Source organism: Bombus pyrosoma, linkage group LG13, assembly GCF_014825855.1.
Source record: "Bombus pyrosoma isolate SC7728 linkage group LG13, ASM1482585v1, whole genome shotgun sequence".
NCBI lineage: Eukaryota > Metazoa > Arthropoda > Insecta > Hymenoptera > Apidae > Bombus > Bombus pyrosoma.
This window is the reverse complement of record NC_057782.1, coordinates 10,436,991-10,960,576: the sequence shown is the minus strand read 5'-3', so window position 1 is coordinate 10,960,576 and position 523,586 is coordinate 10,436,991. Positions and strand designations below refer to the sequence as shown.

The 523,586-nt window shown below is 40.7% G+C and overlaps 20 protein-coding genes, 3 long non-coding RNA genes and 1 other non-coding gene across 65 annotated transcripts; 12 read left to right on the top strand and 12 right to left on the bottom strand.

The window, feature by feature from the left end:
* The first annotated feature begins 36,480 nt into the window (after positions 1-36,480).
* Positions 36,481-44,701, top strand: LOC122574444 (probable methylmalonate-semialdehyde dehydrogenase [acylating], mitochondrial). Of its 7 annotated transcripts, none has more exons than XR_006319061.1 (9): positions 38,432-38,580; positions 40,570-40,642; positions 41,443-41,642; positions 41,821-41,899; positions 42,187-42,554; positions 42,902-43,330; positions 43,623-43,901; positions 43,984-44,148; positions 44,553-44,701. XR_006319061.1 is itself a non-coding variant. In XM_043742065.1 (9 exons), the coding sequence occupies exons 4-9, from the start codon at positions 41,529-41,531 to the stop codon at positions 44,083-44,085; spliced, it is 1,371 nt and encodes a 456-aa protein (XP_043598000.1). In that variant the 5' UTR covers positions 38,501-38,580; positions 40,570-40,642; positions 40,722-41,318; positions 41,443-41,528; the 3' UTR covers positions 44,086-44,365. The 7 variants fall into 7 exon arrangements, 5 of the variants coding, with proteins under 5 accessions (XP_043597998.1, XP_043598002.1, XP_043597999.1 ...); XR_006319062.1 differs by having other exon boundaries at positions 44,550-44,701; XM_043742065.1 differs by lacking the exon at positions 44,553-44,701 and adding an exon at positions 40,722-41,318 and having other exon boundaries at positions 38,501-38,580; positions 43,984-44,365.
* Positions 44,702-44,839: 138 nt separating this feature from the next.
* Positions 44,840-58,926, top strand: LOC122574447. 2 transcript variants are annotated; one of them, XM_043742072.1, is made up of 4 exons: positions 44,840-45,030; positions 46,794-47,243; positions 48,314-48,720; positions 52,095-58,926. In XM_043742072.1, exons 2-4 carry the CDS (start codon positions 46,805-46,807, stop codon positions 52,305-52,307), a joined length of 1,059 nt encoding a protein of 352 aa, XP_043598007.1. In that variant the 5' UTR covers positions 44,840-45,030; positions 46,794-46,804; the 3' UTR covers positions 52,308-58,926. The 2 variants fall into 2 exon arrangements, with proteins under 2 accessions (XP_043598007.1, XP_043598006.1); XM_043742071.1 differs by having other exon boundaries at positions 48,314-48,738.
* On the bottom strand, positions 45,051-60,539 carry LOC122574454. Its single transcript, XM_043742085.1, has 2 exons — positions 60,411-60,539; positions 45,051-45,553 (listed from the first exon to the last, which is right to left on the bottom strand). Exons 1-2 carry the CDS (start codon positions 60,459-60,461, stop codon positions 45,269-45,271), a joined length of 336 nt encoding a protein of 111 aa, XP_043598020.1. The 5' UTR covers positions 60,462-60,539; the 3' UTR covers positions 45,051-45,268.
* A 1,088-nt stretch (positions 60,540-61,627) lies between these two features.
* On the top strand, positions 61,628-251,576 carry LOC122574448 (spermidine synthase). 2 transcript variants are annotated; one of them, XM_043742073.1, is made up of 7 exons: positions 61,628-61,760; positions 62,562-62,632; positions 248,355-248,548; positions 249,423-249,543; positions 249,649-249,895; positions 250,066-250,295; positions 250,385-251,576. In XM_043742073.1, the coding sequence occupies exons 3-7, from the start codon at positions 248,415-248,417 to the stop codon at positions 250,535-250,537; spliced, it is 885 nt and encodes a 294-aa protein (XP_043598008.1). In that variant the 5' UTR covers positions 61,628-61,760; positions 62,562-62,632; positions 248,355-248,414; the 3' UTR covers positions 250,538-251,576. The 2 variants fall into 2 exon arrangements, with proteins under 2 accessions (XP_043598008.1, XP_043598009.1); XM_043742074.1 differs by lacking the exon at positions 248,355-248,548.
* LOC122574455 lies at positions 63,359-122,071 on the bottom strand. 2 transcript variants are annotated; one of them, XR_006319065.1, is made up of 5 exons: positions 117,643-122,071; positions 94,040-94,288; positions 84,073-84,124; positions 65,790-66,026; positions 63,359-65,726 (listed from the first exon to the last, which is right to left on the bottom strand). It is a non-coding gene; the product is annotated as an uncharacterized LOC122574455 (long non-coding RNA). The 2 variants fall into 2 exon arrangements; XR_006319064.1 differs by having other exon boundaries at positions 65,949-66,026.
* On the top strand, positions 123,978-192,034 carry LOC122574450. Of its 2 annotated transcripts, XM_043742076.1 has the most exons (6): positions 123,978-124,085; positions 171,158-171,521; positions 188,497-188,620; positions 188,699-188,849; positions 189,221-189,437; positions 190,678-192,034. In XM_043742076.1, the coding sequence occupies exons 2-6, from the start codon at positions 171,331-171,333 to the stop codon at positions 190,802-190,804; spliced, it is 810 nt and encodes a 269-aa protein (XP_043598011.1). In that variant the 5' UTR covers positions 123,978-124,085; positions 171,158-171,330; the 3' UTR covers positions 190,805-192,034. The 2 variants fall into 2 exon arrangements, with proteins under 2 accessions (XP_043598011.1, XP_043598010.1); XM_043742075.1 differs by lacking the exons at positions 123,978-124,085; positions 171,158-171,521 and adding an exon at positions 187,202-187,552.
* LOC122574457 lies at positions 131,251-225,123 on the bottom strand. The gene is made up of 5 exons (XR_006319066.1): positions 222,329-225,123; positions 220,505-220,661; positions 162,874-162,923; positions 135,385-135,443; positions 131,251-133,376 (listed from the first exon to the last, which is right to left on the bottom strand). It is a non-coding gene; the product is annotated as an uncharacterized LOC122574457 (long non-coding RNA).
* Positions 241,189-242,745, top strand: LOC122574452 (translational activator of cytochrome c oxidase 1). The gene is made up of 4 exons (XM_043742082.1): positions 241,189-241,603; positions 241,722-241,965; positions 242,064-242,226; positions 242,316-242,745. The coding sequence occupies exons 1-4, from the start codon at positions 241,426-241,428 to the stop codon at positions 242,523-242,525; spliced, it is 795 nt and encodes a 264-aa protein (XP_043598017.1). The 5' UTR covers positions 241,189-241,425; the 3' UTR covers positions 242,526-242,745.
* LOC122574441 (J domain-containing protein DDB_G0295729) lies at positions 242,746-246,255 on the bottom strand. Of its 2 annotated transcripts, none has more exons than XM_043742060.1 (4): positions 245,360-246,255; positions 245,142-245,264; positions 244,590-244,699; positions 242,746-244,501 (listed from the first exon to the last, which is right to left on the bottom strand). In XM_043742060.1, the coding sequence occupies exons 2-4, from the start codon at positions 245,151-245,153 to the stop codon at positions 242,758-242,760; spliced, it is 1,866 nt and encodes a 621-aa protein (XP_043597995.1). In that variant the 5' UTR covers positions 245,154-245,264; positions 245,360-246,255; the 3' UTR covers positions 242,746-242,757. The 2 variants fall into 2 exon arrangements, with proteins under 2 accessions (XP_043597995.1, XP_043597994.1); XM_043742059.1 differs by having other exon boundaries at positions 244,590-244,773; positions 245,360-246,251.
* Positions 250,794-307,150, bottom strand: LOC122574438 (talin-1). Of its 6 annotated transcripts, none has more exons than XM_043742051.1 (14): positions 306,925-307,150; positions 287,526-287,627; positions 269,023-269,212; positions 268,170-268,571; positions 267,498-267,768; positions 266,646-267,149; positions 266,164-266,261; positions 265,271-265,359; positions 264,058-264,516; positions 262,317-263,341; positions 260,021-261,923; positions 259,144-259,890; positions 255,622-256,260; positions 250,794-255,200 (listed from the first exon to the last, which is right to left on the bottom strand). In XM_043742051.1, the coding sequence occupies exons 3-14, from the start codon at positions 269,159-269,161 to the stop codon at positions 254,175-254,177; spliced, it is 7,302 nt and encodes a 2,433-aa protein (XP_043597986.1). In that variant the 5' UTR covers positions 269,162-269,212; positions 287,526-287,627; positions 306,925-307,150; the 3' UTR covers positions 250,794-254,174. The 6 variants fall into 6 exon arrangements, with proteins under 6 accessions (XP_043597986.1, XP_043597985.1, XP_043597984.1 ...); XM_043742050.1 differs by lacking the exon at positions 306,925-307,150 and adding an exon at positions 299,467-300,075; XM_043742049.1 differs by lacking the exon at positions 306,925-307,150 and adding an exon at positions 297,707-297,851.
* On the top strand, positions 297,198-303,838 carry LOC122574453. Of its 2 annotated transcripts, none has more exons than XM_043742084.1 (2): positions 297,198-297,439; positions 302,646-303,838. In XM_043742084.1, exons 1-2 carry the CDS (start codon positions 297,287-297,289, stop codon positions 302,862-302,864), a joined length of 372 nt encoding a protein of 123 aa, XP_043598019.1. In that variant the 5' UTR covers positions 297,198-297,286; the 3' UTR covers positions 302,865-303,838. The 2 variants fall into 2 exon arrangements, with proteins under 2 accessions (XP_043598019.1, XP_043598018.1); XM_043742083.1 differs by having other exon boundaries at positions 297,198-297,505.
* Positions 307,151-312,160: 5,010 nt separating the features above from the next.
* LOC122574445 (protein ERGIC-53) lies at positions 312,161-316,449 on the bottom strand. Of its 2 annotated transcripts, XM_043742069.1 has the most exons (11): positions 316,309-316,449; positions 316,039-316,247; positions 315,533-315,589; positions 315,038-315,308; positions 314,847-314,946; positions 314,658-314,769; positions 314,407-314,581; positions 314,142-314,338; positions 313,878-314,068; positions 313,604-313,809; positions 312,161-313,511 (listed from the first exon to the last, which is right to left on the bottom strand). In XM_043742069.1, the coding sequence occupies exons 2-11, from the start codon at positions 316,205-316,207 to the stop codon at positions 313,475-313,477; spliced, it is 1,515 nt and encodes a 504-aa protein (XP_043598004.1). In that variant the 5' UTR covers positions 316,208-316,247; positions 316,309-316,449; the 3' UTR covers positions 312,161-313,474. The 2 variants fall into 2 exon arrangements, with proteins under 2 accessions (XP_043598004.1, XP_043598003.1); XM_043742068.1 differs by lacking the exon at positions 316,309-316,449 and having other exon boundaries at positions 313,878-314,071; positions 316,039-316,207.
* Positions 316,249-320,564, top strand: LOC122574451 (vesicle transport through interaction with t-SNAREs homolog 1A-like). 5 transcript variants are annotated; one of them, XM_043742081.1, is made up of 5 exons: positions 316,249-316,378; positions 317,244-317,438; positions 317,571-317,629; positions 317,883-318,230; positions 318,376-318,766. In XM_043742081.1, the coding sequence occupies exons 2-5, from the start codon at positions 317,273-317,275 to the stop codon at positions 318,532-318,534; spliced, it is 732 nt and encodes a 243-aa protein (XP_043598016.1). In that variant the 5' UTR covers positions 316,249-316,378; positions 317,244-317,272; the 3' UTR covers positions 318,535-318,766. The 5 variants fall into 5 exon arrangements, 4 of the variants coding, with proteins under 4 accessions (XP_043598016.1, XP_043598014.1, XP_043598015.1 ...); XM_043742079.1 differs by lacking the exon at positions 316,249-316,378 and adding an exon at positions 316,454-316,616; XM_043742080.1 differs by lacking the exon at positions 316,249-316,378 and adding an exon at positions 316,787-316,971.
* Positions 318,985-328,077, bottom strand: LOC122574442 (long-chain-fatty-acid--CoA ligase 1). Its single transcript, XM_043742061.1, has 8 exons — positions 327,946-328,077; positions 327,261-327,384; positions 326,729-327,065; positions 325,776-326,244; positions 322,348-322,638; positions 320,428-320,649; positions 319,958-320,275; positions 318,985-319,684 (listed from the first exon to the last, which is right to left on the bottom strand). Exons 1-8 carry the CDS (start codon positions 328,018-328,020, stop codon positions 319,547-319,549), a joined length of 1,974 nt encoding a protein of 657 aa, XP_043597996.1. The 5' UTR covers positions 328,021-328,077; the 3' UTR covers positions 318,985-319,546.
* Positions 328,078-328,872: 795 nt separating this feature from the next.
* On the top strand, positions 328,873-330,490 carry LOC122574446. The gene has a single exon (XM_043742070.1). It carries the CDS (start codon positions 329,261-329,263, stop codon positions 330,488-330,490), a length of 1,230 nt encoding a protein of 409 aa, XP_043598005.1. The 5' UTR covers positions 328,873-329,260.
* LOC122574440 (microsomal triglyceride transfer protein large subunit) lies at positions 330,303-338,771 on the bottom strand. 6 transcript variants are annotated; one of them, XR_006319060.1, is made up of 6 exons: positions 338,560-338,771; positions 337,767-337,790; positions 335,461-335,654; positions 333,691-334,344; positions 331,336-333,234; positions 330,303-330,415 (listed from the first exon to the last, which is right to left on the bottom strand). XR_006319060.1 is itself a non-coding variant. In XM_043742056.1 (5 exons), the coding sequence occupies exons 1-5, from the start codon at positions 338,624-338,626 to the stop codon at positions 331,489-331,491; spliced, it is 2,685 nt and encodes an 894-aa protein (XP_043597991.1). In that variant the 5' UTR covers positions 338,627-338,771; the 3' UTR covers positions 330,590-331,488. The 6 variants fall into 6 exon arrangements, 3 of the variants coding, with proteins under 3 accessions (XP_043597991.1, XP_043597992.1, XP_043597993.1); XR_006319058.1 differs by having other exon boundaries at positions 330,344-330,480; XR_006319059.1 differs by lacking the exon at positions 330,303-330,415 and adding an exon at positions 330,590-330,796.
* Positions 338,772-339,873: 1,102 nt separating this feature from the next.
* On the bottom strand, positions 339,874-342,566 carry LOC122574427. The gene is made up of 3 exons (XM_043742035.1): positions 340,532-342,566; positions 340,329-340,456; positions 339,874-340,243 (listed from the first exon to the last, which is right to left on the bottom strand). Exons 1-2 carry the CDS (start codon positions 342,306-342,308, stop codon positions 340,413-340,415), a joined length of 1,821 nt encoding a protein of 606 aa, XP_043597970.1. The 5' UTR covers positions 342,309-342,566; the 3' UTR covers positions 339,874-340,243; positions 340,329-340,412.
* A 1,049-nt stretch (positions 342,567-343,615) lies between these two features.
* Positions 343,616-343,807, bottom strand: LOC122574520. Its single transcript, XR_006319090.1, has one exon. It is a non-coding gene; the product is annotated as a U2 spliceosomal RNA (small nuclear RNA).
* Positions 343,808-364,381: 20,574 nt separating this feature from the next.
* Positions 364,382-403,940, bottom strand: LOC122574149 (paired mesoderm homeobox protein 2B). Of its 5 annotated transcripts, none has more exons than XR_006318915.1 (7): positions 402,623-403,940; positions 382,061-382,340; positions 376,552-376,757; positions 371,479-371,644; positions 371,060-371,273; positions 364,928-367,297; positions 364,382-364,805 (listed from the first exon to the last, which is right to left on the bottom strand). XR_006318915.1 is itself a non-coding variant. In XM_043741375.1 (6 exons), exons 2-6 carry the CDS (start codon positions 382,143-382,145, stop codon positions 366,808-366,810), a joined length of 1,161 nt encoding a protein of 386 aa, XP_043597310.1. In that variant the 5' UTR covers positions 382,146-382,340; positions 402,623-403,940; the 3' UTR covers positions 364,382-366,807. The 5 variants fall into 5 exon arrangements, 2 of the variants coding, with proteins under 2 accessions (XP_043597310.1, XP_043597311.1); XR_006318913.1 differs by having other exon boundaries at positions 364,382-365,119; positions 365,811-367,297; XR_006318914.1 differs by having other exon boundaries at positions 364,382-366,096; positions 366,755-367,297.
* A 9,604-nt stretch (positions 403,941-413,544) lies between these two features.
* Positions 413,545-470,065, top strand: LOC122574299 (cGMP-dependent protein kinase, isozyme 2 forms cD4/T1/T3A/T3B). 3 transcript variants are annotated; one of them, XM_043741723.1, is made up of 11 exons: positions 414,568-414,674; positions 440,885-441,332; positions 442,694-442,860; positions 466,264-466,483; positions 466,561-466,624; positions 466,702-466,874; positions 467,134-467,280; positions 467,893-468,339; positions 468,481-468,780; positions 468,876-468,938; positions 469,042-470,065. In XM_043741723.1, exons 2-11 carry the CDS (start codon positions 441,055-441,057, stop codon positions 469,205-469,207), a joined length of 2,025 nt encoding a protein of 674 aa, XP_043597658.1. In that variant the 5' UTR covers positions 414,568-414,674; positions 440,885-441,054; the 3' UTR covers positions 469,208-470,065. The 3 variants fall into 3 exon arrangements, with proteins under 3 accessions (XP_043597657.1, XP_043597658.1, XP_043597659.1); XM_043741722.1 differs by lacking the exon at positions 440,885-441,332 and having other exon boundaries at positions 413,545-414,674; XM_043741724.1 differs by lacking the exons at positions 414,568-414,674; positions 440,885-441,332; positions 442,694-442,860 and adding an exon at positions 447,213-448,914.
* A 141-nt stretch (positions 470,066-470,206) lies between these two features.
* On the top strand, positions 470,207-479,732 carry LOC122574298 (piwi-like protein Ago3). 6 transcript variants are annotated; one of them, XM_043741720.1, is made up of 13 exons: positions 472,765-473,107; positions 473,558-473,708; positions 474,743-475,058; positions 475,913-476,068; positions 476,330-476,528; positions 476,591-476,904; positions 476,982-477,243; positions 477,327-477,680; positions 477,750-478,000; positions 478,064-478,214; positions 478,289-478,486; positions 478,591-478,782; positions 478,857-479,732. In XM_043741720.1, the coding sequence occupies exons 3-13, from the start codon at positions 474,757-474,759 to the stop codon at positions 479,184-479,186; spliced, it is 2,709 nt and encodes a 902-aa protein (XP_043597655.1). In that variant the 5' UTR covers positions 472,765-473,107; positions 473,558-473,708; positions 474,743-474,756; the 3' UTR covers positions 479,187-479,732. The 6 variants fall into 6 exon arrangements, with proteins under 6 accessions (XP_043597653.1, XP_043597652.1, XP_043597655.1 ...); XM_043741715.1 differs by having other exon boundaries at positions 472,766-473,107; positions 473,558-473,842; XM_043741716.1 differs by having other exon boundaries at positions 472,766-473,107; positions 473,558-473,920.
* Positions 479,733-479,877: 145 nt separating this feature from the next.
* Positions 479,878-480,735, bottom strand: LOC122574300. The gene is made up of 2 exons (XR_006318983.1): positions 480,585-480,735; positions 479,878-480,264 (listed from the first exon to the last, which is right to left on the bottom strand). It is a non-coding gene; the product is annotated as an uncharacterized LOC122574300 (long non-coding RNA).
* A 113-nt stretch (positions 480,736-480,848) lies between these two features.
* LOC122574297 (insulin receptor substrate 1) lies at positions 480,849-492,495 on the top strand. Of its 4 annotated transcripts, none has more exons than XM_043741714.1 (10): positions 480,849-481,062; positions 483,483-483,628; positions 483,714-483,996; positions 484,366-484,461; positions 485,187-485,486; positions 486,212-486,603; positions 487,237-487,652; positions 487,780-488,194; positions 488,370-488,610; positions 488,826-492,495. In XM_043741714.1, exons 2-10 carry the CDS (start codon positions 483,503-483,505, stop codon positions 489,758-489,760), a joined length of 3,204 nt encoding a protein of 1,067 aa, XP_043597649.1. In that variant the 5' UTR covers positions 480,849-481,062; positions 483,483-483,502; the 3' UTR covers positions 489,761-492,495. The 4 variants fall into 4 exon arrangements, with proteins under 4 accessions (XP_043597649.1, XP_043597646.1, XP_043597647.1 ...); XM_043741711.1 differs by having other exon boundaries at positions 480,849-482,987; XM_043741712.1 differs by lacking the exon at positions 485,187-485,486 and having other exon boundaries at positions 480,851-482,987.
* Positions 492,496-509,687: 17,192 nt separating this feature from the next.
* LOC122574183 (protein odd-skipped) lies at positions 509,688-514,120 on the top strand. The gene is made up of 2 exons (XM_043741434.1): positions 509,688-511,149; positions 511,934-514,120. Exons 1-2 carry the CDS (start codon positions 510,656-510,658, stop codon positions 512,286-512,288), a joined length of 849 nt encoding a protein of 282 aa, XP_043597369.1. The 5' UTR covers positions 509,688-510,655; the 3' UTR covers positions 512,289-514,120.
* Positions 514,121-523,586: the final 9,466 nt, after the last annotated feature.

Here is a 523,586-nt window from a genome sequence, read left to right as displayed (position 1 = left end):
TGCGGCGGGTTAGTTTCCGCGCGCGTTCTCCAAAACAAAGCTATGGTATACACCGTGAAACGTTTAATACGAATACGTATACGCGTATACGTATACACTGTCACGGCCCTAGCGAAACGGGAGGAGGCACGCCGGACTCTCTCGACGAGTTCTCGAGACCTCGCGGCACACGGCGCGATTTCACGCGCGACGATGAGACAAGTAACAACTAGCAACGACGACACGCCTTTCAAGAAAAAAGCGTCTCGCGATGCTGCGACGGCATCTCCTTCGTTGCGTTTCGTCGCTCTCGCTATCTACCAATTTATCCTATTATGTTATCCATCTATATATGTATGTATTAGTATATAATATACAGGATATTTTCAAATTGTGTCACTGTTTACCATGTGGGGAACGATGTTTTACGTGGAGTCGCAACTTGTTTGTTTTATCGATGCGCTCTGCACGCACAATGCGAGAAGATTTAAGATCCCATTTAGACTTTGATATAATTTTAAGAAGCCCTGGATATAATATATTATATATGGATATGTCTATATCCGATTGATACATTTACATCGTTTCGCTTGTTCAAGTTGATTGATGTTTCCGCTCTTTCTTCCTAGCTCGGAAAACCGGCGATCGGCCGGATCTTTTTACCTCGGAACGGAAATGTCTTGTGTGTCGCTGATACGAAGACAAATTTTCTTCTTCTTTTCCCTCTCGTTCTTGTTTTCTCTTTTTTAATGTATAGCCATCGTTAGATATCGTTACTTGGCGCGTGGCAATTTGGCGAATGAATCACATGCACTTGCAACTTTCTGTACCACGTTTATTTCGGATAACTTTGAACCTGTGCGTTCTTTGAAATCGTGGCAGAATGGAAGGCAAGGTAAATACGGTAGTATCGGATATCTCTCAAGAAGATGGAAAATAATCGGTACGCAATGTATGACGAGAAAATCCTACTGGGGTGTATTTAATTTATTTACAAATGAAAAATAGTTCACTGTAGCAGCGCATAGATGCAACGTGGATGTACTATGGTCGTTTTACATTCGTACTGCGAAATAAATTATATTTCCCTCGTTCTTATTTCCTTTCTTTTCTCTTTTTCTTCTCCCCTTTTCGAAGCCAGTTTTCTGTTAATTCTCATAGGAGAACGATATCCGTCAATTTCGAATATACAGTGCCGTTTATGTTTCTTGCGTCTTTATTCGAGCACGGTGCACGGTGTATGGTGCACGCGGTGCACGCTTCTTCGATTTCTTTCTAGTTTTCACACGTTTCCCTTTTTTATTTATACTTAGCAGAACGAGAGCGTAGTTGGCAAGAGGAAATTTCAGTTGACTTGTGCAATTAATATAACTGTATATATTTATTCGAACCATTTTACATGGAAAGTTTATTTCATAACACACACGAAGGCACGTGTACGTCTCTTAGTTTTCCTGTTCCTCAAAGTGGCGTGCATACGCTTCCTGAACTTTGAACACACGAAGGCACACGTGTACGTCTCTCTTAGTTTCCCTGTTCCTCAAAATGCCGTGCATAGGCTTTTTGAACTTTAAACTATTCCTGGCAAAAGTATCGTCATCTTTCTCGGTCCCTCGAATCCTATTGGCGAGCAAACGCTATGTGCCGAATTGTACAAAACCTTTGTCGATCCAAACACACGCACATACATCATATGTGGATACATATATAGCATAAGCGACAGGACGAGACTCGGTCGCAGCAGCGAACGACGCAAATTTCGTACCCTCCTGTTATAGACTTGACAACTTATACATATTAAATATAATATTAATAATAAAATATATACTTTACGTTACGTCTCTTTTTTAATTTAATATATTTATTTTTTCAATCAAGTATTTATATATTTATACAATATTTTATACAACGTTCTTCACAAAATACACTATATATATATATATATATATATACACATATATATATACATATATATATATACACACACACACACATATATATAAATAAATAAATAAGTCAATAAGTGAATGTGTAGTACATGCGTTACGGCGATGTGACAGGTCGATCTCTTGGCTCTCAGAGGAAACCGATGATCACTAACAAACCCTCAAGATTCTTTATCTCTTATAATTATTATAATTATTATTATTATTATTATTATTATTATTATTATTATTATTATTATTATTATTATTATATTATAATATTATTCTTACTATTTCTTTTTTTTTTTTTTTATTATGTATTTTCTTCCGTTTCTTCGAGACCAATCTACCAGAATGTATTTCTCTCCCCCCCTTCTTTTCTTGCCCCGTGGAGAACCGGTTCCTGTCAGGGCCGACTAACCACGGTGTGTTCCCATCAAATGAAAAAAAAAAAGAAAAAAAAGCGACGAAAGTGTGTATACTTAATTTCTCCTTGTGATACGCGACCGCCGTGCGATGTCGACCGGCAGCCGTTCGAGAAAACAATTTGCGCGGCAGATATATATCATGTTCGACGAAAGCGAACGAGCGAGCGAGCGAGCGAGCGAGAGAGAGAGAGAGAGAGAGAGAGAGAGAATGCGTGTGAGAGAGACATTTAACGATATGTACTAAGAGAGATGGAAATGCGATTTTGGGAGCCAATTGATAGGCTGGCGGAAGTCGTTCGAACTGGACATGGTATCTGTCGAATAGCTCGCGCGTAAGGTCACTGCGAAATCTCGGTTTGTTCGCGCTGATTTTCTTCTTTTCTTCCAATCGTCTTCAAGATCCATCTTCCGGCTAACGATTAGCGGTTCAACGGTGGATTGTGATTTTTCACCAGTCTCTCGTTGGGTCGTTCGCCGGAAGGTTTATCCTCGTTTAACGAGATTTCGCAGGAACGATCCAAGGTTGATTTCCGTTTCTGTATCTTTCTTTCTTTCTTTTAATTTTGGGACGATGTAAGTTGCGATAGTACGTGTGGTACAGTCTCGAACGACTTCAGTCTAATCCACAATGGGACCATAAAGGTGATAAATGCGTATAGAAATACATTAATTAGAGGAATGGCGAGAAAGACAGAGAGAGAGAGAAAGAGAGAGAGAGAGAGAGAGATAGAGTGCCTTAAAAAGCAAAATAAAAATATGAACGCCGTTTGCGAGAGGCGACGTTTGTTCGATCAACGGTGAACGCGAAATTTCCTACCAGAATATTTCTGTTAGCAACGTAGTACGTAAGGACTGTGCGTCGTTTGGCGAATGCACGAGTGATTTTTGTTTGTCTTTGACATTTTTTTTTTACCGCTTTCACCCGACGTCGAACGAATCTCGCCCCGCGCATCGACGATTCTTCTTCGTTTCATTCACCGAAAGAACACGCATATACGCGAGTCTCATGTACCACGATTGAAAAGAATTGTAGTTTGATAAGTATTGCCAACAATACACTATCTATTTAATACATTTTATTATTACAAAATAATGGAGTTTGTACGATTGATTTTTTCGCCACCGTGATTCTCCATCTTGTCCTTTCCCTTGTCTTCATCCCCCTAAATCTAGTTGTCAATAATCGCTGACGGTAATATCCGTATGTAACTGGATTTTTATTCCTTCATCGATATACTATATGTACATGTATAGTTGTTCTTAACTTTACGTAGAAATAATTTTTGTCCGTCAAGTGCGATTTAATTTTGTAGAAAATACAACGCTCTTTATTACGACGATATCCAATAGAATTTCGTAGGGTTGCGTGCAATCACGATTTCTACCGAAGACCATTGTATTATCTCGGTCGATTTAAGAGACGTAGAAAACTTACGCTTCCTTCGTTAGGAAACCTTCCGGCGTAATGACATCCTTGTCGTCCGTAGTTGAAAATTACGCATCCTGGTTTACGACACGATGTCAAACGTTCGTCACGATAGTTCATCGTCTTCTTATCGGACGCGCCTCGCCTCTGCGTAATACGATCGAACAGAGTATGTATTCAATTTGACCGGCGATCGGTTTTTTACAACTGTTTCGGAACTCGGTAGAACGGACGTTTCCTATCAAACTTAATCGTACGATTCTTTCGCGAATGATCCAAAGAAGAGCGAGAATCACGCGGTCGTTGAGTAAAGATCTCTATTCCTTGCGCACGCTTCGATTCGTATACGATCGATAGTACGATTGGATACAGGGTGATTCTACGTGAAACAAACAAGTCGAAAAGATGGAATACAAATTTTTCACTTGTCCTTTTCACGTGGGCGGAAAAGTCCACGGTCGTGTATCGACGTCGCAAAGACGCGGTAAATCGGTCTAAACGGCCGTTTCGGAGAAATAAGATGAAACGGCTAGGGAGAAAAACTGCGAACGGCAATTAACGGTTAACGACGTGGTGAGTGGTGATCGAAGTCGGTCTCTGGGTTGATCGAACGATCGGAACCAGCCTAGCGCGCGCGCACCCGCCAACCGATAACATTGCCAGCGAAACGGAACTCGAACGAGAGCAACGGCTTCGTTTCGCCGATATATCGTACACCTTTGTAATAAACTCTGTCGGGAACTGCATTCCTCCCGTCGTTCCCTTCCCCCCCCCTTCCCCTCCCCTTCCTTCCCTTTCGTTTTCGTTCAGCGCGATGACGACGATGTCGTGGCAATTTTACCGTGACAGTAAGTTGCGAAACGCGATAAGCCTTCGGTAGACAGCGGCGGATTATTGAAGCAAGTCGTTGTTTCGCATAGGAGATATCTTAGCATGAATGAGTTACGAGTACGAGCGACGCAGGGGTGAAAAACTAGTAAAAGCTGGTGTAAAACGACCGATACCGCGAAGAGTTCGAAGAGTTCGCGGCGAAATTTACGTTTCTTTCGGCGTTTTTATGTTTTGTTCGTCTATCGGGTTATATGAGTTCGAGTTTGAAGGAAAACAGCAGTCGCGTATTGAAGCGTCTGTATCGCTCGATGCACTTTCGCAAACAAGCATAAGTAGATTTCTCATGTACAATACGTATCTGTTATCAATTACGTTTCCTCGAATCAAGCAACGTTGACCGCGATAGAAATTACAAGCAATGCATGTACATCGGTGGTCTGTCGTGAAAACATCAACCACCGTTCAAGTCGTTTCGAACGTTGCGCAATGAGATTTAGCCTTAAAAAGAGCATCCCTCGTGTTCGTACGATCACCGATGATCTTCCAGACAGACGTTAACGATACTATTATTTTTACGATGTTAGGAATAAATATTCCAACAATAATTATCGCCTAGCTGCGCGTACTTTGATACATTCTTAACGAGTTATTATGTCAATGATTCGGAGCAGCAACGGGTTATCCTCGATCGTATCGAGTCCTTGTTCACCGTCCCTGACCGTTCCGGTCTCGTTGTTCCTCTTGGTGACGATTACGCAGGGAACGATCTAATTTGCGTTCTTATCGCGCGATCGTGTAGCTTTTTCTTCCACGCTGTCGATAATCCGTGCGTTATAAATAAGTATTCAGGAAACACCGCGGATGATACGAAGGGGGAAAGAAAGAAAAAAAGAAAAGAACGTATCTCTGTTATCTTCTGCCGCAATTAGAATCGCGAGATCCCGTATACGCAATGTCAAAAATTACCATGTCTTGCCAAAGTGTGTTGCCAAAAAAGCGATTCTTTTGCTCGGACGTACAGTTTGCAAAAGAGACGCGTCGAACGTAAGCACCGGTATGAAAGTAGAAAAATAGACTGTGGCGTAAGACACGAAGGGTCGAAGCACAAACGTTGATTGCATTTTCGAAGCGCGAAACTTGACGATAAAATATCGAAGCGCCGTGCCGTGGCGGTTACGTGCAATTTCCATGCGCAAGTTGCAAAGCATGCATCGACGTATGCATTCGTCGACCGAATGCAATTTCATAGTGGAAAATATGAAAAAAGATGCAAGCGTTTATCATCGGATCGATTTAACGTAAAACGTATAGTAGGCGGTAGCGTTGATCGTACGAAATATCGTACGGATAAAATACGATGACTCTTATCGTGCAACGTCTCGATCCGCAAACTAACAACCATAAATGTGCATTTTCATATTATAAACGTTCTAACGAAGAACAGATATTTCGATACTAAATACGAAAATATTGTAAATTCAACGTAAGAAGTACAGTGGTAAATGTAAATTTCGAGGCGAACAGTTTGGCAGCAGCGCGAAAATGAAAGCGGAAGATGCAGAACAAGATGGAGGAAAGTTCGAGTGGAAGGTAATGTATATGTATATGTATATGTATATGTATATGTGGATACCTGCTTGCGCGAAAAATATAAATTAGCGTTGCGCGATATAATAAAGAAAAAAAAAGGGGGAAAAAACGTAATACGTTGGAGCGCAAATCGACGCAGGAATCGACAAGAAGGATGACTGTGATCTTTGACCGGTTTCCCGTGGCTCTGTTCGCGCGAGCATAAAAAATCACGACTGCAAGACGAATCCGTAATTACGCGCGGCCGGTTTCCTTCGTCGACTTATACGCGCGACTCGCACGACGATGTCGCGAACGTAAAGGAAAAGGTAGTTTAGAGCGGCGCTCACCAAGCTTCTGACATGTCGCGAACGAGTCACGTTCCGCGGCTGCTCGGTGCGCTTTACACATCCGGTTGCAGCGAACGTGGGCGCAGTAGCCAACAGAACGGGCCGTGCATCGGTGTAGAGAGCGTACAACGAATTGGAGTGTGGTAGATCCGTGCTTGATTTCTATTTAACGGGCCGCCTCCGAACGCCGTCTCATTAGCGATCGACCGTCTTGAGAATCGATCGCGTCGCCTTAACGAGCTTCGAATCGACCGAATCCCTTCGATCCGCTTGGTTATTATGTCATCGTTCTCGTTCGCACATTTTCCCGCTCCTCCTCTTCTCTTCAACCGGCGAACGCTATTCTCTCTCCTCCTCTTGCTTTCGATCTGTCCGGTTTAGCAAAGGTGTCGCGGAATCCAAATCGAACGATTTCTCTCGATTATTTATTTCGAACGAAATCCCAAAACCAGAGATGAACGATCGTTGCGCCATTCGAAAATTCGTTTATCCGAGCGATCGTGTCTGTTTACTCGGACGAACGTGCAGTGGAATAAAAAGGTGGTACGTGTTTTGACAGTGTTCGTGTTCGTTCTAACAAGCAACGGAGTTTTTATAGTTGAGTATATGGTCGAGTTAAAGACTGAGTTTTCGTATCTTCTGTTGGCTTTCTTCGACGGTTTTAAGGTTATTCGCAGTAAGCGTCTTTTATGTGGCGATAAAATGCATAAACCTGGCAATGTAGAGCGGACGTAACGGTTACGGTAGCTACAATTTCATTCACGTAAGATTTGAGTCGTATAGACGCTGCTCTCGGTCGCGAGGCGAGAAATTCGGTTTCGTAAAGCACGTTATGCGAGTCGTATTTTAAAACATCGAAACTAAGAGAATATCTTCGAGAGGCAATGAGAATAATTCTTGGAGAAGTAACGCCGACGATAAAAATACCATGCTACCTCGATTACTACTTCGAGTTACTAATTCTCGCAGCAAAGATTTCGCGAGAAAAGTTACACGGCGATAATTCAAATTCTTCGATCGGTTAGGAGCTAAACGGGGGCACAGTGGAAATTTGGAGAGACTCGCACGCTGTTAGAGAATATAGGATATAAGGAATCGACCGAATGAATTTTAATTCGGATATTCCTCGTCGCTTTGCCGTTGCGCTCTTTCGCATCGACATCTCTACAGTTACGTATCTTTGAAAAAATCGAATCGAATCTCTTTGCTACGCCTTCTATCCACGGAATTTGAAAAATGGCCGCCGGCGTATCCGCGTAGCGCGTTTAATAACGTTTAATAACGCGCTACGCGGCTTGAAACATCGTCGCACTTTGTTACAATGTAATTAATCAACGTATTTACGGTGTCTCCGCGCCTGATGTGTTTCGATGTTTTTATACGGATGTTTTTATACGGGTAAAAGCGTTCGTTCGTCTTGCATGTGTGTAATAAATTGAGTGAATCTTTATCGATGCTCCCGCGACCGGTGCACGCGACTTCCGGCAGAAAAAGCGTGCAGAGGAAAGTAGGCCAGAGATAAAGAGATTTTTTAAACGAGAAACGCCGAGAACGCGTGTATTTCGAGTCGGCGAAAGAAAGTTGCCGTTTTTCTGCCGATCTCCGACAAACGCTTAACGCGCGACGTATTACGCGTTTTTGAAAATGGGCCGACGTACTCGAGTATCGTACTCGACCGGGGTAGAAACTATCAGCGAACAAAGTAGCGACGCGTAAGCGTGGAAAATTTACTTTCATCGGATCTGCCGCGACGAACGTGTCCGATCAGGGCGCAGCGGAGCAAACGCGAGCAGAGGACGCGGCTTCGTGTCTAACCTGTCGGCGATCGAGCTCATCGAGTCGCGAGAGATCGAAAGTTCGAGTAGCGTCGGTCGAGCGAGGCCAGTTTTCCCGCCATTTTCCATGTGTCCTTCCCTCGCGTGCATCGCCTCGAGGTCGTCGACCTGCCTGCCGGCAGAGGCCGATCGTGGACATCCGAAAAGGCAGGCGAGATTGGCGAGGGCGAGAGCCAACAGCGAACAGAGACCAAGAGAAAGAGAACTCACGTTCTCCTCTCTTTCTCGGCTCTCTGCTCTGTCCTCGTCGCACTCTGGTCGCTCGCCCTCTCCCATCTCGCCACGTGTTGGCTACGTATACGTAGTATGTACCTTGGAGCATCATTCAGAGAGGCACCTAAAATTAGCGAGGGAGTATATGGCGTAAAGAAATTTGGCAACGGTGATCGAACGCGAGTCTTTAGAATCGGACGTTGCTATTGCGAGAATCGTTTCGTCCGATGTTGATCGTTTTCTCGTTAATTAGCGGATGATTACGTTTCGAGATGCTCGCACGTCGAAAGAAATTTCACGACGACGATTCGATGGATATATAGGATCGATCTTTGATCGATCGATCGATCGAGAGAGAGAGAGAGAGAGAGAGAGAGAGTCGCTTTGTTCGACGTTCGTAGTTCCGAGTATCCGTATAATGCGTATCGTAAGCGAGCGAGCATCGTTCTAGAAGTATCTATCGACCGTCTCGCTCAGATTTTCCAGATTTTCACGACTCGTTCGACGACTCGTCGAGGCAAGTGAAACGAAGCAGATAGGCTAGAACGACGATTATAGAACGCGGTACTAGTTAGAGCAGCTATCGAATTTTGCACGGTCCTGAATAGCAAAGCCTCGTAAAGTAAGCCATGTTTAGAGTAACCGCGTGGCTACTGGAAAATACCGCTCCGTTCGCTCGTTACGTCTTCCGATATCGATTGCTTCCTGCATTCTTCGCGTCTGAATTTCTGCCGCTTATTACGTAGCATGCGCCGCGCCATCCGATAATCCGCGGTAAGTAGTTTGCTCGAGATTGCGAAGCGGTGTTTCGATAAGTTAATTTTACCAAAAAGATCTCTGTGTCTTGGTTATTGGATCGCGTCTCAGGTTATCGACCTCCGAACGACACCGCGCCATAACAGATCTATTATTCGTATAAATACAAGTCTCTGTTCCTGCTCTTCTCTTTGCAAGTTTCGCTCTCTCGAAACCTAAGCCTCGTCCAACTAATTACGGCAAATACAATTTTCTTAATCGTAACCAGTTTTGTAATACCGTCCACTTTTCTTCTAAATCCTTAGGTTCTTTCGAGCTATCGGCTTGCAACGCTGTCCATAATCGTCAATCGTCGATTCTGTATTTCATCTTATTACCTTTCTCTCCTCTTCTGTCACATTCATCTATACCACTCGTTATCCAGTATTATTATTTTTTATTCCAACTCCATTTTTCGAAGTACTCTGCAGTGTGTATTATTATTATTATTATCATCATCATCATCATTATTATTATTAATATTATTATCATAAGAACAAAGAATTCGATATCGTTTCGTTATTTTGGACATGCTTGGTGGTTCTAACGATAAACCGTGCTTTTAACGTCTGTGGAAACTGGAAATATTTAAGCCAGCTTTGATCAAATATCTGCCACGGTGATCGCTACACGATCTCGAAGGGAGATCGCGTTGTCGTTGTTCGACGGTGGGTTAGAAAATATTTATCGGCGTCATCTCTAGAGAGCTCCGTGTTCCTCTTGCCAAGAGAGGTTCCACGTTCTACTCATCTCGTGTTCTACAGAGTCGGTTCGAATTCTCTGCGGTTTCGCCTCCGCTGCGTTGCCCCTTTATCACCACTGTGTCAGAGGCCATTAACCTCTTCCACTCGGTTTCTTCTTCTTCTTCTTCTTCTTCTTCTTCTTCTGCTTCTTCTTCTTCTGCCGTTTCTGCCTCCACCGCCTCCAGCCCCCTCCATCGACGACGAACGACTCTCCTCGTTCCACCAAACTTGCCTCTTCTTTCTTTCCTCGCCGACAGATCGCTACTATGGCGCTTATCTGCCGTTTCTCCCCTCGTGCATCTCGCGAATGCTGCTTTGCCGCGTGGTTACTTGGTCGCTTGGTTACTTGGTTACTCGGTTACCAAGGTGCTGAGGAAAAAGAACCCCGGTTCCTCCGTCGATTTCTGCGAAGCTAAACTCTCGGCTCCGTGTCTTTCTCTCTTTCCATCTTTCCCTCTCCCTTGTCCCGTTCTCCTTTGTCGTCTCCCCTCTGTTTCGTTCAGCTACGATCAAAGAAACGATCGTTAACCCTTCGTCTTCTTTAGTTCGCTTTACGATCTCGATGCCTCTACTACTGTTAATTCTGTGCGCAAGCGTTACTCGAAGCAAATATTTCTCGTACTATCGGTTGGCTAACTGATTCCTTCGCGCCTAGAAGCAACTTTTTCTTTCCTTTCTACCGTTCCAGGTCTCTGAAAACGTTCGAAACGACTGCGAGATATCGCGCATGTCGTCGTATCTCTGAAGCGATATCGTAGAACCGTTCGTTAAGTCGAACGACGAAAAACACAGCCGAAAAGGAATTTGCAAGAAATTGAATTCGAATTTAAAACTAGGGGATCGTAGTTTACCAACGTGTCGTTGAAGTTATTGAAACTAATAAGAGTTTAAAACTATTAAAATTTGACGTAATAATTACTGCGCGTTCGGTTCTCAAAATCAAGCAAACTGTTTGCCACGAAAATAGCCTTTCCACGGTTCCAAGTTCCAACACGTTCGAACCTAATTGCTCGAGAGTAGATACACGCGACATCGACACGTTACATGAAAAAAATATCGGAACGTGTTTTTAAGGCCTGCGAGCGTTTCATTATTTCTGACAACGTGTTTTTTGCGGTAGAAATATCGCAACGACGAGCTATATATGCATCACGGTTCGCTATAACTTTCCAAATCGATCGGCAATTTGCCCGTCACGCGAAAAAGGGCGTTAAAGTATTACGTGGTGGTTTTCGTCGCTCCGCGGCGGATCACCGGCTTCCAAGGAAGCGGCTATCGCTACGCTGATTTATTGCGTTAAATCAGAGAATTAACGAGATTGATCCACGCAGTTACGCGAACGAACTGCGCTTCGTAGGATCGGGCCGCGCGTAACGATTTCGATCGGACGGAAATTACGACTTGGATGCCAAATTATCCGGCAGGAACGATAATTTCATGCGTGACGATTCGATGGAAGATGGATCGAAAGAGCCAACCATTGGCAGCTTACGGAACTTTACGATGGCGAACGTCGCACAAAGTCGACGACTCGAATTGTCGCGTGTATCTGTTTCCAGTTAAAAATTGCGCCTTCGTTCCGTGTTACAATGTACACCTGTAATTTTGTAATTTCGCGTCTAGTTTCAATAGATAAAATGCCCGAGACAAACTTTCGGTTATGCTATTTATGCTATTTATGAAATTCATAAACGCTAAAAATATTGGTCGCAAGAGAAATATTAAAAATTGAATTACACGTCGCTATGGGATAGGAAATGCGAATAATATCGGAGGAGCGTAGCTGGTAATATAGTAATTTCTTGCCAGTTTCGATTCGATTCTCTCGAGTACTTGCGACGCCGCTACAAACTTTCGATCGTACGCGTGTACGAGAGAGGGGGGGGGGAGAGAGAGAGAGATATCTACCCGGTCTGCCGTGAAAATATTTCATTTTACGAGAAAACTGATAATGTTGACGAGTTATTTATACGTGCCATTTATCTCGTGCTGTAATACGTTTATTTGGATAAGCATGGAAAATAAACGACGTAAAAGTGCGACAAGTGTGAGTAAGAGCGTAAAATGGCGATACCTTCGAGGTCGAAATATGATCCGCGAATTACGTGAAACGAAATACTTTTTGCGCGATACTTTATATCGACGTAAACGGACTATCTGCGTTTGTCGCTTCATTGAAAAAGCCTGTAATTAATGTATGGTAAAAATTAAGTAGCACCAAAAATTGTTAAGCACCAAAATATTATTATTTATTTGTTTATTTATTTATTTAGAACAATAGACGGGCATATATTTGCCCGTTACACGGAAAACGTTCTTTATACTAAAGTTATATTTTTTCTACGTATTGCGTGTATCTCGCTTATAATGCTCGCGTTAAAATGGATAAATCGGTACAAAGTCGTTGTCTCTCGAACAACGATGCGACGATAGTTGGATGATCGCGGACGAAACTGCAGCTACGAAGAAAAGAAAGATCGGCACAAATTTAGAAAGACGTAATGGTAAGCATATTCGTGGGAACGTGTCTCCGTCTTTTCCACCGATGAACCGAAACGCGCGAGCGTTTGCTCGTTAAACGTTCTTCCAGTGAACGCGATCGTAGCACGTGCTTCGGTTTCCCACGTAAAGCATCAAAGGACATCGACCAGAGACGTCAATCGCGTCAAGAGAACATAACGAGCTTAATTAGCAGTTTGGTATTGCTCCTTGCGTAGTTAATTATTTGAATCCAACTTTGTAAATCTAGTGCAACTTTGTACGCGTGAAAGAGTTTGAGAAGTACTCTGATTTATGCGATCCAAAGAGGAAAAGTTATCAAGAAGCGGGTATATCGTCGCGAATCGGCATCGAGTTGCAAGATCTTGTCGGATTCTTTGCCAGCTCGCGTAACTTTAAGGATAAGCGAACGAGACTATATCTTCGTTCAAGATCTTCTAGTCGACCAAATAGATGTACAAACGCTTGTCTTGTTTTAGCTCGCAAGATCGAAGTAGAAATAATTAACTAGTCGCAACGCGGACGAACGTAACGTAAAACATTTTTCTATTCGTTATCTTCCAAAGTATATGAATGTATGCAACATCCGATACTGGCAGATTATGGTACTTGTAGCGCGACAACGTCCTTCGAAAGTAAACACGTACCGTTTACGCGTGTCTCAGCAGTTACTCTCTCTAGCAAGATACTTCTTACCTGTTCGTACTTTCTGCTTATCGTAGCCATTATGCGTCGAAACTTTCAACTTTAAAGATGAGTGTTTCTATTTCGGCGAGGTTGGCCTCTCTAAAGATCGAAATAGCTAACGTATCGTGTCAGAATTTCAAAGAAATTATAAAAAAGTCAACCTAGAAACGCCTTAATTAAAATTATCATTATTAGGAGCGTGTTTTTCGAGTTGCGGGTAACTCTTGTTTTTACTCTCCATTACACGACAGTGATTCTATATTTACTCGTACAACAGATAGGCTTCTCTCTTAACCAGTTGACAAACGGATCGTTTATTTTCAAAGTCGATTATTTTTTTTTCTTTTTTAATTGGGAAAACGAACATTTTTACGTATACTTTAACGCGAACTTTTTATTCGTGAAAATTCATTGAAATTTCGATTAATGAAAATAACGAGGAACAAGACGCGTTCTTATCGAACCGACCGATATGCTCCTATAGCGAATCATTTTTTATTAGTAGCTGGTATACGCGGCGCGCGTCGGCGAGGCAAATACGTCGTTTAACGACGTTGCAGTCACATGTGAGCAAACACGAGGAGCAAACGATCGGGCGTACGGTCCTTCGGACATAAACGGTGAAAAAGAGCGACGTCAGAAGGGGGCGAATTGCTTGTTTCAATAATACGCCATGCGACCAACGAGTGATTTGTGTTTGAATGAAAATTACGACGGGACATTCGATACCTCCACAGATGCCCATGCAAATGATACCGGATGGACATCTGCCGGCAACAGTCACAGAGTACCATGACCGTACTACCATCCTTCCATTTTCTTCGTTAATTTTCCACGGGAAACTTTGTCCTTTTCTTCGAAGAGCTCGGCTGTGCGAAAGATTTGCATCGATCGGGACTATACGCCGATTCTCGCTGACCACTCTCCTAATCGAATTTTATTTTCTCGGGCGAACCGCGGTTCGGCCTGTGACGGAGAGATTTTAGCGGACGATAAGCTGACGCATTTAATCGACTCTCTCAAGCATTCGTTGCTCTTGCAATTTATAGTTTTCGCGATTGCGCCGATATACCGCGAATATTATGTTTCGAACGCCCAAGTTTCACACGCGTCTCGTGATCTTCTTTCGTTAGATGCGAACATCGGTGCAACGAGGCGACGTGTCATTGTTACGGGAACGGAAAAACGTTCGTAAAAGAAACATTTCTAAAAGATCGACGAGCGAAAACACGTATCGTACTTTGAGACAGAATTCGTTGAACTGTTTATCGCGTTGAAAGAGAAATTCTACCGAAATTTTCGAAAGAATAGAAAGGAAATTTCATAAGCTTGCAGAAATAGAGGAAATTGCCGCAATCTGGTACTGGAAATGGAAGCAATTGCACATACAGGGAAGGAAACGAACGCGATAGCTTTTAGTATTTAGTCTGTAATCGAGAATCTGGTAGATTCGATAAAATCATACAGAAGATATCAGGCCGACGCGATATAGAGTTTACGTTAAGTAGAAGAGCCATTAAATAGCGGATTTAATGCGAAAACATGCAACCTCGTTAAATACGAATAGTATTGCTATTACTTAAGCAAGAAACAAGATAACGCGAGACATTTAAATGGCCATTTCATCACTGTAAAAATGGAATGAATAATACTGTCCGTTCAAGGACTGTACAAGATTTGCACCAAGTAACCAAGAATCTCGTATCAGATTCGATGTGACATTTTCTGTAGTATTGCGAGATATTCGTAAACTCAGCTCGATCCTAGAACCATGGGTTTCCGCTTTTTTTTTTTACTATATCTAACATCTATTATCGTTATTATCCATAGTTGTCACTTTGTGATATTTTATCGAACGCAGTCTGACTCGTATCGTCGCGCTATTCGCAGCCGTACCACGAGTCGCAGAAATTTCGTGAGATCGTAGATGGGTAAAAATTGGAATAACCGTTTCCGGTGTTAACGGAAAATCGAGTGCGTTCGGTTCCAATGGTATAAGCTCGTATAAAAGTGAGTGCGTAAGGAGAATGGCGTGACACACCTTCGGTGACAATAAAAACGCATCCATCCATGGGAAAGAAAAATCTCGGCATCTCGGAGCGCCCATGTGCGCCATCGGGCGAACTGGTTGCGCGAAGTTTTTTGGTCGGCTCGAAAAATAGATAAAAATGTGCAAATAAACGCCGGTCGTGGCTCAGGGACAACCGGTTGCCATCTTGCTTTCTTATATAAGTCCCTCCTTGGTCTTAAAGACGTTCCATCGCCGTGCACTCGCTAACATTTGACTTACCTTCGCCTCTGCCTCCCTCCACCTTCCTCTTTCTCTCTTTTCGTTCCTCTCGCATCCTTCTCGTCCGTCTCGCTTTCCCCCGCTTTCTCTTTCTTTTCCTTCCCTCTCCGTCTCTCGTGCAACCGTGCGTCTATAGTCGATCGTTTTTCCCTCTTGCCTTCGTCTTTCTCTTCTTTCTCCTCTCTTCTCGCTCTCTCGCTCTCTCTCTCTCTCTCTCTCTCTCTCTTCTCTCTTCTACTCTTCCCTCTTTCGCGTTTCCTCCTTTCTTCTCGCTTCCATGCCCTTCTTCTCGACGCTTCTCTCGATCGAACAGCATACGATATACCATGTATATACGTACGTGATTTCTTTCTCCGCTTTGTTTCATCTTTTGTATCGTCGACTCGTTGTACATACGTTAATTTCAATTTCTTTTCTACCGCTAAGAATCTCTTCGTCCTATGCGACACACGATTATGCTCGATATCCGGATTAGTTGTAGCCTCGTTACTTACACCGAACAAAGAGTCCTTTCTTCTGTATTTCGATATTATTTCGTTCGATCCAACCTTCTATTCAATCGTACACGGAATAGAACGTACGTGTGTCGCGTAAAAGATTTATACGATAATTAGCTGTTTTTTTAATGCCTCTCGCAACTGTTGATCTCAGATCAGACGGCTAATGACTCCATTTTTCCCGTTCTTTTCCTTCCGCCGACCTATCGTCCGAGCACGTATCGAGCGATTTTCTCCGTTCCCAAGGCTCGAACGATCCCAAGCGAAGTAATAGATTACACGAACCGAGTCTACTCGAATCTTCTTTATTAATAGATATTTCATAGAAAGAGTTTCTGCATCTCTCTTTCTCTCTGCCTCTCTGCCTCTTCGGTTTTTTCCCCTCGGTTCTTCTCGCCGATAGAAACAAGCGATCTCTCCTTCTTTCACAACGTTTCTATTTTTCTTTGCCGATTTGCCTGAAAGCATACACAATGCACGACTTCCCTCTCTTCTTATACTCTTATTCCGTTCGTTATTTTCGTCTCTTTTTCTATCACAATGCACTCCCACCTTCTCTTTCCACCAACGATTTTCTCTGTTCCTTTATCTTCGACCTCTTCCACCTCTTCCACCTCTTGCTCCTCGTAGCCTTCTCTGCTCCTCTCTTTCATCCCGTTTCTCCCCTTTCTCTCTCGTCTCCGAGCCACCGGATCTCAACTCGGTTACATTTTCAAATATACTTGTCCCATCCACCGTTCCCCTTTTTTTCGTTTTTCTTTTTACCTTTTACCGGTCCGACTACGATCCTTCGTTTCTTCGTTTTTTCAGCCGTTGCAGTCGCGGAGACACGCGATCGTCGCTCGCTGCACCACGAATTACGTATGTACGAGTGAATTTTATATATCTACGTTTTAGAAACGAAATTCGACCAACGATTAGATGCATCAAATTATTCGTCCGATCGTAGTTTCAACCTTCAACGATGGTTTTTAAGCCTCTCTTCGTTTAATCGATCCTATCGTTTCGCGTGCGTACGCATCCGTCGTCGATTTTACCGCGAGTATGAGAATTAATTATCTCGTCATAGATAGGACAAAACGCGACCACGAAGAGTAAAATTCAATGTAATCGCGATACTTTGAATCGGCGTGAAGATCACTGGCAAGAGCGGCGACGACAACGACGACGACGACGACGACGACGACGACGACGACAACGACAACGACGACGAAGTTAGGATAAGCAAGATAAGGAGATTGAGGAAGGGTGAACGAACGCGTGATACAATAAAACGTGTCTTGACGATTGCATCGTTCGATCGCACTCGCACGACGGATATTTTCCAAGACGCGCCATCGTATTTCGACTTGTTGGTTACGTTCTCGCCAAATTACAAATATTTACTGTTATACAACCTGCGAATACGGTTTCGTGAATTTATCGTCGGAGACTGGCAAGTCGTATGTGGAAATTGTCGATCGAGTTCTATCTCGCCTAAATCTGTCGTATCGTCCAACGTACTTCCGACCACCGAAACAATTCTACGTGTATGCGTCGTATAGTATACAGTGTACAGGACGTTTCACGCAACCGGGACAAGCCGTAACGTTAAAACGATGGACGGAGTAAGGTTTCGTTAGAGAAATTAAACAAATATGTGCATAATAATAGATGAAACGCGTTACGTGGTGCGCGTGTCTCTTCTGGTATTGGAGACGTTTCAAAGATTTCGAGATCATCCCTGTCTCTTTTAACGGAGCTAGACGTTTTGTCGTTTCCTGCGGAGAAAAAGCATCGGAATACGGTAAGACTCCACTTATCCGACACGGTCGGGGCACGAGACGCATCGGATAACTAGTTCGATCGGATAATAAAAGTTCGATAGAGTTCTGCCTTGCTTTGCCGTTTCTTCATTCGTATAATCCATCGATTTCTATCTTCTATCTTCGCACGCAAGGTACGAGCCTGAAATTCATCCGCTTCACTCGCAACAGCCTGTATGACCGCGCGTCAGGTCGTAACGCAAGAAATCCCTCGATCCAACGTTTCCGTGGACCGGCGATCAGCGGTGTGGGCCGTTCGGTACTTAAGTTTAAGTTAAAGGGGGCCCGAGACTCGTTTCTGGTTTCTGAGCGTTCTACTCGAGGGGGACCCTCGCCTCCTCGCCAGAGATCTACCTGCGACGCAGGGGGCTGATCCGTCCGCGAGATATTTTTCATCGCTCTAGGTTACGGGGTAAGTTACCGTGGTTGGCAACACTTGACTCCACGGTGCAAGGTTACGGTAGGCGGACTCTGTCTCCTCCTGCTCCTCCTGCTCCTCCTGCTCCTCCTCTCTTTTTCTCTCATCTCTCATCGTACAGAAAATATACCCATAAACTCTGGCCGTACATGTGTACACCGGGCATTTGGAGTTACACCCACGTGCATTTTACGCGCTCGCACACAGGAGCGCGCGCGCGCGCACGATTCCAGCGCACAAAGAAGCACGCGAACCGGGTGCAACGCGTGAAAGAGGAGGACAGGGTGCGAACGGGTCGGACAGAGAAGAGGAGACCGGTCGAGGAGGATGAAAGCGTGTTGTGAAAGGAACATCGAGTCGGTGTTTCGCGGGGGCAACGGGTGAAAGACGAAAGAGAGAAGAGGACGGAAACGCGGAGAGGTGGGCGAGCGCGAGAGATGGCTGACGAGGAGGATGGGTTGATAAGTCGTGGGAAAGAGAAGGAGGGGGAGTAAATAAGGAGAGTCGGTCGTAGGGACGCCGTGGGACGAGCGAGAGGGAAGAAAAAGAGGGATAATGGTAAAAAAGGAGAAGAGGAGGGGGGAAGAGAAGTAAAAGGAAAAAGTCAAAGGGTAAATGAGCCGAGAGAGGCTGAAGAAGGAGGAAGGGATCGTGGAAAGGAGCAACGGAGAATAGAAAGGGAAAGGGTGAGTAGGAAAGGGAGTAAATAAGGAAGCCATAGGGGAATGGAAATGGGGAAGGAATCGGAATGCGTGTTGGCTCTGCGTGCGCGCTTATTCCTGCAGGAATACAAATACTCGCTATTTAACGCTTCGATTCTCATCGTGCGCAACACAAAATTCGTGGATTTTAACGCGTTCTAACGCCTATTCCGTGTCTCTTATGGGCCGTTTTATCTCGTTACTCATATTCGTTGACGCGTACGACGTAAGTTCGGAATTATCGTAATCGGAGAAAGAAACCGCGATAAAGAGCCGAGTAAAGTGTCGAGCTATACGGGCGAACGATACGAAGCGAAATAAAGGACAGGAGGCGGAAAATAAAAGGAAAAAATTGACAACATGAGAAAGCAGAAGGTAAAGTGGAGAGAAGCGTAGGAAACGAGAGGGGAAAAAAGAAAGCAGCGAGAGGAAGAGAAGCTTCTGCGCAGCATACGTGCAAGTTAAACATACGGGAGACACTTGTCGGTGAAAAATGTGGATTTATCAGCAGTGCTTGTAAAGCCCGACAAGAAAAACGTTTTCGCTTCTGACACTGGGACAGCTAGGTTTTTGCGCGTCTCAGAAAACAATGTCGCGCTTTGGTGTCCATGCGATTAAGAGTTTAACCTCGTTTAACCGATTTTAACGATCAACGGCCACCTATTTAATTCTCGCGCGCTTCGGTAACGCTAATTCTTTCGTACCGCTGGAAATTTTCGGATCGCCTACTCCGCTGAAAACCGTACTTGAATTTTTTGATCGAAGATGGACGTACGATGGATTTCGGATACCTGGAACGATATTAAGCGATGCGAAGACACGCCTGTTCGAAGCTTTTATACGATCGACCGACGCGCAAGTTATTCGAGAGACGCGATTACACGCCTTCGCTGAATACGCGATAAAAACAATCAATGTAACGGCGTACGGACAGACTAGACGATAAATCCAGCTAAAAGTCATTAAGATTCCAATAGAAACCAAGTTCGGAGACACGGCAGCGGTTAGAAAAAATCAAGAGAAGCGAATGCCGCGGTAACGGCGTTTGCTAAGCGACTGGTTTATGCGTATGTATGAGGCTCGAGCAGCGGACTCGAACGTTTACCATGCGACTCTGATAACCCAGGCCCGCCGTTGATAATGAGCTTTGTCGAGGAGTATCGATCGAACGGTCACGACTCACGTTATATTGTGCAATTCGTATGATAAATACCTCGGTGAAAAAAATAAACCACGGATTTCGGTGAATTACGCCGCTTTTGCCAATCTAACTGTTTCATTTAATTATTATTCCAATCTCCGAGTAATGCGTTTCACTCGATAATCTTAGGTTTTTTGTTTTAAAACGGAAATCGATCGACGTAACATCGAAGATCATGGCGGCAAAAGAAGAGAAAAAAAAGAAAAAAAAAAAAGAAAAAGCATTCTATGCGTAAACAACGCTATTTACGTATACGTTTACGTTTTACGAAATATACTGGAATATGCTCGATACGGCGATATGGCTTTGCACCGAGATTACGATTAGACGCAAACTTACGATTAGAGAAGCGAGCAGCGTTGTATTCGCTGTTCATTTCGGAGAAGAGCGAGTAAAAAAATTCATGGCAATTTATCAGAATTAGTTGTGGGACGAGCAGAGTCTTTTTATGGCTTACCATAATTCACCTCTTTGTGCAACATTGGAGCGTGTGCGCGCTCTTTCGGAAAAAACAAAGCTTACGTAGTACGCGAGTACAACGAGGACGAAGCCAGAACGCGGGTGCGATGCACTCGACAAGGACAACTCGTGTTTTCATAAACTCCGTTAATGAAACACATGCGCGTAAAATGTTTCCCCCCCCCCCCCCCCCCCCCTCGTCGACGTTTTCTCCCTTCCTTCTACGCTCCACACTCTACTATTTCCAATTCAATGTGGCTTGAGAAAGCTAACAATAGCCTGACCAAATCGTCTCGGTATTTATTAGCGAATATCCGAAGAATTCTAATTCGATTCGCTGAATTCGCCTGCGTATAGACCTTGTCGTTTAGTGAAAACATCGAAAGTGCCGTTAATCAGACCGAAAAATAACGATGTTGCGAAGAAAGTAAAACGAAAGGACACAGCGATGCGGTTAAAATTTACTTTTCCACGGAGTACCTCAATCGCAATACATATACGGCGTTCTTTCAGCAAAAATTATCCTCCTTTCGATCGATTATTTCATTTTTTTTCTTCCTTCTTTATTATTAAATTCTGCCTCAGCCGCGATATAATTTAAGGCTCTTACCGAACGAATGCAACGACAACCGTCGTACGATAGGAGTTAAGTCAACAGATACGCTTTTGTCCACGATAAAAGCTTCTTATCATCCGCGTCTGAGTTCGTGTTCCCCTTCGTTACAATGACAATGAGAGGAGCGCTAACGGGAATAGAATAAATGTGGCGGTAAAAAGGTGAGTGGCGTCGAGTCTTATTCGTTCGTTCTCTTCGCGACATAATAAGAAGATAATGAAGCTTAACGTATTAAACAACGCGCGATAAGACAGAGAGGCGATAACGGTATATCGATAACAGAATCTCTCGGAGAGCAGTTATAAATTAGCAGTTGTAAATTAGTTTCAACGGTAGGAAAATGAAATTTTTATTTCGTACGACGATGTATCGGGTTTTATCGTTTTTCTATAGGATTAGAATCTTTAAAGAATTGTGCTCGTATTTACGGATACAAATATCACGTGCTACAGCTAAAAATAAAAGTAGCGCCGATGAAAGTAAATCTCTAACGATCGAGTTCTTTGCCTATGTTGACGTTATTTCTTTCTCTGAAACGTATCAAGTAAAATATGATGTAAATGAATTTACACGCTGTCTTTTTTTCTTTTTTTTTTTTTATCGTAAGATCGCTCTAATATATTTATTCGTTTTAGGAATTATATTTTACTTTTGTAATTTGAACGATCATATTGAAATGATAGTTAACGTTTCGAAGATAAAGCTATAATTTATCGCCGATAAACCGTTGATAGGGAATTGTAACAAGGGAAACTTGTCGATGTAATTATTTACGTTTATGCAGGAACGAGATTTCTCGTTTTACCCTCGGTTCGACGCTTTTAAAAATACGTTCCAAATGTTATTTTATTCAGATATTTGTTAAATCTGTTCGGGCCGTACATGTTATTATTACATTTTATCGGAGGATTCACGCGGTAGTGTTTTCTTATTGAACGCCTCTTGTTATCGTGTTGTCTAAAGATTTCCATAGACGATGCATCGTTGAAGGACCTACGCTGTAAACCTACGTTGTTTTCCATCTCTTGCGAGAATTTAATTTCACATTTATCGACCAAAGAGTCGAAACAGAAGTTACCTTATTTCGTTTTATTCGTTCACCGTTTGCCTTTTAAAATCACGATACGAAATTGTTTGGTTTATAATGGTTTCGTGCAAAAAGACGAATAACGATCATCGATTATTTGGCGAAGACGACCGGGAAAACAGAAACGCCCTGTAGAGCGAACGGAGACTCGATGTGTTAGCGGAAAACACGGTTGAATCAGAAAGACGACGGCATGGCACTGCGTGCTGAAAATACGACACCCTTCTTCGCTCTTCTCCGCAGCTTTCATTGACCCGCCAAGGACTCGTTCGGTACCTTGCTTTTGTTGTATGTAAATTAACAGCCGAGAGACGCGAGAATACGAAAGGAGACGCAAAGACGACGCACGCGTCTTTCTCGGCGCTGTGCCCGCCGTTTCTTGTCCGCTCGTGCCAACTCAGTAACAGTAACAAACCCGATTGTACAAATTCTTCCAGTCGTCCAATTCCTGCTTTCACCATATTTTATGTTCGCGCTTTATTCTTCTCGTATATCAGCCAAATGAATGGTTACACCTGTACACACCTACACCCGTGCGATTTAATTAGTTCTTTCACCTGCGCCGCGAACGATATAAAAGCCTGGAAATATGTTGGACGTGTCGCAGGTGTGGATCGCTATATATTTGAAAGGTAATCGGCAATTGTCCGTTCTGAAACACAGCTAAACATGTAAGTAGTTTACATGTACTTATAGATATAGAGTATTTATACATTAGAGTATTCATGTATATGTAATGTAAAATCACACTCGCATATGCATATGTATATATATTGTGTATACATAATATATAATTTATATGTTGCATTTTTCGGTTTCACGTTTCGATTTTGTGATCGAAGGAAATTCAACTGTGCGTTTCTCAAGTATGGATACGTAGACGCACGACCTCGACCATGTTTCAAAATTATATGCTGTGCCGATGGCATCGTAATTACGACTTGCAACGGTAACGAGCGTCAACGTTGTGAAAGCAACTAATCGAAATTGCGGTTAATGACCAAACCAGTTGATCAATTAACTTCGTCGCTACTATATCATTCGTCTACGTCGTGTACAAATACTTCTATTCGCCTTGTCCGCCTTTATAGGTGTAGAATTTCATGGTTTCACCGTTCCTTCGTTTCTGATAATACGTCCGTCCTTTTCCCGTGGATCCAGCAAATAGAAATCTAAAGATCGATCGAAAACACGTAAACTGCGATACCATCCTGTTTCCATATACGCGTGTATTCTTTTGCCGTTTTCCTGTTAATGCTCGCAAAAGCTCGTAAAAGCATAGTAATGAAATATCGAACGCGACTTTGTAATTTCGATTCTCTGGAACCTTAAATTAACTTTCCATGTTGTAAATAACAGGTGGTGAAAAAAGAAAAGGTGTTCGCGTATATTCGTGGCTCCGTTAAAACTTGCACTTTCGCGCACCTGAATTTCGTACAGCAAATTGCAATTTAGTCTCGTATTTATTCCACTTTCTCCTTCCTTTCGGCATAATTAATTTTTCTTTTTTTTTTTTTTGTACACGATTATTAAGATTATTTAAGACGTTTAAAGTTACCATGTTACTTAATCGCGTGCATGTATTTCCGTGTCTATTAACGAGTATTATGGTCTCTTTCCTGTTCTTATACGGTTCTGTGTTATTTATTTGAGAATTTCATCCGATCGAAAGGGCCATTAGCAGCTATTGCAGAGGAGAATTATTCGCGCGTCCAATCGCAGCGATCCTGCGTCCCAAAAATCAAGCAAGGACCAAAGACGTATCGTATTACCGACATCGAATGCATCCAACAAAGTACTTATACTCGTACGTATGCGTATCCAGCGACCGTAGCGATCGTTTGAACCGAAGCTACGCGTAGGTTCACAGTCGTGAAGGGATTAACAGTCCACGACGAAGTTATTTACAATTAACTAAACGAAGTTTCAAGCTGCACAGCTGGCGGCTGGTGGCGATGGTTTAAAAATTACCGACCGGCTCCAGACCACGGCCCGCGCCAAAGCAAAGCAAGGCGCGACGAGGCAAGGCAAGGCAAGGCAAGGCAAGGCAAGGCAAGACAAGGCGAGGCGAGGCAAGGCAAGACGAGGCGAGGCGAGGCGAGACAAGGCAACACGACGCGACGCGTGCTAGTCTTTTTACGAATGATTCGGTGCCGCGTAACGGCTGCGACGACGCTTTCTGACGAATAGAAATGCTCGTCGTAACGGAGCGGCTTTAAAAGCGGCAGTTAAAAGAACCTTCGGCGAGATATAGTCTACGTCGCAGTGGCGACCGCGCGTAGCTACGCGTACGTAGGCGGATGCGATACGTATCTGCACCGATCCGCGGTTCGGGGTGAGCCTCGTTTGCACCATCTTCTGCTTTCTTTACCAGAAAACGCTCTGCGATCGACTAACGACCCGTGAGATGTGCTCCACCATTCTCCTCCCAACCCTCTTCAAATTGGCAACTTCTCGTAAAAATAAAAATAAAAAGCAGACGAAGAAATTACAACAGGAGCGCAGAAACATACCAGTCGCGCACGAGTTAATTGAGTAATTGAGATAAATATATTGGGCAACGTTTGCCGCTGAGATGACTTTTACCTGATTCCTTGGTCGATGCTGTAAATGTCAGCAACGTTCAGCCGCGTGTTCGTGGTAATTTTTAAAGCAGCCTCTTTTTGCTAGCCACGCGATGAGCGATCGATCGAACGTCTGATTTTAGAGAAACGGTACGTTGCGAAAGATTTCCTTGTTTTAAAGTAACGCGAGATGCGTTAGATACGATTTGCGCGTTAATGCTAATACTCGTTCACTTTGCAATTTTTCCCCGAATATCTGATCTAAACGATCGTTCGGCCATTTCCTTTGAATTATATTTTCCCATCCAACTAGTCGAGTTATAATAAAGACGCGCGTGCGTGGCGTATATGATAAGTGTAAACTGTTCTACATTGTTGGTGAAACATCGTTAATCGTTTGAAAAGTCATGTTCGATTAATGCTCCGATGCATAACGTTACGATTTTAATTACAAAATTGCCAACGTTCTAACCGTCGAACGTAATTGCCGAGATAACTTACGTTGGTCGAACTTAATCCTCCAAATAACCAAGATAAATACTATACTATAGTTCATTTTTCATTTAATAACGTTTCATTTCACATACGGACAGTAACGTAAAACGAGTGAAAGTTGTTGCAAACGACGGTGGGCAGACCGGTGAGCACGGGCAACAGTTAAAAGCTACCATAACCGGAGATGACATTCCTCTTTACTATGGTAATTTATTCCTTTCATTTTCCATAAATAATCTTTCTTTCCACATTCGAAGATCTCGATTCTTTTGATATGTAAACGAACGCGTTTCCTAATCGTTACGCCGTTTTCCCTGCTTCTCGCTCTCGTACGATTGAATTCTAAGACGGTTGACGTTAAATAAACACGTTAGATATATATGCTACGTGTGAGCAATGAAACGTGTAATAATAAAATATAATCAAAGAACTACATAGTCTGTCTGAGGAAGATACAGGCTAGAAAATGCAGAGACGTTGATAGCGTCGTTCGCTAATAAAGTGCCATGTGCTTTCATATAACGTGATACGTACAGAGAAAATATGCGCGTGTCAAGTACAGGTAGAATAGTATTTTCGACGTATTTTTCACCGTATCGTCGATTTATATCGACGAACGTATTCTTTCTGCGACAAAGTATTTCTCGAGAAGTATACTTTACGTTATTTGTTTGATCAAAACGTATTAAAGCCGGCGTCTTCCTTGAGAATTATCTTCCATTACACGTGGATTGGCCATTTGCCGTACAATTCGTCATTGTCAGTTTCCAAGGAACAAATTGTTTACGGATAATTCTGAACGTTTGAAAATATTGCCTTATCGAGATTACGCGGCGCGCGTGAAATACGCACGCGCAAAGTACGAAAGATGTATCGGCGGACGTGATCGAGTAGCCTGTCAGCGTGCATCGTAATTGCACGCACCGAGAATTCTATTTGTCTCGCCGGACGATCTCTGCGCTCTTGGTCTGTGCCGTAAAATCGTTACACGTTGTGGAGTCGTTCGATTCCACAACGTTAGAGTTTCGTGGTTGCTGAATTTTCGACAAGACGAGGAAACGACGTTTTATATCCAGCCTAAAACCTCTACCGCGACGAGTTTCGTTAGTTTAGACACTGCTGGGAAAAATTCGTCTCTTCGATCGTACTTTTCCGATTAACGTTCGAATTAACCGATTGGCGCCCTGGATAATACAGAAAGGAGGAAAAACTTGTATGCCATCGAAAGATTTATAACGCGAAAGTTAAAAATATCGGTTTAAAACAATATCGGTAAATCATGGCGGGAAATCGCGCCGAAGTCGGGAATACGGTAATTTCCGGTAGTAACTCAGCGCGGACGCGAAAAGTCATTGAAAATAAACGGAAATTACAGTCCGTAGGTTCTCCATCCGTCTGTATGCGAGGTAAGGTCTGGAAAATACAAGCGAACATTGTACGTTCGCTTGGCTGGTAGCTGAAGTCGCCGGTTTGAAGCCTGAATGGCAGACGTTCGGCCGTATTTTATCCTCTCTTGTTGCTTCTTCAGCTTCACTGCCATTTCCAGCCGGCTCTCCATAACGTTTCATTATTACGGGCCGGCCACGCTGTCCGTGATTTATCTCGAGGCATACGTTTTCTTCAGAAAAGAAAGATCAAACGGCGCTACGAGTCTTCTTCGCGAGGATCTCCGTCACGCGATAAAGCGGTCGAATCTTTGCGATCGAGCGGCGCGACTAGTCTAAGGACGCGATAGAACCATGAAAATACTTTCGAAAATGTCTCTTAGCGACACCGTTACGTAAGATACGTGTCACGCTGTATTCGTCGTTAGGAGGCCGTGTAAAATCGGAGTAGAACGAGCGCGATCGATGGAACGATCAGCGACGGCGGAAGAGAAGAAAGTCAATCGATATAAGTGGCGCAGCTTTCGAAAGCGAAAGTCCTCGTTGCTCGTAGCTCTTTTATACAGTCGTGTGTGTAAGTACGCGTTCAAGCGCGATAAAAACATTGAGCAACCGGATGCCGGATGCCGTAGCCCTGGCCACGAAAATCGGGCGGCCTCTTCTCGGCCTCCTGCCCGAGGCCTTGAAGAGTTTCAAGCACTCGTACTCGATTCTATTTTCAAGTGTGCCCATTGCCGGAGCCTCGCGCGAACTCTCCGCTCTCTACCGAACCAATTTTTCGATGTTACGGATTTTCCACGTTTTACGATTCTACGTCGAATTACTGCCGCGAATAAACTTATTATCGGTATCACCGTCGCTCGCGTTTCTTTAACGAGTCTTTTCTTTCTTCAACGAGTCTTACGAACGACGCGTTAAGCTCACCATGTAATTACTATTATACGTTAACACGTATCGCGATATGTGACTTTGACTTTATTTTATGATATTTCGCAGCAACATCTATCGGCATGATCGGCAATGGCGTATATTTTCCTACGCTTAACCTGGTTCGTCCGTTGACGAAACAAGACATTCCGAATTGATTATCGATCGATAATGGTTGGTAATCGGCCAATCGCGGCTAGTACGAGAGTAGGACGTTATCGAGGTCGAAAAATACAAGAGTCGAAACGATCGTATCGAGGGTTGACGTGCGAGGTCAAGAGGGATCAAAAGAAACGCTGTGCAAGCATTTGAACACGCGGCTGACATCGGAACAACGAATTAATTAAACAATTAAATTCACCGCGCGATTATAAGGAACAATTAAGGTCGTACATCGAAGCGGAAACTGGTGCTCCCTCCGTTGTTCGGTTCAACTATCGTCGGGGTGACGTTTACAAGCTTAACTGGACGGTTACCAGTTTTTAGAATGAGCGTTTTTAGAATGGGACTTTGTACAAAGAGCCGAGCATCCAACCGATTAAAGTTCGGGATAGAGTTTAATTGGACGACCGGGAGAGGCAGAAGCGCGGCAACGAGCTGCTAATTAAGCAATTATCGTCACAGCCGATGCTACTTCCATTATCGCACCCGTCGGAAAATCGACCGATATCGTACAGTTTGCTCGAACCGATTCGTTGGTTATACAGTATCATTTATGTATACGATCGTTTTGCAACGAGATTTAAAGAGTTGCTCCGATGATGAAAATCGACGAAATCGTTTGTTTCTTTCGATGCAAATTTACCGTTAAATTCTATACCGTTTTTTTTAATATACATAGTATACGCGAGTCGAGTAATTTGTCTTTACTTGGTGATTCAAAGGAGAGTAAAATACAGCAAAGCGAATATATTTAATAATAACGAATTGGTGGAGTTGCGGCGTTGATGGTATTACAAGGTAACAAGGTAACAAGTTTTGCTAATCGTTATTATGCCGACCTATTTTCCTATAGAGGCACATGAACGTCTATTGTATCGCATGATAGCTCGAGTGCTTTATTCTAATACCGGCCACCACATCGCGTATTCATCGATCGATTTGGTGTAATGGAATTACCAGATTTACGAATTAACCGCCATTAAGAAATTCTACTATCGCTGAAACGAAACGAACCGTTATTTCCCATTTTGTAACATTGAGAAAATTGCATTTGGCATGCCGTGTTTACCGGTGTTTTGCGCTATACCGTGTTGACACACGTGATCTATCAAGTATAACAAGCGATATCGGATTTCAAGACAACCTCGATACGGTTTGTCTTGAAAGCCGATACTATTGGGTTGAGGTAGAAATGAAACGTCGTTTTCTCAAATAAAATTATAGCCACGCGTACTTTCTTCGAATTTCTTCTCCTTGATTTCTCGATTATGCGTGGAAATTATGTAGATTTAGTGGAAATAATTTCCTCCATCGATCGATCAACCTTGTTCTCTCGAATTTAAATTTTAGAGACAAACTTGAGGTCGAAAAGGTATGTCGTTGAAAAATAAAAATCTGTTATCGATATTTCGAACATTTAGATGAAACGAAAGTATCGGATTTATTACTATCTTGATAGATCTGGTGGAGGGTGGAGCGGAGCGGTGGTTGCGGAGCCTGATAAATTTGGCAACCACTGGATTATCGTAGATTGTTCGAAGCGAGGTGGAAGACGCGAGAAGGCAAGAAGCTCCTTCCGAACAATATGCCGGATTAAAATGGAAAGTTGCGCGAGATTTCTGCCGTTACAATTGAAAGTGGCCACTTACCGCTTACGGAGCGACTTTCAATGTAATCTCGTCGGTGCAGCAGAAGACACGTTTGCAGTTCGCGAAAGTCGAGCGACGTTTATGTCGACGAGACAGGATTGCTACTCGTGTTTACGTGGTTACAGCCACGAAACGAGACGTCGTAACTGGTTGTGTTCCACTGAAAGCAGAAACTGGGTGGCAGGCCGTGGTTGGAAAAGGAATTCTCTTTGATTTCCATAGACTGAAACGAGATAGAATTTCGTTACTCTATCTGATAAAACGATATCCGATCGATTATTAGATTGCTTCGCGAATAACGCATCTGCGTCCTTTACCGTTACGATCAAGCGAGACTCGCCTCTTCCCTAGCGAGGAGATTTAAACGTCGCCATTATCCATTTCCTCCGATGCAAAGAAAAATAGACCGACTGAATCAAAAATGGCTACTACGTGTTACTATCGTCCGAAATCGCATGTTTTTATGCAAGGTACACGAATAAAGAGGATTTAGGAATCGAACGAATCCCTTCCTCCTTTTCGTGAAAGTATTGGAATAGTGGAATGTTGTGTATCGTATTGCGTATTTTCTGCGTACGTATGTTTATACGTTATCTCGCATATATTTTGCATATTTCGATATATCGTATCTGCATAAACATCCACGGACTAATTATTACAGTTGCCGTGCGAGCGCACGATATTGCAATCGTATTACCGCGTGAGTGCAGGGCCGAATGATGTGAGTCAGTGAATTTCAAGAAGTCGCTTCGTTTCGTCATAATCGTAACACTTTCATCGTTCTATTTATTTATAATTTTATCGCATGTGTAAATAATCGTGCACCGATTCGCAGACTCGAGCTCGATAATCGAGAGATCGAAAGGATGACGCGGAAACATGGAGAAAAAAAAGTGTGTGGCGTGTCCGGCGAAACAGTTGTTATATCTTGCGTTTCTAATCGAGAAAACGAACGATCATAATTTTTTAGAACGCACAGATTATCTTGGTTTCTTAACGCGATTGCCTAGTTTCTCAAAACTAGACAAATTTTCTCTTTCTCGTAAACGAAATCGCGTACGTAAATCGATGAGCTTCGAGACGAGTGGAAATTTCGGAAATTTGGAATCTGCGTTTTATATAGAGCGTTATGAACAAAATGTCTTCTTCTCTAGAGGAAATTTTAAGTATCGCCCGAACGGAGGAGGAACCATTCCGATCGTTCAAAGACGATTGAACAGCTGGACGGTTGTAATATGCGCAAGTGGCGGAAAAGGACAAAAGAGGATCGGCGAGTCGACGAATCGCTGTTTATCGCGATTAGCTATCCACGCGCGGTAAATATTTTTAGAATGCGGAACAGGGAAACCAGCTGGCCAAGGTCAAAATGGGGAGAGGAGAGGTTGGAACGCGGGCTCGTGGTGCCGCCTCACGACCGATACCTTTTGGAGAACGATCAAGAAACGTCCCCGGCCACGTCGAACGATCGAACGCGGGGACTGACTTTTATTATGTTGGCTATGTCGCCTGGCATGGCCTCGCCTTAATCCCCACCGCTTACACGCTCTTCCGGGGTCTGGCTGACCCCGCTCGTAAAGCGGATTTAATTCACCCTTTGTCCCTGTGGTTTTTGCTGCAGTGTTTCCACTGTTGCGCGTTTTCCTTTTCTCTCTCTCTCTCTCTCTCTCTCTCTCTCTCTCTCTCTCTCGTATTTTCTTTTTTCTTAGTCCGCGTGGATGCGATCGTAGCTGTTTTCTAGGAAAAGGATCGTTTCTACGGTAGAATTAGACTGAAATTTCTTTCGAAAGCACGATAGAGAAAGTTTAACAAGAATGTACAGCGAATCACCGAGTGACTTAATAAGAACTAGCTTGCCGACGCAATTATATTTTTAAATGAAACTGCTACTCTAGCTTACGCAATAAGTTGTTTTCCCTTATTGTTCTGCATACAGCTACTTGATGAAATCACGCGCGTATAAACCTGTAATAACGAAGTGGATTGGCGACTCGGAATTTAGCATGTCTCGTAAATATACTTTTTCAATAGAAAAATATCGTTCTGTTTCATAAAAACTGTAAATTAAATGTACGAGCAAAAGGCACAAGTTGCATCATTCTAGTTACCTCGTTCTATCTTTTCCTATTCTGGTATACATTTTCCTACTTCCATCTTTAATTGGAAAGGAAATTATCACAATCCGTCTCGGCTTCCACAGAATTCACCGAGTCACTCTAAGTGTTTCACAGTATCTTCTGCTTGAAATGCGGACGAATCAAAAGACAATGTTGGGTACTGTCCATTTTTTGGACACAGTAGACGTAACTTATTCGTACAATAATGTAATACAACGTATATTATAGAGCAGAGTACGATAGAAAGGAACAAAGAAATCTTAACGTAACATAATAATCGGTATAATGTTAAATTATTGACGTAAATTAGAATCTCTTTTACAGAGTCGGAAAAATAGAACCGAAAAATTATTGAGATTTCCACGTTAAATTGTATTGTAACCTTAAATCATCGCTACGACGTTGAGAATTAATTTCTTCTATCGCGTAAACGCTTGAGATATCGACAAGTTGTGATCGATGTAATAACGTTGTACGGTGACGATGTAATTATAATACTTTTGATATAAATTTAAATTCTACCTTGGAAACGTTGAATAGCAATTGGAAAGCGTCAATGCGAAAGATACGTTTACGCAATTTCTATAATCGTTTCTACGTATTAAATATAGCCGAGTGTTGAAACAGTTATCGCTCGTAATTATTACGATATTGTTGTAACTTGAAATTTTATCAACGTTCTCGGCGATAAAACAAGATGTTTACGCTTCGGATACACCAGCCAGAAAAACAAAACGAATTACAACTAAAACCTGTATGATTAGCAAATTCTAATTCTCTTGGAGTATTTTAATTTTCTTTACACGCGTCTTAAGCGTATAATATATATAGCGTATGTGTAAATGTAGCAGTCGGGCAATTTTAGATGTAATATTTCGAAATGCGAAACGTTCGAATCGTAGAGGCAAATTGACGACACGAAGCCAGGTCCGAATTAAGGATGCTCCGAATAAAAGAAAAATGGCGAAGATGATTCCCGCGTGCGCACCAGTACACGCAGGAGGAAAACCCTCGGCCCGCTGGTCTAAATGCAGAGGCCTGTTGTCCGTAAGGAAATTATTTTATTTGAAACGATCGGCCGTAGAATTATATGCGAGTGAAGCGGAGCCAGGTCTAAACGCAGCCAAAACAAAACGAGCAATCGTGGCTCCCGATTTGCGAATTCTCGGTCTCTACGATGATGCTGCCGAGGGAATGAGCGACTTTTACCTCTCATTGTCTTTGGCCGATCGCCAAGAATCTTGGGAATCTTCCGTGGCTCGTGTAAACTCGTCCACTGAGCGCTGCGAATACATTTTCCATGTCAGCAGAGAATCCCGACTTTTCCATCTAGGTAATTGTAAACGTTGCATAGTTACTCGCTGGAAATCGCGTCTGTCGAATCGTAAGGGAATTTTGAGCATTGTTGCGCATTCGCCGTTTATTCTTGCCACGTTACTCTTGAAATTAGAATCTTAATGGAGTTTGGAAATCCCATCGCGTCCAAGCAATTACGGATATCAGTCGTTGGACGCTTTTCCGAATGAAATAATATTTGCACGATTCTTTACCGTAGAATTACGATGCCGTTTGTTCGAATATCTCGTAAAACGTCACAGAAACGAAACAAACGCGTTTAATTGGTAAAAGAAGTCGCTGAAATGGTGTCACGGCATTAAAAATTTGTACTTTTTAAGCCATCGTTCATTTATTTAAATATTCCATTCTCTCGCTTCAGGAATCTTCTCCTTGCTTGCCATATCGTCTTGTGTACACGTTTGTTTAGCTGTTCATTTACCCACTTCTCCGACATTGTCAATTTCATCTACCCATTCGTTCATTCATCCACCAGTATCTACATATTTAAGGTTTTATCTATTTATTTGCTTAACAGTTGGCTGCGTGTTTCGAAGGAAAGTACCCGCGCATAGAAATTATAAACACCACATGTTTCGCGAGTGTACGAAAATACACATTTTGCTATTTTATTCAAAGATATTCCGTTGGTAGCATTTTGGCTAGTAAAAGATAAGTTTTATGATTTTGGAATCGATCGTAAAATATGGAAAACGCTGTTAATACGTAGCCAACGAACGCTTGTCGTTAAAAAGACACGTTAATTTTTAATAGCGAAACAGGTTTTAGGAAATATCATGCTAGAAAGTGCGTCGTTTGTAAATTTCAATATAGATATATTTAGAATGATTCGTCCTTCGAGATCAATTTTAAAGATTAATCGTTTGAATGATTGGAAGAGTCCGCGATCGTTGCGTGTGAAACTATGCCGGTTGTTAATCACGTATATCGAACGTTTAATTACGGATTACGACTCTTTCGAAATATCTAATGCACTTGAATAAATAATTTCTTGGCTTCCTTTCTTAAAGAAAGGAATGCCTGCCTCTCGTTGGTAACAAATCCTCCAATATCCGTAATAAGAGTGTCATTTGTAGATTCTATTCTTCTATAAGTTGTATTCCATTGGATTAATCGGTTTCGTATTTCCAGAATAAGATTACGCGTGCCTACTCGTTTGTTACAAGTACAATAGAAATTTCGCTTCGATACGCTGCCAATGTCGGTAAGTGCTTCTTCGGTGATTTGCATGTTTCGAAGGTAGAAATTTCAGTGACGAAATAATAGGATGAGAAACATATCTGAAGCGTGTGAAGAGAATTTCGTTAGTGTTGAAATCACCAAACTACAGCCTTGAAGATCAGCCTTGTATAAAATTAGACGAAAATATTTTACGAATTATTTTGGCACAAAGTGAATGCTAAATATGTATAATTCATCTTGCCACTCGTCCGTATCGATCAGATAATAGGTTGATAATAAATTGAAAAATATACATAAAGTTAAGATTCGTTGCTAGTTTGTAGTACTTTAATAAAGAGAATTTTAATATTCAGTGTCGTTTAGAAACTTGCTTCGCGCATCAGCCCCGCAGCCAGTCGTTTCGTTTTATTAACCATTCGGTAACAAGTCAAACCGGCAACGAGAAAGTCCATATTCAAACGGGCGATCATTGATTCAAAATGGAAAAATGTTTGTTTGCAGCTGATTCGCGACGGAGGAAGGATCGACGGAGCGTCGAGACTCGATGCAATTGGGAAACGAGTGCACGGACGTCGAGAGTCGTTCGGTTCCAATTTCGAAATGGTTCGACGCCGCGTGTCGTCCCGTAGCATTGCACGCAGCCACGTACATCATTATCGAATTACCAGGTGTTTTGCGGCGCAGTTTCGTAATCGGGCCGTTCCGTTGCGCTGAATATTAAGCCGGTATTACGCGAGAATTGTCGCACGCGCTCTGCCCGTGCCTCGCTTATGACTCTTCGTGGCTAAGCACGTGCGCCTCGAATCTCCGAATTTTTATTGTTAAAATGTTGCTCGTCCATCGATAGCCTTACCATCGGTAGGTTCACGATGGAAGCTTGCACGAGGAGATTGCAGAACGGAGAAGAATTACCAGATACATAAAGTATCGTTGTCCAAAGTTTCAACCTGACAAATACCATCGATCAAATTTTCTCCTATCGTTAAATATTGACTGCAATAAGAAGAAGAAGAAGAAATTTTCTATACATCGCGCGTGTTCCATTCTGATGAGTCACGTGTATTTCCAAATCACGCTTCGAAGGTCCATACGTTCAGGTATCTCGTGTCACTTTCATCGAGTAGAAGTGCCCTTTTCGACAAATATGTACTATATAAGTGATGTTTTTTAACTGGCCCGATAAAAAAAGAAATGAACTTTCTACTGTGTCTAGGTAGGTGACGAACTTTCACAAATATCTCCTTACGGAATTGTCCCGGCCATGAATCATGCTGCACAATGTTGAAGGATCCGTTCTGTTTAACCAAGAGTGGTCCCTCCATGTGGGAATGTGAAACACGAAATTGTTCAGCCGAAATCTCTCGGAAATCTGTAGGTTAGGATCGAACGAAATATCGTTTAATTCGCGCTTTCAAATGCGTGACACGTGGATGAATGAAAAATTATATTAATGAAATTAATTATATTAAGAAAGAGTGGACAATAATATTCGAAATATCAATAGGTTATAACGTTTCGAGCAATCATTTTCTTAATTTTCTTTTTTTCTTTACGTAAAGAAATTTGTTGGAAGTTTAACATTTAGCATCCAGCATGATATTCGTACAAGTTGTTTTCACGATTGATCCCCGATTTCGTCAAGGAACGTTCGTAAATGGTAAGGATGTTACTTAATTTTCTTTAGCGACTTCTCAGCGAGCATCGTAAAGTGAGTTTTAATATTCAGCACGCCAAGCGACAAGTTACAAAACACGTTACGATATCCCCTGCCAAGACGATAACATAATCTTTGCACAACGCTCAAGAAACTCTCGTTGCGCATGTAAACGTCGTAGAATATCATTTGTTGATTTTATTCGGTAAAGTAGAAATTCGAGTAAATATCAGCATTAAAACATGGTGTTTAGCCGACCGATAGATCATACTCGTCGAATGCCTCGTTTCGATCAGCTCGTAGCTTGCTAAAGACGAGATAACGACGATTCGTAAACTATGAACATTAGTAACGATTCCAAACTTCTAAGCGCAGAAAGTCGGTTTGCTCTTTTTATCGAGAGTGCAAATCGATAGCGATGCCAAAGAACTTGGCACGAACTTTGTTTCCCTTTATCGCAGGTCGTTCGAGTTTCCTTCGAACGAGAAAGTAATGACGAACGCGTAAACATTGACGCACGTACGTTGATTAGCGTCGAACACAATCGTGTCGCCGTTATGTCACACACGCGGCTTAATACGACGAGTACTGTTTACAAGAAGCGTACTTCGTTCCGTTTTCACTTCTATTCCACCGCTCGGGACGGATGGCACGAGGTTAGCTACTTTCGACTAGTTTCGAGGTTTCACTTCTTCAAACACTGTCCAACGTTTATCGGTGGCTACGAGAGAATTATCGTTGTTGAAAACCCGAGACGAGAAAAGAGTAGCCTTTTTATTTGTCGCTGGTTTATAAGCTGGTTATAGTTTTTCCTTCCTATACTTCTTCGTTGGCACAGTTCTAGATTGAATTGTAAGTTATTATTGAATTCTCTTTAGAAAGAAAGCAGAATTTATAATCGCATAGTTGAATATTTTATTTTTAACCAACTAATCAGAATCCATTAGCTTGTCATTTTATTCCGTTATCGAGTAATACATATTTACGAGCTTCGGAGTGGATTTTACGTAATGAATTTTGTCGTAATTGTGTGTTTTGTATAAAATTACAATAATTAAAAGTATCCGATGATATTGCGAAACTGTTTGAATGAAATTTTCGCTAACGACACTGTTTTACTTTCACCGAGTCAAACTCGTTTCCCAACATCGTTTTCCCATAACATATTCATTTCCATCGCGAACGTAACGTAACTTTTGCTTCTCGATATTCAAGCTTACTTTAGTTTAATTTAAAGAATACGTTGGCGATTATGAAATTGAATCTAAAATCATGTTTAATTACGACAAGTTTTTCAATCGATGGGAAATTTTACAGATTACGCGAACGGGTTTAATGAGATTCCTTAATGAAAGATTAAATAGCAATTAACTTTAATCTGTTAGAAACAACAGATCGCTCGCTTGCTAATTACAGTTGTAATTAATTTACCGATATAGGCAACGAAAGCTCTTACTTCAACTTTAGCAATATTCGTTGAAATTTATTAGCATCTTAAGAAACTATGTTCTAATGCTCGTTGTATTTCTGTACACATATCAGGAGCAATTTTCTCTCATATTTTAATCTCACCTGTAATATTATTTTCTAGCGCCATGTCGATAGTTATCGCTAATAAGTAATGTGGCGCACGTTTTGTTCACCTTATTCGGCTGAATTTCCATCGCGTTTCACTTTCTTCGCCATACATAATCACGATACTATATCGATAGACTGCTTTCGGAGGCGGATAAAGTACGCACATACATATAAAACGAACCGACGCACGAGACTTCAATAAGCAACCAGAACCTGTCTATCGGCTCTAACGATTGTTTGCCAATCGACTTCCGTGTAATCGGTCGGTTAGTTGTTACGCATGCCTTGGGCCACCTAACGATTACCAACATTCTTGCTTTCTCCTGTTCCTCGTACCATTTTTTGCACATCAGATACCATTATTCCGACGATCGTAAATTAATAAGAGCGACTGTCTCGTGTCGTGTTCGATATTTCTAACAAGATGTTCATTTTTCCACCAATTGTTTCAGCGTCTTGCAATGTCTTAATTTCTTGTAAACGTGATAATAAAAGGGCTATAATATTCGACATTCATGAACATCTCGAATAAAAGGCTTCAAAAGATTCGATGAATATTTTGCGAGCGATATTACTATCGAGTAGTGGCATCTAAAATTTTCAAACAACACATGTTTCGGCATTTCCAACCGCTGATAATTCCAATTCAAATTTCCCTCCTTATCGACCTATTCGTTATCGTATCACGTTCGCTTCCGTGGGAAATTTAAAAGGGGCAGCAGGTTACGGATTTTTTAAATTTCGCGCCATTATGACACATTGGCTCGCTAGTAAAATCTTTACAATGTTCTATACGTTTGTCAAGCACGAATATAACGTTCTTGCAACGTTGTTCCAAACGAGTATCGAAACATTGGTCGCAGCGTTCGTTGTTTTATCAATTAATAAACTTCGAATCAATAGCGACGCTTACGCTATTCGTTCGGCTATCTTCGTAAATTCTTCGGAGATCGCCGAACCAGTTCGGACGAGGACGGTGCTAAAAACATCGAGCCTGAAGAACGTTGTAAACAGACGCGATTAACCTCGATGAAAACGTACGGTCGCTGGTACCACCGTAGGCAAGGCCATTTTTTCACTGAATCAAGCAGTTCTAGTACAGACAACAACGAACCTGCTCTACCGCTATGGCGTTCCTCGCGAGAATCGTTAAGTGCGAGGTACGTTTAGCATTTATAATATTTTCGCTTCGACTTTTACACCTTATTACCGACGTATCTTGTTAGAAAGTTTTAGTTCGATATATTTCATGTTATAAAAACGAATAAATGTTTACTACAATTTTCGATTCGATGCTAAAAAGCGACACACAATGCGGATAAACATATTCTGCGTTTAAATTTTATTTGGTTTATGTTACGACGTTTAAAGCGAATATACAGTTATATCTGGTTAAATTGTTTCAGGAGAAAATAAAATGTTATTCTCAGAATGTAGCGACGTGGAAAATTGTAAACTTATTTAACTAGGTTTATGTCTATCTGTATTACGTTCAATTCTTCTTATATATTATAAAACGATTAAATGATAAATATTAAGACGTTAAGTATGTGTATATATTTAACAAGTTTCCATTAGTATAACTCAAACATTGATGGAATACTCCAGAATATTCGGTTAGACGAAGAATTTCAAACTATCGTGGAATTTTCTTCTCGTGATAATGCCGCGTGTTATCAACAAACATATTATCGCTGTAAATATTCAACTGTACATACGTCATTTATATAGTAAAAGTACCATAATTCATCGCGATATATCCATTCCTATCGTGAATCACACATACTTTACATCGTCTTGTATTATTTTTGTAAACAGCGATCATGTTACGTTATTATCCCTACTATGTACTGTTATTCGTAGATGTTATCGGTATATGCGTTGCCTCATCATTAAATGATACCAATATTTCCTTACACAAAATGTTACGTGAAATACAAATTTTTGATTTATATGTTAGTTAACACTTTAACAAGTCATCTCTTCGATCAAAAATTACTTGGATTAAAAATTTTGTCGGTATACTCGCATCGTTCTGTAATACTCTTACACAAAGTTGATGTCGTTGAAAAGGGACTATACGCGTCTTCGCTGCGATTGACTTGGATTACGATGACTAGAATCACCGGGTCTAATAACGCTAGTCAAGAGCGATACAACTATCGATCTAGTGTAATAGAGTTTGCATACTTTACGTAACTGAGAACGAATCGATTTGTCTGTGAGAAGAGTACCGTGTCAAAGCGACTCTTATCGCGTGTGGAGCAAACAATTGCTCCCGATGGATTTCGTTTCTTATCGAGGTCATGCTCGCTCGGAGAAGCAGGCCAATTGGATGAATTTATTCCGATGCTGTGTTTAAGCTTTTTCGAGCAAGAAACATACGGGTCTCCGTGGAAGTGATACGTTTGCACGTTATCTGACAGATAGAATTAGGCTATCGATCAGGGACTCGAGATTACTTTACTTTAGTGGACTAACGTTGATTCGCTCGTTCACGATTCGCTGATTCGAATAGGGTTGATATGAAATACAAGTACAGGCTACGCGAAAAGTGTTACAGCGTTTTATAACTTCTGTCGTTTTTTCGTCAAAAGATCATCGATTATCAACTGATATGAAATTACAGGAATGTATTCTCCTTTGCTTTTTTTTCTTCCTATCATTCCTTACTATTTCTACGTGACGAAGAGTGGCAAAAGTTGCAATCTAAAAGAGACGATCCTAAATGTATAATCTTTGAAATTTATCATATCTATACGTTTAAAAATTAAGAAAAGAAAAAAACGAGTGGAATTATTTTTTTTGTTTTATCATTCTTTCCCGCGGAAACATCGAACGTGAAGTCAGCGTATTTCCATTCTAAATATTTTAGTTCAATATTTATCATTTCCTCTATCTTATTTAACTGCTGCATTATAATTTCAAACGATTGTAATTGTAAATGATATGAGAAGCAAAGGTCATGAATTTAAATACTTTACAATTGAAAATCATTTTCAACAATTCCAATACCTTATTATAATACTTAATTTCTGTAGCGAAACTGTTTTTTTTGGAAACATATGTGGACTTATTGTCGTAGAATTTGACCGAATAACGTAATATCGAAACAAGGGTTGTTTAACATTAACCGAATGATCTTTTAGGCGCAATTTGTCGCAAGGACTTACAGCAGTAGCGTACCAACGGTTAAGATGTACATTGATGGCCAATTCGTAGGTAATTATTTTATGGTATTAAAAATTTACGTACCGATTTTCACGAATGTTGTATCTCAGTGTCGTTCCAAATTTTTCAGAGTTATACGAAAGAAAAAGTTCTTAGTCTAAGAGTAAGAGGTCTACGGATTATAAGAAAAACGCAAGAGTATTAAATCCCGATTGAATAGACATTTTGAGATTACAAGTTCAATAGGAAATAACGTTACTTAGCCGTATTTAATGCATCCGTTGAAGCACCGAAACGCGTGTTTACTTGGTTGAATTGATTCATTCATGATTCAATTGGCAGAAAGTAAGACAGCTAAGACTGGCATTATCGAGATCGAGACGTGCAATCTTGATGAAACAGATACTTGATCTTCGAAGCGCTCTTGAACCTATTTTTTCGTACGATACAGCTCGTTATGAATATTTAAAGCGTGCTTCTAAAGGCATTTAATCGAAGCTCGTGGTCCATGAATACCGCTGGAGCACTCGTTGAAACTGTACAGAAAAGGCGCTATATTCCGAGGCGAACTCGATTCTAAGAATTGCTTTAACGAGGAACGTTTACGAATGACATAAATAGCACCGATTATAAAGAAGGCATCAAAGTTAAATGGAATAATTATGCTTCGAGTAAAAGTGGCATGGGAAAAGTTCCAAAAAAACGCGTCACATCTATTTCAGAAGCGGTGCATATTCTTCTTTTCGTAAAATTTCTCAACGTGCTACACTTGGAAAGATCTAAAATTAAATGTCCATAAATCGATATTATTTTGCTTGATCGAGTCGTAAGGAGGTTTCGATCTGTTTTAGAATCGAAGGCCACAGAGTTCACCGACGTTCATGATCCAGCAACGAACGAGCTGTTATGTCGCACGCCAAACTGCACGAAAGAGGAAATGGAGACAGCCGTGAAAAGTGCGAAGGAAGCGTACGAGAAATGGAAGAATACCAGTGTACTAACTAGACAAACGCTGATGCTTAAATATCAAACTCTCATACGCGAACATTCGGTAAGTTTATTCGTATTTCAACATTATTTCGTAGGCGCGAACAAACGGGTTGGCCAAGATCCTATAAATTATTACAAATCAGAATTTAACGCGTTCCTCCGATATTTTTTCATATTTATACGAGAGATATTTATACGTAGAATAATATTTATAATAGAAATATCGATATCTTCCCTAGAAAGAAATCGCGGAGAACATGGTAAAGGAAAATGGGAAAACAATGGCTGATGCTGAAGGCGACGTTCTTCGAGGACTTCGTGAGTATTCTTGAAAAATGTATTATATCATAGTCCTGGTAAATATTTCAATCTATCTCGATAGCGAAGATATTGGAGAGTCATCGATCTTTTATCAAACTGGCTACACGCTGGTATATGCGAACGATGTAAATTCGTTCTGAAATTTTCGATCAATACGCATACACGCATACGCGGACGGAGCAATCTATCGTAACTACATTCCGTGTGTCCTGCCCGCCCCATAAACGTAATCGCATCATCGTACAAGCGACAGATCATACGCCTGGTGTTGATTTATGTTACAGAGGTCGTCGACGCGTGTACCGCAATTCCTTGCCTGCAAATGGGCGAGAGCACGCCAAACATCGCCACAGATATGGACATAATTTCCTACAAAGTTCCCCTTGGCGTAACTGCCTCCATCTGTCCGTTCAATTTTCCCGCGATGATACCTCTTTGGTCGTTTCCGGTCTCGGTCGCCTGTGGAAACGCCACGATTCTCAAACCGTCCGAGCGTGTACCAGGAGCTTCGATGATCCTGGCTGATCTATTCACCAGAGCCGGTGCTCCACCAGGATTGTTGAACGTTATCCACGGTCAACACGCCGCTGTCGATTTCATCTGCGAGCATCCTGATATCAAGGCAGTTTCTTTCGTCGGTTCTGATCAAGCGGTACGTTGCTATCGATCGTTGCTTTGTGAGCGTTCGTTGCAGCGGGATAACGTTCCTTCTATGTAAAATTGTTGATTCTATACGCCATCGATAATATCAAATCGTAATAACTGACAACCATATTCCATGCATTTTGCGAGCGAATCGAAATTAATCTATTACTCTTCCTCTCCCATTTATATTTCATTCATATTATATTCTTTCATTAAGAAGAAAATAATCGAAGAACTCGTAAATACACGAAACGATACCGAACGAACGATCTCGACAAATCCACGTGTCTAATTTCTAAGAAACCGTTTGAAACTAAAACTATGCGTGTACGATAAGTATGTCTGATTTTACAGGGAAAATACATTTACAGGCAGAGCAGCGCGCATGGAAAACGCGTGCAGTGCAACATGGGTGCGAAGAATCATTGCGTGGTGCTGCCAGATGCGAATAAGAATAAAACTCTTTCTCAAATCGTGGGTGCTGCTTTCGGGGCTGCCGGCCAACGATGCATGGCGCTTTCTGTGGCAATATTCGTGGGTAAATCGAAGGATTGGGTGACAGAATTGGTGGAAGCCGCGAAGAAATTGAAGGTGAATGCGGGACACGTACCTGGAACCGATCTCGGCCCAGTTATATCTCCGCGATCTAAGAAGAGGATATGCGATCTGATCGAGACAGGGGTGAAAGATGGTGCCACGTTGGCTCTCGACGGCAGAGGTCTCGTTGTCAGTGGTTTCGAAAAGGGAAATTTCGTTGGACCAACCGTATTGACAAACGTGAAGGTGCTACACCTATGATATATAATAATCGTGTTATGAAAACGCGAATGACAATCGATGCCTTCGATGATGATGATGCAGGAAATTCGTGCTACCGTAAGGTTACCATCGATCGATGTAGAAAGAGAGAAACAAACTTTTCTTAAAAGGCTATCGATTTTCATGTCACGTTTCATACGATAATTTAAAATTGCGTATAATTTAGATCGCGGTAGCTTCCTCGTAATTCCTGTGCGTTATCGATCGCGGCGCTTTAAGTGCTTTGATTTATGTTAGATCGTATAATACGTTTCAGACCTCGATGCAATGTTACACGGAGGAAATCTTTGGGCCTGTTCTTTCGTGTATTTTCGCTGATACTTTGGACGAAGCTATCGACATTATTAACAAATGTCCTTACGGAAATGGAACTGCTGTGTTTACGTCAAACGGTGCAACGGCTAGAGCATTTGTAAATAGAATAGAGGCTGGTCAGGTTGGCGTAAACGTTCCTATTCCAGTGCCATTGCCCATGTTTAGTTTCACCGGAAATAAGGGATCTTTCTTAGGCGATAGTCATTTTTACGGGAAGCACGTAAGTAACATCACACAAACTATCGTACTTTCTCTATAAATTTCGAAGATATTTTTCGAATGAACGCGTCACATTTTTCTAGGGTATAAATTTCCACACGCAAGTAAAAACGATAACGCAGCTGTGGAGATCCGGAGACGCTGGTGATATCGCTTCCTCGACGGCTATGCCAACCATGCAATAAAATAAATGTTCCTTGATTACAGTGATACAAAGCGTTACAGTTGGAAATCTTTCTGTATACTCCGTACGAAATTTTATAAACAAACGACATTTCTTTTTTTTTTTTTAAAAAAGATGAGTTTCTAATACTAGATATTTTCTGATACTATTGTAACGAACAATGTCTTCCATTAGTCCGAAATAACTTACTGTCGGATAAGTCGAAAGAAATACGCTTCCTATTGTGTATACCATGTTTGTTTATATTTTGCAACAAAATAATAAAATACCACCGGTGAAATTTTGTGTTCTATATTCTTTAGAAGAACATACACGTTTATAAAATAGCGTAAATTTTTGTACTATTTTTTTTAGTAATCTTCCGTTCTCCGATAGTCGTGAAAAATGTAACTATGTATCCGCTATAAATATAGCTATACCTTTTTTATTATTTAATTCGACCATACTGTTTCAAATTAATTCCAGCAGAAAAGCAATTCCTCCGACACCGATACGTCGGATTATCCCCCGCGCTCCTATGGACATCACCACCACCACCACCACCACCACCACCACCAACCGGTAAATAAAGATAAGAAAGGTCTCTATCCAATATCCAAGATCGAAGATAAACGATTCATCACTGGATGTATGTAACGAGAGAAGTTCAAGGTTGATGCGTCCTCTAACGTCCTTGAACCCAAGCTAGTTGCTCGCATCCTCGTCGATCGTCGACGCGCCGGCCGAAAACATTGAAATAGCGACGGTCTTCCGGATGTTGGCTGTGACGTGTGCGCACTGCGCAGTCGCATCAGCACCCCCTGGCCAGGCGCATCTGCGCATTTTCCAACAAAATTTCTCTCACAGGCGAGGTTCTGCCCGTCCCGGATCATCGTGTTCGTTCCGACGGAGCAGCCTGCCACAAGTCCAAACGGAGAAAACCAACCCCTTCGGTTCTTCACATATCGTGAGTATCTGCACGTTTTCCTTCCTTCTTATCCGCTTTCTATCCAACGATATTTACACGCTGCGCGATCTTTTTGCACATCCAATGGACGACATTCCTCGAATCTTGCCATTTGTTTGCAAAGGAATAGCGCCTCGTTAAGATTGTCGTCGGTTCATTTGTTTTCATCGACGTCGTCGCCTTTGTTTCGCTACTCGTTAACTTTTCGCGAAAGTCGTTGCCCCGTAGAATAGTTTATTCATTTTGGACAAATTTTATTTCGATTCTCGACCGAAGATCTTTTTATTCGTCCCTTTCTCGTTCCTCTTCTGTCCGTTTGTTCTTTTTCTTGGTCCCTTTCGATCGCATTACGAGAATTCGGCGGTATTAACCTTCGTACGTGAGCGACAAATGCGATGTTGACGAGGCTGCCTGTGGATTTAATATTTGCCGTGGAAAATCGAATCGATTCCTCCCGGCGTAACACATCTGTTCTTCCCGACGTCTGTTGTCCTTTCTTTTCTCTAGCCACGCTCGATAATCCCTTGGGAATTTTGAAAAAAAAAAAATGGATCGTTGTTGCTATTGAAGTATAACCATTACAACGGACAATTGAAATTTTACATTTTAATATCTTGTATTTTTACAAATATTTAAATCATTTACGATAGCGTTATTTTGCATCTCACTTTATATCCATCGTTCGATATTATCCGTCTTAAAGAATAGATTTCGTTGTTTGTTTGGTACTTTAACCCTTACCCTTTATCCCTTACCCTTAGTGTTATCATACCCTTTTACCCTGTCGTTGTGAAATTTAAAATTCGCAAAAGGATACTTACACCGCTACAAAATTTTGTTGCCTATTTTCTAAACGCGTTTCATTTAGTTTCAGATTTTAACACGTTTCATCTCGCGCCTTAAAATAAAACAGTTTCCAAAGTTTAAAGTTTAAGTTAACGCCACATAAAATTACAAAAGGGCTGCTTGAAATTGTTAAAAGTTTAAAATGTTTTGCGTTCGTTTTATCGCCATATTTTTAATAACTTGGCCACTATGAATTCTAGCTCGAAAACACGTATTAGTACGCGGTTTCCAAGCTTTTTCAAATAATACTTGAAACAATTAGTAGAAAAACTCGCCTTTAAAGCTTTTAAAAATTGGAGATATTTTTACCTTTGATCTTTTTCTTTCTATCAACAACTTTTCGAAGAATCGATCAATGGGTATTTATATAATTTCCGAGGGAATAAAAGCATTTCAACGAAGGATGGAAAGAAACGTCTGCGTTTCTCTGTTTAAAAGATGATTTCTACTGAATGCAGTTGACGCATGGAAAATTGTCGCGGTTTCAACTTCGCTTTGTAGAACGCATTTATCTTTTACGGCCGTCAAATTTTATTCTCACGTTGTCACCTGAATGGAAACTATTTCTTCTATCCAGATCGAGTTTCTGTTGCCTCGCTACGTCCTTGTTTAAGAAAACAGAGTTCTGATCGAACCAGGTTTCGTCGGACGGTAAATTCTACAATGTAAACTGCTTTCAACAGGTCGCGTATCACGGTCACTTTGTCTTTAGACAGGCAACCCTACCTTCGTTTCATTAATGTAAAACAATGTCGAAAGCGGGACGTTGCCTCTCGAAGTCTGTACGGGTGTGGAAATAAGCCGCTCGTCGTAATTCAAAATATTCAATTTAGAGATCGTAAAATCAGACATTGTAAAATTTCCTAGATAACTTTTATCAAGCAGCACAGATATTCACAGGTCGATTCTTCTAACAGGTTTATTAATTATGTACAAAACGGTACGAAAAGGCGATGCCAGCCTGCAGTACACAATCCTACCGCAAACGGACCAGTTTTCGTCATCCGGGTTCCCTCAGACATCGGACAAGTCGAGCTCGAGGAACATCAAGTACATCATAGGCACGTTGATGATTCTGATCGTCCTGTCCTGCGTGGCGGCGCCGTTTTTTATGAACCAGAGCGACCAGCGGCTGTTCGCCAGGACGATGCTGGCTATAGGTCGAGTTGGGCACAACGCGATAGCCAGAAACTCGTCGAGGAGTCAGGAGAAAGACATCGCGAACAAAAGCAAAAACAGGCTTCCAGTAACGACCACGGTTTCATCTACGGAAGCTTACAGAAAGCAGGATACCGAAGACGAGATGACTACGTTGTCAGAGGCGTCGAATGTAGATGAACAAGAGTCACAGGAGTTCACTACCACAGGTATCAAGTTCCTCGACGAAAGTTACGCGATAAAAGTCAGTATGTCGAAAATTAACGCAGTAATACGCGTATTTGCGTTGATTTCTAATCGAATAACGATCGAGACGATAACAGTGTTTTTTAGTTTGAAAATGATTGAAATACCAAGCAAGTTCTTGCGTTTTATTTACATGTTGGCAAAATCTATTAAGCTATCCAGTTACGAAGTTTCAATTTCGAATCAATTTGGATTGGCTAATTTGACAACATCTTCCAAGCGTCAATAGCTTACGTTATCTTTCAATCGACCTCCTAAAAGTTGCCCGTATGTCTTAATAGGGAGCCTCGAGCCGTAGCAAGAAAGAAATTGACAGTAGCAACGCTGCCGTTGGCTTCGCGTAGCACGGTTGTCGGCATACGAAAACTTTGTTATGCAAACATTTCCGTGCAACACGATGTTAAACGATGTTAATAGAGCACCACGGAATTTAGATTTAACTGTTTCAACTACGTGACATTTATCGTTTTTATCGCGTCCACTGTTATCGATTTTCTTCGGTCATTGTATCATAATACGTACTCGGCTTTGCCTTCCATAAATCATTTTTCTGCTGCTGTTAAATAACGGAATGTTCGATAATAAGCTGCTTTATGGGGAAATGAATGTTTATTAGTAAACTAATCGTTCATTGTTATTATCGATGTATACGATATCCGTGTTTCTTGTATAGTTGATTGATTATCATTTACTCTGCCTAACTCTAATTGTAAATGGGTATTGGAAAAATATTATCCGATAAAACGTTATTCAATTGCCATCCAATATTCGATCACCATCGCGATAAATTTTTTATTTTTCACCATCAAATACGCTACTCACTAAACTCGACGATGAACGAAAATGAAAGATCTAAAAATTGTACCATCCGGTTTTCCTCTTTTTGGCACTTTCAAAGTCCGTTTGTGTGTCGTTAGGTTTCCATAGAATTTAGAATTTCTCCGTAAGTAACAATCGTTGTTGTTTAAATATTTAAAATTGTTTAATTTGTAAAAACTAAAACCATTCTTTTTCGTCCGCTCTTTGTCCACAGATTCCACAACGAGTAACACGCAACGTTCACAAACATCCACGGAATCGACTACGAGCGTCAAACAGACGTCCGCGTCTACGACTACGTATACGCTACCGACAACGTGGTCGACCGGTTTAAAAACGTTAACCAGCACCCCGAGTGAAGCGACCAAGATGACGTCGAGCGCGCCAACGAGGAAGGCAAAGATGCCAAGGGTGACGTTGAAGCTCAGGGAGAACGAAACGATACCGCAAATGTACATGAAGGCGGGGATAGCGTCATACAAGAAAGGAAACATCACTACGAGCGTCCTGGCACACGGCCTAAGCCTGGAAGGGTTGATCTTCAAGACGCCAGAGGGAACGATAAACCCCTGGCCGCAAAAGTGGTTCTTCACCGACCCCTCCTCCGCCTTTCAATGGAAGGTACAGTCGCCTCGGCAAGTAAGTTAACGAGCAATGGCACGTGGAAAAGTACTGGTTATTTCGAGTATAAGTGGGTCGAGCTGCATACTTTGCATGCTCGCTACTAGTTTCCGATACAGCTATCAAATACGGTCGCAAGTATCGAGCCGTCGCTTGTTTTCCGCAGGATTATAGAATTAGCATTACAAAGAAATGGTATTAGAAAATTACTGACGAAAGGATACGAAACGGTTAAACTTGAAGCAATACGTAGGTATCGAGGATACAGAGGTTTAGGATTTTCCACGACTCAATAACGCGTACAACATTTTCAAATTCTTAATAATATCGTATACGCGTAAAATGTATCAACATGTTTTTTGTTACCAACGCAGATACCATAAAATTGTTGCTAAATTATCGTACAGTGTCGCTCAATAACGCGAATTTCCACTAACACGTATTTGCGGTTTCTTATCTCTTGTAGACCGTACGACCTATTATATTCTCTCTGCTCCAAATAGTTGAGAACTTTGCCGCTGCGGGATTTACAAGCATTGGGTGAATGGCGGGCGATTACGTCGAAAAACCACATGAACTTTACATGAGCTCATTGTTAACTTTCGCACCGGTCTCTTGAAAAGGCCTCCGCTTTAATGTTCTCGCGTGGATTTTCATCTTGTTTCGATGCGTAACAGTGGAAGAAGAATTCATAATAAAGATTCGGTATAGTAGTAGAAGAGAATCTCAGATAAGGTTCCTCAAGATCTCGTGCGTATCGCTCTGAGAGGCACAGGGAACAAGATGTGGCATCGAATCGAATGGAAAATTTTAGGAGCATCTTTACGGGTCCCAAAGGTTAATTTATACTCTGTAGAAATATTGATCGCGCTGCAGCAAAGACATCTAAACCGAATGGCACCGGTGACGATCGATAGGACATGTTGGAGAATCTAACAGCATGGTTCCTTTTATATGTATGTACTTGTTCCGCGGTTCCTCAGCTAGGCTGCCGTTATCTTTCCTTTTTATGGCCGCGAGACACGGAGAAAGATCACAGTGTAATCGTTTCTTTACGGACTACTTCTCTTATCTCTTGTCTCTTAATTTCTTGCTCACCGAATACCGAGTACCGGCGTTCCTCTAGCCGCTACAGATTATTCGAACGAACTTTTTGCGGTGTGATTTTTAAAAAAGAATAAAACACGGAATGGGAACAATCATTAACAATTAACGACGTAGGAATAATTAACACCACGGATGGAAATCGGTATAAATAAACTGTAGCTCGTCTGAAATTAGTCGATGCAACTTGGTTATTGATAAAGCGTTGGTTTTTCATCGTGACACAATTTTATATTCGATATTAAGCGAATCGGTATCTAGCTACACTGAATCCACCCGAAATGAATGAAAAACCCGCTCTAAACCAATATATTTTCGACCAGTTAATCGCCTATAACGTAATTTTATAAAAAATATCGAATTTTATAAATTTTCATTTCGCATCAAATCTAATTTGAACTTTATTATCGGCTATTTTTAGTATGTTTATCGTGATTCTAGATGCAACAGACTATCGCCTTATGTAATTTTCATAAATCGCGCCAAACGCGGTTAACGCAGTGATAACGCGCACCTGTTTATCACAGCTTCCGGTTGAGGTAGCAGACACAATGAAGCAAATCAGCTGTGCGCGAAATGAGACGGTTCATTAGCTCGTCGAGGTGTGGGAGGGGGAGGGCTTATTATATAACGCTTGCCTCTCTCAACTCTTAACAATGATGGAGGATCTAAACAGCTGAAACGATCTCGACGGGTAATCGTTTCTCTTCCTTTCCATTTACGTAACCAGCTGTCACTTATTTCGATGTTTATGAATATTTTTTTTTCTTCTTTCACGGAGATATTCGTCTTGCGGAAGTAAGACTATTCTGTTCTACTTATTTACCTACTTAATGTATTTCTATACATTACATTTCCAACATAGTGCGACAAAAGTTTCATTTTAAAGGAAAAAGTAATTAAATTTACGTAAAAGTATGTATATCTAGGTATATCTTGATTTTAATATAATGCATTGATCGAAATAATGTTCGTTGACGCACGATCGAAACGTCCACGTTCCCGTTTGCGATCTAAATCTTCGTTAAATAGAAAGATTTTCATTGCAATAATTGCAATTTTTCCATCTATCCCTGACGTTTTCCAATCGGATCGTACGTTCCGATATAGACCAGCGCTAATGACATTAAATATCAATATTCCGGTGTTGAAAACAGGTTTTCGCGATTACACGTTCGCGGCGAAAGAAATCTGTGAAAAATTAATCCCGGAGGAGTACGGTATTCGATTTCGCAGATTAAATTGAATTATATTCTGCGAGAAATGTATCCTCTTGAAGGGGACGTAGACGTTATTTAAATAGGAGATTACCCTGCATTTCGAGCATTTGGACGACCCTTAGAATCAGAATTTTAAACGCGTTATCCTCGCCACTCTTCGGAGCTAAAGATCTTCTTATCGGGACACGCGGAACCAATGTTCGATTTCAATGGAAATCCCATTGGATATCGATTTTCGACGAATAATTTCTGTTAAGAATACTTCAAGGCGAATAACAACGGGAAGAAAATGTAGTTTGATTATGTCCCTATGTACGGCGAAGTTTCTTGGTTAAAATTATCGAATCCCTCGTGTAAAATGTGACGTCTCATCTGCTGACACGGATTTTCATTTTGAACAAACGAATAACGACATTCATATTCAGAACTATCTTTCTTCTTCGACAACTTCTCGAGCATGGAACGTGTATTGGGGAGTCGTCCATTTTAATAGACACGAAGCTTAAAACCATTATCATACCGAGTTAGTTAACTGGGTCAAAATTTCCGATATTGAGTTTCATGTCGTTCTGACGAATAAATTTAACGTCAAGTCATACAAGTATTTAAACGAGTATCGTTCGCGAACACGTGCGTCCATCTCTCGAAAACATCGTTATCGCGCAATCTTGGTTAATTGATTGCAATATTCTGACGCTAATTTTGAACTACGGATCGTCGCTCATGTTCTCGAAATATAATCCCCTTTACTTTTTAAGCAGCTACTTAGCTTATGTTACCTAGATCCGATATAAGGAAATTGAATAGCGATCCGATACTTTCACTAGTTCAGCTCAGGTTTTATACGTTCCCCTTTTAGTTATTAGTAATACCGTTTAATCTATCGTCAACTTTTCGATGAAAAAATTTGTTAGAGCCGGAATTGATCGTCAGTCTCTCTATTAGATTACTATTAGAAATGTTTCACAAACCAGTCGCATTTTTTTAAACCGTTATTAGAATTATTAGCGATACAGATTAAACAAAGGGTGCCATTACGTTATTTCGCAGGGCTTAAACCAGAAGTCGATAAAGATTTACATAACCCTGCTAGTGTTCGCAACCTTCGTAAGCATCAGCATCTCTCTGGTGTTGTTCGCGCGAAAGACCACGAGAAGCCAACGTCAAAGCGTCGAAGAACCAGAAGTGGAGGAGGGACAGGAGGAGGAGGACAAATCGACTTTGCTGGGCGCCGAAAGCAAGGAAACCGAGGAAAAAGAGTAATCGTGATTCAACCATGGGAGAGCCACGTAGCTCGTAAGATTCGCATATTTTTACAACGTGTACGTCAGTTTAGATTTAGGTACTTCGCGTGAAACACCGAACGAACGATCATCGAGATGTTAGGAATACCGGTTAATATTTTTCGGGTTCGTTTAATCGAGTGCTGAAAGCCCCGTTTTAAGGAATTGACTGATCGAATAATTATCCTTCTCTTCGTTGCTAGGATTTCGCTTACTTGGTTATAGCGGTTCGTGGAGAATCAATCTCGGTGATATTTTAACAAACGTAAAATTTTCTGAACGCGAGTCACGTAATTCCTACCAAGGATTTACTTTTCATAGGAAATAATTCGAGCTAAAAATCGTCGATATCGCCGAACATTTTAAAATTCGCGATATTTCCTGAAATACCCTAGCAAAGTTTTTGTCTTATAATTTGTATATACGTAGACGCGAAAAGTGAATTTTCATTGATTGCGACGTGCTCGATTTATGCGGTGAAGATGGTTCGAAAGTTTTTCGTCGGTATACCTTCTTCTTCCTGCAAATACAATTGAGACGTAACGTGTAAAAACGACTGAAAGGAACGACGGCGGCTTTCGCGTGTTCACAGTCTCATCCCATTGCTAGGTTGCACTAGCGTGTTGTGGTCCGATTAATTTTCGCCGAATTTTGTCCGACACTGCACACTACTTTACAATCATTGGACTCGCGATGATAGTCTTCGAAATGTTTCTATTCTATAATTTATAAAGACGTAGAATACTTTTTCGAAAGTTATTTTCATTCCTACTGATTCTACTTGATACTTTTTTCTATTTCATATGTATGTATATCGATACATATACGATATTAATATCAATACGCTTGTGTCTATACTATATTTTATTCGTGCCGTGACATCCTGCTGGATATGAAACAATTCCTCGAAAAAAAGTTTGCAAAAGGAATCGTTCTTCGCTGACGATTGGATGTTTCGTGAAAATTGTACATGAAAAGACGGCGAATATTCGTTATAAATTTAATATCGAGGTATGCGTTTGTTTGTTCATTTATGGATATGAAATCGAAATAAACAGGTGAATTTTGTACGAGACAAATAGTTACATTCAATAGTTTATAGGGTCTTTGTGCGCTTAGTGATGATTTTTTTACTTCTAACGATCGTGACCTTATTTTCTACCATCTTTTCAACACGAGTAGGTAAGTAACGATTCTCAACCATATTATGTCTTTAATGCTACAAGTTAGGCAATTTTTTCAAGTACTTATTTATGTGTTTATGAATGTTATTCGTAAGCAAATAGAAACATTGTCATTCGATTAGTCCGAATGTAATATTTGGAGCAAGATGGGGACATTTCGATGAACGATCATTTTTAGATAATATGGACGTACAGGAGAAAAACAGAGTGACAAAGTTGGACCGAAGAATCTATGCGGAGAGCCGTTGAAGCAATTTAAAAAAAAAAAAAAAGAAAATATGGGCTATCGTAAAGCAATTTTTAATGTTCCTAAAACTACATTGGAGAAGAAGTTGGCTCTCTAACGAAAAAATTTTCAACAGATGTTGAAGACAATTGTGGACCTTTCTCAATCGTGTTTACGGTCGAACGAGAGCAAGAGTTAGTAATTCTTTCTGCCTAAATCTTTATTGATTTCCCTACGGTATTACAATGTTCTGTTTCCACACACTACCATTATACATATAGTACACATGTATAGTACATATAATACAACCATACGGTATTACAAGATGTAGTAGAATCCATATATTTATATATATATATATCGGGTTGGTACGGATCTTTATTGGTACGGATGCGATTATTACAAGAGTTAGAAAGTAATAGCGGCGATCGGACAAACGAGATGTCGATGACAATGAGTTTAGGTTCGATAACGAATTCACGGCCAACGGGATGACGTGTGAGAGGTGATACAGGATCCTGGTGTGACTCGACGTACAAGTAGAACTTATCTGAATGAACCGAACTGCAGTCCAAGTGGAACTGCCCTTATATACTCCTCTCTATACCTCTCGGGTCGATCTTTGTTTTTAAAGAGAGCCATATAATTGTTGCGTGCGCCTCTATTAGGTACACGTCCCTCCCGTGACCGTGACTACGTTCAATGACCCATTACGTCACTTCGAGCCCAAGCCCACTGTCGTAAACCTCGGGCACCCATACTCGGATTAGAACATTACAACAATTTCTCGGTTTTATTATTTAATTGTAGCTGTAATAAAAGTCTGGACCAGAGTATTGGAAGTTTTCCCCAACATTCCAAAAGAAAGGTCCCGATGAACTTTCATCTCCGACATATATATATACATATATACACATATAAGATCATAACTGGACATACATATACAGTCATAACCCATACACACATTACACACGTAACAAAGAAAAATTAGTATTTTATTTTAAACGAAACGGGCCTACCATTTGGTCTAACAACGATGGATATGTACAAATAGATGCGTACTATCTTTCCCCGTCACTAGGGCATTGTCGCTACTTTTAAAATTATATTTTTCTATCTTTTTTGTTAAGTTTTCCAAGTTTATTTTAACATGTTTCGATAAACAGGTATTGATATTATATATGATATTTTTTGTAGATACAGCATCAATAAATATAGTATTCTAGAGGAATTTTGTTTTAGCATTTCCATCTTGCCCCAACTTCCCATGCACGAGGTAAAAACGAAATTCAAACTACTCGTCTTTTCTCTTAAATCGAGACGTTATCTTTCATTGGATAATTCTTCGATATTTGAATATATCATAATATCTGGTACGACGAGTCGATTAATTTAAAATGACAAATTTATAATTACCAAACATAGTACATAATTAATATGTACTTGATCGGACCATGACGTGTTAGATGCATCTTTTTTGAAATAATATGATCAAATTTCTATCGACAGAATTTAAAAATCGTTCAAACGAGAATTTTTCTTCGACGACAGAAGGGCTCCATTTGATTACCAGTATGTAGATACTTTCTGGCTATTCTATTACATTAGTGAATCGCACGGAAGCTAATCTCACAATATCAGGAAGTTCTAATGATTTTTTACAAAGCATCTTGCATATCCCCTGTACGTGTTGAGAGTCGTAAATTTATCAGAGAATTTTCGAGCTCTTTTCTACGAAAGAGCTACTAAAGAAACAAATCTATCTATCTATCTATCTATCTATACATATATACATATATATAAGTGAAAAACAAAGTTACGTACCTCGATGACCGATTAAGGAGACAGTTTTTAAAAAACACAGACGAATGACGGAATCGTTAGAGAAACGAGCAATCTTTCTATGCTATTTGTTTCGCTTATCGATCACGATCGACCGAACACCACGTATATTTTATTAGAGAAAATGAGATTAAACGCTTGGTCATCTTTAAACGAAATTAACCTGAGAATATAGAAATATGTCATCTCGAAAGTAAGAATTGTTTAAAGGTTTTATAAAAGCGAAGTAGAAAATGTAGTAGAAGGATCGTAGGATCTTGCGATTATCGGAAATTCCGACTGAGACAGTCTGATAATTTGCAAGTGAGTTTCCAGTTGACATTTCCGACATGTACTTCGACATGTTACGCCTTTAAAAAGCAATCGATATTAACGACAGACGCGTCGAAACGAATGTCAAACGTTAATGTCGGCGGTCTCCTTAATTCGGTCACACTATGTATTTGCTAAACTTTCTACACTGTGCATACAGTACACAATATGCTCCTGTACATGGCCATAAAACATTACAAATATCTGGCCGATTTTCTTGAAATGTCATTAAGAATCGCACCTTGAAATTTTCTAGCACCGATGTGCTTCGAAAATATGTTGCTTCATCTACGATCGCTATAAACTTACTGCTATGGAAGATTGAAAATTAAGTTGCTCGATTCGCTTCAATTTGCGTTCGAACAAAACATCAAGAGGATCATAGCTTCGAAACGTGCAGAAGCAATCTTGTGCGCAACTATTTTCAGAAAAATTTAGAAAATCATGTATATCATTTACGTTGAATAGTTTATTTCTTTATTTCATTGTACGATTCAATGAGTAACATTCGATTTACTTCTCTTCGTCTCGGTTCATAATGCAAGTTGCATGTTTCGTTAAAGACAGCCTGTAATATTACCCGTAATATTACTCTTCACCCACCGATAATATAAATTATAGCGATCAACTCGTTTAAAGATTTGTTTCCGTATTTTTATTTGGTACTTATTGGTAGTTACTAACATGTTCAGATATCTTCTATGTATTACGAAAGACAGCTTCGTAAGGAGAAAAAGTATTGTATTAATTTAAAACGGAAAACATGTGTGCCAGGTGCATAAAAATTGCGTAAGAAGACTGTACGTAGTTTCAAGCGCATATTTTCCAGATATATTCATATTTTCATGAATATATTAGGTAATATTGGAAGTTGCGAGTTAAAATCACGAGCTACTAATTACTCTTTGTCATCGTGAATGATTAACGATTGATCGAATTGTCTCGCAAATTGCGTTATTTGATATTAATATTAACGGAGAAACTGCGTTTTTAGCGTTATACATTTTCCCTAAGGGTGTAAAGACTTTCATTAGTGAAATGTATTACTATGTGTAATTAAATAGCGATGGCCGCAAAGCGACATCTTTAACAAAATTTAGGAGACAATCGAACGCAATGTTTTTCACGCCAATCTTTCTGCGATCTTTACAAACAACGTCGTTCAGTATTTTTAGAGCAATACACACAGAGCATAAAAAGTTAGTTGTTATTTAAGAAATTGATTTGTACATTTAAACGCGTTTCGATTAAATGATACTAGCTGTTAATGATTTAACGATAAAAGCTCAAATAATTAGAAATGTTAAGCGACTAACCAGCAGAAATTATTTCGTTCAAGTTTTATTTAACAGATATACATTGTCTACGTTTCATTTTTAAATACGTAACGTATATGTATACCGTACTACGGTATGTATATCTACGAAATCGTTACATTCTTTTAGATATCGTTAAATTTTGCAATGCTTCCGAGCGCTTGCGAATAACGTAAACTGTTGAATAATTTTCCTCTAAACTAAAATTCATCCGAAAAGAAGCTTACAATTGTTGCTAACGAAGAAATAAAGTTTTTGAAATCTGCGAAGAGATTATTAAATTCTGGAGGACTTTACGGAACCTGTTGCTCAGTTACCATCATTTTATCGCGAGGAACAACATCAAGATTTATGATGAAACGAGTACAGTTGCCCTTAATAGGTGCAGGAAAGGCCAGTGACAGTAGTTACTAATTACGTAACAAGGAAAACATTTTGTTCGTTGAGATGAATGTACAGAATGATGTGTTATGCGTTGCATAAACCTGTGTTATGTGTAATTAAACATAATCATGCGATATGATCGATTATTTGATACTGGTACACTAGTATACTAGAAAACGATCTTGTAAGATTTCGCCGGTAGAAAATGATGACATGCGAACGGTGAACGTTCGCGATTTCCTCTGTGTCGCTTTTATTGTATTTTTTCGAATGCAATTGACTGATTTGTTAAAGATTTTGTGAAGAAGGCAAACTCGAACTCGCTCGATCACGGCGAATCGGTTGTCGACGTTCCTTCGTTCTCGAACCAATGAACACGCAAATAGTAAGTACACGTGCAATTCCGTACAAAGAAAATGAGAAAATAGAGAGCGAGAGAGAGAGAGAACGAGAGAGAGAACGAGAGAGAGAGAAAGAGAAAGAAAGACAGAGAAATGTTTGATGCGTTTTCAAAGAAATAAGAAACAAAGAAGTATGAGAATAAAGGACTTATAAATGACACAATAGTGCTGTAGCTGAGAAGAAAGAGACGGTTATAGTTTCTATTTTGAAGATTATATTTTTTTAACTTTATTAATTTTTGACTTCCACATACATGTATTTACATATATACATATAATTGTATGTACATATTCGCATACCTATTATATACACGTATAAATATAAATAAATAAATATATATACGGTAAATGATAAAAGTGTTAAGTGGATAATGAAATATTGTGTATATATATATACAGGAGACACACGTGTGTGTTTGAAAAGGAGGTCGTGTAACGCATGAAATCGTAAACATCCTTCCCGTAATAATATGTATATGTGTGGAGTCGCGAATACCATTTGTATGAAGTATGAATATACTACATTCTGAGATAGCAATCGGAAAGGAGATCGGAAATGCGCTTTCCAGAAGGAATTTCTTACACGAGATGAACAATTGCGGAGCTTTCTAGAAGAAAATGTCTTTGGACCGTTTTTTACGGTATCTTGTTCTATTTTCGAGATGGTATTCTTATAAGCAGCAAATAAAGTACCGTATATTTTATCGAAACAACAATTTTTGTTAAAAGCTGTAATACTTAATTACGAATTTAAACACGGTTTTGAAAACAAACGAAGGCGCTAGTTCTCTATGCGGTTTATTCTACGTGCTATTTTGTCTCAGAAAAGGCTCAATTATTCTACGAAGTGTAAAATTTTATGCAAATGATAACGTTAAAGATATCGTGTAACTACGCAGCAAATAACGAGCAAATACAGTTTTACGGTACAGTACAGTGTCAGTTATTGAAATTTTTATCTTGCCCTTTGTGCACAAACGACAGACGAGTTTCGAAACAACGTCTCGTTAATACGACGAAAAAAATTAGTGTGATCAGCTGGAAGAAAAGATTGTAATTGTGCCTGAAGACGATCGTGAGACGCAACGCATAATTTCGCGAATAAAAATATCAGGGGAGTGGAAAATTCCAGCTATTTGAATTGTATTTTGTAAAGTTCGTTCCATTTATTCGTAATGGAGATTTCTAGTCGGCCCGATTCCACGAACTTCGCGGGCCAGCTTTGATTTCTATTTCTGTTTGATTTCAAATTTTGCAGAACTTAGTTCGTTTTGAGAAATGTAATTTTTGCCAATTCGCCGACGTTATTTCTTGGTTTGAAGCGGAATTTTTGTGCCAACAGGTCGTCGTGATTCTTAACGATTCGGAAGATATCGAACGCGTTACTTTACAAACTCAAAGGGATCTATCCTTTAATCTCTCGACGTTCAAGTAGGAAGTCAACTTATCGACTTAATTAATACCATAAACGTTAAAAGTGTATCGACTTCTCACGGCAAAAAGGTGTTGCGTTCATTCGTCAATACCGATATTAAATATCGAAAACTGAACGGTGAAAAGATGTGACCGAACGATTAAACAAATCAAATCAAACAAAATTAAATTTTGATTTACTTTACTATAACATTAAAAGTACCAAACTCGTCATCTTGATAGGTTTTAGACCCCGTCCAACCCCGTGACCCATTTCTCATCTATTTTATTACTTTTTCTACTCTTAAAAACATATGTATTTCTTTAAATTCCTAATTTTGTATTCCTTTTTAATTTACCTACTGATTAGTATCGCCGGTTCACTGGTAGATGCGGCACTATGCCCAAAATAGTATTTTGCCAAGCTAATATCACTGATACCATTAGTATCGTCTTTTCACCGCTAGGTGACTATAGCGTCTCAGAGTCTATGTTTTGATAAATTTCTCCCAACAAACAATTGAGAAACATTTGGGCAAGAACCCGAAGTACGGTTATCGAACTAACCTTCGGATAAACGTAGAATCACACCCAACAACGCAATCCTGGCAAAAGCTGAGATTCCATTACTTAAGAGACAGGGTCGAATATCTCTATGGTAAATACAGTCAGAAAACATTGAACAACCTAACCAATCCTATGGCAGAATACATTCGAGAATCCATAGAACTGGAGGAAACTGTTTTATACAACATCCAACCCAACAAGAAGAGGAGAATAATCGTGAAAACCTGCTGAGAAGGATCGAACATACGGATAAAGTAAACAATACCGTTCGTGCCATCCTGATGTATCTGAATATGTATCCAATATATTTGAAAATAATTGCACCATACAACTCACTTAGGTGAATATACACAGTTTACTTGACCAAACTATTTAAAATTCTCCATGTACAGAATTCGTAGACATAATAAATTTATCATTTTTTTCTTACATACATACCTTTGCAGATGGTTCCAAAGCAGTATGGCCAAATCCCACAGAGGCAATCATCGTCCATCCTGAAATTTGCAACTGCAGTTCGCAAATGGAAGACAACGAACTGCAAATTTTCTGGATACTAGCACACGTGGGTATTCCTGAAAACAAAGAAACAGACAAACCAGCCAAAGGAGCCGCGATCAAGCAACCAAACAGTATGGAAAAGTTACCTCTTACAGATCTCTACGGTGCGTTGAAATATAAAATATGGAACGATTCGGAAGACAAATTGAATACTTTACTATCTTTTTTAAAGCAGGCAGAATATCTTGGTTTATTGATCTATATTAAATTGTGTAATATGGGACTATTGGTTGTATACTAACTGGATGAAAAAAATGACGAGCAGATCGTAAAAGAAAAGGCCTCGCATTTGCTCAAATAATGGAATCATTTATACAAAGTCTTGCTATACCAGTCATTAGAACAGTAAAAGGTCGTATTAAAGCAAATGATAAAGTATATAGCAATACATTGTAATATTACATTGTTATTTCTCTTCTTTTAATTGTAGCAGTATCGACATATATTGCACGAATGTGTCAAGCTTATATACGTAGGATGATCAAAGTTTAAATAATAAAATGAAAGTTTCGATCAACTTTTCATTTCTGGAAAAGGTTAATTACAAATGTATATAAAAATAATACACGATAGCAGCGAATACACAAATAACAAATACACGAAATGTATTTACATTTAAAGATTTGCAAATTCTATTGAATAGATCGAAGCACTCGCATGAATAATATTTAATTCCGCGCAAACTACACTTGAAACTACGATTAAAGTCGTATGTGAACAGCTGAAAGTAGAAAGTTTGAAATGCGTACGCGCGTAAAATGCTCAAACGCGTGAATGTAAGAAATTTATACTTATGTACACACGTATGTATGTTTTTTATGTGGACATGAAGCGATTAGTTCCACCTATTCGCTGTTAGATGGTATCTCATGTTCATCGAAGAAACTATGGTCATGGTGGAACGACTTTTAAAACTTGTCCAAGTACATGATCTTACTATGGATGAAGTACAAAATAGTCATGACATGTAACGCTTTTTCGTGTCCCACGTTTGAGTGTCATCCGATATGTATCTTTGTATGAAATGTGCGCGCAATGATCTTATCTTAAATAAAGGTTACAACGTCAATCGAACGGCGAAATATGCAAATATATATTACGATAGTAAATCATAATCGATATACATACATAATTTCTTCCGATCGATCTATCGTATCGTAGAAGTGTCAGTTTTAGGTGGGAAGCACAGGAAGAAGAAGCGTAAACGTTTCATCTAGAAGTTATCAGGTAAAGAATACAATCAATAGCTTTTGCATTTGTTTTCATATTGTCGAATTCGTCTACCATTAGAACAATGAGCATTATTTAGAAGAGTTAATTATATAGACACGTATGTATATCCAATCCGATCACTAAAGTTGGTTAAGAGTAAATATACATATGTATAACTTCCATATACAATGGCTGACAAGAGTATTTCAAATTAAAATACTTACCGTAGAAAACTTTTATGTATATTATATGTATCATGTAAAGTATTAGTATTGCGATGACTCAGTAATGAGACATGACTATTAGTGGTTATGTTGAACAAATTTAGAAGCAATCTGAAAATGTACAACGTATAAAATTTACAAGATATCTACTGCAAATATATATTTACTAGAAAGTTAATATGCGGTATGAACAGCCATCTTAAACACATAACGAGCGTTAAAGATGGCCCCACTGAGTGTTGAAGTTTATTAATGTAATGGGCAATTGGCCGTTTAAATATTTGTTTCGTTTGTACGAAATATTTACTTGCACCAAATATGTACATACATTTTCAAATTGGTTTCAAATATCACCATAATCATAATATCGAATCTAATTCGTAAAAGGTTTCTATATATATATAAGTCTTCTAAATTTTCAATTTCGATATTCCAGTTTCATAGAGACTAGAGTTCGTTAGAATCTTTTTTTTTTATTATTATTATTAAAATTCCAAGTTTTTATAGAATCTCATATTTCATTATCTCAAATTTCCTAAACAACCATCACTGTTTCACGAAACAGATTATAATAACCCATATTTTGTTAAAGGTTCTTCATTCGTTCCTCTTCTTCCCGTAACCTGGAAAGGACTTTAACGATGCTTCAGAGCCAACTTCAACGTAAGTAATTTTGTATTTTGTACTTTTAACATTACTATTTCACATTGATTACTATCAATTAAAAAGTAGAATCTGTTTGAAGGTAGAAATTTCTCAATTTATGTACTCGGTTACAAATAATCCAGGTGGGTGAGTCGATAGGGGATAGATTTATATATTGCGTGCCGTGAGAGCCAGTCGACAAATTATCCACGATAAACCGTGAAACGCACGGAAGAAACGGCCGGGTCTCGGCAATGAAGCATATTGTTGCAAATTTGCCAATCTAAAAGGAGATTTATTATTCCTGTCCCGTGCAATGCAAAGGTTCGTTATTATGGTCTGTCTATGGACTAGTTTATTTATAGATATTGCGCAAGAGATATCCATTCTGTCCTGACAAGATATTGCGCAAAGCTTACCACGTTACTTCTGTATATTCGCTTCAGGTTTGTCGTTTCACCAATCACCTACGCAACGACCGATCACTATAGTTTTTCCCAATCCCCGAGATGTTAACCTAAACAGAATTTTAAACTAATTCCTCTCTTACGAAGATCGACCTGTGGCGTTATTTCTCCGGTTACGACCGTGATCGTCTCTATTTCCACGACAATCTATAATCATTCTATCCACAACTACGTATGTACGCGCATCCGCATCGATTACCACCTATAGCTTTGTTTTCCACGGGTTGCGTTTGACAAACGAATAAAAACATGTATGTTTTCGTAGGAATCACGTATGAGGATCCGTTTACGTCGAATTGCATTGTCCGACCCTGGGTTAAGCGTTTATCTCCATACGCCATACGTTTAATTCACGAACGTGAGTACGAATGGGAACGCGGTTTGACGCTAAAGCCGTAAAAAAATAGAAAACGAATAGTCGCCAGTGAATAAATATCTATTATTCGGGTTTCAATACGTTTGTAGGAGAAGGAGGCGATATCGTTTTGTACTTAAGTGTTTCTTTCGAAAACTAACATACTTCTTATATCTTGTCAAATACCATTATTTTTACGTTCCGTGTTCATTTACGGCATAGAAATAATTTCCCTTGTTCATTCGCGGCGAACGTTGTCGGGAGAAAGAATTCAACTATCGGATAGCAACTTTTCCAATTAATCTACGCCGTTGAAAAAGTGTAATAAAGAACGTAAGCAGATAACACACACACACATACAACTTATTCAATGTCTGGTTCTTGTACAAAGCACGATAATTCGGCTTGTTCTTATCGCGAATAATACATTTCGAATGCACGATACCGGCTGGTCGACGTGTTAACAGTTTAAGCTCGATGCCTGCAATATTATTAGCGCCGGTATGATAGAAACTTTTGGTAATAACGAACTTGCCAAGTTATCGTTAGTATAATAGCGGTATCGATGTAATACCTTGCTATAATAATCGTTAAAAACGCGATTTATAATATAATTCTATATATAATATAATTCTAAAATTCTAAAATTCGTCCTTCGCGACTATGATTCGTTGCTTTTCTAATTTTGAACGGTGAAAGTTAAAGGCCGAGCATAAACCTAAAAGTGCTAATAACTTCTTGCGCGCTCCCCCTTCGGTGATGGGACGCTTTTGATGAATTAACTGCCTGGGGTAAACTCGCATTTAAATGGAAATAATTCGTGGGATTATCGTTGTCCCTTGTCGCTATTACTTTACCGAAGACGATTAAATATTATTGGATAAGCAATTCGTTTGGTAATCGGTTCTTGAGTAGCGGATGGTGATAACTTAATTCGAGTAGGGTTCACAAATTTTAATTTACTCATCTACATCTTTACTTTCGCGTACCGTAATTGGTTCGTTTGTGATAAATAATTTTTATATTTATTTCATGAAAATGTTAGGAACGGGATTCGCGCGTGTACAGATGTAAGCATTAACCGTTTTCAGGATACAAAGTTAGGGATATTATTACAACTTAAATAATTTGGACAGATTGTTCTCTTAATTTTTTAATATTTCTTTCAGTTACTTTTTATCGTACAATATCTGCTTGGTTTTCACGTACAAGAATGAACGAATTAAAGACTCGTTATTTACACGTGATGGAATATCTTAATCTTAAATATAAAAGTTTAAATGTGTGAAATTGGATTCTCTCAACCACATCGGCTTTAAACCAGTTGGTTATTGATTTACATATATAGGAGGAAGCCTGACAGTGACGGAAACCAGATCGTAACGCTTCAGTTGATTTATTAGTGTTTCCAAAGCCTGCCTAATTTCATTGCTAATTTTAGACTTACTCTTAGACGCATCGTTTACGACATTGACGAAGCTTTTTATTCCACAAGGTTAGCTTTCTTCCGAGTCGTTTATCGTAGCATTGAAATTCTCAAATTGTCAAAAGAAATAAATTTGTGATTAGGAGAAAATCTCTATTTCATGGTTCACAAATATAATATACATGTATAATAATTTCCTTAAACGTGTTTCCGATGTAATGAAAATTGGGCGAATGTAATTTCTCCTTTTGATACGATTTCAATTTTTGTCCACAAGAGATCCATGGAAGCAGCGCGATTCCGAATTTTATTCTAAGGTCTTACCATTCGAGTTTACTTGTTGATTCCAACGCACTCACACACCTGAAACTTTGCTCACCTTTATTTTCTCAAAGTAAGAGAGCACGAGGGCCAGGTAAAAAGCAAATTTCAGGCGTAAGAGTACTGTCGAGGATGCTTGATTTCCACCTAGGTATTTATCGCGCACTTCGCCCTGCTTACCCTCGTAAATCGACTCTTTTCTAGAATAGTTTGGACGTTTTCCAGCCGATGGCAGTTTTTCAATGTCAACGCTCGACCGAAGATCGTTATTGTTCGTTATTCGTTGCATCGACTACGATGGATCCATAGGCCGAGGAAAGAAATCACAGGCTGCGACGATAGACTGTCACGGACACACCTGAAACTTTGCTCACCCAGAAGGAAAAGTACGGGCAGAGCAAAGAGTCAGGCCCGACCGTAACGTTCGAATTTTACACTGCTGGGACATGCTCGAGTGTTTCTTCTTTCCGTTGTCACGTTGCTCCGGGCGAGGAACGCGCTGCCTCTTCTCCGATTTTACGCAATAGCGCCGCCACGAGGACACTGGAAAATAGAGGCGCAGAGATTGTTCATCGAGAGAGTAGCAGATCCGAGGGAATGAGTTACCGGTAAGACAGGGACCTCGAGAGCCATCAGAAGTTGCGGAAAAATAGGCTGTCGGATAGTGAAGGAGAGAATCGAAGGGAAAGAAAGAAGTGAAGAGCGCGGAGAGAACTCTGCGAAGCTCCGCACTCAGCAGTGGCAGCCAAGGAATCAAGACCGTACCATGTTTCATCCTACTATTCGCTCTTTCTCCCTTTGCCTCGAGAGACGACACTCGAATCTCCATTGTTCGTGGTTCGGCTGAAACAGAATTGAAAAGACGCGTGATATTTACCAATAGATTCCATTCAGGCCGCAAATAATTCATAGGGTGACGGGGTCAACGAACGGATTCTAGCAGAACGGACTCTAATCGTTTTTAAGACTTTTTTAAGGAGTTCATTGTGTTTGAAACGGTGAACTCGATGATCGATAAAACGGTGGTCCGAATGTTTGATCGTGGTATTACCGCGTTATCGCTGGAAATAGCTACGAAGTTTACGAAGAGTTTAGTCTTTCTATGTCTTTTCCAATTGAAATCAATTGCAACTTTTATTCTTGGTCGAGCGTTCGATTGTAAAATCTAACGAGTCAGCAGCTTGGAGTAACCAGATTTTCAACAAACGCTTCTTTTCGATAAGACGATGTAAAAACATTGTAACTGTTCTGTTTCTCGTGTGTCAGAATCATACGTAATCCCATCGTTACATACACTTTGCTAAATACCTGATCGACCGTGAGCGAGGGCCCCTAAACCGATTACCACAGTTTATGCTGTGCCGTAGTAACAGCCACCCATATAAGTGCGCCTAACAGCAACTTAAATGTATCCGAAAGCCTGTTAAAGATCAATCTAATTTCAAATTAATCGATGGTTATTAATCTTCCACTTTCGCGACGATGGGAATTTCCACGGGAAAGTAATTAGCAATTTACGTTGCAACTTCAGAGTTTGAACATTTGATAAAACATCTTCACACCGGGTTTAGAGAAGATAGAAATTTTATTTAAAATTCTGGGACGACCATACTTATATGTATATGTATATATATATTATTATTATTATTATTATTATTATTATTATTATATATAGCGATTTCTATCTCTCGTATTCGTTCGATATTTACGGCCTGTTATTCGCGGAAATCGGATTGTCACTAAATGCTTCTTGGAACAGAAAAAGACATTCATAAATAACCATTATGAACATAATCGCGACTCATCGCAATGCTAATGAAATTTCAAAATGTTGTGTACTACGCGCATAACGTATTCGTAAGACGTTTTTGTAGCAGGTATTGAAATAATTTGGTGAGTCACCGTATAACTCTAATTTGCCAAGCGTTCACGTCATAAAGGTTTTATCGGTCTTGCGTGTTCCTACTCTTCCGTTGCGCTATCCGTTAAGGTCAAACCGCGCCGATTCCATGCTCCAGTCCGAAGAGATAGAGTGGTTCAATTTCCACGCACCCACCGGATTTCAGGAAGTTTGTATTTTTCTATGTATACAGAGATATATATCTGATGGCTATTTGGTGTCCGTGGCAGCCTGGAAGATGGTAGCACGAAAGAGAGATCCGCCATCTGCAGACGCAGTTTGTCAGAGGGCAAACTCGGTGTCCAGCAGCGGAGAGTATAGCGTTACGGTTGGATGTCAGTGACCGGAGCATAAACCCAAGATAGTTTCACCATTACATCGACGTCTTCCTTCTTGGCTTGGCTCCTTTCTGTCGGCCTGTACCATCCGCACAGCCACGCACGGTCGCTGGTTCGTCGTGGCCGCAACACCTGAGTGTCTCCAGTTGCAAATGCACGCGTCAATAAGCTGCTTTCCACCTGGAGGATTCCCTCGACCGAACCAAAGATTCGTTTCCTCGATCCGGTACGATTCGTCGTTCAGTTCGATCGAAGCCGCTTGAAACTCGAATGGAAACTCTTTTTACCGATCGTAACAATCGATTGTTCGATTGATCGTTGCCTTCGTTCTATGGTTACTCTGGTGCTGTTCCAATAGAGAAATCCAAAAGATGGGAGAAAACTTGCGCATATGGAATAATAATATTAATAACACGCGAGTGAATCGAATTGTGTAATTGATGGTGTAAAAAGATCCAAGCCAGCTTGTTTCCGATTACGTGTAACATGGTAGGAGATTCGATCCAACCGTATCTTGTGTAATTGGCACACTTTACATCACCTCCGTACTAATATCTTCTCACGCGTACTAATAAGGATCATATAAAATTACGTTCGTGAAATTCTATAGAGAAACTAATACGTTCGATGTTTTTATTAACTTGAAAAACCTGTCTCTTCTTCACGGGTTATATAACATTCTAAATCATGAAAATTCGGCAAATTAGAAATACGGAATTGTTACGACCGTTCGCGGAGAGACGCGATCGCGAGGGAAGCGCGTCAGCGGGAGGCGTAAATTCTCGCTACGATTCAGAAAATCGACGCCGCGAATTAGTCGTTCCTCTGTGTCTGTTAAGATGACAGAGGTGATTAGTTGAAATTAACACTGAATTAACAGAGTTAACTAAAATTATATATTTGATAATATATATAGATATAAACAACAGGATAGTGATGCGCCACAAATTATTAGACAGATGATACAGTGAATTTGGTGTAATGATTCGACTCGACCTTACAATGTGTTTTGAATTTGGACGACTTATAATTCGTTGAAGACGTTAGTGTTTATAATTTGGATCCTCGATCGATACTGATTGCCCTTCGATGGGCCTTTTTGTTTTTCATGGGAGACGATCCCCACCATGCTCGGGTCATACCACCGATCACGCGTGTCACCTTATGAATATTTGAAATAACGAACCGAATCGACGTTTCTCGAACTCGCTTTGTTTGATGTTGGCCGTTACATTGTATGTGTTGAGCTACTTGAGACTGTTCGCTCGCGATACTGCGATGCCACGAGCGACGGTTAGGAATAACGGCCTCTGGATAGCCACGTGGCGTAACAGGAATTTTAGCTACGAAAGCCTAACTTTAGCTACTAACTAATGAAAAACGAATCTGATAGAAATCGTGATGGTCGCCTATAATCCAACGGTACCAGTTGAGAGTTAACGCGAAACGGCAATTCATTTCTTCTTACCTGTTACGAGACGAACAATCGTCTCTGAATAGCAACGTGCGATAGATTATCGTTATCTTTATGCTACCCAAATATTTGTTAGGAATTTATCGTATTAATCGATTTGACGAGCAGTGGTCATAAAATTGAGTTTCGCCTCGGCCGAGGTCGGCGACAACGTCGGCGATCGGGAAGAAACGAAGCTATGGTCGATCGATAGACGCCGAATTGTTGAGCCCCGTGCATCATAAAGGCTAACGACCGCAGGCAGTTTGGCAGCGTTTGTGAAAGCGGTCTTTCTTCGAAGTAATGCAGCCGGAATCATGCGATGACGAGAGCGATTATGAACGTGCCAGCGAACGAAGGGAGACAGAGTGCGCTTTCATTTGGTATGCGTGGATGCGTGTTTGCGTGAACGAACGGGGATCAGGGTGAATCAGGAGGAGAGTCTGAATGACAGCAAAATGACGAGAGGAAAGAATAAACGTCAAAACGGAGAGGAGAAAGGTGAGACAAAAATAGAAAAATAAAAGAGAGCGTTTGTGTTTTCGAGTATGTCGTAAATAGACTTGAATCTGAGTTTGGCGTGCCTTATACTGTATATTGTATAGAAATTTGCAACGAAACAAAGGCAAAGGAAAGATGGAATGGGAAGACAAAAATGGCAATAGGGAAAAGAACGTATACACGGTTAAAAGCGTCACGTTAGATGCTCTGGAATGACTTGATTGCCACTTTATCTAGTTGCCTTTGTCCATAACCAGACGCCGCGCCGTGAGGTGTTTGTTTGGATATATATATATATATATACGAAATGTGACGGAAAGCCGGAAAAAAGACGAACAAGGAGAAAACTAGTGAAAAGGGGGTCAGTAGCAGCGCCACCGGCATCAGCACGGAAGGGTTTAAGCAAACATTCGTAATTACACGATCGTTTAATATGTATGGGACTTGCGCGTGACCGTTTAACGCACGCGTAGCTTCCAAAAGCGTCCAAAAGGAGTCTGAATACACGGCCATTAAACAAAGGGTGAACTATGGAACTTTCGATACTACCGAAGGGGAACGAAAACGGATTAAAAATCGTGGAATTAATCGAACAGCGTCAAACAGATCGTACAAATTACGCTGTTGCAAGATAAAAGACAAATTGTTTCCTTCGATGGTAGAGCGATTACTTGAGGGTGCGTTAAGCGGCGTAACGAAATAGAAATATCGAAAGTGAAGAAACGAATGACGTATCTAGGGACGAATCCGGTTTAATCCATTAAATACTAACGATACGCAATTTTTTCTCAGTCGATCTTTATCGAATTCTGCTTCTTCGTTCTATATGCTGTATAAGATTCGTCGACGAAGGAAAGTTCTATTTTCTTTCATATATTCATCGATCTTTTTGCGACAAAATTTACACCTAGTAAATGTTCTTCGTTTAATCGATTATCTCATAGACTGTTCGTAGAGAGGCGCGAATGATGTCTGAAACAAGCTCTTAACGGTATAAAAATTTATGTGCTTCGTAATTACACTTATGTAGTACGAGCTGGACGAGATTTATCGACCTCCTCGAGTTTCAAAGAGGACACGCTACTTTCCCAAGGCATTTTTAACGACCGTCGTCGGAACATAAATCATCGTTTTCCCGTGATTTATATATGTTAGCGTCTCGTGTCACGGAGGCGTGGCATAGGCGTGAATCCCCGTAGTGTCTGCTTCTAATTTAATTTATTACATCAGCCCATCAGCGATCCATGACGGTATTAAAGATCCTGTAAATTATTCACGCTGGATCGTGCTCGGTAGTATGTAATTCCATTATGGTTGATTATCCGTTCGAATAACTGCTATTCGGTTTAGATGGATATAAAGTTCGTTTGATACTTGTATTCAATGGTGTAGCTTACGAAAACTGATATAGGAGCTTCGAGACACCGTTATTATCGTCCTTTTCGAGCGAATTAGGATCAGTTATCGATAGGTTATTGTTGTGTCAGTGCTCGAGGTAACAGAATGATGTGTTTGAAAGCGCGTATTGATCTGTCAATCTCTCAAAGACAGTATGGCAAGTCGTTAAATATGATAAATATCTTAAGCTATTATCGACGGCGTGTTTTTACCGCGAACTATGATCTTGTTCCAGTCGTATCTTTCGAATTAATCAAGACGTCGATCTAAGAATTTAACGAGACTAATTTTTATTTTCGCGTTATTTATTTATTACATTATAATTTATTATAAAAATTATCCGCTGTTTGAAAGACCAAGAAGCGCATCGAAAGTACCATCTTCGATAACAAAGCTAAAAAGCTTATTATTCCATGGTCTTCAGAGAAACTGTGTATCGTTATGAAAGGTGAATTTCTAGAATTTTGCTACCAGTTTCAAATATGACCATAGAAATAACGAAAAAATAGGTTCTTTGTACGCGAAGGTTTCGAGCTTAAAATTAACAGCGTTTCGAGCGAAAAATTAAAGAGCCCTCGTAGCTTGATAACAATCCGAGATTCATCGTTACATGGAAAAAAGGTACAAGCGATGGCGGAAGTGGGGAAAAGGGGTGTAGAGAGGTAGAGAGGAGGGCGGAAGAAAAAGAGGAGACGAAAGAATGCGAGGAGACAAATGGGGATGTGCTTGGAAAGTTTCAATGAGAATAAACGAAACTGTGCGCCCTTTCGTTCGGTCGCGTGAGCATTCTTTCCATCCGTGTGCGTGTACAAGGATGCCAGAGAAAAGAAGAATTCTAGAATGCAGAGACAAAAGAAAATGGAGTACGAGCAAGAAGCACTAAATCTAATTGCCCGACGATATCGTCATGGGAAACGAACGAACGACGAGACGTTCTTGTTCCACATTTTCCTTCTTCTCCTCCTCCTCCTCCTCCTCCTCCTCCTCCTACTCTTTCCCTTTCTTTTTCTTCGTCTTCAAATCTATCGTTTCAATAATTCATCGAACGCTCTTCGATGTAAATGGGTACGTTGATTCTTGATAGTTGCCGCTTCGACTATTTGATCTCTTGCCGTTATATGGATCTTTAATTCAGATTGCCTTTTTCCCCCTTTTGTGTTTGCAAGGATTTTGAAAGAACAGTGAAACTTAAAGGACACTGTTGACACATCTAAATAAGACGAAAAAATACCAAAACGTGTACTTGCATACGAATCGCGGAAAATAACCGAAAATGGCACCAGGAATTTTCTTAGCGTATTTTTCACACCGTATAAATCTCGCGAAACACCAGGCGTACGATTAAAAAAGGAAAGGCAGTGTGCCGTTGGACTAATCAGGCCCGGACGTAATAGGCTGTCGCAAGATCTCAATGACGCGAGCTTCTCCACGAGGCGAAGAAGCCCCGGTACCGGTGTTAACCGGCCGCGTCTTCGAAGAAACAGGAAAATTGGACGCAGATGGGATTTAAAGGAAGAAGAAACGAGAGCCTCGTGTACGAGGGGAATCACGCAGCAGGCACATGTGACTTTTGTTGGCAGACCGTGCCCACTAAGGCAACCAAGAGGAAGAACGAGTTTTAATTTCTCGCGTCCGCGGCTCATGACCCCGGGGAATCGTCGAGACTTTTTTTCTTTGTTGTCACGATCGAAGTGGGTCAAGCCTACTACCACTTCCACCTATTAGACGCGCGCTCGAGCTACTATTGTCACCGTCATCGCTGACGTTCTCTACGTCATCGAAATCTGTTCGCAGGAACAGAGAACGAATACCTTTAACGAATCTAATAACCGAGAATATTCATAGATAGGAATGCCAATTATTCGTATCTATAACCAGAAAAGAAACGGCCGAAAGTTTTAATCAAACTGTTAGCAACTACCGAAGTAAGTCGTTGAGTAAAAAGTTTGAAATTCTATTCCATAATAGCATGCATAATTTGACAGGGATTCGACGTAGTATCTATGAATACGTAATCCACTGGTACTAATGGAAATCATAAGCAGAACCACACGTAGTTTGCTATATTACCTATATATATATATATATATATATATTATTGTACAACGTACAATATAATACGTTATATTATATTATAAAATACAGGCTGCATCTTTTTCAAGATCGAAGCTGTGTTGTTTATTATTAACGGCGTGAACGCAAAGATTTTGAATTTAATCGGACATCTGATTTAATTAATATTCAGGGTACTAGCCCATTGGAATCTAGCCACAATAACGAACGGCGATTTACCGGCTACCGCGCTTGCACAGACTTTTAATCGCCAAGGTAACAGCCATCTATGGAACGAGCGGTTCGATCGAATCGTCATTTCGTTCACGAATCCAAAATGCTCATCTCGGTCTGCACGATCGTGCTATAAACCGCTGGGTAACGTGCTCAAGTTAAAAAACGCCCGACTCGCAAGCAACAAAACGACCAGCCACAATAATGCGGCAGGATACCGAAGGGACGAGTCTCGGGTTTCTTAAGCAGATTTCGTGTTTTTGCCCGGCGAGAAGGAAACTCCGTTTGTTATACCGTAACGGAAATCGTGGACGTAACACGCGTTACGTTTAAACGTGGCGACGAGACAACGATACGTCCACTATTTCCCGTTTAGATGCGCGGCCCACGATAGATAAGAAGACAACAGGATAAAACGAAAACGCCGGCTAACGTGTAAATTTTAAGCACTTGCCATTCCCCGCGTAAACTGTATTCCCACTTATCTCTCACTCTCGCCTCGTTCCGGTAGTCACCCCGCGCCTTCCTTCAACTTCCGTCCTTTCCACCCTTGAATTTCCATTTTCGCTTCAAGTTGGCCGACTGGCGCAAACGCGATACGGAAAGACGAAGAAAGAGTCTGGAAGGCGACTGAGCGGAAGAAGGAACGAAGGTTCGAAGGCCGTTTCGTCGCCGCTCACCGCGTAAGTTTTGCGAAAAAGTCGTTTCGATCGAATGGAATCGTCGTCTTTAAGCAGCGAATCGGGCAGACAGCCGGTTCTCTGTTCCAGCTGTTTCTTTCGGAACAACGTTCTATTATCCCCTCGTGCACCTCCCACGGGGGATTACCCGCAAACGTCTCCCTCTCGGAAATTTTCCGATGACAAACGAGCCGTTAGAGAAGCGTACGGATTTAGATTTCGGCTCCGCTTCGTCGTTTGCCGCCTGGTGGAAATTTTTCTACCACACTAGCACCACCTCCCGACCAGTTACGTGAAATACCACGAAGGGAATAGGAAGGGGGAGAATGGTGGACGAGCGCGTGTGTGCGCGCGTGTAAGGGCTGAGAGTCGAGAAGTTTCTCTCGCGGTAACTTCATTCTAATTTCCAACGGGAACGGGCTTAAGAGAAAAATAATTCACCGGATATTTTCGAATAAATTTCCTGCACGCAATGGGAGAGTCTGCGAAAGCGAAAGAAAAAGAGGGTTAGCGAAGGGGGAAAAAAAAGGACGACGCGGCGTTAAGCAGCCAGCCCGGTTTTCTACGGGGGTGTAAATTATGCTCTTCTTACAGGCCGCTACGCGGCAGTTTTCACTCTATCCGGTACCGGCCGGCCAGCGTGTATTTATGTTACGAGTTATTAAGAGAAAGTTTCAGGTTTTACGTCGACTAACGTCCCACACGATGAGCTCGCTGGAGAAACGGCCTGCCGGTCTTCTAGGCGATATTAAAGCCAGCTACAAGATAATCGAATCGCAAGACGCGCGTTTAGAACAAAGAGTTCATTTTGAAGTCATCCGATTGTTCTCAACCCTTTCCGATCCTCCAAACATTTTTCCATAGAAATAAAAATTCCGTCTCTTTGTAGGAAGAAACGTCAGCGACGATCCAGGTTTACCTACGCAGCATTAAAATAAGAGAATCGTGTAAACGGCCGATTGTGCGTTACCGCGCACTGACATCATTTTTCGCGGATCCGCATCCTCTCGTAAGCTCGAACGAAAACATCGCGTTAAATTAAATTCAGCAAATACATTTGCAAAGTTTTGTATGTAGCGTTCAACGTGCACGGAATTCGTTTGCTTCGCGGAAATCGCGTTTCCTCCCCTGCCGCGCGGACTAGCGATTGCTTCCGAACACCGATGGATCGCGTGGTTGTTTCGTATAAAACGATTTCCACGAGTTCCACGCGGTTACGTTCCTTTCTGCGAGTTGCCTTCGAAGCTTCTCATTGTACGAACTATAAAATATCGCCCTGACGATATTTTATAGTTAGTATAGTATTTCTTTTACCGACGAACGTTAATAACTTTCCAGCAGCTGAAAAATAATAATTGCTCAGCTTCATCGCCGTAAATAATCGCCTCTCGATTTTATCGTTTAAACGATTGTTTCAGAAGCTTTATTCAAACTCTTTCTTTAAACGTTAAATATTTGACCAGAGTACACGATTATGAGTACCCGGGAGGGAGAATTTGTTCGCTCTGCCACGAGAAGATCAAGCGGAATCGGTTGTGGAATCAGCATCGAATTACATACACGGACGGATGAGGCAAGGAAGATAAGCGTAAGAAAAGTCCTACACGAAGGCAGTTGTTCGGCAGTTATTTCAGAAACCAGGCTTCAGAACCATGCTGTCATCCCTCTGAAACCGCTATCGAATGTCCTTCGAGTGACTCGGCTCTCTCGATCTCCTCCTGTCTTGTTCGCTTTTGGTAAAATCGATCGATCCCCCGACAGATAAGATTATACGGTGGAGCGATCGTAAAGGAATACCGCAAACGCGTCGCGTCGGTGCTCGTCTCCCGGATTCTTTTGCACCTTCGTCCCTATCGATAACAATGATCGCACGATACGCGTAAGAAGCCTTATACGCTAAAGGATCGCACAGGAAACTGAGGAAAAAACGAAAGGGGTGCAAGGGACGAAGAAGGATCGTGCAAATTTAACGCTCGCTCACCGAACGAACGCTGAGCTGCGTTCTACGTGCCAAGGTTCGATCGAATGAAACGCCAGTACCACGTGTAGCTCAGAGCATAGAATGTGCATAAAGTTTGAAAATATTAACTAATAAGCAGTTAAGATAAGAAATAAAAGAAATAGGAAGGAAAATGAGATTTATGCGCTAGACGCGCCTCCGTTCGAACCGAATAGACCGAAAGTCGATGATAAAAATAAAAATTGACGGAAGCTCGTAGAGGTAATATCGGGGGAACGAGAATAGCGACGCACGTACTTCGTAATTCGAGAGGAAGCGGGGCCAACATCCTGTTTTAATATATTTCCGGAAGGTTACGGCTATCGAATCGCACGAGTTTGTGGTTTCGACGCTCCGTTGCTTTTGCATCCTTCGCCACTACCGCTGCCACCATTGATGTCATTGTCGTGATTCTCCTTCCTTTGTTTTTCTCTATTGCCTTGTTAGACTCTAAACGTTCGTAAACATCGGTGAAATATCTCGCCAACCAGAAATCTCGAATTCGTATTTATACAGACAAGAATCGTTTATATTTCTATTCTTTGATCCGAATTACTTTCTTTCTACTCTTTCGTATCGCTAATACCTTTATAACAAAATCAACGTTACGTTAAAGAGTTATTTGCGAAGCGGGAGTTTGTCAAGATATCGTACGACTATTTTCGCTTTCCAAGAGACGCTTACAGAGCGAATGAAACAAACGAAAGAAAATTGGTCGACCACGCAAAGACCCCTTTTACCGGGGGGAAAATTATTGTGCTTCGCGAGGATAAAAGTTCAGCGGCTTGGCGTACGAAACAATTTCCCGACATAAAAAGTTAAAATATCTGCGTATGACTGGGACGGCGCGACGCGTAACTCGTTCACAAAACGCGGAGCAACTTTCTTTCCGGGGAGTCTTAACTTGTAAACTTTATTCCCCCATAGTTCGCCTTAAAACCGTCGGGCTTGGCCAAATCTTCGTTGAGATGGCATCGCTTCTTAATTAAAATGCAACCTACGTACAAATATTCGTCGAGCAGCAAGCTGTGTTTACCTACCAGCCGAAAAAGAAGAGACCGAACAAGAGGGGGCAAAAGATAGTAAAAGGAAGATGGCCAGATATGGGAACGTTTACCCGCAGCGGTTGAATTTTACAGGAAGAAACGATCGTAACCGCTGATTTCGGTCACATAGTCGTGGCACGAGCAAAGGGCTCCACGAGAAAACCGAGGTTATCATGACCGGCATGACAAACCATGATTACAATAATTCTTTCCTTTATTCAAACAACAGACTTCCTCTTTCATCTTTCTCGACGATCTCGAACGCGCTCTCCTCACTTTTCGGATGCTAATGGAACGAGAACGAACCGCGAGCCAACGACCTGAAAACGCTTGGAAAGTTTGGTTTCTGATTTTCTCGGTTTCTCCCGAACTACCCTACGATCGCGTAACACTGGAGATAAGGGAGATACGTATTCGAGCCGAACTTAAATATTAGCCTCTCCAATTAGAATTCCGATATTACAGCTTTCGCGTGTCGGAAACGACGTTTTCCGCGAACATTATCTCCGAGAAATTAAGACTCTTCGGACGGTAAAGCGGAATTATAACATAGAATTTTCAAAGTCTCTATGGAAATCAAGGGGGGAAAAAAAGGGAAAGGAAAGGAAGGCAATAGGACAAACGATCGGTGGTTCGGCAAAATCGGATCTGGAGCGGTTCGGAAGGCCGAAGAGTGTAAATTGTGAGAGGGATGCGCGTAGCACGCGGTGATTGAAATCATTCTCTACGCGCCTGTACGCGAAGGATCGAATGGGAACGAGCGACCGGGGCGAAGTATCGTTACCGAGTCGCAATTAAAAGAATCGCTTCTCTTCCCTTCTCTAAAAGTCGATAGCAGAGCAGATCCTGAACCGGCCTAAAGAAACCTTTCGATCGAAGAAGTCTCTTTACGACAAACGTTGTTTGGCCTTTCACGTTATTCTTCCGTCAGCGGCATAGCCTTCGTAAATGACAAATTTCTTTGAATCTTTCCGAAGCTTGAAAAAAAGCTTTCCTATTATCATTATCGCCTATCGTCCGTGCGCGCGCCATTACGTTCGTGGAAAACGTTTCGAGCAGACTCGGGTACAGCAAGAAAAAACAAAATACATGGCAGGAAGAAAGGGGTTGAGAAAAATGAAAGGGAAAGAACAAATCGACAGACGTGTACAATCTGGTAGAGAAAAAGGAAAGTTTTCTCCCTGGTCTTGAAAAATTTCCCGTTTCCTGCGTGTATTCGACGCTCGACGAAGTGCCACTCGACGTTCAATTTCACGTGAACACACGCCGAGGAGCGGTTCTTTTCCAGCGATAAACAGATTCCGTCGTAAAACCGTGAGCTCGCGCATAGGAGTCTCGATGGTACGCGCTGGATAAGTGGCACGAGCCTTCCTTTCTTCGCTCTCTTCGTTTCGCGGTGGCATGGCAATGGAAAAGTAGTGGAAACCGAGTCGAGACGAGTCGCGTCTGTTGAGATTTTTTCTGCGGAGGAGTTAGTTTCGAACTAAAGCTAATACCGATGACGGCTGCGCTGCTGTGATGCGGGGAAAGGAAACGGTCGCGAGATGACAGAGAGAAAGAGAACAGCGGATCTAAAGTGGCGTTCGCGAATGAGAAAGAGGAAGAAGCCTGTGACCTGACGTTTATACGGGGTGTCTCGCGAACGCATGGATTCGGCTCGATGGCGTCGATGTTCAATTAACTTGTACGGTATTTCGTTTCTATTGAAAATCTTCGTTCCTGGCGTTTACATCGTTTACCATTCCGAATGCTTTATGGCTCGTGCAACGTCGTGGCTTGTATTCGATAAGCCGCCTTTCTCCTAAAAGAAGCGAGCAAAATTTCACTCGTAAAGATTTAAAGCGTCTTTAGGTGTTTCCACGAAAAATAAATTGCGAAATAAATCGACCTGTCGAGCAACGCGAAACACAGAGAAAATCGTCATCAGCGCAGATTATTCCACGTAGCGCGAGGCAAAAAATCCAGCTGGAAAAAGTTCTTCTTCTATAAAAGCGTCTGTTCCGTGATTCGTCAAACATCGAGCCGAGGACGATTCCACGTACGAAATCGAGGAAACGAAACGAGAAAAGGGGGAAAAAGAGACGATGGACGCGCGATAAGTCAGAAAGGACGGGCGTAGCGAAACAAACGAACAAAGCAGAGCTGCTACCGGTATCTACGGGATGGGAATATTCGAAAAAAAGAAAAAGAGAAAAGAAAAAAGACGAAGGATCGTTTTGGAAAACGCGAGAATCGGATAAGGGTCGTTAGATCGGACACCCTGTATACCCACGTAATACCGCAGAAAGTCTGTATCGTGTACAAAGCCAGGCTGGGAGAAAGAGGAAGAGTGGAGAGATGAAAAGAGAGTTCGGAGGTGGAGGGGCGAACGAAAGAGTAAGAGAAAGAGAGGTGAGAAAAAAGGATAGAGAGAGAAAGGTGGAGGACGATAAAGGAGGATGGATGGCGATGGCGATGTCGATGGAGGAAGAGGGAAAGAGAGGGCGGACTATGCCCGATAAAAAGCCCTGATTCCCACGAGCGTGGATAGCCTACGATGAAAACCTCTCAGCTCGCCGACCACGGCACGGCATTAGAACGTCCACGAGTACCATGTCGGATTTTTCGTCCGCAGACACTATAGCTAACAGCGTAGAACGAGAAAGACAGATACGAGGCAGCGAGAGCGGCGGTAGCAGCAGCAGCACCACCACCACCACCACCACCACCACCACCACCACCACCACCACCACCACCAAGCATCCACGTAACGATTCGTTCTCATTGTACGTGTTTACTAGGCTATGATTATGTAATCACTGGCAGCTTCTACGAGTTTGAGCATTGTTCAAATCGTCATTGTCTTGCTCGTTGAAGACTTCTCGCTCGAACGTTTTCCCTTTTCCTTTAACGCTCGTCTCCACGACGTGTTCGACGGTAAACGGAATTCCAGCTTCCCTTGTTTCGCGCGAAATGACGCGAAACGCCAATTTCTCTGCTCGAGACGAGCACTTGCGATCGGGTTGTTAGATGGACTGGACGGCCGAAAGAAGCGAGAAGGAGATGCGTTTAAACGGACGAGTACGGGACACTCTGTTCCACATTTCCGAAGATGCTACAGAGATTGCGGGCTTTTAAAACGAGTCGAATTGCGTACCAAGTTTGCCCGAAGATCAACGACATTGTGGACATCTTTGGAGAATAATCCGAAAGTCTGAAGTTTCTCACTCGAAATACAAAAGGAGTTCTGAAAGCGGAGGAAGATGAAAACAGAAAAGGTGAAAGGCTCTGGTATGTTAATCGGCTGCAGGTTGAAATTAAGGAAACAAGAGGAGAACGAAAAAAGAAATATCATTTCTCTGGAGTTTTATTCCAATTCCTCGAGTGCGTCTGTCGGTAATCACTACGCTGGATTTCTTTTGTAGAGTATTATAGAGGAAGAGGAAAGTCTCTCTCTCTTTCTCTCCTCTCGTCTTTTATATTCCCTCGCTATCGTGTTACAATCAATCGCTTTGTCCCGTCGACGTTGTGCAGTCTGTTTAAGCTGATGCTCGACTAACAATATATTCGACAGAGGGAACAGAATGTTCTTCCGTGAAATCGATGCACGGCTGTTTCTCGGCCCTGGCGTCGGATAAAATAAAAGATGCCTTCGAACTCGAGCGTAGGATAATGCGACAAGGTGTGTGCGCACAACCCTCGTTCGATCGAAAGCTTCACACGGGGATGCATATTCAGCGGGCGCCGCGCAAAATTGACACGCTCCCGCGCCGGAATCCCGTGACAACCTGTACCTCCAATTTAAACGGTTCGACGGAACGAATGGAAAGGAAATTTGGGGTCTATTGTCCTCCAAGAAAGAAATAATTCTCGAGATTTACAACTCGGGCAACCTGTAGCCGGCCTTGGAATTATATCCGCTTCGGAATTTATGATTCTTCCGACTAACTAGGAAACTTGCTTCTCAAATTTTATTCTCCGTCGGAAAGAGAAAGAAAGATTGCGTTGAAACGAGGAACGTTTGATGCAACGCTGATCAAGCCCCGAATCATGAACACGAAATTGCACAGTATCACGCGTTACGACCACCTCGCGAAACCAATCACCAGACGCTGTAATCCGACGATGTTCGTTGGATTTTCAATCTCCCGAGCCGCGAACCGTTAATCTCCGCGTGTATTACCCGAGCGTGTCTAGCGGTAATTGTCTAATCACTGTTATCCGTTTAATTGCATAGCGCGTTATGCGTTTCGTGCGCGCTCCGTGAATTCAGCGTTCGTGGATTCTAAAAAAAAAAAGCAGGTTAACGTCGGTTGGTTCGATCGCTCGAGAAATCGATAGAACCGAATCGTTTTGATAGAAGAAAAGCTCCGCGCGCGCAGAAATTTCTAACAATATCTCGTGCAAGAAACGGATGGACAAGAACTCTGAAATATATCCAGTCGGCACAAGCAACGATACCACCGCCGCTTTTAGTATCTCCGTCGCTTCCTTCCCCTTCTACGATCTTTTACGATCCGCACCGTTACGTACGTAGGTACGACCTTACCACCGCAGCGTAAAGTTCTTTTCTTTTTTAAAGTTCCCGAACTACGGTTGTACGGCTCGGTAGAATCGAAAGTAAACCGGCATTAAGGGTATTCGTATCGATGGAACGGCTAAAGTCTGGTGAAGATCGATCCTCGCTCGACTCGGAGCCAACTGTGTTCGACCACCTTAACCGATGTTAAGGATTAAAGCTTCGATGGAGAACAATCGATCGTAAGTGGATAGGCAAGGAAATAGGGAAAGGAGAGACGGAAGGGTCGTCCAAGTTCCTTCATGGAAAGAAATCCGGTGGCGTGATTATCGGGCAGACACGATCGAGGAATTGGAATCACGCTTGAACACGGTATGGCCGTTCTTTCTAATCCGCGACGAGACAAGAACCGGTCGATAAACGCGCTATATATCAGAGGCCTGGAGTACGCCGACGGGATGAGAAAGCTGAAAGGGCTACCGATGAAAAAAAAAAGCCAGCGAAAATCTGCAGGCGTTTGCCCTACATTACCCTACCCGCGAAAATTTCTGATATTTCGCGTTACCTGGCTCCTGTATCTCTATACGAAACGTATAGAATTCGAAGAGATCAACGGAAGCGGATTGGAGGTAGAGGCCGGAAAGCTGGAACATCTGAAATTCCGAATTGGAAGAAGGATCGAATCGAGTAGATTCTCCGTGTGTCGCTTCGTGATTCGTGCGGTGGTATTCTTCTGGTAACTAGATTATCGGAGTAAGTTGGAAAGGAATTTCACTCGATGGAATGGCTGGAAGGAGAATAGCCTATGCTACTGTACTCGGAGAAATTGCCCATGTTCGATTCCGAATAACTGATTCAAAATGTTTTTCGATATTTTATTCAGGTATCGAGCGGTTGCGTGAAATTGTCGACTGGAATTCGATATTTCATCGAGGTACGAAGGGGCTCCGATGAAACTCGATACATTTGCATTTGCATAAGCTGCGTGGAAACTTCGCGGGCTATTCGCAATTTGTATCGTTCGTGTGAGCTCGAATATTTACTTGCGAGCAAATTAAGTTTCCTTACTCGTATCTTTTATTTCCTTCGTTGAGATATTTGTCGAATATTTCAACGAAGAGCGCAGCCTTTTTCTTTTCTTTTTTACCAAAGTATATCGATCAAATTCGAAATAATAATCGTAAAATTCTACAGACGAAAGCGTACCGTACAAGCTACAATTTATATAAATAAATATAAATACGCGAGCATCGAGAACTGCGAACCTTTTTCAGAGAATCGAGCGGGACCTTCCTTTTAAATTTCACGAGAAACAAGTACATGGAAACGGCGTGCCCGTTTCAATTTAAATATCAATTGGTTCGGGGAAGAAGATAGAAGACTATGTTGAATGAACGGAACGGATTAAACGAGCCGAGAAATCAGGTGAAAGGTTGAGATACAAATGGATGCGTCTGAGAACAGCAGTCAGCAAGGCTGAAAGAACCCAGAGCCGTTACTGCTCGTACTTTCAAGGGAAAAAGAGATACGAAACGGTTTATTCTCAGCTCGCGCGTATTTTCTTTTGGATCGAGATACAGCGGCGTTCCTCCAGAGAATGTATTATTTCTCATTGCGAAGATGCGGATCGATAATGTTCGTCTCGTTTATACAGAAGGCTCTCTGTGGCAGACACTCGTTCCGTGAACATTGTGATGCAACGCGTTGTGACTGATTGTCCTTCGTTCGACTGAAAAGCCTTTGTCACCGTACACATACACGCTCTTTGCTGAACGCGTCAGCTTCCGGAGACGTGCAATCGCAGGCGCGGTAAACCGAAAACGAAAGAGTAATCGACCTGCCCGTTCAATTCTTACATTCTGCCGGAATCTCTGTCGCTCGTCCAACGAAATTACGTAACACGCAAGTACGCGATTCGTCCATGGGCGCGCGACTTCGACCATTGCGAGAAAGCGCAATTTCCATCGGGCCTCTTCTGAAAATGCATTCGAGATTTCTCTGTTATCTTTCCAGTATCGCTTCCAAAAGCCTTAATTCCATTGTCGAGAAATTTTAGTTGCCGCCGAAACTCTTAACGTCAATTTCGATAAGTCGATCTCTCGAACTCTCGACGAACACCCTCTTTCATGGCTGCGCGGTACGGCGCGGCGGAGTAAAGTAAACCAAGACTTTGCACCCAAAGAAATACAATGACCCGCTTCGAAGGCTGACCGAACTCGATTGTTCGAGCCTGCCAGCTCGCCGTATAAAATCCAAGAATTACTCTTGAATGTAAGTGGAGTTACCGTTCAATGAATTTATAGGGGCTGGCTTAATTTCAGGCGTCAGCTTAACTCGCGGCGAAGGGTAAATTAGATAGAAGAAGACAACTCTCTTCCATAATTTAATGCGAGGAACTCTGCGTTTACTCTGATGCTTTAATTCCAACCACTCGGCGCGCGCTCTTCGGCAAAGGAAAATTGAGGGTCCGTTGATAAATCGAGATTACGGGCTAACCGTTGCCTCGAGCTCGCTACTTTCTATGGAAAGAATGGCACGGACATAGCCATGAGAAATCGTTGCTCCACTCCGCTTGTTATCTTTCTGTAGAATATAGAACGTAAATTATACGAGCCCAGTGGTGGTAATCTCGAGGAAATCGGAGGAATCCTGCGTAATATGTATGTGTTTCGAAGATAAGCGAAGCGATTGTGATGCAACTTGATTCGTTATGTTCTTAGGATTATTGACAGGAATATTATCGGTAAGCTAGTAAGCTAGTAATTTCTTCGACTCGTGCGTGCTGCTTACCAAAATCTCCAAGTATATACGGTTTTTGACTGCCAATTTTTCCGATTCGTACCTGCAACAAATTATATTATTATTATGTATTATTAATACGGCTGCAGATGTTAAGATTATTAGCTTTAAAATTCCTCTTTATTGCTGGAAGCATTCGATGATACGAATTTGCTAATGCCTTTTCTGCGATTAAATACGATACTTTGTCAATTTGAATAGAACATAGGTTGCTACGTAATGATACATTGGTTGACCTCGACACGTGTGAAAAATGAGAATGCAAACACTCGTGATTAATTGCAACGTACGTTGTTTCTTCGCTTATTTATCCTTCGAATTTCTGGCAGAAAAAATATCCGTAACACGAATTCTTTCCACTCGATTTTGTCGTATAAATCTTTCCAGATTTGCCAATGTGTCGAACTAATAGCAGATAAATAATGGATTTTCCGTTTCTTCCATAATCGAAATTTGCACGCCTTCTAAAGAATAATATGCTGTAATAGTCGAATAAAATTCGCAGAAAGGAGAGAGAAGAAATATTTATTCGCGAAATCAGTGAAAGAATCAACAACAAGAAATAACATTTCCCTGGATGACATGGTCTGAAAAGCAAACAAACGTATCGGCGACACGCAGGCAAATCTGGATATTACTTTGGTACATATTTCGTGTTTCCAGTCCTCTTGAGCGTGGAACCTCTCCCTGCAAATTCGATGCAGTTTGAGATAGTAGCGGATAACACAGGAATTCGGAAGGGTAAAGTCGGGGGATAAAGGGCAAAACCAGCTAGAAGAAAAGTCCAGATTTTCAATTCGTCGAATACATACGAAAGACGACAGAATCTCGATTCTATGCGCATCTTTCGTGACCGATCTCCGTGAATCTTTAATCAATCAATGGCTAAACCGACGATCTCCTTTTCTTAATTCTACTCTCGTACACGCTTTCTTTCGCTAACGACAGAGTTGTAGGTTTTAACCTCATTACCTTTCCGTATGCAGACATAGGTTTTTTGCGGTTTGTTGACAAATTGCAGCTAAACCAAAGAACTGGGCTAAAGCGCTTGAAATCTTTATATCGATAAAAATAAACATTCTTTTGAAAAACATTCCAGAGAGAGAAATTTTGCCTGGCTCGTCGATTCTTCGAATTTCCTAGCAGAAACGTATAACGCAGTAATAAATAATCTGGATATCTGGAGAATAGCAAACGCGGGCTTGGAAATACTTTAAATGCGTCTATACACGAACAAAAGAGGCGAATCCCGAGTGCGGCAATGTTCATATTGGTCTCGTAGGTCCGCCTGGAACTACTGGATTAAATTTCGTTGGAAAAATTCACGAGGCAAGCAGAGAAAAGAGATCCCCAGGCGAACACGATGCTGCATACGAACGGTTCTATCTTATTTGTTTTGTATGTTAAACAGAACTGTATATAATGGCACGCAGCGTTCGCAGATGAAATCGTTGGACGCACGTGCCCGTTTCTCGGACTCTCCATACATATCCTTGTTATTTATGACATAACAGAAGAGTGTCTGACACGAGGAAAGAAAGGGACGACAGGTCAGACACCAGCTTATGATAAAATCGAATTTTGTTCCGATCGGATGGGAGAAAGCAAGCTAAAGCGAACAAAAGAGAATATCTGTAGCACGGTAGCCGTTCGATTTTGATACTTTTGAATTATTCACTGGCAACTGTCTTATTTCCTTGGTACAACGTGCGATTTGTAACGTCACCGAACAAATTGTCACCTGTTACCGAACTTTTAACCCTTTTAATCCGAATTTCCAATCATCTAGAATACACCAATAGAGCGACGTCTTCTTTACGCCTTTTACCATTACACGCCCTTTCTACGAATTTATCGTACGCGTTATTATCTGCTGACGTCATAATGATGTCAGAGAGGAAGTGCGTGATTGTACCAAGCGTCGGAAGAAAACAAAAGATACGTATTTCGCAAACTAGAGAAATACGCGAAAGTGTTGCAAAAGCGACAAGAATCTACGATCGATGGCATCAAGAAATAGTTTGAAGATTACTCGAGTATTTCAAAGAGTGGAAAATCTTTAAAGGAATTGGAAAATAAATATTTAACCATTGTTGTATAGCAACGATTTCTATTAACATAAAGTAACGATAGAGGAATGCCTGTACCTGGAACTACGTTATGCGAAGAAGTTTCGAAATGATACGTATTGCTATCAAACATTTCAAGTTCTTGTGTCGTAAGAAAGAAAATTGCAATGATAATGACGATGAAAAGCTTCGTTATTTCCAAGTGTTTGTGGCATTAGAAAGAAAATTTAGATCGAAGTACGAACAGAATGTAAATTCAACGTAGCTTGAAACAACAAATTTATTTAATTTGATAGTGAGAAAGATATAGAATTCATAAATAATTTTTGTATTATTTTCTACATAGGATAATTCTAGGAGAAGAAAGTGTTCTACTATCCGAAAATTCTCCCATCCGAATAGTTATATGTCCGGAGTATAATGTACCGGAGATTCTACCGTATATGTATATGTATATGTATACGTACGCCGTACAAACAGTTGCGAGCAAAAGAATTTTTCTTTCGTTATTTGTTCTTTTCGATCGAATACATCAAACTAAATATAGATTCTATACATAATGATATAATTGGAGCACTATAAAGTTATGGGCAGCTAGCTTTCGTAGCAACGAATATTTGATCAATTGTTTCTATAGAAGAAAAATGTTACGTTTTTCTTCTGAACAAAGCATTATAAGGAATAAATGTTTACGAAGCAAGCAAAAGAAGTGAGAACGAGCTATAGCGCTTTCGAAGAATAATACGTTTCTTCTCTTAGCAGAAGACTTTTCTGCCCCTACAAAAACATGACCTAAATTCAGAGGCACTGATAAAAGGGAAGTACTCTGGCTCGAACCTAGTTGCAGAACGCCGTTTGATCTTTATTAGATCATTTTGTTAGGGTAATTCTATTACGAGCATAATTGGAAGCTTCGCTTCTCGAATTCTATTCCGTTTAAATTTGTAGACGACCTGACATCAATTTTTTAATAATAAGCCACGCTTTAATCGGCTATCGCATTCGTCTCGAAAGTAACGACTTTCCACTTGGCTTTTTAATTACCGATAGAAATTCATTTATTTATTTAATTTATTGGTCTCGATTAAATCCCTTTCCTGGATCGATCTCTTCCTTTTACATTGCTTTAGATTAACAGGATATCGTTCATCGAATAGAATATTTTTAAAGAAAATTCTTTTTCGAAATGTTCTTCTATTATAAATTTTATATTTCGCTCTAATTAATTGCCCGTACATGGCACGTTCCTCTTTCGATATTGACTTTGTGATACGAAATTTCAATTTACAGCTGACATTTTCACATTTGGAATTTGCATAAATAATGTGACGATTAAAATGGCCGTTCCCACCTGGCCAATTTGTAGACCCTTTAAGACGTCCGCACACGTGCGTTATTATGGATCAGTCCAACCAATTCTGACAAGATCGTTTACATATTGCAAGACCGTCGTATTAGAAGTGGCAACTATAAAACCAAACATCTGGTTGTGCGCACATATCGTACATAGGTATACGCGAATTGGGATTATTAGTAATAGGGCATTAATTATAGCTAATTAAAAAATGATGACGATTCGTTGTTGATACAAACGTCCTTTTAAACCATTAAAGTCGCTGCAATTTCGAAGCGAACGAAATTGTACTTGGACGGAAACAGTGGAGCTGCGAAAATAGATCAATTGTCTCGTAAGAATTTGTGTCGCATGAGCAGATAGAAGTAGTCCCCTTTACAAGAATAGTTACGTAATCTGGAAACTGTAGGTCGAATAATAGATATGTTCGTATAATATACATATCATTGTATAATATAACAATAGGTATCTCGTCAGCGATAAAAGCGTAGAATTGATGGATGGTAAATTGACTTTTGCACCTGTTAAACACCGCGACGCGTGAGACGTAATTTAAAAAACGACTGCAACATTTCTTCGTGGGCTGTTCTCAAAGTCAGTGAACTCTTTGCATTCTTTTAATGAGCTCTTTTAAATTCAGGGCCTGCACGCTGGTCTACCACCTGCATTATGAGTGCAGACGTTCGTTATTTCACAATTACATATGAAATAATATCCCTACCGTTCCATCCCTTTCCTCTTTCGTTGTTGAATTTCGTAGCGACTTGATTTTTATTTTAATATCATGCACGATACATCGTATCTTGCAACGAGACTCGGTATTTCATACTGGCTCGTTCTCCTCTCGTAAAACGCAAGTTAATAATAAATTTTGTAACTCTACAACGCGATGAATCTGGTTGGAAAGATTACGACCAAGATTTCAAAAAATTCGTAAATTCGAGAACGCCGGGTCCTTTAGCAATAGACCAATCGATAAATTAAAATAGCTTTACAAGTTGCTGGCGAACAGCTAATTGCAATCGACGTTTTCCGATGGATGCTATCGATCCGATGATATTAACCGTGGAATCGCGATCATTTTTACTCGTACATTTTAAATCGCGAATGCCGAAATTAATGACGAGAACGACTCGGTCGCGTCGCGTCGCGTATAAATCACATTTTCCCAGGTTTCTGACCGCGTCTTATCTTATATCGTCAACACAGAGACGCGCTCGCAGGGAAGTTTAAACGGGCAAGATTAAAACATCGTCTGTGGGAAACACGAATATGCATTTTTCTCGTATTAACTGTAAATGATGGCCGACACAAACGTGTCCGTTCCACTCGTAATTCATTTTATATTTCCCCCGTTTCCTGTTAACCAACACGCGCGTGGAGAAACGCGTCGCAACATTACAGACCCTCGCCGTTCTTTATCTCTATCTCTATCTCATTCATAAAGGAGCATACACACATAAACGTCATGGCGAGCTCGTGATTCGCAAAAGCGTAACCGAATTTCCCTCGGTCTTTAATTTTTACTTCTTTTTCTGCACAATCTCTCCGTAGCGATCCGCTTTGTGGATTCACCTCGACTCTCTCCATTTCCGTACCGGAGAATCGGCTTTCTCCTCCCCCTTTCCCCCCCTTTTTTGTTTCCTCTTTTTATTTTTTTGCTCTTCTTGTTTTATCATAGAATCACCGTATTCGAGACTACGGGGCAAATTTTCGCGATACGCAGCTTAGCAGCACGAACGCGAAATTGCTGATGAACGTTTGCACGGACAAACGTAATTGAAGTTACAGGCTAAATGATACCCGTGAATGCTTTGATACTTTGACGATATCGATATGTATCGTTTCGTATTCGCGTGAAAGAAAGTTGAGAATAGTAATACGTTCGAAATTAAACGAATTGATTTTTCCAAATAACTTAACTACCTCGGACTAGATTTAATCCAGATGCGCTTGTCGTGTATATCTGGGTTAATTTAAAAAGAAATAAAATAAACGAGAAAAACACGATGTAGAAAAAAACGATCCTACCGCCTCGATGGTATTGGTATGTTGTACGTTGAATCCCCGATGGGTGAACGCTGAAGGAATCGATTGTACGCGACCCTGGCTCGCGTGGGCTCGTAGATTTTCCAGGATTTCGTAACCCAACAACGCAGCCTGGTTGCATGATGCAATCCTCGAGTGTAGGATGTGCTCTGGTGCGTGTTCAACCGCAAAGCAGGGACGTGCACAGGCGTGGGTATTCGCGTATTTACGCCCGCATCGGAGCGTTCGCGTTTGCGTTCGCGTTCTCGCTCGCACTCGCACCCGCGCCAACTGAGACGAGGTGTGCCCCGAATAACGGCACCGTTCTTGTACGCTTGAAACACGCGCAGGTATAAATAAGGTTTATGACGTCATCTTGCGAGCACAGAGCTTCGAATCCGTTCCGTTGTTCCAGTTCCTTCCTCGTTTCTCCCTCTCTTCTTCTTTCTTCTATTCTATCAACGCCGCCATGACTGCCATCCTCTTCCGCTTTTGTCGGCTACATACATCTAATATACAGAAATACATAAGCACAAGACGATCGTAGATATCGGCGATTATTCGTTTATTTTTTAACGGGCACGGGCCCTTTCGCGTCCAACATACGAGTGCACGAACCAAAGTATAAAAGAACGAGCGTTAATCTCGAGTTACGATTCCTGTACTTTCACATGATGCGAATGCTTTAAAGGAAGTTGGGGGATCCGTGAAACGAGTCGACGATTTCGCTAACGCCGTCCCCGGTTGAGCAACGTTTCTTGATACGATCGAAGTTACTTAAGTTAGTCCGGTATGGGGAGCGATACGAAGAAGTTGGCTTCTTCCAACGGATAATCCCGGGAGCATATAATTTCAGATGTTCTTTTCGAATATGTGGACGGTCAACGAACCGATAGAACATTTATATGGTTAAATTCGATAATTTCACAACAAGGTGACGATTTGAGAGATAGCTAGCTATCCAGACAACGATGCTTCCGACGAAGTTGATGGCTGTCGGTTTACGAATTAGAATAATATGATCTATCGAGTCGAAAGCCTGTGTATACACCGTGTTAGCCTGATGATCATTGCTCCTTTGATAAATAGCGGCGATACATCGTGAGATTTGTCATCGTTAATCTTGCTGCAAGGAAATCATGTTGCTCAAATACGACGTAGTTTTTGATCTCTAGATGTCTAGAATAAAGTAGCAGTAACTGTAGGAAGGCTCGATAAACGACAAATAATCGCAGGATTATATGTATTCGCTTCGGAAAGTGGCCGGTCGAAATCGTGGCTGTTTAGCATTCCACGGTTAATTACATCGTGAACGGTAACCACGGCGCGCGAGGGTAGCTACGTAAAATCGTGATTGTTATTTTTACCTTTGGCTGCTCGCTCGTTTCCACTTATTCGACCCAATTACGCGAAATCTAATTTTCCATGGGTCTCGACACGTGCGGTTTACCCGTGCCACCGGAACCAGTTCTCATTTTATAAAAGTGCCTGCCCGATTATCCAGAGGAAAGAGAGAACTGATACGAAACGCGACAAAAAAAGAAGAAATCCCGTTAGAACCCAGACAATCGTCGACTAGTTGCCAGTCAGATAAACTCTTAATTAATGCTATAATTAAGATCAAAGATTCGAAGCTTTAGCTGGCCTTTAACGAGAACCGGCCTCTATCCATTCAATCGGGTTACGGTGATTTATAAATTCATTCGTGTGTCTTATGGAAATTCGTTCAAAGTGTTTTTAGATATCGGAATAATGTACATGTGTCTCTTGAATTTTAATTTACTTGACTACCGATTAAGGTATACAAGATATGCAAGATGTCGCTGTTTTCTTCGCGAGTGGGACAGCGCTGTATAAAAAGTTCGGTCGCCTCGAAACGTATCGATATCGGGAGAAAAAAATATAAAACACTAACGATCAATTTCGAAAAGGTACATACGTATACGTACAGTCGTAAGTACGATAGAAAGTATTCGTAATTTCTTTGAAACGGAATAACGTTTTTAAAATTCGACCAAGCGATTTGAGCTTTTTCAAGTTAAGAAGCTAGAAGGATTAGTTTAGTAGATGACGCGTAAAAAAGTTGTCGAGAGAAATGCAATTGGTCTGAATCGCGAAGAAAAACGTAAAGCATCTTACTCGTTATCGCATTTTACAAGTTTTTTTTCAACGTAACGTTAACCGTGACGAAACTTGAAAAAGTGTATATATATATATATATTTAAACCGCTTACATTATATTACATCACTTATACAAAAAAAATTAGGAGATACGATAAACACTGTACGACCGAGGAATAAAAGCAGACCAGAATTTGCTCGTTTGGAAACAAAGATAAAGAGAGGCATATCTGTTGGGCCACAGATAAGAAACTTAATAAACGATGAAACTTTTACAAATAAATTAGATTAGACTTCATTTGGAAGAAACGAGGCAATGCTTCCTTGGAAAACGAAAATGGAAAATGGGAAAATTATATTGCGCATGAATCGATGGAAAGTACATTTTCTGCGCTCACGTTTGGATAATTTTCCTTCAAAGTCTGATAATGTGAGCGACGAATGGACCGGTAGAACGCTTCCATCGAGAAATCTATAATAGAGAGAATGCGGTATACATACTAAGGAAAGCACTTATTAACGATAATAAAAATTCATTATACAAACGTCGAACAAGTTGTAAATATCTTTAAATCCGAAGAGAAGAAAATTGCACAGCCCCGCGCCATGCACAACTGTTCCTCGTATTTCTTTTTTCGTTCGAACTCCAAGAAGATTAATCCCCGTGAATCGTAATCGCGGAGAAAAAAAAATATGGCGCGTTCCCGTGTAACAGCCGGTTTTTTCTCTTCGCACATTCTGTCTCCCCTTTCCATTTTCGAACCGCTCGAAACCAATTGAATTTTAACGACGAATCGTTAACAGAGCTGCCTGAATGCAGGTACATCGTCATTTCTAGCGGAGTTAGATAGGAAAGCACGAAATTCATCGAAGAATCCTATTATTTGTTTCGATTGTGAGACGATGAATACGCGCGAACCAAAAGATACAAAAACTTGCACGTTCATCGACGATCCACGTGTGTCGATCTTTTTCACAATTCCGAAAATTCACGACCTAGCTGTATACCGCTACTAATTGCGAATAGAATTTGATTGAAAAATTATTGAAAAATGTGATATGCATTTTATTTACGTTGCCTGATTGATTGGACTTTATTTCGATTGATTTGTTGGCTTTGAACGAAATTTTAGCGAATTTTAATATCATTTTTATAGGTAATTGAAATACTAATAATATGTTTCATGACTTTGTAGAGTTGTTTCATCGGTGGGCATATATTATTTACAGTGTAAAAATTTCGACGTTAAACTAGGTATTATGATACAAGATCTTTCGATCGTTTATTCGTTATTGTAAAAAAAATGTCACCTAACTCGCTCTGTATCGATCGTCTATAAACCTGTCGGAAAATAAATCGGTACAAAGTAATTTATTTTATTACCGCGTTCGAACGGCGTGCTAATTGAGTGGTGGTGCAATCTGTTGCAAGCTCGTCGATAATAATTATTGCTTTCTTCGCGTCGTAATCGACAGCGCTTATTTTCGAACGCTTGACGAGTGAAAATTCGATGCACGAACAGTCGAGGATCGCATACATTGGACGGAAAATTTTCATTTGCCAATTGTTTTAATCGCGATTTAATTATAAAACAGTTACAGAATTTCAAGTAACAGGTTGCTTTCTAAATATATATGTTTACAGATATGTTCAATTTTTATCGAAAACACGAATGTAATTTTTGAACGAACGTTCGTGTAATCGGGAACGGGAAATGAGTCACATAGGTGACTCAAAAACGTCGTTAAGTCGTAATTAATTCATGAATAAAGGCAGGCTTGCTCGCATGATGAACCTGAACGTGTTGAGTGTCATTAAGTCTCAGAAAGTTAACCAAGGACAACCAACACGTAACACTGTGACAATAATATAAAGCATAATGTCGAAGGCTAAATTCTTAATGGCAAGATGCGTTGATCGCGAAACCACGAACGACTCAACTTACAAGAGCGCAACAGCTTTTACCAATGTATCGTGCAAAAACAGTTTCAATCGACCACCTGTTTATTATTTAAACAAACCACAAAAAGAAAGAAAGAAGAATGTTTTCACGAATGAATCTGCGTAAAAGTATCGCACGGTCGCGAATCGAATCGCTCGCAAAGAATTGAATTCCAATGGAGGAAACGAAATCATAATATTTTCTCTGACGTTCTTTAGCCTGGCGTTTTCTGTAACGACCAAATCGCCGGCCAGATGCTGCACGTACGGTAGGCCAGCCTCGTAAATTATTCTTAAGTGCTAAACAACCTTGCGTTAAGTAACGTGCACAACCAGGCCGGAATATTCCTCTAATAAACGGACGTTTGTGCGCTCGAATTCCGTGAATTCGATGCTCGTGAATCAGCGTGCCAGGAATACTTGAATTAAAAATTTTATACGTACTTTGAGAACAGACTTCTGGAGAACCTTAGATCGCTCGAATATTTTAAGCTTGAAGCCCGAGCTCGTTCATTAACACCCTTGTCGCGAAATATAATTTCGCTTTGGCAAGTGTTACTATAGGCGTTCGATCACCAACTGCACGGATTGTGGCACCGGCACGAATTTTGGTCCTTCGCCGAACGATGGATAATTGATCAAGGGGTGATCACTCCCAAGGTTCACGGCGTTTGCAAAGCAACGGCAGGTCTCCTGGGAAATAGAAGGATACGTTCGAACGTTAGAAACATGTTGATATCCAAGACGTTTGAATAACGATACTTTTCCATGTACATATTGGCTCTATCGAGAGAAATTTTGTCAGATTTTTGACGCTCCGAATTTTCAAACGCGAACGTTCACTCCTTGATTACATGCAATATTCTGATATAATATCATAATATCTTTGAAACTAGAATTTTATTAAAAACGTATATAATGTTCCAAAGAGACCAAGAGATTGGAACACAAAAATCTACGCTCTTGGCCCGTTATTTTTTTGCTTCAACGATCAAAGAAATTCCACCCCGGTAAACGTTTAAACTCTACGCAGAAATAAAAATCCTGCAAATCCAACTGGCTCTCTGTAAAATATCACGTGCAATTTACATTTACGGCGCGCTACAAATTTAATACATAAATTTCATGCCAAGCACGGAGCCGTTTCGTTATTCAAAAAACCGACAAACAAGAGACAAAAAGAATAAAAAAGAAAAAAGCAACAAACAGGACAAAATGGCAAAAAAGCAAAAAAAGTTGATACGCGCAATGACAGGAATCGGATTCAACGAACAAGTAAACCGTTGTTAGTCCGTCGATGGCGCAAGCAAGTATTTTGTTTCTGCGTTCTCACATGTGTTTATGTTTTATACATTCTCTCTCTCTCTCTCTCTCTCTCTCTCTCTCTCTTCTACTTTCTTTTTTTCGTCGAACGAAGAAATCCCAATAAAAATTCGTATCGCGACTCAGTTTCCATTTCATCTTCGTTGAACAGCGATTATGATCCGATTAATGATCACCGGTTTTCCACACTTCACGACAAGATCGCCGTCGCATATAATTGCGTGACCGATCTCTCGGATACGATAACGACCAATTAGGTACAGTGTGCGTCGTAAGAAATTATTTCACCATTACTCGAGCTCGTTAATTTCCGGTTATTCAGATTTATCGCGTAATTCAATTAACAACACTCGGCAAGAATAATTAGATCGAACGACGGTACGACAATCCATTGATGTTCCACTGCTGCTGTTTCCGTTGCAACGCGTTAGCCAAGGAAATTATTCAAGTAATTAAACGGATCGAATGCCAACTATTCTTGGCCGTTTCTTTCGGCGTAGAAGTTCCGATGTTCTTAATATACGACGTATACGCTTCTCAAAATTTCTCAAAGCAGGTATACGAGTTCTTCGTGAGCCAAATCAAATTCCGATCAGCTCCATTTTTTGAAAATTGATCAATTTTACTGGCAGACGTTCGCATCCCTCGTAATCCGGCAACGAAGATTCGTTGAAACGAACTTCGCTGGGTTAACTGGACTCGTTTATCGTAGACCGTACGCTAATACCGCTAAACCAGACCGAGTGATTTGACCGATCGAACGCATCATCTTTGCACGAACGACTGCGCGATTCTTCATAAGTCTTATGCAAATCTAAAGATAGCCGTAAGCGAACGGAATCTAAGAAAAATGCAAATTCAGCTGGTCGAGATCTCCGTCGATCTGGCAGAACGTTCAACCAGGTCGTTGCATAAAGAAGAGAAAGAGCGAAAGATCGAGCTCCGGATCGAGGTACTACAGTACGCGTTTCGTTGGTTCGACGACGATGATAGGCGTGTTACGCGTGGGCGGCTCGTCAGTGTTTCCTCGACAAAGGAGAACACGGTTGTCGGTGGTTGACGTGTGATCGATCCGCCGGATCGCTGCTCGATCATGATTTACGCCCCCATAAATAATGGCTCCCTTTGCGCCTCCGTGCGATCCTGTCACAGGAATCTATGCACAGGAACGACGATCGCGCCGCGGCCATCCAGTGCTCGGTCATCGATCCGTCAAACTGTCGATTCCTCGCTCGCCCGGAGCGATGTTACGCGGCAAACAGAGTGGAGATGCGTGTCATAAGCAACCGGAGGATACGCTGCGTATCCCGTGTAAACTGTTATTTTCCATGTTAAATGGCTGTTGTCGGGAAACATTAGAAGACGAGATAAGAAATATACGGCTTCGTTTCGAAAGAACCAAGTACGCTATACACAACTATAGGATTGAAATTTCTCGGACATTTTTTATTCTCCTCGTGCGAAAATTTATAACTACGCCCCCGCGAGACTGAACTTTCCAGTAATCGAATATTTATAAAAAGTCAAGCGAGAAATTTGTAAAAATTGTACGACGAACGAGATACAGCGCGTCGAGTGCGATCGAGAGAAAAAGAAAAAAGGCCAAAAGCAAAGCCTAGACTCGAACGAATCGACGTTTGTCGCGTTTACTCGTCCGAGGAAATGTTCAATTGAATTACCTAACGAACGCGATTAATCACGATTTAATAGCGCATAATGACGTAATAATTTTGCACAGTGCGTGCTGCGATCGATCGTCGGTGACCATTACAACCGGTTGTACCATAATAAACGATGCCAATCTCGCAGGAAAGTACGTAAAACCGGAGATCGTTAAATCGTCCTCGAATAAAACTAAATGAAAACACATCGGCCCCGATGCGTGTGCTCTTTTTACGACCGCGGCCGTGCTTTCGTTCGATTTAATATTTAATGAACATTCGAGTAGCTGAACACGCGCCATTACATCTCGCTGTTAACGAGCACGCGTGTTTACATAATAATTAGTAAACGGAACTGCTATCTTCTCGAGCGAAGAAATTTGACCAACCGTACGGGCTCTTATGAAAATTCTAACGGAAATCGGTCATTAAAAATTACGCTCTATCGATAAATTGCAATGTACGCGCGAAATTTGAGACGATTAAATCCGTGTAAATCATTGTTTTCATCCGTTCCTTCCTAACAAAATTACAAACGAGACAGGATATTATTTTATCCTAACTGTCGTGTGTATATATATATATATTATCACAACTGTTAGACCGAAAGCTGAGAAATAGCGAAAAAAAGAAAAAAAGAAAAAAAAAAATACAGTTCGTTATTATCGTCCACGAGGATCGTGATATAATAGTCTCGTTAAAAATTTCATTGTGCCCCTTTAATCCCGACGCCCCTTTAACTTTGTGTGCCACGTAAAAGCATAATCGCGGCCCTTACATAGTCATCATCGTCAGACGCTGAGGCAGCGAACTTCGTCCTTATCCGGCTATCTTGGCCGCCTTCGGAAACATTAATCACCCAAAGTATCGCAGCAGGTAAAATTTCGTTCCTGCGATTTCCAAACGTTACTACCTCACTTTTCTATTCGTTTTCGAGACGAATCGTAAGATCGAACGGTAAAACCGTACCTTTTCTATCCTTTATCTCCCAATAAACAAGGACCAGACGGTCAGCTACAATTGCATCAGCTGTTCGGATTTTGAACCTTTTTCTCTTCGTTCTCGGTGGCCTTTTTTCACGATCCCCAACACGCCTGCAGGATATGTTTCAACGAAATTTCAGCTGGTTCACACCTGTCCTTAACAGGTGATGAAGTTCCTGCCAAGCCGCCTGTCCTCGTGAAAACGTTCTTAAACTTACACGGAGGATGGCCCTTTCTTCCCGATCGTGGAACGAGAATCGACGATGAGAAACTCTACGCGCTTGGACGGTGTAAATTTATCTAGCCACGTGTCTTTACGGTCCTCTGGCCGCTATTAGGTGGCTTGCAATCGAGTAAATCTCGAGTAGATAGAGTCGTAGTGTATTCGATCGGACTTTTGTAGCGTTGGAATTCAAAGCTTCGCCTTAGACAAGCGTTACCATAGAGAGCGAGCTAAATAATTGCGGAGCTAACAAACCGCGAAGGAAAGATTGTCGCGTAAATATCAGAAATCGGGCGAAGCGGTTAATCGTGCAGACCGGTTGCTGTAAACGTCGCTGTAGGTAAAAAAGCGACAGGTAAAAAGAAGCAAATTCCGTACATTTAAGCGAGAATCGCACGGAAAGAAGATAATAAAAATGTAGGAGACGGCGTCGTGGAGTGCAAGCGTTCGTAACTCGACGTGGGTGTTGTCTGCAAGGACACACGGACGCGCCTCGTGTAATTCCACTCGAGGTCCACAAAGAGGAGGAAGAAGTCGAAGAGACAGAAAGAGGTAGAGAAAGAGGTAGAGAGAGAAAGAGAGAGAGAGGACAGGGAAGGACAAAGAGAGAAAAAAAGTATGTATGTATTGTATGTATGTACGTATGTATGTATCTGGTATCGCGATATCTCGAGCGGAGGCGGACTGCCAGAGAAGCAAGAACTTCTGGATCTCGATTTACGGATACTTAAAGCACACCCACGAGTATAGTCTTCTCCATAGACATTAAGGAAAAAAACATCGTCTCGATATTGATTATTGTCGACCTTGGGCTTAGTTACGTCGAAGAGCTATCGTCACGCGGACTTCATTCGATCGACTTTGAGAATCTTCTAGTCTCTCGCTTAACGTTGCTTCCTTTTTTTATATTTACAATGCCGTAGGGAAGTTTTAACAAGTCCGATGTAAATAGATAAATTTGGATAATTCGTTGGATATCTCTCGTTCTTTTTTTTTTTTTTTCACAGTTTTTTAATTAAGATGAAGCGTAGTCGATACTCGAACGATAGAAAGAAATCAACGACCTGACGATTCCTTCCTTAAACAACATTTTCACGTTAAGTGGCGTTCAGATGGTGGAAGATGGTGGGATAATCGTTTGCCAGAAAATTATCTACAGTTATAGACGGTGCTATAACCACGCTAATCCTCTGTCAATAGCGCAGACTCTATTTGACTTGACGTAACTTGCACTGTAGTGAAATCGGCCGCCTCGAAACGATTAAGCAACCAAAGTGGTCACCTCAAACGAGAATAGTTAACGCGTTTAACTAGTTACCCGCTGTTTCATTATACACCTCAAAATGGGTTTATTTAACACCTGTTAAGATTCGCCCTAAGATCAACCATGCCGATGTTTAACCAAATCGATACGTCCTTACGTCCTGCAACTTGAAATTGCTTTGCGAGTTCCGTGCAGGTTGAATATCTAATACAAGATATCTCGGCCGGTTTATTTAAAAAGTCGCACGTTCAACAAACGCAACTTGGACATTTACGTAAAATTTCGTCCTTTGATCAATGAAATTGCGAGCACGAATATTCAGGGTAAGCTAATGACAAAATCGACGCCTATAGAGGAGATTAAAAACTCGTTATGGAAGATATTCGTAAGCTTATCAGTTTTGCGTTACGTCGCAATAATTGGTACGAAAGAAAAAAATTGCGGATGTTGTTCGAGCTGAAATCATAATTGCGTTCAGCGCGCTTCCCAACGCGATTTAATTAATGCAAAGTTTGCGAAAGGGAAAGATGAGGTAGACGAGGAGAATGTTCGAGATAAGCGGGCGAAAGCGCAAGGAAAGAAGTTATCCTCGAAATATCGTGTTTGTTGTGCAAACGGGCTTTAAGTTCTCGAAAATGTTACAGTCTCTGGTAATTTACAGGACGAAATTGGAAAAGGGATATAAAACGAAGTTGTACTCCTTGTTTCAATATTTATTGTCAGGCTTCCTAGACGCGCTCTATTTTTGAGCAAATTCGTAACGTTAGCGCATGGTATACGATTAGATTGACACGGATTCGGATAATAATTATATAGTCGAGAATTGTTTAAGTTTCAACTAAAAGGCAACTCTGTCGAGAACGTACAGAAGATCTTTCACTCACATTGCTATTTATCGCTGTTTGCGAAACATCGTAAAAGCGAACGCAGATTACAACAGTTGTTTATTATCCGCGGATTACCTGTCAATCGAACAACGAGGAATTTCTCTTACCAAGGACGATGTTAAACTTCCCATTTTTTTTTTTCTTTTTTTTATTAACGCGTTAATCGCATCGCGATGAAAACATTTATTCACCGTGTTTTGTCTGTTTCTCTTTTTTTATTCCGATGCCTTTTATGGAAACTCTTGCCGCAGACAAGTATTTGCACGCGTCAACCGCACAATGTTTCCACCGGAAATGTTGGTCGTTTGTGCCATGGAATGGCTTGTATTATTCGAAACAAATGACGTTTAAAATAAAGAAAAAAAGAAAAAAAAAAGAGAAATACGCACAACGAAAAAGAAAAAGACTATAGATCGTTTGAAAGGGGCAGATCAAACGCGTGCGCGCGTTTCGATTATAGTTTTTCGGAAAAAAACGTTCGTTCCCCTTTTACTCTCTTTCTCGTCTTTATTATCTTGTCTGTTATATACGCGTATACATACCACGGGGACAAAGAAATAGAAACTTGATTTCGAGTGACTTAGATATATCCGAGCAGGAGATAATTTTACATGCAAAAATGAACGGAAGCCTCACGCTCGAGAGAATAGAATTCGAAGCATGTACATTATTTTCTCGAAAACTTTCTTCTTTCTTCTCGACTTATTTTTCCACGTAGAATAATCCAACGCTCGCCTATATCTAATATCGGCCTGTACAGTGTGCATAGCCCTTGGACAGGATTCGGTCGCTTTTCAACGATAGGCATCGTGGACGCGTTGCTTATTTTAACTAACAACAGTCAAATGCAATTACGTCGGACCCCATGCCCTTGCCGGAAGCGCCCACATAAACGAGCTCTTGTATCCGCTCGCCTCGTCGTAAGGTCGTGCGCCGCATACCTGACGCATGACGCCAAGTTTTTAAGATACGCTTACTATTTGACCGACGGTAATGTCGAACCAACCAACGAAATCGTGCAACGTAACGACGATCAACCCATTTGCATCTCTAACGCGTATACGCGTTCGATTTTCCTGCTCGCTATTCCTCGCGCTTATAGTAATGCTGTTCGTATCGTGTAAGGTGTCGTTGAGCATTAGGAGAAAAATTAGGAAAAATTGGAAAAAATTAAATATTACGACGAATAGAGTAGTAGTCGTTGCGTTTTTAAAGTTTCGACAAAGTCGGTGACCCGAACCTTTTGTATCGTCCTTGTTAGATATAACGAAAGAAAATTTGTTTCGTAATAAGGCTATATTGTTCATTTTTGCCTATGATGCAAATGGGTTCGGTCGCATTTCACGGTCCGTCAATTCGTCGATAGCATTGTGCGCCATTAACCTCGGTATCGCGCGGCTAGACTCGCTTTTCGTTCGCCGTGAACGCGAGAATGGTTTCTTAGAGGGATTCCTTTTAGAGGCCTCGACGAGAACGTTGGATACAATTGATCAACTCGATGCTAAAATAAGCAACGCGTTTGTTATTCGCTCCGGCGGGGTTTAAATAGAAGCGGCGGAATGAATGACGCGAGTATGAAACCGGAGAATGTGTGTGCGTCGCTTGCTATACTCGATTGAATGGTCGTGGGCCTTGAAAGGAGTTCTACGAAATTCAAAATTCTAGTTTACAACGAATGGGCACGAACGCTGATAATATGCGATACTATCGCTCTACGTTCGTGTAAACAGTTGTATAGAGACGATTCGTAGAGAAAGAAAGAGATCAGTGTCAAAACTACTCAAGACTGATGCGATACGAAATTAGCCATCGAGATCGATTTAAATTTGACGATTAGAGTCTTTCAAGGTAGATATCTTTGATCTTCTAACTCTGGAAGAAGGAAGAACGTTCGTTTCGAGGTATGGAAATTATCTTCCACCGTTTGTCGTTACGACACCTACGATATTTGTTTAACTCGGACTCTCGCACAATTATAGCTGTTATGTTCGCGCAACCGATCGTGCTTCTAATTGATGAAATTCGCCTGACTGCTATAGCGGAAGTAATTTCACGCCAGCGTTTTATGATTTCTTTTCACGCCCAAGTATTTTCTAACTTCCCGTTGTTATTGCTTTGTGGCTTCCATTACCATCGATCGTACCTTGGACTCTATTTTGGACAAGCGATATAAAAGTTTAGGCCATCGAACATCAAGCAGCGAAATAATACGATAAAGCATTTTAAAGTTCTAGTCGAATCGTTTTTTCGAATAACGTATAGCTTAAGAGATATTTTCGTGAATCTATTAAAATAGGGCGCCCTGTATGTATATTTATATCGGGGCAGAGCGTTTGAATTATTCTTTGGTTCCTGAATGTCGAGTCACGTTTACGCCGTGTTCTCGGTTTTGCGCCGCGACAAACACGCGTGAATCACTGGCGTATTACGCAATGTTACGAGCAGAACCGTGAAAACGGTGATGCGTATAAAGCGCTGTGTACTTTATATCTTTTCATCGCTCGTCCGCCCAAAGAAAAGTCGATTAGATTCTGCTCCATTTCTTCCTGCCACACTGTGCACTTAATCGAATTTTTATTCTACGGGAATCGAAGATTAGATATGCATGAACACGTGGTATACTACATATATCTATATGTAATATACACATCTCGTATTGATATCTAGTATACTAATGTCTTTTACGTAATGTTCTATTGTTTTAGAATATTATTCTTTTAGTAGCAGAACTTTTGTGAAAGAAAAAAAAAAAAAATACCAACGCGCTTCGAAGCTAACGAGTTGTAAAAATTTGTTGGATTTTAAATTTCTAATTGATATTGCACGCATATACATGTATACACACCATATATATATATATATATATATAGTCAGAAGATTCTCGGAAATCTCTCCGTAACGAACTGAGACTCGTTTAATGCAACAGTTGCGTTACAACTGCATCCATTATCATGGTAATCGCTACGATCTCCATACAAATTATTTTAAACGCATCTAGTTGTCCGCTACGTATAATCACGCTTCTAACATAGCTATCGACGATTACGTCCGTTGAGTTAGCAACTGAATGCTTAGAAAAAAGATGGAAGAAACATGCAAGTTCTTTCGGACTCGTACGACGGTATAATACGTAATATGAGATAATTCCCATTGCAAAGTTATGCCACGACATAGCATATTGTGGTTCTCCAACATACCGACATCTTTCGCGACACATACAAGCCAAGTATTGGTCGTTACAGTTTCTTTTTTCTTTCTTTTGTGTCACTCAACATGAATTCCAATGACAAGCTCGTCAAGGACACGCCACGACAGCATTGCACTCTACCAACAACTCAACGTCGCTCTTGCCAGTCACTTAAATAATAGCTTGTGGAGCACTGTTGGTCGTGTTGTTGTTTTAACGACGAGACTACTTGATATTGAAACCGTCAAAAAATATATTTTAAAATATTTATAAATATGATACAAAATACAGAGTCAACCGTAGATCGCTCGATACTGGTCGTTATAAGAATGTTCGATAAGAACGCTCGATACTAACTCATTCGCTAAGGACTTTTACTGATCGCTGATAAAAATGCTCAAGACTGAGACTGAAAGCTGGTCGTCTTAACGATCGCGTTCGTTTATTTATACCGAACGGGGAAGTACCGGAAAGTTTAAATTCTACTTCGGTTGACGGTTGCGCGTAGCGGTGAAAAATTGTCTTGCCCGGAGTTTGTTTATTATTACATTTCGTATATTGTAATGGCGTTGATACTCCGAGGCAAAACAATGACACGGTTGGAATTGTCCTCTAGCTCATGTGCCGCTACAAGCTCAAGTAACAACACCATTGCGTTCTAAAAACGTCTAACCTCAGTGAATTTAGACTTTCGACAGGGAAACATTTGGCTTACGAGTACAGAGATCGATTCTTCGATTTGTTTCACGATCGTAGCGTTTCACGAAATCGAGTCACGTTCGCTTTAAAAGCGTTTCGTCTTATTCGAAGCGGCGCGGCGATTTACGTTGATTTATTTAGGCGAATCGTTCGAATCAAACGCGAAAAACGGAGATTAGGCTTCTTGAGAATAAAAATTCCCGCGGATATTATATTTTGTTGCATTTGCAAGAGTCGACGACGTATCTCATAATTGTTTCACGTCGTGTTAAAACCCGATCGATGGGCAAAGATGTTAGACGATGCGAGAATGACGCGCATAAAGCTTCAATTTTCGATGTCGAGTTACGAGAAAATTACTATCAAGTAAAAAAAGAACAGAATACCCGAGACTCCTTAGCCTCTGAGCGATACAATTTTTAACCACTGTATGCCAAATTGGTCAGACCACGACTCTCACTCTTGGCTCGGAAAAATATATTTCAATTTCGAAGCGTTTCGATGTCTTCGTACACGCAAGACATCCATCGGCTTCGATCGTCGCTCATTACGATAGCAAAACGCGAGAACTCGATGACGAGAGCATCGCTTGCATGAAATAACAGTTGAAACCTTGATGTCACGTCGATCCGAGACACGGTTAGTCATTCAATAATCATTTGTTTCAATTCCTCGCCTCGGAAGAACGAGTTCAACTCAACGACCTCTGCTCCAATTATTATTGGCCGTGTAATTCTCATGCCATGCCACCGTTCTGGCACTCTGATATTTCACGTAATTGTGCAATCCCGACAAGCCACGACGAACCTTGAACGTAGTACGTACATCCTCGGTAAAACGGTCGCGCGACGGAACACAACGAGTCATTGTGATCGTCGAAACGAGAGCGACCAAATGGAGCCGCATAATGGCCGGCCTGTGTGTATCACCGTTGACGACCGACCAGTTCCTCGTTATCCTGTTGGAGGCTCGTGAATCACTCGACGTGCGAGAAATGACGAATTAGCAGCGTCGATAGACGGAATGTTAGTCAGGAGGGGGGATCGTTAGTCACTTCGCGAGCTTCTCCTTACGATCTTACAACCGCTTTATTCTTCTCTTTTCATGTCATTTTCTCTCTCTTTTTCGTTCCGTTCTTTCCTGTTTCATATACGTGCGATCAACTAATTACTTATGCTATTCGATTTTGAAATAATTTTCGAGACACGAAGAACGTACGAGGGCATAACTAACTTGCATTTTGCTTAAACTTTATTCGTCAAAAACTCGCCGCCTAAAATCTAACGCGTTATCAGAATTTGATTAATTAATTCGACCCGTACTAACAAATTGTGACAGATACGGGCAGCGGAGTTACGGGTAGAGGAGATCGAGTCTTGCACCACTCGTCAGTCGAGTGCACGTGTACTCGATGGAACTTCAACAGTTCAGTTTGCACCACGATTTTCGATACATGTACTCCGTCCTATATTTTCTGCCTGAGAATTGAAGTTCTTCGAGTCATCAATTTTTCATCGTTTCTAACTTCAGCGGATATTTCCATTATTCGGTATATTAAACAAAATCCTTACGACTGTCTCCGAATCTCTGTAAAAAGATAAAAGAAAGAAAAAAAAAGATTTTTCAAGCAAAACCTTAATCGAGGTTTGAAATTAAATAATTCTATCTCTTCCGCTATCGATTATTCCCGACATTTTATCGAATTTTAAGCTCTCGCGATTTTATCCTCCATTCCCGCTACTTCCTATTGATTCGTATTATCATCGTATTATCATTGTCAGTATCGACTTGGCCGCTTGCCTTTATCTAATGCCTCGCACGCACGTGCGATCGCTTGTTCGTTACATCGAACGAATCGACTCTTCTTTTTATTCATTTCCTCTGAGAATTTTTTACCAGCTTCGTCGTTCGTTCTTTTTCGTTTTTTCTTTTGCCTTCCTTCTTTGCGGCTTTTAACCGAATAGACGACAACGGACGCTAGTTCGAGACTACGGGTTCTTCGTAACCCCGCCGAAGGCTGATAAAAGAGGAAACCGAAGAAAGAACCGTGGCAAAGTTTACCCTGAAAGTCTTTCTTGAAAGCGAAGCGTCACGGAAGATTGTTTTACCTTGTCTGAACGGTGAAACAACCGATGTTGTAGATTAATGTTCGCCAATGTATAAAAGAAAAATGGCGAGAGCTTAGAGAAAAGATATCACGTTACAAAGGGAAGAAATTTTCTTGGGCAATTATCTATAGAGAATGGTTAAAAACGACAGTCTTGCCAAGTTAAAAACGCATCTTCATCGTGATTTTTTAGATAATTCGCTTTTTAATTTCGATAAGAGCACCAACGCGATGAAAAGGCGAGAATAGAATTGGATCGGATCGGTTAACCATAATCGTCGGAGTTCGTACTAAACGAGTCAGCTTGATAGTCAGGTTCGCACGTCGAACTTCCGCGTCGGGTAGGCGTCGGGCACGCGGAAGCGGCGAATCGCCAGGACGACCACGTGCTCGGTCAGGTTTCCGTCCTCGTTTTCCATGCGACCCCGTCGCGTCGCGTCGCGTCGCGTCGTCCCGTAGCTTGTGTACACGTCGTTAGCAGCCACTTGTCACAAATCCACTTCAATTTCACGCGACGTAACGCGGTCTTTCCATTTTCTTTTTCCCTACTGTTGCCTTCTCCTTCCTTTCCCTCTTCTTCTATCTCTCTCTCCCTCTTCCTAGTACCTTTGTGTCATTTTTACTGCTTCTTAAAGCGAACAGACTTCCCTGTTTTTCTCTGTCGTCTCTCCGCAACGAGAGTAAACTCGGACCCAAGAACACGGCCATTCCTCTTTCTGTCTATCGCCGCTAACAAGACGGTCGATTCAAATTGCCCGCAGCATTGTTTCTACCTCAACCTATGTCCCTTTTACCCGCTGTAACTCTCGTTCTTCTTTCCTGACACCGCGTCCCACTGTCGAGCTGCGCGTTTCCTCTCCACTCTTGTTCCGCCGAGCGCAGCGATGATTACCGGCCCGTGAAACATCGACGAGGATTCGAACGATTCGATGGAAATTACGCGCAACGAGTCTCGACTTGGGTCAGTTCGCAGGTTAGACGTCGTCTCCTCGTCCTTTCGTTCCCTCCTTTCTTAATCGTTTCATCCTCGGTCTCGTATCCTCTCGGATACGTCGCAGGGTCGCGAGGCCCTTGGTTTATCGACTATCATTATGTGTTTACTTTCGTATAACTCTACACCAGGTTGTATGTAGGTTGTAATTTGTTGAACGGGATAGATGGAGTATTCGAGGGTAAGTTCGTCGACTTCGCTTGGACTGATTTTGTGTTTGGAAGGTTTTGAGACGCAAGCAGGAGAATTTCACAAGGACGAATGAATTGTCCGCTGTAACCGAAGAGTCGAAACGACGAACAACGACTGTCATAGCGGGAAGATGTAAATTTTATACGGTGGAAGAATCCCGCCGTTACGCTTTCTTGTCTCCCATAAACGACACGAAGATCGTAAGAAACGGGATCAGCGATAAACGGGAGAATGGCCTATCGTGTTTGCGAAGCCTGCCGCCTCTAAGAAGTTGGCGAACCGTTTCTTCCAAAGTTCGGCAGCGTGACGCGTGTGTGCAAACTTATCAAACTTTAAGATTGCACGGCAACTTCATAAACGTCTCTCGCCTAGTCTCTGAAATTTCTGACAGGCAAGACAAACGTGAGCGCCCAGGCCACTCGCTCGATCTGTCCTCGGAAACGAGCCACACGCGGGGGAAAACTTTTTGCCGCCGATCTTTCTGCATCGAATTTCCGCGAAATCTCGTTCGATTCGGCGTGTCAAGCGCGTCTGGTCGGAATAAGAAGGATAGCAGGCAGCAAGTAGCTGGCTATGCTTCTCGAAGATGCTGATAGAAGGGGAGGCTGTATCCATGGCAGCTTTAATTCTGTCTGTAGGATGGCTTCCATCGTTTCGCCTGTGCCTTCCTTTTATCGAACCCTTAACGCGAGGAAAGCTCGATGTCTCGCTATGCTTCGAGCGTCTATTCCTCCTAAGATTCGCCGGCTCCGCTATTACAGAAGCGTTCTTGATTTATAATTATTTTAATCGACGTCGTTTTTCCGCGATATTTGGACTCGGGATCTGAAAACGACAAATGGTTGGAAAATAAAAGTAAACGGCGCGTGAAATTTAACATTTAACCCTTTAATATCGCGTCGCAATATCGAGCGATCGATGTTAAACATTATTGACGTCGAAAAAGCACTGTTCGATGCGTCCATTTTTTTATGCGACGCACCAAGCGCTATCGATAAATTAATAACAAGCACTATTAATTCCCCTGGTGATGGACCGATCTCGCTGGCGAGTCCTTGATCGAATGAATTTTTGAAAGCTTTGAAAAAAAAAAAAAGGGACAAAAGCGAAAAGCGCGAGCGAACGTCAATGCGCGAGTCATCGTGTTTCGACGAGGTTCGTTTAATGTCGCGATCATTTTTCATGGCTTATAATTTCGATAGATACGGGTTGGTTGTTCGAGGAATTAAAATGTCGAATTATGTCGTGCGATCGATTCCCCGTTTTTAGTTAGACTTTAAACAGATATTTGGAATTATACGCGTCTCGCAGGCTGCGACAAATTGTAGTTGCGATAAATGTAAAAGAGAGGACACGCCTCGGAGCAAAACGATACGTTTCTGTTTAAGAAGGAACGAATAAAATAGCTGGTTGATAGGTTCTTTGGTAAGCAGTTTCTACGTCTTTAATTTAACGAGACTCCACGAAGGCGTTGTTCTTTATTCCTTATTGTCCTCTTTTATCGCCGATAAATATTTTCTTGCCAAGAAATGAAATTCTTGCGGAGCTTGCAAGGAACTTAATGGCACTTGACCCCACTTCGGTCCAACATTTTTGCTCTTGCTCGTAAGATCCTTGTTCGCATCGTAATCTCCCAAAGTACAGAAGTTTTGCTCTATAAAGAATGATCATGCGAATGACCGTCGAAACTATGGTCGTTAACACATTTTCACTCGACGAATCCAGACAGGATAATGATCGTCCCCTCGAAAGCTGAGAGTAATTTCTGAAACTTGGAGGATCGAGACAAGCACCTTTGTCAAGCGAATATCGACTAGAGAAGTTTTTAATCGATCGCGTTGATAAGACGTTTTTAGGTCGTAACTAACGACGATGTTAAATGCAAGAAGCGTTTACACGGCGTCGTTTCTACTTTAATCCTTGGCAGTCGCTTACACCTAGTCCACGCTTCTTTTCATTTAAGAATCTCGAGAAATAAAGTACCGAACTCGAAAGGAGTCTATATTCGCTTTATTCATGGAATCGATACATCTTTGAACTCCCATTCCACTGGCGTACGGTTCATAGCCGTATGAAGAAACCGCCAGAGCGAAGATACATTTTATTGTCGCGAATACAGCTCGTGCTTCCTGTCTCTCGCACGGATTCCAACAAAGCTGCACGCACACCGATCGTAGCAGCGTATCCTCCTCTTTGCTCTTCAGAGTAACCGAGGTCTCCTTTATTCCCTGTCGTCCCTCCCTGACCTGTTCTCGTTCCTTTTCGCGGAACCTTACGCTGGAAACCGACGTTACAACGTTTTTATGGGACATGCCCCCTGGAGAGAATCCGAGTAGGAGGGTGCAGATTCATCCGGCCTCGTTTAGATACGACTCCTCCGCCAATTCAGATACACCGAAATTGCGCAAACCGGCGGGCATAACCGCGGCAGTAAAACCTTCATCGTGCCTCTCGTGTTCCCTTCCCTACGTCTCATACCCCTGCCATCGTTCTACCGCGCGGTGTTCTCTTCTCTCTTCTCTCTTCTTTCTTCTCTATATCCTCTTCGACCTGTGACCCCGTCTTCCGCGCTCGTATTTCGCTTTTTCTCTTTTCCTCTGTTTTTTTTTTTCTCCATCCTCGAAACGGAGGCCATTTCTCGCGCGCATCAAACGTCTCGGCCTCGCCAGCCCACCTCTTACTTTTCGTTCGTCGCGTCGTTTGCATTCGTTGGCTGTTATTCTTTTCACTCTGACGAGAATTCGGTAACTCGGAGGATAAGGAGAAATTCGAAATGAAATTATTTGGTAATTTTGATTTATTACCCTTTTAAAGCTAGCTACGACGTGGCAACAAACGTTTATGTCGTTCCTGTATTCCAAGCTTGCGCTGAGAAAATATTTCTTTATTGAAAAAAACTCGACCGTTATTTGATATATATAACAAACGCGCACGCCGCGAATGACGTAAAATGTAAAATATCGGCACTAAAAAGAAAACAGTGTTTCAAGGCATCCGACCTTCTTTCGTGCACACGTTTCGCGCAATTTTTCGCGGTATGAGATTTCAGGGAATTTACGCAACGTATTAACGCCGCAGATGTTTAGCTTCAACGGAAGCATTTACGCAAGAAGCTATTGAAACACAACATGTGGCGGCACTCGGCGAGTGTCGAGGTTTCATCTTTGCCTTGTTTCCGGTGAAACTGCATCTCGCGTAAACACCGTGCTCACGCTGTAAGTGCAGAAATGTGTTTACACGGAGCCGGAAATGCATGTAACCTTCGTAAAATAGTTGGTGACGTCCCGAAGACGAGTTACTGCTCGTAAATCTTTCTAACGTCTTATTTGCGAAGAAAGGCGGTACTTTCCCCTTTAAGAACGATCTAAAGAATTTCAGCAACGAACTTTATCGAATCGGCAGCGAATACTTTGTACCGCAATTACGATAAAACAATCCGATAAGAAATAAGAAAGATCTATACTTTCGATGGAATTTGCACAAAAAATATTTCTATACGAAAGGAACTTTCGTAAATCGTGTCGGTTGTATATTCTGAATCTGTAATAAAGACGAATCGATATACATATTTCCATTGATATTCGTTTCCGTTTCCATTTATTCGCGTAATTTATGCCTCGATTTTATATCCGATACAAACGACTCTATCGAGTCAATGCATATATGGACGAGTTGCGTTGAGAATACAACGGACATTTGTGCACGGCGTGAAAATTTGAAAGCTACGGCGGCCCCTGTGTGCTCCGACTTTTTACATTTTGTAATCTCCTGTCATGGAAATACAGACGGTGTTTGCGTGTCCCAAGTCAGTAGTTTAGTTTAAAAAGAATTTGAATTTCGATAGAAAAGAAAATCAATTTCAGAATCGTTTTAAAAGGTATATGGAATCGGAAGAACAACGGTTCTAGAATCGATATAGAGACCATAACCGAGATGCTTGGGACTATATATCTACAGGGTCTTCGTATGTAATTATTAACAATTATTTTCGAAACCATTTCGGCTAACCGTCCTGGAAGAAAAGCGAGCAAACGCCCGCCAGTTGCCATTGACAGGTTAAACGGACGCGATTCGTGCAGAACCGGCCGCCAATTAAACGGTTTAAGATTCGCGGTGCCAATTATCCCCGACGATGACTGTATAAAGTCGTGGACGCCGACAACGACGCCGCCGACGCGAACCGCCCGCGGCCTGTAACATTCTCTTCCCCGACAGTTGATCCATCCCCTTCTGCCCTCGTTTGCCCCTGTCGACATCCCCCTTTCCGGAAGCACCCTTGCTCTTCCTCGAGTCACCCCCGTCACCTGGCAGCCTCGAGCCGCAAACTTCGTACCTATGCTAATTGACTTGGCGTACAACCCGTTCTCAGCCTCACGCTTCGCATTCCTCCCTCGACTTCCCATCCATCTATCTTTTTCTCTATATTTCTCTCGTTCTACGGTCGACACTGTAAACCATGGTGGTTTAAAGTCAATTAACGCGTTCCCCGAGACAGCTCGTTCTGACCTTTTCGATCAACGAACGACCGGCTCGGCGTCGAATTCCATTGTTCCTTCGATATGCGGCCGGCGAACGGATTTTTCTTTCTTTTTGCTCGCGCCGCTCCGCGTTTGATGAATTTATTTTCAGCGTCGGATTCAACTCGTCTGATTGAGTTATCGATTTTCGTCGACGTTCCTAAACGAACCGCGGATTCAACCTGCGGATATCGCAGTCTGTGCGTTAGTGTCGCGAGATATAGTTTTGCTTTTTTACAGGGACAAACATGTACACCACCCGTGACGACATCCGTACGCCGGGTTGTACGTTATTTTTTTTAAGAGACTCTTGGCGGTTCCTCGAAGAATCCTCGCGAGAAGCTTCGGTAGATTTGTTGGAAACAAAGCTGGTCAATCTAGTTCGAAGGATTAATGGTCGAAACTTGTAACAATCGTACAGGGATACAAGTTATCGATGGCCAGAATCGCAGGAATGGAAAGTTTTGCCGTTGAATATTAATCGATAAGCTGATAATTAAGCTTCGACATCGATGAACCTGTGTACTCGTCAATTTGGAAAGTCCAGCGAAACAGCTGATTAACTGTTTCGAAGTTTTGCAATTATAGATTACGCAACGTAACGTTACGACTGAACAAGTAAACGGTTTAAATCTAGGCGACTGCACTTTGTACTTTGCGAAACCACTTTGCGACTTAAAAAAATATCACCGATCGCGTTTCGCTTTATTTGTTATTAATTATTGAGCCGAACTGAACTTGAAGTTGTAGAAATAGCCGTAGAAATAAAATTAAGAGGAAAACTTGCTACGATTAAATAGGCTGAATTCATCGAACCGAAGAAAAGGTTGCGCACGAAGAGAAAATCGATCAGAGAATGAACCAAGAAGCAAACCATGAAAAATGAATCATCGATGTGTCTCTAAGAGCCCAGCGAGGAACGTTCCGGCGAGGCTTACGAGCGCAACAAGCGCGGTATAAAGACATCGATGTATAAGCGACACGGAGAGTCACATTTCTGGCCAATTCAGCGAGTTACAAGGCTGACGTCATCGGCTCGACATAATTCGATTCAATTCGCTTAATTTTGCGAAAATTGCCAATCTTCTCTGGGGGCGCGTCCGCGTTACCAACCTCCTCCGTCATGCTGACCTATCCTTCTAAATCTCTTCGTTCGTCCGCCTCTGCTACCTTAAGGGGAGGCTATTCCTCCAAATTCGTATCAAAGTTCCACGACTTTTTTGATTGTTAGAAAACCAGTTACAAACTATTTTCCACTCTGTAAACTCTTTTTTTAAATATATGTAGCACGGGATCTTGAAGCAGGGAGCAGATACGTTGTTCTTCTTAAGCTTGGGTAAAATAGAATATTTAATAAGAAGAGAAGATTAGACCAAGGATCATCCGTATATATTGTACGTATCGTACGGCCTCGTACGCATTCGTACATCCATTGGCATATTTGATTTCCTGCAAGAAATTATCGCATATATACGGAGAATCGATCGATCTATTAATTTTTTTATCAAGGATAGAAGCTTGTACATGTTTCGCATGTTCCGCTGATTCGCCTCTACGCCGTCATAATAAAAGCAAATGAATCGATGCGCGAAGGGAATCGAAAGTGGAAAGTTGTACGATCCGAAGAGCGATTCGATCTTAAACGACAGTTCGATTCGTCCGTTGCAACGAGAAGATGCAAACGATCGTTGCCTCTAGAAGCATTTTTAGATTCTCGATATTCGGTTACGATGTTCTTCCCCCGTTATTCTTTCGCGTTTTGTATCGTTTTTGATCATTTTCGTAAAGTTAGAATACCGTTGGCGTTGGGAGAAAACGACGAAGCACGCGGCAGCTTTTGCACGATCCCCATTTTCTTTTAGATCGTGGCTGCGCATGCCTGCCCGACCGCCATGGCGTACCACCATTAAGGTCATGGGGTCAGAGTATCTCGAACCTGACATTCCTTCCCACGAACGATTTGGTGCACCGTCGAATTTACGATCCACTCCTTTTCCTCCCCTTTCTCGGCGCTTTCCGTTTCTTCGACTTCATCTCCCCGCTTTCGTTTTTGGGACAAACCCACCGTGGTTTCACGCAATTTGTTTTTCCAACATAAATTTCCTACATCTGCTGCTTATATGTTACATATTACATTGTCATCTCTATCATCTCTATACGATCACAGTTAGCTCCCTATCTTGGATGATATCCCTATCTTGTCTACTCTCGAGAACCGTAGGATCGTAACATACTATTCGTTTTTATTTAGAGTCATTAATGGTAAAATAAGAAATTGCGCGTTCCTTTTGGAACAAAGAAATCTGTCATCTATCGACAGAACATGCTATAATTTGCGAAATTCGTTAAATAGAATTACTACGGTGGAAAATCGATACGTTGAAAGCGTCGACCTCTTTTCTCTAACCACTTAACCACATTTGAAACGAAGGCTATGACCATGATTATTTATGTATATATTTATTTATATGTATTAGATTATATATATATTATATGTTTATTCACTTGAGATATATTTTACTATATTTTGTTATACCGTATCAAGTAATAATAATGATAATAAATGGAGCCCTACAATACTTTCTTCAATCACGTTTCTCTTACTTTTTTTCATTCTTCGATTCTTTTCTTATCGTATTTATTATTGCATTTTTGTATCTTATTCAGCTTATTATTGGATTCTATTCATATAATAACGATAATAATAATGATTGCTTGGAAACCTCTAATCGCTTGTCAGTTGCTCAGATAAATTTGAAATAGTCGTTCGAAATTTAATTTAGATTTGAAAAATTTTAATTAACGAGAAAACTGAAACATCGACGTCACGATCGATTATGAACTAATATCTTCGCCAGGTTGTGGATTTGTAAATATTAATTACATCGTAATAATCACGATCGCGATTCGATCGAATTGCCTATCTTCGACGAACGGATGCATCTCGAAGTAATTACATTTTTCTTCGGTGAAATACGGACGCGTAATCTGACTTTGAAGGCTGAAGATCATACGCTTGTGAAGTTTCAATGAAAGAATCTTGTTCGATGAAAATAAAGTTTCGATTTAGAATGCGCGAGTTTCTGTGCCAGGATCGAGCATAGAGGAACCCTCGAATAGTCCGAGCGCTCGAAATTTCAACTCGTCGAAAGTTATTCTGTTCATTTTACTGTCCAACTATTTGAAGGATGCTTGAAATATATCGAATAATTTTCTAGTTTAATCCTTTGCCCTTTTTGGCGATTCATCAAATTATTCATCGAAACTATAGAAACTTATCGAAATTGTTATCTCGATTCTACTACTAAATGTATATAATGTATAACACGAGATAATAAAATCCAAGGGAATAGAAACAGAAATAGATTGATATTACACGCGATCAAAGAATACTGCGATACCATTCAAACATGTTTATAAAATCTAGCGACGTTAAAGAGTTCCGAGAAGGCTCGTTTGCAAGGTTGACTCGGCCTTTTCACCGTTTAAATAAATCCTGCCCAAGCAACGTCTTTATCCTTCATTTTAGACAGAGGGTTCAGCTCGCTAGAAGCAAATATCTGTTACCTCGCAGCACGCGAAACTAGATTTCTCATTTGAAGAAGAAAAATAACACGTCGGACGTATCCCCGTTCCTCTTTCCAACAAACGAACGAAGGCAAATGATTTCACGACAGCGTATGATGTACACGTCTCTAGAAACGTTTCCGTACAAATTATAAATAAACTTGACGTAGACGGTGACATTTTTCATCCTTTTTCGATACAACACAAATGATTCTAAAGTTTCCGAAGTTATGTCTCGATTTAATATACAGGTGTGGGAATGCGGAAATGGTAGGCGCGGAGAGCATCTATTTATCGAATATTAAAACCAAACGCTAACGCCTCTTCTTAACAACTCGATGTCGTATTCTCGCCTCAATATCGCTCGTTCGTCTTCCGACTGAAAACAAACGTAGCGAACCGATCGTCGAGTACCGATATCGCTCCCGATTTTCCTCCGCTAAACAGGTTTTCCGTTTTTTTTTTTTTTTTCGTGGCAAAGCAGCTGCTACGTTTTTCATAGTAATATCCAGCAAATAATCGGAATAATTAACCAATTGCGAAGAAAGTTGAAAGATCAAAGAACCAATTCGACACCTTTGGTCGCGGTAAGCGATAGTCTCTAAAAACCGGTCTTATTTCACTGAATCTCCATCGATTTCTATCTAGGGGATATCGAGATCGTGCTCGGCCAATGATTGGATCCGATAACTAGATCGAATTCCAGCGAGTCGCGATAAAAATCTGCCTAGAAAGACTAGTATGCAGACCAGGGAGTAGGAGTGAGACATCAGATAATCGAGCCTTTCAGCTCTAATCTCTGTTACTTTGCCGAGATTATGCTGACCCCTGGTGTTTGCATCGAATGCAACCGGCGAGACATTTAGCAATCCGTACAAATTGGATTCCCTTCGTCTCCGTCTCCCCGCTTTTTCCACTTCGGCCATCCTCGAAACAAGAAAGAGAAAGGGGAAAAGGAAAAGGACAAGCAAGAGAGCTGGCATCGGAAGAATTAAAACAAAAAAAAAAAAAAGAAAAAATTCTGAACAGAGATGGAGAAAGATGAAATCTATTTACCAGCGAAGCTCGCGCGCGCGTCGATTCAATTTTCCGGGAAGTGTTTTGCGTTTCGAAGCCTTGGAACGACGCAATTATAACTGCTGCGAAGAACATCTACGCGCATGCACATACACCTCCGTGCAAAAGTGTGAGAACACTTGCCATTTTTTATCGTATCTCGTTTTGGAATGTAAATTATCGTTTGCCATAATCGAGCAAATTCTCGTACTTTTGAACGGGAGTGCAGGTATATGTATACAATTAGGGAGACTGGGAAGGAAACAGGAAGTGTTCTTCTTGGGCTCTTTATATTCACGCAGAGCGGATTGCCACGGATCTCGCGCCAAATAATTTCCAGTATGTATATACCGAAGCTTGCAAGCTTGCTCGGCAAGCGTCGTGTAATTTCCTCGTAACGGCCGACACGGTTCGTTCGAACGAGCAGGATTCAGCGACTCGCGTCTATCTGCATTTATCGATCTTCCGCCCCCGCACCAACGATCTCACCCCCGTGTCACGTGTCCGCGATAATGCATCGCGTATACGTGCCGCTTCGCTAGCTAATATTTGGCAGCGAACGCGACACACGCGGTTATAGCCGGTCAGTACGAGCACCGATGAAACGTTGTGGTCTCTTGTTGCTTTCTGTCCCGGTCGTATTGCCAGGTATTTTTACAGTTAGGCAGCGACACGTTGAGCATTATTTATCGTCGAACAAGATTTTTCAAACGGTCGTCCGCTCGATCCAAATGGGAATAAACGACGTGATCGTTGCGTATACGGTTAAGCGTAACGCTGTATCAATTATCGCCGTATCACGTACTTCGCTCATCTCGGATTCTACAGTCGATAGCAAATAGTAACATTTCTAGTTTAGACAATAGAATTGTCGTCGTAGAAATACTATCCTTGCGCGTATACGAAAAAACGCGTCTTTCTCTCATTATAGCAAAGCTCTGTTCCAGACACGGATCGATAGTCGTATCGAAGGTAAGTTCGTGGCAAAACTGGTTTAAAGAAAGTTAATTTTACAAAAACTTATTTATCCCGTTTATTCCTCTGATGCCGACTGTAGCGACATTAAAAAATGTAACTGCTGTTATTTCACTTTGTTTTCGTCGATGATATAATGGCATGTATTATTCAACAACGTATCCTATCTCTGTTTCCTTTATGCCTTCGTGTCTCTTTAACGTCTCCGCCTTCGTATACGCAGAGACATTTTATCAAGTCTATCGGTTCCCAGGACTAGAGTAGAGTCCCTTCTGGAGTACATCCATAGGGATCGCATGGCGTCACATGTGACCCTGTTGCGTCTAAACTCTACCACGTAAAGAGACAGACGGACAGAGAGAAAAAGAAAAGCAGGGTGTAAATTGTCGATAAAAATGATTTGTTTTCTACTCACCGATTTCGCCCAACGTGAAAAACGATGCTCGTCGTCTGTTCCTGGCTCTTGGAAAGAACCGTTCTCATCAATCCTTCCCGATCACTCACGTGAATTTACTACTCCCTTTCTCGGATCGATCGATTCTATTCATTTTCTCACAGAGCGGACGAATTCTCTCGGCCTGCGCCGAGTATCGAGAGACCATTTTCGAACAAGAAAAAAAAGAAAAAAAAAAAAAAAGAAAAAAGAAGACGAAAGAAGAGCTTCGCTTTGGAAAGATTTTCGTCGAAAGATTTTAATCGTTTTTCGATATTGTCGGAGTTAAAAGGATCGAAGCTAGAATCGGATAAAGCGTCGAGGGAGAATGATTTTAGATGAATACCCGTTTTAATTGACGGAGGCAAATGTTTTTTATTATTCTTCGATTTAATCGATGGAACATAAAGAATTAGGCTAGCGAATCGACAGGTTCGAAACGATACGAGGTAAGAAATATTTTCGTTCGATAAAACGAATTATTTCGCATCTAAGGTACCTGAAGTTAAGAGATTGGAAATTAGCTATTGACTATTTAGAAATCGGCAAGCCACAGCCAACATTAAGGAAGAAACGAGTTTTTTTAATTATCGCGAACTAATTAACTTCTTACTTTCTCTTAAAAGAGGTCTATTAAAACGAGCAGTTTCGCACCGAAATATCCTGCTAAAGCTACGAAATATGTCAGGATGATAGAAACGAAGAATGTAAATACAACAACCGAGGGTCGTTTGTACCAAGTACTTGGAAATTTCTAAACGATGAATTACAGGCGAGATCGTTTTTGATCGATAGAAGCTCGCCAACGTGGAACAAACGCGACGATTAAGCGCGTCTCTAGGCCAGAAAATCCAAGTTAGAAATTGCTGCGAACCATCGAAAAATTATCCGTTCCCGATTAATGACATTTTGAAAAACGGAGGGGCAAAGTTGCGACGGAATGGCTAATTGATCGATAGGCAGTTGCCGCGTCCAATCCCGTCGATTCGTTGTTAGAACTCGCGTGCAACAGTTGACGGTGAAGCTGGTCCGAGCTAATTGGGCTAATAGTTGCGGAAAAGTGGCCGACGATGTGTGTACACAGGAACGTGTTATTACGCCGAGTAAGAAATTACCTTTTGGTCGCTCGTAACGAGCCCGCGACACGGAACCGAGTATCAACCGACAACTGCAGAAGCTGCGAATCGGAATTACAATTTGTCGGCGCGTCATCCACCGAACGATGTCGCTTTTAACTCCAACACCGCACATCGATTCATCTTTCTTTGAAGCTATTCGCTTTAATCCGCGCGGTTCCTTATTAATTTATATTCACTTCGATATCGATATCGGACCGATTTCCGACGATGTCGACGAGTCTGCGATCTATTAATTTCGGGAGGCGACGATTTTGAGAAACGTAAAGAGACTGGGAAAGCTGGCACAACGTCGAACTAAATGTCAGAGGCGCGAAAAAGGGGCGCAATTTTGGCCTCGTGCCGATAATTCGCGTTTACGAGTGCGAACGGAACGGAAGAAAAGGAACCATTCTGAAACGAACCTCGCACGATACACAACACTCTGGGGGCTATGGTCGTCGCGTCAGCTCCCTCGATTTTCGATTATTTTCCAATCTGTCCGCGATTAACGTTTCCGTCCGTTTCGTCGGTCGAAGGACATCGTCTTCTCGAGGAAGGTCGTTATTTCGGCGAGAAACGATCAGAATTCATTAAAATACGGATGGAGAAACGAAGAATGGTTTGCAGGAAAGAGCAGGTTAGGTCTTGAAATCGCAGAGACCGATCGATCGGCTGGGAAAGGTCAAAAGTGGAACGAAGAGTCTCTTTCGATCGAGAATGTTGGGCCTTGCACAGAAATCGTAGAAGATTATCCAGATCATCGGTCTCGGACTTTTAAGCATTTCGCCCGGTCATAGCAAGCAAGTATGTACTTCGTTCCGCGATATCGGCTTTAAAGGTGGCCCCCATCGGAGCACGTAGCAACAGCGTTTCGATACCTTTCGTATGGACCAATCGTCGCGGAGAACGAGAAAAATGCATTGTAAAACCAAGCTCGTAAGAAATTCTCGCCTCGAATCTTCCTGTCCGTTTCACACCGATGAATACTCGATGAAATCTTACGTCATACGTGATTTCCACGGGAATTACCAACGTCGGAGCGTTGGAAAATATCGGTCGACCGCGTTCGACGAAAAATCACAAGAACATCGGAAATGACGATAAATCTCGAAACAGATTCCCGAAAAACTCGTTTCCCCTCTGTTTTTGAAACGACGCTGATCAACTCGGCTAATTAACTGATAAAGCGTTCTTGGTGAGCGATGTGGTGAGCGAGAAGTACAAGCGAAAGAAACGTTTTCGATGGAATCGATAATTTCAAGTAGACGACTACCGTAGTGGCATAATGGGTTCTCTGTGCGTTCTCTTGCGAAAATTGCGAGAAAGAAACCGGCGATGAAATTGAACGAGAGGAATAGCACAGCGGCGAAGGTGGCTATTTGTGCCTCGTTCGCTTTCTGTTCGTTAGAAACGTGAAAAATTCGTTAGCACAATGGCAAAAAAGAGCACCGAGGATTGGCTAGGGAAATTCGGGAAATTACGTAATTCACGGATCGAAATAGCCGTGTTTTATTGATCGACGTGGCTCCGCGTAACATGCATACAGCGTTGCGAGCTAATCGAAGAATCTTTGCGAAAATAAGGAAGAACACGATGGCTTGTATCGAAGCAGATTCACCGCGAGTGCTTGGAAAATATTATAGCGGATAAAGATCGTCGTAGAAATTTAAATTCGATTGGCGTAATACAGGTGAAAACGTCGCGGTTGCCCTCACGAGAGAAAAGTCAACAAGTTATTCTCGCTGATCTCGGTGGGAACGCGAAAAACTATGGGGATTCACGGAGGAAAAACGAGCAGGCTCTCTCTGTTTCTTGGACGAGCGGCGGAGTTTAAGATTTCAAGGCGGCCGGCTAACAAGTTACTACCCAGTTGGACAAAGGGAACACCAAAATGTGAAACGGCAACGTCTACTTTCCCGACCGTTTTCCGAAATCTGCCCATTCGTATTTATTTGTTCGATGCCCGAGAAGAACAACGTCTCTTGCCCCCCAATTCTTCTCTTTCGCCGACGATCGGTCGAAAACGTTGAAAGAGAAACGAAGACCTCGCGATGCGCGTTTCGAGGACATCCTATAGACACGGGTCTGCGGCTCGACGTAACGGAAGCAGCTGACTCCGAGGCGCAACTTTGACAGTCCCGGCTAGTCCACTCAACTGAATCAACTTGGAGTTTCCTCGAACACGAACAAGACAAAGAAGATTATTGCAGACACCGTACGATCGATTAGATCTCCACGAGATTCTGGCCATCGAATGGTTGAAATAGTCGAATAGTTGAAAATTGCGATTGAACGCTATTATCCCGGAAACATTTCGATCTCGATACTCGACGACCGATACCGCTGTCCCCTTTTCCTCTTTTCTTTCTTCTCCTTTCTCGATTCCGAAGTTTTTCGTTCTTGAATCAGCAGGATGCACACGAGTCTTGATAGAGAAGGAACTCGGGTGAAAACGCTCGGGTCCGTTCCTCGTACGAAAACCCTTTTTCTTTCTTGCGAGTTGAGAATCCAGCCGGCGCACGTTTTCCCCGAAACAAAGCGGAGAGGAGGCGAGACGAAACGAGACGAGACGAGAAGCGTACGAGAGGGTGAGCGCGACAGACAGAAGCAAGTGTCACACGCGAGAGAGTGTCCGGTTATATGGTGCAAGAGAGTGCGGGTGAACGGTGCAAGGTACGCGACACGTACTCGTCGAGTGCGGCTGGCCCAGCCAGCAGACTACTCCAACACTACGGAAGAGAGACCTCAGTGGGATGGCAGTTTAAATGCAACTATGCTTCCTCCGGTTTGGGTTGAGCGCGCAGGGTCCGAGTCGGCCCGGCTCGGTCGTGCTCGGCCGCTCTCGGATCTCGTCGATATGCCCATAGACACAGTGTATATGTCTATGGATATGCCGTGTCGGTCCACGCTAAGCTATGCTTCGAAGCTCTACTACTTACTCTCTTCTCTTTTCCGTCTTCTATTCTCTAGCCTCGCGTAATTGGCCCCCTTTTCCTCCTTTTCCTCCTTTTCCTCTGTTTCCTCCCGCGATGTTCCTGTTTCTCGAACCTTTCCTTTATCTTTATTTTTCTCCGGTCCTTCGACTCGACTCGTCCTGCTTTTTCACGTGGCCTATGCTCCTTTCTTTCAGCACCGACTATCCTATGCTTACGGAAAACGATGAGCTGACTGCAATTAGCGTCGGTCGCTGGATTGGTGGAAGTGGTGGCGGTAGTAGTGGTAGTAGTGCGGACGATACGGTCGACGTTGGCGCGTAGTAGTGGTGACGACTCTGGTTCTGTGTGTGGCGTGCGTGAAAGTGCGGGGGTGTAAGTGGGTGGGTGAGTGGGTGCGGGCAGGGGGCTTAGCTGGCTTGGAGGAGAGGGCAAGGAATGACGGTAGTAGGATATCGGCGGCCGGTAGTGGGGGAAGGAGAGCCGGGAGAGGGGAAGAGCTTGCGACAGAGACGGTCATATGGCGCCCGAGTCGGAACAGGGATGTCTTATGTCATTTTTCTCCGCGATATTCTAACGGGTGTCCCGAGAGTCGTAACCGGTGAGCTCGCGGCCTTAACCCCGTTCGAATGTAGATTTTTCGTGAAACTTTTATTATTTTGTCGGTGGGTCGTGCGCGCAGCCTGGCAAGCCGGCCAGCCTGTCGGATTTCAACCGGGCGACCCCGTTTAAGCAGCAAGATTTTTGCGGAATTTTTATCGTTCTTTTTATTGTTCTCTCCTTTACTACCTCTACGTCCGAGCAAGTTACCCGGGGAATAGTAATTTTGAATTTTACTGGCGCGAATATACTAGTACGTATATCCTTCTCGCGGGGCTGATTGGCCGAATGATAATTGGATCGCGGTAAGGGTTTTTAGCGAGTGGATCTCGCCGCGTACGTTGAAACGAACACGGCCGTCTGTCTTTTTATTTTCCGAGATGCCTCTAGAAGTGAAGGAAAACATTTGTTTCAGAGTTTAATACGTTTATTGAAATTTTCTTCGTTCCGGTATCGAAACAACGAGATACTTTTCAACGTGTGAACTAAAACGCCAAGTTCCAGAAAGTACGTAACGATAAAACAAGTATCAATTTTTGTCCAATTTCTCCTTTCGCCTTTCATTAAGATTATCATCGGCGAAGCTGCGAAGGTACGATCGCCGAGTCATATCGCAAATCTGATGCACGATATCCGTATAGCGCGCGATTAGCGCCGATTTCGAAACGCATTTGCACGCGTTCCATTATTCATCCGCGGTAATGACACCGATCTCGAATATTACGTATCTCGCGTGCCCGTTAAAACTATGCGTCGATCCTTTTCCTCTCGATGAGATTGCTTTCGCCTCTTGGACGCTGTTCCTCTTTTTCCTTTTGCTTTGTCGTCTTATTTCACTCGTACGTTTGTGGTTCCTGGTGGCGATGATTCGCACGAAAAGTTTGCTCGTTGAACGAGAGAAACGAAGAGAGGGAGAGAGAAAGAAAGAGAGAAGCTATCGAGCTGGACGGATTTTCAAAGTTGGTTCCCCGGAGCGCTAATCGAGCCGACCTATGTAGCTAGTTTCTGGATGAAAGAGGAAGCGGCCCCGTTCGGAGCCCGCGGCTGCTTCCAGATGCAGCGTTTTGAAGATCCGCCACCACCGACGCGGACTCGATTATCATAATAAAATTTAATTGGCACGGTACGTCGTGGCCAATCGTAGCCATGCCTTTAAACGGCCTCGATTTTCTCTCGGGCTGTTTCCCCCCGGATCGTTTCTGTTTCGTTCCCAACTGAGCTTCAATTCGTTTGGTTAAATCCGTAAAACGAGCAACTCGGAGCATACCGAACGTGAACTTTCGAACGGTAGAGAGATTTTCGATTTAATTGCATCGCGTGTAATGGCTTGAAATTTGATAACGCGTGTTGCGTGTTTGAGGAGACAGAAAGAAAAACAGAGGTAAGAAGAAATACGAAAGCCGTACAGGATAAAGTAAAAACGAATAACGGTTCTGACATACTTCTGTGACATATAGTTGTAGTAAAAGCGGTATATCTTTTCGATGCAAAGAAGAGGAGAAATGACGTTATTTCCGAACGATATTCAACGAAAGTGCATTTCACCCAACTATTTTATCGAAGGCGACATTCCATTTATGTAATTCTTTTGGTTGTTCGCGACTTTTGCGTTTTACGTTAATTCGAGGATTTCCCGCAGTTCTGACTTTTGTGCGAGCAAAGATGCGAGAGGAACTATGAAAATCTGCTGACGAGAGGCACGACTGCCTTTGGAGGAAATTCAACAACTCCAACTCGATAACCCAGATTTCGGTGTAGCCGCATAACGTTCGGGGTAAGCAATACAAGTAAATGCATCGCACCCTCTAGTTTAGGGAGTTTGCGACTGCAAAATTAATCCTCGAGTCCTAATATCGTTCCCTCCGGATCATAAACTACCGGTCAAACTGGGAGCAGTATCGGTCGATTCGCGTATCCCTTTCCGTACTTATGTACTTATGCGAGCTGAAATAAATCTAGCTAATCGCACCTGCGACTCCACCTCTTTAAGTATTATTATCTGTGAATAAACTCTTCGCGGTGTTGCAAGATTTAGGACGAATCATCCTCGTCTCAAATTCTCCGATTCTCCGATGGAAACGATCCTTCGTTTTGCACCAATCACGCAGAAACGCGTCTTTCTCGAGAATATTTTTCTCAAGTTCTCTCAAACAACTCAAACGAAACAACTTGAAAAAGGAAGATCCACGTTTACGAATACGGAACGATACTAGAGCGAAATCGCGTATTAAATACGATGGGAATAGAATTTTGCACGTACACGAGGCTTTTGAAGGGTTGAAGTGCGTGTCGCCGAGGGGTAGAAGCACTCGAATAACCTAGATTTCGCGAAGACTCATTACATAACTTTTGCGATCGATGGTTGCAAAGACCACCCGTTGTTGAACGGGTCTCCTGCGCGTTCTTCCGGCGGTGCATATGCACGGGAGAGCAGCGTATAGCGTACATGCATATATTTGCGAGGATGTTATCTAGCGAACGTTCGACGCTGATAAAAGCGCGGCCGAAAGAAGAACGGTTTCATACGGTTGCGGACGTTGTCGGGCTTTTTCGCAAACGCTTCTTTCACAAATCAACCGTGCAAGCGTCTATCGTCCGTGAGAGGAGACTCGAAATCCGTTTTACGAACCATCATTGAACGTACCACCTCGCCGTGCCGTTACAATTCCGTCGTGGATGCAGTTCCGTCGAAATCAACTATTTCCACAGAGCGAAAAGTGTAAAAGTGCCATCGAGAAATTGTTCTTCGCTTCGAATTACGATGATAGCGTACGGTCTTTCTATAAATAACATCGTACTAGAAGCTCGGCTATGGTAGAAAAATAATAATAGCCTACTCGACGATGAGCTACGGGACTAACAATGAGCATACGCGTACGTCGAATCAAGCAAAACGATCGTTTCGACAAGGTGATACAGTGTTGTGTGAATATGTAATAAGCGTTCAATGACTGTCACTTGGAAACACGACCGACGTGACAGTAGGTCGAGACACGTTCTGCACTGTTAATGCAATTTTCTGCGCGATATTGCACCTTCGCGCGTACAGATTCACAGTACCCTTTTAGCCGAAAAAGATGACAGAACTTTTGCATTAACCTAAAATTATATGCTTTCAGCGTGTAATGTAATTCGATGCGACGCTCGGTTAAAAAATTCCACCGCTCTTCCTGACCCACATCGTTTGCCAATAGTTTCGTCGATAGAACAATTTTGCAAGGCTACCATAAGTAACGGATGTCGCAGATATCGGCTTTCTTAAATCAATTTTTGCAAAAGGGAGAACATAGCTGATTGTATTCAAACTTTACATTCTTATGAAAATGTGTGAGAATTTAGGAAAGAAGAAACTGATTGATCCGGAGTAAATTGGAAAAGAAAAACGGCAACTCATTGGAGGACAGTTCGTTAAAAGAAGTGGCAAATTCGATACGCGAACGAATAAAGTTCTTCGAATGAAAATTTATAATAAAATATATAAAGTACAGTGGCAAAGGTTGGAAATTTTGTTTCAATTTTATGTTCTCGTAAGCATGAATTTATTTAAAAAGTCGGAGCAACTATTTCATATTTCATGAGCATTTTATTAGAGAAATAAATTATAAATGCAGAGTAGCAGATGTCACGTGCAAGTAAAATATTTTAAAATATAAACCTCAAAATACTACTACGAGAAAAATTGGAATTCGCATTTTAATTTTAAATCCTCGCAAGCGCCCTGTAACAGCAACCGTCTAAAAACGCATTCGAAGCTATTCCTAGCTTGCCAAAAAGCTCAACATCTCGCTTAAATGGGATGCACGAAGATCTTCTCGAGTGACCGTAAATCCGTGTGAACGAAATAACTTATTCTCAGAACCGTTCTTACGAAGAAACCGGCGCTCTTATCCTTGCTGAATGCCTTTGCTAATCGTAATAATGTTTCTTTTAAAAACACAATAACTCGCGTCGAAGAATCTCCATTGCGATAATTACTGGCAGCTGAAACAAATCTCGAATCTCTAGAATCTGGGAAATAAAATAAAAAAGGACGTAGCTCGTTCGTTGACAACGCGATAGATTTACGAACAATGATCTAAATCATAATCTGGTATGCCGAATGGTAACACCATTAAGACTACATTTCAGCAAGCGAGACAGCCAGCGGAACGTTGACGTACGGACACGCATACAAAGTTGCATATATGTACGTTTGAATGGAATGCATTCTGCATTATGCGTCACGTCAGAATTCCGAGCTCGAGTACGTTACGGCAAACGACCGTAACGACGAACAAGTGGCTCCCGCGTTTCATCTCCTGCGATTTTCCATGAGAAACGCGAAACGTTGTTTGGAAAAGTGGCGGTGATGGTAGTCGTATGAAGATAAATTGATCCGAACTTAGCCATAACGTCGACGTATATATCGCCTTGAATTAGAATTCCTAATGATTATTTGTCACGTGAGAGCGAAGCGATGTTTCGTTTCGCATTGCATGCGACGAGGAAAATGAGTCGCTTTGTTTGGACGGTTTTGTCTTCTCTGATATCAATGAGATCGTGGAATATTAATGTATCTGTTTCGAGACAGATCGCCGATATACTCGCGAATCATGGAAATTCTTTTTGCCAGGAGGAAAAAGAGAGGAAGTAAAAAGTAGAACTTGAGAGGCTGTTTTTCGCGACTGAAGCTGGATTCTGCGAGCACCGACGACGAGCCAATCGCGACCAATCTCTTCACGGTACAAGAAAGAATATAGAAAATTATTGCAACCGGGTAATTACGTTTCGTTAGGGTTTGATAGCTCGGCTCGAACATTTGCAAAAGCAATTCGCGACGACAGAGCGTGCTCCGAGTCATCGAGAGTTCCTAAGTACCGGATAATTAACTCGACTTTTCTCGTTGCTTGCGGTTTCTTTGTAAACCGCTTTATTTAATCGCGAACCGAGTTCCATCGATCGATGTCTCGCGGAAAAGATATCATTTGAACGTCTAAAACCAATCTTGTCTGCGAAGCATGTTAAGTAATAAAATCTCTAAAGTTTCATTTATTGGAAAAATATAATTTTAAGCGTGGAAGGTAATCAATTCATAATTTTTCATAGCGACTTTATCGTAGATCGACAACGTCGTCGAATAACGCCGTTTGTTTCGCGTTATATCAGTATTCTCCGAATAATTATCTTATTCCTCGGATCTCAAATCGAACAGTACAAATAACAAGTTACAATTACGAGTAAGATTTTAATACTCGACGACTCGTTGAAGATTGTTTCCGGCTGGTTGGACGCGGTCGAGTCCATTTCGTTCCCTATTAGCGAACACGCGTGTGACAATAATGGCCACACGCCACGATAAATTTCGCGTTGATTTCGAGCACCTGCCAGTACTTTCTAGAACTTTTTCCGAAATTGATGCATCGGAAATATTTTATCGGAGATTCGGTAACCCTTTGAGCGATTAAGCTGCACGGAACAGGGCCGAGTCATTAATGTCACGTATCGGAGGATTTATTTTCTTACGTGGAAATTAATCTTTTTGCCCCGTATAGCTGCCTCTTGTCGTATCACGTATCCAATATAGGGTTTCTTAGAAATTCAACGTGAAAAGAATAATTAACGTGTTCGAGTGACGTAGTGCTGCCTCTTACAGATTTATGCGACTCTTACAGTTACGATCGCCTAGATATATTCCCTTCGAGATTGCACAATTTACGATCGTAAAAAGATTTGCGAAATTTGGTCAACGTAATAAAGCGTAGACATTTCAATAAACTTTCCGTGTATTTCCATGTATTTATGGCTGTTAAAACTTAAACGGCCGCGTGTTTCGTCTCGAGATCACGTTCGCCTCCTGGTAAAATATCGAAATTGAGAAAAGAAAAGCGAGAACTATACCGTGTAATTGATTTCCGAGTCTATTAGGAAGTCGGGACTATGGCTTACTTGTTCCGCGTGTTTCGCGTCTACCTTCGTAACCGAGTCTAATTGAAGGTTTGCTTTCGCGCGGATATCGTGGTCATCTACAATGTAAATGACGGCTCCATTATTCGTTGGCTGTAAGACAAACGAATCGGAGACTATCGTTTTGGATCAATCTGTCGTGACGGTATCGCCGGATTATAAATTAAAATGGCGAATTAAATTCGGAAATTAAAGAAAATTCGCTCATTTATTTCCCTTTCAAATATCTTTCGTCGAATTTCCTTTGTACAATACGGAAAAATCCATGCTAAAAATACAAGCGACCCGTTGTACTAAAATTTCAATGCATATATCAACGTTATACGGAACCTCGGATTAATATTCAAGCCACGTCGAATTTATTATGATTATATGGATTAGAGTTGCGCTTAAGCGACGTTTATCGCGATTAAGTGGCCATTATCGCGTATAGATACCATCAGTTTTATCCCAGTTGCGTTATTTATCTCTATCGAACTGTGCGCAAAATTACACACCGAGATACACACGCTAAACGATAAACAATCGAGCGAGGAGTAAAATTCCGTAAATGAAAAATACCGCGAGAGTCAGCTGTCTGAAAAAGTTTCAGGGAAAATTCCTACGAAAACTGGATACCACGTACTACGTGCATTCCGTGAAAATGGCGTTTCATATGCGGTTAATCCTCCTGGCTCTCGACGTAAAGTATCCTAGAAGCTCTCTCAATCCGAAAATAAAGTTATCTCGGCGCGTAGAGAAGAAGCTGATGCGCGACGAGTCGAAGGTAAGCGAAAGATTCGCGGAGAATTGTCGCGAGGAACATCGAAATCGAAGAAAAAACTATTTCGTATTTGTGCGTTTCTATACGGTTTAAACGAAATTCCGAATCCCAGCTGTTCCTATGTCTCGTCGTTATCCCGTTCACCCGGCTATTGTGTCACGATGGACTATTAAATATACGTGTACGTTTGTTGGCTGGCGGAGCATGAAAGGAAAGGAGCAAATAACGGATGAGGAAACCGTCTTTGCAAAGGATGGAAATTTAGAGGGAGGCAAGAGCTTCCTCTTCGTCTCCGTGAACGATTCAAACGGAAGGAATACTCTTTTCCTTACGCGTCTCGTCTTCGTTTCTTCTCAATCTTCCAAGGAAATATACGTAGAACGAATAAAACCCACTGTCTCGGCTCCATGGATGTTGGATGTTGGAAGATAGGAAATTTGTCTGCAGATATCTACTTGTAAACTGTGCTCGAACCGAGGCCTTTCTTTCAGAATAACGATGAAATATTTCTACGACTAGTGCAGATGTTTCAATGGCAATTAATCGATATTTCATTCGTGTATCTAGGTGTATCTAGGTGGTACGGTGGTACAATTTCAGAACGTTTCTCTATCCGTCTTACTGTTAGATGCGGAATTTATTTTGATGACGCAGCTTAATAAGTGGCATGCATCCAAAGCTGCGCAAGGCATTCGTTCGTACGACCTCGTTAAAAATATCGAACCTGATTCAAATTCACAGCTGGAAATCTTATAGCTATTGTAATAATCGTTGTCGTTCTTTTCTTATTTGACAATTATGATCGATTACAAAGGAAATGGGCAATTATGACGAAGCGAAAAGTTTCATCCACTTTCTTTTACGTATTACGTGCATTCCGTACAGTGTTTAATGCGTACGATTTTTAAACGTTAAGCATAAATGTACGAGTATCCGTAGTCCAATTTTTAAGAATCTTGATCCACCGCGATGAACGACTTATCAAATCTTTTGGCAAATTTCAAATAAAGACAACGCATCGGATAATAAAGAATGGAAAGGAAGTTTCAATGAATCTGTTTCGTAATTTCGCGGTATTTTTTGCGAATGTATCGGAAAGCTTAGCTTTCATTTCGTTTAAAAGCGTAATTATTTGCGTGCAATATCGTTCCTTTAAAACGTGCTTTCGCAAGAGCATCGTTCCGTGTAATAAAATGTAAGTAATAAACGATGATCTTCGAGAACGGTAGAACCGATCGAAGCTGCTGCACGATGCCAGAAAGCTATTATTTCCTCCTTTAGACGTGTTCTTTCAGTGCTTGCGGGAGAGGAAAAAATGCGACTGGAATAATAAGAATCCGAAAAGGAGGATGGAAGGGATATAAATAGAGGGAAGAAAGAAGGAGATGTAAGATAAAGGATGACGTAGATACAAAGAGTTATTCCTCGTGGAAGAACTCGAGAAATTCAAGAGGAGGAACGATGCATTTCCGTGTACAAGTTTTCTTTGAAATCCGTCAGATGATACTCGGAGTCGTGCGTCTCTTCAATTTCATTCAGAATGTAAATTGCGATAACCTGGCCTGATTCTGGCCTGATTCTGTACGTGTATGTTGACTGGGAAAAAAGGAGAGCGGCCCGAGTACTTGCTAGAATAGAAATCGTGATGAACGCGGTGATCTAAAGTAGAGTCGTTACGGGTTATTTATAAAGATAATAAACGTTCGATCGAGCGATAAAATATGTTAAAGGAAAAATTGAGCTACCAGGAGGCTCAGAGAACGCTCTGACAACGATTCGTACGGATTAACTGGAAAAATTCAATCGACTCGACGGAAGCTACGTAAGAGAGATAAAAAATTTGCCGCTGTCTTTGGGCAGATGGAAAAGCGGGCAGCGTCTTTCTTATTAAATCGGCGTAGGAACGTGGCGCGGCGGATCGTAAAAATTTCTCAGCAAATCCCCCGGTATCTTTAGCACGGCCGAAATTACAATTTAAATAGCGGCTCCCTTATTCATCGACCGTCAGATGTGAGCGCTCGCGACTTAAGGGTGGCTATCTTTCCCGCCGTTCCACTCTTTCTTTTTCTTTCTCGATGTCGATGGTACCGCGAGTACGACCGAGCGAGATGGAACGAACGAGAAGTTAGGATCGTGCGAATAGGACGAACGATAGTCGACGACGACGTCTGAGAAACTATCGCGAGAAAGAAAAGTGGAAGGAACGTGTAGAAGGAACGAAGAGGATGAAAGGCGAGGCAAGGGGTGAATTGGAACGAGAGATAGAAAGCAGAGGGTGGATATTCTTTGTGATGGGATTTGAGAGGCGAGCGAGGAGAGAGACGTTCTTGACTCGATGCTGTCCTTAAACCACGAAAAAGCTCGAGAAGTCCGAAAGCCAAGGGCTGAGTTCGCGGAAATGAAGATCCGCCGTGGTAGCCTTGTCGCACTTGTTCTTCACCTTCTTTCGTTCTCGACGAAGGAGCGCGCCAGCTTCAACGACCAGACCGCAGTTTTACCTTCGTTCGTTCGTTCGTTTTCATCGTCCTTCGTCGGCCACGGTCGACGAGCTTTGAACGAGTTTCCGAAATAATTTCCACCGCTGAATGAGCTCGATTCTTGAGCCACGGCAGACTCTGGTGAGCGGCGTTAATTGCTATCCACCGGTTCAATGGTTAGATGTGTTATCTTTATGACTTTTCTCCTTTCTTTTTAGTCTTTTCTACTTTTAAGTGTAATTAGGAATCTAAAGCGTCGAGATCTTGCTTGAAAATTATTAAGTAAATTAAAAGACGGATATATCGTGGGAAACGCTTTATTTTTAGATTATAAGACACTGTTTCTTTAAATATAATTGCCATCTCTCGAACGATTTCTCGTCTTTTGGGGAGACGCGTGACCAACGAATTTCGAGATACGATCTGGAAATTTCAACGACAACGTTATTTTCCCACGTAACTTTGCTCCTCCTTCCCTTGAATCAGTATTAGTATTATCATCTATTCGTACGTATTCCATATCGTTGCGGTATAATGCAACCTTTGATCGGTTATCCGAATTCCAACGTTCTACGCCATTTACATGCCCCGGCTCGCGTAAAATAAACAAAAAGAGTAAATCCAAATATGTAGTATTTTTCTGCTAGGCAAATTCATTCGGACCAGCAAAAGTAAATCAATCGTATATCGTACATTAAACGAAAACGTTGCCGAACGACGTTCATTTCGCGTGAAATTATAGTAAATTTTAAGGAACAGTGGCAAAGGAAAAACGATAAATTGTAAATGAAATTACAATCACCAATTAAAACAAGTCATAAAACGATAGAAACTCCACCGCGAGATCAAAGCAAAAGCCCAAGGAACACAGTGCATATTCATCAGTTTCCATCGACCTAGCCCGTCGCCTGTCGGCCGAAACAAAAATCGATATTCCAATTTGTCGAGACATCTAACGACACGATCGACACAGTCGCTCCTTTAAATCGTGTTTTCCCTTTCTCGTTGATCGTTAAGTTTGCCTGTTTTTTTATACCTATAGCTTGATGGTCCACATTTCAATTTGTAGCCACGCGAACGTCTCGAAATTTCTTGGGACGATTAACTTCTCGTTCCCTGGGCGGAAGGAAACTCGCGACGCATCTCGCGAGGGAAACGCTGCTGGCTGCACGCGAGCGTCGACCTCGAAAATTGGATTTACCCGAGGATCGATAAGCCGTCTCATAAATCTGTCCATTATCGTCCCGTAAGGTTCTCCATACGAGTCGCGAGATCGGCGCAGTTCCACGTCTATAGATCCCTCGCGATCTACGAGATCCAGGTATTGCACGGAAGAAACGATCGAGCAAGCTTTCTGCCAGATTCATCGGTGAATCGAGATTTGCACCGGGCGTAAGAAACCCGAATATACAGTATGTCCTGTTTAACTGGAAACGCTCAAACGTAACGATGTAACGTGGTGCGTAAATAAGTTCTTTCCGACGAATTTATTTTTATTCTTCTTAAGTCTGCCTTCTCGTTGTCAGTCTGGAGAATTTCTCTGCAACGCTTTCAAATTTCAGTGCGTCGGTCGAACGTCAAAAAGTCTAAACGAAACGCGATATTCGAGAGATCTACAGGTCCGTGGAGGCGCGATCGGAATATTGGTTGATCCGCAGTGGAAGAGCGGCTGTGAATTCGGCATTCCGAATCGGTCGTGAAGTCTGGAACGGGGGTGTCGAAAAACTAGTCTTCTCTCTTTCTCTCTCTCTCTCTCTCTCTCTCTCTCTCTCCCTTGCTTCTTCGCCACCCGTTTCCCTTCGAGCTTCTTCGTCCGTTTCTCCACCACCCTCGATTCTCCTCTGTTACTTTCGTCTGCTCGTTTCCCAGCTGCAGCCCCGGCCTGGACCGAGGAGTGCATTAAAATAAATTAATTTTCATGAGATTTTCCCGTAGCGAATGGCCGTTACGGGACTTAAAATAATAATTCAACGAGCCGCATGGGCGAAATTTGCATTTCCACGTCACGGCACGCTTCTGCCAGCCAGCCAACGACGATCTTCAACGGCGTAACGGAAGTCGGAATAGAATTCAGAAGGCAGCAACGCCAGCTGAATGGAAGATGGGAGCAACGTAGAAGAGCGAACACGAGGGCCACCAAATGGGACTGGAGAAGCGAGAAGCCGCTTGTTTATCGGAGAGACAGATATTCGCCGACTCAAGATAGAGAGAAAGAATCGCCGTACTCGTTTAAGCGGCAGAAATATTGCCAATTGATAAGCGTCGCTCGCGTGAAATTTCACTCGTACAGCTCAGGGTAAAAGGTATCTGAGCGCTGTCATGGGAATATACTAAGCGAGCCTGTTCGCATATCACGGTTTCCTGAAATTTAAAACAGTGATTTAACTCTTTAAGTCGCCGGTACAGTAGTGGATTCGCTAATTTCGCGAGAGAAATTATGATGGATAAAAGCTACTTATCTCTATGTTGTTATTCTTTCACGGATTTTAACGAAAGGAATTCTTTTTGTCAAAGAACACAGACAATACGAACGGGTATAAAATAGTTGATATTCTTGATATACCGCTGCTTCGCTAAAAAAAAAAAAAAAAAAAAAACGTTTTATTGTACTTTAAGATCCGCTTGAAATAATTCAGCGTACAGCGACTTTGCTGAGGTTGCCTTTTATTCCCGCTAAAATTGTTCGACGTTCACGATACATAAATTACTTTCGCAAAGTACGCTTCGTGGGATATGGAATAATATCTATTTTCCTTGTTGCTATCAGTATTCTTACTTCGTTTCGAATCAATATACGCAATTGCGAACGTTTTCTTGGAAAACCAAGGCATTTGAGATTGAACTCTGGCTTCCAACGACATAAACAATCTTTGGAAACGTTGACTACGCGCGGACTTGATATTTCATGGAATTATCACGTCGTTTTACAAAACTGTCATTAGTGCCCTTGCTCGAATGTCGAGAGCTTCGAAGACGACGAGTCTCAAAGTTTCAGCATTAATGTTTCGAAGAATTAATGTTTAGTTCTGTTTTGCGTAAATTTCTGTGAGCGGAAATCATCGCAAAGCCGGAAGACGAGCAAAAACAAAAACATATAAGCAATTATAATTTGTGCTACTTTAAAAAGCTGCTTGCAACCTGCATAAGTTTCTTGTAATAATCGTAGAAGCCGTTTCGACGTGTCTCCGAGAAGGTAGCGATTCGAGAGTTACGATCTCATTTGAGAATGCCCCCAATACCAGATCGAGCGTTGACTCTTTTTATTGGACAGCAGTAAACGTGCCGAGTGGAAGTGCCTCACAGCGTCGCGTTTATACGCGATAAACCCTTCCGAGTTCGAAAGTGCCCTTCGCCACTCCTTGACCAACCTTGTCGTCTCCTGTATGCCTGAACCGAGGCAGCAATGGAACGTGTTATTTTCCCTCTTAGGTTTTTCTCGGTTGTCGTAACGGAACAACGTCGGCACGAGAGTGTCTGGTGTCGATTAAACCCGAAGAATTTCCCCGCTTTTATTCGAAATAATAGAACGTTCCGATAAGAGGTATTTCGTATAATGGATTCGTTCTACTGTGTTTCCAATGGGTCCTGCACCAACTAACGGACGAGAATTTAGCGGATCGATTGACCATTTGTCCTTCGCTTCGTCTGTTCGTTGCCAATACGGACCATTCTGGGAGCGAACGGTAACAGACGATGAAACATGGATACTTTGCAAGAACGAGTCCATTGGAAATGCTGAATTTTTAGCAGCTAAATGATCGTTCTACACAAACAAATGTACCTCTGTATATAGGTGGTATACTTTATAGGACAATGCAGAACTCGCCGTATTATCGATCTAATATCTTCTGATTACGAAACAGGTTTCCAACTATCGAGCTCTAACTCACCGAACGTAGAACGTGGAAATAACGATTGTCGACGTCCACGATGAACTCTCGCGAAAGCTCTGCAACGAAAGAATGAAATTCTTATTAAACAATTATTGTTATTGTTACGGATTAAAGATTTTCACGTTTTCACGTACGTGATAATATTTCACATTTACTAAAGATATTATTTATCCAAGATATATATTTACATAAAGATTTATCAAAGATTTATTAAAGCTTTGTTATAGCTTATTTATTATTTATTAAAGATAAAGGTTGTAAATACAATATCTTGCGATTCTATTACGGTTCTACAGTTCTTGTTAATTAAAAACTTCTTATGAAAACGAAAAGCAGGTGACACACATTCGACACTCCCCCTTGGAGTATCGCGAGAAATGTTATACCCTGTCCCTAGTCGTATCGATGTTAATTAAATTAATTGCAAGAAACGTTGCCTTGTTCATGCGAATTCAAATCCAAATGCAACTCCAGAAAAGTTGTATTCCACTAACGCGTTACAAACACATTCAACGAATTTTCGTATCGATCTGCTTGTTCAAAAATTTCGATAGAGATGCATTTCCATGTTGATAATAGAATACATTCTTTTAAGCTTCGATACCAACGATCGATCGATCCGTTCCTCCTAAATGCACCAAATATTTTACGTAAGAAGATTCAACGACACACGTGTCTCGACCGATCATCACGGTCGCTTAGCCACGCATCGGTCGATGCATCGTATTTTTTCAATTAACTGCTCGATAACTTATTGTTACGGCAATAACTTATTCGTCGACGCGGTATTCCCTGAACATTATTCTCGACGTTCGAATAAAACAAACTGAAGCTTGCTCGTGGAGATACGTAGACAGGAAGTAGCCGGAAGCAGTCCCCGGTGACTCTTTTCGAGATGGGGGTCGGGTCCAGCGAGGGAAACGAGCGTGTCGTACCCGTGAGCTTTTCTTCTCCCATGACGATCCTAAAAACCGATGCACCATTCCAGCCTGCTGCAACCCTTCCCCATCCACCCCGTTCATCCTTCGACCGTCCCTCTAGACCGGTCTTTACAAGCTTCTTCTCTCTCGAGTGTTTATGGATCGGAGACGACACTTGGACTCGCTCGGGTTCCTTCGTCGTCGTGACTTCGACCGACCTTCCAGGAATCGTAACGAGGCTGGCCGGGCCGCGTGTTGCGCCACCATTACTTAAAACTAAAATTAGTTCCTCGAGTGCACCCTTGTGGCCTAGCTGCGCCGAGCAGGAACAGTTGGAAATTGTTAGACCGTATTGGCAGAGTCCCGGCGCACGCGCTGCCGTACAAACGGAATCGTTGGATCGCGATTACGTTGGAATGCACGTAGAATTTCAGCATGATGGTCGGACTATATAGCGATACCTTTACAGAGAATGGCAGATACATTTGAAAGAAGGTATAGGGCAGATTTGATCGAAAAATCGGCTCTTGCCGACGCTCGTGTCCAATGTTTTTCGTCTTTTACAAATTCAAACGATTTTTCACGATTTCTTGTACCTACGTATTTCGTCGGCCATCTATAAATCCATGTTTTTTTCCCACTACTTTTATTCCTTTTCCGGAAAGAAAAGGATAGAACCGCTTCTTCCTACTTCTCGTTCTCTTTAAACGCCAAGACCCGGAGAAGCAGAAAATTCGTACGCGTTTTGCCGGACGATCGTGCAGAAATTCCGATGGTCGTATGATTACCAGACAGATGTTCGGCGCGGCACTTTCGTTTCCTCGTTCCTCGTTTGTCCGCATATCTTTGATCTTCTAAAGCGTCACATCGAGCGACGCATCTCAAATGGAAGGGAACAATGCATTTAAATGGGGACGATTCAAGGCGGAAGTCGTAGCTGGGTCGCGTGCACTCTCGTCCGAGCATTCGGCTACGAAACAATTCGACATAGTTTTCTCCCTGCCACCGTCCAACTAGAAAGTTTTTTCGCCGGAAACCACTTAGAAATATTAAACTTTGCCGCTCGTGACAAGTTACGCTATCAAAAGTTACGTATCAAGATGGAAAATGATTAGGAATGAAAATCGCGTAAGGGGAATATGCAAGAAATTGTTATCTTTTGTGATACTGTGTGTTGGATGATGTAAGAGACTGGAACAGTTCTATAGATGACTCGGTCGAGAAAATTGGAGAAGAAAATTTCTCCGGAAACTTGCTTGTACATTAATTACTTTTCCCTCGTCATCTTTCATTTTTTCGGTGTCTTTTTTTTTCTTACATAATTAGGGACTCTTTTAATTCAATTCGGAAGGATTTATTCATTTACTTTTTTTACTTTCGAGATGGGTCAACATAGAGGATAGTAACTCCGATGCGAGGTGAAAGAATTTGAACGTGCGTGAAATTGAGATTTGCAAAAATAGTAAAAGAAACAAAATTCACCGCTCTATCCGTAAAAGATAAACATTTTTATTGAGAAGCCCGAGTAATAAAATTATTCGTCTAAATTTCCCAATAATTCCCTTTTCGGAAATAATTATATCGCGATATAAATTCATAGCTATATTACCGGAGTTAATATACCAATTAATATGGTAATTAACGCAGGTTATTAATCCGACGTTTTGTCGCTAAAGCTCATTAATATTTATTTTCTTTATGATATTTCGCACAGTATTGTTTCAATTTACCAAGAAATGGTATTTAAAAATGACAATGCCAGTGCAGCGTGAAAGTTTAATAATACCTATCTTTGATCTAGCTTCGTTGAATTAATCCTGAAATAAAATTTTCAATGTTTCAAGTTGCCTCGTATCGAATCTCTGTGACCGGATTTAAAATGGCGAAAAATGAGATTCGAGTCTCTTCGATTCTGCTATTTCGCAAAACGTTGGGCTCGCACGTCGTTGATCTATGGCATTCTAACTTGATTTATCAGGGCGCCCGGATGATATACTCCGATATTCGGATTTGAAATGATAATGCTACTAGCGTGGTATTCGATTGGCTGATTGACTATCGGTTTATTAAGCCGAAAACGGCAATACCAGGGATTCGAGTTGGCTACCTTTCTGTCGAACGTTGTCAATTGATATGAGATAGTAGGTTCGAGATATTCCTAAGTCGAATCGAACGCATCTTCAAATCGACAGAAATGATTTTTAAACGAATCTCGTCAATTGGTCGGATATCGTATACATATTCGTTATCGTTAATTAGGAGAAATTTCGTAAAAAGATATACACGCGACATATTCGAAAGATATAAATGTGAATTCGCGATCAAGCGATCGACGAAGCGTCGAATCCCAAACATCGCCCTTCATCGAAGCATCGTCGCTCGTTACGTAAAACAGGGGAGAGAAGAAAGGAAATGAAAGGGTATTATATACATATATGTATACGAAACTGTGAGACACGTGCAGTGACGAATGACGAACATAACAGCGATAAATCAACACTTCCGAAGCATCGTCCGAAAAAAGCGCGCGAGCCCGCAGATGTTACTTCCGTTCGTTCTCCGTTGTTTAAACAGCGTCCACGGGATTTCCTCTTTCTCTCTCTCTCTCTCTCTCTCTTGAACGAAATCGCGCCCGGCCAACAACCTGATTTTTCGACTCGAAAAACGCGGTCACACGGCGCGCCGCAGTCTAACCGGGTAGAGACGCGAGATCAAACTTTCGTAATTCGCACAGACGCTGCGGAAATGTCAACTGGAACGATCAACGCCGCGCCACGTTGCAACGCGTGTCCCACGGGCACGATGGGCATTCCTTCCGACTAGCGACTGTCAGACTGGCCCTCGATTTATTATGCATTCCGTGAACAACGGTGATTACGAAATTGCACCATGGAAACGGAGGCTCCGGACGAATCGCGTTCGAGCTTGAACGCTCGAAACTTCAGTTCCAACGGTTCATAAGGTCGACGGATCTTTCGGCTAGGTTTTAGCCGATCAAAGGATTACTAGGCATTGGATTTTTCCGATCTTTTTACGAATCGTACGAAAGTTGTACGAGATATTCGACGGAATTGTACGTTAATTGTGAAACAGCTTTTACAACGGCGACAATTTCGGACAAAAGGAGAGTGGCGCTTTAACTCGCATGTAAACTTCGAAATTGTCTGCTACAATCTCTATAGCAGGAATTAAAAACAGGGATTAATTTTCCGTGGCTCGTACTTTTCCTGGTCTTATCTGCGCTTACAGAAACTTTCTCAACGTTCAAAATTTTCTACGGTCTATTGTGCAAGTTGTTTGCAGGAATGCTTGGAACACCATTAGTATCCTTTATCAGATTCATTTTATCGTATCGTAAAACTTTCTCTTTTCTTCTTTTTATATTTTCAATTCTTCTGTCTTCGGTTTTCTTTAAATAATAATTGAACGAACACGTTTGACAAATATTCTTCGCTGTAGCCGCTCTAACTTCTCTAAAAACATAGAGAAAGTTTCAAACATTTTATATTTCGCGACAAACGCTACGTACATATTACGCAAATGGATCTGCAAGAAATTATTTAGAGTAGATTAGACGTTATTCTCCTCTCTATCCGATTTTCTATCGGATTTATATTTTTGAAACACGCATGCGAGTAGAACGTCAGGTACATGCGCAACTTTGTTCTATCTAGCGAGTCACCTAACGACACGCTGGATCTCGGAATGTTGGAGGAGTTTGAGCGGCGAATTACTCGATGTTTTACGAGTAACTCGAAAATTTTCGATTCGAGCGATAGCTTTCGGTAGTTTCCGTTAAAACCGTTCTAAATTAATTTCGCTCTAGTCAGCGTTCAATATGTGCAGATTTGGAACTTGGAAGGCAACTTTGAATTTAGCTATTACAATTTAGCTCTGAATCATTCTTAATCCAGAACGCGCTATGTACATAGAAATCTCGAGAAATTGCTTGTGTAACATCGTTGCAATGGAGATACTAATTTGTAGTAATCGACTTTCAGATTAGATCGAATAAGAAGAACAAAGGTTGAACGCGTGATACATTTAATGCACGTTATATCGTTCCTCGGCCGCTTTTATACGTTTATAATCGATAATCGTTAATGGCGTTTTTAGAAGCGATACCATTTTCTGACATCTTTTTCTTTCTCTCGTTTTTCCTCTTGCCTTCCTGGCAACGTGTAAACGTTACTTAGTAGGCAAATGGGTCGGCCAATAGGAACATATTTCTGCGTCACGAAAAACAGGGGAATTCCCTGTGTGTCTGTGTATCGTGCCGATGATATCATCGCTCGTTCAATCATGGCTCGAGATACACGTGCGTTCAGGACCGTGACTAAATATACGAGAACCCAATCCGTTTTCTTCCTCCTCTATCTCTGTTCTTTAAGTCCGACTCGTTGCCCCTGGCCCCGTTGCTCGACCAGTCGATTCACTGACAATGAGATTACAAGCACAGCGCAAAAAAACACTTTCTTCCTTTGCTGGTGGACGGCTTGGACGAGGTGCTCGCCAACCATGGAATCGCTCGCGCGTGGCTGCCTTTCTTCGGTCTTGAAGTCTCGGGCAACGGGGTTGTTGACACTTTTCGAACGTCATTAAGAACAACTGTATGTATATATAGATTGTTTACGCTGTCTTTGCTGTTTCGAGTATGGACGTTATATCAACGTACATAAAGTTGACTTTTAGTTGATTATTGCGATTTATCCAAGAAAAATACTTTCGCGTTTGTAGTTATCCATTTTTAATGGGTTTAAAAACATTCACCGTTTCTGTTTGGGGAGTAGCTTTCGAAAACTGTTTTAGTCGCGTTCCTAGCCAGAGGATACGGTGATGTGGAAAGTAGCAAAAGGCAACCGCCACGAGAACTGTTCCCATTAAAATGGTTTTTTAACCTACAATACATTCACGAGTTTAAAGTAGCTCTCTTCGTAATTGCTTTTGTGTAACTTAATTGGCCCGCGGCAATGCTCCAGAGTAACGTATTCCACTCGCAAAAAGCTTAAATATAATTAAAGCGTATGAAAATGACGTGTATCAGAGCACGGTGCAATGTCTTAGAGCTCGCACCACAAAAACAAAGATCTTTCGCATTTAGAGAGGGACGCTTGGTAGTATTCGATTCTATGGTTATTCTTTCAGGAGTATTTCACTCGAGAATTATTAACGTCGCGGCTTTTGTCATTATCGATTTCCAATTTATAACAATTTTCGGTTCAGCGAATTTAGGAAAATGTATAATATTAAACCAAAGGAAGCATCTAATTGAAATATCACGAAAAAAAGTCTGGTTTCATTAATTCCGATACAAATAAACGTTACGATATCGAGTTTATAGAAATTTCATTTATATATAAAATTTTCATTGAATCGAACGAGAATTAATTTTAGAAGCTGAATCGTAGAGTAGAAAAAGATGAAATACGCTATTTTATTCAGATTGTACAATGAAACGTTGACAACACCGAGTATTCGTGATTGAATAAACAAAACGAAAATGTTCGAAACTGTGACAAATCTTTTTATTTATTTCGTTATTTCGTTTCGTTACGTTCTATCGTTATGTTTTTCCAGGCTTTTTAAAATACGCGCTGCGGCAGTATTTCTATGAAAATTTTTCATCAATTTTATTCGTTATGTATGCGACGGAAGTTTGGAACAAAGTGATGAAAAAACTCAATGAATAATAATTAAATATGTAATTGCTTATTTTGGCGTAACGTCTCCATATTTTATAACAAACACGGATCGTTGGTTTTTTTTAATGAAAATAATATTAAAAATATTTTTTTCCTTTATTTCAATCTGAGTAATTCTAACAAATCCTTGAAAGAGCGTACAGGGACATTCGCCGGTCCTTCGACATCGTTGGCCAAAGAAGCGGCGAAATACAAGCGCAACATCGCCCGAACAACGATGGCTTTGTATAGATCTCGTTCCAAACGAAATTAATATCGCGTTTCAGGAACGCGTTATATTTACTTTAAATCGAGAAACGCGTATCGATCAGCGCAGTTTCACACCGTAGGTGTGCTTGCGCGTACATTTCGCAACGTCGATAGCTGTTCTCGTACACCAGGAGAGCTGTTACAAATATTTGAGAGATGACCGTATGGTTCGAGCAAATGAACCAAGTACAGTGGAGCTGACTTTAAAGTAAAGTAAATACTAACCGTACCGGCGCTTCGCATATACCTGTTCTTAACTGGTCAATTTCGATTTGCTCATATTCAGACACAGAATTTCATTCATCTGAACGCTCCTCGTTTATATTTTGTACGTTTTTCGATAACTTTCTCATTGAACGTGCAGACATATTCAGGGATAGAACAGAATACAAAACCAATGTACCGAATTTTAGGAGATTTGCTCGCCCATTCTCGTAGGCTTCGATCTCTCTTCGAACTCTGTGACTCCCAAAATGATATTGCATTTAGATTTCGTCTAGCTACAGAGAACTTATTACGGCGGGAGTATATTTTTAAGAAGTATTTCTCGAGAGTCTCCGACATGGCTCCGTTGTGTTTATGCGTTACCTGACACACAGTCTGTCAGATTACTCAAGCGCTTACGACGAAGCCATACACATGCCGCATTTAGATGTCTACAACTATAGCTAGCTAGCTGGCTAGGTCCTACTCGAGTTCAGAGCCGAGGTCCCGGACAGAGAACTTTAGAAAAAGCCGTAAATTTGTCGGCAGTAAACGAGCCAGGTGACGAATTTTCCTCGGTAAAAAACGAAGCAGAGAAAATATCGAGAAATTGATCGATCGGATAATACAAGAACGTACAATCTTAAATTAAATTTTGAAACCTGTCGTTCGAGCGGTCCCGATAAGGTTAGCGTTAACGAAACAAAGTCCTAAGATTCGGTCGATCGATGAGAACTTGACCAATTATCGTTACAATATGGAAAGTCGACGTGAAAAAGTGAAAAATCGTCCGCCCAGTTTTCCGAAACGATTCATCATCGGCTCTTCACAGCGTTCGCCGACAACAGTTCGACGATATTTAAACAATTATCGTGCTCGGCTAACGCGAACGCACGAACAGCTATGATATCAGCTGATAAAAGGCCGACGAAAAAGTTGCCGAAGGCAAGAACTCTGAATGGTATGTGGTCTGGATGTGTTACAAGCGAAGCCGAAGCTTCGAGTCGTGTTCACGGTTAAATGGCCTGTAAGACGAACAATGCGATTGTTTGAAATATCACGTGTCTCGGGTCGGGGTCGTTTAAACATCGTTAACGGGTGGTTTTCTGCGAAACGGAGCGGCTGTTGGGCGAACGCGATTTGAAATTCGCGCAGATGAAATTCAATGACAGCGGTTTCGTAGGACGACTGTTCGAGTCCGAATTAATGCGCGGATACCAGAAGTTTCCAAAGTTCGGACCCAGACGTGCATCTACCGCTGTCTGCCGGCCCCGTTGCATTTCCGCTGCTTGAAAACTTGGAAAGTTGATATCGCCGCATTAATTTGACGGAACGCTTTGTAAAAGCGAGACGTTCGCGCTGGCTTCCCGCAATTCCGGCAAACAACCGGCGAAAAGACAACGCTGTATCGATCTGTAGCTGTATCTGTATCGATCGGCCGCCGATATAATGCTTCGAAACGCGTTTTTCAACGATATTCCTGGCCCCCGAAATACGACTATTCGTTTCGAATATGGAAACCAGTGAAGACGACTCTCGTGAAGTTTGTTCTTATTTTAAAGTAGCTGTCTTGGTAGCTGAATTTCCATGATCTGCCGATCCTCGAAGCCGCAAACACCGTCCTTGTTCGAACAATTTTCTTCGCGAAACAAGTGCACGTTTGGATGAAATATGCGTGGCAGAATTGGCTGACGATAGCGCTAGAAATACTCGAAACTCGGATCCTTTCACGTAAGAAGAACTGTCCCTTCTCTTTCGCTATAAAATTCCGGCTTTGGAAACAGTCGGTACAACTGCAACGGCTGGCTGTGTAGTCCACGTGCACAGCTTATGGCGTCCAGTTCTAAAGGGAGGAACCAACGGAACGAGGGTGGAGGGAAAGGAGGAAGTCGAAATGTTTATCGAAGTTATTCCGGGGACCGAACGAACGGTCTAACATAAGCAAACTTTGCCGTGAAAGGGCAGCAAAAGCTGATTATGCCTGCTCGCTTTACATCCTGGCGAATTAAGACGACCGCACCAGTCGTCTGGGCGTGTCTGCTAATTATATTTTTTCATTAGCGAAGGCGTACGCGGCGGAAAAAAAAAAGAAATATCCTGGGGAGGCTGCTGGTCGAGACAGTACTCTGAGGAAACAATAAATTCTGCAACATAACCGAGAGTGTAATTATTCGGTATTCGAGCATACGACTCGAGTTGCTTCTACATCACAGTATCTGGCAGTATATTTTCGTGACTTTGGTCGTTTCTCTTTCCAGTTATTTTTACGCTTCTTGCTAAATGACAGGATATTTTTATTAGGTAAAGTCCGATTCCCTGGGAAGTAGTCGATTCTTCGGATTGATCCGCGTACCTCAAGTTGAACGACTTTTTAGGTACGAGCGCGTATCGTTGTTAAGCGGATTTTAGCTTTTGCTAGCACAATACATCGTTTTTTATCGGATGATAAAGCGGGACTTATTTGAAAAATGTCAGCCGTATGTATTTCCACTGCTTGCTTTGTTTCAATAAACTACGGCTTCGAAATGTCCTATATTTTCTAGGATTCTCTGATAGTTATTTATCGCGTAGTTACACTCTGGTTATCGACGCGAGAGGAATAAAAAATAAAGCGGAAAACGAAATTCGTTTGGCTCCAACGGCGTTATTCTCCGATAAAATTTCGCGAATAAACCGCTATTACAATATGGACGAGCAAATTTGTTTTTGCAAAAGTTGACTTATCTGTCGAACGATAAATAGCTTCGAGCGAACAGTTAAATACTTCGGCGAACGAATCACGAGAAACATGCGGCTTTTGATTACAGATAGAGTAATGAAAAAAAAAAGAAGAAGAAAAGAAAGAAAAAAAAATAGGAGAATAGCTGGGGAAAAAGAAACTGTGCGAAATGTTACTCACGCGTGCTTAGTGGGAAACTCAATTTCGAGGATTAACGATTCGTAGTCTTTCAAGGGTGCAATCGCTCCAACGCGATACTGTTCTTTCGCTGGCTATCTCCCTTAGCCGGAAGCGAAATGAAGAGATATTAAAGATGAAAGAAACGCAGAGGATAGATAATTCTCCGGTGGTAAGAAGCGCGATGAAAAGACCGAGGTGGGAAAGGAGAATAAATGGTACACGATGTTGCAGCTGTTGCAATAATCCCACCGCTCTTATCTGTGTGTATATCGTGGATTGATAAGGGTAACGCTGAAAGTCAAGGAGATTAATTCGGTCCGATGAGAAAGGGAGCATTGTGTACGGTGGTAGGAATATCGCGAGAATAGTTGAACCAATCTCGATTCATTTCGAACGTGCCGAGTATGAATTAAACATGGATTCGATGTTCTTAACGATGCTCCGAAACGACGTTCGTAGAACGGCGAGTAATTATCGACCAAGTTAATGGAAATAACCTTTGCCTCTGTCGAATATTAATAGAGATAAATCAAAGAGGAAAGCGTACGTAGATTTAGGACGAGGAGACTTTCGTGTGACGCGAAGATGTTGATTCGACGTGAATTCGAATGAAAGTTTGTTCATAGAAAATACGCTTCTTCGGACGCTTAACGCGCTCTTCGAGAAAGTTAGGGTACTGCAGCCGCGTGAAAGGGACATTAAGCTGCGATCCAGGCAAATATCTGTTTTCAAACGTCCGTTGGATATTTGCACGCTCGCCTGAATATTCAGCAGCGGTCGACGAGCTCGCGCGTGTACGCGAGTCGTGCATGAATACAACCGTACAGATATTATACGGGCATTTACATAAGACGTGGGTGACGTTCGCGTGGACATCGAGCGTAGACGTCAGCCTCCAGAACCGGTGGAACGGCGGAATTTTCAACGACAGGCCGGCATGCCCGTGGAAATTCTCCAACGCCAGTTCAGCGATGCTAAATAGCCGGATTTGACCGGATGCTCGAGAGAAATCACGCCACTCTGCAGGAAGAGAGAAAGAGAGAAGGTGAAAACCATGGTACACCGTTTGCTTGCTCGAGCACCGATTGTTTGGACGAGTGGCCGATTCAAGAGGCAAAAATAGGGTTCTCGCTTCCGGGGGAAAGATCGTGATAGGGGATCCTTGCGTGTGTGGTTAAGAGTTAACTCGTTACCTTACGGGTTTTCGGCTGGAATTAGCTGGAAACAGTTTCTTGCCGTACGAATAGCGAAATGAACGAGAATTAGATCGAAACGTTGCAAGGTATTTCTTATTTTTCCCTTTATAAATCGAATGGAAAATCGAAGTTAATCCTTTGTAACGTTATTGGGACGACTTGGCGATCCTATATACCGTACCTGCGTATCTCTTAAATATCGTTTTATTCGAAAATCTAGAAACCACTTACCGGTACTTCTGGACGTCGATTCGATATTGAAACTACTATGAGAGAGGCAATTTAAAGAACGACGGCCGATCGATATACGTACCAAATTATCCGAAGCATATTCGGTTACGTAATAAATTATAAAGCTGCGTTACATTTTAGAGCCGCCTTCGTTGCCTTACGCGTAATTCGAGTCGAACCCGTGGTGCGGGTTACCAATCCAGTACTAATGGATTACCGAATACAATCGTATTTCGGTGTACCGTTTCACACATAATACTAAGACGGAAATGAAAAAAGACTGATATCCCAAGAAGCTAGATTTTCATTCTCCGAATTTCAAGTTGCAAGGTCTTTCACTGCAACGAACGACTTCGTTAGGCGATCTTCTCATTTACCGCACCAGCGCCGAACGCGTTTCGAAATTAATCGTTGGCCTCGAAGCGTCGAGCCGAACGTTTCACATACTTGCTGTACATCCCTGTCGGTTTATTTCGATCCAATCTGGTGCAACACCGGTGGAATATTTTAACACCGTAACACCAGGAAATCGAATCGAATTTAATCGGTCGATCGAGAGAGCTTTACGCGCAGCCATTTACGATTTTACTGTCGCATTGCATTCGCGATTTATACGTCTTTGAACGGCGGCCGGAACGTATTGAGATTGCCAGCCGATACTTCCGGTTATATCTACGCCCGTCCTAACTCCCGATGTCAGCCAGACTCGAAAGCCCGTAAAATTATCGACAGTATCCGAGGAAATAAAGACGTCCCTCCAGGCGAGAGACGAAAGTTCGACTAAAAAGATCGGCCCGATTGTACGACGTCAGCGAAACGTTCCTAGAAGACGTTTTCACGGTGAATTGTGCTTTTACATATAGTGCAATCCCTAGCCTGCCGCTCTGCCTCTGGATAGATCACGCGGAAGCAAGTTTTACGTTTCTCAGACGCTACAGCTACCTCGGCATTGGCTATATTGTACGTGTTAGAGATATTGGATGCTTTGGTATTCTAATTTTGTAGCCATACACCCAACAAGTACATCGTGCGCAAACCTACTATCGAAGTCTAACTTGCCACGGACTTCACGGACAATGTTCAAAGTGCCGACTACGGATTAAAACGAAATATTCTAAAGTAAAAGTGCGACGGATTAAAGTCACGATTCAAACTCCTGCGTCCTCTGGTATCGATAGTGGATCGATTCGACTCGACTTTTGGCATTTTGCTTTCGCGTGAAACTGTACGTAAGTTATCGTAATGTATATCCGACTTTTCGGCACAAGCATACGTATATCGGTGGCGCGAAGTCGATATTCGGGGCAGGTGTTCGACCGGTGAAAATCGATCGCATCGATGCGAGTTCGAGCGATAAAACTCGTGCAGTGCGTCAATCGGTGCTAAATTTAGGTTTGGCTTGCACCATAAGCCGCGCCGACTAAATCTGTTTCAGCTATATACTACTACGTTGTTTTGCTTTCAGTTTCCTTCGAAACGTTTTGCTCTTGATAAATTTGACTGCTCAAGGAGCAAACTCGTCCGCCATTGAACATTCAGCCGCGGAGATTTCATCCATCGAATCTCCGTGTTCTCTGTCTTACTTCCTGCGATTAAGAGAAAAAAATCTTGTTGCGAGTTTTACACCGCATTACCATATGGTGCTCTGGTTTGCTTCCTTTAATTATTTGTATATGTTTCGGCAAGTAAAATTCATCGATGATTAACGTAACATCGGAAACAACGCGATGTATGTTTTAATAATAAACCGATCCTCTGAAATTGTTATTGTAATGTGTTAACAGCGACGTAACACGGTAGAAACTTATAGAGGAAATGTTTGGTTGCTTTCGGTAGAGGTGGCCTTGAATCTTGTGTACGAGTCTCGGTATAAGTATTAAAGAAATTTCTTGATAAACGCCCTCGATATATGAATCAACTCGTCGAAGATGGCGGATATCCTTCTTTGTCTCGTAATCTTTAAGGTAACCAAAGTATCTTTCAAACGATTCTCGAGTCAGCCTGTAGAAACCTATCCGCTTCTTAACCAACGCAAACGTATGACAAAGCCTCGGACGATGGTACAAGAAGATCCACGATCCACTGGATCCACGGTCGACGTAGATCAAAGAGTAGATCCATGATCCAAAGAGGATTACGTAACCAGCGACGAGAATCGGTGGAAGTGCGTACCGAGTCTGCGGCTAACCACGCTACAGGGCGTCGTCTGTCCCGTAGATAGCGACGGTAACTTGAATTTGAATACGTGTACGCCCGTCTGCCACGACGTATAATCGTATCTTCAGCTGTGCGTGTGGCCAATGATTTGGTGTGTGCACGCGTAAGTAGATAGTTGTGGTGCATCGTATTAATCCTATTGCGGTGCAAACGAATCAAGGGAGTGGCAATCTGATCCACGTAACGCTATACTCTCAGCTTCTCGCTCCTATTCACGAGTATTAATATCGATAGAGATGGATTCGAAACAAATCTTGGATTCGAGTGATCCGCGTTTACGTTAGACCTTTGCCGATTAATCGTAGCGTAGCGTTAATCGATTAAGCGTAGATAGCTGGTTGAACAAGGAGAAAAGCCGTGGAAATGAATTTTCAAGACGCGAAACTCTCGACGGTCGGTCGTACACCGGTCATTTCCCTTCGTCCGCTATATACACGCCGATCTCATGAAAACCCCGTTTCTCATACTTATGAAAAATCAGCGTTCGACCGTGGTCCATCGATAACAACGCGAAACTCGCGGCGTTTTCCATTATACGAGGCTGGAACGAAAGAGTCGAAGGAGGTCGCGCGGCAAACAATGGCGATACATATCCAATTAGCGAGAACGGGCCACTCGCCGGAATAACGAGCCACTGAAAGAAAATGAACGCGTTGTGGGCGTGTTGGCTGGTTATTCCGTGCAGCCCTTCGGCTCGGAGACACGGTGCCGTGACTCGTGTCGAAACGTTATTGCCGCCAGTCTCCGGAGAGTCGAAACGATAAGGACACCGGTTTCGGATGGTTACGTGACATTTGAGGATTGACATTAAGACGGCCGAGGCCGTTGCGCCGCGGCTCCCCATTCACGGCGACATTTCGTTAATGCCACCAGCCATGGAGCCGTCTTTAAGGGCGCTTTTTACGAGAAAATCCGCCGGAGACGCGGCAAGCTCTCACCCGTTGGTCTACGCTCGTATAAACCTGTGCGACGTAACTGCCGGAAGAAAAGGAGAAGCGCAAGTCACCGCGCGAGACATTTTCCAACGGCCCGATTTTTCCTCGGAGACGAATACACGGTCGAGTAAATTGTTCATCGTAGATAGTTTCGCGACCTGAGAAGACTCGCGATCGAGCGGACGTTCGATCCAATTAACAATTTCCAACGTTATACGACGCGTACGATAAATTTATTCCATTGCTGCTTTTACTCTGCTCTTTTCTATGGCCATAAAGCGAGTTTTAACCCTTTCTTAGAGATGGTTCGCTCTATACGAAAGCGTGTAGAAGAGGGTGCAGAACGGCCATGTATTTTGATAGGAGACCCACTCGAAGAAGCGTGCAGGGTCGTCCATATATTCGTGGGGTGTGATGTTCGCGATAGAAGCAGGACGCATACACTGGAACTCTATTATCCATCTATCTCTCTTCTCTTCTCTCGCTCTCCTCTTTTTTTTTTTTTTTTTTAATACTTCTGCCCATTCTCGTACGTTGGTACCGAGTGATACGAGCTCCTCTGTACCCCCTCACCGTGTCACAGCCAACCGTGTTTTCGAGGATACTCGTATTCAGGGTTGAAAGTTCCCGAGAAAATGATTACCAATCCGGCCGAGTGTCACACCGCGTGAAATTTTATCGACGTAATATTTGTCCCGGTGACAGGTTTATAACGGGGGCAAACGCGAGCCGCGAGTCGAGTCGAGTCGAGCGAAAAAATTTTGTGCCACGGTGATCGACCGAGCGTTCTACGCCGAGAAAACAACGCCAAGATCCTGATAATAGAGTTTGGATCGTTGCTTTCCAACTCGAAGATATTAACGCGTGAAACGTTGCTCTTCCAATCTGTTAAATCCTGTTGCCTGTTTACCGCTAATTCGGCACCATTAAATTTTAATCTATCAACCACGTTGAAGAAGAAGAAATTCACCACGAGCCACGTATACTTATTTACGATACGATCGACGTTATTCATCTTCCGTACAAACGCGCGCTGATCGCAATCTTGAACGCAAAATCACTTCCTTCCTATCTTTACATCTCGAAACATTCGCGATCGGTATATATTAATTTAACCTGACACCTACAGTCTATGAATTTACAATTAAATATACGAAACAATTGTAATTTGATATTAGAAACGAAGGTGGACGACCGGTGGCGTGTATTTGCATAATACAACGTCAGATTTCATAAGAGCAATCGTGTTATCTTTGCTTTTGTCGAAGATCCAACGTGTCACGGTAACGCGGACATGGCCGGCAATCCGAGTGTTAAAAATGAAATTGCAAACGCTGGATGCCCTTAATTAGCCGTAATATACGTGCTTTAAGTAGTGGAACAAGTAGGTCACGTATCTGTCATAATCAGACTTAATACACTCGTTAGCAATATTTGTTAGATGACGCAGTGTGTGTGAAAAGATAATCAACAGGTGACGGATGACATCTCTTTTAATTATCTTGCAATAAAATCGTGGAATTAATATATCCGCCAATTTCAAAACGATTATGTACACTTGGCGTGTACGGTTACGAATTACGCGTGCAGCTCTATCTTCTGTAAAATCGCGTATAAAAAAGGGATTAAATATCACGAGAGTAGGATACGCGAACGATGCAAAGCAATTGCTACGTATGATAGATATAAATTATAGGTATACATTGGTATATAAATAGGTATAAAAGGTATAAATTGAAGTTCCGAGGAGTTCGTACGCTGGTACGAGCGGATGGTTCATCCAAGTTTCAGCGTTTCCTTCGATCCTGCACCGTTTCGTAATATCGCGCGTATTTTTCTTTCCATTTCGCATATTCTCTGTTTTGTTCCTCCTGTTTATCCTCCTCGTTCCCAATTTCTTCGTACTTGGTGCCAACAAAGAGTAGCAAGACATCCTCGCGAAGCACGCAGCCGAGTCGGATCTCGAAGACGAACTTCAAAGTATCGAATTTCGATCGAAATTTCAAACAAATTCGCACTTTCGCATTCACAAATTCGAATTTTGTCGCGCTTAGTGCGCAACTTAACGTCGCGTCGATTGCCTTCCATCTTCGCAACGTGTATGATCCACCTTGTGACGTGTAAAGCAGATACGAGGATGAAGCTATATCTATATAGCTCTATAAAGAGATGCAAATATTGAAAATCGATTAGGATATCTACTTCTTACGAACAAATATTTTTCAACGTTCCATCTTCCTCCTTCCAACGATTTCAATTTTCTCTGTCAATTTTGTCGATTCTCGTCATCGTTTCTTCGTACCATCGACGCGTTAATAAAATTGGCCTTTATACGCGGCAAATTCTATATTCAATTGATTTCGTAGCACGAATACGAATATTCGTGTACAGTTTTGTTTAGTAATAGCCGCATAGTTGTAGCAAATTGAATATACGTACATACCTACATATATAGAAGTCGTTCGACCAATTGCTCGCCTAATATATAGTTTTCGTTTCCAGTTTTCATTGAATCGTATCGTTGCGTGATTTGATTACGAAAAATAATAAAAATTAAGAACGTATAACTGAAAATGAGAATCCTTGCAATTTTTCGAATCGAGTCGTGAATCAAATTTGCATCGCGTTCCTCGAGTAGACCGAATAAATAAATAACGTTTTATTTGTAATCCTATTATTTTATAGAAAGAGAGAACGCGAAGAATATAGAGACTAAGATTACAGATTTCTTACTTCATATTTAATACGAAATCTTAAATTTTTATCTTGGATTATATAGAATTCGCGATTTTTGAACGATACATTTTTTATCCATAAACAGCTGAAAAACTTACGTAAGCCGATACGTACAAGAATCCGCCATTTGTTGGAACGACAGCGTGCAATGAATTCTCCGCGAAGTCGCAACAAAAATGAGGGAAGATCCTGTTGGAATCTCGAGCGAGTATAAAATGGCCGCCGACCTACGACGTTTCCTTTCTTCGTTTCTTCTTCGACGTATGCACGAATGAATAATCACGCTAGATACAGAGATAGAACTGCTCCATTTTCGCTTTTATCGGACAGCGCGTTTTTCGTGGTTGATCGTTGGCCTGATTTCCAGTGGCCTCACGTTCGGTTTACCAGCGGAGCTTCTCTCTTTTGCGCGATACGTGCGTCGAGATAAAGATTTACCGCGTTTCGCCAAACAGCCATGTCGCGAATAAATATTAGATTACGCGAATAATGTGCTTCTGCCAGGGTGAACGCGGAATAAAGTCGCACACGCCTCGCCAACCAACTAGCCGATCGTTGCTCGTGCTTCGATCCAACCAATTCGTGTACCAAATTGAACGTGAATACGCTGATCGTGGAACCACCACACGTTCGACGTCCAATGGATGCAATTCTAATGCTAAATCGCTGCTGAAATCAATAATACGTTTATCTCGGAAGAATCTCGCGCGATGTACATCCCCGTTTATAAATATGACAGACATTTCGTCCGTTTCCGATGAATTTCTTTCAGCGACCAAAAACACTCGGTTATTTTGAAAGCGTAAGACTGAGATACGCGGCAGATATAGAGAAGACCATCAGGTTCTGATCGATCCGCGTGTTAATCTACACGCGCGTGTATCTACGCGCTCCCTTATCTATTCATCTATCCATTTCTCCGTCTATCCTCTCTGTCCTGTCCGGCTGTCGATGACGGCTTATGCAATGCCGGAAACTGATCGGATTCATTGGGGCGGGTAATAATATTTTGCAGGGTCGAGCAGGTTCGTTCAGTCTGGCCGGTTCCCGTCCCGCGAACAGGTCGTATCGATTAGCTCCCTATTTCCCTTCTCTTCACCCCTCCCCCTCTCATCCCACATTCATCCCCTTTCTTCGTTTTCTTTCACGTGTCTTCTCGTCTAATAGTCTATCACGTTGCCCTCTTGCGTTCCGTGTTTGCTGCCGCGACACCTCTATACCCCTTCGACCATTTCCCTGGAACTTGGTGAAAAAATTGTCTCGCGTGCTTTCTCGTCCAGCTCCGATGGATAACCGATTGTTGCTTGTCGCTGTTTGCTCAGCTACGGGGCTTAATGGACGCGGAATGTTATGCTATTTGTGGTATCGTTTGATGTATCGGCTTACGGATAGTAGCCTCGTGCTGTTCGTTTCCAAGATTTTTCGAAGATTTTTCCCGGTGAAAGAGACGGTAAAAGGCAATGGTGTTGTTGGAGAGGGTGCAGCCATCCAGGAGCGTTGATAGGATATTATGCTAGATGCTATTATGGTGGTACGAAGCTTATGATATCGCGTTATCGGAGTATTTTGGTCGTGAGTTGGAGATTAGAGGAGTTCCCTGATACGTTGTAGTTATTGACAGCGTATACGGTCGATACATTTTCGACCGTGATGCACCGAAAATTCCTTTATTCGAACGATCCTATCCGCCGGTTAATTGAAATAGCGACGGTGCCATTTGCAGGCGATTACAGGATACTTTGTTGACTTCATCGAGTCGATGAAGGAACATAGGTGTAGGACAATAAGTGATAAGAGACTTGCTACGTGCGTCGAAAGCGCGTGCCTTCGTCGGATGCAGAAGCAGCGTTAAACCAGAATCACACGACGCTGCGAAAACAAAGCGTGCTTCTTGGTTGTACTTGGTACAAGTACAAACGTGTCCGACGCGTACGTCAGACGTTCGCGTCTGTCACGTCGTAGCGAGATTGCGTAACTCGTGTGATTCGGGTTTAAGATTGCTTTTGTTCCCGATGCAGACGCGCGCCTTGGACGCACGTAGGAAATTCCGACTTTAGCCGGTCTGTTAACATTCGTCGCCGAAGCAGCTTCAAGAAATATGTATATCACATTCTTTATCGTATTCAAAATCTGACTTTTGTCCGTTCTGCGCATTGTAATTCTAAAATATTCAATTTAGCGCGGTTTGTCAATTATACGATCGTGCTTGAGATACGATAAAATAACTCGGAACGTGACGCGATTATATATATATATGTTATATATTAATAATTTTAATGACAAAGCTCCGATTCAAACTGTAAGCGAATGGTGGCGTTTAAAAGAGAAATTAACTATCCGTTCTCGACATTACGTGTGTCTGTTTAATGATCTAGGACGGCGATAAACCTTGAAATGCTGGCTGAATACAGAACTCCTCAACCCAATTTCAAAATTGTGTCATACACAATAACGGAACGTGCAAAGCTTCTCAGTTGACTAATTCTGTATGCCGTTATCGAAGTTTATTGCGAACTTGCGACTATTTTAACATACTGTTCTTTGATGGTACGAGTTGCTCGACAATTTTTGCTTTGCCGTATATTTTTATTAGGATAGTAGGATTCTTCCTGCAGAATCCAAGGATTCGAATAGTAGTCGTTTCAACGTCTAAAATTGTGACAGATTAGGTAGAGAAGAGGCGACGATCGATTATTTGTCATTTATATTCTAAATTCGTATTTATTTTCAAGTTTAAAGGAACAGCCTCTTTCTCATTTTCCAGATTAATTTAAATTGGCGATGCACATCGTGTTCCCCTTCGAACTCCATACAAACTGTCAAAAGTTTTTATGCGTCACGCATCTATTTTAAAGCAGCCGGTTGCCACGGCGAAGTCGTGCGCTATAAATTTTAATGAAAATATTAAAAGCATAAATAAGACCACGACCACGTACCGTGCTGTTGGGAAATATTCTTCGAGGAATTTAAATTTGTCCGCAAAAAACAAGGCTTCGGATAAAATCGATTCGACCAATGATATTTAATTTAAAATTCGAGGCGATCGACTCGAGTCTGTGGAACTTTTTCGAGAAAAGGAATTTAATTATATAAAAATATAGGTATCTCCTATACGCGTTTCAGAGTACCCGCGGTGAAATTTCCTAGTCCGAAATATCGAGCTTTCTTTGATCACGTTTCAAACTACCGGCCATTTTCCAATTTTCTCTCCAGTAAAAATATTAACTTAAAATATCAAATATTAAAAAGAGAGCAGCATCAATTCCGTAACACGCCATTTTTTATATTTGTTTTTTTTTTTTTCAACATCAAAGCGGCGAATTTAACCGAAACCGATGCAGCTGTTCATTTATGAAAAAGCCCCAGCCTCGTCTCGTATTTCCACAGCGCGCGACGCGATGTAATTCCTTTCGGGCACCATCGCTCTGTAATTTTCATCAGACAAACGATGCGCTATTGTTCCCGGTGTTCCAGAGAATGTTTTCTGGGTCTTATCCTCTTAGGTACATCAAAGTGCCAGACGACGAATGGTGCAAAAATTACGTGGCGCATTGTGAATTTCGTTAGAACCGCGCGGCCGTTATATACGAGCCTTTACATTCTGACGCCGCTACCAACTATGAATCAACCTCTATTCGAAACGAATAAACTTTATTTAATTTCACCAGCGACCATGCCTGGTTACTATTCCGGCCGTTCTCGTTTTTCCGTGTTGCGAATCTTTTGACCAACGTATTCTTTTGGAGAACGGTGCGAGAGCGTAATTTAAAAAAACGTTAAACGACGCTCCGATGCTATAATGGGAATGCACGAGTTGTCATGCTACGAAATCAGGTCACATAGTCATAGAAAAACGAGACAAAGAGAAACGCGAATAAAGTTGTTTACTTCGAAGAATGAGTTATCGGATTTCTATCGAGTCTTTCTGTCGTTGATTTTGCACGCAAAACAGATCAACGAACCTTCGAATTTCCTAGAAAAGATACACAGTAGAAGAAAAAGGAGGTTATTCGAAGAAATCTGTCAAAGTTTGCGAAGCTTGTAATTTTTTCATGGAAATTGTTGTTGATTATATTTCATCTAGGTACAGTCCTTTATATTCTCCGTTGTCTTCTATACTCTCCTAATCGGCTTATATTCCATCCTTATACTTGGAAATTCGTGGACGTAATACGCTGAAGATTGAAACTGTCTGCTGACAGGACGGTCTTTGTTCTCAGGACGCCCGGTATACTGATGTACACATCAGCCAGCTGCAAGGCTCATTGTTTTCGGAAACATGCCAGAAATACGAACATAAAAGCTGCGCGATTATTTAAAATTCATGTCTATACGGATTCATGCTTTCGTTAGTTTGCACGGAAATTCAATATTTGTTTAATTATCCCACGCTTTTTCTCATTTTCATTTGCGTTCGTTTCCACTTTGCGTGAATTTCCTTCCTTCTCGCGAAATTTCGAAGCGCCCTTGTACGAATAGGAAACAACCTAGGAACCCTAAAAGACTCGTTAAAAATTTTTTAAATCCGCAAAAGGCAAATAAACGAAACTTCTCTTAGCGAGGTACACCTTGGATTAACCCATGTCCAATAAAGCCGTTCTTCGCGATATTTCCAGGCAAGTGTCAAAAACCGGAGGCCTCTCATCGAAAATTCTGCGTGGAACCGAACCTCTTCGATCTCTCGAAACTCTCCTCTCGATGATGCTAACGTGACATTTCACGTTCGCGTCTTAATAACGCCATCCTTCTTAGCCGCGTAGCTCGCGATCGGTGATCAGACGTTGCCGAAATCGTTGGAAAAGCGACCGGTGATCCGAAACTAGCGGAAGCTCGTCTCGAAGCGTCTCAAGACTCGTCGTTAATCCGATCTCTCCGTGATTCCCGAAGAAAAAGAGAGTCTCGTGACTTTGATCGGCGATACGACGCGATGACACGAGGGCGGAAGAGCGAGAGGCGTGGTAGAATGGACCGACACGGTTCTCGCCCCTGGGAGACTCTTCAATTTTACGAAGAACGCCGGAAGTATATCACTCAGCGGCTCAGACATATTGACACTTTGCGCCCGGCAGGCTTGAGCTACGGTATGCCTTATTAAACTCACCGGTTAAATTATGGCAACCGCTATCGTCGCCGCACCCTCGCTTCCTACTATTCTCGAACCCATCGCCGCCTTTATCCACGCTTCTCCGCCAACCACGCGACACCTCGCTTCAAAACGAGATTAGGCTTTCAGATTTTAGATCGGGCTTTTCCCTCGACTCGATAGTTCAACCAACGAATTGTCTTTAACGGACAATACACGGATATTTCGTTTTAAAGAAGTTACTCGAACATGTCTTTATTCTTACTTTTCCTCTGATAGTTTCGTCGATAATACCTATTTATCTGCAATATGGTATCGCCGTTGAAAACACGATTATTCGATGTCGTTTCGTTCTTGTAAATTTTACGTTCCACTTCTTCTATCGTTGAATTCCGAGTGAGGAATTTCGTGAAAAAGATGGCGGTAAAAAGGACAATTATATTTGCATTGAAATTTACATCGGGATGGAAGCCAGGAAATCGGTTATTTCCATGGGTTTTTATTCTCCCAGCGATTATACCGTCATTCGTGTTTCGATTCGCGACTAGAAAAACAAGGCGGACTCCGTTCCGAAAAATCGAAATGCCAAACTTAAAACCGTGCGAGCTCTGTTTCCACCCTTCGTTTCTTTCTTCTGCCGCCTTCTTTGCTTTTTTCTCTCCGTCGCTCCGTCTCTTCTTGGATTCTGTTGCCACCGTGAATCGTGTTCCTACGAGAGCGCTGAATTTTTAGCTCGCAAAGGAATAATCCGATTGGCTACAAAGCCAGTTGAGAGTTCGAAATTAAACCGTAACTGAATTGCCCCTTTTTACCCGGCAACTCGAACGTGGATCGAAAGTCAGAAAGTGTTTAAGTACACGGGAGGGGGGGGGGGTGGCGGCGATTAACTCGAAAAGAGGTTTAGCAAGTTCGTTGCGAATTTATTTGCATCATTTTTGTATTAAACGAATCTTAACTTGCAGCGGATTAACGTCCGCGTAACTTTCCGGTGTACTGTCCTTTTGTTTTTTGCTTCCGTTGCTTTTCATTATTATTCTTATCGTATTAGAAAATCGTCAACTGATATTCGTTAAATTGGAACAGACTGGAAATAATCATCGTATTTGTATCTAAGATGGCCGAATTGATATTTCCAACAGTTATCTTCCATCTGTCGTGAGTAAAACGAAACAAGGAGAAATCTAGCAGTTCGATTTCCTCGGGTCAACTTCATCCATAGATCTCTTGAGTCATCGCGCGGGGAAAAACCACATTGACATTAACCACGGCATGACGAAGCTGCTAGCCATCGTCGTCAATGGCTGATTCATAATTGTCGATCGACCGAGTTTCCGGCGCTCACGCTTATTTATAATACCCGCAGAATTGAATTTCGAGCGACGACGAAGCCTCTGTTTTCGGGTTCAGCCTGCGGGCATCAACGACGCCTCCTTTTGCCCTGTTATTTTAGGACTGCCGCGCCCGCTGGAAACCTTAAACGTGACTTTTGGATTATCTAATTGAAATTTATGCGGCTCCTGACACGCGCATTCTCTTTTACAACCGTGATAACGTAAACGAACGCTGATGGAAGCGTTTTCGGGCGCAATTTATTTCTCGATATCGATGCGATCGATGCGATTGATTCGACTTTCATAGCTACGTACGTATTTCGAAGAACGGAATGGAACGAAACGGAACACGCGCTTGATAAAATCGATAGTAATCGTATTTTTGGGGATATTTATCTAGCTAAACGTGCGCTTGTAGCAAATTTAAACACGTCGAGATTATGGCACAACAGTGCCCTCTGACTTCTCCGCATAAATATCCGATAATAATCTTGCTGTTACATACCCTGTGTCCGTAAAGTGTGTTATTTCGGTTAGAGATTATGCATTGTGCTTCTCGAAACTATGTGTAACATATAGTGTGTACCGTAGCGAGTTAAATTAACGCGAATAAACGCGCAGGCGATTTATTTTTGTAAATGGACGTGCCTTCGAATGTAAGCGTAGTTTAAGTGGCAGTGCTTGAACTTGAACATATGGTGAATGGGGCTCGCATATGGGGAATAGTAGGTCAAGCATAATTTCAAAGTCAATTACTATGTTTTTAAGTGGAACGCCCTTCTATCTCATCAGAAGTCGGAACAACGTATCGCCAGATATTTCGTTTCGTCCAACGTTTCGTAATCTTACCGAAAAGAACGAACGGACAAAGAGACCACGCCTTAACGAGAAACTAGTAACATAAAATGTCTAAACTTGGTGAAAGCGAAATTGAATACGATATTGAAAAGGTCGATTTTAGGATATACGTTGATTAGACACTTTTTATCTCCTTGATGAATTCCCTAAGCTCGTAAGACCTTTTTCTCTAATGCCCTGTACAGTATACGGATCGTAAATTCGACTTAGTGGTAGGGAGAAAGAAGCGTGGAAATTTCCTAGGACGTTCGTCACGCTGACTGGGACTTTCCGATAGTATCGAACGCCACTCGATGCCCGCAACGCGGCCCTCACCTGGCCTCACCATGGCACGAGGCGATTTTACAGTGCCGCGAAATACGGCTGTTTGAACAGGTGACCCGACAGCTGTTGTTCACCAGAAATTTCCTACCACCCCTGCTCGAATGCGCGTCAAAACGGGCCACGCGTCGACGAATGCGATAATTGCCTGGTTACAAGACATTCCGGTGGACTTGGAACACGGTGCTCGCAAGGTTTCGTCCTTCTTCGCGCGTCGTTACAGGACGAGCGGAGTTTAGCGACCGATTAACAGATATACAAAGGATAGGCTGGACTCGAGAAGCGACTATTATTAAGCGATTGTCGTAGCGAAACAACGAAAGAGAAGAAGATACGAAACCAACGAACGAATAAAATCAAGCCTCGCGCTATTCCTTTTCCTACGCGAACTTCCTTTAATTTTTCGCGGTGCACGCCCCTATTAACGACGACGACGAGACTGAAAATTATGTGTAGAAACGAGCAAGAGGCGGTGCGACTCGATCTCCGTCGCAGCTCAGCCTTCAGCGGAATAGCGATACGTTTTACGATGACCTCGTGACGTTAAAGTTGCACGGGGATGGGTCCGAGATGAATTGAAGGGGAAGCGCGGATGGATGCAAGGGAAATGCCACGGGGAGCTGGATTATGCGGCCGTAACTCAGGGTAACCGAGCTTCCACGACCTTACACGTATGCTAAGCCAGGGGAATGAAACGTAGAAAGCGCAAAGTAACCTTAGCACACCCTTCGGCCCCGCCGTCATACGGCAGAGAAGACTCCACGGGGTTAAGCGATGAATTTCATTTTACGGGGTCGACGCCGTTTCTGCCTTTTCCTACGGACGATTTGCGTGACGTTCATCGTCGTGCCCCTCCCGGGACCGAGAAACATCGTGTTCTTCCTGTCCTTTATTTTGATTTTCTTTCGCCCCTAAGCACGATTGATAAGTCTCGTAATTCCCTCGAATCGAATTTAACCAGCCGTTTCCCAAAGAACCGTGTATTTTAATTCTTCAAAATCGATCCTACGGGGTTTTGCAACAGGTCGCATAGATCGTCGATAATACTCCGATTAACTTTCTCGTACACGAAGCTTTATGCGAGAAAACTTTGTTCTTCGTTTTCGATTTGGTACTGCACTTTGCAAAATGTACGATTATTAGTCTCGAGCTTGGTCGATTAAGCTCGTGACTGTAAGCCCCGTCACTTTCACGGACAAAGGATTAGCAGCTACCGCTTCGTTTCGTAACCGCGTACGATATGAATTTGGTCGTAGTCTAAATCTATCGAATCTCTCGCTTCACGCTTATCGCTTGTACAGCGAATAGTTGGCGATCAAAGGTTAATATTTGGAAAGACTATCGCACGCCGGAGACAAATATGCAAGACGAATTTATTCTTGATAAAATCGAACAGCGGGGAAATTTGATCAATCGCGCGATACGTTTGTAATTTTTTTTCTCTTGTTTTACAATGCTATTCCATATAGATATAGGTATTTGCGGCTGACGATATCATCAATCAAAATTTCGTTGCTTCGAACTTCCCCGAAACGATTCCTCGCGATAGCGTCAGCCAATGTCTCTTCGAAAAGAGGAAAAAAAGGACGCGGTAAGATTAAATCGTTTAACCAAGGCGGTTTGCACGATATTCGATATAATCGAGCAGCATACGTGCGGGCCGAAAATTTCGTTATCGCCTAAACAGCCGCCGCTTGAAATGTTGGGCACGTAGCACGAGTGCTCGTGTCGTCGCGGCGCGGCGGAGACGGGATCGAAGGCGCTATTATCAGCTGGTGGCACGTGCCAGGGCCACGTGCACGAGCAGATGGCAAGGCCCTGGTTGCACCTTGCGAGCCCTACGCACAACGCACCATAATCCCGTCGTTAATAGCGGCCCCACAGGTTCCCAAGACGAAAACGCAGCACATCTGTCGTTATGCGCCGATTGAGCGTAACGCGGCTATCGACCATTGCGATGAGAAGTTGTTCGAGGAATATCGATTTGGTCACCGCAGCTATTACGCATGGACCTGCGGAAGGGGATCGATGTAGAAGATGTAAAGAAAGTAGGATTCGCAGCAGTATCGTTTCGTCTACAGTTTGAGCGTTGAAATTGCATTATTGAGATCAGAGGCTGTATTTGGTAATTTCGATCTCGCGGAAAAACAACTATCGATAGTTAGGGCTAAGGTGTATAGTACAAGTACGTAAAAGATCTGAAAAGGTTGAAACGTGCATTTAAACGCTAAGAACCGGAAGAACGTCAGCGCGCGAGGAAGTAGCTGAGAACGCAAACACTTGCATTCTTCTATTAATTTTAATAAGGAAACTGTACTTTTGCTGAGCACGGGTGTTTTTATAAGCAGATTTATCATATCACGGGCGAAATGATCTGCGTTTATCTCGCGCAATTCGTTTAAATTTGCTTTCACGTTTCAATTGCGGTTAAAGAAAAAGTATAATTTTGATGGAAAAGTATATCGAATAATACGATAGATACTTTGCAAGTTACTTCTCCATTGTATTAATTTACGCGATAAATTCACGAGTTATCACGATCGATCATCTGCGAATGTGTAGTAAGATTATCACGTAAATATGTTTTTAACGGATGTCACTCACCGATTTAATACTCCTGTTGGTGATTCTGTTTTGCGCCGCCATGTACAAGCCTGCAACATAAAATATAACAACGTCATAAATATTTATGTAAAGGAGAGATATAGATGTATATAATTCTCGAAATGTTAACAATTAACGGACTAACCGTTAACAAGTTCCGTGGTAGAAAAAAAATTCTACTCTTTCCGTTCGTTCTCCCGAGTGTCGATCTCAATTTCGATCGAAAATTCGAGCCGTGGTTCTGGAAAATGGAAAAAAAGCCCGGACAACGATGGAGGTGTCAAAACTGGGACTCGTCGCACGAATTCCCGAAAGTCAATTTTCATTAGGACGAAATTGGGCTGGACTCGATGGCCTGGGGGCTCGAAACGAATCGAAGCCCGAGCGAGACAGCGAATCGAACGATTGAAACGGTGTGTGAGAGAGAAAGAGAGAGGGAGAGAGAGAGAGAGATGCAGCATGCCAAGTTGCGTGAACCCGAATCATAAGTTGGAACGGTGTGCCGGTGTCGGTGCACATGGGTGTACGAAGTTAATTAAATTCGGTCGATTAATTAGGCTATTTGTCAGCCTCGCCGTCGATTTCGAGATCCACCTGGAAGAGCAGGAAACTAACGATAGTCCGCTCTATCGTTCTACGAACCAACGACTATCCTATTCAGGAAGAATTATTAAATGTCGTTGATTCCAGCGATGTAAAGATTCGGCTGAATTTTCTTCCCAATATCGTATACAACCGACTGGATAAAGCACGAGTTTGCTATTTCCGAGGAGATATTTTTAGAAATTTTCATCGATTCTTCGTAAGAAATACGTCGACGAGAATGTTAACAACTTTAAGCAGAGGATAAAATTCTAATTTCATTACATTATGGATACATAAAACATCGATCGCTCAAATTACAACCGTATTTCCACGCTGCCATCTGCGGACAAAACTAATTCAATTTCCCGGATTAATTGCACCATCTGTCGCTTCTTTTATCAATTACAAACTTCCCTTTATATCAGGTAAGATTAACGTCGTTCTATCAAACCCGAAGAAAATCCTCCAGACTTTGATTCGAAGATCTTCATCTAAGACGCTTTACAAGTCCCATTCTCGGAATTTAAAAAAGTTCAAATTTGAAGCGTAAATTTTATTCCAAAGAGACAAAAGCGAAAGATACGTGAAATAATATGTGTATAATAAGAGGAAAATATTTTTAAATATTATAACGATGCGTGGCAAAACGCAGCCAGGATGTACGTAGGATTTTCTTGCGACAGATCGCAGCTCACAGCTGCGCTGACAAGAATCTGACATAAATCTTAATTCCTGCGCCATAGGGACCGGCCGGTGGCACGTAGAAAATTTCCTGTTACCGGGAGAACGCGAAATTTAAAAAGTCGTCCGCTGGAATTCCCCGTGTCTCGCAAACTCGCGGAGTATTTTCAAGGGATATCGTTGTGAACGCGTTGTAAATACACCGTGAAGAATTTTTGGTGTAACTTCTTTTAGCACGTTCGATAACGTTGAACGCAAACGAAGCGAAACAAAGTATTCGACGAGCGATCCTGCGAATAATATTTAAACGACCAAGATACGAAAACGACATATTCTTCGTTACGTTTAGGTTTCAGTAGGTTCCGAGTTTCGTTTCTTCCTTAAAATCGACTAGTACCACTGTTTTGTAGTTTCTTGAACCAATGTATTTCATTAGCAGCGTCATTAAGGGAAAACGATTATGAATGATCAAACATTAAGGCCGCGTTATAGTTCAATTCATTTTCGAAGCTAACGACGGAAGGTCCAAACAGACCGAAACCTTTAGCCACTCTCGCGATGGGAGTTAGTTACATTAGAAGGAATGACTATGAGTCACGTATACGCGTTTGCATTCACGGTAAATTGCCTTGGTATGGCCCTAACTACGGTCATTAAAGTCGCGGAAACTCCAATGATTACCACACCTTAGGTTTATCTTGGAAATGTTCCGCTGCCATTCGTAATCGAATGATATTGACATTGTTACTGCCACGGCTGCGAGCAAGGGAAAAGGAATCCGATATCGTTGCGCTATTTATTCATAATTAGTTCTGTTCTTTATTATAATCTGTATTACGACCTACGATCGAGTCTAAAACTTAAATACAGCATAATTAATTGTTTGAAGTAGTAACTTTAAATCGTTATTCGAATCCTGGACTAGAGTTTGAAACAAGCGATAGAGAAGTTGGGTTGAATTATCATCGACCTGTATCACTGATACGTTTCGCACGACCGTGCATTTACACGTGCTAATTTATTTTTCTCTTTGTGCACATCTCTGTACATGCTTGCATATTTACGTTTGTATTTTGCCAACTACGTAATATAGTAGCATTGAATATTTTTAAACAATATCAGCAACGATTAGCATATACGTTAATTTTAAAGATACGTAAATTTAATCATTTTGCGTTGAATAATTAGCCAGTTATACAGGCTCGTACATAATGAAATTTGTTAGCATGTTATAATCGAATTGAATAATTGATCAAATAGCGTTAAATTATGATACGACTGCTATAGAGCTCGTGTAAATCGATCAAGCTATTCCATAATGCATCCATCGATGCATTATAGAAATTACACAATAAATTTTCCAACGTTAATCCTATTAGTTCTATTAAATCACGGACGTCTTATGATCCAAATATTCGCGTGCTATTAAAAATTCTGCCCAAGCATAAAAATTAATTTCCCGGAGTAATACAATAGGAAGGTGAAATATAGCAAGGGCAAACGCCGTGTTCAGGGGGTTAACGAATTCATCGCCGATGCGAGAACAAAGACAGGAGCAGCGATGGAAGCGCATGTACCGGTAAAAACCAATCGAAGCTTCATTCTATCATCGAAACTTTGTTTCTCGGTCTATCCATCGGTGAGATTTCGAACTTGATTATGACGTAACTCCTAATATCCGGTAATCAGCCGTTCGATATGACCTGAAAAGGATGTAAGATCGATAAAACGCGGCTAGCAGCCTGGTTCTCGGACGTTTTTCTTTGCGGAAACAAAGTTCCTGTTGGTTCGATTACTTTTACGCGCATCGTCCCACCAAACCTGCCACTCTCCTTCCTTTCTCTCTTTCTCCTAGAGAGAAAGCTCCAGTAGTTACGAGTTTTCGTTTCCGCGAGACTCGTTGTTTGAAAACTATGATTGATCGTTCCGGTGTGTCCGGTCATACTTACACGAACGCCAGCTTGTTTCATTCCTTTGGTAATGCCTTCCCGTCGAATTGTTTAAACACCGCTCGTTTACGAGGTCGTTTCGTCGCGGTCCGGAGTAATGCGCTTAAATTATAAGTTTATCGCGGAACTTGGTCGAACAACGGCAATGTTCTTCGAGCGTGAAGTATGTTGAATAATTTGTTGGCGAAATATTCGTGTCGCTCGTAAAATTAGCACGTTGTTTGGAAGTAGGATGAATCGCGGTATTTTTAAAAATAGTCTTCACTTTGGGAAGTCGTAAAGGAGCCGCTATGGTTTCATAATAGTATATATACATACATGAAGGTGTTGCGTACGAAAGAGATAGCGGTAGTTGGCAGATTATTCGCTCGAAAGTAACAACTCGCGGTTAAGATTTGATTGGAGCAAACGATTTCATATTCGCCGATCTAATAAATCCGACGAAAAATAACTTATGGATACTTTTGAACGCTAGTGTACATAGTTATTCCCTGGTATTACCGTGTTCAGCCGCATCAATGTGTATACTGTATACTAATGGAGGAACCAAGCCCACGGGCCACGATCACGGATGGGTGCGGCATTCTACTTGGGCTAATGCGTGGGTGTGCCGCGCGCGTAACACTGCCTTAAGTAATTGTTTATTGCCGTGTCGGCCACTCTTCGATCCCCCTGGCATCGTTTCCTCGAAACGGCAGGACCCTCCCAGGTTGGGGCTTTATCGCGTCGCACGGTTATCCAGCACGGCGTTCGCGTAATATCGTGCTTCCCGTTCATCCATCGGGATATGCGTGTCGGCCGGCTGTGCGCCTATCCCGTCGCGATAGCACGAATATTGGATGTGGCGACCTAGCGACGTGTACCGCTTCGCGAGAGGGCACCCCTATGTGACTCTGCTCCACGGGGCACCAGGTGACTCTACCCGCGGAGATAAAGGAAAAATGCTGGGAAAAGGTGTCTTCGTACGGAGACTCCTTCTCAAAGAAATTGAATTTCGAAGTCTTGTAGGTGCTTGTGTGTTCTATATATATTCTAGTTTTTTTTCCCCCGAGAGCCTCTGACGTAGTCACGACATCGCTGATAGGTTTGAACGTTTGCGCTTATGGGAACATATTTTCGTTCTCGCATATGGAAATTTTAACCGTAATATTTTACTTTAGACCGTGGCCTGGAACGGATTACGTCTAAATGTACAAATATACCTATTTCGATGTACCATTTACGTACATTCTAACGTATCTGTGTGGTGCCTAGCAGCCGTATAGAGGAGAGATACATCTTAGCTGACGCGCTTCTTCCCGTGCATATATCTTCGAAGATGAATTTCTCGGGATCCGCGGGGATTTTTACTCGAAATTTAGGATTTCGTATTAGGAGAATACGACGCGTAACATTACCAAGATATGGAAGCTCGTACGATGCGTGTACCGGTTATTTTTTAAACTCACGGCATACAGCCGTAATATAGTCTTTTATCGGGGTTTTGAAGCTAATCGAATGGTTGCGTGGGGCTCGGCAGCGATATTTTATGGCAGGCTTGTTCATGGATCGGTACATGTACTGATTGTGTATTTGCCAATCGTATATCGCCGGTCGTATATTTGCCAAACTTAGATAAATTTCACTCGAAATACAAGTAAAGGCTAACTATTCGAAATAACGAGTCACGTCGACGCAATACGCGGTTATAGGGGATTAAAAAGCTACATTCTACCCTTATTATAATAGAAAACATGGTAACAAAAGAGAAACAAACGATTCCAATTAATCCGAAACTGCTGAAAACATCGAAAGAACAACGAAACGACCAATGTTCCCTTGGAAATTCCAAAGTGGTCGTCAACGAGATTACGCGGCTCGTTACCAACCGCTTACAATGTTCATTTGCCAGCGTCAATACGCGTACACGCGCCCCAATGTGCATCCTTTATTCCTCGATTGCTGCGGGGTCGAGTCACGTGGATCACGTGTTTACAGCGTGCACACCAACCAGCTCGGACTAATTAGCCGATACGCCGTTTAATTGTTTCATCTGTCAATGGCCTCGAACAGCCTTAAACTCCGCGCAACAATAATGCCGATCAAGGCAACAAAGCCAACCGGCCAAAGGAGTGGCCTGTGTGCCGACTGGAAAAAAAAAAAACAGAGGAAAAAAGATGAAAATCGATTGAGCGACCACGTGAGGGTCGCTCGCCTAATCGACGCCCCATGTTGCGCAATCTAATGCGAATATAATCGTGGAGATCGATTATTACGTAAAGCCCGATATTCACTCGGACGATAGATTAGAACATTGTCCTGCCAGAGATTGAGTCTGTGTATTGGTTGTTGCTAACTCGATGGGTCGCATGCTGTAGTTAATAGTCGGATGGAAATTAGCAACGTTTACGTTGATTGGCTGATTTGATGATTAAAATTTCCTAATTGTTGGATAAATGCAGAGTGAAAAGAGACCGGAGCGTCTTTGCTATCTTTGGCAGGTGTCTTTTTTGTACTTGTACATTTTCCAATATTTTTCTTTTTTTTTCTATACGTATACTTATTATCGCACCATAAGATCTCGTCTACGAATTTCCAACGAGTACTCCGTATTAAAAACGTTATATCAAACAAAAAGACCCTATATTGAAACTAATTTTTCGCTAATAATATTACACGCCAATCTTGCGGAGACGGCTGAATATCTTTTCCCGCATCAGCTACATTGGGTCATCGATGTGAATATTTTACGGCGAATCTTCATTAGCAAGCTACGCTGAAATTTTTTCGATACGTCTATTCCCGCGTGTATTTCCCACTGCAATCGATAAATTCCTGCTACCAAAACACGCTGCAATTAGCAAACAATGGAAAAATTGCTGTGAATTTGGGGAAAATATCACGGTGACTGGTTTGCAATTATACAACTGCCAGCATTTTTATCGATGAACATACGAGCACCTTTTTTTTTTACTACGATTTATTTCGAATAACGATATCGACGATTAATAGAACCAAAAGGGAACAGAAGCCAACTAATGCCTGGATATATTCAATGTTATATCCATATGTTGCATCCATTGAACGAGGTGGAGATGTTAGGGTTGAACGTTCCAGCCTACTGAATATCTAACGTTGCGTTGATTTATAAAACGAATTGCTGATCTCATCAACCATTAACACAGACGAGTATACCAGGAGCAATATCTGTCCGAACTTAGTGTTTCATCGATTGACAGAAGTTTGTAATAAATTATTCTCTTGCAATCTGCTACAAGCTCCTCAAACATTGATGCAAATAAAACGATAACGGTGTCATACGTACATATGCATGTCTTTTTATCGAAAATATTGTAATTAATGGAACGTGATAAATTCGTGGAATGATCTATTTCTAACCGTAATAAGCTATCAAATGGTAATTATATGTAATCACTACGAGCTATACATACGTTGTAAAGTAATTGTTCCCAGTTCCAAAATTAATCAAATTTATTACCGCGGTTACATTGGGAACCTTCTGTACCAATTTTGACGTGATATATAGGCCGATATTTGGAAATTATCGCCTCTGTAAAAGCTATAACTTTTGTGGTAAAATGATAACGAAGCAAATTCTGGAATTCTACCAACATATTCATTAAAGATCTATATTACGGTGTATGGTGTTACCCAAAAAATTGTTATCGGAGAGAGAGAAATAAATTTATGATTTTATAATTTCCACATTTATGTTATAAAGTTTTCGAATAACAACGATTTATTCAATTTCTTTCAACCAATCTGATATTAATTGTACAATTTGTCAAGGAAAGATGTCGGTTATTATTCTCTGATTGGATATTGTATGATTAATATTATGCAAATGAAATAAATTATTGATATTTCGAAATTCGTACGCGATGCGAATCGAGCGAATGAAATTATTTATCACGATTATTACACAAGCGATTAAATAACGCAATCGAGTTGTAAGAAATTCGTCTAATTTCCCCGCGGTTGTTGAAATAGAGTAAGATACTAGAAAATTAATAATATTATCTAGCGAGTTACCTTGCTTTGTGAAACAATCAGTAACACGAGTGCGTAAATAGAGCTCCACCTAAATAGAGCTTTGAAACGAACTATCGCAAAAGAGTTGCGCGAGCTGACAAAAATTTTTCTTCGACAACTTTGTTACACGTTTGTTACAAAATACGGTTAATAAATATCGATCGATTCGTTTCTCGTAATTCATGGATCATCGTATTCAACCGTGTCTGCCAGATCTGGACAATCGTTGTTATTCAGGATGTATAATTTTGTTAACATCGCGAACCGAACAATGGAGTGCTAACAGGCGCCGAAATCATCGGAATATGATGGAAAATCACCCTTCATAACGCATTCGAATTAGAATAATTGCGTATTGTTACAGCTGCGCGTGTAACGTGTAATATTATCATTGAACGAGTAACATAATTAATGCGCATTATCCATCATTGTGAGAGGTATTGCAAGAAGTAAGCGCATAAGTAAAAAGGATAAGTATGCGAAAGGCGTGTCAAAGATATGTCTCCTCCTACTTTTTGAAACCTTACAGTACATACTTACATATTGATAAGAGAGAACTGAAACGAAATCGTAAGATATTTTCCTTTGAGTATCGGAAGTTGACGAGGCAATATACGACCGTCCTCGTGTATTGTAAGAAACGAGACGAGCCGCGAATAATGTTTAATTGCAAAGACCACATTTTCCCAAGGACAAACGTGACTACTTATTTATCAATCTGTCTATCATCGTACTATGTAATTACTGGCGCGAGCGTGCACGAAAATGAGATCTCCGACTTCGTTAAATTCGTTTTATCGTCTCTTTGTCCTTCGTCGGCTATAATAAATGGAATTTTCGATTACTCGCTTCTTGCATAAATTGAAACGCTTTGATAACGGAAACAAGTTAACTTGACGTTGTGTTAATTACGACACTGATTATAAAATTATCCAATCGCAACGACACATCCAATCGCATCCAATTACAGCTATTATGCCCGGAAGAGAATCAAAACGTCAAATAAGTTGATCCTTTTGGGGCTTTAACCTTGACAGGTTGTCAGGGGCCAGGTGGAAGGAAGGAAGAACGGAAGGAATGTGCGACGAGTCGTGACCAGCGGAAGGCGGCCAGTCGACGATACATTTCCGGTGGTCGGCGGCCACTTGGAGCAAGTTTGCCCCTTGATCGTGGACAATAACGTGGGCGAGGACCGCTCGTTACACGCTACATGCCCACGAAGGATATGGATAGACGAGCGTCCTCAGCGCAGTTGGCATTCGTGACACGCACCATCGATGACATGAGCCACCATGGGATCCATCGCTTCGCCGCACCGCACCGCACCATGTCGCCAGGAATTACGATTCTCTATAGGCGCATTTATGCACCGAAATCGACGACGAACCCCGATGTCTCCACGTACGTGTCGAAACGTTTCATTTTATTATTACACATTTCTTGTTAGAAGAGTCTCTGAGCGTCGAATCTACGAGATGGAGAATCGATTCGAGGGAAAGATTTGATATCCTCGGGAAATATTTTATAATATATTTTTCTTAATATTATAGTACTTGCGCATATTCGATATCAGAGCAATTATTTTCTCTCTCTCTCTCTCTCTCGATGAATCTTTGTATTAATATATCTAGCTATCGCCATATTGTTGCGATAGTTGAATCCGACGATTAACGCGTATGGAGAACCACCGAAGCAAAGGGACGAATTATTTCGTTGGCTTCGAAATAACCGGAAATAGGATTCCGAATAAATTACGGTCGGTTAATCGAAAGTGGTTCCTCGAATCGCACGAGGTATGTAATATTTAACCTTTTGGTCGCTCCATCAGAACACTTTAATCTTGTAAAAAGGATCGGGAGAGCTAGCCACGCTAAATCATCCTCCCTCTTTCACCTTATCGTGACCTATCAAATATCATCCAGACATTGATTTCAGAGATTGCACAAAAAATAGAGTTTCGTAATCGCAAGAAAAACTTTGCGCAGAATTTATGTAAACCCTGTTAAAGCGTATAGAGCAACTTGCGTGTAGAAATTTTTATGACTCGATCAATTTATAGATACGTTCACCGCCAAAAGGGTTGTCAGGGTTTGTTACTGCCATTTTATAAGCTATACCTTGTCGGTAATATTTCCGTGAGATACTTTACAATTTCGCAAAAAGTTGTAGATCCACAGAAATGAAAGAAATTTCGATGTGGAAACTTTAGTTATTAAATAAATTAAAATCCTCCTTACGTCGAAAGGTTCGCGGAAGTTCCTGTTCGAGGGATATCGAACAAAGTTATAAAATTTATTTGCACGTAACTCGCCTCTGATACGTATTCATAAACTCTATTATACCGTCTACCATCGCTGCTGTTCGTTATTGACGTATAATCAATGAGCTTCGATGACGTGATAGCCACACGAATCCATTGCACAATGTACAGCTAAGTATACTGGGAGAAACCGTGAAATAATTCTTATTTTATTCGAACACGACGTTTGCTCGTGCTAAAATAACATAATAGACAAATAGAAATGCTTAAGGAAGAGAAGTAATAATAAATTCTACATAATATTTAAATTAAAAGGTATGTACGATGATCCGTTTTTACAGAATTATGCAATTCTTCAGTTCCAAAATATCGAGAAAATTCTGCATATCTACCAATCACGAGTACGAATATATTCTCTTGGATGGAAAAGTTCCTCTTCTAAAATAATTTCCATTCTGGCTATTAAATTTCTTGGTGCAGCGTAGACCTGCGTACGCGTCCGCTTCGGAAGAAACATCGAGAAGTTTAATTTAAAGGATCTTTTGTTTGAACACGATTTGAAATTCACGATTCTACCGAGGATCCTTTCGATCGTAGCAACGTCGGTATCGATAATGCGAGATATCTCGTCGTTCGTCTTCCCTCTATCTGTCGGATCGAGTTACTCTTCTTCTTTTTTCCCCTATCCGAGTTTTACTTTTTCTCTTTTTAAGTTTCCCTTTTCTCCCTATTCTCAATCGTCCCATACTCTTCCCTCGCATAGATTCTCTCGCTTCCTTTTTTTCCATTCTCTTCCTTTCTTTTTCTTCCCTTTATTACGTCGTGTCCCTTTCTCATTTATTATCCCGCCCCGCTCTCTCACACGCTCGTATCGCGACAGCTCTCTCCTATATTTTGTTATATTTCGTTTGTCTGGCCTTGCAAGCCCTTTTCTTCATTATCGTCTTTTCGTATCTGCTCTTGTAACAATAATAATTTCATTGCATACGTTATTACATATATTATACAATATGTATTATCTATATTAAACAAGTACGTCTACGACGATAATATAACTCTATACGTTTTCAACTTGTTTCGCGTTCTAAATTTCACGTTTCTTCAAAACTCCGTCTGCTTACACTTAAAAATTCGGATTTACCTCTCCTCTCTTCTTTTCCTTCTCGTTCTTCTTTATTTCTTCGGTATATAAAGTTTTTTTACGTCTCGTAGCAAACTTTTTCCCTCTATTGTTTCTTTCGTGCAACTTCATAGTTCTCTCTTGGTCTTTTTTATTTTTCTAGGTCTTCCCTATACGTTTGCTGCTCATTCTATATTTTCACGCCATTTACTTTTCTTTTCAAACTCATTATTCCATGTTCTACCGTTTTATCTCGTCGAATATCTCCCCTCTTATCTCGATCATCCTCCTTTTCATGTTTCCACTTTCTTCTTCTCTGCCTTCTTCCTATCGCGTCAAATTTGTTCCGTTCTGCTCTCTCTCTCTCTCTCTCTCTCTTTGTCTGTCTGTCTGTCTGTCTATCTGTCTGTCTCGGTTCGTGCATTCTTCCTCGCCTTCTATCACGCAAAAACCCTTTCTTCCCTTGCCGCGGTTCTTGTCTCGTTAAATTCCATCGTCTCGTCCTTTCGGCCACCCTTTCGCGCTCCTTCTCTGTTCTCCTTGGCAGGCTTCCCTCTCTGTTTTCTGCCCTGTTCACCCGTGTCTCCCGAGGGAGTGCCAGGAAGCGGCGCTATTAGCTGGCGTAACTCTAGCCTTGTCCGTCCGAGGATAATTGCGCGGGCTAATGGTTCCTTTTTTCCTGTTCGCCTCGGAGCATCGACCAGGTAAAAAGACGTCTTGCGACCTAGGAATTTAAACACGCGCCACGAGGGAGGTCTGACCACGATATCCTTTCGTTACTGGCTCCGGAAGGGCTTCCTCTTTTGCGTACGATCACGGAATTCGAAAACAGATGCCCGGTATTCCCGGCGTATCGCGGTTCGTTTCCCTTTAATTGGCCGGCAGACTGTCGGTTGCGCCTCGTGCTTGCGGAAGAACAATCTCCAACGAGATGGTCTGAATTCTCTCACGGATGTCCTTTTACCAAGTCGTCCTTTCTTCTCACTAGACGATTCCCTTCTTTGTTTTATTTTATCCACGCCTATGTCATTTACCACTTGGATTGCTCGATTCGATAGGAGAAATTGGGCCGATTAGACGGAAAAGGGCACGTCTCGCCGATTTCAATGACCACGAAATATGTTGTCATGTAATTAGCGAAATTGGAAAATGTTCCGTTGACTGTAATCGTTCCATACGTTAACGTAGCGGTGTTCCGCTTGAAATTTTCAAATTCGTCGTTAAAATTAAATAAGATATTGGAATGTAAATCGACCAGCGAATTTATACGTCGATTTTCCCATAGCAAAGGCTCCAAAATCGTATTTATGATACATATCACGAACTAATGAGATCGTACAATTGCGCGACACTGCAACGCCGATATTTCAAGTGGCGCGCTCCGAGCGTAGCAACAATCGGGTCCGCTATACTTTTATAAATACAACACGGAACTGTCGCGACGTACTATTCTCGCATTAAATAATTAGCCCGACGGGTGCGTGTAAATAATTAATTTGGTCTCGTTTCTGAATGAACGTTAATTAAAACGGCAGAGAGGAGTGCGGCGAAACGGTCGGGCCCGGAATTTTCAACGGTGCCATCGGAAGTCGAGCAGTCGTTATCGTTTCACCGAAAACACTTGGCAAATAATTATCCATTTTTAAGCTACGCGGAATATGCGATTCCGAGCGCATGATAAAATTTTAATGAAACGTTAGCGCGACCGGCAAATTTCAATTATTAACGAAGGACCGTTTGTTAACGGATGGAGAGAGACCGCTTCCAGTGGGTTTTCTTGACAACGAAACTACTTGTCGATACGTCTGGTACATCGTTGAAGTGCCAACGAAATAAATAGACGCGAGCGAGGTATGACACGTGGTAAATTTACTAAATAGTAAATTTATCAAGATCTTCTTTAAGTTGAAAGCTCGTTAGAAACAAGTGTAAAGGCTTAAAAGAAAATAACGCAGCATTCGATTACACGGGTTATTCGGAAGAAAAATAAGAAACGTGGAACTAGAATCGGGCAATCTTCGGACGAGCATTCTCTCTCGGTGGTCTTGCATTACCACGAACCTCCGGATTATGGGAAGTCTCTGATTGGAGTTCCATAGGTACACGGAACGGTGTCGCGGAACCCGCCCAAAACCGGTAGCCGTATTACCATACAGATTGCCGTCGACTGTTATACTCACCGAACCGGGGAATCTATGAATCCGACTAATCATAAACGTACAACTAACCGAGGCTAATCTGCCGCGCGGCAATTCGGAATTTTACTGTCAGACCGAAATACGACCGGCATTCGAACGGCGAACGGGGAATGTTTTGAAGGCATCCCTGGAATATTACGATACGGTTAAGATCCGGGCATTGGGCTTGAAATGGTCCTGGGACAACCACCGCTGGATTTATCGACGAATTACAACGAACGGTACAGGCGTGTCGACGTTCATCGATGTACGCGATTATTCCGTACGTGTACGGCAGGTGTTTCGATGCTTAATTCGCCATAGAAAAATAATGAAAAAAGTTCAGGACGACTCTCTGTGAAAAAATATAGTATCGCGTAAAAGTTTCGGGTCGTTTATTCGATGAAAATTTTCAGAAAGAGTTCTCCAGCTGCGGTTTATCTTTTATCAAAATATTTCAAAAGTTAGGTCCCTGACAATTGCTGAACATCGAACGTTGTGCTTTCGACGATCCATTTGCTCAGACATCGCAATGCGTTTACTATAAAATAGAGACAGAAATGTAACATTAAAAGAAGACGTAAAACGAAGGAACAGAGAGAAAAAGGCGATCAAATATTAAATTGGCAATGTCTGCCTTGTTCTCCCCTCGTGACGACACGGTTGCTTGCCGAGGGTCGGCCATAACCCTCGGACATAACCGAGGAAATCACTTGGAAAATCCTCGATGAATTCACAATGAACCGGCGGTTGGTACAACACGTTCATCCGTCACGACACCCCGGAGAATTTCTCTTTTTCCAACCTACGTCCGCTCTCCAATCCTGCCTCTGTCCTTTTCATTTTCCTCTCGGCAGTCTAATTTTTTCTAATGCAAACTCCCCCTTTTTACATACTTGTGCCTCGACCATCGTCTTACCACTCTTTACCCTCTAACTAGTTTCTACGCCAGTCCATTTTCCAACCTTCCGTTTCCAGCTCATAGGATCTCCTCCTTTTTTCTTCCTCTTTTTTTCTTCTTTTTTGATTAAACGCAATAAGCAGTCGGAGTTGTAATTTCGAGGAAAACAGTTTTGAATAGAAAATTAAGAGCTTTCCGGAATATCATTTTTTCTGCTATGAAAATTACTCGATGAAATTTGATATTCGAAGAATCTACAGAGAGAGAAAAACGTTGCAAAAAATCGAATAATAATGCAACTTTTTTATGAACGTCGTCGTAGTCCAATAGGTCGGTGAGAGCTTCGGCAATATTGAAATTGCAGCTACTTTCGTGATCGAAATTCGTTCCCTTTTCATCGCTTGACAATACGCAAAAATTCACGCTTCGACGATCGGTTATTTCAGACGAGCACTTGCATCGTCGAATACAGGGATTCTATTTTCTAAAAAGGGCGAGGCTAACCACGGGATAAGGACAATTCGGTTCTATTCTGCTTCTTCCCCGCGTTTGTTTTCGTGTTCGTGTTCGCATTCCTTTAATTATAACACTTTCACACCCTACGAAATGCCTTAAAAGTATTAAACAGGTATTTTTCTACCATGTTCTTCTATCACGGACTAAGCCCGATGTAATATTCCGGCAGATCTTGAGGAATCCTAAGAAATTCGACGAATTAATCATAGAACGTTCGGTTCGACGTTTCCTTAAATATTCTTATTTCAGCGGGGCGCAATCGATTTCGCATTCTATCTTTCGTTCGTTTCGTCGCTAACGTTCCTCCGGTCGTTTTCCATTCTCCTTCCACCCTTTCTTTTTCACTTTCTTGCTCGTAGGAATGATGTCGTTAATCACCGGCTATTTTAATACGATCTCCCCTTCGTGTTCGCTCTCGATCGGACGCATTATATTTAGTGGGCGATCACGTGCACCGGTCTCAGCGCACCTTTAAAATGCATAATGTCGAACGGTAATAAGAAAATCCATTGTCGGGGCGAAACCGTGCATAATGACGTAGGAAATTAAACGAAATCTTTCATTCGCATGATCGTGATAAATTTTCTTAAAAGACTGCTCTTTCTGCGAAAAAGAATACCACCTCCTCTTTTTCTATCTATTTAAATTATTTTTTTTCGACCAAAGATTAACGTTATAATCAATATTATTCAGTTATTATACAGATAATTTTGATGTCGTGGACGTGCCGCAGCATGTTGGAAAGGAAGTACAAATATTAACCACAAGAACGACGACGAAATCACTTTTGGGATTAAAGATAGTCAGTCCCATGTTTCAAGCAGAACAGGCGCGGCAAAACATTTTTTGCATATAATATTCATTTTCTAATCAGCGGTTATAATTTCTTATTTTAATTGGCAATCCAAAAACTATCGCGTAACTTCTATAAAACATTCATTCGACTTCAGTATATGTAATTTTATGATCGATGATTATATCGATTTGGAACTATTAGACGGCGGTGTATATGGGTACTACATTTCGTTACTACATTTTCAAAGGTCGCTTCAGGTTATCAACGATTGCTGCACGGCCGTTCGATATCGCTTTTCGATTCCCTACCAAACCATCGAAACAACAGCGGCAGCAACGCAACACCGATAAACATCCTGCAACTCCATCGAGTCTCTCGACGTTCGTTCCACGTAACGCCAATCTCCGTTTCCATTGCACTGACCGGAATTCGCGTCGAATACAGGAAGTCGAGCGTAGAAACGCTCGAAAAACCGAACACTTACGTAACTTTTACCTTGTTCGGTGTAATCGCCCCTGGTGAAAGCTCGTGAGCTCCGTGGAAGCATAACCGTCCCGTTTATGAAACGTTTCACGGCGTAGATTTACGCCGATCGTGCCTTGAGAAACGAAGGGCGACACGCAAATTGAACGAACGTTTAGCGACGCTTCGTCGAGCGTGGCCGGCTGCAGGGTCATGTCAATATTTAAATTAATCCTCGGCCAGCGTGGCCAACTATGCCGTTAAGTTATATTCTCTTCGACGTGGCGAGAGCCTCTCGTCGCGATCTCTTCTCTTCACTCCGACGACCACCGAGTTTCTCTCCCACCCTCCTCCCTCGGTTCTATTAATCCTGCCTTCGTTGGCTTCCTGTTCGACCCGCGCGCCTCTGCTTTCGTCGTTTTTTCTCGAGAGTCAGCTTCGAATAGCTCGCTACGAAATAGGCGACCGATTCGTATTCCTATACTTTATTCTCCGTTGACAAGCAAAATTTCATCCACGAATTCTACTTCGATCATGGAGGACTTTGCATATTTATATTTTAGTCTCTCTCGTCGTACTTTGCATTTCCACTCGATACACTTTTTTTATATTTCTTCTACGCATCTCTTCCGAAACTTTTGTCTACTTTTAATTTCTTCGTACCTTTTCTCATCTCGCCACTCGGTTCTTCGATTCCCTTCTCCCGTCATACAATTTCTTTATTTCATTGTTTTCTCCCATCCTCGCTTTCTATTTCTTCCCCTTATTTCTTCCCCGCCCTTTCGCTGTCGTTACTTTTGCTCCTTTCATATTTGTCCTATTGTACAAAATAATCCAATAAAGATGGAGAAGAAGAGAGATACAAGTAAGAAAGGGCTGTCATCTTCTAGAAGCGGTTGAAACGAAAATAAACGAGGAACGGACTACTCCATGATTTTTATTTATTTTCATAATTGTTACAAAACTTGGGATCTTGTGTATCAACTGTAGTACATCTTCTCCACTTCCCTTCTCGTCACTCTACTTTCTCATTCTCGTTTCTACTCTTTTCACGTTCGTGCCCCGTTCATATCCTGAATTTTTCAACTATTTCCAATCCCTACGTCCCCTCTCGTTCCTTTTAATCTTCCTACCGCCGTCTCCCCCTCGTCCTCCGATTCCCTTTCGCTTTTCCAAGATTCTGTCTTTTCCCAATGTCTCAGCCGCTTCAATACCCATGGGATCATCTTTCCTCTCTCGTTCCGAGACATCGTCTTTCTCCCCGTGGCTTAATTTTGGAAGCGATTAACACAGCCCGCGAACCAAACCCCCGTTTCTGCCCTTATTGAACGTAACCCCGACCTACCGTCTTTTAGGGGAATCCAGTTATGAAAATGATCGTCTCGGATTAAGCAAGAAGTTTCACGTGGCGCCACATGTATTTTCCACGAAATATATCTCGTATATTTTTTAATTCTGTAGCTATGCAGAATGATCGTTCTAACGCGATGTACGATCTTTCGCTCGTTCGTGGCCACGCAATAAAATATATTATATATTTTTGACAATAACGAACATATAGAATAAAAAATCTTCGTGTTTACGTATAATATAAATTTATACGTTTTTCCTGTTTCAATTAAAATTGGCTTTCTTTCGAACTAACGAGGATTCGTTTCTCTATAATTTATCACGCGGCTCGCGTACCGATGAACGTTTCTCCATTCGATCCAATTTCATTTTTCCTCTATTTTTTAACAATCCGCAGAAATCGCTGACCGAGCGAATTGGAGATTTTTCTGGTCTACTTCGTCTTCGTTGATGGACAAAGCGATAGGACAGTTCGAATTTCGTCGTCGTCCCCGTAGTAATTCCATATGGGTGCGCGCGCGCGCCAGGAGGGACTTCTGCCAATCGAGTTCTGTCCGACTCTCGAATCGAATTACGTCCCAACGCGGCCGTAGTTTTTCCCGATCGTGCATTTATTTATCGGGGAGAAGCATCCGCTCGGTGTCGTGGCAAATTTCGCCCACGAAGCCAACCAGTTGGAAAAAAGAGGCACCGTTCTTCCGACGCGTTCCGGGAGAACATTAATTTCTTCGTTACTTTCCTATTTCCTGCACGTTGAGATTTTCCTGTCTCGCGTGCCCCCGACTCGTTACAACTCAGTGTAGAGCAATATTTGGCCTAATTAACGATTAACGATTAACGATTAACGATTAACGATTACAATTAGGATCAACTATTCAATCTTTGTTCGACTGAGCTAATTATTAGATCGTTAAATAATTTAATCAATGTTAAAGTTCGACACGCGTCTCTTATTTTCCATGTTATATATTTTTGCTTATTACGGTAACGTTATTTTATACGCATCGTCGTGGTAAACTTATTGGGAGATTTTAACGCGAAAACAGGAAATTGGTATAAACGTTGTATAAATATTCTTAACCCCAACAGTGGTACGACGTACTCGTTGCCTGCGGGCTATCAACACGATTAGCTTAACACCATCGACGACATGATAAGTCGAGGCGCCGGAAATTAGAAGATAACTTACTAAAACTGCTTTCCGATCGATTCTTGTCAGCCTAAGGCTATTTGCGACGAAGCCGTTTCGTTGGAAAAAGACCCGCCCATTATGCGTTATTTCGCTTCAAATAACTCCGAGGAACTAGCCGCGCAAAATACCTTTACACTACCCTTTGACCGGTTTTACCATTGTCAAGTTCATCCGCTCTCCATTTACAAAAATATTTTTTCTCTTCAACTGAAATTTTTCACCTGCAGCTAGATTTCGGTTCGTTCCTCTCAACATCGTTCGGCATCCTCTGTTTTTCCAAACTCTCGACACCTCTTTCCGCTCATTCGCTCTCGCAGCGTAACAGTTAAATCCTCGTAATAGCGTTGCTCATTCCGGTTGCAGCTTCTTCTCGTCGGTGCGCAAGTCACCTCCTACCATCCCTCTAAAACACTCGACCTTCGTGAACTTTTGGAAAGCCAGACTAACAGGCTCACCCAATTAAACACACGCCAGAAATCGTTGCCAAAATTCGAGTTGCTTCAACGTCGACCCCTTAATTCCCCGTTCCTCTCGCGTGTCTGCGGAGAAGGAAAAATCGTTCGCCTCGATCATCCCTTCACTCCTCTCCCCACTCCCTATCGAACGCAAGCTGTATAGACGAGGATTTTTTTTTCTTTTTTGAAAACTGCCTGGCCGCTGCTGCGTGCAACTTGTACGGACTATTTTAGCCAGCTGCGTTCGGTTCGATGTTGTACCGCGTCTATTGATCGGAGCTCAGAGAAGCATAGAGTTACAGGCCAGTGGCGTCGGCCTTTTCACCCCCTGCCGCCAACCCCTAACGTTCCATCGTTCTCTCCCTCCCTCGGTCGACTATCTACTTCTCTTTCTGGTCACTTCTCAGCCTAGCACGCTCTGTCTATTAGTTTCTCTGTTTCGCTATCTCCGTTATATATATTATATATATATATATATAACGTGTATATATGTGTGTGCGCGCACGTGTATATATATACATACATATAGATATTTCTCGCTCTCTCGTTCCGTCGCAGTGGCGAGGACTGCACTATCCGAATTCCATTTCCGTCCAATTACGATTCATCCCCGTTTCAAAGCGGCAGTCACGCTGCGTTCATCTGTGACGCGCGGTCGTCAAAAACGAACGTTTGTCACCCTCGTGCTCGTCATCATCGTCACCCTCTTGGCCCACTATTTTTCGATGACGAATGCTCGACTCTTACCGCTCGATTCGAAGGAACGTTCATCGCCGCCGCTAATGGCTGCGTGTCGATTCGAGGATCACGACTAATCGAGGGATGGCTCTTCGACCCTCTTTCGCGATTATTCTCGACTCTCTCCCGAAAGGAACAATAGGAACGAGGTGGTAAGGTTCCATTCAGAGACAGGTGTCGTTTAAGATCGAACGAATGGAAGGAAGAGAAAGATCTTGGGGTACTCGTTATCTTTTATCCCTTGACGACAGAACTTTCCGATCGGTCTAGAACATCGATCGTTGATCGCCAGGTTCGAAATAAAACTGAACGAAATTCCACTCGGACAAAGAGAAAAACAAGGGACTAAAAAGGATAGAAAAATTGAATACGAATATCATAGGCTTTATTCTGTCAGTTATCGTGTCAAACATAAAAAAACAAACTGTTTATATATTCAAAGTTCGAAATTTCAAGATCCACCCGTGCAAATCGATCGATGATCGTCGAATTTGTAAAAAAATTGTCACCCGAATTTCAATTATTCGCGAGAGGCAAGTCCATCGATATATTTCCCTCTCGGCCTGTTGAATTTCGGTCTTTTCACTCGATGATCATTTTTCGAAAAGCGAAGCGCGAAATATATGCGCATTCTGATGTTTTCCGGATCGGACTTGGATGCATGCACGCCACGAGCAAACAAAATCAACAATGCGATGTAAACGAGTTTCCACGACGAACAATTTCACCACTGCGAATCGACATTATCCCGTGAAACGTTGATTACGTTAACTGTGCGTAACTTAAAGTTGTATATTCTGATTATTATATTTTTAGCTTTATACGCTCTGACAACTTGCGATTGCTTCCTGCTTGCACATCTATAAGCGCCTGGCTTTCGCAGGCAATTAATCAAAAAAGATTCAGTCTCGGTAATTAGGAGAACATAATTTCTATGTCGCATCGAGTGCAATATGCATTGATATCCAATTTCAATGAAATCCTTCGCTCGAGCCTTCGGCTAACCAACGTACACGTTATAAATTTTTAGGCTGCTTCCCTTTCGCGTTTCATATACCAAACCAGTCTCCGCTCGAAACAATAAGATCCGATACCGAGAAGAATCGAACGATCCTCCGTTCTTTCTCCTTTTTTTTTTTATCTTTCATTCTGTTTACGCCAATTTATCGATGATATATCGTCGGACCCAATCATCCAATTAAGCGCCCACGCCTCTGCTTGCGTCTTTACTGAAAAAGTAAGTTGTTGATTGGCCGCCTACACGTATCGACCGACCGTCGAGCATAGTGTGGCTGTATTATCGATAATACAACGACATATTATCGATGAGCAGGTTTCGTTGATTTCCGGTGAATTATCGCCAACCACGATCGCCGATTTTGGTCCTTGTTCAGGAGCAAACCGTAATTGCGTTCTAGTACGTACTTCGTTCCCGAATTAGGTCGTGAAATTGCTAAAAAAGTTCACAGTCGTGGAACGAACCAAAGATGGAACAACAAGGGAGAATCGGTCGGATAGAGGATATTTTCGGTGCGACCGATTTTCATCGATTCGTTTTGCAAATTATTCTCGACCGTGTACAGTTAGCAGCGGCGAGCGAGATGTAATCTTCGGCGAAACGTCTGGCGAAACGCGAAAAAGTAACGTAAAAGACGGTAAAATTGATTCGGTTTTGGTAGAAATCGAACGCATCGGGCGACAACAGGAAAATGAAACTGCGCGAAAGCGAAATACATCGTGGAAGGACTAGGTTGCAGCTGGCTAACGGCACAATCGTGTTTCTGTCTTGCTGTAACTGTAAACGATCGTCGCTCGAGCAACGAGCAATTGACGTCCGGCTTCGCGACAATTTCCACCTGATGCCGATACATATTCGTTTTTAGTTGGATTATGCTGACCGCGTTACGGCCGTTTGCCCTGGTAATCTGGTGCGCCCTTTGCCAATACCGACTGGGAATTTGCGAGCGCTCCGATCGATAATAATTGATTCGAGATTACCAAATCGGCCGTGCCGCCCCAGTTCGTGATTGGGGAACAGATGCGCGCCACGTTCGATCGAATCCAGCAGAAAAAATCGTGTTAAGTGCTCGTCGCGTGGAAATTACGGGGTGAGTAACCATCGCTTCGCTTCGCGCTTCGTCGCGAACCAATTGATCGACTAAGTTAGTTTTATATCCAGATTGTTTTCAGATTGTTTCGAAAGTTACAAAGTGTCGCGAGCGCAAATTTCGTTTGTAACTGAAGTAAAAGATGACGACTTGAAACGAAAGAATAAAAAAGATTATCGAACGACAACGTATAAGGAGATAACGATACTTGCCCGGTACGATAGTTCGCAGGACCGATATTATCGTGGAACCACGATCGACTACCACGATAGATATTGTTCCGCAGGTTAAGCGATACAATGGCGAACGAACAGAGCGTTACAGATTTCGGGCAACGTTGGCTGTTTTCGCTGTTTCGAATCGTTGGCGAGACGCAGTCATTAAATCGAAACGCGGCCGCATAATACGGCAGCAATTTAGTTTCGCGGCGAAGTTTATTGCACATCTTGCGTCGTGCACCGCGAAACGCACCGGTAACAGATGGTCGTTGTGGATACCGAGTGTTACCATAAATCATTATTAGCCTGGATGCAATAAGAATAGTCTCCGTGCATAATGAATTCCATTAGACCGGCTGTGACTCGACGATTTCGCAAATCGAACATTTCCGAATTAATGCCCGTGGCACGTTCGCGATCTTTTCGTTGGTAGGATTTCGTATTAATTATAGCAAAAATGTAATATCGCGTGGTATATGTATCGCGTTTAATTTATAGTTGCGAGAGAAAATTAATAGTATCGTGATTAATTATTTGGTTATCGTCGATAATTTATCGGTTCTTTCTGGTACGTAATGTAATAGAATGGCGCCTTTTAATTTTCGCACGAATCATGTAATATCAAATATGGTACGCGGCATAAAACGGCATAAGTAATCCGATTTTCGCAATTCTCCTCTCTTTAAGTACATTCGTTATCTTAAGTGTCACTCGTAACTTCAAAGGACTTTGCGAGACTTAGGACTCTTGATTCTTGAGCGAAGAGCCTCTGCGACGGCACAATGCAGTCGAGTACTTTCATCCACGCACGTTTATTCCATTTCATTAACGCCAGATTTAACGATTGATCGGCTCGATCTCCAGCAGCAATGGCTCGATGAATCGCGATCTTGTTCACGGCAATTACCGCGCCGATAATTAGTGCAAATCGATGCATCTCGCCGCTTTGTCGCAGTCAGTCGCCGGAATATCCTGCCAGAAGCCGAGGCGCTCTTGATTTCAATTCAAATGAAGCTTCTGAACGTGCGATTCGCACGTTTCTCCTCCTCCTCCTCCTCCTCCTCTCTCTCTCTCTCTCTCTGTTTCTCACGTCTTTTGCCAAACACCCTCTCGTTCTGTACATGCTCTGTCTCGTGTACATGCTTGTTTGCATCTTTGTGTACCAGCTTGGCACCATTGTCGCTAGAGAGATCGATGAAGCCGTATTAATTGGCGCTTTCGGTTTCCATCTTATTGTTGCTCGGCTTGAATGAAATTTCAATCGACTCGACGATCGGTCTCGGCAGCATTCGAACGACGATTTGTTTAAACGAATGTCGGATGATGTTAAGCGTCGCTAGAATCGTCGATTCGAGTGAAAAGCTAAGAAACGATAGATCTTTGAGTAAGTGGATGTTACAAGGGAATTAAGTAGAACGAAGGTTAAGCAGAGCGAAAGAATGTAAAGATTCTAGCACGTAAGCGTTTCGTTTGAGAAGCTGTCTCGTGATTAAATATACAGAAAATTTACCGTATCGATGTAAAGTTGGTCATTGTATCTTAAACTCGAAGAGCGTGTAACGAACCACTTCTGTTAATTTCTGTCTTTCATTCGGCTGATCTTCACGTTAGCTACAAGCGCTCCAAGTTTCGCTAAAGTTCGTACTAAAGTTTAACAAGAGTTCGAGAGTTTCATAAGTTCAGAATTCGCAAGTTCAGAAAAGTTCGGGTATGGTTATAACGTTTTTGGTACCGATAGTCGGCAAAGTTCGATTACCGAGAATCAAAATACATGTGGTAGAAGAAAAACGGCCACGGCTAATTACTGACTCTATCGTTTGAAATATTGCTAAACGCGAATAGAAATGAAAATTTGGAAAGCTAGGAATCCCATCTTACTCTTAAAACGGTTTCTTGCGCTAGCTAGGGGATGTTTATCGACGTATTTTCTATACGATAGAAGGTCATTAAAAAAAGTGTATGGGAGGTGGATGGAAGTAATGCATCATCATTTAGTTAATGATGCATGCAAAAATTGATTTAAACGTGTCGGGCGTGTACATACATGCTACATTCCATGCTAGGTGTTAAATGACATGTCACGCAATCTACCATAAACAGCCAGAATATTTGATTAATAGAACAACGCTGTTTCACGATAAATTAACCAATTTTGATATATGCAAACTGTATATACTGTATCGCTTCTTCCATAATTAATAATAACGTAGGTAATAGCTCTGCCCACGTATCTAAAACGTCTTGAAGATAATTAGCCTTGATCCGAGTTAACACCGTCCCCTATTTCTTTAACTTAATCAACTACAACTTTTTATCGCATCGTTTATCCTCGTTGGTTTGCCACGATACAGAGAACGTTAGTTCGGTAGTTAAAATTATTGCCCCTCTGTTAGTTTAATTATGCTTCGGTATATAATATAGGTCGGGGTAGTTCTAGTACTAAACTTTGTTATAACTTTGGTACGTTCCTGCCCATCGCGCACGCGATACTTCATCTCTATTTTATCTATATTTATTCCGGTTGCTCTACTTTCAAACATCCAGTCAACCTTTCTCTATCTCCATCCCGGAACATCTCTCCTCTCTTCGATTTCGCGTTACTCTTTATTAAATTCGCATCCTCGAAAGAAAAACGTCTCGACCATCCATCAAACTTCATCCGGCGACGCCTAACGACTCCCTTTTTCGAACGAGCCCAATCTAAGATCGCCGCAAGATCGTGGGCAGAACGATCGACGATTAGCAATCATAGAGCTTGCGCTCTGTATAAAAGGAGCGTATCGATGCGTAACTGTTTGACAGTGCGTCGAGAACGTGTCTTGCAAGGAGTCGATCTCGCGTAACGGGTTACGTTCGATCGTGAGCCAGCCGATCCCACCTTCTACGCCCTATAAAAGATGTCTCAGAGAGGACAGGATGGCAGTGCCACGTGCGAAAACGACATGTCCGCGTCGAAAAATAGCTCTCTGTCCCGATTGAATCAGGATAGTCGACGAGACTCCGGTGACTGGCAGGATCAGGACACCGATTCCGAGATCAGCGAGACCGACTTCCTTACCAAGGGTGCCTTTTTGTTGACACCGAGCCACGAGCTCAGCATCGAGAAAGCAGCCACTATATGCGAGAAGATGAATTTTCGGTGAGGTTCACGCACATTCCTTTTTATTGCCGTAATCGTTAGCTTTCCTTGTAAAATCGTATACGAAGCTGTGGTAGAAATTTGTTTATCGAAAGTTTTGGCAGACATGTTGCGGTTTCCCCAGTTAGGACATTTCAAGTTTCGAGATGATATTTTCTAGCACTTTTAATGATCAGAATGTCTTAAATTTGAGCGTTTTTAAAGTTTTCGGAATAGAAACGAATTTTTTCGTAACTTCAAGTTGCGTAGTTTTACATTTCTGAAACTAGAGCATTTTGGACTTTCCATGAGTCGCGACTTTTTAATTTTCTATTTATAAAACTACCAGGCATGGTTTTTTAGGAATTCGATTAAACCTTCGAATTTCGATCAAGAACCAATCTCGAAAAGATAAATCTGAATTTTTACTAATTCAATTGGATCTTATCGAACGAGTCACTTGGTTGTCTAATAGCATTCCGATGTATCTGTTGGGCGATATCGACAAATAAAGCTACGACTTCATTACGCGATAAATTTTCGTTTCGCGTAAAGGTTTATGAGCGTACGCTAACGGTAAAATGGTATATCGTACTGTTTGAAGTGTCTCTAATGATTCGGCACACGTAAATCACAACAGATAGGAGGGCGAAGAGAGTCTCTCGTTAATTCTAAACGGAGACAAAAGCCGGTACGACGACGATTTAATTGAAATTCTCGTTGCCTTCGACGTTTCCATTTCGATGGATGATCAATTGATTAATTTATTAAATTTAATCGATCCATTAAATTGTTTGGAGATACAGTCGTACGTAATAAAAGATCAGCTAACGGAAAGCTAGCTGGTAGCAGAATTACGCGAGATGGGCAATTCGAGAAAAAAGGAAGACGACGAACAGGCGGGGAGCGGAAGAGGAGAGGGAGAGAGATAGGAGATAAAGCGTGGTTGTCGTTTTGCATTACAGTGGCGCGTTCTCCTTGACGAAAACGGCCACCGGTATACTCTTCAAGTTCAGCAACATCGACGATTTTCAGGCGGTCTACAAAAAGGGCTTCCACAAAGTCACCGGGGCACGCTTCTACAAGAAGGTACTTATCTTTCGGTACACAAAGGACCCTCCTCTTCAGAACGCCTCTAAATACGACGTTTCGTATTCATGAACGCAGGTCGCTATACCCTGCAGACCGGCGAAGACGTTCACCGTCTACGTTTTGGACGTACCTGAAGAATTACCCGAGGAGGATATTAGACACGCTCTCTACAAGTACCGGTCTATAGTCGAAATTACGCGGCTACCTCTCAACACGGGCACTGTTCGTGAGTATTTTCCGCGATATCATCGTCGCTATGCTCGTCATCGCGATACGACGATACGTCGGACCTTTCGAAATTTTTCGTGCCACAGGTTTACCTACGTACGCAATATCGTCGATTTATATCGGATCGATTTGTTGGATCGTGAATACTTTTCGAGCCGGTGTCCATATCGAAACTGTCGACTTTCATATCGGTCGGAACGCGCAAAGAAGCGCTCGTACAATGATACGGAAATCACGGGCTTAACGCGATCAATTACATTAATTCCAGGCGTTTGCCTGGATCGTTCCTGATCGAATTAATTTCCCCTCTTTCACCGGTCATTTCCCAAACCGCGTGCCCGCTGACCCGGTGTCTGCTTTGCGAATTAGTGAAAGCGATCAACGACAAGTTGAAAAGCGACGCTCACAGCCAGAATGAGCCTGCGACGATTTACACGGGGCCACCCGTTATAAGGGTTACCCTGGCCAGCGTGGAAGAGACCTCGACGCTGCTCAGCCGTGGACTGGATTTTTATGGAGCCACATATTTCCCCACCGAAACTCCCCATCCAGCTGCTCAGCCCCTGGCCAAATACAAAAACAACAGGTGGGAAACGAATGTGTGTGCTTGCATATGCTCGCGATACGCTTTCCCGCGTCATTCCAAATCAATTTCAGTCTATCGGAGTTGCCGCTTTTCACTCCCTTGTTTCCGCTCTCGCCCGATTAATTTTCTTCCTCTGTTGGTGCTTTTAATTGGCCCTTTGATTCATTACACGCCGCATCGTGCGCTCGCCAATCATGCCCTTTCTTTTTTCAGATATCGAATATATTTGTATAAAGTTTATCCAGTTGCAATTGGGTAATTCAAATTTCCTCGCGCGTTTTTACGGTGAAAATGAACAAAATTACGATATGCGTCGACGGAAACGGAAATTAACGAATTAACCATTTTCTTTAGTATGTCCGGCAATCTAATTTATTCGTTGCTCTTAAAGATCAATCGATCGTTCGACCGGGTAACGCGATTAACATTAAAACCCTCTCGCCAATTAAACCAGACTTTATGCATGCAGATGGCAGACGTTAATCCGCCAAACGTCAATTATCGTGTCTGGTACGTTTCATCAAAGACGACGATACTTCGGAACGGCGTTGTTCACGAGTTTAGCCGTTTATCAGACGCGAGATTATTAGGTCGACGGAAAATAGACAACCTGGTATCGCCTGGTGGAATACGCGTCGCGCTTATGGAATCGTAAAAGCCACGCTTTAGTTATTCGATTCTAAAGCGTAAATTGGAAATGCCGAAAATAACCGCAGCATCGAAATCTCCGCTTGTTTCTGCCTGAAGAGAGACAAAGCGACCGCGTATCGCTGAAACTGAGAACGGATATCTAAGTTCCAGTCTAAACTTGGTTCATTCAACGATATATCCTTCGTCGCTTTTACGTTGAAATAATAACTACGATGTCCTATAGACTCTGTAGCGTAGAAGTATGGTTGGATAAGCGTGACGTCGTGTAGTCGCGTTTCTTCCAAAAGTCCATCAAACGTTTAACATCTTTGCCTGCCTTATAAAATATTAAATATATTGCCTGTATTTAATTTGCACTTACTAAAACACGCCACGTTCTATCTTTGATCGAAACATGTGGAGCTTGTCTTACAGTGCTATGTCCTACACGCACGATACATTGTCCAATTAATCAAACTAAATCGTTATTCTCCCAATTCGAAGTTTAACGCTAGTAGCACGAAAGCTAGCAGAGTTCTTACTGCCCGGAAAGTAATAAAAATCGAATATGGAGCGGTTCGTTTTTCAACAAGACCCGCCATCGTTTCAGATGGCTCGAGCTGGCAGCCGTCGGTGCTGGACAAAGAGTCAGGGATCTGCTTCCGGTCTTCGACAACGCTGGCTTCAACAAATTACCACCCCCGGCCAGCCGGCTGATAAAACCACAAAAAAACTGACACGTTCCTCGACTTCTTTCATCCCCTCTTCGAAATTCCACGCAACTGCCGTGTTCGCCACCTTCGACCTTGAGTTTTATCGCATTTTAGATAGGAGTGTCGAAGATCGGTTTCAGGGGATCGAGAATGCGTTAAAGGAAATCGGAAATTCTTTCTTGCACCGTAACATAATCGCGTTTGTGTAATACTTTTGTTAACTGAATTCCTTCGTAGTGTAATAGAACGAGGAAGAAGGCTAAAGGGAACGACTAACAAACTATTTCTTTAATTCGTGAAGCTAGATGTACAAATTTGTAACATCTGCTGCTCCTACCTAATGAGTTTTAACAATTCGGTTATGATTTCTATGGAGATGAACGATTACTCGTTCTAACATTAAAATTAAGTAATTTTCAGGAAACAGAATTGATCGGTGTTTGGTTTCTGATTGAGCGTTATAGTACAGCGTTACGGTATCGTATTCCATGGTCTGTCTGACTTTCTCTCGTACCACACTGTGAGAAGGTTAACAATTTGCTCGATAGGTTGACTCGGTAATCTACCAGGTAGAACGATTACTATGCAAAATCCTTTTTAAAATACACACAGTTTAAAGGAACTGGGTTTTACCATTTACATTTTTCATCGATGGTGAAAATGTATTTATCACGGTGATTTGTGCCGGAACTTGAAAAGAACGGCGAATCCTGTGGAATAGCGAATAAAACTAAATATCGACAAAAGATATGTCTTAAGAGATAAGTTTTCATCGAATTCTTATTCATATTGTAATAAAGACTTAAACTGGTATTACGTTTGTTAACCTCAGCCATACCTCTGATCAAAGAGATTCTAGAATAAAGAAGGCCATTTCACGTTTATTCTACGAACGCTTTTGTACAAGTTATTGATATTTATAGAGATCGTTCTATCTGGCTCTTCCTAAAATGTTCCTATTCGCATGTGCAAGAATAATATTTAATTGCAATAACGAATCGCTGTTCCTATTTAAGTTATATATTACGATTCATAAGAATGAATTGTTCTCTCGTTAAAGAGATTTCGGTCAGTCTGTGACAAATTGAAAAATTTACGTATGTCGAAAGAAACAATATCTGAATATAGAATGCTCTAACACACAACATTGTTATTTAATACCTCAGCGACGAGGAATCAATTTCTTGACACTGTATTAACGATGATAATTTTACATTGTATAGAAAATATTAAAATTTTGAAGTGACGCAAAAAGATTTAATCGCACAAAACCCGAACTGTTTAACTGACTGTTTGTTGTCGTAGAATGTTAAAGAATAAGAAAGAATTTAATAGATTTTCGGTGTTTTCGGTTGTTTCGTTCCGAGGCTCGGAAGAGTAATAATAGGAAATAGCTTTCAGCGAAGGTAATGATCGATAAAAACGGAAAATAGAAAAATTGGATATCCCCTGAGAAAAAGGAATCGCGGAAAAGTGAAGCATTTGCGAAAACAGATAGCATAAACATAAAATAGCCGTGGAAACGAGCAAAGGATAAAAGGAAGCGGCCATAAAGAAAAGAATGAAACATATCCATCGACGTAAATGTGAAAAGATGAAGAAAGCTGAAAAGAAAAATGACTTGATGAAAGAAGTAAGTATCCGTAGGAGTAAAAAAAAACGATAAAGAAAAAGGAATAATAACCGCCAAGAGTGGGAGGAGAAAGTTGATATCCATTGCAAGGAAGATTGACGATTAAAAGCAAAAACGATCGGAAAACGAAGACAATCGTGAGAGCTAACTGTAAGAATAAAAGAAATTATGTAGTAGCTATAGAATTAAAGAATAGAAGAGAACAAAATCGACGGTCGTAACGATCGTGAAAGAGTATTATAGCGAGACAACGTATGGGATCCGTTAAAAGAAGGACTTAAAGATAAAGAAGAAAACGGAATAGAGAAAAACCGGCACTAGCGTCAGGAACAAAAGAAAGGAGTGGCTACGGAAGTGTAGAACAGCTGGCACGGCGGGTTGACGAGGCACAATAACGATAAATGTAAAGTTTGCGTACGCATCGTTAGTACCATTGCCAGGCCCGCAATAATCGTTGCTGCCAGAGAATACGACCTAGCTCTCGGGGCTTACTAACTACTAATTGTTACCAACTTAGCGAAACGAAGAATTCTACGGCCGCGTGCGACCGACTCTTCGCGCGTTACTTCGCCAGATTAAAGAAATTTTACGTCCGGCAGCGTTCTGCCCTCAAGACGAAACGCCTCGCGTTTGCCCTTACCTTTCACGATGATAATTGCTTCTGCAACGGCTCGAATTTCGCTATTATGTTCGTTTAGTCGACTGCGTGACCCCCTAAGACTTAAACGGGGGCTCGTCAGAATTTTCTCAACGAGTAGCTGGTGGTTATTTTTTAGAATAGAACAGTTGTTCTTTTTTTTTGCCGGGCTAACGATAGACTTTTGTTATTCAAGATCTTTTCGTACGACCATTTGCTATCTAATAAATAGAATAAAAGATATAGGGTAGAATAAATTGCATTCTTACGATGATTATAGAAGAAATTTCTTCGGAGTCTTTTATAAGAGAACGGTGTTAAATTAGCAAGTTTTAATAGGCTCGTGTAAGAACGATGTAATAATTACTTAACTACTCGTTAAGTAACGAAGTACTTAAGAATCGCGAGTTCGAACGAGAAAGCGACCCGATTACATACATTACATAATTTTACGTTAATCTTCTGTTTGCGGCGTTACGCTAAACGCTTCAAAGTATTAAAACTGACTTACCCCTTGAAGGTTTTCTCTATCCACGTAATTTTACTTTGTATCGGGGCAGCAGTTAAAAAAGTTCAGCGACTGTGCGCTCAGATTCCATTTATTCTTACGTTTCTACGAAACATAATTACGAACATAAATTTCATTCGCATTAATCGGTCGTTCGTTTCTTCGTTCGTTCAATCGCCTATCGACCGATAAAAATTCACAAAACAACAAAGCGTTACATCGTAATAAGAGATCGGATACGTAACAATTTTGGTAATACGTGGTCACCTACGGATATGGATAACATTTGATGGAACAATTAGGCGGAAGTTCGAGCGACGAAACTCAAGTTGGCGCCAGCTCGCAGAATTATAAGATATACTCGTCATTATCGTTTACCGGGTCGTTTCGCGTTTCTGCGACCTCTGAGCGTACAGTCGAACCGAGAGGGCGGAAATTAAACGTGCACCGTGTCTAGCTTACACGAGGGATTGAAAGGTGGCGGATGGCAAAAGGGCGAAGGAAAATCGAATTGTAGAACAGAAGAAATTCTTCAGAAGCAAGATATACGAAAGAGGGAGAAAAAAAAATGAAAAGTTGCGACGAAAATAGTAAGAAGAGACGAGTGGTCTTCGGACAAGGAAGAGCGAAATAATAAAGAGAAATATAAAGATACGCGATAGGAGAGAATCGAAAGAACGCCATTAGGGGATGTTGCGAGATCGTTTCACTTGGCACTCTTTTAACTTTATTTCCCGCGGAGATGCGTGAGAGGACGAGTATTTAAAAACAGGGTGTGTAATTTATCATCAAATTCATCGACAAAATACACTCTACATTAAATATTTAAAACTAAAAATGTTTGTAGAAATGAACGATCGACGTTAATTATTACATGCTTTGTATCATCAGATATTAATTTATTTCTGTATCCAATGGTTGATTATCAAAAGTAATTAAATCTTAAATTTACATAAATGTAGTGATCGAGCGAATGCAAATTACCGTGTAGATGTTATTACGAGGATATATAATGATTGTACAGCGTCAAAAAACGACAATCGTAGGAAACGTAAATTGAATACAGCCGAACGAATCTGTGCTGCGATAATCTGCTACAATTCGTAATTTTAATCGTATTGTAACAAACATTGTCGTTTCACTTATCCGTTCGCGAATATTCCTATGCGCGTTAAAATTCATTGAACTAGTTCAACCTGGATCAATCCCCGAACCTTTTGTCCAAACGATCGACAAAAATTCACTTGGGAGATTAGTATCGCCTCGATAAGTATTTCCTACTTTGTCTGAAACCAGCACCTGGCAGACATACGTTCAAACGGACCAACGTGAAAGGGAGACCTAAACAAAGCGCCATAGAGAGAATTCTCTGTAAATTGTAAATCCTCTGCGCGAATCTCAGCACGGATCGATGAACGCAAAGATGTCGGGCATCACGTGGAGCCGATTAAAAATGTATGCACGGTGCTTGTGTTAAGTAGGCAGATACTCTCGGGCTGGCAGTCCTTTAGGCTGGAGGATGACGCGAAGGCGGTACGGCGAGGGAATGACAAGGGCGAGGTTGAAAGGATGCTTACGGGTAGGAAGGCTCGAATATTGCAAGCGAACTCGTAAGAGCGGAACAGAGAAGGTGAACGCCTGGTAAGCACCTCTGAAGGGCCATCCTCGGCGAGCTTGCGTTCCTAATCGCATCGAAGTCATCCATATTATTACGGGTTCGTGCATGCAATCGGTGGAGAGTAGAGTAGGCTAGAAGGCCAGATGATTTCCCGTCGAATCGAACGATGTCGAAAAGATCGAACCTAGCGACGATGTTCCTTCAATCTTTTTACTTTCTTCCTGTCTTTTTTCCCCCCTCTTTCTTCGATGGTTCTTTTTGTTGCCTTTTTTAAAAGTCTGGCTTTTTTCGTCTTTGTTCCTTTGACGATGGTGGAGGAAAGTGCTTTTAAAGATGTACAGGATAGGGAGAAGAAGTGCGAACTAGCGATTCTAGAAGTGGCGTTAAATAAAATTATGGAGGGGAAAAAGTTCAGACGACGATGAAGAAATGAAAGAATAAAGAGGAACTTGGAGGCTGATCGTTCAACGAATATGTAAAGAAGAGCAACGTTATTCCTTTTTAGAGTTCGCGTTAAAAGAGATTACCTCTTTTATATTTCTCATGTAAAATATAACATTAACTACATACATAATCACAAACATTAATACACACGTACCTTTATTACGCACCGCAATTTTCACACTAATTACATCGAGTCTCGTAAAAATGTCGAAACTTCTCAGCTATTCGAGACTCGAGAGCCACTTGGGAATGCGGCTCGTTTATCATGAAATTTCCGAAATGCCTGACATTCGAAACTATTCTGGGCTAACACCTAGACCTCGAAATATTCTAAACTATACGATCAAGCACGAAAGATGTCCACAGCGTTACCTTTTATTCTTTCAATGGGATAATCTACGAAACCCTTTCCCGTTGTTATTGCCCCCTCGTTATTATTGCCACAAATTTATCCCCCGCTCTTTCGAAATTATCAGCCGCAATTTCCATGATATCGCCGATTGCCGATCTTTGACAGCAATCGTGATAGCAGTTCGCCCGATAGAGGAATCATATTCTCAGAAGGGTTTACTAATTATCCCGTTAGGGATAAAACTAATTACCCCGTTGAGTAAAACTTTAACATCCTTGGACATCGAATTAGAACCGATTCGAAATTTTCTACTCTTCTTCGTAATTTGTATTTTTTTCAGCCATCTTGCGTCGGATGTCTGATGATCAATAGATCGAATACATTTGATCAACGTTAACATCGCGCCGAACTTATCACACATTCCGATTTGCTCGATGCTCTTCGTTTTATAAAACGAAGGAGACTCAAATTACAGAATCGCCGTGTAACCACCGTAGATGCAAATTACGACCCGATAATAGGAATCGCGGCTGAGAATCCGTTAACGAGTTCCTTTGACGAATTAAGAAAGGCGTTCGAAATGAAAATTCAAGAAGCTAGGCAGACCAAATAGAAACCAGATACAGGCTAAAGGGAAATAGCAAATAGATTCTCCGCCAGGATTTCTACGGAACGAGGCTTGTCGTCGTTAAAACCAGTGCTCACGACGAAAGTCCAAGTTGAGGGTAGTTCGTACTGAGTTTAATTAGCAACTCCACACGGAGCTTCCTACCGGGCGATCTATCTACAGTGTCCAATACCCCAGTGCTCGCCGCGCCATCATTGCTCGACTAATTAAACAAATATGGAACGGTCTAAGGAAACGCGTGCTCTTTCGGAAACCGTGCCAGTAGTTTCGTCTGGAGAAACTTTCCCCGGATGGCACTTTTGGCAAATTTCGTTTCCCGTATAACGATAAATCCGATTAATTTCTCTATTTGTTTAACCTTCCGTAACTTTATGATTTCAAAGTTACGTATCCACGAATCCATCTACTTTTCAAATTTCACTACGTCGTGTGAAAAATTCTTATCTTCTATGGAACTGCAAATCGCTTTCCTATTTACTTTTCGATGTTGAATCGCAAGTTGCCTGTCGGCCAAGAGGAAAGCTCGTCGAAGATAAAATCCTCTCCCACTTTTCGCCTTTCCTTTTCTCTCGCCGCTGACTATTCTCGAGACACAATCGCTCGGACCTTCAGTTTCTTTCCTTTCGAGGAATCTTCAGCTTTAAAGCGCGACACTCGGCTGCGTGACTTGGATGTTTAGCCAAGGAAAGTTCGGCGACGATTCTTCCTATTCCTTGTCACGCGAACTCGAGAATTCGCGGAACAATGCGATTTCGTTTCGTTCTAGGACAATTTGGGGAACTTCGGGGATGCAAGCGTTTTTCTTTCTTTCCTTCTTTGTTTTGTTTCTTGAGGCTGAATGGAGGTAGAAATCTCTTCGCGAAACAAAGTTGCCGTTGATTGCAGCGAAAGTTGGATTTATGAATTGCCAGGTGGCAGTTGGCAATAATATTCTTAGTACCGGTCGTCTCGAATAAGCAAAAAGTAAGTTTTAGCGACTTTTCAAGTACAGATGCACAGATATATCCAGATATACCGCTATCCTCGTCTCTCGTTGTTTAAGAAACCTCGTGCCTGATCCTTCGTTCCAATTACTCTACACTGAGTGTGATGTTGCAACGCGAAATCGCATAGAAACGAAGGAGGAACGACGAGCCAGCGCAACAGGAAAGTCTACGGCTGAAAAAGGCACAAGGTCCCCTTCGAATGAATATTAAAATACGTATAAAGTTCCTGACAAATTAATCGCATTAAAGTGAGGATATTTTCGCCAACGTCCTCAGAACACGCACCCTTTTACCCTTTTTCCTCGATCCCTTCTTCCACGTTCTTTTACGTTTTCTCACCTTTCCCTTCGGTTCGTGACTGCCCTATTTTTTTCGTCGAACCAGCCAGCAGGCTGCCTGTACTCCGGTGCTCCTGAATATTCATTAATCTTGCTTTCTCCTCTTTCTCCGTTGGAAATGCACGTCTCGACGAAAAAAGATAAAAAGAGGAATTAAATGTAGTCTGGCCCTCGAAGGACAGAAGAAGAAAATCGCTGTCTTCCTCTTTCGCGCTTTCTATCTCGTTTCTAAAGTTCCATGCTTTTCTACTGGATCGTCGTAACGAAATTCTCCACGCGTTCTTCGCGCTGATATCGCCCCACGAGTATGAATGCCGGATTTATCCTGGATACGTGTACTCCACTCGTTTCTCTCTTTTGCTGTTTCTCTTGTCATTTTTCTCTTTCTCTTCCTTCTCGTCACTTTTTGGTAGCTGACCTTCTTCTTTTAGTCAGGCCAGTTACGACGATATTCACTCGGGTCAGAACGGCGATCGTGCCTTGAATCGCATTTGCATTTCTGTCATGGCGGCACGACCTCTGATTTGGGGGGGTTAATTGCCTATTAGCGACGTGATTTCTTCGTGAAAATTTTAAGGATGAAACGGTTTGCTCTGTGCCACGCACGAGGTAATCGCGATGTTGATTAAGGACTTGCAGCTCTGCTTTTTCGCGCGGTTCTCCATCACTCCGACACTTGTAAAAATGTTTGAAAACAACTACTTGTAGGAAACAGCTCGTGTCTTGCAACTGGATTTACCAAAATAAGAAAGAAGAGAAAGAAGCGGATCGCAGATATTCGCGTAATTATTCAGCGGGATAACGCGAGATTCGAAAAGCGGTACGCGGCAAATAAATCGCCAACGAGACTATATCGTTCAACGGTGAAACCGGCAGTTTCAGCGGAAAATCGTTGAACGCGTTAGCTCGCCACGGGGCATGTACCGTCTCGGTTCCACCTTCAACTCGGAGACGTGGCAAGAAAATTTTCGCCAACGCGACCGACTCGACCTGCCGTAAGATCCGTGCGATTTGCCCGAAGAAGCGGAGAAGCCGGAATTTTTCACGGTACATCGACGCTGGACGACGTCGTGACGCTTTCCAAGAGAGAAAAGAAAGACGAAAAGAAAGGAGAAACTGGGCGGAGGAACCGGAATGTTTGCGGCTCGGTCGCCAGAACAATCTCTCGCATTTTTCAGCAAACTTCTCCCCGATCCTTCCTCTTCTTCTCCTTCTCTTTCTCTTTCTCCGCTCTTTTTCTTCTTCGAGCCCAGGCAATCCCGGCCATCATCCCTTTGATTCCGCCTGTTGCGGCGCTCGAGCTTTCTACCATTTCGACAGGATTTCCTTTATTTATTTTCTTTCTTTTCATAGTTTGGTCCATTTTGTCGAAGGCGCTGCTGGAACGTGTAACGATGATGCTTTTGTCGAATCGTCGATTGTTTATCGCAATCAAGAACTGTGAGAAAATTACAATTAAATTGAAAACCATTAACAGAGATCTATGTACGATATATACAACTAGAGCAATCGTAGTTATTGAGAGTCCAGTGTTTCGCTTGCAAACGCTTGTAAAATTGAAAAGGGAACAGATTCTGGAAAAGGCGAAACGGCAAAGGAAGAAGATAAAATTGGGCGGCATCTCGATAACGAGAATCGTAATTTTCAGGGCTGTCTGAACGGAACACTTAAAACACGCGGCCGGTACATGCCAGTTATTACATTTACGCGATAGATCATGTTAATTGCCCGGCAGAGCGAGGCACGTTCCCCGTAACTTATACTAGCTGCGAGTTTGCACCGGATACGCGGCACTAATCTGCGGAAATTACACGGAATTTATATTTCCGCGCGAAAACGAGGAAAAAGGAGGACTGTGAAAACTGGAGAGCGGGAGTGAAGAAGAACGCGGCAAAAGAAAGAGGAAGGAAAAGGAACGCTTTCGCGTGTTCGTGCTTTATGAGAGCGCCACGTCCCGCTTACGCGGAAATTTTTATATTCGACGACCTTCTTTATTCGAATGGTGCCGCCTACCTGTTCTTCCACGTCATTAGAAATTCATGGAACGAAAAGCTGCTTCCTGGTAATCTTACACCGAAGCGTAATTTTCGCATTGTTTCGAGGGTAGGAGACTTAATTAAAAACGTTTCGGTTTAACGTCGACTTTATACGCAAAAGCCACTAGGTGACACGATCGTGACAAAGGGATTATGGCTAAGCTTGCGGCGATGCATCACGCTTCCTAACGTACGAAGTTTCGTATTTTAACCGGATGAAGATTTTTCAAGAAATTCTGATGAAACGAAATGCTCGTTATCCTCAGAAATATTTATTACACTTTACGGTGTTGCTATCCCTTTTATTTATCGTTACTTTATCTCGTTCTTCTCTGGGAATTGAGAAATATCGAATTAACGCTCGATCGGATCCACAGTAACGAGATCGTATTCGGATGTCGAGGTGTCCGAAGATTGGCAAAGCAGTTTGCGGTTCTTCATCGAGTATCTTGCTAATTTGCGAAATTACACGAAGATTGCACGTCTGCAAACGTGTACATGACACGCCCCCGTACTCGCTATTCCCAAGAAATATTGTCCCACTTTCCTTGAAATTACAGCACTAATCTTACCTTGTGATCATTATGCACACGCGAATGCGTATCGTGCAATTATATTGCTAAAAATGTTTCCGTAAAGCGTAGCGAAAATTATCTGCGAGATGACTACGTGAAAATTATCAAACACGCTACATCTACCTATTTGAATTACGAGCATCAAATACGTTTGAGTAAGCTCCTGCGACGCGTATACCCATGATTATTAATCTCCAATTTTTACAATTACCGACTCTGACTGGCAATTTGGAGAATTTTTAATTTCGTACGTTATCGAATACTAGGGAGATTCTAATTCGTTCTAGTTCGTTTCATCGAATAATCTGGCTATGCTACGATTTCGTATGAATTTTCCAACGTTAGATTTATATCCACATCTCGTTAATTTGGTTAATAATTTTAATACCACGTAACAAGAGATTTTAATCTGTGAAATTTCTGAAAAACGTCAAATCTCTCACGCTCGGAATTTATCAACGTCGAACCGCGATTATTAAACAAATTAATAGAAACGTCGTAAAACGTAGTGAAACATAGTAAAAACTGCGAACGTAATCCCCGAAAATTCTGGGAGATTTATTTCTCTTTGATGATACGCATGCCCCTAAGCTCGCCTAAAATGAAAATATCCTGTTTTTTCGCGGAATTACGAAGCGGACTTTATACGAGGAGACCGCGCAGGATCTCATTACATTAGGCGTATAAAAGCGCGGGCTGCGCCTCTCTCCTCGTTTAAACAATTTACTTTAATTTCGAAGAAAATTACGACACGGAAAGCAGGCCGAATCGGCCGTCGCGGTAATAATTGTTAACGCTGATAATGTCTAATTATTACAGTACCGTTGCCGTTAACGCATCGGTATTACGATACACGGTGACCGTTTTCGAAGGGAACTGTAAAATAGATATTATCTTTAATCCTCGATGAAACAAAAGCGAATGTCCGTTTCACGTTTTTAGAATTGCAGGCTGCGCGAAAATTTTCGTCGATGAAATGTCTTCGAGCTTATACCATTTTCATCCCTATCGAACGCTCGCACTTCGAACAATCGTTTTCGCATTGCTTTTTCCGTCGTAGAAACCATACGTACGTTTCGTTGTTAGATACGTCCGTTTGGGAGGATAGAAACCAGTCTCGGTATTTTATCATCGAATCAACGCAAATCCATTGTTAATTATGAACGAGCACCGAGGAAAGTAACGTGTCACGCGACGACAGGGATGATAACGATTATTCTGCGTAGCAGCATCACGTGTAACACGCACGTGCACGCCTGTATATTGACGAACACGAACAATTGATAACCTCGCGATTATTTCACGGCGTTCCATAATTACGTGATTATAACGTTATAAAGAATAATCAATTAAATAATTAACTAATTAATTTAATACGATTCGTAATAAATAATACAAATGAAAGTTAAATTCCTTAGGATTAAAAGTGTTGATTCTGTCCTTACTTGTAAGTTATTCTTTTACAAAGAAGAAACTATCATCGTTGGCGATACTCTTGTAAAAGCTCGATGGAAAAAGAAGGATATACGAGATGAAGGTGTCGATGGAACGATATTAAAAATAAATCCAGAGGGGGTAAACTCTATATATAAAAAAGACATCCATAAATACAAAGACCAAGTTAAGCTATCGAAGCTACGCGAACTGAAGCAAGCAAGTAGCAACCTGATTTTTTATTAATACCATTTTCGAATTTCGTCACGTCCATTCCAACGCATATTTCACCTTTATCACGTACGCTCACTTTTACTATCGTACGATTCTGACAGAAAAAAATGAAAAACTTCGTACGCGAAAGTGATAATTAACGTTGTACACTCGCGCAGAAATGAAATTACAGGTATCGAGATGTTTCAGTAACAGGTTTATGGTAGGCGTAAAAATAAATTTGTACGAAGAATTCTGATTTTCAATTTGGAAACGAATTGCCGTCTCTGTGGGGGATGCCGCCAGTGTGGCGGAATATCGCGGCCATCGTACGATTAATTAATTATTAATAAAATTTCGACTGATATCGAATGCGTATACGCGCACGCAGTTCGTAGCGACGATTAATTATGCCTCATAGCGTTACTCTCTCGTGCACCTGTACCTACATGTCCGGCCCTTAGCCCACGATACACCTACCTGCACTACACCTATTCCACTACGATGCATGCAAATACGCGTGGTCCGTGTCTCTATACGAAAACTACATTTGACGATAGCCGTGTGAAATCATCCGTGATTTTATAAAATCGAAAATCTCGAAAATTGCATCATCACGTTTTTTCGATTGCTTTCATCGAGCTATATAGGCGCGCACGTAGTTTTGATAAAGAGTCGTAAACAAGTTCTGCGCGTGGAAAATTAAAGTAGAAAAATTGAAACTTGTTTAAAGTTACGACAGTAGAGAACAAGACAAACGTATTTAAGACGTCCTTATCTCAAATTGAGAAGGAAAATTAATCAACGATCGACGCTCCTATACGAATATTTATTGTCACTGCTTCGCACGGTTTCCAAAGTAAACGAAATTCTGTATCACGTGATACGTACACGTGTGCACGCGCGCGCGCGTAAACACATACGCAAACCATTAATTATCTCTCCTGGCTGTTATGCAGCTGCAGATAGATCGATCAACCCTTAACTTGCAATGCATCAATACGCATCACTGCCATACACATAAATACGGTACACTCGTTGCTAAGTAAATTTGACAAATTGTTCTGCGTATCTTCGAGTGTCCTCAATTACAGTTATTAATTATGTACCGTATAATGTGTGTGTTCGGGCAATTTACAATTAGCTGTAATACCAAGCTATTGAGAAATAAATACTCCAAAATGTTGAGGCTCGATTTAATGACGGCCGTACATGATTATTAATTTACAATTAATAACAAACTTGCCGATAGTCTGGCGAGCCTCTGGTCGCCATTCGACGATCATGTTTGCAATTATCGTTTCCGCTCTAGGCTTTCAATCACAACTGAACGCGTGTAACAACGTGAACGCGTCACGTTCGTGCACACTCTGCGCGATTAATTATCGCTCGATCGTCTTACGATCCCCCGTACATTTGCATGCAAACCGATCAGCGAGCGGTCTATATTCGGTTCCTGGCAATATACGCGCGCCCGCGTTAACATCCTTTCGTACGCAAAAATCAACATCACAGGATTGACACAGGACACAGTGTGTCTGTGTATAAATATTTCAGGTAGAGAACGCGCTTCAACAAGTTTCAGAATTATTAATTAATTGTCGTCCCGAATGATTGGTAAAACTTGGAAGGTACTAGAACAGAGGAATGTTTATTTTGAATAAAATGTCGACATTGGCGGCCGTCGATGTGTAAGGGAAACTTTCGTGTACTAGAGTATAAGTACGCACGTGCATGTCGCAGCCGAAGGATACACTTGGGAAAGTTTCAGAAATAATTACTGCTCGACATTGTCGAAACGAGCATACAGCTTGTGTACTCGCGTGTAATTTATGATTGACACGCGTTAAGTAAAGACACGCTTTGTCGCGAATTTAAGCGAACTGTTAATTAGAGACACGGCTCGTAAATAAATAGGAAACGACAGGATTCTGAAGTTTCCGCGATATAGAGTTTAATCTTCGTAATTAATTATGAGGCTGTCGGACAGAGAAATTCCATAGGCTACAAGTACTTTCTAACGAAACGAGCTCGTAGCTTTTTAATGAGACGTATATGCGTGTTACACACGTGGCGAAGATAATTTAGTAGCGCAATATCAACGTAGCGACGTAAAGATAGAAAGTGCGCGAGCGAGCTGAGAAAGCGACATAGGAATAACGAGAGAATGTATAGAGACAAAGAAGAAAGATCTTGGAAAGTAAGGCCGAGGATCGGTTATACGTACTATGTAATAGAAAGTGAAAACATTAAGTATCGCTAATATTTTTTATCCAAGAAAAAGATTCGTAACAGCGTAAAATATAATAATTTACATACCTGTATACGATACGTACGATTTGTACGTCGCGTAATTTATGCGGTAGACGAATATAGGAAAGAAAATAGCAGTGAAACGTTTATTCGCCATATTTAACGAACGAACGTGCAAATCCGCGATTCATTCCAATCGGTAATTAATATGAGTGTGATTACGGATCGCAAAATTCGCAATTTCGTGTAACCGTAATTCAAACGAGAAATTGAAATCTCTTACGGTAACAATGTGGATAATGAAATAAGTACGTAATGAGGTTTATGGAAACGATATCTTCTCGTTACGCTTTCCTTCCTAGAGGTAGATAAATAATGCACGAGCGTTATCGACAATAATACGGTATTTCGATCGGATAGAAACAGAACCAAGTTGTATTTCGATTTAACGAAATGTCGACGTTTTACGCTCGTTTCGAGATATCGTTTAAGGTTAAAGTAGAAGGAGTCTGTAACGCAAGTAGAAATATTAATTTCAGTAAGAAAAAATAATTTTCATTCGTTTTCAAATATATGTCTCGTAATACGTCGTACGGAGGATATTTTTAGAATGTGTTTACACTGAAATCTTACGATACCCGGCAAGAAAGATAAAAAGTGAAAAACCAATATAGGTTTTAAGATCGATAACTTTGGTAGGGAATATTGCTTACACGAGCTTAATTTACCATGAGTTTAGCAGAGATTCTAGTTTATCGGGTTTCGAGTAAGCTTATCGACGAAGAAATAACGATTTCTGCTCGCTTTTTGCGACGAAAACGCAAATTTTGTGTTACCGTCAACTACTGAAAAGTTTACATAGCGGTTTGTGTATGACCGTAGTGTGACTGTCGTAGGGTCTATATGCGCGTCAACTATAATGCGTACATTAGCTACGATGGCTGAACATTACACGCATTTCGGCGTTGCATATTCATGCAACTATGTACACGTACGCGTGTCATGTATGCCTGTATAGTGGCTGCGTACATATTTAGTACAAAGGTGAACGAGCATTGCGTCAGCTCTTGTCTAACGATAAGATGTAAGTTCTGCTACATACCGTGTCCAAGTCCGTATATTAACGCCACAAGTAAGTAGAACGGATTAATTAAAGGGCGATTTTCGATATAAATATTCGCGTTAGGATGTTTTAGATCATTTCTATTACTGGAAGACGACGCGCCTTTAAAGTAGAATTTACAGGGATAAAATAAATAATGCAAATCGTATTTCTATGTCGAGTAATGTTTGTACAACTCGAGCGGAATTTATTAAAAAAAAAAAAAAAAAGCACAATATTTTTAGGACCGTTTAAAATATAATTCATTATCGAGATCAACGATAATACATGAACATAGTTGAAGTTGATAGATCGCGATAATAATTTTACAAAATAGACAAGCTGCGCGTGAATTTGTCCCAACAATCGAACAGCTTCGATAAATATTTAGAATATCGCGTGCTAGTAGCAGAATTTATATAACATGCATGCTACGTTCAATATTTGCACGGAATTTTGCGTAAACACATATCAAATATTGTCGCGTACTTCTCGATCGATTTTTCTGTATATTTCCAAAGTTTATTCGAAATATCGGATACGCTTTTTAGAATCGATCCCACAGTCAAATGTGAGAAAAGCATTTGCATAAATCGCATATATTCGACTTTGAAGCCGTTCAATTGTTACAAAATTCTTCAAAATGTGTTATCGATAATAATTTCCACTTGCGATTAATACTCTTTTCGTACTAACTGATCGTAACTCGACGATTAACGAATAATTTATCAGAAACTAATGATAAATAATTTCGATCGGACAGAAAATTTCTGTCGGGACGGTAATTGCTAATCGGCTCCTGAACGGAGGATAGAAATGAAAAACCTCGCTTGAATAATCGAGTACTCGGTACGCAGCAACGTCCAAAGTAAATGATATACAGTGGGATCAATTTGAATACTCGATGTACGTTTCGAGGAGCGTTTTACGTTTAATTAAGTCGATTCGATACTACCGTATCGCTACAAAATCCCCGAGATCTGATCAATGCTCGCATAATATTCTTTTAGAGATTACGTAAACCACGGTAATTGCAACAGAATACTGGCAATATCTTGGTAGAATTTATCGATTAGTCGATGCGTTCCTTCGTGTCTCGGTTATTCCAGTAATTGCAACGGAATATTTCTACGTCAAAATTCGAGGAGAGAGGAGGAAAGTAAGTGGAACTATGCAACCCAATTTATAACGGTTTATTACTGCGATGATTATTTTTAAATCGTCTTAAGAGAAGAGGCATTAATGGTATTTATAAAACATCGATAAGGCACGATTTTTTTATCGGCGACAGTTTAGAACGTTCTATAAATGTTATAAATATGGTATGGATTGTTTTAAGGTTACGAAATTTTTGACACATTTACGTTAAACAATTCGAAGCTAAATGTTTTAAATGATAAACATTCTTCTAGCTGTACTCCGTCATAAACTCTCTGTAATTAAACTAATTAGATGCTGTAACTATGCAACTGAACCTGTTGGCTCGCTTTTTGCGGGACCGTAAGTCGTTAGTAGGGAGAAACTGGAACGCTTTAGCGTACACAGGCATGATAAACTAAATGCACGATGTCGAAATTCCTTGCCGATTATAACTCTTCCCCGTCGGCGTCTTGGTTTCCGGCTTCTCTCAATTTCCCCCGAATTGATCTACTTATCGAGATTTGCCTGCGAACTACGCTTCCGGGCAAAAAATTAGCGCGCCTGTTCTACAGTTTGGTTCTTAATGGAATTGAATCACACGCTCCTCCAATTTAAATTACAATAAACGTTACGTACTATGTAAAACGACGAAAGATATTTGACGTAACGACGAGTAGTTTAAACGAGAGGAGAAAAGTCAAAGTGGTCAGTGGCAAAGAAACGAAGGGTCGCGAAAACATACATTAGAGCGGTTAAAGGCGATTTTCTGACATGCTCCGGAGATAGAGAACCGATCAGCGGTCCATGATGGTCAAGGGATCGTAAAAGGAAGGAAACCTCTATGATCTACGTATGAAACGGCAGGGACGGGATCTAGCCCGAGCTTTACGACTTTGCCCACTTTACATTAAAAGCACTCTCGCGATTAATGGACGACTTCTCGTAAACTCCAACTCCGCTTGTGAATTATCGACGCTCGAATTTCTCGATGAACACGCTCCCTTTCCGATCTTCTTTCGGCTAGCCGACTTGCCCGGCCCATAAATTATCGTTACCGATTAAAACTTTATCGCGAGCATAGTAAACGTCGCGCGCAGTTTTCGATAAAGTCATTTCGCTCGCCGATCTCACTTCTAACCGTGACGCCTCCTCTTGTTCGAACGTTGCACAGCCAGAAGTTTCCGAAGAGAAACGAGCCGGATGTTAGATGTTTTCGCTGGATCCGATTGTCCTTTGTTACGATCGATGTTTCAGGCAAAACTGAATTTTTATCTCATCGATGTAGCATAGTACGGTAGATACAATAAATTTATCAAATTGCAAATAATTTATCAAATACAAATAACTTATCCTAACTTGTTCGGGGGACAAACAGTTCGCATAATCGCAGTTCGTATTGTAGGAGCTCGCCGATTATCCTTCCTACCTATTTTTCGTTCGTATAATAGGAGATAAAGTTCAGATAGGTGAATTCAGGCAGCAGAATTTCAGTTAATCGGGCATTAACAAACATTTCGTTCAGACAAATGGATTTCTGCTATATAGCACGTATAAATATGGCCTGAATGGTTAAAGGATAACAGTTAAAAAAAAGTATTACGATAGCGAAAGCATCTGCATGTATTCGAGATATCCATTATTCTCGCGGCCACCGGAAGAAACGCGCATTTACCATTGTCCAAATAAACATCGATTCCATCAACTTTATCGCTTGCCGCAATAGCATTCGCTTGGCTGGTTACGGGCTATGCTCCGCGGCGCGACTGAACTTCGATATAAAAGAGCACGGCTAAAGTTATTGGAAGGATGAACAAGAAAATCGTGACTTGTGTTCGGACGAAAAACATCGAACGGTATCTCGCATCCACTCAAACGAGCATTTTATTTAAAAACTCGCCGATTAAAGTATTAAATCGCTTCTTTTTGGTTCACGCGCGATTCGAGTATTTTATTTCAGTCTAACGTTGAAAAGTTTGTTCGTTCCTCGAGAGGAACTAAGGTGCCCCTCGATCAGCCTATTTCAGCGACAAGTTCGTAAGGTACCGTCTGCTCGTTTTCAACCGCATGAGCGCATCGTCTGCGACGCATTCCTTCGTACACGACGGTGGAAGCACCGGGCGAAGGAAAATAAAGGGGGTGCCAGAAGAAGGGGCGAGGGTGGGGAACGACGTAACGGAAGAGAAGGAAGCCGGGCTCCGACGGTGCACGCCGTAATTTGAATTCCGAGTGAATTGAGTTCGAGGCTTGCTCGACCCTGTCGAATAACGCCTAGGCGTGTCTGCTTTAATGGAACATTTCCTCCGGCGCGACGCTCCGGCCACCCGTATAAATAAATAATTAAGACAACCTGCCGTTGTCCGACATTTTTTCGAGACGATTTGCATTTCATTCGCACCGGTTTTCAACTCGACAGCCGAGTTTCCGTCACGATGAATTAACCCCTCTTCGCCTATCGATCGCTCGCTAATGCCAACAGCTTCCCAACGTTTTCGAATTCAACCGGAAGAATTCGAATGGGAATACCGAGGTATGACTTTCGTCGGACAAAATATCGTAATTTCCTCGAAATTACAAAATTAGAAGCGTACGTGGCGAATTAAAGATTCGAGGACAATCGCGTACAATTGAAACGTGCTTTCTACTTGTCTAATAACTTTCGAAATATAATTTCTGCAAAAGTAATCACTTTGATCACATTCGCTGCGACTAGTGCGAGCAGCGAAACTGTCGATGAACGTAAACGACGGAATTGCTCGTCGATACCGCGTTGATAGCGAGGAACGCGCGACTGCCAGTAGAAAGAGACAGACTTTCGTCGGACAAGTGGCCGCCGTCGAGGCGGCTCTCTTCGGACCGTACTGGCACAGACGCGAGACCACTCGAGAGGCACGAGAGCGCGACACGGTGTCTCAAATTAAAGCGTGCCTTCGTTTTTGCCAGCGTTTTCTCGCCGCACCGACGTTTCCCCGAGACGCCTGGAGACGCGTCGACAAAGGTCACGCGGTTCCCAGTTGGCAGGGTTGGCCGCGATTCAGCGAAGATCGATCGGCCGAAGAGAGCCAGCCAACTTCTTCGAGGACGGCGGAGAAACGCTGCGGAGTGATCGCCAGATTTGTTTCTTTCGCGCAAGTCCGCTTTCGAATCGTTCGGAAACTCTGTTCCTTCGCCGTGGAGAAGCAGTCTCGGTCAGAATTTGACGAAGAAATTTTGAAAAGCGAAAGAACGATTACGAGGTTTCGACGCAGTCCGCGTTTCAACACTTACGGACGGACGTGCGTATAAGAAATATTGGTATTTGAGGTCACGCTACCTTTCTGTCACGGAACGTACATTCTTGTCGATCTACGAATCAATAACTCTATCGAACGAATCACCAACGAGACGATTAATATCGTCCAACGTAAAAACCACCGAGTTTCGTTGTCTCCGGTGGTCTCTGCCGAGCTAATTTAACTCGCTAACGGTAGAAAATTCCAAGTTAGAGAAACCCTGTCCGATACTAACACCGGTAGTTGCCACCTTTGATGGAAGTTCTCTTCCTCGGCCTTTTTCTAACGCTCGAGGGAGAAAATCTGCGCTTCTGTAAGGAAGATTCGAGGGCAAAACAGGCTGCCGCGAGTATCCCAATGACGTGCAACGTCGACCCGAGGGTTCGGCCGATTACTCGCAAAAACACGGACGAGACTACTTCACAGACGAGTGGGATGATTGCGTGGCCGAATTAAAGAGGAGCGACCTCGACCACGGGTCACCGCAAGCCGCTGCGAGTCCTCGTCCAACCTCGTTTCCCACCTTCAAATCTAAGTTACAGACTTGCAGACCCCTGCCGGATGAAAGTTTTAAGCGGCGAACGCCGCCACCTTTGTGCCGTGGCTACAAAGAGTATTAGAACGGACGGCTGAGAATTATAGTTCTGGAAACCGCGCAACCGGGTTATCGCTTCTCCTATACTCTGGTCAAGGAGATCGTGCGGCAAGTGTTTTATGATGGCTATAGCGAAATTTTGTAGCCAAGAGGAAACCATTTTGGCATATTTGGTAATGACAACGGTGTAACAAACTTTTTTACTTAACTCGTCCACTCTAAAAAAAGAGCAACACACACGTAAATTGCTTTCTATGTAGTTAATATACGTGGCAAACGTTTAATAACGATTAATTATTTATACTCGACGCAAGATGAAGTTAATTCCATCAGAGTTGGCTTGGGGCACAGTGGATGTTATCTCAGCTATCAAATATCCTATGATGGCGCTCGGATAAATTTATTTACGCGCGACTTGACGATGCTGTTCGCAAATGACCCCGTGTTTAACAGTGTACGAGCTGGTGCCTCGATCAGAGTCCAGACATCAGTAACATCAACGGCTCACGGACATCTTCGATACCTGTATTCGCGTAAACTGTCATACTCTGTACTGTTTGAATAGAGCTTACGTAAGCGGAAGCGCGAAAATTTAGGATTGTTTAAAATATCTTCTACCTTCTAGCTGTATTTGTTTTACAAAGTTTGTTTGAAAAGTACGAGCCAGGTAAAGCGTATATCGTAATTCTGCTTGTACCATGATTACAAAAGTTACGTGTTCAAAGTTTTCCAGCAATATCTTCGAACCTTAGCTCGACTGGATCCTCGCGACCAACTCGACCCACTTGAGAAAGAAGATAAGGAAAACACGTCGAGCTCGAGAGCATGACCTCGAAGGAATCTCTTTCGCGACACAGAGCCCGTGATTTATTTTCATGCCGATTCGCAAGCTGCAATCAACTATCGTTCGAATCCACGGCCCATCGGTTCTATTCGGTGTGGCTCGAACTCCAAATAAAAAATGTACTATCTGTCTGTATAACCTTCTGTTTTTCCCGTTCCTTCGCTACCCTGCCGCCTATATTCCGGAATTTCTGGTAATACCAGCTCGCTTTTGCCTGCCCGACCATCCTTCCCATTCCCCTATCGTATCTCTTTCTGTCGAAACTTATATTTCACTTCCAAGTTTTTTCTTATCTCGCGTGTATTCGCTGCCAGCCACGTATATCCGCCAAGCCAGCTCCGATTCGTCTTTTCTATTTCGTTTCATTTACCAGTCACACTTCATGACCCGATAAAGTTTTCCGGGTGGCTGCGTCTCTGCCACCGCAACTTCGAGTTTCATTAAATGAGGAAACGGCCGCGACAACGCCGCCGAGAAAAATATATTTCGCCACTCTAGCGAAACGTAGAACAGCCTGTGTTTCATGAAACGACGAACGAATTGGTTCCATAGATGAGAATGTGCGCCAGAGATCGATGCAATTGGAAATTGTATTTGTACGTGCGAGATTTGTCACGATTCAGGGATCCGTTTTAAAGGAAAATTGAAACGTACAACGACAATAGCGGTTTGCACGATTGAAAGGATCAAGATCGCAACGTTTCGCGATGATACGGCCGTTTCAAAACACCGTGAATCGTGACCAATGTCTCAAAAAATTTGTCCCCTCGAAATTTCGCTCTTTCATATTTTTTCGTTCGAATAAATGTTCGCCCACTAATTATACGAACATATCGCGTACACACTGGTTATCACCAGGAAATATCCAGCGAATCGAGTATAATTGTGAACTCGCCGCAGCTGCTGCGAGCTATCAATAACCCGCACCCCCATAGCAATTTCACGCGTATCTGTTTTTAATATCGACGTACGCGAAATGCCGCGGGTATTGCGCGCGAGCATTCCAAGAAAAATAAAAATCAATCAGCAAACAGCTCTAAATCATAACCGAACCCGAATATTTGAAGCTCGTAGCATTCCATCCGATATTCATCGGTACGTTCCGACTCCCTGTCGGCGTTCCACGCTTGCAAAGCGGCGACGCCGAAAAATCGATCGGCCACCCTCTGTCAAACAGTCAATCGTTCAACGTTTCGATCGGCCACCCTCTGTCAAATAGTCAATCGTTCGACGTTTCGATTTGCCACTCACCCGTTCTAACGAAATTTGTCTTTTGCACTGCTAGCAACAGCAAGAATTATAAGAAGAAACGATCGGCCGATGTAATTTGTAATAATCTCACGCGTCGATATATGCAATCGACGTGCTAACCGATCGTTATTTAACGATTGAAATTGCGGCATAAAATTGAAAAAGTGAAAACTACCGTAATAGAGTGATCGAGCGAACGACAAGCGGGAATCGAGGAAACGGCCGAGTCTATCAGCATCGAACCAAGATACCAGAATAATCGAGAATCGAGAGGAATGTAGTCGCAACAGTGCAACGCGATGGTTGAATGCGAATTGGCCTTCGCTCGATTCCTCGGTCGAGCGATCAGCGATGCCGTTGTTCCTGTAAAAAGCTCGACGAAACGTAGAGGCGAAGGATTTTCGGAAAAAAGCAAAAGAGAATCGCGGTTCACCGAATTCGCACAATTCTAATCGACGTATAGCATCGATAAATTCGTTCGCGTCACCGACCACGCGATTCGTGGCTCAGACACGATAAACCTTCCTCCTCCGCCTCTCTCTCTCTCTCTCTCTCTCTCTCTCTCTCTCTGCACGTTGCTTTTAAAACGTTCTGCAGAATGCGTTCACGCGCTTTATTATCTCGACGAGCTTTACGCGAGCGCAAGACACAAGCTCGTCCACGATTTCCATTTCCTCCTCTTTATTGGCCTGTTAAAAGTTACGTTTGTGCCGGCATTTACGCCTGATTAAGGTTTAACTCGATTCAAATGCGAGAGAGGGAGACGAATAAGGGCGATGGAGCAGGGTGACTGCACCCTTCTGCACGTCACGGCTTTTCATCCCCTGTTACGCGATTTCAAATACGATCGAAGGGATGTTATTTAGCCGCTTTATGCGACGGATTGACTTTTATCGAGTCACCGGGGGCGCGACAAGTAATTTCTGCGGGTGCCACGGTCTTTCCTATTCTTCTTTCTTTCATTTTTCTTTCTTAGCACGGAAATCTTTTTTCAATAAATGGTTTTTTCAAGCGACTCTTCGAGGAAGAAAGCAGATGGTTTGAAATAATCAAACTACACGATACGTACGTAGACTACCAGGTGCCAAGTACGACATTTGCGATTAATTACCGATGATGAATTTTCGTAACAAGACATTGTTTTCTATCGGGTGAATCCTACCGCCGCGCAGGTCCGCTTTTTAAAAGGCAACCAGGTAGAAAAACGTAACGGAGAAACCGGCGGCGACGGAGAGAGGTGGCACGAAAGTGACCTAAAAAAGCCAACAAGCCATTAAATGTATTTTCCTTCACTTTGGCATCGAATTCGCGTAACGCGATACAACATTGATTCTAGACGAAGAAACAAAGAGAGAGAGAGAGAGAGATTTCTGGCTTCGTCGGGGAATTTCGGATCGAACAGCGATAACGTTTTAATACGATAATCGTATATTTTTTATCCAGGGCGGCTTCTTCCATGCATCGTGGTGGCAAAATTTTATCGTGAATCAGATTTCGCCTCGAATAACCTGACCTTCGTCCGCCATAATTGAACGATCTTAGACGATACATTTAAAATTAAAGCTTTAAGGAAAAAGACAGATTATGCGTCGTACGAAACTGTAAATCTTAGTCACGCGTAATAAAAAACGGCACAACAAAGAAGGAAGAGAAAAAAAAGAGATTAGGAGTCTCGTGGAAACTTCAAAGAGGAGCAAAAACGTTCCAGTTTCCCCTATCCCGTTTCCCATTGACCCGAATTCGGTGCTTTCCTGTCCGCACATCTCTTTTTCTATCGGCCGAGAAAACTTTTCACCAGCTGTTCTATCTTTCGTATCGTACCACCGCTATCATCGTCGCGTTTTGTTTTTACTTCGCCTCGTATCTTTTCTCTTCTCCCTTTTTTTTTTTTTTCAATCTACCCGTACACTACCAGGTAAAACGCAAACGCGGAGCATCGGAAAACCTTTTTTCTCTCACGATCTTTAGCCAACCCTTCGCGTTACAGCTTGATGTTGCATCAACGTGACATTATTTTTCGCGCTTATCTGACGTTATATTTCACCGTTTACCTCACACGTTGAATGTAACACCGAACCGTCTGATATTCAGGTCACGTGCCGGATTTTCCCCGTGTTTTTCGCGATATTTACACTCGCATCTTTTATTTTGATGCGATCTCTATGCCAGTGTACTGGAACAGAGAACAAAACTAAAGGAGAATGCATCGTAATTTATACGCGTATTCCGCATCCATTCTATTACATATTATGCTTGTTTCTTCTTTTATATTCGTACGTATTGCAAGTACATTCTCCAAAGATTTAAAATCCTCTTAATAAACAATTTCAGTTAGCCGTTCCATCTGGTTTCCCAGTCTCGCCTACGTATCGAGCTCGATCCCATCCCTGGCCATAATCGGACGATCTTCCGAACCAACGAAATAAAGCTGACGTTGCGCAACGCCAACGACTCGACCCCAATCAGGATGATTAAAAACGATTTGATAAAAAAAAAAACATGGTCGAGTGTGTGTTAGCGAGTCGAGTCGAGCGTTAATACATGGCTGGTCATCGTAACGACATTATCGACGTTCAACCGTTGTAATTATCATAATTGGCCCTCGCAATAATGATTTATTGGGCGACGTCCGTTACGCTCGATATAATCTATGGCATCGTATCATGTATAGCAATTTCCGTGCACAACGTATAAATAAATCCCCGTTATTCCCACGCGAAAAAGCACATTCGAGTGGATGGAGAAAGAGGTAGGGGAGGGGGGAGAGAGAGAGAAAGAGAGAGAGAGAGAGAGGAATGGTTCGATGCGTTTCGTTCGTTTGCCGATTGATGCGTTTCACGCGGTTCCACGAAACGTGGCTAATTCTAACCAGGCAAATGGAAATTGACGTTTGAGTAGCTTCGTCTATTATCTGAATCAATACTATCGGGAATTACAAATCAACTATTATCATCGTTATTTCTCTGGCCGTTTGCGTCCGCTGTTGCGTTTCCTGCTAATTAATCTTCGGGTAGCCAAACTTCTTTCCCAATTTGGGATAAATTATGCATTATGTTTGCAATGTGTTAATGCGGGCTTTTACGGTACGACGAGCAATGGTATATATAGTCATCGATTTGTTACGTCATATAATACCAAACATGTATCGATATATATATATATATAGGTCGAGTTTAAGTTTCCTCAAAAAATCAATTTAATAGACCGACTATCGTAGAATAAATTCGGCATTGCGAGCGACGAGTAAACATCGAGAGAGGCTGATTAGCAAAAATCACGTCAGCTTGCTACCGTGTAGCGTGTAACGAAATGTATTCGCCACGTACACTGTCCTGCGTCGTGCTTGACTTGTTTTCACGACAGAGCCAGGCTTTGTACGCCATGTCCCGAGGAAACGGCGTCGATAAACAATGTGCAACTTGCAATAAAGCTCGTACAAGTGTCCTTAAGACTACTTCAGCCATGTCGAAACAACGTTCTTGGTCCTGACGAATCTCTGTCGCAACATCTATAACACGACACGCTTACAAACAACTATGAGATTATATTTTTTTTCGCTTCCAATCGAAAGAAATGCCAACAATTTCGATCAGCCGAATCTTTATGAGAATATATTTCCGATAATAAATTTGGCAAATTTTTTTCCGTCAATTTGTCTGCAGCTTTTAATATCCATAATAAACGGCACGGTACTTTCAACTAAAATGTGCTTCCAAAGGATGCTTCGTTACTTTAATTATAGCTCGAAAATTACGATCGACCCGAGTGCAGCTAGAACACTGTTAGCTTAACTGATACTCGAAGATTATAAAAATTCCACTGTAACTTGAGAATTATTATTATTAACTCGCTTACGGCTCAAATTATATCGATTTAAATCGAATGCAATTTCAATTTCCTTTTCCATTAGATCGTTTAAAGTATTTCAACGAATGCGTTTTATATGTTACATAGAATCATGTTTGCCAGAAACAAGAACGCTAAGTAAATTAAAACGTTCAGTGAAACGTTATCGTGGTTGAACTCTCCATTCGTCCGAAATATTCATCAATTTGGTCAATTTCATGGAACGTTGTTATAATAGCCAGTTTTGATGAGCATCTTTTACACGATAATCCTGGTCAAGAACCAACAGAGTATCGTAATTAAAAATTCTACGTATGTAGAAGTTTTCATTTACATATAATTACGTTTCTGAACTTCCATCTCTGTTCATCGTCGTGGTTCGTCGACCGAACGATGGCACGGTCCAATAAATTAGCCGTATGCGGTGTACGTCGCTGTATTTCGTGTGGTTTTCGTTGCGCGAGTATCCGTTCTTTGCGTACGATTGAAAATACACTTCGATCTTTTGCTAAATGGAAGCGAGATTTGCTTTTCGCTCGTGTTTTCCGTTAAAAGAAATGCATCGAATATCGCGAATTTATCTTACTATCTGGCGTCTTAAATCGATCACAAAATCGACACGGATCGAGTTATTTAAGATGGTTTTATATGTAAAGGAACCCTAGAAGCCATATGCGAAAATATTATTTGCGTATTTTTAAGCGCAGCAAATATCCACGACGATTTAACGATTGATAATGATAATAATGGACGGTAGAGCAAAATTTAACGATCAAGTAAAATTGAAGTTTCGTATAAACGACATTTCACGTGCACCGGGCTAATAGTTAACAGGGAGCTCTATAGCCGCATCATGCGAGGAATTTCATTGCACGATGGGATGAAATATACGCTGGTTTGGTCTCGTGTTTCGGTTGACCTTTCGTCTACCACGTTTTAAGACATATTCAATCAACGCGTCCACATATCCGGTATATCCAGTTCCGTTACTCTATATCGAAGCTTCTACGAGCCTTAAAAACGCCGTAAAAACCTATAACCCTATCGAAAGGTGGCTTCTGCCAAAAAGCCTTTTATTTCTGCCACGAGATCGCATCTCACCATTTGTCGGTGGGTGGAAAACCGCGACAAATTATCCGAAGCGCGACTCTGATCCTCTTCGGTCGATCGATGCGTTTCGCCGATGCGGTTCGCTAATTCCGTACGTGCAAATGGAAACTGACGTTCGACCAGCTTCGGGATTATCCTCGTGACGAAATATCGCTCCCGCATCCTCACGCTCCGTGTAATCGAGTCGATCGCGCAGCTTCCAGTGGAAATAGGTAGGACAAAGGGAAACAGCGAGAAAAGGAAAATTGCTTCGAAGAAACGATAAAAAAAAAAAATATGGAAGAAAAAGGGGACAGAGAAAACTGGAGAAAATGTTTCGCGGGTGGAATTAAATTGGAGCTATGTGGTTGTTTGGTAGCCGGACGATCCAAGGTATGTTCTCGCGCGTTTCCTCGCATTCGTTTCCTCTATCGTTCGACGAATTTCACCTAACGGGTCGTGTTTCGCTCGTTCGATTCTCGATTTCGCGACGGTTTTAATTAAAGGTTGTCAATTAAACGCGACATATAATTAGGAACGATCGCTTGAATCCGAATCCGTGAACCACGTGGCGGCTAATAGGCCACGGATTTATGGCCCGTTTCGAACCGGATCATTTGCTGCAGGGATATCAACGATCGGAGAATATAATTGTATCGATCGTTCGACGCTTGTTAGTGGTATAGCTGGGGCTGGATCTCGTGCGAGAAGAGGAACGAGATTCTCGATTTGATTTGGTGATTTCGCGGCATTTTTGGTCCAATTCCTGATATTCTGGTAATTTATAGCTACTTGTTAGGTATATGCAAACGTAACCACTGTTACGTTTCACGGGCATTATACATTTTACGGATCAAGGAAAATATTCGATCGTACGTTACCATATAAATTAAGTTACCACGAGAACGATCGAAAATTCGTGAAAGGGTGTGACGTAAAACGTTATCGATATCAACGCAGATATAAGAAATAGAAGGTCCATGGGATAGCCATAATCCTGGTCATCCGCCATCGAATAAACCGGGCCATAACTTCTATCGCCATTAGGCCGTGGCAAAGTAACAATTTCGGCACTGAAAACGTGTCTGGCGTCAGCGTCGAGGCGCGCTACGCGACTTTTATGATGGCAAGACGAGCTCCAGTCGATTAACTTAATTAGACAATCGCCTAATGAATTCGAGAACGGCGACCCATTAAGCGGCCGACTAACGCGCATCCTTGATCGTTTTCTCGTATACGATGTACTCAGAATGGACTTTGCTATCACGAGCCTCGTAAATAGAGCTTTATCGCTCTTCGTTTGCCACCCTTAGTCGCGAAACCGTCGCTGCACCGGCTAAATCTCTGTCCCGACCAAGTAGATAGATAATGGGATGCCGTATAAGATGGTTTAAACGAGCAACAAAACTTGCTTTTGGGATAGTCGTAATAAATATAAATATTAAGGGTGTATGCTAGGTCTGCAACGAGACTGCGCGAGAAGGATACTTTCGAGAGAAGTTGTCAAGAAAATTCCAGGATTATATATTTTTCGGAATAACGGTAAATGGATCACTTGCAGAAGTTCTTCAGAAGACTTCTTTTTTCGAAAAAGAAAATTTTCTTTCGTCTCCGATCCACTCGTTTCAACGTTTATTTGAGTATCCGCGTACGTTGACGAAACGTTTGTATACCTAAGTTGGCATCCACCAAATACCAAAGCTAGCGGAACTTTCTTCGAACAGCCAAATTTAACGCGAAACTCCGTCAGGGAAGGTGTCAAGAGTTGCACAGGAGACGGAGCTTTGCTCTTTAATCTCGGTTTTGTTTCGAGTCGATAACTCGATTAGTTTCCGAGATATGAGATATTGGAGCGCGGCGTCTTAGACACGCGGCATGGCAAAACGGTGGCTGAGATTCTAAGATACGGAGTGACCTACTTTTTCTTCCTGAAATTACGTACGTCGCTGGCAGCAACAGAAAAATGATGTTGACTCAGCGTTCTGTCATTGCCTAGCTCTGGCGACTCGTGCGTAAATCGTGCGTAGGGTAAATCGATGAACGAGTGTGAGCGAGTAATCCGAGAGTGTGCGACTCGAGACTTAAAGAGGAACGTTCATATGGATCACGTGTCATATGGATCTTTGAGAATAACTAATGCGAATCGAATGTTACAATTTTTTCAAATTTTAGTACTTTTAATAAGTATTGTACGGCAATATCTTGAAACGAAAGATCGATAACGGATGATTTTTAAGCAGTTTCGTCTGTAGTAATATTCAGAGCTACTTTTAACAATTAGTCGATTTGATTCGAGCAATTAAACGTTGCTTCCAATCGCGATTATCGATGCTGTAACATTGAATGAACGTAATCGACCATACTTTCTAAATTTTGGCATTTTTTATTTTTGGTTTTTTGTAGTTCTGCCCTTTAAACCGGTTAATTTCGGCGATTAGTCTTAGCATTATCGAATAACAGCGAGAAAATCGGCCGGAAGTTAGGCACGCAACCGAAAACGGCACACCGAACATGCCGATCGATAGCAACACGCCTCTGGCGGATCTTTTCTTCCCGAAACTTTATTCTCGTGGTTGCCGAGGTCGATGGAAGAATTGCTGGTTGAATTAAATTCCTGCGGTGTTGTTCGGCTGCGCTGTCTACCGACCTGACTTCCGATAAAATCGAGCAGGCTTCAAATTGGTTATAGCCACCCCTAACCCCTAACGGAGTCGGTACACTGGCGTTATTTTCTTCGCGAGAAGCGAAATAGGGAAAAAGCGGAAGTTTTATATGTTTGATACTTGGTTCACTCAGGTTATCGCGATGGTCATTAACGTTGTTACGAATCGTATTTAATATGCACTGAATTTACTTTGAATCCTTCTGAAGGCAAAATAGAACGATATAACATCATAACGATAGAACATTATGGGTACATTAAAATCGCTTACCATAATTGCTATACGATTAGTATCATTCTAGAGGTGAGGCTTCTATCGTCGAAGGGAAACAGGAACGTATCTTGAAAATACCACGCTGGCGTTAATGGATCGATCGTCGAAGGGTCAGTGTCACGGAAACGACGAGAATTTTGTCCCACTACAGCACCTACGATTAAAAAAAGTTTCGATGTAACAACTGTTAAATGTAATATTTAAATGTTCTACATCAGGCACGGTGTTGCAACGGTTAACAGTATCGCTCGAGTAACTTATGAGAAAAAACATAAGGCGAGAAATGACTCATCGTGGAAGCTGAACCGTCGCTATACATCAACCTAAATGCGCGTCTCTTCAACATTTCAACTTCATTTCGCGAGACAAGTCCCCAGCACGTGCCTCGGAGGCTTGGTTCGAGGCGAATAAAGCAAGAGACATTCCTCAAGACCTCCTACATACGTCGGTCAATGAAATTCCAGGGCGGCGCCTGGCTGGAAAGCCTGAATTTTTCATTAAATTAACAGCGCAACAGGTCGCGTATGGCGCGTGTCGAAGAGAATTGTTTAAATATTGCACGAAAGGAGCGGCCGCGATGTCTTTTTTTCTACCCTTTACCGGTCCCCTTCAACCCTCTTTCCCTGGCGACGAATTAACGCGCAACAGGTGAGTCCCTACACTGTCCGCGCATAACTCAGCGAGACGGATATTTCGAATTTTTCCATCCTTTCTCGTCATTTTGTCGCGTCCCGCGTTTGTCGAACGAACCAACAAACCAAACACCTTTGCTCGGTGTTGCGTCAGAGGAAAATGGCGTCAAGTATCGTGAGAACGTGCACTGGCGGACAAAAGTTTCGGGTCACTCGGTTTAAGCCTGGATTATAGTTCGATGCTACGCGAAACGTCAATTGCTCGACTCCAAGCTGAGAAAGTTATCCCGTTGGAAGCCGTAAATTTCTTTTTAATTTCTTTCGGTATTCAACGAGGAGCAGAACACGGCCAAGTGTTTTTGTTATAACTTTTTGAAACTCGCTTCGAGCTACGTAACTTACGCTCAACAAGAGAAACTATGAATGCAACCGTTTCAATCTGTCACGTAGATGGCAACGAATCGCAGAAGGTTTATACGGGGCTACGATATCGTCATGTTGCATTTGGGAATTAGAAACGTGCACCGTCCTTTCAGACATCGAGCAAGGAGATCGATAATCCGAGAGATCTGCAGGATCGCGAACGGCAAAAAGAAACTAGGAGAAACGAAATATCGTCGACAAAGGAGATGAGCCTTCTGAATGAAACAGACTCGAAGAGATTGAAACGATAGCCGAACGAATTTTTTTTCCTCGAATGTCAAAGGAATATCGATGAACCGTGAACGTAAGATAAGATGTCGCGGTACTTGTAATTAAAAAGGAATTAACGTCGAGACACGGGCTAGTATATAAGGGACCAAAACCACAAAGAACGGAAGGTCCGACTAAACGAGAGAAGACTTGCGATAGCTTTGTGGATAATTAAACGTAGATCTGAGAATAGACAAGTAGAAGGCACAGGCTGACGAATATTATAGGAAAGTCTATAAAGAAATTATCGAAAGAAATAACAGGGAATATTCCGAACGTAAGTCAGTCGGTATTAAATCAAAGGGATTGCTGTATAAAGAATTGCCAAGAAAACGTTTAGAGCGAAGCAGAGACGTGATTCAGCGATGCGTACTTCTAAATTGAAGGTAAGCAGCGTCTTTTATGAAAAGCGTTCTCATTCTCAGGCATTTACGTGCATAACGTCTATTCGGAGAGACGAGTATCTTTCTAGTTTGAAAATTAGTGGGAAAATTACCTGTGTGCAGGAAGCAGCACCGGGAATCGAGAAGTGGAGAGATCTCTGAACGACTAGCAACAAGTTGCGAAAGCAACGACGTACCAGCAGGTTTCTTCGTACGCGTAGACGCGTAAAATTTTTCATTCGCCAAGTGCTGTCGTTCTCTCCTGCTCTTTCTTTCTCTGTATTTCTCCTTCACTTTCGCGATTCTCCAAAAACGATCGAGACCGTTTCGTCTGGCAGCGTGGTGCAACAGGTAGACACTTAGTATCCTTCTACGAAGCGGAATTAATTTCCTCGACGCGATCCACGTTTATCAGAACGAAACGTGTGTAGCTATGGTACCAGCCATCTATTCTTTTCCTCGTGAGAATCTTTCTCGGCTGTTCAGTGATCCAAAGTTTAAAGAAATCGAAAATTACCGACATTGATATTGCTTACCGGAATTTTAATTCCAACGATCGAATAATTTTTCTCCCCCGATTAAAACGTCGAATAGGGTAATACGAGATTTCTTTAGAAACGATCAAAATAATAAAGCAAGACGAACCAATTTCGCGGTGCATCGTTTCAACGACTTCCTTCCCTTAATTGAAATACTTTTCCTATCGTTGCTACACCGAACTACAAGAAGATTAATTCTACGAATGTCCAAGAACTACTCCCTTACGGTCTTTTCCCCCTGTTTTTAAAATTAAAACAAAAGGGAAAGCAAAAGCTTCGTAAATATTCTCTGCATACCATTTACGGAACGGTAAACGATCTTCCGTCAGACGCGGGGAAATATCAGGCGCAATAATAAGCTCTAGAGAAAGAGTACGTTGATAAATTGCACCACACTGAACAAATGCGTTTACAGATGAGAACATCGAGTGACTTTATCGCGCATACGAGGCCGATAACGATGAAAAAAAAAAGACAAAAAGAAGGCGTTGTAATCCCACAGTGGCACGTTTCTGCACAGGATTACCATCCATAGACAGGAATGACAATGTTCAATATGTCGGTAAGGCAATTTCCTATGAAAGCAACGTGCAACAGGTAGAGAACGTCGCCTTGCTCGCGAATCGTATCGCATTGGAACTTCTCGATCAAATAGATACAGCTGGCTTCGACGGAATTTTATTCGAGGCCGACTTACAACGTCTCGCTTTCTAACGACGATTATTTCACTGTCATGTGCACCTGATTAGATCCACGAATTGGCTCCAGAAGAATGATGTTCGAAGAGCTCGCATCCGTCGTTGTACGATATCCAATAAATAGAACGATAAAAAGAATTTTAATTCGTCCGAACAAAGGATGAGAAGAGAGATAGTGACGCGTAAAAAAATTGGAGAGTAAAGAATGTGACGGTGACAAAATATAAACGTAGGAAACAATTAGGGATAGTAATATCTATACGATCTCTAGGAATATTTTTCATCGAAGAATTGGATTATCTCGAACGAAACATCTTGTTTCCTTCGACGGAAAATCATTCTTGCTGATCTTGCTGAACGTCATTTCATACCGTTGGAGTCGTCTAACGACACGATATTGGCAAACTCGGTTTAAGCGCGACGTAACTAACGTAACCCAGTGCAGCGCGAATCACAAAATTCGCCATTGAAAAATGACTATCCACGGCGCGGCAAGTGGAACGAGTCAACCAGTGGTCAGACCAGGAATCGCGTTCCACCATTTCGTATCGATTTTTCGCGAGAAGTGGATGACCCGGTTTTTGGCGCACGCTTTGTGCCGCTTTTAACAAATGACCAGCCACACTCGTTCGCCGAGAAATTTCTAATCAGCCGCGAACGAAAAGCTACTTTGAAAATCATTTAAAAAGAAAAACTCACGATACCATCGATCTTCGATAGGGGATTGCTATTTTCATATATTAAGTCGATTAAATCCCGTTTTGATCGACGTGTTTTTTCCAATTTATAGGCCAGCAAAACTTTCTACTTCCGAAACAAAACATTTTTTTTTCTGTCGTCTATCGAATCACCACATTGGTTCGTCGTGAAATCACCGTACTATTCGTTGAAAGAAAGGGTCCGAGTTAAAACACGTTGATCAGAGAGCAGGCAACGATTCGGCAGCTTTCAAACAACGTCGAGACCTGTTTCGTGCGAATTTCGACGTGCCAACCCTTCGATGTCACGCGTAAGCGATCAACGACTCTTAATTACACAGTGTAGCAGCTCGTGCTTAATCAAAAAGATCAGCAGCTATGGAAGAAACGAGAGAAAGAGAGAAGTAAAGTGGCTTTGAAAATTTTCGACAGATATATTACGTTTCCTTGTTCGAGACGTCGGAGCGGAGATCGCGATGTATCGTTTCAGTTTCACACCGACTCGCGACTGGCGCGATCAATTACTCGCGTGGCCGCATACTTGTTTAACTTCAACGGGATTTTAGCGATGAAAGGAAAGAATCGAAGTAAAAAGAACGTAGAAGAGAAATTAACGGAATGGTAAAACTAGGAGGTAAAGAAAGGGAAAAAGAGCGACAGAGGAGGAAGAGTAGAGAAAAGAGGTTGAAAGGGGAAAAAATGGAGAACGCGTAGCGATTGCAGAGGTGTTAAAGGACGTTCTATGCCTGTCTCTGTCTCCGTAGGTACTGAAGCGCAGTTCGATACCAAGAACGGTTATATTCCAACCCCTTCTCCGCCGTTCGAACGCTACGCATCGCAAGATGGCTGGCCATGTTTGCGAAATGGCGCCTGCGCGTGCGATTTCTGCTTGGATGCCCCGTACGTCCCTCTACGCCTCTTCGTTCCTTCCTCTTTCTCCTTTCTTTCCATCGTGGAATAGCGATGGGACCGATCCGAGACCTACTTGCTATTTTTCATCGATTTGTCGTTTGATTGGTCGAGCTTTGTCAGTTTTAAGCGAATTCATAGTGGAAACGGCGTACGAGGAATTTTATGGCTGATTAATTTACTTGTTTCGAGAGACCTTGTTTGGATTCTCCGTTTTTCCTTTCTCTGATTTCTACCTAAATTGAGAGTTCTTTTTTCTGTTTTTAGACATACTGAATCATTGTACATTTCTTTGGAATGCGTCGATCGGAGAGAATTCTAAGATGCATTTGTGATTTTAGCAAATGTATTTAGCGTAAAAAGAGCGAGAGATACTGTAACGAAAGAGCCTCGCGAATTGCAAATTCAACGCGGCACAACAGAAATAGTAACCGTGCGTTTGAAAGCTCGATTCGTCCTCGATTTGAAGCTATTCAAACGCGAGGAAAATTCTGCTTCAGGAGTAAAATCAATTAAAAACGGGGACAACTCGGAGAATTAATCGCGAGGTTGAAACATTTGATTTGAATAAATGTAAATTAACATTGTCTTTTGACGTCGATATCCGGCTAACAAATACATGTTCGGATTTCTATACGTAGAAGTACTCGTTAAATGGTTGAAACGCGATAGAAATACGCCGACGTTGTCTCAAAGAAAATAAGAAAGGAACGAAATCGAAAAACGGATAAAAAATCAAGAAGGATAGAATATAATTAGCGGCTGACACGTTAAAATATCGATTTAACGAAGGCACATCAATACCATCCGAGTCACGTTTGATCCCATCGCTAACTGAAACATCCCCTGCTATTCGTCGCCGGTTCATGCGACCATCTTCATCCCTCTCCCCTTTCATTTGATCATCTCGGTCCCCTGTCTTTTCCCCAGACTATTCTCGCCTTTTCTTCCAATTCTTCGAACGGCCGATTTCCAGCAACCCCCTCACCGATACCTCTTCAACCACTTCGTCTATGATTATTTCGCACTATTACAGGGATGTCCTTGTTCGGCCACCGAATATCACCAAAAATATTCCTCTCTCTCCTTTACGGGTTTTAATCCACGTCCCCTCTTCTCATACACGCTGCAATCTTCTACAACGAGAGAAGACGAAGAAACACCTTTCGAATCACATTTTCGCTTAATTGCATTATTCGTCCATCCGTCTGGTGGAAAATGTGTCTTTTATCTCATTCTCTCGTTAACACTATTTTCGTATATGATTACTATAATCAAAATATTGAGTGAGTCATACCATGCCTCGATACGATGGAAACGCCAGAAACGGTTTATGTGTAAGAATTACTCGGAATGATTTCGCCTAAGCAAGCGTAATGGAGAAGTCGATAGATATAAAAACAGCGATGATGAAATGTCTGAAAATATATAGATTCTGACGCAATCAGAACGACACTGCAGTAAAATGAAATAAGTCGATCAATGATCAGACAACCTATTCAACTCGGAATGACATTCAAATAATTCGTATATCAGCATCTATTCTCTGCAATATCGCGCTGTAGTTTAGAATAAAATTTGTCATCATTACCAGATTTCTTGAAACGACTCCAACTTCTCTTACAATTCGACGTTTTTTCTTATCTTCGGTAACAGTGGAAACAATTTAGACGCGACGAGATATCCTGCTCTATGTTACGAGTTCTTCAAAGTAATTTTCAGTTAATCCTATAAACGCTTAACTGTGAAAATCTGTATTGAACGCACTTTACCTTACAATTTCATTTGGAGTATTTGTAGAGTAAAGTATAGGTATTCCGATTCTCGGTTAATCAAAGTAGCAGTTGCTCCCCGGTGCCACCAATTGAATTACTTGACCAGGCACGTTTCACTCGCTAAGTACTGCAAGTGACTTCGTAACTTGCGGTTAATACGCTGATACAAATTTAAACGGGACACGAGACTGATTCTTGAAACAGTCTCTATGAGTATTCGTCGCTATTATAGGACACCCTGGCTGGATCAATAAACGTTCTACGCTGGGCAAATCCGTCTCTGGGCACGAGCATTTTTATCGAGTATTTATCGTACGAAACCAGTCCAAATTCAACCAGAGACACAGCCGGACGTAACTTTGCGCTTCAAAGGAGACTCGATTCCAACTCGTGTCAAAATGGAAATCCCATTGTTATAAAGATTGATTTTTTCTTTAGAAAATTCTACGAACATTCGAAAAAATATTCTCACAATGGTTGAACTCTTGGTCGCGACCGAGTTACAGAAACGTTTCCGTACGAGATAGCCATTTCGCGATATCATAAAGTGTCCGAAGCGTGGCAACAAGCGGATGCCAGCAACAGCCCAGGTCTGTTGGCGCGTGTACGCGCGCGTTGTCGTGTATTTTGCGTGCTTTTCGCCCGAACACATCGAGCACAAGGGGATTCATTAAGCGCGCGTGGACGCGCGTGTACGTGCTTTGTCAGTCTCTATCGGGATGGATGCTCGTGACGTTATGATTAACGCGACTGAATTTTACGCGCGAGACTTCGCATCGAGCCGGTGATTTCCGGCCGAATCGATTAAGCTTTCCGCGCGTGATTCGTGCCCGATCACCGGAATCGATCGACGCGACGTTTGTCACACTGTATTTTTCGTTCATTTTCTCCTCGTTTTTTTTTTTTTTTTTATCCTTTCGCCGACAAAAAAAAAGATTACACCATGTTGTATGCAGAATTGTTTGACGCGATTTATTTTTTGACTGACGCGAAGATTAGATGGAAAAAAAATTGCAGTAACGGTCAGTTGAAAACAACCGATAGAAAAAGCGAATGACGATGTTTTAAAATTCACCGAATACATAGGTTGAACGCTAGATATCGGACTACGCTTTTATAATTTTGGTACGATAACGAAACTTAAATTGTATATGTTTTATCCAATGATTCCGCATCTTCCATATAAAAGATTCGACTGCAAAGTCAATCGCTACTCCGAACGAAAGGTACGCGTGATTTTAAATATACGACCCGATAACTGCGTCGCAGCAGATAAAGATCCTCCTTCTCATAAAACATCCTGCATGTGTTAGATTTCTGTTGCGATTCGCGAAATTACCGCGCGATCCTTAATACCCGATTAATTTGACGAGCTCGTTCGTATCGCTTTCATCGACCGACTATACGCTCCGTATATCCACGTTTTGATCACACGTCGCTCATCTCCCCAGCAAGCTCATTATACTAAACAGTCAACACGTTCTAGCGAATCGAGTCGATCATGATTCCAAGAGCGTACCACGTCCACGAACTCGTACGTACGTACACGAGCGTGCCGAGGATATCGAACGTGCCTTCTGCTGCTCCTTTTTCCGCTGTTCCTGCTCGCGGGTCATTACACCGGCCCGGATATCCAGTCCGAGAGGATCTCTTTCCGGAACACAATTAAAGGCAGGAAGCGTGAGAGCCATCCCGGCTCCGAACCCGCTCTACTTCGTCTATGTATACACCTATACCTATGTACGCAGGCATGTACGTACGTGTCTTTGTATGTGTGTTGAAGGGGGCGGAGGGGGCGAGGGTATGTCGAAAGGAGGGCAAGCTCGCAGCGATGGAACGCGAGGGGAGGACTAGCCGAGTTTTCTCGACCCCTTAAATTTCGGCCTGTACCACTTGTTGGCGGCACGCTCGAGCAACAGATGACACCGACCGCCTCGGCGTGCCGATTGTAATTTAATTTTTTCGCGCATACAGATACCCGGCGATTGTCGCGAGTAGAGATCTCGTTTGTTCTAATGATCCGCGACCTCGATGGAACGATGTGACCGAGCAATCGGTCGATGATCTGCCAATGTAATTCTTCTCTATGGAAAGTCTCGAAGAAGGGGCGAAAATTTTGCAAAGCGGTTTACGAGCGTTCATTTTGTCCCAAGATATCTCGAAATAGAACGTAATACGAATACCGTAGAAACCATTGTTTCGACAAATTCGACGATCCTAGGTTTGATTCCTAGGGGTTAGTTAACGACGTTAGCGTAACGTATTTTACCGATACTGATAATACTTTGGCAAGAACGTTTTGGAAATTCAAACGCGAAAGTCCCCTGTTACACGGCCGTGCGATTCTTGAGAAAACACATTAATAGCTCGACGATAGTCATTGCTCTGAGCGGATACGCCTCCCAAGGTTCGATTCACATCCTCCGACTCAACGGCCAGGCTAATATTTTCAAAATTATTAGCCCGTACAGCGCTAATTCGCCGATATCAAGTCGGTTCCGCGTCGCAGCCAAGGTACAAGTAACGGTAATGTCGTTATAATTACCCAGCAGCGGGAACTTGGGCTTTGAATATTCAATAGGCAGAGGCAGCTAGTAGTTCGAGTCAGCGCGTGAACCGTTCGGCCCTTTTAACCCCCTCATGACGATCTTCCTACTACCTCACGTGAGACTTAGATTTTTCACGACCACAGACCCTATCTAACTGATTGCTTATGCTGTGCACAACTACTGAAATTCGATTCCAATGGAAGTCGACTACGTGTAGCGATATCAAAGTGCAAACATACATACTATCGTTCGTAAATATCCGAACGTTTTAGTTGATTTGTAGCGATACCGAAGGATAACGGTAATAGAGATACCAAGACTAAAATAACATAGTAACGTCAGATAAATCGCTGAATCCCTACGCTATAAAGATTCACTTTCAAGATGAAACAATAAATTATCGGAATTATCCCTACGCGTTATCCGAAATCTTGATTCTAGGAATTTAATTTGCGTTTATAATAATTAGCGCGTAAAGTAACGTGACTACGCGGCATAGGGACGATCGTGTGCATACCTCGGTCCCAACCGAATTAATAATAGAGTTAAAACGTACCCGCCTCAAATTTCAATGCATTATCATTCAAGGGAGGGAATAGCTCGCCAGCTAGAAGCTACACGCAGCGGGCTCGATAATTAGCCTCAGATAAGCTAATTATTTCGATCATTACTATTGCATTAAAATAATTCGACGATACACATTCTAATTATCTGTCTCGTTAAAGTTGAATTAATCATGCTGTAAGATCTTGATTTATGCGTATTATTATTTAAATATGCACAGCCTACACATGTGAAACTTGAATCAAGTATGGATATAAAGTTTCTTTTTAATCGGATATCTCGTTTAGACCTCTCATCGAGGACTTCTGCAAATAATTTCTAGACCATAATACGGTTACTTTAAGTGGCTAATTATACGAAGTACTTAAACATTCGTGCTTTTCTTATTTCTTTCCATGTTAACCAAGATTTCGATCTCTACGCTAAAAATGCGTTCGCTTTCAGGCCTAGGGAACGGGTTCAATGTCTATTTTATATTATACGTATAATTCTAATCTCCACATCGATCACGAAATAACGATACTATTTCTGCTAATTACGCACATTCATCGGTTATTACGTATGTAACATACACTTTGCGGAATCACTAACCGCTCGGTATCTTCGCAGCTATGTAACAGATATTTAAATAATTATCGCTGCTAAAATTTCGCGCTGAAAAATCAATTCAAGTAGCCAATGAAAAGTTCTACGATTACGTAATTCAGCATCTTTAAAAAACTGCCACCTTTCCAACGCGTATATGTATTTCATTTCTAACAAACACACGGTATATCCCATTCATTTTAGGTTAGAGGCTCGTCAAATTCAGTCTCACGGTTATACTATCCACCCCACAGTCAACCATAAACATTTATCATTCACGACGAACGAATCGGCCGATAAAATCGTAAATGCTTCACCAACAGGGAACGCAATACGATATAATCTAAACGTGCCTTGTGAAAAGTTCGTTTAGATTAACGTTTAAACAAACGTTTTTAGAAAATCGATACAAAATATCGACAATTCTATTCGTGTTTTGGATATTAGAATGAAATAATAAAGCTAATCGTTTTAAATATTAAAACCATAAAAGTTCTCTGTCGATCTGTTATACGATCGCGAATAAAAAATTCTCCTGCTTCGAATATATGTATAAAACTTCTGAGTATACGATACGTTCTGTTTAACTTGAAACGCTCAAATATCGGGGAAAAATACGAACGAGAGGAAAAAATGTTTGGGCGAAAAATCGTACGATATGGAGGAGAGCGTAATGTACTTTTATCTATTTAATCGTGAAATGGCCTTGAAACGTCCTGTAAAAGTGACGTTACAATCCTTAAAATGGATACCTCGATCTTTTATTACACAGCTACGTGTTCAGACGTGTTCAAAACGCTACAAACTGAGACAGGTGCATACTGTATACGTATACGATTATACAATCGTTATCACTATACGATCGGGCGAGCAACGATGAAAAATCCTGGATGAAAGGTCCTGTAGCGAGCGAGAACGGCGATAGAATCTGTATGATGGCGGCTTCTAATAAAAAAAAGTAAGTCGAACAAATCGTTTTCACGCGGTGCTCTCTTCATTTTTCGCGGGATTCGACTCTGGAAATCTATCCGCGTTGCACCATGCGTCACACCGCAATCCGTTGCGATCATCTTGCTGGTATTCGGCCGTGCCGATATTTCAGCACGCTCTAATTAAACTCACGGAAGGAGACTTTCATTTCGCGTGATACGACCGCTGTTTCTACTCGCGTGCTCGCGACATCCCTTTTTTCCAGGGGTGTGACACTGAAAAAGGGTGAGCGGATGGAAAATTTGCTGAGCAGAGAAATTAAAAGGGCCATCGTGACTTTGCTCTCGCCGTCAGAGTGTTTTAACGCGTTTTACCCTCTATCCTTTGAGGTAATTATGTTGTATGATAATTTTAAGCGGTGATACCTCTTGGAAAAAAGGGACGAGAGAGGAACTAGAAAGCTTCGTTGAGGTTTCAACGACTGAAAGGGAACGAGATTCTCTTAGGAATGAATTTACGTAGAATCAGGTCGACGAATGGATTCTTCGTTTTCTATATTAGTTAAATCTTGACGCCCGCGAGTATCTTGCAGAGAGTGAAAAAAATCTCGTTAGAAAGAATATCGGAAATGCGATTTTTATTTATTTTTCAATACCTGGATGATTATCCTTTCTGATCCTGCACGGACCATCGAATTAACTTCCAAACTACTTCCCGACATCGGCAAAGAAGGAGAAAACACGCAATAACTTGGAAATAAGTGATTTGTGATGTCGCAGCACAGGGATTCGGCCCTCGATATACGGACGTTATCGAAATAACTTAATTTTTCGATTACTCGATCCGCCATCCACCGTCGACTCCACTTCGGAGCTACTCGATCGCCTTGGTTCTCGCCTTCTTTCTCCCTCGTTAATAAAAAATCGATGGCTTCTTCTCGCTTTATTCCCTCGTGTCATTCTTGTACACACTTGGTGAGAAAGCTTGTAACGTCGGTTCTGTATCCCGCGGCTTTTTCGTTTGTTTCGAAATGGCCTCACGCCGTGAACTGAGTGCCTCCAAATGCGATCTATTTACGTAGCAATATCCGAGGAATAACCCAAGACGAAATTACTCGGGTCCTGCTGCGGGTTAATGCACGTCTCAATTTTTATTTCGCCATCTTTCAGCCCGTTACTGTTTCCCCTCGTTGCAGTAAATCTGAAAATCGAGGATATTCTAACCGTCCGAAATATAGTTGTCTCAAAGTTAGTCGTGGAAAACTAACAGAGTGGCAAAATTCTTCCTGCAAATATCTTTCTCTCGATAATTCCTTTGTCAGAGGGAAAAGTTTCAATACGGAACCGCGCGTTACCTTCAGACGATTTCTCTGCATGATTCCGACTTCCGAAGCTTCGCTAACTTGTCATCGCATTGGAAATATTTCTGTGTTTGGGCTTCGAAACTCGAAGGGCAAGACGCGCGCGAAAACCAAGGCACGTGCGTGTATGCACGAGAGATAAATTTGCCCGGCAAACCTCCGACGGCAGTTCTAGCTCCGAACTAACCCTCTAGTAATTCAGCCTTTAAGTCAATTAACTTCTTCGTTGCACGACCACGCGACAGATGATTAAGGCACCGTGTTGCTTGCCGCGATAAATTTCTGCGGTTTATTCGCCGCTTGTCCTCGTTCGTATATACCTATGTACGTGTTACGACTGCGCGAATGCTCGATAGGGAGTGTTTCTCGGAGAATAGTCTGGCAAGAATAATTAAGAAGACAAATTCGCTCGTCATACTTTTGCATAGAAGCAAGACTTCTACGAACGCGAAACGCTCGCTAGTTTTTTTAATTTAATCGTATAACGAAATAATCGCAAGATTTGTTAAACGGTTGAACCATTATACGAATGATACTTGTCTATTTAGTTTTCGGTAGGACTACTTGTAACTCGTATATAGACTTATCAAACGATAAGAATATAATGTCAGTCCCTTTAATATTTATTTTTACGAAGGAGCGATAGAAATTATGCAAGTTCGGCAACTTGCCGAATGTACAGCAATTTATGAAAATAACAGCTATCGAGCGGAAACCATGGTACAAATTACGAGATAACAGAGCAGCGTTCTACTTCCTTAGAGTTTCTTTAATCAGTGAAAAATCATTACGAAACAAAGTCAGACTGATTACGCGAGGAAAGAAAAAGAAATATTACGACGTACTTTGCTGTCAAAGCTAATACTCTCCTCTGCTTGCCCGGTTAAATGACAGATTTCAGGGTCGTCGAAATGAAAAAGTTCACAGAAAAGTTTTCGTTGCGACTCGTCGTCGGATGAACTCGATGAACTAAACTACGAGGACACCGATCTCGGAAATGTTCGCGTGGGAAACACGAGAGAAAAAAAAAAAGAAGAAAATTACAGACGAGGAGGTGTTCTATCGTTGAAGCAAACTTTCTATTTGCGTTATCTTGTTTCGTTCTCTCTCGCAGCTTTTCACGTAGGAATATTACGTCGTTTCGTGTCTCTCTACTACCCCCTTCCATCGTCGTTCGGAGACAAATAATCTTTGCTTTATTTAGCATAGTTCCAAACTTTAAGTGGATCGAAGACACGTTGAAACGAATATTACGGTAAAAATTCTCATAACCACAGCCATTTCTCTTCCATATACGTTTTTGCCCCCCTAGTTCTTCGATTCTCAACATTCAATTCTCAGGCCGCGGCTTCCAGCACTTCCCTGAAACTCTCCATCCTCCCCTACCAATCTCCTGTCAGGCCCTCCTTTTGGCCGTATAATCCGCAAATTACTAACCTAACCCCAGCGAGCATCTTAAAGACCAAGGCTTGTTCGTGGTAGATTCAAAGGAGGTAATACCCGGACCAGACTTGGCAAGGATCCGGCAGGGAAAGGCCCTGAAAGAAGGATGAAATACTTTTCTCCTCGCTATCTGTTTCCTCGTTCGTACGAGGAACATCCACGTACCGTGTCTCTCTTTTTTTCGTCGCGACTTCAGCATCTTCCGGCATGCCTCCACTCTTCCTCTTTTCAACGATGCTTCTGCAAACACTTATTACACCGAAAATGTGGAATTCAGCCTCATCCAGGGTTGGACCGTTCCGAAACTTTGCCCGTGATATCCCTGCCCTAACGCACTTCGTTCGCGTTTTACAGAAAATTAACGAATTTTCTAGCAAAAAGATACTTGAAGGTATCTTGGAAATTGTCGCGAGATATGAAAGACGTAGATTTCCAATATCTCTAAAATTCTATAAAAGACATTTCCAATTATCCAACGTTAACGTAACGTAAAGACTCTCCAATGAACGATCATTAATAGCAAGTTAGCTGGCGTTTCTCGGACATCGAGCAACAGATTTCGCGCCAATACAATTTTACGAGGAGCGTCTCGAGAAAATAAAAAACACGTACGAACACATGCACGACAGCATGCAATACCGAGTGCTTTCGATACGGGGAAAATGCTTAAACTCTGTATTACATAACCCGGTAGAATGGCGTACTATCCCTGAAATGGATGGCATGGTCGTCTCAAAACACCACGGTCATATGGCGTCAGAAACGACCGCGGCGGGTCGAACGCTCGGAAACGCTGTATTTTCTTTCCCTTTCTCTCTTTCTACCTTTCGTTTTTCCTTGCCCCTCGCCCCATCCATGAAGCGCATCGAACGCATCCAATAAAGGTGAGGTTAACGATGGATCGTTAACTTAATGAACGATGGGAACACAGCGTTAAACGCGCGCGCCCACACGTGCCGTGTATAAAAACGTCTGTGGAGAAATTATAGTTGACAGACATTGTCCTCGTCGTTCTACGTCTGTTATAATGGTCGATCGAAAGGGCCACCATATCGATCATCGCCGGTTCCATTTAGTTTGCGTAGATGGGTATCGTTCGTTTTTCTTCCCCTTGTGGCTTCTTCCAAGAAACGTTTCATTCTTCGAGAGGATCTGTCGTTTCAAGTATCTTATTTGGAGAATCGCGTAATAATCCGCGAAAATGTACCATACACTTCGTTTCAAGGTTCAATAACGCGGAGATGTTGATTCCTGAAAGTGCGAAACTATAAACAAGACAGCAAGCAATTAAACACCACCATGCCGATACCCAATCGACGACGATTAGGTACATCATACGACAGCTTTACCATCGACTAAAACCTCAATATCCATGATATCGTTTCGATCCAATTCAACGGTCAACGACCCAATACGTTTTATCATTAGTACAGATCTGTACGTAATAAGAAAAATTCCTACCTAATTTATAAAACCTGAAAATAAGGAGCTTCTGAAATCAGTTGTTTTATGTCGGTAGGGATACAAATTAACCGTATGTTTCGTATTGCATCACGATCCGAGTTACGAGAATCGAATGGTTAAACGATTTCAATCGGAAGCTTTATCGATCGCAAGATCGTAGCTAGGAACGATCGAGGAGCCGTTTATATGATTGTACGATAAATTGCGTCCGTTCGACTCTTTTTCTTTTTCTCATCTTCAGCGTCGATATAACGCCGATTTTACTGCCTCGTCGACTCGAGATCCTTTTCATTAAGGCTTTTACTGGCCGCTAAATACGCTGAAACGCATACAGTCGGTATACAGAAGAATCGAAGCGAAGGGGCAACGAGAAAAAATACACAAAGTAATACCACTAATCGAAAACCAGAACGAAATAGGAAAAGCGAAGTGAGTGCGATGAAAGAGAAGAGCGAAGAATTGTTGAGAAGGAGAGTCGGAGGAAAGGAAGAAGAGGAAAAGAGAGGAGAAAGCAACGTAGGAAGAGCTAGAAATTGAAAGAAGATGAAGAGGAAAGAGAAGAACCTCGTTGGTCGAATATTAACCCGAATCATACCGAGCTACACCCGTTTCTTCACCCTCTCAGGCTCATTACTGGCGAGTAGTAAAGTCTTCACGTGTGCGTGTATCACTTTGCTCCTTAAGACTGCACCAAGGTTTCCATAAAATCGCTTTATCGGTGACTCCTTTCAAAGCGGTCGAGGCCAATCGCGAAATATCTAAGTCACCGCCGTGAGTCGAACGTAAGTACGTACACCTGCAATTAGCAAATACGTGAATGACTTTTGGGTCGGCTAGAAATTGTTCTCGTGAAAAGTCGTGTTACTTCGTGATTTTCTCTTTTCATCGACGGTTTTCTTCACCTTCCTCCTGTAGTTTTCTTTCTTCCAATCCGTAAACTAAAAAATTTCAAATCCTGAGCCTCGAAGCCAGAACTTTAAATCTTCGAGAAACCGTGCTTCGTACGAATATCGCTACCTTAAAAGTATCTCGTTGTTCTTAATGTTAGTCCTGTGTTGATTTGCAGAGAATGCTAGTCGAACATAAACGCGCGCGCGCGCGCACGGTCATAATTAATAATAATCGTGAAACCGTATTTTTTCGAACGTTTAACAGCGTCGAAACAGCGTTTATCTAAATGAGACGTAACATGGCGAGAACTGTTGTGCAATTTGAGCGTTTTAACGCGAGAACGTAACGGCTCAAAATTGCCTGGACTGACGTGACGCGACATACCGTGACGGAAACGCATGGAAATCGTGTGTGCGCGAACGACAACGACATAAACAACCGATCGCGCTTTCTCTTCGATTCGTCGCGACGTGACGCATCCGTTTTTAAATTGTAAAATAAAAAGGAACGCACCCGGTGAAAATGTCATTTTACATGGGTGTACGGCCAATGTTTATCGAGAAAATAGTTGGGCAAAAATGTGGAAAATATTGGATTTCGAAGATAATAAAAACGACGGGGTGGAAGGCGAGCAATGGAAATTAATTTGCCGAAGCGATCGCTAAACGCCTCTGATTTACAGATAGATAGTTGACTTTATCGAACGTATATTTGTCGAAGATCCTCTTTCAAATCTATTTCGAAAGTTGTGTTACAGCCAAAAAATTGTCATTACGTATCGGTAGGCGTAAGAACGTCGTCGATGAAAAAGCGAAACGCAACGACGCTGAGCGTCTTGGCGCTGATATTATTTCAAATCACCGAGACGTCTGCCGGATTTTTAAAGAACGACCACTTTGTGTCACTACGTGCCTCAAGTGAGTGAGACGAGGTTGTCGTCGTCGTCGTCTACATCTACGTCTATGTCTACGTCGGTGTAGGACGTTGAGAGGAGGCCATAGGCGTCCAGACGGCGACGTCGTCGCCGGCGCCGAGCGCCGTGCTAACTAGCACCCCTAGCGCACACACCCACGCCTTTATTAAACGTCGCCCGTCCGCTCGCCGTATATGTTTCCCCTCATAAAATTGAACATGGCGTACATACCTATACGCGTGAAAGAGCTCGAAAGGGAGGCCAGAGGAACGGAAAGGAAGGAGGACAGAGAGAAAACGGTCGCTAAATGCAGAACGAAGGAAAGAACGAAGCGAAGGGAGAAACGTATGAATTGCGAAAGAATGGAAAGAAACAAAGGAGACAAAATATCGCGTTGTGATTTTTCAATTATAGTTGGAGCTCGTACAGCTGACGTTACAGATATTAGAGAAATTTCGAAATCGATGCATATGAAACATCATCGGAATTTCCATCGTTTTGTGATCGTACAGTATTTTGAGAATGATATTTCTGGATTTGCGCTGTACACGTCCATAACACTTTTTTCATGAAGGAAGAAAAGGAGAGAAACGAAACGCGTGAAAGATAGAAAAGTAATAAAATTCGTTTCGTCTCTTACTAAAAAGAAGAAAGAATTACGAATGGCCTGTGAAGAACTAATGTGAAAGAACGAGGCAAGGGGAGAATGCACGAAAGAAACAAAGAAAATAAAATTCTTGTACCCTGAATCAGAATGTATCCGCAGTTTTTGTATTCATAAAATACCTAGAGCGAAGCGTGAATGCGATGGGGCAAGGTGGTGAATTTAAACGAAGGACAAACGGAAAAGACAGAAAGGAATTCAAGGGAAGACGCGAGAGCAGCTAAACGTTGAGTTGCGATACAGATAATTTTATATTGTTTCCTCCAAAATATACGATTACGACGTTCTTTTAATATTCCTATCGTTCAAAGTATTGGTAGAAAGGCAAATTTTTGACCGATGGTGTATATCCTTCGTTTAACACGATACTTCGATCGATCCGATTCGATTATTAAAAAAATACCTTTCCTCCCAACGTTCTAGATTTACGTCCTCTAACAGAGAGCAAATCGTCCCTCTAAAACAGCAGCAGCAATTTCCATGGACAGTTCGGACATAGGAGAACGATGATGCAACCGTGTTCGTTGGAAGGAAAGTAAAAGAGGAAGAAAGAAAGAAGGAGGGTAAAAAATAAAGTTACCGTAGACGGAACATCATATAACGACAGAAATACAGAGGATAAAAATAAAAAGACAAAAAATGGAAGGGAGAACCGAAGGCAGGATGAACGAGGGAGAGTGTGAAAGAAACGGGAAAGAGGGTGACTATAGGGTAGATGCACAAGAGGAGAAGGAGGAGGAGGAGGGGATTAAAGTGATCTGGCGAGAATCAGGGCGGAAAGACAACGTGAGTTACAGGATTTATTAGATCCCTGTCTCGAAGTCTTTTAATTACGATGGGATAACGTGACAAAAAGCAAAATTATATATATTTCCACGAAGGGGCGAGGATAAGAAATAACGTTAACCATTAACGAGTATTTTCGATATCGGTGTTCCGCACCCTTTGGTAATAGTCTGCGCGGGAGCAGAACATTTTAAAGGTGGTAAAGTGGGTATTAAACTGTAGATGAAATGGCCAAAGCGAAGATAAGAGACAGAGATGGTGCAAGAATTCATGGTACAGCAAATGAAACGAGGCATAAATACGGTTTATTTTTCAGCCGCCTGCTATTCACACTCTTATTGCCTTCGATGCAGTGCGAGAGACGCGATCGGACAGAGATCGGGTGCGTTTTTAAGAATAAATTACGCGCAAGAATATATATTCGCAGCATTGTTGGCATTTCTGTCGACTGCGTGATAAATTTAACATTTAATACAGAAGCATGTCAATGTGAAAATGAATATTGCCTCTGAACAAAGATACGGATACGTTCAAATTGTAAATAACTTTTGAGAATGACACCGCTAGTCACTCGATACGAAATTTCATGGATCCTTAAACGTCTGCCGAGCGGGAATCGTCGACAATCAATTGCTCGTTCGACAAATTTCCTCGAAAACGAACGAGACGTGCAAATATTGAATTTGCAGGCCACGGATCGCGCCTGAACGCTTGCTCGTGATAAAAAGTTGACCCTCCAATACGTCCCTTTACCCGGACAAGGTACGCTTTACACGAGCAAGAATATATACATCTTAATAGGAATAGAGGTAGAGGGTGAACTCTCGTGCAAAATTTATTAAAACCCTCCATCCTCTCTCTCTCTTACCTCGTCTGGTTAACCGTTCAGAAAGCGGCAAGCGTACGTGAATTAAAGGCAATGACGACACGACGTACATGTCCTATACCTGTTGTGTCAAAGGAACCATCCAATGTGGGGTTAACACGGTTAGATCCCGTCCCCTGGAAGTCGCTCGAGGGTAATTAAAAAGAATGACCACGAACAGCCTGACTAAATTGAGAATTCGGTAGCGAAAGTGCCTCGTGAAATCGCGCAAACGCTGATCGATCCACAACCGTATGTGGGACAATCGTTCTTCTTTTGGGTTCAACGTCCATTTCTAAAGTGTTGTGACACGTCGAGATCTATTCGAGAGGAATATCTTAATAACAATAGCACGAACAACTTGAATACGTTTTACGGGTTCGCTTTTACTCACGGATTCCTAAATTACTGTAATAGAATATATTTATTTATATATATTTGAAGCAATTGCAGCTGCCCGTTATTACTAAAACAGGATTATAAAAGAAATATTTAAAACACGCGAAGCTTAAAATCATCGAAATAAATTTATTTTAATTCAATAAAAACCACCCTGTTTTAAATAAAATTCAAACGTGAAACAAGCTAAACCAGAGCGGATCATATTTTTTAATATACGGCATGCCATCGAATTATTATTTATAGTGAGAGATTATGCTCAAAATTATTTTCATGCTAGAACAAATCAAAATAAGTAGAAAGAAATTTTTCATCGCAATTGCACGACATGCGGGTCGCTATGCTTCCTGAAGCGCTTCGTTCGTTGTCTAAAACCAAATTTTACATGCAAAATGCAGCTTTTTACCTGTAAAATATCGCGGCAGTCATAAAATAGGACGAATCATAATTTCTTTTTTCTATAGAGATTAAAATTTTTTTATTAAACAACCGAAACTCGTTTACTAGTTTTTAATACTTCGTGCTACTTATTGCTAATATTTGTATCATTATTTCTGCGTAATCAACTGAAATAAAATCGACATTAACAATTTTATATGTTATGGTTATTATTACACAAAATTGTTATTACACATACAGCGGTATAGATACGCCTATAGTTATAAGAAAGTACATATGTTCTAGGTATACGTAACTTTAACAAAAATTACAAATTAAAAAAACTAGAAAAGCAATTAACTTTTCTTGTAACTCGCCTAGGAATATTTTTTCACAATTTATCTCTATGCGATGACAGTATTATAGCACGCAGGGACAATAGTACGTTAAATAAACATCTACATATTAAATGAATGGCAAATATGATGAAAAGAGGAGATGTATTGTATTATGCAACATACTTTATCCAAATAACAAATAATACCAGCAAACACAATCTTCTATCTCGAAGTATCTTATATTTGGGAAAATTTTAGTAGCAAATGTATTTTAATTCCACTTAACAGTCGCGTAATAATAAATTATAATTGTACGGTAATTATTGAAATGAAATTACCAGAATAGATATGAAATTACATTCGATTATCGCCTGTCCTTGTCGATACCAATATTAAATTAACAATTTCCCTGCTACTAAGTTGTGCTAGCTCAACTGAATATCATAACCTCTCTTTTTCAAAATGAACTTTCGAAACGTTCTGTTGTATAATAGATATGGAAATATCTTGATTCAAGAAACCAAAAGATATGCGGGTCATAGCAAATGGCAAAACATTAAAGCTACGAAACAAGAACATGATAAAGCAAAATCACAAATATTTAATACTCTATCACATAAAATGAAAGTTGTAGCAGTAGGTGTGTTTCTGACATTTGAAAAAAGTGTATAAAAAAATTTCTTTACGTATCTAGTAAAAGTTTTAAGTAAATATCTTTAGATTTAAATTACAATATAAATTTAGTTCTTTTGTTAAAGAAAGTGGCAACCCAGACCCAAACACTAATCCAAAACTAGCAAATTTAGTCGAACAAGCAAGAAAAGCCAACATGCCAATGTCTACGTTAAAAGGAATCTTAGAAAAAGTAAAAAATGTACAAACTGGTGAAACTCATATACTGCCTATGCGTATTACGAAAGGACCTACATTTGCTATCCATATTGTAACTGACAAACTTACTTATGTAAAACTTAATATTCTACATATATCAAAAAGATTTAAGTGAGTACTCTTTTATACTTTAATCTAGAATTTTTCTTCTGAGATGTACATTTACTTTAATGTTAAATTACGTTAACTTATATGTATATAATTTCTAGTGCCAAAGTTCTAGAGTCTTCGGCATTTCAACATTTGTTCGATAGTGTAACTTTCATTATAGCTTCTAAAGACTGTAACTTGGATTCCGCAATGGAAGATGCAATAACAGCTAATGCGATAGATGTAGAAGAAATAAAGGATGAAAGTGGAACGTATTTTAAGGTACTAAAATTTAAATCCTTTTATTCCAACAATTTAATCAAACAGATTTCTAGTTTCATACAATGTATCTTTATTTTCATTTGTTATAGTTTAAAAGTGAATTTCTTCATCCAGAAAAAGTTATAACGCAATTAGAAAATCTAAGGTATACTATACTTTCAACAGAAAATGAATGTATACCTACTGATACAGTCCAAGTAACTGAAGAAGAATTATTAAATATAAATAAATTTAAACAAAAACTTACATCAGAAATAAGGGAAATTGTAAAAATAGAGGATAACATTGCATCCCTGTAAATATATACATAATATGCGTATATGTATAATGTATATGCATACACATATATATATAAAGATAATTATCAATAATTACATTAATTACGTTATAAATAAAAATATAAATAAAAGAAACTCTGCACATTTGTAGAAATATGTTACTTTGGATAAACATCGTTGTAGCTGATCATTTAAATGTCTTGTATATATTATGCGCAAAATATTAGAAACATGTTCACAATTTTTTTACACTTTAATGTTGATCAGCTCCATATCCTTTAATTTCATGCATGTTAGAACCTGGAAAATCTAAGATTGACTTTGAGTAAAATAGAGACATCAATACTTTCTTCGTCATTCTGGATCTTTGATTCGAAGACCTAGATGAAGTATTAGATCTTCTCTTATTGAACTTCTTCAAACGTGTATTTGTAAATATCTTATCCCTTTGTTTCACAAATTTTTTACCATCTATGGAATAATTTGCAGATTTATCTATAAATTTTTTCTCTTTCTCCGGTTTTTCTGTTTCACTTTCATTTATATTTTTCGTATTTTCCTTATCTGAAACTTCCTTTTCGTCTTTTATATTGGCTGGTACATTTGTTGTAGAACTAAGATCATTTACATTGTCATTCTTTCTAGATTTCTTTTTTCTTACCTTCACAGTTTCTAATTCTGTTTTCTCTGCTTTTACATTTTCCAGTTCAACTTCAATTTCAGTTATATCCTCGTTTATTTCAAGGTTTGGCTCAGTATGTCTCACTTTATCTTTCTTCTTTTTCTTTTTGCTTTTAGAAATATTCTCTTGAGTTTCATCAATTTTGCACTCTTCTTCCTTAAGTATTACATTTATGTTTGCCGCTGTTTCTTTTTCCATACTTTCTTCTTCATCACATCTATTCTCAGTGGTAACTTGTATTTTATCCTTACACTTTTTCCTTTTTTTCTTCTTACTTGAGACATCTTCAAGTATACAATCATCAGTTATGTAATCTTCCATTTTGGTTTGCTCAGTCTCTGTTTCATTTTCGTATGCTTTCTCTTCTTCTGGCGTTTCTACTATTGTTTCTAAATTCGATCGACTTCTTTTTCTTTTTTTAGATTTTTTACTTTTATGTTCATTAACTTCATTATCATGTACTTCCTCAGGTGTTCCTACATCCAAAGCTTCATTAACACAACCAGATAACACTGAGCTATTAACATCACAGTTATATTTTTTCTTCTTTTTAGCTTTCTTATTTTCAACCTCATATTTATCTAATGTTTTTTTTTTCTTTACACAATCAGTACTATATTCTACATGATCATTAAATGTTACCCTTTTCTTATCATTTATTTCATCACTTAGATCTAAAGCTGAATTTGTAAGGCCAAATTGTACTCTAGATATTTCAAATTCTTTTCCATTACAAACTTCATCAGCTTGACATTCTAAATTTAAGCCGGCATTGATAATACCACTCGCACATCTATTTTCATTTACACCATTCTCTTTAAATTTCTTAACCTTGCTACTTAAACGTAATTCATTGTCATCAAATTTTTTTTTGTTAGAAAATTTAGATTCAATATTAGAATTTGAAATATTTTCAGGGCTATTTAATTCTACACAGGGATTTTCAAAAGCGTAATTACAAACACTTCTAACTTCCATACTTTCCTTATTATCATGGCATTTCACTTTTCTAGATGTTGATGCAAATCCAAATCCAGCATATTCAGATTCCTCTTCTATATCGTCTTCCTGTTGTTTTTTATTCTTATATGACAGAGAAAAATCCTGACCTTTCTTCATAAAATATTCTGCCATATTACCACCATTTATAGTGATAACACCGTTTCTGTTATCACAAGTGCCAACTGAATCAGAGTTTTCTTCGGCATTGCCTTTATTACTTTTATTTACATCCAATTCTTTTTGGCCAAATATATTTGCTAAATCCTTTGAACTATATTTATTTACATCTTTCCCCCTTGTAAATTTTTGATAACTGGTAATAGTAATAAGAGAAAAAAAGACAAGAAGAGAATAAAATAACGGTATGTCTAATACATTATATGTACATAAATAATACTTACTGAACACGAGCACGGCTTTGTTTAGATTTCAATTCTAACGATTTTCCACTTAATACACCTTTGCTTTCCTCTGTTTGCGCTACATTGTGACATTCATTTTGTTGAAGTTTCTGTAAAAAATCGTTAAAGCTATCTTGATGCTCTGTCCATGCTTCGTCCAAGGCATTCTGTTTATATCCAATACCTAAGGGAACAATCCATTTTTCATTGACGATAATTTATGAAAAAATTGATTTTCAAATATTTTAATCGTAAAAACAGGTTTGACACAGAACTATTAAAAACGTTACAATTGGAAACCATCTTTCTCAATATAACTAATATCGCAACTATCTAAATGATGACAAATTATATTAAAAACATTAGAAATTAGAATATTAAGAGAAAGACAGCAATTTTATTTCACTTTAACAATTTTGATTTCCTTAAAATTTTGCAATTTCGTTTCTAAGTTAACTCTAGATCATTGGGATTAATTTCAAAATAGTTAAAATACGAATTAGTGACGATAAGCAGAGTTAATGTAAAAATCTAATTGTTAATTATATTTACCTGTTGTATCATTTTTAACCGATACACGCACGTGCTCCGTTATACCTTGTTCGTTTGCTCCGAGTCCTTTGCCACTTGTCCATCCCATCTTTTCCAACATTTTCTGCCCGAATTTGTTCGAATCTGCAGAAACATATAAATGTCACTACGATGTTTCGAAGATACAACATTATACTATTTTTTTAAGTAAAATCAAATAAATTCAAATATTTACGAACCATCGCTCCATTCTTTTCCTCGTGGATTTAGTGTCCATTTTTGTTTTCGACGTGGTTCCGCGAGCATAGACATGTTACTTTAAGTTTTAAAGTAATAATTAATTAAAGAACTTGGCATTTGATAAGTATTGCAGGAAGTTTAGTTTACGTTTTCTACTAAATTTAAAAATCGCACAAATATCGTATCAAATGATTGAAACATGCGAGCGCAACGTTGACGCAAAATTTGCGGCACTGCTTTGGTTAGGATGCTCTATTAAAGCGCGTTCACAGTGGTATTTAAATTTGAATTTAAAAAATGGCGTAATTCTTTCGAACTCTATTCGTTATATGCAAATTTACATTCGAAATCTAGTATAATTTTTTTGTATACGTTTTTGTATACAATACAAATAATATTATTGCGTTAGTTATATGAGATTGTTATAAAATTAATTGTGTCGTATTTTTGTTTTTCATTTGCAAAATATTGTAATGCTCCAATTATTTTTATGTTTCTTCATTTTAAGTTTCTCAAAATTCTTTTTTCTGAATAAAGACGCTCTATTTTTATTACCGCGGTAGAGTAGTAGAAGTTGTTATTTCATAAATTGAATAATAACAAAATCTTTTATAATTAGTAACATTAAAAAAAATTCACATAATCTCATATCACAATTACTTCAATTTTACGAAGCTAAATCAGATGTGTGATTACATTGACCTTGACTTTAGATACGTACCACGTCATGGTCGAACTTACTTAATCTCGCACGTGTTGGCCTCATTAATTCCGATTTGATGAAATTAATTACATTTGACGAATGCATTTCGATAAGTTGAGGAAAACGCTTCGAATAAAGGTATCGTGGAACGAGTTTAATACGAAACACGAGGAAATGACCATGTAACCTTTGCTTCTCTTTAACAGAGAGAGAAAGAGAGAGAGAGAGAGAGAGAGAGAGATTTTCCGTATCTATCAAACTAAAATGATTTATTCGATTGTTTGTTTATTTTTTTTTTACCCAAAATTATGAAATTTTTTAATGATAATGATAAAATTTAAATTTTTAACGAATAGTCAAATTACTGCTATTTATTATCATTATCATTTTTGTTTACATTTCTATCAAATTAAAAATTAAAAAGGCAACTCCGTAGGAAAACAACTTATCCCCTGAATGATAAGAAGAAGAAATAATCGTTTAGTTCTAGTGCAGCGTTAAAATAGAAAACGATGTACATAAATAGCTAACTATATATGATCCTGAATGTAAATAGCTAAACGTTTAACAGCTATTTAACGTAGAACCTTCGAAGGGCAATTATCTACTTAGCTAATAAGAGGATAATGACTTCAGTTGCCAATAAATAGGTTTACGTGAATTTAGACTTTAAAAGAGGAAATGATTGCAGCGATGAACGTTACTTCTATATTTAAATGTTGTCTTTTGAGTTGATTGTGTTATTTGTTTTAGGCTAATGGGGAGATGGAAAGGATTAAAGTTCAAATGCAGTCACAACTAGAAATATGTATCGTCATATAATCAACAAAGCATTATCGTTATTACAACGATAACAAGACGGAGAAAGATCCCTGAGCTTTTTTTTTATCTTTTATCACCTGCTCTTCGAATTTTCCGAATATTTTCCAGCTGAGATTAGAAAAGCGATTTCCGTTTCGGCAACGCATACTACAACGCAGACAAGTTATCTTGTCCGTGGTTGAACCGTCATTATCTGGGAGCAGAGGGACGGAGGCTGATAAAGGCCATCATCCGTTTGGCAAGTAAACTCCCGTCTACTTTCCATTCTCGCTCGTGTTTCCGTTTCGAAGGTCTGCTCGTTGCTTCGTCGTCACTTTTACACTGTACACCGTTCGCTTCTCGCTCTTTCTGCATTTTAATTCCGTTGGAAGAATCGTATAGTGTGGTTATACGTTGTGGTGCGGCTGAAATAATTCTTTCTTCGGGTTACCCTGGCGATTTGTATTTATCGGTAAAGTAATTTGAATTTGAATTTTTTACTTTTAGCAGAATGTAAATGATTATTTGTCACTATTCGTGCCGATAGTATCGTAATTTTACTTTCAATTTGAAGCGAGTGATTCTCTCGGAAATAAACATCGAATTACAGAGAAGTTCGTCGAAGGGGTTGAAGCGATTCTTGGACCCATTTCTTGCGATCATCTGGATTTCATATCGAGTACTGTGAATTGTTTCGAGCGTTTTTATTTTTAGTGAAGTTGATATTTAAAAAAGTAATTAACATTTGAAAACAACATTTCTCTAGCTTGTTTTCGAGTGGCTTCTTCTGGAAGCCGACAGTTGCATACATAAAATTCATCAAATTTTGTAATGAAACATGATCTTCGCTTTCGTATTTTAGGTATTGCGTGATCAAAATGATACTGTCTTAAATCTTTCTTTAGCCATTAATACCAATATTAATTAAATATGGTGAATTAATACATTACAAGGACGTAGTATTTAGTAGTAAACACAGGTTGTCAAATACAATAGATATCGAAAGTCGGAAACGCACAACCAAGCAAAAATTTCGAGTTACATTTTTTTTCCTTTTCCTATGGTACAGCTTCGATGGAGACCTTATTTATTTGAAAAATCCTAGAAATGCATTAATGATATCAACTCTGACTCTTTCTATTCCTTCGTATCTGCGACAAAATTATTTCAAGAAACAAGAATCGCCAAGCCGATACTATCTAACACAATTTAAGCTACTCTTATACAAACAAGCCTTTTCAAATAATTTAACAAATGACATTGCAAACGCACTCAAACCGTGACATTTTTATATGGTGTCAGCAGCCGAATGCTATCAGCACGAATACACAGGTGACAAACGAGTTTCACCATTTCTTCCTTCAAGCTCCGCTCCAGAGGTAGTGGAAGTGGCGATCCGTATCGTAGGGAAACATGTTTGGCCACATAAAAAAGTTGGCACTTTTATTTTCCTCTTCCACGATTAACCGACCGACAGTGTCTACTTGCAGTCGAATCGTGAAACAAGAACAGATACTGGTTCGCCAACCGAAACTTGCGTAAGAGAAGAAATGGATGCGATCAAACCTGGATGGTTCAGTGAAATTAACAACGATCTGTGGCCAGGTGTTTCATTGTCTCTCGAAGTCCTCGATGTAATTCATCGAGAACAATCGGAGTATCAAGAGGTGATGGTGATCGACACGTAAATATTGTATTCTTTCTATTTTCTTTGAACGTAAAAGATATCGATGTTTCATTGGAAAAATAATTGGAGAAAATTAGACATGTGTTGGAGGTTTATGATATTTTGAATACGGTGCACCGAGAGTTGCAGACCTATGACATTTCTACAGGCTTAGATCTCTACGTTATAACAGTTAGATCGAAGAGGAGATCGAATTTTCATACTTTACCATCGGACGACAGTAGCAAAGTTTTCTTATAAACGAGTTTCTTTTTAAAACCAGCGGAACAAGTTTTCTTTAATCTTTCTTTCTTATCAAGTCTCATAGTTACTTTTGGGAGATTTTGGTACTTTTTAAAAACATTGAGGGGCAAGCACGACGTAGCTGTAAAGAAAGATAGAAGAAAGAAAAGAAATAAGATAGTCTTCGACTTAGAATTTCCTTTAAACGATACGAGAAAGCTAATAATAACGCCGTATCGTCGTGTTATTTTAAGACCGATATTTTTTAGTTGTAATAATTCGAACGATTACTATCATATTTTAATTGTATCGATACTTTTTATGATGTAATTCAGTTTTAGAAGTTTATCGCAGTCTTTCGTAAGTTACGATTTATCTAATCTGTCTTTTGTATGAAATATATGTTCTCTTGGTAACTGTTGCCGTAACACGATACTTTTTACTTCCATTATTTCTTATAACTTAGTATTCGCGTAGAGAGCGGAAAAAAAATATATACAAAGAATGTATAAATCTACTGATCTAGCGAAACATGTCAGATTCTAAAAGAAGAAAAGAAAGCATAAAAAGCAGAAAGGAACTAAACTTCCGATAAGTTAGTTGTTCGCCGTTGTTTCAAAAGGAACTTGTTTTAATTTCACGTATACAGGAAATCACACGGAAAGACCCTAATTTTAGACGGTATCATACAATGCACGGAGAAAGACGAATTTTCGTATCAGGAGATGATCGCATTTCTACCGTTGTGCAGCCACCCAAATCCGAAAACTGTAAGATATTGCGTACATTAAATATTTTGGAAAATTTTATAGTTATCGAAAAGGTACCATATTTTGTATTCATATCTTTTCCTGCTTCGATTATTTCCTCGTCAGGTGTTAATAGTTGGAGGTGGTGACGGCGGGGTTGCTCGTGAAGTTGCGAAACATCCGCTAGTAGAACGAATCGTACAAGTCGAAATCGACTCGAAAGTACTAGAGGTATCCAGAAAGTATTTGCCTACGATGGGTGTGGGACTCGATCATCCTAAAGTCACCCTTAACGTGGGCGATGGCTTCCAGTTCTTGCAGCAGCACAGTGGAGAATTTGACGTTATAATTACTGATAGTAGCGATCCTATCGGTAAGTAAACTTTTGTTAATTACAGTTCGTTTCTTAATACATGTAGATTTTGATCGATGGTATAATATACTTTGATCCAGTTTTATCAACGTGGAACGAACGGAAAATGTACAATAGGAGTATTTTCTTACGTGTAATGAAATGAAATAATAAAATGTTTATGAATGTAGGTCCGGCAGAGTGCCTATTCCACGAATCGTACTTCAATTTAATGAAAAATGCGTTGAAACCTGGTGGAATCGTTTGCAGTCAAGCAGGTACTGCATGGTTGAATCTCAGCCATGTGACACAAACTTTGCAACATTGTAAGTCCTTATTTCCGGTTGCAACTTATGGTATTGTTTCCGTGCCTACCTACCCCACAGGACAAATTGGATTCGTCCTTGGAGGATTAAACCCTGTAAGTGCATCCTTTAATTTTTCTTTTCTTCTTTTCATTAGTTCTTCTACGTAAACAGACAAATAAAAAGATAAATACATCTTCATCAGGAAACGAACTTCAAAGAACCGACGAAGGTTTTCAGTCACAGCGAACTCGACGAAATGAACATGAAGTATTATGACGACGATGTGCACCGAGCCGCCTTCATTCTCCCAAGGTTTATAATAAAAGCATTGAACGAGGTCGTCGCTACAAAATAGTCGTTAAATCTTTTCTCACAGTTTTTGATGCACCATCGCTACAGATGTGGCGTCGAAATTATCAAGATCTTTTTATATCTCTTGAATTCATATTATCGTGTATCATTGTTTACTCAATTCAATTCAATCAAGCTATCCGCCTGAAAAGTAGACTAAATAATTCAATAAATTGAAATAGAATGTCCTGTTTAAATCATACACTTCACACTTTTGTCTTACATGCACATGGAAACATACATTCTTAATGATACATCAATGAAATGTTAGAAATTCTTTATTAATTTCAATGTAAGTAAAGCTAATATATCTATATTTGTAAATGTTCTGTAGTAATATAATTATAATAAAACGATATCCATCATCGTGATCATCTCCTAACTATATGTAGCACATACATATGTAGCAGCATTATAACTAACGATAAGAATAAATCAATACTAATATAATGTAATTAATATAATATAATATAATATAATATAATATAATATAATAATGTAATATGATATTACAATTTGTAACATTCCACGATAAAACTTAATCGATTGTACTAAATATAACGATTAAAAATATCCTGTATATAAATCTGAATCATCAAAAACCAATGAATACAAAGCTTTAAAAACTATCGATTTTTCTCTCTCGTTGCTCTTTGTTTCTTCTTAATATATTAACGGCACATATATATTTAATATATAATATATGTAGATAATCTATATATTGTGTAATTCCTTCCGTTTATATTTATATTTATACATATAATTTCCTATATATCATGGCACACACCTATAAGTATAATGTATACGTATATAAAATAAAAACACGATTGACAATCGTTCTGAAAATATATAACACTAAATGCAATAATGTATACATACATATATATATATCTGTAGATCCCTTTGCAAGAGTTCGATAATACAAATTTATCTCTTCGCTTGTTTTTTCTTTTTGAAAACGATCTTTTTATACAAAGGGATTCTTCGTTCATCTTGTTTCCTTTTTCTTTTTTTTTTCATTTTTCGTTTTATAATTATACTATCGAACATTAGTAAAGCATCTGTTTTTTTCTTTTTCTTTTTTTTTTTTTTTGATAATATTCGAGAATCCTACGAGTTTGCTACGAGCATGTGAAAAAAGCGGTAGCTCATTAGACTCAGGCACTTTTTTTCACCCATTTATCGATTCATCGTCAAGACACTGAATTGTTACGCGAAATATTTAACATCTATGTATTTACAAATTCTTTCTTGACCTTCGAAAGACTAATGATAATTGCACTAATCTATCACTTGGAACAGGTCTGTCCAACCATCGACCTTCCAATCAAAATTTTCTAAAAACATTTTCACGCTTCAACACCTTGTTCGAGATAGTTTCTTTCAAAGTATAATATCATCTTCTTAAACACTTTCCCCTTTATCGTGTCTACTCTTTTTGATTACATTCTTCATTGCGAAAATTTCTCTTTAGTTTTAGACTGCGATCTTATTTTTACGATAAACAGCATTAAGCAAGAAATTATTATTAAAAGCTAATGCAAAAGAAATTCATGTTTGGAACAAATAAGGTTACGCTAGTTGAGAATTTACGTGTTATATAAAATTCGTAGATAAAATTATGACAAATTTGCAAAAATATATAAAATTATCGAATTCTTACATGTAAAACTTGATCTTTTTTTTATATAAATCCATGATTGAAAAAAATACTTTGCAATCATTTACTATATCTCAATATTGAAATAATCATACTCGATAGATTATTTCGCTATAATTTTTATGCGAGAAAAAAATAATTACAATAATTCGTATCATTGTAAGGAAACCAAAGATCTTGTTCCTAGTTTCTTATCCAGGATTAAAGATTTAGATTCTTTTTATTCGCAATTCTTATTAACACTTTGTTTTTGTATAACGTTGTTGACATTTCTATACAAATTTCATTAGAATATTTACAATCTTGCAACTTTGATGAACCTCTTTAAATGTTGCATTTTAAATTAACTTATGAGTTAATATATACTTCTTCTGTTTTAAAAGCGCAATATTTGCAGTAATAAAAATAAACTACCTACTCCAGAACGTTCCATGAGAAAATATTCAATTCAATTTTTATTATGATACAATTGTTGCATGTTCAGCGTACTACTTGGATTCACCTCTCCATGAATCTTTCGCTACTCAATCTTGATGTCAATGAATACGATCAGTATATATACTACTCACGTACAATAAGATTTCGTATTATGTGTTTAAGATCTCGTTCAAAACCTCTGAATTCAGTTGGACAGTCCTGACTCGAAAAGTCTAACGAGCGAAATTATTGAAAACGAGCCACCGCGAACGAATGGTAAGGAGCGCGCGATACAGAAGAAACGTAAGTTTAAGCAACGATTAGATTCCAGAACGAAAAGAGACGCACTTACAACGATAATGTTAAGAAAAATATTAAAAAGAACGGAAGATATTAAGGATAAACAGACGGAGAGACACCATAGGATCAGGCCACATGGTGTCAGAAAGTTAATAAAATTAAATGATATGTTGCTTCTCTTGTTAATCCGTGGTCTTAAACTTAAACTATTATGATAAATTAGATCTAAATTAAATCAGGTATACGATGGCTATTAATCGCTTGACAATAAAATCAAAGAACAGAAGAAAGAAACATCGGTTTGATCAAACATCTTTCTTTCTCGCTGGATTTCGTATAATTATCCAATTTTTTTATATATTAAATATGAATACATATTTCGGAAAATGTAGATTCCCCGCCAAATTCTCCTTCAATTATAAATACAAATATTCTTATAAATCTTTCGAATATATTTTCAAAAAGATGTCTCAAAAGATCAAAAACGAATATGTTATCAAAATATTAAGAATCGTCGATGCAAAATGGTGGAAATATATCACGTGCATTTTTTTGTGGCATCGTTCGTAATTAGATCAACAGAAATAAGTTCGTGGAAAAGGTGGACGGTTATATTCCAATCAATAGTCATTCTTATAAAGGCTAATTTCGAAAGCACACGGTTAATTCTACCTAAGGGCACTTTCCTACCGTTTCTCGTCGCAAAGATTATCATACAAAGATTTTATCACGATTGCTTTTAAAAATAAAGACTAAAACAAGTAATAAGCTTGTCAATATCTCGAGTGAGAATTGTAAAATTTTCGATACGCGCGTGTTTTTTGTTACTTGAACATAAACTCTCTCCCCCTCTTCCCCTTTTTCTTGAATATATTCCAAATTTATGAACTTAAATTGTAAATTTGAAGAATATTACTTTTGAACGCAAATGGTATGATTTCCATTAACAAAATCATTAACTTCGAATCATTGCTTCGTTCAGATCTAAATCTTTAGTTAGAATTTTTAGTTCTTCGCCAGTTATTCTTCTTCCATATCACGTATTCATATTTTAGCTTCCTATATCAACTCTTTCTTTCCTTCTTATTCTTCCCTATTTTTTTTTAAACGATTGTCATTTTCGTCCTAGAAGGCAGTACTTAATTTATCCTCAACTGAGCACGTGCTGATATTGCGTAAACGATCGTTATTGGGTTTTTCATCGTCTTATCATTATACTTAACGTTGCCGTTAATGAATTGACTTGCAAAAGATGTTGCGATCATTACAACATGGTTGCCTCGGTATTATAACTTTCCTTATTGATCTTCCTTTCGATAGAACTGTACTGACCGGATGAACTTTCCATAGTCACTTTCTTTTCGGTAACGAGATATGGACTGTCTGAAACATACCGTCTATCATATTCGTTATACTTTTTCTCGACTGAGCCATACTGACTTTCCATTGTAGACCGATACTGACTCTCTTTCATTTTCCTTTCTAACGTGCTCTGCGTTGAATAAACTTTTTCCGGGCTAACCAGAGTTTGTCTGTCGGAACTGAGTTGGCCGATATTGTGCGTCGTAGAATGCTGTTGATACGTGCTGTAATTCGTCTGTGACTGATTGTGAGTTTCATAAGCTCTGGTCTCGTATCTAGTTGTGCTCTCGTAGCCACTCTGTTCGGCATCAGTATCGGTGTCAGTTAAATCTGGGCGATTTTTATACTTGGCCTGTCGAATGGCAGTGAGTCTTCCTCTAGCTTCTTCCAGTTCCCTCTCGATACGAAGGACCTCTGATCTGGCGTTTATCTCCTGTGCGATACCTCCAACCATTCTACGGTTTAGGATCAGAGATCTGTCTTCTTCTTGCTGAATAGCCTGTTGGGCTGCTCGTACTAAATTGTCGGTGGCGCGTTTCACAGCATTTCCAGCTGCTTGCAGACGTTTCGTGCTCTCGCTATCTGGATCAGCTTTCACTTTGCAAGCGACCAATAATTGTGCCGTACTGCTGGCTACTTGTTTCGCGCTGGAAATTAGTTTTTCTTCGGAGCTGACGCCTTGTACCAGAGCGTTTGCAGATTCAACGAGGCTGTGAGTTGCAGCTGCGACCATTCTTGCGGCAGAAATTAGACCTTCGGACCACTGGCCATCGTCAGAACTGGTTAGGGGAGTTCGAGAAACCTTTCCTGTTGCGATAAGCTCTCTTTGAGCGGCACTGGCTGCTTTTATAAGAGCCGATGTAGCGGCTGCGATCGATTTGGCTGCTTCTAGGATCATTTCGTCGAAGTTCATATCTTCGTTTGCCTCCTATGAAGTAAAAATGAAAACTTTTGTGGAACGAGATAACTACAGGATTAATGATTTTTCTAAATTGAATCCAACATTGCATTAACATGTCGGTTGGATGATACGTGTGAATAATCGCCTTACCATCGGTGGATTTCTGACGGCGATGATGTTTCTGACCGCCGTAATAATATGTTTGATTCCTGGTCGATTCTTTCAAAAAACAACCAAGAATATCAAACATATCTTACGGAAATCAGACTGCTTCCTAGCGAATGAAGATTACTGAGACAACATCTGACGTTGTGCGTTATTTCTATTGTTTTACAGCTAATAATAAGACAAATTTTTACTGGACTGAGACGAGATCTACGAGCAAATTCAGTTCATACAAGAAATCATTGCCGCTATGAACGGCGACAGTATCATCCAAAAGACTCACCTGTATGCTTCTCCGAGGTCTCAAGCTAGCAAGCTTCTTCGCGGCAGCGTCGATACTGGCTGCAGCACCTAGTAACTCGTTTTCTGCGATGACCGTCGGATCATCAGGGTCCACCCAGTCGGTGCCCTTCAGCAATTCAGCCACAGCCACCAATTCGGTAACGCTCTGAGCGATCTTTCTACTAATGGGTGGCAAAGTGTGTTTTGCATCACCAGATCTTGAAGATATTTGTAATATAGCTTGCAACAATTCCCTATAATTAAGAGCGACGTCGTGACCAGCCTGAAGAGTTCTTTCTCTCAATTCAGCTGTTTCCGCGCAATTATACGCTGCTCCTTTGCAAATGGTCAGCATGTCGCTGATAGCCTTTCGTCCCATGTTTGCAGCCGCAATTATGTCGTCCTGTTTACAACTATTTCCGGCAGCTACAGCTTTGGCGGTTGAAATGGTGATACTCTTAGTGCATCGAACCAGATCTTCGGGTGTCACGTTGATCTTCTGCGTCTCTGGAGTGTTCAAGGCGCGTATTTCTTGAGCTATCGCCTCGATGGTTGATTCCAGAGCCCTGGTGCCACGAGTGTGCTCATCTTCGACAGCTTTCACTGTCTTCAGCAGGGACGTCACGTTGGTTACCATCACCTGAAGACGAAAAGATAAAGCAAATTATTACATGCTCCATTCGGTGTTACATGCGACAATCTGGGTACTGTTTCTTCGTACTCATCGTTGAAAATGCATGTAAGAATTATTAATGAATGGATATCTAAAAATCATATAATTTTCATCGCTATTTCTTTCCCTTTTATCGAATATTACCGCGTATTAAATTGAGTTGTCAATTACGTGATTTTTAGATTATTGCACTGCGAATGAAATAGAAAATATGTTACGGTGTTAATGCAATTGTTATCACTTGTGTTTTGAATAAAATGATGGCGATGATATGTTCTGCTGCACAAGAACCTTGACAAAAGTTAACATTTTTTCTTTAAATATTGTTAGTCAATTTCTAATACTATAACTAGACTCTAGATAAAATATTCGAAAAGATATTAAATCAATCGCTGTAAAATGATATTAGAAAATAAGACACGCATGAAACTAATTTCCTTTCCGGCAACTTATTTTATCTCCCCGATATCCATCGCAAGATCGTTAATAATATTTGACCATATCTTCCAGGTATTTCACTTTATTTGCATTTATTTCGTACGTCTTATTAATTCTCGTTAAAAACTGAAAATCATTATGCGCAAAATTTGAATATCGTTAGAAATAACGAAAAGAAATCTGCTTAGAAATGTTATTATCATCATATTCTCTTTAACAAACTCTTTTAAATAACATATTAATCATCGATTAGTCGACGAAGCATTAAAGCACGGTGCTATTAATCATTAATGCACACACGTTTTGCAAGTAGAATGTACGTACCTAAAAGTTGCTTTGTTTTAAAAAAAATTTCTGTCCACGGATGAATTAAGATATTCGTGTGAAGGATGTAGTAGCGTAATAGAAATTTGATGATTTATTTCTTTATTACAAAAAAAAAAAAATATAGAGAGAGAAAAATGTATAAAGAAATGATGATGTATGTTACAAAGTATAATAGTAACTCAACTGAAACACGATACAATTGTTTGCAGAGCAAGAATATCAACAATACGAATGCATGTGAACTAAAAACGTAGCAAAGAAGCGCATCACGTGTTACTATTTCTTAATATTATATTAATTAGTATCGTATAATGCTATAAATGCTTCGATGTATAGTAACTCGAAAATAAATACTCGAAGAGAAGGAGAACTGTAAAATGCAAATTTGTCGAGAAATTCGTCACCAAGTTCTCTTCGCAGTGAATTAGTATTTGGGAAATATTTGTTAATATTGTTCTGTTGGAATTTTTTCAGATATTCATTTTTTTTCTTTTCTTTTTGTAAAAAGAGTGTAAAAAGAATAACGAGTCTTGTTTTCACCCTTTCGGTACTGTACAGCGAAATATTATCAATTGTTTTCGCTTTCGTCTGCTTACACGAAGATACGTGGCTACGGACGTGATTAAAATTTTTCTTTCTGACCCCGATATGATAATGTACCAAAAGGGTAAACATCAGGTTCATCGAGAACCGAACGAAATAGGTGTAAAAATCAATGCTTCGGCTACATGAGTAACAGCAAATCGGAAGTTCTCTGAGACGGTTGTTCGCTCTCTGAGGCTGAGAGCAGACGTATCAGCTCCTCCTCTTGATCGGACACGAACCATTCGGACTCCGAGCCACCGACGTCACTCAAAGGCATCAGCTGCTGGTGTAGCTGCTGTTCTAACACCTATCCGGATCGGCCAGATCAAAATCGTCAATGAAAGCTCACAATTAAAGTCCACCAAGTTCATGAGAGAAAATGTTTCGCTACTTTTCATCGCGTAAATGTAAATCTTATCGTCAACAAGCCAAAGAAAAAGAAAAAAGAAAAAAAAAACAAAGCCGGATAAGAATATATTCTTTCTGTGGTTGAAGCAAAAATCGGTTCTGCCTCGCTCAGCGATTCTACACACTTTCCATCAAGGGAACATAAAGATCGAGTGTATAGTGTCTCACACACACGAAAAAATGGAACATCGTACGATGTAGGAAAGTGCAAGGTGGACTTTAATAGTTTTTAACAATGAATCTTCGGTGGAGACCGTTTTACCGAATACCTAGTGAGTGACATCATTGACAATTACATATTTTCGATTTACTCTTGTACCTTTTCGTATTTTTTCTATGTTTCTCTCTTTTTAGTCGGTTAGAGGTGAAATGGAAATGTATATCGATTAAAGTCCACCCACAAAATAACGGGAAATTGGTTCGTTAAGCATGAAGATCAAATTTAGTAGGTTAACGAGTAAAACAACAACAAAGTGCTGTTAGGTCCGTCATAATGAGATTTCGCGTATCCTGCTTCGACTTGTCCTCCAATTAAAGCGATTTCTGCTGCGGTTAATATCGTTTAATCAAGCGTTTCCCAACTTAGACTTCTTTAACACCTGAAATGATTACTCGAGTCGTGCGTTCTAAATCAACACTGATAAAAAGGAGACTCGCTACTTCAATGTATACTTTGAATAATTTTTGTGAAAATTTTAAAAAATAGAAATGTAAAATTCTGCAGGTCCAATGGCTCGGAATACATATAATTCGAATAATATAATATAATATAATTAGAATAATATACTAATACTTATGATTCGTTTCAATTTGAAATGCCTGATTTTATACTAATTGGGAAATCAAGCTCGAACATCATTTAGTCACATACTATTAGTCGCATACACGTATCCTTCATAAAGCTCTACTTCCTGATGTATCCTAGACGCTGCCATTCTGTTATAAACGTTACCATTACCTCTCCAACTCAAGCGTCTCTCCAAGACAAAGTTAATATCAAGCTACTAACGATAAGAGGAAATCCCTTGACCATCGGCAAAACGCCGACGTAATTACGTATAAAGCAACAAGAATAGGAACGATTCACCTTACCTTGGCAGAGTCCTTTAAATGGGCCATGCTGGGGTCGTTGATAGGTTTGCCACTGGCTGCTTTAGTGGCGTGTATCAAGTCGCCGAGTGCAGAAGCCACGTCTTTTACCGCGTTTATTAGCATTACTTGGGCCTCGGGATTCTGACTGCCCAAGCTGGCAGCCCCGTATTTAACCACTTCGGCAAGTTGAACGATAGTCGACACGGCATTTTGCGCTGCAACTGCCAATTGCTCTTGAGACGAGGCTGCTCCAGCTACTAGCGTTTTCGTATCTTCAACGAGAGCCTTGGCTGTCTTCAAGATGTTCTCTCGATGATCGGCAAAAGTGTCGCCTTCGTTCTCTGCGTGCAAGGTTCCAGCAGTGGCGAACATGATCGTGGTGTCCAGGTCACCGATAATGCCTGACACGGTACTTGCAGCGTTGATACAAGCTTGAGTTCCTCTAGAACCAGCCTGAAGTGCAGCTAACACCTGAGATACCTTTTCCGTGACTATCTTGCTGTGCTCTGCGACTTCTCTTTGAGTGTAAGCGTCGCCTGGTGACATTTGGCAGGTTCCTGCAGCTCTAACGATGTCTACGCAGGCTTTGCCAAGCTCTTGGACGCTTGCGCGAAGTCTCGCAGACACGTCAGCGTTAGATGCGGCCGCTGAAGCGCCGGACGTATCGCGGGCTAGCTGAGTGTACTTGTGGGAGATATCCACTATAAGGGGACTTAGTCTGGCTACGTCGGTGCTAGATTTTGTTGACTGAAATGGATAAAGATTAAGATAAATTAAACGCAAGATACGTTAATGATCTTCGTGCTGATCATTTCTTTCATTTAACTAGACGTCACTAGATTCCTAATGCTAACAAAATATTATAACTATTCCTTACCATTTCCTGCGCCAGCCGAGCGATCTCCTTAGCAGCTTCCACCATTCTCGTTTGATAATCCACGTAAGAATCCACTGTATCGATCGTGGACATTCTGTGATCTTCTAATCTGACCATGGCTCGAGAAATAGCGTCAATTAGCCCAGTAACAATTCCATAAGATGTCGAAATTGTCTCCAAAGTGTTTTGTAATTCCTGCAGCGCATCTTTCATGGATTCCACTGTCTCGTCAACTTCAGTGTGCAGATTAACTGCCTTCGGATTACCACCAGATTCTTTTGTCACGCAAACAAGCTGTAGAGCAGACTCGGTGACGGTTTTCGTCTGATCCAGTAGCACTATCTGTTGTTTCGAGTGCACCATGTTTGAAGCAGCACCGATAGCACCAGAAACTAGAGGCTCGCAGTACAAAGCTATCTGATTGACGGCATGTCCTACGTTTTCAGCCTCGTATTTGGCAGCTGTTCGAAGAGGTTCCAATTTTTCTCGCAACTCGCTAGCACTAGTCTCCATCTGATCCGTAAATCCTTGCATCGTATTCTCTCTTCGTGAAACCAGTGACTGTGAAACAGCACTGAAAGACGCGGCATTTAGTTCTCGAATTCTAGCTGATAGTTTCTCGATCGCAACGTCGCATTCCTTCTGTCCAGGTGCTTTGTCGCGGATGGAAGCAACTAGAGACTTGATCGAATCACTCACGCTCTTGCTGTGATTTGCCAATAATTGCCAAGTTGGAGGGTCTTTTGGACTGACAGCGAGACTCTTGGCGGCTCGCACCATCGCGCAAGAACCATCGATAATAGCTTTACCGGCGCTAGTTATTGGCTCTTGGGCAGCTCTAGCTGTGACGGATATCTTTGCAGGCTGACTAGCGAATTCTGGAGATCCAGCAAACGTACACAGGTTGTCAACTGCTTCCAAAAGTGGCCTGGTAGCCTCTGCACACTTCGCCTTGTTAGCCTCAGAATAATTCTGATCCAGCGCCTTGATTTCTTTCACCAGAACTGATGTGGAATTGGCAACGTCCTTGGCTGATTGAACGAAGTGACGTTTAGCAACAGGATTGCTGGTTTTGTTCGACGCTTCGCGACAAGCATTGCAAAGAGCACTCGTATACTTAGCTATCATGGTAGCGGCTGAAAGGACTTGTTGTTCGGTACTTGTAGGATTTCCAAGACTTTGACAACCGGTATGAATGGCCTGTGCAGCTCTGAGGAACTGAGCTTGGTCCAGCAAGCCTGGTTTTCCAGCCACCGATGTTGGATCGCTAACACCAGCTAGATAAGCAGCCTGAGCTGCTGCTTCTATCAGTCCGCAGATTGACAAAGAGACCCCTCTAACTGCTACCGAGAATTGTTCGTGCTCTGATTTCTTCGCGTGGTTAGCTATGCCCGTCATTCCGTCGCCAAGGCTCTTGCTCTTCTCCATCACGGTTTCTAGACATTCGAAGTAGCTCGCGTCAGAAATTGGTTGGCTAGGATTATCGAGGAGCGATCTCATCGACTGGATATTCCTGATAGCGTTGTCACACTCGTTTTGTCCAGGCGCAGCCGAGGTACAGACATCGACGAGATAGTTGATGGAATCTGTGACGGCTCGTGCAGCTGCCGATAATTGATTCTTCGCGTTTGGAGCACCCGGATCGGCTGCTACGGATTTGGCAGTTCCCAGAAGCTTGCTGGATGTCATGCTGACGTTTTTCAAAGAAACCACCATCTGACTTCGAGTCTCGATAGCTGTTTGACCGGCCATTTCCATGCCGACGCCCAACAGGTCTCCAAAAGCGTTGGTGAATTGTTTGGAAGAATTAGCTAACTGAACTGGAGAACGTACTGACGACACCACGTTTGAAGAAGCATCGTTCAAATTCGCAGCTGCGTTGTTTAGATCGCTTTGCAATTGTCTGTAAAGAAATGATTGGTTGCCTGCATGATAATGAAATAGAAATTTGGAGCAAAGCCTTAGTTATTACAAATAATATTATACGATTATTATTTAAATTAACAAAGAAACTATAATACATGTATAATCAATGCGTAAGTACAATGAAATGTAACATTTTACGTTGTTCACATATAATATCTTATTTTATATTCGGCATAAAATTTAAAGTTATATACATCTTTAGTATGCTAAATGCTTAACGCTATGACAATTTATCGTTGGTCGTTATCTCGAAAGATTCAAAGTGTGTCAATGAATAATAAGCAGTAAGTAAAATGAGGCAAATGAAAAGGTAAATATCAGTGTGCCATTTGATAACAAGCCTCTTATCAGTGAAAAGAGATATACATACCCGTAACTCTTATTGGTTTGTGGGAACTCGTTCATGCCGAGGACCTGAGTCATGTCTTCGATATTTTTAATTGCATCGTCTACGTCTCTTTGTCCAGGTAAGCAAGACACACATTTATTCAGCGCATTCGACACATCCTTGGCAACTGCAGCCAGATTAGCTTCGTTCTCTACACTGTTAGCGTTCTTCAGGGCTCTTCGAGCTTCTTTAACCAGTCTCAACGACTTTAGAATAACATCATCGGCAGTCATCAAGATTTTCTTTTGCGTATCAGGTTGATGCGAAGTAGCAGCCACTCCGCGAACAGCATAAGTTAAATCTTTAAGGGCGGACGCTGTCTTTCGTGCTGCGCTTCCAGTGTAATTCTCGTTTCCTTGCTTAGCAGCGGATAGAAGCTGGGCCATAGCGAATCCGACATTCTTCGAGGTAGCACCTAGTCGGAGAGCAGTGGACTCTGGTGTCTCGTCGGGTAAAGGTCTTAGAGAAGCGGCCTCCACGGCATTGTAGAACTCTCTTAACTCGTCTTTCAAACTGTTTATCAATTCTTCGGCCGCATCTAATTCCAGGCCGCCGCATGCTTCCCTGGCTCGCGTTTTAACTTCAGTGGCAGCAACATTTAGCTCCTTCAGGAGAGTCTCGTCGCTGCAGGTTTCATTGCAGACTTCCAAGAGACCTTCGACTGCCTTTGTCACTTCACGGACTGCGTTCATCAGCTGCGTCTGACAAGCTGGAGAGTGCAGAGTCGGAGCTACGACCTTTGCACAGGCAACTAATTGCGATGTGGCCAATGCACACTGGGTGGCGGCTGAGATTACACGATTTTGAGTCGCTGAATCCTCGCAAGTGGCTGCGATATTCTTTGCTTTGAGCACCAGAGCGGCGGTTGAATTGGCTACGGCCTTAGCTAATGCCAATAGCATGTCCTGAAGCTCCCGATTCGAGTCATTTTCCTCTCCTATCGTTGTCAACACCTGGTGAGATGCCTCGCCAACACGGGATGCGGCGTTCAGCAAGTTCTGTCTCGGCTGGAGTAAGTTAAAGTTGAATGAATAAAGATATTAAGCGATATATCGGTGAAAAGGTCAAAGTAAATCGCAGGCAAAATAGTCACGAATAAATTATATTCTATTTTTTGGTGAAATTTTAGCTTTAGCATCTATCTGTAATATGTTACCAAGTTATTCGTTCACTCAACATAAGAGAAAAGAAACATTTTGTTCATTTTCATCCTAAATGAAAGAAAAACTAATTTGCATTGCTTGCAATGAAAAAATTCATCAAATTATGTCAAAGTATCCCGAAAAAGCTGCAAGTTAACACTGTGCGTATAATTTTAAATAAACCACGTATATAAGGATATTTAACGAATCTAAAAAAAAGTGAGAACCGTAATAATTTGCAACATTCTATAACTTTCTCTGATATTTGTGCTTACGTATCGTTCGGAGGAAGAAAGCGCTACGTAGGAAGACTGCACAAAAAGGTACAATTTAAGATAAAAAATCTTCAAAATTAATGAATCGGACATCGAAAGTTATTATTAATGTACAATAGTTTCCGCCGCTGTTAAATACTTTTAAATCTGCTGTCAAATTCTCCGCGAATCTAATCCAAATTGTGATCACGTACGAGTCAATGATACTACGCACTCGTAGTTAAGAGTTAATACATTTTTCCTAATATCAAAGAAATCCCAGAAGAATATCCCAGCATTTTCCACAAGAATACCAAGATACCATACCTCCTTAGTTTCAGGTTCGGTGGCTTTGAGCAAGTCGGAGAAGGCGGAGCACAGCTTCCTTGCCGCATCCAGCAATTTGTCTCCCGAAGAGTCGTCATCCATCAGGGCAGCGATCATTCTGACGCCTTTCGTCATCTCCGGCAGATTGGTTGCGATCGTTGTGATAGCTGCACCTACCGCTGTGTGATCCACATCGTCGGCTGGACCGGAAGTCAAGGTGACCACCTGAGCTGTCGCGGCGTTCATCGCCGCGATCTGAGAGCCAACATTCTGTTTGTGCGTATCGATCGTCTGTTCGATCCATTTCAACGAGGCCGGATCGTTGCTCAGTTCTGGAAGCTGAGCCTTGCAGGACAGCTCCGTCTCCGCGATGTGAATCACCTCGTGACCAGCGGTGATAGTCGACAGTAAGGCACGTTGTGGTTCGGACAGGACGGATGTGACCTTGGTTTGTTGCACCTGGTTGCGGTTAGACTTGCATTAACTTAAGAATCGGTCGATGGATAAACGGACGGATGCGTGTTGTACCGACGTATCGCGATCGAGGTGATTTGAAGGCGCTCCGTCTTCTCTTTCCGAATCTTTCCGCGCCTTCAAATTGCCCATTCAAATTGATTACTACTGAATAATCGTTCCTCAATGACGGGTGCACAAATAAAAAATGCATATGCCGAATAAAAATTCTTACGATAGAGAATTCACCAATAGACTAGGTAAATTCCATCCAAGTACTTTTATATCTCGGTGAAGTTTAATATATTTTAGTCACGAAAATCAAACTTAATGAAATTAAGAATTGTAATGACGTAACAGAAATTTACTTAAATGCCAATGATATATAACAAAAAGTTGTATCATCGAGTACCTACTCTGTGTCCGCAATAGAAGGCGCCTAGCATGAAAACAAATTTAACCGTCAATTAGTTTTACGGAATTGCTTCGGTATGCAACGAAATTGTTTTATTATATTGATGTTGAACTTAAATATACCGTTGATATTCGCTGCGATCCATACAATGATGGTACTACTAACTAATGCCATAACAAAGCAGTTGTCGCAACAGCTCTCGCTCAAGCGAATGATCAGTGTTATTCTACAGGAAATTTATACAGAGAGATATGGACAAAAATAATCTTGAATATATTTTAATTTCGGTCGGGAAACATTGAAAATTCAACGTGAGCAGGAGCTTATGCCTTTGATAAATCTTACCATCGGTGGAGCGTGAGCGATGTTCACCTGGCCGCTGACAGTCGTGTATTGAGCACCGCCCATGTGCCCGGTCCCATATGGTCGAGCCCCTACAAACCGTATCATGCAACTATCCGAATGATATTTACAGAGATCGATCCACGGGATCGATTGATCGTCCGATAGGGAAGCTTGAATACGCAAACAGATCTGCTCCATGAATTGCGAAGCAAGAGCATTTCTCACGAATAAGCGTCAAATATTTCGTTTAGTACATACAAAATAAAGGGTCCAAGATTTAAAAAAATGAAAATGCGACCTTTAAAAAATGTATAGGTATGTACAAAACAATTATACAAAAGGGAAATCATCCAAAGAATAACGAATGACTAAATAAAAATACAAAAGTGTATAGATATATACAAAATTATTGTAAAAGACCGAGGAGGCAATCGTGCAAAGAGCTTCTGCATCTTTTCTCATCGCTTTGATAGTTTGGGAAGGACAGAGTTTAATCGAAGCCACACGACATGTGTACATTTTTCGATAATTGGTCTATCTATTTATGTATAAAAAATAGGTGATAAAATTTACTTCTTTACAGCTTCCAAATAACCAACTGACTTTAAATAGAAATAATTTTCTTTGGAGTAAAAATCAGACACGTTTCTTAGGCCAGCGCGCAAGGCACGATATATTATTTGGCATCGTATAAATCGTTGGATAACCACGTCAAAATACAGCGTCTTGTTTCTGATTCGTTGAAGATTATTTATGAAATCTTAATACATATTTTTCTCTCGGCTTCTTCGATAAAACGGAATTGCGTATTAATATTTTTTAAAGTTTAGGGATGATACAAGACACTGATTTCAAGGTTCACGAAATTAGGAAAAGTTTCTGAAAATTCTTACCGTCTGCGCCGGTTCTCATAACCGCAGGTATGGCAACTGACACAGCTTCCACGTTTCCTTTGCCGACGTTGCTCGTTTCGTGTTGCATGATCGTCGCTCTGTAAAAAACATACCGCGTATTTACTGGAAACAATACACATCCAACACACGTAGTCAGGAAATTTACTTCAAATATTTCTCTCTATTTTTCGCTTCCATATAACTTCTTTGCTTTTTGTTCAAAAACTCTTCCATAATATCACTTTGTCATCCACGATAACAAAAAGAAGAAAAGACGCAAAAAAAGAAAAAAGAAACCGCCGCGGCTCTCTTCGCTACGAAAAATCGATATTCAATAAGCGATATTGGATAATCGAGATCGGCAAAGTGAGTCTTGATCTATCAACTTCGATAATTCCCCTAATAAACAATCCATCGTCGTTTCACTTAACGGAATTAGTACTTGTACTAAAAATTAATACGTATGTTGTAATACTACTTACTTCAATGGCGATACACTGTCTTCAACCATCGTCGAGCCTTCGTCTCCTTCGATACCAAAGTGATCTTTAGCTTTTTGCTTCTTAAGAATGATATCGATATAGCCAGAGATTAGCTGAAGTATCTGTTCCGCTTCCGTAGTCTGTACGCTGTAATATTGGTCAGAATAATCGCCAAAGTCCAGCGTAAACGTGTTCGGAGAGGCTCCCCAACGTCGGACGGTAGTCAACGGCCAGGTTTTTAAGATTTCTTTCGTTTTTTCATCGAGTCGCAAGACGGAGTCTTTGGTGACGCCGAGCAAACGAGGCACCAACTTGTTCTTTCCCTTCATTTTCTCTTTCACTAGGAAGAACGTGACGCCGTAAGTACTCAAAGATCTTGCCGTTTTCGTATACAACACTTTGGCGTCCAATTCTGAGAGACCGATGTGCTTCTTGTGCTCTGCAAAAATTTTCTTCTCGATACCCTTCACCTTCAAGTAGGACTGCGGTAAAAATTCCTTGAGGCTACGGGATCAGATTGAAAAATCTTGATTAGGCATTATTTCGAAGGATCATTTACGGAATTTTTGTAATCTTTTACACGAATGAAGTAATAAATTGTTGAACAGGCGCGAGATATTATTTCTTCAAGTATTGTCGTTCAAAGATTGAACAAAAAAAAAAGCTGAAAGATGCCGTCATTTAAAGGAAGAAAAAGAAAAATTCATCTTTGCAATTCTGAATTTTTTCTCGTTGCTTACTGTACCGATGTTCTTATCCTAATTGCATCAGATTTGTCGTACAGTTATTGTTAAAAATATCGCAATAAGTTGAAGCGGAAGAAATCAATATTTCTTATCTGAAAAAGCTTACTCGAGAAAGCCTGGCTTGTGCTTGTCTTCCTTGTGATCACCGAACTGGATCTGGCATTGTATTCCAGCGAAAATACAAGCTTTTTCCTGAGTAACCGGATGCGTGCCATCTAGAATTGCGTCTCTTGCTTGAACGTACAAAAGAGATAATTGCACCGGATCTCGACTGTCGATATTTTGATCTGAGAAGAAAAACTTTCTCCGCAGCAGCACCGTTTCTGACTCGTCTATTCCTTGCTCTCGTAAAGTCTTACTGGGATCTATCCAGTTTACTGGAAGAACAAAATGACATTTCATCACGCCATGAAAATCTATGATTTGTACGCAGACTATTGATTGAAAATCTTTACCAAAAAAAAAAAAAAAAAAAGAAAAAAAACAAACAAATATATCTTTAGCCTTAATTCTACTTGCGCGAAGATTATACTTTTCAAGTGTATGAGAGGATCGAACTAAGGTTGTACGTTTATATCGCCACTAAAGTAGGATAAGAAAAGGTTCTACCATTTAAAAAGACGTCAACGTCTACGAACGCATTGGCAACAACGAAATACCCGCTCGCTCGTACAACACTTTCTTTCCACGCGTTTCTTCACAAACATTAAATTCCTCGTTCCCGTAAGTTTAATAAGTCCGAATTTTTATCGCGGCTAGATCAAGGCTCGCTGCTCACCTTCGTCGTCGGTTTTAAGCTTCTTCCTTAACTGATCCATCTTCGCGTCCCGCTCGCCTTTTTCCTCTTTTCTCCTCTTGAGCGTGAGGGTGCCGAAATTGCCCGGCTTCTGGTTCTCAGTCTCCTCGTCGGCCAGCTCGCGCACCAACGAGTACTCATCGTGGTTCGTGATGCCTATCTTCGTACAAATTACTACCATGAGATTGGCGACGGGCTGACTGTCATCCACCAACAACGTCTTCAGCGTTCCATCCAACATGCGCACTCGAAGGGTCCGCAGTTTACGCCGGTACTCGAGAAGATCGCCGTTCCTCAGAATGTAATAATCGAGATTCCGGCCCGGCTCTAGCCAAACCCCCTTTTTCACGTCCTCGTCGGCAAGGAATAATCCGTAGTCCTTCGCTGTCGATGCAAGAGGAAAACGCGCGGTCATTATCATCGTGCTACACGGTTATGCATGGAATTCTCCTGGACTCGTTAGCTTTTAGACGAGCTTTTTCCCTTCGTTATTGAGTTTTCCTTTGTTTCTATTTAGGACAGTTGCTCGACTATTTGCTAGGGATTCCGGGAGGATTTTCGTGGGTTTGTGCCTCGAACTGGCTAATAGAGATTAAGAAGTTGGCGGTTTAGTGGGTTAGGTGTTTTATTTTTTGGCAAAGTTTGAGAGTTGTAGGAGCAGTTTCTCGCGACACTGCGATGCCACGAGCGACGGTTAGGAATAACGACCTCTGGAAAGCCACGTGGCGTAACATCGTCGAAAAAATAAAGAGGACAGAAGGGAAGAGATAAATGCAAATTCGTTTGTTCGTTAGTACAGCATCATAGGATATTGCAGGTGCAAGTAGGAGCTTACGTTGGCCCATGTTACCCGCTTCAGCGAGTTTCTCTCTGATAATACGGCAAGCGTCGTAAATGGATGTGCTCGGGTCGAATTGCATCATCTTCGTGGCGTTTTTCTCCGGGATGGAGATACGCAAGGATAGGGTGGCCATTGCGGCTGCCTGGGATGATCTGTGTGCACGAAAACCACCGGAATCACACGACTGAAACACAAAAATAAAGTCGATTAGTTGGCACGATTTCTATCTTTTACTTTTTTTCTCTTTCTTCTGTTCGAATATATAAACGACGAACGATAGTCGTTCACTTGAAATAAACAGGAATGCAATTTTTAGTCCTGTTGGAAACAGGTTCTTATATCTTCTTCTTATATCGGTTACAATTTCAATTCAATTGTAAAACGAAATGAATTCGTCATTCTGTCGAGTTTTTGTAGTTCTAATGATACGGTTAACGTTGAAAAATACAGTACATTGATCTGGTAGATGCACGTCTGTCGTGTTTGTTCGCAATTGCCGGAGCTAGTATTAAACAAGAAACATGCGGCGCTTGATCGTCGAACGATTCACGGTATTACGAAGAACATAAAGTACTACGGGAATATGCGATTTCTAGTTTACTGAATCAAGTGCAACAAGTTGCAAGAGGGCGAGCATTGTGCTTGCTCGCGGGTCACCGTTCTAACCATTCGCGTAATTGCACATTATCATAAAACAACGGATAGTTCTTGCTTGTTGTACGCGAATATATTTTCTCTCTCTCTATCTCTCTCTCTCTCTCTCGTTAATTTCCCCTTTTTACGCCGAAGAGTTCCGATGTAATAATCGCGAATGATGAGACTATTTGGATGTACAATTAGGTCGATTTACGAAGAGTAATTTAATCCTTCGCTTTATAATTGCTTGAAGAAATCGTTGAATTCTCTATTTCTGTTGGAAATGAAACAGCTAAATATATAAAATGATGATAAAAATAAAATAACTTTTGACTGGGATATCACCGTTTAATTACCTACTTACATTCGACGATGTCGATCGATCGAAAGAGTATTCACATTTTACGAATATCGAAAAGTATCTTTTGCGGCTGATTGCTGAATAAAAAGAAGATAAGAAGAAACAGAGAGAGAAATTTTCAAGCCCTGCGTTCCACCGTTTTGCATCGGTTTTCTGGGAAACCTAACAGAGCAACGGATTAAAAATATCCCGCTATCGTATGAAAGAGGAAGCAACCGTGGGACTTCTGTCTATATATTGATCTACCGAGGTATGGTACATTTGCCATAGAATTTGCCACAGGGTGCAGTGTGGGATCCAGCACGGGCGTAGAACCCACCCCACGTCACGGTATTCGGCTAATAAAAATAAATTGTCACCGGCTCCGGGCTAATTAAATCGATCCGAGGATACGAATCTTTCTCATCTACTCCCCATGGAGAGAAATACCACCCGCCATGCTCTGTTTGCATCAACAAATTACCAATAATCCCCGTACATTTATCAAATAAATCACATCGATGAAACAGACTTCGATACTTTACGCTCCTTGCTGAGAATCCTTTTAATCGTCCAATTTAACTGTCAGAAACGTTGAAACAAATAGATTAAAAAATGAATAAAAGTTGGCTACATTTTATGTCTCAATATTTTAGTGGAAATTTCGTAATGTAAAATTCCATTCTGTTGAATATTGGATTCTCGACTGAAAGAAAATTTCTGTGCCTCTATGAAAAATATTTCACACGAGAATGAAAAGACCGTCGACAGCCTTGGTTATGTTAATTGGAAAGTTGATTAATTACGAAGTTCCGTTCATGATGAAATAGTTGGGCCCAAGATGGAACGTAAGGCTACTTCCTGCAGACAGAGAACTCTCTACTAACAAAAACTAATAGATCTAGGAATTTAATAGCAAGGAGGGACATTCCGCATATTCTGATATCATTTTATGGAATGAATAAAGATAAAGCTATCGATTTCCTACATTGATCCCATCAACTTGCTAAAAAAAAAGGACATTTTTCTAAGAATCTTCCTAAAGTCCACCCTACTAGACGTAAGATACGAAAATTTCAAAGATTCAAAGCTTACAAAAGAAGCGATATTCTGCTTAGAACTGTGAATCGAGAATTTCTGAAAGACGAATGCATTTTCCGTAGACTATCACGACGCACGGTATATTATCAGGGTCTAAACGAGCAGAGATCGCCAATTATAGGCTGTTTCGTTCGTTTACTCGACTCCTTTTTTTTATATCCGTCTCGATGGCAGAGCAGGGGGTGGTCCATGCGCATAAATTCGTTGCAAGTACACCCTACGCCAATGTGAACTTCCACCCTTAGAGGTTGCCAGGCAACGCCGGTCTCTGACTGTGTCAAACTCAAGCACAACCACCCCAGACCATCCCTTCTTACGAGTCCATCCGCTCGACCCTTCGCCCCCCTGTTTCTCTCTCTTTTCATTTTCTCTTCTCCATTTTCCTTACTTCGCCACTGCACATCGGCCTCTCTTGTTTACTCTTTTCCTCCTCGGTTACCGTATTTCTATCTTTACGCCTATCGCTGTACAACTTTTATACATTCTTCCTCTTTTCTTTGCCGTTTCGTTATTTCTTTCCTCTTTTCCGTGAATCTAATTTTCCGTTCTTGCCGTCCTATTTCGTTTCTTCTTCTTTGCTTTCTTATTTGCTCCTTTGTTTCTTATCTTTATTTCCTCCTCTACCCTTTTTCCTCGGTTTTAGTTAGATCATTGGCGTTATTGTCCCTCCGGTGTCTCGTTTTCTACTATTCTCGGCGCAGCGCTTTCTTTGTTATCTCTTTATCGGCTTTCAACGGTGCTCTCATTCCTTTTTCACTTTTTGATTCGTTTCTCTTTCATGCTTTATCTCCTCTTATTATCCTCGCTTTCCTGCTTGCTAGTTTCTTTTCTGTCGCTACTATTGCCGTTTTATTACCAACCCCTTTTGGCCCTACGTTTTTTTCCAATTTCTATATTACTCTTTCGCATGCAAATCTCCCATCGGTATTTTTATTTCTCTAGCTCTTCCCTCTTCTCCCACTTTTATTCTATCCCTATTTTTCTTCCATTTCGTTACATTATTTTCACATTCGTTCGTGTCACGAAATCTCGAACCTCTGCTTTCGTCCAATTTTATCGTTTTCCATTTTTACGCGTTATCATATAATTAGATACGATTAGTTCTAATGTAAGCAAAAAGAAGGACGTCGTGTTGAAATACGCGACAACCGTTGCAATTAACATCAAAGTGGAAAACATTTCCAAGGAAATATTACGATTCTCAGTGCCTCCTTATTCAACGGTATCTCAGAACTCGGAACATGATCTTGTTTTATAGCTACTTCTCTACTCCGTTAACCGTTGTAAATGGAATCAAATTATCGCCAAGGAAGTTAACTCCGAGTTCGTGTTAAAAATTCACCAAAGAATGACTCTGAATAATTTTACGCATTTATACTAAAGAGAAAGGAACAGCTAACTAAATTCAATAACGCAAAATCTACCGTAAGATCATTTTCCAGGTAAACTAGAGGATGAATTGTACCGAAGTTATTATTACTAAACGTAAATGAACGAACGTTGTTGGAGATTGTAAAAAGTAAACGAAGGGTAGTTGTTATAATTTAGGAGTGGGTGGTTAAAAATGATTCGAGCGATGAATAAACTGTACTACGGTACCACGCCAGCAACGAATCTGCTTTGATAATCGTGCAAGTTTGCAGGAAACTTTGTCTCGAGTTCGCTTTAAAACAGCCGCCCAATAATGTATGCAATGATACTGTACAATTGCTTGACTAATAATTGCGTTTAACGTTATCTTCAAACGAGTTCAGTCGTTCGGTATTCATGAGAGTCGTAAGTAAGGACAAGCAAGATATTTCGCTGAATGTTTCTCAAATCGGTAAAAATTGGTCTCTGAATTATTTAAGAACCTCGTTCTTTTTCGATCGTACGTTTTTTGGCTCGAAAGGGAGGAGAGAAGCGAACGATACATCTATATGAAATAATCGAAATTTTGCAACAAATCTGATTCGTCGTTTACAAAGTTACTCGCTCGACCGCGATACGTCACTTTCCAATTTCCATGGAATGTATTTAGAGGAATGACCTCATTACCTGTAATTAGGTCAACCGTATGAGCGCAACTATGCAACTGCGATGCGCTCCGAGGACGTTCGAATCGTTCTTTGAACGTTTCGACCTTCGTACCAAAAGCTATTACGCATGTTATTTTACGTGTGTCTGAATTTCTTTGTACATTAGATACAAAAAAGAATCTTCCACGCTCTAAAAATCTGTAATACAGTAATGCATACATATATCAGGCGAATATCTACTTTTGAAGCTTCCAAACTTTCTGCATATTGTGTTGCACACTTTTAGCGTTGGTATATAACCCAAAAATTCTACCAAGCGAGCTTCAAGACTTTTAAGTAGACCGTGCGAAACGGTCACGGTTCTACCCAAACGGCCTTGCGAATGAATATTTTACAGCCAGCTTGGAAAAAATTCCTCATAGGCCGAAACGCGTGGTTTTGTCGTTTAAGGAGTAGGTCAGTGGAATTTTTGCCCGTAAGTGAACAGAAAAACTAGTGATTTATTAGGAATTAGCAAAGATTCCAATGCTATGTACAGTGATAATAGCGAAACTCCGATAAAATTGTAAGTCAATCAGAGCAACGACTTGCTTCGCGAATCACGAAACGAGTCCGTTAGCGCAGAACGCTTATAAGCTCGATATGGGTGGCAATGGGTATCGACGAGGCTCACAACAATCAAGAGGGAAGGGAAAACAAGGAGAAAATAAATAGGAAGCAATACGATCCGCGTGTTAACGGAAAGTGGATCGATCGCAGTCTCTAAATTTAGACGTCAGTGTCTTTCCACGGTGATGACGCCTGACGGCAACTAATTGAGGGTCCGTCGATTGCTACGAGGTAACGAAGACACGATTATGCACGCTCTACAAGATTCGGTAATCAGGGGTTCGGTTCTCTTAATGGATCCTGGCATACGTGCCAATCACGTGGTACCCCGCTGTTGATACAACGAGCACGAAAAATAATCTTTCGCTTAACTTCGCTTGTTTAAGCTCGACTTTTGTTCATTGACTTTATTCGAAACGACTAACAGAATACGTTCATATATTTCGGAACGATGACCAGTTAGTTAATCGATGAACGTGGACCACAGTAAGTTCGGATTTCCATGTAATTTTTCGATCGTTTACGTGGTGTATTTTTGTATCGACGAGTTTAGAACATAGGTGGATTTGTTCGATAAAAACGCGGAATTACGTAAATCTTTTGCGAGCAGAATAGAGCGATAAGATCGAATAAGAATTAGATTGATAAGTATATATCGATTGGCACGATTAGATGGGAATTGCTACTAATTTCGGATGGATCAAAAACCAATATAGAGTCAATGTTCTCCCTCTGTTTAGCGCTAACTAGCACGGGGAACTTGAGCGAAGTGCTCTTAGCCGAACTCACTCGCCTCGCCTGTACGCGGTATTGGCTGGGATCCATAGGGGGTACAGCGATGTATAAGCCTTTGATTCCCATAGCTGACATAACGATGTGCATAATCTGCGAAACTTCGTTAATTTCTATCTCTATCGATGCAAAAACATGACAATTTATTTCGTACAATTTATTTCCTGTATCCGCCATCGATGGATTTGATAATAGTAACGTTCGAGCACCCGAACGTGGGAAAAATCGAGTAAAACCTTTACCAAAATTCGCAGAATAATTTTCACAGTGAAAAGCTCCGAATCTATTAGGCATCTATCAAAGCGGACCTCCAAGCACGTGAAAAGCAATATCGATGCGAAACCAAGGAACGGGGAACGTTGTCGCGACACGAAGCGCAAAACCGAGTAACGGAAAGTGCAGTTCCGCCACCCGCGGAAGTTCGCGGAAGAAACAAGGAAGATTGTTTCGCTTTTCTCCTCGATCAAAAACCATCGAGATTGCGCAACCACTTACGGCCATTTACTTTCGATCGACACCGCGTTCTACTTGCAACGCTCTATTTTCGCCCATCTTCGAGCGTCGGAACCAAGCATCGTCAGCTTTTTTAACTCCATCGTCACTTCGTGAGCTTCGTCTTTTTCCAAAGCTATCCCACCCGTTGCCACCCTCGTGTCACCTATCGAGCCACGTGGTTCAGACCATCCCCTTTTATCGCGTCCTCGGCACCCTTCGTCACGAACTAGCACCTTCGTGACGCGACCAGCGGCACACTGACATCGAATCAATTTATACAAGATTCTCGTTCAACTCCGAAATTGTTTCGGAAGCTTCTCGAGACGTTTGGAAAATTTCTGCAGCGATTTTGGCTGAACGTAGGAAAGATTTCTATATTTCAATTATGTGTCTGTAACTCGAAATTCACGTACCGATATACCTTTAAAGTTTATTTTATTTCTTGCTGTATTTTATTAATAATGGCGTTGTACTTCTACAAATAATCCATCAGCGCAATATCGAGACAATTTCATCTGGGCAAATATTGATTCCGCAACAATGTCCAATGGCATAGTTTTCCTTTGCACGTCCCGTCAGGAGTTGGTAAAGAACGACCTCGACCGTAACTACCAACTCTGTTACGAGCTGTTCGAATGACTTATTAACTTACACCCCGGGGAAAACCGACGCCCTACTGTTTCCTTTTTTTTTTTTTTTTTTTTTTTAGAAACTTTCAGACGTCTTTGAAACGGTTGGACTAACTTCTTTCTGCCCCCAACTCTTTCGTCGGATAAAATTCTCATCGACCTCTTACTTTCATTTTTTTCATTTCCTCTTTCTAACGTCGAATGGAAGCCTAACTTCAGTCAAAGCGGCAGGTACTTGCCATCGTTAAAAATACTGGCAGAAAGAAAGATGAATCAAAATAAACTGGCGAAAATACAAATAACTAAATTATTCCGAATACGAATGATTCCAGTTATTTCCCGAATTTCAAATAAACGTTGTCCAAATCTTGCTTAATATTTAGAAAATGGTTAAATGATGTTTGCAAATAACACACAGTAATAAGTTACACGTATGACTGACGCTCAAAAGAAGCACATTCCGGTATTTAGTCAAGATTAACATTTTTTAGTTATTTACAGATGTATTCGTGTAAATGAACGCGATCAAAGCGAAATTTACTTTCAGTTTGCAGCAATTCAAATGCAACGTGGCATATACTTTAATCGCCGCATTACGTATCAATTTAACGTCGTTACGTTAACAGCGAATATTCAACTTCATTGTCCTTTCGCTCCCTCAAAGGGAAGTTCAACCCTATCGCTTAAATTCGATTCTATATGTAGCCAATTTCACCCATTAACCCTTCCGAGACTAACGCTTCGCAATGTTACAGTTAGAAATGCTATTAAGGAGTCAGTCAGGTAGAGCAGATGATCATTAATTATTACGAATAAATTTTTGTGTATAACGTAGATTTAGATAATAACGAGTCCATCGACGTTCTTTGCAAACCCTGTTTCCCTTGCCAACCAAAGCACGTGAAGGTTCCCAGCCACGAGGCATCCATGTGTCACGGACGATCAAGAATCCCGATTATCTACCTCGACGATCGGTGCGACTGAATTTCGCGAATGGCGCAGCAGTAGCAACTACACAGCATCCAAGGTATCTAATTGGAAATTGGGCTACTCCTCTGATACCCAGGATCGTGGAATGTCGGCTGACGTGGACGTTGACTGTCTTCGTTTCCGGTGCAGGCTCCTCGTGTAAAGATAATTAACTATCCCTGCGAAGCTGCAGCGCGGATTCACGTCTATTCTTCGCTGTGTCCTCTTTATCTCTCCCTTTCTCTCTCTCTCTCTCTCACACACACACACTATCGTGAAAACCCACCTGGAAATTCTGGCACGTTCGCTAAAACGATGGAAAAGGAAAAAAAGAGAGAGAGAGAGATAGAGAGGAGGGGTAAAAGAGCAATTCGACCTCTATCGGGCGGATCTTTGTAATATTCGATTCAATTCCACGCGTCCCGCGATGACAGCCGCCTGTTAAATATAATTATCGTTCGATTCGTGTACGTCACTCGCGTATTTATCGCTGTCATCGTCCTAACGAAGTCTCGATCAACGATCGGCTTGAATAAAGCGGACGATCAAAAAACGGGGAGCTCTTTACAAGGCATGCAAATGGAAAGATTGTCTCGTTTTGTGTTAAATTGCAGCGCGCGTTTTTTCCAATGAAGAACCGATTATTTACGAGTCTGATAATCCGCAACAAACATTCACCGAGATTGTTTCGATATCGTGCCGGAAACGTTTATAGAATTTGTTTGCGTAATTAATAAGCAAATCTATTCGATCGATTCTAATCAAACAGTAGACTACGTTCGATGATAAAATAACTTACATCTGGGGTAATTACATAGAAGAGGATACTCCTCTCGCCCATTCCAATGATTTTCAAAAATATGTTATCGCGAGAACTTTCCTCCTATACGTATAACCGCGACTCGGCTTTAGTTTCCCAGATATTCATACTTTTGCTACTTTTTATCTTAATGTGAGTTAGGTTCGGATTACCTTTATGTACGGACATGATGATATTATATGTATGTATATTCGTAGCTTTCGCATAGCTAAGCCGAGTTCCTTTCTTATCTCCCTGTGGTTCCAAATCGAAAGATGAGACGTATGAACCCATCGCGACACCGACATACCTATAATATCATCCGTAGATAAACATAATCCAACCTAATCTACACCAAGATAAAAAATAGCAAAAGCATTTTTGCGAATATCTTCGATACCTCGAAGAATGTTGACCTTAACGACATATCTGAAGATCATTAAAATCGGTGAGGTGTACCCTGTTCTATATAATTATGTAGCCAAATATTAATCCACTACCTTGGACTCTATCAAGCATCATATATTCATCTTTTAAATTTCATCTACGCATTCAAGTGAGAGTAAGTAACTGGCATAGGCTTTGAATGTAGCAAAAAAGGAAGTAAACAAGATCTGAAATATAATCGACGCTTTAACTTTCGTTACAAAGGACATACATACATATTTCAAAATAACTTAATGTTGTATAGATGTAGTTAAGAAATGTAATTATGTAATCTATAAAAAGTGCAAAAAGCTAAACGCTTTACGAGATGTTGCAACTACGGAAATTTTCGTTATCTATCCTTTTTGACAATGTTCTTCCGCAAGATTGAATACGTTTCATACCATGTGACCAGCATGAAGCTATACCAGCACATAACGCACGAACTATGACTATGCGTCTTCGTATACAAGTACGACGAACAATGAACGATGCAACGAACAGTGCTTCAACACATTTGGTACATCGTACCATCCATCAACTTCGGTCTTTCTAATTCCTCTATCTTCGACGTATTCTAATAGTATCATGCGTTTTATTTGATTAACGTGTTTTTAAAGGAAATAATAAAATATTTCATTCGTAAAAAGATCTGATAATCGATGTGCCACTTTTTATCTCTGTCTTCTTTTTAAAAAGAAAAGAAAAGTTGGGAAGAAGAATTTGAAACATCGGATGATAAAGGCAATCGATTTATGCAAAAAGCGGCATGGTTCTGTTAGAGTGACGAATGCAATTGCACTTTGCAGCTGCACCGCTGGACTAGTGAAAAAGTACGATTATAGAAAGTTAGACCTCGTTAAACCATTCGACCTTTTTTTCCCGTCGCTTTTTCCTATTTTCAACTGAAAAAGAGATATGGCCTGTCCCAGTTACGAATTGCAAATAGAAAGCTTATCGTTCGATCGAGGTTCCCATTAATAAATCATTCGACGAATAATAAAGACGTACCTCAAAACAATTATCATTAATCTGTAACAGTGTATCTATGATGTAAGATCCTCTTAAATTCCTGTATCGTAATTGAACTATTTTATTATTATATAGCGATATTTCGTGCTTAAAATATTCCTAAACTAGAAAGTAAAGTGTTTTATTACTTCATGAATAGAAATTACACGCGATATATTTAGGCTACCTCGTAAAGGGTTCACGTATACTCGAGATTCTCATTTAACCTCTTAATGTCTGAATCTATTTACTCTAATCGCGGGTTATTTCGTATACATGATAATACATGGCGTAATATAAGTATGAAAGTACAAGAAAGTACGAGAAAGTATGACAACTATCAAAATGTAAAAATTAATTTACTGCATTAATTTACTTTACTAAATTTGTTAAAATAAAACTTAAAAATAAATCCAAAGAAAAGCAAGTAGATAAAAGTGAGCGAAAGCTTGGGAAAATTCCAACTAACCTGTATGTATATTGTTATACAACACTCACGAAACTGATGTTCGAACTGGTGTCCATATTGCCACGAACTTTCCCACAAAAATATCACGTTAAATTTCAAAAATGACGCTCCAATATCATCCTCGAAATAAATGCAAAGCTAGACGCTAAATAAACGTGACCAATGGAGAAGCTAGAAGCCTGCCTGTATGCAAGATCCAACATCAGTCGCACCATCTGCACCATCACACGCGGCTGTAAACACCCTCGAAGCATTGCGTCCTCGACTCGCTTTCGAACGGAGACAACAACGCGCTCTACGTATTTCCTCACTCGGTCGCGTCAAAGTCGAGGATCCATCTGGAGCGAAAAGCGTTCACAAAACCCGGCACAACGTTTCAACGTCGACGATCGACCGACGAATGGACGAGTCATCGCGAACCACCAGTCAAATCGAACGAACCGATTAAAAGACACGCGCGTGGTTCGAATTGTTCGATGGAATCACGAGCAGAGCTAACACGCTGTGCCGTTAGACCGGCGATCGGAAACTGAATGCGTCGCGGTCTCGGCTGGGACTCGAATGTGACCGAGAGGATTGTTGGGAAACCACCCCTCGAGCCATAGGAGAGGGGGGTAGGGACAAGGGGAAGTAAATAAGGCCTGGGTGGGGGAAAGGAGACGGCAGGAGGGTGCTAGTGAATTCACACCGGGGATGCTCGGAGCTTCTGCGCACTATTGCCCCAGTAACACACCCCCGTAAACCAGCCGTGGAAAATTCGAACAACGTGCGAGCTGGAACAAATTCTCTGTTTTCGTCGGGCACTCGTGAGAAGCAGAGACAGGAAGTGGCTGTTTTTGCGGTATGGAAACGGTCAGTTAGAATCTTCAGAACGCCAGGTTCTGGGGCTGGTTTGGTCGAACCCGAGGTATTTGGTGCGTTGAAAAGCTTGTTTCAAGGAGAACGAACAAAGTACGACGAATATATTGGGAAATACTTAAATATACTTTGACGTTAGTACGCTACTGTTCAGAAAGATAGATATTTCTATAAAATTGTCCTATTCCTATGTAAAATTTCCTGTGCAAATCTTTGTTATTCTCTATTAAAAATATCGATCAAGTGATGAAATTTGGTACCCAAGTTGCGTTTGAAATAACATACAGAAACTTGGAAAATTAAACGATAGAAACTTCGGTACCATTAAATTAGAAAAATCTTGTATTACAATGTTAATATTAAACCTTATATGGCAAGGAGATCGATCATAGAGTAATCAACGAGTTAATGCGTTATAACGGTTAATAACTACCCCGTGAACCCCAAATTCCAGCGACTTATACTTTTCAACCCCCTAGGGTGCCACGTGAAACACAATACGTGGCATAATTGCGATTCGCCAAGCCACTAATTGGTCACAAAAGCATGGGGTTCGGTTGACAGGAAACCCACTATTTAGATTTATCCGGAAGAACGATTTAATTGTGGCCTAAAAAATATACTCTTGGAAACCCCTCTGTTCTGACCATTACCACCCCCTCCCTGTTCGACGACTTCGACGAAGGGAGGAAAGTTGACCCTCGCATTATACTATCTGATTTCGAGACCTTCGAGATCGTCTGTTGCGATTCATCCCTCCCGATAATTGAGTCCCCTATCTTGATTGTTTCACGGCAATCAATTGCTTTGTTCGGATGAAAGAGTCTCGTTTGTTCGCTTGTCCAGGAAACTTATCATTTTTTTCTTCCCGGTTTTTTTTATAATATCACGAACGAATAAAGTTTGCTAAGATTATTCGAAACAGAGAGATAAGTTTCGCGGGATTTCTGATCGATGCTGCGACTATCGTACATATAATAAAACTTTTAACACGCTCCTAAAATTGTCTTGTTCGTTTTAATGCAATCTTTGCATGCGTAAATATCTTTTTAACTAAAATTGGCGCACTTTTTTAATATCACCAAACAGAAATCACCAAAATTTCCTGACTAACGTTCCCATTCGAATACTTGTCACGACATTTCTGCAACGTAGAAATGTTTATCAAACTTTTGAACAATCGATTTCAAATTTTTCAATCGGAATATTCCTAATGAATAAAGCTTGTTACTCGATTAACAAGCCCGATAAGTCAATATTCATAGAAACAGAAAATTCATATTTGAAACAGAATGAAAGTTCGGTGAGCCAATATTTATCCTATATTTAACAGAACAAACCAACGCACAGAAAAGAGATCGAGCGAAATAAAATTACCAATACTACCATAAGATACGTATTACAAAATATCAACAACACGTGTACACGCATGCGATTTTTACTCACCGGTCGAAACTCATGTTGCACTCGTTTGTCTCGATTTCCATTTGGATTACAGAGTTTGTCGCTGGATTTTCGTACGAAACGGCACAAAGCAGTTCAAAAAACTTCAGAAATTTCCTTTCTCACAGTTTTGCTCCTTCTTTGCGACGATTGTATCGGTGTGTATGTGTAAGAGCGCGTGTTTGACACTAGTTTCAATTTCGCAATGAAGAGAACGGAGAGAGAGAGAGAGAGAGAAAGAGAGAAGTTTTGCAAAGTTCGAAAGGCACAGGAGAGGACGGACGAGGTTTTCGTCGAAATTTCGTTAAAAATCCGAGGGAGAATAAGGGAGGAGAATGTCGGGATAGGGATAAAGTTTCAATGACCCTTAAACTCGAATTAAGGCAACTGGTTCGCGCACAACGGGCACGAAGCCAATTCGTAAAAGTAAGCTCGAAAGGTGAAACGAAATTTTTCGATCGAAACTCTGCGAACGGTGAGTTCGATCGGTTAAAAAGATCACAGTTTCAGTAAGGCTCTGACCAGTCGAGATAGTCATCTGTACGAGTCACGAGAGCAGCGTGGACGGCCTTTTCCACAAAAAGAAAGAAGAAAAGAACAAGGTGAAATGAAAGCGTTAGCTTATTGTCACCAGGTCGAATTTGGACGGCACTTTAAGGCACGGGAGATTTTTTCCTGTCGCGACAGCCCTACGATTACCGATTAAAAACAATATCGATGTAAATTAGTTTCGAAATAAACGTTGAGTAAACGTGGGCAAACTTGCTCGAACGAAGTTACATTTCTCTGTGTTTGAAAACGAGGAAACGATTCTTTCGAAATTTATGATCTCCAAGATTCGGAAAAATAAGAAGATAAACATTTGAAAGAAATTCTATTTCTCTGAGATGAAAATATAATACGTACTATGCGCGGTTGAAGTAACCGAAGTCACGATGTAACAGAATTATCAAACGTAAAAAGGGTTCACAAGAAATGAAAAATTTGTTACCTCGAAAAGTGTGAAGTACCCACAGACAGAGGCAAATCTCGAAAGAAGCCCCCAAATTTCTAAACCAAAAACACTGAATCGGCACCCAAGTTGCGAACGGTGAAAGAAAATTGAAAAAATACTCGAAAGGAAAAGAACTTATCTTAAATCGTAACAAAATCAAAAATCAATTCGTCCCCGAAGAAAATTGGAAAACTAGCGACGAAAACAAACCAAACGACGCGTCGACGGATGATTTTAACAGAGTCAACGGGGACCTTCAACCGAGGATAAACAAATTCCCGTAACGAAAGAAGGAAAGAAAGGATGAGAAACGAACAAATATAGAAGAGCAAAGGTAAACGAATGGAGGAAACAAGGAGATAATAGGAGAAACGAATTTGAAATTGAAACTGAAGAGACCGAGAGAGAACTTTGGTACTCGTGATGTTGAGGGGTAATGGAAGGACGAGGACTAGGACGAGAACAAGGATGTTACCCCGACGGCTGTCGCCAAAGAAGTGATAGGTCTGCGGCCTTGCGCGCGGTACCCAAACCAAAGACACCACCAGAGAGGATGCACATGCGCCGATAGAACGACGTTGACTCAACACGGCGATTGGTCGACACCGATGGTGGTAGTTTTCCTTCTACCCCCACTGAATTTGAGTCGCATCCAGCGATCCAGCCACCCCTCTTGGGCATCGTCGCGCACGCATACATACGCGCCAGAAAGAACAACGATTCTGTTGAAATTTCAGTTAACAATATCTAGCTATCTTTCGCCACGATCTTCTTTATATTTTTCTTTTTTTTTTTCTTTTTAACTTCGAGGGATCAGCTGAAGGGTATGAAGATTTGTCTTCATTTTTGATGATCTAAACGAAGTTGTCAAGTGACATTTTTTTAAAAATGTATCAAAGAATCATCTTGCAGTACCATTTTCTTCGTCTTATTGTCTTGACTAAGGGACGATGGAAGTTTTCCTTGGCCTTTGATAATTACAGAAAGTTTCAGCTCCTCCTCTTTTGATACAACGAATAATATAAATTTTGGGAGAACGATACAAGTTTTATTATGATGATTGTTTCGATGTGAAAAATAAATGTGACTAACCGAAAGCTATTTCATTAATAAAAACTTCGTGAACTGTTTCTGTATGTAAACCCTTAAGTAAAATCCAAAAAGAGTCTAATATTGCGGAGAGGGGGAGAAACAGCGTGCAATCTTTCGCTTTGGATAGGGCCAATTCGTTCGATTAATCTCTTGTCAAAGGAAGACGAGCTTTGAGAATCCCGGATCAGTCGAAAATTTTCATAACGATTTTGGTAATTTTCTTGGGGCCGAATTTAAACAAGCAAGCGCACAAAAGATTGGACGAGGATCGAGCTATAACAGATGAGGGGGTGCAAAGGGATGGTAATGCGAGTTCGCAGGAGGGAGGTCAGCCATCGAGGGGCAGGAGAGTGTCACTCGGGAGCACGACGTGTAAGAGAATGGTCACCATCCCGGGGGGTGAATTGAGATGTACAGGCAATTTATGCAGCAGCACTTTCGTTCGAACGTCAGCTAGCTGACCATGAATGCTTGCAAAACAGTACGGGGATGATAACACCTTGCATCCTTCGCAAGCAAGGATACGATCTTCCTTCCGTCAACAATCGACACTTTGCTCCTTTCTTTCCTTAACTCCTCGGCTGAAGTAACTAATAAATTAATAAATTAAATTATTAAATTAAATTATCATTTCTCTTTGTCAACGTACCGTCAGTGAGATATCTCGTGTTTTATATCTCAAAAGAATACAATAACAGTAAAATCGACTGTAACTTTATTTCAATAATTTAAGGAGGACATTGTCGAAATGCTGTTGTTCCCTGAATGTTCCGTTATCCATTAAGTAGTTGAGGTGAAATTCAACGAAATGTCATGGTACAAGGGATGATTCACCCTTCTAGGGCCAAAAATGGATTAGTTCCAGAGAAGTAGAGAAGATTGAAGCGTGAAGCGGTATAATATTGTGCGCGAATGCAGTAAAGGCTGTTTTATTTCTTTCTCACGATACACGATTCAATCATCTCGGAGTTACTACAAACTACGAATCTTCCATCCAAATAATATTTATAAAATCTAAGCAAAAGTCCGGGCTATTACCGGACCTAAAATTAAGTAGAAACCTGAATTTCCTTCGAACGACAGCGTCAGAGATTTCAAGAGAACAAGGGGAAACTACCAGGTTTCGCTATCGAAACACGTTTAAGGGAGCCGCAAGGTGGTCCGAAACAATTGTGAAACACGACAAGGGTGGATACGATTTACTCTGTTAAACGCAGGAGCAAGGGGATAAGAGGAAGGAAGGTAGGAAAAAGGTAGAGCGGGAACACGTGGGGTGGTTTTCTTCAGGGACAAAGCTAAGAACCTCGCTGAGAGTATCCCTTTTTCACGGTTTTTGTTCACTCCTTCCGCGTCTCTCTTATTTTCTCGATTGGACTGTCCCTCTCTCGGAGCCATCAAGCCTTATCGTGGTAGCGTCAATCACTCTCTTCGTATACGGTCGAACTTATCGTTCGATTAATCGCACTGACAATGCGCCTGTCGATCCAACTTACCGCCCGCCCTAAATCCATATGGCCCCGACTTCTGATGCAAAATTTTGTTCCCGAAAGTGCCGCTTCGTCCAAGTCGATACACCATGGTCGAGCTTAGAGATACCGTTAATCGGGCAGCGTGACGCGGTGGCCGCACACGCGTCGACCTTTTCAAAAGTACGTTTTCATTAAGCACGCTCGGTATTGTTGGTCTTCGATATGTAGAAATTTATGCGTGTAGAGGATAATTAGTGTGTGAGGTTTAAATGACGAGATTGCTCGTTGTTGAAACCGTCGAATCTCATGTGCCGCTACAGATATATATGGAATATAACATTTATACATATTCTGAAATATTTCACGCTATTTTTCGAGGAACTGGGCGATGTATATTTGGAACTACCATGATTTATACGCTTTCTTATAAGCAGAAGATGGAACTTGCGATATTGTTTAAAGAGATTTTAGATTAAAAGATAATCCACCGTAATTATACAAGCGACTATAGTATGAAACAATGTAAAAATTTAATGTTGCCTGCAGTTAACAAAGGTCAATGAGAATTTAACGAGGAGATAAAAAGAAAAAAAAGGGGAAGAGAAGGAAAGTAAAAAGGGAAGAGGGACGCAGGAGCTCGAGGTTACGTAAACTCGCCATCCCAACTTCCAGCCGGTCGTCAGCAAAACCGGAAGTGCTGTATGGATCAGACTTGGCGCGCTGGTTGTTTGTTAGTAGACGACTTTGTACAACAGTTCGTATCGTCGGCGCCAAAATGTCTGGACCATTACCATTGGCTGCTTGTTTAACCTCACCGAGATGCGCGTATTCTGAACGGTGTCCTCGTGCATCATGATAAATCAATGTGTCCAATCGCGTCCTTGCTAACAGCCAAATTAGCAGTCTCAAAAGCTCAAATTTTTTAAATTTCTGCTTTCTGGTTTTCTAGTGAATGCGATTATTCTATTGCTAGTAAATATCCTTTAAATATCTTACTTAGGCAGATGAAAAAATATAAAACGTGGAAACGATAATTGGATGTCTGACATCTGCTCGATATTAAGAATCTTAACTCATCGTAGGCGGTCTGTGTCGCTGGTCACGGTCAACTCGTATCGGTAATCGTTCTAAACTCCATAAACATCGGATACAAATAATACAAATTATTCACGATACGCGATTACTGCTGTCATAAAAATTCATGTCCGACAAGATACTGATACGATATATTTTCCGATGTATCTTTCGGATAATAAACTATGCAATTTATGATCGAAGTCCTAAAACGACTCCAATAGCGATACGAAATAGTAAACAAATTCAACGCACGCTAAACGCCGTTCGCGTGCAAAGCACGACAGATGCGTAGATAGATCAACCACCACGAAACAGAGAATACAGATACTTTAACGAGATACGAGCGAAATCAGTCGGCAGAGATCTTCGACTTTTGGCGCCGTTCGCAACGGTTCGTTTAGCACACTATACTTGATTTATGAAAGATATTATATGGGAAATTCGACTGTATCGACGGTATTGCGTCATAGCACTAGATTCACTTTTCACGCACGTTGTTCGTACATATTTGCAAATAATTCTAAGAACAAGAGACGCCAATTTTCGCTTCTAACCCTTCGAGCCGAAAATTTCAACCTTCCCTCAAGAATTTAATTTCGCGAAACTCGTCCATGCTCTACCTGAGCTTCATCCTCATCTCCACGCCCCGTATCCACTACGATCCACCAGCTGAATTTTTGTCCGTTCCAAAAAAAGCTTCACAGCTTACGAAACATATACGAAATCTTTTTACGAATAAAAAATCATTGTCTTCTCCGGATCTTAATAAACTTAGTATTACTGAAAGAATGTACCGATTCAGATCCGTGTCGTATATACAGCAAAACCACGGAATCCGCCTCCAACCGATTCGCTGAAAAAGGTGCGTGTGACCCGAAGAACCCTCGTTCATCATGCCGGATGCCTATTCAAATTTTATGGGCCATATTTGTCGCAATTAAGTATCGCGTTTTCGGGCTTATGGGCCAGAAGTATTCCATATTGGTTGCAGGAAGGATCGTTCGGCCGGCTGTCTCGTGGAATAGAGATAAATTCGTGGACTTGACGCGAGGGCAGGGTCCGCACGGGTGAGTTTATGGGATACCGCGGGGGTAGTAGACACTTTCACGATTCGTCTGACTCATAGTCGACCGAGAGGGACGAAGAAAGTCGGAGAAGAGGCCGCAGAAGCGTGTAAAGCTTTACGAGGATCTCGACGAGAAAGCGAACCGGCCACCGAGCAAACGTGATTTGCAAATCGGAACTGGCTGCTCGAATCGTTGGTACTTACAGTTTAAAATCGTTTCTCTCTTACGTCGCGGAATACTTCGTTCCTCCTGTGTGCGCGTGTGTCTACAACTCTTGCAGCTTCTTTCTCAGGCACTTCTGAAAACTAATCAAAGTAAACCAATTACTTTTTATCTCTTTATATAATCGTACTTTGTCGCGATTTAGTATCCGATCGATTAAAATATTTCATTTGAAATAGAACAAAGTAGAAGGAAAAGTAGGAAATTGGACAAAATGCGATCGTGGAACGCAAAGTCACAGGTATGAATATCTAAAACTAAATCCTGTCGCTCTTACTTCGAGTAATCGATCTATCGTGTGATTCGTCGGATTTGAAATTCAAAGCCGGCGCGCGGCGCGAGACGCGCGAAAAACGCGGCCACAATTTGAATAACAGATACAGAGGCACTGAATTATTCTTGGCCAGAACAAAGGGAAGAAACGGCCGGAAAGAAATCATATCGATAACTCCGTCGTGCAACGCATCGAGCGAGTATTAACTTCATCGAGAGAAAAGGCGGAAGGTGGAGGGTTGGAGGGAAGGGGAAAATTTTCTTCCAGAGGTAGAACAGGTGCAACCGGGACTGTTCTGACACGTGACAGAGAAGCAGAACGAAAGAAGCAAAAAGTATCGTTGACCGAGAGAGTTTACGGATCGGCTGAAATGTCAGAGGACCAGGAGTATTGTATTTTCGCGAGACAACAAGCAAGACGGCGCCAACGAGATTTTCGCAAAATTCAGCATCCCCGAGAACAAACATCGAACTCGAAGACGACAATTAACGGACGAAGCTTGTGCAAAGACCTTTGTCATTACCACAGACGCACAGTCTTTCAGCTTACTCGATAATTTTATTTATAAAATCGCCATTACGATACATAAAGATTGATTTGATACGATTATTAATCATCGGGATAACCATAGAAAAAGAAATAAACAAAAAGCGATATGAAAGAAGCACAGATGAACGAAAAGGGAGGACGGATGAGGAGAGAGAAAAAAAAGCCAAGAGAAGAGATGCAAAGGGAATGGAGAACGCTAGAACGAGGAAGAGTAGGGAAGATAGGAGTTGGAGAGAATCGAGGGAGGTGGGTGCTGGCGGCGTTATGGCGGGCGCCGGGGGTGGCGCCGCGACGCTTTGGCGCCTCCAACGCCGAGACGCTCCGGTGATGTTGGCTCCATATACCTACACATTTCAACCCCCGATGTCGCACCCTCCCACGATATTCACGTACACGTAACTACGTGGCCGCAATGACAGTTCGGGATTCTATTTCTCGCATGTACAGGTGCATTTTTCTACCTCTCCCTTGGCCCTTCTCTTTCACCTTCGCCCCTTATCTCTTTGTCTTTTTTCTCTCTTCCTACCTTTACTGCCCCGTACTGTACGTTCGCGAGCGTTGAGAGACTCGTCGTAAGGTCCGAGAGAAACACCGAGGACAGAGATGGAATAAATTCTGGATTTTATAACCCGGAAGGCCAGCTGCGGCGTCAAGGTCCTCGATGGACCGCGGGGTGTGGCAGCTGTGCAAAGTTCTTGCACGATCAGTTTCAGGATAACCTGCTTTCGCGTGCTAATCTGGTATTTATCGAGTTAGCGCGTATACAATATTTCTCCGAAATTTGAATTTAGCAAGGCAATGCCACCCATCGAATTAATTTTGCAAGAACATCGAAACAACTATGTTTTCGTAATCGATAAAGACGCTTTCTCTCTCATCGCAATATATCCACTAACAAATAAATATATTCGATAACGAAAATGATATATTAATCGATGTAACCAATTATATGCCCTATTAATATATTTCTCGACCTTTATCTTCACCCGACGACATCGACCGCAATTAAAAAGATTTTGGACGAAGACACGACGATCCCTAGCCCGATGAACCGTGTAATTTTTCAGCCTCGATTGCTTACGACACCGGTTATTTGCAATAATTTACTCGAGGCCACTTATTCACCGATAAACTTCACTTTCGATAGTGTTTATCGCCGGTAGCGCTGCAATTTCCACGTGTAACGAGAAAGTCTGTCGAAAAGCGGAGACAACAATGCGCGGTCGATGGAATGATCGAGCCGAACAATATGTAATAAAGGGCCTCTTGGGCCGTCGTAAAAGAGGACGCGAGAGATAACTAATAAAGCCACGGCTCATAACGGGTAATCTTATAACGGGCTTGTTGCACACGTAGCTACGTTACGAGAGAGAATCTAACCGGCTGTAAATCCGATCAATCGGCACGCGCCTCGTACCATCGACCCTCTCTCGTCACCCTCTCGTCACCCTCTCGTCATCCCGTCCCCGAATGTCTTGCGCATTTCCGCAAAATTTTACGATTAATGGCTTGCCTGCCTTTCACAACCGATCAATAGACGATCTCTCGATAGACCGCAATTTCGTTGTCGATTCTGATCTCTGATCTATGGTCTCGGCCGGTTAAAATTGATCTAGGATTCTAATCCATGCGATTTTCGAACGTTCGACGGCTCTCAAGAATTTGAACATAAGAACATAGGAGCGAATTTATGGAAAACGACGGATGTCTCGTGGCGAGCTGGATGAGTGGGCAATAGACGATCAAACGTTGAATCGATACAGTCTAATATAGTTATTTCGATGATTCTTACGTTGTCGATTTCTGCAACATGACTTGATTTTAATTTTTTGGCGGAAATTTCAAAGTAGATTTTGCCATTTTCTCTTCCGATAACGATTCCAAACAATCCGACCTTTTGCTACGCTATGCTTTATACAGTTCCTACTAACTAACGAGATACGTACCGCTAAACAGAGAACATTTTTCGAGCGCTTTCGCGAAAAAGGAGCAAAACGGAACAGTTTCGAAAAAATCGTCAACGCTAAAAGCCAGTTACTCCTGCGTAGGATCGGAACGTCAGCTGAAATGTTCCACCCTGATCTACGGAGCACGGTAAAATCGTCTAATAAGTTGAGTAAACATCGAATCATTGTTATTTTTATGTGCAGCACACGGACCTCCATTGAATCGATGACAACGGAGTGAAAGGTACTTTGAGCTGAATGTACGGATAATCCATTAGACGCGTTGTAACCTAAAACTGCGCAAACAAGGGTGATCTTGGATTAAATGTGACGCCCGGATGGATCGTGGGGATGAACATACCGCTAGGAAAATGAAAATAAGTCGCAGCGAAACAGGTGAGCGACGATGACAATAAACAAATATCACAAACTAGCAATTTCGATAACCGACAAGGCCGTTTACAAAAGTTTCTTTCGTATCACGCAAGCGTACGTCAAGTATCTGTATAATAATTATTAACATAACGTGACGACTGAAAATAGAAACGATACTTTTGTTCTTAAAGGGACAGAATGGTAGAAGAAGAAAGTTCTATAGTTACAGGGGGTGAATATCAAATAAGCGGAAGTATATCTTTACATTTTAGATACCGATTAGACGTAAAATCCGTCGCTGAGACGCTTACATTTTTCTTTGAATTGATTTACATGCGCCGTAAATGCGTTTCTCGGTACAATCGAAAAAGCAATTAGCCGATACACTTTATTTTGCGTTCTATTTAATTCCTATAGCTGCTGGTTTAACGAGATCTGCACGTATACGCATTAATTAAAACGTCGAATCTTCCTGCATCGCTCCGATGAATATCTCCGTGTATAATGTAACAAATTAGAAATAATTATACGAGCACGTCCAAATTATACGATACACGCGAGTTTCGATCGTTGGCTTTGTCATAGAAAAACGAGCCTTACCGAATTTATCGTGAAAGGTCCAGTCCGTAATTTGCGTAACCATACGAATAAGAAATGGGAAAAATCGAAAGCAGACACGAGTATACCTGACGACAACGACTTTATGAAATAAAAGTAAAACGACGGTATAACGGCAGAGGAACCTGCGATTCATTCCTATTCATTTTCCTATTCACGTTCGTAAAGAACAATTTTCACATATATACTTGCTACACGAGTCTTTGTACCTAAATGTTAAATGCTAAATACCATAGTTATTTGTAATAAATACATTAGACATTGTATATACGTTGTACAATAAATATTATATAATTATCTACTTTCTCTATAGCGTGATAGATAACAAGAAATTCGCTTCCCACAATCTTATCGAAATATCAGCGTTGCCTTCTGAACATCAGAAAATCCTTCTTGATGACAACGTTGTCTACGGACAACGATGCGCTTTTATTCCCAAGAAGGCAATTTAATGGAACAATCGTCCCCTTTTAAATAAATTTCTTAGCAGTCCGTGTAATGTCGCAGAAAAAGTAACGAGGCATACCGTTTTCTCGACGTGCATCGTGCAAGATCGTGCATTCGTGACAAACAGTGTCTCTCAAACGATGCGTCGTCGAATCGAAATCGATTCATCGATCTTCCCCCAATTCTTTTTATCTTATTAAACAACCGTTAACCCTGTTACTCCCCTTAACATAAAGATATCGAGATGATATTATTATTGTTATCAGTATCGCCGATATGGTATACATAAACTAGCGACGTAACCTGTTAATGAGGATTAAATGTAACAAGGCGTATAATTGGTTCCGAGAGTCCACTTCGTCTCAATGTGGTTCACCAATCGCCATAATGATGCCGTAACGAAGTCGTTTGTTTCCTTCGAGGGAAACGGAGCCACGGAAAAGAAACGAATCTGACGGGGGGAAATATACGAATATTAAATAAATGACCGTGAAATTACATGATTATCCAAAATTACGCAGACCTTTCACACAGATAATACGAAAATGTTTGACGGTACGCGTCAATGCTGAATAGTGCCATGTATATCATTTGAATATTATTTTCATATAAACACGTGAACCAGGGGTTATCAACGTTGAAACATTTTGATTTTTATCCATCGACAATATCCTATGATACTTTAATTCTTTCTTTAATGCTCTACGCATCTTTCTCTATCCTTTTCCATTCTTATTCCAACGTTTTGTTTCCTCTAATTATTTCCCCGTTATTATTTATTCGTAATAACACAGGAGTAAATAGTAAATAAGTTGCAACGACAAGAACAAAACTTATCAAGCTCGAATAAAAGAATGCAAATGAAATGTGTAGTGTAATATTATTATAATAACAAGAACAACGATAACGATGACGATAACGATAACGTGATGTAACGACGAAACAGAGATAACAATGGCAGAGCATACGAAACGTCCGAACGCAAAACGTTTACACCAAAGATCAAAATAGACAGCTATCTTTCGTTTTTAAAAGAATTATGTTGCAACTTGTATGTTTCGTTTAGGAAAATATCTGTTCTTGTGAAATTTTGATCGAAACAAATGTTAACAAGTGAACAGATATCTTAGAATCTGTATAATAAAAGTTCCATGGACACAAGTTGTTTTAGAACGTGTATTAAATAGACAAAAGTACCAAACGGACGAAGTACTAGTTTTATACATAACAATATAATAATAGAAGATATGAAAATCATAAGATGAACATTATAAATTGAAATACAATAGCAAACCTATAACATAGGGTCCGGTCAGATAACACGTAAAAGCCGACACGACGTGATTCCTTCCGGGATAAATAAATTTGAATATTTATCGCACGCAGGAATCGCGCCGATTCTTAACTAAACACGTTCGAACTTTATTCTCGAAAAACGAACCCTTAAACAGAAAAATACCGGCTTATATCTCATACGAAAATATTAATTACTTACGTCACGATTTTCATATCTTTTATTCGATAAACATACGAATAGTATGATATTACGTTAGCACAATACTTATATATAACTATCGTATACGTATTCAATACATTCTTACTTTCCTAACTGTTCGTTTCAAACACAAACACAAATAAACATTGAACTGTGAATTGTCTATGTAAATTACAGATAAACAACATATTCGGAATATCAATGTAATAATTATTTAATATCGCTTCGTAGTACTTATTCATCGAATAGTATTGAATATTTGTTACTATAATTGAGAACTTTTTGAATCTCCATAAACGAAATATCTGTTCTTCTTATGGAAACACTTTTAGTTCTATATTTTACGCGTTCTGTTCAAAGTGAAACTTATTTTCAAGAACTTTTCTTTGTCTGTTCTCGTCGCAACTCCGAACGTGACAACGTGTTCTAAAAGAAGTTGCACAATCCATGCTTTAAATAGAAGCTGTTACAATTCTTCCATAACTCTCTTTCGCTCGTTGATTTATGTTATTACGAATGACACGTTCCAAGTTATTCGGACGCGTAGCTTGTACCTGCCGAGTATTCCATTTCGGCTTAAACTCAACGAGTCGATGATAAAATCGATTTCACGCGATTACCCGTCATCGCTGGCTGTTGGCCGAGGCGCGTAACTCCATTATGATCTTCGCCGAAACACGTGCGCACAGCAACCCTGTAGTTACTTCGTACACACTGCCTGTATTGCGCGCGCGTACGCATTTCATACACAAAGAACGCGTTATTTCGAAGCATCGCATATTCTACACGCACCGGACATACGCATGCTTCTATTTATACAGCTCGTACCGGAACTGTGTCTTCCAAACGCACAAACGTGTGTTTTGGCCGAGCCAAATGTTTTGTCACAACTGTAACGAAAATGAATCAATAATCGAAAATGAAATACTTCGTTCGACAAAAGCGTGATCCCTTTACAGACGCAATTTTTGCCATACAATGATCCACCAGCTTTTATAATGAAACGCTTTAACCGGGCATTTGTTTCGAAAAGAAAAATGATACGAGCGTTCGCAAACTATAAACAGCTCTACGCTATATACACAGATAAAAGATTAATTTCTGGCGAGAAATTCAATTTTATTCTAATTGTAACTACAAGGACGATGATAATCGTGTATCGTCGTTGTGGGACAATGGAGTAACTTGACAAAGGATGAATATATTTCTTTATTACAATGCTTGATGAAAGTAGCGTTACTACGATTTATATTTATGCTATTTATGTTATCTATTTCATGTAGGCAATGCTAGCTAAAATATTACGTACTCGATGTGTTACGAATATATTACAAATGTACCAATTATTTCGTAGATAATTAAAACAACGGATAAGTAGATTCTTCTTCAATTGCAAACATTATATCGTTATTTTAGAGTTGATTAATCTGTGAGTTTAATGTATTATACGTTGCATAACAGTTGGACTAACTAATCGTTCAGTTAGCTAATACTCTAATTAATAACTACGTTAAGGAATCAACATTAACATTTTATCGAGGATATGTAGAATTTCTAATTGAAAACCAAGAATCTGAATCGGAACTATCGTATAAAAAACAGTAATAAATCAAATGAACAAGGATTCTAAAGAAATTTAAATTGCCTGTAATGATTTCGCGACTTGAAAATCGTACGAAAGCATAAAGTTAGTTTGCTCGGTTCATTCATCCGTTTTCAATGGCAAGTAAATCAATTCTACGAAATAAATCAAGTGCGCGACCGTTCAGCTTACCAGAGTTATCGACAGCATGAATAATAATATCTAATTCCTGAATGGAAGCGTTTAAGCATCGGTAATAATAACTGCATCGGCAATAATGCAATCTTGATTTCTACATCATCGTCCATAGAAGAAATGATGCATCGATACTTTTATGTCTCTTAGATTGTCATTTCCATATACGTATGTACATATACTCTATCTTATTCTGACTATCTACTTTCACATACCACCGATTTATTTAGTCAAATTTGATACACTTGATGTAACTCGCAGTCCTTCGTATGGATATAATACAATTCTTGGTAGTAGAAAAATCCTGAATTATTTCTTTCGAACGTTTTAAAATTCTTCCATTAGATATCTTCAATGTTATTAATATGTTAGGCATATGCTTGCCGTCTTCGGTACGTATATTCAATTTCTATGTGTAATTTGTTCATGATCATTATCCTGATAAACAAAGATGAAATTTTAAAACTGTATATCTCACAAGCGCTATTTATATAGATAATAAGTGTGTGCAACAAACGCGGATGTTTATGCATTTCAAATATTTAGTTATTATTAACTAATATTTAAGGAGCTAAATAAATGTTTATTATTCATCTCTATGCCTATTAGAAAATCAATTACTTAAACATCCGCGGCTTAGCGGACAAATAAACTTAAATAATTAGTAAATAATTTAAATCCTGCGCCTAGGGATTCCTAGCCTTTAACCAACCGTGTGTACAGAAAGAACTAGAGATATAGCTAGAATTTAAAACATTTCATACCCGATATTGTTGACGAAGGAAGAAAGAAAAGAGGAGAATTTGAATCGAATTATAATTAAATTTGAAGAAGTTTGGGGTTACAAATGATTTGATATCGTGCAATTCGTTCGAATAGCAATATCCCGAGCGATATCTCCGTTGGAAATGAGTCACGAGGGCTGTTCGAGGCCTTCCGCTTCCGCGAGGCCTTTTTATTCGCGTCGATCGGAGAATAAAGATCGTCACTTCGGATAAACTCAATGAAACCTTAAAGCCGAGTTCTCAACTGGCTCCAAGTGGATCGCGATAATTAAATTGTGAGTCTGGCTCAATTCCACGGAAATAAATCTGCGGAGGAGCATCGGTCACGCACCGCGCGAATTAAGAACTCTAAATCCGAAAGTGCACGGCAAACATAGGAAAACTGTGTGCTTCACCATCCACTAAACCAACTTTTTTTTCATTCCTTTTTCTATTAAAGGCAATTTGCAATGAGAAAATATTTCTCCTTTCATCGCGCTCTCCACCGTTTCGAATTTACAGTTTCTTCTTTTTTTTTTTTTAACAAAAAAAATCCTATCTTTTATAAATATACGCCTACATAGCTCTACAAAAATCCTAGTTTGGAAACTTGTTACTATTTTACCAACTTATTTGTATTCCATTGTTATTCTGTTTATTCCGATTGTATCAGACCACTTATCAAACTTGATAACATTCTATAAGGTAGAAAATTCTATTAAAAGTAAAAGAATAGAGAATTCAGTAGTTTCAGGTTATTCAGAGAATTCACGTTAGAGTAAAACCGATGAAACGAATGCAACAAAAAAGCAAGAAGAAAGAAAAAAGAATAGGCACACGTGAAAGAAGGGGAATTGCAAAGTAGTTCAATAATCGTCAAAGGCTAAAAATTAATCGAACGTCGCGACCCGATAAATCACCAATATGCTTTTAAAAAATCACTATGACCCATCCGTGAAAAGACCATAAAAAGAGCGATGACAATTTTACTTCGACGATATCCTCAAAGAATTTAAGGTAATTGAACACTGATACGGGAGAGTTGATTTATATATTTGCCCCGATGGATTCAAAAAGCAAAAAAATTAAAAATGACCTTAAGGGCACCATACGAGAAAGGGTATTTTATCTAAGATTCCTGGAGAAAATTAGGCGGATGAAAAAAAAACGAAGAAGATTAGAAATAAAGTAAAACAAAAGACCTGGTGACATCGCGAGGAATTAAAAACCGTGGCAAATCGTCGATGCGAAATCAGAACGAATTTTCTAGGGTCCCGAACTTGGCCAAACGCAGAAACTTAATAAAGTCTCGTGAACAGTGGTAGCAGATGGGTTTCCCTATTTAACCTCTTACAGCCTGCCTATTGATTTTCTCCGGTCCTATTGTTTTGGCACGTCGCGCATTTAACGAAACGTAAGAGAGAAACGGGAGGAACGAGAGGAGAGCATCGAGGAGAGAGTACGATACAGAGTAAAGTGTTGGCGAAATCTACTTCGATGATCGATTTGCGAAACGTGAAACAAACGGCACAAGTTGATGCACAGACGCACGAGCGGAGAGGCCACGAGCTGTCAATTTGTCGCGATGTTGTGAATCATCTCTATTTCGGGAGACACCCGTTTGGTGGTCCTACCCCCTTCGTTTTTGAGGTTAGCTCGCCCGTAATCCGCCTCGACTCTCAGACGTATACGGTCATATACGGCCAAGAGGCAGAGGTATGCCTCTAAGCGATTAATAAAGTAATGCGGGAGATCGCGTTTTATCGGTGTGAAAACGAGCAGGAACGATTGGAAAAGTCTAAACGAGAGCAGCACGCCCATCTGTCGGAAATCACGGAAAAATCAATAGGAACCGGCAGCATCGCCACCAGTCGTCGGTTTCGCGATATTATCCGGCTATTCGTACATTCTACTCACCGTAAAAAATATCCATAGATAGAAAAGAAGCCCTGTTTCGTTGCACAAAATCAATTTGTCACTTCGGGCACAACCACACGTCCGACAACACTCTTGCGACTCCGCCGTTTCAGTTTCGAGCGTTCCTCTCGTTCAAGGTCAGTGACGGCGCGTGTCACGAAAAAATTAAGGCGCCTCGAGTACCCTTTCCGAACGAGACGGCAATTGGCAAACGTCTTTTTTTTCTAGTTTCTTTTTTAACTGGATTACTTCGAATCACGAATATACCCGTTATACCGTTTTAATGCATTCTAACGTATAGTTGCAGCGATATTTATAACAATGAAATTTTAATGTTTAATATCTAATATTTGTAATTGTAATATCCGATCGAAGATTTTAATTATAAAAGGTGCAATAATTTTATACGAGTTATAAATAAATAAATAAAAGTGCTATTATCTTTTGGAAATCTTGTTTCGCGTATTAGGCATTGTCGGATTAGTATGTCTATAAATACGATGAATAATAGCAATAAAGTATATTTTCTTAAGTACTATTACATTCCTATCGCCAAATCCTTAAACGTATTTTTATCTCTACATTCGCTCTTAAAAATTCACTTGAAAATCGTATTATCTCAAAATATCAATATTGCTATACTTATTTGGGAATTTGTTAAAAACAATTTATATTTCGTTAAAAATGTACATAATCAACAACACATGATACAATGTGTTTCTTACTGTCCGATTACAAAAGAACGTACTTTAAATAAATTTGGAAATTATGCAGAAAATTTCTGACAATTATATCAGCAGGTAATTTGCAAATCACAAGATATTTAATTACGCGATATTCTTCGTTTCAGAAAATTTCGATAACACGATGATCGATAACAATCTCGCGCGGGCCTCGCCGCGCTACGCACTTCCCTGGCTTCATCCAAATAACTAATCCAAATAAACAGACTCTCCTCTAAAAATAAAAAGAACCAATCACACGCGTGACAAGAAAATACAGCCGAATGTCTCGCTTCCTGAAAAGCCGTGAAATCTAACGACATTAAGAAAACGATTTAAAAAGTTCGCTGGTTCGCTGAGAATTATCTCACAAAATCGGCGAAAAATAATAGATTTCCATAAAAACGTGTTAGGAGGTCCGTACAAGTTGCAAGTAAACTTGGAAACAAATCCAGCATCGGGTACAGAATCGAGACCGCACCAAATTTGGTCATGCCAGCCAGTCTCCATTGAGAACCGTGTACGTTTCGTAGTACGCAATGATGTAACGCGCTTTACGCTACTCCGTGTATCGTATTCCGTGAAATCAAGTAACAAGAGTTCGTCAGAAACGAACACAAACGGAAGAGAATCTCCGTCCCGATTTTTCACTCTTCTATCTTGTATTTGTCACATGCAAATTTAACCTGCTGAGTAATAGCGTGAGACTGAAATCCAAAAATATTACTCTCCTTCATACAGTATGAATGTGTCGATGACATCACGTTTTTTCGTTATCGTATATTACTCGCGTAGTTTGCGTTGTTAAAAAACTGCTCGTCTTTCGTTTAACGAGTTTTCTGGGACGTCTTTATAGTTTGAGGCATAGAATATAGAGAAAACGTGTCTGACGGTCTGGCAACGGGAAATACGCGATTATGTATAATTACACGATCTCTGACCCACGATACGAATAAGTTATAAAGTTGCTAAAGTGTAAGGGAAGTGAACGCCGATGTTATTTGTATAGGTGATATTGCTAATTATCGACAAACTTACTTCTTCGTCGTAAAAAGTCCAATACCTCCGAAAATCGACGCTCTTGATTCGAGCCACACTTAATCACGAACTTCAACTTGATGTGGATATCGTAGAAAAACCGATACCGCACATATCAAGTACACAGGACAAACATAAATCTTCACGCTTCATTTTAAATCCACTATACAGCCTCTAAAACGAGCCACTCGCTCTACTGCATATACCACTTTTACCAGGCCAAGTACCAGTCGCCAGTTCATTATTCGTTCAAAATAAACGTTCGTGTACCAGCATGATTCCCGTATGCTTCTCCCCTGTGATTTCCCGAAAATCGTTGTTGTCTCCGTTTCTCGTTGAATTATTATATAACGAGGTAGGAATTAAAAGAGTTACGCGGAAAAGTATGACACATATCGGCCATCCGGTATTTATCTACACACGAAGGAAGTGGTCGTCGATTTTCTCGCAACGCGGTGACCAACGTCCACGGCGATCGACACGCCGTGAAATTGTGGCGAATAAAATGACGAGAAGGACGATTAACAGCCTGTTGCTTCTTCTAATCGCGTAGGCCACCCACAAGACGCGTAAGCTCGCGCGTTCCTCGCATTCTTCGCGCGTCGGCGGCGCTACGAAAGAAAAATAAACGTAGGCGTCTTTTTCACGTTGTCGTTGTCGCCCAACAGAATGCACCTGTGCATAAACCGGCAGGGCGTGGGCGATGCTCGATATACGTAGCGGGCAAATAGCGCGGGATACGTGGGCACGACCTGCATTTCAAATGCCTCGAGGACAACCCGACTGCGTTTACGTGATTTTTCAACCAGCCCGCAAACTTTGATCACACTTGCTCGCTCGGTTCGACGTACGGTTTATGCAACTTTTGTATTACGAACCGATCGCAAGTAGAGAGCAAGCGACGATATTACGAACGATATTTTTCCAAACGCGTTCGAATTTGCCATTATTTGTAATAGTTTGTCGCGATTAATGTACTTATGGTAGTAATTCATTTTTCGAGAAACTGAATACTAATTATGCGATAACCGTGCAAACGTTTCTTGTAAAATACGAAGTAATTTTTTAAGAAGAAAATCATCAGAATTGAGAAATCTATTGACACGGAAGAAGCGTATTCATAGCCGACTTGGCGTCACGCGTGAAGAGAATAGGAACGGGGCCAGTGTTTCGTTGCCAAAATCTTAATAATTACCTCTACTTTGTCGTCGTTACAGCAACGTCGTTACAACTTTAACAACCGATTCTCGTCCAACACATCATTCTTCAAAATTATATTCGTCCGCCTTCCAAAGTTCTGTAACATTTGCGCTTGTTCCGTCGATAAAAAATAGACAAGTGGTACCAGGAAACAAAGAGAATCATTTTATCATTTTACGTACAAAGGTTATTTCGCTACGACGCGCTTTTACAGGAAATAAACGTAATACATTTTAAGAGTGTTCTCGGGGCTTTCGGAAGTGTGTATTTGAGAAATCAGGACAAACCGACATCGATTGGAAAGCGGATAGCACGAGATAAATCTTGCGCTTCCAGCGTCAAAGAGAAAGGTTTCGGTTGGACAGTTGCCAGGACGGCGCTTATAATTCAATTTTCATTCATTTCTGCTTTTTTACCGCACGAGGAAAATGTTTTCTCTCTTGTGGAAAACGTTAGCCTTGGCCTGCCTTATCATCCGTTTCCTGCGGGGACTCCAAGATGGAGCAAGCACCGCTTACGTCGAGCTGATAATACACTTTTACGAGTATGTAACCGTTTTGTGTAACGAATAAATTTTTATTCTACGTTCGAGGGTTTATGAAATTTTTATCGCGACGAACGGCATCAACGTTAATTGGAAAATACAATTTATCGCACTTCCTAAGGGTATGATATACTTCTCTTCTACTCAGGGTCTGAGTGCATCCTAAGAATTACAGAATTCGTTAAATTTTACAAAGCTGAAGTAATATTCAAGCGGTACTCGTTTATTTGCCCTATAGCTGTTTGTTCTGTTTTGTTTTACGCTGCGCATATAAAAAGTATAATATCACCGATCAATATGTTACGTGCGAGTGTATTAATAATGATAATTTTGCAACTCGTGAAGTTATTAAAGTTTTCACGAAGTTCTTATTGCTCGCTGGCGAAATTTTTTCGCACATTTTCCATAAATCGTTGTCACGCGATTAAAAATCATTCGTTATCCGACATCCTATTTCAGCAAAGCAAACACGGAAGACTAAGCATCCATCTCCGACGTCCTATCTCGATCAACATCTCCATGTGGCTGCTGGATCCACGAACGAATCAGTTTGTCAAACGATCTCCAGGCAACTCATTTTTGGAGCAAACCGGGAGATACTAGCACCGTTCTTCAATGGCAATAAATATAGGAACAACCCCCGGAGATGCCTCCATCTAGCAATTTCCCGCTCCTTTCTCTCCCGGACAAGTTTATCACCCCCTTTGTCCTATCCACCGTTCGCGATGCACCCTGTCGTCGAATCGTTGCTACACCCATCCTAGAAATTTTCTCCGTTATATACATCTCATGTACCTAGGAGAAACTTTATCGAGGACCGAATCAGATTGATATCAGTGGAGCTAGATACATGGAAGTTGTAAGAATGAGTCAACTACCCGAACGTCTGCCCGCTAGCAAGCATAGCGTTCTAACGTTATCGGAGCTTTTGAACCTTTTCAGGGGCATAAAACGTCGTTATTCCTTTTGTGACAGATATGCTGGCAGCAGGGTCGTTTCAGATGAAATCGTCGAATAAAATTGTTTCTAAGATTTTGCTTGCGCAATATTGAGAGATATAGCGTGAAATTTTGAAAGTAACAGAAATTTGTCGCGGATGTCGAAACTTTGCGAGCGAAAGACTTTGCTCGCTTATGTAACGTGCGAGGGTTTCATATCGCCCGAGACAATTTTTATCAATTGTGACACTTTTCTCCTTAAATAATCTCATTTGAGGATTACGAAACTTCTATCTTGGCGAATAACCGCTGATCTTTATGGATGTCTAAAAATTGACGATTTTTTAAACGCGTCGCACTTCTATCAAACCAACAATCGAATTATTACGCTAGATCCTTGTATCGTCTTTTTGTAGCAATTCAATGATCAAGCATCCGAGCCTATTCTTATTCTGAAACTAATCTCCTAAATCGACACGTGCCGTTTCCCATTCCAGGAACAGAATCTCCGCCATCGGCACAAGCTACTAGGCAGTTCTGGCAAAGAAGAGGAACAGTCTGCAGAGGAGGATGCAACCAGATACAGAGAAGTCGTCGGGGGCAGAGCAACGAGGAGAATGGATTTTATGGGGGAACTTCGGAAGCCTGGAACCGGGGGTCGTACTGGCGGTGGCCATAAAAAAACTAGGCGCCCGCTTCAGGATACGACGAGATAGGATATGTTTTGCCAAAAGCTGGGAAGCGTCGCGACGGCGCCAGGAAGTCTGGAGCCAATGTCCCGGGCTCTCCTGGTTACTGTCAATTCCAACTGACTTCTATCCCAGAAATTCGTCCCAAAAACTACGTCGTCGATGAGTTTTCGCTTTGCTAAATTCTTTATTATCGTTATATTTTTCAATAATATTATAATTCTTCCTCTGGATTATTTATTGCGGATGATACATTATAGCTTTAAAGAAGGAATCAAAGATGTGTTATTCGTGATATAATTTTGTTGGCATAAATACTCAAAGCAAAGTCAATTACTTTTTAGAAAAGGCAAGCCGTCTCACTACTGCCACGATATCGTTACAAAAATCCACTTCTGTTATCAAACTTTATTTTCCAGTGCACTTGTGACAAAAGAAAGAAAGATTGTCTCGAGGGAAAATCATAATTCCTTCTGTGGATACGGCGTTTCACGTGACGTTTAACAATACAGGGGGATTAACTACGAGCAAAGGGTGAGGGATAGAAAGAAATCTATACGCGGTCGAGGGAAAACTTGCCAAAGTTTCGTATGAAAGGGTGTTCCTTCGCGTGCTACTGTGCGAGTTCATCTCCGTTTTGGATACAGATGATTTATGAGCGAGACGACGGCAAACGATGGACATAAATCCAGGAATAAATTCATTTTTCTGAAAGGTTTCGATCGTCTCCGTGCCAGATTATGGTCTACCCTACCCACTACTATTGCTTGAGATATGTAGATAAGATACAAGTATGCATTATGCGAGCCAGGGAATAAATACGTCTTTCGAAGGATAGTTCTCAGAATTTATTCGACGAATCCATTTATCTCGATCTGTTTATCTGTGCGAACTGTTGTAAGCAACTTATCCACGCGAATTCGATGAGTCACAAAGACGACGACAGTATTCTTGTAAGTCCGTGTCTTTTCGCTGAACGTACGGTAGAAAGAAAATTTTCAGGTGAAGTTCCCTAGTCTGCAAATCTTATCGCTAGCTTCTAAATGTTTCTTATAATTCTCCATTTTATCACAGCATTATAATTTACCAGATATGCGCTCGTGATAAAAGTGAAATCTATTGGAAAGTCTTTACGAACCTTACACATCGGTCCTATGATATTCATCCAACACGATTCGTTCGTATTTAGATGTTTCTACCTCATATAGTTTACGATTTTCTCGCCGCCGGAAGAAAGGGAATGCAGATACGTTACAAGACCCTAAAAGAGTACAATGGAACAAGCCCTTGCGAATTCAGTCGAGGATGATTCGACAAATTTTCGATCGTACGCGTGGGGGATGCGCACCGAGAGCAAGAGCGAAGCGTGTGCGGCTATCGAAATCACCATAAAAAGTTACCCGTGTCTAATGCGGCAACCGTGAATCGTAAATTCGAAGAGAATTTATGCGTAGAACGATTTCTGCTCGAGTTCTCCCTGACGAAGACGATGATTTATAACACGACGATCTTGGATATTTAATAACGATGTTTTATAATCACTTTGACGCTCTACGATATTCATTTCTCTTTACTGCTTGGCACAGAGTTTAAGAGGATTTTCGGTTATGGTCACCAAGTATGTAGATGTAAGTTATCGTTTTAATAATATATAAACTTGAAAATGAACTCGATGAAATCAAAAATTGAACAACGATACAATAAAAGAGACAATAAAGTTGTCGTAATCGTGTTCTTCTGCGATTCTACTGTTATATGCAACCACGGCTCGATCCAATCGAATAAACACTGAGCGTGCGCATTTTCTATAGAATGATTAGCGTGGCGACTTCCGGCGGACTCCCTGCGAAAGGCGAGTTTCCGGAAAAAGCATCTCGCTGACAAATGACACGTCGTGATTCTCTGTTCGTCCAAGCGGATGTGACGACGTATCGCTAGCTTGTCTCGTCCCCATTCTATCTCCACTGTTTCTTCCCTTACAGATTCGTTCTCCCTTTTCGTACGCGGTCGCCGTTTTCGCCCGACTGACTTTTCAGATTCCATGGAATCATCGCTCCCTTGGCCCCCTTTGTTATAAAAATAGCTGGCGGAACCGGATACCGGAAGCGCGGCAGGGCACCACCCTAACGACACAACGAAAATCCAAGAGCCATGGAAACCAAGGAGCTTCCCTCGAGTTCCATTCCGATTTGTATCCATGGGACAGAGAAAAATTGCGTCGAAGTGTAATTAATTCGAACAGCCCTGCCTCGGTAGACAGTTCGTCGACGTCGTAAATATCCACGAGTTTCCGATAATTAATTTTTATTAACTCCATTTCCGTTAATGCCAAAATAGTAACGTAATTCGCGATCGGTTTTTGCCGTCTAATATTTTTGGTAAATAAGATCCGAATTCATTTGCTCGTAATGTTATAATATATTATTATCTACTAATTCTCAACTGGTATCGTTGAGTTGTAGATTACCGCGACAGTTTGTGTTAAATTATTTTATTTCAAAGTACTTTGTTTCATTTGGTGTATTCTGTATCTTATAACGTAAAAATTATTAAGATGTTGCTATTAATAGCGACAGTGTGCCCGACTGACAACGCTACTATAAACTGATTTGTTACAGTTGGTCGCTATTTCCATGACCACTGTCTTAAAAAGCATCGAGGACGCGTTACTCGAAACGACAGACGAAATGGAACCCCTGGGGTTAATTAAATCAACGAGAATCGTCGCATCGTTTCTGTACGCGCCGTTAAAATTATAAACTCGAATTAGCACACGTGTCGCTCGTAATTTGGCTCGTTACATTAACTCCCTCGTATAATGCATCGTGTCAAATGTTTCAACGCAAGAAATACCCCCAGCGACCACTAAAATGAAATATCACATAGCATAATTCGTCAAACAAGTTGAAATCGTAAGAAAATCTACCGAAACCTTACTACATCCTACGATCGTTACGATAATTGAGTTTATAAAAACTGTTCCTTTATCTTTATCTTTATCTATGTCCTTTATTCCACGGCTGAAGTAATTTCATGAATTTCTTCTTATAAAGAACGATCGATGTAATTGCTTCCGAACGAAGTAAACTTTTTCAACTGAACACGACAATGTTACGCTACTAAATTAGCTTAAACAACAAAAAATGCGAATAAATGACAGCAGACGCGGATTACGAATGAAACGGCTGTTAACAAGTCCCTGGAGGAAAGAAGGAAGAGGGAATTGCTAGCGCAAACTGTGTCGAGGGTGTTAACTACCGTAGACGAGATACTTGACTAACCCCTGGCATTTAAATCGCATCGAGCATTTGGCCACACAGTGCATTAGTCCTGGTAGAATGATCATGGATATACGAGCAAAGGGATGCATTGTACCGGGTGTGGACTTAAGTAATGAACGTGTTCACGGGGTGCGAATATTAAATTACAAGTGCTCGCGCACGGCGCACCATAACGCAATATACATGCATATACGGCTACACGTAATTCGTCGTATCATTTGCTTCGTATTAAGCTTCGATACCTTGCAATACGTATGACTCGTTACTTTTTTAAAGTTTGTATTTTATAAAGACCCTAAGTAACGCCTTTCTTTTTCATATCCATTCTTTTCATTCTATTCTTCCATTCTATCTTTTGGTTTCAAACTTTACCAACATAACTATGACAATCGCAACTCGTTATAGCGTTAGTGAAGTTTCAAAAAATTTAGCATAGAATGTTCTATGGTAAATGTTCGGAATACTTTCGAGAGTCATTGTGTATCTATAGATAAAGCATCCGTCTTTTCGAAAACATTAAATGGGATACGAGTATTCGAAAGCTCGATAGAGCGAATGCATGCGAACGGCGGAAATTCGATCATGCCATTGGCTCGCATTTTCACGAGTTTCCGCGTCCAATTTGTAGGATATATAGCTGGCAGCGGTGATCCGGTCCCTCGGATCGTTCCTGCACCCCATAAATATCCACAAACCACATAAACTGACCATTCTGAGTGGCTAGCTTCCATCTACGTGCGCCGAAATTCTCGTGGAAGATCCCCGCCGGTAGAATCGCGTGTCCACGAGAGACAAAAGTTACTTACCCTTGCGGCGAGCTACGCAGGATACACCCCTACAAGGGGTTGCCACGTACACTGGCCAGTGTACACAAACCACCCCTGACAGGGCCGAATAAAGAGGACGCTCCTCGACAGATTACTGCTTAAGTGGTTCGATACTCTCCTCTTAAGTAGTCGTTACTTTGTTTTCCTCGGTCGTCACTTTGCAATCACGGCGATAAAAGCCTACGTTTCCACGTTCGGTAGTTCGTTCTCTGTAACACCATAATGAATTATGTATCAACGAGTTGCAAAAAAAAAAGAAAAGAAAAGAAATAATAATCAATTTAGGGTGTGAATATTGCGAGATTTTGCACATCGAATAGTAGATATATAGAGGTTTATGTGTGAAGAGAATGGTTGGTCGGTGAGGTTTAATGACGAGATTACTCGTTGTTAAAGCCGTCGAATATATTTAAAATAATAAATTAGTATACAGGCTATATTCGCTAACTCATGCGTCGCTATAGATATCTTTATTTCACGTACGTCAACGTATTATCGTTGTCATATTGATCGTTTAAGTTGCGTAATTCATGTGAAACAATTTCTTTGCCAACTTTGTATTCGCTGTCAGAAAGATTAAAAGCTAATGAACATTAGCATGAAAGTTGTACGGGAAAGCGAGGAAAGTCTAGTACCCCTGCCGGTGACGAAGGACGATTAATAATAATTAAAATCGAATTCAGTGTCCAAAGACACCCCTGTAAGCCGAGCAAAAACATCGTTGATCTATGATTCTCGTGAAAGATTATAAATGTCATCGTCCCTAGTGTTCTTTCTTGCTCAATAAATTCTTATTGTTTCTTGCCCGACGAACCTTGACGAACAAAGTCTACTCTCGGGCTTGCGATTCCATGGACGATCAATTTTTATTCTTTATTGCAGAAGTTTTCTCTCCGAGAAATGGAAAAAACACGCGATATCATCGACAATCGCGAATAGTATCGTATGTATTGTTATTTTGTATAACACTTTCGCTTCACCTAAAGACGATCCCAATGTACCCAACTTTTTCAATCCCTCGTTACAGGTTCGTAAATATCGTACAAACTGCATAACCCACTCAAATCTTCCAATTAACATTTATTCGTTCGTTTGCACCATTCGCGTATTACTCAACATATTCGTTAATCGAGTAAATTGCGCGTTAATCGTCGCTGCACAATCCTACATTTAACCAAACTGAACAGATACGTAATGAATAAAATTAGGGGTTGTTCGTCGTAGGGGTTGATCGCAGCAGGAGGAACGATAACACGATCTCGACAAAACGCAGCCTTCCCCGCTCCCGTATGAATATGACTTTCAATCGGGCTACCCCAAAAGTGCAGCCGAGCTTTTAATCAATCGAACCGATAGACGCGTTTTGGCAATTCGATCAACCAAATCGTTCGGCGAATTACATCCCCGACCATCCTAAATCATCCTCCTTGCATCGGGACCGATTACATAAATCGCGCATTTCGTGTATTGCGCCATTCTATACGCCTCGCTTTCGTATATAATGTATATACTGGGTGTTCCGTAAAGTTTAGCCTAAAGCTTGTACTTGCACAAAAAATGAGCAGTGGAAACGTTAATTTAGAGTATCGATCTAACGAGTATCAAGGAGAAGATGAACTCGGAACATTGATAACCGATTAAACTGTACTGAATGTATAAAAAATAAGCGTCCTGACCACTATCTAACCATATATTAAAATCAATTTTTGTATTGCATCGTATAGAACTCGTCTGAAACAAGGTTGTTCAGGAACAAAAGATTTCGGAGGAACCACAGGTCGCGACTCAACCATTTTCTTGAAAAATGACGTAAAGTTCCATTGTCTGCTGCATTGACATTATTTACAATATGTTTGCACTTCGCAATTAGATAAAAAGTAAATAACGTGATATTAATGAAGAAGCAGGGAATTATTTACTATGATTTCGTATTATTATAAAATTACTGCGTAAAGGATATCCTTCGAGCACGGGGTAATACTAAAAGAAATGGTCATCACTTTAGAAATATTTCTTTTTGAAATACCGTGTATATTTGTATATGTATATTGATGTCTATTTGTACGAATCTATTAGACAATCGACTCCACCCTTGCAGATGTACGCACGTGACAGAATATATTCCGATTCGTTATAGCCGATATTCTCTCTGCGATTCGCACTATCGATGATTGGACACGCAGAACTGAGTTTCTGATTTATTAGGGTGAATCGCGCGCACGGGACATTTGTTCGAGGGAAAAATGAAATTTAAATGAAATCTAACTTATAATTGAATCGTTAATTTGATTCCTACGAATACATATTATATTATTGTTAACGAATTGAAATATTAGTAAATTCCCGTATATATCGATAAGTAGAGGTGTGGTATTCGCTTTTTTGATCTTGTTACATGTATTAATATTGATTGCAATTTTACTTCTCTTTCTTCTCTTTTCTCTTCTTTCCTTCCATTTCCACCCCTCTTTGCCGATCCTCCTCTTAAAAGAAAAGCTTGTTATTTCTTCTACCGTTCCGCTTTCTTCTTCTACCCTCCACTCTTGTTTCTTCTATTTCAATCTCTAAACAATATTGTGAAATGTTCATATCCGATTTAAGATATTCGACCGATATATTCGGAAAATAAAAACATTACATCGTCATGCGCATCAAGCCAAATCTATTCGTATCTTGTCCATACAAAATAAATTTGATTAGGTTTATAAATGCCTGACATATTTTCATTCTCCCTTATGCATTTTTTGCAGAGTTTGTCGTACTATCGAGTGCGACATGCCATTATATCGCAACGGGGGTAACTTTTGTTTACACAGTAAAGTGGCGATGATTTTTCTCTAAACTGTTATTTTAAGAGAGGCTGTTTTTTCACCTTTCGCCTTCCCAATGAATATCCATTTCGTTATGACAACAATCTGTATCTAACATTCGACGAGACGATATTTTCAAAGAACATTTGAAATTCTGAATCACAATTTCCAAATAGTTATATCTGTATTAAGAAACATGTTTGTGGAAACCTTTGGTTCTAACTATATTTCAATTTTGCATAACCTAGGGAAGAGTTCAAATTTATATCGAATGGCAAATTTGGCAAGGGATAACATAATAGGGAGAAAGAAATTTACCAAACGCTCCAAAATAGAAAATTATAATGACCATTCCGTTGGTCATTTCAGCGAATCCTCTCCATTAATTCGCAAAAGCATCGAAGCGTCCTCGACAATTTTAATAACTCATGGTCATCGCATAACACCGCCGCCGCCAGTTTCCCCGTCAGCCATAAAACATTTTACAACTTTGCCAATAAAAAAGTTTCAACAATTCAACCCCCGTTCAAGGAGATCAATATCGGCTAGCGTGCGATTGGATCGTACCGCGCCAATCGAGACTGTTCGCCGCAACAAGGGTTGAATTCTGCGGATTCTGCGCCACTAGACAGCCGTTCTTATTGGTCACATATTCACCAAAGGGGCTGGTACACCGTGTCAGGGTGAAACATTCCCAGAAATGGACGATCCCAGTGAAATACAGCGAATTTCCAATTTTTACCTCACCCCTTACCGCGTTTTCTTGAACGCCCAGCATCTACGAGTAATTCCACGTCTCGATGAGCTTCTTCTGTTTTTTTCTTTTCTTTTTTTTATAATCGAAATGGTCCGTAGAAGAAGATACGTCATTGGTTCTTCTTCGTATACGGAAGATATGGCAAAATATTGAGTAACTGAGTTTGGTACGTTCTTCTTCGTATTTCAAGGTATTGTCGTTAGTCAAAAATGAAACTTATCTATCAAAATTTAAACAAAATATAACGATATTGAATCCTATTATCAGTTTCTAGAACCGCTTATTCATTTTCACATCACGCTTGTGTAATGATAAAGAGATATAATATCGTATATTCTAATTCAATGTGTTGTATCCTCAACTTCTAGTACTTATTCGCTTTGCATATAATATTTACGAATATAAACAACGTCCGTACGTCTGTGTCTTATCTCATGTATCTTACGTGAACATTTTTATCAAGCACAGTGTTGCATATATAAGTTGAAATATCCGTTATAAAAAAAGATAAAAAAAGGATCACCTTTTCAGTCATACGAAGACAGAGCGTACTTATCTCATTGCAAATATGCATCAGTTTCTCTTTCCAAAAGCATCGTTTCAGCTTTCATCGGATCATTCGCAAGATTTAACCACGACGTGTTTTCTCTCTTTCGCCTCGTTTGACACTGATTGTTACAAAGTGCTTGAGTGTTCGCGAATGAATAAAAGATAGAATATTCGAACTTATAAATCACAAGTTTCGTAGTCTAGAATTTAGGTGATTTGGCTACTGAAACTTTTAAAATTCCGCTATTGCGTTATAAATTTGAAGAAGCAAACTGTCTATGACAGTGGTTCCCACAGGGTGCGCCGCCGTCGCTAGACAAAGTCCATATCAACGATTTTTCAGTATTTTTAATTGTATTACACATCTCTAATTTACTCCAATCTTGATACATATAAATACCTGTTTCGAGTAAATTTTAGAATCTATAAACAAAGTGGATGAAAATATTTATACATTTTCTAAAGTACGATGTGATTAAAGAAAGTTCGGGGGCCACTGATAAGAAAAGAAATACCGAATTAAATGATGTATAACTAAATTAGAAACTTAATAAAAACTATCTCAATGTAAAAAACTACAGAATTAATATTATGTATTTGAATGTGTAAGAGAATTCTATCGTGAAAATTATGTTGTTGTATGTGTAAATTTTTGATACCGAATTAATAAACTTGTTGTTCCATAAAAATGTTAATTTAAAAAAATATTACTTAGTGATATACAACGTTAAACAAATGTTTATTTCGGCATTAGTGCCTGATAAATGAAATAATCCTTAGCGAAATCAATAAAATTAGTAATCAAATAGCTTTACGCCGATAAACAGAACTGGACAATTCTATTTAAATAACAGTTTTATTTAATAGTTAATTTTTTAAACTTTGCTAAAAGCTTTATTAATTAGTTATGAAGCTTCACCGTTTTTCTGTTTCGTTGTTACGTTATAGGTTATAACCATAATACTTTAATTTACGCTTTTTAATATTTCACTCTTTATCTAGTTTCCTATACCGTTTCGTCAGGGAACTATATAGTACGAAAGAAAATTATATTTTATTCGTAAAGGAAATAAAAATGCAATTATTTGTACAAAAGACATTTGATAAAGTTTAACATATAATGTATGTTTGAAAACTTTACAGAATAATCACATACCCATATCCAATTCTTCAAAAATTGATAAGAAGACTCGGCAAAACCGTTGTACAATTTGCTACGTTATCCGTTACATCAGATTTCAATCAATCGCTTCAATCGTTTCGAGGATTATGGTTGATCGATATATCACTTACAATTAGTTTTCAAATAATCGCAATCTCGTACAAGTTTCTTTGAAGTTCAACTCGTTCATTAAACTTCAAATCATATTTTTTCGATTAGTAATTTTATTATCAGATATATTTCATTATACATTTACAATCTTCGATAAACTTTTACAAATGCAATAAGGTTGACAAGAATACCGAGTTTGCGGATAATTCGAGTTTGTTTTTCTCTACGCTTCTACTCGATACACCATATACACTTACAAAGTATGTATTCGATTAATAAAAACTTTTCTTATAATAGAGCTTCGGGGACGTAGTGATTGTTCGACGTCGCTTTCCCATTCTGCTTTTTTACTTTTAATTCGATAGAGCCATATTACGGGTTTCTTATTTTTAATTTTAAGTATCTGACACGTTAGAAACGTGAAACTTACCTACACGCTCGATCGTCTAAGGGAATGTAGTACCAGATCGACAAATATCATAAGTAATATAATAAGAAGTATTGGACTTCTTGGGAAAAAAATGGTCTCAGCTTTCGTTATTCGATATGCCAATTTTCGATACGAAATTTGTATATAAACATTTATATGTTTTTTAACGTTACGATAAATCAATATGTAAGAAAAAACAATTATTTTTAAAAGAAAACTAGTTTAAAAAAAATGTGCACATAACACAAAATATTTCTAATGAATGATGATAAAAGAATATATATCGTACATAACCATCTAAACACAACAAAATTCGTCACATTCGAAGATCACTAAATATCAATGAGATATTAGATTATTCACCTCAATTTCGCGTCAACTTTCTGCCACTTTATATATATCTACGTCTATGGTTTACAATGACAAGAAACATACGATGCGTTGAGAATCATATTCAAAATGACTGAATTATACCAAGCTGAGCATAATTAATGATTTCTTTTTTATCATACTTTAGGAGCATTGACTGCTCCTTATCATATCACGTTAGGTCTGTCGTGGATGAAGAATGTGTTTATTGTACAAATGTTCAGCAAAAATGCATGTTTTACGAATACGATTAACAAGTGATAAAAATATTAAATCAGTATGCAAAGGTAGAAATTTATCTTTATACCCTTACTTCTGCACTGTAAGATTGAAAACAAGCATTAGTACAACTTCTTCGCCTGTGCTTCTTTGTTGTCTCTGCAAACAAAAAGATAATTTAAGTTCGATAAACTATGACTACATCATCTATATAAGACAAAGTAAATATTTAAAATAAAGCAAATATTTACCGGTACATGCTGTACGCTAGTAAAATGAGCATCTGAACTGCCACAAAAAGTAAGAACATCGTCGTTGTTAAACAGCTCATTGTTGGACAATCTGTTCCACCATTGTTTACTTTAGTGCTTATTTGAGTAATATCTCTTTTTAACGTATTAAGTCCATCTCGCATTTCCGAAATAAGTGAATGATAATCATATCCCATCGGCTGCACCTATATAATATTCATTTTTAGTTGAAGATATTAATGGAAAACTAACAAAATTAAATGTCAATAAACACCTGAGCGGTAGGACTTCGAGCCTGATTATTAAGAATAAGATCAGTCTTGGAATGCACCTCGTTTATATAGGATTCTATTTGTTTTGCTGTACTTATTATATTTTTTTGATTATTTAATACAGTATCGACTTCTTGTCGGCGAATTGTATCAATAAGCTGTATTTGTCCTGGTTGGCCTCCCACTTGCACACCTACTTATTTTATAGTTGCTAAATTTCCTATTTACATTTATGTTTAATTATCGATGATTCAATAAGACCTTACCACCAACTTGAAGTTGGGATATTAAACTTAAAGATCGCTCTTGTCTTCCAACTATTTCGTCGAGTTTCCTATTTAGTTCGCGCAGCGCATCGAACATTTGACTTTGACCAGAGAAAATTTGTCGCAATTCTCTTTGATTATCAGTTTCAAAATATTCTACAAATTCCTCTTTCTCACGATGTTCGTTTGGATGATCTCTGTTGAATTAAATTATTTTGTGAAAACACACCATATACTTGAAATATGCTTGTGTAATGTTCTTTACCTCCTATACTCTTCTTTCTGTTGTTCCAATTTTTTCTGGTAATCCATATACTCCTGACTAAGCTTTTGTTGTTCAAGCTCAAGAGATACTTTATGTTCTTCAGTCCTCATCTGACCAGTAAGAAATAGAGAATGTGTTAAGAAATGTGAAACATCATGGTCATCGGCCAACCCACCTTAAATGAGACATTATAGAAAATTGCAATTATATTGAAATAAAGATTAACTTGATATTCTTCTTATAATAAGTACCAGTAGCAGCAGAGACACCAAAGTACCCTCCTTTTGGTAGAACAACATTTTCAACTCGGAAACATATTTCATAATCTTGTTCATTGTTTGTCATACCATTATGGAATAGCACCTTTAATTAAGCATTAAAGATTATATTACAAGTACAATAGCGAATAAGAATACACATAAATTTATAAATACACTTACTGTTAGAATGTTCTCGTAATATTCAATTTTGGCTCTTGTAGCAAATGGCTTATTACGAAAATCTCTTAAGCAACCAGCAGATAGCTGTGTTGTACCATCACTATATTAAAATCAAGGTAAAGAATCATTCATTGAAAATATTAATTAACACTAAAAACACTAAAAAAATATAATAAAAAAATGTAATTCACTTAGTATGATCAAAGCTTTCTGTGCCATCATTGAGGACTGCCATGATGTAAGGGTTGTTGTGTTTATTGTCATTGTCAAAGGAGTCGAAGAAAATTCCAAGACCTTTCCATTGATCAGAACTACCAAAGACAGTGCCATTATAAGCACCCTTTTCAGCAGTGTACCAAAAGGCTAAACCATCTGCTCCAATTCTTCCCCTTCCTGTTATTCTGAATATTAATTCAACTTCCCACCAATTGAAGGTAACTGGCTGTTTCACCCATATTGCACCTAAATATTATTTTAAATTCAAATATCATACCACTTTTTACTAATATAAAAGGATTATATTATGGTAACTTCTATTGCCCATATGCCTGATATAATAATATTGGATGTCATATAATAACTACCAAGTGGCAGTTTAATATATCTTTATTTACGCTGAGAAATAATCTTTATTATAATTTAAGAAAATTAAAAGTATAAGTTAATAAAATCAATTTTTCACATACCTTTCTGGCTTCTCAACGATGGAGCAACTCTAACGTTTTCTGCGCTAGCAATTGCATCTGAAATAAAGATAATATTTGTTGTAAATGATAGAACAACAAAAAATTACTTATAGAACAATATATGATGTACCATAAGTTCGTGGATATGATAATAAACTTCTATATATCATAACATTGAATTATAAAATTGAATTCCTACGTATAAAAACAGATTTCGAACAATTAGCTGTGTTTAAATGTTTAGAATAAACTAAATTAGTATTTCAAGTGTAAATAACAACATGTACATGTGTTGTGATTGTTGAAATTTCGTCAAATTTTACCAAGTAAATATCATCATTTTAATGGATAAGTTCATTCAAGAGCATGAAATTCGATTAAAATTGGAATTTCTAAACAATATAATAGTGCTTTCCATTTAAATAATCAAAAAGCCGACTATAAGAAAAGAACATACGGCAGTATTTTATAACACGCGTAATTGGTTAGGTTGATACTTTACTTACTTCCTCCGTATTCCCAAAAAGGCACGCTCCCATCTTTTTGTGCGAGATACGGTGGCTTAAACGAGTATTTATATTCGAATTTTCGATGGGGTGTCTCACCGAGAACCGCATAAATTACACAAAATACATGAAAAATTAAAAGCCACCTCACCTCGGCGGCCATCTTCATTTCGACTGTTGAATCGAAAGTAGATTGACCGTAGTCGACTCTGCAACCAGTTAAAACGATTGGTAGTACTCTATAAATTCTTCTTTTGATTGGTGTATTACCAATGACGTGTCAATTTTGTAGCCATATTTCGAAGATTTCACCCTCCACCACTGTTGTATTATTTTACTGGTATTATAACTTTTTATTTTCTTATGATATTCGACTTGGTAAAAGGATCACATAGAAGTTTATTAGTTTCCTACCATGAGCCTTATGCACTGAATTTATGTTTCTCTGTTTTTTGAGGACGTGTCATAGAGAAACATGGCGTTATAATGAATCAAGTGTCCGGTAGATTTAACTACCAATAAAGAATTTATCAATGAACGTCATTCATCTGGAATTGCATGAATGCAGCTTTTGCAGAGTAAATAGTTTTAAAAATTATTGATAAAACTCTGTTGCGATATATAATTCAACTATAGATACTTTAGACAGTACAAAATAGCATATACATTGAGGAATTGTTTACTAAACGTGTTAAGTACATATATATTTTTAGTATTCTTATTGCGCATATTTAATTATGTAAAAATAAAACTGTTATTTCATTGTTGCTGATAAAGCGAAAGTTTCGAAATCGCTGATGTATCACTGATAAAATTTGCTTATCCTTGTATTCGATCACATGTATCTTTAAACTTTACAAACTTCAATATGTACAATACCAGAGAGAAAATATAATCCCTACGAATATTAATAAGCTTGTTTAAAATATGTATGTAAGTAGTTCATGCAGACACAAATGTATAATTTACAAATCTTTCGAATATATTGGAGTATATGTAAATATATAAAAAGCTAAAGCATGTTAATATTTCATGTAACTATTTTATTGTTTCTATTTTCTGTTTAAGCAAAAAGGTCGATACAATATATGATACGATACGATACAAAAATCAGCTGTTTATATAACTTTTAATATGTATATATCTATTTTTTTCCATGTAGAAAATGATTGCAAATACAAAGCCAAATATATACATTTTCTCAGCTGATTTCAGAACGCGGCTGTTACAAGTTATGCGATGTGTAATCTCTGATAGTGAACGTCCTTTTTTCCATATATTCGTCTCCAATGGAAATACGTTCAAGATGGCGTCGCTCATTGACAACTATGAGCAACAATACGCCGTTTTGACAGCTGACATTACTGCAAAAATTGGTAGAATAAGAACACAAAGCGGCAGTAAGTACGATCAAAACAGAATCATAGTGATCCTCTTATTGTGGAGCACAAATCGTTGTTTTTAAAGTGAACACTGTCTATCCTCTGGCATTATTAAACAACAATAATCGATACACGTGACGTAATTTACAGATGAGAAAAGGCTGTTCATTCAAGATGTGGATAGGCAGATCGAAGAGGCTCAAGAACTGGTAAAATGAAATATTTATTTTGTCTTCTATTTTAAAATCATTCTAATACATCAAAGTTTCAATTTGCTAAAAATTTCCGAAAGTCTATATTTTCAGTTTTAGGGTTAGAGTGAAATTGGTTTTTCATTTTTATCTTGCGTATGAAAATAAGTAGAATGAAAGGATCATATATTCTAATGACAGTATTTAATCAAAGACTGAATAACTATATAAAATTTTGATAGTTTCTGTTGTTCTTATGTTTGACCTGTAGCTCGAGCAAATGGAATTGGAGGTTCGTGGGGTGAATGGTGCAGCACGTGATCGCTTGCGCGGTCGAGTAGAGAGTCATAGGGCAGAATTAAAACGATTGACACAAGAATTTCAATCAGCCAAAAAGGCAAAGGACGAAAGTATTGAAATAAGCAGGGAAGATTCATGGGAGAATAATATTACAGAGGACCAGAAAAAAAGATTATTAGATACCTCAGAACAAATAGACCGCACAGGTAGAACTTTACAGAATGGATATCGAATGGTATTAGAAACAGAAGAAATTGGTTCTCAAGTATTGAAGGAACTGCACGAGCAAAGAGAGACAATTCAAAAAGGAAGAGCAAGGGTAAGATATTAGTTTGATCTTATATGTATATATTATATAAATATACATACATATATATAAATTTTTGTCAAATATGAGTATTCAAACTGTTTTGTTACTGTTACAATGTTATTATTAATACGATAATATAATTTATTTGTTCTAGTTACGAGATACGGATGCAGAGCTAGGTCGTGGTTCACGTTTACTCTCGGGAATGATGTTTAGAAGTCTTCAACAAAGAATTGTTTTAGCAGTAGTGGCATTAACGCTTATAATTGTTGCTTGTATTGTCATGTACTATAGCTTTAAATCTAAAAGCTAAAGACGAAAGTAGAACGAACGTTTCGTTTGGGAGATATTGGTTCAGAAGCCATATTTAATATTCACTCAATTTCAGGTATTATGATTATTGAATACAATGTTTGTTAGGGGATTATTAAATTACACACGAAGGAATGTTATATATCATCCTTTCATTGATCTTTTCACTCATTTGGAGCATTTAGTATCATTATAATTTAAGCCTTCTATGCTCACTAGTGTTAATCACAGTTCCGTATGGATTCAATATATATTTAATGTTACCACACAAGAAGAAACGCTTAAATATGACAGAATCACGTCAAACAGTGAGAGAAAAGTTCTAATGTATTATTAATAATTATAAAAAGTTAATCTGTCCAGCGTCGTATGTGAACATTGTTCACAGAAACGGAATTTATTAAAATGTTCCCATGTATTTAGAATCATCTTGTAGTACGTTTTTAAGTTGTCCGGTTTTGCAATCTATTTATTACATTAATCTCAAGTTCGTTTCACACATTGCACATACACCTGATTGCATTTTACAGTAATAAATGATTATTCGTTTTTAAATATCCTACTTTGTACTAGATCATAATTCAGAATTCATTTGACTATTGTTATCGATAAAAATATACATCTATAATGTACCGTTAAGTGTGTCATAAAGGCGGTAATAATTTGTATCAAAATACAGGAATAGGGAGACGAAGAAATCTGTAAATACACGCGACAAATATCGAAGGATGACTATAGTCAAGAGAAAACGAGACGCACCTAATAATAACACATTTTATTATAATGTTATCGATTATCTTAATAGCCTAAACGGTGCTTTTCTTCTGTTCCTTTTTCTTTTTTTGCGCCTCTATGTAATTGTGAAGAAAATGATATAATAAAGTATCGCGGGCTAACAAATATTCGATGGCGGAAGTGATTTCTCTATGAATGCGACGCAAACGTGCCTCGATTTTTCGCGTTGCTGTTCTCGATGCTAAAGAAAACAGAATCAAAGACAGTGCTCAGTCTAATCAGTCCAAATGTCGATAGAGATCTTCTATCTGCGGTTTGAAGTAGTCTTTCAACTGAGGTCGTTTCATTTTCAATGTTGGTGTAAGAAGGCCATTTTGTACGGAGAACGGATCCGGATGTAAATAAATGTCTTTCACCTGATATGAACAGAAATGATAGTGTTGTATATAACTTTCGAACTGCGTCAATGATAGAAGTTACTTCGAAATTATTTCACTTTACAGTAAAATTTTTATCTTTTAAACGTTACGTGAGCGGTGCGTTTAAAGGTCTTGGATACTTTAGTCGAAAAATATTTTTAATTGTCACATCGATAAAAAAGACCTTCCTTTTTTGTTTTCCTTTATGCGCGCAAACGAATGAAAGCAAATTAATTTTTTTAAGTAAAAATATTGGCAGATTTTTCCCACCTGTTCGAAAGATTTGAGACCGGCTTCTTTTCCCCACGAAAGCATGTCGTCCATGATCAACTGTTTGACTTGCGGATTAGCACATAATACGCTGAGTGTACCTGGTATACCGTTCTCCACCGCCCAACATTTTACGACATCCACGTGTGGTATTACTATTCCTACAACGCAAGATTTTAGGGATTCCCCGTGGAGGAACACTTGATGAACATATTGACTGCGTAAATAAATATTCTCGATTTTCTCTGGAACTATGTACTCTCCTTGCGAAAGCTTGAAGGTGTGTTTCCTTCGATCGATTATTTTAAGTGTTCCGTTCTAGAAAGAAAGAATTGTATTAATTTGATTAATTCAAATAGAAAATATTAAAATAGTAATAAAAGTTCTATTCGTAACAAAAAATTAATTCGGACTTGCGTTGAACCAGATGTATCATAAGAAATATGTTTAATTATATCGTTTCCTCTTACAGGTAACCACATGCCAACGTCACCGGTATGGTGCCAGCCGAATTCATCGATAACTTGAGCAGTTCTTTCGGGATCCTTGAAGTAGCCTACGAAAACGTTGGTGCCTTTTACGCACACTTCGCCTTGATTCTTCTTCGCAAAGTATTCCATTTCCGGAACGTCCACCAATTTAATGCAGCAACAAGGGACTGGTGGACCTACATGTTCTGGTACATGATCGCCCTATAATAATAACGCATAAAGGAAGATAAATTCAGATTCTCACTATTAGATATCGAAAACATTTTTGGCTAATCCTTTAATTGTATTTTTAATATTGTACTTTTTTAAAACTGATAATTCATTCAGGCGAATGCAAATATTGTTAAGCTGTTGTGTAACGTGTTATGTAAATCGAATAAATCTGCAAATCAACAAACATACGAGAAATATGTAAATTTGGTATTTTTTGTACGATTGTAACAATAAGTCTACCAATTATCAGTTTAAACACTGAAGTAGAAATTATAAATTACGGATATCTTATCTGACTTATATAATTTACATCGAATTATTAGTCCTGTTCGTTATATCGGGATGTCAGTCACAACACATAGTACAACCATATTTTACACAAAACGGCTATTTGTCATCGCGAGCCGAGCATTTATTTATTCTACGTTATCACTCGGCATTACACCGTGTACCGTAGTACGCCGAGTATTTTACAAATGTTCTCTTTTTAACGCAATTTAGACCATAATGACTTTGTGCAACATGATAGAATATTTTACAGTAGTTGTGGACGCGTATGCATACATATATTTACACGGTCGATCGTGATGATTTACCAAATGACGTGATTTACCACGTGCTTTGGCGCGTGGTTGCAACATTTTTTTCTCGCCGGTCTGCCCGACAAGAATATACCTATGGCCGCGTATAAATAATAGCTGGTTTCGTCTAGCCACGTATAATACATCGATACCTGTAAATATGCCAAGAATAGCGACAGCGCGTGTCACTTGATCGCTATTCAGTTGAACTCGATCGAAATCGAATGATCTCATCGCGTGTTGTTCACCATTGTTTCTCCATTTGTTTCCATTTAGAGGCTATCAATTCCAACGAAGAGAAAAAATCAGTTTTAACAAGCGAATTTTCCATGAAAATTAAATTATTATTTATTATTCGCAGATCAAACGCTGCAAGAATCCTTTGCGTAAACGTCGTATTTTAAATTGACGACGATAACTTTCGGATAATTTATTTTTTTAACACAGAATGGCTCGCTTTTCTAGCTGGCTGAAATCTGTAACCCGCGATTTATAAGGTCAACGAGTGCACGAGCGATTTATTTACGGAGCATTTATTGACCGGCTCTTTCGCCGGAGAGATACGGCTGTGTATCCGTTTCGAGTTGAAACGTCTGTTAACGTACACCGTTTATTCCCCTCATTGCATTCCATTCACTACATGTGTATGTATAGCATTACTCGAGTAAGAAACGGTTGAACGACAAACGTACTTTGAGGTAACTGCGTGTCTTCGATTCAACGTTGACACGTTCAGCTATGTGCAACACGTGGAATTGGAAGGAAGACAACTAATTACATGTCGTTTAAAAAGGTTTCCGATTTAACAAATTAATGCTTTTCACGATAAAACAGATCGTAGATTCAAATAATGATACCATAAAGAATTACCGGCGTTAAAATTAACATATTGTTAACTGTTAGTCTCAATTATCTTGTTTACGTCGAGTCAAATGATACATTTATCTAAATTTCTGTTTCACGTTCCTCGAGCTATCCAAGTAATTGACCAATTAATCTCTTTGTTAGAGCGAAACATGTAAAAACGTAAAGTGAAATTTGTGCGATACACTCAAGGACGTATAAACATCTACAGCCCAGTCATTAACGCTTGAACCATTCTAACCTGGACAGTAAGAGTGATCGGTGCACCGCACTCGGTCTGACCGTATCCCTCGACGACTATACAGCCGAGAGCGCATCTGGTGAAGGTGAGAACGTTGCCGGCTAATGGGGCAGATCCAACGACCATCAGCCTCAACCTGCCTCCTGTCGATTCCCTGATCTTCGCGAAGGCCAGCTTGTCCCATACGCTGTTGTTCCTGATGATCCCTTTCTTGATCTCTGCCTCCTTCGCCCGCATACCCAGGCTGAATACCAGCCTCTTCAAGCACGAACTCTGAAGTTCAGTTTGGACCTGCAAAATGCCGATTGGTGACTATGCCTGCTATATTTAACGTGGTTGATCGAGCGATCCAGCTTGGTGGTGGACTGTTTTCGCGAAGAACACTGGCAACCGGCGGGTGAACGAATTACAATAGAGCTCCATTTATATACTCGAAAAGAAATTTTAGATGATGCTCGATCGACACGTTCTCAAAGCGAAACGAGATCTCTCGCTTTTCCATGTCGGAACAGTCAAGCATAGAAATCGTCTTGACAGTTCTGAAATTCGAGGAACTTCTTCGAAACGTTAGAGATGGAGAATCGATCTTTTTGATGTCTCTGTACTATTAAGACAGACTTGTTTACCAGGGAGTTGAATTTCTGGCTTGTACGGTTGTTACGGTTTATTCCAAACCTACTTTCGAAATATTTATTTCTGAATCTTAACTGTGCGTGAGTGGACGATTTCCTTGAAGAAAAGCTGTTTACTGGCATCGATGAGTTACGTGATCGCGCGACGATACACCTTTAGAATGCTCGTTTGGGTAGTTTGTCAGTTTTGTGTAATAGGAGATTTATGGAGTATAGGAGCTTTATATAGATTTTACATCAGTGATACATATGATTCTATATGATTAACGTAATAATTAGAATAATATTCTAATAAATAAATAAAATTTGATCGATATAATATTAAATAATCAATATATTTTCTATCCAACTGTCATCGTCGTCCTTTAGAATCAGAGGAAAACATCGAGCCTGTGCTAGTCGATAAAGTGTTGCGTTTCGAGACTTTCAAGTGTTGCATTAATTTACGGCTCTAAGTAAAATCATGCCATCTGGCTATTTTTGCGAATATATTCACGCGTAGCACGTTCAGTAACAGAATAGAGTTATGCGTTTTTGCACGGATTACGTATTACGAACGTATTGAAAGCAGTAATCTTTATATTAGACATTAAAATTACCTCGTTCAAAGATAAATAAGAAAATTGCGATGTCTTTATAAATTCTCGTTAATACGCTGTGTCATCGCTATGTCAACTGTCAAGTCTGGTATTAATCGTGGCGGTAGCGGATTTTTGCTAAATCTGAGACCCGAGAAACTTTGTGCTAAATTTTATATCCATTCTTGCTCCAATTATTATTATATTTCTATTTCATCGAAACAACTCGTGAAACGAGAGAAAACATATTGTACATATTCATTCACATCACGAATTTGATACGTAGATTTATTATGAAAGCATAAAATGCACGAATTCCATTCATTCGGGATATCAGGGTCACGGTAGAAGATGGAACTGCCTCTCCACCTGTTTCGTCGCGCTATCCCTGTCATCCTCGATCTGGTTCTGCCAGTACTGTCTCAAAATGTATTACGTAACATTGACCTTAATAAAATCCGACATATATTCTTACGTATGCACTTCGTGTCGATGTACTATCGCGAAAATATTTTCGTTTTTAAAGTGCAAAAAAGCTTCCTAGAAAAATATATATGGAATTAAAATCTGTAATCGATTATTCTTGTGTTATCGAAAATCTTTTAATTTCACTCGTAATTTGTTTTGAAAAAGACTTGTAATGTTTGCAAGTGAACGAAGGTAATAAATCTTCGCTAACAGTGTTTAAGTTTCCATAAATCATCGAAAGCTAAACTTTAAAAAAATAAGCTTACCATTAAATAAGAATCACATAACACACACTTAACGAAAAATCACACAGGATTGACTCGCTAATATATTGTCTGCTGATTCATACGTTTCTCATACGTCTCTCGATCCTCGTAGATTTACACTCGATAGAACCATACATTTACAACTAAAAGATCATTTTTTGTCAAAGAATATGTAAAGCGAAACTTGCTAATCCCCTTTGATTAATCAAACGCTGAAGAGATATCCATAAATCGTGCAAGTAGTTGCAAACGGAATATAAATCGATGTATTTTTTCACAAAAAATTTTCCTACACCATCGATGATCTCGGATAGCTACGGATAGCTCGGATAGTTACAGTCGTCAAATATATGTATATTTAAGATACTCGTAAAACGAGTACATTTTCTCGCGACATGGAATACGTTAATCGTCCATCGATCTGAAAATAGACAAGGAAAGAGGGTTTATTATTTCGACCGTGAGCAGAGATACGTATACGTAGAGAAGACATTCGCGCGAAACAAACACATCTGGATAATTTCGCTAATGCAACTGTCCATCAAACTCGAATGTAGCCGAGGCGACTCGTGATATTCGTCAAATTATTTTTAGCCACCGGTACAAGGGGAAATTCATTAAGCGTTTCACAAGATGACCGATCTCGTCTGCCGATAAATTGTCCGGGAATAAATTACTTAGCGTGTATTCTTGCACTACGACACCTTCGTCAAGGGTAAAAATATCGCTTCACTCGTAAATCGCTACTCGTTGGAGACGAACGAGTCACGAATTCCACGACTTCCGTGGGACGCGATTTCCTACACCCTACGGGTTATCCGTCCTTGCATCTCGATGAGCACACTCTAAAATATCTTTTTCGATTCTCCGGTAATTTTGATCGCCAAGAATACCACTTGAACACTCGCCACTGCCACCCAAATGGTAAACACGGAATAGAAATTTTCTAAACACATCCGCGTCAAGTATTTTGTTTAGATAATTATATTTACGGCGAGCGGAACTTTTCGTTTAGTGCTATTTTCGACCAAGTGCGTGGAAAATTGTTTTACGAACGTTCGGAAAAGAAATATCGGAAGGGAGGCGCAAGGTTTCGTGGTAAGTAGTAATAAACATAAATTAATCTCTTCTTCGAAGTGTTACACCTGTCTCGAGATATTTTAAGTTATAAGTTACTAAATCACTGTTTTATTTGCGTAATTGTTTTTACTTGTTTGATTTATGAATATAATTACGAACGCGAAGCGCAAGTGCGCGTTTTTCACTAATGATCTAAATATTGGTTATTTCGAAAATCAACTTCCGCTTCAAACCACACCGGTAATTACCGGTGCTGGTTTCGTGGCAAATTACGCGAACAAAACTCGAAACAATGGATTCGGTGTATATTTACCAGCGTCAGGTGGTAGCAGAACAAGTTGGAAACAAGGAGGTACGAGATGATTGGGAAATCGGTGAATTTCATAAGTGGTTGGTGCGCTCACCTTGTCGTACATTCGATTCAACAGTCTCGGCACCGCTGGCATCACGGTAGGCCTCAAGGCTTTCATATCCTCGGGCAACCTTTTGATGTCACCGCTGTAGAAACCCACGGACGCGCCCACCATGTACATGCCGTTCTCGCAGCACCGTTCCAACATGTGTGCCAGCGGCAAAAAGCTGATCATCGTATCCTTGTACGAGGGCCTGTGCTCGCCTAATTGTATCAAAACCGCGCTTATACTCGCCATCACGTTCTGATGCGTCAACATCACGCCTTTCGGATTCCCCGTGGTCCCGGACGTATAGCATATGGTGCACAGATCCGTCGTCTTGGGCGGAACTTCCGGATGATTCTTTTGGGCGCCGATACGTTCTACTTCCTCGAACTTGAACAACTCGACGCCGCGGTTCTTCGCCCTCTGGTTCGTCGCTTGTCTCGTCTCTTTTATCACCACCATTTTCCTTAGACATCTGGAATGAAAGACAATTATTCGATCGGTCGAGTCCAGTCAGGGGATGAGCAAGATTCTTCGGCTCTGTTCGCACGAACTTCTGGATGTCTACTTTATATCGATCGTGAAAATCTAGTCGTAGCTATTTCTTATACGTTACTTTATTACGTTAAATCGAAATTGCAGTAAAAAGTCACGTTAGTTTACCGTGCCAAGATGTCTCAGGACATTGCACGGAAACGTTTAAATTTGTTTGCAATACCACGCGAGATTTGTAAACCGTGTCGCGCGTCGATGTTGTAAAAAATGCGTTTATATCGATTCGTGGCATACTGCCACTGCAACAACCCAACTATCACGCTCTCGAGTGATCGGAATTGTAACTTGTATCACTGTCTGGCCGAAAACACGTTGAAACGTTCCGTCTTCGATTCTCTTAACGCAAGAGGCTTACGTTCGATAAAATTATACTTCTCGAACAAATTCCGACAAAAGGCACGTACCTCGGCGCTTTGTCGAGCAGCAAATTGCACTTGCTGTCATTTTCGCAGACGACTAAATTGATCTCAGCCTGGTTAATGATAAAGGCACAGGCATCAGGGCCCAGTGTGTCGTACAAAGGCACTACTGCCAACGAGTACGTGTAGCAAGCCTGCTCGGCGAGGATCCATTCCGGACAATTCTGACTGTAGAGACCCACGAGCGCGTGCGATCCTGGCATCAGCCCCAAAGACACTAAGCCAGAACCGAAATTCTTCGCCCTGAGCAGAGTCTCGTTGTAATGTAGCCACTGGTACGGTTTGTTTGGTCCATCCCGCCAGCCAAGACAGGGTCCGTTGTCTGTGTGTCAAGAAGACCAGCTAACGAATAATAACCACGTACGTCCGGAAGAGGTCACACGTATTTACGAAAATGAGAATTTGTCAAGTCACGCGTCTATCGAAATTGTAGTCCCGTGTGACAGGATAGACGCGAAAACGAGACCATTCGCGTGTTAACGATTCGCAAACCAAGCTAGCATCAGTTCGAACTTACTGGACTCTTTGGCGCCTTTGCGGAAACCGTCGTACAGAGTCCTTGTATCCTCGTACAAGAAGCTCACGAACTTTCCCTCCTTGCTGTCCTTATAAAACCTCGACACTTTGATCAGGTCAGTACCCTGCGAAACACACACGTTTGCGCACGTGAAATCCGACGTATGTTTTTCATCGTTATATAACGGAATGCCAAGTGCAAATCTAAGAATATCGGACACGTCGTGCGACGGGGATATTGTATGGCACGTAGACGCAATGGGGTGGTACGTCCAAGTATCAAACCGCCCTCGAGATCACGAAATCCCTACAATGGAAAGCGACCGTCACTCGAGCTTCATTTTCCTGCTTTTCCTTCCACCGTTCTTCTATCGCCTTTGCGACGATTCAACGTCGCCAAGTCGCTTGTGCAACAAGTCTGCCCACCTACACACGCGCGTGCTTCGACATCGGACAGGCTGGCCCGTGGATTTCATCAGAACCTTCTATGGTCTAATGCGTATCGACCATTTGTTGTGGGGATAAACCAGGAGAAATGGTTTTGTATCGCGGTTATTTGTTCACGATTTTCTAAGATTTAACTTAGCATGCCGTCAGGTGGTCCCGGAGATGGTGAAGAACGAAAAGTTAATGGGACGGTTTGAACAGGGAACCGATCGAATCGGAGAACTAAGAAAACACTCCACCTTGACTGTGTCGGACTGATCGCTGATGTCGATCGGTGGTCGAAGAGGCGGAGGGGAGAAACAACTGGACGTCATAATCTCGAGACGATCGATGAACGCTACACAGAGAAAGCCCGTTGCACGAGCGGCCACGGGCCGACGTCCTGCTCCTTTTCAGCTGAAGATCTTGCCCGGGATACGCACGGTCACTTGAAACGAGACGAGGGCCCGTACCGGCCACGGGATCGACACCACCTCTTCAATGTCGGAGCTCACCTCTCAATCACTTTGCTTGTCAGAAGTGCTACTGCTGCTGCTGCTCCACCGAGAGGAGCGGCTGCTATCAGTAGCTCGCACATAAGACTAGCTGCTCATCTCTCTACGACGATCTTCGACTATATTTAAATATAGTGGACCGCTGGTGGAGCGAGCGTCGTCCTCAACAGCCACCGAACTTGTTGGATGATCGCCAGCGAAAAAATCGATCAACCCATCGGACTTTAACGTCGAACGAGCTGGCTGAAAGCGCTCGTTAAAGATTCTTCCATGAACGACGACAGCCGCTTTTTCAACCACCGCTGAGAGAGTCATCATACTCGCGATTAATGCGAGCGTTCCAGTCGGTGCTAGCGACTTAAGGAGAGTCAACATCGATCAAACGTTAGACGTTAAGTGTGGTTTGATCTTCCTGCATCTGCGTTTTCCGACGAGTCGCTTGCGTTCATGCTTCCGGCGCTCTGCAGGGGCTACGATTGATTTACGACGAACCGAATTGAATTACGATTTATAGAGACTAAATATAACGATCGAAACTCGATCAAATTTTTATCAAAGGTGTATCAAAGGTAATATAATATTTCAAATATTATTGATCGTCTGAGAGCACCCTAAAAGATCGACATGGGACGTGCAGACGTTCTTGGAGATGATGTTGATGATTTCTTAGTGTTTGCTTCTAAAAATAAATTTAACGGTTATAAATTAGACAGTTATCATGACGACGATACGATGATAACATCATGCCATCCTTCTACGCTGTTGATCTATTGCCTAAGCTATCTTTTCGAGGCCTATCGCTTCAATCGATACATACTTTGAAATCTTTCCAAAATCAACGTTGAATATAGAAAGGAATATAAGGTATCTTGTTTCTCACGACAGTGATCTTAGTATAAATATACTTTGAATTTCCTAATTAATCGAAAAACCCAATTGTGAAAATTAACTCAAGGAATATGTCATATAATTGAAGTTTGGACCGACTTGCACACCACTATGATTCATAGCGCACCATCGAACTCTCGGACTAGCCTGGAGGTCGAGTGGCAGTCTGTCGATGATAAGGACATTCCAGCAGCAATTTCGAATCCCTCCTTCCCATTGGCAGTTATTTAAAAGCCGTCCTTCAACCTCACCCACCGGCCAAGGATTCATTGGCAGTTGGATGCCAAATCCGATCGACTTCGGTTCGAAATCATCCAATTTTTCACTGTTTCGCGTCGATTTAAAATCCCTGAAACAATCACCAAACCCTCCAGTGCTCTTCGCCATGAATCCTTCTCAATATATCTTCTTACTCTTCGTTGGAACTTTCTGTGTCTATGGATTGTGGAAAACCAGTTCTCTTTCCTGGCGAACCTCCACGGTACACGCGAAAGCGTCGATTCAGTTCGACCTCTCCATTCCATCGTCTTCTCCATCCGTTTTCCGTCGATTCTCTAACAAAACAAACAGAAAAACCATCGGCAAAAGTCATAAAAAGTATCGTGGAGTCGTATCCAAATACATGCTAGAGCTGTACCACCGCAGATCAGACGTGGACATAGTTCGAGCGTTAGAACCGATCCATGTGTCAGGTCCGACCAACGAAGGAGCCAGGATTCTGGTATTCTCGATACCTCCGATCGACCCAGACGAAGCTCTAGAGGTAGCAGAGTTGCTTGGCGTTGTTGGATCCATTCTCAGAGTGCGTTTAGATCATACGGACGCTTTTGGAAGCTGCAAATCGAGGAGAGACGATAGTTGGAGGGCTTTCAATGTTACTTCAGCAGTGGCTGCAAGCAGTGGTAGTGCTGTCAGATTCCGAGTATACGGTAGAGTTGGTTATCATCCTTGCGGAGACGGCCCAATCTTGTTATTGAGCTACGCCAAAGTGAGGAAGAGGCGCTTAAGGCGTTCCATTCAAGTAGAAGAGACGGACGAAGACGACGGTCCCCGAAGAAGACGTAAGAATTCCTGCAGACGACGATCTCTTTACGTAGACTTTGCACTGATCGCGTACGACGAATGGGTCGTTGCCCCGCCCGGGTACGAAGCCTACCAGTGCTCTGGGAAGTGCTTTTACCCGTTCGGCGATCATCTTAGCCCCACGAAGCATGCGATCGTGCAGACGTTAGTACACGGTGCTCTCCAGGCTATCGAGGGTGGCAGCAAACCTGTTGGCAGAGCCTGCTGCGTACCGACGAGACTAGCGCCTACCAGTCTGCTTTATCTGGATGCCAGTGGAACTTTAACTTATCAGTACGGCTACGAAGACATGGTTGTTGCCGAGTGTGGCTGTCGTTAAAGTGTTCAAAATATAGGTTTAAAATTAGGCAATTGAGTAAGGAGAAAACGAGTTTTTATGAAAATTAAGATAGGTTCTTAAAGATCGAAAGAAAAGACATTTTTTAATCCTTATATTTCAGTCAATTTATTCCAACGATTTACTTTGCGTTTCTTTATGCAAGATCAGCTTTTATATCTCTTATCTCATATTCCGACAAATAAATTAAAATTTCTCCATTTAATTTAGAAAATGTATGAACTTTCTGATTTCCATTTCTCCCCAATACATTCTATAAATCCTGGATCTGCCTTCTTCCATCTTTTCCTATATGTATCATAAAATATAATATCTTTCAACATATGATATTCTCTGAACTAGCAATATCTGAATAAAAATATTCCTTGTATAAAACATGCATTACATTAAGTTTCATAAATTATAAATTCATCAAAAAATAAGTAACTCGATATACTTTTAACTCTCTACAATGTATTAGATTTCTTCGCTTGTTAATATCAAGATTTTCAAGTAATATTTTGTGTACTCATAGATATTTTGAATAAAATTTATGAGAACCGTTATAGCTTCTACGCTTAGCGTATCATTTAAATATGCAAAGCACGTATGTAAAAGGCTATGAAATAATTTAATTATTAAAGGTCATTCAACCATAAAAAATTGAATCAAAATGGGTCGCAAAACAAATAGCGTTGATATAAGTGGAACGAGTTCGAGCAATTTTCATCGGAATAAAATTTCTTTTTCCCCATAAATCGTAAATGTCTCGAGTACATAAATTATATAAATTATAACAAAATAGAAAAAATGTAATTACAAAATACAAAATTACAATAAAAATATACCTATACAGTTCCTTTTCGTGCAGCACGCGCGATTCCCTTTCCTCGACGCATTGCACGAGACACGATTGGAGAGGAAGAAAGTAACATCTTCGATAAAAATTGTCTTCGTAAATTCTATAAAGTTCTATGTCAAACCCGAACAGTCTTTATCGATTAACTGAACACCATCGAGCACATCTCGTTATTCTTTCTGTTCAACAGATAAGACCTCCCAGGATTATGCAACCTCATCCTTCTGGTTTTTCTCAATTTGTGCCTACTTCCAGCTACCCTTTCAACCTTATATACCTGATACTTCACCACGTTCTCTGGTTGGCTAAGTCTCATGCACAGAGATACCGGTCCGGAGAAGTCTACGTCGGTGGCCAACTCCAATTTCGGTTCCATCGACATGGAGAACTCAGCCATGCTCTGCACAAAGTCGGAACGCACTTTCGTTCCTCCCTGGATCATAATTCCAGCCTTCAGATCCACCAGTGACTGAGCGTTTCTGGACCATAGGCTCAGTTGGATTTGTCCAGCTAAATCGAAGCTAACCGCACCTTGGACGTCGACCTCGGCTACGATTCCCGAGGCCAATGGAATGTATTCGTTGTAGTTATGGAGAGCAGCTAAGGCCTGAAAGGCTGGAGTTCGTTCGGACGCTGACCCAGACCAGACGTGACTCATAAGTTCCCCTTGGCCAGAGAAGAAGACGAATGGCCTGATACCAACACCTAGGAAATCGAGCTCCATTCCTGCAGTAGATGGTTCGACATCCTGAATGTCATTTTCCTGGCTGGAAGTCGAAACGAAGCTTCCTAGGCCTCCCGCGAACAGGCCGAGAGAGAATAGCGCCTCTTCGTGCTCCTCAACTTGGAGGACTACGTCGACTATTCCACGCTTCATCAAACCTGAGTGAATCTCTTGAATAGTTATCAATGATCCATTGCTATCCATTGACCTTAGAAAGTCTCTCGTGAACGCTGTGCTAAGGCCTTTCTGGGAATACACGTTGTAATTAACGATATTCTTTCCACACGTACTCAAAACTTCGTTCAGATCTTTAGCAAATCGAAGATCCTTATCAGAGAGTTGTTCCAATCGTTGACTGAGATACTTCCGAACCTCGTAATCAAGATCTGTGTTTGCTAAATACTCCACCAAGTGTCTGATATCTTCCTTCGATGGATTCGTTTCAAGGATAATATCCAAGGCTATAGTCCTAGAGCTACTGTCTCTCTTTGGCCCACCTATTTCGTAGAAGACTCGTTTGGCTACCTTTTTTACTTCAGGAGTCAGCGAATCTCTGGGTAGCGCTGACAGGGCCTTCCAAGCAGCGACATTGAGTGCTTTATTCTCATTCGTTGCAAATTTTAACAACGTCGGGATCGCAGCCTTGGTTCTTAAATTTCTTAGAGCCCTGAGGAATTTCAGCTTGCACTCCTCCCCCGTGCAAGTATCGAGACCGATTTCCAAACTGATTCTTGCTTTCTCGATGCTATCTGGAGACTCTAAATGACGTGCCATCGCTGCTGCGGTTAAAGCTATCGTTTCTGACACTTTGTCGTTCGGATTGGTTTCTTCCGATCGTCTCAGAATATTTTTGGCGATATCCGCATTCGGCGTTGGAGACAGAGACAGAGCCCAAAGATATCTTTCAGTCTCGTTTCCTATTTCGTCTTGTCGAAGAATTTTCATGACTGCTTGATGCGCTGCTATGGTCGAGGCGGAGCCAAAGATATCTAATAGTTGAGGTTTTATTTGACGATATCGTGGACTTTTTAGGAGCTTCTGCAGTTCATCTGGAGAAGCTGATCTGACTAGAGGTAGTAACTTCAGGAACGCCGAAGCAGATTTTCCAGTACCCAAAGCGTTGTTCTCCAGGGCGCTGCGGTACTCTTCGACCGTTTGTTCGATCTGAAATCAAATATTACAAAAATACGATTAAATATTTATTTATAGTCGATTATTTCCCATTATTTTGATGGCACAAATCTGTGTGTACAATTTTTAATCTATTAGGTATATTAATTTACTGGTAGGATAATGAAATGGATGACTTTATGAGAAGATGTTATGGAGTAACGTGTCTTTCATTTCCTGCCTTATTCATTTATCATTGGTTACTCATAAGCAAACAAAGAACAGGAAACACTCGACAAATAAACTTGTTGATTCAAACGAAGATAATTTTAAGTATCCCAGCTTACCGGCACGCTGTTGATTTTGGCGAGAAATCAGTTTCCATAACAGCATAAGATGTTTATGAGATGCCGGGGAAGGTTAGCAAATTGCATGTATTAAATTAGAATAGATCAATGGAAAGGTGTGCGTTCTAAAAGAAAACAAGGAAAAAGAATTTTATGAACTAACCGTCGGGCATCCGTAGTCAGGGCACGAGAACGGTTCCAATTGTAGCTCGATACTCTTTTCTCTGTATCCAGGTTGCGCAGCAGCGATAGCTTGATTCAAGGTATCAGCCTGCACGGTTTTTGCGCTGAGCGTGCCAGGAAGCAGCTCGAGTGTCCTTTCCGATGTGACGATGGCGCCCACTTCCGGTCTGGCGGTAAGTGCCATTCGATGACTCTCCTCATCACGAATCAAACTAGGCAAAAGCTGCTGCGTGAGCTCGTAGGTTGAATTACGAGTACTCGTAAGCTTCACGCCGAACAATGGATTGGGATGCCGTTTCTTTGGTGGTAGAATATTTTGCTTGCAGGATATTTTTCGTTTTCCCATTGTCCTCGGTCCCAGAGAATGGTACGTTACTTTGCAGAGACCGGAAGCATCTCGTTCCTCGACGTCGTTATCGAATACTGTATATTGGAACAAACTAGCTAAGCCACGTTTGAGGTTTGCCGAAGAGACGCTCTCTGCAGTATCCATGAAGATGGAATTTACGTCGCCGTTTCTCCAAAATATTAGCAAAGGTTTCTGTGCAAGGGCGTTTATTCTGGAAGAGTGTTCGACGAATCCTTCTAGTTCTGAAGCACTTCGAGATTTGATCCACAGTTGTGGTTGCAGGAGCTATGGAAAATACAAAAATTTGTTTTTATCCATGACGATTACTGTGAAAATGTGTAGCAGAAATGAAACGATAGTGAAATGATAATAACCGATCTAAGCAGAATTCCCTGCAAAACAAATCAATCCCCCAAATATTTTTTGCAGTAACTTTCGTGAGTCATGAGGAAGCGTATACAGGCTAGTCATGCAGTTATTATTCAATGTTTTCCTGGCGAGTCCTAAATGGTAAGTATATGAAAAAAGTGAAAAAGGAGAAAGTTTTATAAAAGCAAGAGACACGAGGACAGCCCTGATATATGACGGCCATCTCGATCAAAGCCTTGACAGTGATCAAGGGAATACTCGGAAGATAATATATAATTGCTTAGGAAAATAAGTTAACGTTTCCGCTAAAAGTCTAAACGTAAGACCGTTAACTTATTTGTCGAGACGACTGTATATATTATACATTCACGGTATCTGGTAAAACGTGCTGTACTTTAATCTTTCAAGAAAAGGTTATCATAGCTTAATATAGCTAATACGAACTCCCCACTTATCGTTCGTTGCTCGATAAAGATGCTATTTGAAACTGAGATTTTCCTTTGCATGTAGCAACTTTGAAATTATCAATCGTAGTGTTTTATATGCAATAAATTCATAAATAAATTGTTTGATTTCATATATTTTCTCGTTAAATTCAATAGAACTCAGCGATTATAGACCGAACACTGTGCTATTGATAAAACACAAATATGTATAAATGATAGAATCAGATATTTTATATTTTGAATAAAAACTTTCATGCGTTCGATCAATGTCACGCGAATGGTACGCGAATAAAGAAAGACATTTAATACAAACATATCTCCAAAGAGGGAACAGCAAAGATAATTGGAATCTGTATATATCCAGTTACAAACAATTCGTATTTTACCAAAACTTCACGAAGTACGTATTAGGTATACGGTAAGGAATTCACCGAGTCTCCTGCCATTTACGACTTCTCATTTAAAGTGACAGCAATGCGTCATTCAAGAGTAGAAGAAATCCACTTAACAGAAATTCATTTAATCGAACACTAGCCAAAATTTCGTTTCAATAAATGAAGTTGTATAAAACAGTAACGGTTCCCACCTCGATTTTCAGCAAAAAGCTACTCGGATCATCCGGTTTTTGCCAAATGGCGGTTACATCCAATTCGCCGGTTAGTCGAAAGCCAACGTCCCCGCTGGATTTCGACGGAGCTGCCTCGCTAAACAGCAACGTCGTCGTCAGTTTATATTTCAATCCGCTTGCCAGGTCCCAGCCTCTGGTAGCACCAGCCATGGCTGCAAAAATCAAGCACACTTTCCAATACATGATCGATAAAGTAACAGAAGCAACGTGGATCTATCGTTACGCCCTGTTCTACAAGAAAACCCGCCGAAGAATCGATCGAAGATCGACGCGACAATTTTGGTATGTGATCTGGCAAAGTTACCCGACGACTGACAAACATTGTTACTCCATGGACTCTGTAATGGCTCGTCTATAAGCCAATGAGAATGGGACACACTGAATAGCGGTTGTCTGTGTGTAAGTGCGACGTTGTTCGTCGGCTGACGTTTGCGTGTGGTTAGATACGTGAGTGTAGAATGTTTGGCGCGATTACGAAGTTATGAAACACATATTTTTTTTTTTTCCTTTTTGTTAACTGATACCGTGGAGTGATAGAGCTACAAAAAACAAAAGGAAGAATCAGTGATTATTTTAATTCGAATCTGTACTCGTTAATAAGTGTATGAACTGTTTTTATATGAAACTTTAGAATAGAATAACTTGTAGATAGCTGCCTTTTCTCACTTAGTAAGTAAATGTAATTATGCCGATCGATGCGATAATTGCATTTGAAAATTAACTTGCCAATCTGCTTCCAAATCGTCAATTAGTAATTAGTCATTCTACCGTATTTTACTACACTACTTTCTACTGTCGTTAATTTGATGTAAGAAAATAATATTTTCAAAAACAGATAAGATCTATGATTCTAATTACATGTTTGTGGAAACACTTAATATGTATCAGCGTTGGCACTTAAGGATCCATAAATGCAGCGTATGGGTACACGAAGATAAATATGTTCACACGATTGTGCATACAAGGTGGCTCAAAAATATGACGAAAATAGGAAAAATAAATAGTGCCTTTTGATGTGCAATAATAGATCTTTTGTATAACAACGAGCAAGTTTGCTAGCAAAAAAAAAAAAGGTAAAATCAGAAGTCTAAGAATTTATAATACAGCCAGAATCAGCACAGTTAAACGATACATATCAATTTTCACATTGACAAATCCAATTTAAAAATAACAAAGTCGTACGATTTTCTTTAAAATATTATCGCTATAATATTTCTCAAAATAGATATAACACTGGTATAAACGTACAAACAATAAACAAATTTAATACTCAACCTAATCCCTTGAAATTCACTTCCGTAATAATTAAATTAATCAATTTGCTTGTTACACGTTGACTTACCTCCACAAATATTGCTTTTATAGTCTCTTATTGCAAATGCAGAAATAAACATTTTTCTCGATAGATAGCTCTTCGCGTCATTTTATAAACATTTATGTAATAAAGTTAGAAAATAAAGTAATGAAATAAAAGGAGATATTTCATCGTGATATATTTTCTCAAAACTAAATAAACTTTTAATGGATTCATATTTTACATAGTACAAATCCCTATTTTTGAGTCGCCCAGTATACAAACGTACGCATATCTACGCACACAAAATCGTCACAGTCTGGATCGCTCCTCTGAAAGCGACGAAGCCCTCAGTGTGCTCTATACGAGATGCATGCATATATAGGCACAGGCTTTACTTGTGTACACGAATGTATAATCGCACATCACCAATATACTCCAACGATAAACACCGTTAATTCACCAAGTCCCTGCTACACGACAAGGAAACGGAAACAGTAACTCCGTTCTCGTAATTAATGAAAGGATGAATTGCGGCTATTTTTTGGATCGAGCTATTTTTTGTAATCGAGGATGAAAAGAAAGTTAAACAAAAATAGCCATAACCAAAGTACATTGATAAAAATTAAAAATGAACAAAATTGAATTTCGAATATGGTGCTTGATTTCGTTTGAATCTTCTGTTTCGATTAAAATTACCAACGCTAAAAAGAATAAAATCCAATCGTGAATTCCTAACCACTATTAAGTTACCTCAGATCAGTTATCCCGCCAAACAGGCTCAAATTTATTTTTAGTTTATAGATCCGCATATGTACAACGTTTTCAATTATTTTATATTTTACTAACGAATTCAGCTGAATTGCTGAAAGTAAATTATACAGAGAAAAATCACATTTATTATTTATTTTCCTTTAGTTTTTTTTATATTAAAGTATGTCAAATATAAAACAAAAGGATGTTAATTTACCTGGGGCCATTTGACAGTACGAACCTGAAATACAAAAAACTTCTGTCAGAGACGATCTTCGTAACACTTTAAAGTAATTAAAGAATTATTCTTTTGTTCTTAAGTCCTAAAGTTCTGTAGCCAATTACTGTAACTGTCCTATGCCCCAAGTTAGAAAATAATTTTGTAGCCTTGATTAACCAAACCAGTACAAAGTGAAATACCAAAAAAATACTGAATGTATAGATACATTGAACAAAGAAACAAAAACTGCGTAGATAATTTCATGTGATTCATTGGATTTCATTTAAACACAAGACGAAACTTTATTCTTTGTTCGACGCAACAATTAAAGGTTATAACAGTTAACACGTATTAAACGTTTTTGCACTTCTAATTTACTTAATTTAACTGTTTTTAATCTAATTACTTATCGATAGAACCAATCGAGGAAAAGTGATTAAATAAAAATCTATATCATAAACATATCCTATATATAATACGACGCGGTTCACAAGTTATCGAATTTTTTCTAACTTACACAAGGATAGTTGTAACATCAAAGATGTAAAGAAAATTGGACGTCCTTATTGTGCTTATGAATACAGTTGTTTAAGCAGTCACTTGAATAATTTTAATCAACGTCAAGCACTTGTATGAATAGTTGCCTCGATAGATGGTCGAAACATTGAAAAATGACAAATAATACAGCAAAGGGATTTAAAAATTAACGAGGATGGATGACGTCGCGCGGGAAAGTACATAAGATCGAAACGTGAAAACAGGCGGGCCAACTTGTAAGTTGGTAACTCACCGAAAAGCGTCAGAAGATAAACGAGGGAGACTGTAAGCGTCGTGACCGGCGTTTCCGAGCAGGCCATCCTTCGTTTCTCACAGACGACCTTCCTCGTGCCTACTGCCCCGAGCTCGTGTCCTATGCTGCTCCGTACGGCTCTTCTCCTTCTACCAGTAAATACGAGCAGATACAAGTAAAAGTAATTAGACAAGGCAGGCTTGCGTTATCGAACCCCACGACCATCTCTAACATTCCCCACCACACCACGCGGAACTATTCCCCTTCCATTGCTCGTGATATCACGAGGATAATGTATCAACCCCCTCCATCGGACCTGCTTTTGCGGTGGAAGAAGAATAAATGGAACGTGGGGATATTTGGTGATCTGGTTTCAGGCGCGGTGCATTCGAAAACGAGACGTCTTGTTCTTGTCTTATTTGTATGTAGGAATTGAGTATTATGCGTTCCATGAAGTAAGAGAGATTAAGATAACTTTAAAGAGTAATTGTTGCCAGGCAGTGCGCATAACAACGATAATTTATATGAAACGTAGTACATGTATCGTCTACTTGGATAAATTCTTTGTAATAAGTGGTATTTCACAGTGAATTTTACAAATAGAAAATGTAGAAAATGGTCTTTGAAAGAAATATTACTCTATCTGAAAATATAATTTCATGAAATGGCAAAGGAAACAACCGTGATAATAAATTAAAATAAAAAGTACTGGTTGGCTTTGGCCTATAAAAAATATTTTATTCATCTAATTAAGAACGAATATCCATATTAGGAAGAAAGGACAGTATTAATAAAATATAGAACTAAATAAATAAAGAAAGATATTTGAAAAAGAAATTTATAAGATGAGATTATATATTCAGTTTCAGGTAGAACAACTTTTAAATTATGTTTAAATTCAGAAGCAAAAATCGATTCTGATTATTATAACAATTCAATAATAACATATAAATTCATGTGTTTACATGACGAAATAAGCTTTATTCTTTGTTTTATTCTCCCGAAGCTGTTACACTCTCACAATAAAATTCGTCAAATCGACATGAATAGAAAAAATTACATATTCTGTTACATGTCGATAATTACTTATCGACAAAATGATCTTGGTGTATGAAAGGTTTTGTTTAACAACTAAAAATAGTGCTAGTGATACATTCCTAAACCTAATGTGACATTACCTCCTCCAAGCCAACTGTAGGTAAAGAAATCTTATATTGCGTGATGATTAACAAGATAGATGTCTTTCCATAGATGACAAAGTTAACGACCTTTTTGCTATCCTTTGTAATCTGTGATCATAAATCATACACATGATTCTGACAAAAAATAAATTTTATTAATATAAATATTATCATACAACACGCACAAATTTTCTAACTTCCTCTGGGTGCCTTTTTATAAATAAATATGTTGTTCAATGAAATCCTATTTAATCTAATAAGAATATATAGTACATTAACATTACATATTAATATTGTATAAAGTATAAACGAAGACGTTAAATGCTTAAAAATGTAGTTTCAATGAAAACAATCCATATAAATACTTGAGGATTTTCGTGGATAAAAAGTGTAACAATTGAAAGTTTCATTAAACTGATTGAAAATTATAAGAACTTTATATTTGTACATCAGTCATACAAACTATGATATTTTGCTTTTAGATCTCCTAATTCATTCTGGAGCTGAAATCACATTGTGTACATATACATATAAAAAAAATATCTAAGTATAATCTCTGATTAAGAAAAATTAGTATAAAATAATTACTTTTCTTTCGCATTTCCAAAGAAATAGAATCTTCTATTGGAATGTATTTGTTGGAATGTATTTTACACCTTTGAACACGAGAAATCATAGATAGGGTTGGTCTGTTTCTTTCTGTGCTATGTTTTTTTCTGCAATGAAACATATTTATTCAAATATTGCATTTAGAATAAATAAAATACTAGTTTACTGGGAATTATCAGTACCAGAAAATTTGACATTTTTAATAGATCTTCCCTTGTTGTTATTAGTTTCATCTATATTCAATTTTTCACTATTATCAATGTTAATTTTAAAAGAACTTGTTTTTCTTTTCTTCTCTATAGGTGATTCATTTTCTTTATGTCCTAGTTCTTCTATATCCATAAACATTTCGCTAAAAGATCTTCTCTTAGCTATAGGTGTATCCATTGGAATAACAGTTCTATTTCTTAAAATTCTTATATTTTCATCACTATTGTTGATTTCTTTTTTGTGATTTATAGGAATATCTTTCTGTTTTAGTGTATTTACAGTTTCAACATCTTTATTTTCTTTAATTGGTGTGAAAATATTTCTATTGAATGGTAGAGTTTGATTTGGTATCGCATTTTTATCTACAAAATTTTGTTCCCTCGTGCTTCTTTCTTGTGGTGTACCGAGACTTTTATTCAATTCTTGGAATGCTATTGCCATTTGTGTTGGTGGAGACGTTATTTTATTATCTTTTGAATTTTCTTTGATATCATCTTTATGTTCATCAGATCTAACGTCATCAAAAAAATGTTTTCTTTCTGTTCTAAAAGCTGTTACATTATTAGAGCTATCAAGATCAAAATTATCTATTCTTGACAATGCTGCAGCTAAACTTAATTTTACCTCTGTTTCTTCATCAATTGGCACTTCATTTAAAACTATATGATCATCAAAATTAACTTTATTTGTTAATTTCATGAGACATCCCATTTTAGCTGAATCCTTTGGCCGTTTTAATATGCTCTTTCTTGGTATTTGATTAGAATTAATGTAAGATATTGTATCATCTAACTGAACTTCTGGTGTTTTACATATTTCACTCAGATTTATTGTTTTTGAGCAAGGCTCTTGTTTCGACAATGCTTCAGATAACTGTATATTTTGCAGTAAACTTAATTTTTCAGCGTACTTTGCAGGTGAAAGTCTTTTTCCATTAGAGCTATTAAATATAGCCTTTATTTTGTGTTTTATCCCAGAACTTATATTCTTTTCATATTTATCACCTAAAGTTTGGTATAAATTAGATTCAAGTTTACCTTTAGCACCACTGTTTCTAATTTTCTGTGTCATCTTATGTTTTTTTTTTGTTAAGATAGATTTAATGGAATCTAATGTTTTTTTAGTAACTGATTTGTTATCAAGCACGTCTTCTTTCCTGTCCTGTGAACAAAGATCCCTCAATTTTTCAAATTGTAAATCACATTTTTTTATATCCATGTACATCATATCCCAAAATCCTTGCAAATCTTTGCATGTAACTAACATCTCTCCTTTCCCTATTTCGCAATTAGTAACCAATTTACGAAATCTATCAAACTTTTTATTTATTAACAAATGTGTTTGTTCAATAACTTGATTTATTTCCCATTGAGCATTTTCTGTAATTTCAGCTTCTACAACAATTTTCATCCACTTTTCACATAATTCGGTTAATCTATCCGTTTCTTTATTCAAAAGAAAATGAAAATATTGTGCGGTACGTTCTTCTTCTTCAATTGAAATATTTAAATTTTTCATGATAGTGTCTTTGGTAGGAATATCATAGCTCGAAGAATGACGAAGACTAAAACCCCGTTTTAGCTGCTGTTCTTTTCTAGCATTGGATTTTCCACGATTAGAAACTACATAAGGAGAAAATATAACCGGTATAGATAGAAAATTTGACTGTTCCGACGTAGATACATTATTATTTGAAGAAAAACCTGCTTCTTTAACTCTAGTATTATATATTTTGCTTGCACTAGCCATTACTTTACTTTCATTACTATTATTTTTAAAAAATCGAGATATTTATAGATGAAGTACGTTTGACTAAGAAGCACATGTAAACATTAAAATACATTCATGTAATTTCTACATTCGCTGCTTGTAAGGGATATAACACAATCATCACAGTCGAACGAAACCAGTAAACTATAATAATATGGAACTATCATAGATTCATGTATAGTTCGTAACTAAAGCATTGCCTGAGGCACTCAGCACGGTCGTATAAACATAACAATAATACATAACCACAATAAGGCTGGAACATTGGAAACTGCAATGGAGGGGCTAAGATTCTCAGTAGTTTGATATACTGTGATGTGTTTTACAAATTGGCTGCTAGATAGCGCTGGGATAAATTTGTTAAACTTCTGCATTGAACACCATTTTCATTATCCTTACCACCGAAGATAAAGGATATAAACTAAACTACTTTAAATAAATGATAATAAATTTACATAATAGAGTAGAGTTCAGTTACAGATACGTTCGTGTGTCGCAGATTACGAACATATGGCGTACTACATCACGAAGCCTGACAAGTCGATTGGAGCGCCTTGGGAAATATTTTCTGACCTTTGTAAGAATCTCTCTCCTTCCATTGGAGCTTTTAGACCTGTGTATACCAACCACGGACAAGTATACAGTAGTATCTTATTCTTACTCAATGATAATCAAGATGTCTAAGAACCGTTGGTGACTAAAGTCAATGACAGAACGATCGGTATTTCAGAACATGTGAAACGGTTGGTAAATGGTAAACCCTATGCTATCTCTAGTTAGCGCCACTCTAGAGAATGTCGAGCCATCACGGTTATGATTGAGCTACAGTAAGCAAAGAAACGTGTTCGATAGATAACTATTTAATCCACCAAAAGTTGTGTAAGACTCCACCAGGATGCACTAACAAACTCTTAAAAATTGCGAATCTAATCTTCAATAACTTTAATGAAGGTTACACTAAATAGATCTTGAAAGTCCTCTTATTACTTGCAGTTATACCACTGCATATAATAAGTACTGTTAAAAACGGGATGTCTTGCTTATCTGTGACTTTATTTATGATTACAATTGTCATACATGTACTCAAATCCCTTTATGGCATACAATTATTCGAAACGTGTCAAAAGACTAAGAGATCGGCATAAGCACCCATATATTTGATGCGTTCTATTTACAGACAACCATCGGCATCCCGCAAAGTTAAAGCCTCTAATGAAACAAAGAATCCTACCGTTCATTGAAAAGTACTAGATTTTCTGTTACGTAAATATTTAATTTTGGAATTTTATTGTTGAGCCGTTCCCGACTGTACTGCAATGTCGGGCCGACTCGTGACAGAGGAAGAGCAAGCCCTTCATCTCCGTCTGGTTTCAAAAATCAGGTTAATATTCTGACTCCCCAATGGGGAGTGTATCAGATATTAAGCTGATAAGAACAGATACTACACTTTGATCTTAGCCATAAGGCCGAGAAGCGATAAATAAATTAATTTCAGCAGCTTTTATAAATCAGGCAGTGTATAATTTCGCTTGTGAGAAGGAAACTAGCAAGTATACTACCTCTAGCGGTTTGTACGGAAACTATCTTTACCCCTCTACAAATGACAGAACGTGGTTACAGTTTGTCAGGGGCTAAGGTGGATTGTCACTGACAACTTTAGATACCTGAGCATTCGTACATATGTCCTGGGTATCAAACTCATATCACTTTTTTCGCCTAATTCAACTAATCCGGTACCTACCCACCCACCCACCCACACACACACACACACTTCTACGTCACAAGAATGTTTCTATATACACTATATAAAGTGTTTCTGCATACACTATACGTTCAATATACACAGAATATTGTACATGTATTACCTATGGTATAAATAAATGATCGAAATTCGCATGAAATATTTTTAGTTATTTTTATAAATACATACAGGGGAGTACATTTTTAAATTAAACTTTAATAATTGTTTCATTTATTTTTGCAGTAACTGTTATACCGAGCTGCGTTTCGCGCTGATAGTTATACGGTTATCGACTAGATGAAAATTTTCGAAAATATATACATATATAAATGGTTAATAAAATCAATGATTGCTCGTATAAGACAATGGGTTATGCATTACGGGATTAAATCAAAGAAGATACCGAATAAGCGGAAGAATAGGACTCTGTTAAGACAACACGTGCGAAAAAACGAGCTGTAAAGAAAGCGAAGCAAGTTGAACGTAAAAGGAATACGCGAAACACGTGCAGCAACAAAAGCTGTGGCCGCATAAACTCTCGCAGAAATGGGAACCGGTCGGTTTGCAGGCCGCAACGAACGATCCGGCCGGCAGCAGTCGCGCTAAATAATCATAACTCAGAGAGACATTTGTAACGCCAGCTTCTCGCCCGTATTTATCGCTGTTGTTGGACGGTTTGTTGCAGCAATAACGGTAATGGGCCAGCTCGACCGGCCGCCCAACCCCTCGAAACCGCCCCGACGACCCTCGAATCCGCCGCCAACGCCGGCTACCCCTCGCCGAGAGCGATTTATCCTCGGGTAATTAGCGCAGGTAATAATTAATGCCGCCGCGCATTGTGCTAATTATCACCGGAGAACCTTTTAAGAAATGAAAGAACATTCGAAATAAAACAAAGAGGCTGCGACAGGGGATGGGCAAGAGGCTGCAGGTGGAGGGTACAAGGTAGTCGGAAGAAGGTTGGGGACGAGGCCGAAGGGAGGAGAGTTAGAGAGATAAATAGGATAGTAGAAAGATATTTACAATCCCGGGAACGAGTCTTTGTGATAATAAGTGGTAATGAGAAGGAGAAAACTGTTGGAACGCAACGATCCTCGGGTTGCAGGTGGTTGTAATAGAGATTTTAGACGCAATGAGCAAGTTTATTTTCCAGTTGATGCTCGGTTTTGGATTTACGGAGATCGGGCGGTGCAGTATCGACTTTTATTTAAATAAATTTCGCGAATTTCAACGCGCTAAGTAACTTTTATAAGACGGTTGTTACTCAAACATGGAAAACGGAGTGAAAACAAATCCTACATTTTGCTACGTATATTTCACATATCGCGTGCATCGTTCAGCTTTTCAGCGACATTTCTAGCCCACATATTCGTAGAAAAAACGAGTTATCTTACTCTTAGGATCACCTCGTTTCTCGGTTCGCTCTAAACCTTCTACTGCCACCTAGAAACATGTAGACACGCGAGTGCATGTACGTATTCAAACTGGAATCAAAGACCGAAGAAGTCTCACTCATCCCAATCCTCGACACAGCGAAAGTATCACCCTTAAAGTATCAACCCCTGGCTCACATCTGCTGGACAGCGACTCCAATCTACACCCTGCAGGTCGAACAAATCAAAAGAAAACACATCTTGATAGCGATAAAGCGGGGCGAAAGAGAGTTGGAAGGTGGACGGGGGTAGAGAACGCAGAAACGTAACGAGTGGTCGGGAGAGGTCGGGTCTACGGGATGTTTGCGCGCCTATATGTATATTCCAGGGCCGAGTAAGGGACCACTGACATACGTATACGGCCAGGTAGCGTATGAAACGCGAAGTGTGTAAGTACGTGTGGCTCCATACAAACGACAGGCAACGGAGCCAAGCAGCTATCCATCAGGGTGCTTTTGTCGCCCTAATGAGAGCTTGAATTATTCAGCTTAGAGGACGCCCCTCTCTGCGAGGACCCCTTCTCACCTTCTCCACCTCCTTCTCTTCCTTCTCTTTGCTTCTTCTCGGCGACTCTCTGCTTGTACACGCTGGAAAACTGGAGGAATTGAGAATTCCTCCGTTCGTTTCGATGCGTAGATTAACGTGCGTCCTTAAGCCCGATTTCCTACAATTTCATACGGAGTCGAGAGTTGAGACGATCTTTGTAGGTTTAGCGAACAGATAGATAGAATTGATTTGTTTCCTTTCTTTTCTATCGGTTTATGGGGGCATCTTTTCCATTTAATACACGGTCACATGGCGATATACGAAACGATCGTGTTTTTAATCTTTCGTTGGAAAACAGCGAAAGGATTTAATTTACAGAAATAACACGTAATAAATCAACATAAAATGTATTAAATTCTGTTGCTTTTTATCGAAGGATAAATTTATTAAATCTCCAGGTAAAACCACCAAAAATTCCTCGTTACACATTGAAAATTAATTTGGAACGAAACGGTTGCAATTGGAAGCTTGACGCAAACCATTTTTTACGCCAGTCGCTCGAAACAGTCGGTAGGATTTATCCGACAAAATAAGACGAAATTACGGTTAGTCGAGCTGCTATTATGCGCGGTTTGGTTGAATCGGCCAACCCAAGAAGCTTCGGTTAAGAGCGTATCAACGTGAAAGCGACTTTTTCAATTCTCCTTTCTCTCTCTCTCTCTCTCTCTCTCTCTCTCTCTCTCGGTTTCCTACTTCCTTTACGCGATCACAGGCGTATTCAGGCCGCAGTCAGTTTCGTAGTTTGATCCCGGCCTTCGAAATCGTTTCTTAAACCTAGAACCGGCACACGCAAAAATCCCATGAAAGATTCATGGTCCATCAACGTGGAGCGTTTCTGTGCGAAGGTCGAATCCCTATTAAATCTAACGAAGAGATTTTTCGCCGGACCGCTCTTCTAGCCGGGCCAGTTCTGTCAACTAATTTCCCCGGCGATTTTAAAATCATGGCCAGAGAACGGCGATTCATTCGTGCATCGTCCCGTCCTTTTCAAAACTGGAACGTGCACCATAAATGCTTGAACGCTCCAAGACGTCGTTTTACCTCGTGAAACGTATAAATACCGAGTCTTTGCCTTAGCGCGACCTCTTTCATATATATGTTTTCTACCGGGTATTGCACACGTTCCTGGCGGCCTATGCAAAGCTCATTTCCTCGGAGATAATTGCACTGTGATATCGTGAAACTCATCCTTTTTGTGCCAGCGAGAGAAAGAGAGGCGAAAGGGGGTTTGGAGCTGGCACACTCGGGGCGAGGAACCTCGGTTTTATTAAAGTTCCTTGCACGTTGGTTGCCTTACTTTTATGCTGCCGTTTCACGAGGCGAAAACTTGCCCTGTAAGTCGATAAACTTCCCGGTAACTAACCGACATTTCAGATTTCCACGTGCTATGCCTCGCGTCGACGACGGGGCCACGTTTACGAGTCTTTCGTATGGAGTTTCTAACTCGTAAGGGAAGGATTTCTATATGATCGTGGATTGATATTAGCCCCGAAGCTTTGTCTCTTTCGTGGAAAGCGGAAACGTGTATCTTATCTCGCAATTTCTTGAAAAGAAATCTCTTCGACAAATTCGTTGAGCTTCGAGGCGTTCGCTGTTTGTCGCGTTGATTAACGATTATTCGCAGAATCGCGAGTTTGCTTCTGAAAACGGTTTGTCTTTGTTTAACGAACAAACTTCGTACTTTGTTTGTTTAACTTTTACCGCGTTAATTACTCGCGTTTTTAATCAGTGTAACTCGATTGAAACTGTTTGGTATTTTTTTCTCAGATTAACGTTTCGCAATAAAATTTAGTACCGACGAATTATCGAAACTCTTCGATACATTTACGAGTGTTTTGGTATAGTCGAGAGAATATTTCATCTATTATACAAAACGCTTTCTACGTTATATAAAATTAAATTCTATTTATCTTTTATTTATCTTGCTAATTATCAATAACATTCTTTTTCATATACATATATACATATGTATATATATATATATTATCTAGGGGAAAGAACGCAGAAATATTTTAATTGAAAGAACCGACTACTTTGTAAGTTTGTAACATTGGAGCAAATGAATTAACGTGTCCAGGAACATATGCGCATCTCGGTTTCCAGGGGGTTTACGCTTAAATAATCGCTTGGGGTTGCAGAGACCAAATATTTAAAAATATATATTATGCATTGCGCGCTCAAATAGAATTATTGCCTTGAGCTATTCGTTAATCGACGAAACAAATTATCACGTCTCCTTAATGTGATAACAAGTTTCGTAAAATCGCAATTTTATCATTTATATGATAATATAAATAAAAATTGCACAAACTTCCAGTTAATTTCTGACTGACCAACTATATTTCCACTTCTTAATGAATTTTCATACTATTTAAAAAATAATTTCTTATGGTCGATAGTATAAGTAGATTTGGATATCTTCGTCGTTAGCTCGCTAACAAACCGTTGGAAACGATCTCTGGCCGTATTGGTGGTTCGCTAGCCGGCACAATCCTCACCCTCGGAATCCTACGATTACGGCGTAAGAAAGTCGTCAAATCGGAGACACCAGAAAATTTATCAAATTTCTGTCTCAGGCGTAACGATCCGGGGGCTCGAGGAGGGAGGCATAGCGAGAACAGACGTCGAAGCTAAGGGTTGGCGGTGGGGGTGGGTGCGCGAAAGGCGGACGGGCCGCTACATCCGCAAAGCTATTATAACCGCTCGAGCGAATCTCTATTAAAACGTGTTTACACTGGCTTAGGGGTTGACTCAGGCCGCCCCTCCTGGTCCTTGGTTTCAACCAACTCCGCTTCTTCGTGCCACCCCTGCCGAGACTCGCCTATGTACGCGCGTTCCTAACGCGAGCGTGGATGTGTGCGTGGCCAGGCCACGCGCCTATACCACAGCACGGTAATGCCTATCTAATTGTCGCGTGTATGAATAGTGAATCCCGGAGCACTCGAGGCTATGAGCTGGATCCAAGCTAACATAAGGGGAGAGCCATATGAGCTAATCTATATTATGATAGCCCGAGCCGCGGGCATCTCCACCCCCAACCCCACCTCTGTCCTCCCCCAAGGGTCTGGTCGTCGTGTGCTCCTTCAAGAGTCTGTCCATGACGGCGCGGCTGCTTTTCCACCCTAACGGTGGCTTTATTATTACCTAACCGCAGTGCCGCGCTATCTGACGAGGTTACTTCGCCGCGCGGACTCCCCGCGTGCGCGCCAGCAGTCTCTCTTCAAATATGTAAGCCTGGCCGTTCGAATTGGCTCTACTTCGTTCGATAAGTAATCGTTTTCTAACGGGCTGATGGTGGATACGCTGCAGATTGTTCGTCAGGGATCGGTTTTTAAGTTCGGTCGATCCTTTGCGCCGGATAACGAAATCGCGGCTCCGACGCGTTTGAGGTACATGGTATGCGAAGCCGTGTGGTTTCAGGTTCGTGAGTGTAGCAAGTTACGCTAAAAAGGAGAGTTGCCGGGCTTTTAGTCGCGAGAATGATTTTTTCAACAGTCCTTTCCTATCGTTTACTCGCGTCGTTTTTTCTCAAATACGTAAGAAACCCAGCCGAAGGGGAAGGGATAATTGTTTGCTGACAGAGCTGGTGGATAGTCTTTAATATTTCATTCTTTGGATATTACGGATGGCCCGAGTGCGACTCACCGATCTGATTTGGAATTTGCTTCGTAATTTACTTGGTGTTCTAAGCTTAGGGTCTGATTACTTTCACAAGCGTATCTAAAAGATCTTGCAAAGACATACATTTACTTTTATTTGCTATGAAACGCAAGAACGAAAGCCTTTTATCGATCGGAGTATATCCTTCCATCGAATATTATAAAGGATCTGTTACAAAGGTTACGATTTTCGGAATAACGTTTCGATATTTACGCGAAGACAGCAACCCGTTGAAACCAGTGCAGCGTCATTAAAAATGATGTCATTGCCAGTTAAGCATCCCCTTAACGTTGTTCCTCTTGTCTTTACATTCGACAAAGGGCCTCGAAGTGTCGTAAGCTTCTGTTAATTTATCACGACGGAAGTGGAGGGTTGGAGTTGCTCGTAGTAATATCACCCCGCCCATCCATTTCTTACCACCGGAGTATCGTCTTCCCTCTTCCTTCCTTCGCGCTTCCGGTCGATGCAAGCATTCTATTTTATATACAAAAGACCTAATAGTGGTAAACGTTCAGAGGGTGATCGCTAATGTTCCGACTGCTATTAAGGCGTGCAGACGCGTGACACGTGACCACCAGCAGCGAAAGAACGAAAGAATAGGACATAGAGATAAAATCTCACCGATACGCTAAAGGGATGAAATGTCGCGTTCAAGTAAGAGCGTTTTATGCGTCTGACGGCGAAACAAGATGAAATAGAAAAGTAAAGGATCAAATGTAATGGCATCGAGAATATGATATTTTATCTGTGGAAGGTATTTTTGCAACTTTGTCTTTCGCAAATGATTTGGTATCGCGAACCATCCATCTACCGATCTCGGATAGCAATTTAAGTTTCTGCGATATCACGCTCTTCAATTTGGAAATAAAAACACGATAACTTTCTAACCCAATTCCTAGCGTTGACATACTTCTGAAATCGAGGATGCGCAACACACAGATATCCTATATGTGGTGAATTATTCCGCGAAAGAATTGATTCGCCGACCAAAATTCAAGTACCATCCAAATTTTTGCTATAATTTATCAACTAGTTTATCAAGGATCTTGTAGCTAGCCGTCGAATTTCTCGATGAATTACCTTCTTGAAGTAGCACAAATTCGGAAGAAATGGCACGTGACCGTGGAAAGTTTGTTCTGCCAGTGGATACAGTTAAGTCCAACATATTCAGGGGCGCGTAATCGGGTGGGCGTCGCGCAACGAAGGGGAAGTGTATGGCGGCATTTGGGAGCGTCGGGACGCCGCGCCGGACATCGCAATCTCAACGTCCCGCCCAGCCCTCTTCTTCTCGTACCACTCGACGTCTACCATTGTGATGGTAATATCCCCGGGTATAGCAGACGGGCTTCAGATTTATCGCATAGTCATTCCGGAATTAGCTTTTCTCTACCCGATGATCTTCATTGAAAGCTATTGTCTCTCTTATTTGCTACGTCGTAACGCGACCAACCTTCATTTATTATTCTTACGAATCCCTCCGGTTTATTTACGCTAATAAACGCGTGATATCGTGTCACGTGAATTCGTTCGAGGATATTTCGATCCCTCGTTTACATGGTCCACCGGCAATCGATTTCTGGCGTTATGTCAGGATTTCATAACGTCATCGACGCCAGATTTATTTTAATCGCGCGATTAATGTCGTATAATGAGATTTGTTTGAAAATGTAATCGAAATGATCAAGTGTCAATGAATGTAACGCGATGCTATATTAAACTGTTAAATTATTGCTTCGTTGCTTCAAGGTGTAAATGGAGTTTAAAATTGATCAAGTTATCATTGAATTTTAGAATAACTAACGATAAGGTAAATAGAGATTTGTTTCATCCCTTGGTTATTGAAATTAGCTTATTTTTACATTTTCTCTGCTTGTTAAATACGTGTTTCTCATAAACGAACGAAAGCATTCGTAGTTTACTAACGATTATGATCTTACAAATTATTCTATTCGTTTCACTCGTTTGAAAATATTCATCTTCCACCAATCGCTACAATTACCTTCCACGTCTCTCTGCTGTAACAATCGTTCCAACAACATACCAATGCACTATAGGATAAAGGGGGCAGGTAGCAGTAGAGGGAAGGATGAAGAGGCACGATAGACACGCTACAGATACCGGAAGGTAGAAGCCGAGGTTAGGTTGAGGGCGCCATTACGTCCGGCCACCCTTCGGTCCTCCACTTACCCCTAACGACGTTCCGGGCAAATAAAAGTTGATTTCTCTTCCCTCTCGCTTCTCTTGCTACAGCTCGCCGGCCCTCTTACCGTCCCACACCAACATCCAGTTGGCTGCCTAGGCATCTCTCTGTGTGTCTCGTCCCTCCATTTCGCCGCTTTATCTCTTTAGGTGCCTTCCGCTTCATCAGCCGGCACAGGCCGTTCCTTCAGAGATGCCTCTCTGCCCACTGTGTTACGCTCGACTCGTGCCATTCGATACAAAAATCTTCGTTTTCTAACAAATCAATCATTCTGCCGTTAATTGGTCGGATGCTAGAAATCGCTTCCTTAGAAATCCGAATATTCTTGATTTTGCTATCTTTTCCCTCTTCTCGTCTCGATGAAATATATTCCTAACGACAGAAGCAATGTACCGATCTTGAATGGTGGTAATTTCCTCTGTAAACATGCACGTTTCCTTGATTTTGCTCCAAGATCGAGTCTTAATAACGACGCGGCACGTGTCAGTGAGCATTCGATGAGTGCGACGAAGCGGTAGGGGTCGTTAGGGTGGCATCGATACTCGAGGGTGTTCTGTAGACACTTTCTGTTACGTAATATTTTGCCGTCTACTTTATTACGTAATACCTTTGACTATTAACAGCACAATTTCACCTAAAAGCTTCTGCGTGAGCAATAGTATCTGCATTACTGAGTCAATAGTAATTAAACGTTAAACATTTATAAACAGTAATAAATATGAATGGATAATATAATGGAAAATCGAAAATGACCACAATTTATTTTATGAACTAATTCACGGGATCACGGAGAAAAGTACAATATTACCTGTATAGTGAGAAAATATGAGGAAACATATAATGGAGATTCACGTTGATACGATTTTAATGTAAACCGGAAGAATGCTGGTAGAATTAAATTGTGCGGATTCGATAGAAATAGGGGAGCTCGGTTTACGAGTCAGTGAAGTTCGATAGCAAGAATCATGCCTCGGTTGAATACACTGTTCAATGACGCAAACCAAATCCACCGACCAGGCTCATTGATTTTATTGACGCGGAGAGGTTTATTTCCAACGAAAAGCCGTGACGCATCGATGCATATGGTCATGTACGAAAGAAATATTGGGAAATCATCGTTACCAAGACTGAAATTTTAACTGTGTGATTATACATGGCATCTATAATATACAATCTCGTTATACACCATGTAAATTGTTTCACATAATTGATAGAATTATTATATGTTATACAAATTATGGAACTTTTGTCTAATTCTATCTACCCAAGAAAGTTTCAAAGTTTAGAACGTGCCATACTATAGCGAGCAATTCATCTTTAACACTTTGGTTGAAAATATGAAAGTAGAGTATTAAACATTCCAGGTGTAAAATTATTTACATGCTTGCTTCTCTAGTTAATGTCACTGCCGACAAAACTTCGATCACTCGTAATCAAACAATCTGCCCTCACTCCCTATCCGTATCGTATCAATTTCAATATGAAAATTCAATGGACCATCAGGGTACGGTATAGAACCACCTTCAATCGAGTTAATTCAATAAAGACGGCCGCGGCATGCCGCTTTCGATCTAACGAAAAACGTTCTCCAGCGTTTTATCCAGCGCGATCGGAATTGAGGGGGCGGTGGCGGCACGTGACGCGTTGCGGAGGGTGTCTAACAGAATTATAAATTCAGCAGCGGCCAGTGAGCGCACCTGAGTCTATTTCGTGGCGTTCGGCTAGATTTCCCACTTCTATCGCGGCACCATTGTGTTTCGTGCGAGTTCGAACCACTAATTGCTATCCTAATAATTGTCACGGGCCGCATGCGGCGTCCGGCGTCCAGCAACGTTCACAGCTCTTGCATCACTGTTTCCGCTTGTAAATGATGACCACCGGCCGCTATCCAATCTACGCTTATCGCGCGAAACCACATGATATCCGAAGATTTCTCGCGCGCCCGGGATCTGCCTTTGTGCAAGTACAAATCATTCCTGACGGTACATTTCGCGCTGACTGGTTTACTACTGCGGCAGTTTTGCAACTACGAATCCAGGAAAGAGTATTGATTTGTATTTTCAGTAGCTCGTGCATTGTTTCAGGATCGATGATTTCGGTTTTTAATTGTTTCACAGTAGAGATTTCTGTATTGAAAGTGAAACGAAATGATTATCGATGTATCGCCTGTAGTCAGATTAGTTATTACATCCTTTGATTCAGTTGATACATATTAATAGCATCTGATACTTATCGTCGATAGCGTAAAGTAATAAATTGAATTCAAAAATTCCAGTGTATGAATGGTTCATATCGCAGGAAAATAAAATGATTAAGCGTAATGCTGAAACTTATTTCGCATGAATTGTATTTTTTTAGGTGAAATATCACTGTACGATTGTACGTTACGTCTAAAAAATTAATATTTTATATTTGTCGTTTGATTTCTTTTTAACTTTATAACAACACTTAACCAACGCGATAGTATTAATAGTAAGAACATAATAATCTTTTTCGATATATAATGATGATAATGAGTAAGTAATAAAAAATTTATTTAACGAATATTTGTATCTTAAATATTACTTCATTATTACCTAGTTGTCTTCCATACGTTCCCACATCATTTATATACTTTTATTACACGATAATTACATGATATTTCCGATTAAATATTGAATAATTAATAGTATTTGATAAATTGTCAGTACTTTTAAATTTTCATTATTTCGAATTATTAAACATTATTAATGTACTTGACTGTGGCTAATATAAATCAAATGAAAACATGTTTCGCGCGCTTATCGCGATTGACTTTTGTTTGAATCGTTTCAACTAGTTTATTAATGGCGTTCTGACGCGTGAGCGTTACCGGCATATTTCTTTCCGAAATTGTTGCATATTTAAGAGTAAGTGTTATAAAAATCTTGGCATAATGTTCCTAATACGTAATGATATGGAGTGTTTTGTGTGTGTTATCCTATCTACATAATTATAACGCAGAATAAAGGAGCGATCGGTGCGTGGATATATTGCACAAGGACAGATTATCTTTCGTCTTCCATTGAGTTTCGGGTAAGTGAATACTTTTTATGTTCAGTGCATTTTAAATCGATTGTTATTATAATTCGCTCGACTGTTGGTATTTGCGAATATATATATTTATGAATGCGACTGGTTATATTGTAAATTACATAACCTCTAAATCATTATTGACATATTTATTGAATTTGCGCTATGAATCTTCGATGAAAGCACGCACGTTATGTATATACGTGTTAACATTTTATATAACACAAATTTAATTATATTATTCATGTCACAATTATACATCTATACTACATGTTATAATTTACATAATTTAGTCGCGATAAAGTGATAAGACAAGTAGTGATAATCGCTAAATCTGATTATTGATAATATTTTATTCGAGATACTATGTCGGTTTTATCAGTTTCATTTGTTATATTTACGTCGATTATTGATTTCTTTACAAATGTCGAATCTAATAGTGGTCACTTTGCCACAAAGATTAATTAATTGCAACTTCCTCCAGAGTGCGTGCTAGCATTAGTAGGTACAGGTTTTGCGACTCTGGGAGCCCCGGGCGAAAGAAGTCAATATTTTAAAAAATTGCGAAAATTCCGATGTGGTGTAATTTACGATCAACGCTCCAATAAACAATCAGCCATGTTAATCCCTTGCTCGACGTTTAATCTAACCAGTATTGCAAGGAAACAGCCCAATTGCACATCTGCATCGGTGTCTACTCCCTCTATCGTATTTTCGGTGTAGTTATCAGCTTACCGTCGACACGTATGAAAATTCTCGGTCATCGAGAATTGAGATTGAACCGTGGCAATCCGGCATGGAATACCCCGGTGGTGTTTAGATACATGCTATCCTCGAGTATCTCGCACGCGTCAGGTCGTATCCTTCGCTACGCTCGTATTATCGAGATTGGCCTCGCCTCCTTCCCTACTCTCCTCTCGCTCCCTCGAACGTCCCAGCCGTTTCGTTCCCGTCTCGGCGTTTCTCTCCGCGGCTCTCGAGCCCCAATCACACCGGCAGCCGCTAAGTGCGATCCATTACGCGTAATGGAATGTGCCAATTATAACATTTGCTGAATAATTGGCGGACGCTTGGCTGCGCCTGCCGATGCCTACAGTCCGCCGTATCGTACAGGATATAATACATACGTATGTGTACGTGTTCATACAGGATGCTTCCGGTTTTAAGTTGCAAATTGTTTGTAGTATGGTTCCGCAAAAATTTGGAAGGAGAAGGGTGGATCGGTATTTTAGAAATTATCAGTTAGAATTCAGCGATGAATTGGAAGGTTAATAGGAGGTGGGTTACGATGGATAAAAGAGACAATGAAAAGTGGGGGTGGCGAATTGTAAACTAGATCACATTGTAAAACGTGGTGTTCGATGATGTTCATGAAAAAAAGTAATTAGTCACTGAATATACTTGTTTCTGTTAATCTTCGTTTTCAGGAACATTTTCAGGAGCATTTCATTATTTTATTTAATGAATTTTTCGTTCCTACATGAAAGTAGGATTACTGTTACATATAACGTCCAATATCGAGCTTTATACGAGCCATTCGTTCGATGCAGCCAAATTACGAATTGGCCGGCTATATTTGTCGAAAAAATTTGGCGAACTTTTTTTCCTCGGGTTATTAATTTTTTAACTCATTCCATTTGAAATAGGTAAATAGAGCGTTAGCATTTTGCTATAGAACTTTGTGTAACATTTAATACACGCTATGTATAGGGTGTTTGGTAACAAACGGTACAATTGTTAGCTATACGGACAAATTTATTTCACAGAATAGAAATTTTTCTCCCTTTACACGTTATAAAAATGAACTTTGTCGAAATCGATACAAACTTGCTTTCGCCTAAAAAGATATTTGTGTGTATATATATACATGTAATGCGGTACGAGTATAAAGAAATGTAAATTTTCACAAAATGTATCTATATTAATATTTATTTCATACGATAATCGGATTTTTGAAATCGATATAGAATTGGTTTCGTGGGAAACAGGTCCGTAGACTAAAATTTCATCTCATATTCTTGATCTATCTATATGAACATATCTATTCGATTCTATATGAATATTTTCGTGGAGGATACTCTTTTATTCGTTGTAGTAAAGCACCCATTATGGGACACCCTGTATACCGATTCGAGACGGGGGGATGCGTAAAAACGTTTGCTGACGTGTACGCAAACTATAACCGAGTTATGCAGCCTGCATTTTTCCATCAGCTATCCGGCGCTGATCAAAGTGCTCCGCGCACCCGTATAAAACGGTAGTAATACGTCAAGTATAAAATGTTGTTTACGGAATGAGTTATCCATGAGAGTTTAAATCAAAACTTATGAAAGGTTTTACTTCGATTTTGTTACGCACCAGCGCTTTTTATACCGGCCAGCCATTTTTGTTGCGTTACAACGCGATACGTTGTATCAGTATCGATAAAATAATAACGCTCGAGAAATTATGAATAACACGTAGAATTTACGTACCTATAGGAATAATTTTTGTATCGCTTCTTATTTCATCTCTTTTCCTCTTTAATTCAATTTGAACGGACTTTAATTCTGCTTTTCAACAACGCAGGCTACCTAACGAATCGTCGAATTTTGAACGAATTACGCGTTTACGTTTTTACTGATTTTTGATCGTTGCACCGATCTCGCGGTAATTTAATCTCGATATCGCGTCCTAGCGGCTGAATAGTTGGTAGCAACTGTTCCATTAACAACAAACGTACACGCGTGAAATGTACAATTACAGTAGAAACAATCTAAAAAGATTCTCTGCTGTGAACGATAAAAGCATCTTCGCTGTTTTATCCAAAACACGGCAATTCCAGTGCAATTGCCAAGCAGAATAAACGTTAGGCGAATTCCTCGTCGTCGCATTAAGCGAGACGCTAAAACGGATCCTGCGAGACTCGATTAACGAGCGAACCGCACGCTGAAAGCTTAACCGCGGCGAATCCTTTTTCGTCCTCGCGAACCGGCGCGGCGGGCTGCGATCAAAGTGTAACGAGCTTCAGCATCGAATATATCGGGGGCAGGTTTCGCGAGCGAGCGAGCTTCCAGAGTTCCCACGTATCCAGCGTTAAAGAAGAGAAGGAGGGATGTAGAAAAAAATTGGAAAAAAGAAAGGAAAAAAGAGGAGAGAAAAAAGGTAGGGAAAAAAGGGGGGAAAATATTCGGTGGAGTCGACTGCGGTAATCGCGTTACGGAAGCAGCATTTTAGCATCGAGGCATCATTGGCGATTCACGATGATCAAAGTGCAGAATGTCGGTGACACCGGTGGATGGTTCGGCCGAGGGACGAGGACAGATAGAAAGGGGCGAGGGGGCTCGTTGGAAACCACGTTAGTGCGCGTGTTTTCGCGCGATCCAATCCGCGGCAAATTTACCAACCGAGGAAAACCTCGTTAACTTCGAGCCGGCGGTACTGGCTTCATCCAGTTCCGTTTCCGCTTTCTCGGGGGTAAAGGGTATGTCGGTGGTATTGCAACCACGTGCCTATAAAAAAAAAAAAAAAGAAAAAACCAAACCGTGCAATCCAATTTTACGGACGACCATTTCGCTTTTTCTTCTTTCCCTTTGGCTTGATGACGCTTTAGGATTCATTTCCAGCGCGACGATGCGGATGGAACAAGTCTCTTCGAAACACGTTGGCACATACGCGTTATCTGCAAATAATTAAAACGAGTATTTAGGATATCTTGTAATTGTAGCTTTATTTCGAAATCTTTAGCAAAGGATTTTAAATCAAGGAAAAATAAAAAAAAAAAGAAATGAAAATTACCGTTTTCTTCTTGTGCAGGTAAATGGTTATATAAGTATACATATTCGTACACGAAAACGAACACAAACGTAGTTGAAGTAGATTCAAAGTGCAACGTGTATCCGCCCGTGTCTTGTACGTCTTCGCGAAAACTTAGGAACCGTCTGTATACGAAATACGCCGATTCGATATCCCCGATAGGAAGAAGAACGAAGGAGAACAGACGGGAAGTGGATTTGAAAATTGAAAATCATTGCGGCCGCTGATCCCCTTAGCTCCGCCAGACAACCACGATAAATTCTCCTGCCGCCCTCGTGCCGTGGCCTTACTCTTTATAAGGCGTTACACCGGAGATCCAGGCGGTCGTTTCTTCGTTCGCCTTCTACGCCCTCGCCCTTTGTCCGGCGCAACTTTCACCCTTCGCCTCGGTAAAATATATACGATACCCTGTCCCGAAATTATACGCGCAGCCCTTTTATTCTCGATACACTTTGCGGCGCTTGAATTTTAAAGAATTTTCATCTACGTTAGCGATACGCCATCGTATATCAACGAAAACGAAGAAATATCGCGTGCATGTAGATATCATATAATAGATTGGTATCGGTAATGTACGCGATAGTTGCTGATTTACTTTTCTCTACGCAAGTGTAGAAAAATTGTGTTAAGAAATTGCTAGGTAGACAACACAACGTGGGTGAGTAATGACCTGCATATGAAACATTAGAAATCCTCGAAACATTAAGCCTCGGTAATTGTAAATCGATAGATTCTATTTGAAGAACCGAAGAAATTGCAACGGGGATAGTAATCGTCAGCTCGCGTAAAACTACTCAGCCTCTAAAACGAAGGTTGCATTTTCTTGGGGCACAGAAGCGATTGTTTTATTTTGACGAGCGCCAACCCCCCCGTAAAGTATCCTCATTTCCCTGTATAAAGTGATTCGATTACAACGCCCTCCTCTCTACCCGCTGTAATGCCGCTTTTATACAAAATCGCAATTCATAATTCAGCAAGAAATTGCCGTTCGATTTTCCGGAAAAACGATTTTCTCGTCGAAAATGGAAACACGGTAAATACGAGAGAGAATAATGCTTGCAAGCAATTTTTTATTTAAATTAACGAAGCGGCATAAAGCGCTACCTATTCGCTCTTCTTTCTTTTTTTAACGCCAAATTTCTGTAACGTTCGTTTATTTTTCGTTGCTCTTCTCTAGGCATAAAATTTATCCTTTTAATATGTATTACGCAGTATCTAATAGTACGAAATATACAAAATTCCATCGTTCTCAAGCGAGAGAGAAGAAGAGAGCCGCCAAGAAATTAATCGGGTTTCTACTTCAAAATTCAATTGTCTCGTTTTCGACGTTATTAAATTACTACTAATTGAAAACCTCTAACGAACGTTCTTTTAGATATTCCAAGTGTCATCGTACGTTCGCGATCAAGAGGTACTTGGTTTCGTCCAACGCAAACTGAACATAGCATCCCATCAAGCTCGATTAACCGCTCGAAACGCGAGCATCGTGGAGCATTCCTTTCAAGCCCCGACGATAATCCCTTCGATAAACAATCGCGTAGGTTGGATCGATGCGTTGGCCACAAAGTGGCCTCATTTTTTTCGTAATTCCATGATCTGTAGGCCATAGAGGATCGGTTAGCCGACGTGGTGCAGCAAGGAGGAGCAGAGACAGACGCTTCTCCCCCGCCGGCTGGTAGGTCGTAGAGCGTGCTCTCGAACGGCTTTGACATGCAAATTGTCTGACAATGAATTTCGTAAAACCTTTTACCACGGAGTACGCTCTCGAGAGCACCGGCAGCTCGGTTGAAAACGTTGTTTCGCGAGCACATCCCCTTCCTACGCAGACGAGCCTAGCTCCTCTTCCAGTTAGGGAAGAAGATACCAGACGACGTTGACCGTATTAATCACTGTCTACCGACATCAGGCCATCACGCCAGTTCGACCTCCGCGATTCTGCCAGGATCCTTCCGATGCTCTATAAAATCAGTTACCACGTCCTGATTCGCAAGTTGATCGTGTAACGCCCTTCTCTGGATCGTGATTAATATAAACGTCGTGGCTGGAATAATTGCCGTCGAAACGCCGAACTCAGACGTGACAAGATTGCGAGGGATAAAGACTGTAACGGGAAGAAATTGAGTACCGCGAAACGCTTCCACAGCAACTCGTTATCGCGATTGGGAGATTCCCTCGTACGGGATTTTACGGGACGCAAGTTGAATTAGAAGACACGCTATTTTAATTCGATTTTGATGTCGGGGATGGAGGATGGTTGTTTCGTTGCGAATCGTGCAGCGCAGATATGCGTTTGAATCACGGTGGTCGGGTTTTCAAATTTTTTAGAAGATATACATTTTGAATCATAATTTTATACACGAGGAAGAAACGAATTCGCAGAGCTATCGAAAGCAGACACCGAAGTAATTTCGTACAGAAATGACTCGTGTACTTAGCGTGTGTTTTTTTTCCTCTCATATAAAAATCCAACAATCGAGTAAGCGTCTCTCTTCTGTTCATTGTAATTTTTTCATATTCAAATTCTCGGAAGTTCTCCATTCCCGAAGCTCTCAGCGTAAAATCATATTTGATTTTAAACAAATACGGAGAATTCCAGGAAAATTGTAAAACATAACTGGTTGAGGATCTGGTTGAGATCCAACAAGCTCAACGTAGACGATAATATCGATTTGTCGTATATTACTATTATCGTTCGATCCGAAATAACAGAAACAGGAGAATTATGTATTTAGAAAATTGATTGTGTGAGCCGCGTTTAAAGTTACGATAGAAGGGGCTAGAGGTAGAGGATCAATCGGATCTTCCTTCGGCTATATACGCTGATAGGGGTGGTAGTAGTGGCTCGTTGAATCCCAGCTAGCCACGTAATGGGTATCGAGAGACATTGTTAAGCGTCGATCTCTTTCCCCAAAGCGACCTGGCGCCTCGCTTCTGCTCTCTTTTTCCATCTCTTTCTTCCTGCAATTCGCGCGGAAACTATCTCTTCCTCTTTTTCTCCGATTCTCTTATTTTCGATACTTTGCTTTTTCTTGCCATACTTATTTTACGTTCGTCAACTTTCGTCCTTGCTATCCCATTTATTTTTCGCCACCCTTCCATACTCCGTATCAAAATACATATATATGTTCTATACACCGAGTACATTGAGAAACATTTTCGATACCTTTGATTCTTCTTCCCGATAAGTATTCGTAAATCGTGTAAAATCAAACTCCTTCTATCGTGACAACCTTCGTCTTCGTTACTCACTTTTTACGTAATTTCAGAAATTCATCGTCGAACGTATTCGTTACCCCCGTTAAACTTTTTAAACTTTCCCTGCATCCACGTTTTCCGTTAAAGCTTGTTTCAAGCTCGTTCCACCGTATCGTTTCCCGTTTCCTCGTGCTTCTTTTCAATTCCCCTCCTTTTTCACTGCCGAGCGCGACCCGTTCCTTACAATCAATTCACTCTTTTTCCCCGTGCAGCCTCTTTTCCTTCGCTTTTCTTAGCCGCTCGTTCGGTATTTCCCTCGCATACGCGTCTTTACGCCTGTTCCCTGGCTCGGTCCGCTATCAGTCTTCCAGCTCCGCGCCCTCCAGTCACCCACCCCGTTCATCCACCGCATCCGTATCCGGCGGAGCGGGTGCTGGAGTAAGGCAACGTCGGTGCACACGTTTTCCTACATAGATCGCGATGGAGCCCGCGGAGCCGGAGGATAGAGTAGCTTGAGGTAGATGGATGCCAAAGAGTGGGGAGGAATGGGGGATAAACCATGATGTCGTTGATTAATACGGTTTACCAGTAAGTGTAACGGAGTGTGCAGAATACGTCTGTACTCCCACCATCGGCAACGACCTCTTCTCCACCTCCACCTCCACTTTCTTGCGAGTCGCTACCACCACCACGCCACGGTTACGAGCAGAAGCAGAAGTTACTATCCTCCACCCTGCCGGAATCCGTTGAACCAACCCCCGAGCCACGTGCCGATCAATGGCGTCTTGTCTCTGGTTGGTCGAGCCAGGAACAACCCCCTCGTATCGTTTTATCCCTCTCCCTCTGGCTATCCTCTCTGTCCTCGTCCCTCGGACAGCAACCATCTTCGTTCCTCTCGCGGCAATTCCTCTTCGCGTGTCTCTTTCCGTTCTGGACAGACGTTCCCCTCTTTCGCCTTGTTCCTTCGTCTCTTCTCTCTGTCCGGCTGTCTGTCTCTTTTCTCTCCCTCCCTCTATCGCATTAGTTTCTCTCGTTTTACCTGAAATAGATTCCGTTCGGTTCCTCTTTTTCTATGCCACGTAGGAGGTCTCCGTCCTCGTTTTCTGCCCCTCTTCTCCTTTCTTTCGGTGCGGACCTCGCTCTAGGGGAGGGTTGATCCCATAAGAGAGGGTGAGCTTTTCTTATGAGGAGCATTGATTGCCAACAACCCCTTCCTCATCCTCTCCGGCGGTATTTCTCTCGAACCGGTCCTCCTCTTTTATCCTTCCACCTCCCCCTCCCTACTGTGTCTCGCGTCATGGCACTTCGTCTCGGTTTTTAGAGGCGTGCTTTGTTTAAAAAACCCCCGTTCAGAGAATCGGCGGTACAACGTGGTTTCGAGCTGGGAAATTGTTCGATCTAAGACCCGATATAGCGCATCGGAATGCCGTTGTTTACGGCGGGGTTCCTCTTCCAGGGATCAGTTTACCCCGCTAATGCAATTATTCGTGTTGCCTTCATTTTTCTACGGTTTCGGTGTTTAGCGGTTCTCGAGTGGATCGATTAATTCGATCACAATCGATCATCGGTACGTTTATTTCGTTATCTCGTTGCCTACGGAGAGGAGAATTTTTATCGACGACGAGGATGCATATTTTCTAAATACGACGATTTTCCAAATTTTTTTTTTTACGCTGCGATTCTAATCAAATACGTAACTGTGAAATCTTCAATTCTATTCAATTTCTTTCCCACGTACTTTAAACATCGTCTCTTTGTAATATATTTCATCGTCGAGAGCGAAAGTCCATATCGCAGGTAATTTTATTCGAGTAAGAAACTCGTCTGTATGTTGAGGATCAAGTTGAACGTCTAACTTACCCTGTTTCAAACTGATTACGAATACATCGGCAGATGCATGTTGTCGATCAATCCCTTCCTTTGTACACCGCGTGTAATTCAACGCTCAATTGCTATTAGATGTTAGTACTCCAGTAAATCTCTCTGATAGGTTCACTATAGCCTTTGATCACTCAGTAGCGAGTTGATTCTGGGATCCCTTAAGTGAACACCTGATCCTTCGCAGCGTACCACGTCGACTAGATCGTGAAAATTTTAGTTCGTTCGATCGAACGGATTATAAAGCTTCTAAGAATCTTCATTGATCGTCATTTATAAATGGAATTTTCCATCGAAACGCAATAACCGTTTCTTTCGAAGACTAATATCGATAAATTTTCATATTTTTCTTATTCTTAATATAGCGAATTTTGGTATATTCCTACGAGAAACAAAATAAAAGGAAATAGGAACGGCGAAAGGTGTAAGTAATACGGACAGAATAATCTCTGTTAAAGTAAAGTTGGGAGAAATTTAGAAGATTTTGGAAAACAGATTGCCACGGGACAGGACAATTTATTTATTCATTTATTTTGTCTTTATTAAACACACGTTTTATCACGAGAGAACATGTTTATTCGAATAATTCACTATAATCCAGTTCAAGCTACATGATAGTTGCTAGTTTGTAACATATTGTTTATTAGATTATCCTTGATTAGCACTGACAATTCACCGGGATTTAATATACAGGTCTCTACTAGTATCTACGTGTCTTTCGTCGTTATGTCGTTATACCACGCCTTCGTAATCCAAAAGAAACGAACGTTGATCGTACTGTTGAACGCAATCGAAACGATTCTTAACTAATCACGAGCACGAATCGTAGAGACGATTAAAATGAACATAGCATCTGTGACTGTTTAGGGGACTGTCGTCTCTTATATCGTTATTTCCCGTGCATATATACACACACCATTGGCTCGTATCTCTACGATGGATAGCACTCGTACAGCGATTTCACTCCCTTGACTTTCCTAAAATTATATCATTACGTCGATGGAAATTATCTTAAGGCATGTACGAATAGCCGTCGACTCGTGGTTAACGTGTCCATCTTTTAAAATCATAACGTGATTTTAGAGGATGCTCGTCTCACCCTTAATTTGATCAGGAATAACAGGAGACCTTCGACTTTCCTTTTAACACTCGAATCACCAAAGTGACGAAAACGGCCAACTTATAATTTTTATCCATTTTATTTTATCACAAAAACAGATTGAAATTGTTTTACACTCTTCAAATACTTGGTTATTCAATCTATTACTTGATCCAATATCGTTATCCCTTTCTATAATGCAAAGAATTCCGTAATTAGAGCAAAGATTAAAGATTTCATCTTTCTTCTTGGATAATAAAGGGATTGGGAAAACGGCTGAAACTTTCACAGTTTGCTTTACCTGAAAAATTAATTCTCTCTAACGAACAGATTCAAAGTGTTCCGGACACTTTGTTATTTAAGGTGACGGACATCCCCGTATCTGTGCATTCGATTATCCTCGAATATATCGAGGAACGAGGCGGAGCTAGTTTCTTCTCGGCTTTCTTTTTTTTCTCTTTTCGTTTCTTGTTAAGTGATAGAAACATTATCTGAGGCGCGTGCTTGTGTCGCGCGAGTAAAGCGGATATCCGTGTTACTCGGATAATACGGATATCCGTATTATTTGAATAATGCGATAGAGTAATCATATAATTCAAGAAAATTGTCATAGATTCGATTTAAGGGTGATAATAGAAATTATCCTATCACGGAATACAAATTAATTCGTGTTTCCTCCTCTTAGAGTCAAGAGAAGCATAATTTTTAAAATATAGCATACTAAGAACGGAAAATAAAATCGCCGGATTGACCGATAATCAACTATTCGATTAAGTTTATAAGCAATGATATCTCATTTCATGAAATCGTGAATTCTAATTGGCCGATTAAAAATCCCACCGAAATGTTACGTCTATAACGATATTAAATATCTATTACTTACTTTGCAACTACAGAATTTCTTTGTCATCACAGTAATACGGATATCCATTTCGTTTACAAATCAAATTAGTTCAAAAATGACCGACAACGGATATTCGAACGTTCCTGCGCAGATCGAAACACTTGATTTCGCCTGTCGGACAATTAAGTATAGAGCGCATCAGGCACGTGTTGGTCCATTGCGATCGACGATCCGTTCTCATATTTGAACCAGGAAAACGACTACTTAGTCGTACAGCGTTGGTGATCAATTCATCGTTCGTAGTCTATTTATTGGCGACAGTCCACTGCAATTTGTGAATTATCTACAGATGGCCGTAAAAGTTTCGATAAAAGTAAAATTTGTCACGCGATCTTAGACTTTCGTTGATCATGCGATCTTCTTTCGTTAAGGCAAAACTGCGTTCACGCGAGACAAGGGACGAAAAATTATGTTTGAAAGAATATATAAATCGTCTAATGATTGTGTCGTCTAACCGCGTGTATCCTAGTTTGATTTTTCGTTATCGTGGACGTAAATTTTAATTAGTTACATTAGAATTATATCTTTTAATCTTTTCTATAACTAAACGAGAAACGAGGTAAAAGAAGTTTCGAAAGCTTCGGCTTTCATTGTACTTTCGTTTAATCTACTTTCGGCAAATTTCGCTTCAAACAGATCATTCAGTTCTTTAAAGTCGTTTGATTATCAGCTTGTTTTCATCTTTTGATCGAACACCAAGTAACTTTCTGAAGGAACGACGTTTAGATCGAAACGAATAAATTTCCCGTTAAACAAATAGATCCGCAATCCGACGCAAGAAATCATCAGTTTTCAAACCTCGAGGCCTTTTCTTGAGAAATTCTCTAACCGTTCCCCTAATATCGTCATTCTTAAACGAAACCGAAGCGAAACCGTAAGAGAATAGGAGAAACATGAACCAACGTCTTGAAACAAATACGTGCCATGCCCAGTGTCAAGGGGCGACGAGCCCGTCAGGCGAGCGCTGCACGCGATCCTAGGGATCCTCTTTCGTGGTCGGCTGTATCTGGTGCACCATGCTCGGTAGATGATGATGATGGTGTTCAGGCCTCCTGGACAGCCCCAACAACGGCGGCAGCAACGGCAGGGGCAACGGCAACGGCAAACCCCCAGGAAAACCGGCCAGCCCACCGAGAAGCGCGGAAGCGGTCGAGTGCTCCTGAGCTTTTCTTCTTAACTCGGCCAGGCTGCTGTTCCTGTGGAGATCCCCGGTTCCAGGCTTGCAGCAGCCACACAGGGAACCTGGCCATCCGGCCGGAGACCAGGACAACATGTCCTGCAAGCTTCCAGGTCGATGATCGCTCGAGGTCCAGAGCGACGGAGTCGTCGAGGTTAGCGATGTTGGCGCGCTACTGACCACCTTGTTACCGAAGAGTGGCGGAGAAAATTGCGCTGCCAAGTGCGGAGAGAAGAACAGAGACGTGGGTGGTTCGACTGGCCTGAAACCCGCCGCCAACCCTGGGCCGCTAGAATTTTAATTGGGGGACAATGTCGATTAATCGTTATCGGTCTATCGAGGGAATAAGAAAACTTTGTCGAACGAGTGACGATTGTTTAGGACAAAACGGAGAATGGAGAGTTCTTGGTATAGGCAGAGAGTGTTCGTAGCGTGGAAGAAGAATTTGGATCGAGCGATCGAGGCGAAATTTTTATCGGGAATATCGTTATCGAAAAATGGAATTTTTTGATGTATAAAATTTTGTCGAACGAGTGAAGATAGCAACAGAGAATGATTAGAAAAACGAGATACGACTTCAAAGTTGTGGAAGTTAGGGGGAGGGGTGAGAGAAGCAAGGGTGGAAGAGGAAAGCAGAAGGGCTCACGAAAGCGCTAACCCGATTAGCACGCGCGATATTCCGCATCCTCCAACAGCCGGCGGAGGCTGCTTCGAGGCGCTGATGATTATCTCAAATATTAATCGCAAATATTGTTTAATTAATGTAACGTGCCTGAGGTGAAGCTCGAGACGGAACGCAAGAGTGACGGAAACACGGATACGATGAGTCTTCAAGGCGGAACGAGAGAGATGTTTAATTAGGCGAACGGAGACGAAGCGAAAATGGTAAACAGAGAGATACGATGATGGGTAAACGTGTACAAATAGACGGCGGAATCTGTAGAAAAAAAGGGAAAGTTAAGGAGAGTTAAAGTCGAGGTAGAGGGTTGTGGAAGGAGGATAAATAATTTTGCGAAGATAAATAACGAAGAAAAAAGCATTTGAGGCTAATGAATAATAAATAATGGAAAATAATATAAAAATTTAGATATATGCTAAAAAGCATTAAATTGCATTGAATTTCATTTATTTCTATTATCTTTACGGGTTGAAAGATGAAATTTTATTAAAAGTTAACTAGATAAAATATTATCGGTATGATATCGATAGCACTCGTAGCACAAATATCGAAATTTCTGCTTTTCCACAAAAATTTGAATTGCGCCCATGAAAGCGTTAAGGTAGAATTTTCTGTAAGCGTCAGACGTCGTATCTGTCTATTCTACTTGGAAAGTGGACAGGCAAAGGACAGAATAAAGGATAAACGATGATACACAGGATCATCGTTCAAAAATTGAAGCGAAACTGAGAGTCTGTGCGCTAGGGCTAGTAGTGGAAGATGGTTTGGTTGGTGGAAGATGATAGGAGTAGGAAACCGCAACGGGGTAGTAGCGGAGGGTGGCGAAGGAGGCGAAAGCGACCGTAGAGGCGCAGAGAGGAAAGCTTGAACCGCGGTAAGCGCGATAATTGGCGGCAATTAGCTGCGTAGCCTAGCGTGCACTTACGTTACTTACGCTCGCTCGCTTGCCTTCCTTGCGTACACGCACTTTGTTTCTTAGTCTCTACGCATCTAATCCGGATATCTACATGGTCTGTGCATACTCGCGCCGCTTCTACGATTTACTCTGCGTGCGTATTCTGAGCGCGAGATCCTCTTACGGGAGAAAGAGACAACAACCGGGTATTAACCGGTTACAAATAAAAATGGTACGTCCAAGAGACGAACAATTCGAGCAGCGAATCAACTAGATCGATAGCTTGACAATCATCAAACTCGTTACAACTGTCATCTTCGACGTTAACATTCAGAATCTTTCTTTACAATATGTTTCCACCAAGTATCAACGCCGGATATCAGAATGCATCGAATAGACCAGGATCGATACAGGTGCCGGAGTGGGAACAAATTTCACTCAAGATTTTGTTCTCCGCAAGTAATTTAAATCCCACGTTCCTAAGAGCGTTATTGTAAAACAAGAGAGACGCGGGCTGAAAGAAGGACTAGAGAGAGAGAGAGATAGCCTCTGTCGAACGAGTCACCCTTCCGTGCCGGATCCGCCCCTATTCCGCGAGAATCGACTGCACATGGAACAGTCTCTCGGTGTTCTTGGGCTGGTTGGGTAGGTAAGGAAGAACGCAGTAAAGCGTACACCCCTGCAGTCGAGAAGCTGCCGAGCCGCTGAATAAATGATGAGGATATATTTACGGCGAGCGGTTTTAAATAAATTACAACTGCGGAGACGGCGAAGGAGTATCTTCCTACCGTTTCAACCCTCCCCCTCTGAATCCCCTTGCTGTTTCCATCCGCGGTCTGTTCCACCATCTTGACTCGAGTCATCCCGCTACCAGTGTATTCCGTGTGTCTACGTTTCGGGTATTGTTCTTACCATTCCCGTCGATGCGAGAGGGGAGCTTTGTCTGGGATTATAAAGAGCCACCGTCGAATACTTACCGTCGTCGGAAAGAAATCGGCGAATCGTGTTTCTTTCGCTCGAGCTTTCAGCCCTATATACACGTATATAGGTGGCTGTGCGCATGCAACATCCGCAGGAATTGGTTATGGTTTCTTGGATTTATTTTCTTGGCTTTCCCGTTTTACAACGACCGTGTAAATGCTGATATTTGCATATCTGTCTTGCGCAAGAAGTAGTAATCCTTTGGCGAAGAACGTGAAAATGGATTTCTCGCTTTCGAAACATTATCGCTTGGATTTCTTAATCCAGTACACTATTGTATCGAAAGTATTCTTAATTCGGAAATTTTATTCAAGGGAGAGCTTCGTCGAAAATGAATGAGACGGATATATGAATATTGATATTAACGGCAAACATTTAATATATTAGTAATATTAATCACAAACGCTATTATTGATACTGGCATTAATGCCATTGCTATAATGGCTTATCCTCTGTTTTCCAATAACATGATTTCCTCGAAATAGTATCGTTGCAATATTAATTCGATCAAAGGATCATTAATTCAACGATGATAATACAAAGAAATATCTACGTTAATGCACGCTGTGAAACACGCAACGTATCACGAAATGCCTATGTTTATGACATTGTTATTTTTAGAACGGTGTAGAAGAATATTTTAAACCCGTGGGGTTTTTCGTTTGCTTCGTTGTTACATAATTCATAAATATAACATCTCTTTTGTCAGTAGAATGGTGGAACACAGTTGAAAATCCATTTTCATATTCCGGCTTGGTGTACGTGAATTTTTTTCGTTGAATATGTGTCGGGTAAGAAGTAGGTTTAAATTTCATTCTTCTACGGGAATTCCTTTGGAATCCCTCTATTCTCGACAGAACGACCCATTTCTCCCCATTATCTACTTTCTTCAAAATTTTCCTTATTTCCAATTGCTCTTATTTTTCTCCTAACAACGCTCCTAAAGAACGTAACGGTATTAAACCCAATCCTTTACTCGCGCTCGTCGCTGTCGATTCTCTATAAATATTCTCTATAAATCTCAACCTGATTCCCAGTCGACAACCCTGTGCGATCTTTGTCTACTATGTTTTAACCTCAACCAAGTCACCTACCATGCCGAAGAATCGTAAAACAGCGTTGCAGAGAACGGTCAGCTCCTAAATCGCGCGTATGCAACTCGTTCGGTCGTACGCGTTTGCGCGCTCGTCTCGGGGTCCCGCAGCGATTTAACGAGGCGACAATTATCGCGATTATACGAATGGCAGCGAGCATACTGGGACGAAAACGTGGCGCAGCATGAGGGTTGGGGGGCTGAAAGGGGGTCGGGTAGGAAGCGACGAGGAGTGGTTTAATGGCGCGTATCAAGCATCCGGTCGACGTGTTTAGCGGTGCTTGCAGCGTGGAACCACGACTGAGTTTCAGACGAGGAGAAAACGGGGCGGGGGTGTGCGGGGGCGGATGAAGAAAGAAGATATTTCCTAAAGACGTAAATACAAACGAAGCTAAAAGCTCACCTCTCGCCGGGTGGGCCGAGACCCCCCATGGTGCTAGGTGGTGGCGGTGGCGCCCTTATGGGGGTTGGCGGTGGCGTCGAGACGCCACCCAAGGACGGCTGACTCTGCTGAGGCCGCGGACTGACCGACGCGGATGTCGTGCTGGGGCTCCTCGATCCGCCAGCTCCATCTGGGCCGGCGTCCTCCGCGTCAGGGGCGCTGCTGCTTGTTGTTCCTTTTTAAGCAGAAAATACCAATTCTGAACGATGCTAGTTTCGCTTCTTAAACGCTAGAAGAAACTCGTCGAAACGACAGATCTCGAATTTTTTATTTCTGCAATTACTAAGATTATCTCTCTCCGAAAGAAGAACGTGAAATTTATTACATCGATATTAATAGTAATACGTTTCAAGTTCCCGTGGTTTTATTCACGATCGTACCTTCAGGGTCGTGTCCTGTGGGACTTGGACCTGCCGACGAAGACGTTGGCGGTGCCAGGCCTGTCGTTTCCAATGCACCACCTCCCCCGCTACCTTCCCTTTTTCTCTGTTCCTCCTTCAAACGTTCGCTTTTCCTCCACTTTGCTCTACGATTTTGAAACCATACCTGGAATAATTTCCAATATTTTTTGATTAGACGATGATTAAACAAACGAGCGAAGGTGTTTTAACGGATACTATCGCAGATTTCCCGTCGAGAATCCAGGAACTTTTCGTAATGACTTTAACCCACAAATATTCGACATCGAGATTGAACGATCGATCAAAAAAAAAAAAAAAAAAAAGAAAAAGAAGAAGAAGAAGACATTTCGGCTAATTTACACCTCGGCAATTGATTACGACGAAGGCGTAAATAGAGTAAAAGGTGTGCGATACAGGGTAAAAGAAAAATAAAGAAAGAACGATAAAAAGCAAACGAGAGTACGATGAGGAACGGCGCTGAAGGCGGCACTTAAGCTGCTTTATAGGGCTACACCTGGTGTGCGGATATGGAAGGATAATTGCATGTAGGGGGATGGCATTCGCGGCTGGACCAGAGGGGGTGTTGGGCCTCTTGCCCGCGTGCATGTTCAACGAGCCGACAGCAACCACAGCGGCCGAGTGTTTTTTAAAAAGCTCGAGTTCCGCTAACGAGCCTAACTTGACATAATACCAACTGAAATAGACTTTATTATACCCGGCGGTCCTCTGCCGCCTCGTGCTCTCGTTCGCTCCGTGTGTCGTTGCTTTCCGATTGCACCCTAACACCAACTTCTTCCAGAACGAGTTCCTACTTTGAACTTTCTGAAGCTCCTACGGTTGCGACAACGTGCAAGCTTAAGGTACCGAGCGCACACTGTTAATAGGCTTTACACATTGCGAAACAGACATTACAGTTACGATGATCGAAACGTTACTTTTTGAAAACGTTTAGGATCAGAGAACGATCGTATATTGATCTGTATCGTTTGATTAGTCGGTTCGCCTTCTTAGACATTCCAGGATCGATGAAATATCATCGCAAATTACTGAAAAAAAAACCCCATCCGTTATTTCGCACGAAAATCTTCCACGAGAGTTAAGCGGATCGAAGAAAGTTTCGAAGAATCACGGCGCAAAAGTAACGAGAACTCATTAACGGATTGGAATCGATAATAAAATAAAGTTCCGGGAAGTCAATTATATTGGCGCAAACGTAATTCTTCCTCCGACTTGCTTCTAAAAGACAAAACGCGTTATTAGAGATCGGTCGAGTACCGGGGAATGATTATCTTTTGTCCTGGAGCGAAAGTTTCACGGCGAGAGGAAGCTTGGAAAATGGTTTAATAAAATAAATACGATGAGCCAGCTTCGCGTTGCCTTCGAATTCGTACACGGGAAACGAGGACGGTGGATACCGGCTGACGGGGAAAGATATAATAATATCCTCAGGGTTGCGGGGGCGAGTAATAGCTGGGAACAAAGCCGCGGTTCCGTCGGGACTGCCAATCTCTCTTTCTTTGTCTTTCTACCGGATCGTTCCCGTTTTCTTTCCCTCTTCTCTCGCTTCGCGCATGTCCTCTTTTTTTCAATACGGATTTAATCCGAAAGACGTCGGTAATGGCGTCGACTCGTTTCCCTCCATGAAATAAACGCATTTAATCTTTCAACGATTCTTACAGAAAAGCGTGATAGATCGATGGATCGACGAAACCTGCTTTAACGGTGTTTGATCGTTTCCATGATATCTTACAAAGCTGAAGTAAACTGGTCACTGTTCTTCGTAATGCATGTAAAAAGGTTACGTTTAAATCGTCATTTAATTTGGAAAAATTGAACGAAATAATCGTCTGTTTGGCAAATCAATTACGCACGATCTTGGTGAATGTATGCGAAATTCACGTGCCAAAGCCTCTTACTTCTCTATTATGTTTTCATTAAAAAAACGAAAGGTACATTTTTGCTTGCAAATTTATAAGCGCATTAGCACGGTATATAATCCAATGGTAAAAGGCATCGCTGTTCTTCACTCCCCGTGTATTTCATACGTTCCTTCTCCCGTTATCCCTTTGTTCTTCTTTATTTTTTAATCGCACCCCTCCCCCTTTTTTATTGCTTTTAATCCAAACACGTCAGCAGTAGCATTGTTCCGCTCTGACCAAAGTCAAATGCGCTTAATCTTTTTGCCACTTGCTTTGCAAATCTGCTTTTAATTATTCTTTACATTTGGCCCCTTCCTTTTTCTCAAACAGGATAACGGTGTATTAAAACTGTTGAAATGCGTAATCTTGTAGCGTTATCACTTTTATGAAATAATAATGATAAATAAATCTTTCCGGATATTTTTTGACGTTCTATTGGAATTTTCTATATCTGAATTTTTCTACGGTATCGTCCAACTGTTCTCCAAGGAAGCGTTCGATTTAACCGGACGACTCGATCATCTAACTTCCATTGCATACAGATCGAATTACATAGCTATAAGACGATCGTCGTTCTTCCCATTTTCCACGAGTGTAAAATTCATCGTGGACGAGCGACGTACACAGTCGCGCATAGTTAGGTGTGTCGGCTCGCGTCTCGTAGCGCCGTAATTCGCGTTGCACGCTTTGAAATTCAACCGGGCCAAAGAGCACGCGACTATGTAACGTTGACAGTGGTGGCCTCTCGTTCGTAGCGCATGCTCGGTTTTCTTTCCCTGGAGCGGCGGTGTGCGTGTAGCATAATTGTTGCGCACGATACACGGGGCGACGAACAAACGTCAGAGGTTGGTAACTACCTCGGACGATCCACTGACGATGGTTCAGCCACCCCCGCGCTCGTTCTACCCCGCACGGGGTTCTAATTGGAGTAGGAGAAGAGGACCGGCGTTGCATAAACGCGCCTATTTGTCCATTATTTCAGATTCCCTTTGTCTTCCCTAATGAAACAATGAGTCTGCGCCGTAATTGCGTCATAGCCGTCCTGTCCCTACCTTCCTGCCATTGTGTACACCACTGCCTACCATGGCCTTCTCGTCTTATAATCCGAACAATGCAGCGGGATAATACCGTGCCCCTCTGCTGGACACACCACGCTGAAGGATTCTTTTACTAGACTCTCTGCTATCTATCTCTCTCTCTCTCTCTCTCCCCATTCTTTTTCTTTTTCTAGCTTTCTTATTAGTCACTCATTCTCCCTGAACGACGTAGGATCGTTGTAGATTTGCATTTGCGGTTATCGTTGATCTTTGGAATCGGAAGTGATTCGATATGTCGGGTCCAGCGGTACCATTATCGAGGAACCTTTCTATTTCAACAAATCGTCTTAATTACGAAGAAAAATGTTTGTCGTTCAACCGTGTTTAACGCAAACTGAAAATCTGGACCTTTCTGGTTGTATCATTTTGATATAGATTCGTTCGTAAGCCTTGCTAATAATTACTATTCAGAGCGCAATATCGGGACGAGATATGAAAATGCGCAGTCTCTTGGGATTATTTCTTCTTCGTACGGTATCAATCCGGTGAATTGCGATTCTGCTGCTCTTATTTATTAATTCTTCATCAGATTACGTTCGACGTTAAAATCCCATCATCTTTGCTTCTCGTTACTTCGTTTAATCTTTATCGCTCGATGTTTCGCTCCCCCGAAATCCTGTTTATATTAAAAACCACTATTCCAAGAGTATAATAATTGCATCGATTAACCATGTATCTCGTACAAAGCCTTATCGGCCTAGTAAAAATTAAATCGAACGCATTTCTGAATGCAGCCGAATAGGAGATAGAAGATTTTAACGTCAAATTGGATAATATATTGATCGATATTGATTGCGAGATTTGTTTCATGAATCGAAACATTATAAACTTTTGAGTGGCTATGAAGGAAAAGATCCTTGACAGAATTATGAGGATGTTAATACGTAAAAAGGAGGGGGGGGGGGGTGAATTAAAAATCTGACATCACCGATCGGATATCCTGCAGATGTTCCAACAGGATTTCAGCAGGGAATCGCTATTACTGCCGGGATTCTGTGTAGCGCGAATTACGCCGGTGCGAGTAAATATGGGCAGGAGGACGTAGCCAAGAGTACAAAGTAATCCCGGAGATTACCGGCTTACTCTGTCAGAAGATTACGTCAGGTCGAGGGTGTCAGCACCTCCCATGGGAGATGGGTGTACCCTAAAACTACCCTACATCTTGCGCCCTTTCTCTTACACTGTGTGATCCACCGTCGCGCATCGAAACAATCGATCACATTGTGTCTCGCTTGACCGTCTGCTTTAGAATCTCCGACAGGGAATGCGTGAAATATATCGTGGTTTACCGTGAACAGATTTGCGGTAGATTTCTGCTTTCTCACATCTTTCTATACTTTTGCAAGATACATAATCCTTGTTCGTGATTCCAAATTTGACGTAGCATCGTTTCATATTATTTGCTGGTGTAAATTGCTTGAGTATTTACTTTATCCGATTGCGCTTTATGCACTTTCCCTTTTCTCAGAAATCGGCAAATATATTCAAAATTATTATAGGAAGATTAAATTTGTCGTATGAAACGGGTGAAATTGAACGCATTTATTAAAGTGCATTCGCATTAGCATATGATTGTATATTTTGATAAATTAAAGGTCAATCGATTACAAATCCGCTCATCAAGCGACATTTCCGCCTTATTTTATTTCGCTCGTCGCTGTTCCATTTATCCATTTGACACCGTTTGAAATTGATTTCTTGGACTAAAAGCGAAAAAAAACGTGCCACTCAAAATCATTAGAGACTCGCGTGCCCGAAATATATACCAAATGCTTTTAACAAAACGAGATACGAACATTTCAATTTACTCGGTATACGGGGTTAGTTTCCAAAATTTTCCAATTTGAATATTATATTTTTCAGATTCTCCTTTTCATCGTATTTCCTCTATTTTTCTAACCGAAAATTATTCGTACGCTACACTACTTACACACCGTATCTGTTTCTTCTTTAACGCATCCACTAAACTTGTCCAAATCTGTTTGTCACGAGAGTCACAACTTTCGCTTCGTATTCATTCGTTTCATCGTACTAACCTGAACCCTGGCCTCGGTGAGGTTAATCTTCATCGCCAGATCCTCTCTCGTGAAGACATCCGGATAATGTGTCTGCGCAAACGCTGACTCCAGTTCCTCTAGTTGTTGAAGAGTGAACGTGGTTCTGTTCCTCCTTTGCTTTCGTCTCACGAAAGAATCCTCGCCGACTCCGTGCAAGGCCGGATGATACGCGGAGTAACTAGTGTCTGTAATGTACGATCAGAATATCGCGATTAGACTATCTTCTTCTTAACCTTCCTTTTACGAATTTATATGTAACGTGTATATATATATATATGTAGGGGAGTTCTACTACAGTTACATAAAACAGTCGTAAAACATTTTAACAAACCCTCCATAAAAAAAAGCCCTCACCCTCGATCCAACGTTCCATCCGATCTGGCGTATACCGCAGGTTTGACAAAAATTCAAAAGCACCCTATCGCCTGGTGCATGATTTAACGCGCGATGGCTCGTTCGCGGGCCAATTACGAGGAACACACAGTTCGTTCGTTGCAAATCGGAAAAACGGGGGCTGGCCAAAGCACGCGCAGACAAAAGGACGAAGGGGGATGAAGGGAAACGATGGCGTTCAACGCTGCGCGTACGACCTGACAAATGGAACAGAGAAATGGGCACAGCGAAGCTACAGGGAGAAAGAGAGATGGCCCAATGGGGGCAAACGTTACGAAAGCCAGAGAACCGCTTATCAATGATGCAGGGCAATCAGCGCAATTAATTACCGCGGCGCTAAGCCGGAGCTTAGCGAAAAACACAAATTAATTTCCTAAGCTCATAAAAATTCATGCGGCTCGCTCGGCTGCCGAACACGACCAACCTACCCTCGCGAGTATCGACTGTTGTTCGCCCTAACGATACACGCATGTGCATTCACCTGCAAGATCGCGTTCAATTTTCGATTTTCATCGTGATTATGCTTTTGCTTTTACGGTTCGGATATGATGGGTCGTTTTATCGGGTCCGTCAGGGATCCTTTGGAATGGCTTGGTATAGGAGTTTTTGCAGGATAGGAGTATGTTGTTTTTCTTCGCTGGTTCGTTATCAGCTGTTTTTCTTCTGTTCTTTCTTCTGTTTTCTTTCTGTTTCTCTTTCTTCTGAGGACACGTTAATACGTCGTTTTCTACTTATCGTCGGAATTGTATCTCGTGCCAAGTGATAAATTCTTTTTTCCTCGTGGTGATACGTTCCAAACGCATACTACCAGAGTACAAAGCATAGTGTACCGGAGAAATAAAGAAAAGAAATAGACAGCAAGATTTGTAGTAAAGTTTCCTAACAACGATCTGACATATGCTTTCACCGCTACGACGATTCGATAATTCCGCGCTTCAAGCAAGCTTTAACACATAGGTATGCGTACACCTCGTTCTAAAATTTCACATAGATTTCACGCTAATTGACGCCGAACATTCCTAATTGGATTTCCTCGAGGCGCTCGGTGACGTTCACTTCCGTGAGCGTTTTTCTCGTGGTTAAATTTAAAACCATGTCCGGCTCGTAGGGAACGCGAGAATTCAGGAATTCGATTGCGTCCGCACGTCTGTTCTGTTTGCAACAAGTCATCCATACCGGAAACCAACTTTCATAACTACCATGGAACAATTATACCGTTGAGCAAACTCGTACCGTGTCATTGGCAATAGTCTGCCGCCCCTGCAAAATTAATGTGTTCGTTCACGAGGATTTTCGCGTGCAGTATGTATGACTTTGCAATTGAATTTCCCGCGATCGATGTCCTGTCCTCGCGTTTAATAACAGCCTTCTCGTCGCGGGAAATTGTCCAACCCCCAACCCCTTCCTGCTTCCATCAAATACGTTCCCTCTAATCGTCGCGACTCGTTTATTAAACGATAGCGTCAATTTCGTCGTGTATTATTTACGCGCAAACATCTTGGTTTTAACGCAGTTGATAATCGACAACAATGATGGGACAACGCTCGGCGAACGATATGAGCCAGCGTGAAATTCAAAGATCGAAGAAGGGACGTTTCGTACGCAAGCGTCGATGTTGAGACGATTCGAGAGACATCGTGAATAGAAGAGAGGTAAGAAAGCAAGAATCGAAGCTCGTCGGTTGGCTAAATAAATTTATCGGTGGCCGAAACTGAAATCCACTCAAGATCTTAGATTAGACCCGTGAGCGGGGACGAAGTTCGGATCCAGACAACTCGCACAACTCATCGAGACTCCTGGCTTGATCCAATTTATTAACGTACCCGACAACCGTGCGCGCAAGGAAGGTCCCGCTGACTTTTGTACACGTTTCCTTTTCCAGCGACACACGTCGCCACGAGAAGGGTCATAGTTTTGTCTGGCCGCCGAGGGAAAAACAATAGAGGGATTAATTTCTTCTTGCCAGCAAGCAGACGCGGAAAGCTCGCACGTGTCCCGCCGACACGCTACGTGCGCCTTTAAAACACTTTGTCCTCCTCACTCAGGACCGTCCTTGATTTGCTTCCGCTCGAAATGCGTGTCTGGATTAACCCTTTCGGTAGCGATGGGTAGCAGGTACCGAACTCTAAGTGTCGGGAATCGTGTTTTTGTCGTTTCGCTGGTTCTGTGTTTCTGGCGTGTGATTCGTTCGAAGAGTCGTTCTTGTAATTAAGAGAATGGGGTTAAATTGAAATTACCGTTATATAAGCATTTGGTTTGCATCCTTCGTATTTCATCATATTCTATTCTAATGGGAAAAATAATGAAATAGAAGGAGATGAAGAAAAGCGAAGAAAAATGATAAAAACGATTATCACGTTTACCTCTGGCTGAAATTCGTTGCAGAACGAGCGGAGTGGATGGGTTGGAAGGTTTGGTGGAAAAACTAGATACAGAACGAAATCTAATGACACCCCGACCGTTACTAATGACGGTAACGAGCTAGTTAGATGTTAGAGCGAATGTCGGTGGGTTCGGACCCTGCGCCGAGTGAACCCACTTACCGACTTATCACGTAGTTACCTAATCTGTTTATCCCAACGGGGGGTGATGAGGGGGGCAGCGACCAGGCGAGTTGGAAGGGTGCACGGACGTCCCTGAGGACACTCTACCCCTGCGCCCCTTCTACCATCCAGCAGGCATCGTTTAGGTTTAGACACACACGTGCTGTCGAAATTACGTGTTTTAGGTTGTACAAGATGCGCGGACGATAGTGATTTTTAGCAGCAGCGTGGTGGATTAGTGGACATTTTCAAATGGAAAAGCTGAAAGGGATGTTTGGAATATTTTTCAATTCGATCGTTCAGCTAGCAAGCGGAGCGTGAAATGTTTCGGGCCTCTAGTCCCAGAGTCCTTCGTATTTGTTATCAACGAAGACGAGATTTTTGTTCTAAATTCAATCACAAATCGAGTCGTATTTTTAGAGTAAAAACCGCGTGACGGAAATTTTTCAATAAGAAAATTCTAAGAAACGATTGTAAGATTTCGGCTTGGATTGAATTCGTCCTACCTGGAAATAAAATTTCTACAATTTTCGCGATCATCAACAGGCAAAAGAATAAAGTTTCGGCAACGCTTTAAGAAATTGTTCGTGTTTTTCGTCGCGTTCTAATCAACGGTAAACGCGCGTACGAATTTCACTTAATTTTAAGTGGAGCTACGGGGAGCGCCTGCGATAAAGGGAATGATAAATGCGCATTAAAAACATAATTTCACTTTGCGCCAGGGAAATCAATATTTTATTTAAACTATATTTCGGGCCTAGATGGAAGGGCACTTATACACGTCCCTGAGGATACCGTATCTCTCTCCCCTCTTCACCTACGGCCCCCATTCGATTATCTACCTACCACATGTATCTCATTGAGGTTTATAATATGCAATAAAGTGAGCATACACATCGTGGCTCGATGAACCATGTTCGGACAGATGAAAAAAGAAAAAAAAAAGAAAGGAAGAAGAATAAAGAATCGACTTTTCTCGTTGCTCTTTTGATTGTTTAACGAATTAAATTTGTTAAATTAGGAGAAAATATCAAATAAAATGAACATCGTAGCAATTTTATTTTCGTTCAGAGTATCGTTGAAGGTATGAAATTTATCGCGCTATGGAACGATAATTTTCATAAATAACACGATCGAATCCGCGGAATTGAAAAAATAAGAATACAAAATTTAGCTCGCACAAAGGAAAATACGATCAAATTTGATAGCGCGGGATTCAATTTTAAAACGTCATATAAAATTCATCGCGTAAAATCGCGGAGAATGGCGCTTACCGTCAAAATTCGATGGTGTTTTTCGAACGCGTAAAGAGCCAAAGAAACCCAGTGTTTCGACCCCGTGACATTCCGTGACAAGATGATATATATCTACAAACGGGAGTTAACGTACGCGACAGAAACGAGATTCGACTTGGAAAGCGATCGGTGAATAGGCAAACTGGCGTCGAAGTTCCGAAGAGCGACTCGGCACTGCCGTCGGGACGCGGTTTAGCCGGAAGTTGCTCCGAAGTGCAAATTAAGTTTAGCGGCCGTCCAGTTTGTAGCGTCCACTTTGCGTAACTCGGTCTAGTCGGTAATGTAACTTCATCGATGTGTTCCGCCAGAGCAAGTGCCGGTACAATCAATCTCCCTTTTCCCTCTTCCTCTCCCTTTTCCTTTCAAACGTCCATCCACCTTGCTGCACGATTTTCTTTAATTACATCGCGATCATCGCCTTTTCTTTAACTCTTTTAACGTCGCTATCGGGAATATTTTTATACGTTTGACAGACGCTACATCGGTGTTCATGGAATACCGTTTCTTCGAACGAACCTTCAAAATTAGTCCCAGAACTCGAAAATTCTTAGAACAGAGTTATCAGGATTTCTTCGTTCGCATCGCATAATAAATAATCATTAAGGATTTACATCAAATTTCTTACTAACGCTTAAACCTTTGATGGACGGTTCCATCGTCGTTTATAATTCTTGTTATGTCGAGGGCGATTTGAGAAATTGAATCGACGTTTCTCCATGACATAGCTCGCTTTAAAATCCACCCTCGCAACGGCTAGAGTGAAATCGAGGAAGAATAGCAAGGGGGAAAATAGATGAAGAAATGTAAGATTATGGGCGGAATCAAATTTTTCTTAGGGGGGTAAATCGGAACAAAACAGTACTCTGGGGGATCGAGTCGCCGCAAGGTACGAGGTATATCGATAGTATTTGCCAACATAATTTTTATGTTTTTAGAGATATTTTAGAGAATGCAGTTTATTATTTTTATATACTGTATTAAACTATAATTCTCTTAATTTTATTATATAATCGTCTCCTTCCATTGGAATCGAGTGTACTCGTTTTCAGAAAAATGCAAAATCAACTGACATTGTAAAAAATTTTCTTTCGTTTACCGGCCTGTCAATTTTCGATGAAACAGCGTAATTTGAAAAAGAAATTTTTCCATCACGATCAAACGTTTAAAGTCATCGAGAGAAAGAAACTTCTTTAAGTTTGATCTGCTATCCGAAAATCCGTGGACAAAACGCAAGAGACAAATGGAATATCTACTTACAAGGGTGAGTGGCAGCGAATGGGTACTCGAGGGTGGGTGGTAACCGTGGCGTTGGGAGACCCGGGGGGCAGTGGTAGCAGAACATGCCGCCTGGCCTGGCCACCGTCCCACCCCCCGGCCCTCCACCTCCTCCTGCCCCTGGCACCTGCGGTTGACTCGACTGCTGTTGCTGCTGCTGCTGCTGCTGTTGTTGTTGTTGCTGCTGCTGCTGCTGCTGCTGTTGCTGATGATGCGTGTGGTGGTGGTTATTGTTCGGCTGGTGAGTGTGAACTGATCCAATCTGCAATTAGAGAGAAAGAGGGGTTACTTACGTAAGTCGCGCATCATTTTTCCAGGAAAGTGAATTAGAGGTTGTTAGACAATACAGTCACTGGTATTTCTGGAAGATTTATCGGGGTGGGAGGGGAGGAATTATGTAATTGCTGGTTGCCGGTAACAATTGTTTAGTAGGAGGCCTAGTTGGAAGACAGGCTAATCGGTTTCTATGATAGGACAGAATCGAAGTGCTGATAAACAGACGTTTAGTTCGTGTTTTGGCAGAGTTTTGAGTACAACGTTAAAACGGAGTATCTTCGTTTGCAAGTTAATTGCTATTTTTCAAATTTTTAATCCTTTTTCGTACAATCCTCGTAGTCGATTGTTGCTGCGGTATATCGTAAAAGCAGTTTATCCCGAAGGGTAAACACAATTTAAACTCGGTTTTAGCAAGAAAGGAATACGCGATGCTCGTCGAGATAATTTTTCGTTAATTAGTTTGAAATAATTCGCTTATAATTTATCAAAGTACAAGCTACGCTTAATTTATATAAGACATTTCTGCGCAAACAATTACAATGGCAAACTAAGTTGAGCTTGCTCGTTAAAATGTTAATACGATTGTAGATTTTAACTATTCAATTACATGTACCCTTATTATATGCTAAGGTAATTACCGTTCATAACGTTGAAGAGAAAACGTATAACCGGACTCTATCCACTTACACGCACGAAACAATTAACCATTAAATTGGATCTAATTACGTAAGTGCACGTAGAATGATAATGACGATATTGCCAAAGCAGTTGTGCGGAGATAACGGCCATATCGTCAAAGTTCTCCTTAGGTTAAGTTTGAGTAACGAATTGGCCACTAACGCAAAAATCAATCGCATTTTCACTTCGAAGCGGTATCGATACCAATGAAGTACCAGCTTGAATTAATCAAGTACCGGCAATTATGGGCTATCCACGATCCAAGCTTGTCTACCCATGCTTTCCTCGCGTTTGGTAAATCTTTTAACCAAGCTGCGACTACGATCTTTTCGTAAGATCGTGACTACGAAGTCCCTGGCGAGACCGATCGTACGTTTCAACCGGAAGCCCCTTGACGTTTCTCGCTTGGTTACATACATACTATCACGTGCAACGTCCTCGTAACGAGCACCTCGGTAACCTGGCTACTTGCGATTTCCCCGAGCGATACTGGGATTTTCGAAAGCGGGCTGAAACGCGATTAAGAGAGAGAAGCCGACAAGGGGTTGGCGTTGGGCACGGGGGCCAAGAGGGCCATAGTGGAATCTAGAGGGGAGAAGGTTGGAGGCATATAGGCGGCCGATTACGCCGATCCCCATTAGAGGGATTGTAAACTCCCGTAAATAAATAATGCACGTATAGGCGAGGAGCGTGGAGGGCTCTTTGCCTAAGCAGCCATCGGTCGGTGGAACTTAATAAACGGCGGGGTTATCAATTTATAATGGGTCGGCGTGTCGCGCATGCGCATGCCTACAGGGCCGTAGCTCTGCTTACATAACGGCGTGCACGCGAACAGCAAGCTTTAAACTCCGTGTATTCCCTAACTCTATGCTCTTCCGCCACCTTCTCCTCTATATACACGCGATTCTACGTTGCTTGCTTCCAACCACCGGCCGTCACCAACCCACCGCCTCGCGAACCTTCCCTCTCGATCGTTCCCGCCGTTCCTCTCTCTCTCTCTCTCTCTCTCTTTTACTAGTTTCTCTCTACCTTTGTTGCTCCTTCGCCCTTTGCGGCTCCGCTACAAGGGACAAATTGAATTTTAGATCATGCCGTGCTCTTCTGGGGTCCAGGAGAAAACCGAGGCGGAGAGACAGAGAGAAGGAGCGAGGGAACGGCAACGAATAGCGGTGGTGGGGCAGCCGGGTGGTTGGATCTGGGAGCAGACGTCGAGATGATACTAATTGAAATTTGAAATTGATATTAGCGAATTATTACCCCTCTCTGTCGCGCGCGCTCGCTTCAGCTTGGCCCAACGCAATTACGGCCGCGTGTCGGGTATCAAAAGTAATTGCTGCCAAACTTAACGAAATTTAGCCAATTTTCGTTTCGGCTGCCCGACCTTCCACGACGACGGATTACTGGCTCGGGTTTCGCTTTACGTATGCACGCAGCCTCCTTTCCGAGGGATCGCAAATGGAATTTCGGGGGGTGATTTCGATGCTGCCCGTAAAACCATTTCGGTGCAGCGTCTTCGCTTTTCCCGGAAGTCGATGAAAAGTTCAAACCTCGTACGGTAACGCTTAGTCTGTATCGGGCCCTTAGAATTTTTACCCAAGTATATTGGTCGCTTCAACGCATAATGGTCAGTTTAAAATGGTCTATCAAAATTTCACCAATTTTCACTAATTCGAAGTTTCACTATATTTCTCAAATTTATATCATTAAAGAACGCAACAAGTTCCAAAGACTTTGCGGTATCCGGTGTTGGTTATTTCGGATAAAGAACAAACTATATTCACCCCCGAAAGAACGAACCCGCTAGTCCACTTTCTTTCTATATAACCCCAAGCAAACCAAAGATCAACCGAGACACCCTTTTTCACCCTCGTCTGTCCGCGCGCTCCAACATCAAACGTCGCGAGCCAGTGACACCCTTAAATGGATCAGCCGATTAGTCGCAGGTAGAAAGAATCGAATCAACCCCTCTGAATACTCGGTAACAACCCTTGGTAGCCTAGGTTGGTCGAGTTAGACGCGTAATGACGGAACATACGCATCGACAGAAGGGACGAAATGTAGCGAGGCTAATCCGCGATGGGTGCCCCAGGGTGTCCCTCGAGCTCTGGCTGCCGCAGCAGGTCCTTAGCCCTTTCGATGTACGTACACGCCAGACGTGCTCCCTCGAAAATAAACCTGCGTGCGGTCCAGGGGTGTATTTGCGGTGTTCAACCAGCGGGGGCGAAACATTATGCCAGTGTTTTATTGTGCGATCATCCGACTGCACCCTATTCTAAGAGCATAAGGGATTGCGGCTTCGAGTGGAGTGTGTTTACACATTGGCACACGCATCGGATTTGTTACACGCTCGTTACGTTGCGAGTTTTCGTAGCCAGTTAGCGGGGTTCGATGGTACGTAGCTGGCAATTCGATTCGCGTCGACGTGGTTTCTATGATTCGCTTGTAATCGGGTTCCACGGGTGAGAAAATTTGTACAACGCGGGGGATACGTTAAAGGAAATCGCGTTACACCGTGGTACTTTCAAGCATTTCACCAAATTTTCTATTTTCTTTTCTCTTTCCTTTTTTTCTCTTTTTACAAGCGCTTATATATCTTTGCGAAGAAATTGAAACGACATTAACCCAGATACGATCCAACTTCTTCTCCCAGTGTTTTCCGAAATAATGTTGTTTTTTCATCATGCGAAATGTTCGTTCGTTTATCTCGATCTTCGAGAGAGGAGAACGATATACGATCGAATTACTTAGTAGTAGTTATTTCTTCTGGGTGGTTGCAAATATACAATTCGTCCTATTTTTCCGTGGTTAACATAGGCATGGAAATTGGTTCGTGAGAGCGTAGCAACCGATCTATCGATATCGGTGCTGATGTCGACGCATCGGAGAGTGCCGGATAGTCCATTACGAAGTTTACGAAAATTACAGCGATGTTAGTCCCGTAACGGTGTGTGAGTAATGTACACATCCAATGGTTCGGTAACCCGGATTATGGACATCCAGTAATGCTGGTATTCAATTATTTGGGTACACGTAGGAATATCTTGTTACCGACAGTTCTAATTGCGCGGGGCCAGTGTTATCGAGTTACTGCAGTTTAACATCCTTGCAAGTACAGCGCATCATTTATGAGTATTGGAACACACAGCTCGTAATTCGATTTCAATACTGCGGATAATTAGATTTTTGGGCAAACAGACAGATAGACTGGCCAGTAACGAGTTCCGTTTTTCCTTCCCTTTCGTATCACCAATAAGATTCTACGATTTGATCATTTTTTGAAAGATAGCAGATTACGAAGTTTAGAAAACGTAAAGGCAACTGTTGCTACGAGACGTAAATCCGCGAGTAAATGAGCGAATTTCTCGTAATCCAGAAATCGTTCGCAACGATTCGAGCCGAAGCGAAGATTCGCGTAAAAGCGCGGTACGTTACACGGTTGTCAAATATCCCGGCTGTTTAGATTCCGCGTGTGTAACACTGCGCTCATTAGAGAGCGGCGCTAATTGCATAATTGGTGCCGGCAATTACGAGCAAAGCGGTGCCGCGTCGGCTGACGTCAACATCCAATAATTCGGCACGCGACGACAATCGCGCGCTGCACCGCCACGCCATTGCGCAAATAGCACGAATCGCAATTAAAAGCGATAATACTGTAATTAGCTTGCTGTCACGCCTCGCCCCGTCGCTACCCTGTCGCTATTCTCCCGCTATTCTCTCGCTAATTTCTCGCTTCCGCGCGATAACATCCTGCCGGAGTCGACTACGACACTAGGGGGTTGAATCCGGTTAAACGTGCGACGGATTCCACGCTTTCTTGTCCCTCTCTGAGACTCGATACTGGCGTTTATTCGACAATTGGTAGACCCTCTGATTAATTCCTTTTGCTAATTCAGCGAGGTGAAATAAGGTTAGGTAAGTTTGTTCGGATTGTTGATAGTAATATAGGGGTGAGTTTGCGTGAAAAGTAAGTTTTACGAATAAAGCGAATTAATCGACCCTTTTTTTCTAATTGTTAATTCTATAACAAAGTTGCGACTTAGATTTCGATCAGGTTTAAATCTTTGTCCCGTTTATATATGCCAACTACGTTTCACCGTTCCAGCGAATGTTAAACACAGAAAGCCATAAGTTAATATATGCCCATGACCGAGGGGACTAAAATTGTCTAATTGATATAATAGAATTTAACGGAATTGATATTAGTTGCAATGTTGATATTAACGGTAAATAATATTAATTGAAATCCGCGTTAATATTTATATCGTTATTAGTATTGAAATTGATCATTCCACAATTCTGCCCAATTTCCAGTAATTTTTGTGCCGTTCCTTAATCATCTGTTGGAATCATCTGTTCGTAGGACGTTTTTCGATATCCGTTTCGAGTATCGAACTCGACGTTGTGTCAAGCTACACACCTACCTATAAAGAGAAACTGTCGCGAACGGTTAAAAATCAAGCCCGAGTCTTCTATCGAGTCTAACTGCGTAAAATTCGTGAAGCGAGCAATTGGAACGACATCGTCGTGTCGTCGTACATTGGAAAACTTGACGGAGACGCGATTAACGAAGATTTCATTAGGGACAATATTGCGCTCGCATCGGCGCTCGTTGACCGACGGGGTCCTGGTTTCTTTATTGGCCGGCTGGAATAAATTGGAGAGAATTAATTAAGCGGCACAAATTGGATGCACCGTGTTAGCCCTTATTCCTGGATGACACAATTTAATAAGCATCTACTACTGTACGACGAAGGCCCTTAGGTTCTAAAGTGAGAGGAATGCGAAGGGCAAAGGAAACAAACTTTTGCGTGCTTTCGTTAATTGCGTTTGCTGCGTTGCAAAGTGACCGCTCTTTTTATTTCTTTCGACGCCGCATTAATGTCTTCTTCGCCTTTTTCGAGTAGGATGTCGTCTCGTCTGCGTTACTTTGTCCGATAAATTTAATAAATTCTCCGATTTCTCTTTATCGGAGTGTCAGCTTTTGCTGCACGACTATCAGAAGTTATAATTTGTTGTAAAATATTGCGAGATATTTGTCATATCTGTTCCGTGACTTTTGACAGCATCGATCACGTTCAAAGTTATTCTTTTGCTTTTTTACTTTTTAGACGGTTGAAGTAATAAGCTGATCATAAACGGCGTTAGAAAATTACCCGTATCGCAATTCGCTCTCAAAATCTGTCCAATATTGGAGCAAAGCCGGCTGGAGGATCGGACCAGAGGCATGCCGGAGAGGCAGTGTTTCGATTGGCACGGGTCAAAAGGGAAGAGCGTGCCCCAGAACGTAATATCGTGTCGCGCACAATACAATTGTAGATCGGCTTCTTCAATAATATTACGGCATAGACGGTTAACGGGTTAAGAGCGCGCATTGTCGTCTCGTTGAAAAGAAATCGAGGACGAAACGAACTGTGGGTAAATATGCGCGGCGTAAGGCCATTTTGCCCCGACGATCGCGACGGCCAATTAGACGCCACGACATATACAGGGTGTTAATAAACGTGCAGCGAGACTCTTTCGTACAGCGTAGAGGATTGTGCGTGCGTTTCGACGATGACAAATGCCTTGACACATCTGCGGACTAGTTTGTCCCAAATTTGATCACAGGCCACATCTGTGCTCTTATTCGTCGTCCGGTAATGTCAACGTATCCGTGGTCGGTAGTTTTCTGGAAATTCTGCAGTAGAAAGCGAATTAGAGAAAATAAAAAGGACATAAAAATTCATTTAAAAAAATTCTCTGGACGAATTCGAATGTTATATCGTTTTCTGTACTTATCCGGTTTTTTCGAACAACATATATCTCTCTCTATCGCTTTTCCACCGAAACCCTCGCACGTAAGTGTACTTTAGATTATGGTACCTTTGATGCAGTCAATGAAATCAGGCTTTCGAAGAACGAATAAAGATGCCTCTAAATAGGGTGTCTCTTCTCTTGATTTATTTCCATCTACGATACTCGAACTGCATCCTCCGCATTACGCGATATCATATGACTGGTAATCGGTAAAATTTACGCTGAAAATTGTATTTCTTTTACCGTCAAACTGATCACCGATTAACTCGTAATGTCGAGATTCTTCAAATTTATTAACGATATTAGGTTTGTGAAGCACGAAGGCCGTCGTATCTTCGCAGAGTCAAACGATGCAATTAAACGATTAAACGTCTCTCGTCGGAGATTCACATTCGGAAACACTTTTTCGATCGTTTTCTTCGTTAACACCCTGTAGAGAATCGCACGGCCCTGTCTATAGACCGCATCGAGTACGGTGTAATGTACTTTGGTTAAGCGCATCGGAGCATGCTCGTCGCCGAGTTAACGCATTTAATGGAGGTTAATTTTGCATATGGTATTGCTCCCCCGTGCCCTAACCTCTTTACTCGCGCACGCTCAACCATCCCCCGGATCGTAAGCTCACGACCAAACTACCCGAAATTACTGCCGGAGAACGGGCATCATTATTAAACCGGTCGCTCGATCTTTCCGGCTGATCGAATTATGCGGTTAAGTATTCAGCTACTTTAGTTCATCGTATCAGTTTTTTGCCTCGGATGTTGCTTTAACAAAAACTTCTTCTTCACCCTCTTCTGCCCCCTTTTTTAGTGGAACAGCTTTAACAGCTTTAAATCAAGATCGTCGGTCTTTTATGGTTATCCTCTCGATTCTGCGATAGTTTCAGGTTTTCGCAATCCTGGGTAATTGGATCGAATTTAGTGGTCGGATTTAACAAATATTCGTTTGATCAACGACGCTTCTAGCGTTTGCATTTAATAATCGGCGATTATTTCTCAAGATTTTAGAGGATTTTTCCAATTCCGTATAACGTTTATCAGCGCGGGTGCCGAGAACGCATCGTTGAGCGAGGATCAACGATGGAAGCATCGCTTCGCGCGACGATCGACGCGATAATCGAGGCGTCAACCCTCCCGGAGCGGTGCGCGACAGCCAGGATAAATCAAATATAAATGGATAAGCGGGAAATAAACCGAAAACCACCGGGTGGCCTGCTCGAACCGAAAGGGAAAAGCGGAACGGTCGGCTATGATCGAGCCTCGACCATCCTCACCCTTTTTCGTGCGGAGTGACTGCCACCACGGTTACGACGAAAAAAGTAAAAAGGGGCGAACGCGAAAAAATGCAGGAACGACAGGAAGTGCGAAATGGAAAAAAATAAGCAGCGACGAAGAAGCGAGAAAGAGGGATATAAGTCAGTCGAGTGGAGTAAGGGCGACGAAGGGTCATGGCGAGGGGGCAAAAGGGTGAGAACGAGAACAGAGGGTACGGAGGAAGCGGTATGGATGTTCGCTGGAGTGTACACATCGGGAGGGGCGTGTGCAATGCGGTGGAATCGAGTAGAGGCAAGAGTCAAATGGAGTTGGCTGCCGGTGTGAAGAGACAAGAGGAATATGAGCGGTGTTGAGTCAAGTGTTTATTACTCTCTGGTTTGATTCTCCCTCGGATTCCAGGGCTCGATTCTTTCTCCTGCTTTTTCTTTTCTTTTCCGTTTTCCACTCGATACCGCTAGAGATTTCCGTGCGGAATAATAGAGTCGAAGCGTCAAACGATGTACGCGAGTGGAAAGATGTTGACGACCTTTTTGGCCGGAAATAAGCATCGTCGTCGTTAAAAGATTGACAGAAGCGATATCATTTTCTCGTCGTATCATTGTCAAAGCAAAGGAATTTGATTCGGGAGAGCACGCGGTCCGTAATGGCGTGATTTCTGCTTCCTGGACGCTTTTTCACGATCTATTTATCATTCCGGTACCATTCATCGTCCCCCTCTCAATTAATAGCCCGTATACAGCATCTTTGCAGCAGGAAGAAACGTCCCACGCGATTTCGTTCCGGACGATGGGTCGTGGAGAGATTCCGCTTCCGGATACCGTTCCATTCGGCATGCATTTATAGCCCTTAAACGACTGCCTCCCCTTGTAACGCATCGCCATTGTCGCGGCCAGTGATCTCGAGGGAACGAGCAAACATCTTGATTGTTTCGTAATAAATGTCCAAAGCGTTAGACGATTGGCCTCTCGGCGACCAAATTCAATCGAACGTTGTCGCCTTCGTCGTGTTTCCTGCCGCGCTTTCGCATTGCTCGTATCGTACAAACGTAAGGTCCAGTGAGACCGATGACAAGGTAAATTTGGATATACGACGAACGAAGAACGATATTTAACGGATGTCTCGTTGGTAACTCGAGGAAAAACGTTCGTTTTAAGGGATTAAAATGTAACCGCTATCGCTTGGTTCGCTCGCTTTGTGACAGCGATTCCATCCGCGACGTAACGTTCCAACGATGAGAAACACACGCGCTACGACAGCAACACGGAGGATAGAGAGGAACGGACCCAACAAGAAGCGTCCGTGATGGCTCTTCATCGATGTGGCGATATACATTAAACGGGGAACCTGAACGAGAACGAGAGGCCGGGACGAAGAAGCATTGGCCGTGATTGAATTAATCTGTCAATTTGTCAATTACACGGATGAGTTTGTTTGGTGGCTGCGGTACGCGTACGTCTCTCCGTGCGTCTCCGCCGCGTTCATCGATCGCAAGTGGATCGTCGAATGTTTCTATACGTGTGTGCCTGCGTGAAAATCCTCGTAAACGGTGTTAGTGTGCTTGCGTGTATCTCTGTGTACACCTTGTACCTATGTTCCGTTCACGCTTGTGTTTAAGTCTGTGTGTGTGCGTGCGCGTGTGCGTGAGCGTGTGTGCGGCGTGCGTATGCCAGCGCACGTCTGTGCGCGGAATCGGGCATACGTAACCGCGTGGCTCGGGGCACAGATTCAACGAGCTCAATTGGCGCACCGAACGAGCAGGAGGATCGTATTGATTCTCCGGTTACATAGTCGCGGAGTAGAGACAGCTACGAGCCGGCTACTGCCTCGAGCAACCGGTCGTCTTTGTTTTAAGGCCGAGAGGAGCTACACGCTCTTGGGATCTTGAGGGATGATCGGCGAATCGCGAACGCTGCAGGAGATTCGGCGATTTTGGTTTTTGGTGATTCGCCTCGATAGGATTCCGGAAGATACGTTGATCGAAAAACGTCGGAGAGATCAGCTTGCTAGATCCTCGTTTCGGACTTCCTGATAAATCGCGGACGATACAAAGATATAATTTCGTTTAAATAACGTCAAAGTCTGTTGGTAACTTTTAAAGAGAAGCGACCCTCGAGCCTCCGGCGAAACTACCGCTGACCGTCTCGTCTCCTTGCGTTTACGAAAAATCTTCTTCCGTGAGAGATCATTGGCGAATCGTTTGCTCGTCGAAAACGTTCTTCCAATCGACAAACAATAGTTAGCTCGGCCGCAAATCGTACGTCTCAGCCGATTACGGCAAAGAGAATACGAAATTACGCTATCGTATTTACCCAGCAGTGCTCCATTGTGCTCGTAGCTGTATCTAATTTGAACTTCGTTCCAAGACGAGAGAGAACTTGGGCTTCTCGCGTTTGCGAGTAGATAGGCTCTTCCCGGCGATATAATATCGCGGCGGGGGCGGAAAGGGCGGAAGGCAGCGGGGGAACAGAGGGGTTTGTTGGAAGTGGCAGGATGGAGTGGTGGCGGTGGTGAGGCCGGAGGGTGCGAGGGAACAGAGATAGGGGATGCGCAGTCGAGGGTTTCGCTTCCCGGTTTCGCCCCGAGGGCACCATTTCCAACGAAACCAAGCACGAACAGGGACGGGATCTGGATCCTACTATATTCCAATTGCTTCCCTCCGTTTGATATGCGCCAATTTCGTCCAATATGTCGCGCCCCCTAGACCAACGCTTGCCAATCTTTTCGAGTAACGGTAACCAATAAGCTTGGTATCCTTATCGGTCCAGTGGACCACTGGAAGTTCTTCTATCGTAGGTTACCTAATTTTTCATTAGGTTATCGAACATGGAGCGACCGATTTTTCAAGCGTACAAAATCGCACGGGATCTAGCGACTGAAAATCAATTTAGATGGCAGAACAATAGATTTGGAACAATTCTGCCAGCGATACGCTCGAAGGAATGAAATATCGAGGAATCGTCGCGAATAAGAGTTCGATGAAACTCGATGAGCGAACATTTACTCTTTCGTGAATTATTCTACTATTTCGTTATAATTTTAGATTATAATCTGACAAACGTAAAAACGCGTAATCGATCATTTCTCGCTGAGTTACAACGAGTTCTCATTCTCCTCTTGTCGTACTTTAAATCTCATCTTTTCTCTATCGTCCCTCTGTGTCTTCGGTGTCTCGATCGAATCCGATAAATCATTTCGTCGGGAAATCCTAGCTCCAAATTCGCTGGTCACGTGCTGACGAGTGACCAGCGGGTACGCTTGGTTGTCGTGTTTCCACGTTAGAACATCATTTATATAGTTTATCGGCCTGGTATGCTTTTACACCCTGTTCGTCGGATACGTCGGTGAATAATGCATAAGAAACTTCCCCGTGATCGTGGATGACCGATACTTTTACGAATCTCAACAAGGTCAACAATTTCGCAAAGAAATTTCATAAGGATATAGATTAAAATATAGGATATTTCACTTCGATTTATTATCCGAAAGGAGAAATAAATTCCTGACAATCGAATCTTTTAAAACGTCTTGGTGTCGATCGATTCTTCTGAAGGAAAAGATGCTTCTGAATTTTCTACATTTTCTTTTTCTTTCGTGTCCTCCGTCGGTCAGTGGAATCGGCAGAGATTGGCGGTGACCTATTTCGAAGAGACCGTGCAAGCTCGATGAAGCTGAGTGAACTCACTCAACGGAAGCTACGTGGTGGGGATAGCTTGTAAACGTAACATAATGAGTTACAGAGGGGAATAAGCCAAATTTCCACCACCACGTTTGCCCACCCTCGCTATACCCGTCGAACCTTGACTGGGCATGGTTCATCAACACGACTTCTAAAAATGTTATATTCTATCCAATTTCTTTCTATGATTCCAATTTCTGTTCTTTCTCTTTGGTCGTTCTTACGCTCCAATTTGCAATGAAATTTTCAGGGTTTCTGATTTTAGTAGATCGATAAAGCGAAAACAAAGTGCTTCCATTATCAACGATCGATAAGGGAAAGCTTTTTTCACGAATCAAGAACCTTCGATCTTAAAACGCTTCCTCGGCTCTCGAGCCTCCGTTTATGACTCTGTCACACCCGCGTTACGAAGCCTAATAGTTACGTAAGATATCGAGCTCATCTTGCATTCATCGGTTATTCGTCAACGTCGCTAACAATCGCGCAATCACCCTACTTCCGTTGCTCATTACTACCACGTTCGCTCACCCTCAAACGAACCCCATCTCGGACCCATTAACACGTTCTACGATTCCATAAAATCTTGGGAAACAACGATTTTCAGCGAGTAGGCGCCGAAGAAAAGATACAAAGCGCGCGCAGGCCCGAAATGGCCCTGTTGGAGTTCTCTCGGTGCACGGAGGGTGAAAGGTGGAGGATAGTCGTAAAGAAAGTGCTCGAGTAAGAGGTGGAAGCAGTCAGTCAGGTAGAGAAGAAGCCGGCAAACGTGCCGGGAATGCATGTACGCTCCCTTACCGTTACTATCCTCCGCTTCCTCTCTGGCCCACCGCCGCCGGGACCCTTGCATCCCTCTTGCACCCCGCTTGCACACTCGCTCTGCTGTATTATTGCCCGGCCGTAAATTTCGCCCGGAAAGCGATTTAGCGAGGAAGCGGCAGGGATAAATCTTGAAAAAGTCGAAAAGCGTAAAACAGCAGCCTCCAGGCGAAAAGTGGGGGCTGGAGGGCGCGCGGGAGCGGAGATCCTCCAGGGGTACCGATATAAGGAGGAACGGTCTCGATCCACCTTTTTCACTGCGCCTCTTCCCTTGGTTTCCACGGAGGATCCCCTTTTTCCCCTCGAATTCCCTACACACACCCCGGTGCACCTTTTCGAGCCAGGGGCGTGTCTGCGCCCTCCTACACACCCCCTCCGCCACGTGTGTGCATTTCACCGTGTAAACGCGACGCGCTTGCCTCCCTTAGCCGACTCTCTCTTTTCCTCTCCTTCTCTCCTTCTCTCTCTCTCTCTCTCTCTCTCTCTCTCTCTCTCTGATCTCCTTCCGTTACGCTGTTTCGACAAGAAGAAGAGCTTTCATCGTTTGGATGCGCCGATGTTAGATTTGAACGCGTTTGCGGGAGTAAGTTGAAGGACTTGGTTTTTGAATATGTTCGTGCGGCTAATAGGTGAATGCTGTTCTTTGTTTGTGACAAACGTGTGGAAGATTCATCGAAGTCAAATATTGCAGCAGGGTCTCTCCTTCCATCTTCGTAAATACATAAATTCTTAGCTCTTTCCATTATGTTCTATCAAATATATATTCGACGAGGAGAGATATAGAAGACTTATAAATATCATTAAAAATGAATGGACAGACGGTGTAATGCTTCTGTTAATAATAAACGTAGCGAAAAGCATACAATGCAATCGTTGCGTTGATCTGTACGCTATGGAGTAACGTACTAGCGCGAATTAATAGAGATCAATAATCAATACGTTGAACGATGAATATACATAAGTAAACGGCTAGATTAGAATACGATTACACGCAGTACGATTAATCCTCTTTACTGGAGAGCGTTTATTTTTCAAAATTGGTAACAATTATTTTATGAGAAGAGCGCGTACGCGAGGATCGGTGCCCTCCGACGCGCAGCACGCAACGCGTAAAATACAGATAGAAGGAAAGCAAGTAGCCCAAAATCGAGTTAATACTGAAACTCTCGCGAATTGCGTCGATCCAACGATACGCGATAGCGATTAAAGGTTAAGTCGGCGATCGTGTGGAAAAATCATGACACAGGGCCACCTTGAAAACGTGCGAACAAAAATCGTGGCGTTTTAATCCCTTTGCGACGCGGGTCCAGAAGGGGGGTGAGTTCTTTTTTTCTCGCGCTCGCGGGTTAATACGATTTGCAAATCCACAGTTTCGGCCACCGTGTGACGGCCACGAGCTACTGAATAAGTGATACGACCCGATTCGAGGATTGCTGCATTATCCGTCCTCGAATTCGTTGCTGATGCCGGCAATTATTCATGACCGCGTGGCGCCACTGCGATTAAGAGTCAATTTCGTTCGAGACCGACGCTAGTCGAAAGTCTTCCAGCGGACGCTTCTCCTCGAACCGAACGATCCCGGGGCCACGAACTCCACGAGAATTATGCGTGATACATTGATCGATACAGCGTACATATATAAATTTTATATCCGACGACTTCCTCGTTTGACGACCGATTGTAAAGTATCGAGTCAGCGTATACGTCGTTTCTTCGAAGTTTCATGAACCAATATCGTCCTGTAGCTATTCAATGTTGTCCTGTCGTCGATTAATTATCAACGACGGGATACTGAGAAAGAAGAGAACGATCGTAAGAAAAGCATCGCGAATAATCAGATTATATCGATTAAGAATTTTCTGTTCCTCTTTGCGAGTGATACGATCTTTCGTGTCTGAGATTCGATTTTTTCGATGCTCTATATATCGACGCTATCAATTTCTTTTGAAGTCAAGAGACGCAGAGCATCGAATAAATACTTAAACGTTGCCAATAAAGTTTTCTAATCGTTGCCACTTACATCCATCAGCAATCCTCGACTGCTATATTTTTATCCAATTTTCTTTCATTCATCGAGAACATTGCGCAAGTACCCGTAATACAATGTTACGCCCGTATTGAATTAAATATCGCGAACGGAGACACCAATGAACCAATGCGAAATTAAATTAAATTTAAGTTACTTAAGCGCAATTTAGAGCGAGCTATCTGCTTTGCTTCAAGCGCATTAAACGCACCAGCCTCTCTAAGCACCGTCGTTCAATTGTCCACCATGTTGTATCGGTCTATTTCTTTTCTTTCTCCTTTCGCTCCTCTTTCTCTCGTGTTTCTCTTGTTTTTCCTTTTTTTTCCCCTCCCCACCCCTCGTCTCTCTTGTAAAACATCCATTTTTTTCGACGAATGCTCGTGATTTTTCGAAACGACTGCGTCGGAAAGTGCTCGCACAAACAAATCGATCAATTTGTAATTAAATCAGGGAGCTCGTTGCGCTCTCCGCGAGTGCTTCTGTCAACAGCAGCGCCGTCGATTTATTTAAATTCGATTTAAATCCCGACGAGCTGTGTACTTTTCGCCCGAAAATAATTAAACATCGATTCCTCTGGCGGTTTATTTTTTTTTTTTTTTTTCTTTTCATCTTTTCTTTGATTTATTCCATTAAATTAAGTCATTCGCGCTGGATAAAATGGAAATCGAAATTCGATGAATGTCAGTTGGAAAAAAAGTGGCTCGTTCGATAGTTTGTATCCGAACGTTAGGTAATACGTTACGTACATACGTGGTTGTAGATGCCAGCTTATGCAAATTCCACGAATTTTGTAAAAGTAGATCGCGCGACTTAAGATTAGCCAGTCGTTCTATTAAATTCGTAGCTCGTCGTTTTCATAGATTCGGTTAAACGTAAAATCGACGAGACGACCGCAAAATCGAGCTAAACGTTCCTCGAAGCGCGATAAAATCTTCTTTCACTCTAATTTCCGATACATACGTCTTTCGACGAGTGGCAACACGACACTGTTACTCAACGCTATTAATTAACTCGAGTTCGTATTAATCGTCCGGATACGAAGTTAATCGTTCGTTGCGTTCGAATCGACTGTGATCGCGTTAGTTTCAAGCGTTGCTTACATAATTTGCCGGCAGATTGCTATTTAACCGCGTTACTTTTAATCGACGTCGCCTTCACAGAAGAGGCTTCCGCGGTGCTTTCCCATCGGTTGATCGATAATTGCAATTTGATCCATCGTGTCTTTTTTTCTTTTTCGCTCGCTCCGTCCTTTTCCATTAAACGTTTCGTTAAAATTTTAACTTCAACGTCTGATCGAATTTTGCATCGATTCCTTAAGCACACAGCTCTCACGAATATCCAATTTCTGACTAATTTTTGCTCGGCAATTTTAGTCGTTCGTAAAAGATAAAGCAATCGAACTGATTTTGTTTTTACATTGCGTTAACGTCGCGCAGCGAGCATTTTCGTCGCCGACTTCGGAGCGAACATTCCGCGAATGAAAATTGATGGGAATAATTAATTTATCCGAACATCTGTCCTGCTTGATAGGTGTGAGTTAGCACGAATTTAGATCTATCGTTTTGTTTGCGACTAGCCGAGTTAATGCGATCTTCATTCGCTCGCAGATGTGAACGTACGATATCGTTACGTTAAAAAAGAGAAGTAAAAGGCGAAATTGAAAATGAGTTACCCTGGAAACACATTTATAAATAAACATGTGTTCAAAACGACGCTGAAAGAAGCCCACAGTTGCCAATAAAGATCGTTGAAGTATTTTATTGACATTTTATGACGCTTAGTCAGCGCCGTTGATTCAACGAAGTAAATTTAAACGATTCTCGAAAACAATACGCAATGTTACAGTGTACAGTGAGCAATACGGTAGAAGAATATATCGGTAAAACTGTCGTTCGTTGCTCATTTGGTAGAGCACGGCAACGTTCCATTAATTATTTTGTCATTATCGGTAGAAGCAGAAAAAAAAGAGGAGACAGAGTACACGTGTATGTCGAGAAAAGCAAGGTTATCAAATAGAAAGGTGAATCGCACTCGACGAGATTTCACGACCTCGCGAGTGTCCTCATCCTCCGGTTATGTAGGCATACATACGCGTCTAGAGGAAGTCACCACACCGTGCACGGCGTAGAATAAACGGTCAGTGACGCGCGGTAATGGCCGACATCCTAATCCTGGCCCCCTACAGCTTAATGCCATACACTCCGCAATGATAATGCTGCATGTGCTTTTTGTCATTACCAGTAGTCACCATTCTACCCCGTAATGAGCATCGCCGTGTCAGCTCCTTCGCTAGGATTCGCCGTTACCCGATATCTTGCGATCGACCTTCTCTCCTCAATCGCGTTACGAATTTTCATCCGGCCGTTCTCCGACCAACCGTTCTGGAATTTCTCACTTTTGCGTCGCATCGCTTCTTTCTTTCCTATTTCCGTTACGTTCCGCTAACGGAGAATTGTTTAAGCCGAACAAACCGACAAACTCGCTGAACGACGAAAGAGCTTAATTCGATGATAAAAGATCGAACGAGGTTCTATCCATCGATCGAGGCCTGTAAACTGTATCTGAACTAGACTCTAAACTGAGTTTGTTTAATCCGTAAAACGAATAAGAGGTAGCATCTCGTGTACATAAACGACGTACGAGAATCGCACAATTACGCAGAATACGTGCTGTAATTTATTCTTCGCTCGGACTTTCATGACTCGGACTTTATTCGGATAATTCGATCTAACTGAGGTACGGATAATTATAATCGAGATGCTACTGTACGTTGAATCGCTCGGAAGATGGAAAAACGTGCGGGTAGGTTGGACCGAACACGCGTGATCGTCACAGGCAAAGACATGACGTCACGGGTCTTGACCCCCTACTTGTACGTATAGATATAGCGGCGTTCCGAGGCATCATCTGCGGGCCCAAGACGTGGAGAGACGAGGAGGAAGCGGAGCAGGAGAGGTGGCCCGCAGCTGCCGCCCTGGCTGCCAACACAATAATATCTAATTAATTTATTAATGAGGTTAAGTTGGCAGGATTGGACGGCAGACAGCGCGAGCCGCCGGTTCGTACGGCGTTGGCCCGTTTTACTGGAACGTCTTTTCTCTCGTTTGCTCTCTTTCTCTCTGCTGCTTCTCTCGTCGCGAGAATGAATTAAGCTTAATCAGAGCAAAAGTGTTGGGCGCGCGTGCTAGCAGGGCCGCAACGGCCCTTCGCGCTTTCCAACGTCTTCTCGAATCTTTGCTTTTCCATCGTGTTTCATTCTCGGTTATCGCAGCCGCTTGCCCTACGATCTCTTTAACACGTATCGTTTATATCGATGATATTATACTCGTCCGTTACGGCGAGACAAAACTCGAACAAGTTACTTCTCCCTCGGAATAAATCTCGGCACTAGGATAATTTAGAACGATCGCGCGTCGTTTAACAAAATTATATTTTAATGCAACCTTCGTCCAAGAATCATGCGACGCTTTCAAGATCATTATCGATCAATTCTGATTCACGACGCTACGGATTTTAATCCGTTCGACAACGGTGCGATAGTTTGATCGATTCCATCGTTTCCAACGCCGTGCTTGGCTTTCTCGAATATTCTATTTAACGAACAGAAGCACGATTTATATTTATACCGATTGTCAGCTTGAGCCTGCGTGTCAATTAAATCCATCAATTACATCGAATCGTTTAACCCGACCTTATCGTAATGTCTTGTTGACAATAGCCTTAATACGTTATATTATAAGATTTCATAAGTTACCTTTTTGCATCGACGCTTTTACGATCCTTCGTTTTAACCGTTCGATCGAATCGAGTCTTTGAGGCATCGACGGTGCGACTTTATTCTGTTATTAGTACTTGAGGCGTTCGAGTGCACTTCATCGTAGCTACAAGTCAAATAACATGGCGGAATGACGTTCGTTCTCGAGATCGTCGCGGTGTAAAAAAGATGCTCGAAGAACAGAATCATTCGGGAAAAATCATATCGCGTTAAATTCCGACTCGGCTCTCCAGCGGAAGCTTCGGCTGTAGACAGCTCGAGTCCCCGGAGGGATTCACGGTGCCGGTTGACGAGAACGAGCACGGACAGCCGCCCTTATACCCATCATCGTCAACCTCTTTCCAGCGGTTCGTTCAGCTTCTTCTCTCGGCGAAAATCCCCTCAACGGCTATCCTGTTATTACGTGGCCATAAAAAACAGTCGCCTTCCACGGCCACCGTATGGCGTCGCGTCGCATCGCGTCGCACATATCGACGATGCTTTCCCATCCCGGAACTGCGTGGAATCGCACGGCGAAACGATCGAAACAGAAACTAAAGGTCGGCCAATTGATCGTATTAGAATAATTCGACGCGATCGTCGAACAAACGTTCTGCATTAGGTATTAGACGATAAAATACGAAATGATGGAAAATCGCGAACAGATATCGAAACGGTAAAGAGACGATGCATCGAAGACCGAGCCAAATGAATAGTCGAATGTGCATATATTTGCGGTGGTGGTGAATTTAAATACTCTGACGCGTTCACTGCAAAATTGAGTTGCATTTGATTCGGCTGTTTGTGGAATGTTATTTTTGATGGTACTACGGCTTCAAAACAAGTGATTCGAAATTGAAAAAAGAAGAAATAGCAATCAGGAGAAATACGTGTAATAAATTTGAAAATTTGAGAAAATAACGCGCGGAGCTGAAGATTCCTCGACCCATTAAATCTAGTCGAATAATATCGAATCGAAAAGGTACTGTATAAATAATTGTTAAACGATTCACAATTTACTATAATTTGGTCGAAATGCGTTTAAAGCGTCGAATCAATATTCAAAGATTCAAAGTACCGTTTGTGATCTTGCGTCATTTGCAAATATTCGAGGTAAATATTTTTGATGCGTTGCGTCAGTAATGTCAATGATTTGATATATGACGAACGACAAACGCCAGCAAAGTGTAAAAATTCGAAAAAAGATAAGAAATATTTTATAATGTTGAAAACGATTCGTGAATTGAACGGTATCATCTTCGAAACACACTTCCGCCCGATACTAAATTAAACAACGACATCGATTTTTCTGCAATACGTTTCGCAACACTATTAATAGCAGCTAATAGCTATAAAATATCATTTACTTTAAACGAGATAAAATTATTCGATGTCAAACTCGGTGATTCTGATCCGTCGGATGCCATGATCTGCAACTATAGTTAGTTTACTTTCTACCGTAGTTGGTAAATAAGTAAGTACTCCTCGCGAATATCACCTGGCAAGTATTACTTGAAATATACCATTCAGATATATTTATTTTATTTACGGAAATTGGAGGAGATATGAAATGCAAAATCAGACGAGTAACGGCAAAGGAGTTATGGGAAATGATACTATATTTGTCTATCAGAGATTGTAATTCATAAGCACATTAAAGTGCATAGGCATTATACGATATTAACAATTCCTGCCATTACAATTGTACCGAAACGATTGAAACACTTGATTCTTTCGAATATTATCCAATTTTCTCAAGCACCCTATCAAACATAATTGAAAATATAGCCAAATGCTATTATAGCGGGTTCAAACTGGTAAATTAGCTTGGTACGAACCAGTTACACTTAAGGAAATCCCTTGCTGGATTAATTTATTCGCGAAAATTGTTGGCAGACTCGGTATACAACCGAAAAGTCGCCCATTAAAACTTTGTTTATAAACCCTTGAATAAATTTGTCGTCGATAAAAGTGTCCTAGATAGTAAAAAAGATAGTAAAAATTCACGAGTATGTTTTAAACTTCTGTGAATGCGTACACGTTATATTATGATTATCGTTGTCCGACGAGCTAAGGCTTTTGCTACTTTTTTCTGCTGGTATCTTTTCCCAATTGTACCGAATTATATAAAAAACGAAATTTTAGAAAATTTTAGATTCAAAAATTTAGATTCCTCTCAGTCGTACAGTCTGGGATTAAGAGTTGAAAAGGAAGATCGTTTGAAACAGTTGAAATATCAATCGCTCACCTTGACCAGGGGTGGACTATGCGTAGGTGGATGATAGTGTCCCGAAGAAGGGCTCGCGGGCGGCCCCGCGCCCCCGGGTGAAATGGTACCGCCTCCGGGGGTGAGAATCCTGGACTCGTGGCTGAACAACACTTTCCCGATTACCTCCGCACCCTCGCGGATCACCGTCGACCTTCCGAACCCCTTTACCGTGCGACGCGCTCGCGAGATCCACGATCTACCCCAAACGTTCTCTTCCCGCCAACCGTTCCCCTACAGTCTCCCCGATCACTGACACAACGATGATTTACTCGTGCCCTCGTTTAACACTGACACCAGTTTCTCGTCGTATGTTATTTATTACTTTCGATAATATATACTTGGACGAGCGGATAATATTCGTCGACGACACTTTGGAAACATCAGACCGACAACGAGTCTTTGAGGTTTCTGTTCTTGCTTTGGCACTTTCGTTCGCAAACACTTGTTGAATTATATCGTTGTTCGGTTAATAAACGCACTGTTCGAGACGTACGTGGCGGAGCTTGCCCGTTTCCATTGATATCTGTAGGTTCTCGTGAATTTTGGTGGCGAGTCGTTGAAAGTTCGGTCGACCTGTTCGATCCTTAGATTTGCCCTCGAGGCAGATGCACATGCCCGACAGTTTCCGAAGATCGCAGACGTGAATTTCCGATCAAAATTGAAGCGTATACGAAAGTTTCGTCGAACCAGCTGATCGACGGGCAAGAAACAAGTATCCGTTACGCGTCACTTACTCGAACAATGTCCTCAAACTTTCTTCACGAGCCCTCCTTATTCACAGCAATTAGTCATTCTTCTACGAGAAGTCTTCCATCTTTAAACTCCTCCTTCCATCAAGCTCCAATGAAACTTCTACGGGAATTCTCGATCATCCAGCTGACGCGAGATGACATGGATCACCTAACAAATCTTGCTCGATAACTCTCGTCCCGATACAATCGCACACCAACGATCTTACAACGGTATTCACCTCAAACACCTCGTCCTCTCTCTCTCTCTTCTCTCTCTCTCTCTTCTCTCTCTCTCTCTTTCTCTCTCGAGTTCTAACACGGAGTCTTCAAATAAAAAGACGTTTTCCAAGAGAATCTCGTCCTCGACACTGTTAACTCATCGAGTCCTCGGGTCCTTGTCGACAGCATCTGTGACGTTACGAGCGGAGCTTGCACCGATCCGATCGCTGCGTGATGTTTGAACGAGTATGATCCGCGGGACGTGATCGTGTTGGCCGAAAAACCGGAGGAGTCGCGGTTCGAGGCGTCGAAGAGGGTCCCAGAGCTGGATTGTGTGTCGCGATACGGTGTCGCTTCGACGGCCAGGCAGCAAAAGCGTGTTCGATAGGCGGAACCACGCAGGCGTCGAGCGAGTCGCGAGGCGTGGTCTACGATTTCTCTTCTCTGTTCGACCATCCGAGTTGATCGCGTCGTTGCAACCGCTTTACGCGGGGGTGGCGGAATCACCACGTGGTTTTATTGGCCAAATAACGCGTACGACAAACATCCCTACCGTGGGCAACCCGAGTGTCTCCCCGTGTGTTGTAACTCACCCTCGCATCTACGCGTAGGCACTTTGGACGAGAGGAGAGGCAATAGTCGTCATGGTGTAAATCGTGTTTACCCCTCGTCCATAGTGATTCTCTCGTTTGTATCAGCCGCGCTCCACCTCGACCCACACCGCCCCCCCTCTCTTTCTCTCTCTCTCTCTCTCCTCTTCGAGTCGTTCTTCGTTTATCCTTGTCTGTCGTGGCTCGCGAACAATCTCCCTCTCCGAGGAAGGACGAACGCTTCGTGCTGTTCATCCTCCTTCAGGCCGTATCTTGGACGACGTTCCTGGCTCTTGCATGCCGGACATTTGGCCAACTCGCAACTAAGCGCAAGAACTCGTGCTTGTATATACGTGTACGAACGTGAACGACGTTTGCCTCTTCGCGGTTTGCCTCTGCACCTACTTGAACGCTTTCTTGTGTTTGAGTTTCGCCGAGAGGCTCTTAAGATACGTATTATAATTTTCGGTAACTAAGTCGAACTAATCCGCTGTACGTACGAGTTACGTCGTTCTTGTCCCTTTCAATCTTTATTTTACGCATTTCGACAGTTCAAACGCGTCCGAATATCGTACACTCGGTCGTAAGAGTCTTTGCCATTTTTCTTTACGAAGACATTTTTTAACCGAAAGACTTCAAAAAACTTGCAAAGTCTTATTTGGAGGGACGACGTATCGTACGAAACGATCTAATACCACGGAAAGAAACGTCAGCTCTGTTCAAATCGAGAGTAACGTTGTATCTCTTTCGATGAACAAAAATTGAAATCAACCTTGGAGCGGGTCGGGTCTCAAGGCCAATAGAAGTAACAAAAGAGAAAGAAGAGAAAGAAGTGGATAAAATCTGATACAAGGAATCCGGCGTCTCGATTTTTCCGCAATTTTCCCGAGGCTTGATCGGTTCCAATTTCATCCCCTATCGAGTTGCGCTTTGCCGGGAATTCAAGATACTCGTATATTCGCCAAGCAAAAACGTAGAGCCTTCGCCGATGACGTTTTCGAATCAAATACGCACTTATCCGTGTCCATATATATTCTCTTTCCATCTGATTCTTCCAACTCTTCGGGGATAGCCCTGATTTTTGATGGCCGGGGAGCGCGCGTACGTAAATCAACGCGATAGGAAAATACCGCGAGGCGATGCCGATCGGAACGTAAGACGCAGGGCGGAACGGAAAGGGGCGAGAGCTATGGAAATAAAGAAGAGTGAATCGCGAAGAAAGCGAAGAAGAAAGTGCGAAGATAAATTGATATATAGGCAAAGATAAGGGAAGGTTGAACGGATAAAGTGGATAGAATTGAAACGACGTGAATATGTTTGCCCGCAGAAATTAAAATTCGATGAAAGTAAGACAAGAAAATACGACCAAAATTGTAAAATACACTTAAAGGGGAGAAATAAGGTCATACGTATAATTGTGTTATATGAGATCAGGTTTGACTACTAAATAGCTACATATAGGCAGAGAACGAAAGCAAATGATTAGGGAAGACAACAGCGAAAACGGACGGAGAAGCAATCAGAGAACACAGAAGTACTAAATTCGAGGAAAGGGAAACAGAGACAGGAAGAGCAAGAGACTGAGTTAGGAGAATAATCAAGTTTCCTGATGACTAGATTACACCGGTCTACGCTTGCGAACTACATACCACGTATAGAGTATACCTATACCGCGTATAGCTAGTCCGCCCTCTATGATACTGACTCCATTGGAAATATCCGGTTATCTATTCCCAATTTTTCCCCACCGTTTACAGGCATGATTTTCTTTCCGCGACAGGGGACAGGGAGTAGATTTGCGAATCGTTTCGCTTTGCTGGCTTTTAAAACGATGGAGCGGTAAAAAATTACTGGGAAGAAAATATCGCGAAACAACGTTCTACTCTCTGTTTACGTTTCCATCGACTATTCTGTGTCCAGCGAAGACGAAAGCTAAAGCAATTAATGCACAGCGAGCTAAGCCCTCGAAAAAAACACTGGAAAACGCAGGTGTAACTCGTAGCTGCGCGAGATTCAACCACCGTTTCAACCTCGACTCCGTAACTCCTCCTAAGTTCTCGTCTTTCTGTCCAGCTAGAATTCCAACAGCGTCGGCGAGCGGGTTGCGGAGCTTGTTTAATAAAATAACCTCGTTACGCCGCAGCTAGGAGCCGGGAGGGGTGTTCCGCGGGGGTGCTAGAGGATCTGTCGGAGTGTAAAAGACTGAGTCTGGAACGCGAGGCCGTCGGAGAAGGAGGTGGCGGTTGGAAGGAGGACGAGGATGGTTCGGTAGAGGGCTAATGTAGCAGCGGTGGCTGCTCGCCTTGGCTTGCCAGTAAGAGACGAGAAATGAACGGGGTTTGGGGGCCGCGGGGGTGGGCTTGGGGGTGCTGCGGATCCCACTGCGGAGGAAGCGAGACGGACGGCCACGAGGCAAAGGGAGGGGGGAGTACTAATACATAAAGTAGCTTAAAGTAGAAAATTGTGGAAGCGTCGTGATGCCTGGTGATTGCGTTACCTCCGGGGCTTTGATTTAAAATGCAACGAGGGGCCAACCAGCCGGTGGGGATGGGGGTGTCGGAGAAAACGGGCCGCGGGAGGAGCGGAGAGAGTCGAGAGGGGTAGGTTGGAAGGATGGATCGTGCCTGGGAGCCATGTTCCTCCTGCGGGAACGTCAGCCAGCCTTCGCTGCTGGATGGAACAGAGGCTGGCGAAGGGGTTGGCGGGGTGAAAGAGAGCGAAGAAGGGCAAAAGGCGGCGGTGGTGGTAGTACCGACGCTGTACCTAGTACCGATGGTGGTCGTGGCGATGGCGATGTTGGAAGCTTCTCGGTTGTTGTACGTTGAGAAAGACACGCGAGGGGGTTGGCGTTCTTTGCCGCAACACGCCGGATCGGCTCCCAGATCGGCTGCTTTGTTGCTCGGTACTTTTATTTTTCACCCCCGCTCGATAATCCCTTCTATTGGGTCAACCTTTTTACCATCCACTTCTGCGCGGAATCTCTTTGTTTCGCGGTTTATTCGCGACACCGAGATCGCGACAATTTGCTCCGTTCTCCTCTTCTCCTTTTTTTCTTCCTCTTGGTGTAGGGTGGTCGATTTTCTTAAGTGACCCTCGTGTTTTGCCTCTTTAGCGGGACTTCGCGATAGCGAAACGAGCATTTGAGAGATGGATTCGAGAATAAAATGTAGCGAGGATCCTTGGTGTGAAGAAGCGTCTGTGTAGTTCTGAACGTAGGTGTAAGTATCAGTTAAAAGAATCACAAGACGGAACATCGAAATTTGTCGCAAACGTAAAGTAAATTCTCTTTCGATTAAAAAATTATTCAGGCTAGCAAAATCGGCCATACCTATCCGAGGAATTATCCTTTGTCACGAAGTAAAATCCACGGCGCGCGAATGTCGCGCAGTGTCGTTTCAAACTCAACGACGAAAATTGCCATTAAAGTCAGATTGTCGACGTAGACGGTGTCTTTTTAATAAATTGCCTTGGTGAAATGCGATTAGGCGTAAACGCGATGTTTTAAGGGTGAAAAGCCACATAGGGTCGGCTCGTAACGCTCTTGAGTGACGGCGGATAGACAGGTCGAGACTTAAGGCTTCTGCCGCTACAGGGGTAAATTCGGGGGGGGCGACAGATGATTTAGCGCGGTGTTTCTCGTGTCACTGTATCAAACATCCGAGGAACTTGGCAGCTCGGAGGAGAATTCGATATTTCACACATTCCTGCGACCCCTTCTTTTTCGAATGGGGGATGAAAATATTTTCTTTCGCATTAATTTCGCCGTTCGGTTGAAACTTTAAATCGATCAATTTTTTCTTTTTTTGCCTATCATTGCTTGCAAATGGTTCTAGTAGATGCTGCAGTTCTTATCGTCTGTATCGAAGATATTTTATTGTACGAGGCAACCTAATAAACATCAGTGTCAGAAAATATTCCAAAAGATTAACAATGTAGCACCTATCACAGTAAGGATTCGGAATTTTGAGTCTCTTTCTCCGGCCTTTCGTGGGATTGAAAGATCCGCGAAGGGAAATCAAACGACCGCCGTGAATGGACGATCGGTGTCGAATTTGATGAATCTAGTTTGTTAGATCGCGACTCGGATACGCGGCGGATAAGAAAAATGACCGAGCGAAGGGTGGATCCTTTACCGAAGGAATTCGAGTGTCAATCCATATCTCTTTCTCCTCTGATCCCTTCATCCTCCGGGACTTGGACACAGAGGGAACGCAAGACGGGAAGAGGATCAACGACGCCGTCCTGGCGTTCAAAGGGCACAGGAAATGATGGAAGAAGAGGGGTAGAATTAAAGAAAGAGCACGAAGAACGCTGGCATGATATTCTTGACGCAGATTGACGTCTTGAGGAACGTAGAATGTGCAGAGAAATTGTTTGTATGAGCGATACTGGAACACGTGTTCCATTTTAGTAGATTCTAACTCTCGATCGCTATCTTCGGATCGTAGATGATCTAAAAGTTTTTAGGTCGTCTTATGTATTTTGGAGTACTTCGATTGTTATCTATCGTTGTACGGTAATGCAAATCGAGAATTCAGGCAGGTTAATCTATCATTCGCTGATCCTATACTTTTCTTTGGTGACTTTTAATCGAAATTAATACTTTCGTTATAATCACTCGTGCTTGATTTTCTTTTTTTTTCTGTTTTAATTGCAGATAAACAGGAAGGAACTCGAGCACGACACGATGTAGAAGGATCGATATCGCGAGAATCAATAGAGAAATTAAAAACAAAGATACACGAACAACGTAAACTGCCTTTCTCTGACGCGAATCGACGTCTACGAGTCGTAAAGTTAAGATAAACTTGTGACATGAGAGGGACCATTACCTTTAAAATAAAGCTGAGAAGAGTGAAATCTTGAGAGAAATCGCGCGTGAACCAGGATGACGTACTTTCCAAAGTATACTAATACTTTTTCATACAATTATTATATATTACATTTTAAATAATAACGTAACGAGGCTAGGTGCTATTAAATTCATCGAGAAAGAAATAGCGGAGACGATAATAAAATAATAAATATCGAGGTAACGCTAACAGAGAGAGGAAACAATTTGCGAATATCTTCGCGAAATGAATTGTCGCACAACGAGCTCGACACTAATCTTAGTTATCCTAGTTGAGCTTTCCAAGACGTTCCGGTGGTTCGCGAAGACGAGGCGAGCCAAGATTAAACATAATATGCGATAGCTTCATTCCGAAAATGAAACTGCGCCATTCTCTAACGACGATTGAATTATTTCCAGTATGACGGCGATAGGCCTTAAGAGAGGCAGAGAGCTCTTCTACTATGAAACTAAGTAATTTCGGTACACTCTGTTGTATCGTTAACGACTGTACAATGAATACGGTGAAATCATTGGATCAAACTCTTTACGAAAAGTTTATGGAAACAAGGAAGTTCTCTGTTTCGTCTGTCGTCTATCGCCTATCTTTTTCGCCGTGAAAAATTACTAATTTTAGAGCTATGTATTTCGTCATATATGAAATCATCGGAACAGAAACTTAGCTGTACGTTCTAATAGCATTTCGTGCAATTACAATTCACAAGTATTTGCAAGTTAATCGTTGATTAATATTACATCAGAAGCGTTAAATTTTACATCGGATTTTATGTTCTGTGCAAACAATACGTTTTCGAATATAATTCGTCTCCTCTAAATTCATGTGATTTTAATAGGAAATGTTTTATGTTAATTTATAATATATTAGTTGTATCATATATGGGGTTAAGCTTGTCGCAGATTATTTTCATCAAAACTTTGTGCACGGGCAAACCGGGTCAATTCTTTGCGGTCTCGAAAGATTTGTAAAAGTACCGGTATACTTATTAACGCCTTTTTTACGCTATGCGATCGTTAATTAAACCAAATATTTAGAAAAATTTTCAATAAAAAGTAATAATTCTCTTATCGATGAAGTTCGAAAGCGAAACTTCTCTACGGGGTTACTCTTTATTTAACTTTTGAAACTCTGTATACGTTTATTCGCTATACATTGTAAATATAAATGTACACGTAGATTTATACTTTGACGTTACGATATTACGGTCAGTGACCGTTGGTCAGCAACGATTTACTTGTAGAGAGTTGATATTAATAATCGATTAAATTATTAATAATTAATCGATTTACAACGATTGACTGGTGCGACCTATATTGCATAGAGTAGAAAGAGGAAGGTAGAAATTTCATCACACTCGCGTCGTATTTAATTCCAAAACTAGGCGAAACTTACGCAAATTCAGCTGGTCTGGTTCCTATCACGTGTCTCGCGTACGCGAAATATCTCATCCTCCCTCGATTTCATCTTACCATCGCGTATCCTGCTCGCGATGCGCCGGCACGCTCGCGAAATTCTTTGAAAAACTACTCTGCAAAATTGGAGCCGCGAGAGGAGCAGCGAACGAGCCGACCGAATGAATAATAAATACGGTTATCGTTTAGTTGATATTTTGAGGGGCGCGGACGGATCCAGGCAACCAGAAGAGTGTCGCGGGGGGGGGGGGGATGAAATGCAGCAATGGAGGCAAGAGGGAGATCAAAGCGTCGTTCCTCCAAGGGGGTGGTTGGTAAAGATGTTGCTCCTGCATTTTTATACTATCTCGCCGGTATCTCGATATCTGGCCAATCGAACGAAGTGACCGTAATCACGAAAATAACATCGCTGATTATTACAAAGCAAGACGATTCTTAACAGGATTTGAGAAGAAAATGGAAATAACATTCGAGAATTTGTAGACTTCTCGAAAGCGTATTTTCAAATAAATTGAACGAAGTTAGGCTTTCGATCGAGCGCAAAAATCATCGACCAAGCATATAATCAGATTGAGGCTTGTCAAGATATAAAAAAAACAGGCGTTGCCATAAATACACGAGCATCTGATTACAAAAGGAATTCCTGCACAAATATCTATAAAACTCGATTCTCCGACTGGATACCGATAAGAGTCATCGCCAAAGGACAAATCGCTATGACTAGAAAAAAAAAAAAAAAAACAAAGGAAAAGGCAGAGAGGAAAAACAATTAACGTGAAAAGAAGAAACAGAATCGAACCGCAAGAAGTTCGTTTCCCCGTTAGTCTGCCGATGGGGCGACTAATAACGATAACGATGCCAGAAACGATAATCGAGTTAGGGGTTTCCGCGGTTTCCACGGATCTCCCAGGGCGCTGATTGCTGGAACGGCGGCGGTTTAGCCGTCGGGATGGCCGATGCGCGCGGCGAGGCGACGCCACCGTTGCTGCCGTCGTGTACAACCGAGCGCACAGCACGTAGACGCAGAACACGCGGACCAAGGCGTAACGAATACACGCAATGCGATGCAAATTGGGCCTCTCTCTACGCGAACCAGTCAATCGGCCGGTTACCTACGCCGGTGCAACGCGATGCTATTACTAACATCGCTATTCTATTATGACATTACGGTTCCCCGAGCAGCAGTCTGGCTATTACCGGGCCGGACTCTCCCTCCAGGCGTTCGATTCGGGATAACTCGGTAACTAGTCATCGAGACGCCAGAGACAATGCCCGATCGGCTGCCCGAGGCCGCTCTCTCAATTTATTTTCACGCATTTAATCGTCCCTCCCTTTCTCCCTTTTGTATGCATATGTATCATCGCTCATAAGTATCCGAGCGGTTTGGCGGATTTACGTATATCGTAACAATGTATGAACTTTATCAAAATGTAATAAGATTCGTGTAGTGGGTTCATTGTCTGGATTCGCGTAATTAGATGCGAATAATTGTTACACTCTTAGACAGTCGAACAAACTAATAAATCCGATCATCCGTTAGAAAATTTGGAAAATACGAAAGGGAGGATGTCTCATAAGCGACGTCGTTTTTCTAAGAGCTGATTTTTCAAGTAGAACTTGTCGCGATAGGAATTTTTTGAGAAGCGGATAGATTAAATTTCATTGGTTGTCAATTCCATTCGATGAATGAAACAGAAACAACAACTCTCAAGTTCGATCTATTTTACGAGCTTCTCGCGCTACTCAATAAAACAGCGCTCGCTGTACATTCGCTCGATCAACTGATTTACGAAGTACACATTCTTGCTATTTAAACATTATACTGGCGAAGCCTTAATGTAGGATCGCTGTCATTTTAATCGTTTCAATCGAAATAACTACCATAATGTAATGCAATAAGGTCAGCGGACCACGTGGCGTCATCTCTAGAAATCTGACGCACATAAACTACGGGATCAACTGCCGTGTGCTTTATGAATCTATTCTGAGTATGTGTATATCACTGAAATTACACTGTTGTTTCTCGTTTCTTCGTATTCTACTTACAAAAGTTGCCACTGGCTGATATATGTGATATAACCTATGCCTTTCGAACGTAGCGACAAAACTTGCTTTTCGCGATAAAGTGGAACAATCGCGAAAAGCAACGCTGCCCTAAAAGATTCGTATTATTCATATTATTATCGCTAAGGATATATATTTCGTCCCCTTTGCCGTTTATAGTCATAGTATAGTCATATTATAACATCTCCTCGATTTATCCTTATTTGTTTTACAAGGAATTACGTTCATGATATACGGTCGAGGCATAAAGTAAAATAAAAACGAAAATAATAAAATGGAAATGTTAAGGAACTTGATATATCGTTTAAGACTTCATTTATATACATATGTGCCTCGTTATCAAACTCGAAATCCGCTATTAGCCTTGACGATGGCTGCACTGAATTACCGACATAGATAAAATCACGGCTTATGAAAATTATTCCATGCAGCCACTGCGTGGCGTGATGTGCAAGAAGTGCGTCGTAAAAATGCAGTCACTCTTATCCAAAGTAAATAAAAAGGCACCATTGTTTCAATGTACAACGATACGTACAATAATGTCGAGGAAATTATGATGCGAAAGTACATTAAAACATTTTGTAACGATATCGCGAACAATTTCACCACTGGAACCAAAGGAAAGAATATTTTTGAACAACGCTATTAGAAAATAAAAGAAAAAGTAAGATATTAAATACACAGGTATGTATAAGTTTTACGACAGAAGCAGTGTAAAAACACTGCATAGATTTAAAGATAACATTAACTACGTAAAGAAACGAATAGAGAAAGGAATTTGATTTGCCTATAGTTTTTTTTTTTTTTTTTATGATCTGGTATGAGCAGCCGATAAACAAGTCGCTCGTGTCGGCGGAGCATTTTTGACGGAGAGGAGTAGTATAGATGGCGCGCCGGTCACGTGGCGCAATCCAAGAGTAAATTTGAACTATCGCGAAGAATCGTGTTGAAGCGCAAGGCAGAAATGAAGCTACACGCAATGCTATGCAAGAAAAGGATAGATGCGAACGATGGCAGTCGAGTCGAGTCGAAACACGAGTGTGCCGAGTCGGTTCTGTATCCCCCGCATCGCGCTGCATTTCAAAGGAGAATGGAATAGAACAACGCATACCGTAGAATAGAGAAACGATCATCGATACCATCCGAGCGAGAAATATCAAACGTTGAAACGAGAAAGTACGAAAGGAAAGAGAAAACGTTGAAATAGTCTTAACGAAGATAACAAATACGAGGGAAAAGGAGCGGTAACGACGTTAAGGAGAGAACGCGCGAGGAAGATAGACGCTTCGAAGAACGCAGACGATAGATCGAGAAGGAGAAATCGGCTGAGAGTGAGAAAAAGAGAAACGGTGACAAGCAACGTTAGGAAGAGACGACATTATAGAGCGAGAGCACGATCGATAGAGTGGGATACAACGAGAAAGAGGTTATGGAGCAACGAGGAAAGCTATCGGTTGTAATAGCAGAGTGGGGATGAGTAGCGAGGGAGAGGGAAAGAACGATACAGAAGAACAAAAGAGCGAGACAGTGGTAATCGCGGTAGTTCGTGACGGGAGACGGTGGTGAGGAGGTTGGTCCTTCGGCATTGGAGAGCGCGGAATTGTGGAGTATAGCGAGCCGACGACGCACCGTCCGGGTCGTGCTCCTCGTCGAGGCCCTGTTCTCTTCTCGCGGTAGTTTCGTTCGGGTTGAATAGACGAGGGTATCAAGTGCAGAGTGCCGATCGGCGACGCCTGCGTGTCTATGCGCGTGTGCTTCGACTCCCTGTGCTTCTCGTCGACGCAGCAGCGGCTCGCCGACGAGGAGGACGCTTTCCAGCTGCCGTCGCACGGCGCCGTGGCCCTGGTCGCCGTGGCCGGCCAGAGGACCATTTCGAACGTCACCGGAACGACCACGACCACAGATATGGGCACCCTTCGCGAGCAGCAGGAATTGCTGCGTGTCAAGGACGAGAAGATCACGGAGCTCGAGGCGCTTCTCTGTCGTCGCGATACCGAGATACAAGAGTTACGGAGTCATCTCGACAAGTTTCTCAGTGTGCTTCCCTTCAAGTCACCCTTGACATCGACCAAACCAAGACCTAGAAAGCAGAGAGCGCAGGGAATCTCCGCGGAACCACCGCTCCAGGAGCTCGCTACGCTGACGGTCGTCGACAAGAGCGACAGGTTGGTGTCATACGATCGTTTATTACTCTACCGATTAAACTCGTTAACCGGCATGATTTCTTCGATCGCCGTTACATTCCTTTTCGTCGCGACGGAAATAACCTTCGTTTCGACTACCTCTCTATAGGACACAGTGCGTTAAGTTGCAATAGGTTAGCCACTTAATGCCGCGCATGCGTGTGTCTATGTGCGTGCGTTTTTACTCGATCACACTCGCGCTCGCGTTCGATTTAACTGATTTTCGATGTGGTGCGAAGGAACATGAAAATATTATTCACGCGATTGTCGTTGATGGACGAAGTGTTTTCAAAAATATTTAACGTACTTTCTCTGACACTGATACTTGATTTCCTATTCAAATGTATGGTTTTTGCTATTTGTTTGGGGCGACCGTGACGTGTCGGCGAATAATTTACGTTCGGATGTGTTCGGCGACAGTCGGTTGAATTTAACGTATTTTTACTAACGTCAACCAGCGCTACTGTGCTCGCAGACGTGTTTATTATGACGAGAACACGCGTACACGCGTTTTGCACTGGCTGGCCACCATGTGACTACGAACCAATGCTTTTCCATCGCTTCCTGTGCAGCAGACATCGTCGTGTCTCGCGAGGTTTTACATCGATTTCAACCAAATGTTTTTTCGCGCTACGTTTTACAACGTTTTACTTGTACGTTCCATGAAACGATATAAAGAAAACGTAGCTCGAAATATGAAAAATCGATATAGATAAACTTTTTTATTTACATCCATAGTTTTTACGTTTTGCGTACTTTCATCTTATCGGACACTGATATCATTCTTATTTTCGGATTCTCCAAACGTAGTTATCTACGAATCAATGACGTTCAATAATTGTAACAGGTTATGTTTTCTCCTCCTCTTGTCCTTCGATTTGGTTCGCGATTAGTTTCGACGTTTACATTAACGCGTCTTTGGTTGTCCGTTTCTATATGTTGGTAGCGACGTTAGCGCTTCGTGTACGGGATTTTTTTAATTCGTATTATCTTCATCGGCGGTTGCTTTCACGCGAACATAACAGAAAACAAGGTGGTAACGAATTCTTGAAATTTTTCAACACACAATGGTATCTTTTGGACTTCGGAGCCGTAACTTACTTTTTTAGACCATTCTTTTTATTCGCATACATTCCAAGTAGCTCCACGCTATATATCGTCATTTTGAAAAATTGCGTGTAACGTCAAGATATGAACAAAATATATTTTAAAGCACCGATAACCAATAGAAATTGAATTAGTGACTGATCTTTAACTGATAAACGTATATATGATAAATATAATGTTTTGGATTTCACTGAACTATCGACACAGTATTCAAATAATATTCGTGATAGTTGCTTTTACAATTGACACATTTTATCGTAAAACGATGAATCTGTCTTCTGATATCACCACGTTTAGAGCATTTAAAATAGAGCAATAACTATTTAAAGCCTATTCAACGAGTTAATTGGAGTACTTACGTTGATTCCTATTACCATGGATATGATCCTTTGTTAGTGCTACGAATCTTTTATTCCGGCAAAGTAAACTTCTCTTTTAACACGATTACGCCACAAAATCATAAACCGAAGCAAAATCTTTCTAAAATTACTTGGAATATGTATGTCGATTTTTATTCTTAAATATTACTTGTATATTCGTTATTACGGTTATCATTGGGAATACAATACAGAATTTTACAATTCATTTAATACGTTTCTTTCCTTCGATTAAAATACTCAGGTTAATTATCATTATCATAACTATCGACCCTCGTTATGGAAGAGCAAAAGAATCCTCTAGAATTTTTATCCTCCTAAAGTATATTGCTACTTAAATGTCGGTGTATTCTGAAATTCTCTGACATTTTATATCATTCTCTTAGGGTTGCTCGTGCATAATCGTCGTCTTTTTATGACGATATGAAGATTACAGTATCGAAATGATAAGAAAAATGACTTTACCTCTAAATTCATGTTCTCATCCACAATTATACAGCTATTTATCACTAACCGCCATTAGTATACAATTATTTTCCATTAAACTCCACTGTTTTCTGTATATGTAGAATCATTTGAATAATTATGTGCCGACAAAGCAATCACTGAAAGACAGGACTTGGCGGACGACAGTATTAAGAAGTGTAGACGCAACAAGAAATGTTTTTTCGTTACTTTTTTTCGTTTTTTTCCCCCTTTTTCTTTCACTTGGTCAACAAGATCAGCAGAGCAAAGATTTTCTTCCGTTCAATGTTAGTTCAAGGTTAAGTCTCATCCGTTTTTTACTTTGGCAAAATGGCAAGATTCATTTGCGTATACGTAAATCAGGTTGTCTTTGCATTTTATTTACTGGATACGTTGGAAGCTTGCACTTCCGGCAATTACACGCTATTTGAAAGCGATTCTTTTTAATCGTAATTCCGCGACCTTGAATCATTCGAAGGTCATCGTACGCGAGTTCACTGAAACTGAGTGTTTTGTTTTAAAGAAAAACGAAACAAAGCACGTCAGATCGGCTAACCTTTTCCTGCCGTTGCGTGATTTTCTTAGGTATTAAGTCTTACACTCGATAAAAATCACGCGAAATATGTCTAAAAACTTTATCCGAATAGTATGAGAGTAATAACGAGAATAAGAGTGCATCCTAATATGGCGGGCATCGTCGATTTGCTCGTGAATCGATTTATTTACACAGTTGTTTAAAATTAAGTGAAAATAACAAATGTGGACAGCGTAACGAGCGGATAACAGACGTACATAGATCTATTTTCAAATCGAATTGAAGGCAGATTATTCTATGCTCGATATGCAAATCCCTTTCATATTTAACATTCTAAACGCTGCTCTGTCTGAATAATAGAGCGACGTAGTATACGTTGGGTAAGAACTCGATCGAAAAAACGTGCTCGCAAATATGTATACGACGATAAAAATAGAGGTACTTCTTTTGCAGCGTATGCCTACTGGTTCGGTTTAATACTTTTTCTCTGGGTGGTTCGATTCTGTATCGCTCTTGGCATTAAAAATAGAAATTTGGTTCGTCTATTGTTCAATTCGCGAATAACGGTTCGACCGTTTTTAGAGTAAACGGATTCCTATGGCCTTTTTATTATGACTGTTTCATGTACTCTTGATAAAAATTCTCGTTAAACACGTGTTCGTCCGGATGACAGAAAATTTATCATCCGTATAAAGAGTAAATTATTTCTATATGATTAAAAATAGCATTGGAACCCGTTATCAGTGGAATTTATTTTGGCAACGGACGATATCAGATGATTCGAAAATAAATATGATAATAAAATTATAAACACATGGAAACATGTTGGAGCGAGAGGAGCAAGCTACAAAGAATCATAAAACCGATACTGATAATCGTATGTGTAATCTACACTTGTTTCGTCATTTTTTCAAGAAAACATTGAAGTTCACGATAATTATTATTCCTCGGTGTAAAGCGATCTCGCATACGGATCAAGATCATTTGATCGTTAACCGCGTCGAGGCATGCTGCGAGGAATCTATTTCTAACTTGAAACATTTTCTATGCCTTATTGAAATAAATAAAGTACAAGGAAGAGTAGCAATCTTCGTTTAGTTAATCTTTAACGTTACATTTGGCTATTGTTTTGCTCTTTCCGTGTATTTCATAAAACATAACAATTTACGTGTACATATGCATATAATTGAGATACGCGCAAGCATATATTAAGGGTCGCTTGTACAGCTATTTTCATAAGACCCCGTGGAAGTGACGTGTTTTGAAACACACCATTAAGGATGTTATCCTGATAGAAATAGAATACACGCTCGTTTTTCCTTTGGCGCGCGTATTTAATAAATTATCGATACATCATCGTCTCTTTGGGATTAGTTGGAGCAGTAATTTCTTGACGATCAAATGTAGAAATAAAAGTAAAACTTTTAGTCGTATTCGAGTCGTGTTATCGGTATGTTTATAATTGAAAAACATGTAACAGCGAAGTAATTGGTCTAATAAAAATCTCAATATGAATATTAATTCTGAGAAACGCGCGAATATCGATAGGTTTATCATTATATATCATATATATTTCCATAAAATCATGGAAATCGTACGGTTTACGTACAGTTTCGCGTATCGAATGTACCTGCTTTGGAACGTACGACGGTGTAACTCGTCGATTTTGAACAAATACAGAGTACTTACATACGTTTCGCTTATTCACACTTGTAATTAGATAAATTATAAGTACGAGTCTAACGACATGATTGGATGTACTTTTATTTCTTTTCGTTTATTGTACAATTGTCGCTAATCGTCTGAAAGTATGACATTTTTGAAATACTTAATATCTCTCGTTCTACGTAATTACGCTCTTAATTACAGAAATCATCAATTCTTTGACTCTTATGTTATTCATATGTTCGCAAGGACAACATTCGCGTATATATAAATTTCTAATAGTTGGACAATTTTTAATCGATAAACGATCATTTTCATCGCGATTCCACAGAAGTACAGGTGGCCCAGTTTCTAGAAGCAATCCGTATACAAAAAAGTGGATAGCATTCGAAGTATTCGTTGAAATATTCCACGTGAAATCGATGCGTAACAAGACAAATTTACTATGCCGGATAGCCGAGTCTCGCGGAATATTCGAAGTGCACGTACCACAGTAATCGAAACTGCAAGTCGTCGGCAACAAAAAGCCGGGATTTCACCATATTTCTGAAAACGCACTTTCACCGCGCTGAATTCCCATCGATTCTTATAAAACGAGGCAATCATCCTATCGCCGCCTGTGGGCGTTTCGACATAAGCTCAAGTTTGCGTACCCGACAAGTACTTACTCCTGACATTTTATATCGTGTGTCAAGCTTCGTTGAAACTTCATTAAAATGACGAAACAACGAGTAAAACGGGAAGGTCTTGTATGAAAGAAAAACTTGTTTATAAAGTGCCGTGTAATATTAAACAGACATCGGCTTCCTCTCTTTTTTGTTTTAATAACATTACAAAAGATATAAATTTACAAGGATCGTCTTTGCCGTCGCGTATCTCACGCTTATCTACTTATTGCGTGTGTTATATTTCTAACATATAAAATTTCTGCGTACCCGACACATTATTTAACGCAAAGTCACGACTGTTGTTGGATCGTAGCGGTCCAATAATTTCACGTATGGCAACTTCATTCTCTTCAATAATCTGCTTACGGAACCATAAACCGCACGCGAATCGAAATATTCTCCATGAAAGCGAAGCGAAATCAAGCAATAAACACGTGCACGCGTAGAATCAGAATCGTGACAAAAATAGACGTTTCCTTGATGGTTCGGTCGGTGAATGTTAATACACCGTTTTGTCCAGCAATTTTGATGGCATAAGCAGGACGTGCTGTGATTGCAGAGCCGCGTGGGCGTGCAGATATCGATGCCGCGTGTATCGAAGCCGGCGCTTAGGCGAGACCCTCGCGGATTTACATTCCAAGTTCTAAGGCGGGCGCTTGATAGTAGGCGTTACATTAGTCTCGCTAAACACGAACGTCTTCCACTGTACCTGCATATATATCTTCGTAACGTCGAATCGAGTACTATTGAAGATTTAATCGCGAATAAAAGCAACGTTAAATCAATAGGTGCCATTCAACTCAATAGCGGAGAATAAATTCAACGCAATTTGAATTTAATTCGAAGCTAATCCGCTCGATTACGCTCAAACGTTGGCTAAGGATAAATAAGTCTTACTCAGATTCGAAGCAAGATCGACGATCCAGGCTCGATCCTACGTTCCTCTATGATGGCTTTTTGAAACGCTGGTTCGCCGATATAGAATTTTTTAACGCATTCGTAGTATAAAATAATAAAGAAATCCGAATTCTGCATCGCTCGTTTTACGATCTAATCTCCACAAATCATTTAACGCGAACGGACACCAATTTGTTTATCTTGAAGCGCCGTTTTTGGAAATTGCAATGTAGGAATAGGCGAACGATCAAATATAATCGCGTGGGAGTGGAGCGATCGAAGTAAAAATAACTGTTTGCTTTCGTTCGGCATATTAGTTCGGCATATCGAAAATCTGCTTCTTCTTTGCATAAACATCGGACGGTTTTAGATTAAAGGGACACTTTAAGCGAAATAGATTCTATCCGTCGAAATAAATCGATCTTTAGATCTGCGCGACGATCGAAATAGAAATAGCGTACAATTAAGAGGAATAATTGAAAAATTATGTATTGCAATTTAGAATTGATCAAAGACTAAAGCGAACTGTATTTCTCTGACAATTAATTAACTATTATTCCTTGATAGATAATGAATCACGTTTCACTTCGTTTACGATAATTAATTTCATGCGCTCGCTACATCCTTCCTTTGTTGTGTATTAACATTCTTCTAATTGTGTGTGTATATATATATATATGATAAAATTCATAGACTTTTATACAGGGTGGTCCTTAAAAATGCGATAATATCGTTTACAGGATAATTCTATGCGAAAAAGTAAGTGGAAAATGTAAAATCAAATTTTTGCGACCGGATATTTTCGCGTTCGACGAACAAACCGGCTGGTACCGTTCTCGATTCTTCGTCAAAGAACCGAACAACACGCTCGTTGATAGCTAAAGCTGGCGTTAGACTTGCACTCTCATCAGACGCTTGCATACCACTTTCTAAGGCTGGCGCCCGTGGTAGGCGTGTAGCATTAGCTTCGCAAACGCGATACGTTTCGTTGCACCTCTGAGTTCACCGCGGTGTATTTTTCTTTTTCATTCTCACTCTCGGCCTCGTTCGCTAAAACTTCTCGCGCGTACTTACCAGACGGATCGTTCCCTCTTGTATTCCTAAGCGCTATTGTGTCCAGTGGTTCTTTTTTACTGAAACGCTACAGCGATAAAAGCGGCCACGTGCTGATAGGAAACGGTCGATAGGATGGATCGTGGATTTGACTTTTACAAGACTTTGCGAGAAAAATAATCGAGAGGAATACAACGATCAAAAGAAATGGACTTGTTTCCTTCGTTCCGCTGTTCGTCGTAGTAGCCAGTTTTAAATTTAACCATTTAACCCTTTCACGTAATTATTTGTTTATCTCCTCTATAGAATTATCATCATTTTTAGACATTTCGAAAGGTGCTCGTAAGACCGTCCATTAAAGTCCTGTCGACATGAACGATAACACGTTCATGTATCAAGTATTATTATGTATCGTTAGGTATCAAGATCAACAACTCGGAAGGTAATTGAATTAAAATACAAAACCGTGCCACATCCTGCCTTTCTTTCCGGACGATGTTTCCCACCAATTATTACATTTGTAAACGCTCAGACAATCTTGCGAAGCAGGACAACTGTGATAATTAAGGACTTTGAAAAACGTATTAATACAATTCGTTCTCTTCGTGGAAAAAAAAAACGAATGCTTATATTTGCGGATATTTCATCCGTCGCGTTCACTCTACTTCTATACGATAAAAGGTAAAAGTTTCAGTTTGCTGGCGCTTCGAACCGAATTCCATCGTTGAACATCAGATCGAGAAGCGGTAATTATTAATAACGAAGCTATGCCGTTGGTTTATTAAAATATTTCTTGTTGTTTGTGTGAAAGAGGAACGAACGAGAAACGAGCGGCGGGAAGGAGGTAATCGATGGACGAAGATCACGATCTGCATTAGGGCTCGAGGCACGACCGGTTCGTCGCGAAGAAACGCGGTCGGCCGTTAGAATGGCGCCACGGAAAGCATTCCGTAGGCACGCGTTCGAGATTTGACTCGCATTTTGACACTGTGAGTTATACGCGATCGAAACCCAGGTCAGGAGCAGCCGCTAATTTTAGCCTTTGACTGCTTCGTTATGCGAACTGTGTCTTTTTCTTCCTTACTCTCTCTTTCTCTCGAATTTTTGCCGCCGCGATGCCAACGTACCCGATATGACCGTTTCTGTTGCTTTAATTCGCGTTAGGCCGCGATTTTCAATGGACCAACGCGATCGTCTTAGAATGCTGTTCGCGCGCGGCCCGAAGGCGGAATTAATCGCCTTCTGGTTACAAATTACCGATCGACCACCGCGCGTTCTTTCATGCCACGTTACTCATTGTCAGTCGAAGACGCGATACCGCGTTAATACCGATGTTAATCGATCGAATTGTATCGTCGCATTCTCTCACGAGTATTCCTAGATATTTATTGTCTCTCTCTTCTTTTCGAAACCAAACGTAATAACGTTGCTGGCAAAATGTTTCACGAAGGAATACCGGCGCTATACGTTCAACGTGCGAAACGATTGGCCAAGTTATCGATCAACGGTATAAAAGGCAAAAATGGAATATTTCGTTTGCGTATGGAAATAAGTTGTCGGAAAGGAAGGATAACTAAAACGATTTCGAGGGAGCTCCGATAAAACGATACATATTGGATTGGAAGTTGGTTCGCGAGAACGGATCGCAGACTAGCGCGATCGTTGGTGTGGGAAGTGCCGTGAAAAATAATACGTTTCAGGTTCGTCGAGTGCAGACTGCGTTCATGTCGGACTGACGTCATGGTTACGCGCCGTTGGCGAGCTAACGACCGTTTTCATAAAATCGCGCGTGTGCCCTGCAATAGGAGCGTGTGCATGCCCGCAGGAAACCGCCTTCGAAACGTTCGCACCCGAGGCCGAATTCTCAAGGTCGTTGCACCGGGAGCACAGGCCGGGGCTGCACTTGACGCGCACGAGCGCCCTTTGAAGCTTCCACCAGGCGCTCCATTCACGCCCCTTCCTTCTCTTCTTCTTCTTCCTCCTCTTCGTCTCTTTGTCCTCGTCTTTCCTCTTCTTTCGCTCTCTCGCACTTGCCGCTGGATCATCCTTAAAAATTCCTTCGGCAATTTATCTTCCTTAAGGACTGCGAAGGGTGAAGTAGGTGCTTTGCAGCTGATATAGGAAGCGCAGATTAGTTTCCAAATGGTGCGAGTAATACATCGAACGAAATTGCGTTTCGTGCCATCTTGTTGGATGTTGACGCCGAAGAATCTGGATTTATGAAAGACGATAGGTGATACTGCGATATAATGCGTGAGATAGTAATTTTGTAACGGTTAATAGAAGATGGATTTCTCGGAGCAATCTATGCGAGCGATCTGAGATTCGATGACGTTGCAGAGAAAGGAAAGAAAATAAGAATAAAATAATAGCTTTCGTTGCAAGAGTTATCTAATGACCGTTTGGCATCTATTTGCGTAAGCGGCGTTCATTCCGAGATCAGGTTTTCCCAAAAAGATAAGTGTCGAGTAGAAAAATTCTGTTCTACGTCTTGATCTGCTTTTAGACGGGAAATCGTTTCACGTACCGTCGTTACAACGTTGTTTCTACGTCGTACGATCTTAATTCCAAATTCCTCGAACAATCTGTAATCTTTAATATTATTTATATCGAGCAGTTAAACGAACGGTAGCGAAGCATTTATCGAAGAAAACAGATATTCTTTGTTGTATCGTGAGTGAGGTCTACGGAAGTTTGATAGCGCGATAAGAGATCACAAAAATAGCAGAAAATACGCAGAAATAATTGTTAGATCACTGTGGTAGTCGACGATCTACGATAAATGACGGTTGAATGACGCTCGGCTATGATATTTATCGGTTAACTGTTCAACTTTTGCGCTTCTTTCGTTACAAGCAGAAACATGACAAACCTGTGTGACTTTCAAATCTCGATTGCTCGTAAAAGGATACAATTTTTTAACTTAAACCAACGCTTGTGTGTAAAGTTGAAACTTTATGATGTAAACGGTATCTCTGGGAAGAAATATTTCAACGTTTTATCAGGAACGTTTGATTCCTCGCTTATCTGTAATTAACAAAAAGCTTACAAGATTAATAAAAAGGAGCGGGAATTTAATTAGGCGGAAGAGCGATAAAATTTCGTGATTCACAGCTATGTGCGTGTAAAGGGAAAACGCACGATAGAAAGGTGCGTGTTTACAATTGATTAACAAAGAGGAAGTAATTACGTGTTATTAGCCGTACCATCGCCGGTTATTATTATTCAAATACCGATACGATTACGTCCACGGGCCTTTGTTTCTCAGAACTTCTGTGGACTGATTAGATAGTAAACTAGAGAGATGCACGATACACCTTCGAATTCGTTCGACGATGAACGAAAAAGGAAATAGGTAATTGAAAGTCTGGTATGTTTACAAAGTTTCTTCTCCACGAAATAACATCGACGCGAGAGAATGGTCGTCGATCCTTCTTCTTTCCTCTTCACGGTGGAAATGATTATTGCGTTGTAACCGACTCTTTAAAACAATTTATCATCGATATCTTCTTTAAAACCAAGCCTGATAGAACATCTAGAACGTTCGTATAGAAAGCTGATTAATATGCGCTTGAATTTTCGCTTCGAATATTCTTCGAAATATGTTTTCTCGGTTTCATACACATCGAATCTAATTTCATCGTTGCGATCTGAGCGTGATAACTTAGAACACAGAGGATGATTTGTCAAAAGCGGGACGTCTCGTATATAAAATTTCTAGGAGAAGAGATACGGAGAAAAGGTGATTGGGGCACCTGCTACGACGCGACGTCCCATGGCGCTCTCGAGAATCTTATAGACCGGTCACACCTAGCTGCTTCTCCATTCTCCCTGCCTTTCTTCTATTTCTTCAGCACGTTCAAAACTCGTTCCTCTATAACACAAGCGGATCTTTAATGGCCTCATTCAGTTTGCCTGATCATCATCGACTGTACCTTTTACGGACGGCCGTAAACAAATACTTGTACATGCTTACGCGAACATTCTCTAGTAACTTGGTTTCTTGGTTTTAAGCGATTAAAATACCTACCATTCATGTTCACTGTCCGATACATGCTAGCGAACATCAGTTCTAGCTTTTAACTATAAAATATTTCGCGATTGAAAAGGATCATCGACTTAATCGAGTTGATCTTCTCTCAGTTTACTTTTTTAAACATTTCAACGAATATTTTGCGTCGTTTTAAGTAGAAAAGCTTTGCACGTAGGTGGTTAGGAAAATATCGTAATTTTAATTTATCTAAAAAATGGTTAGAAATCATTTTTTCGAAACTTTCATTCGTATCGTATATTTTGTATCATATTCGCGCACCTGGTGTAGCTACACCTAGCGAACACTAGTTTACTACTCACAATTCTGAAAATACTTTTGAACGCGTAAACGTTGTATAATCGGAATATTTTATAAATATCTCTACATAATAATGCGACTTTCGCAACAATAAGGCAGCAAATAACGTTAGGAATAGAATTAAAAACGTATAAAGAGGCCGCTATTAGTGTTGATAGTGTGGAAAGAAATATGTAGAGAAAAGATAAATTTCTGGGTGAAACTTTAAAAAACATCTTTTTAAACAAACAATTCCCTCGATACCCGCGAAGTACTCTGATATTTAAACGTTTCGTATTATTTTATCGTTATTACCATGCTGCTCGAGTTACAACAGCCTCGATTCATTTATTTTCCTTCGCTACCATTTGCTTTCATATCTCACCGTTTCTTCCATTCCATTAAAATCGGACAGGCTTTCGGAGAAAAACGATTATAAACTGCTCTCATTAAATCGACACAAACCTTCGTACATATTTTACGATAAACAAATAAATATCGCTCGCCAATCTTTGGATTTTTGTACCCGTCTATACCTTTGCCGCGAAAAACGATATTTTGTCGTAGAAATGTCAAAATTTTATGATTATTATTGAAAAATTTACGACTATATCGAATCTTAATACGTTCACATACATATGTTACGTGACTGCTTTTTACCATCTTGTCGAATAGACGCTTTAGAGAAACGGAATATCGTATATCTCATTCTGATACCGGCACAGTCATAGTTGCGTTAAACTGTAAGTTCCTTTTCAGTAACGCGAAGAAAATAGCTTTCGCGGCAAGTGTTTGGAACGAGCACCTTTGGAACACGCACCGTCATGCTTGTTCTAATAATACAACCGAGAAAGGACCACGTACCGCTACATATACCGCGGAGTAACGCTTGATATTTGCAACGCGTATGAATAAGTCGTGTACGATACGGCAACATATCGTTCTATCGAAATAATTAATGACCGCAAAACAAATAGCGTACACACAGTAAAACGCTTTCAGAGCCGATTTAACGAATCAGTTTGATGAAACAGTGTTACGTCTTTTTGAGATCTGGTCCATCTTAAACGAGCTACACTGCAATATTTGTATTTCTTCATCTCCGCAGACATCTGTAAAGTTGATTAAAGCGTCTTATTATGGTAATTATTATAAAATATGTCGAAAATATAACGTAAACTATGAAAATATAACACAATAACGATAGAAATATACAAAAAACGAGAATATATGAGATATGCAATGACGATGGTAAGTTTATTAAAATTAAATTACAATTAAAATTACAGCCAACTACAATCACTTTCTTTATATCAGCTATAGATAGCTGATAATGTTTATCCTTTCGCTCGATATCATACGGCCTAATTGGATACAACACGATGTAATTCTCAATTACGTTTTGTGGAAAAGCAATACATCACGGTTGGCAAGCGTATGGTAGTTTTAGTTTCAGACGTTTTTAACTCAACGTTATCCCTAAACAGTTCCTTATGAGTCTTAATACCGACTGTATACAAGACCACTACCTTCCCCGGAATCAGCCTATACATTATTAATTACATTCCCGTGGAACTGCGTAGCTATAAATCATCACACGATTAGCATATCAAACCGAACCTAACTAATCATCCGCGATCCGAAGTCGAAGAATATTTACGAAGGATCGAATATCGTCACGTTGCTAGTGGATGGCCATACAAGGTGCAAAAAGATTTGTATGCCGCCGTGTGGCTTCCTTCGCGTCGGTCTATTCATCCGGAACATGATTCTCGCGTTGGGACTGAACAGAATTTATATGGAAGTCGCCATCGATGCTTGCAAATAATCGGGGCCCTGTGACGCGCGAGATTAAGCCGCGATAATTGGACTATCGCGTCGTCGACGATCGTGTATGTACAGCTTGCTCGAGATTATTTATTGGAACGTGGTACCAGTTGGTATGAGTCACGTGGCTCTATTATCCTCGTCTCCCCGTCCTGTGGAGACGACGTCTTCTGGATATGTAAGTGGGCCTGAAAATAGCAGCGCTCGTCATGGCCAGTGACGACATCGCTCGCACTAGTGGGCCCAGTGGTTGGTTCAGTTTCGTTGGATTTTCTCGACGATTCGCAAAATCGTTTGCGATTCCGTGCAAAAGCCTTGGGCCACCTATGACAGGGGACCAATATGGACAACAGTATCTAATTATATTGGCAAATGTCTCCACGTGGTGTCATATCGAAACGAATCTGTATAGGTTTAAATATACACATTTTTTGTAATCTAAGCAACCAGGATTAGAGGTTAACAGGTTTTCGCTTTCGATTTTGCTGTATAAATATTTACATAACGCTTGATCAGAAAATGAATTTCTTTTTCCTAATGTAAAGTAATCTTAGATTTAGAGTGCACGTTTTATCCATGTCGTAAATTTTCATCTTTCGTGCTAGATGTTAATTTGAAGGAAGGAAAGAATTTATGACTCGATCATCGTTGGTAAATCATACCTACAGCACTGTCTTTCTATTCATAAAAATAGAACAGAACAGAATCTAGTAATAATTTAGTATTATTAATCCTTCTAATTACTAGAAGTTTAAACAAACAACGCGATTTATATTGTTATGTTCGTGTCTTTTCAATATTGTCCAACGGCTAAGAATAATCTAGAAAACAAGATCGCTTTGAATTATCTCTTTGTATCCCATTATCGATTCGTGAGGAGCCACTAGATAAAAGAATCAAGTTCTACGTAAACGGAGAAATTCGATTAAATAATCTTTGAGCACGCGATCTTAAATAATGAATTGCAAATATATTTAATGTATAATATATGTAATGTATATATGTAATGTAATGTATTTGATGTACGCTGAAAATTATTTTGTCGACATCGAATATCGTTCTAGTTCTCCTCAACGCTAGTAGTATAATCGCGACATATTTATACTTGTATAATATGTTACTTTCATTCATCGATAATTTATTTGCAACAAATTTATGCTACAGAACGACTAATAGATAAATAGTTCATAGAATTTAGTGAATCACTGTTTACGTCTACATTTAGACGTCTTTCAGAATATCTCGGGTTTCTTTAAGAAATTATCAATTTATTTTAATATGGAAATCGTGTAATTAGTCAGGCGTGATGTAACAACAGCGAGAAGATATTTCTTAGAAACGATACAAGAAAATTATAAATAATGCACTTTCATCGGATCACGAACAGGTATCGTAATATTAGATTATCATATTATGAACAGATTTCGATGAATATTCATGTTTCAATGAAACTTGTACGTTAACCGTAAAAATTGATAATTTTTGTCTAACATATTATCGCTGATAACAGACTGATATTTCTAATAAAAAGTTGAATGACCAAAGTAAATATAGAAACATATTCGTAAATTTGGGAATTTCTCATTTCGTGTATACATTAAAAATTTTTCTTTCATCTTCTTTTTTTTTTTGAAGTCAATGAGCTTTATAAACCTGCTTCGTACAGTCGAATTTTGATACCGGCGATATGAAACTCGTCGAAATGTAGGAGACATAAATAATGATTCGCATTTCGATGTGTCGCTGCCAAAAATCCGTATTTATCTTTTAATATTCCGTAGTTGCCCGTTGGACTATTGGATTTATTAACGTCGATTCAGAGATAAGCTTTAAAAGCTATTCAATGTAATTTCAAGAATCAGAATTTATTTGTTCGGTGTAAGTGCTTCTACAGCTGCTTTAATAAAGCGCTCCAAATAGAGTTCTCATTTTAAAGGCTTCGGAAATTTCCAGCCCACCGTAATTCATGCGGTCCGCAGAAGAGAATATACATTGATCCTGAATCAATAAATTCGTGAAAGCCAACGTACAACAGGTTGAACCTTCGGCAAGTTTCCATTTACGGATCTTTTTTCGCCTGTCAGAAGCTTGCTACGCAGACGTCCAAACTATACGTAGCAGCGTCGGCCCCTAATAAAAGTAATTTTATGGAGCAGGCGAATTAAAATCAAGTTTAATCTTCTGATGTCCTTTATTGATATATGTGCATATAATTCGAACGTTCCACGAACTGCCTCCCTTCGAGAGAAGACAGGGGCAAAAAGGAAATGGAAAATATAAAATGCTGGGTAAACTCGAGACTTCCTAACGTCGCGCGTATCCTAATGGTTAATTAAGCTTACATTGAATTTCCTATTCGTCACCGTCGTTATATTACGGTTAATGAGTTGGTCAGTCCAGACTGAACAGGCCGAACGGGATGAACGAGATGTCGGGAATGGCAGCGGGCCTAACGTGCCAGTGATTTACCGTCCATAAAGTTTCGGAGTTCTATTTTTACCACCTCCCACCTCATCTGGAGCGAGAAGAAGCCTCCTTCGCGCTCCTTCTCTGCTTGTACGCAGCTTCCGCTGTGACTGCAGCTTAGAAAGAGAGACAGAGAGAGAGAGAGAGAGAGAGAGGGAGAAACGGGCAGAGAAAACTAACAGCGAGATAAAGAGAGAAAGACAGACTTCTCTGGCCCACTTGCTGTGACTTGTCTCGTCGAGTCGACTCGTTGCACTCGACTCTGTGTTGAAACCAGTCGAGTGACGTCACGTATAATTAGTTCTTTGATTCTATCTATCTCTTTCTCTCTTTTTCCCCAACCTCTTTCACCCCCTTTCCTCACCCTCGACTCCCCCTGACTCCAGTGTCGTTTTTATCCAGCCCAACGAGCCTCCGCCGTTCCTGCTCACAGTGATGTAATTGAATCACTCTAGAAGATTAGCAGTTTTAGATTTTGATAACGACAGTTGCATAATCGAAGCTGTTTTACAAGTCGATAGTTCTATACGTATATACGTTTCAGCGATTTACGTCAAAAAGAATCGAAATTGCACGATAATCTTAACGTGCAAGCGTTTTATCGTCTAGAGATATACGTATGTGTTGTTCGGCAATCTTTCATCTAGGGACAAATTATCAGGAATTCCCTAGTGTCAACCAACAGAAGCAGAAACGTTTTCTCCACGCGCTGTTTAATGGGTTAACGTTTCCATATGTTACTCGCAACTGTCTACGCTTTCAACACGTGTAAGAGATAAATTTCGTTTGTTTTTCGAGACGGAATCGTTTTAAGTAATACAAATTTTCCTTAAAAAGAACAATTTGATGGTAAATTGATGTAGAACGATGTTGTCACGTTGCTGAAAGAGGAATGGTAGAATCGATACGTTCAGTTCCGTCGATCATTGCATAGACAGAGAGTTAATTAAACAGGTGTTTTTCCAAGTGCCTACTAAAATGCCATCCGGTTACGCTACTGGCTGTCCCACTCTCGATGTTTCTCCTTGTCTCTGTTTCACCTACAGCGTTCCCTCTTTCCGTCTCGTTCCCGGTTTCGTTCCTCAACTGTTCTCCCCGCCACGCTTATCTCGTCGTGGCTAAAAATAGACCCTGTCACGGCCATCGGCGACATTTTAAAAAGTTAAAGCCGCACAGGCGGCCGGACGACGAGCTTCGAACCAAGCCCACGAACGAACGAATTAGCGCCTCCTCGAGATATCGCCATTGACCAGTGGCGCCTTCTCGCGAGCATATTTCACTTTCTGCTCCTCCACCTGTTGCTCTCTGCAAATTGTGTTTTCGATCGCGCTCCGTCGGTACGTACGAAATACATCGTGAATTCTCATCGGCCGATCCACTCTACTCTTTCGTTCTTCGCGATTGGAATCTTCCTCTTGTTTATCTTATTTCAGATTTCGAACCATATAATATGAAAAATAAAACGTTGTTATCGAAATGATTTTTATTCGTTATCTTTTTTCTTATAGGACATTTTGTTTCCATAAATGTTATATTATCATACGCAGGACATTTGAGGTAAGCGGAAGACGAGGAATTTGAATAGCGAAATCATTTATAAAAACGAAAATTGCACAATTTTTTCAAGTTAAGTCATTAATATCTGGTTATTTTTATAGATTTCGAAAAACAAGGGGACTTATAAATTATTAGTTTCGTCGAACGCAGGCAGCGGTTTATAATTCAGACGAATTTCTTGATGTTATTGATACTAAATTTATCGCTATACTATCGATACATCAGGCGATATTTACTCGAAGATAACGTTGCACGCGATAAAAGTTTGACACATATTTATCAACTAAAATATTCGTCACAGTAGCTTTGTTTCGTAACAGTTTATTGCGCAAGAAAGCTTAATTTAACAATTAACGATCTAATCTGCGTTAAGATTAATGGACGTTATTAACGAAATTAATACACGTACCTTTTCTCCTTTCCTGTTTGATTCAGTTTCATCCAACAAGTATAGTAAGCTCGATAGCAACAATTTCTGAAGAAGAAAAAAAAGAAAAAGTCGTTTGGTCCCATTTTAAATAAAGTTATTCCGTTTTAAGGAGTGTACGAATACTTTCTACACCCATTGTATATGTATGTATTTATGTACATCGGTCCAGTAGATCGAGGTCAAATGGACGGACCTATGAGACGAGAAATTACCTGTGTTCTTTGGTAACAGCCCGGAGACCAAGCGTTACGTAACGTTTTAGAGGTACACGTGTAAGTGGGAGAAGGGAAGTTGTTCCATTTACCCGTGTCACTTTTGCCAATATCTAAAGGAGGGTCAAACTCTGGGGAGATGCCTTGGGCCATGTATCGCCTCGATTCGGCACACGTTACGAAATTTTCTATGCATCCATAAATATCATAGGATTTCGTACACGTGTAACGACTATTACGACATTTCTTGCAAATCGAATTTGCTATATAACTTGGCTTTCTAACATCATTTTATTCCGAAGTTTGATTTGTCACTTCTATGTTAGCAATTAGCCGGATCGTCGTAGAAATTTATCAACAACCTTAAGTTCAATACGTTATAGATTTCTTTTTATTTGCTATTATTTATAGCTTTATTCAATTTTTGAACCGTGTCAAATTCAATTTTTTGCATATGTCGTTGGTTCGTCGTTTGTCAGGGCTCTTTCCTGTCTTCCGATCACACTTTTTCTAAGTAGTCGATCAAGGACGTGTAACTTATTCGTGCATATTTTATTTCACGCATCAGAAGTGTCGCTTTCGCTTTCCAACTTGCTCGACGAGGAAACGGGTTCGTATACTGTTACACTTTTCATGACATGAAAACTTCCACCGTTAATTTCACCATTTTTTTTTTTTTTTTTTCGCTTTCCGTGCCATTAATTCCATGCAACGATTAACATTAACTTCAATTGGCTTCTTCGTGAACTGCGACTTGAATTATAGATTTAGTATCAAATTTGTCAGTGTCAACGGAAGAACAAAAGTTTACTATATTAATATACTACTGAAAATGAGAGAACAGAGAGAAAGAGTGAAGAATAAAAATATACGAAACGAGAAACATAAATATACTAGAAAGAAAAACTGAAAGAACTTGCTATAAAACCGGTGGAGTTCCTTCGAAATACCAGAAATTCCACGATCATTCGATAACCGAAAGAACAGCAAACGTCTTAAAAATTGTAACGATATCGACTCATCGACCGTTTAACTAAACGCAAAGTTTTTAACCAAAAATGTCACTCGACGTAAAAACGAAATATTCCTGGAGGTAGTGTGGGCTATCGAGGAGTTTGGAAAAATTTTCGCTGGGCTGATCGTGTCGGTAACGTCCCGGTAAAAATTTAAGTTCCAGTCCGCCTCTGGTAGTGGCTGATTGAAAAATGACATGGACTCCAAGCGCGCGCTGGAATCGCACAAAGAGGGGTTGGCAAAGACTGGCGAACAAAGGCGAACGAAAGCTGGGAAGAAGCGCTTTTATCTGAATATCGTTTCCGAGAGCAACGAACTTGGACGGTAAGCTGATTCCAGCCGCGTTCGTTCGATATTCACACGCATTTATCGCGTGGAATCGCTTCGCGTCGCAATAAAAATAGTCAAAGTTTTCATTAAAACCGTTATCGTATCTGTTGATGCAATGGGCTGATGCACTGGTTAAACCGTTTGAAAACGAATCGATTTGCTACCAGCTTTGGTATAATACGCGTTTCTCGCCGTATTACGGTTTAACCGTCCGTGAAGGTGCAACGCGTTTCCCGCTTCATCAACTGTGACAAGAATACGACCTACGGTGGGTGAACTCTTCGCCGTTGATCTTATCGCAAAAAATATGCCCTGCTGCTCACGATGACTCTATGTCTTCGTGGGAATCGACTGGCAACGGTATCGCAGGGACATTTATAAAAAGAAAAATAAATCTTTTATCTTTAGTAGAATTAAAATCATATGAATTTAGTATAATTGTGAAATACGTAGTACGTGCTTCAACCTTTCAGCTACGTACCTTTAAGCGTGTTCAATGGCCTACGATGTTAGTTAGATATTAGCATTTGCTTTCGATCGTTGACTCGTACAATAGTTTCATTGATCGAATGTCCCTTCGTATTTGACTAGACCGAGTTGGCAGTATATCAAGTTCTCTCATCCGATAGAACGAAACGATGAAAGCAAGCGAATTATATAACAGAATTGCATATCTAAATTTAAAATACGTTTTATGATCGAACATCCAGCTTACAGCAGGATCCTGCGATAAATTCTTTCTTCAGCGAATTTAGCATCGAATAGTTTGATCCAACCTTGGCCGTCAGTTAACCGTTTTCGTCGTCGCGGCGGGACGAGGGTGGCTAAGTAAGTTTCTAATTGGCCATTGGAAAATTTTAATACGTTTTTTTTTTATTATTATTTATTTAAATTTTACAATTTGTCCAGTGGGACATTTGGTAAAATATTATAGCTTAAATATTTGATAAAATATAGCGTGTGGATGGTTACCCCCAGCGGGACTCCATCTTCCAGGTTGTTTATTGTTCTATTGTGAGGTCTGCAGGATGCTTCTTCTTCAGTCTTCGTTCTACCATCGTTTTATTCGTTTCAGCAACCAGCTGATTTGGGTGTGTTGCAAGTCTTTCTTTATACTTTTTGCATATCTGGCGAATTTTTAATACGTGTACCAATATTTTATCGCGTCGTTTCATCGACCACTCTATCTAATGTCATTACCGTGACGTTTGACGCGTTAATAATTACGATTTGATCATGGGTAATGGCAGCTGGCAGATTTTTACTTGCTTCTGCTGAAAGATCCTGTCCGTTTCTCTGTTTCGGACCTTCAACTTCGAAATTGCCATATTTTTCAAACGAAATTCCATAGGCCTACGCCAATGTCCGATCGCAACGGATACGTCTCGTGCACGAAATTAATTTAACCGTTTTATATTAAGGACCACGCCTCCTCGTTTCAACGTTTGACGAAGTAAATCGACGAACCCCGATACTGCATCCTCGGTGATTCGACAACGAGGTCCGCGGAAGAAACGATCGGCGAAATGAAATTTCCATCGCTTTCGAAAGAGAAGGAAATCGATACTTCAATAAAACGTAAAAATATGCAAAACCACAAAGAAGATCACATGGAGCGAATCGCTGGCCGATCAAAGGTGCTTGCAAAATGATGTCGGATTTCAGCTAACATCCCCCGGTGACCATTTGCGCGGCTGCGCAGCCGCGATTACGAAACGGAAATGCGAAGGTTTCGGTGGACGCCGTTTAAATAATTCAAACGGGACGTCCCGCAATGGTTCGACGGTGTATTCGCAGGATCGTGGACTACGTGCAAACAAACAAACGAAACAAACGATCGTCTCGTTGTATTGCGTGGTGGATACGGTTTCGAGAAACGAGGCAAGGTCTCGTTTCGAGACCACGTACATCCTCGTCGGAACAGTGCCAGCGTTTTTCTGCAAAGCACGGGGTTTATGAAACGCAAATTCTATTCTTTATGGACAACCGTGTCCAGAACTCGCGATTAGAAGTCGTGACTGGCAATTATAAATCATTTTTAACTCTGTAATTTGGGACGAATGTCGTAGGATAAAAATTTCGCCGCTTAATCCTTCGAATGGCATAGGTTCACGGGTCATAGGTATTTGAACAGGTATTTTATGGTTGATAGCTTATCGTAATACTTTAATTTTGGTAATAAACGCAATTTAAGAGAAAGAACGTATCTGGTTCTTGATCGAGTAAACTATTTACTTTAGCAAGATCTCGAGCGTAAAAAGATTGTCTCGTGACGTTAGCAAAGCAATAAAACTTTGCACCTGAATATAAAAAAACGGATACATAGAGATGTATATTTCTAAAAATGGTAACGAGCAATTATACTCGCCTGGCTTCATGGTTCATGTAGTAGAACCAATAATGACCTAGAAACAGTAATTTCTTGTCGATGATTTTCCGCGGTGTTTCGTAAGGAAAAAAAAAACAATGAATAATTGCTCGACTATTATGAACTTACGAAATTACAATATACGATTCGCTGCTATATGCTAATTGCACATGTCGTATAAATTGTAAAACCAAAGAACGCTGCCGCTCTGTAAAATCTTAACTCATTTATTCATAAATTATTTGTATTTAACGAATTTGTAGTGAAAAATCCTTAGACGATAATTATAATCGAGTCCGTAAGATGATAATTATAATATATATTCATAAATAAGCACAAAATCAAGATAATAATGCCTAAACCTAAAATTAAATACCTAAACATAGTTGTAATCTAAACTGTCGTCCATCTATAACTCAGCGATACTCGCAATTAGTCGAGAGTTAATGATAATGCTATAGATACTATTAATAATCTTTTTTATTTATCGTACACGCGATACACTATAAATAGAAATCTCGTGCTTGCGAAGCAACGGCCGGGAAATGATGTGTTGCGATTGTGGTATTCACGCGAAAATGATAGATTGGTTAATGATTCCTTCGCTCGCTGGTATTAATGGCCTGATATCTTTTTTTTTTTTTTTTTAGGAAAATCATTAAAAACCCTCGTTTCCTTGCCAGCTCTGTTCTAAAAATAAAGGGATATCTTGTATCATTTGTGTCACTGCTCGTACGAGAGAGGCATTCTAATTAAGCCATCGATCTTGTCCCCTGTACAGGTTTTTGAAACAGCCTACCGTGTGTTGTAACACAGTATAATAGTTTGTTCTTTCCTATTATAATACCACATGGAGTAGATACGTACCATTTCTTAAGTCGTGTATTAACTTATGTTTTTCCCCTGTTATACAACTTAAATACGCGTGTGTACGTTCGCGTTTCTTGTATCTTTTTAAAACATGTTTCGATGGAACTGCTATCTCTAACATCTTTGTACGCGTATAATGATTAACAAATTCTTGCAATTTTTTGATAACGGTATTGATATCTTTTTATAAGAACCGTTACATCTTTGGCATTTTTGGAGTCAGTAACCTTTCAGCCACTCTCCCTGCTCCTGTCAGTGTAAAAATAAACGAAAGAAGATGAGGTGTGAAGAAAATCGCGCACATAACTGAAACGTGACAGGCAACGACGTTAAATGAATTTTTTAACCGCTTGGTACGTGATCATAGATATACGTGTAAGGTGTGTTCCTTTCATGTCACATGGCGCCATAGAGGGTTGACGATGTAGCGACTCGTTGCATTCCTCGGCGTAGTTTCGGTCGCGACGATCCATCGGTCGGGAAAATCGGTGAAATTGCCCGAAAGAATGGATTGGATCGCCGTGAAGGCTGATCACGAATGCTAGACGAGCAATAGGCTAGGTGAAAGGGGACCATTTTCGAAATACGTCGCAGCCAGGTCGACGTGCTGACTGCTAGCTTCGCGTGTGTACGCTAGCGCGTTCTGTGTTCGAGGAAGCGCGAGTCGCGATTATATCTCAAAAATAGACCGTGCGCGAACTCGAGTTGCTCGTTAGTCTCTCGCCCTACGCGATCGTAGTCTCTTCGGCTTGGTCCTTTCCGAACAGTTTCGCGTTCAGTTTCTGAGGTGTTGTTTGCACCTTCTCGGTACATACCTCGCATCTCTATCCATAGTTCATATGTCGTTTTTCTTAGTTAATTTAATAAACAGTGGCGATAGTGTAATGTATTTGATATATGAAATCACAAAGTATTCGAAATCCTTATTTCTCGTCCTTACGAGCGATGGTGGTTGGAGTAAAGTAACGCGGATTTAAAAATTATAAAAGATACGATATTTGTAGATTCTTGTTGATTGATCTAACGAATAATGTTGTTAGCGTGGACTTGTGCGGATTTAAACGATTCACCTAGTTATTCGTCGATTCTTCGTATTTACCTTTAACGAACAAGTCGAATCGTTCGCGTGAAACAAATGAAACTTCCTTTTACCTTCGAAATAATCAATGACAAATTAAATAAATAATCGTGTTTTATATTAAAAATACGTCGTCAAATATGGTAAATGGAAAGTACGACGGATTAATATCGATTAATCTACATCAATGATCTACTAATTTGCTGTTAATTCGAGTCGCGTATAAACTTATTGCATTTCATTAAAAGAAATTAAAGGCAATTTTGCAACGTAACACAACGGCTACTTACGATCCAGAAATTTGTTCCTTAGGAAATGCAAGGATTTGACGTTAACAGTTGAATTAGAAATTTCTCTGCCCTTGGCATTCGATCATTAGTCACGAGCGCGGAATATCACATCGATTCCCAGGCCACCATTAAATAGACATTAGCTACGTTTCATTATTAACGTATAATTAAGACAGTCCCTTTTTTACATCCGACCTCACGCTAATCGACGGTCATCGTTCACGAAGCATCGAGTTCTTTCGATCAAATCTACGGCCTTTCTTGTCAGTTCGACGGAGACTCTTGCAAGTGACGGTTCTACGACCAAGCCACTATCATTCGCGATCGATCGAACAAATCGATATCTATACACATATGTAATTCCGTGCATGTACACAGTTATTAAATTTGATGTTAGTGATATTTATTTGTACATTGTTCGAACGATCGAGCACTCGGTGGAAGAATGGTACGATCGTGCCATTTTATAATTCTAAGTTCTTGCGTTCGGAAGTTGCGTTCAATAGTTTGCGAATAAAGAAGAGAAGGACAAAGTGTATCTCGTATGGAGAGAAAATTTGTTGAAAAATTATGTAAATTTCGTGAATATTGTTAATGATTTGTCAGGATCGTATCGGAGAGGTGATTACGGTGACTCGTGGGGTTTTGTGCGAAAATAGTGATACTTCGTATAAAGATAAAGATAAAGATAAGGTAGCTGCCTTAAAAACAACGTTAATGTCGTCGAAATCGTCGAGAGTCATGAAATTTTCTTCGTTATAAATATCAATCGATAAACTCGTAATACGAATAATAATATTACACGTTTATACTAACCGCTATGGAATAAACGTAATATAAATTTCTATAAACGATTCGTTACCATTGCAATTTTCTTTCGCTGTATATTCGTCGATTGCTAGCGCGTTAAATATTTTCTATTGTTTAGCAGATACGACGTTTCGATATAATATACGAAGTGACTGGAAACATTGCTACTTCACGGTGATAAAGATCTTCATTCATGTTATTCTTTTGTCCCTATCTCTATTGAAAATTATTCCCGCGATAATCTTATTCTACTTGTATCTTTTACGAAAACAAACAATTTTAACCATATGGAAATATACCTACGCGTATACTTCCATACAAACTTGGACTCATCGAATAGAGAATCCTAAGGATCGAAAATTTAAAACCGATTACTTCGTTGGTATTGGCGATTCGTTGATGAATTAAAATGGACCAGTTTGTTTCTTCTCGAATGATTTCAAAACAAACCGTTCGTTTCTAATTCTAATTGAGAAAGAGAATGCTTGCTAGACACAGACAGTCGCTAAAGGTGTCGATCATTGTTATTCCATTCTTATTTTCGAAAGTGTTGTGCCTACATACCTACCTCGGTACTATCGAGATGCTCAAGAACGCGTCGACGTTTGAAATTGCCATTATATAATCGCGATACCTAGCATCGTGCTTGAACAAATTGATGCTAAAGGTAAAAAATACGCTGTCCAATAAAACAGTCGATTTTTTTGTTACACAATCTGTTTTTAAAGATGATTACGTAACACGTTATTATAGTAACTTATAGTTTCTCGTTGTTCAACGTAAACCTGATTTCGTAGAAATATTTGTTTAGGTAAAAATGTTAGTTGCATCTCCTTCGTCTGCTTTCGATTTAAAGGACGACGAATTTTCTATCGTTCTATTTTAATAACAATTAGCTGTTCCGCTGTATTTATGAAATAATTGAGAATTATTATATCTTTGATGGAATCGTTGAAAGCAACGGAAAGGAGGTAGCGTAATTATTAGAACAATATCTAAAATTTACAGTTATCGGTGTTCGATTTTAAGATAATATACAACACGCGTCTACACTCTCTCAGCTGTCGGAGTCAATGTCAGTTTTAAAATAGATCGTTATCTTGAACGGGAATTCTAAGTAGATCAATCGATTTCTAACACTCTACTTCTAATAATTTTGTGTAATTTGCCTTTCATTCCAATTAGATGTCTATCGCGTGAATCGTACGTTTCTAATTCATCTTCATCGGTAGAAATTCAATCTATTTAGCTTTCATTTGCTTTTGATAGCGATAATATAGATAGTAGAAGTAACATTTGAAAAAGATTATATAGTCAAAAAAAAAAGGCTACCGTCTCATAATCAGCTGTTCAATCATAAAAGGTGGATGAAATTGTTAGGAATCGTTTTCAAAGTGTGATACGAGTTAGAAAGTACGAGAGTATATTGCAATCTTATCTTATTGTTAACAGGTATACGATTTAAATTTGCTTCGTATCGCCATTCTTTAAACAGATAGCTATCTTCGAAGATATAATATATCGGAGTTTCGATTGTTTGACGATACTTTTGCTTTTTAAAGATCTATATTTAGTTTAAAAGTACCTTTCCATACACTCGAGATGGAACAACTCTTCCAACGATCGAACACCTTTGAATGACTCGAATCTTGCCAATCCGGCAGAGCAAACGTTCGTTCCAACCCTCAGGGATCATAAAACTCGAACATGTAAAGAACGAACGCTTGAAAAAGAAAACTGTCGTTAAACGAAACGTTGTCGGATAAAAAATATTTTAATGAAAAGGCAAGGGAAACGTTCTAAAAATTACAACGTGTACTAAAAATGGTCCAATGAGAAACAGAATTCAGCAGTGGAAGTGGAAGTACAAGAACCGTCGAGGATAGAGCACATAGGCATAAAGGGAATCGTCGGAATCTCGGTGCATGACATCGTGTACCAGCTGCAAGAGGAAAATCTCAAGAACAGACGAATCTCAGTTAAAGCGTACGACAGTCGGAAATCTTTCTGACCATGGATTCGATACGAGATCTGAAACGATTGCTGTACGAGAGGACACAGGCTCTTAGACGTCGCGACGATGTAATCGAGATACTCGAGAAAGCATTGGAAGAACGGGACGCTACTATTCGTTACCTTCAAAACGAGATCGACAAGTTCCGGCAAATCGTCGATTTCAGTTTGGCCTCTGGTGCTATCGGGCCGGGTCAGAGATCCAAAAGACAGGCAATTTCAGCCGAACCACTTACCAAAGACACCCGGGTAATCGTCAAGTTTCAGAAACCACAAAGGTACAGAATTCATTACTTTTTCTTCCGTTCTAACGCGATTTTCAGCTACTTATTGCCGTGTATCAAGGAAAAGTTATCGTCTGAGATTTATCTGTATCGAGTGTAGAACAAACAACGACACGGTAGTCTCCCTCTTGAACTGATTTTTAACTCCCTGTTTAACCATATTATCGTTCCAAGGAAAAAACGTTTCGCATTATCGCAAAGGAAACTGGCACGGTTCCTCGTTGTTAAATCGTTGATAGTTGATCTATCTAGTCGAATGTATTGGATTCGAAATTTCCTACTAATATTGCACTAATCTATCATTGTTATTGATTCGAAGGCCATATATAGAGAGATCGATGAGTCAACGATCGCCGTACAACGTATGGTTAAGAGTGAAATTTGGTCGTTGCTTGCGCAATTTCCAGCCATGGTTTCACCTATACAAATCGCATTCACCGCGCGGCTACGTGACAGGGTGTTACATTCAGGATACTCTTAATTCACGACACGTGGCTTCGTTAACTTTACCTGTGTCGTTTCTTAACTAACCTCCTTCATCGACAACTCTGTTCGATCGGTCGTAGGTAATACTCGTGCAACTTTCCAAACGGCTGTATTCTTTAAACTTTCCATTGTTCTATCAGAGCGCTTAAACACTTAGAAAACCACGATTTCGACGTAAAGTAGGATTGGAAAATTATTTCGCTTCGCGACTGGTACGCACTTTTGAGCAAAATAACGAGTAAATTCCAAACACGACCGTTTTATCTACTACGCGATTATCCACGATTATTTATTACTAGACGAGTCGCGCATAGGATAATAAGTTTTGCTCTTGCAACACGATTGATGTGGAAGAAGAAAAAGTTAGAGTAAGTCAGTCAGGAAGAAGTCGTGGAAATCTTCGTAGTAATTTTCGTATTAAATGTCTGCGTGAGACGTCTAACATTAAGGATATGACGTTACGATGGTAATACTCGCGTTTATTTTGCAAGTGCAACATCAAAAGTACCGAACCGTGTTTATCACGGTGCACCTGTTACAGGCCACAAGTTGTTTACTGAACAAGTATGCAAGAAGATAGCCTGGTATACGTCAAACACTTTTTGCGTTTATTTAGAGTGGCGATAACGCTTTTTATTTTACTTTTTATTTTATCTTAATTTTCAGCTCTATCCTTGTCGATTAATCAGATTTAGTGCCCCAATCTAATTGACGAATATTCGTCAGAATATATGAACTTTTTCTCATCATTTTTCTTCTGTTTTTTTTTTTTTTTCCAAATCAGCCTTGTTCAAAGTTTCTAAGAATCTTCTTACGATCAAAAGGGAAACCTTCGACGAAAAGGTGTCTGACTCTTTTTTCCTTCGTAGGTCTCGCGACCTGATCAAAGCAGCCATTTTGGATAATGACTTCATGAAGAACTTGGAGCTGACGCAAATCCGCGAGATCGTGGACTGCATGTATCCTGTTACCTTCTCGGCAGGTTCAACCATCATTCGCGAAGGAGATGTTGGGTCCATTGTGTATGTTATGGAGGGTGAGTCACACAGTCCTTTCCCTTGTCCAGAATCATATTGTTTCGCGAGTATCGTAGTTGCAAAACGTAAGAAATCGATCTGATTTATTCGGATATATATTTTAATAATCGCTTGAAATAAAATCGAAAGAACGTCGAGCTGAAATGATTTCGTCGTACAGCTCGCGCGAGTAATTGCAGTCGAACGCAACCGACTCGTTAGAGGAAACTGTGCGCGATTACGCTTTTCCATGCGTCCCGGTTATAAATAGTTGGCCATGCTTTAACGAATATAGGCGGAAAATCGTCGTCTCTGACGAAGAGGCTTCGCGAATGACGGAATCACGACGGCTGTTAATCTTGCTCGCGCCGTGCAATTTCAGTTTATTCGCCAAGTCAGGCGAGTCGAGGTCGATCATTGTTCCCTGCGACCGCATAGTGTACCGTTATGCCCTCTTGCGTCGCCGCACGAAAATTTCATCGCCGTTTTGCCTACACACTGCCCGTCATATTGTTTTCCACGTGGAAAATTGATAACATCTGCAACCGTAGTAATCATAAACGAGCTAAAATAGAGTTCCTTGCGATATCAAGTTTGGAGGAATTCGACATTCAATGAACTCGACCGTATTGCGAATATATATGCAAGTACGTCGGAACAAGAATATTATCTGCCTTCTTTGTTCGATAGAGTTGCCATTTTATTGGCGAGAAATAAATTCGCTTTAATCCCGCAAACCATGCAACGCGTGATTCATCGTTCTTTACAGGAACCGAATGATTCAAGCTTCTTTGCCTTTTCTTCCGAAAAACCGGTTCCCATAGCGGTAGTTATAAATAAAATGTTGCTGAAAATACTCCGCATTCTTTCCCAACGATAAGAATCAATCTCCTATTTAAGCAAATTTCGCTCCATATCCGACGAACTCGGCTTAAATATGCTACTAATTTCGAAATTTCGAATATATTTTCTGGAATTGCGATGAAAGTGTAGGAAAAATACGATGTATTATAAAAATCACGCTCCATCGTTAAGTAGAATAGTCTCTTAATAACTTTAAACCACCTTTCTCTTCTCTTTCTGCTTTTTTCTTTCAAACAAATTTAAAAAGTTTCGAAAATTAATTCTCCAGTCATCGAACAATACGCGATTTCACTTTACACTGAAAGTAAAATACATACGTACGTAACGAGAGAAATTATCGCGATACGTACGAATATAAATATTTAAAAATAGATTTTTAACATTCGCTAATTCGATTCAATGACTTGTAATAATTTTCGTATGAATTTCGAACATTCGCTGGCGTTGATGGCGCGCTGATACAACGTTATCGGTTGAAATCGCGTTGAAAATTTTCTCCTTTCCTACAAATATTTCGCGTCGTACCAAAATCTGTTTCGTACCTACCGAGCTAGCCTCGCAACAAACCATCGTAGTTGACGAATTTCAATTTCTTCACGTCGGGCAATTTCATACGAGTGTTTTATTATAGTCGTACAAAGAAGCTTCATTCTTGGCGAAATTTGCTTTTACTTCCGGTGCTGGTCGAGCGCATTCAGACACGATTTGCGCAACCAACAACGATACTACAATTAAATTCGAACGCAATGGGTCACGTGCAACGTAATAACGCGAATTTTTACGTGTAATAGCCACGATTAAGCCAACTGTGTAAACGTGTAACGTTTAACGTCAAGTCGCGTAACGATTGCGCAAATAATTACGAACACGAGTCTCTTCAACAGGAAGAGATTCGATGATTATACAGCATAGAACGGTGTATTTATAGCGATAGAATCTCTGGTCAATTTATTAATTAAAACGAGGATTCTCTTTGGAGCAAGAGCCGACCAATTTCGGAGCAATTAATTCCTTCCTCGCCTCTCATAATTTTCTTTCGTACATTCCTTGCGATAATTATTACGAATTAATCTACAAAATAAATGTAATATATTAAATCGGTCTATAATAAATTGATTGTAAGAGATCTATATCCACTGGAAACTATAAGAAGCTATTTGGCAATTTCCTCCCTATTTTGCAGCTGGTTTTTAAATTATTTAAGATGTGATCGTTTCGATAGAAACGAAATAGAGAATCAATAGTTTCATCTAATGACGAAGGATGAGAATCACTGGCCTTTCTCTCGGAAGTTGGTGTACCGTGATAGCATAGTAATTAAAAAATACAACGGTTATAATGTATTTATAAAACGAAATTGTTTCGTATCATTTTGTGACAAATCGAAAGTATCCGTGAAATGAGACGAGCAAAATCCATCCACCTGACGGAAACGTGCAAACCAAATCCATGTTTCACTCGCATATTATCACCAGCATAACGTCATGCATATAATTTTACGTGACTATGTAACTATACGTAACTTCTCTGACACTACTATGATTGTAATCGTAGCAATTTTAATTTCATTACAGCAAATCCGTAATTCTTTTAGATGGTTTTTAATAATCGAATTTCCATAAAAATTCCTACTAGAAAAGCATGTTTGGTACTGTCAGGCTAATTTCAAATTTTCAAACGATGACCAATTCAGATTTTTTTGTACTTTTTCTACGCGCCGCAATATTTGCGACGATAATCGAGAGAAAATAACACCCGTATACCTACAAATTGAATGCGGATTTTTTAAATTTTAAATCACATAATAGGCTTATTCTATCTTCGATTCAATTTTAATCGCAATTAATTACATACGATATACTTTCTAACGTTAAACTTTCTCTTATAACACTTTTAGCGTAGGTTTAAATTTTGTTCGTGCCGTTGGCAGAGAGAACGAAATCTGTAGGTTAATCGCCTTAGAAGGATTCCTCTTAATACAATAGTCTCGTTAAAGAGCGTACATGCCGAATCGATTAAAGTTTATACAGAAACCTTTGTGCGTATGAATAAAATATATGAAATTACAGCGATAGAAGTGAAATGTGGTCGTAGGAAAATTATAACGATTAGAGCAAATCGCGAGGGACGAGCAAACGAAAGTGTGAATTAACCACGTATTAGCGATAGTTTTTAGTGTCTGACATGGAGGAAACTCGACCATTTCCACGATAATTTAAGTTAAAATCTTAACGGTAAAATTATATTACAAGTTGTTCGCTTGGTAATAATTTGCATGAAATTATTTTTTTGTCCGAACCTTAGCAATCATGTGCATCGCGGAATAATAAAATCATGAGTCATCGTTATAGCAGTAAGCAGAGTAGATTTAAATGTAATAACGGGAGACGTGTACTTTTAAATATATGTATAGAAAACATGGAGAACATCGAACGTAATATTAGTGTCTGTCGTATTTTGCAAGATACGTGTTATTTTAGAAAATTTAGTTGTCACGCGTATTACTCTTCGCTTATAGAGAACCGTTTCATCTTGAAGCAAATTTGCAAATCGAAAGTTACGTCAACGCGAGGCGTAGAATCGAAGCAAAAAGAAAGAAAGTTAGAATTTCAAGAATCGCTCGGAAAAGAAAAGGAAGATACAAGAAGAAAAAGAATTAATTACATCGGGGTTATTAGAGAAATCTAGCGGCGTTAAAAAGCAAAATGTAAAGCATTCCAGAAATGGGAAATAATGACACGATGAGAAAAATAAAGGAAAGGGGAATACGAAGCCGAGGAATCGAGCGCAAAACGCGAGAAACAGTTCCAACCGAGATTGCTCCACTTTTGCTCGTAGTGTTTCCCACTTGTTCTCGCAATTAGGCTATGTTATTTCATTGTGATTTGCGAAAGATAAACGAGTCAATTCAGGGGAAACGTAATTGGTGCATCGTTTCTAACCATTCGTTCGTTGTTGAACTTGCGTGCTAACAATTACAAGACAAACAGACAAAAGGAAACTGCAACACAGGTATTTCTCGAGGCATAATCGAAAAAGTTCCAGCCGATTCACGTATATCTCCGTGGTATATCTGTTTCTTCTCTTTTTATATAATTCGATACAAATCTGCAATGTCACACGCAATATGGTTGCCTCTTAATGGAATTAGTCGTGGAATTTCATGCCTCCAAAAAGAAAGAAGAATTTCAACGCGGATGCTCGCAACGCATCAGCTGACACGACAGATATACGATATCTAGTCTTTTACTACCTCAATTATATCGTACAAATTGATAAGAGTATCTTGCAGTATTCTCGAGTCACCCGATATACTTTGTACATACTTACGTGGGAGTGGTCGCGCCGAGGGCAATCGCATTCGCCTGAGAACCACTGTCCTTTCTCTCGCTAACAGCGAACTGGTGGGGGGATTGGCAGTCGGAGGGGAAGGGAGTTTCTCGTGCACGCTCTTTGCGGGCGTACTTTTCACCAGTCGCGAACGCTGTCAGTGAGCGTCAGTCTCGAAGGAGTGGTCCTGCCTGTATCCTCGTTCGCGACAGGATCCTTCTTTGTGAAAACATCATTCGCTCTTACCTCTCTTACATTTGCTAGCACTTTTCTCTACGAGATCCAAATCATTTTCTCGTCGTCGACTAACGAGCCATCGAAACTTCTTTGCCGATAAAACTGATCGGTCCAAGTGGAAACGCGAGTGAAGACGGAACCGTGATTTCATTGTCCATCGGATCTCTTGCGCAAGCAAACGATCTATCGATGTGGTCGTCGTGTGTCTTCTGCGTGACTTCTTGAGAAAACAACATTCTTCGATCTAAAGCGCCGAGGAAACTTTGGATTTCCATCGATCAGAGTTAGCGAGCTTCAGATACAGGAACAATGAAAAGTGATAAGGCTGAAAACGATAGGATTTAAGTGGAGAAGTACGCGAGATAGATTGGAGGCGATGAAAAAGACCGAGCCGTTTACCTGTTATTGCGGAATCGAGAGGTCCGATTTGTATCGAAAGGAATCGACCCGGGACTAAGAATAGCGCGTCATTGTTCTGCTTCGTGACAGTCCTGGAATTAGCCGCTCGAAACTCGCAGTTTTCCATCGCTGCCGGCTGTCGTTTACGCGCTGTCCTGAAGCATGAACCGGCGAGTCGTTGGGACTTTTCGACGGACGCTGGACTCGTCGATTCGTTTCAAAAGCAATCTAGGTAGATCTCAGAGACACGTGATTGCCAGCGCTTTTTATACGGCTCGAAAACGGTCGATCTTTTAAGAGTTCGACAGTTCTGACTCGAAGGGTTGTTGCAAAGTCAAACAGAAAGGACGAAACGATCGGGGGAAAACGTTCATCCATCTTCACGATCAAATTCACGATCAAATTCAGGGTTTCCGAACGAACGGCAGACACCGATTCCGATCGTAACGAGCGACAGGAAGCCTCGTGATTCTTAACAGCCCGTACGATCTACGTTCCTATCCTGAAACGAGAAACGCGAGCTGCAGGCGTTGGAAAATGTCCAGCGCGGTGAATCATGTCCAAGGTCGCCCACTGGATCAAACGTTTCCAACTATCGCCTCGGAGCAACGTTCCGACGTGTCTCTTGCTATCTGATCTCGTTCAACGTCCAAGATTCGTCACTCTGTCTGTAAAAGTCTCTCGTGCTTGAACAACAAACTACGAAAAAGAATACTCCGTTCCTTGGTTTTTCAAAGTCAATTTCGAAGGAAGCTGTGAAAGAGGTGGGAATTCTGGAAATCCCGAGATTCGTCCGACCATGAAAGTGAGAAGTTATCCTGGCAGAGCGGTGTTGGAGGACCCAGAGTTGCTGTTGGACCCTGACGCGACTCGAGGAAGAGCGATGGAGCTTCTTTACGAGGCCAGCTGGCGCGAGTGTGGCGTCAATTGGGCAAGTAACGCAAGAAGCAAACCTCCGTCGAGGGAGGACGAGTACAGACAACCTTATGCCGAGGTGATCTCCCAGCTGGAGGGTGTTCTGGATGGTAGCCGCGTTGACTCGTCGGCCAGGGAGGATTGCGAGTCGAGGAGATCGAGTGGCAGCAGCACGACCGACAGTGAATCGAGCGAATTGAATCAAACAGGGAATAGTCAAGGTGGATTTCTCATACCCAGACCGAGGCTGATCGTACCGGTTCACACCTACGCCAGGAGGCGACGAACCGGCGCTCCTCCGCCGGCTAGGAGACGATATATACGCGAAGGTATTCCGACACCGATTTTTTGCCGCTCTTTAAGCAACTATTTTTGCTTGGTGATGTCATTTGTTTCGATCGAGCCTCCAAACCGTAGGAAAATTCCTGTTTTCCTTAATCGCTATCAAACTAGTTTCTATTATGTAAGAGAAGCTATTGATATTAATATCTTCTAATCAGTGATTCGTGAAGTTTCACTGGTGATACTAGTTCAGTTATGCAAGAGTAGTAAGCACGTAGAAACATTCCCTAAAGATATTCTTAGCTGGTTATTGTAAGACGAGCAATGGAAATGGTTTGATCGCAAAACTTTTACACGGGACTGTATATTCTAAGCAGGATTGACTTGATATCGATGACATCGATCCATCGATCGGTATGCGTAACGCTTCTGAACACGCGGTACCGCAAGGTAAGAGCTGACACATTTCTACGATAATAACGGGTCGTCCAGAATGTTCGTAGCGAAATTTGAGAAAAACGTGCGGACAATGTTTACGGGTAGCAACTATGACATAGAAATTCTTTGACGAGGATTATTTTATTATTTTATAAACAGCTGTATAAGAGAACGATTTATGGGTCGATTTACGTTAGACTCGTTACCGTAACGGTTCAAACATTTTAAATAATTCGATAGTACGCGACGTACATTTTCGAGTGATGCTGACTGGAATAAATGTCACGCCGAATCGATATCGATCGATTATTCGCTGGTAGATACATGGTCGTTCGTTGATCGTAGTAATTGATAGAAACTTTTGAACGATAGTGGTCTGAACGATTAATTTCTGTATTTCTACGCTTTCGATAAAGTTCAACGATGAAATTTCCTGTCTGCGTAATTTTCTATGTAATTATTATTAGATATACTGTATCCATCGAAAGTAAATGAAAGTCACGAAGGCTGGTACATAAAAAAAGTTTATGGAAATGTATTCGACGGTAGAAAATGTCAGCATTGCTTCAGGTGCTGGAGGAAGGTGATGATGATCTAAAGAAAATGTGAACATCGTGAACTATACTCGAAGCGTATTTCGAAATCGATCGTCTCTTCCAAGTGAAGCTTTTTAAATCAAATTAACGCAAAATTAAAACATCAAAATAAATCGCATTCAAATAACATATCAAAGAGGTAGGAATTTGAACGATTACTTTGACACTCTTTACACGATCAAGCAATTGATCGTGATAACAATAGGGATAGCAATAAAAGTGGAAAATCTGTATATGTTGAGGACAGGGTATCGCTCGGTCGTTGACATTACTAGGAATAAAAACCTAGCGTGCTCGTGTTAATTTAGTTGCAAAGTTTTCAGGATTTTTACACTTTCAAACATTCTCTATTTAATTGGATAAGTCGGAGATTCATGATTTGAATTAAACATATGATATATTATCATAATGATTACCTTGTGATAAATAGTCTATTTGAATAATGGCCAAGCCTGATATCTAGATACACGTTAAAAATTGATAATTTCAGTGTTCAGATTGAACCACGAATTGGAAGGAAAAAAAAAAAGAGTAGAAATGGCCAGCACGAATCTGACCGTGAGTCATTGCATTTTAAAGTTTGCCACGCCTGTGTTCTTAGTTTATTTAAACATTTCTAAGAAGGATACATCAATTTTTCCTAATTCCCCGCAAAGAGACGAGAGGAAGTTGTCTAATCATAAAATTAGATACAATACACTGGTAGGCAGAGAACGTCAATTAGACGGTACATATCCGCGAAGACTGGTTTGCACTACCACTCATAGCGTCTAGATCCGGGTCGAGTCTCGACCGCTCGCGACCAGCTTTTGTAATCTTGTGAAAAATGTTTGTCCTTGATTCGATCGGGATCCAACACGAAATCTCGCGTTGGTCAACGAAAGTGAAGCGAAAATGTTTCGTTCGAGATCGATTCTCAACTTAACCCTTAGACGCATGATACTTCTAAAGATACTGAAATCTAAATATACCGAAAGATTAGAATCTCGTATTCATAAAACTATAGTTATGGTACGGCAACACCAATAATATCAAAAAATAGATTGACGTAATAACTTGTGCATATAAATAGAACACAAATGTGTGTCTCAACCTTCGATTGCAATATTCTTGTGAAAGCAAATAACGATACAAAAATAAAATTGGATCGAAGTTGCACAAGAAACGCGATCATCAGTTCTCTGCAAATGCGAATACAACAAACGTTTCCGTATTACACGAATATTAGCCGTTTACGTATTTAATTTGACCTATCAGTCAGCTATCGTAAAAACTAGATTTAGGTCGGACGTCTGTATCGCAAGAGCAACGTTACTCAAGCCTGTTACTGCTCCTATCTTTCAACTCGAACGTTGATTACACTGCTTCTAATCACGTTTCAGACGTTTACTTTGATTTTACTTTGTATCTTTATGGAGAACATCTTGCATAAGATAACGCGCATTGCGTTAACCGCGTTCTGTATATCGTGAAAAAGGAACGAATCGTATCATCGAACATCAAATGGAATTTTTCTTTTTCCATCGATTATTCGTAATCGCATTTGTGACCACTGCAACGATTTATCGACGACTCGGTTAAAAATCGAAATTGAGAAACGAATCGGCTGAGTTTCACGATATTTGGAAAGGAAGAAGTAACGTTACTTCGATAGAATCGAAATATCCGAAATGTTAAAAAATTTCCACGCGTCTCTCTGAGACGAAAATGATTTTATTACTGTGTTTTCACTCGCTCTCGCTGACTGTAAATTTTCCATAATTTCAAGCTGTCTTGAAGATTTCGAACCGAGATACCGCACATAAGAATGTTCGTCATTATCTTGCTAAAGAAACAATTATTTCTCAAGTATCATCCCACAGGTAAGAGATAATCTTAATTGCCACTGGATTCTCACAATTTTACTCTTTATTGCATTACGCAATCATAAGTATTAAGTATTATGTATGAAATATGCGATCATTGAAATAAGTTCAGCAATCTACCGCAACAACACGTGGAATTCAAGTTCATAGGGATACAAAAATCGCAATTACTATTCGGAAATATTTTGTTTCACCCTCGTCTGCTCTCTCACGTTCCAACAACGTATCGCTTCGTTTTCGTCGTTCTATCACGCGGCTGCTTTAACTTTAATTAACATTCTGATCGATTTTATTAGCGATGCTCCGTTAATTCGAATATCGTTTTACGTTGTTTCGTATAAAATCTGAATAGATTGGACAGAAAACTAAACCTACACGTTATGACGAGATCTCAAGATGATCTTAGGCGATCGAGATCATTGCTTCTCGAATGGAGCTACAGCATTCGATGCAGTGTTTCATTCTCTACAAAAAGGCATCAAGGTACTCGTATCTGAAAATGCTTTGTTTAAAACATATTTTAATATTAATTTCATCGAGTTCCATCAAATTGCGTGTATGAAAGACAAGGAGAACGTGAAGGTAAAAGCGCTGCGTTCCTCGTCTTTCCTACGATAAGTTTTACAGGATTAAAGTTAAAGTATCATTTAATCTAATCATTTTTCGATCATTTTTCGAAGGTAGCTTAATACTTTTTTTATAGAGAATAAAAAATGCATCGAATGGTGTATAAAAAAAATGTATAGTTCCATTTGAAAAGCAAAGATCACCTTGAAATCTCAAAGGCACATTCACCTACATGAGATTTATGGCCTTCGCGAGATATCCCAACCGAAACAAAATAAGTTTTGCTTGGCTCGACTTCCATCGTATTCCAAACGCGAGTAGACACAAAAATCACGACCAGATTTAATCCCCTAGTTTCTGGAGCACGGAACGCGGTTACTCGTTAGCACGGTTTCCTCGTTGACTGTATTTTATGGGAGAAGCCATCTTATCGTGCAGTTTAGCGCGGCTTGCTGTTTTTATTTCGACTCGAGAGAGTTTCATCTGTTATTCATACGATGCTCATCGTGTTGCAACTTTCACGCTCCTCGACCGCGTATCGTTTTAGAATTTGTTTTACTTTGGTAGTCTAGGTGTTAAACCGCGTCGTTCGTTAATCAGCTTAACCGATTCAACGATCGTACACGGTAATGAACGCGAGGCATTAATTGCACCACTATTTCGTGTTTCCGTGTTTCCCACGTTCTTGCTGCAAACTGCAGTTCTAATTGCAAAGATTCGATACCGCTGCCTCGATTAATCGAGATAAGTTCGCGCCATGATCAACGATTCTCGTTCTGACCGTTGGTCTTAACGTTTTTGTCTATCGATCGACAATGAAAGGGAGAAAGTCCCGTGAAACATAGTGCCCTACGTACAGAGAAAAATCAAAGGCTTAATTATTAATTAAAGGCTTAACCGCAAGGCTTTCAACTATGAAGGTTCAAATCTGTTTTCAAAATCTCTTTCAATCTCGCGTGAGGAATCTGAGGAATTTTCAGCCAATTTAAATGTCTGGGGAATCTTTGATTTCTAGTTCAACAAAGCGAGTGAGATTGTAAAGCGCGATGCGTTACGATACGTTAAACCGACTGTTATAAATTATTACTCGTTTTTAAACCGGCAGATGTTCGAGTTATGTAACTTGTTCATCGAGAAGTTATCGTGCCATATTTTATACAACTAGATTAGTTAATATTTACCAGCCCATTTGCCATACCTTATTGCTATTCGCCTTTAATTAGTCTTACGGGATTAGCGAGATTTTCCATACTGTATTTGAGAAGGAACTCAACGAGCTAGAAACTGAACGATTCGTGTTAATGTATTCTAAGTTATTACATTGTAAATGATTTTCTGTCCGAGCGATTTTCATCGAAATTAGTGGAGAAGAAAACAAGATTAATCAATTTCGCTGTATACTAATATCCCAACGTAGATACACGTGGATAAAGAAGTAGCTTTCAAGAAATTTTTCAAGCATCTCAAATCGCTCCACATTTAATCTTGGCTAATAAAATTTTCATCCGTCTATCATTTTAAGACTGGCTTTTTGGCCCGATTGCGAGAGACTATCTATACCTATAGAAAAAAGACTACACAGAGGGTCTTTTGATCCGGATTTTCTACTGACCTCCATCAATAAAACTACCAGGCAAACTGGTATCTTTCACACAAGAATACCCGGTGTTATATAGCGGCCTATTTAAGGAAACAAGTATCTAACTCGTCTTATAAAGAAGAAGAGTCTGGTATTTGATATTTGAGCATAGGTTAATATACCATGTACAGGTTGTCGCAGTTTTCCCCGGCCATATATTGTCAGTACATCGTTGTTAATATTTTATTGATCAAAATAACAACAGCAACGTCATTATCAAATAGTTATAGAAGGGAGGTGCCAAAATTCTGAACGCATTACACACGCGAGTTATTTTCCTGTTTATGGCAACGCTAGTGCCTAGTCATCGGACGTAAACTTCACTATATTCTCACTCGCAACAGAATAGTAATCCGCGGATGACGTTTGTCTGATGTAAAAGTAACGTTTTCTCTGGCTTTCTGTGTCATTTTATGAGATAATGTTACGTACTAACTGTTACACTGTTACAAAGCGTCTGTGTTCGATTGAGACGAGAATATTTAACAGGTAAGCTCGATCGATCATTTTCTTCGTTTTCAGATTATTTTATAATATGCTCGCTTGTAGTAGTCTTGAGTCGAACGACTTAACAACTCTCGGAAATATGGAAATATAGGAAGCTTTCTGTTACTATCGATGAGCTTGTAATATGTATTTATCGAATGCCAATGAACTTTCTATTTCTGCAACTATGTTTTAAATATCTATTGCGATATTATCGCAGATGCACGCTGAAGGAAGTTATGTCTTTCGTAGCACCTCTCGGCTATACCAGAAAGAACGATATGAATAGATGAATAGATAAAGAACGAATAGATCAGGAATATTTACATGTAGTAGTAGTGAAAAGATATCGCAATATTCCTACGACTTCAATTTCAAACAATAATTCTATTCTTTGCTGCTATCAGTCTTGTATTTTTTTTTTATTTAATAATTTACATTCACAATTTGTCCAATTTGGACATTTGGTGAAATTTTTTAGCTGTTTGATTATCGTGTGGGTGGCTACCATCTTCGTGTTTGTTAGGCTATATCCTTTGTGCAGTCTTGTATTGGCAGGGATATTAAATATTTTGAAAGGAAGTCGTAGTTGGAGTCGTATAGGTACATACAGCTTCTGACTGCTACCAGATGTAAATATCTATCATCTATTCATACTTCGTTACCGTAGTAGCGTACGTTCGTGACTGTTGATCGCGTATATCGCTTTTCTTTCCATAACCCATTAACAATTCTGCCAGTGACATATATTTACACGACATCTATTTTTATCTCGACCTATAAAATATACTTACAACATATGGTCGGGGAAAAAGTCCACTGAGGTCAAAAGTGAAGGTGATTTTGAGCAAGGGCAGAGTGTTTAGTTCTAATCGACGAGTCAAGAATTATTTTTATACCCATCTATGATCCTAGTTTTCGGCTTTTGGTTCTGAAATAATCATAAAACCCGTTTTAATCGTATCTGCTAACGTTTTTAAATTTCATCTAAGGACGTGTTCCGCTTATTTTCATCTCGCGATTAATCTTTCTTGGCGTCTCTGCCCTCTTTATATAAATCCCTTTACAGTGTTTGTTTCTCTGTTGATATATCGAAGAAGTTGACGACAGAATTATATTGAAAAGATCAACTGGAAGATCTCAAGAAGACATAGCGGGAAAAATATAGCGTAATCGCGTAAACCTAAGCGACAGAACCTTGGAACCTACTTGCGCTGTCATCAATGCTGAATTTTCTCAAGGATTGTATTCGTAATGCAGGCAGTTCAGTGTTACGCGAGTGACACCATTATTTAAAAGTACAACTTCCATGGACGGTAATTATTTATACACTCGCCTAATTCTTTATGAATTTTACCTCGTTATTAATTAAAATGCCACGTAATATTCATAGGGGGAGTAATTTGCATTCTTGTTTTTGCTTCTACGGTAAAAATACCACACCGCTGAAGATGCGGGAAATGCGAGACCACCGATCTATAAATTTGAGCAAAAATATTAAGAAATTACACTGGCTCAAATTGAATCGAGTTAAAGGGAAAGATCGAACAAGTTTCGAAACATGTCGTGCACCTATTCACCCGAAATCGAGCTCAATTTGCTCCCAAACTGGCTGGCAACATGTGGGTACTGGACGCTCTAAATTCCGAGGGATTTGGTTTCAAAGTAATCGCAGGAAATTCGTGCTGGACCGGTGAACGGCTGTCGTCCGAGATTCCACGTGATTCGAGTCATTCTGCTTTGTGATGTGGTCAGAGAAGCGAGCCTTTTGTTACGACGAATGATTAAACGTTTATGATCTTTGAATATGGTAAAACTCAACACTTTGAACAACTACCCTTCCACTTTATCACTACGGTAGATTCTACTTAAAATTGTACGTCTTACGGCGACTGGATAAAGTAACGCTTGACTCAAGTTCTTATCTTTTGTTGATAGTTTAGATAGGTTTAGGTAAACTCCCAAGTAATAACGATTTATATAATAGTAATTGCTTAGGTTTGCGTTTATCATAATTTTCTTTTACGCGAATGTAAGCGCATTTGTTAATAAACGCGCTTTAAAAAGCGGAGGAAGAATTACTTTCACGCTACGCGCTCTAATCTGACACGCGAATGAAATAGCCCGTCGAATCGGAGTTTCTGAATGACGCGCGGAAATAAACGGGGCTTTTCACCGACGAATCACCTATTACGGACTTGCTTGAGGAATCTTAATAAACCCAGCTATTATTAATTTGACAATTGCCTTTTTCTTGCTCGATCTTGCTTAAAGTAAAGCCGTGCGAATCTTATAAGGATACAGCACGCGAGAAATAAGTTCTGGTATCTTGCAAAGTCGAAAAATATACCGATGACTCATGGTGAACAATGCAAGGGTTCCTTACACGCGCGCCTGGAGGCGGTACGGTGATAAGGACCATTTCTCCTAACAGCATTCTCTGCTCTATCAGCTCTCTAGTAATATATCCAGCTTCTACGGCAAATATTTTCTAGAGAAATATTCCAGTGTCTTATCAACCATGTGCGTACATAAACAGCCTCGTTTCGGTTCTTCTTCTTCTTTGAAATCACAAATTTCCTATCATTCTATCCTACGAATAATCCTATAACTCTCGTCTCTTCGACTAAATCCCACGTTAATCTCTCTAACTCTTTCGTCGAAACAATCTTTCTCAAACAATCTCACACCATCGTGCCACAAACTTCTCGCCTAAGAGCAACATACAACGAACACGTTCAGAGGCAAAGCGTAAGAAATCTGTTCCAAAAAAGTCGTCTCGCGTCCTTGACGATATATATTCGAGCCATCCTCGCTAGCGACGCGTTCCATGTCGCTAGAAGAACGAATCCATTGACCTAGTTCAACAAACAGGCACGAAAGAAGAGAAACACATATACCGATAATGAGGAAAGAAACGTCAGAGACAGCGATCCGCTTTTGCAAACTGGCTAGTCAAGGTTCCTGTCGAGCATTGACGTAAAAGCTGGCTAGTTGACGCTCGAACCATGCATTTTCCCAACGAACCGCTTTGTCGTTATCCGCTACGGGTCGAAGAAACGAGATCGTCGGGTTGGACCGACGATAAGACACCGCTAGACCAAGTAAGCGGGAATTCAGTTACGCGGCTTTCGAATAAAACCTTTCGACGGGGATATCGTATGCGAGGCGTAAACTTTTTGTCCTGTTATATCGTCATGCTAGGTGGCCTGTCGCGGGTTTGTACACACACGGTGTACTCTTTAAAATTCTGCGCTACCCGATGTATACAGCCATTCACGAAAGTATCGATACACCTTGCGGTAAGAGCATCTTTGTTTCAATAAGACATGTAACGGTCTACCAGAAGCGGAACCGATCATTTCTTGTACGATGTTCGACTTCGTCGTATCCAAGTAGGCGATCGATGGTTAATTCTTAAAACAAACGACTTGCCTCCATAAATATATTTATGACAAGGAGATGACGGTGGTTTACTATGAAACGGAATTCGTTCGTGGAACTGACTTTGGCAGAAATTGCGAGAAAGTTTCTCGGTCCAACGAAGCCATTAAGCGTTGCAAAATTTCAAAGGACGAATCGGCACCACTGAGAGTTAAGTGGTAACGTTGAATTTCAAAATAAAAACCATTCGACACGGTTCGTCATAAGTCGAAGCAGAAAGTTTAAAGAACCGCAGCTGCGCGGAGTATGAACGAGTCATGTTGAAACTGTGTACGTATGATGATTATCAATCTCATAAACTATCCGTCTAAGGAACGTCAAACGCTGTCCGTTGTTAATAAAATAATCTTTCTTCGAGTCAATTTTAATTGTAACGATCGTATTGTCCGTGGAACATCCGGTAGAAGTCTCGCGCCTTGCGTTCGTCGTACCTATATGCGAATAGAACATAAACCGCGGACAGACCTCGAAGAAGAATTATCTTCTTCTTTCTTCTGTTAGCTTCTCTCGTTCGAGGTCTCTGGCGGGTCAGCTATAGCGGGTGGACTCCTTTCTTCGTCTCTCGTATCTTCGAAGCACCCGCGAATACCTGAGACGCGTTCGAACAATACCTTCACGCTACACCTGGTGGTTGCCGATATATCCTCGAATTTATCCAAAGTACAGCAAGAAGTATCTTCTTGCTAAATTGTCCGTCGTAGAGTGGAGGAGAGTTCATTTGTTTAAACAGAAAGAAAGAGTTGCTAATAAATTATTCGCGATAACGTAGGTGCACGTTCTATTTCCACAAGAACGATTCTAGTTTGATTCTACTGTAGATAGATTCTACTACAACCGAATACACGTAGTATAGTACGAACGAATACGTCTACATACGGTAGAAAGCAGCGATCTAATCGAATTTTACTACTCCGATTAACCATACGTTCAGCTAGCGAAACAAGAGCGTAACTTTCTATTGAAATTGCGCAAGACGCTTTATAATTATCCGTCACTTTAAAGACTCTATTTAACCGTGTACGCGATCCAAACGGAAATACGTATAACGTTGGCGTAGCCGGCGTATCCGTTCAGAAAATTACAATTCGAATCGGGTTTTTAACGTTGCGAGGCACGAGCTCGCCTCTCTCGGATCCAGAACAAAAAGCTCGATGTCTGATTCATCGCTCGTTTTGCAAACATTATGGCAAAATACACTCGCACTAGATTTCAACACTAAACTATTCAAGTTGGAAGAGAGAGCCGTGAAATCAGTGACAGAACGTTGTTTCGGCTTAATCGAGAAAGGAATTTTATCATTTTAAAGACGAGAGAAGAAGAGACGCTTCTTCTACGAAAGTAGAATTTAATTTATTCTTACTTTTCGTAGGAGAAAGGAAACGTCGTATCGATTTGCACGCTAAGGTTTCTAATAAAACTGACACGTATTAATCACTTGCAATTACAGACTTCCTTTATTTGCCATTCATATTGGATATATAATAGCTGCATGCTCTTTATTTCTAGTATTTTGTTTTCTCGTAGTATTTCAAAACTATGTAGCAAGTTGAATGGATTTGCTATTTGAATCGATAAACGTCTATTATACAAAGCAACAAGACAATAGAAATCGTATCTATAGAAATATATAACAGATCGGCTGCTTAATTTCCTCGTCGATCGTTGTTGAAAGCTGTAGAGCGTAATTTCAGGAAGTTCTAGAATATTTTCCAATAACTTGCGTTGATCGATATTTTGGTTAAAAGTGTCGCTGCTCGACTTACTTTTCCAACAAAAGTTTTCGCTTTGTACCGTCTGCCATTCGGGGTTTACGTTCTATCATCCATCAAGATGATCTATCTACGTCGAGATCGCCTCGGTATTCTAAATCAATCGCTTCTTGTTTTTCGCGATGGTCGAAGGTTATACAACGTTTGGCGGATAACGCGTGTATATAAATGTCATTACAAATGTCACGTACATGTACCGAGAACCCGACGGAATTTCATTCCTTTTTCCTTTCGTAATCGAGAATTCGTGACCAGGTAACGTTATTCCGTTAGTCACGTAATTATGTTCACTTTCCCAACTTTATCCTGTTTCGCAGCGAACGGGAAAGCATTGTCGTCCGTTTCCAGGTTCGACGAATTTTATCAGCTCGTTTGATATTCCAAAGATCTCGAATTCTATCCGATCAACTTCCAACATTTTTCAAATAATGATTCAATAGCCCGATATGTCGTTTCCTCGAATGGATGTTTAAAAGAGCTGTCGGAAAGAAGTAACGTGCAAGCATCGAGACGAGTTACGCGAGGTCGGCGTTAATATCGGACGAGGATTCCTAGGACGCAGGTCAAGACTCGTAAAAGCGAGGCGAAAGAGCGAACCACGGGTCTTGGAGGAACGCAATCGTGTCAAAAAATTACGAAACGCGATAGCAAATGCGCGGAAAATGTACACGCCAGCGATCCTGCTTTTAAAACTGTCACACTCGTTAAGAGTTCTCGCTTACTCGCATCTTTCAAACGTTCGACTCGTAAGAGCCGCGTTGATCTCGTCGAGTCTAACTTTAGTTACAAGCAACGACTTCACGCTTATTTTCCGCTATTTTTCCCCCTCGATAATTTACCCAAGTCGCGACGTAATTCATTCTGAAATGGCTTCGACTAATCGGGACATAGAATCCTTTATGTTTAATTGAATAACGAAACCGATGATCCCTGAAAGCAAGACTTTTCCAACTATGACGAATAATTTTAAAATTGCCAATTTGTATTAACGTCGCACAATTCCAGGCATTTATATTTGTCTTATTAAAAATTGCTCGAAATTAGGGTCATTGTCGAACCTCGGACAAGGACTGCGCGATTAATCAAAGTTACCGCCGTGTTTGTCTTCTATGAGCGATATCTCGATTTAAATTTAGATGGTATTTGCGAACAGCATAGCGAATTAGAGATAAGGGACAACCTTGATTGCAAGATGGAGCAACTTATGTAAACGAGTAAGTTCTTATTCAGGCATTAGTGTATTGCGTTACCGTATTGCATTACGCACAATAAGTACCAGAGGCTAGCGCGTTCCTAGATTTTCAATCTCCTTCCCATTTGCGAAACCGTCGTTTTTTTTTTTTCTTGTTTTTATTTTCTGCCTTCTGAATGGGTAATCGGACGCTCCGTGGTGCTGTAACGCGACTCCTATTGAACATCTGGATAAATACCTTATTTACGATCACTTCCTACGATGATATAACGTAATACATTAGAAAACATATAGCGGAACGTAATACGAGGTCAGCGAAGATTTGAAAGAAAAATGTGGGAAAAATTAAACTTTACGATCGTCCCTCGAGATGTTGAATATTAATGTCAAGTACGAACGTTCTGGTGAAATTCGCGTTGGCACAGCTCCGAAACCTTGTCCTTTGAAACGCTTTTCGCTATCGTTATTTATAGTTTACGAGGAAATAACTTTCTCGAGTATCCGTCACGCGAGGAATTTTTATCGGGACGCGGGCTTTCATCGTGGCTGAACGTTTAACCTTCAGGTGCATGGGGTCTCGTTTTCTCCGTTCGTTTACCGCTTCGCTGTGTGAACAGACTTTGAAGTAGAAAATCCTCGTAACGACGCCACCATGTTAATCTATTCAGAGAAAATAAGTAAATCGCGATAAGACACCTTGAGAAGCGTTCGTTCGCGCGTGTAATCTTAAACGATACATATTTTTAAATCGACGCGGAAATATGAAAAATTAAAAATGATTAATCGACGCTATGAGGTCATCGTCGTAGATAGCTTGACGCGTTCACTGCGACAGATTCCTTTAAGGACTTTTCTATTTCACCATACGGGCACTCTACCCATACCTTACTCATCTCGGCGTATGTTTTGTATCGCACTTCCAAAATTTGAGAAATTTGTCAAATATATTACAACGTATTTAATGCAATTATTTTAATCCGCGTTCATTTAAATCCAATTAATACATACGATATAAAGTATCCTTAGCGGCGCGGGACAAATAACACCAGTACAATCAACAAGTCGTTACATTTGTGCCTCTAAGGAGCAAGTGAATCTCGTAGAATTTTTCGCTATTATTACGTGTTACCTAACTTTATCTTGCGAATACTTAATTAGCGTTTATTTCGTTGAGAAATGTGGAAAGACGACGATAATATCTGTAGTATCGAAAAAGGGGGGTATACGCTTGGTCTATTGTATATTTAAGTTCCAGTTTCTCGGGATAGTACAAATTGTAAGTTTAAGGTATAAACTAAAAAGCGTAAGAGTACTGAGGAAGATAGAAAGAGAGAGAGAGAGTGTGTGTGTGTAAGTAAGAGCGTATATCTTGATGACGTCAAAGCTAAATGAGTAACGGAGTGGGACAAGGATGCGAGGATTGAGGGTCAGCAATTTTTGACCTAAGAAGTCAGAAGTTGGAAGCCCAGTGTTAGGGTAAGACGTACGAAGATATTGTAGTCAGTTTTTGTATTTGGTATTGCTTGTACGGATAAAATTAAACTTAACTTCAAACAAACCATCCTTTCTTGTCCTTGCTGTAGACCACATTTTAATACTGCATTTTGGGTATTGCTTGTGCGGATAGAACTAAACTTAACTTCAAACAAACTATCCTTTTTTGTCCTTGCTGTAGACCACATTTTAATACTACATTTTGGGTATTGCTTGTACGGATAAAATTAAACTTAACTTCAAACAAACCATCCTTTCTTGTCCTTGCTGTAGACCACATTTTAATACTACATTTTGGGTATTGCTTGTACGGATAAAATTAAACTTAACTTCAAACAAACCATTCTTTCTTGTCCTTGCTCTAGACCATATTTTGATACTGCATATCAGTTTCGCAAATTGGCGAAAGTTCGATAAAAAAGAGGCGGCAGCCCAGAGGAAGGTTCGTTACGGGGCCTATATGTCCGGCGCGTCACGGTGAACGCGTTAACATTGTCGCATAGGATCGTAGGAAACTTGGAATCTCCGTTCGTACGAGTACATTTGCCAATTTGAAGGTTCAAGTTCTGTTCTCCGGTAGAGTAACCAAAGTGAAACTTGCGAGCGGCAGTCGTAATCGTTCGATGCGAACTGAGCCAAACTGATAGATTGGCAAAGTCCAGAGAAGAGTCGAAGAATGCCCAGTTATCCCGGGGAATCGCATCGGTTCGAAACCGGTTCGCAACGTAAGTCTCTTTGTACCGGCTCGTTCTTGACAGGATACGTTATATGCACGCGAGGAAGTGAAAGCAACGTTCACGGGACAATACGGCCGTGGACTGTCCCCTTCTCTCAACCCTCTCTTTGATAAAATATCTACGTATTACCGAATTAAAGGTACACAATCCTAACGAATCATAAACGCGCTATAGACGCGCCAGAAATAGAAAAGAGTAACAGGCGTGAACCTCGAGCGAGCCGAATTCCTATCCTTTTCTCTCTCGTTTGTTCGCCATCTTCGTCTAAAAGGCCGAACGTTGCGCCTTCGTTGCTGAAGTGAATCACCTTCGACGGTTTAAATTATGCCGGCGCAACAGTAAATCAAGCATTTCGCGAAAGACGAGACAACGCGAAGAGATCCATGCACTGGAAGAAGCGGCTGTGTGGCCTCGTTTAATCGAGAAGAGCACGCCTCCACGACAGATATACGATATACCGAGTGGCGGAACGAGTTACGCGTTAAGAAACACGCTCCAAGCTCTTGTCGAGCTTCGCAAAGACCAAAAGCTTTCACGTGTCTACCTGACATTTATGCGGCGAATGATCGGAGAAAACGGAGATACCAGCCAATCGCTCTGTTAAGGTATAGAAACTTTGAACTCGGTGATTTGAAAAGTTCGTTTAATATTGAGAAATTTTTCCGATCGTTCGTATAAAGGTGAATCGTTGTAAAGAGTTGATTCGACGATACGCAGCTGCTTCTTCCTTTCTTTCTTCTCTTCCTCGTAAAGGTTTCGATAGAAGCAATATCCTTACGATACCAGTTTCGCTTCTTTCGACCATTGCCATTTTAAGTCACACGGAAATCAAAGTGATTACAAAGTTAAACGCTTGCTTACGGATTCTGCTATTAAATTGATGAAATTTTTAGAAAACGTAATCGATCGGTTTCGCTGCTGTGAGTAGCACGCTTAACGAGAAAAGACGATTACTACGAATAGAAAATATAGATAGAAAGTAATAGAGGAAACGAATTAAACGTTTCCCAGCACCTAAAGAAGGCCAAATGTCATTTATCACGGAAGAGTTCACGTTCATAGATCTCTCTCATCTTTTTCTTCGCATAGCCATCGGTAATATTTCAACTTGAAGTTTACATCGTGCCAACCGATTATTACCAACTCGTGACGAATATTTATAGCGGCAATAGTCAGCTATGATTGGCTAATCGTTTTCATTTAACAATTACTCTCCCTTCCTCGATCTATTTCTGCGCCGGCTCGCGCTTTTCCTAGAAAAGAAACGCGGATCTAACGAGTCGAGATGAAGTCGATTCGTTCACAGAGAGAGTATTGTTACGAACGAGTATGCGTTTCTCGGAATTCCCATGCAAACCGCCATAGCGTTAGTTAATCAATTTACAGATTTTCACCGATCCACGCTATATCGATCCGATTGACTTTAGGATTTACGTTGATCAAACGTTCTTCGTTCCTCCCAGTGAATAGCACCAGTTCGCATAGTCTCAAACCCTATTTTTCGCAACGTTTTCTACGTTAACACGAAGAAAATAATCGCAGCTTTATTGTACGCGATGCGATAGCGACGCCTAAAATCACCAGTTGCGCGCCGAGTATCGGTAACAAGAATTTAGAAGTCGACAGTGTCTTGCTGATACGTGAAAAATTGCTAAACCGCGTAAGGGAACTTCCGCCAGATAGACAGCAGTTTCCTCCGCTTTACGTTCTCCGTGTGGAGCAAAGAAAGAAACGACGAATTGCAGAATAGCGTTCCGAAGAATTGTTTACGGTCGGTAATAGCGGCACAAACAGTCTAATCGGAGAAGCAAGAACGTGGGCGAAATCGAGTATACAATGCACGCGTTAACGGTAAGCGAACAGAAAACTGCACAGGTACCGGATGCTTTTATGAATAGGCCCATTGTGCACTAAGGGATTGGGTCTGAGATAACTGCGTACGTTCATTACATCCGGTCCACACTCGCGTCGACACGCTGAAAAATGTTGATTACCATAGCAGAGAGGGCAATCTTCATACACTGCCGCGTGACGCAATTTGCTCCATTCGGACAACCGCAAAATTACCACTTTTACAAGATGTTTCTTATTTTTCGTCGCGTTTAAGATCTCTTGCGATCTTTGCCGTGTGAGATTTTTTTTAGTGACGCACGCAGTTTAATGCCACGCAATTGTCGTAAAGCGTTCCTACAGAAGCTCGGTGTAACATTATCTAAAAATGTAATTATTAACAATATTTGATATTTTAAAAACTTTGTTAAACAGAGTAATTTAACCCCTCGACTGTTCCCCCAATTCATCGCGATATACGATAGATGGAACCTTTAGAGTCAGATCGAAGTTTTATCATCGAATAAAAGTACGATCGATGAAAGGAATTTCGAAAAATCTGATTCTGTCGATATGATTATGTGTTTGGCGTTTCTACACATGATAGAAGAATATGATTTGTATGCGTTATATAGCATAAGCTTGACGAGTCGTCTAATGTGTTTTTGATTATCTGCTGCGAAGATTTCAACAGCATACGTCCGCTGGATTGCAGGATTTTCGAGATACCGTAATTACATTTATCGAGTTACTTCAGATTGAAATATTAGACGTTCTAAGTTATCCAGAAGCGTGAATTAAATTGTTCGCGTGTAACGCTAAATATGTACAAAAATGAAATAGGAGTTTCAACCACGACGAATATGAGGAATTAAGATTTCATAAAAAGTACACCTGCGTGACCCATAGCTTGTCCTACCAGGTTCCATCGTGCGTAACAAACGACGCAGGTATTGCTCGAATTTTGTAATAATCGATTTTTGCGCCAGCAACTGCGTCATCTGGTTGTAATGACCGATGGACAGAAATCTCCTTAACGTGCATGATACGGTCGATCGTTTGTCAGCGCGAACCGCGACTAGTGGAAAACTCTGTCGAAACGCGATCGCCTGCGCTGCTAGTCGAAATTTATCTTTCGGCCGCGTTAGGAAAGGCATATCGAGAAACTTTTGTTCTTTCGACGAAGCGACGAAAAATCTTCGTTTGATTTGTTAAAAAAAAAAAAAAAAAAAAATTCTGTTCTCAGGAAAAATCACATGCTGCTCGATGATACATACTGTACGTTGCGTGGCACGAAAATGATGACCAGCAAATACTAATTGTTCGATCCTGTTTGCAGAGGGTAAAGTGGAAGTGTCCCGTGATGGCAAATACTTGAGCACTCTGGCACCGGGCAAGGTGCTCGGTGAGCTGGCAATTCTTTACAATTGTAAGAGGACAGCAACGATAACAGCGGCTACAGATTGCCAGCTATGGGCCATCGATCGACAATGCTTCCAAACGATTATGATGAGAACCGGCCTCTCGCGGCAGGCCGAATACACGGATTTCTTAAAGAGGTGAAAATCATTTGCACGCGATAATTGTGGGAGGGCGAAGACACGCTTAACGAACGACGTGATTTTGTTTGTTTCAGCGTTCCTATCTTCAAGAATTTGCCCGAGGAGACTTTAATCAAAATTTCAGACGTATTGGAAGAGGTAAGCTTTGTTGCAATCTTCTCGATGATATTTTTCTCGTTTCTCGTTTATTCCATATCGTGCACGTACTTTTACAGACTTTTTACAACAACGGGGATTACATAATCAGGCAAGGAGCGAGAGGAGACACGTTTTTCATAATAAGCAAAGGGCAAGTTCGCGTGACGATAAAGCAGCCCGATACTCCGGAAGAAAAGTACATCAGAACGTTGAGCAAAGGCGATTTCTTCGGCGAGAAAGCGCTTCAAGGGTAATTGTTTCAAATTTCGTTAGATTATTATAAAATAGGGAAATTAAATCGGTCTAAGGGAACAATTTTGGATATTAAAACAACGACGTAAACAACGACGGAAGAGGAATATTTAACTTTGAATTTTTATTCTTTGCTTGCCGAATATAGGACGTTACCACAGTATGTACGTAGTCGATACACTATATGACGCACTTTCGTCTCGTCATAATCGCACGGTATCATCCTAAATATTAAAGTGTACGAAACGTTTCCACAGAGACGACCTGAGAACGGCCAACATAATCGCTGACGATCCGGAAGGAGTGAGTTGCTTGGTGATAGACCGTGAAACGTTCAATCAGCTAATCTCGTCTCTGGACGAAATTCGTACGCGGTACAAAGACGAGCTTGTGGAACGTAGAAGGTGAGCCTTTATGAACTTACAGTTGGTAATCGGATCGTACGCCGGTAAAACGTGGCTTTATTACTAATAACCGCGTTAACTCTCATGAACGTTAATTATACACGACCATAATCATGATCGTGAATCGTCTGTTAAATCTCTGGTCTATGTGTATCTGTATGTTATGTTTCACGCTTACTACCTAGGATGGGAGAATAGAGCGTGCTATCTCGGAGTAAGTTTCGCGTTACGGTACAATCATGTGTGTGCTAATGATTCGACAATTAAGCTAACGTTTCGCTTTTTTCTTCGAGACGTGCCAGCAATTTGCATTAATGCCGCGTCGCTTGGAACAGAGGCTCGCATAACACGGAAAAAATGAACAAGATTAGAAACTAACTAGTTGTTAATAAACCCTGTTAATGCGGTATTAATGTAATTTAAGAGCATAGCATCTCGATGTAGTTACTCTTCAAAATACTCTGATTACGTTAGATCTCTATTAGGTAATACTTCAGGCTAGAAAGACAGTTTCGCTTATTCTTTTATTACTCGTTGGCAATTATTTCAAGTTCTGACAAGAGTGTATATAAAACGAACGAATCCACCATCCGATTAACGCTTTTGATACAGGTTGAACGAGGAATTCAGAGATTTAAGGCTACAAGATCTTCGATCACTGGTTACTCTAGGTGTAGGCGGTTTCGGAAGAGTCGAATTGGTTCAAATAGTCGGGGACAGCAGTAGATCCTTCGCTCTAAAACAGATGAAGAAAGCGCAGATCGTTGAAACACGACAGCAGCAACATATTATGTCGGAGAAAAGAATTATGGGTGAAGCTGATTGCGACTTTGTCGTGAAGCTGTTCAAAACGTTCAAAGACAGGAAATATCTTTATATGCTGATGGAAGCTTGCCTTGGTGGCGAACTCTGGACAGTTCTAAGGGATAAGGGTCATTTTGATGACGGCACGACACGATTTTACACCGCTTGTGTCGTCGAAGCTTTCGATTATCTTCACTCTAGGAACATTATATACAGAGATCTCAAACCGGAGAATCTTTTGCTTGATAGTCAAGGGTAAGATGATTTTTAACGTAGATCTAACGTACAGGATGAGTTAAAGAAAATTTCCTCCGATACTCTGTATCTCACTGTACATAGATGTGATATAGCAATGTAACATCGACAACGTTCTTAAATGCTAGTGATGTTTTTTAGATACGTGAAACTGGTTGACTTTGGTTTTGCCAAGCGTTTGGATCACGGGAGAAAAACGTGGACTTTCTGTGGTACGCCCGAGTATGTTGCACCGGAAGTTATTTTAAATAAGGGGCACGATATCAGTGCCGATTACTGGTCCCTTGGTGTACTGATGTTTGAACTTCTCACGGGTACACCGCCATTCACTGGTGGCGATCCAATGAAAACTTATAACATTATTTTAAAAGGAATCGACGTTATAGAATTTCCTAGATCGATCACGCGAAATGCAACTGCGTTGATTAAAAAGCTGTGCAGGTAATAATTAAACTCTAATTTATACACGAAAAATATTAATTTTATATCCTCGATTGATTATCAGATAGACCGTGAAATTAATTATTTATTTTAAGGGATAATCCTGCAGAGCGTCTTGGGTACCAAAAAGGTGGCATTAGCGAAATACAAAAACATAAGTAGGTGTATCAAAATTTACATTAGTTGCGTAAAAAGAAATTAATTGCGTGAGAAAGAAAAGGGAGAAAAATTGTTTATCAACGATCCTATTTTCTTATTTAGATGGTTCGATGGGTTTAACTGGGAAGGCCTCAGATCGAGAACTCTTGCACCTCCAATCATGCCACGAGTTCAAAGTGCCACCGATACAACGAACTTTGACGAGTATCCTCCGGATTCGGATCCCCTTCCTCCTGACGACTTATCCGGCTGGGATAATGATTTTTAATATTCGATATTTAATTTATTTGTTCAAAGAAATCGTTATTTCTGAGAAAGAGAAATGTTGGAAAAAGGTTCGGCTCGTGTCAAAGGAATCGCAAGATAATTGGAAGATCGTTGGAGAACGTGACCATAAGCATCCGCATTTATTCAACGAGCTAGTACTATGTGATGTTTAGATAATTGATTAAACAACATCGATCGTCGAATACCATAATACAAAGAAAACGAAACTGGCCTGTGATACGATAATTAGGCCGTTGAAAATTAGCTTTTCCAAACTTTTCGAGACTGTCGAATGATCCATAGATTCGAACATAGAGAAGATTATCTTTTTACCATACTATCTAACAAGAAATATGAATTTTCAAGACGTCGGCCAAAATATTATTGGCATGAATTAAACATGCGTCTAATTTAGGAAAATCTTTACACACACGAGCTCGCGTTCGAGAGGATTGGAACTCGAACGTGGCATCGTGAGACGCGCACGAATGCGTTAAGTGCCATACCTAACAAAGGTAAGAGTCGAATACGATACGTGTGTACGAAGCGTCCACCTGAACGTGCACGATGTACAGCGAACTTAAATTGTAAGAGACATCTTGCCATCGAAATTGTAAAGTCGTGCACACAGTTTTGCAGAATGAAGCATGTCGGATTCTTCTAGCGTCCGATTCATTGTTGTTTGATTTACTCTATAGTTTATTGTAATAATTCTATTTTAATTAATCATGCGAAAACGTGACTCCTGTAAATAATTGACTATAAATAAATATATATATATATATATAATATAAAAATATATATATATACTTAGCAATTCAATGTATATCGATTATAAATAAAGTTTTATTAATGCTAATGGTGCGTAACTGGTTATTGTTATGGTTATCGTATGTTTGTCTTAGACACCTTTCAAACAAATTTTGTATTTTATTCAATTATATTTTTATATTTGTAACGTTTTTGAAATTTAATTCCACAAAATTCCTTATTTCTACTAATACTCGTATCCCATACGCCTGCCCATCGACAATCATCTGTTATTAATTTTATACGTGTACAAAAGGGAGATAGAAACACGAAAGTAAAATCAAGATAACGCGTGTGTCGCGTCTCGCGCTCCATACGAGCCGTAAGGTGAAATAGGAAAAGGAATACGTCATAACTCGCGAATAGCGCGAGCCATAACTCTGGGCAAGTGGAATTAGGAACAGAAAGCTTAAGGGAAATAAAAAATCCGACGCGTACGAATACTTCAATATCGCAATAAATCCACAAACAAATGCACAACAATATTATTGAACGAAATTAAAACCTGCCTTAAGAATATCGAAATCAAAACGAGGAATAATGAGACGTCCGCTGACACGCACCGTCTTGCGCGCGCTCTCCCCCTCACAATACCCAGCACGATAAACAGGCAACTGCAGCGCGCCAAGGGATCAAGTATCGGTATCAGCGAAGGTAACTGCGTGTCAAGCAGAGTACGACTTATCATCAGCAGAAACTAACATTGCAAGAAGAATGCAGCAACAAGGGCTTCTAAAGAAGAAACCCTAATACCTTCGGAAGGACGTCAGCAGAAACGAAGACTGCAGCATCCGCAGAAATAATTACGTGCCAAACTCTGCGTTACCATGGAATAAACCGTCACGTGATAATTATACCATGATAGTTATAGTATAAATAAGCGTAGCCACTTAGAGCAAAGATTAGTTGAGTGAAAAATTAGTCGAGAGTTAATATCAAGTTGAGCGAAGAGTTTAGTTAAGTTGAGGTTTAGTTGAGTGGAGCGGAGTTGAATTAAGAGCCAAGAGTTGAGTTGAGTTTTTCAGAAAACTAGTTAAGAGTGTAGTATCGTGGACAAAGGGCCTAAGAGATATCGGGTGAACCATAAACAATGTCGCGAGAAATTCGATCCTTCAATCGAATAGTTTCGTGGAAAAGGCCTACGTGACCCTGGCTACGAGCGATTGCGGAACACGTGCGTGGTGGGGCTAAAACAAAAGACAAAGGTATGCTAAGGGAGAAAGACGAATTAACAGGCAGTGTGAGTGGAGAAAAGCCGCACAGTGTTAGTTGAGAAGTCAGAGAGTGCGAACTGCGTTGTCGAGAGATTGTTGCTAGCGTTGTCGAGAGAATGTGGCCGGCGTGAGAGAGAGCGTTGGATCCGTGGTGACGAAAATTGCAAATTAACTATCTAATTGTCTTAATTATAGCACGTTGTTGTGTTTAGTTCACGTTAAACGACCATCGTTTCCTCTTTAATCAACATTTGTACAATCCATTTATTATAAATAAACTAATTGTAGTATAAGATCCTACAAGAGTGAACATCAAGAAGTAAACTTGAACAGCCAGTCATTCATTGTTCGTTAGTCGTTAATCAGGAGTTGAAAGCATGCAGTACGCGAGTTGAAATCAATCGGTCTTCAAACAGTTATACTTAAACAGTTTAATCAATATATCACTTAGTGCGATATTTCCAATTCAATCCAAATAAAGTGCGATCGGTAGTATATATAAGCAAGGTAAGAATTTTATACACTGTAACACTCTCTTCTCTAAAATTTCGGACTTGTGAATAAATTAGGCGTTTGACTATTAATATCAACGAACAAGAATTATTATATATTTAATTGGGCATTCTTTAAGAATATCAAACGTTCAAAAACGACCGTTCCCTGTGCTAACCTGTGATCTCGTCGCGACTGAATGAATCGCGCGGAATACGGTGTTTTCAATAATCGAAGACGCCTACGAGTTTTTCGCAATTCTCCTCCCACTGTTAGCAGAAATATCTGCTCGTCTTTGGGCAAGATTTGCGAAGCCACATTGGTTGCCACAGAGAGTATTATTGTTATAAACAGTCTTTGTTCGTGCTAAGTGTCAAAGGCAAGAAGGAATTACAGAGACGAAGACTATAATAATAAGAAACGTGCAAAACATTGGTTCAAACGTTTGTTAGCTGCCGAAATTAAAAGAGAAGATGAGGGAAGCCGAAAGAATTAGGATTAATCATAGAGCAAATAGAAATTAGTTTTTAACTTTTTTTTAAATAACGGTATGATCAAAGGAAACAATTGCAAAAAATTTCTAAAATGTCTTACGGTGTATTTTAAAATAATATATTTCATGTCTCAAACTTTCGTGTAACGATATCTACTGCAACAAATAAATTACAATTTTTCCTCAAATTTTTCTTTTGAAATTTGTATTCTCTATTTGCTATTATTAGTGCTTCAAATTAGTCTACGTTAGATGTATCGAATAATATCTTCATCTATTTTTGAGTATTCTCAATTTCAAATCATTTGAAATAAACACCGCATAGTGTTAATTTTAAGAATAAATAGTCGCAACCACTGTCATATAAACGATCTAGATCATGATCATATAAACAAGTCTCGACTATGATGTAAAAGACTTGGGAATTGCCATTAAATTAGCCTCTAAAATAGCTTATCAGTTCGGATATACGAATGACGCCAGCAGATAAATTTTGTCCTCAGGTCTTACCGTGAGGTCAGCAAATCTACACTGGCTAATAAAATGACCTACAAAACTTGACCTCCTATCAAATTATAACGTATCACAGTATAACGATCGACTAAGGACAGGATAGACGTGACATTAAATGGAACTTTGTGTCTCATGTTATAAAATACCGACCTGTCAAAAAATCAGAATATTTCCTACGCCATCTACGATATTCTGCTGCGAACATAGGAATTATTACAAACGACTCCTTAGTGATTTTATCACCGATGGGACGTGATATTTGTAACATCAGCTTACCGACGTCTTGCTGTTTCACCGATAGAATCTTTAAGAATTTTTGCCTCTATCGCCCTTCCGTATTTCACACCCGAGGTGTCATGACATCAACAGCCACTAAGAGGTAATTGCACCTTCACGTAGGCCAGACGGTTGTATAATTGGTCGTCGGGCCTTTATTTTTCATTACGAAATTTCTCGTGCGTTACTATTTCCATTGGCATTAAGCAAGTAGAGACATGTCGAAGTTATAGATTGCAAAATTCGCATCTTTTTGCATTAAAAAGATTGTTGTTTAAGAATTTTTAACTTTTAGTTCCTTTAATAGTTCCAAAATAAAAAATAGTTTCACTTAATAGTTTCTAAAATGAGTTGTTAATAATAATAAAGTTGTTTATGCAATCGGGACGTATTAAAATCGGAAAATATTAAGAATGTAATAGGTTCTGTACGAAATTACCGTTCTAATCAGATGCCGGAAGTGTAGGATTCTATACACTTCCTTCACAAGCTGCCATATTCTATATCATCCTCTTTGAGAATTTCCTCTCTGATCATACTTATAATTTCATAGGAAAATTCTGTTTTAATTGAACCCAATACTATGCTGAATCGATAATGTCGCATGTGACATGGAAGCGATATGGGGAGTCAGATGGCCCCCAAAACGTGGGACACAAAAAAGCATTGAATGTCAAGTGTTTCTTCTGTACCTGCTTCTGTATGTGAGTGTGAGACCTGTTTATATGAAAACAACCGTGACCGTGACCATGTGACCACATTCTAACTGCCAGAGATTTTCTCTCTGTCATTATATGTGTATAAAAAGTAGCGGCACATATTGAAAAACATGCGACAAGTACGTACTGTTTTACATTAGTTTTCAAAGCATTTTCATACGTGGATTCTTATTATACACTCGTATTGTTTAGTAAAGGTAAAATTTTTATCTATCTATCTATCTATCCATTTTATATCTTGTTTTCTTTTCCTTTATCATTCTTTCATGCATCTTAATAATACGTTGGAAAAGAATAGATATATTTCAAAACATTGCCTGAAACTTTGTCTTAAACTTTAACTTTAAATTAATATGATATGTATATGAAACATGTATGTATAATGCATTCAGCATAATTTTATTGCTTCCTATTAAAAGCTAACCTGTATTCTTTATAAATAATTATTTGAAGTAGCTTAAATGTTGTTTAATAATAAAATAAATAATAAAAAGTAAAAATCTATATGGATTAAAAATTTATCTTTGTTGTCGATATATAAACAATATTCGGAATGTTAAATAAACTTATTTTTTAAACAATTTTTGTTCTCGCTACACGTGTCTTGCTTTCAGAGTTCGTTCCGTATTTATTTAATTTACGAGTAATTGTACGTGTCTATTTTTTTAGTATTCTTATATAATATATTTAAATTTCCACAAAAGTTTCATAAAATATAAATTTCTTTTATTCATATCTTAATTAAATTATGAATCGATATATGAGAGTGTAAGTTCAATATTTTACTGTGTCATAAAGCTTTATGCTCAAAAAAAAAAAAATTCTCATAAGGAACTTGCGCTGAAATTTTTTTTAACATTTTCCATTTTATCATTTTTATGTTTCATTATTGAATTATTGAATTGTTTCCTATCAAAAAACACAATAGTGGAAGTTCTGATGCGAGATTATTATATGTAGTTATCATAATTATTTTGATATTTTTATTTATGATAAAACAAGATTGAATTATATTACAGTATATATATGAAAAATGGAAGAAGATAAGGAAAAACAAATTGGTAAAGGAAGAGGAGCTATTCTTTTAAGGCTCATGAAAGAAAGGGAAAGATCTAAAGATGCAGTTATAAAATCATCATCAAGAAGTCAAAGTCAAACACAATATAATGTTCCTAATCCAACTGAAATACCATCCAGTTCTAAAACAGGACATGGAAGAGGTAATTTATTAAGCACATTAAAATCAATGCAACGTGCTGGTGCATCAAGTTCTAAACCAGTAGAAGTAGCTAGTCCAGATCGAGAGTTGTCAACCAATGAACCTGAAGCTGCTGGGTATGTATGCCAAATTATAGGTATATTATTCTCAATTATATCTTTAAATGTATTTTCATCTTTCCAAAAATAGTATAATAGCATACTACCTTCAGGGTAATAATTACAAAAATGTATTTGTTACATTAAGAATCAATCATTTAATATATTATTTAATAAAATCATTTAAATTTACAAGTCTCTTTTCTCAGTTTAAGGATCATGTAAGAAAAGGATATACCTCACCAATTTTAATAATTTTCAAATATGTTGTTGAGATCAACATGCTGAATAACCTTTTTCTTATACATATAACTACCACTTGGGTTTAGTTTTTTGAGATATTCATAAAAATACTTTTGCTACTTTTTATCTTGGATTAGGGTTGATTTACCACTATGTATGGACATGATGATGATATTATAGATTTGTTATTGCTAAGATGCATTCATAATATGAACTTCATCACATGTATCACATTTTAATTTGTAAATGCAAGAAGGTAAGAAACAAACTTAATGTATAATTAGTTTAGCTATGTGAGAGCCATCAACACATATATAATATCATCAAGTCTGTACATTAAGATAACCGTAAACTACCTCAGGGATAAATAGATCAATCTAACCCAAACCAAAAATAAAAAGTACCAAAGGTGGCTTTATGAATAACTCAAATTAAAGCCAAGCGTCAATTATATGTTTAAGGAAAAGTTGCTGAGAGCTATGTTCCCAACAATGTACATATTTAAAAGTGATTGAAATCAGTGAGGTATATTCTCTTCTATATAATTACCAAAATATGCTGCAAGAAACATAAAATACATATTACAAGTATATGTATTATTAAAACGAAATAAAAATATATTTTTATAGCTTAGCTGAAGAACAATCAGACATTGCTGTACAATCTTTTGATGATGCAGGAGTATTAGGTAAATTATCTGATATGACAGTACATGAAACAAAAGCTACATCTGAACCATATACACCATTTAAACCAAGATCTCGACAAGGACAAAGTGGAACTCCGTAAGTATTGATATATGTACAAGATGTCTTTGCAATTATGATATGATCAAAGGATAATTCCTCATTAAAAAATATGCTGAAATGATTGTAAATGCCACCAAGTACATGTACATTAATTCCATTTTGAAAACGAGTAATCAGTTTATACCGTCAATTTTGATCATTTTATATTTAATGATTGCAAAGATACCTGTAATAACAAAATAAATAATAACAACAAAATTAAGCGAAACAAATTAGAAAATAGCAATAAATTTTTAGAATACAGTTAAGTGGTAATTATATAAGCCTCAAATTAAGTTCTGGAAAAGGGTTGTTCAATTATGAAGTCAAGTTTAATCCTGATATCGAGTCAAGACCACTTCGTAGAAAACTTCTTAATCAACATTTACAAGCACTTGGACGAACAAAAGTGTTTGATGGAGTAACGCTCTATTTGCCACAGAAGTTACAGCAGGATGTAAGCAATAATGAAACTTTAAAAGAATTCATACATAGATTTATATGGTTTGCAATTTTTAGATAACTATCCTTGAATCTATACATCCTATGGATCAGTCAAAAGTGGAATTAAAAGTAATATATAAGAAACAACAAACCATGTCTGAGAACATTCCATTCTTCAATGTTTTACTTGGCCGTGTTTTACGATCGCTTAGTTTAGTTCGCATTGGCCAACATAATTTTAATCCAAAGGGAATACATCCTATACCACAACATAAATTGGAAGTGTGGCCAGGCTATGCAACAGCAATTACTGTATATGAAGGGGGTTTAAAATTATGCATAGATGCACGGCATCGTGTTATGCGTACAGAAACGATACGTGATATAATGTAAGACTTGCAAATAATTTCATAAAAAATGTAATATTATAGTTAACTTTATTTTATTGTAAAATACAATGATGCAGGATCAACTTTGGAGGTAAACCGAATTTCAAAGATGCTGTTGTAAGAGAATTAATTGGGTTATCCGTTTTTACAAGATATAATAACAAAACTTATCGTGTTGATGACATTGCATGGGATAAGGATCCAACATATGAATTTATTAAAGGAACTGAAAAAGTTTCTTTAGTAAATTATTATAAGTTTCATTGGAATATAGAGATAAAAGACAAAAATCAACCACTTTTAGTTCATTGTGATAAATTTAAATCATCTACTGGTCAGGTAAGTAATGAAGTTCTTCAAGCAATGAAACGTAAATGTCATTTAGTCCATCTCAAATTCCATTGTACAAATTTTATATGTAGACACAAGAAAAAATGATATTGTTGGTCCCTGAGCTATGTTACTTAGCAAGCTTGAGCAATAGTGTTCGTTCAGATTTTAGAATTATGAAGGATCTCATGGCAGTGACTCAAATGACTCCCAATGCCCGACGTGATATAATTAGACATTTCGCGCAAGAAATACAAAATAATGATGTACCACGGGGAATATTAGCTGAATGGGGTTTATATCTGGAACCTGATGTAATAGAATTTACAGGCAGAGTTCTTGAACCTGAGTGCGTTACCTTTGGTAAAAATACAAAGTTTACACCTTCACCTGACCGTCCTGTAGATTGGGGTTCAACAGTGTCTAGAAATGCTCTTTTAAGAACTGTAGGTACTTTTATATATTACATATTTAATAATTTGATAGTGACATTTAGAATATAATGATATTTTTAGCCTAATCTGAATCATTGGTTTATCTTGTATTGCCAAAAAGATACAAGATGTACACGAGAGTTTGCTGGTATGTTCAAAAATGTTACAAAAGTTATGGGTATGACTGTTAGAGACCCACAGATGGTTTGCTTAAAAGACGATAGAATTGAAACATATGTACAAGCACTAAGAAAGAGTATCCAACAAACGGCTAATCTAATGGTTATCGTGTTTCCTACAAACAGAACTGATAGATATTCTGCGGTAAAAAGGTAAAACAGTTTATACGCATATTTTATAGTTTCCATATTAAAAATATATTCTTCAATATCTAGAGTATGCTGTGTAGAAATGCCTATAGCTTCTCAAGTAATTATGTCTAGAACTATTTCTCGTGGTGACAAATTAAAGAGCATAACAGAAAAAATTGCTTTACAAGTTAATTGTAAGCTGGGTGGAGCACTTTGGGCTTTAGCTATACCTATGGTATGAGATGCACATGCATATTTATGATTTTAATTCAAAGAAATAAACATAAATACTAAATTTCAATATGTTAGGACAATTGCATGATATGCGGTATAGACGTATATCATGCAGGTAATGGCCAATCAAAAGGGAGTGTCGCAGGCTTTGTAGCAAGCCTAGATAAGCCATTGACAATTTGGCATAGTAAAATCTGTATACAAGGTAAACGTCAAGAGATAGTAGATATGTTGCAAATGTGTTTAATTTCAGCTGTAAAAGCCTACCATAGAGTAAGTAATTTTTAACATTCACTGTATTATACACATACATTAATACTCTGTATACTAGTTATCTGTAATACATTTGTAAATATTATTATTATTTTGTTTTGCAGCATAATAAGCGTTACCCAGATCGTATTATCATATATCGAGATGGAGTTAGCGATGGACAATTAGAGATTGTTGTCAAATATGAGATAAAACAGCTGTTAGCATCATTTAAAGCTATAGAAATAAATTACGAACCAACATTAACTGTAATAATAGTTCAAAAACGCATTAATACCCGGATATTTGAGAAATCTGTAAGTGCCTAAGAAAGAAGGAAATTACATATCAACAACATATATATATTTTTATTTATTATATTTATTTATAGAGCTCGGGATTGAAGAACCCTCCACCAGGAACAATTGTGGATTGTTACATAACAAAGCCAGATGTCTACGATTTCTTCTTAGTTTCTCAAAACATACGTCAAGGAACAGTATCACCAACTCGCTATATCGTTATATATGACAGTAGAAATATGAAACCTGAACATATACAACGACTAACGTATAAGCTTTGTCATTTGTATTACAATTGGCCTGGTACTATAAAAGTTCCAGCTCCTTGTCAATATGCACATAAGCTTGTTTCTCTCGTTGGTCAAAATATACAGCTAGAACCACATCAATCGCTTGCTGATACATTATATTACTTGTAAGTTTTATATATGACTCAACATCCTAGGATGTTGTGAATCAGATCTGCATGCCACGTAATTTAGTATAAATCATAAGAGTTCTTATTAGACTGATATTGACATAAGGGATTTAATATGTTCACACGAATATAGTTTCATATTTCACTGACATATAAATTTCAAAAGTATTATGGAAGAGATAAAGCTATTTTTTTGTAAGGTACTACTAAGTCATTTTTTCTGTCATATATTAATATATGACAATAATATCAGTATTAAGATCACTGCTGATTAAGCTGTTTTAATCGGTAAGTTGTAATATTTCTTTACTCTATGCAACTATAACCAAACCATTGTCAGGGATGAAGATAGCAATTTTGCAAATTCATAAATAAAATGTTATATTTTGATAAGTATAGTTTATATATATACATAAAATGTAATTTAGAAATTTTATATCATGTTCATATAAATACTTCTCAATTATTATGTATAAAATTAAACTGAACTGTTCAACAATAAAAACAAATATTTTATATTTTTGTTACAAATATAATTTGTATACTTAATTATTTAAATTTTGTTTATTAATACCCCTTTTAGTACACGAATATTGCGAGGCTAATGCTTTGAATAATTACTGAATCATCATACACGCGATATGAATCACGGACAAAAAATTTCAAACTTGGGCAAGTACGAACTCTGGACCTTGTGTATAAATATCCAGTACTTCGTTTATTTCGTAAAACATGTACTTCATTAATCTACATATTATAATAAAACCACTAAAGTACATGAATAATGTTTACCTTTTGATTTCATGTAAATTCAACCATGTCCGTGTTTACTTTTTCGAGTTGTGCAATATTATGCATTACTCTTTATTAAGAATTATATTTTGTTCTTCAACACTGTATTAAAAATGATTATAGTAGTCCATTAGTATAAAGGAATTTATTTATCTGCTTATGTGTGTTTACAAACGGCCCTGCCGATGAGGATCCAATACCCAGAACGATGCGAGCAAAATGCGTGTATCCATAGTCGTCCACCTTGACTTGAAAGTATGCATACATGTTCATGCAAGCGCACGTCTCTATATTATGACGCGGTATATCAGTGTGGGACATTAAAGAAAGCAGTGGCGTAACAAAAATGATATGATTTAAAAATTATATCATCATAATATTTTGCATATTTTCCATTACATTGATATTTGTTATAATTGTTTCTTTGTTTATCGTTCATTGTATTCAAATAGACGTAATATCACAGACAATGTATGAAATGTCTTTTTTAAAGGATAAATGCGAAACAAGCATTCAATTGACTAAAAATTCACAAGCAACCGGCATTAACGATAAAAATAGATTGATCGATATAATCAGAGGTTAACCCAAGTCATCGAGAACTTACATTTGTGAAAAGAATGTAGCGCAACTTAAACGACCTCCGGAAGGATCCACCGCAATGCGGTGTTTAGTCGACACAATAGTTACGCCATTGCAAAAGAGACAACCGCATGTGTACGTAAATACGTACATACGTATGTGTATTTACGGTCGTGGCGTATCGCGTATCGAGTCGCCGCCGTCGCCGCCATTCGAGCGGTTAGCGCCTGCGTACATCTTGTTTACAACTGCGGAGCTTACCATACACATGACCTTTACAAGATGGACATGAGCGCCTATTTAGCTGTCTAGGCGTGCGACGGAAAAAAGTTGAAGATACGTGCGTGTCATTGAATCGTGAAGATTGACGTGTATGAGAGGAACCGCGGAATCGAGTGATGTTTAATTCGGTTATCAAAGAAAACAGTCAAAGCACGCGTTCGTGATCCCAAGTGACGCGGTATTTGTCGCTTGCACGCGGGCGGAAAGGGGAGAGAGGGATGGTGGGTACGAAAGGAGACCCGAATTTTTCACCTCAAGCAGATGTGATTGTCGTGAACGGATTTTGCGTATGCCTGATCGAGAGTTCGCATTCAGGATACGTCGTGCATGATGATACAGTGTTGTTAACCACATCGTGAATTCCATTCGTGTGTTCCGCAAAGTGCTCGATATATGTATAAAGGGTGTGGGAAGAGGAGTGCGTTCTCTCGCATCGACCTGGAATGCTGCCGTGTTTTGATGTGCCTACTATTGCGCATGAAAAAATTCACCTGCCCTTGACAATAGCCTATTTATCCGAACCAGACCGCCTTTAAACCGCGCTTACCAGTGATAACAGGGGTTCAACCACCCACCTACGTGTGCATCGCCTGTCCCACTCTCTTTTTCTCTACCTCTCTACGTATTTCCTCTAAACGTACGAGCAAACAAGCAAGCGACCACAAGCGCGCGCGCGCGCGCTCTCGCTTGCTGCTGCTGCGTGTACACGTGAAAACACCCGCGTGTGTCTGTCTCTCATTGTCAGTAGCATCGTGTATACAACCCTTTCTTTATATGTGCCCATGCCTGTCTGTGTATACGCGCCAACCATTCTGGTCAACGTTATAAATTGTATTATTCGACGCGATAAACAGGTGTACGTGCGGTTCTATCCCGGATCAATGATACTTCCATTTTTCCGAGTAATTTCCAAATCAAAATATTTGCAAATGCGAAATATGTAAATGCTAGCGTATACAGGCCGCTTCAGATTCCATGCAATCTGTCGTCCTGGGATACCACACGAACCTCGAACCGTGGCGGGCGAAATTAGACGAAACCGCGTGACAGGTGGAACCCAACGAGAACCGTGATCGCAGAAATCTCGTCAAGAGGTACATAGTTTCTATGTTTACCGAGAAATTCACTTTACGAAGAGTTGTTGATTTTTCGTCGTGGATTGGACTGTTTCTTAATTCCGTGACTTTAGTAAACGTGGTTACTCGATAATAATCGCATGAATCGCATCGAAGAGGTCGACCCGTGCGACGCCCTTAGTACACATTGAGTGCACATGCACTATGGTGGCGTGTTATTGCTTATTTACCCCCGACACGTGCTTTCACCATTGGCTTGCTTCGAGTACAACGATATCGACGACGACAACCTCTCCACGTTAAAAGCAGAAAGGCTACACATTGTTTAAGAAAGAAAAGAAAAAAAAACAGCAAAACGAGCGTGCAGTTTTACAGAAACGTTCTTTGAATCTTCTTACGCCGATAGAAGCAACGATATATGATTGTACCGATTGAAATATCTATATGGTGTTGTTTCTCCAGTGCAAAAGTTGGAAGTGTGTCTTTCGAGTCGAGCTGCTGCTCTGACAACGTGGGTGGGAACATGCATTCTACCACAATGAACTATTGACATAGTATGTTTGGGCATAGCAAAATATGCGTAACGAATTGATCATCTATACCATTTAAATGGTACAATATTACGCGTCGATAGAGAAGACGCAAAATTTTTGGCGACAACGGGCTTTTCGATCGTCACTGCGCGATGTCTTCGAGCAGAGGTTTAGTCTCCCCTTCAGGAGGTCCCGTTGTTCTCTCCGGTCACGTGAAGAAGCTAAAGACGCAGAAGAAAAAATTCTTTGTACTGCGTGGCGAGGCACCAGGATATCCCGCGTGTCTCGAATATTACGATAGCAAAAAGAAATTTGAAAATAGGCAACCGCCAAAGCGCAGCATCTTGTTGAACAGCTGTTTCAATATTAATAGACGCATGGACACCAAACACAAACATGTTATCGCATTGTATACGAAAGACGAATGCTTTTGCTTGATTCTGGAGAGTGAGAAAGAATTGGATGAATGGCTGAAAGCGATGCTTTTACTTCAGAGCGGAGATGTAGCTGATGGAGAGCAACCTCGGCCTATATTTGGTAATGCGCTATCATGATTTGAATTAGAATTAGGCCGCATATTAAGGACGGAACGCGAGATTCACGCGTTGAAAAACAATTTCAAACAAACATTCGCTATTTACGAGTATCAATTTCGTTGAAGTGTCATATTTTGAACTATAAGTCTAGTTGTTTACCTGTTTTTTCAAATGCGTCATTGCCTTTAATAAGTAGGAGAAGAACGTTTTTTCAATATTTTGTTATCTCTTCCGAGTATAGTTTTATTAATTGCTTACAAAGTTGCTGATTATACTTTGTGAGAAATATAAAACTGTATTGTCCTGTATAAAATAAAAAGATATATGCTGTAATAATTTATAAACAATTGTTATAAAATGTGGAAATCCTGTTATATGTTATATTATGCAATGTTATAACGAGGTTAAATACAATATCACACATTGTTGATTCTACAATGTTATATATTATTAATTATTAATTATGATGAGGCATAAATGTAATATTTTATTTCAGAACATGTATGGCAAGTTACAATGCAGAAAAAAGGACTAGGTGAACGAAAGAATATCCATGGCCCCTATAGGCTATGTTTAACTGACCGAACATTAAGCCTAGTGAAAATCGGGGCAAAGGATAATTCAGACACTATAGAATTCCCTGTAAGCATACTACTTTAATGGATGACACAGTCTAAGACTTAGTGTATTTAAGAAGAAAGACTAATGCGAAACCTTTGCTCCACAGTTAATTTGTATCAGACGATGTGGTTATATGGAACGTATCTTCTACATGGAAGTAGGTCGTTCAGCTGTTACTGGTGGTGGTGAATTATGGATGGAAGCTGAAGACAATAATATAGCAAATAATATGCATGCTGCTATTATAAATTCTATGAGCAATTCTAGTTGCAAGAAAGATGATGTCGGGCCACGTGAAAGAATTCGCAGTTCCTCTGCCACCGAAGCCAGCAAGCCAATCGGTGTGCTGCAACGACATGCTGGACAAAAATTTCATAATTCGCCATTAGGTGAGTCTGAATTTTAATAAATCATATTTATACTTTAAGAGAATATCAGTTATGGTTTTTAGCACTCACCTCCAAAGTATATTTTCAATTATGTAAATACTTCAACAATATATTTATAATATTTTGATGTTTCGATTTTTTTTTTTATAAATACTGAACATTTTACGCAGAAGCTCCTTTGCACAGAAATCATCCTACAAATTCCTTTCGCTTCTATGTGTAAATTGTCCAAGACATTGATTTTCTTTTTTATATCAGACCATAACTATAACTGCACTACATTACATGCCTCGAAATATCGGCTGAATCACGAAATATACAATTGAAAACTCAGCTTAGAATAACACAAATGGGTTGCGGGTATTACAGAGGAACACAGGACGCACGAGGAGCAGGTGGATCAACTTCAAGAACAGGAGCAGTCTAATCAGACTCAGAGTACCTCTTCTTGCAATACGATCACGGGTCTGTTTTCTGTCATTGCAGTTGTATGCTTCTTTTTTTTATAAGATGTGGGCATCAAAGGGTGACAAACACGATTATGATTCAATATACTCAAATTTGTTGTTAAAAGATTCTTATTATATACATACGTATAGCCTATTAAATATTAGCCTATTTTTACACGAATGTATTTTCTGTTTAAAAAGAAGTTCATGTTTATTTAAATGAAATTCAAGAGAAACCTCTAACTTCTTTCTATGATTTTTGTTTTACTACTTTCTATGGCTTTTAAATTAAACATATTTTGGTCAAATTTTTATAGGATAAATAATTACACGATAATCGTGATCAATTGTTAATCGAAAAATTTGTCGGCGAAACAAACAGGGTTTTATTGATTATCGTGTGCGAAAGGTAGTTTCTAGTATTGCACAATATGTTTCAATACCATACATATGACGTTGGCGAACATACATATTAAAGAGGCCGAGTAGAACAAAAACAAATGTGTATTGCATTCTTTGAAGTAGAAATTTATTCAATTTCTAAAGATTGATCAACGATATTTTTTGCTAGATAGGAAATAATTTTTACGTTTACGATGTTCTGATACGTATAAACTGTTATTTTCTTCAATAAAAATCTTTCGATCGAATCTCAGTCATTATCACGTCGATTAGATTTTGCAAAAAGTATATGGAAAAAGAAAAGTAATTGTACGACAGTGAGAGCTGTATGGTTTGCAGTCGTTGCTGGTACCGGGGCTGGGACTGCTGGGATTGCCTCGACTAATAACAACTGTGCCACTACCACTAGACGTCGTCATTCGGTAGCGAGTCATCCCCATTCCGTCAATAATTCCCAATCCGTTCATGTTACAACAAGTACAACTACAACAACCATCACCACCACTATTACCATCACTACGACCGCTACCGTGACCACCACAACCACAACCGCGACAATATCCCATCAGAGAACCTTGTCGCTGCCCTTAGCTGCCATTATCAATCAAATGCAATCATCTAAAAGATCAGTTTTACGCTGTATGTATTTTTGTTTCGTTGTACGATAAATCAGCAAGAGATGTTCTTTATTTCTTTTTCGGTGTCTCTGCCTTGCTATTTCCCGTTTTATTTTCTATTCCCTCTTCTTTCTATACTTTTTCCTTTCTATGGGAATCCAAATACGCAAGCAGATGTATTCGAAATTGAAACTACTTCCTGTTGCGTCATATATAACTTACTTCTCCATGAGACCATCGCGTTGCCGTGGAAATGCAAGCTTCTACTCGCATGCGATTAGTTGCACGACACTTCATAATGAAGTAACGCTTCCCTTTTCGTTTCTTTCAGCGTGCCAAAACAATCGATGGAATATTTCCTACAGCATTCAATCTCAATGATGTTTTTTCTTGGTGTTTTCATTACCGACATACCGGTCATCCTCATATGTGACATTATTCTCTTGTCTATTTCTTATATTTTCCATAACATCTTTCGTATTCGAAGTGTACATATATTTCGTCTCACTATCCCAATCATTTGGATACACCTTTTTGATCACTGTTTATTGCTTGATCTAAAATATATGTTCTAATAAATAACAACCTGTATACCTGAATATGCATAAATATTATACAGATCTATGGAATCATTTGACTATGCAAATGAACTAACCGCTGCTATGCTGGGAGGATGGATGCTTTTCGAATTTTGTTCCCTAAACTGAACATGTTTTGCAACAATATGTCTGACTAATATGTTTCTAGGTGCAAACGGGCGTGACAGATGTGATAGTTTACCATCGAGGGCTCGTACCACCAGCGAGAGCCATCCAGCATCAATGTTAAGTCATCCTAGGAGTACTCTGAGACCGCATTCTATGTACGGAAAAGGCGCATCCTACTCACCACCGATCACTTCGATGCCTATCAGTCCTGCTTCCGGTGCATGTTCCACAGACTCCGCGGGATCATCTCTCTCAATGGACGATGGTGGCGAAAATGTGTTGGAAGAGGGTACCGTTTCGAGATATGGTCATTCTTTAACGCCTGACGAACCTGTTATTCTGGAGGAGAATGGCGACGATTATGCTCCGTGGTCCACGTCGCATTCGCATCATAAATATTCGCCAAATTTCAAGTCGCATTCTCCTTCTCAGGTGGGTCGTTGGTAGAGTTGATAGAATAGATAAAATACAATAGTTATATAAATTTACGAACTTTAATCATTTTATTTAAGTAAAAGCATTATGTATATTTGTTCGAATACGTTTTCTATATTCATATGTAGCTTATGCAAACCTACAAATATGAGTCACTTTTAAGCGATGATTAACTATTCTTAGCGCCTAAATTTATGTTTTTGGTCATTCTTGGCACAGATTAACAAAGTTCTGTTACTTTATACATTCTCTTGAAAATTTTTGATTATAAATAATCTTGTTTTAACAAAATCTAAACGTCCGAAACGAAACTGAAAGAAGAATAAGTTTTGTAAATGACGATGAAAAGTACGATTCTCTGATTCTCTGATATCACCTATTGTTGTTCTGTTCTCTAGTTGTTTATAATATAATTTGAAATAATGAATTAAATAATTCATAATTTTGCTTACTTACACGAGATTCCACTATTAAGGAAACAAACGATAACGTGTCTAATAATTGAAGTTCAAATTGCATCATTACTATGACATATATATTGCATCATTACTATGACATATATATTGCATCATCTAACGATGATAGCTAAATGGCGAAATAATAACGCGCGGAATTTTACTTTGTTTACAGCAAAGTTCCTATATAGAAATGTGCAGCCCTTTTGGATCAAGTCCTGGGCGCAGCGGAGGTTACATGCCAATGAGTTCAGGAACAGGATATTCGCATTCACGAGGGTCTTCCCTTGTAGAAGAATCAAACACTCTACCAGAAGGTTACGTACCTATGGCACCCGTTGGAGACAACGGATACGTCGACATGGATCCTTCGCATAATCACAATGGCCATTTTGCCGATGATCTGTCGCATGGTGGCAGTAGTTGTTCCGTTACATCTGGTACACCCAGTACAGATTTGCGTTTCTCTGAGTATCATTTAGACAAAGTGACGAGTTTTCTTCCATCCGGAGAGGATTTGCAAGCTAGACCAGCAAGAGCCTATTCCATTGGGTCTCGGCCAGAACCTGTAAACAGGCATCGCAAAAATAGGTACGAAACTTCGTATTTAATTCTATTAATCTTACGTAGTGTTAGATATTGGAAAGAAATTGTGTATACGAAGATAGGCAAAATGTACCAATGGAAGACATGATTGTCTGGTTTTTGTTTTGGATAGGTTGGACATTACTCAACAAGAAGCTAGCCGAGTACGAGCGTTCTCTGTAGGCAGCAGATCTAAGAGACCTGAAATTGGCAGGTTAGCGAATGTAGTCACTGCAGCGTTACCAGTTGGTTGTGAAAGCTCGAGTTCCAATAAATCAAACTCGGCGCCATTGTTATCGAGTTCTTGGGGACACAATTCCGGTTGCTCTGTAACTTCCGAACGAATGGAGGACCTAATGGAATTGGACTTCACGAAACCCAATATTTCTGCAACCTTCAATTCACCACCTTCGTCTTATTCGCAGTCGCAATCTCAGTCGCATTCGTATTCTACTGCCACCGACACCAGTTCCTACGTTGATATGTCTCCTGGACAACCGCCGTCGTCGACCACTGCCTCGTACGTCGATATGAGCCGCATAAATAAGGTATCCCTGGACTGAAATTAATTAATTTCTATATTTTAATATTGCATGCATTAACACGATATTTTTAAGGTTGATTGCCCTGTGAAATTAATTTGTTTTCCGCCGAATATTTAACATTATCACGTTTATATTAATTCTTGTTTGTTCAATTTCCTATTTTTTCAAATTTTTTCAGATTAATCGTAATAACAATAACAATACAATCACTGCCAATCAGAATCATAGTCACATTCATGTATCGTCCTCTGCTTCCATACATAAACCTGTAATTACTACTTTGAAACCGGTGGAAGAAGCAGAAGGACCATACATGAGAATGGATGGTGTAATGGAGGATTGGTCACAATCCGATACAAGTCCTAAGCAAATTGCATCGCCTATGCAAGAAGAGTGTGTGCAATCGAACGGACCGCCAGGTAAAAGATTTAACAATTTTCAAATGTATATATGTATTAATTGATTAACCATTTCATCATAGCTTCTTAAAGAAAATAAAAATGATTTTTATCTTTTATACTTAATGATTTTCAATAACACCGTGTGTGACTTAATATTTCTTTAAAACGTATGTCTTCAATAAATAAACTTAATTATTTTATCGTCTAACGTGTAGCTATAATTTATGTTTTAGGAGCCACGAGAACAGCACCGGTCGATCTTCCACGGCGCCCACCTGCCGACTATGTTGATATGAGTTTTAAATCAAGAACAAGTTTAGAACAAGACTATATGAATATGAATATGAACAGTCGAAACAATCGTAAACCAATAGCGACGCGAGCGGGTAGTCAAAAGGAGAAGTCTCGTTCGCAGCCAATCGCGATTCAAGCGGGAAATAAACCTATAAAAACGCCTAGTTTCTTACCACTAAACGGAAGTCCGGAATCAGAAAGTTTAGCAAGTACACCGGCGTCGCCGCCACGGGCAACTCCAACAGGTTCCTCAGCGACTATTTTCCCTTTTTCCTTGAACAGCCCGCAATCACCCGAGAAATCGTTCACTCACCAAAAGGATACCGACAAATCTTCAGAGCTGAATATGACTTCTAAACGCAGTAACGATCGTACAATGGCAGAAACCACAAATAGTAGAGTTAGCACGATCAATTCTATCTCTGTAACGGAGGCGAATAAAACCTTGGCGAAAATAATTAACGATAGACCGTCTAGTCCTACAGGGAAAGATAGTCAAGTTAGTCGCGTGATATCAAACAACTCATTGACCTTGCAAGATAATACGTTGAACGCTATAACAAAGAAGTTTCCCGATTTGAACGTATCAAAACCACGTTTAATCACTGCGTCTCCAAACACCAGTCCGACGTTGCCTGGCTTTAAGCCAACCGTTGAAAAGCGGGCCTCGTCTCCCAAATTGCTAGACGAGACGCCCACACCTACACCTACCGCTATGCCAAGCCCCTTAGAAAAGAATTTCGTGCAAATTGATGCGGAAATTTTGCACTACGCTAGTCTAGATCTTCCTGAGGTTGCTAACGTGGCACCTATTTCGTCAGCATCCCAAGAAGGCTTCAATTACGCTGAAATCGATTTCACTAAACTTAAATAAAACTAGGCTGTCATTATTTTAAATGTACGAGTGGTGGCATTGATGTAACACGCGTGTGGGTCAGGTGTTGTAAAATGCTGTATTGACTTTTTTTTTTTTTTTTGACGAGTATAAACAGGACAATCGATCGTTCTAACATTGGTCGAGCTAAACTAATAAAAAATTAATTGGTTCGGAGTGCTGGATGTAAAGTAATGTAGATAGGGAAATTTTATTATTTAGTTCTAAACTTTGAGTTGAAATCGCTTTATTTTTCGTACGCTTCTGACTTAAAAAAAAAAAGCGAAAGTTTACTGGTTATACTTTATTTTCTTATTTAACATTATAACGATTATATTATGTTAAAATATTGTTGTAAATTGATATCACCTTTCGAGTTCGAGAACAGGAGGGTCTAATTGTTTTCTCTGTTTTTCTTTCTCTTTTTTATACTTACCATTTTTTTCGACGAAGTGCATGAATATTAAGTATGAGATTGAAACTACCTTGTTTCAGTTGCTCTGCAAGCAAACGTTGTAAGTAGTATTATCTCACGTTATAAAAATATATACATGTATAAAACAAGTAATCTATTGAGAAAAAAAGAAAAGGAGTACTATTTATCGGTGGTTTTAAATCTATTTCTAGATATTATGGCGACTAACTTAATGTTATTACTAATCACGTTGATTTTTGTTAATTTGATTGGATTCTTCCAACAATGTGCAATGATACACTACCAAAAACATAATTATTACGTGCGAGCTAGCAAATATGGCATTGTTTCCTCATCACGAGGAAATCATTTATCGTTCGCCAATGTTGGATCGATGCTAAATTACTGGTAACTTGTACTTCAGGCAAGTGTACGTCGTTTACAATGAACATATATTATACGTATTATCACGCTTTTTCATATGAATTATGAATTACTGAAATATCGTTTCACACAATATTTTCACATTCTTGTACATTTAAATGTGAATGTGCGGGCGCGCGTGCGCACGTATATATTACACGTTCATTCAGACATATACGCATACACGTACGCATTTACAGATTACTCTGTAAAGGATTATACAAGACACGGTATCCACTGGAAAGAGAGATGATTGATTGTGTAAAAATAAATTAAAAATCAGTCTTAACGAGACGTTGTTGCTGAAAAATAGAAAAGGAAAAATGTTTCTTAATACTACCGATATTTTATGAGTTCGATTTTAATGACATATTTCTCCTCGCATACAATTTAAGGATAGTTCAGATATAAATTATATCATATCGTGTATATATGCATACATATGCATTGTCAAAATAATGTTATAAATATATACATATGTGGAAATATGTATTATATTATATATATAACATAATATACATCAATATATAGAAATATGTTCATATATATGATATATTATACATATATTAATGAATAATACGTATATTAATGATGATTAAAGCAGTGTATATTGCTGTTCTTCATTATGTGATACTTATACGTGTGCATATGTATATGTATATATATATATATATACATACATATAATAGTATGTGTATATATATATATATATATATATAAAGTAAATCCTTCGAACGCTCCTCTGAAGGTTCTCGAGATAAAACAAATGACACGTTGATTGTATTATTGTATAATAATGTTGTTGTAACATGTACATTGTTCGATTTAAGATTATTATTTGACTGACATTAGTTGAACACTAAGTTTTTATTTAGAAAGAAAAAACGAAGCATACGCGAGATCTTTTTTTGTTGCAGATTAACACAATGTCCGTCCAAATGAAATAGATCGCGTTTTAATAGCGTCTTAGTTTCCTGGTAAAGGAAGTTTTGTTTGATTTAATAATTAACATGTAAATATAAACTCTTTTGCAAATTATAAACTTGAGAACTTTATTGTTTTATAATCATAGATTTTTCTTTTATTTTGTTTTTCTTTACTATTTATTTCGCTTAATTTTATTGAAATTTCTGAAATAATCGGCTAGTGATATCGAATGTATAAAGGACAGGGAAATCAAAATAGGAAAGTTGAACTTTTATTTATTTATAAACGTATTATTACGAGTTATATTCGAGTGAGAAATTATTATTTTTGTATTAGAAAACAGTATTTATTTTTCGTTGGAGAAAATTACATTTCTTTCAGCTTTTTCTTTTTGTCGGGAAAATTAATTTGTCAATTAATAAATTAAGTACCTAATCACTAATCACGTATGGTTTATAGTATTATACCTTAAGAAGGAAACGATAATTTTAGGTGTATTATAAATAATTATCTTAATGGCTATCTCTTATAATAGATTGTTTAATATACTTATTTTATTTATTTCGTTACTTGAAAACTTTTAATATTTACTGTCAATTGGTATGCCGGGATTTATTTTAATAATCAAGTAAGTTCGCTGACAAAATATATGTCATAAATGAAGGAAACATGATCACACGTAACGGTGTACATCCTTGACGTTTTTTAAATCATATTTTTATTTTTGATACTTTAATGCCGATTCAAAAATGGAGCTTGTTAACCAAAAATTACTCTATAATCCATTTGTTTTTCAATTAAAATGAACATTGTGTTATCTAGTGCTAAAATTTGGGGAATGTTGATTCCTTAATATATAGATGTACATTACGAAAAGATGTATAAATATGGGGAAAGTAATGTTGATTTGAATGTACATATAAAATTTAAATATAATATCTAATAATAAGTATTTTACTGACACATTAAATATTTATTTTAATATCAAATAATTTCAGATTATCTGCTTAGAGACTGTCCGTTCTTTTTTCTAAGAAACCTGTATTACTGTGTAGAAATCTTAAGTTTTTTACGATTATAATTTTAGAAATTATACTAGTACAATGTCTCTCAGGTTTCAAGTACGATTAACTATTAACGAACATTAACATTTTTTGTCTTAAATAAGTTATCGTTTGCTTTCAGTGATATCCAAGTTTTCATTTGTCATCGACATACATCTTCTGTATATGAACATTTTATACTTTAACAATAACGTCTTTCATGACAGATTGTAAAAGGACATAGAATAGATTTAAGTAAGTAATAATAAAGGATTCTTTATATTTACACGATGATTAAAGAAACGTTATTGTAAAAGTTAAAGAAAAAGATAAGTAAAATGTGCCAATTATAATTCAACTTGCTACGATATCCCATCACTGTCACACTGTGATCGCAGTTTTTATGTAACATCTACGGCCTCTAGTTTACTTAAAATTCAACTTGTTTCATATCAGCCAATTAATAAAACGAAAATAATTACGAAAAGTTGACCGAAATTTTCATAATCGATAATGATGTACAGATATGACTGCTTCGCTTTAATCGAATTAAATTATTCACAGTTAATTGGATCGTTAAATTAGGAACAATGTTACGGACAATTTTATTATTCGTTTATCGCGCGACATCGCTGTACATGTCTCTTAGTTTATCGTTACGTATCTCAGTATGAAGCGGAAAGATCGTATAATCCCAATGTCCACAGTAAATACATACAGTATTGGAAATACGTCGGATGAGTCGAAAAGTCGCGATAAACTTTCCCTATTCAAGAGAAACAGAGGTTTGTCGTGAATGTAGAGCGAATTACGTGCCAACAGGGCTAAAAGGGGGATAAATGCGCGTGTTTACAGAAATTGTTAGGGTTCTATGAGTTTGAAGTAGCCACCCTATACGGTGTTTTCCTTATTTCTACCAAATGACGGCCTGTCCTCGTCGTCACGGACGCGTCAAGGTACTTAAATGCAGGTAAACATACCCTAAATTATGAGTTAGGACGAGGAAAGGAAACGAGTCGATTTTACTCCTCGTAAAATTGTACCGTATCGCGAGCATTCATTGTTGCGTCCTTGTATAGACTGTTTGCTGCTGTACAAGTACGACGCTCTTGTTATTATGGCGCAGGTATGCTCACCAATGGACCTGAATGCTCTAGAATTTGCCGAAAGTCAATAGAAATTTTACTTCCTACTCCGAGTTTCGCTTGATCGTCCCTTCCAGTATTTTAGATAGCTTCTTCGACAGACGAAATTATTTTATTATTTCTGGTTCTCGAAATCTATGAAATCACTAAGTTACGAATACGGTTTAAAAATTTCGAAAGAAACTTAATTTACGTAATATCGAACGAAAGATATTCGCAACCTGATTACATTTTTGTTCGCCTCTTATCATTTGGGGACAGTCGGGCTAGCCGGTGCAACGACGGCTCGTTTATGAGAACATGTTACTGCCCCTAAATGTAGACACACTGATTGCCGTCGAGCTGATTAAGGAGCGGTACGTTTTACGAGGGTTTCGTTGACATGTCAACCGCCGAACTTTCGCTGCGCATGTACGAGATGCGTGGGTGGAGCTCGAGTAGGCGTCGCGACGCCGGTGGCCGGGCTTCCATAGGTACCTACACAAGGGGAGGAAAGATCGATTCAGATATTTTCAAGGAGAAACGCTACCATTCCTGCCAGCTTCCATCTTTCGCGCGTCATACAAGACATACGAGTTTCTACGTATTCCGTGAAATCGTTATGAAGTATTTTTCAACATTATTATTTTACCGTTTCTGGCCCTGTTCTCCATCCAAACTATATCGTGGCACGTCATTCAAGTAAAGGAGAATGGTAATAATATAGTTTATTTCTCGATTTACGAAGTCTCACGATAGTTTAAAGAAAAAGACGAATAACTGTAGCCAATCTGATACGAGATAAAGCGAAATGTCTTGGACCTGACGCAAATTACGCGTACAACTGATTCTTTTATTTCTTCTGATCGAATATTGAGATCAAACAGCTAACACGGAACTTTACACGAATATCATCGCTGTACACAGCTGAAAATTATATTTCTATGTTATATTATCACCGTTTCGTTTACCGATAATTGAGAATTTGAATAATAATAATACGGTGCCAATCGTAAGAAACAGCTCTGACTTTAAAATACCCGTATGAAACCCGTAGAAACTGTAGATTATCCTGAAAAAGATCAAATCTACGTTCGTTCGAGTGCAATTACCCCGTACTCGATTTTCGAATATTCTTGTTTTCGTTACGTTCGACGAGTATCCGGAAACATCGGTGTGTTGGAGGGTAAATCAAAGGCAGGACCACCGGCATCGGAATTTTCCTACTGGCTGGAAAGGTCGAGGCTCCGCCAACAGCTTGGACGCGTAGGTAAATCGACTTTGACGAGAGTTGTGCGCGTGTAGGTCGCGTGTTCACCGGTAAACGAGAAGGGGTGTAAGCCTCGGGGGTTTGAGGCCAGGGGTTGAAGCCATTACCGTCACAAAGCTACCACCAGATTGCCGTCGGGGCTTACGTAGTCTCTCCTCCTCTATCCGAAACTCTCTCCTCTTCGCGTTGCTCTCCTACTCGCTCGGTTCGTTCGTATTCATGATTTAAATTCAATTGCCTTTTATCTGCCATCCTAGGCCCCGAGTCGTTGATGATGGAATCGCTGAGATCAGAGAATCCGGTATACCTCTGCCTCTCCTCTCTTTCTTTTCTCTCCTGTCTTTTCTCTTCCCTCTTCCCCTTCTCGTCCTCGTCTCCCAGCTTTGTGCTTTTTCCCTTGTGCAGCTACGCGATAGTCTTCTGGAATTTTCACGTGTATATTTCTTATTTGTGTTAGACTATGCGCGCACCAGCGACGAAACTGAAGCTTTAGTAATCTATATTCTGGCGTTATGCTCTCGCTCGTGCCAATCAAAAGTTCAATTTCTTCTTCTGATAAAGATTCGCGATAAGCTTTTTGATTTTCGATGGCGCGTCTTTTTTCTCAAGTTTGGTCGCTGTTTTGTCTACGCTTTGTACGTATTTGTTGGCGGCTGTAGATCCTTGAGAATAGGATAAAGTATTGAGTCTAAATGACTCCTTGAATCTTCTTGGTTCCCACAAGATTTTCTTGATTTTCGTGCAACGACGGAATCAATAACGTTCTTAGATCGAATCCTCTCGTGCAATCGATTGGAATCGTTCGATCTTGTCGAACGAATAAAAGAAAAAAGTGTTCTCAGATTGCATGATAAACGTCATTTGCCGGAGCGATTTTCAAATCATAAAGTACTTGGTAGAAGCACAAGTTTTTGTCAAAGTTGCACGGTAGTTGCACTCTGACTTGGAGATGACCATAGGATCGAATCGGTGAATCTCTAGAAGGACACCGTCGGATACGTATTATGAAGGCACTAAAGAAATTCGTCAACGCCACGCGACCGTGTCCCTGAACTCAGGGCCAGCAGCAACTATCCTCGAGATCCTTGGACGAACGATGTCATCCCTCCGAATATATCTGCCGTTCGCGTGCCATGAATCCTTTACAGAAAACGGCAAGAATGGCCGATCTTCCGCGGTCTACTTGTTCCCTGTACCGTGCAATATTTAACGATTCACGGATTGCCCAGATTCTATCGTAGCTAAGTTTTGCTTAAGTTCTTCCTATAAAGGAAACGATTCGAATCTTTTTAGTCGATAATTGCTAAAAGTTGGCGAGACATGTCGAGAACTATGTCGTTGATTACTGCTATACGTGCATGTGCATTCTAGCAATGGGAAAATTCAAATTCCCAGCTTTGATGCGTGGAAACCAACGCGCAGGAAAAGGTTCTCACAATTTTCACGATTTTCTTTCCCTCGTAAAACAAAGAAATATTTGACACGTCTTTTCGAGGCTACTTACATTTCGAGCGCAACATACGACCTCTTAACAACGAAAAGAGAGGAAAATAAAAGCAGAGAGGTCTGCCATCTTGTCCTTGGAGCCACGCGCCTAGAGAGGTGTTTTATGGGCCCTATAATAGGGCCGGGGATACCCATTCCTGTTTCTTTATGTTCTGGTACCCTCGCCTTTTCCCCTCTGTCGCTTCTCTTCTTTTTCGTCGCGCTTTTGACATCTTGCCTCGCTTCTTCTCGACTTCTTCAACCAGGGATCGTTGCAGTAAACAGCAACGACCCAAAGAAAGAGTGGCTAATAGGACGGAAAAGGGCGAAGAGTAGCACAGTGCCAGAAACTTTCATATTTACGAGGTCGTTGCAGACCGTTTACGATGGCATAATTCCTGTTTGCGAAATTACTTATATTCATTAAAACGGTTGCCAGCGGGTGGCTTCTTTAACCGATGCAGTAGTGCCTCAAGGTCTTGCAACCTGGCAAGGTAACAACTGCGTATGTGTTGTTCCTTCTTTTTAAATGTTTAAATGTTTTGGCCGAATTTCATTGATGCCCTTTAACGACGTGTCGTGTTTTACAGGTCGAGAATCTGTGTGTTGGGATCCGAAGAAGATTTTTTTTTTTATTTGATAGATTTTTACAATCGATTTTCATTGAGAATTATTCAAGTAAATTACTTTGGCGTGGTACTGTAACTCGGTTTATGAGAGTTTATGGTATGTTTGATTCCAGTTGAATCTAATGCTTAAATCTAAGGGGCATTGTCCTTTTAGTCTGCGGATCTGATCCGTCGTGTCAAGTAGTCGGGTAATTAACGGGTTTTGGTGGTTGTTAACTCTCGTATTATATCTGTTACCGAGTTTTCAAAGATGCGGGCAACGATCGAGTCTCGATGTTGAAACAACTTGGAACCCATTGCTAGCTACGCTGTTTAATAATTTAAAAAATACCACGATGCGGCATTCGATAAAGTCTCTTCTTCGTCGTATTTTACCGCACCGTCGAGTGACACGATCCAGATACAACGCAACATGCAACGACCACACATGTGTTTTCAACCTTTTATTTTACTGCGGTAGCTTTCGTTTTATTGTCGAATTCGAAATATGTTCTGTTAAAAAGAGAAGGTCTTTTGAAATCCGCTGTATCGGTGCGTCCATTGTTCGAGCCTCGTTATTATCGAAGGATCTAGTTAACTCTTCGTTGAAAGTTTAAGTAGCCTTTCGTTGAGATATCTTTGTCATTTACATCGACTTGTTAGGATTTTTTATTATTATTATTTAATTTGTAATTTACAATTTGCCCAGCTGGTTTTTTTTTTTTTTTTTTGGTAAATTTTTCTAGCTTAATTGCTAAATAACACGTAAATGGCTACCCCCAGCGGGACACCTTCTTCGGGTTTCACTATTCTATTTCTTTAGTGAGGTCAGTGGAGTGTTTTCTTTTTAGTCTTCTTTCTACGAGAGCTGTTAGGGTATGAGAATAAATTAAATACTGGAACGATACTACAACGTAAATACAGTATTCTGTAAAGCTTTTTCATTAGTTTTAAGAATTTAGCGTTATATTTATACAATGATTTCGTTTATTTCTACGTGTATAAATCTACACCGACTCGAATTCATCGTTATGTGTACGACAGTAATATTGAAATTATCTTTCTCGTATCCACGAGCAGCGCACCATGAGATTCAACAGATTCTACCGATGAGAGCCTTGATTCAGTCATTAAATTCTCGTCGAAATCGTTGAATAACTGAACGCAGACATTATTCAGAAGCAACATTTCGGTTAATGGCGGGCATAAAGCTTTTAACACATCCAAGCGATTGCTGGGCTACTTTTTCTAGAGAAATACTGATAAAAAAAAAAACTACTGTGTGCCGTTTCAAACGAACTCGTCCACTTATATCATCGAATTATGACATTATAAATACTTCAAGATATTACTACCGGTAACCAGACTAAGCTGGTAGCAAAATAAAAGTGTAAAATAAAACCAGTAAAACGACATAAGTGGAAATATTGGTAATCAAATATATAAATCAGAGAAAGAAATTCTTCAAAATGCTTCTCATTAAAGAAAACTATATTTCTGTACTTGGTACGTCTTCGAATAAAAATCATTCCTTTCTAATTCTTTTAGTTTATAATATACAATATTCGTTACTTTTTTAGTCTTCAACTGTCATCCAAAGATGAGAGTTGTTGTCTCGGATCTCACCTCGGCTAATCGGACAATTATTCCCAATAAAGAGGAGATGGTCAATTCTTTGAAATTACATCGTATCGCCGACGGAAATGCGCGTGTGTTCCAAATCTGAGCTTTCTCAGAAGCTCGGGAAACGAGTGAAGTTTCGTTCATCCGAAATTCCATCCAGATGGACAAACAAACGGAACAGTAAGCTGAATAAAGAGAAATACAGAGAGATTTTTACTAAATTTATAGATCTTTGAGTAGCAGAGTGTAATAAATCGAACGAAAGTAACGGCGATCCTTCAAAATGGCTGTACCTGGAAGAAAGCTCGGAAAGGTGAAAAGATTTCTTATTTATTTTAAGAGGAACAGATGGAAAAGGATGGCGAGTATTTTGGTGAATTTTTTCAAGAAGCCGATGGACTAAACAAGTAGACGATATCGAGTCGCAGTCGTGGACAAAACGGGAGCTATGACGTCATCGGTGTCGACAGAGCCGATTACCGGTTATCTAAGGAAATAAAGGATCGTCGGGCCTCTTTTTCGTTGAAACAGTTCCAGGAACCCGTGTTACCGCAATATCGCGGCGTGTACACCCACATCAAAGTGCCGAACGACGACTCCGCTACATCGTGGTCCTCTTCGCTTTGCACAGCGATAAGATTCCCTCGATACTCGAGGTGACCGGTTTTCTATTTGTGCAGGTCGAACGTGTGTGTGCGCGGATGAACACGTAGATATTTCTACCGAGATATAAATTTCTGCAATAAACTAATAAAAAATTAGTCATCTTAATGCGTCGTCGAACTGTCTGGAAGAAGGAGCGAGGAGGAGACGATGATAACGACGATTGAACGAAGAAGGTGCTTCCGGTCCTTTCTCAAGGTGGATTGCCTTGTAATATTTATTTTAGACTTGTTGTATCTTGCTGCCACGAAGAAATTCGTCTGCCACGAAGAAATCAGCGAAAGCATAGATCCTTGCGATACAGCGCAAATCGAACGTCGGCTGAGATCTTTGCATTTACGCGTAAAGATCGTTCTGTCAGTTTCTCTCTTGTATCAAAATTTGACAACACGAAGATGGCACCCCGCTGGGGGTAACCATCCACATGCTATTCAATCATACGTTATAACATTTTACCTAATGTCCCACTGGACAAATTGTAAAATTAAAAATAAACAATATAATAAAAAAAAAAAAAAAAAAAAAAATTTGATATACGTATGATGAAACGGTCGATGAACATTGCGAATGTACGATACAGCGAACAATAATAAGTTAGTTGTATTAAAAGATAAACGAAAATTAGGAAATCGTTAGTGCAATCAGTAACTGAACAAATTGTAGTTCCAGATGTCTAACAGTTGGTAGATCTTATCGTTTAAAAGCCTTTTGAAATGTTTTGTCAAAATGGAAATTTATTACACAAAACGTATTCACGCGACTCTTCAACGGGTTTAACGATATTCGATTATCGATCCGATAGAACGATCAATAAGTCGAGCAACGATTGGTTTGCCAAAAATTCGCTCGAAAATTATCGTCCCTTCCGCGAGAAATTATTTCTCGTTGGAAGAAAATATTTTAATTTATATTTTCAGCCTCTCTAAATGTTGCAACAAAGATAAATCATTTTATGTTGTTTCCTTATCACATTCTAGGCCTCTTTTATCTTTCTTTTTTGTTGAACCAACCACGAGCTAATTCGATCAGCGAGATAGTCGATTGGTCTTCGTTGTTTTGTAACATTGTACTACAGGAAAAACGTGCAAACGGGCACGCCTGTCGTTCTTGCTTTTATCGAACTCCTTGTATATGTCATTGCCTCGTAGTAGAACCTAGATTTATCGTCGCCATGATGGCAATATGTCCTTCGCGTTTAAAAACGGGCGAAAGATCGGTTAAGAAAATCTTATTCGTCTCGTTGAAGAGAAACTTGCCTGAATAAAATCGCCCGGATTGAAGCAAATAATACTTCTAAAATTACGAAATCGTACGTCAGGTGAAAGTTAAGAAACCGATGAAGAGTTTCCGCGAGGAATAATATCTTCGTTAGAGCACGATTCTTCTCCGTCTTATTTTAGAGACCGTTACAGGTTGAGGAAAGTTTCAGGCGAATTATCGAAGAAAGCAACGATTAGACGAAATATCTGATCTTGGCGATTCGTGCGAAAATGATCTTTACACGTTTGATAACGATTGGTCGTACAATTGCTTATTTTATTGCCTTTCTGATAATAAAATAACATGGACGCGTTTTTCGCTGTAATTTTCTCGTCGATATTTTAGGCACAGTCATCGCGACTAAAGAATGAAAGTGCACTTTATTGAAAATATCATTCGAACAGCTCCGGATTTAGGCGATAACGCGTTCGCGGTTTTTGCAGAGATTTTCCATCACAGGCAATCACATCGACGCCACTTGTTTCACCCATACTTTTAATTCATTATCTTTCGAAGGCACGTCATTTTCATCTGCTCTTCCAATTTTCCATTATCTCCAGTTTTATTAACGAGATTCGTTACTCCTTAGCAAGCGAGCGTCTCGAATTAATTTCCTCGAATAAACCAAGTTTCTCATATAAAAGGATTTTATCCGATATTTCCGGGCGTATTTTCAGAATCGCGCTCTTTTCGGCCGTACCCGTTGCCACGGCACGCTATCGTATCGCTATCTCATATTTGTATTAACATGCGCGAAGAGAAACGGGGATTTCTCGAATGGAAAGAAGGGTTTGGATGTTAGATTGCAAAGAACCGGCCCATATGCGAACGTATTGCTTGGCCTCGAACTTCTCTCTCCGGTTGCACCCCCGCTGGAAACGCGCTGGAATTTATACGATCCAATATCTGCCGGCACAATATATCACGGACAGTTCGAAGCAGAGGCGGGTCGACCGGTACGCGCGTGTATCCGTGCACGTGCGTGAGGAAGCGGTACGTATACACAGCGGTGTACACGGCGCACACATAAAGAAATGACACGCGAGCATAAAACGGCTTTGCGCCGATAGCGGCACCTTTGATGTGCCTTCGTTTCAACTACGTCCGGCATAAAATCGTGAAACACACCGGCTAGGTGTCGTACGTCGTGCCACGCCGCCAATGCCTCGCTTACCTTAGACCTCGCCTTCCCCGCCGCAGCTTTCGCGACGATTCTTCCGTCTCGCGATCTTTCCGAAATCGCCCACCGTGCGAACGCTCGGCAGGTTGCATAGGACGACGATCAGAGGGGATACCGAAGAGTTTACGTGGATCGTCTTCTCGCGAATCTTTCCAACTACTTTTCGTAATGTAAATCGACTAAAAACTTGTCGCAGGAACTTGAAGATCGTGTCACGATGTTTGACGATGATAAGCGAGGCAGCAATGTCGCGGTCGGTAGTTGGCATTTTCTAAGAAGAGAAAAATCGTTCGAGTAAAGCTGATATCAACACGGTAGCACGGATGCACGATCGGCGAAAGAGCATGGACGCGATAAGGCGCGATAAACAGAGTCACCCGATATCGATACAGATATCGAATATAATGACGAGGAGTCCGAGGAGGGCGTGGTGCCTGAATCGAATAGAGGCTGCCGTTTATAATCGTTTATCGGGAAGAGGAAGAATCGGCACGGAGAAAAGAAAGGAAAAAGAATAAGAAAGATCGGAGGACGACTTTGGAGATGCGCGAGGAGAAGCGTGGATGGTGTAGACGTAATTCTGTGGAAATAAACTTTCGCCACTCGACGCACAAACGACCCAACTCATCCACAGTGTCGCAGGCGCTCTATTCTTCCCAAGAAAAACAAACTCCCTTAATTAATCTTGGTGCGAAGCGCTCAAGGGGCCTTAATTTATCGCCCGCTCGTGAGTATACATAGACGTCTTCGAAAATGACAAGCAAAAGCTTCGGCTTCGGTTACTTTCGAGAAGGATGAGAAGGGAAGGTCGATTCGTAGTGAAAATCTTGAAGAATTCCTTAATACTTTAATCCTCTCTTTTTTTTTTGTTTGCTGCGTTCTGTGACCTTTTTCACTACAGAGGAAACAAATTACTTTAGTAGCGGTATAGTTTACGTCCGCGATAACTTTGCGTAGCAATTGATTGATTACGTGGGAGAAAGTAAAATGTAGGTCATTCAGACGCCACTTGTAGGTGCCAAGGTCCTAGATGTCTACGTATAAGCCGTATAAAGGATTGGAGTTTAGGTCACATTAGGTATATCATAATTCTTCTTTATGTTGGTTTATTCTCTTCTTCGTCACCTAAACAGTAGGCGATTATTACCTTAACGGTAGGATTAGGTTTGGTGGTTGATACAGTGCCGATAAGGATCGCGAGGATCGGTTTTTATCTGGAAATTGCAAATTTTGATAAATAGGGAGAGAGTAGCATGACATAAGGTTTATCTGGAAATAGTAGAGGGCTTGGAAAAATAAAGTTTATATCGGCGACTGTCGTAAAAAAAGATAAATACCGCAACTCGAGAGAATCGCTTCTAGTTCAAAGGAAATAAGGACGATTTTTTATAAAAGAATAGAAATTTCCACGAACTATATGTTGCACTAAAGTAACGTTAGTGTTCGATAAGCAACGATTATCTTGTGAAAACACGGATTTTTACGATCTTGTAAAAATTTAGCGAAGGTTGGAAGCACTGTCTTGAACGTTCATAGATATCGCGCGATACTATTTTGATTTCAGGTGCTTCAGCCTACCATGTTGCAAATATCTTCTTATAACAAGCTTTCTTTATTTATATATCTAAATATAGATTATCTATTTATTATACCGATAATCCAATTATCGTCCCAGAATTACTACCGATACGAGCAACATGAATCGCATTATCCGCCTATTTATTTACGCTTTATTTTTTGTCTGTCCCTTTCTTTTCCTTTAATGTTTTCTTTGCTTTGTTCCATGAGCTATACAGATTGTCCCGTTACGTTAACGAAAGTGCTTCAATCCCGTTATTTTCGATCGCTACAACATCTTAAAATCAACAGAAGGGAGAAGGGAAAGAAGGAGAAGAAGAAGAAGAAGAAGAAGAAGAAGAAGAAGGACAGATCGTTTCTCTGGCGAACATGGAAGTTTCATCGAAGGAGAATCCTCGAGCACGCAGCCCCACGAAATATAAAAGCTGCCCTCCGAGTAGATACAAAATCTCTCCAGAGTGACACTTGCACGTTGTCACGGTCGTGGCTGTTACACTCGTAACATCGAACGACGTGGCCACACAGATATTATCCGAACGAGGCATATCGATATGACACCCTGGCCGAGAAGAGCAGAAGCAGTGGGCGTCTGTTCTGCCATTGAGACTAAGCAGACGATATCGCCAGTAAACGTTTTGAAAGAGAAACGAAGGAGAGAAGGCGCTTGGCGAGAGGAGAATACACTCTGACAGCTTCTTGGGTGTCGTGTGAAATTCCGGAAAAATTATTACCCCGTGTCGTGCGTATCTTGCCAACGAGTTCGACACGCAGCCTCTTTCCGTGTTTGCCATCTTTCGAACAGTGAAGTGGTGGCTTTTGTTGAAACGATCGGCTGCTCGTTCATTTTATTTTAAAAGTAACGATGCAAACGAACGATTATACATCTATTGGCGCTTTAACGATAGCCAATCGAATGGTCATCGTCAGATATAAGTGTTCGAAATAACGTTTAATCTGCGTAATGTTATCCTAATAATATATGATAATGATGTTAAGTAAATAATATAGGGCAGTCGTAACTACGGAGAGTTAAGTCGTTCTATTCGCATCAAATTTATGAATCGGCCAAATACTTAAATCGACTAACTCCTAATTCCAGATTGCTTTAATTTTCATACACGCGTTCGTAATTCCTGGATGAAGAAGAGACATTTATGACAAGAATTTGCTGCTTTCCTGCGAGGAAGACAATTGCTTTATTCCCTTTTTTATCTTCGAATTGTAAAGTTTAGTGGTTTATATATAAGGTATATATACATATGTGATATACAGATGAGAATTACGATAATTATTTTTCTAGAAACGTAGCTACAGTAAGTTAACTTGCGATAACATCGCGTCTTAAATTTTATTTCATTCGCTTATCAGCAGTACCTACTCTCCTATTGGATTACAACTTTCGTTTACCAAAATTAAATCGATTAATTAAGGGATACCTTTCAGTTTCTCGACCCATCGATTAAAGAAAGGAGTTCTTCGAACTTCGAAAACAAAATATTTCCAAGGGAAACCATAAGCGACTGACACACACGGATTTTTTTTTTTTTTTATATATATTGTTTATTTTTAATTTTACAATTTGTCCAGTGGGACATTAGGTAAAATGATGTAACATTTGATCGAATAGCATGTGGATGGTTAACCCCAGCGGGGTGCCATCACACACACGGATTTGAAGGTGGAAGAAGATTTCGTGAGACAACTTTTAGGGAAAACGGTATGTAGCCCATAATCCATAAACAATAGTTTATGTACTCATGTGTATTATTTTTATAACTATCGTATAAAGTAGAAATGGAAGGCTAAGCATCTTAATGAAATCGCTGAAACAAAATAAGTATAATATTAATTACTTTTACATTCCGTTGCTGATGACTCTTAGTTTATTGTCCAGCGTAGCGTAATATCATGCCATGAATGGATATTTTTAGGTAAATAAAATTTCTCCAACAAAAATTATGTTCCCCTTAATTATGTTTCCCGTTAAATACGGATAAAGACGATGGCTGAAACCTGGAACAGCTTCCTGAAGCTACCTGAACAGTAATTTCGATTTGGAAACCCAGAAGCCTCGTTTCTTGAAAAAGGCAAACAAAAGGATGTCTCTATTCTGAATTTTTCACCTTCACACCTTGCAATAAAATTATACAACGTTCGGTGTCCTGATCCGATTGAGTAGTGGCGAGTCCTCGTCGATTCGTGTTGCGAATTCGATTGCTACCGATCACCTCGAAATCAACGGTAGAGTTTAAAGTATCTAAGAATCCGACGAAACGGGATAACGTACAAAATAAAAAGAACAAAAAATGGAAGGGACAAAGGAGGCTATGAAAAGGGAGGGAAAAGAAACGAAAGAGGGCTACGGGGAAGAGAGGAGGAAACGAAGAAGAAAACGTACGACCTGGAAAGAGAAGAGAGGAAAATGACTTGGAAGGATTTCCGGGGCGACCTAGACAAATTTGATTTTGCATGGCGAGCCACGTTGATTTTCATGGAAACTTTGCTGCTAAAACAATATCCAATATTTTACAGGCAAACATCTCTTTCGACTATACTCGTTGGCGGGAATTCTCCGTTTGTGCGAAACGGTGCCAATCTACTCACCACAAGCACTTACTAGTTCCAACAGGGATTTACCGCAGATCAAACGTAAAGTCAAAAGCTTCCTGAAGGCGATTAAGAGAGTTTAATAAGGGCTTGAGTTTTATCCTGATGGGGATTTTCGAGTAACTTTGAAACACAGCTGTGTCGAAGCTGGAATAATATAGAGATGGACTGGCGAGAAAGTTTTCGAACGTCAGCCGAGAAAAGTCGAAAGGGATTTCGTCAAGGGCTAAGCTTGACAGGTCCTTGGCATCGTAAGGCACACGTGTGGTCCAAATAAATTACGAGGCAATCCTCGTTTAATTAGTAAAAGCAGAGCAAGGATCGTCGCCGGTAGAAAGAAATCTGCGGACAAGCAGTGTGCATTCAAAGTGAACGCGCGGGACCCTTTTCTTCGTGTTTCACTTGTAACTTGATTCCTACGGTGGGGGACATCTGTGTTGTTGGGAACTTGAAAAATAAGGAATTCAAAAATGCTCCTTGTTCCTGTTACTCGAGACCACTTGAAACTTTCAGTAGATAAGATACTTTTAATTATTACGCAATCTTATAAATTACTGCACGTAGTAACAGATAGTAACTGTATAAGTATTATTATATAACGTTCGTGATAATCATTAACTACGATTGTTCGAAAGCTTTCCTGCAGCTTTGAAGCTTCTTTACGAAAGTCTTTTCTTTTCCTATGATATCGTTTCTCTTCGTGTTTAACCGCGACACGGCATCGATTGGAGGTATAAACGCGATAAGTACATCTATATTTCAGTATGCTGCAGTTTTGCATGGAAATAAGAATCGTTAGGTCTTCGTTCGATATCATGCACTTTTAAAGAATCGTTGATCGCATATGAATCGATCGTCGAGTATTTTCCAAGCTTCGGTGTACATATCGACGACGATTTTCTGTTAGATACGAGCAAAATTGCCACGCTCTGTTCGTTGAAAAAATCGTGGCACGACAGAAGGCCATCCCGTTGCTTATACATATCGTTTCCAGATAAACTTTTTCCTCTAACGGCTGGATGGTGATTAGTTTCGAAAGTTATGTTACAAACAGTCTGTCATCCCTTGGCGTTGATATTGGAGTGGCTGGAGTGTTGTTCAGCCTCGAAAGAAGCTGCGAAGAAGAAGCAGATAAAGTAGGAGAGCCGCGTGCTTGTGGAGTCACGCAGTCTGTTCGATTCTGACGAACGTGTGGCTTGATACTCGTTACGTAGTAGAAGAATATAAGCCGACAATTAAGCGTATTTGATCTTCTTATGCATCGTACTATAAATAAAAATTTGCAACATCGCGTGTCTACCTCCGATTATACGAGCAAACATTGCGATTGCTCGGAACTGTTTATCACTATCGGAACCATTGCTTAACGTTATCTTCCTTCTGAAGAAGGCAGAGGCAGGAATAAAGACTGCGCTCGACCGAGATGGAAAACGAAAGTTTCGATATAACGAAACTAACTTTTAGAATCTGAAAGCAACGACAGGGAGAGAGCGTGAATCGATTTAACAGAGATTATTTAACGATAGGATAGATACAAATATATTGGCAACCATGTTAGAGCGAAATTTGTAACAGTATTCGAGATTATCGTACGGCTACGATTTAAATTTTATCACAGCCGTAACGTAATAGCGAGCGTCTGTCGTAATTATTAAACAAACGCGAGTGAAACGTCAAATGAAGAGGTTTATATTTACATATCAGTAGACTTAACAACGAGGAACGAGAAGGCGCGTAGGAGAAGAGAGAAAGAGTAATGACGGCGACGTACAAAGACGTTCAGGGGATGACGAGAGGTCGGCAACGGGGATGCAGAGGCAGGGAGTGGGATGTGTCTGGCTGATGGAGCTTGAAACTGAATTAACCATCCCCGCCTGAGGCCCGTGATCTCGTCGCAACCTCATCTCGGGGACCATTATATTTGTCTTTGTATGCTAAACATTTTGCGGAATTATACGAGAGGTAAGTTTCGAAGTGTTCTTTGTCCACCTTTCCTCCTCGCCCTCCCCTTTTCACCGCTGTTCCCTTTGGGCGATGCACCGCCTAGATTCTAGATCTTGCGTACCGCATCCGTGGAAAAACGTTTTGTACGTTAGGCTGCAGGTGGTTGCTTCGCGAGACGCGCAGCCTTTTCGAGCCGAGTCGAGGGGTCGAAATGTTAAACGATGTATCCAAGTGGCAGAGAAATAAAGAAAGATTGAAATTGCAATCTAACTACAAAAAAAGAAGAAGAGAAAACGACAAAGAAACGCGAACTTCTATGTCACAGAAGTTACGTACAGATCGAAGCGCGTAAAACATTTCGTCGATAAGATCGACAGAGTCACGATTCGTAGAACGAACGACGAGCTTTCTCCTTCGAGTTAAATAAAAAATTAACTTTGACCGATAAGGACAACTGGATTACGAGAAATTCGCTAACTTTTGAGTCATATCGACGGTTCTGTTGTACGATCGCGTCGGTAGGTACAAAGGGGATGGATCTGAAAGGATTGGTAGATACGCGAGCACCGTGGATGAGTGTCAAGAGATTCGTTCTAATCCCGTGAATACGTCGTCAACGTATTTGTACGTCGGTGTCATGCTGTCTGTACCGTCATAAATCGATAAGCCCGATTTACCACGTATTCTTATCGATAGTAGCGTACCGCCTACGAGAACTTCAGGCGGTGCTGAACGTCGACTTTCGTTTCTTCCTCGGCCGATATTATATTGGCAAATTTGCAAAGATATTTAGGATTTCGCGACGACGATCGTGCGAGCACGCGGTTCGAAATAATTCGGAGAAGTGACGTATGCGAAGCGATATAATTCGGAAAGCTAATATACGAAGATACTATCGGCATTAATTATATATATAAATTTCTCCGAGGAATTGATCGTAGATACCGATGAACGATCGAGGAGAAAAGAAAAAGAATGCAAGAGACCACGCATTTGCGAAAGATCGTTCACCTTGCATATACGCGCTGTAGAATTATTCTTTTGGTAAAAAAAAAAAAAATTGCCCCTTTTAATTTTGAACGAAATATATTCCATTTTTATAAAGTTATTATTGCAGATCTGCAATCTTGTTTCGGGAATTTTAGGATAAATCGGTTAAAAAAAAGTATGCAAAACTAAAGGGAGGGTGTAAACCGTAAAACAAGTAGCTGCATACGAACACACGGAAAATTACAAATGCTTGACAATAGGATTTCGTTTTCAATCACGTGCACAGATTTTTTCGTCGCAAAGCGCATCTCTCGTACGAGTTTTCGCAGAATTTTGACTCCTCGCGTTGTATTCTGTTCCGATGAATTGTTGTAACGAATGAACGGCGCGTTAGCGCTCGCAAAATATTGACCAACGCGTTTACAAATTTTTAACGGTATTTGGACACATATTGAAACGTGATTTTCTGTAAAATAAATATCCAGTTAGATGCTTTTGAACCGTAAATATATTAGCGAATAAAATGAAATTTAAAACACGTCGGGCGTGTTCATTTTTAAGGTTGTCTATTTAAATTTATAGCGAAATCGGCAATCACCTTCTTCTTATCTTAGCTCTTTTACGGCCGATATTATCCAGATGTCACAACCTCACGTGACACGTTTCTCCCGTTAATCCAACCAGAATTTGTCGAATATTCTCGAACGAATCACAGATCCTTGTTTGTTATTGCTTAAAACTCTCGGACGTGTGAGAAATTTTATTGGTTGTCGACAGTTGTCAGAAATGCTTACTCTTCTCTAGTATTCGGCTGACATTGATATGCAAAATATCTAGAATTAATGACGCAAAGGGAAATGAACGAGACACGCGACGATTAACAGTTAAGATTTCGAAACGTGGCTTACAGGTTTTCGATTATCTTATTTCGATTATCGAGAGAAGGATGGCAAGATTGCGCGAGACGCGTGACATGTTTCAAACAGATTGGCCGAAGAATTCTTAGCGAATCGACGACGCTACTTGAATAGCCATTTTGCGAATGTTTCATTTAAATGAAATAACCATCGCGACCTGCCATCCACGAGGGACAAAAGCGTAAAAAGAACGATCTCTACGCGTACATCTGCGTTCGTTCCGTAGGTTTAACCACGTTAACGATCAATTAAAGTCGCTGTGATTATCGCGGGTGCCGCGGGTGCGCGCATCCCCCTACGGGGTGTGTAAAAGCGGCAGCGCGGACCGGACGCCCGGTGGCGGCGTGATGCCGTGTAGTTGTCTTCGGTGTGTGAGTGACGCGGGACGTTAGGAGTACGACTGGACTGGCGTCGCGACGCCCGGAGGGGTCACCCTGACCCGGAAGCTCCGCCCCTGTGGAAGTCGAGCCGCCAACCGGCGTATCCAACGTTCAGAGTACGGTAGGAGGAGCCACCGTGTCTCCTTGGCGCCAGGTATCTGCCGATCCTGAACTGGAACCTCTGTCTGTTGGCATTTAGTATCGCGTCGACTCTCGAGCCAACGTTGTCTTCCTTTTTTTGTGGCAAAGTAATAATACCGAACATCGTGGAGAAACACGCACCGCAGGCCGCACGTTCGTTGGATATGATACAGGAACTTTCGAGCATCGAAATCGATGGTAAAAGACATCGATATCGTACGGAGGATCTAGCGTGATCGACGTTCAACGGACAGTTCGAGGGGAAGAGTTGTTGTTTTCTGTGTATGACGGATTGTTTTCGTGAGTTTCGTTGAACGATGGAGACCAAGATGGAACCGTTGACACCGCCGCATACACCGCCCACGTTGGACAGATCGATGCACCAGCAGCAACAGTTGCAATTCACGTCGCCCAGGTGGATCAGGTCTCAGCAACTGAGCGCACGATTCGGACAACAACATTCGACAGGACAGAGCTACCAGGCAGCGTTTCTCGATAATTGGCTGAGAGGTGCCGCGCTACTGGCTGTCAGGGGTTGTTGCCCGCAGACTACGTCTCCCCATCCTTATCACCAACAAGGTCATCAGGGCGTACATCCAGCGCTTCCGGTACCGCCTCCCGCTTCGTTCCTTGCGAGAAGGTTGCCCGGTCAAAGACCGAAGAAGCAGTTTATCTGCAAATTCTGCAACAGACAGTTCACCAAGAGCTACAATCTGCTGATTCACGAGAGAACTCACACGGACGAGAGACCGTACTCTTGTGACATCTGTGGGAAAGCATTTCGCAGGCAGGATCATCTGAGAGATCATCGGTGAGTTTGCCGCAAACGCGATTTTTCACAGGTATCAAGTAATAAGTTATTTAAGTAAGTCTAAGAATAATAACTTGGTGTCGTGGCGTTTGTTGCAAGTGAATCTTTTGTCCCGTTGAGTTTGAAAATACGAGGTGGATTTTGAGTGTACGAATCGGATATACGATGAGATTTCTTACGTAAGATTGTACGAAGTATGAAATACGTGTACATTTTCAATCAAATTTAGTTGTCGCTGTGTAATTAATACAAATTACACAGCGTACAAATTTGTACTCCTAGCTACGTACAGTAGCGTTTCGTTACCTCGCTCCAGCAAATTCGTTTCTGGATCGATGCGTGTAACGACGTTAGCGCGGCATCCTGCGATACGGTAGAAACATTTACAAATACCGATGACGGTATCGTAGAATTTTTCTAGATCACGAACAATTAGCTTCTGCCGAGCGTTCTTCGTTCCTCGTCTTTTCATGTCGATTCTCCAATCGGAATAGCCCAAACTTCAAGTATCGTTTTTCTACGGATCTTGACGTAAGAACATCTGCCAAGTATAGCTGTATCACTTATCAGTCCCCGACAAGCTTATCTCGAAGCGGTACGCTTCAAACGAACTCGATCGTAATCGATCAGCGAATCTCAATGACAATCGTAATTAGAGTTTGGTCACAGCGATATTTGACTGAGACTCGGTTCTGTCAATAGCCGCGTCGCTTTTCTGTAAGAGAGAAAGAAAATGGGAGGAAGCGACAGGATAATGGAAAAACGAGTTGTTTTTCTTTTTCAGGTACATCCATAGCAAGGAGAAACCCTTCAAGTGCAGCGAGTGCGGAAAAGGATTTTGTCAGAGCAGGACTCTGGCTGTTCACAAGATTCTGCACATGGAGGAATCGCCACACAAATGTCCAGTTTGCGCGAGAAGCTTCAACCAAAGAAGCAACCTGAAAACGCATCTTCTCACGCACACGGACGTGCCGCAAGATTTGAGAGTCGAACCTCCGGTCGCATCGGAATCGAAGATCGACGCTTCCGCGAGCGTTAGACAAATGGCGGAAAGGGTGACCAACCTGATTCCGATTCAAAGGACCAGCACCACCGCTCCTAAATTAGGCTTTAGTATAGAAGATATTATGAGGCGTTAAACTGTCTGCTCTTTCGATTTCTCGTATGTTTTCTTTTGTTTACCGCCGATCTTTTTCTTCCGCTAAATGTACAACGTGTTTCGTTCGGACTTCGACATAAAATTTCCTATTATTACTGAAATATAGTTCCGATCGTCACAAGTATCGCGATACCGAAAATAATTAATTGCGAGAAAGTCAAATTATATATTTTCGTCATGATCGATCGCGATTCCCGGTCGAAACACGTTCGTTAGAAATGTATTTGTACGTCGCGTTGTAAATATAGTTTCTGCGCTTAAATTATTCCATTACATTTCGTATGTGTTGCGAAGGGGAAAGAACGGCCGAAGCTTGTCCTCGTCTTTCTTTCTCCAGTTACTTGTAAATAAGGGTGTATCTATATTTAACTGTAAAATAGTAGCTAATTGCTCGAAGGCATATGTATCGTGGTTAGACATAGTATCGACTATCAATTATAGTTTATACTTATTTTACTTATTTATTGTTTACGATAAAAAGAGTATTTGGAGAACATGTAACGGTTCGACTGTAACTTTTCCTTTGTAACTTTAACGGCATGTAATTGCGTCGAGAATAGGTAGTACCTCTGATAGATTCTATCTTTGTTTCTACCTTTCCTCACGATTATACAAATTTCACGCTTGACCAAAGATCGATCGAACACTCGACGAATTAAGTGCACGTTTCTATACGTTTTCATACCGAGTGTATGCAATGTTTTTTAGGAGCATCGAAACGACGGGATTACGATTAAACGGGATTGAAAAACTAAATCACAGGCGATAAGCCAGCTCGGAGGAAGGGAAATCCTAACCGTTAGAACCGGTCAGTGAAACGTACGTATGTTTTCAGGTCGTGAATAAGGAGGCGTCGGTGGTATATCTCTGGAGGCGTCAAAGTAATTGGTTACTGCAAGGGTAGACAAGAATCTGTCCCAGGAAGCCGCAAGGTGTTCTTCCTCTATCCAAACGTAAATCGAGTTTCCTGACCAGTGTGTATACCCTCCGCACCATCCTCCGTATCTTTCTCTCCTAAAATTAGGAATTCTCGATCAGATAAACCGAAAGGGACACATCCCGGTAGTTGCCTGCGCGCCACCTTTCTTCTCACCATTGCCCTGTAAATAGTCCCAAAGATTGTTCCCCCCTTTTCCCCTCTGTGTCTGCTTCTTCGCCTTTCTCTCGTTTAATCTAGGAAAGAAAAAGACGTCCGTCCCGCTTCTCGCCCTCCGGACCACCCACGTCTTCTACATACACGTATAGTTTATATACCTGACACGATCGCGACACGGTTGTCGCGATACGTATTCCTTCGGGCCTCTTACCTAATGACAGGAAAGCTCCCTCGCCGGTGATTCCAACGCGTTACCATTAATTTAAGACCGTTGTAAATAAACTCGCGCGAGGGTTGCGCCAGAGATTTTCGGTTTTTCAACTCTGCCCACGAATTTGTACGGTGCGAGCGAACGAGTTACACTTGATGCGAGATATATACCAGAGATTTTACTAGGTGTCCGAGATTTTAGGGAAACTGCGAGAGTAGCGGAAGTGTTTAATGGACGTTGAAGTACTCTTTTGATTAACGATTCGCGATAAAGTACAAGATTATATCTGTGAATGGTGGTACTTGAAGTAACTCCAACGCGAAAAGGTGTAGAGAGAGAGAGAGAGAGAGAGAGTCGATTATTATTTTCGTTGAAAGTTCTTTCGTAGTTGTATTTTTGCCTACTTTTTTTTGTATGTATCTTCCTATCTCCTCAATGCGTAACGATACTGTCGGTGTTCCGATTTCGCTAATCGAGACGTTAGGATATTGCGAATGGATGAGCGTACTAGCGCGTAGTTATACCAAAAAATAAATAGAAGGATACTGTCGCCCTAGTCTATTCTAATGTATATTTAAATATTATTGTTATCGATTGAAAATAGAGATCAATTGAAACAAAATGGCAACCTGATATTTTGATTACCCGTTATTCCGTTGCGTTCTGTTTTATCTTTTATATCTTTTTAAGCAGATCTTCTAAGCCGTATATCTTACATATTTTATATACTACAATATATTTAATGAGTAAATATGGATTTTAATTTGCACAAAAGTCATTGATACATTCCTTTAATCGAGCGTTGTCGATACAAAACGTTTGTTTCGTTAAAGTTGTATGTACCTCGCACCAACGATGCGTGTAATAGCGTATTTATATATAAAGAACGAATCGTATCATTTTATCATCTTCTCGAGTACACGTTCTACAAAATGCTATTTTATTCGGAACCCGTACATTATCGATATCTGGCAAATTCTGCAGAAAACGTTTGATTGTACCGCGTATACTTGAAAAATAATTGGAAGTAATAAAGTTAAGTCGCTATATATTCTTTACTGTGCTAGAATATAGATGTAGATATAGAATGGTATTCTGTCACAAAGAATAAGATAATTCTTTTATCGTCGTATGATTTACATTGAGAGATTAATGTAACAATTTTTCGAAAACGTCAACGTTTTCAAATTTTTTCCATAGTTATAATAAAATGGCAATTGTGCGCGCGCGTGTGTGCGTGTGTCACCATACGCTTTTTCAATGTTCCGGCGGAGAATTTAGCAAAAGAAGGCGGAAGGGACACATCCCCTGTCGCGACCTCTTTTCACCACTCTCTGTGTACTTTGTCGACCTTCGCACATTCTCCATTTGTCGAAATATCACGTTTTCCCGACAACTGTCGGCAGTTAACCTGCTTGCTTGGCAGTTAGCCTTGTTTAACTTTAATTAATTCTCGCACCCCTCCGGGACAGTAAAGTATACCTAATGAAAAATCGAGTAAACAGCCTCGACTGACCTACATACATGTTTCTCGATCATCGCGATAGCTTTGAGTCATTGTGTGCGACCGGTCTTCTCTTTTCCGACCGGATTAATTAATATTTTCGGTATCAATTTCATCCTTCTAGGCACATATAATAGATACAATCGGTCGACAAAGGGCGCATTTACGGCTTATATAAATCGAGGGACCGCGTTGTCGGGGAATAAAGATAAAAACAGAAAGAGAATATGCTTGTGTCATAAGAAACTTAATCTCGGTTTTCTCCTTCTCAAGATGGAGATCTTACGAAAACTGCACCGCTGCCATCGACGAATATCGTTGTTTTTCCCCCGCTATTTCGCAATCATAACGATTTATCTATCCATGATCATCAAGCAGAGTGTGAAGGATAATTGCAACCTTGTCGAAATCCTCGATAAGGTTCGAATGAAAGAAAGGATACAGAAGAGATACATCAGGATGCAGGTAGCCGGAGCAAAGAGAGAAGAGGCTGGAAGGAAGGAGGATAGAGATGCTGTGTGTTTGATGGAAGAGAAAGGATGCGAGATGGATGGAAGAGGTTCTTTTCGTACCCTTTACCGATGCCTTCGGGGGCGATTTAATTACAATAATCACAGCATTACGGTTCCTGGTATCGCGGCAAGTCCACCGTGACTTGTCCCACGGAGAAGACTAATCGTTTTTTCTAATCGAGGACAGTCCCCTGATTTGGAAACGCCTCCAAAACGCTCGATTCCTGGGTATTTAGTTTTTGACGAGACCTATAGAACGAAGCAATTTGTTTGATTGGGCCGAACGTCAGGCCCAAATTTCCTAACATTGTGATACGATTTATAGAAAAGTTACAAATTGCTATTCGCGTAGTTCTTATCCATTAAACGGCAATATTTTACAAGTAACGATATGTAAATAATTTTTTAACAACGACGATTACTCTTTCAAATGTAAACGATTTTCGCAAAGACTTCGAAGATTTTTGGATCGGTTCGGGGGAGTAAATTATCAAATTTGAGAAGCGGAGTTCGAGCCTCTGTTAGTTCCAAATAATTGATAAGTACCAGCGATACGCTCTGGGCGAACTTGTAACTTTATCATACACGTGTATCAGGCGACAGATTGCGATTCAACTTGAGGAACGCCTACTGATCTGCAACGGTGTTTATCGCTTCCTGCGATCAGTCGATTTAGACACGACTTTGTATGCATAACGATATTAGCGGCAATCGCCGAGACGACCCGTCCACCGGTATCTGATAAATTCATCGTCGCTGTCATTTATCTGCGAAAAGTTTTTTGAAGTCACTTTTTAACAACACCGTGAATGTCGCATATCTCGGACGATCTTGCGCAACTTAATTTCTACTCGACATATGTACAATCAATTACATTTATAACTACACTATGTACGAAATGTGTATGAAAACTAACGTAAAAAGCGTTGCAAAGTTTATTGAAGAACGTCGATCCGGTTTTTCTTCCAATGTGATCAAGATACGACGTACTCGTCTCAAGTACATAAAAAGAAATCGCGGTGTTTAAAGCGATTGATGGTTGCGAAATTAGAGCAGCTTCGGTGGTTCCCACAATTGTCGAATTCCACGATAAAAACGCTGCTACTTCCAAATAGCCGGAAATTTCGATCCCAGTGTCATTTTTCTCTTTCATTAACGGCAACATTGTCTGCCCTCGTTGTCTCCGCTGAGAGTAGTTCGTTTCTTCGGAATTGCGCGCGCCATGAAACAAGAGTTTCCAGCGACTTTCTAACCGCAACGCTAAAATCACCCTAAAAAGCGAAGAAACGTTTTGTTCCTTTTTAAGCGGAGAAAAAGGACGAACCGAGAGTATTGACCTTGGTTCTTCTGCGCAATGATCTACCAACTATGCAGCAGTATTAGTCTGTCAATAAGCTGTCTCGTAAGTCGTGCGTTTATCTTTTTACGGTTTTGCGTTAAATAGGCAAATTAAGTGACACTTGGGATGTCGAAATTCTTAGAAAATAGAGCAGATCGGTTCGACTTCCATGAAAAATGCGTTCCCTGCTAATCGATGCTACCGATCGAAGGGAATATTCGATAAAACTAAGAAGATATATACGATTCCCACGGAAGTTTCGTTCCTTGTTCAACGAATAACTTATTAAAGGAAATATTATATTTTAGCGAAATTATCTACGATACGTTATCGAGGTCGTTATACCTTCCTCCAATAGATGGACTTGCGACTCGAGGGTGAATGGTCGGTCTAGCAACGAAATGTTAGCAAAGGGGGCGGCACTGGACGACGATTTCGGGGTAGCGGTTTTATAGCGAGCTCGCAATTGTGGGAGTTAGCACGGTGGAATGTCGTGAGGGCCCCTGGGGTCCACCCTCGGTGCCTTAAAACGTTAACCACAGATCTCTCGGGTGGATTAGATCTCGCTGGGTCCGGGCGAAGCCCCGAGCTACGATTTGCGGCCAACAGGGAGACGAAGAAGAAGAGAAGCTGGCCACGGTTCCCTCACCGTTTCCTTTCGTGTACCCTCTTATTAGGGCGTGAGTCTTATCTAAGGGTCATAGGGCCCTCGCGACCTCCAAAGTCCCACAGGCGATCCCGCAGAATTCCAGGAGTCACCGGTCACCTCTACGCGTTGTCCGTAAACGCGATTTCGGTTCGACTAGCCGATGCTTTGGCGTTTGAAGAATCATAATCCGTCAGTGTCCGACTTTGCCGCTTTCTCGTTACGTTTCATTTTCTATGAAAAATTTCCATCGTTACTGGATGTCAAACGAAACAGCGAAGAATTACAGATCTATCGATCTAAACGCGATCGATCTAGCAACGATCGGCCGTCATCCAACGGTCCCTTAGGACGAAGCGTCCGTTGATGAGCACCGTGTGACTGCGCGGCCTTTATTCGCACGAACGATTAAACGCGTAATAATAAATTTCAGGAAAAGGAAGGTGGCCCCGACGTTTCGGGAAGACGGAACGCGCGCATTCAGGAAGGCGAGAGGAACTGGTGCCCGCGGGCTCATGGCCTGTGGTTAGGGCGGTGCGCAACCTCTCTTTTTTGCTGGCCGACGATTAGGTAAACTGGCTGGGTAGCGGCGTACAGTGTGCCCACGTTGTAGAAACACACTCTAGGCCTGCTATTAGTTAGTAGTATAGTTTAAACTCGAGACGCCGGCCGATGGGTTGGCGCGCGGAAGAGAATGAATACGCGAAAAAGAAAAGAACTGCAGAAGGAGGAGAAGGAAGCTTTGGGTCCTCCCTTTTAAACGCCGCTAATTCGCGACCTAGCCAGGCGCCAGCTCACCTCATTTCGTTCCTTCCCTGCTCTCTTTGTTCTTCTCTCTTTGTTAGCTACGTAGCAGATCGAAATAAGACATACGAGACGAAAGAGGGAAGTCTTGTATCCGTTCTTTCTGCACGTTGACATTTCTTCCAGGAAAGAAATACAATGTCGTTGTTCAGATCACTCGTCTCAAATCCTATATCTTATCTCATTTTCTAAGTCTTACATCTCGCATCTTTCATCCTATATCAGGCATCCCAGAGACCCAATGTTCTATTTTCTAATCGTAACGCTTCAAACGCGACATATTAGACCACACGATGAAAACTTCTTTCATTTCGCACGATAATTCAGTTTTTAAAAATTTTTCGCTAAAGCGTCGTATCGAGAGTACCCTTCGACGCAGGCATTTCGCGTATGAAATCACAAATTCTGAGTCTAAAGTTTCCAGACTAAAGTTGGGCGTTAGTTCCCGAGAAATTCGACAGCTAAAATTATTCGAAAAGAATTTTTCGAAGGGAACTTGTTAAATTATTAGTCTTCCCCCTGGGAAAGGACTAGTTTGCTTTCCTAATAAGCTACAGTCGATATCGTTGAGCTCTTGAGTTACCGACGGGGCGCGCCATAACGAGTAGTTGCTTCACGTCGCCTGTGTCACACTCGAATGCAGATTCGCTCCTCTCCGATGCATTCGTGTCCTCGAACACGGGTTCTTCGATGTTTGAGGAAGCTTTTATCCGCCTGATGCTGCCATCTGAAGGTCCGTTTACTAAGAGCAAGATTTCCTACCAATTTGTGAACATAAATTCTGTAGCGATTTTGTGAGATAAAATTGCGGCAGAATTTTACGCTTTGCTTTCAAAGTATGCAAGTGAAGTACTCGGTAGGTATATATTTTCAAACAATCGTAAGATTTGTCGGTTTCGTGCAAAGATTTTAATGCCTCATCGATCGTGCAGTTACTTACTGTAATCACGAGTCGTGAAATATATCGTTAGGTTTATTGTTCGCAACGAATCAAGTCTTCGATGTATATATATGAGTTGGGGCCAAGTTTTATATTCTTTAAGCTTGACCATCGTATACCATTCGTAAAAGTGTCAAGAAGTTTGGCGAAATATTCGTGCCGTATAAATGAAATACTAATTTTATCGTTACGAATAATTATTAAAACATTGAATAAGAGACGTCGTTCCCGAGCGCTTACTTTCTTTTGTATTTAGTTTATATAAAAATAAAAATATGTATTATATATCTTCGTAACGTACTTCTGTTCGTAGGATGATTCTCACTTTTGCGACTCAACTTTTCTCACCTGGATCGCGCGGATGCATAGGATGAAAAAACTGCGGTGTAGGATAAACGCGCGTAAATTCCGCGCGGCAACCGTGGATTATCGGCTCATAATTCACCGTGCGCTAAGACAGTGATTGTCAGTTTGCAGTTGAGCATCCGCTCGAACTCGCCTCGAATCCGCGTAATGGATCATTACAGGTCGAACGATAATCAATTTTCAAAGTACTCTCCGGCGGCGCGAGCCAGAAAGGGACCGTTTTCAACCACTGCATCCGCCGACGCGTAATTTCAATCCTGTCGGCTCGGTACTTTTCGTTCTTGCGGCCGATATAACGCGCTGGCTTAGAATCCAACGAGACAGAAGATTTACCGGCGAAGCTTTTAATTGAAATGGACGTTGATTTACATTACTTCGTGAAACGTTACTTTTCGATTATACCTAGTATCTTCGAAATATCGTGCATTTAGTTAAGATAATTCTCGCAAGTTCTCAACAACGAACTAGTTTTATTATCCCTCTATGAGAATTTAAGTCGGTTCTAGAATTAAAAAAATTCTTGGAACCAAGCCGTTACAATTTCTTTTCCCTCGACGCGTTAAAAGATTGTCTAGGTGAAACGCGAAATGTCCTCAAATTTTCCTCAAATTATTCAATTTATATCCGCGGCAATTTTCACGACGCTTCTCCACAATTGAAACTCGTAAATGCTTTCGAGCATTATACGCATATCGATATGATTCACGTCGCTATCGGTGTCGTCTCGTTCAAGCGTTTGTACCGATAGAGACAGAAATTTATAAAATATTTCACACTGTACTCTAATTTGAGCTATGGATATTAAAGGGTCGAACGTCGAATCGAAGAGATAAAGAAAAGAGAAAAGATACTAAGATAAAATTATAATTAAAGCGCGCGCTGTATTTACTTGTTTGCAATGTTGGGCAGTGCGAATCTTAGAATCGCGTGAATTTCGTAAACGATGAAAATGAGGCTGGTGGACTGGTTGGAAGGGGCACGGGGTCGGACAGACGGAGAAATTCCGGTAATGAAAGGGCTGAAAACCGCGAGACCGCGATTCGGTGCCTGGAAGAAAGAAAAGGGGAAGCCGATGGAGGTGGAGGAGGCGGTGGCCGCCACGGAGAGGTGGAAGCGGTCGCTGGAGGATGGACCACGGCGTCGCTGTACACATCGGGTAGGGGAAGCAGACGAGGAAGCGGCGAGATGAGCGCGAGCGAGACAAAGCGGCAAAGACCACGTCGGGAGGTGGAGACGGTGATGGGTGGTATTCGAAAAAGAGGAGGCAAGAAGAGTCGCGAGGATATTGCGAGGAACTAACCTACAGCCGATCTAGGGAAACGGGATCGTTAATGGATCCGAGGATCGCGAAATATCTCGACAGAGATCGCTTAGGGTTAGATTGTCGAGGAATCGAGCAGTCGAAACGTGATAAATAACGTAAACGTCGAAAGAGAGATGATTTTTTTTTAATGGAAAAGGATACGAATTCTCTGCGGGAAGGGACGAGAAAATACGACGATTTTCAGAATAATTTTTAGTTTGATCGTTGGCGCCACGATCGTAGCACATGAAATACGTTTTTTAATTGTTAGTTTACTATTGAAATTGCGCGTTTACGAAATTTATGGGTAGCAAGGGAAGATGAAGAAGGGGCGAGAGATACTGGCGCGTACTGTGGCAGAAGAGACGGATTATGGCGATGAACTAACTGGAGCAACAAAGTAAATAGAAGAGAATAAGAATGCCGAGGATGAAATCTAGCACGAAGAAGTTTAAGAAACGAGGATTGCGAATGGACCGAAGATCACGAAATATCGTGACGGACATTATCTACCGAGGGAAATTTAGAAAGAACTTGAAAACTCGGTGAAAGTAACAGGGCAGAGAGGACGAAAGATGGAACGAGAACAAAGCGTGTTCAACGTGAGCGAAAAATAAAGAAGGATGGGTAATTTGCGAGGGTGGAAAGAGAATAATGTCTAAGGAGAGCGTTAACGTATTTAAAAGGGAAAAGTACAGTGATAAATTATATGTAAAGTTAAAATAACCGAGGAATTCAGCGAGAGATCCGCGCGTGCAAGTTGAAGAAGAGCGCGGACGATAGTTTAAAACGAGCATAAAAAGCGCGAGGGCGTAGGAAAGATGAAATTTTGAAAATCTGAAGAAGAAGAGATTTCGTAAATTCGGGATGGAAGAGCTAATTTCCAGATGCGACGGGTGTACAAACGAAATTTTGAATGCTTATGGTTTTGGCGTAAAGCGGACGACACGGTGGTTCCTACGAAGTATCCGGCGGATTAAACTGCGAGCCAAAAAGCAAATTAAAAGCGAATTAAGCTGCACGAAAGCAGCGGCAATTCGATCCAAAGGCCTAATAATTTCTGGAATCTGGAGTGTGCGCTACATAGAATGGGAAGGGGACGAGGAAGATCCGATGGAAGGAGGGAAGAAAAGTCTTGAACGGAGGCGAGCGAGAGAGTGGAAGGAGGACGAGGGCAAAGTGGAAGATAAGGGAAAAAGAAGAAGGCTGGCCGCGAGTCGTGGCGCAGGCAAAGGGGGTTAGTTAGGCGCGTGGGGCCACGTGCGTTCCCACGGTTTCGAGAGGCATATCGCACCACAGCCCTCGGTTTCGCTTCTCTCATCCCCTCTACTCTGTGGACCGCGGATGGAAGGCCAGCTCTCGATGCTTATACAACATTATATACGGCTTCAAGTGTATGCATACACTTACAGAACCCGGTAGACGCGTACTTATAGGTATACCTATGTACGTATATGCATGGTATAGTATAGTGTATGTATATACGTGGCCCTCGGTAGAATGCCACGCCATCCCCTTCCCCTTAGCGGCGTGGCCAACGAGCCAGAGGTTCTCGGGCCTCCTACACCCCCTCGATCTCTCTTCTCTGCCGTTCCACACAGGTCTCTCCTTCGTCCTTCCTTCCTCCTCGCTAGCGTTGGCGGCGCGCTGACCTCTGACCTCCCATTACCGGCTCGACTGACCGACGACTCGACTCCCTCGCACATGCAGACTCGTGCACGGTTAGACACGCTGCCTCGACGCGATATAGACGTACACGTTCCTCGCGGAACGAGCCCGCGTCCCGTTGGGACGAGCCCGCGGGAATTTCGGCGAATTGAATGTTCTACGTCGGAGACCGTCCTCCTCCGTATGGACCTTCAGGGATGTGGATCGAGCTTTTCGTTCGATGGCGTATCGGATAGGCAGAGAATTTTATGTTGTTAGGGACGTTAACTCGTTCATTTGCCGAGCGTCGATTCGTACAAGCGATAAGAACTCGCAGGGTATAAAGTTGCTAGTCTCGCATTTAGATGGATTAGACTGGAATCAAGAATCAAGAACGGTTGCGAATTTTAGAAATTATTTCGGCTTCGTCGGTGATGTCGGAAATGTCAAGTGAACGCGAATCGAAGGAGGTTGTCGTGCCGCGTTGCAACCGCCTTCCGTTTCGGTGGAAGAAGAAGCCGTGTCGTTAACGCGAAGATACGATCCCTCGACGACGTCGCATCGTTTAACGCCCCTTTCACCTCCGAGAACTTCGCCTAATGGATTCGCCGGCCTACTTCAAATTGCCGCGGGAATTGATGCTCCGGTCGCCGCGAAAGAACTTACTTAATGACGGTGAATCGGAACAAACGAACCTGTTCGCGCAACTTTCCACGCCGACTATCCTCTGGGCGCTTCCACTTTTATCGGTTCCAAGTAACGAGCGAGACTTTAAGACTCAACGTTGAAACTGTTAAAGCGATCAGGGCGATCGATTCGTAATTCCTCGTAGAAATTTTATAGATGCGACACGACGAACGTTTTGAAATTTGCGATCTAAGTTTTGGTAATTTTAGCGAAATGAATATTC

Bases quoted from the DNA above. Each gene is read 5' to 3' on its own strand.
- LOC122574444 (XM_043742062.1), top strand. From the start codon at position 38,548: ATGGCGTTCCTCGCGAGAATCGTTAAGTGCGAG. The intron at 43,331-43,622 runs GTGCTACACCTA...AATACGTTTCAG, and splicing joins CCGTATTGACAAACGTGAAG to ACCTCGATGCAATGTTACAC. The intron at 43,902-43,983 runs GTAAGTAACATC...ACATTTTTCTAG, and splicing joins GTCATTTTTACGGGAAGCAC to GGTATAAATTTCCACACGCA.
- LOC122574447 (XM_043742071.1), top strand. From the start codon at position 46,805: ATGTACAAAACGGTACGAAAAGGCGATGCCAGCCTGCAGTACACAATC. The intron at 47,244-48,313 runs GTATCAAGTTCC...CTTTGTCCACAG, and splicing joins ACAGGAGTTCACTACCACAG to ATTCCACAACGAGTAACACG. The intron at 48,739-52,094 runs GTAAGTTAACGA...GTTATTTCGCAG, and splicing joins AGGTACAGTCGCCTCGGCAA to GGCTTAAACCAGAAGTCGAT.
- LOC122574454 (XM_043742085.1), bottom strand. From the start codon at position 60,461: ATGATTGCCTCTGTGGGATTTGGCCATACTGCTTTGGAACCATCTGCA. The intron at 45,554-60,410 runs GTATGTATGTAA...AAAATTCCCAAG, and splicing joins CTTTGGAACCATCTGCAAAG to GGATTATCGAGCGTGGCTAG.
- LOC122574450 (XM_043742075.1), top strand. From the start codon at position 187,311: ATGTCTCAGAGAGGACAGGATGGCAGTGCCACGTGCGAAAACGACATG. The intron at 188,621-188,698 runs GTACTTATCTTT...TCATGAACGCAG, and splicing joins GGGCACGCTTCTACAAGAAG to GTCGCTATACCCTGCAGACC. The intron at 188,850-189,220 runs GTGAGTATTTTC...TTTGCGAATTAG, and splicing joins TCTCAACACGGGCACTGTTC to TGAAAGCGATCAACGACAAG.
- LOC122574452 (XM_043742082.1), top strand. From the start codon at position 241,426: ATGAACTTTCGAAACGTTCTGTTGTATAATAGATATGGAAATATCTTG. The intron at 241,604-241,721 runs GTGTGTTTCTGA...CTTTTGTTAAAG, and splicing joins AATGAAAGTTGTAGCAGTAG to AAAGTGGCAACCCAGACCCA. The intron at 241,966-242,063 runs GTGAGTACTCTT...TATAATTTCTAG, and splicing joins CATATATCAAAAAGATTTAA to TGCCAAAGTTCTAGAGTCTT.
- LOC122574441 (XM_043742059.1), bottom strand. From the start codon at position 245,432: ATGTCTATGCTCGCGGAACCACGTCGAAAACAAAAATGGACACTAAAT. The intron at 245,265-245,359 runs GTTCGTAAATAT...ATGTTTCTGCAG, and splicing joins AGGAAAAGAATGGAGCGATG to ATTCGAACAAATTCGGGCAG. The intron at 244,502-244,589 runs GTAAGTATTATT...TACTATTACCAG, and splicing joins CAAAGCCGTGCTCGTGTTCA to TTATCAAAAATTTACAAGGG.
- LOC122574448 (XM_043742073.1), top strand. From the start codon at position 248,415: ATGGATGCGATCAAACCTGGATGGTTCAGTGAAATTAACAACGATCTG. The intron at 248,549-249,422 runs GTAAATATTGTA...TCACGTATACAG, and splicing joins GAGGTGATGGTGATCGACAC to GAAATCACACGGAAAGACCC. The intron at 249,544-249,648 runs GTAAGATATTGC...TTTCCTCGTCAG, and splicing joins GCCACCCAAATCCGAAAACT to GTGTTAATAGTTGGAGGTGG.
- LOC122574438 (XM_043742051.1), bottom strand. From the start codon at position 269,161: ATGGCCACCCTATCCTTGCGTATCTCCATCCCGGAGAAAAACGCCACG. The intron at 266,262-266,645 runs GTAAGTAGTATT...TGTTTTTTACAG, and splicing joins GACAGTGTATCGCCATTGAA to AGCGACGATCATGCAACACG. The intron at 255,201-255,621 runs GTGAGTCTTTTG...TTTACTTCATAG, and splicing joins GACCTCGGAGAAGCATACAG to GAGGCAAACGAAGATATGAA.
- LOC122574453 (XM_043742083.1), top strand. From the start codon at position 297,287: ATGATCGATTTGCGAAACGTGAAACAAACGGCACAAGTTGATGCACAG. The intron at 297,506-302,645 runs GTATGCCTCTAA...TTCCCATTCCAG, and splicing joins TATACGGCCAAGAGGCAGAG to GAACAGAATCTCCGCCATCG.
- LOC122574445 (XM_043742068.1), bottom strand. From the start codon at position 316,207: ATGAAGATGGCCGCCGAGGTGAGGTGGCTTTTAATTTTTCATGTATTT. The intron at 314,770-314,846 runs GTAAGTGTATTT...GCTTAATTAAAG, and splicing joins ATTACGAGAACATTCTAACA to GTGCTATTCCATAATGGTAT. The intron at 314,339-314,406 runs GTAAAGAACATT...TTAATTCAACAG, and splicing joins CAGAAAGAAGAGTATAGGAG to AGATCATCCAAACGAACATC.
- LOC122574451 (XM_043742077.1), top strand. From the start codon at position 317,204: ATGATTGCAAATACAAAGCCAAATATATACATTTTCTCAGCTGATTTC. The intron at 317,439-317,570 runs GTAAGTACGATC...CGTAATTTACAG, and splicing joins AATAAGAACACAAAGCGGCA to ATGAGAAAAGGCTGTTCATT. The intron at 317,630-317,882 runs GTAAAATGAAAT...TTTGACCTGTAG, and splicing joins TCGAAGAGGCTCAAGAACTG to CTCGAGCAAATGGAATTGGA.
- LOC122574442 (XM_043742061.1), bottom strand. From the start codon at position 328,020: ATGACGTCCAGTTGTTTCTCCCCTCCGCCTCTTCGACCACCGATCGAC. The intron at 320,650-322,347 runs GTTAGAATGGTT...TTATTATTATAG, and splicing joins CGATCACTCTTACTGTCCAG to GGCGATCATGTACCAGAACA. The intron at 320,276-320,427 runs GTAAGAGGAAAC...CTTTCTTTCTAG, and splicing joins ACGTTGGCATGTGGTTACCT to AACGGAACACTTAAAATAAT.
- LOC122574446 (XM_043742070.1), top strand. From the start codon at position 329,261: ATGATAAGGACATTCCAGCAGCAATTTCGAATCCCTCCTTCCCATTGG.
- LOC122574440 (XM_043742056.1), bottom strand. From the start codon at position 338,626: ATGGCCTGCTCGGAAACGCCGGTCACGACGCTTACAGTCTCCCTCGTT. The intron at 335,655-337,766 runs GTAAATTAACAT...TGATTTTTGCAG, and splicing joins GTACTGTCAAATGGCCCCAG to CCATGGCTGGTGCTACCAGA. The intron at 333,235-333,690 runs GTTAGTTCATAA...ATTTGATTTCAG, and splicing joins CTGACTACGGATGCCCGACG to ATCGAACAAACGGTCGAAGA.
- LOC122574427 (XM_043742035.1), bottom strand. From the start codon at position 342,308: ATGGCTAGTGCAAGCAAAATATATAATACTAGAGTTAAAGAAGCAGGT. The intron at 340,457-340,531 runs GTACTGATAATT...GTTTCATTGCAG, and splicing joins TAAAAATGTCAAATTTTCTG to AAAAAAACATAGCACAGAAA.
- LOC122574149 (XM_043741375.1), bottom strand. From the start codon at position 382,145: ATGTTCTGCTACCACTGCCCCCCGGGTCTCCCAACGCCACGGTTACCA. The intron at 376,758-382,060 runs GTAAGTAGATAT...CGTACATTACAG, and splicing joins ATTCGCTGCCACTCACCCTT to ACACTAGTTACTCCGCGTAT. The intron at 367,298-371,059 runs GTGAGCTTTTAG...TTAAAATTCTAG, and splicing joins CTCGGCCCACCCGGCGAGAG to CGGCCCAGGGTTGGCGGCGG.
- LOC122574299 (XM_043741722.1), top strand. From the start codon at position 414,253: ATGCGCGTGTGCTTCGACTCCCTGTGCTTCTCGTCGACGCAGCAGCGG. The intron at 414,675-442,693 runs GTTGGTGTCATA...TTTCCTTCGTAG, and splicing joins GTCGTCGACAAGAGCGACAG to GTCTCGCGACCTGATCAAAG. The intron at 466,875-467,133 runs GTAATTGTTTCA...ACGTTTCCACAG, and splicing joins GGCGAGAAAGCGCTTCAAGG to AGACGACCTGAGAACGGCCA.
- LOC122574298 (XM_043741718.1), top strand. From the start codon at position 474,757: ATGGAAGAAGATAAGGAAAAACAAATTGGTAAAGGAAGAGGAGCTATT. The intron at 475,059-475,912 runs GTATGTATGCCA...ATATTTTTATAG, and splicing joins AATGAACCTGAAGCTGCTGG to CTTAGCTGAAGAACAATCAG. The intron at 476,905-476,981 runs GTAAGACTTGCA...ACAATGATGCAG, and splicing joins GAAACGATACGTGATATAAT to GATCAACTTTGGAGGTAAAC.
- LOC122574297 (XM_043741711.1), top strand. From the start codon at position 482,603: ATGTCTTCGAGCAGAGGTTTAGTCTCCCCTTCAGGAGGTCCCGTTGTT. The intron at 482,988-483,482 runs GTAATGCGCTAT...ATTTTATTTCAG, and splicing joins GCAACCTCGGCCTATATTTG to AACATGTATGGCAAGTTACA. The intron at 483,997-484,365 runs GTGAGTCTGAAT...CGGGTATTACAG, and splicing joins ATTTCATAATTCGCCATTAG to AGGAACACAGGACGCACGAG.
- LOC122574183 (XM_043741434.1), top strand. From the start codon at position 510,656: ATGGAGACCAAGATGGAACCGTTGACACCGCCGCATACACCGCCCACG. The intron at 511,150-511,933 runs GTGAGTTTGCCG...TTTCTTTTTCAG, and splicing joins GATCATCTGAGAGATCATCG to GTACATCCATAGCAAGGAGA.